Source organism: Elephas maximus, chromosome 22, assembly GCF_024166365.1.
Source record: "Elephas maximus indicus isolate mEleMax1 chromosome 22, mEleMax1 primary haplotype, whole genome shotgun sequence".
In the NCBI taxonomy this organism is placed as follows: Eukaryota; Metazoa; Chordata; class Mammalia; order Proboscidea; family Elephantidae; genus Elephas; species Elephas maximus.
The window spans coordinates 10,661,245-11,218,031 of record NC_064840.1 but is presented as its reverse complement, the minus strand read 5'-3'; the positions used below and the strand labels follow the sequence as shown (position 1 = coordinate 11,218,031).

Genomic DNA, 556,787 nt, shown 5'->3' with positions numbered 1-556,787 from the left:
TCATTTATTGAATCTGTTATGTGCCGGGAACTTACATGTTGTCGTTACTAGTTGCTGTCAAGTTGGCTCCAACTCATGGCGACCCCATGTATAACAGAACAAAACATTGCCCAGTCTTGCACCATCTTCACGATTCTTGGTATGCTCAAGTCCATTGTTGCAGCCACTGTGTGTTTTGCATGCCTTCTAATCTAGGGGCTCATCTTCTGGCACTATATTGGACAATATTGTGTTGTGATCCATAGGATTTTCATTGGCTGATATTTGGAAGTAGATTGCCAGACCTTTCTTCCTACTCTGTCTTAGTCTGGAAATTCAGCTGAAACCTGTCCATCATGGGTGACCTTGCTGGTATTTGAAATACTGGTGACATAGCTTCTAGCATCATAGCAACATGCAAGCTACCATAGTACGAAGTTATGAGAGATTAAGTGGTGTTATGGATTGAATTGTGTCCCCCCCAAAAATATGTGTTATAAATCCTAACCCCTATGCCTCTGGTTATAATTCTGTTTGTGAATGGATTGTCTTTGTTATGTTAATGAGGCAGAATTATTGTAGCGTGTATCTTGAATCAATCTCTTTTGAGATATAAAAGACATTAAACAAGCAGAGTAGAGATGGGGTGAGATAGATGCCAAGACATGTGGAGATCTCCAAGGAACTTGGAAGCAGAAGCTGAAGAGACAGGGACCTTCCTCAAGTGCCAACAGAGAAAGCCTTCCCCTAGAGGTGGTGCTCTGAATTTGGACTTCTAATCTCCTAAGCTGTGAAAAATAAATGTCTGTTTGACAAAGCCACCCACTTGTGGTATTTTTGTTATAGCAGCACTAGATAACTAAGACAGGTGGTTTGCCCAAGTTCCCACAGGAAGTAAGTGGGATTTGAACCCCAGACCCTATTGCATCTTGTGTGGCACCATGCTGTCTCTGTGTTTGTTGAATGACTAACAGATGACATTCAGCTTAGGATCTGGTGCAATGTGGCCCTTACTGGCCCCCATCAACTGGGCCAGTCAGCCAAGTGGGCTGTAGAACATCTTAGAGTACAAAGCCCTGTTCTGGGCAGCCTGGGAGAAAGGAATTCCAAGGAGGGGAAAGATCTAGTTGGCCTTTAAGGAGCCATAGTCCACTGGGGAGATGGTACAGACATTAATGGAAAAGCCAAGAGAACAAAAGCAATCAATCATAAACTCATTTTTTCGTTCTCCCATTCATCATCCTCCATCCATTCATCTATACATTCATCCTTGCAAGCACTCCTCTTTCTTTCCTCCCTCCCTCCCTCCCTCCCTTCCTTTTTTCTTACCCATCTAACTATCCATCCATCCGTCCAAAAAGTACTGGAGCTCTCCTATGTGCCAGGCACGGGGCTATGTGCTGAGATTCAGAGATAACCAAAGCAGTAGGTTCCTGCCCTTTCGGATCTCCGAATCCAGTTGAAGAGTCAGACATGAATCAGAGAATCAGAGTGTGATTACAGACTTTTTCAAGAGCCTTGAAGAAAAACTTCAGGAAAATAAGGGGCCCTATTAGACTATAAGACCAAAGAAGAATGGATGCCTTTGAATGCTGGTGTTGGCAAAAAATACTGAATATACCATGGACTGCCAGAAGAACGAATGCATCTGTCTTGGAAGAAGTACAACCAGAATGTTCCTTAGAAGCAATGAAGGTAAGACTTCGTCTCATGTACTTTGGACATGTTATCAGGAGGGGTCAGTCCCTGGAGGACATCATGCTTGGTAAAGTAGAGGGTCATCAAAAAAGAGAAAGACCCTCAACGAGATGGATTAACACTGGCAGCAACAATGGGCTCAAACGTATTAACAATTGTGAGGATGGTGCAGAACCAGGCAGGGATGTGCAAAGGCCCTGAGGCAGGAAAAAGCTTGGTGTATTAGGAGAATAAAGAGGAGGGTGGAGTGGTCACTGAGAATTGAGCAGCGGTGAGTGTGGGGCAAGATGAGATGGGCGGAGACCACCATGGAGGGCTTTGTGAATCTGGGTATGGGTTTGGGATTTTATCCTAAGAGCCACGGGGAGTTCCTGAAGGGGATTTGATGTGTTTGAAAGAATGTGAAAGTATCTAATCTTTATTGAGCATCTACTGTGTGCCTGTTCCTGGGTGTTAAAAACTGTTAATGATCTTAGCAGTTAACAGGAAGGTTGGAGGTTCAAATCTACCTAAAGGCACCTTGGTAGAAAGGCCTGGAGATCTGCTTCCAAAAAATCAGCCACTGAAAACCCTATGGAGTGCAGTTCTACTCTGACACATACGGGGTCACCGTAAATCGCAATCAACTCAATGGCAGCTGGTGTTTGTTTGTTTGTTTTTCTTTGTGCCTAGCCCTGACCAGGTACAGTAGGGTCTAGAAGGGGAAGAGAGCCCTGGCGGTGCAATTGGATAAGTGTTTGGCTGCTAACCAAAAGGTTGGCAGTTTGAATCCACCAGCCGCTCCTTGGAAACTCTCTGGGGCAGTTCTACTCTGTCATATAGGGTCACTATGAGTCGGAATCAGCTCAACTGCAATGGGTTTGGCTTTTGGGGGGGAGGTTGGAGAGGAAGAGGAGATGTGAGAACTGTTCTGTGGGGACACAGAACAAGACGAGTGGACTTGAAGAATATACCAGGGGTCTTGTACAATTGGGGTACACACCCTGGGAGAGATGCCACCCCAGCCCCCAATCCAGAACAGAAAATTGAGTTATGGCCTTTCTGAGCTTCTTCTCGCCAGCCCCCCACATTCTGGTGCTCGGCCCAGCTGTGACCTTCCCTTCAGCAGCAGAGAAAAAGCGTTTAAGTGGAAAACAGGAAACAGCCCGAGAGAGAAGGGCTCTTTGGGTGTCTTGGGGGACTGAAATGGGGCCCCCGGAACTCAGAACTTTCTGCTGAAAATGGAGGACCTTCTCCAGGCTGCAGGATGGGGGGCGGGGAGTGGTAAAAAGTCTTTGGCTGGCAACTGAGAAAAGTAACAGCCCACAGCTGGTCCTGGTCGGCCAGCAGACTTTGCAGGCACAGCAGCAGCCAGGCAGGGCCCAGCGCTGGTGGCCTCTGTCTGGTCCTGGTTCCTGGGAGCGGCATTCCTCCACTACCAGACCAGGGCTGAGCCAGGCTGCTCTGGCATCTTGTTGACCACAGACAGATTCCTGGGACCCATCCCTGAAATGGAGATGTAGTAGGACGTGAGTGGGGTCTAGACATCTATGCGCAGATGCCCCTGGCTGCAGGTGAGAATCCCCAGGGAGTCTTTAGGGAACACACATGCCCAAGCCCCACCCACAGGCATCAATAGTGTTTGGCCAATAGGCTCCTTCTCTGGATTTGGGGGATGGAGACGCAGAGAGGGTTGAATCAGTCCATTTCCAGGTAGCTGAAAATCCATGGAAAAACCCATTGCCACTGAGTGGATTTGGACTCATAGTAACCCTATAGGACAGAGTACAACTGCCCCATAGAGTTTCCAAGGAGAGGCCAGTGGATTCAAACCGCCGAACTTTTGGTTAGCAGCCGAGCTCTTAACCACTATGAGCCGATAAATAAACAACATTGGGTCTCTCAGTTTCGTGGTTTGGGCCATTCTCTTATTCATTCAATCAGAAAATGTTCATTGAGCACCTACTATGTGCCAGATACTGTTCTTGGCACTGGGAATACAGCAACGAACAAAACGAAAATCTTTGCTCTCCTGGTGCTGACATGCTAGTGGGGTAGGAAACAAGTAAAATACGTAGCGTAACATAAAGTACAAGTGCTGTGGAGAAAAATAAAGGCCTATTAGACATGGCCGGTGGGGATGTGAATCGGTGCAGCCGTGTTGGAAAAGAGTTTAGCTTTACCTCCTCAAGTTGAGCACATACGTACCTATGACCCAACAACTCTACTCCAAAGTACATCAGAGTACACACGCTGGAGAAATTCTCGTCCATCTAAAACACGTACTCACAGATGGATGTTCACAGTGGCCCAAACTGGGGAACAGCCCAAATGCCAGGGCAGCAGAAGAATAAACTCTGGTTTAGTCCCACAACGGAATGTTATGCAGCAGGCAAAATGGAGAAACTATAGCCACACACGGGAGCCTTGGTGGCACAGTGGTTAAGAGCTCAGCTGCTGACCAAAAGGTCAGCAGTTCGAATCTACCAGCTGCCCCCTGGAAACCCTATGGGGCAGTTCTGCTCTGTCCTATAGGGTCACTGTGATTCAGAATTGATTGAACGAAATTTTTTTTTTAATAGCCACACACAGCAATATGGATGAATCTCTGAAAAAAGTCAATGAAAAATGTGCCATTACAAAAACATGATACCCTTTTTATAAAGTCAACCAAAATCTCATATCTAAGTATCCATCTTTCTATCTCCTCATCTATCTCCATGTCTACCTATGTACGTATCTATGTATTCACAGGTCCTAGGTGGTGCAAAAAGTTGACTTGCTCAGCTGCTAACTGAAAGATTGGTGGTTCGAGTCCACCCAGGGGATCCTGTGGAAAAAGTCCTGGCAATCTACTTCTGAAAAACCAGCCATTGAAAACCCTGTGAAGCACAATTCTATTTTGACACACATGGGGTCGCCATGAGTCAGAATCCATTTTTTTTAATTCATCTGGACAAGCACACATAATAGACACATATACATATGTAGTAATAAACCAGATAAAAAGGACGTGGAGCAGGTGAGTCCTTGTCACCTCTCCCTCCTACCCCAGACCTTGAACAATCTTGGAGGCTAGCAGGCAGCTAGGTGAAGGGCGGGTGCCTGATCTAGGATCCAGCACCTCCAGCACAAAGGGAAGGGACCCAGAGAAAGAACAGGGCTTAGAGTTCGCATGACGTGAGATGTGGCCAGAGTGCTGTGCAACCCGGGGAGGAGAAGGGGGCTTATGAAGAACTGATCCATCAGGGGAAGGGCGGGGGTGGAGAGAGGGGCCCTAACTCTCTCCCAGACCCTGGTGCTGTTTTTTCTCCTTAGGAGCCGCCGGCTTCAGTCTGGTAGGGATTGTAGAAATGAAATGGCAGTGAGTCCATAGCGCCTCCTGGTGGTCTCTATTTTAGGTCACTGTGCTAATACTGCTGTAGGGATACCCAAAGAACAAACCCAGTGCCGTTGAGTCGATTCCGACTCATAGCAACCCTATAGGACAGAGTAGAACTGCCCCATAGAGCTTCCAGGATTAGCCAAGTAATTTATTCAATCCCCCAAAAATGAAATGACAGAGTGAGTATTGCTTCAATAAGACATCACCACCCTGACTCCTCTGACTGTCTGTGATGCTTCTCAGGAGGAGGGAGGGAAACTTTTGAGTATGAGAGGGGCTGTGATTATCTGCAGGATCCCCGGTAGTGCAGTGGTTAAGCACACAGCTGCTAACTGAAAGGTCTGTGGTTTGAACCTACCAGTTGCTCTGCAGGAGAAAGATGAGGCAGTCAGCTTCTGTAAAGATTACAGCCTTGGAAACCCTATGGGGCAGTTCTACTCTGTCCTATAGGATCGTTATGAGTTGGAATCCACTCCATAGCAACAGGGTTTAATATACTGTCAAGGAGCCCTCGTGGCTTAATGGTTAAGCAGCTCTGCTGCTAACTGAGAAGTCGGTGGTCCGCAGAAGAAAGACCTGGCAATTTGCTGTCTTAAAGATTGTTGCTGTTGTTAGATGCCGTCGAGTCGGTTCCAACTCATAGCGACCCTGTGTACAAAAGAACAAAACGCTGCCCCGTCCTGCGCCATCCTCACAATCATTGTTATACTTGAGCCCATTGTTGCAGCCACTGTGTCAATCCATCTCATTGAGGGTCTTCCTCTTTTTCGCTGACCCTCTACTTTACCAAGCATGATGTCCTTCTCCAGGGACTGATTCCTCTCGATAACATGTCCAAAGTATGTGAGATATAGTCTTGCCATCCTTGCTTTTAAGGAGCATTCTGGTTGTACTTCTCCCAAGACCTATTTGTTCGCTCTTTTGGAAGTCCATGGTGTATTCAGTATTCTTCACCAATACCACAATTCAAAGGCATCAATTCATCTTCTGTCTTCCTTATTCATCCTGAAGATTACAGCCTAGAAAACCCTATGGGGCAGTTCTACTCTGTCACATGGGGTTGCTATGAGTCAGTCAATTCCACGGCAATGGGTTTTTATGACCGCCCAAGATACTCCAGCCCTGGTCCCCAAGGAAGACTCAGGCATTTGCATCAGACAAACCAAGTTTGAACACTGGCTTTGCCCTTTTTTGTTTTGTTTAACTTTTTATTTTAAATTAGTTTTAAGCTTATAAAGAAATTGCTAAGAGTACAATGAATTTTTGACTGCCATTTACGCAGATTCCTAAAATGTTAATATTTTGTCAGGTTTGTGTGCTCTCTTTATATATGTGTGCTTTATTTTCCTGAAACATCTTAGAGTAAGTTGCAGACAGGATGCCCCTTTACCCCTAAGTACTTCAGTGTGTATTTCCCAATAACGACGACAAAATATTTTACCTAACAACAGTACAAAATCAAAATCAGGAAACTGATACAATACTATTATTTAATCTGCAGACCTGACTTAGATTTCTCCAATTGTCCCAATAATGTCCTCTATAGATAGCAAAAGAAAATCCAGAACTGTAGGTACGTAGAGCATTCATCCCAGCCAGCCCACCAACTAAGGCAGACACGTGAGTGATCCTGGTCAAGGTCAGTTAAATTGCTCAGCTGACTCAGATTTATAAGAAATAATAAATGGTCATTGCCTTAAGTCACCTGGGTTGGAGTTTTGTTTTTTCAGGTAGAAATAGAACTGATACAGGAGGTGCATCAATCATGATGCTTTGGGCTGCAAGTAACAGAAAACCCAACTTAGAGTTGCTTAGGCCACTTAATCTTTAACAAGAAGTCCTGAGGTCAGCAGCCACAAGCAGGCCTAGTGGACCATCAAAGCCTTCAAGATTCTTCTATCCTTCTACTTTCCCATCCATGACATGTTGATACGCCAGCCATAGTGTTACCTCAGGGTCACAAGATGGCTGCCAAAGCTCTAGAAATCACTACCTCAGACAACAGTGCCCAAAACATGAGGGGAGAAAGAAGACAAAGAGGTTTTTTTCTTACTCACCTCTACCTTAATAGGAAGACAAGTCTTCCCAGATCCCTTAGCAGGCTTCTCCTTATTATTTGATTGGCCAGAGCTGTGTCACATGTCCACCTCTAGACCAATCACTGGTAAGGGGGAACAGGATGACAGAATTGGCTTAGACCAATCAAGACTCATCTCCGGGGACTGGATGGATTTGGGGAGTAAGAAGAAGGGAGAAATGAATTCTGGGTAGGTATTTTTTAATCAACAATGTTGGGATGTAATTGGTTCAGGTTAAGTATTTGAGAGTGAACAAATGGGTGACTGAAACTTGGTAGAGTCCTCTAAAGGAAGGCAAGTGTGTAGAGGGCTGACTGGATCTCCTTAGGTTTAGCTTCATGGCAGGCTTGTCCATGCCCGTGATGGTGAACAGGCTAGCTAAGTGACTTCACCTGGCCATGGCACTTACCTTGCTTACCAGATCACCTGTAGTGAACAATTTCACAATTTTTCACCACATCAGAGATTCCTCTTCTAGGTATGGATGGCGTCTGTCTCTCTCCCAACCCCACGGCACCTTCCTACAGAATCAAATCCTCTTTTCACATTTACAATCCCTGACAGGGATGAATTACCCAGCAAGTAAGGTAAGCACGGGCTTACTTGTGCTTACTTACTAAAGTGTAGTGCGCAATTTCACCTGTTTCCCCCCACCATACGCATCAAAGATGTGGTGAAACCCATGTGAAATTGTGCGCTACAGATTAGTAAGTGAACACGAATAAGCCTGTGTTTATGTTTTTTACTGGGTAATCTGACCCTGCCTTCCAGTTTGACAATCTCGGCTCCAGATTAGCCACTGATGCCTGGCCAGCCATCTGCTGTCCACCTAGGAGCTGAGTCTGCAAGGGGAGGCCTGGGGGGACATACCAGGAGAGTCCCTCCAGGTACAGGAGAGGGGTGGAGGGAGAGAGGAAGGGAGAGAGGCCCTTGGCTCCAAAGCTGACACCCAGAGAAAGGTCAAGGATACCCTGAAATGGACTAAAAAGCTCAATTCTCATTCATAGGACCCTTTTAAAGCTTCTTTATGTTTATTATATTAAGTCCTCTATAGAAGGTTGCCCAGTTCATAATGACCTCTGTGAGGTTAGTTAGTTCTTCGTCTGATCGTATTGAAAGCCTAACATTCTATCTTAAAGAATCCTGATTTGCTGGACCTATTGAGGCTGGAAGAGTGCCCAAGACTATGGCCCTCAGTTGCTCTTCAAACCTTGAATTGAAACTGTCCCCTGAAGTCAACTTTAAACTAAGTAAGAATTTAGCCTGAAGAGTAAAGATTGCTACCCTCGAGTATTATGTTTATTAAAAAAAAAAAATCTGTGTAAGACCAAAGGGTCAACAGCTATTTTAAAGTATAGAAGAGAAGGCTGGGAGTCAGGGAGGCTAAGGAAACGGAAGTGAAACCCTTAAAACACTCAATGTGAAGAATGTAACCAATGATCGTTATGTCTAGAAACTGTGGGATGGCAACAGGTTTTGTGAGGCCCACAAGGCAGGAGGCTAACCTGGCCCAGGTGGGGAGGCTGCAGTCCAGGTTGGAGGCCTGGTTGGGAATGTTCTAGAGGTTTCTTACTGCTCCAGGGAGAAAATGGAACCTTTTCTCTGTGCAAGCTGACGTCCACAATGGCTAACTAGCCCAAGCTAGGTGGAGGTTTACCAAAAGCCAGATCTTCGGGAGTCCGTGTCATTAAGGGGTTAAAAGCTTGGCTTTTGGAGGCAGAGAGGCCCAGGGTAGAGGTGTGACCAGGCCACTTACTCACCGAGGGCCCTTGGGTAAGGGAATTGACTTTGCTGGGCCTCAGTTTCCTTATTTGTAAAATGGAAATGATGGTATCTGTTTTAGATTATATTGTGTCCACCTAAAACATATGCTGAAATCCTAACTCCTGTACCTGTGAATATGACTGTGTTTGGAAATAAAGGGTTTTCTTATGTTATATTAATGAGGTCATCCTGGAGAAGGATAGGTCCTAAACCTAATCCTGTCTGAGTGATGTCTTCTAAAAAGAGAAAACAGACACAGAGATACACACACATGGGGGAACAGACCATTGAAGAACCATCTATAAGCCAAGGAATACCAAGGAACACCCATGGCTATCAATAAGGAAAGCCCTTCAACTAGAGCTGATTTAGACTTCTGGTCTCCAGAACTGTGAGACAATACATTTCTGTTCTTTAAAGCCACACACTTGTGGTATTTTTGTAACAGCAGCTCTAGGTGACTAAGACAGTATCTAACCTGGAGGGCGGTATTGAGGATTTATTTATTTTTAAATTTTTAAGTAATATTTTATTGTGTTTTCGGTTAAGGTTTGCATAGCGGTTTAGGTTCCCATTCAACAATTTCTACACAAATTGTTCAGTGACCTTGGTTACATTCTTCACATTGCGTGAACATTCTCATTGTTTCCATTCTGGTTGTTTCATTTCCATTAATCTCACTTCCTTATCTTTGTTTTTAAAGTAATTGTTGACCATTTGGTCTCACATAGATGACTTTTTAAAGAAGCACCGTACTCATGGGTGATATTCTTTATTTTGTGAGCCAATCCGTTATTTAGCTAAAAATGGACTTCAGGAGCGAGTTCTGGTTCAAGGTTTAAAGATTATCTCAGGGCTATAGTCTCAGGGAGTCCTCCAGCCTCAACCAGTCCAGTAAGTCTGAATTTTTTAAAGAAAGTTTTGAGGATTTGCTGGGCACAAGTGGAGGGAGTGCTCAGAAAGATGCCTGCTCTTACCGTGTCCTTCCGCCTGGGCAGACTGGAGCCTTCTTTCCCTTGTGCGTCCCTCCTTGCTTGGCATTTGTCCTGCAGCAATGGTGGATTCTGGAGGGAAGCACGGCCAGTCTTCTAAATCAAGCAGAGCACTGAGGCATGAACTGCCGATTAGCAGGGACGTTTTGACTCAGAGCAGCTCTGGAGTGGCGGGGCCAGGCAGTGCTCCTGGAATGAACTTTGCTAACGAAGTTTCTGTTTGGGCCTGAGTCTGGGGTATTCACTGAAGGAGATTTGGGCGATGAAGTGTGGGGAGGAGGGAGAAGAAAGTCTTTGGGCCTCAGCTGCTTGGAAGAACCCTGTAAAGGCAAGGTCACTGGCATCCAGCTGGGGGTGGCCTCAGGGTCTCCTACTGTGGGGACCTGGGGGGTGAGCGTGGGAATGCTTCCTGGCCAAGACCTGAGCAGTAACCTTGGGCCAGGGAGCCTCTCTGAGCCTCAGTTTCCCCGTCTGTAAGATGGAGACAAAAATACTTAATCTTGTAAGTAAAAATCAAGCCATGGTCTTTTCAATCATCTCATATGCAAGCGAAAATGGGATAATAAAAAAAGAAGACAGAAGAAGAATTGATGCACTTGAATTGCGATGTTAACAAAGAATATTGGATATACCAAAGACCACCAGAAGAACGAACAAGTCAATCTTAGAAGAAATACAACCACAATGCTCCTTAGAAATGAGGATGGTGAGACTTCAGCTCACTTACTTTAGTCACATCATCAGCAAAGACCAATTGCTAGCAAAGGACGTCATGTTTGGTAAAGCAGAGGGTTAGTGAAAATGAGGGAAGCCCCCAATGAGATGGATTGAAACAATAGCTGGAAGAATGGACTCAAACATACCAATAATCATGAAGACAGCTCAAGACCAGGCAAGTTTCATTCTGTTGTGTGTAAGGTAGCCATGAGTTGGAGCTGACGCAATGGCAACTATCATGGATTGAATTATGTCCCTCCAAAAATTTGTGTATCAACTTGGTTAGGCTATGATTCCCAGTATTGCGTGGTTGTCCTCCATTTTATGATTGTAATTTTATGTTGAGAAGATGAGGGTGGGAGTGTAATACCACCCTCACTCAGGTCACCTCCCTGATCCAAGGTAAAGAGAGTTTCCCTGGGATGTGGCCTGCACCACCGTTTATCTATCAAGAGATAAAAGGAAAGGGAAGTGAGCGGAGAGCTGGGGACCACATACCACCAAGAAAGTGGCACCAGGAGCAGAGTGCGTCCTTTGGACACCGGGTCCCTGCACCTGAGAAGCTCCTCAACCAGGGGAAGATTGAGGACAAGGACCTTCCTCCAGAGCTGACAGAGAGAGAAAGGCTTCCCCTGGAGCCGACACCCTGAATTTGGACTTGTAACCTACTAGACTGTGAGAAAATAAATTTCTATTTGTTAAAGCCATTCACCTGTGGTATTTCTGTTGTGGCAGCACTAGATAACTAAGACAGCAACTAACAACAAAACAACAAATAAGAATTAAATGAGACGATGGATGAGAAGTTCCGTGCCAGGCCCACAGAACTCAGTAATGGTCAGCTGATCTGTCCTGTCCTTCTTGGGCAGGGTGCATGGGGCTAAGCCTAGCCTGGCCTTGGTTAGATGCAGAATGGGATAGGGATGTGGTACCGTGTATCTAGTCCAGCAGGATTCCTCAAGAGCCCTTGAGAAGTGTCATGAGGGCATGTTGAGTCTGCCCCAAGCCTGGTAAGTTTGGTTGAGTGGGAGCTAAGGCTGGGAAGAGGTGCAGAGTGTGTGCTCTGGGGGATAATGGTGGTGGGAGGGTGGTAGGAGGTGGTGGCTGTAGCACTGTGAGGAGACAGGCCTTAATTCCTGGAGGAGGCCCCTGGGGAGGACGTTGTAGAGGTGAGGAGGGATGTTGGTGCTCAGCTCAGTTACAGGGACATTTTCTCAATCAGCAAGAAATCTGGAGGGACTGACTTTAATCATACCTAACCATTTTTCTGGAGTCCCTGGGTGGTGCAAATGGTTAAATGCTTGACTACTAACTGAAAGTTTGGCGGTTCGAACCCAGCCAGAGATGCCTTGAAAGAAAAGGCTGGTGATGAGCTACCAAAAGGTTACAGCCTTGAAAACCCTATGGAGTTTCTATTGGGTTGCCAGGACTTGAAATTGACTCCATGGCAACGGTTTTGGTTTGGTTTAACCATTGTCTCAGACTTTCCTGCTTCTGGCTCAGGCTAATTTACTTCTCTTTAATTCCACAAGATGGCAGCAAGAATAAGGCTGCAGAGAGGAAAAAGGGGTAGAAGAAAAGGTCAGGCACAAAGAAAGAAAAAGGGGGAGATGGGAGAGGGGAGGAGAAGGGATGAGAAGAAAGATGGAGGGTGTGAGTGAGACACAGCTCTGTGTGGATGGTAGCTCACTGGGTGGCTCTGGGGCACTGACGAAGGTGCTAAACTATCCAATGCAGGTGGGTGGACATGCTCAAAGTTATATGCCAAATTGTTTAGAAATCAGTATTTTTCCTTTAAGAGCCGGAATGGAGGAAGCAAGGGGAAATTGAGGATAGCAAAGAACTCCCTCTCTCTCTGTCTATACATACCCACCTGTCAGTTTTTCATACGGTGCATTTGGCATGTTGCTATGATGCTGGAAGCTATGCCACCGGTATTTCAAATACTACCGGGGACACCCTTGGTAGACAGGTTTCAACAGAGCTTCCAGACTAGGACAGACTAGGAGGAAAGTCCTGGCAATCTACTTCCAAAAATTAGCCAATGAAAACCTTATAGCTCACAACAGAACATTGTCTGACTCGCTTGCTTTGGGCAAGTCATCAGGGGGATCAATCTCTAGAGGAGGAAACTGTGTTTGGTGAAGTAGAGGGGGAACGAGGGCAAGGGAGACCCTCGGTGAGATGGATTGGTATGATAGCTGCAACGATGGACTTGACACGCTGGCAATAGTGAGGATGACACAGGACCAGGCAATGTTTCATTCCGTTGTATATAAGGTCGCCATGAGTCGGAGATGACTCGACAGCAGCTGACAATACAAACATGGATACATACATACGTGTGTGTGTATGTGTGTGTATCCATGAAAAAGTATTTTACATGATAGCATTCTCAACAATTGTGGTGTTCTGTCAAAGACCCAAAAAGAATGAAAATAAACCTGAAACCACTTGCTGTAGAATTGATTCTGACTCATGGTGACCCCACGTGTGTCAGGGTAGAACTGTGCTCTGTAGGGTTTTCAATGGGTGACCTTTCAGAAGTAGATCAGCACCTCTGTGTGGACTCAAACCTCCAACCTTTCAGCTAGCAGCCGAGCATGTTAACTGTTTGTACCACTGGTTGCTTAGTAAGGTGGAGGTAAAATGAAAGTCATCAAGCTCCTATTTTACAAATATTAGCGTCTGCTTGTAGACATACAGGAAATGTCGTTACAGATGGCCCTTCCCACTTTCTTAGAGCATTTAGGAACTGCCGATCACATCAGGTCCCTCTCCTCTCATTTCCTTGGCTCCTCCACGGCTGGATAGTGCTCAAAATTCATGGAGCTGCATTTCTTTTCAGATATTTATTCTATAGTTGCAAACGAATTGCTGTAGGCATTTCTCATTTTTCTTTTTCACCCATATTAGCACCAAGTCTTTCATTGATTCTCAAGGAGGGTTAGTGATTTGCACAAAGGATTTAAGCCTCCCAAAGTTGGAGCCCTTCAGCTCCAGGGTTCCTCCCCCTTGCTGAGCCCGGCCGTGCTGGTAGAGGGAGGCACCGGTTACCTCCTTCCTGTAATCCGAGAGCGCTCCTTTCCATCTCGCCTGTCCTCAGCGTGTCCTGCTCAGCCTGTCGTCCACCAAGCCCCAGCGTGGTTGGGTCACTCAGCACTGAGTCAACAATGTTGCGACATCTGGCCTTGTTTGGTATTTAATTCGGTTATTTCAACAAAAAAATCATGCCCATTCTCCTACTGAGTCATTACTGTGTGACAAAACCAAACCTGTTGCTATTGAGTCCATTCTGACTCATAGTGACCCTATAGGACAGGGTAGAACTGCCCCTACATAGGGTTTCCAAGGAACAGCTGTTGGATTCGAACCACTAACCTTTTGGTTGGCAGCCTGATGGTTTTAAAATATTTTCAGGGATTACTTTACAATTCTCTTCTTGTGCACTTAACATTTTAATGCTGGAAGGGATCTTACCCCTGCGGTCTAGTTGATTTTGGCTCATAGCAACCCCATAGGACAGAGGAAAAAGCCGTGGCAGTCTGCTTCCGTAAAGATTTACAGCCTTGGAAACCCTATGGGGCAGTTCTACCCTGTCCTACGGGGTCACTAGGAGTTGGAATTGACCTGATGGCAATGAGTTTGGTTTTGGCTTTCTCCTTCAGAGCTGCTGGATAGGTTCAAATCACCAACCTTCCAATTAGCATCCAAGCACTTAACCACTGTACCATCAGGGCTCCTTGGAGGGACCTTAGTTATCCTTTAATGTAACACCCTCACTTTACAGATGAGAAAACTGAGGCCAAGATTCACACCCCTCATCATGGCAGAGAGAGGACAGAACTCCTCTCTGCACCTGACCATTTCTTGGTTCTTCAGGCCCATCCAGTGGAAAGTTCTGGAACTCCAACTGCCATATTGGCTGTTCTCCTGGTTTGTGTTACTCTGGAGCTTGGTTTCTGCCTCAGGATGAGAGGACCTGTAGCATTTGAGGGCAGGTTTTTTTATCTCTCAGGAATGGCCTTATCTGTGGCTGGATGTAGACAGGTCTCAGCAGACGCCCTTGTCCACTAAGGGGTATCTCTGTATATGCATGAGTGGCCCAAACAATGTGTTTAGGTTAACTGAGGATACAGAGTTTTGGGGGGGGGGTTGGTTTTTTTTTTTATTAATTGTACTTTAGATAAGGTTTACAGAACAGACCAGTTTCTCATTAAACAGTTAGTACACATATTGTTTATGACATTGGTTAGCCACCCCATGACATGTCAACACTCTCCCTTCTCAACCTTAGGTTCCCTATTACCAGCTTTCCTGCCCCCTCCTGCCTTGTAGTCCTTGCCGCAGGGCTAGTGTGCCCCTTTAAAAAAAAATTTAGTCTCGTTTTATTTTATGGGCCTTTTCAAGCTTTGGCTGAGAGGGAACCTCAGGAGTGACTTCATTACTGAGCTGAAAGGGTGTCCGGGTGCCATACTCTTAGGGTTTCTCCAGCCTCGGTGAGGCCAGCAAGTCTGGACTCTCTTTTTGAGTTGGAATTTTGTTCTGCATTTTTTTCCAGCTCTGTCTGGGACCCTCTATTGTGATTGGTGTCAGAGCAGTCAGTGGTGGTAGCCGGGCACCATTGAGGATACAGAGTCTTTTGGGGCTCCTCGCCGGAAATCAACCTCAGTGTTGGCAGTGGGATGGGTTAAGCTGTACACTTGAGCGTTAACGGGGAAGCAGAGCTTGATAGAATTAAACATGACTGTATCTAACTTGGCCGGCCAAGATAAGCCAGCCAGAGGTTTTGGCACTCTCAGGAGTCAGTAGGATGTTGGTTTCATCTTTGAATAATGCCAAGGAATTGGGTCTTTAAGCCAGTGAACATTTTCTTTCTTGTCTTTTGTATTAAGGAAAAGATTTCCATGAGAGGAACTTTAGTTCCCCTCCCCCCCGTCCTAAAATAACACCTAAAATTTAAGTGTCAAAGATGCTTTGCTTTGAACAGTTGAAGTTGGAAGGTAGCAGTGTTTGTATTCTTTACACCGTGGATTGGCTACTGGCTCCAAAGACAGGGATTGTGGGTCTCCTATTAAAGATGGCGGGAGCCCTGGAGGCACAGTAGTTAAGCATTTGGCTGCTAACCAAAAGGTTAGCAGTTCAGATTCACCTGCCACTCCTTGGAAACCCTATGGGGCAGTTCTACTCTGCCCTCTAGGGTCGCTATGGGTTGAAATCGACATGACAGCAATGGGTATTAAAGATGAGGAGTCCCTGGGTACAAACGGTTAACATGCTAGGCTGCTAACCAAAAGGTTGGAGGTTCAAGTTCACCAAGAGGTGCTTCAGAAGAAAGGCCTGGTATTCTGCTTCTGAAAAATCAACCATTCGAAACGCTATGGAGCACAGTTCTACTCTGACACATGTGTGGTTGCCATGAGTTGGAGCTGACTCAGTGGCAACTGGTTTTCATTAAAGATACGGAAGGAGGAAGGCAGCTGAGTAGAGCAGTTGTGGTTTTGGAGTCAGACAGAATGGAGTTGGAGACGTGGCTTTCCTTTCTGGCCGTGTGGCTTTGGGAGAGTCACTTCACCCCTGAGTTCAGCTTGCTTGTCTTTAATACTAGTGTTACTGAACACTTCCTAGGAGGTAGGCACCATGCCACATGCTTTGTATACTGTTGAGTTGTGTCCCCCCACCCAAAAGATATGTTGAAATCTTAAGCCCTGGTACCTGTGAATGTGACCCTACTTGGAAATAGAGTCATTGCGATGTAATCTAGCTAAAATGAAGTCATATTGGATTAGGGTCAGTCCTAATCCAATGACTGGCACTCTTAGAAGAAGAGGGAAATTCAGACGCACAGATACACGAGGGAAGATGACCATGTGATGACGAAGGCAGAGATTGGAGCGATGCGGCCGCAAGTCAAGGGATGCCAGCAGCCTCTAGAAGCTGAGAGACAAGGAAATGGATTCTCCCCGAGAGCCTCCAGAAGAAGCTAGCTCTACGGACACCTTGATTTTAGCCCAGTGAGACTCATTTTGAACTTTGGACCCCCCAAAATGTAATAGAATAAATTTTTGTTGTTTTAAGCCACCAAGTTTGTGGTAATTTGTTTTAGTAGCAATGAGGAACTAATACACCCGATATAAAATTTCCGGCCCTTACAAGCCCTGCAACCACGGATCAGGTCTGTAACAGCAGAGTCTGTTTTCGCCTGTGTAAAATGTGAATCTATTAGGAATATGTCAGGGGCATCAAATGTCAGTGCTTAGTACATTGGCATTTAGTCAGTAGGTGTTGAGTAACATAGCTCTGCCTCTTTTTTTAATGAAGTATGTCTTCTCTTTGTAGGAGAAAAGCGCTCAGTGTGGGAAGAGGCAGAACGTGGAGAACAAGAATGGGATGGACTTACTCTCAGGCATTGCCTAGAGAATTCCTAGAGATGTTGGCAAGTCCTCAATTCCTAATCCACAATCTAACTGCCCGTCAACAGATGACTGGATAAACCAAATGCAGTATATTCATACAGTGGAATATTACTCAGCCATAAAGAGAAATGACGTCCTGATACACACTATGACGACATGGGTGAACATTGAAAACCTCATGGTGAGTGAAGTAAGTCAGCCACAAAAAAACAAATATTGTATGATCCCACTGACATGAGATATTTTGAACAGGTAAGTGTACAGAGACCAAAGTAGATTAGTGGTTGCCAGGGGTGGGCAAGAGGGAGGGAGAAAGCACTCCATGCCTAGGGGATGCTGAGCTGGTAAGGGTGACGGGAAAATTCAGGAACAGATGAGGGTGATGGACGAACAACATGACGAACATAATGCCATTGAACTGTACACGTGAAGATGGTTGAAATGGTAAATATCTGTTATATGTATTTACAACAGCAACAGAAAAGCGTCCTGAATCTGTGCACGTATCACCTACTCTATTGTTACCACCATGGAAAACCCGGTCGCGTGGTGGTTAAGAGCTACAGCTGCTAACCAGAGGATTGGCAGTTCAAATCCACCAAGTGCTCCTTGGAAACTCTATAGGCAGTTCTACTCTGTCCTGCAGGGTTGCTATGAGTCAGAATCAGTTTAGTTTTTGTTCTTACCACCTGGACGAGAAACCTGACCTGCTACCCCTCTTGTCTCGGTGATTAGAGTAGCTTCCTAACCACTGTCCCTTTTGTCATTCTTGCACCCCCAAACTTCCCTTCAGCACGGCAGCACAGTCGTCCTGTTAAGGCACAAGTCAGACCACGACAGTCCTCCCCCCAGGTCCCTCCAGCTGGGTTCTCTCTCAGAATCACAGCCGAAGTCCATCCCGTGGCCTGTGGGGCCCTGGTACATGACCTGCACCCTGGATCACCTCTTCACCTCCTGCCTCCCTCCACTTCCCAGCTCTAGTGACTGGCCTCTTGGTATTCCTTGACATGCCAGGTCTTCCCTCAGCTTAGGGCCATCGCGTTTGCTATTCCCTCTGCCTAGAGCTCCCCACCACCCTGTCTTAGTCATCTAGTGCTGCTATAACAGAAATACCACAAGTGGATGGCTTTAACAAAGAGGAATTTGTTTCCTCACAGTCAGTGTAGACTAAAAGTCCAAATTTAGGGTGTCAGCTCCAGGGGAAGTCTTTCTCTATCTGTCGGCCTTCTCATCAATCTTCCCTGGACTAGGAGCTTCTCTTCACAGGGACCCTGGATCCAAAGGACGTGCTCTGCTCCCTGCACTGCTTTCTTGGTGTTATGAGGTCCCCAACTCTCTGCTTGCTTCCCTTTCCTTTTATCCCTTATAAGACAGAAGGTGACGCAGGCCACACCCCCGGGGAAACGCCCTTTACATTGGATCAGGGATGTGACCTTAGTAAGGGTGTTGCAATCTCACCCTAACCCTCTTTAACATAAAATTACAATCACAAGATGGAGGACAACCACAAAATACTGGGAATCATGGCCCAACCAAATTGATACACACATTTTTGAGGGGACGTAATTTAATCCATGACACGCCCCAACATCTTTATGGCTTGATCCCTCATCTCCTTCAGGCATTTGCTCAAATACATCCCCTTCATAGTAAGACTTTTCCTGACCACCTCTAAACTGGCCACCACCACCCCACCCCACCCACCACTCCTAACCTTTTCCCTGATCCATGTCACAACATAGAGGAATCTTGAAAACATTTACGGTGAGTGAAATAAGTCAGTCACAGAAGGACAAGTATTGTATGATCCCATTTATATGCACTATTTAGAACAGGCAAGTGTAGAGAGATCAAAGTAGATTAGTAGTTACCAGGGATGGGCAACAGGGAGGCAGAAAGGACTGTATGCTTAGGGGACACTGAGCTTCTGTTAAGGGCACTTTGTCTTTGTAGTTCTGAATACTCTGAGATATGTAAGAAATGTGTGCTCAGTTGAGTAGAGTTACTAGGATCTTTACATTGAGCTCACATGCCCTGCTCCCATGCCAGGTTCTTCCCTCTTGGTTTACACTCCACTCCCTGTGGACCCAGGCCAACTTACACAATGGCACCAGGAGAAAGAGCCTCCATCTTTTCCTGTTGGGGGTTTATCCAAAGCCAATGTACAGAACCAACACGTGATGACGTCTTCCCTGCTCAGTTTAACCAAACTCAGCTGGAGAAGCAGCAGGTGAGAGGGGTTGGTAACGGAATTGCAGACTGAGTAGATGTGTACCTAGGGTGGTCATTCTTTCATGTTTCAACCTCAAGACGTATCTATTTCTTTTGCTCTCATCCTGGGCAAGAGTATTGGTATTTGCAATTTGGCAGTAATAAATCGTTAAAAAAATTAAAAAAAAATTTTTTTAACGTTAAGTGGGATTATATGAGGTTATGACTTGCTGGGTGGTTCAAATAGTGAGCGCACTGGGCTGCTAACTGAAAGGGTGGAGGTTGGAGTCCACTCAGAGGTGCCATGAAAAAAAAGCCTGGGGACCTACTTCTGAAAAATCAGTCATTGAAAACCCTACGGGGCACAGTTCTACTCTGACACACATGGGGTCACCATGAGTCAGAGTCGATTCAATGATAACTGGTTATTGATATGAGGTTAAAATATTAGACCTGTAAGTATTTTTGAAACTAAAACCAGAGAAAAAAGCCTTTAGATTTGGCAAGAAGATACTCACAGGTGGGGGGACAAAGCAAGGCTCAGAAGGAAAAGGTAACAGTTGTAATTCAGGCCTTTGGAGAGTTTGAGGGTCTAAGGAAGGGGTTGGCTGGCTAGGGACTTAGAAGGAGACCTACACACCTCCAAGGGCAGAAAGGATTGTGCTTATGGAGTGAAAGACACTGAGCTGGACAAGGTGAGGATTCTAAGAACAAGACCATGGAGTCACAGGACCCAAGGTGCAAGTAAAGGACTTCACTTTGGAGGTACAGAGAGATTCCTCTTCTTAGATTTGACGGGAAAGGGAGGAGCTTAGCAGAAAAACACAGAACAGTTGACAGAAATACGAAGCAAATAAAGCAGGAGAAGAGCAAATATTTTTAATGAAGTAGATCAATGCAGAGTGAAGGTGCAGTGAGGGTAAGACTTGATGAAGGACTTCAGAGTCTTGATTTCAAGAGGAGTCAAAGAAGTGATGGAAGGAGTATAGGTACCAGAAAGGGAAAATGAATCAGGGTTACTCTTTTACACAGCAAACAGGTTCTTCACAAGCAATTGCCAGATGGCTTCTAGAAGTTTCTTCTAGCATTGTTATTCCAGGCTTCTACGACTTCTGGATGAGAACATCTCATTGACAATAGGATGTATCCTAGCTCAACATCTTTCCAGTGTCTGCGCTGTCTAGGAAGAAAGAGATATATGTGAGAAAACACCATTTTGTAAGCAGTTAAAACAATTGGTTAAAAGAATGAGAAAGGAAAGAGGGAACTATGTCTGGGAGGGTACCTATTGCCAGAGACAATTTTTTGGTACTTATAGATAAATTTTTTTTTATAGATAATGCAGGAAACCCTGGTGGCGTAGTGGTTAAACGCTCGGCTGCTAACTGAGAGATCAGTGGTTCGAACCCACCACCTACTACACATGAGAAAGAGCTGGCAATCTGCTTCCATAAAGATTACAGCCTTGGAAACCCTATGGGGCAGGTCTACTCTGTCCTGTAGGGTCACTATGAGTTGGAATTGACTCAACGGCAACGAGTCAACGGGTTATAGGTAATGTAGATCTCAACAAGTCACGATAACTCTAGAGGAAGGTGGTGATTCCTTTGAAGCAGTGGTCCTCAATGGGGGAATTATGTGGCCCATCCCTCCCCCACCTCCGCTAACATGTAGCAATGTCTGAAGACATTTTTAATTATCACAACTGGGTGGCATCTATGGGTACAGACCAGGCATGGTGCCGAGGATTCTATAATGTGCAAAACAGCCCCCCTACAGCAAAGAGTTACGGGGCCCAAAATGTCAGTAGGGCTGAAGCTAAGAAACCCTGCTTTAAATATTGGGCAGGGAGAACCAAATATACCTGAATGGCAGGTCTCTAGGAAGGAGGGGGAGCTCTGGCCAGGTGTGGCAGGCACTGTTGGCTGGCTGACCCAACTCGGATCTACCATCGTCTTCATCCCCCTCTTCTTTGTAGCTTCCTTTAAGCTAGGGCTAGCCCCATGACAGTTCTGGGCAATGAAGTGCAGGGGCTTTTGCTGGATGAGGCTTTCAATAAAAACCTTGTGCTCTGGACTGTTGGGCATCTTCCCCCTTTTTGTTCTTCTTGCCTAGATTGTGAACCCATGATCGGCAGGTCCCGCAGCCCATTTGTGGTCCCATAAGGACAAAGTCAACAACTAAAGAGGGTAGAGCCAACAGCCGGAAAGAGCTGGCACAATTGTGCCCTCAGGGGACATTTGTCAATGTCTTGAGACACAATTTTCGTTGTCACAGTTGGGGGGAATGCTACTGGCATCTAGTGAGTGGAGATCAGGAATGCTGCTTAACATCCTACAATGCACAGGGTAGTCCCCCGTGATAAAGAACTACCCCACCCCAAACATCAATAGTGCTATGGTGGAGAAACTCTTTATAGAGAAAACAATGTTGAGCTGTTGTATGGGTCCTGGACTGCCTGTCCCAGCATTTTTTATAATGTGAGAAAAAAAAAAAAACAATTGCTTAAGCTCCTGTGAGTTGGGTTTTCTGTTACTTGCAACAGAAATAATTCCAAGTTGCTATATTTGGAGCCCTGGTGGTGCAGTGGTTAGGAGCTATAGTTGCTAACCAAAAGGTTGGCAGTTCAAATCCACCAGCTGCTCCTTGGAAACCCCATGGGACAGTTCTATTCTACCCTATAGGTAGACGGCAATGGGTTTGTTTTGTTTTGGTATAGTGGGAGAAGGGAAACCTATTACAGGGCTGTCTCTAGATTACACTTCCTTTATTCTTACTGGAACATTCCATGATTTAACTGGATTTCCAACTCCATCTTTGAAGCAGAGAGATGACAACAACCACGCCTTAGCTTCTTGGGCTAGGAGATGCCAACACCAGCGATCTCCTCCACCCACGTCGCCTGTAGGTTCAGCTGGGTCCAAGATCACAGGCCTAAGTGTTAGATGAGAAGAAGGCATTAGAGGAATGCTGTAGAGACCCAGTGGCTTCAGAATTTGGGGCCCATTCTGCTTTCAACAATACAACAATACGCATTCTAAACTAAGGTGATGTACAAATGTAATCAAATAGAACGTAGCCAAGTTGGTCACAACCTGCGGTAGGTAACCTATGGAATCTTGTTCTCGCTCACTTTTCCTCCTTTCTTTCTCGGTGTTCCTTTCTTTGCTCTCTTCCTCTTTGCTTCCATTGCTTTTGTCTCCTGCTGGTGGAGCCGAAGGTCCCTGAGTGGTACAAACCATTAAGTGCTGGGCTAGCTGGGCTAACAAAGAGGTTGATGGTTTGAACACACCCAGAGCTGCCTTGGAAGAAAAGCCTGGCTGTCTCCTTCTGAAAGGTCACAGCCATGAAAACCCAATGGAGACGTTCTACTCTAAGACACACGGAGTTGGAACTGACCGTATGGCAACTGTTTTTTTTTTTTTTTTTTTTTTGTAGCATTGAACAGACACCCTGAGATGCCTTACTATTCTTGAAAGTAGAGGTTTTGTGGTACTAAGATCTGAAAAACACAAGGGTAGGTAAAATCTGATCTAATAAAAATTTTGCAGGACAAATTGGCCCTGGAATGATAATTTGGCTTCTCCAAGACACATTACAAATTTCCACATCTCTCAGGCCTTTTAACGAATCTACACTTTTCTTTCCAACCTAGAAAGATGAAAGCATCTCAGGGCTCTTGAGCCTTCTTCCATCTTTCTCTGGATAACGTTTTGTCCTGCCTCCACCAGGATTTGCTCCCTGGAGTCTGTGGAGGGTTCTGTTGGTTAGCATCCTCCCGCCCCACCTTAGTCTCACGGGAGGCATAGTGACCCAAGGGAGGAGGGCCCGGGCACTGAAATTGTGTTGAAGGCAGGCAAGTCAAGAAAAGAAGGGGGTTGGGGCTTGGGGCACCTGGTTTTCTGGATCTGGGCCAGTAGGAACTTTCCCACAATCACGTCCTCAAAGTTGTAGTTGACTTTCCAGAAAATGCAGAGCTGCTGATACTTTGTGACCAGCTCCAGGACTGTCCGGAACCCTTCAGCGGTAGAAAAATCCAGCGCCCTGCTCCCCTGCTCCCAGGCATAAACGGTCAGCAGCTCCAAGGCGTACTTTGGGGGCAGAGACCCCTTCGTCTTCAGTTTCCTTTCACACTGCAGGGAGGGTGGGGACATCAGACAACTGCATGTTAAGGATGGCCAGGGACACATCAGGGAAACTGAGTCACAAGATGGAGAGCTGGTGTTCCCAGATGCAGTGTAGATTTGCAGGTGTTCATTTAGGAGCTGGTAGGCAGTGCATGGAGTCCCTGGTGGCACAATGGTTAAGCGCTTGGCTGCTAACCGAAAGGTTGGTGGTTTGAGCCCACCAGTGGCTCCGCAGGAGAAAAGACCTGGCAATCCACTCCCATAAAGATTACAGCCTAGGAAACCCTATGGAGGAGTTCTACTCTGTCCTGTAGGGTGGTTATAAGTCAGAATTGAATCGAAAGTACGCAACAACAGGCAGCAAAAGGAGTCCCTGGGTGGTGCAAATAGTTAATGTGCTGGGCTTCTAATCCAAAGGCTGGAGTTTCAAATCTACCCAGAGGCACCTTGGAAGAAAGGCCTGGTGACCCACTTATGAAAACCCTGTGGAGCATGGTTCTACTCTGACACACATGGAGTCACCATGAGTTGTAATCAACTTGACAGCAACTGTAAAAAAGAAAAAAGAAAAAAGGCAGCACATACAGGTTTCTTTGTTGTGCTTTTGGTCATAGATGTCTTCCTAGGGAAATAATATCCTTCAATTTACTAGAAACCCACTGTGTAAGGGCAAAATGCAGAACAGATTGAAATTCTCGTGGAATCCAGACTTTCTGGATCCATGGAGGCTGGATAAACCCCTGAAACTATTGCCCTGAGATAATTTTTAAACAAGCCAAACATATCCCCTGAAGTCTTCTTAAAACCAAACAATAGTTTCACTTAACTAGTAAAGAATGTCTGCCTTGAATACTGAACTCTCTGAAGATCTATCTACATGGAATCAAATTGACAACAGCAACTCGAAAGATTCGATAAGAACCTCAGGGAACAGTGCATTTGTGTCAATGGGGGAGGAACAACTTGGAAAAGGAGGGTAAGAATGGCCGCAAGACTCGGAGGATGTAATTGATGTCACAGAATTGTAGATGGGGAAAGTGTTGAATTTGTATGTTCTGCTGTGTATATTCTCAATGGCAACAACAAAAGTAAAATAAATTATATTTAAAAAAGAACAGCCCACCGTGTGCGAATTAAGGCGCCTTTAACCACCATCACCCCTAATGCAACCTTGCAGAGCAGACATTGGGCTCTCCATTCCAGCTGAAGGGAAGAGGCTCAAGGAAGTGATATGGGTGGCACAAGGGCACACGGTGGCCCTGAGCCCTCTGAGCTGTCACACCCTGCCTCTTCCAGCTTTTCAAGGAGAGAAACCACAGAGCTCAGTCTCCATCTCAGGCCTCCCGGAGCTGGAGGCAGACAGGAGAGAGCTCAGCAAAGAGCTGATATTGTGCTTGATGTCTGCTCCCGTGAAAATACTCCGAACCCCTCTGTATGCAGGCCAGCTGGTGCAGGTGAAGGAGGTTAACCAACACCGAAGAAAGCGGCCCCGTTTCCAGCCGGTAGCTCAACCTGCCTTCCCAGAGATGGCATCCGTGTCTATTACCTATGGGCACTGAGTCACGGTAAACCACACCAATGACCTGCAGGCTTGTGAACCTCAACTTCCCTTCCATACACACAGGTCAGACACTTGAATTCCTGCACAATTGTTTGGTACATGCAGGGGCGAAAGAAACCACTGTAGGAGCCTTTATATGAGGCAGTGGTGGGTCAAGGGTAGAATCCTCAGCTTTCATGCAGGAGACCCCGAGTTTGATTCCCGGCCAGTGCACCTGTGTGCGGACACCGCCTGTCTGTCAGTGGAGGCTTGTGCGTTGCTATGATGCTGAACAGGTTTCAGCAGAGCTTCCAGACTAAGATGGACTGGGAAGAAAGGCCTGGCAATCTACTCCCAAAAATCAGCCAATGAAAACCCTATGGATCCCAATAGTACATTGTCCGGTCTGCAATCAATCATGGGGATGGCACAGCATCAGGCGGCATTCTGTTCTGCTGTGTATGGAGTTACGATGAGTCGGGGCCAAGTCGACGACAGCTAACAACAACAGCAGCAGCAGCGACAGCCCTGATGGCAAAAGGTGCTCTATGCCTGGCTCAGTTTAATAGGGTTAGTAATAAAAAGGGGAAAGGTTGAAGTTGTCAAGGTTTCGTTTTACTTGAATCCATAATCAACAGCCATGGAAGCAGCAGTCAAGAAATCAAAAGGCGCATGGGGCAAATCTGCTGCAAAAGACCTCTTTAAAGTGTTGAAATACAAAGATGTCACCTTGAAGACTAAGGCGTACCTGACCTAAGCCTTGGCGTTTTCAATCACCTCTTATGCATGTGAAAGATGGACGATGAATAAAGAAGACCGAAGAAGAACTGACGCCTTTGAATTGTGGTGTTGGAGAAGAATATTGAATACACCACGGACCGCCAAAAGAACGAACAAATCTGTCTTGGAAGAAGTACAACCAAAATGCTCCTCGGAAGCAAGGATGGCGAGACTATGGGTCGCATACTTTGGACATGTTGTCAGGAGGAATCAACCCCTGGAGAAGGACATCGTGCCCGGTAAAGTAATGGGTCAGCGAAAAAGAGGAAGACCCTCAGTGAGATGGATTGACACAGCGGGTGCAACAATGGGCTTAAGCATAACAATAATTGTGAGGATGGCGCAGGACCAGGCAGTGTTTCATTCTGTTGTACATAGGGTCGCTATGGGCTGGAAGTGGCTTGATGGCACCCAGCAACAACAACAGTGATGGGAATGCCATAAAGATCCCTGTGTTTAAGGAGTGGGCAGATCCCCTAAAGCAACTGGTCCCCAGCATGGGAGAGTGTGGGCTCACAGGGCACTGGTAGGTGTTGGTTCAGTGGTCACAGCACACTGATCAATGTATATAAGAACCAGCATCTAGAACAAGGACTAGCGTACCTGTTTGTACCAGTACTTCACCAGGCGAATTAAGCTCTTCAGCTTGGTGGGACGGGAGATGATGAAATCCCGCTGCAGCTCCGTGAAACAGGAGGAAAACTCTCCCTCAATGTAGTCCCCAGACTCGTACTGTTGAATGAGCTCAGCATAGATGCTGGGGCTGGGGGGAGAGACAGAGCCCCATTGACCTAGCATGGAGGAGGAGAGGTTTACACGATGCCTTCATTTGCATACTAATGAGCACATTGGAAAACATTTTTGACAAATTTAATTCTAGGACATGATTTTGAAGTGTATTAGCATGTTTGAATTTCTGGGTGGTGCAAATGATTAAGGCACTTGTTGCTAACCAAAAGGTTGTTGGTTCAAGTCCACTGAGAGGTGCCTCAGAAGACAGGCCTGGTGATCTACTTCCAAAAAAATCAGTCATTGAAAACCCTGTGGAGCACAGTTCTACTCTGACACACACGGGGTTGCCAGGAGTTGGAATCGACTTGATGGCAACTGGTTTTTAAGATATAGGGAGCGTCTATGTTCTGCTATGTGTATTCTCAACAACAGTAAAATAAATTTAATTAAAAAAAAAGATACAGGCAGCATCTCTAGAATAATGAGGTGTTCAAACAAACACACACATAGGGCATTTCCATCATTGCAGAAAGGCCTCTTGGACAGTGCTGAGGTGGAGTTTACAAACTATGGCCTCTGGGTCAACCTGGCCCACTGCTTGTTTTTGTAAATAAAGTTTTATTGGAACATGGTCATACCCATTTGTTTATGTGTGGTCTACAGCTGTTTTCATGCTACAACAGCAAAGTCCAGTAGTTGTAACAGAGACCAGTATGAACCTCACAGCCAAAAATTGTTGCTGTCTGACCCTTTACTGGAAAAGTTTGCAGACCCCTGATTTATACTGTTGTTACAGAGAGACATTAAGAACCATTCGGAGGGAAGATACCAGGGTCTTCATAATTTCGAATTTTATACGATTTGGAAAATGCCTGAAATAGCATCTAATACACCATTTTTAGTATATCATTATGTATCTGTCACCCCTACACTGAATTTCTAAAGGGGATTTTGCTCAAGAGTGAAGGAAAATGCCTGGATTTCTTGTGTCTTTGCATCAGATCAGAAATCCTCCAAGAGGTTTAGGGTCATGGTTTCATGGGACATTCCAGGTAATTAGCCTAATACTGTTTTTAGTGCTTCTGTTCTGCTTCCTAGTTCATTGTGTAATGGATAGGGTCCTAAAAGCTTATAAGCAGCCATCCCAGGTAAAACAATTGGTCTGTAATTGCCTAGAGCAACAGAAGAATAAGGAGATTCAGGAATAGGAGGAGGAAATGGAATGCCTGCCTCACTGTCTTCTTGAACAAATGCCTTCTTTGCCACAAGACCAGAAGAAGTGGATGGTGCCCGGCTACCATGACTGAAATTTTGATCAAAGATTCTATAGAAGAATCCGGATCAAAAGGGGGTGGTGGCAGTGAATACAGAACAGAATTCCAAATTCTCATGGAATTCAGACTTTCTAGAACCACTGAGGCTAGATAAACCCTCTGAACCTGTTGCCCTGAGGTCATCTTTAAACCGTAAACCAAAAATATCTCCTGCAGTTTTTTTTTTTAACCGAACAATACATTAGCTTATGTAGTAAAAAATGTTTGCCTAAAAAAAAAGAAAAAAAAAATTCTTCCACAGTCTGTTCTTTAATTACCTCTCTAACACTTGAGGCATTTTATCAACAAATGTGTGTGGAACTCTAAGTGTACTCCATTCTTTGATAGATATTGTGGATGATACTTGAGTACAAGATGTAGGCCTTGATGGTCCTTGGGCTAACTAAATGAGAAATGGGTATGAAATCTTACACAGATTTAAGTTATTGCTATCATCATTCATGCTACCGATGGGAGTCCTGGACCCACAACTAGTGTTTTTTTTTGTGTGTGTGAAAATATACACAGCAAAACCCACTCCCATTCCACCATTTCTAGACTTAATGATCAGTGACATGGGTTAAATTCTTCACATTGTGTCAACATTTTCATTATTTCCATTCTGGTTGTTTCACGTCCATTTACTTAATCTCCCTGCCCCCAACCCCCAACTTCTCATATGCTTTAAAATAGCTGTTGACTCTTTGGTCTTACTTATATAACTTTTCTTTTTTTAGTAGCGTGATACTCAAGGGTGACAATCTTTACTCTTTGGGCTAAACTGTTACTTAGTTTAAAGGTGACTTCGGGGATAGTTTCAATTCAAAATTTGAAGGGCAACTCAGGATCATAGTCCCAGGGACTCCCCCAGCCTCAGTAGGTCCAGCAGGTCTGGATTCTTTAACAAATTTGTAGTTCTGTTCCACATTTTTCTCCCTGTTTATCAGGGTTTCTCTATTACATTGCTAATCAGAATGTTCAGTAGTGGTGGCCGGGCACCATCTAGTTCTTCTCATCTTCTAACGTATGTTTTTTGTAGCCAATTACTAAGTGGCTTTCTCTCCACCCCTTTCCACTGCCTTGTCCAGAGTCTGTCTCCCTGTTCCAGAAGCTAAGGTCTGGGGACTCTTACCTAGTACATTGAAGGCGGGTAGCACATCAAACTCGACACTTTCCTCCAGCTCTGCATTGAACTCTTTGGATTTCAGAGAGAAGCTGAGCGCCCTGGGAGACTTCCATTTGGCAATCTCAACCTTCACTTTAAACTTCTCCTCCTGCTGACAGGCTTCCAGCTGCTTATGGATTTCCTTGATGATTTCACTTCGGTTGTGTTTTTGGGAGGGAAAGCTTTTAAGCAAGTTAGGGAAAAGGATGAGGTCGGCGTCAGAGCCACTCTTCAGTGCTGTGCCTTTGGCGGTTGACCCCCCCTAGTGAAGAAAGGAAAACTGAGCTAGAGCAGCTCCTACACTGTGAGTCCCTCATCTCCACGGGCTGGGCCTAGGTCGGGTGACCAGTGAGGCTGCTGAGGTTCTATTTTAGGACCAAGTCCAAAGCAGAGTATTTTGTGTCACAAACTAACAGAATACTATGGTTACAGGAAGTAGTTATTCTCATGCCCCTTGATGTACTTATTCACACAAACAACTGTTAGGCTCATTATAAGCTACTCGCTTCCCTGGGTCACACAAACAGTTAAGTGCTCGGCTGCTAACTGAAAGGCTAGAGGTTTGAGGCCATCCAGAGACACTTTGGAAGAAAGTCCTGGCCATCTACTTCCAAAAAATCAGCCATCGTAAACCTTATGGAGCACAGATCTACTTGGATACATGTGGGGCTGCCATGAGCCAGAATATACTTGATGGCAATAGGTTTGGGTTTTGTTTGAATTTTTTCTTCTAAGGAACACTGAAAGAGCCCTGGTTGCACAGTGGTTAAAGCGCTCAGCTGCTAACCAAAAGGTCAGCGGTTCCAACCCACCAGCTGCTCCACCGGAGAAAGATGTGACAGTCCGCTTCTGTAACGATCACAGCCTTGGAAACTCTATGGAGCAGCTCTACTCTGCCCTATAGACTTGCTACGAATCGTAATCAGCTTGACGGGATTGGGTTTGGTTTGGTTGGTTAAGGAATGCTTAGCCTTCTTTGAATTACTGTGACCTAAGAGAAATTCAACCAAATGTAATCATGACGTTGAGAAAGTTTTATCTGTTCCCTGATCTGTCAGTTTTTCTCCTGCAGTCTAGGGGTCAGCAAATTTTTTCTGTAAAGGGCAGATAGTAAATATTTTAGACTTTGCAGGCCACATATGTCTTTGTTGCAGGTTTTTCTTCCTCACCTTCCCTCCCCTTCTCCTCCTTCCCCTTTACCTCTTCCTCTCCTTCTCCATTTTCTTCCCCTCTCCCTTCTCCTCCTCCTCTTCCTCCCCTCTTCTTATCCTCCCTTTCTCCAGTTGGTACCTTCCTCCCCACCTCAGCGGAAAGCCACTTCAAGAGATGGAAAGCAATTTCTTATCTGCCGATGGCTTCTCTTCCTTGATGTACCATTATAGCTTTCTTTACTTATTTACTCTCACATTTAATGGGGCCTCAGGAAGCAGAGGAGAACACGGGCACATCAACAATTCTAACACAGGTCACTATCTCAGCCTTGCTTTCACCCCAGTGAACCTGTGGGGTAGGGATAGTTACTCTTCTCCTATTGGGTATTGCTGGGCTTTCCAGATTCCTTCCAGTGTAGTGTGCTCACAGCTGTTTTGCCATCACTGCAGATGTTTTTCCACAGATATCAATATATCCCCCCTCCTTCTTGTGACCATGGGCACAGGTTTGTCAAGTCTGTGACTAGCAGACAGAGCAAAGTGTGCCGGCCAATGGCCTTGAGCCATGGACAAGGATGGCCCAAAGCTCTGAATCTTTAGTTCAGTAGATAGGGTTAATCAGGCTCCGGTCATTAAAACAAGAGGTCCCTTTCTGGTTTAATACACACTGAGCTTGGAATCTATAGTGGGTTGAATGGCAGCCTCCTGTCTTCATTACCTAGTGCTGCTGTAATGGCAATACCACAACTGGATGGATTGAACAAACGGAAATTTATTTTCTCACAGTTTAGGATGCTGAAAGTCCCAATTCAGGGTGCTAGCTCTAGGGGAAGGCCTTTTCTGTGTCCACCCTGGGGGAAGGTCCTTGTCTCTTTTCTTGGGTTTTTGGAGATCACATGTGGTGTGGCATCTGTCTTCCCCCATCTCTGCTTGTTTGCTACTCACTTAATCTGCTTTTTATATCTCAAAAAAGATGGATTTAAGACACTCTAGGCTAATACTGGATCATTAACATAACAAAGAAAACCCATTCCCAAATGGGATTATAATCAGGGGTTATAACAGGGGTTAGGATTTATCACACATATTTTTCAGGGATGCTATTCAATCTATAACACCTTCCAAAAGATGCGTCTACTGGGAACCTGTAAGTGTGATCTTATATGGAAAAAGGGTCTTTGTAGATGTCATTAAATTAAGAATCTCAAGATGAGACCATCCTGGATTAGGGTGGGCCCTGAATTCAATGACAAGTGTCCGTACAGGAGAAGAGAGGAAGAGGAGGCACGTGGAGGAGAAGGCACATGGAGGAGAAGGCACATGAAGGAGAAGGGCAGGTGAAGACAGAAGCAGAGATGGCAGGGATGTGTCTACAAGCCAAGAAATGCCAGGATCCAAAGTATGTTGTTGGTGACATAGACGGTCTATCAATACCCCTGCTGAGGATCAGTGTCCCAGTTGCCTGAGCTCCTCAGCTTCCATTCCTTATCCATTTGCCCTCAAGTTTCTGCTGGTACACAGCACTGTAGAGCTGCAGTAACTGCTCCACTCCCTTCTAGCGATAGCCCTTAAGAGAAAAGCCAGTGCTCACCCTGACAATCTTCTGAATCTTGATCTTCTGGTCTTCTGAATGTTGAAAGCACTTTTCTCTAAGGAATCTACAGATAATGTCAACAGCTTTGTTGGTCTGATCAAGGAAATTTTTGCTGGGCTGGAGAAAGTCGTGGATGAACTTATCTAGAAGATGGCCTGGAGTTGCATAGAGTGGTGCTGGCTGGAGGAAGACATAAGAACTGGGCTGTGATCATCTTCCTTCAAGCAGACCCTGCCTCCTACTTCTCCTACCCAACCCTCTTGCTGAACATATCCCAAAAACATATCTGAGAGTTTATGGTGGTACCCAAGAGCCTTCAGAAACAAAAATTCCCCTAGTTGCCTCTCCTTAACTCCTAGGAGAGATTTGGTCCCTTCTCTCAACAACTTAGCAATGGTGTTACCTAAATGAGTCAAAGGCAGTCTTTGTGTATAGACCTCGACTTGTTTACTTTTTCATAGCAAGCTGAGGCTTGACAGCCTCCAAGAAGTCTGCTGGTGCCAGACTCAAATTTGTACACATAGAAATTTGTACTTTGAACCTGCCTGCTTTATATACCCAGTGAAGCTGTGTCCAACGTCTGCTGGCTCTAGACAGACCCTAGGATGCTGCTGTCCTTTGGAGCTCTCTGACCCGGAGGCACCCCACCTTGCTGCAGGAGGACATCATCTAGGGACACGTAAGACCTCCCTTACTTTTCCTCTTTCCTGGGGTTTTCATGCCCGCTTCCCCTTCTGGTGGCCACCCCCTGTGCTGCTTGCCTCTTGAAGACCTCTGGCTATGGGGCAAATTCATTGCCAGTACTTCCCCTCCCACAGGGCATCATATTGTGATGGTGGGTATGTGTGTGTGCAGGTGCATGTACGTGCATGTATGTGTGCATGGGTGTATTGGGTATGTATGTGTGTATCCCTGGGTGTATGCATGTGTGGGTGTGCACTCGCTTGTGCATAATGTGTCTGTGTGTGCATGTACGTGTGCACATGTGTATTGCATGTGTGTGGGCATGTGTGTGAGTGTGTGTCCCCGTGCACCCTCCAGTGCTTGGACCTCCTTATGCAGGGGTTCCTGGGCCAGGATGGTGTCTAATAGCTGTAGCCGAGAGGGGTGGTTTCATATTTCCGGAAATAAAGGCTGATGGGTAGCAAACCAAAAAAAGCCAAAAGCAGGTATCAAAAAATGGTTTAGAATTGGCATGAGAGCAAAGCACAATCTGTGGTCTTAGATTGGTAAAAAACGCTATAAAGGGCACTCTTGTGATAGTTGGCAAAATCTGTAATGGACTGTACTTAGGCAACGTTGTTGCTACATACCGTGGAGTCGGTTTGAACTCACAGCAACCCTATAGGACACAGTAGAACTGCCCCGTGGGGTTTCTAAGGAGCTGCTGGAGGATTCGAACTGCCAACATTTTGGTTAGCAGCTGAGCTCTTAACCACTGCACCACCAGGGCTTCATACAGGCAGTAGTATTGTATGAATCTAATTGACTGAACTGGATTATGGCAAAATAATTATCTAAGAGGATGCCCTTGTTCTTAGGAGATACCTAGGAAAACATTTAGGGATAACGAGAAGTGATGCCTGGCAGCCTACTTTCCAAATGATTCCGCGTAAATAATAAAACAACAACAATAAGGTGTGTGTGTATCTATACAAGCACATACGCACCCTTATACATAGCACACACACAGACTGAGAGAACATGACATAGCAAACACGGCAAAATGTTAAGCATTTGTGCATCTTGGTGAAGGGAACAGAGGATTTACTGAGCCATTTTTGCAACTTTCCTATAGATTTCAAAGTTAAATGTAAGACTATTGGGGTGGGGTGGGACCAATTTTTTTAAAAGCTAGAGCAAAAACCAGGAGTCCAGTGCAGGCTAGGGGGCGCTACAGGGGCAGCTGCTCAGTGCATCAGGCTCCTTCTTGATGCATTGCGGAAATTTGCCCTGTTCACAGGCTTCTTTGCCTCCAGGGACTCATGAATTTGGTAAGCTTATTTACATCTTCATTTACAGCCCAGATTTTTGCTCAGTCGGCCCTCAAATTTCTGTGCAAATGGAATGTAGGTGCCCACCTTCCACAATCTGGAAATAAATCAGTACGGCGTCTGTGATTTGGTGTGCCTATCTGGCCTCAAATGGTACATTTGACTGCCCTGTGGTCCTCACCAGGTGTCCCTGGGTGGTACAAATGGTTAAACACTCCACTATCAACCAAAAGGTTGGAGTCCACTCAGAGGTGCCTTGGAAGAAAGGCCTGGTGATCTGTTTCTGAAAAAACAGCCTCCGAAAGCCCTATGGAGCACAGTTCTACTCAGACACACATGGGGTTGCCAGGAGTTGGAGTTGGCTGTATGGCAATTGGTTGGTTCTGGTGATCCCCAGGAAAGCGGAGTGGACTGAGTGGTGCAACCTGAGAAGGCACTCATTGGTTTGTCCCGAGGAGCCCTGGTGGCACAACAGTAAAGCACTCAGCTCTGAACTGAAAGGTGGGAAGTTCGAACCCACCAGCGGCTCTAGAGAAGAAAGACCTGGCGATCTGCTCCTATGAAGATTGCAGCCTGGAAAACCCTATGAGGCAGCTCTGTTCTGCCAAAGGGGGTCGCTATGAGTCTGAACCGACTCTATGGCATCTAACAACAACCACAGGCTCAGAAGGTACAAGGGAATTCCGTGTGACAGATTTGCTTTTTTCTCCATTGGGGATGGCGGAGGGGAACACCAGTGTGTCTGTTGCAGGCCCCTTTCATTAGTCTTGTTCCACCCCCACGCCTCGCTCTCACCCTTCACGCCCGCTTGAAGGGCACCCAGAGCCTATGCAGGTGTCCGCGGGGTGACCGCCACCACTTCCCTTGGGCTGTGCTCCATTTTATCTATCACCACCTTCTCTCCTGCTTTCTCTCTTGGAGAAATTAATTTAAGTCTGTCCTTTGCGGGTGCTCCACTTTCTCGTGTTCCCTTTTGCACTTCACCAATCGTTTCAACGGAGGGTGGGGAGACTCTTGGAAGAGACTGGAGTCTGGATGTCAGAAGGGCCCTCCCTGTAGCATGACACAAGCCCTCTCACCAGAATATTCCAGGATGGTCCAGGTGAGCTGTCATTCAGGCTGAGAGAAGACAACCATTCTCGAGCTTTTAGGTTTAGCAGTTCCCAGCACTCATTTTTATCTCGGCTCACATTATTCATTGGGTCAGTTGGATCCAAGATGACTGGCCTATGAATTCCATTAGATTAAAAAAAAAAATTAGTTGAGCTACTGCAGGAGAGGAAATCCATTTTGGGGAAATAGCCCTAGTTGGGAATCTAGTAACCTGGATTTTAACTCCTGAAGTTCCTCTGAATTGGTGAGTGGCTTTGCCTAAGACATCCAGCCTCTCTGACTCGGGGGTCTCTCCTTTATAGAGATGTTCCATTAATGAAGAATAAAATGGTCTCCCCTTCCTGCCAACTCCTTTCTCTTAGCTCTTTCCTTCTATAAGGGGAAGCACCTCTCCAGGATTTTTTTTTTTTTTGCAGAGTAGAACTGTACTCCATAGTTTTTTCATCGCTGTGACCTTTTAGAAACTGATTGCCAAGCCTTTCTTCTGGGGCACCTCTGGGTGGGTTAGAACCACCAACCTCTAGGTTAGTAGCCCAGTGCTTAATGATTTGTGCCTCCCAGGGACTCCTAGGGTCTAATTTTGATATAAAATGTGACTTAAGTTGGGAATTGTAAAAAGTGTTGGTCAGGCGTCCCTGCTTTCAGACAGACCTCTCTTTGCCTCCCCACCCAGTGCTGCTGACATTATTTGACACACCATTGCCAGGTCAGGACAGGGCTGAGACCTCATTCTAAAGTGGCACAGCCCAGTCCACAGATAAACGTATAGAGGGAGAGGGCTATGGGGAGCTTGGTACCTCGACGCCCGGAGCTGGGACTGCAGGATGTTCCTGATGGTCTCGTCCTCAAAGTTGTAGTAGGCTGTCCAGTAGACACACAAATGCTTATACTGCTTGATCAGCCCCAGAACAGTTCTGATGCCTTCAGCTATATCAAAGTTGTGTTGTCCACACCCCTGTTCCCAGGCATAAACCGTAAGCAGCTCCAGAGCATATACAGGCAGCTGGGTTGACTTCTCCAGCTCTTTTCGGCACTGTGGGAGAAGAAGAGGGCAGCAAATTTGGGGACCCAGGACTCCCATGTCAAGTGTCTGAAGTCAAGAAACCAGAAGTCTATAAGAAGCCACTATCGCCTACCAGAATGCCTAAAGTTAAATGGACTGACAATACCAAGTGTTGACAAGGAAATAGAGCAACCGGAACACTCATACATTGCTGATGGGATGTGATTTTGTGCAAGTATTTTGGAAAACTGGCAGTATTTACTAAAGCTAAATATAGATATATATATTCCCTATACATACATACACCATATGCATATATACACATACATATTCATACACATGTATACACACATATACAGGTATATTATAACCCAGCAATTCCACTCCTACATATTTACCCAAGAGAAATAACTGCTTAAACTCACCAAGAGACATGTAGGAGAATATAATAACCTAATTCATAACAGCCCCACCTTGGAAACAACCCAAATGTCCATCAATAGTCTAATGGATAAATGTGTGGTATATTAATGCAAAGAAATACTACGAAACAATGGAAAACTACCGATACTCGCAACAACGTGGACAAATCTCTCAGACATAATGTTGAGCAGAAGAAGGCTGACATAAAGTACACATAGTATAATTCCATTTATATCAAGTTTAAAAACAAGTTTAATCTATGGTGACAAATGTTAGAATAATGGTTTGCTTTTGGGAAGCATTGACTGGACTCAAGGAAGCCTTCTGAAGGTAAAAAATGCATTGAGCTGTACACTTAAGATTGTTGTACTTTATTAACTGTAAATTATCTCAACGAAAAGGAAATGAATGCTAACAATAGGCAACATTTGAAAATTACCTGTTGATACCAGTACTTTACCAAGAGGATCAAATCCTTCAGTTTTCTGGGACGGTCGTTAAAAAACTTCTGCTGGAGCTTCATGAAGCAGGTTGAGAACTCACCGGGAGAAGCTGCTGTCGCATCTGAGACTCTTTTGAGTTCTCGATAGATCTCGGGGCTGGGCTTCTTACTAAAGCCTGGTGGGAAAGAGAAACATGGGCGTTTTGGTAATTATGTGGCCTCAGAGCAGGACTGCTCAACAGAGAAGGTCAGTCATATTTCCATAAAAAAAAAAAAAATTCTGATAGCACAGGTCAATTGCTTAATCTCTTAAAAAATTAATCTCTTAAGAGGATTCATATTTACGTAAAGGATAATGGCGAGGAGTGGTTTGCCCTACTCAATAATAAAATGCATTCTAAAATGACTATAATAAAAACAGCATGGTATTGGTCTTAAGGCAATCAGCAGAACCAAAGAGAGGGACAAGACACACAATTATAAGTGAAAAAGCGGGTATTCAGTAAGGAAAGGATTCTTTCTTTAAAAAATGATGTTGGTCAAGTTGGCTTTTCATCTGGAAGAAAATAATGTTTATATATCATGTACCTGAAAAACCCATTGCCATCGAGTTGACTTCGACTCATAGTGATCCTACAGGACAGAGTAGTAGGATATCCAAGGAGCAGCTGGTACATTTGAACTGCCAGCCTTTTAATTAGCAGCCACAGCTCTTAGCCACTGTGCCACCCACCCAAACCCAGAGCTGTGATATATTCGCTATGAGTCGGAGTTGACTCAACGGTAGTGGGTTTGGTTTGGTTTATTGAGTCCATCCAGTGACTGTTTTATTTCAGGAAGTCTGGGATACAGGGAAGGAGCCCTGGTGGTACAACGATTAAAGAGCTCCGCTGCTGACCAAAAAGCTTCACAATTTGAACTTAGCAGCTGCTCTGCGGGAGAAAGATGTGGCAGTCTGCTTCCGTAAAGATTTACGGTCTTGGAAGCCCTATGAGGTAGTTCTAGTCTGTCCTATAGGGTCACTATGAGTAGGAATTGACTTGACAGCAGTGGGTTTGGTTTGGTTTTTGGTAGGGTACAGGTTCTTGGAGGAGGCAGGAAAAGGAAGCCAGGGCCTTAGAAGTCTGGGAACCGAGGCCAATGGGACAGCTGAGTTGTCTCAGGGCTAAACCCTGTGAGGTAGGGTGGTGCATGACAGTGGTTCTCAAACTGGGGTGCACGTTGGAACCCCCTGCGGAGCTCATCTGGAACACAGATGCCCAGGATCTTCCCACGACCATAATTCTGGGCCTGTATGCTTCAGATTCGTACACGGTGGGGTGAGGGTGGGGGGTTCTGATACACAGTTGGGAGACAGCCTGGCTTCTGTATTTTTTTTTTTTTAACTAAGTTCCCCGGGTGATTCTGAAAACCATTGAAGTTTGAGAACCACTGGTGTGGGGTCAAGAAACAAACAAATGCAGTGAGGGAGATGTCAATATCCCAGGCTTGAAGCAAACATGAAACTGACCCCCTACTCTGTGCCAGGCATGGTTCTGCACACTTGGCATGCAGGGAGGTTGAGGGAAAGAGCCTTCTGTCTTCAATAATGATAAAAAAAAAAATAATAAAGCTAACATTTATTGAGCGCTTACTGTTAGGCCAGGCACAGTTTCAGCCCTTTATGTACTATGAACTCTACAAGGGTTTCATAAAACTCTTAAGTGGTCAGTGTGATTGTCATAGGAGGAAACTGAAACACAAGGAAGTAAGTAAGTGTTCTACTTTGGGTCAAAGGCCCTGGGGCAAAAGTGGGGGTTGGGGATTGGGTGGGAGGTTGATGCGAGAGATATGGAAAGATGGGGGGCATGGAGCTATGGAAAGAGGCATAGAATTGAAGGAAGCCTGACTGGACCTAGTGCAAAAATTAAAAAAAAAAAAAAATTATGTGAGGTTAAAAAACCAGTTGTGTGGAGTTGATTCCAATTCATGGCGACTCCATGACTCCATGTTTGTCAGTGTAGAACTGTGCTCCATAGAGTTTTCAATGGCTGGTTTTTCAGAAGTAGATAGCCAGGCCTTTGTTGTGAGGCACCTCTGGGTGGGCTCGAACCTCCAACCTTTACGTTAGCAGCTGAGTGTGTTAACAGTTTCCACTACCCAGGGATTCCAGGTCAGATTTGTTAGCTAATATTTGGTAAAGAAAGCAATTTATAAATGTCCCTGTAGGTCACTTTTCTCCAAAAGCAATCATTATTTTTTCCTTCTAGAACAGGGAATGTACTGCTTTATCACTACCTGGTGGTGGCTTCTGGAATACTACCTGGAAAAAAAAAAAAAAAAAACATTGCCTTCGAGTCTATTCAGACTCATAGTGACCCTATAGGACAGAGTAGAACTGCCCCATAGAGTTTCCAAGGAGCGCCTGGTGGATTTGAACTGCTGACCTTTTGGTTAGTAGCCACAGCTCTTAACCACTACACCACCAAGGTTTCCACTACCTGGAAAGAAGAGCTTATTTCTGGCTCTCACGCTGTCCTTGCACGATGAGGTGAAAGCAGACGGCGCTCTGGCCTGGGTCCATCCACAGCTCTGAACCTGACCTCCATGACCCTGCCTTCACCTTGTCTGCCTCCTCAAAGTCCCGGTACCCTAGACTCTGAAATAAAACATTCACTGGATGGAGTCAAGGGCAGAAATATATTGTATGTGATAATAAATGTGATTTTCTTCCAGATGAGAGCGAATTGACCAACATCCTTGTTTAAAGAAAGCATCCTTCCCTTATTAATTTGGAATACCCCTTTTTTCATTATTTGAGACAGGTATTTGCTGACAACCTTAGCGTCTCAACAGCCTTGCAAGTTAGGTGTTTCTAGCCTGATCTTGCAGTTGGCAAAAGTGAGTAAATAGTAGGCCAGGATAAGAACACAGCACTGCCTCCTCCCAAATGGACGCACTTGGCTCTGCACCAGGCTTCTTTTTTGTGAACGTGAGTCATCAGGGGGTTGGGTGTGGTTGTCTCCACTTTATCAGTTGATCATTGGATTAATTGTTCTTCAAGATTTTGTGTAACCTGGAAACACCATGAAATTATGGAGGATGGAAGGCACCCTGGCTTGGAGCATAGAAAGCCTGGGCTTTTATCCTAGTTCTGTCGGTAACCAGCTGTGTGGCCTGGCACTTTTCTTTCCTTTGGTTTCACCATTTGTCTAATGAGGGACTGGATCCCAGCTCTGGCATTCTTTAAGTCTGTGATTATATGTGTACCTGTGATTGAGACTAAGCTATAACTATACTGAATCTTATCCATCTATCCCTCCAATCAATCATCTGTCTAGCCACCTAAACACCCATCCAAATATCCATCCATCCATCCCTCCATCCAATCATCTATTCACTCATCCATCCATTCATCCATTCACTATTATTCAGCATGAACATTGTACCACAGACAGGAAAATAACAAGACCATCATGGTACCTGTTCTTTCAGAGCTTATAGTCTAGCAGAGGGGAAAACTAAACAAATCATTTCAATATTGGTGATAAATTCCATGATAGAGAAAGCATAAGTTGCTTTGGAGCACATAGAAGGTGGATCTAACCCAGACTTGGGGATCCAGGGAAGTTAAATTTGGAGCGATCAGAAAATAAAGGGCCAGGGGAAAAATGTTCTTGGCAAAGAACAGCATGGACCAAATCTCAAGTTGAGTGAGCATGGGGGCTTGAGGAACTTAATGAAGTTCAGAGTGGCTGGGGCAGAGAGTGAGCTGGTGGTAGTTAGTAGGGCTGAAGAGGTAAGTAAGCGGGACCACTAGATCATTAAAGTTTTGTCAGTCCTGCTGAGGAGCTTGGCCCTGATCCTAAGTGCAAAGAAAAGCCAGAAGAGGGTTTAATGTAGAAAGGGTGACACCTGGCTGCTGTAGGGAGTGAGACAGAAGGCAGGGAAGTGATTAGGAGGCCATTGCCATATCCAGGCTAGCCCAGATGGTGGCCTCGACTAGGGAAGTAGCAGTGGATATAGGGACTAGTTAGGCAGAACTGGCAAGGCTTAGTGGTGGGCTGTGGGTGAGGAGTGAGGGAGTCAGAGATGTAAACTGGGCTTGGGCAACAGGCAGAACTGTGGGGACATTTGCTGACATGGGACACAGGAAGTAGACAAGTCTTGGGGAGATATGGCTTATGTTTGAGGTGCCCCTCAAGCCCTGGTAGACAATTGTCCATGGAAGGTCGTTGCCTTGATGTTGACCTTGTAGGAAGGCAGATTCCAAATGCCTATCCCAGCTGGACTTTTCCAGGTGCTTGCCCCATCCTCCTCCTCTAATTAACACTGACTGTAGTCTAAAAAAAAAAAAAAAAAAAAATTTTTTTTTTTGTAGTCTAAACCCTCAAAGTGTGGTCTGCAGACCAGTAGCCTCAGCATCATCCCAGTTGTTGTTGTTAGGTGCTGTCAAGTTGGCTCTGACTCATAGCGATTCTGTGTACAACAGAATGAAACACTGCCCAGTCCTGCACCATCCTCACAACCGTTGCTGTATTTGAGCCCATTGTTACAGCCACTGTGTCAATCCATCTCTTTGAGGGTCTTCAGCTCTTTTGTTGGCCCTTTACTTTACCAAGCATGATGTCCTTCTCTAGGGACTGGCCCCTCCTGATAACACATCCGAAGCATATGAGACAAAGCCTAGCCCTCCCTGATTCCAGGAAGCATTCTGGCTGTACCGCTACCAAGACAGGTTTGTTTGCTCCTCTGGCAGTCCATGGTATATTCAATATTCTTTGCCAAAACCATAATTCATCCCAGATATGATTAGAAATACAGAATCCTGGGGCCTCGCCTCAAATCTCCTGAATCAGAATCTGCATTTCAGCAAGGTTCACAGGTGATTTATGCACACGTTACAGTTTGAGAACCCCTGCTCTAGACAATAAAGTCTAGAACATTTGCTCCAAAATCAACTAGGAGATGGGGGAAGAAGTTCCAGAGAAGAGAGGAGGCCCAGAGTATAGCCTGCCATTTTGGAAAGCATTAGTGATGCTAGCTGGCCTAGACATCCCATCCTTAGCCTAGAGGACCCACGTTGCTGTCTGACACCCCATTTTTTGGCTTTGATCCTCCAACATGCCCCCGCAGACCCGCCCTGCACACTGACCCAGGAATACTCACCCAGGGCGTTGAAGGCAGGCAGTACCTCAAAGATGATGCTTTGCCCCTTTGTGGACAGCCAGAGTATGAGCTGGCCTTGGGACTGCTGGACCTCCAACTTGGCTGCCATTTCCTTTAAGTGCTGTGAGGCTTCTAGGCGCTTCCAGATTTCTTTGAGGATTATTTCACGTTCGCTTGTCTTCTGATCCAAAAATTGTTTGAATTCACTGAGGTAGATGACGAGAGTACCATCGGATGTGCCTCTGAGGACAGTTTCCCGGCCATAGGAGCCACCCTGCCGGCGACAGGGAAGCGGATGTGAAGTTCTAGACCCACTGGGCATCCAGCAGACAGTGGTATTTCTCAACAGCGAGCAAAAGCCAAAAAAGTCACCATGGTCTTAAAGCTGTGAAGCAGACATTTGTTTGTTCACCATGAGGCCTGAGTCAGGCTGTTCACAGCAGCATTTTTCATACTGGCCAAAAACTGGGGTCAACTCAAATTCCATTAACAATAGAATGGTCAGATGTGGTAGATTCACAAAGCAGAATACTATACAACAATGACAGTGATAAACAACAACTGCACACAGCAACATGAACCTCAGAACCCCTGTGGGTCAAGGAAACCACATACCAAGTGCACAAAGTGCCCGATGCCATTTACGTAGGGTGGCCAGTCAGTCCTGGTTTGCCAGAAACATTCCCAGTTTGTCTTAGTTATCTAGTGCTGCTATAACAGAAATACCAAAAGGGGAGGGAGGGGCTTAGCCCTCTCTCACAGTCTAGGAGGCTAGAAGTCTGAATTCAGGGAACCAGATCTAGGGGAAGGATTTTTCTGTCAGCTCTGGGGGAAAGTCTTTGTCATCAATCTTCCCCTGAGTCTAGGAGCTTCTCAGCACAGGAGCCCAGGGTGCAAAGGACACGCTCCACTCCCGGCTCTCTTTTCTTGGTGGTAGGAAGTTCCTATCTCTCTCCTTGCTTCTCTTTCCTTTTATCTCTTGTAAGGTAAAAGGTGATGCAGGCCACAACCCAGGGTAACTCCCCTTACACAGGAGCAGGGCTGTGAATTCCACCCTAAGCCTCTTTAACATAACCCAATCTTGCCTCATTAACCACAGGCAGGGATTAAGATTTACAACATGTAGGAAAATCACATCAGATCACAGAATGGCGGACAACCACATAATACTGGGAATCATGGCCTAGCCAAGTTGACACATTTTGGGGGTAAACTATTCAATCCATGACACAGTTTTAGCAATGGGCAAACCACCCTACATTTACACCAAGTTCAAAAAACAGGCAAACCCGGCTGTTCTGTTAGAAGTCCTAGGAGTAGGTTGCCCTGGAGTAGAGGTAGAGACTGGCTAGAGGGTGTCCGAAGATCCTGGGGGGCTGGGTGTTTTGTTTCTCAATCTGGATGTGGGTTACACAGGTATGCTGTTTGTGAAAGCCTGTTAAGCTATGCACTTAGATCTCTGCCCTTTTCTTTTTGCATATTTTACTTTTTTTTAAATGTTAATTTTGAGAGGCAGGATAGCAGAGTGGCTCAGCATGGAGGCTCTCAGCAGATTGCCTGGATTTAAACCCCAGCTCTGACCCCAGCTGTTACGTAACTGCACTCACTTAACTTCTCTGTGTCTCTGTTTCCTCACCTGGGCTAGGTAGCACCAGGTGACACCAGGTGTCCAGGTTTCTTTTCTGTTGAGCTTAGTGGGTGTGTAAAGGTGGATCAACAATCAACATCCATGGAAGCACCAATCAAAAAAATCAAACAACGTATTGCATTGGGCAAATCTGCTGCAAAAGAACTCTTTAAAATTTTTAAAAGTGAAGATGTCACTTTGATGACTACGATGCACGTGACCCAAGCCGTGGTCTCTTCAATTGTCTCATATGTGTGTGAATGTTGGATAGTGAAAAAGAAAGACTGGACAAGAATTGATGCGTTTGAACTGTGGTGTTGGTGAAGAATATCGACTATATTGTGGACTGCCAGAAGAATGAGCAGATCAGCCTTAGACAAAATACAATCAGAACGTTCCCTAGAGGATGGCGAGACTTTGGTTTGCTTACTTTGGGCATGTCGTCAGGAAAGACCAATTGCTGGAAAAGGGCATCGTGTTTGGTAAAGTAGAGGGCCAATGGAAATGAAGGAAATGCTCAATGAGATGGATGGACACAAGGGCTGAAACAATGAACTGAAACATAGCAATGATTATGAAGATGGCGCAGGACCAGGCAATGTTTTGTTCTATTATACATAAGGCTGTCGTGAGTTGCCAACTCGACAGCAACCATCACCAACAACAACAGAGGGAGGAGCCGAGAAGCGCATAACAGCAGAGAAGTGGCAGGCCAGGGCTAAAGAGAATGGTGATGGAGGGGACCCTCAGAGCCCTCCTCCTGCCCTAGTGACCTGGCACCTTCCCATCGCCCCTGCCTCCCACAACATCGAACATTTCCAGCTGAAGGGAGCCTCCCTCTACCCACTCCCCCACTGTTGTGAAACCACAGAGCAACCTCGTGTGATTTTACCGAGGTCCTCGAGCCTCAGTCTATCCCTCTATAATAAGGGTAAAAATAATAATAGAAAATAGAAATAATAATAGCGAGTAATCCCAGCTTATTTGTTGAGTGCTAATTTTTTTTAACTATGTGCTACGCTACCACGTGGGTTTTTTTGGTAACTATGTGCTGGGCTCTGTGCCAAGAACTTTATATTCCTAAGCCTCACAACACTCTGAGGTGGGTATTATTCCTCTCCCCGTTTTATAGATTTGAAAACTGAGGCACAGAGAGGTGAAGGTGAACCCTATAAGAGATACCTGCCCAGGGTCACACACCTGGTAAGGGGCAGAGCTGGCTCCTAACCACTACAGCATACTCCTCCGTCTCACCCCGGTGTGGGGAAGACAAAACGACGTCTAGCCCAGAACCTGGGGCAGAGTAGGTACTTAGCATGTGACCCTGGGACCGTGGACTCTCCTGGCTCCCCGAAACCCTGACCCTAGCCCTGGACTCACTTTGGCCACATCCTTTACCAGGGGGAAGTCTTTGGCATCCTGCAAGACTGCGCAGATGGTGTTCACGGCATGGTCGATCAGCTTCTGACAGTCTCCCTGGGGCTGTAGAAAGAGCTGGATATACATTTCCAGGTTCTCAGCAGGAATGGAGTTCTGTTGTGACCACCAGCTTCCCATAGCTCCCTGCCGGCTGCTGGGGCTCCCTGCTGGCTGCTGGGGCTCCCTGCTGGCTGCTGGGGCTCCCTGCTGGCTACTACTGGTGCCGGTGCGGTGCCGGAGTGAAGAGCAGTGCAGGAGGCAGAGAAGGAGTAAGCTCCCGAGCCCTGGAGCCAGGAAACTGAAACTCAGAGAGCTTTTCCGGTGGTGGCGGTGGGGCTGCCCCTGCCCAGAGGCTCTGCTCCGCCCCCCTGCCCCCTGGCTGTTCAGCACATAGTCTCCAGAGCCCAATTGTGAGTGCCTGCTACTTGCTAGACTTGTGCCCTTAAACAAATCACCTGCCGTCTTTGTGCCTCGATTGCAGTTGAATAGGGATGACAGTGGTACCTCTTGTAGGGTTAATATGAGGATTAAATAATACCTAGAGAGTGTTTAGCAGGAGCTGGCACATGATAAATGCCATACAAGTGTTTGTAAGTAAATAAAATTTTACATACTGCCACAGCCTCCACCAGACTGAGCCCAGCACAACTAGATGGTGCTTGGCTACTGCCACCAACTGCCCTGACAGAGGTGTTTCTTTGAAGCTCTTTCTCTTCCTCCCTGATTCCAGTGGCCTGGGAACTCAGACTCAGTGAGAGCAGAGAGGAGAAAGAGATCCAGAGTGGCGCCTGAATTGCCCAGGGACACACAGTAAGTAGGCACCAGGCCAGACTCAGGGCTCAGGCCGGCCACTTGGCAAACACAGGTCCTAGAGTGGGTCAGGGGGCTGGAGCACCTGTGTGCCCAGTCCTTCTTGCACGCATGTGTGTATATGTACATAATGTATACACATGTATACACATGCACACACAGACAGAGCCTCACCTGTACTTGCCCCACCCAGCAATAGGGGAAAACAGAAGTTTCCAAGGGAAACAGAAACCAATTTGGCCGCCAGAAACGAAACTCACAGAGGGCTCCTAGGGGCTGCCTCTGTCCAGCATAAAAAGTTAACACCAAACCAAACCAAACCCACCGCCATTCAGTGGATTTCAGCTCATAGCGACGCTACAGGACAGGGTAGACCTGCCCCATAGGGTTTCCTGGTCTGTAAATCTTTTTTTTTTTTTACTTAGAAATTACAATTTTTATTGCTTTCCCATCATTTTTTCTTTCTTTCTTGTTATTGTATTGTAGATGAAAGTTCACAAACTAGCTTCTCATTAAACAATTAGTACACATATTACTTTGTAACACTGGTTACCAACCCCACGACATGTCCTTCCTTGAACTTGGGTTCCCTATTACCTGTTTTCCTGTCCCCTGCTGCCTTCTACTCCTTGCTCCTGGGCTGGTGTGCTCCTTTTGTCCCGTTTTATGGGCCTGTCTAATCTTTGAATGAAGGGTGATCCTCAGGAGTGACTTCATTACTGAGCTAAAAGGGTGTCTGGGGGCCATACTCTTGGGGTTTCTCCAGTCTCTGTCAGGCCAGTTAAGTCTGGTCTTTTTTTTTTTATGAGTTAGAGTTTTATTCTACATTTTTCTCCAGCTCTATCTGGGACCCTCTATTGTGATCCCTGTCAGAGCAGTCACTGGTGGTAGTCAGGCCCCATCTAGTCATGCTGGACTCAGTCTGGTGGAGGCTATGATTTATAAAAAAAAGATTTACAGCCCAGGAAACCCTATGGGGCAGGTCTACCCTGTCCTGTAGCATCGCTATGAGCTGAAATCCACTGAATGGCCGTGGGTTTGGTTTGGTTTGGTGTTAACTTTTTATGCTGGACAGAGGCAGCCCCTAGGGGCCCTCTGTGAGTTTCGTTTCTGGCGGCCAAAGTGGTTTCTGTTTCCCTTGGAAACTTCTGTTTTTCCCTATTGCTGGGTGGGGCAAGTACAGATGAGGCTCTGTCTGTGTGTGCATGTATATACATGTGTATACATTATGTACATATACACACACGCGTGCAAGAAGGACTGGGCACACAGGTGCTCCGGCCCCCTTCTTCATTTTCCCTTGCTCCAGACGAGCTGGGACCAGTGGAGTATCTTAGATGGCTGCTCACAAGCTTTTAAGACCCCAGATCTTGTGGATCTTTCCAACACTACTCATAGCAGAATGGTTTAAAGAGTTTGGCCCTCAACAGTTTAAAAGGGTGAGATATACCATGGTTCATGGTTCAGCCGGGTTCATCAGGTATAACATGAGGCAGCAATAGGAATCATTATGATGGTTTTGTGTCTTGCTTCTTTCACATACTGTTATGCTTGAGAGATTCATATACATTTTTGCATGAGGCTGTAGTTCATTGCTTTTCACTGCAGTATAGTATTCCACCTTATGAATTTGCCAGAATGGATTTACCTGTTCCACTATAGATGGATACTTAAAAAAAAACAAAAAAACCCAAGCCTGTTACTGTTGATTCCAACTCATAGAGGCCCTATAGGATAGAGTAGAACTGCCACATAGGGTTTCCAAGCCCATTACTGTTGAGTCGGTTCCAACTCACAGAGGCCCCATAGGCTAGAGTAGAACTGCCACATAGGGTTTCCAAGCTGTAATCGTTATGAAAGCAGACTGCCACATCTTTCTTCTGTGGTAGCAGCTGGTGGATTCGAACTGCTGACCTTTCGGTTAGCAGCCAGGCACTTTAGCCACTGCCACCAGAGCTTCTTGATGGGTATTTTGATTACTTCAATTTTTGGTTTATTAGTAGCAGTGTTGCCATGTACAATCTTATACATATCCTGGTGAATACGAGCACCACTGGCCCTTGAAAAGGGATAACCTCTTAACCTAGGAGTTCAAAACCCATTTGGGATCATAAGAATGGTTGCACAATTTGAAGAATGTCATCAATGTCACTGAATTGTACATGCAGGAATTGTTCAAAAAATAAAACCTTTCTGGAGTCATGGATGTCTTGGGTAATCTGATGAACGTTGGGTCCAATCCTTGAAACGTACACACACACACACACACACACACACACACACACACACACAGAAAGGAGGCAAACAGCATTGAGACGGAGACAGAGTTGTGGTCCATTAGTCCTTCAGACTAATCTTTCTCTTGTGCCTTTGGTTTTCTTCATTCTCCCTTGCTCGACAGGGTGAGATTAGTGGAGTATCTTAGATGGCCACTCACAAGCTTTTAAGGCCCCAGACACTACTCACCGAAGTAGAATGTAGAACATTTTCTTTATAAATTGTATTATGCCAACTGAGCTAGATGTTCCCTGAGACCATGGTCCCCACATAGGCTGTAAATCTTTGTAGAAGCAGACTGCCACATCTTTCTCCTGCAGAATGGCTGGTGGGTTCGAACTGCTGACCTTTTGGTTAACTGCAGAGTGCTTAACCACTATGCCACCAGGGCTCCTCTATAGTATGTAATTAGTATGTAATATAAAAAAAACCTTTGCCATTAATTCTGATTCATAGCAACCCTATAGGACAGAGTAGAACTGCCCCATAGAGTTTCCGAGGAGCACTGGTGGATTCTAACTGCCGACCTTTTGGTTAGCAGCTGCAGCTCTTAAACACTACACCACCAGGGTTCCCAGTGGCAGGTAAAAATCCCTGAGTGTGGTAGGCAAAGGGCCCTGCCCTGCTCATTAGCTTACCTTTTACTGCAATATTGACAGGTAGACTGGGCTGGGGGCAGAAGGCCACTTTCCGGAGGAAAATATGGAGGCTCTGGGACATTGAGAGATTTGCCTGTCACACAGGTAGCAAGCTGCTAACAAGCTAGGTTCTCCCTTCATGATGCCTGATTCCAAAACCCATCCTTCATTATTATTTTTTAAACATTTTATTTTGAAAGAACTTGAAATGTTGAGAAAAAGTGCAAATAAACTCCCTAATATCCTTCACCCGGAACACTTGACCACATTGGCCATATCTTTCTCTCCATAGATTGTATGGGTGTTATTATTGAACCTTGTGAATATACTAAAAACCACTGGATTATGCCCTTGGAAATGGTGAATTTTATGGTATGTGAATTATATCTCAAGAAAAAAGTCGTATCAGTAAAAAAAAATTTTTTTTAATTAAAAGTTTTCTTTAAAATCCTAGACTTGGTCTTCACTTTTGTCTCCTGGCTGCAGATGAGGGCTTCTTCATATGTTACCAAGGAGGCCTGCTGGTTTTGAGACAAGTATGGAGTCCTGAGGTAAAATTAACCCTCTTGTCAACCAAAATCCACTGCCGTCGAGTTGGTTCTGACTCATAGTGACCCTATAGGACAGAGAAGGACTGCCCGATAGAGTTTCCAAGGAGCGTCTGGCGGATTCGAACTGCCGACCTCTTGGTTAGCAGCCACAGCACTTAACCACTATGCCACCAGGGTTTCCGCTGCTCTTGTCAACAGAGGCTGTAAAAAAATATTCCAAAGCAAACAAGATACGGCTAGGCCTGACTCGAGGAAACCAGTATCTCAACCTGAGGCTAAATTCTAAATGATAAGTAACCAGATTTCCCCTAACACTTCCTTTTAGGATTACTTTTCAGGCAAACCAACTAAAACCAGAATCCTGAGCAGGCAAAGAAATGATTCGGTTGATGGCTGGATGTCCCCGTTCCATAGTGAGTCCTGCCTAGGAACCAAAAGACTCACGCCAAGGAACTAAAATCACCAGATTTCCATCATCTGTAGTATTCAGACCCATTTCAGAAGCGAGAGGTCCATCAGCCACTTCTTGCCAAAAGACTGTCCCAACCCCTTTTTTGAAAATGCGTTATTTCCTAGAAATCCAATGAATATGTATAACTTCCCTTTTACTGTGTTTGGTAACAGTTATCACACTTAGCTTTCAATTGCTGATTGATTACACTTTTTGTTACTTTCTTCCAGAGTGTTAGTAATAGTTGTCCAATTCCACTGGCCTGTTTATGTTCCGGTACCATGCTGTTTAAATCATAGAGGCTTTATAGTATGTTTTAATATCTGGTAGAGCTAGTCTCCCCTGAGAGCTCTTCTTTTTTCATTTTCTTAGGTATTCTTGCATGTGTATTCTTCTATAAGAATGTTAGTACTGCCTTGTCTGGCTCCAGAGAAATACTCATGTGTGTATTGTCTTAGTTATCTAGTGCTGCTGTAACAGAAATACCACAAGGGGATCGCTTTAACAAACAGAAGTTTATTATCTCACAATTTAGGAGGCTAGAAGTCCAGATTCAGGGCACCAGCTCTAGGGGAAGGCTTTCTCTGTTGGTTCCGGCAGAAGGTTCTTGTCATCAATCTTTCCTTGGTCTAAGAGCTTCTCAGCTCAGGACCCTAGGTCAGTGTTCCTGGCTCTTCTTGCTTGGTAGTAATGAGGTCCCCTGTCTCTCTGCTTGCTTCTCTCTTTCATATCTCAAAGAGATTGACTCAAAATACAACCTCATCTTGTAGACTGAGTCCTGTCTCATTAACATCATAGAGGTAGAATTTACAACACATAGGAAAATCACGTCAGATGACAAAATGGCAGACAATCACACAATACTGGGAATCATGGCCTAGTCAAGTTGACACACATTTTCTGGAGACACAATTCAATCCATAACAGAGTCCACGTAATGGAGTTGGAAGGCAGAGAGCTGGAACCAGACACCTTGTCCACCCAGGAGGAGAACCAAGGCTCATGATGCACAAGCCAGGCCCCTCTCTGCTGGGTGACTTGGCAGGTCAGGTCTCTGCTGTCCCAAGTTCTTGGAAACGTGTGTGTCAACAGCCAGCACCAACCTTAGAGGTGTAATTTGGGTGTCCTGAGAGCTTCTGGCCAAACAGTTAGCAAAATGAGTTTAAGAAGACTTCATCACACCCACAGTGCCCTCAGCATTGGTTCAGCACCAAGAGCAGAGGGCACAGGCATGGGAGCTGTAAACACAGCCCTGGTTCTAAGAGGGTCCTGCATGCCGACCCCTCAGCCCAGTCTCATAGGCTAGAGCCAAAGAGGGGTGAGAACAGGCTCCAGGTGTAGGCAGAAGAACGGCTCTTTGTTGCTCTTCTCCCTCCAAGAGTGCTGGTTGTGAGGGGAAGGCTCTTCCCACCCTCCTGCATCCCTAGCGGGCGTGGAGGTTGGCCTGAGGATACATGGTGTTGGGTCATGGGGGCAGTGGAGAAGCTGAAAACTCAGGCTGGTACTCAACCATGTAGTCTGGACTCCAGTGTTCAGGCCGTGGGAGGCAAGGGTGTGTGTAAGCTGGGGACTGCCCACTGGCTACTTGGTGGTATTTAATGAAGGTCAATCCAGCTACATGAAAGGGGAGAGCTGGAAGGCAGGGAGGTCAGCTGGAGGGCTGGACTGGGGAGGAGAGAGGATTTGCTGAAACACACACCCACCCACACATGCACAACCCCACTTATGCACACGCATGTGCCCACACACACACCCACATGCACACCCGTGCCTACACCCACCCATGCACACTTATGCATGCACACGCATACACATATGCACATATACCTCCACACGCATGCACGCGTATGCGCGCGCACACACACACACACACAGAGGCTCATCTGGCAGGCAATCCTCAGTCTCCCCACATGGAGGGCTGGTGTCCATCCGTCCATCCAGTACGACCACTGGTTTCCTGGGCTTCACACAGCAGCCTGGTGGGGGGAGTACAGATGTCGGTTACCCCTAACCTTCCTGGAGAAGCTGGGACCACATGGATAGACAGGAAGTGGAGGCACAGGGCACAGTGGAGCCATGATTGGCCCCGTCCCTTTGTGTGGAGCCAGACTCTCCCCTGCCCACACTGCCCCCTCCCTCCCACAAAAGGTATGTTCTTCCTTTTTGCAGGCGGCTCACCTCCACTGGCCAGGGCTGGACGGGGGTGCCGTCCTTGCCCATGCAGCACAGGGCAGACACACAAGTTGCAGCTTCCTTGGCCAACAGGTCCCAGCGGGCATTGTGGCCCAGGTTGCCCGTTGGGTCAGCTGGATCCAGGATGATGGGCCTGTAATTTCCATCCAAGGTCAGTCTTATTCCCTGCAACATCTGGTATCCACCTGTGGGATTGGTTGGACCATGCTCCTCCCTCACCTAACACTCTGCAGGGGCCAGGGGCAGGGCTCAGAGCCTCCTCCACGCTCCAGGCACACACCTGAGGGCAAGTATACAAAAGAAACTACACACGGGTCACTTCTTTCTGTATCCAGGGCAGACATCACTAATCAATCACAGGGCTCATGCCGCCACTTACTGCATGTAAAGCAGGCATTATTAATCAATCAGAGCACTGTCTCCACCACTTTCCCTTCCTGCATCTATGGCAAATGTCACTACCTGACTAGGTTACTCTTCCCAGCTGAGCCAAATCACAATCTCAGAGTCCTTCTCACCACATTAGTTACTACTACCCCCCAACTAGAGAGGCACTGTGAGCTTGCGAAGGCCTCTGTGCTGGGTCTGTACCCATTTGAGAGGTAGGCGAAATCCCAAAGAGTAAGACATGCTTATGTTACCTGTTAGGTTCACAGGTAGGGTTTGCAGATTTAACAACTACAAATACAGGATGCCCAGTTGAATTTTAGTTTCGAATAGACAATGAATAAATTTTTTTTAGCATAAGTATATCCCAGGTATTGCATGGGCCATACTTATACTAAAAATGATTCATTGCTTATCTGAAATTCAAATTTCACTTGGCGTCTTGTATTTTATCTGGCAGTCCTATTCACAGGTTTTTTCTTTAGGTAGCTGGCCACCTGTCCTCAGGTGCTAAGGATATCATGTCTAGAAAGGAACTGAATTCTAGACACAAGACGCTCCTGCCTGTGCTGGGAAGACAGGGAGTGACCCCGGGCCTGGGACTCTGGGACACTGGGGTGAGTCTGAACCTGGGCTTCTGCAGCTGCCGTTTCAGGAAGTCTCCAATGGTCTTGTCCTCAGCATCGTAGTTGACAGTCCAGTAGATGCAGAGCTGGCGGTACTGGCTGACCAGCTCCAGGACGGTGCGGAAGCCCTCAGCCATGTTGAACTGAGGCTCCTGACTGCCCTGCTCCCAGGCGTACACTGTCAGGAGTTCCAGCCCGTGCTGGGGGGGCAGGGAGCCTCTGCCCTTAGGCATCTTGTTACACTTGGGGAAGAGGAGAAAGAAGAGGTGTCAGTCCATCTTGGCAAAGATGAGATGCAGGACAGACCCTTCTGGAGCTGGAAAACCCATCCTCAAATGTGCCAGATGGCTTGCCACGCATTATCCCATCAAATCCTGGCACATAGTTACATCACCCCGACTGCCCTGAGAAAACCAAGGTCCCATAGCTAGGAAATGGATAACCCTCCTATTGTTCCACCAACCCAGGGCCCTGGCCACCAAAGGTAGTGACGAACCTGCCGGTACCAGTGCTTCACCAGTCGGATTAGACTCTTCAGCTTGGTGGGGCGGGAGATGATGAAGTCCCGCTGCAGCTCCGTGAAGCAGGTGGAGTACTCGCCTGCATTGTTGTAGCTGTGGATGAGGTCCACGTAGACTTGAGGGCTGGGCCGGCCGCCAGAGCCCAGCTGGCCTGGAGATGGAAAGAAAGTTGCCATTATTTCATTTCCCAGAGTCCCAGTGGGGGTGACTTAGAAAGGACTTCTGCATTCTCCTTCCTGAGCATTTCCCTAAGGGTGGTCTAGACCCACGGGGAGGCTTCGGGGTGTTTAAAGGTGGAACACAGATGTGGCATGACCCAACATTAAATCCCTGTTGAGAATCTTACTCCTTTCTCCATCCCCTCTCAACCCACCTCATTACCCATCATGAAGAAAGTCTCAGTTTGGAGCTAGCATGTCTTTAACACCTCTAGCTCTTGCTCTAACAAAGGGAGAGCAGGCTTCAGGCTTAAAGCCTCCTGCAGGTAGCAGAACTGTATGCGGGGAGAAGCTGACATTGCTTTTCTGGTTTCATTACATTTAAAGGCATTCCTTAAAATCCAAACTCTCAGAAATGGAAAAGACTCTGATAAATGTTTGGATGAATTCCTCTCTTGCTACTTGCTCTCCAAAACTCAGGAATCAAACAGATTCAGATGCAGAGAGTTTCCTCACTCTCCTATGCAAACCCAGGCCTGAATACACATACAAATTGTATTTGCATCTGTTTGGTTCAGGCCTTTATCCTTGGTGCCTAGAAGAGTATCAGACACATAGTAGGTGCATTTATTGAATGAAATGATGGGCTACACCTAGGGCAGGGCGGAGGTGTACAAATACCCAAAGCTGGGGATGTGCTGAGATACTTCAATTTCCACATTGTCAGATGAAGACACTGGGGCTCAGAGTGGGGGAAGCCAGTTGTTCAAGGTCACCCAGCATGGTAATGGAATTGCTGGGATTGGAACCCAGCTCAGGGCCACCGGTTGTCCATATAATGTCTTTGTGTGAAGAAGAAAAAGGTGCTCTTTTCTCGAGACACTTTGCTGCCATCTGCAGGAAAGTTGTGATAAACATACACGTCTACACTGCCTGTGTAAACAGATGCAGCCTTGTTGTGCAGTCTACAACCTCTACAACTGTCGGTGGCCACCCTGTCTCTGCTCTTTCCCTTCCTGGTGCCTGGACACCTCACCTAGGGCATCAAAGGCTGGCAGCACGTCAAAGTCCACGCTCTGGTCCAGTGTCGTGAGGGACGTCAGGGAGAAGCTCAGCACACGGGGGTTCTCCCATTTGGAGATTTCGAACTTCACCTTAAACTGCTGTTCCCGCTGGCACGCCTCCAGCTGGGCTCGGATCTCTGAGATGATCTCGGCCCGGTTGTTCCCCTGGTCAGTGAACTGTGTGAAGCAGCTGAGAAAGACCACCAGGTCGGCGTCCGAGCGGCCTCGCAGACCTGTGCCTTTGGCTGAAGAGCCACCCTGGGGAGACATGGCGGGTGGCTTAACCCTCGATGTACGCTTGATGTCCTCTTGCCATAGGCTGTGGGCTTTGCACTGTGGGTTATGGGCCTGCTGTGTGACCTTGGGCAAGTAACCTAAACTCTCTGGCTTACATCTTTTAATATGGGGGCAATACCACCTGCTTGGCCCTGGCCCCGGAAAGATCACCAGCCTGCAGGACCCTCTGCCCACAGCTCTCTGCAGAACCCCTGTCCTAGCTGTCTAGTGCGAAATACCACAAGTGGGGGGCTTTAATAAACAGAATTTATTTTCTCACAGTTTAGGATGCTAGAAGTCTAAATTCAGGGCACAGGCTCTAGGGAAAGGTTTTCTTTCTCTTTTGGTTTTGGGGGAAGGTCCTGGTCTCTTTTCAGCTTCTATTTCTTGGCTGTCTGGTGATCTTCATGTGGCCTGGCATCTAATCTTCCCCCATCTCTGCTTGCTTGCCTGGATGCTTGCTCGATTTACTCTATTACATCTTAAAAGAGACTGACTTAAGACACACCCTACACTAATACTGTCTCGCTGACATAACAAAGGAAACCCATTCCCAAATAGGACTACAACCACTATACCAAAACCCAAAACCAAACCCGTTGCCATTGAGTCAATTCTGACTCACAGTGATCCTATAGGACACAGGAACTGCCCCAGATGATTTCCAAGGAGGATTCGAACTGCTGACCTTTTGGTTAGCACCTGAGCTTTTAAGCACTGCACCACCAGGGCTCCAATAACCACTATAAAAAACTCCAAACCCACTGTTGTCGAGTTGATTCTGAGTCACAGAGGCCCCATAGGGTTTCCAGGGCTACGAAACTCTACAGAAGCAGATTGCCACATCTTCCCCCCCAGAGCCGCTGGTGGTTTAGGACCACTGACCTTTCGGTTAGCCGTTGATGGCTTTAACCACTGCGCCATCAGCGCGCCTAACCACTATAGACGTTAGGATTTACAACCCATATTTTTGGGGGACACAATTGAATTCGTAACACTCACCTTGACCACCTTGAGCACTTTGATGGGAGAATTCCGGAAACAGTTCTCCCTCAGGAAGGAGCAGATGGTATCGACCGCCTTGTTCACCTGCTCCAGGAACTGCCGGGTGGGCTGGAGGAACTCACTGATGAACTTGTCTAGGTCCCTGGCTGGGGTCTGGTCAAGGAGGGCGGGCTGCAAAGAGAATCCTGGGGCTCGAGACTGGACTCCCCAAGATCACCCCTGGCCTGCCCCCGATGTCCTACGGAGACAAGCCTCTGCTCCCTCCCACCTCCTCTCTTCCCTCTCAGTGGGTTGGCAGGTCCTTAAGGCAGCATCAGAGGGACCTGAATTCAAGTTCTGGTTCCACCACCAACATATAGCCTCAGTTTCCCCGTCTTTAAATGGGGGCAACAATGAGCCCAGGTCTCAATGGACTCGTCTGAGTAGTAGGATTCCTCTGCAAAGCAGCAGGTGCAGTGAAGGCAGATCCCTTCTGGAGCTGCAAGTGGCTCAGGTCTTCAGTCAGATTCCTTAGAAGCAGAGCCTGAGATGAGGATTCTTGGGCACGTGATTATTTGGGGGTGTGCTCTCAAGAGCAGGGGAGTGTGGGAAGCAGAAGAGGGCAGGGAAGGAGCTAAGCAAAGACAGGTCTCAGCTGGAGATGGGCTTTGGTCTGACCCCACGGGAGCTCAGGGGCATTAACTGCATCCCAGAGTTCCAACACATCAGCAGCTCCATGGAGAAAAGACCTGGTGATCTGCTTCCCTAAAGATTACAGCCTAGGAAACAGTAAGGGGTAGTTCTACTTTGTCCTATAGGATCTCTATGAGTCAGAATTGACTTGACAGCAATGGGTTCGGTCACTCAGGCACCAACCGGGGTGTAACAATCTGTGGAGGGTGTCTCCAGAGAAAAGACAGCTGTGAGCCATGAGCAGTTAACACCCCCAGCAGTGGGGATGGGGCATAGGCAGGTAAAAGGGATGGGGGCACCAATAGCATCCACTGCCCGAGCTCTGCCTCTTACCATCACGTCCCAGGGCAGCACAGACGTCCCGTCTCCATTCACAAAACCGGCTTGTTTCTCCAGGGCTGCCGCTTCCTGGGCCAACAGCTCCCAGCTGCCCTGGCCCACATTCCAGGTGGGGTCAGCGGGGTCTAGCACCAGGGGTCTGGGAGCAAAATGGGTAGGCAGGTGGGTGCGAAAAGTGGGAATCAGTGAAGGAGCAGGGGGGTGCGAGGGTCTGGGAAGGAGCATGGGGGCTGGGAAGAGGGAAAAGAGCGTCAGAACCTCAGGGTCAGTCCATCGTCCACAAGCGGGGCCCTCAGTCATGAAGCTATCAGGGTGTGTGTGGTAGGTGGGTGTGTGTGTGTCACATCCTTTTTGGGGGGGTTGCTGGCTGCAGAACCTGCTGGAAGGTGAGGAGATGGGTCATCCATTCAGGCTAAACTACGGCCCTAAGGCTTGTGCACACACCAGCTTCCAGAGCGTTTACTAAACCAGGCCCATTCTTTGTGTCCTTATGAATGACATCATTTAATCCTCTCATCAGCCCTCTGAGGTCAGGACGACTACCACTATTCCAGATCTACAGGCTCAGAGAGGGAAAGTCCCCTGCCTGAGGTCGCAGAGCAAGAAAGTGGCAGAGCTAGGATTTAAACTCAGGCTGTTGGGCTCCAGAGTCTGGGCCTTCAGCCCCTACATTCTACCCCCACGAGACAAGTGTGTGGACTCCTATGGAGGCCTATATAAGGTTTTTAAAAATTTTTCCATAAAAAAAGTCTCACCTCTGAGTGGGCCTCCACCAGAGAGAATGAGCCCCCTGCTCTGGGATGGTGGGCCGAGCTCTGTTTTGAATAACAGTGGGGTGGGATTGGGGATGGAAGATCGTTCCCCTAAAAAAGCCCAACACGCGAGAGCCATGTAGTGTACTGGCTTGGAGCATGGGCTCTGGGGCTAACTGCCTGCGTAAATCTCAACTCTGTCCGCTAGGCAAGTTACAGTCTCCTGGTCTCACTCTCCTCATCTGTAAAATGGGCATAATAATAAAACAGGGTTGTTATGAAGATGAAGAAAGAAGACTCGGTCACACAGTGGTTAAACACTTGGCTGCTAACTGAAAGATTGGTGGTTCGAACCTATCAGCTGCTCTGTGGGAGAAAGATGTGGCATTCTGCTTCTGTAAAGATGACAGCCTTGGAAACCCTATGGGACAGTTCTGCTCTGTCCTATAGGGTCGCTGTGAGTCAGAATCGACTTGACAAGAGTAGGTTTTTTTTTTTTTTTCTCAAAAAGATTAAGTAAATTAATACATACAAAAAACTTAGGACAATATCTGGCACAGGGCAATACTCAATATGGGTTACCTACATTGTTCCTGTTACTGACAGTAGGGGAGGTGACCTGGGGGATTCCTCACACTGATTCCTTGCCAGCCACACCTGCCCTGTAGGGAAGAAAACTAGGATGCGTATGGGCAGTGTTCCTTTGTGTTTTAAGTGCTTGATTTGAAAAGTGATAGATAAAGTCACACTAATGGATGTGTTGGTGGAATGATTCTGTGGTTGGCTTGCAGCTATCTGCAACAGACACTCTGCTTTGAGGCTTCTTAAGCTCGAGAATGAATGGTATTATAACGGGGAAGACTCAAGAGAGGGCTTGTGGGACCCAGGGGCGGATTTACCAGTAAGGACAGTACACACCAGCTTTGATGTGGTGAAAACCAGGCGAAACTGCACTACGGATTAGTAAATAAGCACAGTTAAGCCCCTGTGTACCTTGCTTATTGGTAATCTGTCCCTGGGGGATCCCTTGGCCCCACTGCTATCTGCAATTAGCTCATTATTAAGAGACAGAGTTAGTAATCTAATATTTATTTGCCAGAGGCTGGGACATTCAATGGGCTACGATACCAGCAGGCCTTATAGGCACATTCAGCAGCTGTCTGGAGGGCTTGCTTCCAATTTTTGCCCTGGAGAGGGCCTGGTCCTAGAATGTAAGGCCTAGCATCACTCTGTCCTGTTTCTGTTTGGTCAGGCAGGCTGACTGGACAGGTGGGCTTGGAATCTGTTCCACAGTCTCTGCAATTCCAGGGTCAAGCGAGTAGGTTTCTAGGCCTAAACCTCATGCCCCAGGTTTTCAGAGCTGCTCTGCTTTGGAGACCATCAGTGCCCTCCTTCAGTTCCAATCCCCCGCCCCATAATTTAAGAAATGGTCTTTTATCATATTAATAAAACTGGCCCTCATTTCCTTTGGGGCTTAGCAAGGAATCCAGAAGGAAACACAAGCGAGGGGACCCCTCCCAGATGCAATGACTTCCAGGGTGAGGGTTGGGGATGAGAAGGACGCAGGATGGGCAGTGGGTCCGCACCTGGGTTTCTGGAGCTGGCCAAGCAGGTGTGTTCTGAGAGCTGGGTCTTCAAGGTCGTAGTTGACAGTCCAGTAGACACAGAGGTGCTGATGCTGCTGGACGAGCCCCAGGACAGTTCGGAGGCCTTGGGCCATGCTGAAACTGTCCTTCCTGCAGCCCTGCTCCCAGGCAAAGATGGTCAGGAGCTCCATTGCATAGGCTGAAGGCAGAGAAGCACAGGCTGGCCGTCCACCTCTGTCCTGGGCTGCAACCTGTATCACCCAAGGTCAACCAAAGAATAGTGGGTGTGAGCACCTGCTGAGTGCTGAGCATGGCCCTAGACACTTGGGGAAAGGTGGGAGATATTAAAGGTAAAGCTACAGAAAGAATAGAACCTTGGTGATGGCCAGGCTCACCCTTCTCATTTTATAGGTGGGTAAACTGAGGTCGAAAGAGGGGTGTGACTTATCCAAGGTCACACACTGAGACTAAAGAGCTCAGACTAGAACTTGAGTCTAGTCTGCCTGGAGTCTCCCTGGAAGGTGTGTCTGAGGTGGTTGCACAGACTTGAGCAAGGCTGTGATATATTAATCTTGGTATCCCAGCATCCCTTACAAGAGTTAGCAATAGAGGGAGCTCAGGAGATGTGTGTTGAACAAATGAGTTCATGGATGTGAATGGGCACTCAGAAAAGTGATTAAGAAAGGAGCTCTGAAGGATTTAGCATAACTTGCAAAGAAGATGGTGATTGGGTGAACAGCATAAGCAAAGGCTTGCAGGTGGCAAAGAACAGGGAAAGGACCCTGGTAGTATGAAAAGAGAGGGGAAACATAGGCTAGAGAGAGATAGTGAACCCCAACTACAAGAAATGTGAGCTTTGGACTTGATGGAGAAAACATTTTCTCCCAGTTAGTGGCTCCAAGGTCTGGGCAGGAAATGGAAGAGGGAGGAGGTGGTCCTTTCACTTGGGATGGCCAATAAGAAGTGAAGGAGGAGATGTATCTGTGTAAGGGAGGAAATGATTGGCTGAGGCAGCTGCCATAACAGTAGCTACTTCCTGGGAGGTGCTCGGGTGTACCTGACGACTCACCTGGTGGTACCAGTGCTTCACCAGTAGGATCAAGTTCTTCAGCTTGGCTGGGCGAGTGTTCACAAAGTTCCTGCGTAGCTCTGTAAAGCAGGGTGCGTGCTCGCCCTCCTGGCAGCTGCTGTTGAGGAGGGTGGAGTAGACCTGGGGCTTGGGTTTGGTGCCAGAGCTGTGCTGCCCTGTGGAAGTTTGAAACACTCTGAGTGTACAACTCTACTTGAAGATTAGTACAGTCCTATTAATACCAGATAAAAGGCTTTAAGACACATAGAGCTTTCAGGAATAAAAAGGATTATTACTTAATGATAAAAGGAGCAACCTAACAAATATATGTTATGTACTTATATGTTCCTAATAACAATGCTTAAAAATATTAAGAGAAAACTTGCCAAAATTATAGAGACATCGACAAATCTACATTCAGAACAGCAGATTTTAAGATATTCCACTCAGAAATTGACTGATCAAACAAGCAAAAATTAGCAAGTAATACAGAACAGAGCAAATTAAATAATAAGCTAGATCCAAAGGACCTACTATGTGAAAGCCTGCATTTAACAATGCGTTTTTTTTCAATCAAAGGCAACCTAGGAAGTCTCAACAAATTCCACATAAGCTACATTCTCTGACACATTTTGAAAAAATACCAAATGCCTAAAGCAAACGGAGGAATAAAACCTCAGCACATTCATTTGGAAACTCACTTCCAAATACTCATGAGTCAAAGAACAAATCATAATATCAAATTAAAAGTACGAAATAGACCTGAGAGATAATAAAAATTAAACATAATGAACCTTGTGCCATGCAGCTAAAGTAGTACTTTGAGGGAAATGTATAGCCTTAATTGCATTTATTAAGATTGACAATTACTAAACTAAGATTCACCCCCCAGAGTTAGAAAAAGAACTACAAAGTAAACCCCTACAAATAAGGGAGGAATTATAACATGTTATTTCTTAAAAAGCCCAAGTAGGTTTTTGTTAAAATATGTTTTAAATTTCAATTAGGGTACATGGATATGTAATGTCTGTAGTCTTCTATTTACTTGAAACATATCATAATTAAAACCTTTATAAAATTAAAAGCACTAAATAGTTATATAATACGATGATTAGGTATCTCAAAGTAGTTTGCAATGCTTGGTGATATAGAAGAAATTACAACCATAAGGAGGGTGGTAGGCCCCTCTGTTAGACGTACTCTGGCCCTCTGGTTCCCATCAGTCTCCACAGCACAGGCTGGGCTCTCACCTACGGCATCGAAGGCAGGTAGCAGGCTAACGTCTATCCAGCTTTCCAAGGCCGTGGAAATCAGTCTGAACTGTAGAGTCCCACGTGCCTTCTGTTCAGGAAACTTGAGGCTCAAGTTGGGGACTGGGTCCTGGGACCAGGATTCCAGCAGCGCCCACATGTCATCAAGGATTTCTGCCTGGTAGGCCCTCTGGTCCTGGTAGTTCTTGAAGCAGTTGAGGAAGATGACAAGTTGTACATCACAGCCACCCCTTAGGGCTGTACCCCGGCCAAAAGAGCCCCCCTGTGGAGGGAAGAACAGCACAGAGAAGTGACCCTCTCCAAGCCCAGGAGTCAGACTATAACCCCACCAGCTGCACCCTATCTGCACCCCTGAAACTGCTCTTTGGCTGCTGCTGGGTCTGGGGGCATCAGGACAGAGGCAGACTACACGAGCCCTCTGACCTACATCCCTTAGAAGCCTGGCAGAGAGCCAGGCTACGTCTGCCTATACTTGCCTTCTGACCCACGAAACCTGGGCAATGTCACACCAACACACGGCAACAGGTAACTGGGGTGGGTGGAGTGGGGCAATGACGAACATCCTAGTCCAACATCTCCAGCACTTACTAACTGCACATCTGGCTTTTCTGATCAATTCATTCATTCATTCAATAAATATCCACTGAGCACACATGTACCAGGATATGTGAGTGGGAGCCCTGGTGGTGCAGTGGTCGAGCGCTCGGCTGCCAACCAAAAGGTGGGCAGTTCCAACCCACCAGCTGCTCTATGGGAGAAGGATGTGGCATTCTGCTTCTGTAAAGATTACAGCCTTGGAAACCCTATACAACCTGGAAACTAACAACAGTAGATAGTTCTTCAGAAGAGCACCATGTTCAAGGAAAGCATTCTTTACTAAAAAAAAAAAAAAAAAAATTTTTTTTTTTCCCCACTGTTTGGTTTAAAGAAGGCTACCGGGGCTATTTCTGGTTCAAGGTTTGAAGACTATCTTGGGGCAATAGTTTTGGGGGTTCATCCAGCCTCAATAGCTCCAAATATTCTGGATTCCATGAATTGGCAAATGTTTTGTTATATATACTTTTACCACAAATAAAAAACAAACAAAAACTGTTATCTTTTTTGTTTTCAAAAGCTGGCACTAAAATACAGACCTCCATCCAGCAAACCAGCCCTCCGTGGCGGTCTGGTCCCCCTGCCCAACCTCAGCTCTGTTGCTGGGACTCCTTCTGCTCCCCACTCTGGTTTCTCAGTGTCCCCACCTGCCCCACTCACCTTGCTGACTCTCGAGGCCTTGTGGACACAGTTCTCACGGAGGCAGCGCAAGATGCTGTCGATGGCCCTGTTCACCTGCTCCTGGAATTGAGGGCTCGGCTTCAGGTGGTCCTGGATGAAGCGGTCCAGCTCCTTGGTGGGGATCTGAGACAGATCCAAGACTGTCCCTGGTATAGAGGGGGTGCTGCTGCTCGTCCCCAAGGGGCTGGGAGCTGGGTACGAGTGTTTCTTGCTTCCTGCTCTGGGGCACACGGCACTGTTGCTCCTGCTGTCCTCGGGGATGCTCTGGTCAGGGTCTCTCTGGATGGGGTGGCCCAAATCTGAGCACCCAGCACGTGGAAGGCCCTGGAAGTTGTGGAAGGAGCTGCTTTACCCAGGGCCAGAGGTTTCTGCTTCCAACCAACCCGTTCTCTCACCAGCCCATTGTACAGCCAGAGTGACTGAGACTCAGAGAGGGGAAGTGGGAGGTCACTGCTAGCCCTTGTGGCACTTTGTGCATAGAAAATGGTTCCCCTCCTGGGGGAATAAGTTACAAAAGATGCTCCCTTTGGGTGGACACAGCTTGTTCAGCAGACAGTAACTATGCAAAATAAAGGCCTTCCTCCAAGCTGACTGTCAATTAGATCGTTTTACATGTGGCTGCCTCTCCTTTTTCAATTCTGTATTCTCCATCCACACAGCCTGTGACACACAGCAGATGCTTAGGAAACACTGGTTAGAAAATCATGCCTGAAATCTAAGGATCCTGGGGACCCCTCACTCACCAGCCCTTCCCAGGGCTGCACAGGCCTCCCAGGTGCCTGAAGAAAGCACGGGTGGTCATAGCAGGACCCTGCCTTTTGGGCCAGCACGTCCCAGCGCCAGGCTGCCCCATTCCCTACGTCCCACGTTGGGTCTGCCGGGTCAAGGATCACGGGTCTGCAATAAGAAGGTTCTGGTTAGCAAGATGGTCAAGATCAGGGGCTCTGGAGTCAAACGGACCTGGTTCCAATCCCAACTCTGCTCCTTTCCAGCTGTGTGACCTGGACCAGATGACTCAACCTCTCTGAGCCTCAGTTTCCTCATCTGCAAAATGGGTATAACGACAGTGCCTGCTTTGATGCGGTGTTGCAGGGATTAAATTGGAGCAATGACCCTCAATGCTGGCTGCACATTAAAATCACAAGACACCACAGTTGCCCTGGGGATTCTGATTTATATCTTATGAGCCGGCAATTTCACTCCCAGATATATACCCTACAGATAAGCACAGGCACTGAAAACAGGATCAAGAATGTTTATAACAACCTTATTTGTAATAAATCAAACCAAATCCATTGCCGTCGAGTTGATTCCAACTCATAGGTAAGACAGGGAGCAAAGGCCCTGAGATCGGAGGGTGCCTGTTTGAGAAACAGTGAAGAGACTGGTGTGGTTAGAGGAGAAGCAAGTAAAAGAGAAATAGACTATACTATATCAGGGAGGTAATAGGGGGTTGAGTGTGGAACCTAGAGACTTAGTAAGACAGGGAACAGAGGGACCCTCAAATCTGCAAACAAAGTAACAAGAAATAGGCCAGGGCGCAGAAACAAAGCCACTCCCCAGAACAATGGGACAGGCTATCTGAAAATAGACGCAAACTTCTTTAAAGTTGCCTTTCAGAAGCAGCTGGAGAAAACCAGGCCCAGGGACATGCGCAGAACATCCATCTGTGACCACTGTGTGACCTTCCACCAGGGGCAGTGAGGGGCTACAGTCCTAGCCGGGGAATCGAACCCAGGGAATGAGTGACTGAGCAGGCGCGACACCCCATAATAAGTCCTGCTACGAATCCCAGAGGCCTCTGGGACAGGAGCCATCTTGGAAAGGTGCTGTGCGCACACCTTAGTTAACATATCCCTGCCTGTGCCTATGAGTAAACATGAATCTTTTCCCACCCAAGAACTTTTAAAAACTCTGGCCTGTCTTTTATTCTGTGAGATGAGGGTAAGTGTTGCTCTAGGCCCTCCTCGTCTCCACTTGCAAGCCTCTTCAATAAAGCTTTGTTCCCGTGGAAAACTACGTGCCTTACCAGCTCATTCTCGACCAGTGAGAGGCAAAAGCCTTATTCCGGTAACAAGATGAAGGTAAGTGCTGCTCTAGGCCCTCCTCTCTGTTTGCAAGCCTCTTCAATAAAGCTTTGCTCATGTGGAAAACTATGTGCCTTACCTGCTCAGTCTTGACCAGTGAGAGGCAAGAACCTTATTCTGGTAACATAGGGACCGTACAGGACAGAGTAGAACTGCCCCATAGGGTTTCCAAGGAGCAGGTGCTGAATTCAAACTGCCGACCTTTTGGTTAGCAGCCGTAGCTCGCCATAGCTCTTAACCACTGTGCCACCGAGGCTGTTATAACTCAAAACTCAAAGAAATTGAAACATAAGGGTAATTCTTAGCAATTATCCTGTATGCATATAGGGAAACCATTCTGATTTCAAGGCAAAAAAGGCAAATGGCTCAAAGTGGGCTAGTTACCATGAAGCTTGTAAAGACAAGAGGAGAACAGACAATCGGCCATTCGCTAAGCTTAACTGATTGAACCGTGCCCTCCCCCTTTTACTGAGATCCACTGACATCAGCTCACGAGGTGGTCTCTGGCCCTCCACCCACCTGCAGCTATGATACCTTTAGAAATTCAAATTAAGTAAACCCGGCTTCCATCAGGAAAAAAATGATTCACAATTTTGGGTAAAAAACAAACCAACCAACCCAAAACACTGCTGGCCGGATTAATTTGGGGTCAGGAATTTTTTTTACGGTTAACATTTTGTTTTGTGGGTAAGAAAAACCTTCAAAAAGTAAGATGTCTGTATTAATTTTTCTCTTTGACAAGCCCCAAACTGGAAACAACCCAAATGTTCATCATCAATAGAATGGAAACTACATTATAATAAATGCACACAGTGGAATGCTATACAGCAATGAAAAAGAACGGACCGCAGCTCCACACAACAATATGGATGAATCTTGAAGGCTTAGAGTTGAGAAAGCAAAGCCACACACGAAAAAGTGTGGTATGATTCTATTTAAATAAAGTTTAAAAACAGGCAAAAGCATTATGAAAGAAGTCAGAATGGGGTTAATTTTGGGGGTTCTGGGAAGTGCACAAGGGAAGCTTCTGAGGTGCTGGGAAATATCCCACCTTGATCTGGGTGCTGGTTTCACAGGTATGTGTTCAACTTCAGAGAAAATCATCAAAATATGCATTTAAGATGTGTATGTTACACCGCAGTAATGAGGCACTGGTATATTTCTTAAAACTCCCACTAGTACCAGCTACTGCTGAGCTGATTCCATCTCATGGCGACCCCATGTACATCTGAGCAGAACTTTCTGAAGCAGATTGCCAGGCCTTTCTTCTGAGGTGCCTCTGGGTGAACCCTTCAGTTGGTGTGAACTGTTTGTACCACGCTCAAAACTCCCTGAGTGATTCAAATATGCACCCGAGGCTGGAACCACTGATTTAGAAAATGCAAGTATAGCGTTTCACCTTGATCCCAACCAAGCCCTTGGTCAATATGACCTGTTTCACGGTGGTTAATTATCTCCCATGCTCAGCCGCAGGGGAGCCGATGACGAGGAGGAGTGAGGTCATACCTGGGTCTTTTCAGCTGGCCCCGTAAGAACTGCCCAACTGCAGGGTCCTCAAAGCCATAGTTGACGGTCCAGAAAATACACAGGTGCTGGTACTGGTGGATCAGGCCCAGGACGGTTCGGAGGCCTTGGGACAGGCTGAAGGCGTCCTTCTGGCAGCCCTGCTCCCAGGCGAAGATGGTCAGCAGCTCCAGGGCGTAAACTGGGGGCAGCATCCCCCTCCCCGCCTCTTGTGGGCACACCTGTAATGGGCGAGAGGAGGGGCTCAGAGGACAAAGGGGAAGGAAGACAGCAAGCTCTCGCAGAACTTCCCTGAGTATCGCAGTCTCCAGGTGGGGACCTACAGTTCCAGCCTGGGACAAGCAGCTGTGCTCCAAGCCTGTTCTGGGAGCAGCCTGGATGGTCTCTCCTGTTCTCACTGTCGGGGCTTCACCCATGTGGCTGCCTCACAAGCGCTCCATCTCTCCATGTCTTTCCCATGCTCTGGTCTATCTCAGTCCAGCTGTCAGCCTCGCACCTGGACAACCGCCCCAGCCTCCTCGTGGTCCTCAGTCTGCCTCTCACCAATCCATTGTCCGCTGACTGAAGCAGGCACATATTTAACCACATCACTCCCCCTTCCCCTGCAGATAAAGCACCATCCACAGCTCTTATTGCCCTTGGAGTGATTCTCAATTTGCCTGCAAAGTGCTGCTTGGTCTGACCTCTGTCCACCTCGCCAGCTTCCTCTCCTCCTCCACACCCCGCCGCCTGTCATGTCTGTTCCTATCATATCGCTCACTGGTCCCCAAGTTCTCTCCTACCTCCAGGTCTTTGCACATGCTGTTCCCTCGGCCTAGAACACTTTTCATCTCCCCTTAACTTGGCCGACCCCTCCTCATTCCTCGAGGCCCAGCTTGACTCTGACATGACCCTCCCACCCACCCTAGATATCTGATTTCACAGTACCTTCTCTTAGGGTAATTCTTGTCACCTTTTGTCAGCAGTTATGGACTGAATTGAGTCCCCCCAAAATGTGTGTCAACTTGGCTAGGCCATGATTCCCAGTATTGTGTTGTGGGATTTATCCACCATTTTGTGATCTGATGTGATTTTTCTATGTGTTGTAAATCCTACCTCTATGATGTTAATGAGGCAGGATTAGAGGCAGTTATGTTACTGAGGCAGGGCCCAATCTACAAAATGAGGTTGTGTCTTAAATCAGTTTCTTTTGAGACGTAAAAGAGACAAGTGAGCAGACAGATATGGGGGCCTCAGACCACCAAGAAACAAGAGCCAGGAGAATCGCATGTCCTTTGGACCTGGGGTCCCTGTGCTCAGAAGCTCCTCGACTGGGGAGGATTGATGACAAGGATCCTTCCCCTGAGTCAAGAGATAGACAAAGCCCTCCCCTGATGCTGGCGCCCCGAATTCGGACTTCTAGCCTACTAAACCGTGAGAGAATAAATTTCTCTTTGTTAAAGCCATCCGCTTGTGTCATTTCTGTTATTGCAGCACTAGATAACTAAGACAGCCCTCAGGTGTCTTATTTTGGGGGGCCTCTTTGCCACACCCCCAACGCCTAGTACATTACCTGAGCGGTATCACTAAAAAAAAAAAAAAAAAAAAAGCTGGCACTTAAATATATACCTCCAGCTAGCAAACCACCCCTTTACAGGTGAGGAAACTGAGGCACCGGGGTGATGTAACTTGACTAAGGTCACACAGAAGATTAAGTAGCAGATCCAGGACTCGTCCCCCTGGCAGACTGGATCCAGAGTCTGACCTTTTAATAGGTACCAGGCTATTAGCCAGCATTTCTTGCCCCTGGAGAGGCTTATTTAGCTGGGAAAGACTTAGAAACCCATATTCTCCTCTATACCCAGTGGTGGAAACAGGCCCAGAGAAGGGTAGGAATTTGCCTGGGGTCACACAGCATGTGATGGCTGAGTCAGAATTGGAATCCAAGATTTCTTCCTACTCAGACCTGCTTTATGACAAATGAGTCCAACAGAAGGACCAGGCTATGTGTCCCAAGATTTTAGGAGGCCTGTTTCCCCATCCCTAGGCACTAGCTGGGCACCCCTCTCCCAGTGCACAAGTCTGTCAACAAGCATGGACGCACGCTGGGGCAAGGGGTGTGCAAACTTCAAATTACCTCAAACCATGTACAGAATACTCCAGTTAGGGCAAAGTCCTAAACATGAAAAAGCAAAACTTAAAACTTTTTGGAGAAAAACATAGGAGAATAATTTTAGAAAGACAGGATAGGGAAAGATTTCTTAAACAAGACACGCAAAGCACAAACCATACACGAAAAAGATTAATACATCTGATTACATTAAAATTCAAGTATCTTCTATGACAAAAGACCCACAAAGTGAAAGTACAAGCTCCAGACTGGGAGAAGATATTTGCATTATATTAACTCAGAACGAGTGCCCAGAATATATAAAGAAAAAAAGTATATATAAAGAGCACCAAGAAATCAATAGCAAGAAGACAGCTAGCCCAAAAGAAAATAATGGACAAAGGATTAAAAAAAAAAAAAAAAAAAAAACCCAAACCCAGTGCTGTCGAGTCGATTCCGACTCATAGCGACCCTATAGGACAGAGTAGAACTGCCCCATAGAGTTTCCAAGGAGCGCCTGGCAGATTCGAACTGCTGATGCTTTGGTTAGCAGCTGTAGCACTTAACCATTACGCCGCCAGGGTTTCCGGACAAAGGGAATGAACAGACAATTCCTAGAAAGACAAACATGAAAGCCTCTACAGCAAAAGATTCTTGAAGGCACAGATTCAAACAGTCATATGCCTGGAGGAAGGGGTCTCACACATGTCCTTACCTGGCGGTACCAGTGCTTCACCAGCAGGATCAGGTTCTTCAGTTTGGCTGGGCGAATGTTCACGAAGTCCCTCTGCAGCTCTGCAAAGCAGGCGGCATGCTCGCCCCCCTGGCAGCCACTGTTGAGGAGGGCAGAATAGACCTGGGGCTTGGGTTTCATACCAGGGCTCAGCTGACCTGTGGATATAGAGGGCAGTGTTGGCACTGAGCCCAGCTTGGCGCACTGGAAGAGACTGGGGGGAATTTGGAAAGGAGAATCCAACAATGTAGTGGAGTCGGGGCTTGGTGGACTGTGCCTCAGTTTCCCCCGAGCAGCTCAGGAGACAAGGAGGAAGAGTTGTGCTCCAGACTAGAAAGGAGTCTCCCCTCCCAAATAGCTAAGCAGCCGCTAGTGGGCGGGGCCTGAGGAAGACCAGTCGTGTGGTTAAACAGGGAGGATGCCTTCAGCTGAGTCACAAGTACAATTCACTCCTCCCTGAAACTCCCTCCAGTAACCCGTTGTCAAGTCAGCTCTGACTCCTAGCAACCCCATGTGTGTCAGAGTAGAACTGTGCTCCACGGGGTTTTCGGTGGCTGATTTTTTGGAAGTAGATCACCAGGCCTTTTTTCCGTGGTGCTTCTGGGTAGACTTGAACCTCCAACCTTTCGATTACTCCCTCAGGCAATACTAAAACACCACTATCACCAAACCAAACTCATCACTGCTGAGTCGATTGTAACTCATAGCAACCCTACAGGACAGAGTAGAACTGCCCCATAGGGTTTCCAAGGCTGTAAATCTTTATGGAAGGAGACTGCCACATCTTTCTCCTGTGGAGCAGCCGGAGGGTTCGAAGCTCCGGCCTTTTGGTTAGCAGCTGGGTGCTTTAACCACTGCACCACCAGGGCTCCTAAACATCACTGTACACACCTTTAATTAATTGGCCACACACTCCCTGGTGCCATCGGCGGTGGAAACAGCAGAAATAGTGAAAGAGAAAATGAGGCAAGGGGTCCTGATTCCTTAGCAGCGATTGCTGGTATTTCTTGAGCATTTCCTGTGTGCTGGCGCTGTGCTGAAAGCTTTACATGAATCCCCCTCATTGCATCCCCATCACAATCATGTAAGAAAGTAAAACTCTTCATTCACCCCATTCTATAGTGAGCCACAGAGAAATTCAGTGCTTTGCCCGAGATTACATAACTGGCAAACAACAGAAGCAGGATTCGAACTCAGGGCCATCTGACCTTACAGCATGTGTGCCTTTTCCTCCACTTCTCATGGGCATGGCTTGGGGAAAGTAAACAGTCTCCATAATTCCCTACATCTCTGCCCCCACTTTCTTTTTTTTATTTTCTTTTTATTGTGCTTTAAGTGGAAGTTTACAAATCAAGTCAGTCTCTCATACAAAAACTTATATAAAAAAACTTATATATACCTTGCTATATACTCCTAATTGCTCTCCCCCTAATGAGACAGCACATTCCTTCCCTCCACTCTCTCTTTTCGTGTCCACTTGGCCAGCTGCTGACCCCCTCTGCCCTCTCATCTCCCCTCCAGACAGGAGATGCCAACATAGTCTCATGTGTCTACTTGATCCAAGAAGCTCCTTCTTCACCAGTATCATCTTCTATCCCATTGTCCAGCCAAATCCCTGTCTGAAGAGTTGGCTTTAGGAATGGTTCCTGTCTTGGGCTAACAGAATGTCTGGGGATTATGACTTCTGGGGTCCTTCTAGTCTCAGTCAGACCATTAAGTCCGGTCTTTTCACGAGAATTTGGGGTCTGCATCCCACTGCTCTCCTGCTCCCTCGGGTACTCTGTTGTGTTCCCTGTCAGGGCAGTCATCGGTTGTAGGGAGCACCATCTAGTTCTTCAGGTCTCAGGCTGATGTAGTCTCTGGTTTATGTGGCCCCTTCTGTCTCTTGGGCTCATAATTACCTTGTGTCTTTGGTTTCTTCATTCTTCTTTGCTCTAGGGGCGTTGAGCCCAATTGATGCATCTTAGATGGCTGCTTGCTAGCGTTTAAGACCCCAGATGCCACTGTCCAAAGTGGGATGCAGAATCTTTTCTTAATAGATTTTATTATGCCAATTGACTTAGATGTCCCCTGAAACCATGGTCCCCAAACCCCTGCCCCTGCTATGCTGGCCTTCAAAGCATTCAGTTTATTCAGGAAACTTCTTTGCTTTTGGTTTAATCCAGTTGTGCTGACCTCTCCTGTATTGTGTGTTGTCTTTTCCTTCACCCAAAATAGTTCTTACGTACTATCTAATTAGTGAATGCCCCTCTCCCTCCCTCCCTCCCTCCCTCCCCTTTCTCGTAACCATCAAAGAACAGTTTCTTCCCTGTTTAAACTATTTCTTGAGTTCTTTTAATAGTGGTCTTATATAATATTTGCCCTTTTGCAACTGACTAATTTCACTCGGCATAATGCCTTCCAGATTCTTCCATGTTATGAAATGTTTCACAGATTCATCACTGTTCTTTATCGATGTATAGTATTCCATTGCGTATAAGTGTTCCAGTCTCTCACAACCTCTCCAACATTTATTATTTCGTGTTTTTTGGATTAATGCCAGCCTTGTTGGCATGAGATGGAATCTCACTGCAGTTTTGATTTCCATTTCTCTAATGGCTAATGATCGTGAGCATTTCCTCATGCATCTGTTAGCTACCTGAACGTCTTCTTTAGTGAAGTGCCTGTTCATATCTTTTGCCCATTTTTTCACTGGATTGTCTTTTCGTAGTTGAGTTTTTGCAGCATCATGTAGATTTTAGAGATCAGGCGCTGATCGGAAATGCCATAGCTAAAAACCTTCCCCCACTTTCTTACGGTGTGACTTTGGGTGACTTACTGTACATCCCGGTGCCTCAGTTTCCCCACTGGTAAAATGGAAGATAAAACAATACAGACCTCACGGGCTTATTTTGAGAGTAAAGAGATGATGATCCACATCAAGCGCTTGAAATAGTTAAGGATTTAATAAGTCGTAGTTATTAATGGAGTCCCTGGGTGGTGCAGCTGGTTCACGTGCTCAGTTGCTAACCCTAAGATTAGAGGTTCGAGTCCTTTGAAGAAAGGCCTGGCAACCTACTTTGGAAAAATCAGCCATTGAAAACCCCGCGGAGCACAGTTCTACTCTGACACATATGGGGTCACTATGACCCACGTGGAGTTGACTCCATGGCAGCTGGTTTTTTACGACTAATATATGTGCACACAGAGAGTGGGCATACTAGGTGTAGAGGAATGTGGGCTGTGTGCCAGCACGTCATAACCCAGGATAAACTCGAGATAGCTCTCCCCTGGAATACCAGAGTAAATTATAATAATAGAGACAATAGGAATAATAACAGAAATAATAATAGCAAATACTTACATACATAGTCCTTATTACATGCTGAGCCCTGTTCTCAGTTCATTCCGTATATTAACACATTTAATCCTTCCCACAACTGTATAAGGCAGACTATTATTATTCCCATTTTACAGATGAGGGCACTGAGGTACATTTTTATTTTAAATCAAGCATGGGTTTATCATGGAGGGGAATGCAAAAATCAAATTAATGTTTTCAAGATGAAATACAAGATTCTGCAGAATTTTGGCCTCGTCCCCAGACCCCTGCTGCTGGGCACTTGTCCCTTTGCCTCTGCCTCTGGGGTATCTGTGGAAGGTTTGGGCAGACTACTCTAGGCAGTGGCTGAAGGAAATTTTCCCGAGATACTTGGTAGAGGGCCAAGCATCCAAACACCAGGACCACAGATCCAGAAGGAACTACGTTTTCTAGGCCTCTGTCTGGTCCACGCCCAATATGTTTAGTTAAAAAACAGAAGCCCAGAGAGGGGTAGAGGCTTGCCCAGGTCACACAGCTAGTCGGTGGCAGGGCCAGAAATGGAAGCCCTGTTTCACTCCCAAGAATCCCAGGGTGACACTGCCCCTTCCCTCCCCACAACATAGGTGTGGCACCTCTCACCCAGGGCATCAAAAGCGGGCACCAGGCGGACGTCCATCCAGTTTTCAAGGTCCTCAAACACCAGTCGGAACTGCAGCAACCCAGACGTGTCCTGCTCAGGAAACTCCAGGCTCAGGCCAGGGATAGGGTCCATCCGCCAGGATTCCAGCTGTGCCCTCATCTCACTGAGGATTTCTGCACGGCGGGGGGCCTGGTCCTCATAAGTCTTGAAGCAGTTCAGGAAGACGACAAGTTCAGAATCACAGCCGCCCCTCAGAGCCGTGCCCCGGCCAGAGGAGCCTCCCTGTGAAGAGAAAAATCACTCAGGATTCTGCGCTCTCCAGTTCTTGTGCTCGTGCAGCCTGGCAGGCAACTTGGGTGAGGCAAGCGGGCTGGGCGGGGACCGTGGCAGCACAGCTCCAGGCCACTGAAGCTACGCGGGAATGCCGGCCACATCTGAGGTTTAAAAGAAGCAACTTCTCTGTGTGAATCCATGATTTTTAAATGTCATCCGCTAACTTCAACAAAATTAATACTAGGTGAAATAAATTCTGGTTTGCAGAACGCATGTTTGTGACCTTTGCCTGGAATCGGTACAAAACCACGATATGATTCGCTGAATTTCTGAGGCCTTTCTGAGCAGTGTATCTTGCTGCAAAGCTTCCAGCCTGACGATCTGAGAAGGAGGCCCATTTGTCAGAGCCTCACCTTACGCATGTCTGACAGGTGAAATCTCACTTCCAAACACACAAAAACCCTGACATGGTTACAGATATGAGGAGCGAGGCTCAGAGTGGTAAAGTGAACTACCCAGCCAGTAAATGGCAAGGGCCAGGACTCAGGCCTTCAGGAAAACCCTCCCCTCAAACTGGGACTCCTCATTACTCAATGGCTTGCTAGCTCCTTTACCGCTAGGGGTTCGCATTCAAAAAACAAACAAAAAACAAACCCATTGCTATCAAGTCGATTTCCACTCATAGTGACCCTATTTAAGACAGAGTAGAACTGCCCCATAGGGTTTCCAGGGAGCGCCTGGAGGATTTGAACTGCCGACCTTTTGGTCAGCAGCTGAATGCTTAACCACTTCGCCACCAAGGGACTCACATTGGGGCTGCTGAAAAAGGGAGTACAGGGCAGAACACAGAGAAATATTACTAACTGAGCATCTCTTGGGGCCCTGGTGGTATACTGGTTAAGGAAGCATTTGGCTGCTAACCAAAAGGCCAGCAGTTTGAATCCACCAGTCGCTCCTTGGAAGCCTTACGGGGCATTTCTACTCTGTCCTATGGGTTGCTGCGAGTCAGAATCGACTCAACGGCAATGGGTTAATTTTTTGAAATGCGTTTGGGTTTTGAGCATCTCTCATGCGTTAGGGATTTTATAAGGAAACCTGGTGGCGCAATGGTTAAGTGCTCAGCCGCTAACTGAAAGGTTGGTGGTTTGAACCCACGCAGTGACTCCCTTGGAGAAAGACCTGGCAATTTGCTCCCATAAAGATGACACCCTAGAAAACCCTGTGGGGAAGTTCTACTCTGTGTACAGGGTCACTCTTACGTCGGAATGGACTCCATGGCACCCAGCACCAACAACAGGCATTTTACACACAACAAGCTCATTTAAACTTCCAAACAAAGGTAGGAGGAAGGTACTATTACAGCACTCACTTTAGAAAAGAACAGGGAGCTTGTCACTTGCTTAAGACCCCTCACCCAGTAGAAGCAGGGCCAGGATTTGAATCCAGGCAGCCAGGCTCTCAAACCCACATTCTCTTCTGTTCTCTAGATTAATTTACTTAAAGGTGGTTTTTATTGTGAAAGTTTTCAAACGTACACAAATGAAGAGAGTATTTTACAAAAGCCCTTTGCCACATTTGCTCCATAATAAATCCCTGGCTCAACTTCTCTCTTACCAGCTTGGACAACTCACTTCTTCTCTGTGCCTCAGTTTCCCCGTCTGTCAAGTGGGGGTTACTTCGCAGGGCTGTTGTGCACATTAAATGATTAAATGCGAGCATTATATTTTCAGGGCATTTAGAACACTAACACATAGTCAGTGGGTTTTATAAGTGTTTGTTAAAGAAATGAATGAAAAAAGGATAAAGCTGATCAAACCAAACCCCGCAGCCCGTCCATCTTCAGTCTCAGTGTCTTCCGAGGATTGCACCCACTTACAAATGACGACTCTGAGGTCTGCCCCCACCCTACCCTGACCCCAGCAGCCCGGGCGCCTCACCTTGATAATTTTCAGCACCCGCGGCTCCAGGCCGGTGGCTCCGGGGCGCCCCCCGCGCTCTCGTAGGGTGGCGCCCAGGGCGCCCAGGGCGCGCCGCGCCGCCCCCACGAACTCCGCTGGTGGCTGTAGGCTGCGAGCCACCAACCTGTCCAGCGCGGCGGCCGGGGTGCTGTACACGTCCATGGTCGCCCGCAGTATGAGCAGAGGCGGCCCCGCACTGCCGGCTCAGCAGCGCAGGGCTTCCGTAGGCTCAGGCGTGTCCAGTTTCGTTTCCTTGCAGGAGTACTCGCGGTCCTTCTTTCCCGCGCTTTCAGTTTCGTTTCTTTCCAGCGGGTGTAGGCGCTGGCATTCACTTTCTGGTCCCTGTCCCAGTCGCCTCTTCTTGATCTTCCCGCGCTTAGCTCCAATAAACAAGACAAGACCAGACAGAACGCCTTCTAGGGCAGCAGGTCCGCCAAACACGGAGACTGGCACCAAGTCTGGCTGGTGCAAGCGGTTAACGAGCTCCGCTGCTGACCAAAAGTTTGGTGGTTCTACTCCACTCAGAGGCGCCTCAAAAGAAAAGCCTGGAGATCTACTTTCAAAAAATCAACCACTGAAAACCCTAAGGAACACAGGTCTACTCTGACACACATGGGGTCACCATGTGTTGGAGCCCACTCCGCCGCAGCTGGTTTGGTTTTGGGTTTGGTAGTGGTTAAGAGCAAGATCTTTAGAGCGGGAAGGATTGGGAGCGAAGTCCAGACTCTACGGTGGGTGAGTCTGAGCAAGTGCCCAAACCTTTCAAAACCTCAAGTTCCTTAGTTTATTTGTTTTTTTTAATTAATTTTTATTGTGCTTTAATGAAAGTTTACAAATCAAGTCAGTCTCTCGTACAAAAATATATATACACCTTGCTATACACTCCTAAATGCTCTCCCTGTAATGAGACAGCACACTCCTTCCCTCCATTTTCTCACCTCATGTCCACTGGGCAGCTTCTGGCCCCCTCCGCCCTCTCATCTCCTCTCCAGACAGGAGATGCCAACATAGTCTCATGTGTCTCCTTGATCCAAGAAGCTCGTTCTTCACCAGTATCATTTTCCCTTGGTTTATTTTTATGAGAATAATCAAACCCACTTCTGGAGATGCTGGATGGTTAAAGAGAGGATTACATGGCCACTCAGGTGACCATCTGAAAGGAACATGCATGACTCCTTTGTGAGTGCCTATGGAAGTTTGTATATTTTGGAGTCTTATGAAACGCTCTCTCTTGGAACTGAGGACAATGTGGCAATGTGAGTTGGTATACCAAAAAACCAAACCTGCTGCCATGGAGTCAATTCCAACTCATGGCGACCCCACGAACCACTCCATGAGGTCTTCTTGGCTGTAATCCTTATGTACAGGTCTTCTTCTGAGGTGCCACTGGGTGGGTTCGAACCACCAACCTTTAGATTAGTAGCCAAGCACAAACCATTTGTGCCACTGGAAGCCCTACGGGCCAGTTCTACTCTGCCCTACAGGGTTGCTTTGAGTTGGAATTGACTTGATGGCAATGGGTTTGGTTTTGGTTAGGGACCTTGTAAACTGGTAGAGCCCTGGTGATGAAGTGATTAAAGCGGTTGGCTGCTAACTAAAAGGTTGGTGGTTTGAACCCACTGGTGCTCCGAGGGAAAAAGATGTGGCAGTCAGCTTCCATAAAAATTACAGCCTTGGAAGCCCTATGGGGCAGTTTTACTTTGCTCTATAGGGTCGCTATGAGTCGGAATCTATTCAGGGACAAAGAGTGATGCGTACCCTTTAATCCAGTGATACACATTCTAGAGTAGAACTGTCTAATAGAAATATAATGCAAGCTACATATGTAATTTAACATTTTCTCATAAAACCCACTGCCACATTAAAAAAGTACAAAGAAACAGGTGAAATTAATTTTGATTTAACTCAACAGAATGCAAAAAATTGTCATTTCAACATGCAGTCAATATAAAACATTATGTTATCAAGAATTTGACATTCTCTCTTGTACCCGATCTTTGAAACCCAGCATGTGCTTAACCCTTATGACACGTCTCAATTTGGATTAGTCACATTTCAAGTGCTCAGTAGTCACATGTGGCTAGTGGCTCCTGTATTAGTCAGGGCAGGTCTGGTCTAGATTTTTCCCTAGAGAAATAACCAGTGTTGTGGACAGTGATTTATGAACTAGGGGCATTTGTCTCAGGCTTATTTGCAATAGCAAAATGGAAGGATTCTAAACTGTCCACCATGAAAATATTCCTCTTAAATGCCAGCTCTTTGAAGACAGGGATTTTTTTTTTTCTTTGTATTTTGGATGAAGGTTTACAGAACAAACTAGCTTCTCATTAAACAGTTAGTACACACATTGTTTTGTGACATTCATTACCAACCCCGTGACATGTCAACACTCTCCCTTCTTGACCTTGGGCTCCCTATTACCAGCTTTCCTGTCCCCTCCTGCCTTCTCGTCCTTGCCTCTGTGCTGGTGTGCCCCTTTAGTCTCGCTCTGTTTTATGGCTCTGTCTAATCTTTGGCTGAACGGTGTACCTCAGGAATGACTTCATTACTGAGCTAAAATGATGTCTGGGGGCCATACTTTTGGGGTTTCTCCAGTCTCTGTCAGGCCAGTAAGTCTGGTCTTTTTTTTTTTAATTAATTTTTATTGTGCTTTAAAAGTTTACAAATCAACTCAGTCTCTCATACAAAAATTTACATATACCTTGCTGTATACTCCTAATTGCTCTCCCCCTAATGAGATGAGATAGGACAGTCCTTCCCTCCACTCTCTCTCCTCGTGTCCATTTGGCCAGCTTCTGGCCCCTCTGCCCTCTCATCTCCCCTCCAGACAGGAGATGCCAACATAGTCTCATGTGTCTACTTGATCCAAGAGGCTCGTTCTTCACCAGTGTCATTTTCCATCCCATAGACCAGTCCAATCCCTGTCTGAAGAGTTGGCTTTGGGAATGGTTCCTGTCTTGGGCTAACAGAAGATCTGGGGACCATGGCCTCCGCGGTCTTTCTAGTCCCAGTCTGACCATTAAGTCTGGTCTTTTCACGAGAATTTGGGGTCTGCATCCCACTGCTCTCCTGCTCCCTCAGGGGTTCTCTGTTGTGTTCCCTGTCAGGGCAGTCATCGGTTGTGGCCAGGCACCATCTAGTTCTTCTGGTCTCAGGCTGATGTAGTCTCTGGTTTATGCAGCCCTTTCTGTCTCTTGGGCTCATGATTACCTTATGTCTTTGGTGTTTTTCATGCTTCCTTGCTCCAGGTGGGTTGAGACCAATTGATGCATCTTAGATGGCCACCTGCTAGCGTTTAAGACCCCAGACGCCACTGTCCAAAGTGGGATGCAGAATCTTTTCTTAATAGGTTTCACTATGGCAATTGACTTAGATGTCCCCTGAAACCATGGTCCCCAAACCCCTGCCCCTGGTACACTGGCCTTCGAAGCATTCAGTTTATTCAGGAAACTTCTTTGCTTTTGGTTTAGTCCAGTTGTGTTGACCTCTCCTGTATTGTGTGTTGTCTTTCCCTTCACCTGAAATAAAGCTTATCTACTATCTAGTTAGTGAAAACCCCTCTTCCACCCTACCTCCCTCCCTCCCCCTTCTGGTAATCGTCAAAGAATATTTTCTTCTCTGTTTAAACTATTTCTCGAGTTCTTACAATAGTGGTCTCATACAATATTTGTCCTTTTGCAACTGAATAATTTCACTCAGCATAATGTCTTCCAGATTTCTCGGTGTTATGAAATGTTTCGTGGATTCATCATCGTTCTTTATTGATGCATAGTATTCCATTGTGTGAATATACCGTTATTTATTTATCCATTCATCTGTTGATGGGCACCTTGGTTGCTTCCAACTTTTTGCTATTGTACACAGTGCTGCAGTGAACATGGGTGTGCATATATCTGTTCGTGTAAAGGCTCTTATTTCTCTAGGATATATTCCAAGGAGTGGGATTGCTGGATCGTATGGTAGTTCTATGTCTAGCTTTTTTTTTTTTTCTAGCTTTTTAAGAAGCACCAAATCGATTTCCAAAGTGGTTGTACCATCTGACATTCTCACCAGCAGTATAGAAGTGTTAAAATCTCTCTACAGCCTCTCCAACATTTATCATTTTGTGTTTTTTGGATTAATGCCAGCCTTGTTGGAGTGAGATGAAATCTCATTGTAGTTTTGATCTGCATTTCTCTAATGGCTAATGATCGTGAACATTTCCTTATATATCTGTTAGCTACCTGAATGTCTTCTTTAGTGAAGTGTCTAGTCATATCTTTTGCCCATTTTTTAATAGGGTTATTTGTCTTTTTGCAGTTGAGTTTTTGCAGTATCATGTAGATTTTAGAGATCAGGCACTAATCAGAAATGAGATAGCTAAAAACTTTTTCCCTGTCTGTAGGTAATCTTTTTACTCTTTTGGTGAAGTCTTTGGATGAGCATAGGTATTTGATTTTTAGGAGCTCCCAGTTATCTAGTTTTTCTTCTGCATTGTTAGTAATGTTTTGTATAGTGTTATGCCATGTTTTCAGGCTCCTATTTTTTCTTCCATGATGGTTATCATTTTAGATTTTATGTTTAGGTCTTTGAACCATTTTGAGTTCGTTTTTGTGCATGGCATGAGGTACGGGTCTTGTTTTCTTTTTTTGCAGATGGATATCCAGTTATGCCAGCACCATTTGTTAAAAAGACTGTCTTTTCCCCAATTAACTGACTTTGGGCCTTTGTCAAATATCAGCTGCTCATATGTGGATGGATTTATGTCTGGATTGTCAATTCTGTTCCATTGGTCCATGTATCTGTTGTTGTACCAGTACCAGGCTGTTTTGACTACTGTGGCGGTACAATAGGTTATAAAATCAGCTAGAGTGAGGCCTCCCACTTTGTTGTTCTTTTTCAGTAATGCGTCTCTTGCCCTTCCATATGAATTTGGTGATGTTTCTCCATCTCATTAAAAATGTCCTTGGAATTTGGATCGGAATTGCGTTGTATCTATAGATCACTTTTGGTAGAATAGACATTTTTACAATGTTAAGTCTTCCTATCCATGAGCAAGGTATGTTTTTCCACTTACGTAGGTCTCTTTTGGTTTCTTGCAATAGTGTCTTGTAGTTTCCTTTGTATAGGTCTTTTACATCTCTGGTAAGATTTATTCCTAAGTATTTTATCTTCTTGGGGGCTACTGTAAACGGTATTGATCTGGTGATTCCCTCTTTGATGTTCTTTTTGTTGGTGTAGAAGAATCCAACTGATTTTTGTGTGTTTATTTTGTATCCTGATACTCTGCTGAACTCTTCTATTAGTTTCAATGTTTTTTTGTGGATTCTTTAGGGTTTTCTGTGTATAAGATCATGTCGTCTGCAAATAGAGATACTTTTACTTCTTCTTTACCAATCTGGATGCCTTTATTTCTTTATCTAGCCTAATTGCTCTGGCTAGGAAGTCTGGTCTTTTTTGTGAGTTAGAATTTTATTCTACATTTTTCTCCAGCTCTGTCTGGGACCCTCTATTGTGATCCCTGTCAGAGCAGTCAGTGGTGGTAGCCGGGCACCACCTAGTTGTACTGGACTCAGCCTGGTAGAGGCTGTGGTAGTTGTGGTCCATTAGTCCTTTGGACTAATCTTTGCATTGTGTCTTTAGTTTTCTTCATTCTCCCTTGCTCCCTAGGGATGAGACCAGTGGAGTATCTTAGATGGCCCCTCACAGAGTTTTAAGACCCCAGACGCTACTCACCAAAGTAGAATGTAGAACATTTTCTTTGTAAACTGTATTATGCCAATTGAGCTAGATGTTCCCCGAGACCATGGTCCCCACGGCCCTCAGCCTAGCAATTCAGTCCCTCAGGGAGTCTGGATGTGTCTATGGAGCTTCCATGACTTTGCCTTGGACAAGTTGTGCTGGCTTCCCCAGTATTGTCCACTGTCTTACCCTTCACCAAAGTTAACTGCTTGTCTATTGTCCGTTTAGTGTTTTTCCATCCCCACTTGTGCCCTCCCTTGTAACCATCAAAGATTGTTTCTTTTTGTGTGTAAACCTTTTCATGAGTTTTTATAGTAGTGGTCTCATACAATATTTGCCCTTCGTGATTGACTTATTTCACTCAGCATAATGCCCCCCAGATTCATCCAGGTTGTGAGATGCTTCACAGATTCATCAATGTTCTTTATCTTTGCATAATACTCCATTGTATGTATGTACTATAGTTTATTTATCCATTCATGTATTGATGGACATCTAGGTTGTTTCCATCTTTTTGCTGTTGTGAACCATGCTGCAGTGAACACGGTGTGGATATATCTATTCATGTGACGGCTCTTATTTCTCTAGGACATATTCCTAGGAGTGGAATTGCTTGATCTTATGGTATTTCTATTTCTAGCTTTCTAAGGAAGTGCCATATTGTTTTCCAAAATGGTTGTACCATTTTACATTCCCACCAGCAGTGCATAAGGGTTCCAATCTCCCCACAGCCTCTCCAACATTGGTTATTTTCTGTGTTTTTGATTCGTGCCTGTACAGGCAGGCAGAGGTTTTTGTCTGCATTGTTCCATTGCTGTGTCCCCAGTACTTAGAACAACAGAAAGATTTATTGAATACACAGTAGCTGCTCCGTAAATATTTCTAATTGAATCAATGAACACACACACGTGCACAAGCACACTTCTTGGCTAGATGACTTGCAGTTGATAAACATTCAATAAATGGTATTTGCTATTATTTTTATTGTTATGATAATAAATTGGACCATAACCCTCCCACCAGGAACACAGAAGGAAGTCAAGGAGGCTGGGACCCTGATGTCTTGTCTAAATCTCTTCTGAGAGATTTCGATTGTTAGTGAGAGGCTGGAAGTATGATCTATGATGGAAGAGAAAACACAGAATAGTGGGAGGGTGGGGTGAGGGGACCTGGATCCTGGTTCTGGATCTGACACCAATTCACTGAGGACCGAGGGGCCCATCTGGGAATGAGGGGTTGGCCCTGGATGGGGACGACTCTGGAGCCCAGTTTCCTGAGGCTACACTGCCTACACAGGATGGTGCACGTCCATTCCTCTTCTGCCTGTGGACACTGTCTCGTGCGTGATGTGTCCACGGCTCTGCACATAACTCCGGAAGGCCCCACCCATGTAGTCTTTTTCAGGCTGGAAGAGTAAAACACATGATCGCATCAGGGGGTGGCACTGGGTCTCAGTGGCCCTTTTTGGTGAACATTGTGATGTGCCACCTGGATCCCCTTTTCAAGGAAGACTTGTTCCTAGCTGCTGGGAAGGCGGCTGGCAGATGGCCTTGAGATGTCAGCCCCTTTCGAGGGTGCCTGAGCTGCAGAGAAGGAGTCCTTGGGTGGTGCAAAAGGTTCAGGATAACTGAAAGGTTGGAAGTTTGAGTCCACCCAGAGGTGCCTCTGAAGAAAGGTCTGGCGATCTGTTTCCAAAAAATCAGCTATTGAAAAGGAGCACAGTTCTACTCTGACACACATGGGGTCGCAGTAAGTCAGAGTTGGCAACTGGTAACTGGTCAGCTTCAGAGAGTGGTTCTTGGGACACAGCAATGAACAAAACAAAACTCCCTTCACGTGCCTTTGTGTGTGTGTGTGTTGGCAGGGGAAGGGGAAGACAGACAATAAACAAAGAAACTAGCTCAGCTTTGATGAATGCTGCTCGAGGCCGCGCCCCTTCCTGAGTTGCTCACATGATCCCTGTTGGGGGTAAAGGCCCGACCACCTGGGTCCACTGTGGGACCGCTCTGAAGTGTCATTTGAGCTCCTAGGCTCTCCGTGGGGTCGCCGTGTCACTGGGGCTGCATCACGGCTCCACTTCTCCCTCTGACCAGTCCTGTTTCCCTTCCCAAAGGCACTGGTTCCAAGTTCACTCCCCTATAAACATTCTGCATGCTACACTCCATCCCAGGGGCTGCTTCGGGGGGAACCAGCCTGCAACATCGTCAATCCCCGACCTCAGAGTGGTCTCACAGAAAGACCCCTCCTCTGGGAGTGGAAAGACCCAAGATCATGTCCTTCTGCACCTGTTTAGCTGTGTGACATGGCTCAGGTCACTGAGGTGCTCTGAGTTTCCCGTTTGTTAGATCATAGGTGGGGATGCTGTAAGGCAGACCGTTTAGCACAGTGCAGTGAGCACTGGTTTTGGAGTCCACTGAGTTTGAATCCCAGTGCCACCACTTCCTAGCTGAGTGTCCTTGAGCCAGTGATTTCCCCTCTCTGGGTCTCAGTTTCCTCATCTGTCAGATGGGGATGATAGAAAACATAGCTCATAGGGTGGCTATGAGGATTCGATGAGATAATGTCTATTAGAAGGTTTAGGATGGAGCCCGAGCCCACAGCAGGTGCTCACTCCGTGGTGATTGTCATGATTTATTCTTCTTCTTTGTGGGATGAGCTGATTGAAGCTGTCAGAAAAGTTACCTCAGGCCAAGGAGACATTAATTAAGGAATGTGCTCTGGACAAGGAACCTGAGAATTCCAGGAACCCTCTGCTTGGGGCCAAAATGACTATAAAATATGGAGCAGAGCCTGTGACTATAGGAATAGGAGATAATTTCTTAGGGAAGAATGGTCTCCAGCTTCAGGCCCCAAGCTGTGTGCAGGGGGCTGGGGGGAGTGGAGGGCAGGGAAGAGGTACGAGGTCTTACCGGCACATTCCAGGGGCCCACGAGAGACTCATCCTGATTCTGAAAGCAGGGGTAGCTCAGCCAGACTGAAGCCTCCCCGGCCAGCCTCCGCCAACTGTCTGGGTGTCCGTCACCCAAATTTCCTGTAGGGTCCGCCGGGTCTAGAATCACAGGCCTGGAGACAAGGGTCAGAGAGGGACAAGTGAGGGGTTGGGGCTGGATCTGGAAAGACTAGGTGGCCCTGGAAGAGCAAAGCACCAGGCTGGGACAGGCTAGAACTTGGGCACCAGGAAGGGCCCAGCAGGGCACTGTTCTTCGGGGCTTGTGGAGTGGCCTGCCTGACGATGGGCAGTGAACATGAGGAGAGACACCTGGAATTTGGGAGCTGATAAGCCTGGGTTTGACTTGCATGTCACCCTTTATTAGTGGTGTGCCATTGGGCGGGTCATTTGACCTCTCTAAGCAGCTGTCAAGAAAGACCTGGCAATCTGCTCCTGTAAAGGTTACAGCCTAGGGAACCCTATGGGGTAGTTCTACTCTGTCCCATGGGATTGCCAAGTTGACTGTATGGCACCCAACAATGACAACAAGCCACGTGGGGGATAGGGTACCTGGGTTTCTGCAGCTGATTGATCAGATATTGTTCAATAACGGGGTTTTCAAAGTCGTAATACTTTGTCCAGTAGATGCAAAGCAGTCTGTAGTCCCGGACTAATTCCAAGACGGTCCGGAACCCCTGTGCTGTGTTGAAGTCTGTTTGGTTGCTCCCACGCTCCCAAGCGTAGACAGTCAAGAGCTCGAGGGCGTATTGTGCTGGCAGTGGCTTCCCCAGGTTCTCCTTACACTGAGAAGATGAAAAAGGATCAGAAAAATGTGTTTGTCCCACATTTGTGTGAAGCACAGGGCTTGATACATGGTATGGTGCCACGGTGAAGAGCGGGGGTCAGCAAGTCCAGCCTACCACTTTTTTTGTTAATTGTGCTTTAGATGAAGGTTTACAGAGCAAATTAGTTTCTCATTAAACAATTAATACACATATTATTGTTTTGTGACATTGGTTGCCAACCCTGCGGCATGTCAACATTTCCCCCTTCTCGACCTTGGGTTCCCCATTTCCATTCATCCAGCTTCCCTGTGTCCTCCTGCCTTCTCGTCCTTGCCCCTGGGCTGGTGTGCCCATTACATGGTTGAGCTATGTGTGTTATTGTTTGTTTTATGGGCCTGTCTAATCTTTGGCTAAAGGGTGAACCCCAGGAGTGACTGCAGTACTGAGTTAAAACGGTGTCCAGGGGCCATTCTCTTGGCGTTTCTCCAGTCTCCATCAGACCAATAAGTCCAGTCTTTTTTGTGGGAGTTAAAATTTTGCTGTATGTTTTTCATTAGCTCCATCCAGGACCCTCTATTGTGATCCCTGTCAGAGCCCAAGACATGGTTTTGAAAAGGAAGTTTTGTTGGAACAAAGCCATGCCCATTCATCTATGTACAGTCTATGGCAGCTTTCACACTACAGAGACTAGCTGTGACAGTGACCACGTGGATCACAAAGCCTAAAATATTTACTATCTAGCCCTTTACAGGAGCCCTGGTGGTGCAGTGGTTAAGAGCTCTGGCTGCTAACCAAAAGGTCCGCAATTTGAATCCGTCAGCTGCTGCTTGGAAACCCTATGGGGCAGATCTACCCTGTCCTGTAGAGTCTCCGTGAGTCAGAATCGAGTCAACCAGAGCCCTTTACAGAAAAATGTTGCCAATCCCTGGTTAAGACCGTGAGCTTTGGATTCTGACCTATGTGGGTTGGCATCCCAGTCCCACTACTGTCTGATCCTGGGCAGGGCAGCTTACACTCTTGGGGTCCCAGTTTTCTCGTCTTCCAAGTGAGTGGTAATAATGGCAGCCACCTCCTAAGGCGAAGGTGGAAATGCACTGAGATGAAGGACTGGTAGTGGCCCTAAGAGACTCAAGGAAGCAAAGAAAATCCTCTCTGGTGGGAGATACGTCGTTCAGAACCTCAGATTATTTCGTAACTCTTTTTCAAATACAACTACCACGCTACTCCTTTTGCAGATGAGACAGAAGCACAGAGAGGTTAAGTTGCTTGTTCAAGGTCAGACAGCCTAGAAGCGGGTGGAAGGGAAACCTGAAGGCATACTTGTTCGAAGCCTTTGCCTGATCTACCCTCTGAAGAGTGTGGAGGAGTCTGTGAGTGTGTGTGTGTAGTTCTAACATTCATTCACTCAACAGTTATTTATTGAGCACCTATTAAGTGTCAGGCACTGTTCAGGAGTGTGTCAGGCACTGTTCAGGAGTCTTGGGATAGAGCAGTGAACAAAATCCCCTTACTTCATGTTCCTTTATTTGCTGGGAGACAGTAAATAACCAACCATAAACTAGCTCAGTTTTGATGAATGCTGTGAGGAAAAATAAAGTTGCATAAAGGGAGTGGAGGGTGGGTGGGTGGGCTATTTTAGCCCTGATAGGACAGTGGTTAAGTGCTTGGCTGCCAACTGAAAAGCCGGCGGTTGGAACCCACCAGCGGCCACGCAGGAGAAAGATGGGGCAGCCTGTTTCTGTAAAGAATGCAGCCTGAGAAACCCTATGGGGCAGTTCTGCTTTGTCCTGCAGGGTTGCTATGAGTTGGAATCCACTCGACAGCAGTGGCAGTCAGGGAAGATTTCTCAGAGGTGGTGACATTTGAGCTAAGATTTAAAAGAAACGAGAGAGAGGAGCCAGGTGGCCAAGTGGGGGGTGAGCTTTCCAGGAAGGGTAACGGCAAATGCAAAGGCCCTGAGGCTGGAGCAGATCTGCCCTACTGGAGGGACGACGAGGAGGACAGCGAGGAGGACAGCGTGGCTGGTGTGGAGGGAGGAAGGGGGAGGGAGCGGGGGGCTCAGAGAGGCAGAGGGCGGCCCGAGAGCCTCCCGTGATGACTTAGACCAGGAGACGTGTGAGAGACGTGGCGGCAACTGATGAACTATGCATATATGAATACAGGACTGAAATAATTTGCTAGACGGGGCTGAGGTATGAAAAAGAGGGGTGTCGAGAAAGGTCCAAGGACTTTGGCAGGAGTCTGGAATGACTGGGTTGCCATTTGCAGAGATGGGGAAGTCTCCTGAAAGGAATGAGGTCCCCTGGGACCCACCCCAGTCCCCACCCTCCCTCCCTTCTTCTTCTTCCTCCCCTTTCCCTTCTTCCTGTCCTCTCCCCTCCTCCTTTTTCCCTCTTCCTTACTCTTTTTCCTCTTCCCTTCACCCCCTCTCCTTTTTCCTCTCTTCTTCTCCCCTCAGCTCTCTCCTTCTCTTTCCCTTCTTCTTTCCCCTCCTACTCTCTTTTCTCTCTCTCCTCCCCTCCTTCTCCTCTCCTCTCCTCTCTTCTCTCCCTCCCTTCACTCCTCCCTTGCTCCCTGCCTGCATAGGGCCCACAGGGGCCTGGCGGGAGGGCTGTACCTCTTGGTACCAGTACTTGACCAGGCGGATGAGGCTCTTCAGCTTGGTGGGACGCTGCTTCAGGAAGGCTCGCTGAAGCTCTGTGAAGCAGGTGGAGAACTCGCCCCCCCGGGAGCACTCACGGATGAGCTGGACGTAGATTTGGGGGTCAGGTTTGTAGTCTTTAGTCACCTGACCTGTTAGGGATGAATCCATCACTTTAGGATGTCAGCTCTTCTCTGAGGTTCCTTCTGTCTCTCTGGGGAGACAAACTCGCTGGCTATGGGGTACAGTGAAAGGGGCAGCAGGCCCACAGCTGAAACGTCTGAGGTCCAGTCCCCAAACCCCCTTCTCCCATTTCCAGTGCCACTGCCCTGCCCAAGCCACCATCGCCTCCTCACTGGTTCCCACAGCCCGTGCTCCACCTAGCACCAAGGGGTCTTCTAAAATCTGATGACTCCACTTTTTGCTTCCCATCAGAGCTAGAATAAAATCCTAAGTCACCACAGTGGCCTACAACACTTGGTATGATCTGGCCCCTGCTACTGACTTTAAGCCAGTTCTATGCTGCCCCCATTTTTAGAAAGAAAATGTACACACCTTGCCACACGCAGAACTGGTAAGCCTTGCGGATGTTCTATAAGAAACGTCTTTGTCCACAAACAGACAAACAACAAAAACCCCAACCAGTTGCCGTGAGTCAATTCCCACTCCTGGGGACCCCACGTGTGCCGAGTACAACTGTTGCTCCACAGGGTTTTCAATGGCTTTGGACTTTTGGAAGTAGATCGCCAGGCCTTTCTTCCAAGGGTCCTTTGGGTAGATTCGAACTGCCAATCTTTTAGTTAGCAGCCAAGCACTTAATCAAATTGTGTTAATTTGCTGCTTAATGTGTCTCCCATGACTGATTATGATCTTTTTCGTTCTTGCCCCCCAAAACAGAAACCAAACCTGTTGCTGTTGAGGCAATTCCGACTCATAGTGACCCTATAAGACGGAGTAGAACTACCCCGTAGGGTTTCCAAGGAACGCCTGGTGGATTCAAACTCCCGACCTTTTGGTCAGCAGCCATAGCTCTTAACCACTACGCCACCAGCATTTCCATTCTTGCCCCTGGAGAGGCTATAACATCGCCTTCCACTTTGAAGGGATGTCCTGGTTTGATAAAGCTTTCATATTGTGTGAGACATCTGCTCAGGAACAGAGAAAAAAAAGGAGGCCGTGTCAGAGGTCAAGGGCTGAGACCCCTTGTGGCTGGGAGCACTCACCCAGGGCGTCAAAGGCAGGCAGCACATCAAAGTTCACACACTTGTTTTGGTAGTGGGAACTTAGCATGAAGCTAAGCACGCGGGGTTTTTTCCGTTTACGCTGGACCTCAAATTTCACGTCAAACTTTTCCTCCTTTTGACAGGCTTCCAACTGTTTTCTGATTTCCTCAATGAATATTCCCCGGTGCTTTAGCTGCTCCTGAAAACTTGTGAGATTGCTGAGGAAGACCACGAGGTCAGCGTCAGATCGGCCTCTGAGAGCGGTGCCTTTGCCGGAGGAGCCACCCTAAATAAGATGATGAGAATAATGACCGACACTAATTGAGAAGAGCCTCCCTAAATACAATGACCAGGACAATCACTAACATTGCTTAGTGCTTTACTGTTCTCAGGCCATTGCAAGTCTTAACTCCTGTAAACCTCATAATGACTCTATGATTTAGGTATTATTATTCATTCCGATTTTACAGATGGGGAAACAGATGCTCGGAGAGATCATATAACCACTCCAATCACACAGCTAGTTGGTGCCAGAGGTGGGACCGACTTGGCTTCCTTTTTCCAGAGTCCATGTTCTTCTTCCCGGACCTTTACTATCTTATAACATATACCCCAGACTGGCCCAGGCTGAGTGTTTACACACATTATCTTACGTAATCCACATAGCCTTGGGAGGGGTCAGGAATTATAATTCCCACTTTATGAAGAAGGAAATTGCAGCACAGAAAGGCTAAGTGACTTGCCAAGATCCTCCAGCCAGTGGGTGCTATCTACCTTCAAAACTTAGACTCAGCCGGCTCATGACACTGCAGAAATGTGAGTCGCAGGCTGGCCACTAGTTGCCGCTGTTCTTGTTAGTTGCCATCCGGTCTATCCTGACTCGTGGCGACCCCATGTGTGCAGAGTAGAACTGCTCCATAGGGTTTTCAAGGCTGTGAGCTTTTGGAAGCAGATAGCCAGGCCTATCTTCTGAGGAGCCTCTGGGTGGGTTCCAACCACCAACCTCTTGGCTAGGAGTCTAGCCCTTAACTGTTCGCACCACTCAAGGACTCCATAGCCACTAATTCGCAAGTTGTTTGCCGGAGCTGGGCCTCAGTTTCCCTATCTCTAAAATGGGACAGTGGTTCATCACTTTCATCTGGGGCACTTGTTTAAAATTCAGGTGGAGGACCTCACCCCAGAATCTCTTTGAAACAGCTATGGTTATAACTTTGGTGTAGATAAATGAGAAACCACCAGCCCCGAAGACCTCACCCCTTCCTTCTAACTTTCATACCCCCCGTTCTACATTTTTGTTTTCTCTCCACAGGCACTCTTGTCCATTCAGCCACCCCTTCCCCAGGCAGGCGGGCAGGCCTGGGCTTACCTTCACAACCTTGGACACCCGCACAGATCCGATGAAGCACCTTTCCTTCAGGAAGCTACAGATGGTGTCAACGGCTTCTCTGACCTGCGTGCGGAACACTGTGTCTGGCAGGAGATGGTCTTCGATGAACTTGTCCAGATTCCTGGCCGGGGTATTTCTGAGTTCCCCCATGATGCTCGGGGGTGGGCAGGAGAGCCAGTGATGGTGGAGCTGGCGCCTGGGACCTGTTAGTCTTTTTGCTCTGCAGGCTGAGTGTGGACTCTGTTACTTTCGTTTCCCAGGAAAGGAAGAACCTCTGGTCCTGGGACCTCCCCTTAGCAAATTAAAGCCTCCAAAGGATCCTCCTCTGCCCTCTGATTGGACTCTTACCAGCCCTCCCTGCTCGCTCCTCCACCCTCTGAAACTTCCTCTCCTACCATCAGCTTACAGCAAGGCCTCAGCTGTGAAAAATCATCCCTAAAAACAGATTTTTGTTTTCTTTCTTTGTCTTTTTTGTTGCTGACAAAATTGCTTCATAGTTTCTTATGGTTTTTACAGCAATGCATGCATAGGACGATCACCCATAATCGAAAACTAGGTCTACTGTTACAGACATCTTGACACAGATCCTTTCAGGTTTTTCTATGCACACACACACACACACACACACACGCACACACACGCACGCACGCACAGGGTTCTCTTTTTATTTTTAAATGGCATCATACTATACTTTTTACGTCAAAATATATTTCCATGAATATAGTTTCAAAGCCATTTTTAAAAAAAAAGAGGGAATAGATCAACACAAATACATGTCAACTATCTTACCTGACTTCCTCCTAACCAGCTGGTCAGTTAATTGGCACTCTTCCCTCCCTCCCTAAAACACGGTGACTTGTGCCCAAGGCAAGATGTCACTGAGAAGGGGGCGAACCTCTGTCTATACAATACTGGCATCTTCTCTCACCTGTTAGATTGTGTGTTTACCAAACTTCCCAAGCCTCTTTATGGCAATCGTGCTTGTTACTGAAACACATTCTTTTGATGACATTTTTATTTTAAAATATGAGTGCAAAAGAGACCCGCGCTTAGAAAACTGACATTGAATTCTTTGGAAATATGCAAGAAAAGCAAGCTGCTTGAAACAATGGTTAGAATTAGATAAGTGCGAGACAATGGGGAATTATTGAGGAAATCACTGTAAACATCTAGAATTATGACCACAGGCCTTTGTAGGCGGTGAAACAGAAACAGGAAATTATAGATGACGCAATCCTGTCTGTTTCATGCAAGAAAGATGACACGAGGTGTGTCCAGTCAGGTGGCTGGCCCTCAGCAGAAAGGCCTTGGTTTTTACTGAAGGACTGGGAAATGAAGGCACGTTTACATACCTCTGGGGCGGACCAGGAGTCCCCGGATGGTGCAAACGGTGTGTGAAAGACTGGAGGTTTGAGTGGGAGCCCTGGTGGTGCAGTGGTCGAGCGCTCGGCTGCCAACCAAAAGGTGGCCAGTTCCAACCCACCAGCTGCTCTATGGGAGAAGGATGTGGCATTCTGCTTCTGTAAAGATTACAGCCTTGGAAACCCTATACAACCTGGAAACTAACAACAAGAGATAGCTCTTCAGAAGAGCACCATGTTCAAGGAAAGCATTCTTTACCAAAAAAAAAAAAAAAAAAATTTTTTTTCTTTCCCCACTGTTTGGTTTAAAGAAGGCTACCGGGGCTATTTCTGGTTCAAGGTTTGAAGACTATCTTGGGGCAATAGTTTTGGGGGTTCATCCAGCCTCAATAGCTCCAAATATTCTGGATTCCATGAATTGGCAAATGTTTTGTTATATATACTTTTACCACAAATAAAAAACAAACAAAAACTGTTATCTTTTTTGTTTTCAAAAGCTGGCACTAAAATACAGACCTCCATCCAGCAAACCAGCCCTCCGTGGCGGTCTGGTCCCCCTGCCCAACCTCAGCTCTGTTGCTGGGACTCCTTCTGCTCCCCACTCTGGTTTCTCAGTGTCCCCACCTGCCCCACTCACCTTGCTGACTCTCGAGGCCTTGTGGACACAGTTCTCACGGAGGCAGCGCAAGATGCTGTCGATGGCCCTGTTCACCTGCTCCTGGAATTGAGGGCTCGGCTTCAGGTGGTCCTGGATGAAGCGGTCCAGCTCCTTGGTGGGGATCTGAGACAGATCCAAGACTGTCCCTGGTATAGAGGGGGTGCTGCTGCTCGTCCCCAAGGGGCTGGGAGCTGGGTACGAGTGTTTCTTGCTTCCTGCTCTGGGGCACACGGCACTGTTGCTCCTGCTGTCCTCGGGGATGCTCTGGTCAGGGTCTCTCTGGATGGGGTGGCCCAAATCTGAGCACCCAGCACGTGGAAGGCCCTGGAAGTTGTGGAAGGAGCTGCTTTACCCAGGGCCAGAGGTTTCTGCTTCCAACCAACCCGTTCTCTCACCAGCCCATTGTACAGCCAGAGTGACTGAGACTCAGAGAGGGGAAGTGGGAGGTCACTGCTAGCCCTTGTGGCACTTTGTGCATAGAAAATGGTTCCCCTCCTGGGGGAATAAGTTACAAAAGATGCTCCCTTTGGGTGGACACAGCTTGTTCAGCAGACAGTAACTATGCAAAATAAAGGCCTTCCTCCAAGCTGACTGTCAATTAGATCGTTTTACATGTGGCTGCCTCTCCTTTTTCAATTCTGTATTCTCCATCCACACAGCCTGTGACACACAGCAGATGCTTAGGAAACACTGGTTAGAAAATCATGCCTGAAATCTAAGGATCCTGGGGACCCCTCACTCACCAGCCCTTCCCAGGGCTGCACAGGCCTCCCAGGTGCCTGAAGAAAGCACGGGTGGTCATAGCAGGACCCTGCCTTTTGGGCCAGCACGTCCCAGCGCCAGGCTGCCCCATTCCCTACGTCCCACGTTGGGTCTGCCGGGTCAAGGATCACGGGTCTGCAATAAGAAGGTTCTGGTTAGCAAGATGGTCAAGATCAGGGGCTCTGGAGTCAAACGGACCTGGTTCCAATCCCAACTCTGCTCCTTTCCAGCTGTGTGACCTGGACCAGATGACTCAACCTCTCTGAGCCTCAGTTTCCTCATCTGCAAAATGGGTATAACGACAGTGCCTGCTTTGATGCGGTGTTGCAGGGATTAAATTGGAGCAATGACCCTCAATGCTGGCTGCACATTAAAATCACAAGACACCACAGTTGCCCTGGGGATTCTGATTTATATCTTATGAGCCGGCAATTTCACTCCCAGATATATACCCTACAGATAAGCACAGGCACTGAAAACAGGATCAAGAATGTTTATAACAACCTTATTTGTAATAAATCAAACCAAATCCATTGCCGTCGAGTTGATTCCAACTCATAGGTAAGACAGGGAGCAAAGGCCCTGAGATCGGAGGGTGCCTGTTTGAGAAACAGTGAAGAGACTGGTGTGGTTAGAGGAGAAGCAAGTAAAAGAGAAATAGACTATACTATATCAGGGAGGTAATAGGGGGTTGAGTGTGGAACCTAGAGACTTAGTAAGACAGGGAACAGAGGGACCCTCAAATCTGCAAACAAAGTAACAAGAAATAGGCCAGGGCGCAGAAACAAAGCCACTCCCCAGAACAATGGGACAGGCTATCTGAAAATAGACGCAAACTTCTTTAAAGTTGCCTTTCAGAAGCAGCTGGAGAAAACCAGGCCCAGGGACATGCGCAGAACATCCATCTGTGACCACTGTGTGACCTTCCACCAGGGGCAGTGAGGGGCTACAGTCCTAGCCGGGGAATCGAACCCAGGGAATGAGTGACTGAGCAGGCGCGACACCCCATAATAAGTCCTGCTACGAATCCCAGAGGCCTCTGGGACAGGAGCCATCTTGGAAAGGTGCTGTGCGCACACCTTAGTTAACATATCCCTGCCTGTGCCTATGAGTAAACATGAATCTTTTCCCACCCAAGAACTTTTAAAAACTCTGGCCTGTCTTTTATTCTGTGAGATGAGGGTAAGTGTTGCTCTAGGCCCTCCTCGTCTCCACTTGCAAGCCTCTTCAATAAAGCTTTGTTCCCGTGGAAAACTACGTGCCTTACCAGCTCATTCTCGACCAGTGAGAGGCAAAAGCCTTATTCCGGTAACAAGATGAAGGTAAGTGCTGCTCTAGGCCCTCCTCTCTGTTTGCAAGCCTCTTCAATAAAGCTTTGCTCATGTGGAAAACTATGTGCCTTACCTGCTCAGTCTTGACCAGTGAGAGGCAAGAACCTTATTCTGGTAACATAGGGACCGTACAGGACAGAGTAGAACTGCCCCATAGGGTTTCCAAGGAGCAGGTGCTGAATTCAAACTGCCGACCTTTTGGTTAGCAGCCGTAGCTCGCCATAGCTCTTAACCACTGTGCCACCGAGGCTGTTATAACTCAAAACTCAAAGAAATTGAAACATAAGGGTAATTCTTAGCAATTATCCTGTATGCATATAGGGAAACCATTCTGATTTCAAGGCAAAAAAGGCAAATGGCTCAAAGTGGGCTAGTTACCATGAAGCTTGTAAAGACAAGAGGAGAACAGACAATCGGCCATTCGCTAAGCTTAACTGATTGAACCGTGCCCTCCCCCTTTTACTGAGATCCACTGACATCAGCTCACGAGGTGGTCTCTGGCCCTCCACCCACCTGCAGCCATGATACCTTTAGAAATTCAAATTAAGTAAACCCGGCTTCCATCAGGAAAAAAATGATTCACAATTTTGGGTAAAAAACAAACCAACCAACCCAAAACACTGCTGGCCGGATTAATTTGGGGTCAGGAATTTTTTTTACGGTTAACATTTTGTTTTGTGGGTAAGAAAAACCTTCAAAAAGTAAGATGTCTGTATTAATTTTTCTCTTTGACAAGCCCCAAACTGGAAACAACCCAAATGTTCATCATCAATAGAATGGAAACTACATTATAATAAATGCACACAGTGGAATGCTATACAGCAATGAAAAAGAACGGACCGCAGCTCCACACAACAATATGGATGAATCTTGAAGGCTTAGAGTTGAGAAAGCAAAGCCACACACGAAAAAGTGTGGTATGATTCTATTTAAATAAAGTTTAAAAACAGGCAAAAGCATAATGAAAGAAGTCAGAATGGGGTTAATTTTGGGGGTTCTGGGAAGTGCACAAGGGAAGCTTCTGAGGTGCTGGGAAATATCCCACCTTGATCTGGGTGCTGGTTTCACAGGTATGTGTTCAACTTCAGAGAAAATCATCAAAATATGCATTTAAGATGTGTATGTTACACCGCAGTAATGAGGCACTGGTATATTTCTTAAAACTCCCACTAGTACCAGCTACTGCTGAGCTGATTCCATCTCATGGCGACCCCATGTACATCTGAGCAGAACTTTCTGAAGCAGATTGCCAGGCCTTTCTTCTGAGGTGCCTCTGGGTGAACCCTTCAGTTGGTGTGAACTGTTTGTACCACGCTCAAAACTCCCTGAGTGATTCAAATATGCACCCGAGGCTGGAACCACTGATTTAGAAAATGCAAGTATAGCGTTTCACCTTGATCCCAACCAAGCCCTTGGTCAATATGACCTGTTTCACGGTGGTTAATTATCTCCCATGCTCAGCCGCAGGGGAGCCGATGACGAGGAGGAGTGAGGTCATACCTGGGTCTTTTCAGCTGGCCCCGTAAGAACTGCCCAACTGCAGGGTCCTCAAAGCCATAGTTGACGGTCCAGAAAATACACAGGTGCTGGTACTGGTGGATCAGGCCCAGGACGGTTCGGAGGCCTTGGGACAGGCTGAAGGCGTCCTTCTGGCAGCCCTGCTCCCAGGCGAAGATGGTCAGCAGCTCCAGGGCGTAAACTGGGGGCAGCATCCCCCTCCCCGCCTCTTGTGGGCACACCTGTAATGGGCGAGAGGAGGGGCTCAGAGGACAAAGGGGAAGGAAGACAGCAAGCTCTCGCAGAACTTCCCTGAGTATCGCAGTCTCCAGGTGGGGACCTACAGTTCCAGCCTGGGACAAGCAGCTGTGCTCCAAGCCTGTTCTGGGAGCAGCCTGGATGGTCTCTCCTGTTCTCACTGTCGGGGCTTCACCCATGTGGCTGCCTCACAAGCGCTCCATCTCTCCATGTCTTTCCCATGCTCTGGTCTATCTCAGTCCAGCTGTCAGCCTCTCACCTGGACAACCGCCCCAGCCTCCTCGTGGTCCTCAGTCTGCCTCTCACCAATCCATTGTCCGCTGACTGAAGCAGGCACATATTTAACCACATCACTCCCCCTTCCCCTGCAGATAAAGCACCATCCACAGCTCTTATTGCCCTTGGAGTGATTCTCAATTTGCCTGCAAAGTGCTGCTTGGTCTGACCTCTGTCCACCTCGCCAGCTTCCTCTCCTCCTCCACACCCCGCCGCCTGTCATGTCTGTTCCTATCATATCGCTCACTGGTCCCCAAGTTCTCTCCTACCTCCAGGTCTTTGCACATGCTGTTCCCTCGGCCTAGAACACTTTTCATCTCCCCTTAACTTGGCCGACCCCTCCTCATTCCTCGAGGCCCAGCTTGACTCTGACATGACCCTCCCACCCACCCTAGATATCTGATTTCACAGTACCTTCTCTTAGGGTAATTCTTGTCACCTTTTGTCAGCAGTTATGGACTGAATTGAGTCCCCCCAAAATGTGTGTCAACTTGGCTAGGCCATGATTCCCAGTATTGTGTTGTGGGATTTATCCACCATTTTGTGATCTGATGTGATTTTTCTATGTGTTGTAAATCCTACCTCTATGATGTTAATGAGGCAGGATTAGAGGCAGTTATGTTACTGAGGCAGGGCCCAATCTACAAAATGAGGTTGTGTCTTAAATCAGTTTCTTTTGAGACGTAAAAGAGACAAGTGAGCAGACAGATATGGGGGCCTCAGACCACCAAGAAACAAGAGCCAGGAGAATCGCATGTCCTTTGGACCTGGGGTCCCTGTGCTCAGAAGCTCCTCGACTGGGGAGGATTGATGACAAGGATCCTTCCCCTGAGTCAAGAGATAGACAAAGCCCTCCCCTGATGCTGGCGCCCCGAATTCGGACTTCTAGCCTACTAAACCGTGAGAGAATAAATTTCTCTTTGTTAAAGCCATCCGCTTGTGTCATTTCTGTTATTGCAGCACTAGATAACTAAGACAGCCCTCAGGTGTCTTATTTTGGGGGGCCTCTTTGCCACACCCCCAACGCCTAGTACATTACCTGAGCGGTATCACTAAAAAAAAAAAAAAAAAAAAAAGCTGGCACTTAAATATATACCTCCAGCTAGCAAACCACCCCTTTACAGGTGAGGAAACTGAGGCACCGGGGTGATGTAACTTGACTAAGGTCACACAGAAGATTAAGTAGCAGATCCAGGACTCGTCCCCCTGGCAGACTGGATCCAGAGTCTGACCTTTTAATAGGTACCAGGCTATTAGCCAGCATTTCTTGCCCCTGGAGAGGCTTATTTAGCTGGGAAAGACTTAGAAACCCATATTCTCCTCTATACCCAGTGGTGGAAACAGGCCCAGAGAAGGGTAGGAATTTGCCTGGGGTCACACAGCATGTGATGGCTGAGTCAGAATTGGAATCCAAGATTTCTTCCTACTCAGACCTGCTTTATGACAAATGAGTCCAACAGAAGGACCAGGCTATGTGTCCCAAGATTTTAGGAGGCCTGTTTCCCCATCCCTAGGCACTAGCTGGGCACCCCTCTCCCAGTGCACAAGTCTGTCAACAAGCATGGACGCACGCTGGGGCAAGGGGTATGCAAACTTCAAATTACCTCAAACCATGTACAGAATACTCCAGTTAGGGCAAAGTCCTAAACATGAAAAAGCAAAACTTAAAACTTTTTGGAGAAAAACATAGGAGAATAATTTTAGAAAGACAGGATAGGGAAAGATTTCTTAAACAAGACACGCAAAGCACAAACCATACACGAAAAAGATTAATACATCTGATTACATTAAAATTCAAGTATCTTCTATGACAAAAGACCCACAAAGTGAAAGTACAAGCTCCAGACTGGGAGAAGATATTTGCATTATATTAACTCAGAACGAGTGCCCAGAATATATAAAGAAAAAAAGTATATATAAAGAGCACCAAGAAATCAATAGCAAGAAGACAGCTAGCCCAAAAGAAAATAATGGACAAAGGATTAAAAAAAAAAAAAAAAAAAAAACCCAAACCCAGTGCTGTCGAGTCGATTCCGACTCATAGCGACCCTATAGGACAGAGTAGAACTGCCCCATAGAGTTTCCAAGGAGCGCCTGGCAGATTCGAACTGCTGATGCTTTGGTTAGCAGCTGTAGCACTTAACCATTACGCCGCCAGGGTTTCCGGACAAAGGGAATGAACAGACAATTCCTAGAAAGACAAACATGAAAGCCTCTACAGCAAAAGATTCTTGAAGGCACAGATTCAAACAGTCATATGCCTGGAGGAAGGGGTCTCACACATGTCCTTACCTGGCGGTACCAGTGCTTCACCAGCAGAATCAGGTTCTTCAGTTTGGCTGGGCGAATGTTCACGAAGTCCCTCTGCAGCTCTGCAAAGCAGGCGGCATGCTCGCCCCCCTGGCAGCCACTGTTGAGGAGGGCAGAATAGACCTGGGGCTTGGGTTTCATACCAGGGCTCAGCTGACCTGTGGATATAGAGGGCAGTGTTGGCACTGAGCCCAGCTTGGCGCACTGGAAGAGACTGGGGGGAATTTGGAAAGGAGAATCCAACAATGTAGTGGAGTCGGGGCTTGGTGGACTGTGCCTCAGTTTCCCCCGAGCAGCTCAGGAGACAAGGAGGAAGAGTTGTGCTCCAGACTAGAAAGGAGTCTCCCCTCCCAAATAGCTAAGCAGCCGCTAGTGGGCGGGGCCTGAGGAAGACCAGTCGTGTGGTTAAACAGGGAGGATGCCTTCAGCTGAGTCACAAGTACAATTCACTCCTCCCTGAAACTCCCTCCAGTAACCCGTTGTCAAGTCAGCTCTGACTCCTAGCAACCCCATGTGTGTCAGAGTAGAACTGTGCTCCACGGGGTTTTCGGTGGCTGATTTTTTGGAAGTAGATCACCAGGCCTTTTTTCCGTGGTGCTTCTGGGTAGACTTGAACCTCCAACCTTTCGATTACTCCCTCAGGCAATACTAAAACACCACTATCACCAAACCAAACTCATCACTGCTGAGTCGATTGTAACTCATAGCAGCCCTACAGGACAGAGTAGAACTGCCCCATAGGGTTTCCAAGGCTGTAAATCTTTATGGAAGGAGACTGCCACATCTTTCTCCTGTGGAGCAGCCGGAGGGTTCGAAGCTCCGGCCTTTTGGTTAGCAGCTGGGTGCTTTAACCACTGCACCACCAGGGCTCCTAAACATCACTGTACACACCTTTAATTAATTGGCCACACACTCCCTGGTGCCATCGGCGGTGGAAACAGCAGAAATAGTGAAAGAGAAAATGAGGCAAGGGGTCCTGATTCCTTAGCAGCGATTGCTGGTATTTCTTGAGCATTTCCTGTGTGCTGGCGCTGTGCTGAAAGCTTTACATGAATCCCCCTCATTGCATCCCCATCACAATCATGTAAGAAAGTAAAACTCTTCATTCACCCCATTCTATAGTGAGCCACAGAGAAATTCAGTGCTTTGCCCGAGATTACATAACTGGCAAACAACAGAAGCAGGATTCGAACTCAGGGCCATCTGACCTTACAGCATGTGTGCCTTTTCCTCCACTTCTCATGGGCATGGCTTGGGGAAAGTAAACAGTCTCCATAATTCCCTACATCTCTGCCCCCACTTTCTTTTTTTTATTTTCTTTTTATTGTGCTTTAAGTGGAAGTTTACAAATCAAGTCAGTCTCTCATACAAAAACTTATATAAAAAAACTTATATATACCTTGCTATATACTCCTAATTGCTCTCCCCCTAATGAGACAGCACATTCCTTCCCTCCACTCTCTCTTTTCGTGTCCACTTGGCCAGCTGCTGACCCCCTCTGCCCTCTCATCTCCCCTCCAGACAGGAGATGCCAACATAGTCTCATGTGTCTACTTGATCCAAGAAGCTCCTTCTTCACCAGTATCATCTTCTATCCCATTGTCCAGCCAAATCCCAGTCTGAAGAGTTGGCTTTAGGAATGGTTCCTGTCTTGGGCTAACAGAATGTCTGGGGATTATGACTTCTGGGGTCCTTCTAGTCTCAGTCAGACCATTAAGTCCGGTCTTTTCACGAGAATTTGGGGTCTGCATCCCACTGCTCTCCTGCTCCCTCGGGTACTCTGTTGTGTTCCCTGTCAGGGCAGTCATCGGTTGTAGGGAGCACCATCTAGTTCTTCAGGTCTCAGGCTGATGTAGTCTCTGGTTTATGTGGCCCCTTCTGTCTCTTGGGCTCATAATTACCTTGTGTCTTTGGTTTCTTCATTCTTCTTTGCTCTAGGGGCGTTGAGCCCAATTGATGCATCTTAGATGGCTGCTTGCTAGCGTTTAAGACCCCAGATGCCACTGTCCAAAGTGGGATGCAGAATCTTTTCTTAATAGATTTTATTATGCCAATTGACTTAGATGTCCCCTGAAACCATGGTCCCCAAACCCCTGCCCCTGCTATGCTGGCCTTCAAAGCATTCAGTTTATTCAGGAAACTTCTTTGCTTTTGGTTTAATCCAGTTGTGCTGACCTCTCCTGTATTGTGTGTTGTCTTTTCCTTCACCCAAAATAGTTCTTACGTACTATCTAATTAGTGAATGCCCCTCTCCCTCCCTCCCTCCCTCCCTCCCCTTTCTCGTAACCATCAAAGAACAGTTTCTTCCCTGTTTAAACTATTTCTTGAGTTCTTTTAATAGTGGTCTTATATAATATTTGCCCTTTTGCAACTGACTAATTTCACTCGGCATAATGCCTTCCAGATTCTTCCATGTTATGAAATGTTTCACAGATTCATCACTGTTCTTTATCGATGTATAGTATTCCATTGCGTATAAGTGTTCCAGTCTCTCACAACCTCTCCAACATTTATTATTTCGTGTTTTTTGGATTAATGCCAGCCTTGTTGGCATGAGATGGAATCTCACTGCAGTTTTGATTTCCATTTCTCTAATGGCTAATGATCGTGAGCATTTCCTCATGCATCTGTTAGCTACCTGAACGTCTTCTTTAGTGAAGTGCCTGTTCATATCTTTTGCCCATTTTTTCACTGGATTGTCTTTTTGTAGTTGAGTTTTTGCAGTATCATGTAGATTTTAGAGATCAGGCGCTGATCGGAAATGCCATAGCTAAAAACCTTCCCCCACTTTCTTACGGTGTGACTTTGGGTGACTTACTGTACATCCCGGTGCCTCAGTTTCCCCACTGGTAAAATGGAAGATAAAACAATACAGACCTCACGGGCTTATTTTGAGAGTAAAGAGATGATGATCCACATCAAGCGCTTGAAATAGTTAAGGATTTAATAAGTCGTAGTTATTAATGGAGTCCCTGGGTGGTGCAGCTGGTTCACGTGCTCAGTTGCTAACCCTAAGATTAGAGGTTCGAGTCCTTTGAAGAAAGGCCTGGCAACCTACTTTGGAAAAATCAGCCATTGAAAACCCCGCGGAGCACAGTTCTACTCTGACACATATGGGGTCACTATGACCCACGTGGAGTTGACTCCATGGCAGCTGGTTTTTTACGACTAATATATGTGCACACAGAGAGTGGGCATACTAGGTGTAGAGGAATGTGGGCTGTGTGCCAGCACGTCATAACCCAGGATAAACTCGAGATAGCTCTCCCCTGGAATACCAGAGTAAATTATAATAATAGAGACAATAGGAATAATAACAGAAATAATAATAGCAAATACTTACATACATAGTCCTTATTACATGCTGAGCCCTGTTCTCAGTTCATTCCGTATATTAACACATTTAATCCTTCCCACAACTGTATAAGGCAGACTATTATTATTCCCATTTTACAGATGAGGGCACTGAGGTACATTTTTATTTTAAATCAAGCATGGGTTTATCATGGAGGGGAATGCAAAAATCAAATTAATGTTTTCAAGATGAAATACAAGATTCTGCAGAATTTTGGCCTCGTCCCCAGACCCCTGCTGCTGGGCACTTGTCCCTTTGCCTCTGCCTCTGGGGTATCTGTGGAAGGTTTGGGCAGACTACTCTAGGCAGTGGCTGAAGGAAATTTTCCCGAGATACTTGGTAGAGGGCCAAGCATCCAAACACCAGGACCACAGATCCAGAAGGAACTACGTTTTCTAGGCCTCTGTCTGGTCCACGCCCAATATGTTTAGTTAAAAAACAGAAGCCCAGAGAGGGGTAGAGGCTTGCCCAGGTCACACAGCTAGTCGGTGGCAGGGCCAGAAATGGAAGCCCTGTTTCACTCCCAAGAATCCCAGGGTGACACTGCCCCTTCCCTCCCCACAACATAGGTGTGGCACCTCTCACCCAGGGCATCAAAAGCGGGCACCAGGCGGACGTCCATCCAGTTTTCAAGGTCCTCAAACACCAGTCGGAACTGCAGCAACCCAGACGTGTCCTGCTCAGGAAACTCCAGGCTCAGGCCAGGGATAGGGTCCATCCGCCAGGATTCCAGCTGTGCCCTCATCTCACTGAGGATTTCTGCACGGCGGGGGGCCTGGTCCTCATAAGTCTTGAAGCAGTTCAGGAAGACGACAAGTTCAGAATCACAGCCGCCCCTCAGAGCCGTGCCCCGGCCAGAGGAGCCTCCCTGTGAAGAGAAAAATCACTCAGGATTCTGCGCTCTCCAGTTCTTGTGCTCGTGCAGCCTGGCAGGCAACTTGGGTGAGGCAAGCGGGCTGGGCGGTGACCGTGGCAGCACAGCTCCAGGCCACTGAAGCTACGCGGGAATGCCGGCCACATCTGAGGTTTAAAAGAAGCAACTTCTCTGTGTGAATCCATGATTTTTAAATGTCATCCGCTAACTTCAACAAAATTAATACTAGGTGAAATAAATTCTGGTTTGCAGAACGCATGTTTGTGACCTTTGCCTGGAATCGGTACAAAACCACGATATGATTCGCTGAATTTCTGAGGCCTTTCTGAGCAGTGTATCTTGCTGCAAAGCTTCCAGCCTGACGATCTGAGAAGGAGGCCCATTTGTCAGAGCCTCACCTTACGCATGTCTGACAGGTGAAATCTCACTTCCAAACACACAAAAACCCTGACATGGTTACAGATATGAGGAGCGAGGCTCAGAGTGGTAAAGTGAACTACCCAGCCAGTAAATGGCAAGGGCCAGGACTCAGGCCTTCAGGAAAACCCTCCCCTCAAACTGGGACTCCTCATTACTCAATGGCTTGCTAGCTCCTTTACCGCTAGGGGTTCGCATTCAAAAAACAAACAAAAAACAAACCCATTGCTATCAAGTCGATTTCCACTCATAGTGACCCTATTTAAGACAGAGTAGAACTGCCCCATAGGGTTTCCAGGGAGCGCCTGGAGGATTTGAACTGCCGACCTTTTGGTCAGCAGCTGAATGCTTAACCACTTCGCCACCAAGGGACTCACATTGGGGCTGCTGAAAAAGGGAGTACAGGGCAGAACACAGAGAAATATTACTAACTGAGCATCTCTTGGGGCCCTGGTGGTATACTGGTTAAGGAAGCATTTGGCTGCTAACCAAAAGGCCAGCAGTTTGAATCCACCAGTCGCTCCTTGGAAGCCTTACGGGGCATTTCTACTCTGTCCTATGGGTTGCTGCGAGTCAGAATCGACTCAACGGCAATGGGTTAATTTTTTGAAATGCGTTTGGGTTTTGAGCATCTCTCATGCGTTAGGGATTTTATAAGGAAACCTGGTGGCGCAATGGTTAAGTGCTCAGCCGCTAACTGAAAGGTTGGTGGTTTGAACCCACGCAGTGACTCCCTTGGAGAAAGACCTGGCAATTTGCTCCCATAAAGATGACACCCTAGAAAACCCTGCGGGGAAGTTCTACTCTGTGTACAGGGTCACTCTTACGTCGGAATGGACTCCATGGCACCCAGCACCAACAACAGGCATTTTACACACAACAAGCTCATTTAAACTTCCAAACAAAGGTAGGAGGAAGGTACTATTACAGCACTCACTTTAGAAAAGAACAGGGAGCTTGTCACTTGCTTAAGACCCCTCACCCAGTAGAAGCAGGGCCAGGATTTGAATCCAGGCAGCCAGGCTCTCAAACCCACATTCTCTTCTGTTCTCTAGATTAATTTACTTAAAGGTGGTTTTTATTGTGAAAGTTTTCAAACGTACACAAATGAAGAGAGTATTTTACAAAAGCCCTTTGCCACATTTGCTCCATAATAAATCCCTGGCTCAACTTCTCTCTTACCAGCTTGGACAACTCACTTCTTCTCTGTGCCTCAGTTTCCCCGTCTGTCAAGTGGGGGTTACTTCGCAGGGCTGTTGTGCACATTAAATGATTAAATGCGAGCATTATATTTTCAGGGCATTTAGAACACTAACACATAGTCAGTGGGTTTTATAAGTGTTTGTTAAAGAAATGAATGAAAAAAGGATAAAGCTGATCAAACCAAACCCCGCAGCCCGTCCATCTTCAGTCTCAGTGTCTTCCGAGGATTGCACCCACTTACAAATGACGACTCTGAGGTCTGCCCCCACCCTACCCTGACCCCAGCAGCCCGGGCGCCTCACCTTGATAATTTTCAGCACCCGCGGCTCCAGGCCGGTGGCTCCGGGGCGCCCCCCGCGCTCTCGTAGGGTGGCGCCCAGGGCGCCCAGGGCGCGCCGCGCCGCCCCCACGAACTCCGCTGGTGGCTGTAGGCTGCGAGCCACCAACCTGTCCAGCGCGGCGGCCGGGGTGCTGTACACGTCCATGGTCGCCCGCAGTATGAGCAGAGGCGGCCCCGCACTGCCGGCTCAGCAGCGCAGGGCTTCCGTAGGCTCAGGCGTGTCCAGTTTCGTTTCCTTGCAGGAGTACTCGCGGTCCTTCTTTCCCGCGCTTTCAGTTTCGTTTCTTTCCAGCGGGTGTAGGCGCTGGCATTCACTTTCTGGTCCCTGTCCCAGTCGCCTCTTCTTGATCTTCCCGCGCTTAGCTCCAATAAACAAGACAAGACCAGACAGAACGCCTTCTAGGGCAGCAGGTCCGCCAAACACGGAGACTGGCACCAAGTCTGGCTGGTGCAAGCGGTTAACGAGCTCCGCTGCTGACCAAAAGTTTGGTGGTTCTACTCCACTCAGAGGCGCCTCAAAAGAAAAGCCTGGAGATCTACTTTCAAAAAATCAACCACTGAAAACCCTAAGGAACACAGGTCTACTCTGACACACATGGGGTCACCATGTGTTGGAGCCCACTCCGCCGCAGCTGGTTTGGTTTTGGGTTTGGTAGTGGTTAAGAGCAAGATCTTTAGAGCGGGAAGGATTGGGAGCCAAGTCCAGACTCTACGGTGGGTGAGTCTGAGCAAGTGCCCAAACCTTTCAAAACCTCAAGTTCCTTAGTTTATTTGTTTTTTTTAATTAATTTTTATTGTGCTTTAATGAAAGTTTACAAATCAAGTCAGTCTCTCGTACAAAAATATATATACACCTTGCTATACACTCCTAAATGCTCTCCCTGTAATGAGACAGCACACTCCTTCCCTCCATTTTCTCACCTCATGTCCACTGGGCAGCTTCTGGCCCCCTCCGCCCTCTCATCTCCTCTCCAGACAGGAGATGCCAACATAGTCTCATGTGTCTCCTTGATCCAAGAAGCTCGTTCTTCACCAGTATCATTTTCCCTTGGTTTATTTTTATGAGAATAATCAAACCCACTTCTGGAGATGCTGGATGGTTAAAGAGAGGATTACATGGCCACTCAGGTGACCATCTGAAAGGAACATGCATGACTCCTTTGTGAGTGCCTATGGAAGTTTGTATATTTTGGAGTCTTATGAAACGCTCTCTCTTGGAACTGAGGACAATGTGGCAATGTGAGTTGGTATACCAAAAAACCAAACCTGCTGCCATGGAGTCAATTCCAACTCATGGCGACCCCACGAACCACTCCATGAGGTCTTCTTGGCTGTAATCCTTATGTACAGGTCTTCTTCTGAGGTGCCACTGGGTGGGTTCGAACCACCAACCTTTAGATTAGTAGCCAAGCACAAACCATTTGTGTCACTGGAAGCCCTACGGGCCAGTTCTACTCTGCCCTACAGGGTTGCTTTGAGTTGGAATTGACTTGATGGCAATGGGTTTGGTTTTGGTTAGGGACCTTGTAAACTGGTAGAGCCCTGGTGATGAAGTGATTAAAGCGGTTGGCTGCTAACTAAAAGGTTGGTGGTTTGAACCCACTGGTGCTCCGAGGGAAAAAGATGTGGCAGTCAGCTTCCATAAAAATTACAGCCTTGGAAGCCCTATGGGGCAGTTTTACTTTGCTCTATAGGGTCGCTATGAGTCGGAATCTATTCAGGGACAAAGAGTGATGCGTACCCTTTAATCCAGTGATACACATTCTAGAGTAGAACTGTCTAATAGAAATATAATGCAAGCTACATATGTAATTTAACATTTTCTCATAAAACCCACTGCCACATTAAAAAAGTACAAAGAAACAGGTGAAATTAATTTTGATTTAACTCAACAGAATGCAAAAAATTGTCATTTCAACATGCAGTCAATATAAAACATTATGTTATCAAGAATTTGACATTCTCTCTTGTACCCGATCTTTGAAACCCAGCATGTGCTTAACCCTTATGACACGTCTCAATTTGGATTAGTCACATTTCAAGTGCTCAGTAGTCACATGTGGCTAGTGGCTCCTGTATTAGTCAGGGCAGGTCTGGTCTAGATTTTTCCCTAGAGAAATAACCAGTGTTGTGGACAGTGATTTATGAACTAGGGGCATTTGTCTCAGGCTTATTTGCAATAGCAAAATGGAAGGATTCTAAACTGTCCACCATGAAAATATTCCTCTTAAATGCCAGCTCTTTGAAGACAGGGATTTTTTTTTTTCTTTGTATTTTGGATGAAGGTTTACAGAACAAACTAGCTTCTCATTAAACAGTTAGTACACACATTGTTTTGTGACATTCATTACCAACCCCGTGACATGTCAACACTCTCCCTTCTTGACCTTGGGCTCCCTATTACCAGCTTTCCTGTCCCCTCCTGCCTTCTCGTCCTTGCCTCTGTGCTGGTGTGCCCCTTTAGTCTCGCTCTGTTTTATGGCTCTGTCTAATCTTTGGCTGAACGGTGTACCTCAGGAATGACTTCATTACTGAGCTAAAATGATGTCTGGGGGCCATACTTTTGGGGTTTCTCCAGTCTCTGTCAGGCCAGTAAGTCTGGTCTTTTTTTTTTTAATTAATTTTTATTGTGCTTTAAAAGTTTACAAATCAACTCAGTCTCTCATACAAAAATTTACATATACCTTGCTGTATACTCCTAATTGCTCTCCCCCTAATGAGATGAGATAGGACAGTCCTTCCCTCCACTCTCTCTCCTCGTGTCCATTTGGCCAGCTTCTGGCCCCTCTGCCCTCTCATCTCCCCTCCAGACAGGAGATGCCAACATAGTCTCATGTGTCTACTTGATCCAAGAGGCTCGTTCTTCACCAGTGTCATTTTCCATCCCATAGACCAGTCCAATCCCTGTCTGAAGAGTTGGCTTTGGGAATGGTTCCTGTCTTGGGCTAACAGAAGATCTGGGGACCATGGCCTCCGCGGTCTTTCTAGTCCCAGTCTGACCATTAAGTCTGGTCTTTTCACGAGAATTTGGGGTCTGCATCCCACTGCTCTCCTGCTCCCTCAGGGGTTCTCTGTTGTGTTCCCTGTCAGGGCAGTCATCGGTTGTGGCCAGGCACCATCTAGTTCTTCTGGTCTCAGGCTGATGTAGTCTCTGGTTTATGCAGCCCTTTCTGTCTCTTGGGCTCATGATTACCTTATGTCTTTGGTGTTTTTCATGCTTCCTTGCTCCAGGTGGGTTGAGACCAATTGATGCATCTTAGATGGCCACCTGCTAGCGTTTAAGACCCCAGACGCCACTGTCCAAAGTGGGATGCAGAATCTTTTCTTAATAGGTTTCACTATGGCAATTGACTTAGATGTCCCCTGAAACCATGGTCCCCAAACCCCTGCCCCTGGTACACTGGCCTTCGAAGCATTCAGTTTATTCAGGAAACTTCTTTGCTTTTGGTTTAGTCCAGTTGTGTTGACCTCTCCTGTATTGTGTGTTGTCTTTCCCTTCACCTGAAATAAAGCTTATCTACTATCTAGTTAGTGAAAACCCCTCTTCCACCCTACCTCCCTCCCTCCCCCTTCTGGTAATCGTCAAAGAATATTTTCTTCTCTGTTTAAACTATTTCTCGAGTTCTTACAATAGTGGTCTCATACAATATTTGTCCTTTTGCAACTGAATAATTTCACTCAGCATAATGTCTTCCAGATTTCTCGGTGTTATGAAATGTTTCGTGGATTCATCATCGTTCTTTATTGATGCATAGTATTCCATTGTGTGAATATACCGTTATTTATTTATCCATTCATCTGTTGATGGGCACCTTGGTTGCTTCCAACTTTTTGCTATTGTACACAGTGCTGCAGTGAACATGGGTGTGCATATATCTGTTCGTGTAAAGGCTCTTATTTCTCTAGGATATATTCCAAGGAGTGGGATTGCTGGATCGTATGGTAGTTCTATGTCTAGCTTTTTTTTTTTTTCTAGCTTTTTAAGAAGCACCAAATCGATTTCCAAAGTGGTTGTACCATCTGACATTCTCACCAGCAGTATAGAAGTGTTAAAATCTCTCTACAGCCTCTCCAACATTTATCATTTTGTGTTTTTTGGATTAATGCCAGCCTTGTTGGAGTGAGATGAAATCTCATTGTAGTTTTGATCTGCATTTCTCTAATGGCTAATGATCGTGAACATTTCCTTATATATCTGTTAGCTACCTGAATGTCTTCTTTAGTGAAGTGTCTAGTCATATCTTTTGCCCATTTTTTAATAGGGTTATTTGTCTTTTTGCAGTTGAGTTTTTGCAGTATCATGTAGATTTTAGAGATCAGGCACTAATCAGAAATGAGATAGCTAAAAACTTTTTCCCTGTCTGTAGGTAATCTTTTTACTCTTTTGGTGAAGTCTTTGGATGAGCATAGGTATTTGATTTTTAGGAGCTCCCAGTTATCTAGTTTTTCTTCTGCATTGTTAGTAATGTTTTGTATAGTGTTATGCCATGTTTTCAGGCTCCTATTTTTTCTTCCATGATGGTTATCATTTTAGATTTTATGTTTAGGTCTTTGAACCATTTTGAGTTCGTTTTTGTGCATGGCATGAGGTACGGGTCTTGTTTTCTTTTTTTGCAGATGGATATCCAGTTATGCCAGCACCATTTGTTAAAAAGACTGTCTTTTCCCCAATTAACTGACTTTGGGCCTTTGTCAAATATCAGCTGCTCATATGTGGATGGATTTATGTCTGGATTGTCAATTCTGTTCCATTGGTCCATGTATCTGTTGTTGTACCAGTACCAGGCTGTTTTGACTACTGTGGCGGTACAATAGGTTATAAAATCAGCTAGAGTGAGGCCTCCCACTTTGTTGTTCTTTTTCAGTAATGCGTCTCTTGCCCTTCCATATGAATTTGGTGATGTTTCTCCATCTCATTAAAAATGTCCTTGGAATTTGGATCGGAATTGCGTTGTATCTATAGATCACTTTTGGTAGAATAGACATTTTTACAATGTTAAGTCTTCCTATCCATGAGCAAGGTATGTTTTTCCACTTACGTAGGTCTCTTTTGGTTTCTTGCAATAGTGTCTTGTAGTTTCCTTTGTATAGGTCTTTTACATCTCTGGTAAGATTTATTCCTAAGTATTTTATCTTCTTGGGGGCTACTGTAAACGGTATTGATCTGGTGATTCCCTCTTTGATGTTCTTTTTGTTGGTGTAGAAGAATCCAACTGATTTTTGTGTGTTTATTTTGTATCCTGATACTCTGCTGAACTCTTCTATTAGTTTCAATGTTTTTTTGTGGATTCTTTAGGGTTTTCTGTGTATAAGATCATGTCGTCTGCAAATAGAGATACTTTTACTTCTTCTTTACCAATCTGGATGCCTTTATTTCTTTATCTAGCCTAATTGCTCTGGCTAGGAAGTCTGGTCTTTTTTGTGAGTTAGAATTTTATTCTACATTTTTCTCCAGCTCTGTCTGGGACCCTCTATTGTGATCCCTGTCAGAGCAGTCAGTGGTGGTAGCCGGGCACCACCTAGTTGTACTGGACTCAGCCTGGTAGAGGCTGTGGTAGTTGTGGTCCATTAGTCCTTTGGACTAATCTTTGCATTGTGTCTTTAGTTTTCTTCATTCTCCCTTGCTCCCTAGGGATGAGACCAGTGGAGTATCTTAGATGGCCCCTCACAGAGTTTTAAGACCCCAGACGCTACTCACCAAAGTAGAATGTAGAACATTTTCTTTGTAAACTGTATTATGCCAATTGAGCTAGATGTTCCCCGAGACCATGGTCCCCACGGCCCTCAGCCTAGCAATTCAGTCCCTCAGGGAGTCTGGATGTGTCTATGGAGCTTCCATGACTTTGCCTTGGACAAGTTGTGCTGGCTTCCCCAGTATTGTCCACTGTCTTACCCTTCACCAAAGTTAACTGCTTGTCTATTGTCCGTTTAGTGTTTTTCCATCCCCACTTGTGCCCTCCCTTGTAACCATCAAAGATTGTTTCTTTTTGTGTGTAAACCTTTTCATGAGTTTTTATAGTAGTGGTCTCATACAATATTTGCCCTTCGTGATTGACTTATTTCACTCAGCATAATGCCCCCCAGATTCATCCAGGTTGTGAGATGCTTCACAGATTCATCAATGTTCTTTATCTTTGCATAATACTCCATTGTATGTATGTACTATAGTTTATTTATCCATTCATGTATTGATGGACATCTAGGTTGTTTCCATCTTTTTGCTGTTGTGAACCATGCTGCAGTGAACACGGTGTGGATATATCTATTCATGTGACGGCTCTTATTTCTCTAGGACATATTCCTAGGAGTGGAATTGCTTGATCTTATGGTATTTCTATTTCTAGCTTTCTAAGGAAGTGCCATATTGTTTTCCAAAATGGTTGTACCATTTTACATTCCCACCAGCAGTGCATAAGGGTTCCAATCTCCCCACAGCCTCTCCAACATTGGTTATTTTCTGTGTTTTTGATTCGTGCCTGTACAGGCAGGCAGAGGTTTTTGTCTGCATTGTTCCATTGCTGTGTCCCCAGTACTTAGAACAACAGAAAGATTTATTGAATACACAGTAGCTGCTCCGTAAATATTTCTAATTGAATCAATGAACACACACACGTGCACAAGCACACTTCTTGGCTAGATGACTTGCAGTTGATAAACATTCAATAAATGGTATTTGCTATTATTTTTATTGTTATGATAATAAATTGGACCATAACCCTCCCACCAGGAACACAGAAGGAAGTCAAGGAGGCTGGGACCCTGATGTCTTGTCTAAATCTCTTCTGAGAGATTTCGATTGTTAGTGAGAGGCTGGAAGTATGATCTATGATGGAAGAGAAAACACAGAATAGTGGGAGGGTGGGGTGAGGGGACCTGGATCCTGGTTCTGGATCTGACACCAATTCACTGAGGACCGAGGGGCCCATCTGGGAATGAGGGGTTGGCCCTGGATGGGGACGACTCTGGAGCCCAGTTTCCTGAGGCTACACTGCCTACACAGGATGGTGCACGTCCATTCCTCTTCTGCCTGTGGACACTGTCTCGTGCGTGATGTGTCCACGGCTCTGCACATAACTCCGGAAGGCCCCACCCATGTAGTCTTTTTCAGGCTGGAAGAGTAAAACACATGATCGCATCAGGGGGTGGCACTGGGTCTCAGTGGCCCTTTTTGGTGAACATTGTGATGTGCCACCTGGATCCCCTTTTCAAGGAAGACTTGTTCCTAGCTGCTGGGAAGGCGGCTGGCAGATGGCCTTGAGATGTCAGCCCCTTTCGAGGGTGCCTGAGCTGCAGAGAAGGAGTCCTTGGGTGGTGCAAAAGGTTCAGGATAACTGAAAGGTTGGAAGTTTGAGTCCACCCAGAGGTGCCTCTGAAGAAAGGTCTGGCGATCTGTTTCCAAAAAATCAGCTATTGAAAAGGAGCACAGTTCTACTCTGACACACATGGGGTCGCAGTAAGTCAGAGTTGGCAACTGGTAACTGGTCAGCTTCAGAGAGTGGTTCTTGGGACACAGCAATGAACAAAACAAAACTCCCTTCACGTGCCTTTGTGTGTGTGTGTGTTGGCAGGGGAAGGGGAAGACAGACAATAAACAAAGAAACTAGCTCAGCTTTGATGAATGCTGCTCGAGGCCGCGCCCCTTCCTGAGTTGCTCACATGATCCCTGTTGGGGGTAAAGGCCCGACCACCTGGGTCCACTGTGGGACCGCTCTGAAGTGTCATTTGAGCTCCTAGGCTCTCCGTGGGGTCGCCGTGTCACTGGGGCTGCATCACGGCTCCACTTCTCCCTCTGACCAGTCCTGTTTCCCTTCCCAAAGGCACTGGTTCCAAGTTCACTCCCCTATAAACATTCTGCATGCTACACTCCATCCCAGGGGCTGCTTCGGGGGGAACCAGCCTGCAACATCGTCAATCCCCGACCTCAGAGTGGTCTCACAGAAAGACCCCTCCTCTGGGAGTGGAAAGACCCAAGATCATGTCCTTCTGCACCTGTTTAGCTGTGTGACATGGCTCAGGTCACTGAGGTGCTCTGAGTTTCCCGTTTGTTAGATCATAGGTGGGGATGCTGTAAGGCAGACCGTTTAGCACAGTGCAGTGAGCACTGGTTTTGGAGTCCACTGAGTTTGAATCCCAGTGCCACCACTTCCTAGCTGAGTGTCCTTGAGCCAGTGATTTCCCCTCTCTGGGTCTCAGTTTCCTCATCTGTCAGATGGGGATGATAGAAAACATAGCTCATAGGGTGGCTATGAGGATTCGATGAGATAATGTCTATTAGAAGGTTTAGGATGGAGCCCGAGCCCACAGCAGGTGCTCACTCCGTGGTGATTGTCATGATTTATTCTTCTTCTTTGTGGGATGAGCTGATTGAAGCTGTCAGAAAAGTTACCTCAGGCCAAGGAGACATTAATTAAGGAATGTGCTCTGGACAAGGAACCTGAGAATTCCAGGAACCCTCTGCTTGGGGCCAAAATGACTAAAAAATATGGAGCAGAGCCTGTGACTATAGGAATAGGAGATAATTTCTTAGGGAAGAATGGTCTCCAGCTTCAGGCCCCAAGCTGTGTGCAGGGGGCTGGGGGGAGTGGAGGGCAGGGAAGAGGTACGAGGTCTTACCGGCACATTCCAGGGGCCCACGAGAGACTCATCCTGATTCTGAAAGCAGGGGTAGCTCAGCCAGACTGAAGCCTCCCCGGCCAGCCTCCGCCAACTGTCTGGGTGTCCGTCACCCAAATTTCCTGTAGGGTCCGCCGGGTCTAGAATCACAGGCCTGGAGACAAGGGTCAGAGAGGGACAAGTGAGGGGTTGGGGCTGGATCTGGAAAGACTAGGTGGCCCTGGAAGAGCAAAGCACCAGGCTGGGACAGGCTAGAACTTGGGCACCAGGAAGGGCCCAGCAGGGCACTGTTCTTCGGGGCTTGTGGAGTGGCCTGCCTGACGATGGGCAGTGAACATGAGGAGAGACACCTGGAATTTGGGAGCTGATAAGCCTGGGTTTGACTTGCATGTCACCCTTTATTAGTGGTGTGCCATTGGGCGGGTCATTTGACCTCTCTAAGCAGCTGTCAAGAAAGACCTGGCAATCTGCTCCTGTAAAGGTTACAGCCTAGGGAACCCTATGGGGTAGTTCTACTCTGTCCCATGGGATTGCCAAGTTGACTGTATGGCACCCAACAATGACAACAAGCCACGTGGGGGATAGGGTACCTGGGTTTCTGCAGCTGATTGATCAGATATTGTTCAATAACGGGGTTTTCAAAGTCGTAATACTTTGTCCAGTAGATGCAAAGCAGTCTGTAGTCCCGGACTAATTCCAAGACGGTCCGGAACCCCTGTGCTGTGTTGAAGTCTGTTTGGTTGCTCCCACGCTCCCAAGCGTAGACAGTCAAGAGCTCGAGGGCGTATTGTGCTGGCAGTGGCTTCCCCAGGTTCTCCTTACACTGAGAAGATGAAAAAGGATCAGAAAAATGTGTTTGTCCCACATTTGTGTGAAGCACAGGGCTTGATACATGGTATGGTGCCACGGTGAAGAGCGGGGGTCAGCAAGTCCAGCCTACCACTTTTTTTGTTAATTGTGCTTTAGATGAAGGTTTACAGAGCAAATTAGTTTCTCATTAAACAATTAATACACATATTATTGTTTTGTGACATTGGTTGCCAACCCTGCGGCATGTCAACATTTCCCCCTTCTCGACCTTGGGTTCCCCATTTCCATTCATCCAGCTTCCCTGTGTCCTCCTGCCTTCTCGTCCTTGCCCCTGGGCTGGTGTGCCCATTACATGGTTGAGCTATGTGTGTTATTGTTTGTTTTATGGGCCTGTCTAATCTTTGGCTAAAGGGTGAACCCCAGGAGTGACTGCAGTACTGAGTTAAAACGGTGTCCAGGGGCCATTCTCTTGGCGTTTCTCCAGTCTCCATCAGACCAATAAGTCCAGTCTTTTTTGTGGGAGTTAAAATTTTGCTGTATGTTTTTCATTAGCTCCATCCAGGACCCTCTATTGTGATCCCTGTCAGAGCCCAAGACATGGTTTTGAAAAGGAAGTTTTGTTGGAACAAAGCCATGCCCATTCATCTATGTACAGTCTATGGCAGCTTTCACACTACAGAGACTAGCTGTGACAGTGACCACGTGGATCACAAAGCCTAAAATATTTACTATCTAGCCCTTTACAGGAGCCCTGGTGGTGCAGTGGTTAAGAGCTCTGGCTGCTAACCAAAAGGTCCGCAATTTGAATCCGTCAGCTGCTGCTTGGAAACCCTATGGGGCAGATCTACCCTGTCCTGTAGAGTCTCCGTGAGTCAGAATCGAGTCAACCAGAGCCCTTTACAGAAAAATGTTGCCAATCCCTGGTTAAGACCGTGAGCTTTGGATTCTGACCTATGTGGGTTGGCATCCCAGTCCCACTACTGTCTGATCCTGGGCAGGGCAGCTTACACTCTTGGGGTCCCAGTTTTCTCGTCTTCCAAGTGAGTGGTAATAATGGCAGCCACCTCCTAAGGCGAAGGTGGAAATGCACTGAGATGAAGGACTGGTAGTGGCCCTAAGAGACTCAAGGAAGCAAAGAAAATCCTCTCTGGTGGGAGATACGTCGTTCAGAACCTCAGATTATTTCGTAACTCTTTTTCAAATACAACTACCACGCTACTCCTTTTGCAGATGAGACAGAAGCACAGAGAGGTTAAGTTGCTTGTTCAAGGTCAGACAGCCTAGAAGCGGGTGGAAGGGAAACCTGAAGGCATACTTGTTCGAAGCCTTTGCCTGATCTACCCTCTGAAGAGTGTGGAGGAGTCTGTGAGTGTGTGTGTGTAGTTCTAACATTCATTCACTCAACAGTTATTTATTGAGCACCTATTAAGTGTCAGGCACTGTTCAGGAGTGTGTCAGGCACTGTTCAGGAGTCTTGGGATAGAGCAGTGAACAAAATCCCCTTACTTCATGTTCCTTTATTTGCTGGGAGACAGTAAATAACCAACCATAAACTAGCTCAGTTTTGATGAATGCTGTGAGGAAAAATAAAGTTGCATAAAGGGAGTGGAGGGTGGGTGGGTGGGCTATTTTAGCCCTGATAGGACAGTGGTTAAGTGCTTGGCTGCCAACTGAAAAGCCGGCGGTTGGAACCCACCAGCGGCCACGCAGGAGAAAGATGGGGCAGCCTGTTTCTGTAAAGAATGCAGCCTGAGAAACCCTATGGGGCAGTTCTGCTTTGTCCTGCAGGGTTGCTATGAGTTGGAATCCACTCGACAGCAGTGGCAGTCAGGGAAGATTTCTCAGAGGTGGTGACATTTGAGCTAAGATTTAAAAGAAACGAGAGAGAGGAGCCAGGTGGCCAAGTGGGGGGTGAGCTTTCCAGGAAGGGTAACGGCAAATGCAAAGGCCCTGAGGCTGGAGCAGATCTGCCCTACTGGAGGGACGACGAGGAGGACAGCGAGGAGGACAGCGTGGCTGGTGTGGAGGGAGGAAGGGGGAGGGAGCGGGGGGCTCAGAGAGGCAGAGGGCGGCCCGAGAGCCTCCCGTGATGACTTAGACCAGGAGACGTGTGAGAGACGTGGCGGCAACTGATGAACTATGCATATATGAATACAGGACTGAAATAATTTGCTAGACGGGGCTGAGGTATGAAAAAGAGGGGTGTCGAGAAAGGTCCAAGGACTTTGGCAGGAGTCTGGAATGACTGGGTTGCCATTTGCAGAGATGGGGAAGTCTCCTGAAAGGAATGAGGTCCCCTGGGACCCACCCCAGTCCCCACCCTCCCTCCCTTCTTCTTCTTCCTCCCCTTTCCCTTCTTCCTGTCCTCTCCCCTCCTCCTTTTTCCCTCTTCCTTACTCTTTTTCCTCTTCCCTTCACCCCCTCTCCTTTTTCCTCTCTTCTTCTCCCCTCAGCTCTCTCCTTCTCTTTCCCTTCTTCTTTCCCCTCCTACTCTCTTTTCTCTCTCTCCTCCCCTCCTTCTCCTCTCCTCTCCTCTCTTCTCTCCCTCCCTTCACTCCTCCCTTGCTCCCTGCCTGCATAGGGCCCACAGGGGCCTGGCGGGAGGGCTGTACCTCTTGGTACCAGTACTTGACCAGGCGGATGAGGCTCTTCAGCTTGGTGGGACGCTGCTTCAGGAAGGCTCGCTGAAGCTCTGTGAAGCAGGTGGAGAACTCGCCCCCCCGGGAGCACTCACGGATGAGCTGGACGTAGATTTGGGGGTCAGGTTTGTAGTCTTTAGTCACCTGACCTGTTAGGGATGAATCCATCACTTTAGGATGTCAGCTCTTCTCTGAGGTTCCTTCTGTCTCTCTGGGGAGACAAACTCGCTGGCTATGGGGTACAGTGAAAGGGGCAGCAGGCCCACAGCTGAAACGTCTGAGGTCCAGTCCCCAAACCCCCTTCTCCCATTTCCAGTGCCACTGCCCTGCCCAAGCCACCATCGCCTCCTCACTGGTTCCCACAGCCCGTGCTCCACCTAGCACCAAGGGGTCTTCTAAAATCTGATGACTCCACTTTTTGCTTCCCATCAGAGCTAGAATAAAATCCTAAGTCACCACAGTGGCCTACAACACTTGGTATGATCTGGCCCCTGCTACTGACTTTAAGCCAGTTCTATGCTGCCCCCATTTTTAGAAAGAAAATGTACACACCTTGCCACACGCAGAACTGGTAAGCCTTGCGGATGTTCTATAAGAAACGTCTTTGTCCACAAACAGACAAACAACAAAAACCCCAACCAGTTGCCGTGAGTCAATTCCCACTCCTGGGGACCCCACGTGTGCCGAGTACAACTGTTGCTCCACAGGGTTTTCAATGGCTTTGGACTTTTGGAAGTAGATCGCCAGGCCTTTCTTCCAAGGGTCCTTTGGGTAGATTCGAACTGCCAATCTTTTAGTTAGCAGCCAAGCACTTAATCAAATTGTGTTAATTTGCTGCTTAATGTGTCTCCCATGACTGATTATGATCTTTTTCGTTCTTGCCCCCCAAAACAGAAACCAAACCTGTTGCTGTTGAGGCAATTCCGACTCATAGTGACCCTATAAGACGGAGTAGAACTACCCCGTAGGGTTTCCAAGGAACGCCTGGTGGATTCAAACTCCCGACCTTTTGGTCAGCAGCCATAGCTCTTAACCACTACGCCACCAGCATTTCCATTCTTGCCCCTGGAGAGGCTATAACATCGCCTTCCACTTTGAAGGGATGTCCTGGTTTGATAAAGCTTTCATATTGTGTGAGACATCTGCTCAGGAACAGAGAAAAAAAAGGAGGCCGTGTCAGAGGTCAAGGGCTGAGACCCCTTGTGGCTGGGAGCACTCACCCAGGGCGTCAAAGGCAGGCAGCACATCAAAGTTCACACACTTGTTTTGGTAGTGGGAACTTAGCATGAAGCTAAGCACGCGGGGTTTTTTCCGTTTACGCTGGACCTCAAATTTCACGTCAAACTTTTCCTCCTTTTGACAGGCTTCCAACTGTTTTCTGATTTCCTCAATGAATATTCCCCGGTGCTTTAGCTGCTCCTGAAAACTTGTGAGATTGCTGAGGAAGACCACGAGGTCAGCGTCAGATCGGCCTCTGAGAGCGGTGCCTTTGCCGGAGGAGCCACCCTAAATAAGATGATGAGAATAATGACCGACACTAATTGAGAAGAGCCTCCCTAAATACAATGACCAGGACAATCACTAACATTGCTTAGTGCTTTACTGTTCTCAGGCCATTGCAAGTCTTAACTCCTGTAAACCTCATAATGACTCTATGATTTAGGTATTATTATTCATTCCGATTTTACAGATGGGGAAACAGATGCTCGGAGAGATCATATAACCACTCCAATCACACAGCTAGTTGGTGCCAGAGGTGGGACCGACTTGGCTTCCTTTTTCCAGAGTCCATGTTCTTCTTCCCGGACCTTTACTATCTTATAACATATACCCCAGACTGGCCCAGGCTGAGTGTTTACACACATTATCTTACGTAATCCACATAGCCTTGGGAGGGGTCAGGAATTATAATTCCCACTTTATGAAGAAGGAAATTGCAGCACAGAAAGGCTAAGTGACTTGCCAAGATCCTCCAGCCAGTGGGTGCTATCTACCTTCAAAACTTAGACTCAGCCGGCTCATGACACTGCAGAAATGTGAGTCGCAGGCTGGCCACTAGTTGCCGCTGTTCTTGTTAGTTGCCATCCGGTCTATCCTGACTCGTGGCGACCCCATGTGTGCAGAGTAGAACTGCTCCATAGGGTTTTCAAGGCTGTGAGCTTTTGGAAGCAGATAGCCAGGCCTATCTTCTGAGGAGCCTCTGGGTGGGTTCCAACCACCAACCTCTTGGCTAGGAGTCTAGCCCTTAACTGTTCGCACCACTCAAGGACTCCATAGCCACTAATTCGCAAGTTGTTTGCCGGAGCTGGGCCTCAGTTTCCCTATCTCTAAAATGGGACAGTGGTTCATCACTTTCATCTGGGGCACTTGTTTAAAATTCAGGTGGAGGACCTCACCCCAGAATCTCTTTGAAACAGCTATGGTTATAACTTTGGTGTAGATAAATGAGAAACCACCAGCCCCGAAGACCTCACCCCTTCCTTCTAACTTTCATACCCCCCGTTCTACATTTTTGTTTTCTCTCCACAGGCACTCTTGTCCATTCAGCCACCCCTTCCCCAGGCAGGCGGGCAGGCCTGGGCTTACCTTCACAACCTTGGACACCCGCACAGATCCGATGAAGCACCTTTCCTTCAGGAAGCTACAGATGGTGTCAACGGCTTCTCTGACCTGCGTGCGGAACACTGTGTCTGGCAGGAGATGGTCTTCGATGAACTTGTCCAGATTCCTGGCCGGGGTATTTCTGAGTTCCCCCATGATGCTCGGGGGTGGGCAGGAGAGCCAGTGATGGTGGAGCTGGCGCCTGGGACCTGTTAGTCTTTTTGCTCTGCAGGCTGAGTGTGGACTCTGTTACTTTCGTTTCCCAGGAAAGGAAGAACCTCTGGTCCTGGGACCTCCCCTTAGCAAATTAAAGCCTCCAAAGGATCCTCCTCTGCCCTCTGATTGGACTCTTACCAGCCCTCCCTGCTCGCTCCTCCACCCTCTGAAACTTCCTCTCCTACCATCAGCTTACAGCAAGGCCTCAGCTGTGAAAAATCATCCCTAAAAACAGATTTTTGTTTTCTTTCTTTGTCTTTTTTGTTGCTGACAAAATTGCTTCATAGTTTCTTATGGTTTTTACAGCAATGCATGCATAGGACGATCACCCATAATCGAAAACTAGGTCTACTGTTACAGACATCTTGACACAGATCCTTTCAGGTTTTTCTATGCACACACACACACACACACACACACGCACACACACGCACGCACGCACAGGGTTCTCTTTTTATTTTTAAATGGCATCATACTATACTTTTTACGTCAAAATATATTTCCATGAATATAGTTTCAAAGCCATTTTTAAAAAAAAAGAGGGAATAGATCAACACAAATACATGTCAACTATCTTACCTGACTTCCTCCTAACCAGCTGGTCAGTTAATTGGCACTCTTCCCTCCCTCCCTAAAACACGGTGACTTGTGCCCAAGGCAAGATGTCACTGAGAAGGGGGCGAACCTCTGTCTATACAATACTGGCATCTTCTCTCACCTGTTAGATTGTGTGTTTACCAAACTTCCCAAGCCTCTTTATGGCAATCGTGCTTGTTACTGAAACACATTCTTTTGATGACATTTTTATTTTAAAATATGAGTGCAAAAGAGACCCGCGCTTAGAAAACTGACATTGAATTCTTTGGAAATATGCAAGAAAAGCAAGCTGCTTGAAACAATGGTTAGAATTAGATAAGTGCGAGACAATGGGGAATTATTGAGGAAATCACTGTAAACATCTAGAATTATGACCACAGGCCTTTGTAGGCGGTGAAACAGAAACAGGAAATTATAGATGACGCAATCCTGTCTGTTTCATGCAAGAAAGATGACACGAGGTGTGTCCAGTCAGGTGGCTGGCCCTCAGCAGAAAGGCCTTGGTTTTTACTGAAGGACTGGGAAATGAAGGCACGTTTACATACCTCTGGGGCGGACCAGGAGTCCCCGGATGGTGCAAACGGTGTGTGAAAGACTGGAGGTTTGAGTGGGAGCCCTGGTGGTGCAGTGGTCGAGCGCTCGGCTGCCAACCAAAAGGTGGCCAGTTCCAACCCACCAGCTGCTCTATGGGAGAAGGATGTGGCATTCTGCTTCTGTAAAGATTACAGCCTTGGAAACCCTATACAACCTGGAAACTAACAACAAGAGATAGCTCTTCAGAAGAGCACCATGTTCAAGGAAAGCATTCTTTACCAAAAAAAAAAAAAAAAAAATTTTTTTTCTTTCCCCACTGTTTGGTTTAAAGAAGGCTACCGGGGCTATTTCTGGTTCAAGGTTTGAAGACTATCTTGGGGCAATAGTTTTGGGGGTTCATCCAGCCTCAATAGCTCCAAATATTCTGGATTCCATGAATTGGCAAATGTTTTGTTATATATACTTTTACCACAAATAAAAAACAAACAAAAACTGTTATCTTTTTTGTTTTCAAAAGCTGGCACTAAAATACAGACCTCCATCCAGCAAACCAGCCCTCCGTGGCGGTCTGGTCCCCCTGCCCAACCTCAGCTCTGTTGCTGGGACTCCTTCTGCTCCCCACTCTGGTTTCTCAGTGTCCCCACCTGCCCCACTCACCTTGCTGACTCTCGAGGCCTTGTGGACACAGTTCTCACGGAGGCAGCGCAAGATGCTGTCGATGGCCCTGTTCACCTGCTCCTGGAATTGAGGGCTCGGCTTCAGGTGGTCCTGGATGAAGCGGTCCAGCTCCTTGGTGGGGATCTGAGACAGATCCAAGACTGTCCCTGGTATAGAGGGGGTGCTGCTGCTCGTCCCCAAGGGGCTGGGAGCTGGGTACGAGTGTTTCTTGCTTCCTGCTCTGGGGCACACGGCACTGTTGCTCCTGCTGTCCTCGGGGATGCTCTGGTCAGGGTCTCTCTGGATGGGGTGGCCCAAATCTGAGCACCCAGCACGTGGAAGGCCCTGGAAGTTGTGGAAGGAGCTGCTTTACCCAGGGCCAGAGGTTTCTGCTTCCAACCAACCCGTTCTCTCACCAGCCCATTGTACAGCCAGAGTGACTGAGACTCAGAGAGGGGAAGTGGGAGGTCACTGCTAGCCCTTGTGGCACTTTGTGCATAGAAAATGGTTCCCCTCCTGGGGGAATAAGTTACAAAAGATGCTCCCTTTGGGTGGACACAGCTTGTTCAGCAGACAGTAACTATGCAAAATAAAGGCCTTCCTCCAAGCTGACTGTCAATTAGATCGTTTTACATGTGGCTGCCTCTCCTTTTTCAATTCTGTATTCTCCATCCACACAGCCTGTGACACACAGCAGATGCTTAGGAAACACTGGTTAGAAAATCATGCCTGAAATCTAAGGATCCTGGGGACCCCTCACTCACCAGCCCTTCCCAGGGCTGCACAGGCCTCCCAGGTGCCTGAAGAAAGCACGGGTGGTCATAGCAGGACCCTGCCTTTTGGGCCAGCACGTCCCAGCGCCAGGCTGCCCCATTCCCTACGTCCCACGTTGGGTCTGCCGGGTCAAGGATCACGGGTCTGCAATAAGAAGGTTCTGGTTAGCAAGATGGTCAAGATCAGGGGCTCTGGAGTCAAACGGACCTGGTTCCAATCCCAACTCTGCTCCTTTCCAGCTGTGTGACCTGGACCAGATGACTCAACCTCTCTGAGCCTCAGTTTCCTCATCTGCAAAATGGGTATAACGACAGTGCCTGCTTTGATGCGGTGTTGCAGGGATTAAATTGGAGCAATGACCCTCAATGCTGGCTGCACATTAAAATCACAAGACACCACAGTTGCCCTGGGGATTCTGATTTATATCTTATGAGCCGGCAATTTCACTCCCAGATATATACCCTACAGATAAGCACAGGCACTGAAAACAGGATCAAGAATGTTTATAACAACCTTATTTGTAATAAATCAAACCAAATCCATTGCCGTCGAGTTGATTCCAACTCATAGGTAAGACAGGGAGCAAAGGCCCTGAGATCGGAGGGTGCCTGTTTGAGAAACAGTGAAGAGACTGGTGTGGTTAGAGGAGAAGCAAGTAAAAGAGAAATAGACTATACTATATCAGGGAGGTAATAGGGGGTTGAGTGTGGAACCTAGAGACTTAGTAAGACAGGGAACAGAGGGACCCTCAAATCTGCAAACAAAGTAACAAGAAATAGGCCAGGGCGCAGAAACAAAGCCACTCCCCAGAACAATGGGACAGGCTATCTGAAAATAGACGCAAACTTCTTTAAAGTTGCCTTTCAGAAGCAGCTGGAGAAAACCAGGCCCAGGGACATGCGCAGAACATCCATCTGTGACCACTGTGTGACCTTCCACCAGGGGCAGTGAGGGGCTACAGTCCTAGCCGGGGAATCGAACCCAGGGAATGAGTGACTGAGCAGGCGCGACACCCCATAATAAGTCCTGCTACGAATCCCAGAGGCCTCTGGGACAGGAGCCATCTTGGAAAGGTGCTGTGCGCACACCTTAGTTAACATATCCCTGCCTGTGCCTATGAGTAAACATGAATCTTTTCCCACCCAAGAACTTTTAAAAACTCTGGCCTGTCTTTTATTCTGTGAGATGAGGGTAAGTGTTGCTCTAGGCCCTCCTCGTCTCCACTTGCAAGCCTCTTCAATAAAGCTTTGTTCCCGTGGAAAACTACGTGCCTTACCAGCTCATTCTCGACCAGTGAGAGGCAAAAGCCTTATTCCGGTAACAAGATGAAGGTAAGTGCTGCTCTAGGCCCTCCTCTCTGTTTGCAAGCCTCTTCAATAAAGCTTTGCTCATGTGGAAAACTATGTGCCTTACCTGCTCAGTCTTGACCAGTGAGAGGCAAGAACCTTATTCTGGTAACATAGGGACCGTACAGGACAGAGTAGAACTGCCCCATAGGGTTTCCAAGGAGCAGGTGCTGAATTCAAACTGCCGACCTTTTGGTTAGCAGCCGTAGCTCGCCATAGCTCTTAACCACTGTGCCACCGAGGCTGTTATAACTCAAAACTCAAAGAAATTGAAACATAAGGGTAATTCTTAGCAATTATCCTGTATGCATATAGGGAAACCATTCTGATTTCAAGGCAAAAAAGGCAAATGGCTCAAAGTGGGCTAGTTACCATGAAGCTTGTAAAGACAAGAGGAGAACAGACAATCGGCCATTCGCTAAGCTTAACTGATTGAACCGTGCCCTCCCCCTTTTACTGAGATCCACTGACATCAGGTCACGAGGTGGTCTCTGGCCCTCCACCCACCTGCAGCTATGATACCTTTAGAAATTCAAATTAAGTAAACCCGGCTTCCATCAGGAAAAAAATGATTCACAATTTTGGGTAAAAAACAAACCAACCAACCCAAAACACTGCTGGCCGGATTAATTTGGGGTCAGGAATTTTTTTTACGGTTAACATTTTGTTTTGTGGGTAAGAAAAACCTTCAAAAAGTAAGATGTCTGTATTAATTTTTCTCTTTGACAAGCCCCAAACTGGAAACAACCCAAATGTTCATCATCAATAGAATGGAAACTACATTATAATAAATGCACACAGTGGAATGCTATACAGCAATGAAAAAGAACGGACCGCAGCTCCACACAACAATATGGATGAATCTTGAAGGCTTAGAGTTGAGAAAGCAAAGCCACACACGAAAAAGTGTGGTATGATTCTATTTAAATAAAGTTTAAAAACAGGCAAAAGCATAATGAAAGAAGTCAGAATGGGGTTAATTTTGGGGGTTCTGGGAAGTGCACAAGGGAAGCTTCTGAGGTGCTGGGAAATATCCCACCTTGATCTGGGTGCTGGTTTCACAGGTATGTGTTCAACTTCAGAGAAAATCATCAAAATATGCATTTAAGATGTGTATGTTACACCGCAGTAATGAGGCACTGGTATATTTCTTAAAACTCCCACTAGTACCAGCTACTGCTGAGCTGATTCCATCTCATGGCGACCCCATGTACATCTGAGCAGAACTTTCTGAAGCAGATTGCCAGGCCTTTCTTCTGAGGTGCCTCTGGGTGAACCCTTCAGTTGGTGTGAACTGTTTGTACCACGCTCAAAACTCCCTGAGTGATTCAAATATGCACCCGAGGCTGGAACCACTGATTTAGAAAATGCAAGTATAGCGTTTCACCTTGATCCCAACCAAGCCCTTGGTCAATATGACCTGTTTCACGGTGGTTAATTATCTCCCATGCTCAGCCGCAGGGGAGCCGATGACGAGGAGGAGTGAGGTCATACCTGGGTCTTTTCAGCTGGCCCCGTAAGAACTGCCCAACTGCAGGGTCCTCAAAGCCATAGTTGACGGTCCAGAAAATACACAGGTGCTGGTACTGGTGGATCAGGCCCAGGACGGTTCGGAGGCCTTGGGACAGGCTGAAGGCGTCCTTCTGGCAGCCCTGCTCCCAGGCGAAGATGGTCAGCAGCTCCAGGGCGTAAACTGGGGGCAGCATCCCCCTCCCCGCCTCTTGTGGGCACACCTGTAATGGGCGAGAGGAGGGGCTCAGAGGACAAAGGGGAAGGAAGACAGCAAGCTCTCGCAGAACTTCCCTGAGTATCGCAGTCTCCAGGTGGGGACCTACAGTTCCAGCCTGGGACAAGCAGCTGTGCTCCAAGCCTGTTCTGGGAGCAGCCTGGATGGTCTCTCCTGTTCTCACTGTCGGGGCTTCACCCATGTGGCTGCCTCACAAGCGCTCCATCTCTCCATGTCTTTCCCATGCTCTGGTCTATCTCAGTCCAGCTGTCAGCCTCTCACCTGGACAACCGCCCCAGCCTCCTCGTGGTCCTCAGTCTGCCTCTCACCAATCCATTGTCCGCTGACTGAAGCAGGCACATATTTAACCACATCACTCCCCCTTCCCCTGCAGATAAAGCACCATCCACAGCTCTTATTGCCCTTGGAGTGATTCTCAATTTGCCTGCAAAGTGCTGCTTGGTCTGACCTCTGTCCACCTCGCCAGCTTCCTCTCCTCCTCCACACCCCGCCGCCTGTCATGTCTGTTCCTATCATATCGCTCACTGGTCCCCAAGTTCTCTCCTACCTCCAGGTCTTTGCACATGCTGTTCCCTCGGCCTAGAACACTTTTCATCTCCCCTTAACTTGGCCGACCCCTCCTCATTCCTCGAGGCCCAGCTTGACTCTGACATGACCCTCCCACCCACCCTAGATATCTGATTTCACAGTACCTTCTCTTAGGGTAATTCTTGTCACCTTTTGTCAGCAGTTATGGACTGAATTGAGTCCCCCCAAAATGTGTGTCAACTTGGCTAGGCCATGATTCCCAGTATTGTGTTGTGGGATTTATCCACCATTTTGTGATCTGATGTGATTTTTCTATGTGTTGTAAATCCTACCTCTATGATGTTAATGAGGCAGGATTAGAGGCAGTTATGTTACTGAGGCAGGGCCCAATCTACAAAATGAGGTTGTGTCTTAAATCAGTTTCTTTTGAGACGTAAAAGAGACAAGTGAGCAGACAGATATGGGGGCCTCAGACCACCAAGAAACAAGAGCCAGGAGAATCGCATGTCCTTTGGACCTGGGGTCCCTGTGCTCAGAAGCTCCTCGACTGGGGAGGATTGATGACAAGGATCCTTCCCCTGAGTCAAGAGATAGACAAAGCCCTCCCCTGATGCTGGCGCCCCGAATTCGGACTTCTAGCCTACTAAACCGTGAGAGAATAAATTTCTCTTTGTTAAAGCCATCCGCTTGTGTCATTTCTGTTATTGCAGCACTAGATAACTAAGACAGCCCTCAGGTGTCTTATTTTGGGGGGCCTCTTTGCCACACCCCCAACGCCTAGTACATTACCTGAGCGGTATCACTAAAAAAAAAAAAAAAAAAAAAGCTGGCACTTAAATATATACCTCCAGCTAGCAAACCACCCCTTTACAGGTGAGGAAACTGAGGCACCGGGGTGATGTAACTTGACTAAGGTCACACAGCCGGTTAAGTAGCAGATCCAGGACTCGTCCCCCTGGCAGACTGGATCCAGAGTCTGACCTTTTAATAGGTACCAGGCTATTAGCCAGCATTTCTTGCCCCTGGAGAGGCTTATTTAGCTGGGAAAGACTTAGAAACCCATATTCTCCTCTATACCCAGTGGTGGAAACAGGCCCAGAGAAGGGTAGGAATTTGCCTGGGGTCACACAGCATGTGATGGCTGAGTCAGAATTGGAATCCAAGATTTCTTCCTACTCAGACCTGCTTTATGACAAATGAGTCCAACAGAAGGACCAGGCTATGTGTCCCAAGATTTTAGGAGGCCTGTTTCCCCATCCCTAGGCACTAGCTGGGCACCCCTCTCCCAGTGCACAAGTCTGTCAACAAGCATGGACGCACGCTGGGGCAAGGGGTGTGCAAACTTCAAATCACCTCAAACCATGTACAGAATACTCCAGTTAGGGCAAAGTCCTAAACATGAAAAAGCAAAACTTAAAACTTTTTGGAGAAAAACATAGGAGAATAATTTTAGAAAGACAGGATAGGGAAAGATTTCTTAAACAAGACACGCAAAGCACAAACCATACACGAAAAAGATTAATACATCTGATTACATTAAAATTCAAGTATCTTCTATGACAAAAGACCCACAAAGTGAAAGTACAAGCTCCAGACTGGGAGAAGATATTTGCATTATATTAACTCAGAACGAGTGCCCAGAATATATAAAGAAAAAAAGTATATATAAAGAGCACCAAGAAATCAATAGCAAGAAGACAGCTAGCCCAAAAGAAAATAATGGACAAAGGATTAAAAAAAAAAAAAAAAAAAAAACCCAAACCCAGTGCTGTCGAGTCGATTCCGACTCATAGCGACCCTATAGGACAGAGTAGAACTGCCCCATAGAGTTTCCAAGGAGCGCCTGGCAGATTCGAACTGCTGATGCTTTGGTTAGCAGCTGTAGCACTTAACCATTACGCCGCCAGGGTTTCCGGACAAAGGGAATGAACAGACAATTCCTAGAAAGACAAACATGAAAGCCTCTACAGCAAAAGATTCTTGAAGGCACAGATTCAAACAGTCATATGCCTGGAGGAAGGGGTCTCACACATGTCCTTACCTGGCGGTACCAGTGCTTCACCAGCAGAATCAGGTTCTTCAGTTTGGCTGGGCGAATGTTCACGAAGTCCCTCTGCAGCTCTGCAAAGCAGGCGGCATGCTCGCCCCCCTGGCAGCCACTGTTGAGGAGGGCAGAATAGACCTGGGGCTTGGGTTTCATACCAGGGCTCAGCTGACCTGTGGATATAGAGGGCAGTGTTGGCACTGAGCCCAGCTTGGCGCACTGGAAGAGACTGGGGGGAATTTGGAAAGGAGAATCCAACAATGTAGTGGAGTCGGGGCTTGGTGGACTGTGCCTCAGTTTCCCCCGAGCAGCTCAGGAGACAAGGAGGAAGAGTTGTGCTCCAGACTAGAAAGGAGTCTCCCCTCCCAAATAGCTAAGCAGCCGCTAGTGGGCGGGGCCTGAGGAAGACCAGTCGTGTGGTTAAACAGGGAGGATGCCTTCAGCTGAGTCACAAGTACAATTCACTCCTCCCTGAAACTCCCTCCAGTAACCCGTTGTCAAGTCAGCTCTGACTCCTAGCAACCCCATGTGTGTCAGAGTAGAACTGTGCTCCACGGGGTTTTCGGTGGCTGATTTTTTGGAAGTAGATCACCAGGCCTTTTTTCCGTGGTGCTTCTGGGTAGACTTGAACCTCCAACCTTTCGATTACTCCCTCAGGCAATACTAAAACACCACTATCACCAAACCAAACTCATCACTGCTGAGTCGATTGTAACTCATAGCAGCCCTACAGGACAGAGTAGAACTGCCCCATAGGGTTTCCAAGGCTGTAAATCTTTATGGAAGGAGACTGCCACATCTTTCTCCTGTGGAGCAGCCGGAGGGTTCGAAGCTCCGGCCTTTTGGTTAGCAGCTGGGTGCTTTAACCACTGCACCACCAGGGCTCCTAAACATCACTGTACACACCTTTAATTAATTGGCCACACACTCCCTGGTGCCATCGGCGGTGGAAACAGCAGAAATAGTGAAAGAGAAAATGAGGCAAGGGGTCCTGATTCCTTAGCAGCGATTGCTGGTATTTCTTGAGCATTTCCTGTGTGCTGGCGCTGTGCTGAAAGCTTTACATGAATCCCCCTCATTGCATCCCCATCACAATCATGTAAGAAAGTAAAACTCTTCATTCACCCCATTCTATAGTGAGCCACAGAGAAATTCAGTGCTTTGCCCGAGATTACATAACTGGCAAACAACAGAAGCAGGATTCGAACTCAGGGCCATCTGACCTTACAGCATGTGTGCCTTTTCCTCCACTTCTCATGGGCATGGCTTGGGGAAAGTAAACAGTCTCCATAATTCCCTACATCTCTGCCCCCACTTTCTTTTTTTTATTTTCTTTTTATTGTGCTTTAAGTGGAAGTTTACAAATCAAGTCAGTCTCTCATACAAAAACTTATATAAAAAAACTTATATATACCTTGCTATATACTCCTAATTGCTCTCCCCCTAATGAGACAGCACATTCCTTCCCTCCACTCTCTCTTTTCGTGTCCACTTGGCCAGCTGCTGACCCCCTCTGCCCTCTCATCTCCCCTCCAGACAGGAGATGCCAACATAGTCTCATGTGTCTACTTGATCCAAGAAGCTCCTTCTTCACCAGTATCATCTTCTATCCCATTGTCCAGCCAAATCCCTGTCTGAAGAGTTGGCTTTAGGAATGGTTCCTGTCTTGGGCTAACAGAATGTCTGGGGATTATGACTTCTGGGGTCCTTCTAGTCTCAGTCAGACCATTAAGTCCGGTCTTTTCACGAGAATTTGGGGTCTGCATCCCACTGCTCTCCTGCTCCCTCGGGTACTCTGTTGTGTTCCCTGTCAGGGCAGTCATCGGTTGTAGGGAGCACCATCTAGTTCTTCAGGTCTCAGGCTGATGTAGTCTCTGGTTTATGTGGCCCCTTCTGTCTCTTGGGCTCATAATTACCTTGTGTCTTTGGTTTCTTCATTCTTCTTTGCTCTAGGGGCGTTGAGCCCAATTGATGCATCTTAGATGGCTGCTTGCTAGCGTTTAAGACCCCAGATGCCACTGTCCAAAGTGGGATGCAGAATCTTTTCTTAATAGATTTTATTATGCCAATTGACTTAGATGTCCCCTGAAACCATGGTCCCCAAACCCCTGCCCCTGCTATGCTGGCCTTCAAAGCATTCAGTTTATTCAGGAAACTTCTTTGCTTTTGGTTTAATCCAGTTGTGCTGACCTCTCCTGTATTGTGTGTTGTCTTTTCCTTCACCCAAAATAGTTCTTACGTACTATCTAATTAGTGAATGCCCCTCTCCCTCCCTCCCTCCCTCCCCTTTCTCGTAACCATCAAAGAACAGTTTCTTCCCTGTTTAAACTATTTCTTGAGTTCTTTTAATAGTGGTCTTATATAATATTTGCCCTTTTGCAACTGACTAATTTCACTCGGCATAATGCCTTCCAGATTCTTCCATGTTATGAAATGTTTCACAGATTCATCACTGTTCTTTATCGATGTATAGTATTCCATTGCGTATAAGTGTTCCAGTCTCTCACAACCTCTCCAACATTTATTATTTCGTGTTTTTTGGATTAATGCCAGCCTTGTTGGCATGAGATGGAATCTCATTGCAGTTTTGATTTCCATTTCTCTAATGGCTAATGATCGTGAGCATTTCCTCATGCATCTGTTAGCTACCTGAATGTCTTCTTTAGTGAAGTGCCTGTTCATATCTTTTGCCCATTTTTTCACTGGATTGTCTTTTTGTAGTTGAGTTTTTGCAGTATCATGTAGATTTTAGAGATCAGGCGCTGATCGGAAATGCCATAGCTAAAAACCTTCCCCCACTTTCTTACGGTGTGACTTTGGGTGACTTACTGTACATCCCGGTGCCTCAGTTTCCCCACTGGTAAAATGGAAGATAAAACAATACAGACCTCACGGGCTTATTTTAAGAGTAAAGAGATGATGATCCACATCAAGTGCTTGAAATAGTTAAGGATTTAAAAAGTCGTAGTTATTAATGGAGTCCCTGGGTGGTGCAGCTGGTTCACATGCTCAGCTGCTAACCCTAAGATTAGAGGTTCGAGTCCACCCAGAGGTCCTTTGAAGAAAGGCCTGGCAATCTAATTTGGAAAAATCAGCCATTGAAAACCCCGCGGAGCACAGTTCCACTCTGACACATATGGGGTCACTATGACCCACGTGGAGTTGACTCCATGGCAGCTGGTTTTTTACGACTAACATATGTGCACACAGAGAGTGGGCATACTAGGTGCAGAGGGATGTGGGCTGTGTGCCAGCACGTCATAACCCAGGATAAACTCGAGATAGCTCTCCCCTGGAATACCAGAGTAAATTATAATAATAGAGACAATAGGAATAATAACAGAAATAATAATAGCAAATACTTACATACATAGTCCTTATTACATGCTGAGCCCTGTTCTCAGTTCATTCCGTATATTAACACATTTAATCCTTCCCACAACTGTATAAGGCAGACTATTATTATTCCCATTTTACAGATGAGGGCACTGAGGTACATTTTTATTTTAAATCAAGCATGGGTTTATCATGGAGGGGAATGCAAAAATCAAATTAATGTTTTCAAGATGAAATACAAGATTCTGCAGAATTTTGGCCTCGTCCCCAGACCCCTGCTGCTGGGCACGTGTCCCTTTGCCTCTGCCTCTGGGGTATCTGTGGAAGGTCTGGGCAGACTACTCTAGGCAGTGGCTGAAGGAAATTTTCCCGAGATACTTGGTAGAGGACCAAGCATCCAAACACCAGGACCACAGATCCAGAAGGAACTACGTTTTCTAGGCCTCTGTCTGGTCCACGCCCAATACGTTTAGTTAAGAAATAGAAGCCCAGAGAGGGGTAGAGGCTTGCCCAGGTCACATAGCTAGTCGGTGGCAGGGCCAGAAATGGAAGGACTGTTTCACTCCCAAGAATCCCAGGGTGATACTGCCCCTTCCCTCCCCACAACATAGGTGTGGCACCTCTCACCCAGGGCATCAAAAGCGGGCACCAGGCGGACGTCCATCCAGTTTTCAAGGTCCTCAAACACCAGTCGGAACTGCAGCAACCCAGACGTGTCCTGCTCAGGAAACTCCAGGCTCAGGCCAGGGATAGGGTCCATCTGCCAGGATTCCAGCTGTGCCCTCATCTCACTGAGGATTTCTGCACGGCGGGGGGCCTGGTCCTCATAAGTCTTGAAGCAGTTCAGGAAGACGACAAGTTCAGAATCACAGCCGCCCCTCAGAGCCGTGCCCCGGCCAGAGGAGCCTCCCTGTGAAGAGAAAAATCACTCAGGATTCTGCGCTCTCCAGTTCTTGTGCTCGTGCAGCCTGGCAGGCAACTTGGGTGAGGCAAGCGGGCTGGGCGGTGACCGTGGCAGCACAGCTCCCGGCCACTGAAGCTACGCGGGAATGCCGGCCACATCTGAGGTTTAAAAGAAGCAACTTCTCTGTGTGAATCCATGATTTTTAAATGTCATCCGCTAACTTCAACAAAATTAATACTAGGTGAAATAAATTCTGGTTTGCAGAACGCATGTTTGTGACCTTTGCCTGGAATCGGTACAAAACCACGATATGATTCGCTGAATTTCTGAGGCCTTTCTGAGCAGTGTATCTTGCTGCAAAGCTTCCAGCCTGACGATCTGAGAAGGAGGCCCATTTGTCAGAGCCTCACCTTACGCATGTCTGACAGGTGAAATCTCACTTCCAAACACACAAAAACCCTGACATGGTTACAGATATGAGGAGCGAGGCTCAGAGTGGTAAAGTGAACTACCCAGCCAGTAAATGGCAAGGGCCAGGACTCAGGCCTTCAGGAAAACCCTCCCCTCAAACTGGGACTCCTCATTACTCAATGGCTTGCTAGCTCCTTTACCGCTAGGGGTTCGCATTCAAAAAACAAACAAAAAACAAACCCATTGCTATCAAGTCGATTTCCACTCATAGTGACCCTATTTAAGACAGAGTAGAACTGCCCCATAGGGTTTCCAGGGAGCGCCTGGAGGATTTGAACTGCCGACCTTTTGGTCAGCAGCTGAATGCTTAACCACTTCGCCACCAAGGGACTCACGTTGGGGCTGCTGCAAAAGGGAGTACAGGGCAGAACACAGAGAAATATTACTAACTGAGCATCTCTTGGGGCCCTGGTGGTATACTGCTTAAGGAAGCATTCGGGGGCTAACCAAAAGGCCAGCAGTTTGAATCCACCAGTCGCTCCCTGGAAGCCTTACGGGGCATTTCTACTCTGTCCTATGGGTTGCTGCGAGTCAGAATCGACTCAACGGCAATGGGTTTATTTTTTGAAATGCGTTTGGGTTTTGAGCATCTCTCATGCGTTAGGGATTTTATAAGGAAACCTGGTGGCGCAATGGTTAAGTGCTCAGCCGCTAACTGAAAGGTTGGTGGTTTGAACCCACGCAGTGACTCCCTTGGAGAAAGACCTGGCAATTTGCTCCCATAAAGATGACACCCTAGAAAACCCTGTGGGGAAGTTCTACTCTGTGTACAGGGTCACTCTTACGTCGGAATGGACTCCATGGCACCCAGCACCAACAACAGGCATTTTACACACAACAAGCTCATTTAAACTTCCAAACAAAGGTAGGAGGAAGGTACTATTACGGCACTCACTTTAGAAAAGAACAGGGAGCTTGTCACTTGCTGAAGACCCCTCAGCCAGTAGAAGCAGGGCCAGGATTTGAATCCAGGCAGCCAGGCTCTCAAACCTACATTCTCTTCTGTCCTCTAGATTAATTTACTTAAAGGTGGTTTTTATTGTGAAAGTTTTCAAACGTACACAAATGAAGAGAGTATTTTACAAAAGCCCTTTGCCACATTTGCTCCATAATAAATCCCTGGCTCAACTTCTCTCTTACCAGCTTGGACAACTCACTTCTTCTCTGTGCCTCAGTTTCCCCGTCCGTCAAGTGGGGGTTACTTCGCAGGGCTGTTGTGCACATTAAATGATTAAATGTGAGCATTATATTTTCAGGGCATTTAGAACACTAACACATAGTCAGTGGGTTTTATAAGTGTTTGTTAAAGAAATGAATGAAAAAAGGATAAAGCTGATCAAACCAAACCCCGCAGCCCGTCCATCTTCAGTCTCAGTGTCTTCCGAGGATTGCACCCACTTACAAATGACGACTCTGAGGTCTGCCCCCACCCTACCCTGACCCCAGCAGCTCGGGCGCCTCACCTTGATAATTTTCAGCACCCGCGGCTCCAGGCCGGTGGCTCCGGGGCGCCCCCCGCGCTCTCGTAGGGTGGCGCCCAGGGCGCCCAGGGCGCGCCGCGCCGCCCCCACGAACTCCGCTGGTGGCTGTAGGCTGCGAGCCACCAACCTGTCCAGCGCGGCGGCCGGGGTGCTGTACACGTCCATGGTCGCCCGCAGTATGAGCAGAGGCGGCCCCGCACTGCCGGCTCAGCAGCGCAGGGCTTCCGTAGGCTCAGGCGTGTCCAGTTTCGTTTCCTTGCAGGAGTACCCGCGGTCCTTCTTTCCCGCTTTCAGTTTCGTTTCTTTCCAGCGGGTGTAGGCGCTGGCATTCACTTTCTGGTCCCTGTCCCAGTCGCCTCTTCTTGATCTTCCCGCGCCTAGCTCCAATAAACAAAACAAGACCAGACAGAACGCCTTCTAGGGCAGCAGGTCCGCCAAACACGGAGACTGGCACCAAGTCTGGCTGGTGCAAGCGGTTAACGAGCTCCGCTGCTGACCAAAAGTTTGGTGGTTCTACTCCACTCAGAGGCGCCTCAAAAGAAAAGCCTGGAGATCTACTTTCAAAAAATCAACCACTGAAAACCCTAAGGAACACAGGTCTACTCTGACACACATGGGGTCACCATGTGTTGGAGCCCACTCCGCCGCAGCTGGTTTGGTTTTGGGTTTGGTAGTGGTTAAGAGCAAGATCTTTAGAGCGGGAAGGATTAGGAGCCAAGTCCAGACTCTACGGTGGGTGAGTCTGAGCAAGTGCCCAAACCTTTCAAAACCTCAAGTTCCTTAGTTTATTTGTTTTTTTAAATTAATTTTTATTGTGCTTTAATGAAAGTTTACAAATCAAGTCAGTCTCTCGTACAAAAATTTATATACATCTTGCTATACACTCCTAAATGCTCTCCCCGTAATGAGACAGCACGCTCCTTCCCTCCATTTTCTCACCTCATGTCCACTGGGCAGCTTCTGGCCCCCTCCGCCCTCTCATCTCCCCTCCAGACAGGAGATGCCAACATAGTCTCATGTGTCTCCTTGATCCAAGAAGCTCGTTCTTCACCAGTATCATTTTCCCTTGGTTTATTTTTATGAGAATAATCAAACCCACTTCTGGAGATGCTGGATGGTTAAAGAGAGGATTACATGGCCACTCAGGTGACCATCTGAAAGGAACATGCATGACTCCTTTGTGAGTGCCTATGGAAGTTTGTATATTTTGGAGTCTTATGAAATGCTCTCTCTTGGAACTGAGGACAATGTGGCAATGTGAGTTGGTATACCAAAAAACCAAACCTGCTGCCATGGAGTCAATTCCAACTCATGGCGACCCTACGAACCACTCCATGAGGTCTTCTTGGCTGTAATCCTTATGTACAGGTCTTCTTCTGAGGTGCCACTGGGTGGGTTCGAACCACCAACCTTTAGATTAGTAGCCAAGCACAAACCATTTGTGCCACTGGAAGCCCTACGGGCCAGTTCTACTCTGCCCTACAGGGTTGCTTTGAGTTGGAATTGACTTGATGGCAATGGGTTTGGTTTTGGTTAGGGACCTTGTAAACTGGTAGAGCCCTGGTGATGAAGTGATTAAAGCGGTTGGCTGCTAACTAAAAGGTTGGTGGTTTGAACCCACTGGTGCTCCGAGGGAAAAAGATGTGGCAGTCAGCTTCCATAAAAATTACAGCCTTGGAAGCCCTATGGGGCAGTTTTACTTTGCTCTATAGGGTCGCTATGAGTCGGAATCTATTCAGGGACAAAGAGTGATGCGTACCCTTTAATCCAGTGATACACATTCTAGAGTAGAACTGTCTAATAGAAATATAATGCAAGCTACATATGTAATTTAACATTTTCTCATAAAACCCACTGCCACATTAAAAAAGTACAAAGAAACAGGTGAAATTAATTTTGATTTAACTCAACAGAATGCAAAAAATTGTCATTTCAACATGCAGTCAATATAAAACATTATGTTATCAAGAATTTGACATTCTCTCTTGTACCCGATCTTTGAAACCCAGCATGTGCTTAACCCTTATGACACGTCTCAATTTGGATTAGTCACATTTCAAGTGCTCAGTAGTCACATGTGGCTAGTGGCTCCTGTATTAGTCAGGGCAGGTCTGGTCTAGATTTTTCCCTAGAGAAATAACCAGTGTTGTGGACAGTGATTTATGAACTAGGGGCATTTGTCTCAGGCTTATTTGCAATAGCAAAATGGAAGGATTCTAAACTGTCCACCATGAAAATATTCCTCTTAAATGCCAGCTCTTTGAAGACAGGGATTTTTTTTTCTTTGTATTTTGGATGAAGGTTTACAGAACAAACTAGCTTCTCATTAAACAGTTAGTACACACATTGTTTTGTGACATTCATTACCAACCCCATGACATGTCAACACTCTCCCTTCTTGACCTTGGGCTCCCTATTACCAGCTTTCCTGTCCCCTCCTGCCTTCTCGTCCTTGCCTCTGTGCTGGTGTGCCCCTTTAGTCTCACTCTGTTTTATGGCTCTGTCTAATCTTTGGCTGAAGGGTGTACCTCAGGAATGACCTCATGACTGAGCTAAAATGATGTCTGGGGGCCATACTTTTGGGGTTTCTCCAGTCTCTGTCAGGCCAGTAAGTCTGGTCTTTTTTTTAAATTAATTTTTATTGTGCTTTAAAAGTTTACAAATCAACTCAGTCTCTCATACAAAAATTTACATATACCTTGCTGTACATTCCTAATTGCTCTCCCCCTAATGAGATAGGACAGTCCTTCCCTCCACGTGTCTATTTGGCCAGCTTCTGGCCCCTCTGCCCTCTCATCTCCCCTCCAGACAGGAGATGCCAACATAGTCTCATGTGTCTACTTGATCCAAGAGGCTCGTTCTTCACCAGTGTCATTTTCCATCCCATAGACCAGTCCAATCCCTGTCTGAAGAGTTGGCTTTGGGAATGGTTCCTGTCTTGGGCTAACAGAAGATCTGGGGACCATGGCCTCCGCGGTCTTTCTAGTCCCAGTCTGACCATTAAGTCTGGTCTTTTCACGAGAATTTGGGGTCTGCATCCCACTGCTCTCCTGCTCCCTCAGGGGTTCTCTGTTGTGTTCCCTGTCAGGGCAGTCATCGGTTGTGGCCAGGCACCATCTAGTTCTTCTGGTCTCAGGCTGATGTAGTCTCTGGTTTATGCAGCCCTTTCTGTCTCTTGGGCTCATGATTACCTTACGTCTTTGGTGTTTTTCATGCTTCCTTGCTCCAGGTGGGTTGAGACCAATTGATGCATCTTAGATGGCCACTTGCTAGCGTTTAAGACCCCAGACGCCACTGTCCAAAGCGGGATGCAGAATCTTAATAGATTTCACTATGGCAATTGACTTAGATGTCCCCTGAAACCATGGTCCCCAAACCCCTGCCCCGGTACGCTGGCCTTCGAAGCATTCAGTTTATTCAGGAAACTTCTTTCCTTTTGGTTTAGTCCAGTTGTGTTGACCTCTCCTGTATTGTGTGTTGTCTTTCCCTTCACCTGAAATAAAGCTTATCTACTATCTAGTTAGTGAAAACCCCTCTCCCACCCTACCTCCCTCCCTCCCCCTTCTGGTAATCGTCAAAGAATATTTTCTTCTCTGTTTAAACTATTTCTCGAGTTCTTATAATAGTGGTCTCATACGATATTTGTCCTTTTGCAACTGAATAATTTCACTCAGCATAATGTCTTCCAGATTTCTCGGTGTTATGAAATGTTTCATGGATTCATCATCGTTCTTTATTGATGCATAGTATTCCATTGTGTGAATATACCGTTATTTATTTATCCATTCATCTGTTGATGGGCACCTTGGTTGCTTCCAACTTTTTGCTATTGTACACAGTGCTGCAGTGAACATGGGTGTGCATATATCTGTTCGTGTAAAGGCTCTTATTTCTCTAGGATATATTCCAAGGAGTGGGATTGCTGGATCATATGGTAGTTCTATTTCTAGCTTTTTTTTTTTTCTAGCTTTTTAAGGAAGCACTAAATCGATTTCCAAAGTGGTTGTACCATCTGACATTCCCACCAGCAGTGTAGAAGTGTGAAAATCTCTCCACAGCCTCTCCAACATTTATCATTTTGTGTTTTTTGGATTAATGCCAGCCTTGTTGGAGTGAGATGAAATCTCATTGTAGTTTTGATCTGCATTTCTCTAATGGCTAATGATCGTGAACATTTCCTCATATATCTGTTAGCTACCTGAATGTCTTCTTCAGTGAAGTGTCTATTCATATCTTTTGCCCATTTTTTAATAGGGTCATTTGTCTTTTTGCAGTTGAGTTTTTGCAGTATCATGTAGATTTTAGAGATCAGGCACTGATCAGAAATGAGATAGCTAAAAACTTTTTCCCTGTCTGTAGGTAATCTTTTTACTCTTTTGGCGAAGTCTTTGGATGAGCATAGGTATTTGATTTTTAGGAGCTCCCAGTTATCTAGTTTTTCTCCTGCATTGTTAGTAACGTTTTGTATGCTGTTATGCCATGTTTTCGGGCTCCTATTTTTTCTTCCATGATGGTTATCATTTTAGATTTTATGTTTAGGTCTTTGAACCATTTTGAGTTCGTTTTTGTGCATGGCATGAGGTACGGGTCTTGTTTTCTTTTTTTGCAGATGGATATCCAGTTATGCCAGCACCATTTGTTAAAAAGACTGTCTTTTCCCCAATTAACTGACTTTGGGCCTTTGTCAAATATCAGCTGCTCATATGTGGATGGATTTATGTCTGGATTCTCAATTCTGTTCCATTGGTCCATGTATCTGTTGTTGTACCAGTACCAGGCTGTTTTGACTACTGTGGCGGTACAATAAGTTATAAAATCAGCTAGAGTGAGGCCTCCCACTTTGTTGTTCTTTTCAGTAATGCGTCTCTTGCCCTTCCATATGAATTTGGTGATGTTTCTCCATCTCATTAAAAATGTCCTTGGAATTTGGATCGGAATTGCATTGTATCTATAGATCACTTTTGGTAGAATAGACATTTCTACAATGTTAAGTCTTCCTATCCATGAGCAAGGTATGTTTTTCCACTTACGTAGGTCTCTTTTGGTTTCTTGCAATAGTGTCTTGTAGTTTCCTTTGTATAGGTCTTTTACATCTCTGGTGAGATTTATTCCTAAGTATTTTATCTTCTTGGGGGCTACTGTAAACGGTATTGATCTGGTGATTCCCTCTTTGATGTTTTTTGTTGGTGTAGAAGAATCCAACTGATTTTTGTGTGTTTATTTTGTATCCTGATACTCTGCTGAACTCTTCTATTAGTTTCAATGTTTTTTTGTGGATTCTTTAGGGTTTTCTGTGTATAAGATCATGTCGTCTGCAAATAGAGATACTTTTACTTCTTCTTTACCAATCTGGATGCCTTTATTTCTTTATCTAGCCTAATTGCTCTGGCTAGGAAGTCTGGTCTTTTTTGTGAGTTAGAATTTTATTCTACATTTTTCTCCAGCTCTGTCTGGGACCCTCTATTGTGATCCCTGTCAGAGCAGTCAGTGGTGGTAGCTGAGCACCACCTAGTTGTACTGGACTCAGCCTGGTAGAGGCTGTGGTAGTTGTGGTCCATTAGTCCTTTGGACTAATCTTTGCATTGTGTCTTTAGTTTTCTTCATTCTCCCTTGCTCCCTAGGGATGAGACCAGTGGAGTATCTTAGATGGCCCCTCACAGAGTTTTAAGACCCCAGACGCTACTCACCAAAGTAGAATGTAGAACATTTTCTTTGTAAACTGTATTATGCCAATTGAGCTAGATGTTCCCCGAGACCATGGTCCCCACGGCCCTCAGCCTAGCAATTCAGTCCCTCAGGGAGTCTGGATGTGTCTATGGAGCTTCCATGACTTTGCCTTGGACAAGTTGTGCTGGCTTCCCCAGTATTGTGCACTGTCTTACCCTTCACCAAAGTTAACTGCTTGTCTATTGTCCGTTTAGTGTTTTTCCATCCCCACTTGTCCCCTCCCTTGTAACCATCAAAGATTGTTTCTTTTTGTGTGTAAACCTTTTCATGAGTTTTTATAGTAGTGGTCTCATACAATATTTGCCCTTCGTGATTGACTTATTTCACTCAGCATAATGCCCTCCAGATTCATCCAGGTTGTGAGATGCTTCACAGATTCATCAATGTTCTTTATCTTTGCATAATACTCCATTGTATGTATGTACTATAGTTTATTTATCCATTCATGTATTGATGGACATCTAGGTTGTTTCCATCTTTTTGCTGTTGTGAACCATGCTGCAGTGAACACGGTGTGGATATATCTATTCATGTGACGGCTCTTATTTCTCTAGGACATATTCCTAGGAGTGGAATTGCTTGATCTTATGGTATTTCTATTTCTAGCTTTCTAAGGAAGTGCCATATTGTTTTCCAAAATGGTTGTACCATTTTACATTCCCACCAGCAGTGCATAAGGGTTCCAATCTCCCCACAGCCTCTCCAACATTGGTTATTTTCTGTGTTTTTGATTCGTGCCTGTACAGGCAGGCAGAGGTTTTTGTCTGCATTGTTCCATTGCTGTGTCCCCAATACTTAGAACAACAGAAAGATTTATTGAATACACAGTAGCTGCTCCGTAAATATTTCTAATTGAATCAATGAACACACACACGTGCACAAGCACACTTCTTGGCTAGGTGACTTGCAGTTGATAAACATTCAATAAATGGTATTTGCTATTATTTTTATTGTTATGATAATAAATTGGACCATAACCCTCTCACCAGGAACACAGAAGGAAGTCAAGGAGGCTGGGACCCTGATGTCTTGTCTAAATCTCTTCTGAGAGATTTCGATTGTTAGTGAGAGGCTGGAAGTATGATCTATGATGGAAGAGAAAACACAGAATAGTGGGAGGGTGGGGTGAGGGGACCTGGATCCTGGTTCTGGATCTGACACCAATTCACTGAGGACCGAGGGGCCCATCTGGGAATGAGGGGTTGGCCCTGGATGGGGATGACTCTGGAGCCCAGTTTCCTGAGGCTACACTGCCTTCACAGGATGGTGCACGTCCATTCCTCTTCTGCCTGTGGAGTGGACACTGTCTCGTGCGTGATGTGTCTACGGCTCTGCACGTAACTCCGGAAGGCCCCACCCATGTAGTCTTTTTCAGGCTGGAAGAGTAAAACACATGATCGCATCAGGGGGTGGCACTGGGTCTCAGTGGCCCTTTTTGGTGAACATTGTGATGTGCCACCTGGATCCCCTTTTCAAAGAAGACTTGTTCCTAGCTGCTGGGAAGGCGGCTGGCAGATGGCCTTGAGATGTCAGCCCCTTTCGAGGGTGCCTGAGCTGCAGAGAAGGAGTCCTTGGGTGGTGCAAAAGGTTCAGGATAACTGAAAGGTTGGAAGTTTGAGTCCACCCAGAGGTGCCTCTGAAGAAAGGTCTGGCGATCTGTTTCCAAAAAATCAGCTATTGAAAAGGAGCACAGTTCTACTCTGACACACATGGGGTCGCAGTAAGTCAGAGTTGGCAACTGGTAACTGGTCAGCTTCAGAGAGTGGTTCTTGGGACACAGCAATGAACAAAACAAAACTCCCGTCACGTGCCTTTGTGTGTGTGTGTGTGTTGGCAGGGGAAGACAGACAATAAACAATCAAAGAAACTAGCTCAGCTTTGATGAATGCTGCTTGAGGCCACGCCACTTCCTGAGTTGCTCACATGATCCCTGTTGGGGGTAAAGGCCTGACCACCTGGGTCTACTGTGGGACCGCTCTGAAGTGTCATTTGAGCTCCTAGGCTCTCCGTGGGGTCGCCGTGTCACTGGGGCTGCATCACGGCTCCACGTCTCCCTCTGACCAGTCCTGTTTCCCTTCCCAAATGCACTGGTTCCAAGTTCACTCCCCCCATAAACATTCTGCATGCTACACTCCATCCCAGGGGCTGCTTCAGGGGGAACCAGCCTGCAACATCGTCAATCCCCGACCTCAGAGTGGTCTCACAGAAAGACCCCTCCTCTGGGAGTGGAAAGACCCAAGATCATATCCTTCTGCACCTGTTTAGCTGTGTGACATGGCTCAGGTCACTGAGGTGCTCTGAGTTTCCCGTTTGTTAGATCATAGGTGGGGATGCTGTAAGGCAGACCGTTTAGCACAGTGCAGTGAGCACTGGTTTTGGAGTCCCCAGAGTTTGAATCCCAGTGCCACCACTTCCTAGCTGAGTGTCCTTAAGCCAGTGATTTCCCCTCTCTGGGTCTCAGTTTCCTCATCTGTCAGATGGGGATGATAGAAAACATAGCTCATAGGGTGGCTATGAGGATTCGATGAGATAATATCTATTAGAAGGTTTAGGATGGAGCCCGAGCCCACAGCAGGTGCTCACTCTGTGGTGATTGTCATGATTTATTCTTCTTTCTGTGAGCTGATTGAAGCTGTCAGAAAAGTTACCTCAGGCCAAGGAGGCATTAATTAAAGAATGTGCTCTGGACAAGGAACCTGAGAATTCCAGGAACCCTCTGCTTGGGGCCAAAATGACTGTAAAATATGGAGCAGAGCCTGTGACTATAGGAATAGGAGATAATTTCTTAGGGAAGAATGGTCTCCAGCTTCAGGCCCCAAGCTGTGTGCAGGGGGCTGGGGGGAGTGGAGGGCAGGGAAGAGGTACGAGGTCTTACCGGCACATTCCAGGAGCCCACGAGAGACCCATCCCAATTCTGAAAGCAGGGGTAGCTCAGCCAGACTAAAGCCTCCCCGGCCAGCCTCCGCCAACTGTCTGGGTGTCCGTCACCCAAATTTCCTGTAGGGTCCGCCGGGTCTAGAATCACAGGCCTGGAGACAAGGGTCAGAGAGGGACAAGTGAGGGGTTGGGGCTGGATCTGGAAAGACTAGGTGGCCCTGGAAGAGCAAAGCACCAGGCTGGGACAGGCTACAACTTGGGCACCAGGAAGGGCCCAGCAGGGCACTGCTCTTCGGGGCTTGTGGAGTGGCCTGCCTGACGATGGGCAGTGAACATGAGGAGAGACACCTGGAATTTGGGAGCTGATAAGCCTGGGTTTGACTTGCATGTCACCCTTTATTAATGGTGTGCCATTGGGCAAGTCATTTGACCTCTCTAAGCAGCTGTCAAGAAAGACCTGGCAATCTGCTCCTGTAAAGGTTACAGCCTAGGGAACCCTATGGGGTAGTTCTACTCTGTCCCATGGGATTGCCGAGTTGACTCTATGGCACCCAGCAATGACAACAAGCCACGTGGGGGATAGGGTACCTGGGTTTCTGCAGCTGATTGATCAGATATTGTTCAATAACGGGGTTTTCAAAGTCGTAATACTTTGTCCAGTAGATGCAAAGCAGTCTGTAGTCCAGGACTAATTCCAAGACAGTCCGGAACCCCTGTGCTGTGTTGAAGTCTGTTTTGTTGCTCCCACGCTCCCAAGCGTAGACAGTCAGGAGCTCAAGGGCGTATTGTGCTGGCAGTGGCTTCCCCAGGTTCTTCTTACACTGAGAAGATGAAAAAGGATCAGAAAAATGTGTTTGTCCCACATTTGTGTGAAGCACAGGGCTTGATACATGGTATGGTGCCACGGTGAAGAGCGGGGGTCAGCAGGTCCAGCCTACCACTTTTTTTTTTAATTGTGCTTTAGATGAAGGTTTACAGAGCAAATTAGTTTCTCATTAAACAATTAATACACATATTATTGTTTTGTGACATTAGTTGCCAACCCCGCGACATGTCAACATTTTCCCCTTCTCGACCTTGGGTTCCCCATTTCCATTCATCCAGCTTCCCTGTGTCCTCCTGCCTTCTCGTCCTTGCCCCTGGGCTGGTGTGCCTATTTAGTCTCGTATACATGGTTGAGCTATGTGTATTATTGTTTGTTTTATGTGCCTGTCTAATCTTTGGCTAAAGGGTGAACCTCAGGAGTGACTGCAGTACTGAGTTAAAACGGTGTCCAGGGGCCATTCTCTCGGGGTTTCTCCAGTCTCCATCAGACCAATAAGTCCAGTCTTTTTTGTGGGAGTTAGAATTTTGCTGTATGTTTTTCGTTAGCTCCATCCAGGACCCTCTATTGTGATCCCTCTCAGAGCCCAAGACATGGTTTTGAAAAGGAAGTTTTGTTGGAACAAAGCCATGCCCATTCATCTATGTACAGTCTATGGCAGCTTTCACACTACAGAGACTAGCTGTGACAGTGACCACGTGGATCACAAAGCCTAAAATATTTACTATCTAGCCCTTTACAGGAGCCCTGGTGGTGCAGTGGTTAAGAGCTCTGGCTGCTAACCAAAAGGTCCGCAATTTGAATCCGTCAGCTGCTGCTTGGAAACCCTATGGGGCAGATCTACTCTGTCCTGTAGAGTCTCCGTGAGTCAGAATCGAGTCAACCAGAGCCCTTTACAGAAAAATGTTGCCAATCCCTGGTTAAGACCGTGAGCTTTGGATTCTGACCTATGTGGGTTGGCATCCCAGTCCCACTACTGTCTGATCCTGGGCAGGGCAGCTTACACTCTTGGGGTCCCAGTTTTCTCGTCTTCCAAGTGAGTGGTAATAATGGCAGCCGCCTCCTAAGGCGGAGGTGGAAATGCACTGAGATGAAGGACTGGTAGTGGCCCTAAGAGACTCAAGGAAGCAAAGAAAATCCTCTCTGGTGGGAGATACGTCGTTCAGAACCTCAGATTATTTCGTAACTCTTTTTCAAATACAACTACCACGCTACTCCTTTTGCAGATGAGACAGAAGCACAGAGAGGTTAAGTTGCTTGTTCAAGGTCAGACAGCCTAGAAGCGGGTGGAAGGGAAACCTGAAGGCATACTTGTTCGAAGCCTTTGCCTGATCTACCCTCTGAAGAGTGTGGAGGAGTCTGTGAGTGTGTGTGTGTAGTTCTAACATTCATTCACTCAACAGTTATTTATTGAGCACCTATTAAGTGTCAGGCACTGTTCAGGAGTCTTGGGATAGAGCAGTGAACAAAATCCCCTTACTTCATGTTCCTTTATTTGCTGGGAGACAGTAAATAACCAACCATAAACTAGCTCAGTTTTGATGAATGCTGTGAGGAAAAATAAAGTTGCATAAAGGGAGTGGTGGGTGGGTGGGTGGGCTATTTTAGCCCTGATAGGACAGTGGTTAAGTGCTTGGCTGCCAACTGAAAAGCCGGCGGTTGGAACCCACCAGCGGCCACGCAGGAGAAAGATGGGGCAGCCTGTTTCTGTAAAGAATGCAGCCTGAGAAACCCTATGGGGCAGTTCTGCTTTGTCCTGCAGGGTTGCTATGAGTTGGAATCCACTCGACAGCAGTGGCAGTCAGGGAAGATTTCTCAGAGGTGGTGACATTTGAGCTAAGATTTAAAAGAAACGAGAGAGAGGAGCCAGGTGGCCAAGGTGGGGGGTGAGCTTTCCAGGAAGGGTAATGGCAAATGCAAAGGCCCTGAGGCTGGAGCAGATCTGCCCTACTGGAGGGACGACGAGGAGGACAGCGAGGAGGACAGCGTGGCTGGTGTGGAGGGAGGAAGGGGGAGGGAGCGGGGGGCTCAGAGAGGCAGAGGGCGGCCCGAGAGCCTCCCGTGATGACTTAGACCAGGAGACGTGTGAGAGACGTGGCGGCAACTGATGAACTATGCATATATGAATACAGGACTGAAATAATTTGCTAGACGGGGCTGAGGTATGAAAAAGAGGGGTGTCGAGAAAGGTCCAAGGACTTTGGCAGGAGTCTGGAATGACTGGGTTGCCATTTGCAGAGATGGGGAAGTCTCCTGAAAGGAATGAGGTCCCCTGGGACCCACCCCAGTCCCCACCCTCCCTCCCTTCTTCTTCTTCCTCCCCTTTCCCTTCTTCCTGTCCTCTCCCCTCCTCCTTTTTCCCTCTTCCTTACTCTTTTTCCTCTTCCCTTCACCCCCTCTCCTTTTTCCTCTCTTCTTCTCCCCTCAGCTCTCTCCTTCTCTTTCCCTTCTTCTTTCCCCTCCTACTCTCTTTTCTCTCTCTCCTCCCCTCCTTCTCCTCTCCTCTCCTCTCTTCTCTCCCTCCCTTCACTCCTCCCTTGCTCCCTGCCTGCATAGGGCCCACAGGGGCCTGGCGGGAGGGCTGTACCTCTTGGTACCAGTACTTGACCAGGCGGATGAGGCTCTTCAGCTTGGTGGGACGCTGCTTCAGGAAGGCTCGCTGAAGCTCTGTGAAGCAGGTGGAGAACTCGCCCCCCCGGGAGCACTCACGGATGAGCTGGACGTAGATTTGGGGGTCAGGTTTGTAGTCTTTAGTCACCTGACCTGTTAGGGATGAATCCATCACTTTAGGATGTCAGCTCTTCTCTGAGGTTCCTTCTGTCTCTCTGGGGAGACAAACTCGCTGGCTATGGGGTACAGTGAAAGGGGCAGCAGGCCCACAGCTGAAACGTCTGAGGTCCAGTCCCCAAACCCCCTTCTCCCATTTCCAGTGCCACTGCCCTGCCCAAGCCACCATCGCCTCCTCACTGGTTCCCACAGCCCGTGCTCCACCTAGCACCAAGGGGTCTTCTAAAATCTGATGACTCCACTTTTTGCTTCCCATCAGAGCTAGAATAAAATCCTAAGTCACCACAGTGGCCTACAACACCTGGTATGATCTGGCCCCTGCTACTGACTTTAAGCCAGTTCTATGCTGCCCCCATTTTTAGAAAGAAAATGTACACACCTTGCCACACGCAGAACTGGTAAGCCTTGCGGATGTTCTGTAAGAAACGTCTTTGTCCACAAACAGACAAACAAACAAACAACAAAAACCCAAACCAGTTGCCGTGAGTCAATTCCCACTCCTGGGGACCCCACGTGTGCCGAGTACAACTGTTGCTCCACAGGGTTTTCAATGGCTTTGGACTTTTGGAAGTAGATCGCCAGGCCTTTCTTCCAAGGGTCCTTTGGGTAGATTCAAACTGCCAATCTTTTAGTTAGCAGCCAAGCACTTAATCAAATTGTGTTAATTTGCTGCTTAATGTGTGTCCCATGACTGATTATGATCTTTTTCATTCTTGCCCCCCAAAACAGAAACCAAACCTGTTGCTGTTGAGTCGATTCCGACTCATAGTGACCCTATAAGACGGAGTAGAACTACCCCGTAGGGTTTCCAAGGAACGCCTGGTGGATTCAAACTCCCGACCTTTTTGTCAGCACCCATAGCTCTTAACCACTACGCCACCAGCATTTCCATTCTTGCCCCTGGAGAGGCTATAACATCACCTTCCACTTTGAAGGGATGTCCTGGTTTGATAAAGCTTTCATATTGTGTGAGACATCTGCTCAGGAACAGAGAAAAAAAAGGAGGCCGTGTCAGAGGTCAAGGGCTGAGACCTCTTGTGGCTGGGAGCACTCACCCAGGGCGTCAAAGGCAGGCAGCACATCAAAGTTCACACACTTGTTTTGGTAGTGGGAACTTAGCATGAAGCTAAGCACGCGGGGGTTTTCCCATTTACTCTGGACCTCAAATTCCACGTCAAACTCTTCTTCCCTTTGGCAGGCTTCCAACTGTTTTCTGATTTCCTCAATGAATATTCCCCGGCGCTTTAGCTGCTGCTGAAAACTTGTGAGATTGCTGAGGAAGACCACGAGGTCAGCGTCAGATCGGCCTCTGAGAGCGGTGCCTTTGCCGGAGGAGCCACCCTAAATAAGATCATGAGAATAATGACCGACACTAATTGAGAAGAGCCTCCCTAAATACAATGACCAGGACAATCACTAACATTGCTTAGTGCTTTTTTTTTTTTTTTACTGTTCTCAGGCCATTGCAAGTCTTAACTCCTGTAAACCTCATAATGACTCTATGATTTAGGTATTATTATTCATTCCGATTTTACAGATGGGGAAACAGATGCTCGGAGAGATCATATAACCACTCCAATCACACAGCTAGTTGGTGCCAGAGGTGGGACCGACTTGGCTTCCTTTTTCCAGAGTCCATGTTCTTCTTCCCGGACCTTTACTATCTTATAACATATACCCCAGACTGGCCCAGGCTGAGTGTTTACACACATTATCTTACGTAATCCACATAGCCTTATGAGGGGTCAGGAATTATAATCCCCACTTTATGAAGAAGGAAATTGCAGCACAGAAAGGCTAAGTGACTTGCCAAGATCCTCCAGCCAGTGGGTGCTATCTACCTTCAAAACTTAGACTCAGCCGGCTCATGACACTGCAGAAATGTGAGTCGCAGGCTGGCCACTAGTTGCTGCTGTTCTTGTTAGTTGCCATCCGGTCTATCCTGACTCGTGGCGACCCCATGTGTGCAGAGTAGAACTGCTCCATAGGGTTTTCAAGGCTGTGAGCTTTTGGAAGCAGATAGCCAGGCCTATCTTCTGAGGAGCCTCTGGGTGGGTTCCAACCACCAACCTCTTGGCTAGGAGTCTAGCCCTTAACTGTTTGCACCACTCAAGGACTCCATAGCCACTAATTCGCAAGTTGTTTACCGGAGCTGGGCCTCAGTTTCCCTATCTCTAAAATGGCCGTGGCCTAGGACAGTGGTTCATCACTTTCATCTGGGGCACTTGTTTAAAATTCAGGTGGAGGACCTCACCCCAGAATCTCTTTGAAACAGCTATGGTTATAACTTTGGTGTAGATAAATGAGAAACCACCAGCCCCAAAGACCTCACCCCTTCCTTCTAACTTTCATACCCCCCGTTCTACATTTTTGTTTTCTCTCCACGGGCACTCTTGTCCATTCAGCCACCCCTTCCCCAGGCAGGCGGGCAGGCCTGGGCTTACCTTCACAACCTTGGACACCCGCACAGATCCGATGAAGCACCTTTCCTTCAGGAAGCTACAGATGGTGTCAACGGCTTCTCTGACCTGCATGCGGAACAGTGTGTCTGGCAGGAGATGGTCTTCGATGAACTTGTCCAGATTCCTGGCCGGGGTGTATCTGAGTTCCCCCATGACGCTCGGGGGTGGGCAGGAGAGCCAGTGATGGTGGAGCTGGCGCCTGGGACCTGTTAGTCTTTTTGCTCTGCAGGCTGAGTGTGGACTCCGTTACTTTCGTTTCCCGGGAAAGGAAGAACCTCTGGTCCTGGCACCTCCCCTTAGCAAATTAAAGCCTCCAAAGGATCCTCCTCTGCCCTCTGATTGGACTCTTACCAGCCCTCCCTGCTCGCTCCTCCACCCTCTGAAACTTCCTCTCCTACCATCAGCTTACAGCAAGGCCTCAGCTGTGAAAAATCATCCCTAAAAACAGATTTTTGTTTTCTTTCTTTGTCTTTTTTGTTGCTGACAAAATTGCTTCATAGTTTCTTATGGTTTTTACAGCAATGCATGCATAGGACGATCACCCATAATCGAAAACTAGGTCTACTGTTACAGACATCTTGACACAGATCCTTTCAGGTTTTTCTATGCACACACACACACGCACGCACGCACGCACGCACGCACGCACAGGGTTCTCTTTTTATTTTTAAATGGCATCATAGTATACTTTTTACGTCAAAATATATTTCCATGAATATAGTTTCAAAGCCATTTAAAAAAAAAAAGAGGGAATAGATCAACACAAATACATGTCAACTATCTTACCTGACTTCCTCCTAACCAGCTGGTCAGTTAATTGGCACTCTTCCCTCCCTCCCTAAAACATGGTGACTTGTGCCCAAGGCAAGATGTCACTGAGAAGGGGGCGAACCTCTGTCTATACAATACTGGCATCTTCTCTCACCTGTTAGATTGTGTGTTTACCGAACTTCCCAAGCCTCTTTATCGCAATCGTGCTTGTTACTGAAACACATTCTTTTGATGACATTTTTATTTTTAAAATATGAGTGCAAAAGAGACCCGCGCTTAGAAAACTGACATTGAATTCTTTGGAAATATGCAAGAAAAGCAAGCTGCTTGAAACGATGGTTAGAATTAGATAAGTGGGAGACAATGGGGAATTATTGAGGAAATCACTGTAAACATCTAGGATTATGACCACAGGCCTTTGTAGGCGGTGAAACAGAAACAGGAAATTATAGATGACGCAATCCTGTCTGTTTCATGCAAGAAAGATGACACGAGGTGTGTCCAGTCAGGTGGCTGGCCCTCAGCAGAAAGGCCTTGGTTTTTACTGAAGGACTGGGAAATGAAGGCACGTTTACATACCTCTGGGGCGGACCAGGAGTCCCCGGATGGTGCAAACGGTGTGTGAAAGACTGGAGGTTTGAGTCTACCCACAGGTGCCTAGGAAGAAAGGCCTGGCAATCTGCTTTTGAAAAATCAGCCATTGACAACCCTACGGAGCACAGTTCTACTCTGACACCCATGGCATTGCCCTGAGTTGCAGTTGACTTGAGGGCCGAGTTTTGGTGTGGTGGGCCGAGGTTTCTCTTGGCAATCGAGGTAAAGAATCGTGACACTTTGATGTGCTAGTGGAAGATCTCTATTTTAGCAAAGGTGTATCTAAGGCCCTGAGACAGAAAGTGACTTGCTCAAATCAAGGTCACACAGCAAATTTGGGCCAAAGCCAAGCAAAATATGGGTCTTACACCACGGAAATGGTTCTTTGTATTTTTCATGGTATGCCGATGTATTGTTTAATCTTATCAAGCCAACGCCTACCTCAGGAACCAGAAACCTTTCAGTGCAGTCCGTGAGACCGTGCTATCTAATTTTCATTGGAATTTCTACACTAACAGCTATGTTTTTGAGAAAAACATGTTTTTGCTCTGTGTTCAAAACCAGAACGTGAAACCACATGCCCCGAGGGGTCTTCCCCGAGTGACCATCTGCACCCCTCCAAACACACGGACTCAGGAAGAGTGCTGTCTGGGTGCTGCTGCCAACAAGATATTTTTGCAAGATAGACAAAGAAAATACATGTAAGCTTCCTGTGACCATGATGTGAGCATCCTGTAAAACTGTCTGTAATCACTGTAGCTATTAATAATCCGTAAACAATCAGGGTGTGATTATTACAAGTTCATTGATTTTCCAGTAATTGCCTATGGTTTGGTTCTTTTTTTTGTTGTGGTTGTTGGGTGCCATCAAGTCAGTTCTGCTCATAGTGACCCTATGTACAAGAGAATGAAGCACTGCCAGGGCTTGTACCATCTTCACAATTGTTGCTGTGCTTGAGCCCATTGTTTCAGCCAGTGTGTCAATCCATCTCATCAACGGTCTTGCTCTTTTTCGCTGACCCTCCACTTTACCAAGCTTGATGTCCTTCTCCAGGAACTGGTCCCTCCTGATAACAAGTCCAAAGTACGTGAGATGAAGTCTCACCATCTTTGCTTCTAAGGAGCATCCTGGCTGTACTTCTTCCAAGAGAGATTTGTTCATTCTTCTGGGAGTCCATGGTATAGTCAATATTCTCTTTTTACCCCGTAAGAATACTTGTATGATGAACCTGCCCTACACTACCTGGTTCCCTTTTCAATGGGCTATGTAGCTCCCCAAAGGTAATTGTTTTAAACCCTTAATAAACTTCTGTTTTACCTTGAAACAGTGTTCAAATTCTTCTCTATAACACACTCCTGGCAAATTTGATTGGGCTGAGGAGGGGCTGATGCAGGTGGGCTTCAGAGGACTGTTTATTCCTGTTGCCCTTGTGTCCAACCACAACTGGGCCTGTTTTGTTTTCTCCAGGAACGACCAGCGCCTGGTCTCCCCTTTTCCCTGGCCTCTTCTTTGTCATTCCTGCTGGAAGACCAAACCTCTGTGACTTGGTCTCATCAGAATAAACATCTTGAACTGTTGGTTGAGTTTCTGCGGGCACCAGCTGGGGACTCTGCTTGAAATCTGTGCCGAGGCCTCAGAGATCTGTTTTCTGCCCCATTTGAGCCTCTCCTGCTTTCAGCTTTGATGCCCTGTGTTTATCATCAACACTAGCTCAAAGGATCTTTCCCTGACGTGGCCTGTGGAGGAAGCCCAACTTAGGGGTCAGCAAGTTGAAGTGACATTTACTGAGCCCCTAGTAGGTATTAGAGGAGTCGCAGGGTAACACAAACAGCTACTAATTTAAAAAGTGGTACTTTGAATCCACCCATACGCCCCTTGGAAGAAAGTCCTGGGGATCTGCTTCTGAAAAATCAGCCATTGAAAACCCTGTGGAGCACAGCTCTACTCTGGCACACATGGGGTTGCCATGAGTCGGAATCAATTCAAGGCCAACTGCTTTTTTTTTTTTAACTATCAGGAACTCTCCATTTATTATGTCATTGAAATCTCTCAGTAACTCTATGAAGCAGTTACTATTGTCCCCGTTTTTTCAGACAAGGAAGCAGACACTCAGAGAGGTAAAATGACTTGTCTAAGTCTCCCCAGCTGGAGCGGGACGGAGTCAAGATCTGAATGCTGGGCTGAATTGGTTAAAAAGCTACTGCACTCTTCCGGGTAGGTGCTTTCTTCCACACCATGTTGCTTCTTAAAAAGTGTTTTATCTCAATGGGGGAAACAAAAGCATAATACGCCAGGTCAGATACGCCAATATTTACCTCAGCTTTCGCCACGTGTATGAATATCAGCCTGATAGGCTTGTCTCCTGTGCCTGGTATCATGGATTGAATTGTGTCCCCCCAAAATATGTGTCAACTTGGCTAGGCCATGATTCCCAGGATTGTGTGGTTGTCCTCCATTTTGTGATCTGCTGTGATTTTCCTACGTGTTGTAAATCCTAATCTCTGCCTGTAGTTAACGAGGCGAGATTAAAGGAAAAAAAAAAAGCCCCGCTGCCATGGAGTTGATTCCAATTCATAGAGACCCTATAAGACAGAGGCAAGATTAGGCCATGTTAAAGAGGATTAGGGTGGGATGTAAACCATTATTCAAGTCACATCCCTGATCCAATGTAAGAGGAGTTTCCCTGGGGTGTGGCCTGCATCACCTTTTTATCTTACAAGAGATAAAAGGAGAGAGAATCGAGCAGAGAGACAGGAGACCTCATGCCACCAAGAAAGAAGTTCTGGGAGCAGAGCACGTCCTTCGGACCCGAGGTCCCTGTGCTGAGAAACTTCTAGGTTATGGGAAGATTGATGACAAGGACCTTCCCCCCAGAACCGACAGAGAGGGAGCCTTTTCTGGGAGCCGGCACCCTGAATTCGGACTTCTAGCCTCCTAGACTGTGAGAGAATAAATTTCCGTTTGTTAAAGCCATCTACTTGTGGTACTTCTGTTGTAGCAGCAGGAGATAACTAAGACAGCCGGAGAAGGAGGTCAGTCATTGTAGGGATGGAAACAGGTGTCTTTTCGATGCCACTCATGAGTGACTGGTGGTGGCTGCTCGGGACGCTGCACTGAGGATTCAGAAGTCACTTCTAGGCTCTGTCAGAAAGATGCTGTATTGACTACTGATGTCTGTCACGAGCACAGGAAGAGAGTGACGACACGTATCTCCTCCCGTTTCCATGAGGCCTGTGTGGCCCTAATTGGTACCTCTGTCCACCTGGTGGTAGCTGGCTGAATTGTAGGAAAAACTGATCCATTTTTGTTGTTAGTTGTTGTATAGTCAGCTGCAACTCATAGTGACCTTAAGTCAGTAGTGTCACTAAGGGTGGTGTCACCCAGTGCGGTAACTCATGGTGTCATCCCCGCCCAAGAACCGCCTCCTGTACCAGACCATACAGAATTCTTAGTCATGTTTTTTGTATTAATGTGACCCTTAAATGGTTAATTCCCATATATCACCCCTTCTTTTCCATTAATTACTACTTCATCCTTGAAAAGTTACTGATGCAGGTTCACAAATCCTAATTACCACAATATTGTAGGTAACACATCAGAAATTTTGACAAAATCGGCAACTATAAAAACACCGGCAGCAATGAAAACAAAACCCGTGCTTGTAGCTTCTGCGGCTGAAACCGTGTGATTCGACGCGTCACTGTAATTGGGTAATAATGACAGCTCTGACTGGAGGGCATTAGAAGGCTCAAAACGTAAATTAGCATAGAGTTGTAGCCTTATGGGCATATTGATACACGTGAGCTGAGCTCACAAAAAATGTTTTTCATAACTATAGGGATATTTTTATAAAAAATAATAAATTTCCACTGAAACGCCGTACAAAAATTTTATAGACACTCATTTTGGTGTCACCCCTGACAGTATCGCCCAGTGTGGTCTCCGCCCCCCATCCCCTTAGTGATGCCACTGCTTAAGGATAACAGAATGAAACGTTGCCCGGACCTGCACCGTCTTCATGATCGTTGCCATGTTCGAGTCCATTGTTACAGCTATTGCATCCATCTATCTTACTGAGGGTTCCCCTCATTTCTACTTTATCAACCACGATGTCCTTTTCTAGCCATTGGTCTTTCCTGATGGTGTGTCCAAAGCAAACAAGACAAAGTCTCACCGATCTCGATTCTAAGCAGCACCCTGGTTGTATTTCTTCTAAGACTGACTCGTTCGTTCTTCTGACAGTCCACCATGTATTCAATATTCTTCACCAACACAGTAATTGGAATGCATCAATTATTCTTCTGTCTTCCTTTTTCATTGTCCAGCTTGCCCACGCATATGAGACAATTAAAACAGCCTGGGGGCCAGCTTAGTCATCAATATGACATCAACATTATGGCAGTGTTTTTCCAATCATGAAGAGGGGTGGAGAGCACAAGGCATCAACTAGGAAGTACTTTCAAATATTTAAAAATGCACACCCTGTCCCCAGGGCATAGCTGAATTTGGGTAGTTTGAAAAAAATCTCCCCAAGTGATTCTAATGTGCTGACTTTGGCTTCCTGCCCTTTTCAGGACGAGAAATGGACACTGTCTCCAACTTGACCTGGAAGAGAATTTTCTGTGGGATCTAATTTGCATTCCTTCTGGGAAGTAACCAACATTTCTGATAAACTGCTTAAGCACTTTCGGGCCAGATGCTCATTAAACTCTGAATATCTGAGTAGGCATGTGCCCTGGCAGGGAGGAAGACCTTCTAGAAACCAGAAAGGACAAACACAGACCACCAGTCGTCCTGGGTATTCCTACTTTATTTGTGGCTACATCATCACAAAGAAAGGCGGTGGCCGGCTCTGCATGCACCGGCGGGTTTGTGTATTCTAGGCAGGGATGCGGTTACATTTGTCGGGAGAACGTGCCCCGCTAGGGCGCTGAGAGCTTGCTGCACGCTCATTCCAGCGCCAACGCCGCACGTCAGACTTGGGCGACACAGCCAGCATGCTTTTCTCTTAGGGTGAAACTGCGAGAGGGAGGGGGGCTGAGAGTGAGGGTCAGAGAGGGACTCATGGGGAGAGAAAGGGATCAAGAGGAAAGATAATGGCCAGAGGTGTGGGCCACCTTGGGGATGGCGAAGAGCTTGATGTGTAGAAAAATGCTTATTCAAGGCAAGAAATGAGTGTCTTTCAGTGAATTATGCAGGCAGCCGGAGTGGAGGGCGCTGAAGGGCACGCTGAACTGCACGAGGTTGGCAGAAGCGAGAGTTTTACTATCTGTCTGGTGACTTACAGAGAATGGTGGTGGCTTGGATATAGTGGAAGAGTTTTCAGGGTGGAAGACTTGATGGAACTTGGGAAACCCCAGCGTTTCTCACTGTCCTCAAATTTATAACACTGGTCCTCATCACCTTTTCCTTCTTTATTTGAGGAAGAAAGATTGATTATGATGGAAAAGCCTTGGTGTCAAGATCTGCCACTCTCTAAAGTTTTATATCCATGATGGTATTTGATTCTTGGTAAAGAGAGTGTAAAAGGCAGAAAGAGACTGAGACAGAGAGCGAGACTAAGAGAGACACAGGGTGCTTCCAAGTAAGACACAAAGTACGAGAAAGTCAAAGAGAGTAGCGGGGGTGAACGTTGGTTCAGTTAAATAAAGGCGAGGAAGGAGGCAGGATGGGGCTTTGGAGGAGCCCCCCTTGGGCCCATAGCTCTGGAGTCTTCTAAATGCCTCCTGTGCCCACTTGGGGAGGTCTATGGGGGCATCTACACCGCTCAGGGGAGGCTGCCATGTGGCTGGGCAGTGCCAGAGGCTGGCCCAGGCCCGGAGGGTACCAGGCTCTGCCCCCAGGAGAAGTGGGTGGTTTTGAAGAAGCACATGGCTAGGAGGCTTTGGGCCTTTGCCAGTTTCTCTGAGTTTGTGGTCAGGCTGGTGAGAGGTGGTGAGGGGGTGAGGCTGTGTTAAGATACACTTTTTTTTTTTTGCTAGTATCCTCCCTTAAAAAAAAAAAAAAAGGAGGGGGGAGAGAGGTGGGGAAAAAAGAGAGAAGAGGCGAGAGGCTGAGGAAGGGAGAATCGAATGTGGGAGGGAAAGCGAGGAGAGGAGGAAAAGAGAGAAGATGAAAGGTGATAGACAGGAAGTGTTTTTTTTTTTTTTGCTAGGAAGTAAACAAGTGGCCTCTTAAGAGGCAGGGAGAGGGTACAAAGTCCTTTTGCATATTCTGTGTCCCTTACTTGATGTGTTAGGAACAAGGAACATGGGTTCCTAGTCACCAGGTAGTTTAAACACTGGGGTCTCTTTTCCTGGCAATTGGGGTGCCTGTTTTGGAGGGCGGAGTCCCTGGGTGGTGCAAAACGTTAAGGTGTTGGGCTGCTAACTGGAGGCTGAAGGTTCCAGTCACCCAGAGGTGCCTCAGAAGGAAGGCCTGGCAATCTAGTGCCAAAAAAATCACCCACTGAAAACCCTAGGGAGTGCAGCTCTACTCTGACATATACTGGGTTGCCATGAGTCACAGTCGACTCGGCAGCAACTTGTTTGTTTGTTCCAGAGGAGCGGTGGGAGCCAGGGTGCTCTATGTCTGCCCTGGGCTCACCCTCAAAGCCTTGTCCGTGTGTGCTCATAACTGAGGGCGGACAGACATGACCTGGGAAACTGAAAGGTTGTTCCAGGCCAGGAGGGTCTCAAAACAGCCCCAAAGAACCTTGGTAATTTAGCCTGACGGAGAGGTTATTAAAGGAACACCTTCTGTGTAAAGACCTCCTTCCCACCCTCGCTGCTCTATCCTGCAGGGACCGGTGGGGGTGGGGAGCTGCTCTCAGAGCCTGAAGCCCGGATCAGGGCGAGGAGACGGTCTTTGGCAGCCATGCCAAGGTTGAGGGGAGACCTTCAAGGCAGGCTCAGGGAGGGTGGAGGAAGCATGGGGGAGGTGGGCATAAAGAGAGAGACCAGAGTGCAGAGGGCAGCAGGGGCAGGCGGAGGGGGGCCTGGGCATGGGGGGCATGGAGTCGGGGACCTGGGCATCACCCTAATCGCTTGACACGTGGTTCTCGTTCTGGAGCTGGTGCCAGCGCTCAATTTTCTTGTCCTTGTTTTTCAGACACTCGTACCAGTGTTTTAAGCGCTCGCCCTTGGCTGAGATGCCCAGGTGGCAGCCTCCTGGAGGACAAGAGAGGGAGGGAGACAGCAGGGTCACAGTCGTGGGACGCATGAGACTCTCATTCTGGACCCATATTTCTTACTGGGGAAAACTGCCACCAAGCAGTGACCCCCTCAGCGACATGGCAGTATAAATGACTCTCTATAGAGGATTAGTTACGATGTCTGTCATTATTATTGTTATCGTTGTGACTGTTGGCCCTCTCTGCCCAGAAGCGACCTACTCAAGACCGTGTAATGCCTCCAACTGTAGCATCAAGTCATAACCTCACTGTCTGTTTTTAAGACCTTCTACCAATGGAAAAGGAGCCCTGGTGGTATAACAGTAATCGCTCGGCTGCTAACTGAAAGGTTGGAAGTTTGAACTCATCCAGCAGCTCTGTGGGAGAAAGACCTTATGATCTGCTCCTGTAAAGGTTACAGTCTCTTATGGGGCAGTTCTACTCTGTTCCAAGGGGTTGCTATGAATCGAAATTGACTCAATGGCATCCAACAACAGCCAACCAAAACCCTCAGTGAGATGGATTGACCCAATAGCCACAAGAGTGGCTCAAATATACCCATGATCATGAAGGTGGGACAGGACCAGGTTATGTCTCGCTGACTTGAGAGCAACAAACAACCACCACCACTAACCATCACCCCACTGGCTGAATGGATCTCCCACTACTTCTGGACACTCACTGGCTGTTTGCAGAGTCAGCGTCACTGGCCTGCCCAGTCCTGCCACCACACCTTTGCACAGGCTGTGTTCCTGCCTGGAGCTCCCTCTCTGCTCCAGCTGTCTTTGTTTTCCTTCCTCATCATTTGGAGGAGGACTGGGAAAATGAAAACCTCCACCCTGGACTTGCAAGTCAATGAAGGAGACCTCCTTTGCCCCCTCTTCTTTGCAGAGAACACAGCCCCCCCTCACCTGTGATTTAATATTCAACCGGATGTGAATTTTTTAGCAAGTTACTGACACGACTCTGCCTCCCTATCTTTGTAAGCACTTTCCTGTGAAGGCATTCCCAAATTGAACCAAGAACATGACCTTGGGCCTGACTTGGCGTTTGGACAATGCAGTTGCCCTCTGCAGCCTGGGTCAGGCTCCTCCCTCCCGGGCGGGACACAGCGTGGTTTTCTCTGGAGGGCACTCACCTATGTAATCGTTGGATTTGCCAATGTCATAGTCCCAGACAGAGATGTCCAGTGACTTCTTCGCCAGGTCACTGTGTTTGATGTCATAGAAAAACTCCTGTAAGCAACAGAGGGAGACACATGCATGAGAGGGGCCCTGAGCTAAGAGGCTGAGCTCATTAGCCAAAGGGAGCCCCCTGAGCCCTGCAGTCTGGATGCAGCGGGGGCTTCCACTCTGAGCCTCTACCCCAGGCCCGGCAGTCCCCTTTCAACAAACACTCCGTACAACAGAGTGCCTCAAGCCTTGTAATCTTCTTTTCAGTGGACTCTCTGTTAGAAATTGGGGAAGGCCAGTGGAGGTTTGTGTGATAGAGCTGGTTCTGCTCAAGCTCCTTTCAAGGCAGATGACCAAGAACTCACTCCTTCCGTCCTGGTAGCTTCTGAAGTGGGTTTCTCCCTCTCTCCCCTGTTTAGGGAATAAGGAGAGAGGAGAGGATGGAGTCTGCCAAGCGGGGTGGCTTTGCCAGAATGAAACTGTGACCAGGATCAGTGCCTACGTCCCCAGGCAATCTGATTTTTAAAAAATAACATTTCTTTCTGATTACATGTTCTTTGTTAGAACAAACAAGGAAGTTTGCAGTTCACCCACCCAAGAATAACCACCGTCGACATGCCCACGTGTGTGCATATGCTGTTGTTGTTAGCTGCCGTGGGGTCGATTCCAACTCACGGCGACGCCAAAGGTGCAGGACTGCGTTCCATAACGTTTTCAAGGCTGTGGCCTTTCAGAAGCCAATCACCCAGGCCCATAGAAATGTATGTGTTTTTAAATGAAATAGCACTGAACATACTGTGGTGTAGCTTCCTTTTTCCATGTCACAACATATGGTAAAAGCCAACTCATTGTGGTAACAAATATTTTTCCGCACCACTGTTGTAATGGCTGGATTTAATGGCTGTGTGACGGTACCTAACCCGGTTTCCGACTGTTGGGTGTTTAGGCCGCTTCCAGTTTCTGTCATGAGTGGTATTGTAAATGGAAACCTTGCAGCTGAGTCATTGTGCACATCTACGATAACTTATTTAGATAAATCCTGAGAAGCGAGTCACTGAGTTTGTAAAATCTTCAGATGGAGGACAGAGGGGGATGCTGTACACCATCTGTGCACCTAAAGAAAACCGATCGTGCAGATGTTTGTTTTAACCAGTTGCCATGGCATCTGTTCCAACTCGCTGTGCCCCCACATGGGTCAGAGTAGGACCGTGCTCCACACCATTCTCAGGGGCTGATTTTTCAGGAGGCGACAGATCACCAGGGCTTTCTTCCGAGGTGCCTCTGGGTGGACTCGAACTTGCAAGCTTTGAGTTAGCAGCCAAGAGCGTTAACCGTTTGCACCACCTAGGGACTCCATATTTGCTCGGTATATGCATAAGTCCCAGGAACGGATAATATTTTTGCTTTAGAAGAAAAAGAAGAAGGTGGCTGGGAGCTGGGGTGGTGAAGCAGGTGATTTGGAACTGGATACCCGTTTGTTCTTTTTTGAATTTGGAAATATGTGACTACCTCTTCCAAAAATAAATAAAATTTAAATTAAAAAATTATAAAGGTTTTGGAGTATTTTGACAAACGTTCTTTCACTGCACTTGCACTTTCTCATCAGTAGTGTGTGCATTTCCCCACATGCTCACCAACACTGGGGACCAACATTTTTTATTATTTTATTGTACTTTAGATGAAGGTTTACAGAGCAAACTAGTGTCTCGTTAACAATTAATACACTTATTGTTTTATGATATTGGTTGCCAACCCCACGATACGTCGACACTCTTCCTTCCTGACCTTGGGTTCCCTGTTAGCAGTTTTCTTGTCCCCTCCTACCTTCTTGTCCTTGTCCCTGAGTAGTGTGCACCTTTAGTCATGTTTTGTGGTATGGGCCTGTCTAATCTTTGGCTGAAGGATGAACCTCAGGAGAGACTGCAGTACTGAGTTAAAAGGGTATCTGGGGGCTATACTCTCACAGGTTTCTCCAGTCTGTCAGACCGGTAAGTCTGCTCTTTTTTTGTGTGTGTGAGTTAGAATTTTGTTGTACATTTTTCTCCATCTCTGTCCGGGGCCCTCTATTGTAATCCCTGCCCGAGCTGTCGGTGGTGGTAGCTGGGCACCATCTAGTTGTACTGGACTCAGTCTGGTGGAGGCCATGGTAGATGTGGACCATTAGTCCTTTGGACTAATCTTGCCCTTGTGTCTTTGGTTTTCTTCATTCTCCCTTGCTCCAGATGGAGTGAGACCAGTAGGGTATCTTAGATGGCTGCTCATGAGCTTTTAAGACCCCAGACACTACTCAAAATACAACGCAGAACATTTTCTTTATAAACTATGTTATGCCAATTGAGCTAGATGTTCCCTGAGACCACGGTGGGGGCCAACATTAAAAAGAGTTTTGCACCAGTTTGTTATACGCCATGGGGTTTGGTCTTGATTTATGTTTTCTTTATTGCTGATGTGTTATCATTGTTATACGTATAGGCCATTTGAGGTTTTTTTCATCTTCTGACTTGTTCAGACTCCAGGAAAGGGCAGGGCAGGACAGCAGGAATTGGCCCATTACTTCAAGTTCATGAGTCTAAGGTCAGGGGACCAGCCCAAAGACAGCTGGGGAACATGAAGGGGTCAATTAACTGGTGGAGTGATTTCTCTGGGCTCTGCCTATTTACATACTACATTCCCTGTGTGTGTGTGAATACTACCATCGTTGTTGTTGTTAGTTGCCATTGAGTCAGCTCCAACTCATGGTGACCTTGCGTACAACAGAATGAAATGCTGTCTGGTTCTGTGCCATCTTCAAGATTGTAGCACTGTATCAGACAATGTTCTGGTGTGATCTATAAGGTTTTCATTGGCTCATTTTTACAAGTGGATCACCAGGCCTTTCTTCCCAGTTGGTCTTAGTCTGGAAGCTCCACTGAAACCTGTTCACCACAGGTGACCCAGCTGGTATTTGAAATACCGATGGCATAGCTTCCAACATCATAGCAACACATAAGCCACCACAGTGTGACAAACTGACAGATGGGTGGTGGTGGTTTAGATTACACCTTATACTTGTTTCCACTCTTTGCTCCCTTTAATCCTCTGTTAAGTCAAAAGATGTTTACAGGCCCCCGTTATCTGACAGGCTTGCCAACAGATGACTGAAGTCCAGAGGGACAGCACAAGGTGGAAAGATGCACAATGAATGGATGAGGGGTATCTGTAGGAAGTACCACTTAAGCTGGGTCTTAAGGGATGACTAGGAGTTTGCCAGAGAGAAAAAGGAGGGACGTTCAGGACAAGAGACCAGCAGGTACAAAGGCTGAGAGGTGTATCAGAGACCTGCATGGAGTTTAGAATGACTTGAGGATGGGGTGTCTGAGACAGGGGAAGGGTGGGAGGTGAGTTAGACCCACTGTTGGGTTATTTAGCAAAGGGAGTGACAAACTCAGATTTGTGTTTTAGAAAGCTCACACTTACATGTAGGATGTACTAAACACAGGGAAGCAAGTCAGGCGTCTGTTGCAATGGTCCAAGTGTAGGATGCCAGGGACTGGACCAAGGCAGTGACAGTGAGAACACAGAGGGAGGAGCATGGTCAACAGGTATATAGACAGTAGCTTCAGTAGGACTCGAAGCACTGGATGGATGTGGGGAATAAGGGAGAGGGAGAGGGCAATGCCAGCTGGGTGGATAGTCAAGGCCACTGCTGCCCCTATTTATTAGAATTGATAAAGACTAGGAGACTAGAATTGGTAAAGACCTTGGGGATGAAAGAATTCAATATCTCTCCAAACTCAGCTTTCTCCCTATGGCATTCCTAATCTGTGGGCATTTGGTTTAGGCTTGGTTGTCTCCAGTGACAAGGAACTCATTACTTCTCCTTTAAATAAATTGGGTTGATTTATGAGAGAGTTTTTGTTTTTCCTAATGTGATTTAAAACATTTTAGTAGGGAGTCTGTGTCTCCCTCACACCTGGGCACTATCCTAGGACATGACAAGAAATGGGCAGCCTTACCTCATTAAATTCTGGGTTCAAGGTTTTCTTCTTAATTTGAGTCTTGTGTTTGGCCTTCTTTCCCATATCCGGTTTCAGCCAGCTGAGAGGAGACAGAAAAGGCTGTTTGGATGAAGTTTAATGAATAAGGAAAGCCCTGTGAAGACCCCAGAGGCCCCTCCCAGTGTTCTGATGGACAAACCAGAAAGTGAGTCAACACTGATAATGCCCAATATGAACTGTAGGTGTATTGAACCCTCACACAAAGCCTAGGTTTTAGAACTATGATCATCCCATTTTACATATAAGGAAACTGAGGGTCCAGAGACATTGAGACATGTGCTCCAGGTCACACAGCTGAGAAATGATGAATTTGGAATCTGAACCCAGCTCTGCTTCTTCTAGAATCTGTGTTCTCAGTCACCACTTCCTCCCAATGGGTCAAATTGAGAGCCATGGCTGGTGGCTCCTGGTCACCCACCATCTAGTACCCCTTAGGCTGCCACTGAGTCCTGGAAAGATGCTGGATGAGAAAGAGGGTAATGGGGAGAATGATTCAAGCAAACCAGTTTGCATGTGGCTGGGATTTAATTGCATGTAGGATGGCATCCATAAGCTAATTTTCTTTCTCGGGCCATCTGAGGACAAAACCAAATTAATCTTGGAAATCAAATTCAGCCCTGACATGTGTGTCTTTTGTTAACTAAATCCTCATTCGAAGAAAGTCTGGAGGAACGTCCACGCTCTCCTGCCTTTCAGCCAAGGGCTTGGGGGAAGTATTGCTTTCTGCTGTCAGAGGCTCTGGTGGGAGTGGGGTGTCTCCCAGGCTGGAGAGAACATTAATAAGTACTCTTTGCCATGAGTAATATTAGTGATGGCCATTACCGATGATCACAATGGCAAGCATTTATTGAGCACTTACTATATACCAGGCACCATGAAAAGAGGAGAAACTGACTGAGCTGCTGGATTCCGAATTTACCCCCATGCTCTGGCCAAGGCCATGCTTCCCATGGGCTGCTCCTGGCCAGCAACTTAGCCAGCAGGGGTGCTGAGGCAGGCCCATTCCTGGGAGATGTAAAGTTCCTCTAATGGGTGACTTTGCACTCCAGGATTCCACATGGCCCTGGTTGAAACTTCCTTAAAACTGCACTGACATCCAAGACTCTTCTTCCTCATTCTTTCTTCCTTCCCCCTCTCCTTACAGGGTGTCAGTCTGTGGGCTCTACCAGCCTCCTCTGGCGTCCTCCCAGTTCCCCCTCACAGGCATTTTCCCAATAAATCTCTTGCATGTCTAATCCTTTCTTGGTGTCTGCTTTTTGGAGGACCTGAACTAATGTAAAATATCACTCTCCCCATTTTACAGAGGAGGACACTGAGGCCCAGAGAGGTTAAGCCAAGAGCCCAGAGTAATACCAAAACCAAACCCAAACCCTCTGCCATCGAGTCGATTCTGACTCATAGCAACCCTATAGGACAGAGCAGAACTGCCCCCATAGAGTTTCCAAGGAGCGCCTGGGGGATTTGAACTGCCAACCTTTTGGCTAGCAGCTGTCGCTCTTATCCACTATGCCACCAGGGTTTCCCAAGTAATACAGCTAGAGAATATTAGAGACTATCCTTGGGAGGTGCAAGTGGTTGACACACGTGGCTGTTAAGTGAAAGGCTGGAAATCTGAGTCCACCTAGAGGTGCTTCAGAAGAAGTCCTGGTGATCTACTTCCAACAATCAGCCATGAAAACCCTGTGGAGCACAAGTCTAATACACGTGGGGTCGCCATGAGTTGGAACCAACCTGATGGCAATGGGTATCAGAGCTGGGATCCAAGCCCAAGAGGTCTTGATCCAGAGTCCATGCTCTCAAGCCTATCTGGGGAAACACACATTCTGCTATCCAAAGGCAAGGAAGAATTCTATGGCGAGGAGATCGATTTCTATCCCAGGCACAACTATAACTGCTCTATATATGATATCTCACGTGAACCATATGTCCCCTCTTGGGGATAAGCAGAACTATTGTTTCCATTTCATCAGTGACGAAACTGAGGCTCAGAGAGGCCACATAACTTTCTTGTTGTCATACGGCTCGCAACTAGCAGAGAGGGAAGTTGAATCCCAGGCTGATACAACGGTGACCATGAGAGAACGCACCTTGAGACCTCCAAGTTCAGGGCTCAGTGTTCTGACATCCATGCCATGTTTGGGCCAAGGCCATGCTACCGGCCAATGACTGAACACAGCAGAGGTACCCAGGCAGGCCTGCTCCTAGGGACCTGGGGCCGACCGGACAGCCAATTTCATCTTGAGGACTCCCTGCCGACCTTGTATCAAGGATGCTTCCATCCAGCTTCCCTCCTCTTCCCTTCTCTCAGGGTCAGAATTGCACTGCTATCCAACAGCTCTCCTAGTCCCCCTACACCCTTTCCTACTTTCCCTCGCGAAGGCATTCCCTCTAAATAAAACTCTTGGATATGTAATCCCCCAGCACCTTCTTCTCAGAGCAGCTGGACTAATACAGATAACCAAGTCTGTTTGATTCCCTGTGACAGAGACTACTGGAATAGCCCCAAAGCCTAAGGTCTTTTTATTTTTTTGAGCCTTTTCAGACTGAATCTGGAAGAAGCCAGATTGCTTCTTTGGCGGTGGGGCTCTGAGCTGCTGGACGGGTGTGAAGCTGACTCTTGGGTGGCACAGCTGGGGTATCACAACCATGCCGATCACCCCTCCTCCACAGGAGGCGACAGAGCCACAAAGCTTCTCCTACAGACAAGTGACACGCCAATCTGACTGCTGGAGACTCCAGCCTCACTCCAGCCAGTTCTGGGCCTCTGTCTCCCTGTGTGACCTTGGGCAGATTTCTTCCGCTCTCTGGGCCTCAGTGGACAATGATCTTGGGGAGGTCTCTGGTTCTCCCTTTCCAAGTATCTGGGTTCCCCATTAGGGGCCACTCAAGGCCCCAAGGCATTGACTCACAGCTTGACGAACGGGTCTGAGTAGCCATTGGCATCCATGGCAGCCAGGTGGACACAGCGAATGATGCCCACAATAAGGCCTCCCTGCTGAGTGCTGTACATGAGGGACACCAGGATCTTGCCACGTTCCTCGATGTCACCAATACGTTCCACTTGCTGCGGGGGGTGGGGAAGAGGACGTGTTAGCCTGGAAGGGGAGGGGACTTTGGGCAGCAGGCATTAGGGAAGAGGCTGGTGTGGGCGGGAGGAGCCTGGCTGGCTAAAGTGGGGTCAGCATCATGGACAGCAGCTGCAGCCCTGTCTCCAGGGAGAGACAAATGGTTAGGGCACTTGCGAGGCAGTCGGATGGGAAAGCCAAGGGGGCCAGTGTGAGGCGGGTAGAGGCAGTTGGCTTTACTTCAACTTGGACACAGATTGAGACTGACATTGATCACAGGTTGATCTGATCCTGGACAATGAATGACTGTAGCTCTGACCCAGGACTGAGCCTTGACCCCGGTCCCTGGCTGATCACTGACTGCTCTCAGGCTTCCCTGAGCCAACTAGTTTCATCATGAGCACAGTCCCTGGGGTCACAAGAAGGGCCTGGCAGAGGGCCTGGATGTTTGGTTCAACCCCATCCCCTGCCAGTCACAGCTTTGAGAGGCCGCCTTACACCCCCACACTCCCAGGTGGGGGCACACCACCACTCCAGTGACATGGAATTGTCAGCGGAGAGTCTGCCAGCAAGGCTGAGGAACTCAGGGTGCATCTCAGGTGTGAGAGCAGGGGGCTCCCCCACCTCAGTGGCTTCATTCAGGGTGAAGAGGGTCCATACTGGTCTCATGTTCTAGAGCCTTGAAGCAAAGGGCAGCTCTCATGGTGAACCAATGGGCAGGTGAGTATGGGAGAGAGTGGAGGAAGGGGCAGGGAGGGGGAGAAGGGAGCTTCCAGGCCAGGCAAGAGGCAGTGTCCACCCCTCCTGTGGCCTTCAGTACCCTCAGAGCTCACCTCCTCCTCATACAGGGCCATGCCTCGGGCTGACCCGGTGGTCCCAGCACGCTTTATCTTCGAGGAAGGAAACAGAAAAGAAAGGTAACATTGTCTACAGGGTCACCTCCCTGAATGAGAAGGACCAGAAGTCCTTCACTCCCCATTAGCACCCAGCACCCTGATGATGGTTTCTCCAAGCTCCTGTGGACCCCTTGCTTCCCCCTTTCAGCTAGACTCTATAACACAAGCCATGTGGCAGACCACGGTAACTAATAACCACCTATGATGTAGATTCTATTACTACCCCCTTTTACAGACAAGGACACTGAGGCTCAGAGTGGTTAAGCCACTTGCTCAAGGTCCCACAGCCAGTAAGGGGCAGAGCACCCCCATACATAAAACAGATAGCATTCCATCTGCTCTGGTTGAAGCGCCACAGGGGTTGGGATCTGACCCACAAGGTGCCTTCTTGCCCCAAGGCTCTTGAGGTTCTTTTGCTGGATTCTAAGGGTCTGGGGGACTCGGTTTGAAAACCACTGGTTAAACTCAATCTACCCACTTTACAGAAGAGGAAAACTGAGGTCCAGGGAGTAGGGGACAGTGCTTACGAGGTCCCAGTCTTTAGTGGGGCACAGTGGGGGCAGTTGGTGGTGGGAGGGTGGAGAGCAAAGAGCAGAAGAAGATCAGCAAGTCCTGTGGCTGCTGAAGCCTCTCCTGCCCTGTGTCCCCCGTTGCTCCAATGCAGCCTCTCCTGCCCTGCACCCCTGTGGCTCTCCCGCAGCCTGTCCTGCCCTGTGCCCCCCCCACAAGGCTCTCCTGTGGTCTGTCCTGTCCTGCACCCCTCATGGCTCTGCTGCGGCCTTTGCTGCCCTGAACCCCTGTGGCTCCGATGCAGCCCCTCCTGCCCTGTGCCCCCTGTGGCTCTCCCACAGCCCCTCCTGCCCTGCGCCCCCTGTGGCTCTCCCACAGCCCCTCCTGCCCTGAACTCCTGTGGCTCTGATGCACCCCTCCTATCCTGCTTCCCCCATGGATCTGAGGCAGCCTCTCCTGCCCTGTGCCCCTGTGGCTCAGTGACTGCCAGCGTCCACCACAGCAAGATGGGTAGACCCAGGAACTGAGGACCTGGGCAGGGTCCTGCCCCTGTCCTGAGCAACTTGGCGTATTGAAGGAGGAAAGGAACAGAAGCCCAAAGAGCCAGCCGTTACCAGGCAAAGCCCCAAATGAAGTGCTTCATGTCCCAGGTTTTCCCTGATGATCTGTTTGGGGCCTGGCATTTGGTGTAAATGCTTCCTTGCAATTTTCCTTGTTGTGTCTGGTTCCCTGGCCTGCACTATAAAAACATGGCATTGCACACGGATATTCCATCCTTGAGTCAGCCATCTGATGGGAGGACGTGGCAGGACTCCCCCTCCTGCCCCCAAGGCTTCCCTGAGGGGAGGTAGCCCTCCCGCCCAGGATGCAGATTGTGGGAGCGGAGGAGGGCTGGTCTCTCACACAGCCCCTGCCTTGTGTGTGACCTTGGGCAGCTTTTCCCCATTCAGGGGCTAATTTGTCCCATTTGTAAAGCAAGCTCTTGCTGGCTGATCTCAAAAATACCTATTTTGGGGTTTCACTTTACCCCGTAAGTCCGAATCTCCAAGAGAGATGCCCACAAATCTTAGTTTGCAAAGCTCTGCTTTCAGAACCCACAGGTGATTCTGAACCCCGATCTGGTCCTTGCTCTTTCTCAAATGATGAGGACAACGGCAAGAATGGTTCTAGTGCTTTATACCTACTATCACACTTAATCCTTATAAGCCCCTGTGCACTTGGTACTATATTATCCCCATTTTATAGCAAGAAAACTGAGGCCCAGAGAGGTTAAGTAATGTGCCTCAGATTATACAGTAAATGGCAGAGTCGGGATTCAAACCCAGGCAGTCTGGCTCCACAGCCCATGCTCCTCAGCATGATGCTAAACTGCCTTCTGCTTATCTGTTTGATGCTTTACAACTTCATGACGGACAGGCGGGCAAGACAGAGTTATTCCTGTAATAACAACACTTATCAATTCATGCCTGGTTATTACTCTCTAGGCTCCGTTCTGATTTCATATTTTATTTCACACAACCCTCCTATGAGGCAGGTACTACAACAATGCCCATTTACAGACAAGAAAGCTGAGGCTCAGAGACATTCATGCCCTTGGCCAACGCCACGAGCCGGGCTTTGAACCCAGACTGGCCACACCGCCCTTCCCAGTTTCACCAAGGAGGAAACTGACATTTGGAGAGATGATGGTAGCACAGGGCTGGTAAAAGGCAGAGCCAGGAGGCAACCTCAGACGTTCTGGCTTGAAGCTGTCACTACATGTTTGTTGCTGAGGAGCCTGTGCTACTCGCCTCTCTGCCGACGCAGAGGAAGGCAGCATCCCCAGCTCCCCTGCCCGCACGAGTCCTGGGGCAAAGGCACTCACCGGGATGACCCGCTCCAGACAGATATTGAAATTCTTCCTCTGGTTGGGCTTCAGCTTCTTGAGCGAGAATCTGGTCTCACCGATAAACTCATTGTGGCCAAATTTGTCCTCATCGCAGACGGAGATCCTGTGGAGAACAGAAAGGGTACCACTGTGGTTGGTGCTGGTAAGAAGAGTGTAATGTGCACAGGAATAATATGATTTCCTATTTACTGAGCACTGGGCCAGGTACAGGAAGGAGCCCTGGTGGCACAGTGGTTAAGTGCTCGGCGGCTAACTGAAAGGTCAGTGGTTTGAACCCACCAGCTGCACCGTGGGAGAAAGATGTGGCCATCTGCTTCTGTAAAGATTACAGCCTTGGAAACCCTATGGGACAGTTCTGTGGGGCAGTGACCTATAGGGTCACTGTGAGTCAGGATCAACGCAACACCAACAAGTTTGGTTTGGTTTTTTTGAGACAGGTACTTTTTTTTTTTAATTGCAGTATTACATGTGGTAAAGTGCACACATTTTAAGTATATAGCTCTATGAATTTTTTACATATGTTTACACCCACGGGACCACCACTCAGATCAAGATATAGAACATTCCAGCCTCCTGAAAACCGTCATTTATCCCTCTAGTCCGACAGATTCATTCGCCTTGTTTTTGTCCTTCATATTAATGGAAGCACACAGTACCCACTGTTTTATGTCTGGCGACTTTCGTTCAATGTTATGTCTGTGAGATTCACCAGATATGCAGCCATGTGTCCTTTTTATTGCCGCATAGACTTCTGTTGTGTAAACAGATACATACCACTTACGATATGTGCACTTTTCCAAATAGATGTTACACTGCCAACAAAAATTTTTACTTAATGTTATAGCTGGTGGGGATATCTTTGGAATAGTCAATTTGGAAAGCAGTTTGCACGTCTTGTAGAGATTGAAAAAAAAACAACCAAACCCACATACCCGATGATCCAGCACTATTCCCCCCTGATTTCTATCCTAAGGAAATACTCATATAACACAAGGAGGCAGGAGGATGCTTGCTGCAACCTTGCCTGCAATAGAGGAAAGCTAAAAATAATCTAAATCTCTATCCACAGGGAACTGGCTAAGTAAACGGGTAAACGTTTACATGAAATTTAAAAAGATGCAAAACAATATCATATATTTTTTATTGATGCATAATTATGCAGCTGAAATATAAAACATGCTTGGGAATGATAACCATAGAATTCAGGATAGCGTTTAGCCTTGGAAAGAGAAGGAAGAAGACAGGATCGGAGTGCTGCAACTTGCATCTCAAGGGCTCGATTTATTTAAAAAAAGACCTGAAGCAAACACAGCAAACTACTAAGATTTTTTAAGGCTGAGTATTTGGCTCATGGATGTTTGTTATATTCTGTACTTTTCTGTTTATTCCTGATATTTAATAATAAAATGATAAAGCCATTCTGTGGAATACTCTGAAGCAGTTAAAACTTAAAAAAAAATAGATCTAAATATCTTCTTACGGCTATAACTCCAAGATATATTGTTATGAAAAAAAGCAAGTTTCAGATACATACAGTATAATACTCTCTCTGTTTTAAATAGTATACCTGTAAATATATACACATATCATAGAAACATATGTATATATGCGTGTGTATATATATGTGTACAGAGCCCTGGTGGCACAATGGTTAAGATCTCAGCGGCAAACAAAAAGGTCGGCAGTTCTAATGCACCTGCCACTCTTTGGAAACCCTATGGAGTAGTTCTACTGGTCCTATAGGTTTGCTATGAGTCTGAATCAACTCGATGGCAATGAGTTTGGGTTTTATATATATGCGTGTGTATATATTATGTGTGTGTATGTGTACGTGTGTGTATATATGTGTGTATGTACGTGTGTGTGTATATATGTGTTATATGTACGTGTGTATATATATACGTGTGTGTATATATGTGTGTGTATGTATGTGTGCATGTGTATGTGTGTGTGTGTGTATACACACATATACATATCCTGTTGGGATGTGCACATACAGTCATCCTTCGGTATCCATGGGGGATTGGTTCCAGGACACCCACAGATACCAAAATCCACAGATGCTGAAGGCCCTCATATAAAATAGAAGCCCTTGTATAAAATGGCTTAGTATTTGCATGTAACCTATATATATCAGCTCTAGGTTACTTATAATACCTAGTACAATGTAAATGCTATGTAAATGGTTGTTATACTGCATTGTGTAGGGAATAACGACAAGAAAAAAAGTCTTTCGTTTTTCTGAATATTTTCGATCTGTGGTTGGTTGAATCTGCAGATTCGGGACCCATGGATATGGAGGGCCAACTGTAAATATATGTATACACTCATGGAAGGAGAAAGGAAACCCAGGCTGGGGAAAGGGGACGCACATTTAAAAGGAGGTTAGCCTTTTTTCATAAATTTTTACAATAAGAATGTATTCATTAATTATATATATAATTTAAAGTGCAATTTAATACAACATTATAAATGACTATAAGATGCAAGTAATATATTGTCAGGTGAGAAAGGTTACTTAAAAGGATACTCCATTTTTATAAACACTCAAGTTAAGAAATTACATACACACACACATACATACACACACATACGTGTGCACATACACACACTCCCATACACAAACTAGATGTCCAGGCATCAAGATGTTAACAGTTAACAGTTTCTCTTATCTGAATTTTCAGAAATTCCTACCAGAAACATACATTGTTCTTGTAGAAGGAAAAAGAAAAAAGACAACGAAGCAGAGGCCTTTTTAAAGCCCGGGCCCCTGGGGCTGCGCCCTGTCTCAGTCCTTCTAGCTCAGTCCCTGCCCAGCGGTACCTGAGGGTCTTCCTCTGCATGTCCTCGTCTGTGATGCCATGATAGACGAGGGTCTCATTCCAGACGGGGTTCCGCGTGTTCCGCAGGGTTTTTGTACGAAGCTTGTTGGACTACAGCCCAGAGAGAAGGACAGAGAGACACCTGCCTCAGCAGGGAGCGAGCACTGAAGCCCATCTTTTGGGCTGATTGGGGTGAGTGGACTGCTTTCCCCTTGGAGTGTCCAGGGGGTCAGTCGCTCCAAATGCATGTTCTCAGGGAGGGGGTGACCTCTAGGGCAAAGGCTACAAAGGTATTAATGTTTGGCCCTGCCCACCCCCTCTCTGGTCCCCCTCCTTGAACTCACAATTAAGATAAGAAATCAAAAATAGCTTCTTTTGAGAAAAAATATTTACAGACCACGAAAGTCACCCACTCCTAGGCAGTGAAGGTATAATTTCTGGGGCATTAGGGGATATTGTTCCCCCAAGTATCACCCTCCTAAACCTGAAATTCCTTAAAGGAGGCAAAGTTTTTCATTTTCTTCTAAAAGAGAAGGCTGGAAATGCAGCTATACCCAGAATTGGCAGTCTGGTGAGAAAATTAATGTACACTAACAAGTAAATAACTCACATCTGACTTTTTGGCATAGCGGGCTTGGATTTAGGAGCGGGCAAAGGGGAGCAGCAAGGGGAAGCAAATGTCACTGGGGAGTTAGAAGGAGTGGTGACCAAACAGTTCACAATTTGGCCGGGTGATGGTCTTTCTTTGACCCAAACAAATAGTGAGGCTGTGTGTGTGTGTGTGTGTGTGTACACATTCTCATTCTCTTATGGAGCATTTGATGTTTGCAGAGATTTTCAGCAGGCTTTCCCCGAGACCATGTGGTCCGTCACCCTTGCTTTTAGGACATCTATGTCAAATTCAAGAAGGAGCCCTGGCAGCACTTAACTGTTGAGTTAAGCGCTTGGCTGCTAACTGAAAGGTCGGTGGTTCAAACCCACCAGCAGCTCCACAGGAGAAAGATGTGGCAGTCTGCTCCCATAAGGATTACAGCCCTGGAAACCCTATGGGGCAGTTCTACTCTGTCACGTAGGGTCACTATGAGTCACAATAGACTAGACAGAAATGAGGTTATGTCAAATTAACACAGCAAAGCAAGCAAACAGATGAAAAAAGAAACTCAAGAAGGCATGCTTCCACTCCCAGCCATGTGCTCTGCGTGGGTCAATCCAAAGAGAGGGAAACATGCCCATGTTCCTTCCCCCAAGCAGAAGAAAGCTCGGAGCGGGTGGAGGGGCAGGGGAACATTTTCTCTCAGTAATGGATCATCCCCTAAAGTGCTCCAACCTAAAATCCGGAGAGAGTTGTGCATTTTGGTGGATAGAAGAGGAGGGTTTGGCTGGGGCATGCAGTGGGTGGGGAAGGTAGACCATGGGCAGCACTGGGGAGCCACTGCAGGTATTTGAGCAGGTGAGGGGCATATCGGGGTACCTGCTTCTCTCGTGGGTCCCAGGTAACTGGCTTGGAGAAATGAGCAGAGCCCCAGCCCCTCAAGGAAGAGTGACTCCTGGCCCAACTCTCCCCCTCACAAGGACTCTGCCACACATGGGGAGGCTTTGGGGGCATGTGAGGCTATTTTAGGCTGTGAGCTGAAAGCCTTAGGTGCCTGCCAGGACCTGTGTGCCTAGTTTGCAGAAGGCTTGGGCCATATGGTACCTTGCTGGCTCCCGGCAGGAGGTGCAGCTTAACGTAGGGATCGGCCAAGCCATTGGAATCCATGGGCTTCAGTCCCTGCAAGAGAAGGAGGCAATGGCGAGGGGGCTTCAGCTGCCACAGGCAATGGGCACAGCCCCTGGCACCTGTCCGGCCCATCCGTTCCCTGTGGGCTTCCTCTTCCAAGGAGAGAGAAGGAACAGCAGCATCATGGAAGGAGGCCTGGAATCAGGCAGGCAGGGTTCAAAGCCTGGCCGTGCCACTTCTGGGCTGTGTGACCTTGGGTAAGTTTCTTAACCTCTCTGAGCCTCGGTTTTCTCACCTGTCAAATGAGGGTGAGAACATTACCTACTTCATGGGGTGGTGAGATTTAGATGTGATACCCCCAGTACGGTGCTTGGCATAGTGCCCGGCACGTAGTAAGCACTCCATAAATGTGCAATTGTTATTGCTAGGATAGTAAGGGTGGGGGAGAAGGCGAGGCTAGACACACCAAGGCACACAGGGGTGAAATAACTTCACCCATATCACATAGCTGGGAAGTGGCAGAGCAGGTCTTTGAACCCAGGAGGTCTGGTGCCTGAGTCCTTGCTTGTTCTTCCATGTGGACCAGACTTGGGGCAGTGGGATCCTGGTCATTACTGCCTTCACCCAGCTTTCTCAGGGTCTGGGGATGATTGGCTCACTGAAGCCTGGATGAGCAGAGGCATTGGCACCCTTGTTTGCCTTCCCCGAACCCCAAGAAACCCACGGTGGTCTTCTCGGTGTCTGCATCAACAGGCCCCCAGCTTGGCTGCCGCTCCAGTTTGATGGCTGTACCAGCAGAAGGAACCAGACAAGCACCTGGGATGTGCGCGTGTGCATGTGTGTGTGTGGGCACGATGTGTACATGTGCGTGCATGTGTGTGTGTGGGGGGCACGTGTGTGCACGTACATGTGCATTGCGTGCATGTGTGTGTGTGGGCATATATGTGTGCAAGTGTGTGGGCATGTATGTATACATGCATGTGTGAGTTTGTGCACAGGATGGGGCCGTTTGCAGCCAGGTCTGCCATCAAGTCGAGCTGTCATAACCCCCCGGCAGTGCCTCGCGGACCCTCCAGAGATGACATGGATGGGCCTGGGCAGATCCTGACTCGTCCTAGGAGCCTGGCTGCTGCAGCTCCCAAGAGGCGGCTGCAGTTCAGCGAGACCCTCTTGGACGGTCCCTGGAGGAAGGCCTCCCCCAAAGGAAGATGACATGGCCAATTCTTGCACTCTTCTCCTCACCGTCGCCATCACAGATGGACTCATCAACAGCATGAGACAGGCCAGGCAACCCCCCCCTCTTCGAGTCCCCTAGAATGATGAGACAGTCTGAGTGGCCCCAGTGTGGCCCCTCACCTACCTTGGCCTTTATAATGGTGCACTGCAGAGAGCTGTTATCCTGGTTGTAGTGAAGGCTGAATTCCAGGGTACCCAGGGTGGCTGAAGCGAGCAGAGACAAGAACCCAGAGAATGTACATTCAGTCAGTCAACAAACATTTCCAGAGCTCTTACTATGTGCCCAGTCTGGGCTAGGCATTGATCTTAGAGAGGACAGGAAGACTCGGGATACCCCATCCTCGTAGACACCCCTCTTCTTTGAAGCCATCTGTACATCAGTGATCATTTAATCAGTTGTGCAATTGCCTAGTTAAGGACTTCCTGTCCTGCCAGGTTGAGAGCACCACAGGGCTGTGGCTGTCATGTGCACTGTTGTGTCCCCACTGTGAGCAGCACAGGGCATGTAAATTCCTCCCCTACCCTGCCAAAAAAAAAAAACAAACATTGCTGTTGAGTTGATTCCGACTTTTAGTGACCCCACAGGACAGAGCAGAACTGCCCCATAGGGTTTCCAAGGAATGGCTGGTGGATTTGAACTGCTGACCTTTCGGTTAGCAGCCAAGTTCTTAACCCCTGTGCCAACAGGACACATAGTGGTTGTTCATTTATTTGCTGAAGGGATAAATGAGTCTTAGCATCTGTGGCTCCCTCTGCCTGGAATGCTCTCCCTCTAGATTCCCACGGGGCTGCCACTTTCTCATTCTCCATGTCTCAGCTTAAATATTACCACCTCAATAATACCCCTCTCTGGTGCATCTAAAACAGACACCCTTATAGTCACTTTTCCTATTTTATTTCCTTCATGGTGCTCTACCTGGTATTTGAAATTAACTCACTGGTATGTTGCCTGTCTCACTCCATTAGGTCAGCCGTCCTGTTTACCTTTGTTTGCTGTGGCACTCCTAGCACTTAGAACGGTGAGTCATCTACCAGTGTGCCCTGTGAAGTACCAACTGCTGTCAAGTCAGTTCCAACTCAGGGCGACCCCATGTGTGTCAGAGTAGAACTGTGTTCCATAGGGTTTTCATGGCTGATTTTTCAGAAGTAGATATCCAGGCCTTTCTTCTGAGGTACTGCTGCGTGGACTTGAACCTCCAACCTTTCAGTTAGCAGCTGAGTACGTTAACTATTTGCACCAGGGACTTGAGACACCCAGTGGGTGCTCAATAAACACTTTTCAAATATATAGATGAGTGAGTGAGGAGTTTAGATCTGAGTATAAAGACTGACTTATGATAAACCGCTGGGGTAAGCTAATAACAAGGACAAGTACGAAGCTGGGAGGGCATCGTCTATGCTTGGTGGGTCGGTAAATGGGGCATTTAAGACAGATGCAAGGAGCAGTGGCCGGTGGTCCAGGGGGAGGACAAGCATGAGGAAAGGCAGGGAGATGGGCCAGACACAGGGCATTTCCACAGCAGAAAGGCCCATAGTTGACAAGGCTGGGGTGGATCCCATGCTTTTCCCTTGGGACGACGGACACATGACCCGTGGGAGAGCACGGGGAGAGAGAGGCAGCTGGATATTTTCCCCAGATCTGCCTCTGATCAGCTCCAGCAGAGTGACTGGCGGTCAGCCCCTCCACTCCCTCGTGTAGGAGCTTGGACAAGTCCCTAAACCTCTCGGAGCCTTGGCCTCCCTGTCTGTAAAGCAGGAACAGTAAAAGCGGCTATTCATAGGGTTGTCGAGGAGACTAAATGATCGAATGCACATAACACACCTAGAATACTGCTGAGCACACAGTAAGTGCTCAATAGGTCTTGGCTCATATCACCTCTGATGTCCATATCACATAACAGAAATTTCTCATGTGTGCTTGGCACTACGTAATAAGTTCCAGTTTACAAAGTACTTTCTCAAAAGGGATCTCAGTTAGCTCTCCCCTCAATCCTGCATGGGATGCCATGCTCTGCTTCCCACTTTACAATGAGGAGAGGTGGCACAATGGGTCAAGGCCATGCCATTGGCCATGGCCTTTGGTCCATTTCTTCTGTGCAGGTCCAGTCTCCCCACTTGACCGGGAGCTCTTAGAGACCCCAGCACAACCCTTGTAACACATACCGGATCCACTTGCCCATCCCTGCCTCCCTCCAGCTCACAAAGGCCACCCCAGCTCTCCTCTGAGGCTCTCAGACATACCAGGAGAGGTGCCACTAGGCTGTGTGTGTATTATGTTTGTGTGTGCACACATGCATGTATGTGTTTATGTGTGTGCTTGTGTGCACGCATGTGAGTGTGCACATGCATGCACACGTGCATAGGCATGTGTGCATGTATATGTGTGTGCATGCACGTACAAGTGTGTGCAAATGAATGCATGTGTGTTTATGTGTGTGCTTGTATGTGTTTGCATGCCTACATGCATGTGCACAGGCATGTCAGTGTGTACAAGTGCGTGTTTACATGCATGCATATGCATAGGTATGCGTGCAAGTGTGCATTTGAGTGTATGCGTGTGCAAGTACACGTGTGCTTGCGTAAGCTGTGTGTGTGTGCATGTGTGTGTGTGCGTATGCTTGTGTACGTTGTCTGTATACACATATGTGTGGCAGACTGGCAGCTGCTTCCCTGGATCATGAGACTCAGGGTGGAAGAGGCACAGAGTGGCACTTACTGAGTCACTGAAAGGAGGGGTGCAAGAGGAAACGTCCAGCAATTTAAAAATCAGGATTACAAATTATTTTTGAAGACATAATTGGAAGAGTTTTGGGAAAACTATTAAAATACAGATACCTAGAAGCGGAATTGCCTGGTCATTTGGTAACTCTGTGTTTCATGTGAAGAAGCGAGAGACTGAGCATCATGGATGTACTCGATGCCACTGAATTGTACGCTTTAACATGGTTAAAATGGTCAATTTTATGTTAGGCGTATTTAACCCCAATAAAAACCAGCATCTGTTCTTTAGAAAGCTGACATCATCTTGTGAGTTTAGTGGTGTAAATGTGTATTTTTGTAATGTAGGCAATACATTCATTAAAACTCGTTGCCGTTGATTCCGACTCATTGCGGCCCTGTGGGAGAGGGCAGAACTGGCCCGAAGAGTTGCCAACGCTACAATCTTTACCAGAGCAATCTGCCACATCTTTCTCCTGTGGAGTGGCTGGTGGGTTTGAACTGCCGACTTTTCGGTCAGCAGCTGAGCACTTAACCATCGTACCACCAGGGTTCTGTCAATACATTTATTGGGATAGTGCACTGGGGGTCTGGGGTGTATGGGGATGTGCCTGGAGCCATTCCTGCTTGGCTGGGGTGGCCCCTGGAGCTCCTTTTCCTGACACTGCGCAGCTATGTGCCTCCTACTTGCTTCATCCGAATCGTAGCTGTTGGCTTCTTCCTCCTCTTCCTCCGGGGGTGCAGGCTGGCGGGCAGGCACTGCAGCAGGCAGAGGGACAGCAGCAGCGGCTTGGGAATAGGAGCCGGGGGGGTGGCCCACTCGGTCCTCCCTGGTGGCGACTGCTGGGTACCCCCCAGCCGCCCCTGCTCTCTCCTCCCGAGGATAGCCAGGGTCACTCGGCGTCACCTCTGCGGGGTACGGGGAGAGGACAGGAGAACAGCAGGTGAAGAGCTGCCGCCAAACAACAGTGGTGGCAACTGCCCTAGCTTCACCACGAGCTACGAGCACCTGCCGTGTGCCAGGCTCTGCAGACAGGACACCGGGATCGCCCCCAGCCCTGCAGGGACGGTCACCACCTCCACTTGCCAGGAAGGTGCGTCCTGTCCTTCACTGGTTCTCAGAACACTGCCCTGGTCAACGGCACCTAGGGAAGCTTGTAAAAATGCAGGTTCCTGGGCCCCACCTGGCCCTACTGGGGCAGGGCAGTAGGGCCTTAGAATCTGTGTTTTACAACAAGCCGAGGATCTGGCTGAGATGTAGGCAAGACAGGCCTCACTGGGTGTGGGCTCTGGAGCCAAACCGTGTGGGTTTGAATCTTGGCTGTGTGACCTGGGGCAAGTTACTTAATGTCTCTGAGCCTCAGTTTTCCTACCTGCAAAATGGGAATTATAATACCTGAAGGTGCACAAAACCAAACCCATTGCTGTTGAGTCCATTCTGAGTCACAGTGATACTACAAGACAGAATAGAATCACCCCATAGTGTTTCCAAGGAGCAGCTGGTGCATTCGAACCACCAGCCTTTTGGTTAGCAGCCGGAGCTCTTAAACACTGCACACCAGGACTCCATGCGCAAGTAACAGTAGCTATTAAAAAAAAGATCTAACATATGTACAGCACTTAGAAAAGTGCCTGGTGCATTACAAAGCACTGAATAAATTACAGATATGAGTAGTGATGATGAACGTGATAACCATGCATGTGTATCATATGTATTAATCACTGTCACTTAGCGTGAACTTAACAGTCCGGGTAGTATGCCAAAGTTTAATATGTATTTCTTAGATTAATCCTCCCAACAATCGTGTCAGGTAGGTCCTAGTGTTACTCCCATCTTACAGATGAGGAAAGTGAGGCTCAGAGAAGTAATATGACTTGCCCAGGGTCACATAGCTAGAAAATGAAGGTGCTAGAACTTGAACCCAGGCAGTTTGGCTCTAGCACCTGTGCTCTTAGCCACTATGTGAGTGGGCATTTTCTATCAAATCCATAGGCCATCTGGAGTTTTGGAATGACGGGGGCCCTTAGAGCTCACGAGGTCAGCTCAGGGTGCAGACCAGGCTGAGTTCTGGCTGCCCCCTGTTCTCTCTAGAAGAGGGAGAGAAGTGGTCGCCTATGCTGGGGTGGGAAGAAGTGAACACTTGCCTGGTCTCTGATCTGGAAAGCGTCCTGCTGGCCCAGGGCCGGGTTTGCTGCCTCCTGGAGGTCCTGAGTGGAAAAAGATGGAAAGATGGCTGGAGGAGAGGAAGTGACATCAGTGGGTGTTCACCACTCTCTCCCCTCATTTCCTGGGTGTGGGCACAGGCCCGCAGCAACAGGAGATGTGCAGAGGTAGCTGGGCCTGTGAGGACAGCCTATTTGACAATTCTGGGGTCAAAAAGGTCTAGGTGCAGGCCCCCGCACTGTGGGATCTTCCTGAGCCTCAGCCTCCTCATCTGTGAAATGCGGATGGCAACGCCTGCTCTTCATGTCTCACTGGGAGCTATGAGGTTGATGAACAAATGGAGTAGGAATTGACTGCCTATGAAATGATGGGCAAGTTTATGCTTTGGGTTCACCACGGCTGCAGGGTCATCACTGGTCCAGCTGGATTCTTTACAGCTACACTTCCCAAAGCATGGGACGTGGGGGAGCCACAGGGATGGGCATTAAATAACATTTAATTACGCAGTGAGAAAGTCGTTTGGGTTTCCGTTGCCTTTCAAGACTGACTCTTCACGGAGAAAGTCTCATTTGGATGCTACCTTGTCTTTGACGCCTCTCTCACCTTTGCAAATTTCCCTTTTCGAACAAAGAGAGAGCAGGTCTCAGGCCTGGAACCTAGAACCTAGCAGCCCAGAGTACCTAGCATTCCTTTATATTGTCTTGTTTTTGTTACATTTATTTTTATAATTACCCCCTCTTTATGCCAAGGAATACTGGTTTCCTATTTATGCCACCATTACAGGTTTCTTTTAAAATAAGTTAATGCAGTTATAACTGTACAGATTTGGCATTGTTTTTATTGTTTTACACAATCCACACTTGCTTAGATTCTCCTTGTGTTGTTACCAATTTCTTTGCTCACCACTTCTTGAATCTCACACTACCCTTCTGGAAACATTTGTCTTTTTACTCAAGTCCAATGTCCTTAAAATTTTCTTGAGAGAGAGCTTATGATAGCAACTTCTCTCAGTTGCATTTGTTAAAGTGAGTCAACCTGAAGAGCAATGATAAGAAGTAAGAGGGTTTGTGCATATGGCTACAGATTGTGGATGTGGAATGACAATGGCTAAAGGTGGGAACACTGACCAATGAAGAACTGTCACTGCTTGCATTTTGGTAGCTAAGACACACATCTAAGCTTCCAAGCCCGAGAACTGGTCATCTGGAGGGCCCTGTCAGAGCTTAGGATTTAGTGATGGCTACAGCTTTACAGAAAGCCCCCAGGGCTCTGCAACAGGGATGGAGGTATTGAGGTCACAGCTGAGTGACGACCTGGATGGGTTTAAACCCACCCAGCAGGTCCATGGGAGAAAAGACCTGGTGATCTGCTCCTGTAAAGACTACAGCTTTGGAGACCCTATGGGGCAGTTCTACTCTGTCCTGTAGGGTCGCTATGAGTCAGGATCGCCTTGACGGCACACAACAACATGCCTCATTTATTAAATGAGGATGATTGTGATAGTGCTTATATCTAAAGACTTGTTGTGAGGGCTCCATGAGATAATACATGCAAAGGGTTGAATCCCAGGTACCTGGCTGCCCAGGCTGAGGAGGCGCTGGGCTCTGCACTGAGGCAGGGGCAGGTCTGGAGGCCTGGGCTGAGTTGGCCCGTCTCAAACCTGTAGGGGGAAAGAAAGGAAACAGCTCGTCATGTTTCAGGCAGAGAGAAGCAGAAACGAGCCTAGGACCCATCAGCTGGGATGAGGACGGGAGGCGGCAGCCACTGTATCTTCTCAGCTCTTTCGGACACTCTTCTCCTCCCCTCTGTGAATTCTCTCTTTTCAGTACTCAGACATCCTGGGCAAATCACAGCAGTGGCTTGCGTGCTAAAAACTCAGCTTCTGTGATCCTGCCTCCACCACATGCAGGCAAATAGTCGGGGCTTTATCTCCAGCAGTTAATGTGAGACTTGGCAATGTAGTAGGTGTTTAGTAAGTACTTGTTCAGTGAGCAATGTGTAAGTGACAGCTGGAGCCCATCAGCAATAGGATGGGCTGTTTGGTGAGGCAGTGAGTGCCCCGTTTCAGAGAGTGTGTGAGCAGAGGGTCAGCAAGCTCCTCTCAGAGAAGGTCTGTAGGGGTTTCTGCATTGTGTGTGATTCCAGGATTAGGCCCTAAGACAAAGGGCTCTTACTGGGAATTTGTTACACTGAGCTGCTCTCAGCCCTCCAAGTGGGAGTTACAGCAGACCAGCTGGGAGCACCGACTTTGTTCACGGACTACCTGGGTTCAAATACCAGCCCTGCTATAACCTCCATCTGACCTTGAGCAAGTTTTTTTAAACCTATCTATGCCTCATCTAAGGAGTCCTATTGGCGCAATTGCTAAGTGCTCAGCTGCTGAGAGGTTGGCAGTTTGAACCTACCAAGCGGCTCCGTGGCAGAAAGACCTGGCTGTCTGCTCCTGTAAAGATTACAGCCTAGAAGCCCTATGGGGCAGTTCTACTCCGTCCTATAGGGTTACTATAAACCAGAAATTGATTCAACAGCAGTGGGTTATGCCTCATCTGGAGCCCTGGTGCTGCAGTGGTTAAGTACTCAGCTGCTAACTAAAAGGCTTGTGATTCAAAGCCACCCAGCAGCTCTTAGGAGAAAAGACCTGGTGATCTGCTCCCACACAGATTACAGTCTAGGAAACTCTATGGAGTGGTTCTACCCTATCATATAGGGTCACTTTGAGTCAGAATCACCTTGACGGCACATAACATGCAGCTATTAAATGAGGATGATTATGATAGTAATTACCCCCTGATGGCGTATGGTTAAGTGCTACGGCTGCTAACCAAAAGGTCAGCAGTTTGAATCCGCCAGGCACTCCTTGGAAACTCTGTGGGGCAGTTCTGCTCTGTCCTGTAGGGTCACTATGAATCAGAATTGCCTCGATGGCAGTGGGTTTGGTTTTTTTGGTTTTTACCCCCAAAGAGCTGTCATGAGGGTTACACGAGGTAACATATGCTAAGGGTTTAACCACAGTGCCTGGAGCAAAGCAAGTGCTCAATAAACTTGAGCTACTATCATTGTTATTAACCATTAATTGAAATCTGTAAACTTATAAGAGACTACAATCAACTGGGAACCTTATTACAGGCTGGGAAATGAGCAGAAAGAGCTAAAATTATGTCTAAGGCACTCAGTAAATATTTGGAGACATGATGGATTAACAGAGTGAGCCATGTCCCTGATATTAGACCAGGAAGAGAGATTCAGGCTGCCCTTTGTGTTAGACGTGATAAGTGCTGCATTAGGGCTGTGTGTCAGTACTCCGAAACTCAGAGAAGCAGTTAACTCAGCCCTGGATGGAAAAGGTGGATGCTAGAAGCTTCGTGGATGAGGGAAACATTACATTGAGCCTAGATGGGCAAGAGATCCAAATCTCATTCATGGATGTTGTGTGACTGTCCTTTTCCTCAGGAAGTAAAATAATATAGAGGCTAAGAGTATAGGCATTGGAGTTGGACAGACATGGGTTTTACTTCCATTTTGACCAATTATTGGCTGTGTGACCTAGAGCGAGTGGTTTCACTTTTCAAGCCTCAGTTTCTTCATCTGTAAAATGTGGAGAATAAAGTCTAATACGTGGATTTAAGGGTTGTGACAAGGATTAAATGAGACAATGTACATGAAGAGTTTGGGACACCACCTGGCATACAGTACACACACAATACACATTCTTTGATGTTGCAGGTCAACAAGATCCATCTTTCTCTGTCCATCAGAGCCCTAGGTGAATTAGGGGGTCTAAACAGCAAGTTAAGCACAAGGAACGTGCCCAGGCCTTCTCACCAGGAAGAAAAGGAACTGAGGTGCTAAGATATATAAACCTACAAATCAGGAAGAGAAGGCAAGAGGTCAACGTGGGACCTAAATATTCAGCCTATCTGACTTGAATCCATCCCCTCTATAAAAGAAGACATGAAGCTGCTTTGAGGTCTCACACAAGGGGCTATGGGTATAAAGCTCCTATCTGGTAGACATTTCTTTCAAAGTTCAGAAATCAAGAACTCCCACCAGTGGGCACTCTTGTCAAATAAATCCACTGGGAGTGAAGCCGGAAGAGATGGGCACCTGATGAGTACCTGTGACTGACGTCCTGGCCACACCGACCCACCAGATCTCAGGACACCAGAGGCCACTTGCCAAGGGAAGAAAGAGCTTAGTCAGATCTGAGAGGGACACATTCCTGCTTTGCTCACAGCCAAAGGGCATTTCCCCCAGGTGGTTTCTTGGGAGGAGGGCAAGAATTCCAGGTATTTTTCTTGCATACCGCACTACAGCAAGAACAGGGCATAACCAAAACTATGGACGTCTGGAGTCAGAATTGTTTCTGAACCCTGTCTTTCTTCTACCATAGACTAGAACCAGCATCTAGAACAGAATATGCCACACAGACAGCTCTCAATAAATACTGAATGAATAAATGACAAAAACCCCACCCTTCTCCTTCTGGTTTTCCTCTTCCTGGAGGACTGTCTAGATTTGCCCACCTCTCTTACCTGCTGGGCTCCGGCTGGAGTCACCGGCAGCCCCACCATGCCCATGGTCCCAGCTCTCTGAATCCCGGCCAGCTGAGCTCATTCGTGCCTCGGAGGCCCTGCGTACAGGAGGCCCATAGCTTCCCCGCCCAGGAGCAGAGGCCAGGTCAGGGCCTGGAAGGAGAAGCACGAATTGAATGAAGACAAGGGAAGGAAGGAATGGGGTCAAAGGACTCCTGTCCCAAAGTTGAAGACACAGTCAGCAGAACCCACCTGTCTTCTGACCTGGGCCTCTCCTGTCTTCAGTGTCACCTGGAGAGAGAGAAAAATGATGAGGAATACTGGTTTTCTGGTGTCTGGAAGCCATTACTCAAGGAACGCACAAAGGGGCCCATCCACTACTCCCAGTACCATTTTTTTTTAATTAAAATTTTCCCCTCCCAACAGTCCCTCTGCTGTAGCATCCATTTACAATTTCATACTATTTACCTTGCATACACAAACACCAAAACCAAAACCAAACCCACTGCCGTCAGGTCCATTCCGACCCATGGTGACCACATATGAACATATATAGACTCAAAAAAGAACAAGATGGGATCAACTGGCTACGTATTGTGCTAGCATGAGCTTTGTTCACTCAATTGGATTTTTCCCAGGGCTCAACAAACATGCTCAACCTCAGGCCCTTTGCGCATGATATTCCCAAATATTCAGCTGGTCCTCTCTACCAAGGAGTGCTGGTGATGCAGGGGCTAAAACGCTCGGGTGTTAACCAAAAGGTCAGCAGTTCAAACCCACTAATACAGCAGTCTAATTCCGTAAAGATTTACAGCCTATGGGGGCAGTTCTACTGTGTCCTACAGGGTTGCCATGAGTTGGAATCAACTTGACCGCAATGGGATTGGTTTTGGTTTCTCCCCTCTCACTTTAGTCAGGTATTTCTTCAAATATCACCTCCTCAGACAAGCCTTCTCTGGCCATTCTATCCAAAATGGAGCTTCCTATTGCGATCTATCCCTTTTTCCCTGCTTCGTTTTTCTTCCCAGCATGTAGTAATACCTGACTTTATATTTATATTTGTTGTTTACTGAGGATTTGTTTCCCCCACTAGAATTTTAGCTGCATGTGGACAGGGATTTTGACTGTTTTACTCATCACTGTATCCCTAGGGCATAGAATAGGGCCTGGAACTCACTATGTGGCTGAGTAAATGTCTGTTAAAAGAATATTGAAGGATCATATCATGAACCTCATTGCAAATCAGTAACATACCTTTACATCATTTCCATTTTAAAAGGTGCTGAATACATCATGGTGTGGATATATCACATTCCATTCAATGGTTTCTCTGTTAACGGACGTTTAGGTTATTCCGGCGCTTTTGCTATTATAAATGCTGCCATAAGTGTGCTTATATGTATCTTTTTACACTGGTACTTTTATTGATGTCAGATATGTTCCCCGAGAGGAACTGCTGGATCAAATGGTATATACACTTCAAATTTTAATAAATTCTGCCTTGTTAATTTCCAAAAAGGCTGAGATGATTTACTGTCCTACTGAAAATTACAGAATAACCCTTTCCTCACACACTTGCCAGCACTGAATGTTATTACCAATGATTTTTTTTTGGTGTCACTACACAGTGCTGATACTGTTGCTTCTTGCTAGTGAGAGGGATAGGTACTAGATAAACCATATTTGCATAGCTATTTGCTTTGTCGAGTTTCTCTGCTAAGCTAATTCATACCATTTCTGTTTGTATGTTTGTGTATAAGCGGGTAACATTATATAATATTAGTCCACATTTATAAGGGCTGCACTCTACAATGCATTTTACATGCAGTATCTCATTCATTCTCAAAATAACCAAATGAGTTGTTAAACTCATACTATTAATGACTAAACAGTGTCTCAGAGAAGTGAGGCCACTTTTTCAAGCTCACGTAGCCAGTAAGTGGCAGAACTGGCATTCAAACTCAGGTCCTCATGTGTCAGATAGCCAGGATCCTGATAGTTATGTTAAACCGTCTTCTCGGCCTAGAAGCAATAATGCTTAACCAGGAATAAGGATGCTCTAGGGGTGGAAGGCGGGGACTCCTTAGGGATGTGGTGGATGTTGACAATTGGCTATTCTTGGCAAGGTAGAAATTGCTTATGCCTTGTCAAGAATAAAGCATTTGTTGAATGCCTCTTGAGTGCCAAGCACTGTGTTGCATACCGTGAGTAGTAATCTTACGGGAGACACAGTTGGGCACTTCAATTTTTGAGACCTTCAATTATAATCTTCCTTTCTGAAGCACTGCCTGCACTCAACTTCAGAATTATAATCCAGGCCAGATTTTATTTCTTAGTGTTAACTGAAATTATTGAAAGGGCCTTATCTGGTCAGTCCTAGTGATCTAGTGCAATTACAATGTGTTTTTACTGTATGGTTTTACTTATTATTACCATTACTGTTTGCCTCTCCCTTTTAATCATAATTTTAATAATTAATAATAATGCTTGAATGAGTATAATAATATAATAGTAGTGGTAATGTTCTTAAACTAATTTCCTTTTTATTTATCTTTCAACATTTAATTAGTTCAATTTCAAGTTTGCTGATGGATAATAGAAGAAACATTAGGGGCCAGGAAGGCCTTCTTGGCAGGACCCAAATACCCCCAGGCTCAGCTCCAGTGTGTATATGAGTGGTGGTGGAGTCTCTCTCAGTCTTAATTCCCCTCTCTGTTGTACCTCTAGGGATAAAAACAAATCCTCTTGGCAGCGTGGCGAGTCCCCGTGCTACTCTTCTGGTAAGGGTTCATTGTGAGCTGTAAAGGAGGACATAGGAGTCCTAGACCAAACTAAGAGGTTGACTGCCCATCAACTGGGTGGAACACAGACAAGATGTCAGAACATTCTTCAGGTAGACCTGTTAGCTAAGAACTGTCCTTGGTTCTGAAATGAGAAGTTGTGCTGTCTTACCTCGAGCCAGAGCCCGGGCAGTGTGCTTGGGCTCAGGGGTGGGCTGCTCAAGAGCTGCAGGCTCGCTGACAGGTTGCTGGGGTTTGGTCTTCTTTATAGGCATGGGCTGTGGGAGGACCTGTTTGGGGAAGCCCTTGAAGAACCATGCTCCAGAACGCTTCCACACCTGGGGGAGAAGTAGGGAGATGAGGACGTGGCAGTCAAGCACTATTGCTCCTGCCTTCATGAGTGCCAATTTTTAACTTTGCTCCCTGTCCTCAGCATAGTGATACAATGGTTATCACAAAGCCTTTCACGATTCAGACTTAATTTTTGCACAACAGCCCTGAAAACTCAATAGAAAAAATTTAGAAACGTATAATGGTAATGGTTGCATAGATCGATGAACACAGTTAATGTTGCTGAATTGTACCTGTGAAGAATGTTGAAATGGCAACTATTTTGTCACATATATATTTACTTCAACACAAATAAATACATAAAAAAAAAACCTCAATAGAGATACCTAAATAGGTTCATTTTCTTGATGGAGAAAGTTGAATGTCAGAAAGGTTAAGGACTGGCCCAAGGTTACACAGCCAGTGAGTAGAAGAACAAGAACTAGGCACTAAGACTTCCATCTCTCCAATCTGGTGTGCTCTGTACTGCACTAGCTTCTCTAAAGTAGATAATCTACCCACCACACCCTCAAGACATCTGGCTTTCATCCCTGCCTTGTGGGTTAGTGTTCCACCTAGGATAGTGTGCTAGACATCTTCTATTGCCCCTTAAAATCACTTTTCCACCTTTCTCCACCCTGCTCTGGGACCCAAGGGGCTGACCAGTGTGGACTGTAGTCACTGGATTTCGCTGACCTCTATTTCCCAGGTGGATGTGGTCAAGGAAAGTACCAGCAGGAGATTGGAAGACAGGAGGAAAGCGAGGTCAGGGTACTTATTCCCCTGGTTCCCCTCTTGCCAGGTGGCAGTGATGGCATTCCTCTACCAAACACAGTACCTGTTAGGCTACACCTGTCTTCCAGTCTTCCCTCCTCTACTCCTGGGTATGTCAGCATTCCTTGCTGATTTCCCTTAGCCCTTTGTGAACTACAAGTTTATTGGTCTCTTCTTGACTGTCCTATTGAAGCATGTCATCTGTTTCCTGATAGGACCCTGACTGATACTGGCTGTGTCATTGGGATGGTCTTGAAGGTAGGAAGTTACTACACAGGTGACTGGTGAGGAAACTGGGGGAAGAAGAAAGGATTTAAACAAACTCATTGCTGTAGAGTTGATTTCGACTCATAGCTACCCTACAGGACAGAGTAGAACTGCCCCATAGAGTTTCCAAGGCTGGAATCTTTACAGAGGTAGATTGTCTTATCTTTCTCCTGTGGAGCGGCTGGTGGTTCAAACTGCTGACCTCCCAGTTACCAACTGAGCACTTTAACCACCATGCCACCAGGGATGCTTAGAAAGGACTTAACTTGGATAAAATGAATAGTAAAAATCAATTGCAGGGCTGGGGAACAGAAGGATTCCATGGGACAAAGAAACAGAGACAAAGTAAAGAGAAAGACAGTGCAGAGAAAGAAGTGTGACAAGTAAAATACAGGTAGAGAATGAGAAATAGGAGGAGATAAGGATGAGAGGGAGAAATGAACTTCAATGAGAGAGAGTGTGAGGAAAGCAAAAACAAACAAAAAAAGGAGACCAGAAGTGGAATAGAGGGAAAGATAAAGAAAAGATGGTGGAAGAGGAAGATTCAGAAGTAGAGAAATGGGGAAGAACAGAGTCCAGAAGAAGGGAGGAAAGAAGGAAGGGAAAGTCATCAGAAGAGGGGGAAAGAAATTCATCCAAACATTTCGGGGCCATTCCACCAGTGTCCACAGTGACCTGGTTCCCTTCATACCAACCCTTTAAGACAGAAGACCCGACCAGGTCTCCCAGCCCCTAACTGCCACCCTGCTTTCTTGATTCTGGGGAGGGGTGGGAGTGGGGAGCCGGGCAAAGACGGGAGGGTGCCCCAGAATCAGGTGGGACCAGGCTACTCACCTCTCTCTGCTCGATGCAGATTCTGCAGAGCCACACAGGATGCAGGCGGTTGTTGGAGGTCTCCACCCCGCACTTGGTGCAAACGTTCTGTGGACAAAACACAGCCCAGCGTACACTCTGAGCTGCCAGGGGTTGGGCACAGAGGTTGGGTACAGTGACAGTGGAGCCCCATTCCCTCTTGGAGTATGGAAAGGGCTAGAACTCTCACCCTTTCCTCACACTTCGTTCTATGAGCACGGCCAGTTAGAATAAAGTTTAAGTTTGACTCCCTCCCCTCCTGACACTCAATGACCCAACCAAATCACCAAATAATAAAGTTCCCTTTTGAGTCTTGATTTCCAAAAACAAGAACTTGAATCATCCCCAAGCGCTGGGTGAAGGAATTCTTCAAGAGTCCTCGTGGGGTCAGTCTGAGCTTTCAGCATCCACACACAAGAAGCACTGACATGATCTTTTAAAAGGATTTTGTTTATTAATTTATCCCTTCTTTCTCTCCAAAATGGATCTGAGGCAACACAGACTATAACTAGAAGTTCAAAACCCCAAGGAGAAGGAAGTTATCTGAGTAAATGCCATGACTGTGTGCTGGAACATGATATTTTTGGCTGAGTTTCCTGGCAGTCAAGACAAATAGGGAAATCTAATAGGTTACAAAATTCTAACTATTTGGTTGACTACAAGGGATATGCTTTTCAGAACAGATAAACTTTTCCTGATATTCAATTCTAAAGGCTAAGTGGGACGCCCAACAGGAAATGCCAAGTGACATTATGGATGTCTCCAAATGGGTTGCTCCTCTGAACTCCTTTCTGGGGAATTCAGCAGACCCAAGGACAGTTGTATTCCTTTCCTGGAATTGTCAAGAGAAGACTGCTGAAGGGAAGGGAGGAGGGGGAGAGGGTGAGAGAGCACAAGGAGAATCCTTCTCCAGAACACAAGTTCTTGAAGCTCAATCATTTCAACTAGGCTAGAGAAGGGCTTTCTCAGTCTCCTGTACCGTAACCCAAGGCAAGGGAATGCTGGGGAAGCCTGCCACCTACCCAAGTGTGCAAACATGCCCAACTTGCTAAGCCACAACCAGGATACTTGCAGACTTAAGTATGGCTCATGTCCTATCTCACATTCCCAAGTTCATCCTGGATAGAGCTCAGCTCCAGAGGAACAGAGGTGCAGAGTGACTTCCAGGGGAGGAGCCAGCATCCGGGTTACCTTTGAGGACAGCTGGGCATGGGGACATTCTAGAAGGAATCATATTCTGGCAATTATTCTGGTCCCAGCTCCATCTCCAGGACCTAGGACCCCTCAAGGCTCAAGCTCAGACTCTGGCCCCCCTGCAGGTATGGAGTAGGAGGGTGGGAGGGAAGGGCAATGGTACCTTCTTACAGTCCTCACACACGACACAGGCAGAGCCCAGCATCCCCAGCTGTTCTCCACACAGTATGCAGCGGTTCACCCCATCCCCAGCCACATTCTTCCTCATGTTCTCCAGGCGGTCCACCAGGCGCCTGGAAACAGAGATGGGGTAATAAGGACCTCATAGAACGGGGGCCACCAGCATTTCCTATAGTATCAGAGGGTCTTAATCGTCTTTGAGTCATAGACTCTTGAGTATCTGATGATGGTTGGGGACCCTTCCCCACATGACATTCTGATACATTTTCCAGAGCATCACAGACTCCCTCTCACACCACTCAAAGCTCATCTATTATTTTTCTCTCACCATTTTTTTCTTTAAATTTATTTATTTTTTATTGTCCTTTAAGTGAAAGTTTACAGTTCAAGTTAGTTTCTCATACAAAAATTTATACACACATTGTTATGTGACCCTAGTTGCTCTCCCCATAATGTGACAGCACATTCCTCCTTTCCACCCTGTATTTCCCATGACCATTCAACCAGCTCCTGTCCCTTTCTGCCTTCTCATCTGCCCTCCAGTCATGTGCTGCCCATTTAGTGTCATGTATCTACTTGAGCTAAGAAGCATGATCTTCATAAGTATCACTTTATATCTTAGTCGAGTCTAATCTTTGTCTGAAGAGTTCGCTTTGGGAACGGTTTTAGTTTTGGGCTAACTGAAAGCCCAGGGGCCATGTTTTCTGGGGTCCCTCCAGTCTCGGTCAGACCATTAAGTCTGGTCTTTTTACTAGAATTTGAGTTCTGCACCCCACTTTTCTCCTGCTCCATCAGAGACTCTCTGTTGTGTTCTGTCAGGGTGGCCATTGGTGATAGCCGGGCACCATCTAGTTCTTCTGGTCTCATGCTGATGGAGTCTCTGGTTTATGTGGACCTTTCTGTCTCTTGGGCTCATATTTGTCTTGTGTCTTTGGTGTTCTTCATTCTCCTTTGCTCTAGGTGGGTTGGGACCAATTGATGCATCTTAGATGGCTGCTTGCTAGCTTTTAAGACCCTAGACGCCACTCACCAAAGTAAAAGCCCATCTATTCTATTGAGTTAAGATTAAGAACCTTATCTAGTCCTTTCTATCTCTTCTCACCTCCTCCAAGGAAGCTGCCTGATCTGTTATCTAATTGTTTACATGGTGTCTTCACTTGGGTGTCTTTATAGGCATTTCAGACTTAGGTTCTCAAACTAAACTCTTCATCTTGACTTCTCTCTATCCCTACCCCCACAAACCTGATCCCCATTCTCAGTAAATGCCACTACCATCCACTAACTTGCCCAAGCCAGAAAGCCAACATCTTCCTTGACTCCCTCTTCTCCTGACACTCAGTGATCAAACCAAATCATCAAATTCTATTGAGTCTACCTCCCTGGCATTTCTGGAATCCATCCATTTCTCTTCATCTCCAACTCAACCAAGCCACAATCATCTCTCTCTTGGTTGACTGTAATAATCTCCTAATAGGTCTCCCTGCTTCATTCATGTCCTTCTACAATCTGTTCTTCGCTCCACAGCTGTGGTGATTTCTAAAACCTAGATCTGATCATATAACCCCCTTCCCATTAAAACCTTTAGTTGGTTCCCATTACACGGGGCCTCAGTGTCTCTATGTGGTCTGGTCTCAGCTGAAACCTCAAATCTCTTCTCCCTCTTGGTCTTGCTTTCAGTGCTCTTGTTCAGTGGTTCTCCAGAGAGCAGCATCAGCATCACCTGGGAACTTGTTAGAAATACAAATTCTAGGGCCCCGCTGCAGACCAGCTGAATTATAAGCTCTGGGGAGTGGGGCCCAGAAATTTGTGTTTTAACAAACCCTCCAGGTGATTCTGATGAGAACCACTGTTCTAGTTACACTGGTCTTCTTTCAGTCCCAGTTCTCCTAGCTGCCTCAGTACTTTTACACATTCTGTTCTTTGTGCCTGGAGTACACTTTCCCCCATTCTCATACCCCACATATTTGTGACCTCCTTCTCTCTCTCACACACACTCACTCACTCACACACATCCATTTTATAATTTTCCTGGCTAAATTCCCCTCATCCTTCAAATCCCAGTTGAAATATCACTTCCTCTTGGAAGCCTTCCTTGACCATCCATTCTATTTACTGTAATAGCTTCGGAGAACTTGCCACATTTGTAAGTCATTGTGAGATTACCTTAATCACGTAATTAGCTGTGTGAGACCACCTCTGGTTCCCCCTCTATACCACCAGCGCCATGGGGTCTTGGTTAATGCGCACACAAATCACATGGGGATCTTGTGAAAATGCAAATTCTGAAGCAGCCACTCTGGGGTGGGGCCTGAGCTGCTGCCCTCTAAGAAGCTCCCAGGTGATACCATGAGATGCTGCTCTTCCAGGGCCACACTCTGAGTAGCAAGTGTATGCAATAATTTTGCCTGTGTGGCAGCCTATTTAGATCTCAGGTGTTCTGCTTTGTTTTGTTTTAGACACTCTCTGCCAGTTTGAAATCCTCTCCTTGCCCTTCCCTCCAAGGAGACCTGTCATTCCCATTCCAGGCCAGCCAGTAGACCCAGATGGAACAGAATCTGTCCCCACCTCCAGGGTCTCCGGCCCAGCTATAGGTATCAGGGTAGGAGACTTGATGCGATGAGGCTTGGGCTTACCCTCTCCCCTGGGTCCCTGACAGCCTTGACTGTCAGCCACCTGAGGCTAGCTCTCCCCACAAGTCCTCCTGCTCCCACCATTCCGTCAAAGGCACTCTGACTTGCAGTGTTATAAATAGCAGCTTCTCCTCTTGTGTGCCATTCAGGAGAGGAATTGCTTTGGCAAAGGAAGCGCTGAAAGCAGCCTGTGGGATCCAGAGCCTCCGCTGTGACCCAGATTGGACAGAACTGCTTAGGGAGGCCGGATGTGCAGAGCTAAAGGCAGCCTGCCTGCCTCTTCCCCTCCGCAGCCTCCCCCTCCTCCCCTTGTCTTCCCTAGAAATTGTGCCTGTAGGGTGATGGGAGGAGGTAGACACCAGGAGACAGCCCCCAGTCCATGCTCTCAGCAACCTAGAATCAGTTATTGTTATTTGCCATCCCAATTCCAACTTATAGTGACCCAATGTGACAGAGTAGAACTGCCCCATAGGGCTTCCTAGGCTGTAATCTTTACAGGAGCAGATGGCCAGGACTTTTTTCCCACAGAGCTGCTGGTGGGTTCTAACTGCCGACCTTTCAGTTAGCTGCTGAGCGCTTAGCCATTGTGCCACCTGGGCTCCTAGAATCATAGTAGCTGATGTTATTGAGTACTTACTATGTGCCAGGTACAGAGGCAAGCACTCCACATGGACTTTCTTAATGCATCCTTCCAGCAGCACTATAAGCTAAGGATGACTCTTGTCCCAATTTCCCAGATGAGGAAACTGAGGCACAGGGAGTTAAGTGGTTTACCTGAGCCACATAGCTAGGAAGTGGTTAAAGCCAGGATTCAGGTCCTGTTAGCTGGCTCCCAAGTCCTAACTGCTACACCACACAGCCACCCACTTAGCTATGCGTCAGGCAGACCCGTGGGGTCTTCTTGATCAGTCTGATCTCTACCCTGGTTGATCCCCCGACCTTTCCCACACCAAAGGACCCCCATTTATTGGCAAATATCAAAGTGCGCACACACTCACAGTCACTCCTGTTTGTTCTCTCTCACCTGCTCTCCCTTCCCTGAGGTTGGGACAAGACAACCGGCAGCAGCCCCACCACCTTGCTTCCCCAAAGAATCTTTAATATGGGGTTAGGAAATCTGGATTTTAGCCCTGGCTTCTCCCTCTCTGAGCTTCAGTTTCTTCATGTGTAAGATAGGAGATGTTAAGCTAGACCAGTGGTTGTCAAAATGTGCTTCGTGGAACCCCAGTGGTTCCATAGAGTCCGTTCAGGGGCCGCCCAATTTAGTGGCATGGGGGTATTGATTCTGAGGGGCCTCTGTACCCCATTTCATCCAGAGTATGTCTGCATTTATGTCTTTCATGGGCACTAGTGTTCCTTTGGAAAGTTGGTTTCATGGTTCAAAAACGCAGTTGGAAATCGACGGGAGCAGATAAACTTTGGGGTGCCTTCCAACACCATGAAGCCCTGCCGGCGCAGCAGCTAAGAGCTCGGCTGCTAACCAAATGGTTGGTAGCTGGAATCCACCAGCCGCTCCTAGGAAACCTTATGTGGCAGTTCTACTTTGTCCTATAGGGTCGCTATGAATCAGAATCGACTTGATGGCAATGGTTTGGTTTTTGGTGTCAATGCTACGGAATAAAAACAAGAGACAATGAGGTGAGCTAAAGGAGGCAGTGGCTGGTGACTCCATGGTGGCATTTTTTCTGTTCACACCCTTGCTTTTGCCTATTTTCTCCTTTATTCACTGCCTTTGCCAGAAATGGTCAGATTTTGTTCTTCTCATTCTGCCACTGGGGTCCTGAGGCACAGAGAGACTGAGAGGCTTGCCTGGGGTCACTCAGCCAAGGCTAGAATCTAGTCCTCGGCTTCAGTAAATCATCTTTACTTTCCGTGAAGTCCCTAGGACCTCCCGACTTGTGTCAGTAAATCATCTTTACTTTCCGTGAAGTCCCTAGGGCCTCCCGCCTCAAGTCCTGCTTTGCAACTCGGCTCAGGACGACAACGTGGGGTAGATGATCCAAATGCAAACTGCAGTTTTGTTAAGGAAACTTAGAAGCTTTTCCTGCCTCCTCTTGAAAAATAAGAGCTGTAGATTTGCCCACCATCTGCAAACACACACAGCAGCCTCCTCACCGGGATGCCAACTCCTTCTACCATTCAGTCCTAAATGCCAAAAGACCCCATTAACACACATTGTACTCAGAGCGCTCATTAGCTTCTATCAGTGGCAGCAAATGGCATGGAAATACAACAGATTTAAGACGATTAGTCAGATGTCTCAGCTCAGGCCCCCTAGTTATTCACAAATCCAGTCCCGACTGATCTAGAGAGATGGGTGGGGGTGGGCCTGGGCAGATACTCCTTCTCTGCTCAGAGATGGGGAAAGGGCAGGGGCCCCTGTAAGCTGCCCATTTGGCACCCTCTCTGTAGCTCCAAATCTTGTCGCCACAACATGGAAGGGCCTGAATGGTCAAAGATTTTAAGCTTGGAAATAAAATTCTGCAAGAAGAAAAGCCAAACTGTGTCACGCAAGACCATGAGCTACATGTGAGTCTTCCTTCTGGTGACAAAACACATTTCACCTTCTTCATTAAGTGCCCGGAAGAAATGTTTGTTTCTATGGGTTGTGGAGGACAGCTCGATGTGCATTATGGGAGCTGTTCTCAACCCTCATTGCCTGACACAATCACCCAGAGAACATCGAAAAAAAGACCAACGTCTGGAACCTCAACTCTAAAACTTTTCTGCGGCTGGTTCTCGTGGATCTGAATGTCAGTAATTAAACACGCAGCCCTGCTTGGAACCAGTGCATGCGGGGATATTCCCAGCATTTGTGGTGTACCTCAGTCACCTGGGGAAGGTGTTCAAAATTCAGAGAATGACCCTGCGGGGCTGGGGAGGGGCCTGGGAACCTGCATTTTAAAGCGGCTTCCCTCTTCATTCTGATGCTGCTGACCCCTGGCCACACTTTAAGAAGCACTGCAGTCAGGAAGAATGGGGTGAGGCAGAAAACTGTCATTCGGGGTAAGAATGCAACACACAATATTACTGAAAACACATTCATGGAAATTCTTGTGTCGCTTGGTAAAATGATCTCCTTATGATGTTAAACCCGTTGCTGTTGAGTTGATTCCGACCCATAGCGACCCTACAGGACAGAGGAGAACTGCCCCATACAGTTTCCAAGGCTGTAAACTTTACGGAAGCAGCCTGCCACGTCTTTCTTCCGCGGAGCAGCTGGTGGGTTTGAACCGTGGACCTTCGGTTAGTAGCCAAGTGCTTTAACCACTGTGTCACCAAGTCTCCTTTTATTAAGTGGGGGTGGGGGGACCCTAGGATGCAGATCATCGTCAGGGTGTGAGTTCAGGTTTGGAACACGCTCCTCTGAATAGCTTCTTTGGGTGTGATGGACAAAAACATCGGGAAGGAGACACTGGAATGTTCACAGCAATTGTCGCCAGGTGGTGGGATTGCGGGTCACTTTAATTTCCTTCTTCTAATGTCTCCAGCCTCTCCACATGAAGCACCCAATTAGTTGGATTCCTCAATATGTGTTTTAACTTACTACAGTTAACATATATTACCTTTATACTACATAGCCCTGGTGGCATAGTGGTTAAAGAGCTTGGCTCCTAACCAAAAGGTTGGTGGTTGGGACCCACCAGCTGATCTGAGGGAGAAAATACCAGGCGATCTGCTTCTGTAAAGATTACAGCCTAAGAGACCCTATGGGGCAGTTTTACTCTGTCCTACAGGGTCACTATGAGTCGGAATTAACTCAACGGCACACAACATCAACAACCTGTACATTAGAGAAGAAGGTACATTTTTGAAGACAGAGAACATATTAGGCCTAGAGGGAAAAGACTTGGGTTTGAATTCTACCTCTTACCAGGTCTACGACTTTTGAGAAGCCATTGCTTCCTGGATGTCCCTTCCCCAGACTATAATATGAGGGGCAGGGTTCCTCCTGAGGGCAACATGTAGGGATTTTCTGTTCCTGAGGCTGAAACACTAAGATTTCCCCCTTGTACTTGGGCCCAATGGGACCTTCACTGAAAAGAAGACACTTGTGCATTGGCGGGCCTGGTGTTGTCTGCCTGTCTAACGTCTCTGGTCCCCCAACATTAAGTGCCCAATTAGCCAGACACTCTAAGTGGCTGTCACTCTCTAGTTATGTGTTTCCATGCCTGATTAACTTTACGACTGCTGCTCATGCTTGGCATTCAGGGAACACACCCGTCACCAGGCTGGGGAGCCGCTGGTTACTAAGTCTGGTGGACACCTCCCATTTTCCGGAACGCTCCCAGAGGCCCCAGAAGGGGTATCTCCCCTCCTCTGGGCACCAAGGAATGACCTCTGGAGGTAATGGGAAGTAGATTCCCGACTTGGTCTGACCGAATGGATGCAGATGGACTGTTCATGCACGTGACAAATATTTGTGGAGCACTAACTATGTGCCAAGTAGACATTAAGAATCCAATGGTGAATAAAACAGACGAGGTCCTGATATTCCAATGAGGGATTCAGACATCATTTAAATAATCATCCAGGTAACATAATTACACTTGTAATGAGTGCTCTGAAGAACCAGTATGGGCAGGCATGAGAAGTCACAACAGAGGGACATGACTAGTTAAGAAGGGCTCTCAGAGGAAGTGACCATGGAGCTGAGACCTGAGGATCAGGAGAAGTTGGCCCAGGAAAGAAGGAAGGAAGAGCACTGCACAGAGAGGGAACAGCATGTGTGAAGGACGTGAGGCACAGTCAGCGTGGCTGGTGGGCTGAGCGGAGGCAGATGAGGTTGGAGAGGTGTGCAGGGGCCACACCATGCAGGTCTTTAGTCTAAGAGTGATGGGGCAGCATTCAAGGGGTTTAAGTAGAGGAGACTCCACTCTTCCCCCCATTTTGGAGCTGACACATAGACATGTGAATGGAGCCCGGGGAGGCTCAGAGCAGTGGGAGTTTCAGATGCTGCAGCAACTCCAGGTAGAAGGAGACGAGCCGGTCTCCAGACTTCGTCTACACAAGAGGAAGCGCCAGGTCCTTTGAACCTACAAGGCTGGCCTGAATGGGTCTAACTCAATGATGATAAAGTGCAGTGGAAAGAAGGGCTTGAAATGCCATCACGGGCAGGGCCAAAGTGTCTTGAGCGTATGAGCTTACCATCACTGCTCTAACAAATTATCACAGACTTAGTTGCTCCAAGTATCACAGATGTATTAGCTTATAATTCTAGAGGGTAGAAATATGACACAGGTTTCATTAGGCTAAAATTAGGGTGTTGGCAGGGCTCTGTTCCTTCTAAGGTCTCCAGGGGAGAATGCATTCCCTTGCCTCTTCCAGCTTTTAGAAGCTGCCTGCATTCCTTGGCTCAGGGATCCTTCCCCATCTTCAAAGCCTGAAGCATAATATCTTCCAAATTCTCTTCAGTTTGACCCTCCTGCCTCCCTCTTACAAAGATCCTATGATTACACTGGGCCCATCTGAATAACCCAGAACAATCTCTTCCTGTCAAAAGCTTTAATTTAATTATACCTGCGAAGTCCCTGTTGCTAGGTAAGGATACATATTCCCAGATTTTGGGGATTAGGATGTGGCCATCTTTGGGGGGCATTATTCTGCCCATCTGCCACCCAGGCTCTATTTCCACTGGCTTCAGTCTGAGTCGGGTTTTAGCCTTCCTCTCCAGAGCAAGGTTTGGGCCACTCCTACCTGCCTGGCTACAGATGCCAGACAAACCAAGCTTTGGACTCTGTGAGGTTCTAATCACCTTTTCCAGGTGAGCATGCTCAAGCCCAGGGACATGTAGACTCCTAACCCACATGCACGCCTGCAGACACACGCATACTCTTTCTGAATTTAGACATAGAGGCAGTTATACCCAGGGATGTGTGGGCTCCTAACCCACATGCATGCCTGTACACATACACAAAACACATAAACACACACACACACACACATTTTGAGAATTTAGACACAGAGGCAGTTATGCCCAGGGATGTGTGGGCTCCTAACCCACATGCACAGCCTGCACACACACACACACACACACACACACACACACACACAATTTCAGAATTTAGACATAGGAGGCTGTTACGATGCAGGGACTGGGTGCCAATTCTTGAGTGAGGTTGCCTGGGTCCAAACCTGGGCTTGGCCACCTCTTAACTCTGTGATCCCAAGAAAGTTACATAACCTTTCTGTGCCCATTTTTTAATCTATAAATTAGGGAAAACAAAGTCCTTACCTCCTAGAATTGTTGTGAACATAAAATGAGTGTTTACAAAATGCCCAGAACATGGCAACTGCTCAGTACAGTGGCGGTTAATTATTTCTCCTGGAAATATGTAACTTTGTAACTCTCTGTACTCACATTGTTTCTTTGTAACCAGGATGTTATAATCTGCCCATGAAATCCATTTTCTCAAAGGGCTTTCAAAAGGGCTACAGTGACTAGAAATTGATAGGACTCATGTGTCCATCTTAAACACACACCTGGGAGGACACGTGCTCACATAAGGAAGTGCACACCGGGAGAGGTGCAGGTCCATATGCACACGGGAGCACACACGTGCACGATTAAGATCTACAGGCAGGAAAACACCTTCATATACGTGGCTGTCCACACCCAGCCCCAATCGGCTGTTTTCCACAGACAAAGATATTAGCCAAGTGAGGGGCTACCTGTCAATGTTTGTTAAGCTCAGGCTCCCTTCGGAAGTCCAAACTGGCCTCAGAAATGTTCAGGCAACTGCTTTCGAGCTTTCATACATACCAGTACAGTTGCAGGGTCTAGTGGAGGAGAAGGCTAAGGGACGGAGCACTGCTCCAGGAAGTAGGCTTCCTGCGGCATGCCACGGAGCCCGAGGACGACACTGCCCGCCAAGGTGTGATGAGTTTATGTGCCGAGTCCTGATCAGTGGGGAAAATGGGTTCCACCAAACGAAAAGATGGCGCCGGAGCAGCTGTCTTTAGAAGTAATGGTTGACTGTGGTTATGCAATGATTCATAAAAATGCAGCAAAGTGGAAGAGCGGATGCCATGTGGTCTCTCTGTCTCTCTTGTGCACACATGTGTGCACACACACGCACACACAATCACCCATTCCAGGCTCATGCTGTTCTTCGGGTCACCCTAATTGCCTAGTGGGGGAGACTACCGTGAGTTTATTAAACTTGGTGCTTTCTAAAGGAAATGACTGCTGTGATGGGGGCCGGGCCTGAGGGTTTAGCGCTGGGGTCTCTCAGGAACTTGCCCTTAAATGACTGAACCGCTGTCAGGAAGCCATGTGCTAGCATTTCAGACTCATTAATTCTCACAGTCATTTGTGACTGTCACCCCCTGGGGACTCGTAGATCCCAATCTCTCTCCTTGATGGATTGGTGAGTAGGATTCCTGCTTGGGCTTCAGCACTTTGGTGGGGGGAGCATCCTGGCTCACAGTTGGGGAGCATAGGGAGAAAGAGATAGCTAGCAGGTTCAGCTGGCCCAGTACAACACCAGGCAAGAAGCTGGGCCATTACTGACTCAGTAATATCCGTTGCTGTCGAGTTGACCCAACTCATAGTAACCCTATGGGACAGAGTAAAACTGCCCCATAGGGTTTCCAAAGAGCAACTTGTGGATTTGAACTGCTGACTTTTTGATTAGCTCTTAACCACAGTGCCACCAAAAAATAATTAAAAAAACCAGGGCTCCAATAATAGTAATAGTTATTGTTTATGATCGCTACCTATACCAGGTGCTGTGCTAAGCACTTTGCAGGTACTGTTTCCCTTAATTCACCCACAACCCATGAGATCAGCTCTATTATTCACTCCCATTTTTCAGATGGGGAAACCGAGGCACCCAGAGTGGGAGTCACTTGCTTAAGGGCACACAGCCATGAATGGCAGAGGTGGGACAGGAAGCTAGGTCCAGCTGCCCAGAGGCTGTTACCCCCTTGAAAAGAGTGAAATCTTAGCTTCATTTCAGTGCCTATGGTTGGGGGCTCTAGCATCTCTGCCCACCCTTTCTTGTCTTCGAAAAACAGAGTTAAATGAATGTCATGCTGAGGCCCGCAGGGAACAAGGGTCACCATGGTGGGGAGGAATGAACCATCCCATTGATAGAAAAATCGTGGGAGACTGAACCAGTTAGCCAAGCTGGACATCTGACATACCCTGTAAATTACTGGATTCCCTAAATCCCTGAAATCACTTGTCATTTTCCTTCCCCACCTACACTCCCAAAAGCCAGTGGGGTAAAGTGGAAAGACAGATTCATGTTCAGAACGTGCTTTGGCTATATAAAGGCTGGGTATTAACTTCTCTGAACTTCAGTTCTCCTGGCTGTAAGCAGAAATAAGTCTCTCTTGGTGAGGACATAATGAGGATTAAATGAAATATAACGTATTTGAAAGTTCTCAGCACAGTGTGAAGCAGCCCTGGCGGCGCAATAGTTAAGTGCTTGGCTGGTAACCAAAAGGTCTGCTATTAGAAACCGGCAGCCACTCTGCAGGAGAAGACACAGCGATCTGCTCCTGTAAAGATTACAGGCTAGGAAACCCTATGGGGCAGTTCTACTCTGTCATACCGGGTTGCTATGAGTGGGATCAACTCAACAGCACACAAAAACTACACAATAACAGCACAGTGCATGGTGATAAATGTTTCTTTCTATACAGAAGAACAGAGAAGTGCTTTAACCCTGCAGCCAGCCAGACCAGGTTCACAGTCCCAGTTTCATTACTTATTCACTGTGTGACCCTGGGCAAGTTGCTTAAGCTCCCTGTGCTTCAGCTTCCCCATCTGTAAGATAGGGGTGATATTAAGACAGACTTTTTTTTTTTTTTTACTGCATAGGCTGTGGTGAGGATTACACAAATGAACCTATCTGAAGCTGTGAGCACAGTACTGGTATGTGGTGCTTTTCAAGAGTGGGCTATTGTTGCCATTTTCCCAGAAGTTGCAAGAAAATTCTGTTTGATTCTTTTCCCCCTTGGGAATCGCCCAGCAGAAGGGCTAGAACAGTGATTCTCCAAAGAGATCATTTGGCAACGTCTGGAGACATTTTTTCTTGCCATAACTGGGGGTAAAAATGCTACCGATATTTAGTGAGCAGAGGCCAGAAATACTGCTAAACATCCTACAATGCTCAGGACAATCCCCCACAACAAAGAATCATCTGTCCCAAAATGTCAGTAACTCCAAGGTTGAGAAACCCTGGGCTAAACAGACTTGGAGACCATCTGGTCCAAGTCCCCATTTTACAGATGAGAAGAGGGAGGTCCATGAGGTTAAAGTGATTCAATGAGAGGCTTAGTCAGCTTGATTACTGGTTCATTAATTCAACGTGTAGTTATTAGTTCTCTCTTTTATGGCAGGCACTGGGCTGATTGAGAAAGCTTCCATTTTCATCTTATATAAACCTTGCATGAAGTAGTAAGGCTGGATGGACACTAGAAAACACTGGCCCAACCCCTAGGAAAACTGAAGTATGACTTAGTAGTTCTTAACATTGTAGAGGGGTTCACAGTACCCCCCAAATCAGACAAAAGCTAAAAATAGTATTTCTCAAAAAATGCACATAAATGCATGCATAAATGTGCTTATAATATGAAGATGCCTCCAAACCCCCAAATCTCATCCACAGAACACCCCGGACTCCAGGTTAAAAAAGAAAAGCCCTCTTTTAGAAAGAGAAGAGTATTAAAGACCTGGCTTGGTGTCAATCTGTCACCCCACAGGAATGATGCCTACCAAATTAGATGTCACAGGTCCCAAGTGTTATTGCTCACTTCTCTCTCTGTCCACATTTCAGGAAAATTCTGTGCTAAAAGAGATGGGGATGAAGGAAGCCGGATGGGGGCTGGGGTGGTGACAGGAATACAACAGATTCTGTCAAATACAGGCCTCCCTGTGTCTCTCTGACTTCCTCCTCCATCACAGTGTCTGGACACCAAGGTTAATGACACATTCTAATTACTTTTTGGGGCCCATCTGTCTAGGGGAGCTGACCTCGAATGGAAGCCACACAGCTGCCTGTCCCTTTGCAGGCAGGATATGTAAGCAAATGCCTTTGAGAAGGTCTTGTGATGCTGAGGGTCTGGACAGAAGCACAATGAGGATGTAGGGGACCTATCCACGGGAAAGAAAAAAACCAACTGAAATACAAACTTTCCTAGGCAAATTGTTGAATTCCAGACTTAGTATGTCCTACAAGTGCTGATGACACTCTGTCCTCAAAGACCCCTTTCACACTCAGCAACAGTCAGTTGCCATGTTTGTACAGCCTGGTACCTCTGGCCAGACTGGATTGGCCAAGGGGCCAGCATCCAGCAAGAGCTGGGCCAATAGGAGCCCCTTCCCTGAGAATTTGGAATTAGGACTAAGAGGAGCTGTAAAAACTGGGGAGTCATAGTATGACTATCTTTTCTGATACAAGGGATGAAAAGCAGCTCTGTCTTGCAGCTAAGCTATGTTCCTGCTCTCAGATCCCTTGAGACATCTTTGAATCCATATTAAATTCTCCTTCTTGCATAATGTGGTAAAGTCTCCAGAGATGGCCATCATCAATGCCTTCCTTCCCTGTACACACACGCCACCGTTCACATTGGGAGATGGGATCTATTTCCCTCCCCCAACAGAATGTGGTAGAGGTGATGCCCTCCCAGTTCCAGACTTGGCTTTTAAGAGGCCTGGCAGCTTCTACCTTTCCTGTCCTGGGATCCAGCTACCCTGCAAAGGATCTCAGGCTGGACTACTGAGTAAGGAAAGATCACAAGGAGAGAGAGAGGCCACATGGACAACACCAAGGTACCAGACATGACAGTGAAGTTGTCTTGGATCATCCAGCCCAGCCTGACCACCAGCTGAATGCAGCTGAGTGAGCGACCTCAGCTACCACCACTTGAAGCAGAAAAACCACCCAGCTGAGCCCTGAATTCTTAACGCACAGAATCAAGAAAAAATAATGAATTGTTGTTGCTTGAAGTCACCAAGTTTAGGTGGCTTGTTATACAGCAATAGGTAACTGAAACAACCTAGCTGGAATTCATTTTCTTTCTTGCAAGCAAAGTATCCTAACTAAGAAAACCTGCCACAGTCAGAATCAGCAGTGTTTTCTGTTATAACAAGGTCGCCATCAGTTGGCAACTAACGACAACAGCCATAGTCAAGGCATTCAAAATAAACTGTGAGATCCCACTTGGCGAAGCGCTTGAATAAGGAATGAGGGGGCAAAATGAGACCACTTTCCCTTTAGGCTTTTGTCTCTGGGGATGCTGAGGAGAGCAGAGCTGGGGGCTGAGGAGTGATGGAAGGTTTAGACACCCCTTGAGCAGAAGGAAAGGGACTCCAGGGAGGGAATCAGCCCTGGTTTGCTGTGTGACCTGGGGTTCCCCAGGGGCTTTCCGGGGCAGCTAACTCTAGCAGAAGTAACCTAGGGAGGCAGTGCCTCCTGGTAGTCTGAGGGCCGTTGTCCTCTAGAAGACTCTCAGAGCCAGGGCAGCATGGAGATCAGCTCTGGCAGCTTTGGAGGTGCAGACAAGTCACTAAGAGCTGGAAAGAATCACTGAGCCAGCACTGAAGGGGGTCCAGCTTCCAAAACCTCCCCCTAAACCTGAGCTATTAAAATTCCCGGGTTCTCATTCCCACAGCCAACTCTTCAGACAGGGATTGGACTGGACTATGGGATAGAAAATGATACTAGTGAAGAAGGAGCTTCTTGGATCAAGTAGACACATGAGACTATGTGGGCAGCTCCTGTCTGGAGAGGAGATGAGAGGGCAGAAGGGGGTCAGAAGCTGGCCGAATGGACAATAAAATAGAGAGTGGAGGGAAGGAGTGTGCTGTCTCATTAGAGGGAGAGCAACTGGGAGTATATAGCAAGGTGTATATAAGTTTTTGTATGAGAGGCTGACTTGGTTTGTAAACTTTTACTTAAAGCACAATTAAAAAAAAAAAAATTCCCGGGCTCTGCAGAGACTAGGAATTCAGGGATGGGCCTTCAGGAACAACATATCTAACAGTTAAGAGCACCGTCCAGAGAGTCGGCCAGCCAGAGTTGAGCATCTTGGCTCTATGTGACCGTGAGCAAGTGACCTAGTGTCCATAAGCCTTAGTTTCCTCACTGGCAAAATGGGGATAATAATAGCACATGCTTCATAGGGCGGAGAGGAGCAGTTAATGAGCTCATCCATAAAAAGTTTTTAGGTACAGTGTTTGGCATATAGTAAGTGCTCATTAATGGCACCAGCTATGATGTTTATTTATCATGTGTATTACAACAATTTCACACCTCTCCCAGATGGCCTCCACTCAGGTCACAGAAAAGGAAATTCAGCCTCACAGAGTTGGCATGAGGATGGCACTGGACCGGGCAATGTTTTGTCCTGTTATACAGGGGGTCGCTATGCGTCAGAACTAACCTGATGGCACCTAACAACAATAGCAACAACGACATCTGCTCTGAGAGAGCAGCCACCGGAGCACTGTGTGAGGTCCCCCACCAGACACCAAATACTATAGAGCTGGGCAGGGATGAGTCTGAGAGTCAGACTGATCTGTTTCATTTGACAGGTGGGGAAACTGAGGCCCCAAATGTTCATTAACTGACAGCCTCAGGTTCTGAAGGGGGAGACCTAAATGGCATCCTGTTCTTGTCTTGCCCCATGTCTGGTGTTTGGCTTCCCTTTCATCTGGCTCCACTCTGATCACCTCCCTGGAAGCATGGGTAGAGCAGGAATTAGGGCAGTTTGGGGCTAATAAGACACAAACAGCATGGAGTTTGCCTCTGGCGATGCTACCAGCGAGGGCTGGCTGCTGGAGGGTACCACGAAACAGCCACTGTCAGAATCTTCCCAGGCACTCTCCCCTCTCTGGGAAATCAGGCAGAAAACACACCAGCCAGCACAGGTACATTTAGTCACCAAAGGCTTGGCCAAGCTTCCCTGGAAGCCTCTCAACTCTCCAGGGGAAGCCAGAGGCTGCTGGAATTCCAGGACTTGCCAAACAGGAATCATGGGACATAATTCTAGAACAGAGGCCTTGGCCAATGTCAACAATAGAGCTTCCTCAGCAAACTCATCGTTAAGTAATTGCTTCCTTTCATTGGGCATTTGCTCTGTGCCAGCTACCATGATAATCATTTGCAAGCTAATTAAACACCAAGAAGTATGTACTAATGTTATCTTCAGTTTGCAGATGTGGAAATGGAGGCACAGAGAGGTTAAAATGGCGTACCTGAGGTTATACAGGCAGTAAGTGGCAGAGCTGGAATTTAAAGCCAGGTCTTTCTGACTTTGGGACCCCAGCTCTCATCCACCATGCTATCCAACTATGTCACCAAGTTAATCCAGGGAATTTGGCAGGACATAGAGGATGAGTCAGGGACCCTATCTACCCTGGTCCAGAATATTCAAGCTGAGATCTTCCCAGCCCACAGAGACCACCTTAACTCTGTACAAACTTAGAGGCAGCCGTATTTATACAACATGGCCTGATATAGCTACAGGTGATTGAATGAGGGGGGCACCTGACATAAGCCAGCCAGTCAGTCTCTTCCCTGGGAATCTGGACTCTGAATTACAAGATTCTAAACTCTCCAGTCTCTTGGCAACAGGAGATGTGGAAAGGAAGTGATGGTGGTGGGGGGTAGCCATTGTCTGCCATGTTGTTTACTCATTCATTTAACGAATATTTTACTACCCGATATTGAGGACACAGCAGTGAACTAAACAGGCAAAACCCTTTGCCCTCGGGAATCTTATAATCTAGTGGGGGGAGACATATGATAATCAAAAAAATATGTAAAACACAAAAGATGTTAACTGGTGGTAAGTGCTATGTAGGGGAAAAAAAGATGGGGGGGGGGTTTGCTTCCAAAATCAGGCTTTTACCCTGAAAATCCATACTCCTCCCTCCTGCAAGGCTTGAGGCCCATTGTCGTGTGACGTGAACACACAGGCACTCACACACACACACAGTCACACATCCAACCCTGGAAAATTCTCCACTCCTGATATATCTTTAAGACAGCAAGACAAAAACCCAACCCTACAAGCAAGCCCCTCAAGACACCTCTCCTCAGCAAATGCCCAGGGAAGCTGAGAGAGGGTTGAGCATGAAGCTGACACAACCTCTGGAAGGTATTTATTTGTCAATAGCACCTCTGAGTGAAATTATCTGCAGGGGCTCAAATCAAAGGTACCCACTTGCTGTGTATTCCTAGCATTACTTTTACCTCGTTCAAGTGTGTGGGGAGGGTGTAAGCAGGTGGCAAAGGCTGCTCCTGGCAGGAGGGCCTTCAGGAGGGACCTGGGGATGGAGGTGGAGGTCCCAGCACCCTCTCTCATTTCCAGGTTGAGGCTGCAATCTTGGAGGGCCACCCTGTTGGCCTCCTGTCTCCCAGCATGTGGAGCTGCTGGCTAGGGAATCGCCCGTTTCCACCTGTGCCAAGAGCTCCCTTGGACACACACACTCACTCTCCTTTCTTCCCAGTAACTCCCCCTCACTTTCTTCACTCTGACCATCACCCACACTTTCCCCCACTCCTCCTTCTCAAGCCCATCCACATCCCTTTCCCTCTATCACTGTCTCTGCTCGATTGTGTCACTCTCTTACACATCCATGACACAGCCTTCTAACAGCCCTTTTTTCATTTTCTCTGCCTACCTTCTTCCTCCTTCCTACTATTCGGAAACACTTAATATTGTCCGTACATTCATCACCTCGGTAAATCCTTACAACAACCTTGTGGGATGATTACTGTCATCGTCCTCTTTCTGCCAGGGAGCAAACTGAGGCTCCGAGAGGTGAAGCAAAGTGCCCAAGAGCCACAGCAGGCAAGCGGGGAACTAGATGGAACCTCAGTCTCTTCGAGTGCAGACCCACCGGGTTAACCTCTGCTGCCTCACCGGCAGATCAGCTTCTCCAATACTCTTACAGAATTCATTTCAAAGGTGCTATCTTCTGCTCTCTCTTTTAAACCAACTCTATTTCCTCCTCACCCCACCCTCAGCTGTGCATCTGGCATCTACAGGGCCAGTGTTTCTAGAACAAACCTATAGGAAGCTGTAAGCAACTGTGACACCCTCTGCTCACACTCCCTTCCCCAGCCTCTGGTGACAAGCTCCCATTTCCCTTTCAGAAGACCGTACCCCTTCCCCATCTTTAAGCCATCCCCGCAGAGAACCTTCTGCCCAGCCAACCCCCAGCCTGCTCTCTCCTCTATTCCCTGTTCTCTTCCAGCTCTCCTACCTCCTTGGACAAGGATTCCAGTTCTGCCTGGGTAGGTGGCCTGGCAAGTCACAGATGACAAGCCCCAAATGCAGGGCTGCGCCACCCAGCACACTGACAGCACAGGTCCTGACAAGGGGCCCCAGGGCCTGGTCCTCGTGCCCCAGTGACTCTCAGAATGAATGGGAAGTGTCAGGCCTCACCCGATTCGCTCCTGCTCCATCTCTTCCATCTTCTCAGCTCGAGCAATTACCCTATTGATGATTTCCTTCTCCTCATCTGTCAGCTCTTCCTGCTTCCTCTGTCTGTCAGGCTGGCCACTGGGGTGGACGGACCAGCCTGCCTGGAGCCTGAAAAGTAATTTGGTAAGGTGTGAGCATGGACAGATAACCCAGTAAACAGTGTAGTCATTAGGCAGTTCAAAGCCCTGCTGGGAAACTCATTGGATGGGAGATTATGAGCAAGAGAGTCATGTCTCTCAGAGCCTCAGTCTGCTTATCTGTATAATGGGACATGTATACCTTGCTCATAGGGTTCTGATGAGTTTATTCCTATTAAGTGCTTAGCACTCGACAGACAATCTGTAAGAGGCATTTGCAGAATCATTGTGCAAATCTGGAGGGTAATGGTGTTCTCAAGAAAAGAGTCCAGAATGGTAGGCTTCTCTAACTGGAGTGGAAACAATTCTGGGTAGGTGATTTGAAGCTCTGGGTCTCGGGTGGCCCCAGGCCTTCCCGGGCACAAAGACATTTTGTTTGAACCATACAATGTGTTTCAGAAATTTAAACTAATTGCCAAGTAGGTTTATAAAAATCACTTGATTTTACATGGGCATCTAGCAAAGGCTTCTGTAGTATTTGGAGTTCCGGCCCCTAATCCTCTTAGCTTTTTTACTTTAAAGCAAACCCTGACATAGTGCCTACTGTGTGCTGGCATTACCTCATTCAGTCCTCACACCATTCTACCATGTGCCAGCCTTACCTCACTCAGTCCTCACACTGTCTCTACTGTGTGCACACCTTACCTCATTCAGTCCTCACACCATCTCTACCATGTACCTGCCTTACCTCACTCAGTGCTCACACTGTCTCTACTGTGTGCCCACTTTACCTCATTCAGTCCTCACACCACCCTACCATGTACCCGCCTTACCTCATTCAGTCCTCACACCATCCTACCATGTGCCCACTTTACCTTATTCAGTCCTCACACTGTCTCTACTGTGTGCCTGTCTTACCTCATTCAGTCCTCACAGCATCCTACCGTGTGCCCATGTTACCTCAGTCATTCCTCACACTGCCCCTACCGTGTGCCCACACAGAGAAATTAGGCCACTTGCCCAAGGTCACGTGGCTGGGAAGTGGCCAAAGTGGGATTCAGACCCAGGTGGCCAGCACACTTATCCTCCACAATACGTAGAGAACTGAATGCCAGCCTTGAGTGGCGCCGGTGGCAGACCAGAGGATCAGAGGATGCCGGATGCAGAGTTAACGCTGTGGTCTACAGTAAACTGTTGTCATCTCCACTAATCACGTGGTCCGTGCCACAGGGCACTGAGGTGCACCAGCTACGAGTGGAATACAGGTTAAACACCACCAGAAATTCTTGTCTCTGATAGGAGAAAAAGCAGTAGCTGCGAGTCCTCAGGAGCCAGTACCCCGTTAGCTGCCAGCCTCTATGACTTCCACCACTCTAAGCTTGTCAGCAGGCATGAAACTGCCTTTTGATACTCGAAGTTGGAAATTAAAAGCCCCATCTTACTCCCACCTCCCTGCTCCTCTGCCATCCTCCCACCTTAGCTGGTTTGTTCAGAACAGCAGAAAAGAAAGAGCTTGTAAGGAAGGGAGCTGGGGTCTTGAGGCAAGTCTCGTGAGAAAAGGAAGGAAGGAGGGTTTGGCCTAAGGAAAGGAAACGTGCCTTGGGTGGGGGATAGCTGTAGAACAGGGGCCTGTGGGGTGAGCAATTGCTTTGAACGCCCTCAGAGCCCCCTGCTCAGAACCTCCAGTGGCTTCTCACTGGCTTAAAATAAAACCCAGAACTACACAGAGGTGACGGCTATGAAACATTGGGAGTATACAAAATGCCATGGAAATGTACTCTTTAAAATGGCAAATTTTATGTTACATGAATTTGACTTGAATAGAAAATAAACAAAAATGGTTTTCTTGCCCATTCTGCAAATTCCTACACGATCTGGTCCTTGCTTGCCTCTCTGTCCTCATCATCCCCTTCTCCCCCTGGTCACTGTGCTCAAACTCCCCTGGCCTGTCCACTTTCGCTTGAACAACCAAACCTTGGTTTTTGCCTCAGGGCCTTTGCACTTGCTGTTCTCTCAGCCAAGAACATTTATCCCCACAGATCTCCAAGGCTGTGCCTCCTCTTCACTCAGGTCTCAGCTCAGATGGCAGCTGCTTCCTGGCCTCTCATCACCCAGGTCCACTTTCTTCACTGCACCCACCACTAACTGAAATGATCCTTTTTATTTTCTTGTTTACCTGCTTACTGCCTCTCTCCACCCTCCAGAATGTAGATTCCAGGAGGGCAGGGACGTTATTCCATCTGGTTCACTGGTGTGCCCATGGCCTTTAGAACAGTGTCCAGCACAGAGTAAACACATAAAAAACATTTTTGAATAAGACACAGTCTCTTGTGGTGAAAAAAGAACGTTACACGTCTAATCGTGTGATGCACGGGGAGACTAAAGCAATGAACATTACTAAGTCTGTGGTCAGGGAGTGCTCCCTGAAGAAGTGACATCAACGCTGAGGCTCAGAAGAGAAGTCGTGCTGTGGAGCTTAAACTTCAGGCTCTTCCCCCACCCACCCCTTGCACAGGGACCTTTCAAGGCCCTAGGAAGGTCCTAGTAATCCTTATGTTATTTGTTATTATGTTGTTTGTAAACTTTGAAAATACAAGATATTTTTATGTTTTTCTTCTTGAAGAGGGCTCCTAAAGCCAGGGCTGGTCCCTGTGTTGAGACTTGAAAGATAAGCTGGAGTTGGCAGGGGAAGGGAGAGGAAGAGATTGTATCTGGCAGAGAGTCTTTGCAAAGGCCTGGAGTAGAGAGAGTGAGAGACAAGACTGGGGAGGTGAAAGAACACCAGTATTAACAGCCTCGAAAATGGCCTCCTGATACAACAGTGTGTCATCCCCTCCCCAGTACTGAATCTGGGGTGATCCTACGTGGCCAAGAAAACGCAGCAGAAGCAGCAGTGTGACTTCCAACCCTAGGTCAAAAAAGATATTGTAGCTTCCACCTTGGTCTCTTAGATCCCTTGCTCTAGAGCAAGCCAGATGCCACACTGTGCAGATACTCAACATCTCTGTGGAGAGGCCCATACAGAAAGGAACTGAGGCCCCCCAGCCTATAGCCAGCACAAACTCACCAGCCACATAAACAGATTCCATCAATCAAAGCTTCAGATGGATGACTGTAGCCTCAGATGACATTTGACTACAACTGCATGAGTAACCCTGTGCCAGAACTGCCCAGCCAGGCCACTCTCAAATTCCTACTAACAAAAACTGTGAAAGATAATAAATGATTTTGTTGTCTTAAGCCACGAAGTTTGGGGGATTGTTATACAGCAGTAGGTAACTGGAAATTCCAGTCCAGCTGGAGGATAGAGGGAGTGCCACAAAGCCCAATCTACAGCATCTGTACTCATTCCCTGTTGTTGCACAACAAATTACCCCAAATTTAGCAGCTTAAAACAACACACATTTATTATCTCAGTTTCCATGGGTGAGAGGCACGGCTTAGCTGGGTCCTCTGCTCAGGGTCTCCAAGGCCACAGTCAAGTTGTTGGCCAGGCTGCATTCTCATCTGGAGGCTCGCCTAGGGAAGAATCTGCTTCCAAGCAAACTCAAGTAGTTGGCAGAGTTCACTTCTTTGCAGCTGTATGACTGAGGGTCCTGGTTTTTGGCTAGCTGTAGGTGGTGTCATTCCCAGGTCCTAGAGGTTGCCTGTAGTTACTAACTGTGTGGACTTCTGCAGCTTCATGTGGGCTGCTTATCTGATCAAGCCCACAAGGAGAGTATCTAGCTCCTGTCTGCTAAGAAAGAGTGAGTCCTATATAACATAATCACAGGAGTGATACCCTATCACCTTTGCCATATTCTACAGGTTACAAGCAAGTCACAGGTCCCATCCACACTCAAGGGGATCATGTGGGTGGGGGTGCACCTGAGAGGCTAGCAGGTTTCCTTCCAGCCCTGCTCGAATACTCCTTGTGATGGAAGCCTCACTCTCTCATAAGGAGTCGCTTTCATCACTAAATTGTTCTGTTGGAAAGGTCCTCCTTACGGTGTGCTAATATCCCTTAGCCTGATGTTCCTTCCCATCATTTTTAAAGGATACAGTGGACTCCTGCATAACGATGACCACTGATCATTCCAGGAGGGCAGACAGTCATGGAAGGTAGAGACCTCAGTCATAACACAATTCAACTACCTCCCCAGGTCCCTTTGGTTTTCTGGGAACCGAGGTCGCAATTGTTTTCTTTCTTCCTTCTTTCTTTCCTAATCCCTTGATTGTTCTGATCTCCCTCGATCAATTTCCTCCATTTATACAGCAGCTCAATGATGAAAATTGGACATGGGTGAGATGCTGGGCCAAGTATCCAGTGGAGAGCCCTCCAAGGACACACTCCTGCAGCTCACAGTCTGGTCATGGACATGGTCAGCCATGAGCCAGACCTCAAGTTGATGCCTCTCAACTGGCTGGGGTCAGTGTGCATAGGCTCCTGGACAGGCATGGCTCCAGAGACACAGGCAGGATGTTTCCAAGGGGATGGGGTCCCTGAGAAGGCCTGCTAGGAGAACTGCCTCCATCTGCAGACAAGCAGAAGGCCTGCTGGAGGCTGCCAGCACTGCTCCAAATCCTTCCCCCATTCTCTGCTCCAAACCACGCTGTTGACAAACAGCTCATCCAGTGTTTGAAAATGTCACCGATTGGTCTCAGTGGGGACTTGCCAGCCTCCTGTGGATTTTCATGTTTTAATTCCAAGAGCAAACATAGGGAAGCTAGATCGCTTTCTCAAACCAAAGCCTCTGCTCTCAGAGATGGGCCTGTCTAGGCCTCCCATGGTATGGGGAGCACGTGATCATGGGGAACCTGAGAATGGCTCCTTGTCACAGGACAGTGGCTCCTTTGCCAAGGGCCTCTGGACTCTGAATTCCAGCCCCATGTCCTTAAAACCAGGGTCCAGCATTTGGATCTTGTTAGAGACCAAAGTATTGCTTTCCTTGGACAAGTTATTCCGAGCACTGTGTCCAATCCAGAAACTAACCAGAGAGGCCATTATGTGTGAGCTTGAGCCCTCTTTGGCTTGGTTGAGTTCATGATTGGAATCCTGGGTCTACCATTTCGTAGCAGCATGTACTGGAGCCCTGCACCTCTCTGAACCTCAGTCTCTTCATTTTTTAAGTAGGAATATTAACAGGATATAGCTTGTAGGGCCATTGGAAGGTTTAAATGTGAAAATGCATGCGAAGTGCCTAGCACATGGCAAAGACCCAATAAACGGCAGGTAGCTCTTACTATTGTGACCATCCTCTTAATCTAAGAAATGCCCTAATCTTTTAGAGAGGATGAAGGAATCTAATCGATGAGCTGAAGACCTATTATATAACAGGAGCTTTGGGAGGACATTAAGATGTCAGACCAGCCTGCAGAATTCCTTGGGGCTGCCTCTCCAGGTGAGTGTTGGAGTTTTCCAGACTGACTCCTACTAACTAGCTGCTGGCAAGGTAGACCGTCAACCTAAGCAGACACATCAGCCGGCTACTATTATACCATTGAAAACCCATTACCTTGGCTCCTGTGAAGATGCAAATAACCGAAGAGAGCGGCCAGGAGTAGGCTTTGGAGTCACACAGCCTCGACTCCTTTCCTGGCTCTGCCCTGGCTGGATGTGTGGCCTTAGGAAAGTTACTTGGTGTCTCTGAGACTTAATTTGCTCATCTGTCAAAGGGGTTAATAGTGGTCTCAGAGAGCTCATGTGGATAAACATGCATATAGGTTCTTAGCCTGGAGTCTGGAACTTGGTAAGTACTCAGAACAGGTTAGCTTGTATATTGCTGTTATTATTAAACACTTTGGAGTGAAAGTGTGTCTCAGACCCTTGCCATTGTGAAAATTCAGTGGAAGATTATCTAACAGAGGGGCACATATAGTGGGCACTCAATCAATGTTCTTTGAATGAATGAATGAGATGCTTTGATGGGAGGAATAGTGAGCCACTGACTCTGGGGAGGAAGGAGGACCAAATGGAATCAAACAAAATGTGCAGCCTGGACCATCAACTGGTACTTGATAATTTAAAATCAGAAATTTCTTTGAACACTTACAGATGCCTCCAATGCCACGGTGGTGGGACTGTCCGATTTCAATCTCCTGCCCATTTGCACACAGATGAATCTAGCTGACTTAGCTATCCAGTAGAGAGTCAGAGAGAATGAGTATGAAATGGAAATTTCCCAGGCAACCTAATACGACTTGAAGTGGAAGCAATGTTGAAAAAGAGCTTTCAGAAATACCCTTCCTGGGCCAGTTCTTTTTCTTCCTGCAGCCCCCAAATTTGCTATCTCGGCCTGGAACATTGAACTCACACCCAGAACTGACAGGACATTAGAATGCAATGGAAAACAGAATTAGCATTGATTTCAGACAGGCCTCGGTTCAACTCCTGGGAATGTGTGACTTTGAGAAAAGCACTTCATCTCTCTGAACTCCCATTTTTCATCTGTCAAGTGAAGTTAAGTTTTATCTCATAGGGTTTACACACACTGTCTCATTGAATTCTAACTATATTCTATGAGGTGGGTGTTATTCTCCTTTCTAGAATACCAAGGCTCAGAGAGGTTAATTACTTGCCCAAGGTCACACAGCTTAAAGTAGCAAAGCCAACCCTGGGGAAAAAGCCTGTGCTCAGAACTGCCATGCTCTCCTGCCTCTCTGAAAGGCAGCCAGCTGGTTCAATCTCACATTCTTTCCCCTGAGCCTTCATCTGTGAGCTGTCCCAGGCCCATCCCCACCTTCACCTTGATAGCTGTATGTGGCTCCTGAACTTAGAAGATGCTGATTATCTATGCAAATCTCAGGAGCTTCTGACTGTTGCTTCCAAACATCTTTTTTTTTTCTTCTTCTAACTGGGCTTCATCTTCAGCACCACAGTGGACACCAAGAGTCCTTAAGAAGCTTAGGGGACAGTGAGTTTACATCAATGGGGGAAGAACGTACTCAATGTCCCTGAATTGTACGTGTAGAAACTGTTGGATTGGTGTATGTTTTTCTGTGTATATTTTCAACAACAGTTTAAAAAATGCCAATTGTGGATGGGAATGGAAACTAGCATATTTCCGCAGACGATGAAGAGATTGGGGTTCTGTAGGGCCTGGCTACACCTGGCATACCTGCAGAGAGCTATTTGCCATGCCCTGTGCACAGGATGGAGCTCTGGTGACACGGCGGTTAACCAAAGGTCAGCAGTTCAAATCTACTAGGTGCTCTTAGAAACCCTATGGGGCAGTTCTACTCTGTCCTATAGGGTCACTATGAGTCAGAATTGACTCGATGGCAATGGGTTTGTTTTTTTGGTTTGCTGCACAGGATGAAATGTTAAGAGGCAGCTTTGAGGTAGAGGGAGGGAGTGAAACTGTAGGGGAGAGGGGAGTTGGTTGTAGGCCCCTTACATGAAACATCTGTTACCATTTTTGAGGGCATTTTAGTTCCCACCCTAGAACCAAAACTCCTTTACTAAATCTTTACTAGGGAAGGATAATGCTAACCAAATCTGGGCACTGGTCCTCAATCTGTAAATGACTCCAGGCAGTGCGGTGACCCAAACTTCAGTGTGCCTAAGAATCACTTGGAGAGCTTGTTGAAACACAGATTTCTGGACTCTACCTGCAGAAACTGGATTCAATATTTGACATTTCAATAAAGGGATGAAATAGCAGTGATGGCTCCGATACTTCACCCTTCTCTTATCCATACCCTTTGACACGTGCCTTTGACATTCCTCTCACCAAAAAGTCAGCATCTATTTCCCTACCCTTTGAATCTAATCTGAACTTGTGACTTGCGTTAGCCAATAATGCAGGGAAGTGACGTTGTGCCAGTGTCTCTGCTTACTCCCTTACACCTCTGCTATCACTCCAAGAACATGCCCAGGACAGCCTGTTGGAGGACGAGAGACATGTGGAGCAGAACTGAGTCACTCCAGCCAGGGCCATCCTAGCTCAGCCAATCCTCTGAGGCAGGAGCATGCCCAGCCAAGATCAGCAGAGCCACCAGCCAAGCCCAGATCCCTGAGAATAAATAACTTGTTCCAAGCCACTGAGTTTTAATATGGTTTATCACACTGCAAAAGCCACCCAGTACAGTACCCATTATGGCAAAAAACAAATCAAATCAAAACAAAACAAAAAACTGAAGCTTGCTGAGTCTGTACACTCATTTTACAGCTTGGTGTTATTTTAAACCACAGCGTCATAAAGTTCACCATGAGATTTTTAATGCTTTCATCTACTAACAATCTTTACCCAGCTCCACTCTTGCCTTATATATTTAGCTTCTGAGTACAATTTTATGCAAAAATTTGCTGCTAACAAAAGAAGTCTAAAGATCACTGTAGTTGACTTGCTCATTTTCCAGATGTCTGAGGCTCAGAAGAAGGAAAGGAATTGCCGAGAAACGTGTGGAGAGGGTACGGTCAGGGACTCAGGAAATCAACCTTCGAGACATGCTTCATCTGCTACCTGAATGTACCTGATTAGGTACATCTTGGGAGGGTCAGAAGGCACCCTCCCACCAAAGCCAGCATCACAGTGGCCCCCACGACAAAAGGAAATGAGTCCTGGCTCCAGGTGGAAACCCCTCACAGATGTTTCTCCCTAAAAAACTACAAAGGGCAGACTGCCACCTCCTTCCTGCCTCCCACCTTGATTCTTCATTTCATGTGCACAATAGTCACATAATAAATACCCCACCAGATGTCTCTATTAATAAATTATAATTCCCAAAAGGAGTGGGATGATGGAAGTGCTGTAGGGGCACGGAGGCTCTGAAGCATTAAACAGCAGCAGAGTGCAGAAAATTAATCCTTTTTCTTGCTTTTCTTCTTCTCCACCCTCCCCTCTTCCCCCAGGATGCCAACACAGGCAGGTGTCAGCAGGAAGTCTCTTTACAGCCCAGTGAATGAGGTTTTAATGAATCCTGGAGGAAAGGCGAGGAAGGGAGGGGCAGCCACACCACCAAATATTTCACACGTGCCCAGCTGGTGCCAAGGCCTTTTTCAGTAACATTTATCCCAACCAGGATACAGGAGTACATAATGGATGCTGGGGTTCCCACACACACCCCCAGAATGCCAAGAGGACCTCGGGCTTCTGCTAACCTTTTCAGCCACACTGAGTTCCATTCAGCTCTTCTAAAATCCCATGCTCTCTCTCACACTTGGACTTTGCACACGCCGTTCCCCCTACTGGAACTCCTTGGTCTCTTCCCCACCTCACTCCTCCTTCACCTGGTCTCAGATGACATGTCACTTCTTCCAGTAAGCCCTCCCGTCGTGACCCCCAAGTCTGGGCTAGATGCCTGTCTTTGTGCTCCCATAGTCCACTGTAGTTCTACTGTTACAGCTCCTAACACACTGGACTGTTTGTTGGTGACTGGCTGTTTATTTGTTTATAGACCCCACTCAACACACCCTCTCCTGGTTTTCCTCCCCCTCGTACTTCGGCTATCGCTGTATCCCTGGTACTTGACACAGTGCTTAGTACCTAGTAGGCACTCGCCGAGTATTTGTTAGTAAAAGAAGGAAAGAAAGAAAGAAGGGGAGGAGGGAGAGAGGGAGCGAAGGAAGATTGACATGCAGCATACTCTTCAACCTTCAGCATTTAGGAAGCCTCTAAGAGCCTCCTGGACTCACAAACTGCTCTCTTGTGATGTTCATATCTCTAATCTGACAACATCTCAGCATCTCTCTCTCTCTGGTGTATCTGAATAATATATTCACGGTATTCAACAAAAGCAGATCTTGCCTGGCCAGGGTCTTATCAGTCAACAACAGACATTGTAGAGCATTCAAATGATTTTTAGCAGTCAGCTTGTTCAGGGTTCCCATTTGATAGTTGGAGAAACTGAGGCACAGAGCAGGGAGAATTTCCCCAGGTCATCTAGTTATGTGTTTGTCAGTGTTAAGTAAACCTCCAGAAGATTCTGGGCCTGAAGATGTAGTTATTTGGGTCCCAAAAAAGCTGAACAAATTATGAAAGGGCTACATATGTAAATACCAGGGTAAGACCTGGTTGCCATTTACACCTGCACCTGACTTTGCTTGGCACTTTAGAGTTTACAAAGCTTTCCTGTGAATCTCACTTGATCCCATCACCACCCTGTGAGTGGGGAAGGGCAGGGGTTATCATACCCATTTCACAAATGAGAGACCCAGGGCTCAAAGAAATGAAGGCAGTGCCCAAAGCCACGTTGATAGTGGGTACGAAAGCAGGACTCAGACCTGAGTCTCCTGACCCCAGTGCAGCACCTGTGGCTCTGTGACAGCCTTCCAGTCACGGGGAGGGTGGCAATAGCTTTCCATAGTGTTGAAAGTGTGCATGCAACGGGAAGACCGATCTACTTTGCCATTTAGCTGCTCATTTACTGGGCGCAGCATCCAATCTGTCATGCATATGTAGAGAATGAATCCAATTAAAAGCACCAAAGCTGTGAGCAAAGATGGGGCCTCCGAGTCGAGGGCGTTTTACTGGGACGTCAGGTTGACCTCCGATGAGGTGACAGAGATTGTGTGTACAGCTCAGAGCAACCCAGAAGTTCTGTTCTGTTCATCACCGACTTTTATTAATGATAGCATTTATTCGAGGTAACATTTTCTTTGTCTAAGGACAGTGTTTCCCAGCAAGATGCTGCAGAAACAAAGTCACAGAGTGGTCAATACACTTGCTGCAGTCCCACAAGTTCCCAACCAGAATTGAATTTGGGATTTCCTAAGGAACAGTTTTAATCCTTTTATCAAGTTCTTTGTTTGTTTTAATTTCATAATTTTTTTCTCAAGATGGGCATTTTTTTTTAATAATTTGGAATTTTTTTAGATATGTATATTTGGTAATTCCTTTTTTAACCAACTCTCTTTAGGGACAAGCCACCTAGGTCAGAAAAAAAAAAAAAAAGAGGTAAAATCGAGTATGTAGGAAAATAAAAGTGGCATAGAATACTCACTGTTCTTTATCACTGAAGGAAGGCGAAGAAAGCAGAGAAGGAAAAAATGAATAAAGTTAGGAAAGAAATAGTACGACAATACCAATGTTGTTTGGATGCAACAACCACAAAGTTTGAACTATGATGACCTACTACTTCCTTTTTTTTCATTATTATCTCATTTCAGTATATCTAAAATGAGGCTATTTAATGTGGGATTGTCAAATTCACAGCTTTGATTAAATTGACAAATTAGTTCAACATATTAATTAACTGAGTTGATCATTTATGTATATGAATAATGGTTTTTTGGTCACTAGCTAGAAATCACTTAATGACAATATTAATCACCACCATTCTTGGTTTCCAGTGGTTCAAACACTGGGAATAGGACCACATGGAGGCAGAGCAATAAGCCTTGAACTGTGACTGGATTAGCCAAAAATAGAACTGTTACTTCCCCAAATCGGGGCACTAAGTCCTTCCATTCTAGGAAGAAGACCAGCATTTCCATTTACAAGGTATGCGACCATGGGCAGCCTAGCTCCTCCTGGTGCCTCAGTTTCTGCCTCCCATCTCTGGCACTCTCAGGCTCATGGACTTAAAAGCTATCTAGAAATATCAGCTGTCCGAAACCAGCATTTCCCCCGATGGATTCCCAACACAGAGAGGTAAGCCACTGCCCTAACTAGTAAACAAGAAGCAGGTGGATTCACTTCTTTAATATCCCTTTGCTGGTTCCAAACACGATTATTAGATTCAAGGAGGTTGAGGGAGGAAGACATTTGAAAATCACAAAAGCAGTAAATGCATCTGGCTAGCTAGCAGTTAATTAAGAGCAAATTTCTTAATTTACTGGAGAAAGACATTAGAGGTGTCTGCATTAACACATCGCCACTGCCACAGACTAGACAGCATGTGCGATGACTATAATTCGTCCATTAGCATTTATTGGGAAATCATTTTAATATCTGAAGAAAATGCAGTAACAATCAAGACAATCCCGACACATTCAGAATGCAAAGATGTTTCATGGGCGCCCAGGAGCACTTTAATGAAAGAGTGTCCAGACTGTCTGGATAATTCTAAGGCAAATTGTTCGGCTTTCCATTGACTAAAGTAAACTCTGATGGATGGAATTTTAATTAACTGACACTTCTTAAATAAAATAAATATTTCCCCCCATCCACTCTTCAGGCAACTGTTTATCTTACAGAGACACACTTTTCAGCTAATGAAATATTCTCTGCAAAGTAAGTTTGGCTCCAGGAGGACATTATGGGAAGGGCTTCAGAAACAGGAGTTTGCTTTTGAAAAGGAAACCCACAAAGTGTCTTCGAAATCGTAAAACTCAGGAGGTGATGGGGAGTTTGAAATATATATGTATGTATTTAATATTATTTAACTAATAAAGAGATGGAAAGAGAGTGAAGCCTTCTGATTTTAGAATATAAGAGGAAAAAAACCTAAAAGGGATAAACTGGTGGAAATTTTAGAAGTAGTAAACAGAAAAGGGACTTTTGCTTCGGAGAATACGTGTAGACACCATATTCAGAAAGGCTCTTCACCAGTATATAATTAGGTTCTAGATAAGTTAAAACAAACATTTTTAAAGGAAGTCTGAAATTGCTAGAAAGTAAGGGAACTTTCCAAGATTCCTCTCTCCCTTGCAAAACAAATAAACGAAAAGTCAGTATAATGGACTTCATCAAAAAAAAAAAACAAAAAACTTCTCTTCAAAAGACCCATGAAAAAAGAAAAGGCGAGACACAGATGGGAAGAAAATATTTGCAAAATGTATGCTCAACAAGGGCTTGTATCTGTAGTAAAAATTTGTACACGAATAAGAACATAAATTATTTAATTTAAAATGGGCAAAAGATTTGAACAGACACTTCACCAAAGAGGTTATATGAATGGCAAAAAGCACATGAGAAGATTATCAACATCATTAGACATTAGGGAAATACAAATTTAAACCACAATGAAATGCTATTACACATACACCAAAACGAAACAAAACCAAACCCACTGCTGTCCAGTCGATTCTGACTCATAGCAACTCCAGGTGGTTTTCAAGGCTGTAAATCTCTACGGAAGCAGACTGCCACATCTTTCTCCCATGGAGTCGCTTGTGGTTTCAAACCGCTGACCTTTTGGTTAGCAGTTGATCGCTTCAACCACTGTACCACCAAGGCACCTAAGAAAGGACTGAATACCAAGTGTATTCAGTATACCAACTGCATACCAACTTCTGGTTGAAATGTAAAATGGTGCAATCAGCTTGGAAATCAGTTGGGCAGTCCCTTAAAAGGTTAAATATATACCAATCACATGGCTAAGACATTCCACTCCTAGGTGTTTACTCAAGAGAAATAAAAGCATATGACTACAATGCAATTAAGTCAGAAATCAATAACAACAACAACAACAAAAATTTAAGACTCCCCACACATTCAGAAATTTAAAAACACAGCTTTAAACAACTCTTAGGATAAAGAACAATTCATAAGGAAAATTTAAAAATACACAGAACTCAGAGATAATGAAAATGCTACATATACATTGAAGCTCGTGAGATGTTTTGAATGTGATATTTTGTGGGGAATTCATATGTCTCATTGGTGATATTAGAAAAGAAAGGAGGCTTATATTAATGAGGTAAAAATATAACCCAAGAAGTTAGAGAGTAACAGAACGAACTCCAGAAATGAGGAAAGAACAATCCAATTTGTTGTTGTTAGGTGCTGTCAAGTCCGTTCCAACTCAAAGCAACCCTATGTACAACAATCTAATAAAGAGCAGAAAATAGGAAACAACCGGGCATTAAAGAATATTGAATAACAGACAAAGAAAGATACTCTCTCTTCAATCTTTTTTCCAACCTTCTGATTATCTCAAAGTCTCAGTTTGGTGCCAATCGGTCTTTAACACCTATCACTTGCTGAGCTGCGTTTATAACAAGTGGAGAGCAGGTCTCAGGCTCAGCCTTGGGGAGCTGCAGTATACAGCTGCAACTCAATAATGTTTTCTTTTAATTACGTTTATTTTTTACAGTTATCTTTGTTTATGGAAAGCATGAACTGGTTTTCCACTTACACTGTCATCTAAAATTTCCCTGTTAAATAAATGTTTTTTTTTTTTTTAGGTCTATTTAAGGAAAAGAATATTACTGATGTTTCATTAGAAAAAACCCAAACCAAACCCATTGGTGTTGAGTCAATTCTGACTCATAGAGACCCTATAGGACAGGGTAGAACTGCCTCATCGGGTTTCCAAGGCTGTCATCTTTACAAAAGCAGACTGCCACAGCTTTTGCCCGTGGAACAGCTGGTAGGTTCAAACCACTGACCTTATGGTTAGCAGATGAGCACTTTAACCACTGTGCCACCAGCACTGTGAAGGAGGTGCTCAAATGACAAAGGTTAGGGAAACACTGGTTCCAATAAGGAAGGAATCTTTGTTAAAAAAAAAAAAAAAAAAAGCCTTTTCCACATTCCTTGAGTAAGCCACAGTCATTGGCAAATAGCCATACTCAGGCATGAATTCCTTTCACAAAAATGACTATATCCTCAATTGTTTCACCAAGAATTTAAACTCTGAAACTGGCCCCCAAATATTACCCTATACTAAAATCACGTAAGGTCATAATTAAAGAACACTGGATGTCATTTAATCCAGGGATGTCAACAGGGATAGGTTGGTAACATAAATGAGAAAAATAGATGAGATCATTGGAGAGATGATAGGGAGTGGTGGGGACTGTGGAAAATTAAAAAGCTCTTGCCCAGTGTAAAGATACCAGCTGCTACTCAGCTCCTACTGAATTGTTGGTACAGTAAAATTCTGGCTCAGATTTGATTTTTCAAAAAGAGCCAGGAATCTGGGCTTTTATGGAAAATCTCTCAATGTTTAAATGATCAGGGCAAAAATATAAATAAAAAACCCACTTCTGCAAGTCACAGTCAGCCTGTGGCCTGCCAGTCTGCAACCTCTGAGCTAGTCCAACTCTCTCATTTGACTAACAAGGAAACTGAGGCCCAGGGAGAAGAAAAGATTTACCTATGGTCACGTAGTGAATTAGTTCAAACCAAAACTAGAACACTGGTCTGTTGACCACGAGGCCAATGCTCTTTTCATTCCACCAGGGCACCTCTAACGTGGAACATGGAACTTAGTATTTAACCACGTTATACTACCTTTCAAGGTAGCACAATCAGTATAGAAGTTCCCATGACAAAACTCCCACTAGGTTTCTTTTCTCCCACTCCAGGAAAGAAAATTCCTTTCCTCTTTTAAGTATAGAATGGTCAGGTTATCACTGACCCAAAACAAGTCACTCCCAGGAAGACCTAGAGACTTACTTTGATTGAAGGGGTCGGTCACTGGGACACATCCAACGGTTGGAGCTGTTGCTGAGCACAGTGTCAGTCATGGTGGAAGTCCAGTGCTCCTGAAAGACATCAACCCAGAAAAGATCACCCAGTCATTTGGCCACTCTTTATTTCTTGAGCCCCTACTATGCGCCAAGCACTCTGGGGGATATAGAGAACAGAAGAAAGGGAACTTTATCTAGCTTTTCTGTCTTCCAGATGTGGAAACTCGGGACCCAAGAGGGAAAGTGTCCTGTTGGAAGTCACAGCTACCTAGTGGTAGAACTAGTCCAGGCAAGACAGCGTCTTCCCTCAAACTCAGATTCTTCCCATTTCACTGTTGACCCAAGGGCACATAGCCAGCAGGGGCTAGGTCAGAGTTCTCAACTCAAAGCCAGCCAGGACTCTTTCTGCTAGAGCATGTCATCTGCCTCATTTACCAAACACCTTGGCCCTGGTCAAGCCTACAGAACCTCAGAGTTGTTAAGTTCACAAACTGCAGAGTCGTCCCTGGCTCCTTTTCTTTTTCTAATTCTCTACACGTAAGCCATCAAAAAATCCCATTGTCTTGATCTTCAAAATAGATTTGGAATCTGCCCACTTCTTCCTGCCTGCACTGCTACTATCCTGGTCCAAATCACAACTATCTCTGCCCAGCTTACTGCAGTAGCATCATCCTCACTGGTTTCCCTGCATCTACCCTTGACCTGCTTCAGTCGAGGATCTTTACAAATCTAAATCACAGTACGTAAAGATGGTACCACCACAGTTAAACCTAGAGTCACCAGCAATTTCACTCCTAGGTGTATATCCAAGAGAAATGAAAACATACGTCGCACAAAAATTTGGACACAGATGTTTACAGCATTACCCATAATAGCCCCAAATGTCCATCAACTGATGAACAGATAAATAAGATGCAGTCTATCCATACAATGGAATATTACTCAACAATAAAAGTAAGTGAAGTGCTGATTCATGCTACAACATGGATGGACCGTGAAAACATGCTCAGTGAATGAAGCCAGACACAAAAGACTACATATTGTATAATTCCATTTATATGAAATACCAAGAATGGACAAGCCCTTAGAGACAGAAAGTAGACTAGTGGTTGCCTAGGACTGGGGATATGGGGAGGATTGGAGATGACAACTAAGGGGTTGTTGTTATTGCTGCTGCTGCTGCTGCTGCTGCGTGCCTGGGTGCCATCGAGTCGATTATGACTCATAGCGACCCCTCATATTCTGACTCAGTAAAACCGTCCCATAGGGTTTCCTAGGCTGTAATCTTTATGGAAGCATTTTGCCAGGCCTTTCTCCCAGGGAGCCACTGAGTGGGTATGAACTGCCAGCCTTTCAGTTAGCAGCCAAGAGCTTAACTATTGCACCACTAGGGCTCCTTAACTAAGGAGTACAAGGGTTTTTGGGGGGGTAATGGAAATGTTCTAAAATTGATTATGATGATGAACACGCAACTCTGTGAATACGCTTTCCACTTTTAGTTAGTGAACTGTATGGTATGTGAATTACGTCTCAATGAGATTGCTTTAAAAATTGGTACTACCACTTTGGAAAACTGTTTGGTAGTGTCTACTAAACCTAAACACTCACCTACCCTATGACCCAGGGATTCTACTCTTAGGTATACACCCAAAAGAAAAGTGCTTATGTTCTAAGACACGTACAAAAATGCTCATGGCAGCTTGACTCACAATAGTCAAAACCCAGAAACAACCCAAATGTTCTTCAAAGGGAGAGTGTATAAATATACTGTGGCATATTCGTATAATGAAATACTAATCGAAAATAAAAGGCAAACTGCTGGTAAGCATACCAACATGGATGGGTCTCACAGAAATTACATTTAGTGATAGAACCCAGATACAAAAAAATATACACCGAGTGATGGCAGGTACATGAAGCTGAGGAACAGCTAAAGCTATTCCATGTGAAAGAAATCAGACCAAATCAATTGTTATCTTTGGGGAGGGCAGTGATTGGGGAGCGACGTGAGAGGGCCTCTGCAAGGTGAGAGTGTGGTGGTTACTCAGGTGTATACATGTGTAAAGGTCCATAAAGCTAAACGCTTAAGATACGTGCACTTTACAGTGTTTATTACCTCAATAATAATAATAAAACCAGTTTCCTCCAACCCAAGAGAAGTCAACTCATGACACTTTTGCTCAAGAGTCTTCAATTGCTCCCATTGCTTCCAGGATAAAACAGAAACTCTTTAGCACCACCTTGGCCTCCCGCTTCTCTTTGCCTACCTTTTGCCACTCACACACTCCTCTCCAGCCCCACAGGTCTTCTGGCTGCTCCTTGACCATACCAGTCACATTCTCGCTTGCCCTTTCCTCTTTCCTCTGCCTGGAACTCTTCCTGAAGCTGCTGCTCAGCTCACTCTCTCCCTTTACTCAGGGCTATTATCCAATGTCACCTCCTCAAAGAGGATGCCCTGACCACTTGTTATAAAATGGCTCCTTTTCCACTCTGGTTCCCTGTACTCTGACTAGTTTTTCTTCATAGCTTTTATCACTACCCATATTTATAATATTTCTTATATTTGTTTATTTGCTTAGAGTTTGAATCCCCCTGCTAAAACGGACGCTCCTTGTGGAACTTGTTTCTGTTTTGTTCCCTGCTTAATCTCCAGCACCTATCACAGTGCCTGGCACATAAAAAAAAAAAAAAAAAAAAAAATTTTTTTTTTTTTTTAATCAACAGTTTTGGAACAAGTAAATAAGTTCCCATCAACGCTACATAAAACCAAAACCCAAACCTGTTGCCATCGAGTCGATTCCGACTCATAGAGTTTTTAAGGAGCGGCTAGTGGATTTGAACTGCCAACCTTTTGGTTGGCAGCCAAGCTGTTAACCACTGCACCACCAGGGCTCCCAGCACTACAAAAGCTCAGCTGAAATTATCCATGTCTTCTTATCTTATATCCTCTCTGAACCACCCCCTACACACACGCACACACACACACACACACGCAGGCTAGCCAAAGAGTAAGGGGAAAGAGACCACGGAGGTTACATTTAATTATTTGAAAAACAAATATAAAGTAGATCATTGTGTCCAGCAGGCCCTTATCACCTTGAAGGCTTTGTTACAACACTGTCTCCTTTCCTGTGGAGTAGATGGGAAGTCGGGAGGTGATGGAATGAACTCCCTTCCTATCCTGTAGCCGTTGGGGTAATTAATCTTCACATGGGAGGAGTCGGAGGGGGGCTGCTGGTTGGCCGCATAGAGAGAAGGCCCCTTACAGAAAAGCTATCTCATCTGCTCCTGTGCGGTTAAAATAACCTTCCGAGATTAAAATGACCATTCCATTGTTCTCACTTCAGACACAGAAAGAAAGGAGGGCTGGGTCCTGTCGCATTGGAAATCTACTGAAAAGGACCTTAATGTTTCCTTACTGCCTCTGCCAAGAGCCAAAGCGAGGCTTCCCTGGGACCCCCCGGGAGGCTTAATGCTCTGCTGTCATCTTGAAATTCATAATAATTTTTTAACAAGAGGCCCCGCATTTTCATTTTGCAGCTAGTCCTCAGTATGGTATACCGTAGGTGCTCAATAAATCTTCATGTAAGTCATCGAGCTCAGTGTGTGCACCAAGCAGTCAATAAATCTGCATGTAAGTGGCAGATCCAGGCTGTGCCCCAGGTCTGCCTCTTCCGCAACCTGGCGCTAACCCTTTTGCTACCCCTCATCTTAGAATACTAAGAAGACCCTGTCCGAGCCCCAGAAAAGCCAGATTCCAGAACCTTCCTCTCTCTCTCCTTTGCATTTTGTTTTGCCTGTTTCTCCCCTGGCTCCCCTTAGCATTGTTTGCTAAGGAACAGTGGCTCATCCCCCAGAATTTCTGAGGCCTTCTGCTGGTTACAGTTGAACTGAAAAAAAACTCTTAAAGCCCATTTAGTTTCCAGGGCTGTGGCAGGTATCTAAATGTGGCATGGTGGGGTTGGGCTGGCAAGGGCTTTACTGGCACTCAGGGACTGCGGGGAACCGGTGTGAGCTGCGGCTGTCTGCTTGGAGTTGAATGCCATGGTCAGCCTCCCAGCCCACAGAGTTGGAATTAAACCAGACGCTTTGCAGCAGAGCCTGCAGCTACCAACTTGAATGGTGCCCCCTCAGTTCTATCTTGTTTGGTCTTTTCGTACCCCTCCTCTCTCCCCCTGAGTCCAATCCATCACCACTCAATTAGGGGTCTGGAAAAACTTACTCAGACTATCTGGTGGGGTGGGAAATACCATTTACACAAAGGGCCTCAAGTGAGGGGTCCAGGAGCAGAAACAAGCCTGAAAATATGCTTTGTTTGGCCCATGCAGTGTTTAAAAAAATAAAATCAAGCCAATATTTTAAAGTCAGGGAATTTCATTTAAAATTCAGATGGCCGGCTTCTCTCGAGAAATTGGAAGAATCAAAAAAATATTTATAGAATATCTACCATGCCAGACACTGTTAAGCACTGGGGGTACGGCATTTAAACAACCACCACAAAAGATGAAAATTCTTGTCTTCACGGAGCTTACCTTCTAGCAGGGTAGGACAGACAATAAACAAACAAGTCAAATATAAAATGTACCAGCTGGTGACAAGTGCTTTAGAGAAAAATAAAGCAGGGAAGTGGGATTGGGAGCTGGAGAGAAAGTTTGGTTTTAAATAGGTGACCTGAGAGAGCCTGGCTTGAGAGACGGTATCTGAGCAAAGACCTGAAGTGGGTAATGGACTGAGCCATGTGGCTATCTGGGGCATGGTATTCCAGGCAGGGGGAAAATAAGTGCAAAGGCCCTGGGGTTGGCATGTGTTTGGCCAGTTGCTGCAAAGAGGGCAGAGAGGCTGGAGTAGAGTCAGCAAGGTGGGGGCAGGGGGATGATGGGAGCTGAGATCAGAGTGGTAGTGGAGGGGTGTCAGATCACAAAGACCATGCAGGCTTCCACTATGAGTGAGATGGGGTAGTGAGCTGAAAAATTTCCCCCCCAAATTTATGTCCACCTGGGACCTCAGAATGTGACTGTGTTTGGAAATAAGGTCTTTGCAGATGGAACTAAGGTAAGGATTGAGATGAGATCATACTGGATTAGGATGCACCCTAAATCCAATGATAGGGTCCTTGTAAGAAACACTAAAGGACACAGAAATGCAGAGAAGAAGGTCATGTGAAAACAGAGGCAGAGATCAGAATGAAAAGTCCACAAGCCAAGAAACGCCAAGGATTGCTGGCAACCACCAGAAGCTAGGAGAGAGGCATGGAACAGATTCTCCCTCAGAGCCCTTAGAAGGAGCCAACACTGTCAACACTTTGATTTCAGATTTCTGGTCTCCAGAACTGTGAGCGAATAAAATTCTGTTGTTCTAAGCCACCCAGTTTGTGGTATTTGTTATGCTGGCCCTAGGGAACTCATAGACGGGGAGTCATAAAAATGGTCTTTGAAAATGACATAGGCTGAATGTGTTATGATCTGTCTCAAACGTACATCTAGCTTTGACTCTTTGCTAGGGATTTCGCTGGGCATTTAGGGTCCCTACACACTTTTGCCAAGGCATTGTGGACACTGGGGCCACCAATGAGAAAGAAGGCAGATTCCTGTCTTGCCTCCTACACTTGGCAGAGCTGATGCTCCCACTTACCTGTGGCCTTGCCCTTCCAGCCTCCTCTCTCAGAGTCCTGCCGTTCCTTAAACCTCCAGCCATGTCCACAGGGCACAGGCTACAGTTGGATTCTCCTTTTTCCTAGGGCCAGCTAGGACATGCCCAGCTTTCCCTGAACCTGGCCAAGCCTGGAATGACAAAGGCTTGGGTCCTCCCATGGTGAGCTGGTGCCAGAAACAAAGACAGAGACAGGCCTTCAAGGCACTAGAGGAGAAGATGACTCAGAAACCGTTTGTGCTCCTAGCCTTGAAACAAAGCAAACTCACCATGTCCTCCATACGGTCCTCCCATTGCTGTATACCCAGAAGAGATGGTTTCTGCCATGAGCCCTCAAATAATCCCACAGGGAAGTCACCATTTTTAAGTCAGGCACGGAGTCCATCCCCCACTGCTCTGAAATTTATGAACTGTACGGACTTGGGCAGGTATTTAACATCTGTGGGCTTGTTTCCTCATTAAGAAAATTATAGTGGTAATCATGGGGCTACCTACTTCATAATAATGGTAACTTAAAATGTGCCCAGCACTGGACTAAGTGCTATCTGTAAAGGAGCCCTGGTGGCGCCATGGTTAATGTTATTTGAGGATGGGGCCAGGGAGGAAAACAAAGGTTAAAGCTCAGATGCTCCTTTAGGCCTGAGTGAGACACTGCAGTGGGTATCGGGGTAGATATCTCTTGCATTTGCCTGTCCAGCATTTATCTCCTTCTTTGTGTAACAGCAACCCAATTTTCCTTTTTAAAACCTCCTTTCTCTTCGTCTCAATCTGTGTCCTTCAGGTGGGGCACACAAAACATGGTCTCTAGAGGACCAATGACCTATGTCTGGCCAATCAGTGTACGACACTCCTTGGGCTACAGTGATTGGTTCAGGGATAGGCACATGACCCGATATGGTCCAATGAAGGCCTGCTCTAAGACTTTTGCTGGAACTATGTGGAAAAAAGCATTCTCTTTCCATTAGAGTTGCTAAGCTGCTAGAACAGAAGCTTTAAGCTGCTATTGGTCACTTTGCCACATAGGGGGAAATCCTGCCAAAGAATGAGAGATGGAGAGAGACTGATTCCTGACTGATAACCCTGTTGGAGTGCTCAATTCAGCCATGCCTGAATCTATCATGGCCTTTTTGGCTACCATGAGCCAGTATATTCTATTTATTTCTGCTTAAGTCAATTTGAATTGGATTTCTGCTGTTATAACCTTCCTGAGCGCTCCCTTTGTGTCTCCAGGGTGAGATCCACCTCCTTGAAGCAAACAGAGATCCCAAGGCAACCAGAATTTGCTGAGGCCTGGAGAGCAATATTCCAGCTTTCTGCCACCCCTGGCACCGCCCCACCTCACAGGCATTGCCACCCAAGCTCAGACAGTGCATGAAGACAGGAAATGTCTGCAATGCATTCTTACGTCTACAATGCATTCTTGCCAAGGTCTGCAGAGCCAGTGCACCGACAATTAAAATTCAGTGACAATAAACACTAATTAAAAGCAAAACTAAGTACTTAGTAAGACAAATGAGGTGGTGGTATTAACAGTTGGGATGAGAGAGCCAGCATTAATTAAAAAAACAAAGACTAATTTCTTCCCTCCTCTAAAATGGCTTTGTATGTGTGTGTATGTGTGAACGTATGGGTGTGTGCTTTTCTGGAAAAAGTTTAGGCGTTGTTAATGTATAAAATGCTATACAATTTCTGGAGCAGAGGAATTGTGGGGTTGGTTCTGCCTAGAGGTAGGAGCTAGAGGAGGGAGTCTTCACAGAGGAGAGAACGTCTGAGCTGGGCCTTGAAGGATGAGTTGGAGTGTGCAAGACATGGAGTGCGCAAGGAAAGAATGAAGGAACACAGTGAGCAAGGGCTCAGGGGCTTCAAAAAATATGGGTATTTAGGGGTGGGAGAACTTCATGGGGATGGAGTGACTTAGAAAATAATATTAGAATTATTATTCCCTGTCCTTGAGCAAAGACAACGTGACCCAGTCGAAACTGAACCCATAAGGACTCACAAGGACACATCAACTGGGCCCTGAGATAAAGATGACAGATGGGACAATCTTAGAAATTATCTTCTAGGGAAGAAAAATACTTTTTAGCGAACTTTTCACATAAAGCCAATCAAACAGAACACAAAAGACTCTCCACTCCTATCTTTTTCTATTAACATTTAGTGAATAGAAACTTGTTGGATCCTAACTATTACTAAAACCTATACCAATGATTGTTAAAAAAAGAAATTCAAAATGTTAAGACCACGGTGTCTAGCCAATCCGTGAAAAGGTGAAGCTTTCAATGATTCTACCCATTTCTGTGATGTTAATATACCCCGATGATTCTGTAGCCTTCCTCGGATTCAGGCAGACATTAGCTCTGGCAGCACGCTTGTCTGCTTCCCACTTTTGTCTTTTTGAATATATGCCAAATAAAACTTTCTTTTTGCTTTACTAAACTTTGTGATTTTTTACCCAACAACAGAAGTCTGGGGAAGTTGGAGGGCAAGCAGGAAGAGATGGGAGCCTGGCTTTGCCACTAGGATATGTCTCAGGCTTCTTGATGCTAGAGTGACTACATGGAGGATGATGATTACGATAATAACAATAATAAATAATAACAACAAACTAAAGCCAGGGTCATTTATTGAGCTCTGTGGTTGCTGTTAGTGCTGACAACTAATGTGTCTGGCTCTCCACCTTCCAGGTACATGGTAAGACTGCCCTTTTCCTCTCCCTGAGGAAGCCGGGAGTCATCACACGACCTGTTTTGGCCAATGAGAATTTCCAGGTGGAAACTTTAAAGGCAGGGCATACCTCACCACATCCTGCTCTTCCTACCTTGACAATCATGGCTTCATGAAGATCCCGCCTCCCTCAGTCTGTGTCTCAGAGTAAGAACAATGGAGAGTAGAGACCCCCTGCTAACCCACCACATCGGGTGGCATGGATGAGACACAAATCTTTGTTGTTTCCAGCCACTAAGGCTGGAGGTTATCTGTCATCACAACATGGCCTTGCCCATCCTGTCTGGGCTGGGATCTGCACTGTCTCCCATGCAACATCTCGTTTGACCTTCATGACAATCCTAGAGAACAGGTTCTTTTATTACTCAGTTTTACAGATAGGGAACTGAAGCCCAGAGAGGTGAAGTCATTTACCCAAGGTCACACAGCCAGTAAGTCACAACAGGGGGTGCATTCAAAATGAGTCCACAAAGGGAACACATGACTCACGCTGATGGCAGCACAGAGCACCCCAAACTGATCTTCCAAGGAGAATGTCTCCTGCTGGGCGGGAGACCCCAAACTGTTCTTTGGGGCTCCCTTGGGCTACGGAATCCCTCTGAGTCTAAAACCCCAAACACTGGAGACACCCTTAACACAACACTCTTCAGGGTTCTGTGCATGGTACAGCTAATGATGCCGTTCCCTGATAAAGCGGAAATGTGCTTTTATCGTGTCATTAACTAACCTTATCTCTGCCCCAGCCACACTGGAGAGCGAGGAAAAACTCAGGACTCATTTCTGTACTTGCACATGTACACACAGACACACACGGCTCCGAACAGGAAAATGTGATTAGACAGGTCTGCGTATCAAAACAAGTCATTTAGCTTAATGGCCCCTGGCTGCCACTCAGGCCTGGGCTGCGATGAAACTCATTCTGATTACTACTCAGCCTGAGCTGATTTACCTGTAAGCCTAAATCTCATCAGGCGACAGAGCCCACGAGTGTCATCCTGGACCCTCTGGTGACAGGAGAAGGTCAATGAGCCACGATGTTCTTCCTCTTCGCCTGCCCCATGAAAACAGCCAACAGAACAGCAAGTGTCGTTGATGGGGGGCTCTGCAATTTACAAAGCCCTTGGTCTTCACAACCACCCTGGCAGGCAATTACTACGACCCTCACCCTCAGAGGCAGGGAGCTATGAGCCTTGCCCTCGGAGGCAGGGAATGAACAGGTTAAGAGGTGCTAGGGTTCGAATTCCAACTCTGTCTCTTTCTAGTTGTATGATGTCAGGGCAGTTACTCTCTCTATGCCTCAGTTTCTTCACGTGAAAAACAAGACTGATAATAGCGATGTTGAAGGATTAAACGAGTTAATACTTGTTATATAAAAAAAAAAAAAGCAAAGATGTCACTTAAGGACTAAGGTGTACCTGACCCAAGCCATGATGTTTTCAAATCGCCTCATATGCATGTGAAAGCTGGACAATGAACAAGAACGACCAAAGAAGAATTGACACCTTTGAATTACAGTGTTCACAAAGAATATCGAATATACCACAGGCTGCCACAAGAAAGAACAAATCTGTCTTGGAAGGAGTACAGCCAGAATGCTCCTTAGAAGCGAAGACAGTGAGACTTTGTCTCACGCACTTTGAACACGTGATCAGGAGGGATCAATCCCTGGTGAAGGACATCATGCTTGGTAAAGTAGAGGGTCAGTGAAAAAGAGGAAGACCTTCACCAAGTGGTTTCAACAATGGGCTCTAGCATAACAACAACTGTGAGAATGGTGCAGGAGCCAGGAGTCGGAACTGGCTGGAGGGCACCTAACAACGACAATACTTGTAAGCATCATAGCAACACGCAAGCCTCCACAGACAGACGGGTGGTAGCCGCACATGAGGTGCAACAGCCGGGAACTGAAACCAGGTCTCCTGCACGGAAGGCGAGAATTCTACCACTGAGCCACCACCGCCCCTTAATGTACTTCATTTTCCCTCTCCCTAATTTTAATAGCACATGAAGGGGTGTGTGTGTTTGTTCAGAGATAAATACCCCTAAAAGTTGGAAAACCATCTACGACTTGACTAAGACTTTTCTACCTGGGTGAGGTTTACATAGCAGAAGGCACCAGGATGGTATGGAATGCCATGTGAAGCCCTTCCTCACACCCTGAAATGTTCTCTCCCCACTATTTTACCTCTGGAATCCAAGCTCAACTCTCACCTGTTCCATAATGCCTTCTCTAGCCACCTGAGCCTTTTCTTATCTGAATTTTTAATGCACTTGGAATTCAGAATCTCAGAGCTTAGCTTCCCAAGAGTCACAGAAATCATCCTCCCCAAGACTGAAAGTCCTTGGGGAAATGGGAGAGTACATATTTCATTCTCCTTCTCCTGGTACCAATACTCCCATCTTCTTTTGGAGGCCCAAAATCCCTGATAGGATTGGTCTCCACTCCCAGTGCCCAGTGTGGTTACGTGACCCTGGCCTGGCCAATCAGCATAGCCCCTCCTCTGGCTACATGTAACTGATTCAAAGTTGAATAAGCTACCTGATGTAGGCCAATTAAACTGAATTCTGGGACTTTGATGGAATCTTAGGAAGGGGGTTCTCCTTTTTTTTCTGCTGAAGCTTGGGTGAGGTGAACTTGGACTTCGTAGGATTCTACCAGGTGGAGAAAGCCTGGCTGAGAATGAGACCAACCCAGAAGAAAGTGGAACTAAGAAATGATGAGAACTCTGTCTTAGTGATATCGTTGAGCCACTGGGTCCAGCCACGACTGAGCCAAATGCTATGGACTCTGGTTACATAGGCCGATAAATGTCCCTTTATGGCATAACAAAGTGTATTAAGAAAACATACTGTACCCCACTGGGCGTCTGGGGTCTTAAAAGCTAGGAAGCGGCCATCTAAGATGCATCAATTGGTTTCAACTCACCTGGAGCAAAGGAGACTGAAGAACAAAAAAGACACAGAAAAACAGGAGCCCAAGAGACAGAAAGGGCCACATAAACCAGAGATTCTATCGGCCTGAGACTGGCAGAACTAGATGGTGCCCAGCTACCACCAACGGCCGCCCTGACAGGGAACACAACAGAGAATCCCTAATGGAGCAGGAGAAAAGTGGGAAGCAGACCTCAAATTCTAGCATAAAGACCAGACTTAACGGTCTGAGACTGGAGGGACCCCAGAGGTCATGGCCCCCAGACTCTCTGTTAGCCCAAAACTAAAACTATTCCTGAAGCCAACTCTTCAGACAAAGATTAGACTGGACTATTAGACAAAATAATACTGGTGAGGAGTGTACTTCTTAGCTCAAGTAGACACATGAGACTATGTGGTCAGTTCATGGTCTGGAGCCGAGATGAAAAGGCAGAGGGGGACAGGAGCTGGTTGAATGGACATGGAAATACATGGTAGAGAGAAGAAGTAGGCTGTCACATTGTAGGAAGAGCAACTAGGGTCACATAACAATGTGTGTATAAGTTTCTGCATGAGAAACTGACTTGAATTGTAAACTTTCCCTTAAAGCACAAAAAAATAAATAAATGCCTGTTTACAATCAATGTAGCGCTGATACATATATACATGCTTTCAGTGCAGCTTGGGCTTCTTCCTTCAGTACCACTGGTTCTTGACCATCAAGCTACCTCCTGAAATGGTTAAACATCAACCAGTTCTTTTTGTTACTGTGACTCTGTGCATTCCTTCTGTCTTGGAAGAAGTACAGTCAGAATGCTCCTTAGAAGCGAGATGGCTCCGTCTCGCTTTCTTTGGACATGTGATCAGGAGGGCCAATCCCTGGAGAAGGACATCATGCTTGGTAAAGTAGAGGGTCAGCAAAAAAGAGGAAGACTTTTAATGAAATGGACTGATACAGTGGCTGTAACAATGGGGTCAAACATACCTACTATTGTGAGGATGGCATAGGACCAGGCAGCATTTTGTTCTGTTATACACAGAGTCACTAGAGATGGAACCAACTGGAGGCACTGAATAGCAACAGCACACACACACACACATATATACATGTATGTATATATGTAAAATAGATAACATTATATATTATATAATATATATTATGATATATTAAATACATATACACACACATATACTAGAACAACCAGCAAGTGCCCCAATTTTTCCAGCCCCCCTCTTAGAATTAGGAATACTAAGTAGGACAGATGTTCAGTAGTTTGGTCTGTTTTCTATTTTATTTTTTCAGAGCATGGTAGAGGCATGGGGCAGATAATGAGATAATTGATGCAAAGAGTCCATTTAGGAGGAAAAGTGCCAGAGACAGGCCAAGTGCCATCATTAGGGCTTGTTCCCTGGCCAACTTCTCCCACAAGAAACGAAAGGTACATTTCTACCCCCTCCCTCCACATCACCTTTCTGGGGGCAGAACGAGGTGAAGCGGAAAAAGGGAAACCTGCCAAGGGCGAGCATATTGGCTTGAGATTCACCAGGGACAGGAAACTGACAGGAATCATCTCGTGCCCTGCCTTTCTGGAGCCTGACCAGATAAGGAACCAGGGCTGGGGAGCAAATGGGTTTAGAAGCGTATTTTGAATCTCTGGCTTCTGCAGAACATGCTCAGAGGCTAAAGGTTTGCAGTGAGCTAGGGATGAGCCATCGTGGTTGCAGACAATAAAACGGGCAACTGATAGGGGCTGCCATTTGAGGGTTTAGGAAGGTTCCCCACCTTTCAAAGCCAAGGCCAAGTGAGGATTGAGTTCCCTCCCTCAGCCCTGATTTCCAGTGCTTTCTTGAAGAAAGAAAGGAAAGCTTGAAGGTCGTTTTTCTCTAAAAGAGGAGTTGAAGCTTTGCAGAACTGTTTTGGTTTTGCCTGGCCAAGCTGCCATATGAAAATCAAGAAAGGGAACCAAAGGGTTCCCAGCAAGCTCTCTTACCTCCTTAGTTCTTGCTAGTGGTGGGGCCTGGGGATGCAGAAGTCTTGAAGGGAAAACCAAGCTCTTGTGAAACTGGGCTGAAGGCAGCAGCAGAAGGCTCTTGTGTTAGGGTCTGAATCTGGAAGCGAGAGGAGGGAGATGTCACTCAGCTCCTGGAGTCATTTCGCTTGGTGCTTCTGGAAACATCTCCAGCATCTCCTGTCAATAATGACCCCTCCCAGGAAGCCAACCTGTGCTCATCTTAGGGACCTGTTTGACATGAAATGGCTGAATCCAGACCCTTCACTGGGACAAGCCTGGCTCTGTCACTTGCTAGCTGGTTACTTGCACAAGTTACTTATCCCCTCTGCGCCTCGCTTTCCTTTTCAGGAAAACGACGATCATAAGCTTACCTTCCTTCCAGAGCTGATGGGGGAATTGGATGAAATGAGGCAGGTAGAGCACCTAGCATAGCGCTGGCCCATATTAAAAGGTCAGTAACTGTTAGTTCTGGTTATAGAATAAGGAAAACCCTAGTATGAAGTCCTTGTTGCCAAGCACAGCCTGTAAGGTTTGAACTGATGTCCAGCTCCTCTTGTTTTTTTTCAGTCACCTACACCTTCATGTCAACCTTTCCTCTCCCAAGTGTGGTATCTCCAGACTGGAGAGCCTCGAGTGCCCTTCTAAAAATTCTTGGGGGTGAGTGGAATTGAGGCCCTAGTTCCCCAGGATGAGGAGAGGGGGCAGATGGGGTAACCAGAAGGAAATGGTCAAGAACTGCCAAAAGATACTAACACACTCCGGGACACTGCCATCAGCTCCCCATCTGCACAGTACTTTGGCATCCCACCAAGATTTCACAATAGCACCTCCCTTAAAAGCTTCACAGGGCCTTGCTGGTCCCCTGAGATGGGAAGTTTAGGGCCCACTTTAAAACCAGTTGCTGTCAACTTGATTCTGACTCATGGTAACCCAATGTTTGTCAGAGCAGAACTGTACTCCATAGGGTTTTCAGCGGCTGATTTTTCAGAAATAAATCACCAGGCCTTTCTTCTGAGGCCCCTCTAATAGGTAGACTTGAACCTCTAACTTTGCAGTTAGCAGCCAAGTGTGTTAATTGTTTGCACCACCCCAGAAGCCACTCTACAGATGCCAAAATTGAGGACACATGAGACAAGATGAGTCACCAAAGTTGTGCTGGTGGTAAATAGAGGGCTTGCCTCAGAAGAAAGGGCCACTTCCCTGGCTGCCCCTGGAATCATGGAGGGTGGTGGTTAAGATGTGCCAGTGTCAGGACCCTTGCCCCAAACCAACTAAAGAAGAAACTCTGGAGTGGACCTCAGCATCGGTACTTTTCAAAAGACCCTCTGTGACTGTAATGTGCAGCCAGGACGGAGAGCCACTGGTTCAGAAACACCTGCCTCCAATCCCCGCCCACACTGGGCTTCCCTCCTTCATGCAGGCAATTCTCAAACTTGAACACGTATCAGAATCACCTGGACCCAAAAACCAAACCAGTTGCTGTTGAATCAGTTCTGACTCAGTGACCCTGTGTGTGTCAGAGTAGAAATGTGCTCCACAGGATTTTCAGTGGTTGGTTTTTTGGAAGAAGATCACCAGGCCTTTCTTCCAAGGCACCTCTGGGTGAACTTGAACCATGAACCTTTTGGTTAGTAGCCAAGCTTCTAGCCATTTGTGCCATTCAGGGACCCCTGAATCACCTGGAGAACTCATTAAAGCACAGACCGAGGCCCACCGCCCAGCCCCTAGGAGGCAGGGCCCAAGAATTGGCATTTCTAATAAGTTCCAGGTGATGCTCATACAGCTGATCTGCGAACCACACCCTGACAACCTCTGCTTTTTGCAATGCTAAAAAAACGGAACCCAGGAGACCAAGTTCCCTGGGCCACAGCTTCCCTTCTATGAACAAATAACCCTGGGTGTGCAATTCCATGGCCACCGGAAACGAGGCTGAGGGCTTTTTGGCTTTTCCATCTCTTGTTTTTCTCCTTTTAAAAATAATCCACCACTTAAGAGACTGTCCCTGAGCATTTGCTGACTCTTCTTCCACCAACGGCCCCAACCCTCGGCCTGCAATGCAGGTCTTGTTAAATATTGAATAAGTCTGCTGTTCCGCCAGCTGCCTGGCCAGAGCTGCAGTAATGTTGCTGTTGACAAAGGCTCAACGCCATCCTTCAGGTTAAAAACATCATGCTGCTGAGCTGGGTTTAGAAAAGACCTTCACTTTCTTCCCCATCACCAAAATTTCTGGTGCATCAACACTTCCCTGCCCGTTCCCCTACTCACCCGCACCTTCCCCACTCCCCCCCACCCTCCCCACTCCCCCCCACCCTCCCCACTCCCCCCCACCCTCCCCACTCCCCCCCACCCTCCCCACTCCCCCCCACCCTCCCCACTCCCCCCACCCTCCTCACCCCCCCCACCCCTTCTAATACTTGGAGATTTTTTTCCTTTTGCTGCTGCTGCTGTTTAATGAACCACTGGGTTAGTTAGAGCAGCGTGGGTGAGGTTTCAGACAAGAACAAGGAGCATGAGGTTGACACTGTTAGTGTTTGTGTATCCAGCAAATATCGATTCAGTGCCTACTGTGTGCCAGGCACTGTGCTGGGCACTGGGGACACAGGTAAGAATAAAAACAGTTAAACATCCGTGCTCTGGTAGAGCTGACATTCTAGTGGGGGAGGCAGACAATGAAAAAAGGAAATAAGTAAACAGATAGTGTGTCAGATGGAGCTAAGTGTTAGGGAGAGGGATGATGGGGGGTAGTTTGCCAGGCCTTTCTTCCAAGGCACTTCTGGGTAGAGGGATGGGTGGTGCAATTTTAAATAAGGTGATTAGAAAAGGCTTCAGGGAGAATGTGACATTTGAGTAAAGGCCAAAAGGAGGTGAGGTAGTGGATAGAAGGGTGGAGAGGATTAATAGGATCCCTTCTAGAATGTTGAGCTCTGAGATTGTACCATCATCACCACCAAAACAATAATAACTAATGTATATTGAGCACCTATTATGTGCCAAGCCCTGCCCCAAGCAAAGATTATGTATTGACTCGTTAAGTTCCCAAGACAACCCAATGAGGTAGATGTTACTGTCACTCCCATTTTTTAAGATGAAGAAACTGAGGTGCAGAGAGATTTAAAAACTTGTCAAGGTCGTTCAGAAGCTGAGCTTGGACTTAAACCCAGTAGCCTGGCAACTATCCCTACTTCCTTCCTCCACTCTCACATCGCATACGTCCAGGGAGGGGCCCCAGGCTCTTGGACAACCGTAGGACAAAATCTCTCCCTGTGGCAGTCCCATTGCCCTCCTGTGCAGGGAGGTAGGATGTGGGGGCTCGGCCAAGACACGCAGCCCATGCTGGGCTGGTTTGAGAGATCTGTCAAGTCTCCCCAGGTTCCTCACCTGCATGTGAGTCCTGCACTGTAGCCAGGGTGGCTCTCACAACCCAGATCCATCAGGTCACCCTTCTGCCTGTGAGACCTGCAGGGACTCCCTATTGCTCTGGGAACAAAGACAAATCACGGCCCTAAAGGCACCACCAGCCTCATCTCACACTGTCGTAGAGATTTTTTTTTTTCCCTTCAGTTTGGCTCCAGAAGCAAACTGATCAGGAACAACAGGAGTCAGGCTTAACGCGGCGTCAGAAAGAACAACCTGTCTACCTGGACCAGCCCGACGATGCACAGAACGCTCTGGCAGGTGCTGAGTCCGTGTCACTGGAGGCATCAAGCCCACTGCCCAGGGAGTTAAAATAAGGGTTCACCCACCAGAAGGAGCAGCATTCCTCCAACCAGGACGCACAGGCCAGCTGCAACAGGCTCACTCAGATTCCTGCACATCACCCCAAACCTTCTCTATCAAAATTTCTAGCAGGGCTTCAAACCCGTTCGAATCGATTCAGTCGTGGTTGGCGATGCAAAACTGCAACAGGCCCAAATTTTAAAATCTGAGATCTGAGCCCATCTTTGAGCGAGGCGTTGCTGTTTCTGATTCTGCAGGAAATCTGATGGGGAAGAGGTTTGGTAGCTGTGCCCTTGTTTTCTAAGAGGGAGATTAAGTTTCTAGCAGGGCTTCTACCAGTAATTTTTCCCTTCCCAGTTAGGCTTCCGCGTCACCCAAATTTTTAAAAAGTTGGGTCTGTTCCAGTGTCGCTCCCTTGGCCATGATTGAACTGGGAAGAACGTGTTCAAAGCCCTGATTTCTGGAGATGGATCTTGAGAATCTGCATTTTAAAAAAAAAACAGTAATACCCCAGGAGGTTCTTGCAATAGAATTTGATAATCCCTGAAGTTAATGATTGGAAAAAATTAGCTCCCAGACATTTGGATTTCTAAAACGAGTAAAATTCTTTCCCTAATTTAAGAGGGCCTCCCTGGGCTTGAGAAGCCCTGGTGGTACAGTGGTTAAGCACTCAGCTGCTAACTGAAAGGTCAGTGGTTCAAACCCATTAGCAGCTCTGTAAGACCAAGATTTGGAAGTCTGTTTCTGTAAAAAATTACAGCTTTGAAAGCTCTGTGGGGCAGGCAATTCCACTCTGTCCTAGAGGGTGCTATGAGTTTGAACCAACTCAACAGCAGCAGGCCCTAGGATTGTCAACTTCATTGTAGTGGTAGTGGTTGTTTTATTTGCCAAGGAAGGGAACTAAAATTTGTTTAAAGAAACTACCACCAACTATTGCAAATGTTTCATTTTTTAAAAGTATATTTTAACATTAAACAAGCAGAGAGAGCATAATGTCAGGCTGAGCAAAATTCTTTCTAGGAAATTTTAGTTGGCAACATTTCATCCCTGTATTTTTTTTTTCTTTTCACCACGGTCAGTGGAAAATTCATCATGACCACATCTGGGTCTGGAAACCATTAGTGTAAGTAGATGACCTCCAAGAGCCTTCTGGAATTAGGAAGATCCAGAGGTCTGAGAATGAGTTTGCCCTGCCTGCTGAGAAATAACAACAATGACGATGATGACAATGAAGATGATGGTGGTGTCCTGGGAGCTCTGCCTGCATGAACCCATTTGATCTTCATGAGGACCCTACAGAATATGTACGATTAGTAATAGCGTCCCTAGTGACCTTTAGTAACTGGAAGTCTGCACAGCTAAGAGGAAGTGAATCTGAGATGGGAGTCCAGGGAGTCTGGCTCCTGATGCCTAGTTTCTAACTGCTGTGCTATACCACCGGTGAACTGGGTACTCGTCCATCCTGGGCTGGAGCCAACCAATTGATGGGGCTAAAGAGCAGAGGGCAAGGGTTTGCTCATGGCACATGCAGGGGGTCAGAGTGAGAACAGAGGCTAGAAGCTGGGAGAGTCTCGAAGTAGCCATGTTGTTGTCAGGTGACGTTGAATTGATTTTGACTCATAGCAACCGCTTGTAACACAGTAGAACTGCCCCATAGGGCTTTCTAGGCTGTAATCTTTACAGATGAGCTCTGGTGGCACAGTGGTTAAGTGCTGCATTTCTAACCAAAAGGTCGGAGGTTTGAACCCACCAGCTGCTCCGCGGGGGAATGATGCAGCACTCTGCTTCCATAAAGATTTATAGCCTTGGAAACCCTATGGAGCGGTTCTGCTCTGTCTAATTAGGTTTCTATGAATTAGAATTGACTCCACGGCCGTGTGTTCGGTTTGGTTTAGTCTTTATGGGAGCAGATTACCAGGTCTTTCTCCCATGGAGCCACTGGGCAGGTTTGAACCACCAACCCTTCAGTTAGCAGCTGACCACTTAACCACTGGATCACTAAGGCGCCTTAGAAATAGCCTGTGGGACCCTATTTACTCTGGAGCTCCCAGCTACCCAGAAGGGCATCAGCTATTGGCCGGTTGCCCACCCCCAGGAGAGAAAATGCTGCTGCGTGGCCAGATGTCCCACAACTTGGAGCAGGTGTGATCTCCACTTACACCCACCTGGGGTGCTCACAGCTGCACCTGTTGGGGCTCACCAGGAACCATCCTGAGGCCACCAAATTAACCACCTGCTTTATTTTCCAGCCTGTCTCATTGGGAGGTGATCCCGGGTATATTTGTGACTGTCACTGGCCTGGGGACGTGTGATGTTTCAGAGCTTTGCACTTGGCCACTGTCATCCCTGGAGAGTGAACTTGGTTCTAGCCTCTAACTCACCTTATGACCTTGGGAAATAGGTTCACCTCTATGGGGCTTAGTTCCTTCATCTGTAAAACAAAGGTAAGAATTCCAATTCCCCCTCTTCTAAAGGCTATTATGAAGCTTCATTGACTCTAGAAGTATTTTTTTTTTTTAATGTTTAAGTTCTATACAATAATAAACAGCTAACATTTACGTAGTTTACAATATGCTAGGCACTATACCAAATGCTTCATATATGTTAACACATGCAATCCTCACAACTCTATGATGGAAGTGCTGTTATTATTTCCATCTTCAAGGTGAGTAAACTGAGGCCAGAGAAGTCACGTAGCCTGCCCAAGGTCACAGGCTGGCAAGTCACACAGCCAGGATTCCAACCCAGGTGGTCTGATGCCAGTGGCTATGCTTCTACCCACCGTGCATACTGCCTCCTATCGGCCAGGGTGGCGCAATCCTTTATCAGAATGACGTTGGTGCTTTGGATCCAAGCCAGGAGAAGTAGAGAATCCATTTCTGCAGAGCTTTGTATTTTTTAAAACACTTCTAAGTCGCTTGACCATAACAACTCTCAACGGTAAGCACAGTAATGATTGATTATTATCCCATTTTATACAGTTAGAAGAATGAGGCCCTGGAAGGTTCATGTCGTTGCTATGAAAATTCAGTATTTGATTTTGACGCCAAAAAGATCTGAGTTTGAGTCCCTGAATCTACCTTTAGTGACAGTGTGAATTTGGGCGAAACGAGGCCTTGTTGTACCTGTAGCCTCAGTGTCTTCATCTACAAAATGGGCGTGATAATAAATGTCTCCTGCCCACGGCTTTGCAAGGATTAAAGGAGGTCACTCACGCAAATGTAAAGCACAGGGCCTGGCACCCAGTGCTTTGTGGTCTAAAGAACAAGCCTGGCCCCCAATATATTTGCTTCCTGTACTGAAACTACAGCTCAAGGGTATAGCTATGTGGTACAGCTGAGACTTTAACCCTAGTGGACTGGCTCTTATCTCTGTGCTCTGTGCTCTTAGCAAGAGGAAGGAGGAGGGGTGCCCCTCAGGCCACCCTGTGGTGGAGACCTGAGACTACTCACATATATGGTCTGTTTTAACCAGAAACAACAGCCCCTGGTTTCCTATTGAGACAAAGGGCTCCCATCCCAGACCTGCTACCATGACAACTAGAGGGGGAAGTTTTCCAGATCTTGAGTCTGCTCAATCTCAGGGCCTCTGGTGCCTCTGGGGGCCTCTCTGGCCACTACAGGACTCCAACTACCAGCCTCCATAGCATTTTACCCTCTGAGCATGTTCAGGGTCAAGATGAACTTTCTGCTGCCACCAGCCCATCCCAGAGGCAACACCAGTGTTAGAGGAGGCAGCCCAGCCCTGAGAGTGCACAGAGGCAGCTCTTGTGGCTAAGTCCAGATGGGGCAGGGTCTCTTCACGTAAACGGGGAGATGGCCACCCCACAGCAGTGTAGCCAGGAAACCACTACACACGCATACCCCACACACCACACTCACACACCCACACACTCATGCCATACACACTCACATACACACTGCACTTACACACACACCTCTCTCACACATGCTCACATGCATTCACACACCCACACACACTCACATACCACATATACACTACACATACCACACATATTCAGACACATGTTACCCTGTAATGGATTGGATTGTGCTCCCCGAAAATAATGCGTTGTAAATCCTCTAGCCTCTATCCCTGTGGTTATAATCCCATTTGGGAACGGGCAGTCTTTGTTATGTTAATAAGACAGGATAAGTGTGGGATGTATCTTGAATCAACCTCTTTTGCAATATAAAAGAGATTAAACAAGCAAGTTAGCAAGCAGAGATGGGAGAAGAGAGAACACGTGAAGATCACCCAGGAGCAGAAGCTCAAAGAGACAAAGACCTTCCTCCAGAATGGACAGAGAGAGAAAGCCTTCCCCTAGAGCCACTACCCTGATTTGGGACTTCTAGCCTCCTAAACTGTGAGAAAATAAATTTCTGTTTGTTAAAGCCACCCATTTGTGGTATTTCTGTTATAGCAGCATTAGATAACCAAAACACTGCCCCCCACACACGCCACACATACCCTACACACCACACACATGTACTTACACACACTATACAACCACACATTCAGACACACATGCCCCACACACGCTCACACACCACAGTCACACAGACACCACACACATGCCCCTCACACACTCAAACACACACATACACAACCTCTCTCACATATACTCACACACACTCACACACCCACACTCACACACTCCCACACATATGCCACACATACCCCCCCACATACGTGCCACAAGTATACTCATACACACCCCCACACACTCTCACAGATACCCCCTACACACATTCACACACTCACACATACTTTCTCACACACACACAGAGGGTAGATCCAGCAAGACATGGAGGGAATATAAATATCTATTTGTCCATCCCCTGGGAGTTCCACTTTTTAAACAAGCCTTATTACACAAAGCATGTCAGGTATCATCTCATTTCGTGCCCAAGCGACCTTACAAAATGAATACTGTCATTATTCCCATTTTACAGAAGAAGAAACTGAGGTTCAGGGAGGCTAACTCACTTCACTGAAGGTCACACAGCCAATGAGCATCTGAGTCAGGATTAACACCCAGACGCACTGGCTCCAGACCTCGCCTACTCGACCGCTGCACTTTCTGCCTCCTGCTACCTGCAAGGTGCCTGACCTCAGGGTGGCACTCAGTGTTTGTTGAGCGAATTATCAAAAGTGAAACCTTGAGGTATCTGCTTCCATTTCCAATGACTATAAAATCTTGGTTAAAATGAGTTCCATAACCTGAAAGAATCCCAGTTGGCCAGCACAGGGAAAAATCCCAGAAATAACCTGGGTAGTTGGAGGGAAACTAACGTAATTGAAGAAAATGGGTACAATATGAGGGATGTACAAGTTGGAATACAGCAATATTAGAAGTAAAGGATTAGATGCACACGTAACAACATAGATGGTTCTTCGAACATAGTGCTGAACGAAGAAGCGAGAAATAATGAGATCTAGCACAAGATAACATAGAACATGGTTAAATCTGCTGCAAAAAAAAAAAAAAAAAACCCAGTGTGGACCTCTTTAAAGTGTTGAAGAGCAAAGATGTCACCTTGAAGACTAAGGTGCGCCTGACCCAAGTCATGGTATTTTCAATCACGTCATCTGCATGTGAAAGTTGGACAGTGAATAAGGAAGACCGAAGAAGAATTGATGCCTTTGAATTGCGGTGTTGGCGAAGAATATTGAATATATCATGGACTGCCAAAAGAACGAACAAATCCGTCTTAGAAGAAGTACAACCAGAATGCTCCTTAGAAGCAAGGATGGCGAGACTGCGTCTTACATACTTTGGATGTGTTGTCAGGAGGGTTCAGTCCCTGGAGAAGGACATCATGCTTGGCAGAGTACAGGGTCAGCGGAAAAGAGGAAGACCCCAACGAGGTGGACTGACACAGTGGCTGCAACAATGAGCTCGAGCATAACAACGATTGTGAGGATGGCTCAGGACCGGGCAGTGTTTTGTTCTGTTGTGCATAGGGTCGCTATGAGTCAGAACCGACTCGGTGGCACCTAACAACAACAACAACAGCACAAGACAGTTACATAAAAACACATGTCTTGAAGGTGCATCTACAAAGAAGATGCTTATTAAACAGAATAGTAGGATTACTGAAGGGGGGGGGGATGGCGTATGGAGATAAAAGAGAATAAATAACTCCGGGATGAAAAGGGGCCAGTGAGAATCGAGGATGCCCATGCACTAGGAAATGAGAGAGAAGAACTCGACTCTCTGTACTTGGAGCCAAAATGAAAAATCTGTGTTGATCTGCAAAGCAGAGTGCCCCGTGGGTAACTGAGAGGTGGGTGTCCTTATTGCTTGGCCAGCTCCCCTCGCATTGTAATCAGAAGTCAAATCCCCCTCCTGGCCACCAGCATGTGCGCACCATTTAATTTTCCCTTGGGATTTTCTCTCTAGGTGTTTGCCTGTTATTCAGAAGGGAACACCCACCCAGACCCCTCTGCAGATATGATGCCAAGGCAGGCTACAGAACATGCCCCTGTAAGATAAATCCTTCCAAAGAAAAAGGAGAAAATCCAAAAAAAAATCAAATCTAAAGAAACAACAGCAGGTCCCATTCTGAAAGGCAGAGGTGGTGCCCTAGCAGTCCACACGCAGACTCCTGTTGCCCTTCGGGGACAGGGACCTGCTTGGGAATGAGAGTCCTGACTCATTTTTGTTCCCTGGGGCATCACCATGGCTGGTGATTCCCTTCTGGGAGGGTTTTGCTGGCTCTGGGGCAACAAGGAGCCCTGGTGGCACAGTGGTTAGGTGCTTGGCGGCTAACTGAAAGCCAGTGGTTTGAATCCACCACCTGCTTCATGGGAGAAAGACGTGGCAATCTGCTTCTGTAAAAATTACAGCCCAGGAAACCCTATGGGGCAGTGCTACTCTGTCCTACAAGGTCACTATGAGTCGGAACTAACTCAACAGCAATGGGTTTTTTCAACAGGGAAACAACAAGTAGGTCTCTGGTGATCAGATAGGAAGATGCGGATGCCAGAAGCACCATTTTGCATCATGTTCACAGCCTTCCCACAAGCCCCTGAGCCCTAAACCTTTGGTAGAAAGACTTGGCCATAAGCCCCAGCTGGACATGGCAGCAGCAGCCACTAATGGTGCTCCAGGACCGTCACCAAATTATAAGACCCTGCTTACGCTGATGGATTAATCTTGCCACTATTCATGGGAGGAAAAAATCCCTGAGTGGCTGCCTTTCCTTCCTGGCAGAGGGGGACCACGCAGTTCGGCCAGCGTGGAACGGCATTTGCGGAGTGCCCTGCCTCCTCCCTGCCCTCACGCCCTTAGCTGATCCATCAGTAAGGCCTGTCAGCGCTATTCCAAAATACTCCCCAACCCCACCCACCTTCTCCACGGCCCCCAACCCCACCCATGCCCACCCACGCCCCTCCTCTAGAAACTCAGCTCTCAGTTCAAACATTACCATCCCTGAAACCCCTTCCTGACCATTTTATAACCAAAAATTAGCTCCCTTCCCCCTCCCACCACTTGCCATTCTCCAGCATGTCATGTTATTATCCCCTTCCTTCACAGCACTTACCATGATCCAAAATTACCTTGTTCATGGGTTTAATTAAGGAGTCATGGGGACACAGTGGTTAAGCACCTGGCTGGTGAAGGAAAGGTTTGTGGTTAGAACCCACCGCAGGAGAAAGATGTGGCAGTCTGCTTCTGTAAAGATTTACAACCTTGGAAACCCTATGTGGCAGTTCTACCCTGTCCTACCCTGTCAGAATTGACTCGATGGCAATGGGCTCGGTTTTTGGTTTATGTGTTCACTTGTTTATTATTTACAAGACTGTAAGCTCTAGGAGGGCAGGGGATTCTGTCTCATTCACTGCTGAGTCCCCAGTGCCTAGAACAGTGCCTGGCACATATCAAACCAAAACTAAACCTGCTGCCATCATTTGGCTGGTGGATTCGAACTGCTGACCTTTTGGCCTGGCACATAGTGGTATACGATACATATTTGGGAATGAATGAATGGAGGAATGAGCAGAGAGAGAGGAGTGGTTCTCAAACCGTGTGGTCCCTGGACCCACAGCATTAGCATCACCTGTGAGCTTGTTAGAAATGCAAATTCTTAGGACCACCCCAGTCCTACCAAATCAGACTCTGTGTTTGAACAATCCCTCCAGGGGATTCTCATGGAGGCCCAAATTTGAGAACCTCTTGCATAGAACCACATGCAGTCTCTCACTTGTTCCCCTCCTGTGAGCAATGAACTGGCTAAGTGGTCAGTGCTGTCAGCAGGTAGAGGGAGTCAGCTCCCCTGCCTTTGACCAGCCACAGGGCTCCACGGACAGGCCTCTGCTTACCTTAGAGTCTTCACGCCAGAGAGCCACACAGAGAACGCCAAGGCCAGGGTGGGCTTCAGAGCCCGCTGTGTCCGTTCCCATGGGCAAGAAGGTGGCAACTCACTCAAAAAGCTATCTCTGGCCTTTTGCAAGCTCTACAAAATTCCAAGCATTTGACTTGGAGGTAAGGCGACCACCTCATCCTGGTTTGGGACTGAAAAGTCCTGGAGACCCCTCGACCCAGGCAAACCAAGACAGTGGAGGCCTCACCTGGGGCCTTGGGGACTCACCCTTCACATATCACTTCTGTACGTAAGCACCAGATGAGACTCAGATGGGAATGGGAGGGGCAGAAGGAGTTGTGAGAGGAAAGACAGGAGAAGAGTGTGAGGAAAGGAAAGGGGGCAGGGAGACAGGTGAGGAGGTGAGGGACAGAAAGGAAGGGGAGAGAAGAAGACGGGAGATTTTTAGAGGGTGGGAAAGTTGGGAAACAGGACAAGACCAAAAACCAAACCCGTTGCCATCAAGTCAGTTTCAACTTATGGCAATGCCATGTGTACAAAGTAGAAGTGCTCCATAGGGTTTTCAAGGCTGTGATTCTTCAGAAGCAGATCACCAGGCCTGTCTTCTGCGATGCCTCTGAGTGGGTTCATACTGCCAACCTTTTGGTTAGTAGACACGCGCTTAACCATCTGCGCCACCCTGGACTCCAGGAAAAGGGACAGGGGCAGAGAAAATGGGAGAGAACCAGTGAGAGACAAAAACAGAGACTAAGAGACAGAGGCAGAGGGGCTGGCGGGCAGGAGGAAGGCTGTGGGACGGAATGGACCACACGGATGCTTTCTGGCAGCATCCTGCATACAGAGCTTCCTGACAAACTTCGAGAAATTACCTCTCTTCTCAGCAGCCCCAGAACACCACCCGCCATCAACGGCTGGCACCAAAACCTGCTTATGTAATATGCTCCCTACCAAGAGCTGCTTCCATTCACAAGTCTCTGCTTGTCATTGTGTAGGTGCATTAAGGGGCGGGGGGAGGGAGAAAGAAAAGAAAAAGAGAACAGCAGCTGAATGAACTTAGATTATATTGAGAGATGAGGAGAGATTTTTTTTTCCTCCACTCTCCAAATAAATCCTTCAGAAACCAAACCTCGTTAGGATGCTGTCAGATGAGTTTCCTCTGGCTGATGAATTGTGGGGGGTGGGCACTAACCCCAGCTTCCTGAGGCAAGAGATCTTGCTCACTCGCTGGATTGCCAAACCAAAGCCTGACACGGCTCCATTACAATGAGATTTAAGCGTGTATTATATCATTAAACCTAATGACAGTAAGACAATTACTTCGAGGAAGCCACGGTGACATTGCATAAGGCTGCCTGGTGCCTTCTGGTGACTCCCACATTTCCCTGGCCCAGATGGGGAGCAGAGCTGGGCTAGAAAGAATCAGCTTTGTTCCCTCAGGCTGCAAACCAGACGGCTGGAGGTCTGATCATGGCTCCCCTGCCTCTGAGTTGTCCAATCATCAAAGTCTGGGGTGCTGCCTGAGAAAGATGAGCCCCTCTGGAGTTTTCTGAGGTTAGCAGGGAATGGGGCTAACACTGTAGGCCTAACTCATGCTCCTGGGGGAGGTGGAGGCCAGGGATTTGGTAGCAGGAAGTAAACGGTGTGGGAAGCCAGTGGGCCTAGTTCTTGTCCTGCTCAGCCCCTTGGGGGTTGGGGAATGTTGGCAAAAAGTCTCATGCTCACAATATCAGAACTCACAACATCACAACATATAGAACTGCTACACCAACATCTATAAGTGTGTTTTGCATTTCCTAAGACCCTTTTATCTATTAGCAGCAGAGGGCTTCTGAAAACAGATGCCTGAGCCCCTCACTCAAAGTTTCTGACGCAGCAGGTTTTGAGAGAATCCAAGATTCTGCCTTTGTAACAAGTTTCTAGAAGGAACCACGGTGGCACAATGGTTAAGCACTCAGCTTCTAATCGAAAGGTTGATGGTTTGAGAGGAAGAAGGAGAGTCAGGAATAGGAGGAGGAAATGGCATGTGTGGCTAATTGCCTCCATGAAAAACTGCCTCCTATTCTATGAGACCAGAAGAACTGGATGGTGCCCAGCTACCATTACTGAACATTTTGATCAAAGATTCTACAGAAGAATCCTCATTAAAAGGGAGAAAATGTAGAACAGAATTTCAAATTCTCATGAACTCTAGACTTTCTGGAGCCATGGAGGCTGGATGAACCCCTAAAACTACTGTCCTGAGATAATCTTTACATTTTAAACCAAAAATATCCCCTGAACTTTTCCTAAAATCGAATAATCTAGCTTAAGTAGTAAAAAATGTCTGTCTTAAGCACTGTGCTCTTTTAAGAACTATCTATATGGGATCAAAGTGACAAGAGCAACTCGTAAGATTAGACAGGAACCTTACAGCATAGTGAGTTTATGTTAAGGGAGGAGGAACAACTCAGAAACGGGGTGAGAACGGTTGCGCAACTTGAAGAATGTAGTCAATGTCACTGAATTGTATGTGTAGAATGGTTGAATTAGTATATGTTTTGCTGTGTATATTCTCAACAACAACAACAACAACAACAAAAGTCGGCGGTTCAAACCCATCAACAGCTTCACAGGAGAAACGACCTGGCGATCTGCTCGCATAAAAACCACAGCCAGGGAACCCCATGGGGTTCTACTCTGTCACATTGGGTCCGATGAGTCGGAATGGACTTGACAGTACACAACGAGAAGAAGTTTTCAGCTGATGGATGGTGAAGTGGGGAGGACCACACTTCGAGAACCGCTGAAGGAAAGGAACCACCTGGTTCAGGCTAATCAGGTTCCCTTGAGCACCTACAGCTTTCTATTTCCCAGCAGAATGTGAACCCAGTGAGGTTGGCCTTTCTCTGCCCTGTGTCCCCTCTGTCACCTGCAACCAGTCGCCATAGAGCTGTTCCCAACTCCTGGTAACCCCATGTGTGTCAGAGTAGAACTCTGCGCCATAGCCGTTCCAATGGCTGCTTTTTCAGAAGCAGGTCTCCAGGCCTGTCTTCTCAGGCACCTCTGGGTGGACTCAAACTCCTAACCTTTTGATTAGCAGTTAAGCACGTTAACCATTTGTACCACCCAGGGACTCTGCCTGCAACCCTAGTATGTGCAAACTCCACTCCTCCCACATACACACACGGACACACAGACACACACAAAACCCACCTCATTTTTAGGAAAGGATCTTAAAACTCATTCTCACTAAGGTGTAACTGACTAACAAGGCCACATTAGCCCATGTAAAAGCATCTGCCCTTTAACCAAGGGCAAATCCTTAAAACAAATAATAAAACTTCAACGACAGAATTTCAGCTATCAGTAAGCTGGTAGAACGGAATGTTTCAGGATGACTAAGGGTACCCCCCCCCACAAAAAACACATTTTGTAAGTGGCCACTTACTGTATCTAAGCCCCAAAAGCTATTGTGTTTTTTTACCATATTTTTCCCACTGCCCACCATGGAGCCCTGGTGGCACAGTGGTTTGGAGCTCTGCAGCTAACCAAAAAGTCAACAGTTTGAATTCACCAGCTGCTCCTTGGAAACCCTATGGGGCAGTTTTATCCTATTTATTCTATCTGTCCTACAGGGTCACTATAAGTCAGAATCAACTCAATGGCAACAGGTACAGGCCTCCACGGTGCCATACATACTATAGGTGCTCAAAAAACATCTGAAGCATGAATGAGTGGCAAAAGGCACTCTGGCAGGAGAGGCCTGTCCTTTGCCTGTGGCAGATCTGAGAGGAAACCAAGTCCTTCCCAACCCTTCACCAATGACTCATCATAATAAACAAACACTGACTAAGCTCCTACCCATGGGGCAGAGGCACCTCCCCAAATTCGCTCATCTAGTAATCAGTCAGTTGAAGTCCCATTCATTCATTCAGGAAGCCACTGCTGAGCACCAGCAGTGTGCTGACCCTGCCTCCAAAGATGACGACAGCACAGCCTTGGTCCTTAAGGGCCCCCCTGTAGTACCACAGGACCCCTGCACAGGAGCCCTGTGACAGGAAAAGCACTTCCCAGGGAAGGGAGGGAAAGCTTTAGAGTTTCCCAGAGAAAATCCATGGGCTTGTGGGTCAGGATGATTCCGCAAAAGCCTCCCAGGGATTTGGAGGAACAAGAGACTATGAATAGTCAGGAGGGCTTCTCTTTCTGGACCCCTTCCTCTGAGGGCTTCCCTCCACACTCACAACTCCCCTGTTAGCTGCTCTGAGCCTTATAAGCCTTAGGGAAAGGGGGTCATTATGCCCATATCACCCATGATGAAGAAACCAAAGTCCCGAGATCTCCAGCAACTCCAAATGGACCCCAGTAGGAATAAGTGGGACTGGAAGTTTGTCTCCAAGCCTCATCTTCTCTCTCCTGGGTCCCACAGCTGCCCCAAAGGATCTGCCTTTCTCCACCCCACCCCGATCCTGTTTTGGTCAGGGGTGATTTTACTGTTCCCATCGCCAACTTCTTCCGCATGGCTGACATTTATTGGACAGGTACTCCTTTGTGAGCATCAACTCTTAAAATTCTGACAATAACGCCACTATTCTCCCCACTTTACAAAAATGGAAAATTGAGGCACAGAGGAGTTCAAGTCACAACCAGGAAGTGCTAGGGCCAGGGTCCAAATGAAAATCTATTTCCAGAGCCTGTGCTCTTAACTACTAACTACACTGTACTACCTTAATACACTAATTGAGAAAACTGAAGCTCAGAGAGGTTAAGGGACTGGCCTGGAGTCACACAGCAAGGGAGTAGCAGAGTCAGAACGTGAACTCAGCTCTGGCTGTTCCCACCTTACAGCCCCCAGAGGCTGAACCAGGGTAGGAAGAGGAAGGAGAGGGGCTATGTCTGCCTTCTTCAATCTCTCAGCACGTCAAACTACTCTCCATTCTGGGTGGCAGCTGAATAATTTAAACTCGTCAGCTCCAGCCCACCACCACTGGGTCCCAGCTTTATTTTTATCCCAGGTTACAGGCAGAGCTCTCAACAGAAGTAAACCACGCTCTTTGCTTCTCGTCACCTTGGAGCCAACTCTTGACTTGTCTGTGTTTATGACCAGCTCCCCACTAGACGGGGATAAAGAGCAGAAGACAAGGCCACTTGTTGTGGTGGTTTTTATTAGAAAGACGCAAACCTCCCCACTGCCCACATGAAAAGACAGAGAGTGTTAAATAAAGAGTAAATAGCACATTCTACAAGCAAACCCCAGAGCACCCACCGTGGCCAGATGCCCTTCCTCAGACCAGGCAGCCGGGATGTGCTCTGGGCAGAAGCAAAGAGAAAAGGCAGAGCCAGCCACAGGGACTGGCTTTCTAGGCCACCCTTTTGGAATTCCAGAATCTCTGGCAACCTTAAGCATGACTGCAGAGGGTGTGCTGGCTGGCTTCCCTTGGAACCAGGCTGAGGGGGAGGAGTGGGGACTTCTGGGACCAGGAGTGAGGAGACAAAGCCGCGGTCTTCTCTCCTTAGCTGGGGCGGAGGCCCACACACTGGACTGGAGATCATGATGGTGGGTTCTTACGTTGCTGTGCCCTGACTTACTGTGTAGTCTTGGGCAAGTTGCTTCCCCTCTCTGGGCCCCCTGAAGGAGTTAGACTAGGCCAGGGGTTCTGAACCTGGCTGCTCAGATGGGCTTTAGAGAGGGTCCATAAACCCCCTGATGTTGTGTATTTACGTCTATATACATATTTTCGGAGAGGAGGCTCTCACCTCCCCTGAGGAAAGTCTCTACGGGGCCTTGAAATACTGCAAAATCTGTTTGTGTATGCATCAAAGCCACAAGCAAAGCAGGTCCCTTTCCAGCCAAGCACAGAGTTATAGAAACATGGAAGAGTTCTCACAAGAGACCCCTATCCTAATTCACCCCAACAGGGCCTCCCCAACAAACGTAAGTTCCCAAACACAGCACTAACCCTTCCTAGAAGTATTTACATGTACGTGCACACACACACACACACCCCTATCATACAGTCACAGAACCTCAGAGCTGGAAGGGGCCTTGGGGTCACCTAGACCAACCACCTCATTGCATAGGTGAGAAAACTGAGGTGCAAAAAGGGAGGCAGAGCTGGGGCTGGAGCCCAGGTCTCCTGATCCAAGTGTAAAGCTCCTTCCAGAGGATTCTGTTTCCTTCTTCCTGGTGCACCACAATGCACCACTTCAAATGTGATGGGGGAGGAGAGAGGGCAGCCTCTTGGATCTTAGCCACCCCCAAGGAAGTAAGGCTGGGAGGCAGCAAGGAGATGTTTGAGAAGCATCCACATCTGGACAACCTCAGCTGACAGGCACTGCATGGCCGAACAGGTTGTTAAGATAGTAAAATACTCCTGCACCCGATGGTCATGCTGTCCTGAGGCCCCTGTGGATTTCCTGGTCCCTCCCCTCCAGCTGCCCCAAAACGTTCCTATAATCCAGAAACCAAAGGATTAACAGCACAAGACGGGAGATCCCCCATCCCAGACCTCCCAGATTGGAGCCATAGTCTATTCTGATCAGTTAGTGCCAAGGTTCAAGATTTTAAATACCACCCCTGGCCAGATCTGTAGCTCTTCACTTGAGCCCTTGAGCCTTCACAGGGAGGAAACCAAGGCAAACTTTCTCCTCAAGGTCATCCAGCAGGGAAAACCCGGAAGAGAAAGCAGGGATTTATAAGACCAAATCCTTGGCACTAACCACCAAGAAACCCTCCCCTCTGCCACAAGTTCTGCTTGAGCAGACACACGCCCCAGGATCTCAGCTTACTCGTTTGGCCCTGGGGCTGGAGAGAATGACTGAGTGCACCCTGCTTATGTTCAGCCTTGCCAGTCTCTGGGGCTGATGTTTCATTCCTCCCACCTCCAAGAATAAGAATCTAAAGTGGAAATGCTTGGGGGAGCAGAAGGCTGAAGTGGCCCCAGAGATAATAGGGAAGATGCTAAAAATAAGAACATTCATTTCCAAAAAGGTGGATGCAATCAATGAGGAAAGCAAAGAGAAATCCCCTTTTGATAGGTCTCAGATTAGCGGCAAAGACATTTTAAAATTAAATGTGAGCTTTTGGATTCAGTTACAAGGGACCTCCACTTTCCACTCACTAACAGGTTGGTGCAGGCTTACCCCACCAGGATCTCAGTCAGAAAAAGAAACTGGGGAATGTCTGCCTTCAGACAGATCTGAAGCCGGAGCCTGGAACCCTTTCCCAGAATCTGAGCTAGTCCTGTCCCCCTCCTTTCCTACCCTGAGACAGGCTGGTGCCAGGACGCACCCCCCCATACACACACTTGCAGGTTACACCACCTGTGAGAATAAAGCATCATCCACCCAGCAGGCATCTGGCTGCTCCCCTCTGACCTGCCTGACTACTCCCTTCAGGCAAAATATGGTCCTTTCATGGTCCCCTGGTCCCCCATCTCAGGAAAGCTAGAACAGCCAAGCTTGCAAAAACCAGCAAAATTAAATTACTCAGCTGTCCCTGGAAGATGGTACAATCTGAGCTCTGACTTGTACCGGCTTTACCTTGTGTGCCCACGCAAGGGTTAACCTTCCAGCCTCAAGTGACCCTCTCCTGCCTAGGGCCAAGGGGCTCACCCACAAGATCAGAACACCCAGAGACCCTCTGTGCCAGCCTGGCCAACCCCAGAAAGGGTTAATTCACTCAGAGAACTGCTGGCTACTTTCAATGGCTTCTGGCAGGGGAGAGGGCAAACTGGGCAGAAGTCACAATTTTGATCACATTGCCTAAAACATGAGCACATTTACCCCCTCCCTGGGCATGGAGCCAGAATTTTATGTGGGTTTGGGGTACCGCTTAGGGCAGAAATGACTGCAGAATGTGGGCAAATAAAGGTGGTCATTCATCAACATCTCTCCCTTCCCAACCACCCTCTACCCCACCAGCTCATGCACACACCTCACTGCAATTGGGATTCCAATACCCAGAGCCCATTTGCACAACCAAGAAGAATATCACTTACCACAACACCAGAGGACTGAAGGGGGAATGGATGATCCAAATTCTTGCCAACTCCTCTCTTCCGTGCCGGGTGGGAAGAGGCAAAGTCCTGATGACTTTGTTTGAAAGCTCAGCGGAGGTGCCTGAAAGAAAATTGTTCATTTGACTCTCCTACTCCTCCCAAAATAAAATCAAGGCTCCGGCATGCACACACACACACACACACACACACACACACACACACACAAAACTACCCCTAAATCATGCAGGACCAAGACAAATAGAAATACCACAGCTAGAAGAGGAGAAAACTCAGAGCCATCAGTGGACAAGGCAGACAGTGTTCCCACAGACTGCCCTCCACATGGATGAAGGTTTTCGCTCTGTTAGCTTCTCTCTCTCTCTCTCTCTCTCCCGTCCGCATAGGCAACTCCAGGCTGCTAGCAGTAGACGAATCAATTGCTTCCCGAGTGCCCTAATTGGCGGTGGCGGCTGCTGCCACCACTGCTGCAAAACCCTGTGTGAGCAAGGATGGGAGGCAGCAGCTTCCCGGCGCAGGGGAATCAAGCCTGCCTCCCACCCGTGATTTATGTGTGAGGTTCCTGGAGAAAGCGAGGTGGGAGGCCAGGAGGGGAGGCTGGGCACACCAGAGATCCCAGCCGGTCGAAACGGCTTGCTGCCAAGGGATTGGTGGTCAGCACCGTGGACAGCGCTACGATACCGGCGGAGGAGGGGATGGGCAGGAAGCGAACCCCAGGCGGAGAAGTTAAGTTATTGGATCGTTAGAGCAGAGAAGGGGGAGTTCAGAGAGGTGGGGGACGGGACTTCTCGACTTCACACAGTGAAGTCAGGGACAGCCTACCCACCATACACTTGTTCTAATCTTGTCGCTCACTCCCAGGGCAAAGAAGCTATAACTTCCACAGCCCCTCTCCCACACACACCCCCAGACCTGCACTGCCTTCTCTGCCAAGAGTTCGGCCCCTCCCCTCAAAGCTTAGCCCGACTGATTTGCCCTCACCCACACTGCTGCAGATTTCTGACTGTGCCTCTGGTTCCTGGGAACTCAGAGCAGGAAAGATGGGGCTCACAAAACTGAAACTTGTAAGGGGAAGGATAGCTTAGCTGAAGAAGCACTTGACAAGCTGCTGGGATCCAGGTATAGTCCCCCATACAACTTTGGAAAAGTTATTGAACGTCTCCAAGTTCCATCAGTAAAATGAGGATAAGACTATCTTATTTTCCTAAAAACAGGATGCAAGGGTTTAGAAAGCAAATTTAAGAATACCCGAGTTGTGGGCTGCTATGATTTCATGAGCTATAACCTGTTCTACAATTCTAATGCTTTGACAGAGGACCAAGGGAATTGATAGCCAACCCAGGATGGCATGGACCAATCTTACTCTTCAGCATGTGTCTTGAGTGGGATGAAGCTGGGAAATTTTTTAGGTGGTTTAAATCAGACAAGGGAGCCTTGGCCAAAGACTCATCCTGAAAAATCCAGACAAGCCTTCTGACACAAAATCTTGGACATAGAAAAAAAAATCATTAAAAGCAGACATGTACAAAGAGGAAGTGTTTCCATAGCTCCCAGTGTTCCAGATCTCAGGGTCCTATTCCTGTTCACTGTGGAAAAGGGCTCGTGTTGGAGAAAGGGCAGTAAATATCAGACAGACCAAGAGCTTTCATAACTTCTCTGCAAAGTGAAGGAGAACACTCTCTATTGCAAATTCTCATATCAAGTGTCCCCACCCGGATGGCTCAAGGTGAGCTGCCACATTTGGCAGTTAATTCCTCCCTTGAAAGCTATGACTTAAAATGTCAGGATCTTAGAGATCATTTAGGCCTTCACTTTATACATGATGATGATGATGATGATGATGATGGTGGTGACAGCGATAGTCTTGATGGTGATGGTGATAATGGTGGTGATAATGATTCTGGTGATGGTGTTGATAATGATTCTGGTGACAATGAAGGTGGTGATGATTGTGACGGTGTTGGTGGTAATGATGATGGCAGTGGTGATGATACTGATGGTGTTGATGGTAACGACAATGATGGCAGTTATCATTTATTGAGACTTAATCATGTGCCACTCATTCTGCTAAGACCTTTGTATACATCATCTCCTTGAATCCTCACTATGATCCTCTGAGGATACTATTGTCATCCCCACTGCAGATGAAGAAATTGATACTCAAGAAATTAAGTTCCTTACTCAAGGTTACACAGTAAGTAGCAGAGACGATTCAAACCCAAGGCTGTATGATTCCAAAGCCTATGCTTCAGAATGTCTATCAGAGTAAAGTTAAGACACACTGGAATTTGGGTGGGGTCAAGAAATCATTGATGTTTTTCTGGGAAGACCTTATGATACAAGTTGAGTCCCCTCGCTTTACAGATGGGTAAACTGAGGACCAGAGAGGGGCAGTGACTTGCCCATAGTCAAAGGCCTAGAAAGTTGCAGAGTTGAGTCTGGAACTCAGGACTTTCAGAGGCCATTCCTATGTTCTAGTGCCTAGAACAGTGCCAGCCATATAATAGGCACTCAATGAACATGTGGGAAATGATCAGAAGCCCAGAGAGGAACTAAAGTCACATGGAATGCTGCTGATAGAATAAGAACCAACATAGCTGTCAAGCCTCTTGGCTCCCATTCCCAAGGAATTTCCACCACACCTAAAAGCTTCCCTGGCCATTAAGTACGTGTTCTAGGAGGGACGGTATGATTCAGAGTTCTCTACTGGGAAATGAAAATGGCTACTACCCACTAAATGCCTAGACACCTACCATGTGTCAAGCTCTATAATAAGTACTTTACAGTTATTATCTCCAGTCTCCACAACTACGTGAGGTAGGTGCTCTTATTGTCCATTTTCAGATGAGAAGACAGGTTCAACCAGGTGACGTGAAATCCCTAAGCTCACATAGGGAGAGGCAGGGGCAGGGATGCAAACCCTGGTGTGTCTGACCCCAGAGCCTGTGTTTTCACCACCCTGTCAGTTTTTCTCAAACTGTGCACCCCAAAGGCCCCTGTGGGAGTGAAGGGGAGGCCCGAGTTGACCCCACCTTGGTTTCAAGTAGAGCAATTGTAATTTTAACTGTTTTATATACTGGGCATGTGCTCAAGCCTTCATTGAAGAAAGGGCTTTGCAGCAAAATTTAAAAATAATAAGAGCTGAAACCAGAGCTCTGTACTCTTCCTGGTGACCAGCCATCTAGGGACCAGTTTCACCTTCTCAGGGAACCTTGCCCCAACCTCTCCACCTCCCTGGTCACCCTCCCTCTGTCCTGAGAGCTCCTGGAAAGGATGCTGCTCACAGAACCAGCTGTTGTCATAAGCTCAGGCAGCCTCGTGGCACTGCAGCAGGGAGATACCTCCGAACCAGGCTCCCAAGGCTGAGCCTGGCCAGGCCCTGATTCTCCCAGAGGCTTTGTTAGAAGATGGAGCACTGCAAAGAGATGCCTCAGGGCCCCGGCCTCAGCAAGCTGCCATGTCCTGCCCTTGTTCTGTTGAGGCCATAGGTAGCCCATTACAACGCTCCATCACCCCCAGGAAGAGCAGGATGATGATGATGCTGATAACTACAACAATAAAAGCTGCCCACTATGTCCTGGGAGATTCGTGTGCATCATGTTATTATTTTATCCTCACAAGCATCCAGTATGTTAGGATGGTTATAGTTTTATTTCCAGTGGTCAAATGAGAAAACTGAGGCTCAGATGCCTAAAGCCACTAGCCCAAAGCTACTTCAAAAGTGGTGCGATTGAGATTTGAACCAATACCCTCTGAGCCTGTAACCATTGCGCTAGATGCCATATTTCTAATTATAATAGTCACTCCCATTTTAGTGCCTATTATTCAACGGAAACCCTGGTGGTGTAGTGGTTAAGAGCTACCAAAGGGTCAGCAATTACAATCCACCAGGCGCCCCTTGGAAACTCTATGGGGCAGTTCTACTCTGTATAGGGTCACTATGAGTTGGAATCAAATTGATGGCAACAGGTTATTATTCACCAGGAAAGGAGCCCTGGTTGCAAAGAGGTTAAGCTCTCAGCTGCTAACTGAAAGGTCAATGGTTTGAACCTACCAGCCTCTCCATGGAGAAAGATGTGGTGATCTGCTTCCAAAAAATTATAGCCTTGGAAACCCTATGGGTCAGTTCTACTTTGTCCTACAGGGTCGCTATGAATCATAACTGACTGGATGGCAACAGGTTTGGTGTTTCGGGTTTATTATTCACCAGGTGCTATATTTTATCACCCCAGTGTCCCTAATGACTTAGAACAGTACTATAAAGTTGTTACATTATTTACCCACTTTACCAAAAAAAAAAAAAAAAAAAAACCAAACCTGTTGCCATCAAGTTAATTCCGACTCATAGCAACCCCACAGGACAGAGTAGAACTGCCCCATAGGGTTTCCAAGTAGCAGCTGGTGGATTTGAACTGCCAACCTTTTGGTTAGCAGCCATAGTTCTTAATAATTCCACCACCGGGGCACCTTACCTGTCTTAGAGGTGGGTAAGTTAGACGTGGAGAGGACTAGTGACTTATCCAAGGTTAACACAGTGAGGAAGGGGGGTGTAGGATGTGAATCTCAATAGTTAGTCTCAGGGCTCCCTGTGCACTACTGTCTCCCAGGGAGATGGGTGCTGAGACAGCCCAGAAGGAAAGAATGTTCCCATTTCACTCAGCAAGTGTGGCAAACAGAATAATGACCCTCAAACATGTCCATGTCCTAATCCCCAGAACCTATGAATATGTATGTTACCTTAGACAGTGTAGTAAGGAGCTTTGCAGATGTGACTAAGTCAAGGACCTTAGGATCAGAAGATTATCCTGGATTACCTGTGTGGGCCCAATGTAACATAAAGGTCCTTCGAAGGGAAAGACGGAGGTAGAATGGTCAGAGTGTGAGAAGGAGATGCAACAATGGAAGCACAGATGAAAGAAAATAGAAACAGAGCGATTTGAAGATGCCACACCACTGGCCTTGAAGACAGAGAAAGAGGCCACAAGCCAAAGAATGCAGACGACCTCTGTTGTCGTATGCCCTTGAATTGATTCTGACCCCTAGAGCCCACATGACAGAGTAGAACTGCTCCCATAGGGTTTCTGAGGCCGTAATCTTTATGGAAGCAGATTGCCAGGTCTCCTCTCCTGCAAAGCAAAGCAGCTGGTGGGTTCAAACTGCTGAACTTTTTTTTTATTTTTGGGGATGAACACTTTTTTTAATTGTACTTTAGATGAAGGTTTACAGAACAAACTAGTTTCTCATCAGACAGTTAGTACACATATCGTTTTATGACACTGGTTAACAACCCCACGATATGTCAACACTCTCCCTTTTCAACCTTGGGTTCCCTTTTACCAGCCTTCCTGTTCCTTCCTGTCTTCTAGTCCTTACCCCTGGGCTGGAGTGCCCTTTTAGTCTTGTTTTGTTTTATGGACATGTCTAATCTTTGGCTGAAGGTTGAACCTTGGGAGTGGCTTCATTACTGAGCTAAAAGAGTATCTGGGGGCCATGCTCTCGGGGTTTCTCCAGTCTCTGTCAGATAAGTAAGTCTGGTCTTTTTTTTGTGAGTTAGAATTTTGTTCTACACTTTCCCCAGCTCTGTCTGGGACCCTCTATTGTGATCCCTGTCAGAGCACTCAGTGGTGTAGCTGAGCACCACCTAGTTATACTGGACCCAGCCTGGTGGAGGCCATGGTAGATGTGGTACATTAATCCTTTGGACTAATCTTACCCCTGTATCTCTAGTTTTCTTCATTCTCCCTTGCTCTCTATGGGATGAGACCAGTGTTGTATCTTAGATGGCCACTCACAGGCTTTTAAGACCCCAGATGCTATTCACCAAAGTAGAATGTACAACGTTTTCTTTATAAACTATGTTATGCCAATTGAGCTAGATGTTCCCCAAGACCACGGTCCCCATAGCCCTTAGCTCAGCAATTCGGCCCCTCAGGGAGTTTGGATATGTCTATGGAGCTCCCATGACTTTGCCTTGAACAAGTTGTGCTGGTTCCCCAGCACTGTGTACTATCCTACCCTTCACCAAAGTCACCACTTATCTATTGTCTATCTAGTGTTTTTCCATCCTCACTCCTTCCCTCCCTCACAACCATCAAAGACTGTTTCTTTTTGCGTATAAACCTTTTCATGAGTTTTTATAGTATTGGTCTCATAAAATATTTGTCCTTTTGTGATTGACTTATTTCACTCAGCATAATGCCCTCCAGATTCATTCATGTTGTGAGATGTTTCTCAGATTCATCATTGTTCTTTATCATTGCATAGTATTCCATTGTGTGTACGTACCATAGTTTGTTTATCCATTCATCCGTTGATGGGCATCTAGGTTGTTTCTATCTTTTTGTTATTGTGAACAATGCTGCAGTGAACATGGGTGTGCATATGTCTATTTATGTGATGGCTCTTATTTTTCTAGGATATATTCCTAAGAGTGGGATTGCTGGATGATATGGTATTTCTATTTCTAGCTTTGTAAGGAAGCACCACATCGTTTTCCAAAATGGTTGTATCATTTTGCATTCCCACCAGCAGTGCATGAGAGTTCCGATCTCCTTGCAGCCTCTCCAACATTTGTTACTTCCTGTTTTTTTTTTTTTTTTTTTTACCAGTAATGCAGGGGTGAGATGGTATCTCACTGATGTTTTAATTTGCATTTCTCTAATGGCTAGTGGTCAAGAGCAACTCCTCATGTGTCTGTTGGCTGCTTGAATATCTTCTTTGATGAAGTGTCTGTACATTTCTTTTAGCCATTTTTTAATTGGGTTATTTGTCTGTTTCTTGTAGATTTTAGAGATCAGGCCTTTGTCTGATTTGTAGTAGCCAAAAATTTTTTCCCAGTCTGTAGGTTCTCTTTTTACTTTTTTGGTGAAGTCTTTTGATGAGCATTAAGCATTTAATTTTTAGAAGATCCCAGTTATCTAGCTTATCTTCTGGAGTTTATGTGTTGTTGGTTATGGTTCGTATCCTGTTAATGCCATGTATTAGGGCCTCTAGCGTTGACCCTATTTTTTCTTCTATGAACTTTATAGTTTTTGGCTTTATATTTAGGTCTTTGGTCCATTTTGAATTAGTTTTTGTATATGGCGTGAGATATGGGTACTGTTTCATTTTTTTGCAGATAGGCACCCAGTTTTGCCAGCACCATTTGTTAAAAAGACTGTCTTTTCCCCATTTGATGGACTTTGGGCCCTTGTCGAAGACCAGGTGACCGCAGATGGATAGATTTACATCTGCGTTCTTAATTCTGTTCCATTGGTCAATGTGTCTGTCATTGTACCAGCACCAGGCTGGCAAACTGCCGAACTTTTGGTTAGCAGCTGAGCACTTAACCACTGAGCCACCTCTAGAAGCTATAAAAGCAGTAGTAAACTGATTCTCCCCCAGAACCACCAGAATAAGCACTACCCTGTTGCCACCTTGGTTTTAGGGGTTCTGACCTCTGAAACGGTAAGATAATAAATTTGTGCTATTTTAAGCCACTAAGTTTACACCAATTTGTTACAGCAGCAGTAGGAAACTCATACAGCAAGTCTGCCAGAGGACCCTACGGTGAAAATCCTAGAGTAGCTCAACCTTAGGAATCATGACTGAGCTCTCTCTTGGCCAAAGGGCCCAATACTTCAATCATATTACAGCATGTTCTGAATAATGCGGCGTGTGTGTGTGCGTGCACACATGTGCACACACCTGCACACAAGTTCCTGCGGAGGGAGCCCTGCGAGGCAAAGGGCTCAGGCTCAAAGCTTTAGCCTGACCACCAGGCTCTGCTGCTGGATGGCACTGCCAGCGATCTCCTGGCCTTATTCGCTCCCTCCTCCTCCTTTTTTTGAAAGCCTCCAGGGAAACACTATCATCAGGAACACAAAAGCAAAGAAATGTCACAGGGCAGCTTTCCAGGAGCACAACTCATCACAGGGGATCAGTCAAAGAAAAAAAACAAGTAAATGGAGCAGAGAGACAGGAGAGCAAGAGAGAAAGAATTGCTGAGTCCCTGAGATTGGCCTGCGCACTCTGACAGATGCCTCCCCACTGGAAAAGGGGCAAGTCTTGGGAAAGCCTATTAGCCCCTTTAGGAGAAAATACGGTAATTACAGAGAAGATGCAGCAGCACTTGGTGAGACAAGCTTTTAAGTCAAGTCAACAAATATTATTTATTAATCAGTCAATTCGGCGTTATATCAGGCAAGGTACTGCAAGGGGAAAGAAAACTTGGACTTGCTGTCTGGTGGTCTTGATTCTTGGCTCCACCACTCACCAGCTCTGTGACCTTGGGCATGTCACTTGCATGCTCTGAGGTTCAGTTTCCACAACTGTAAAATGGGGCTACGATACCTGACTCCCACCTACCCAGGATGTTTCATTGAGCTAATGGATGTGAAGAAATGCTATATACTCTAAATAACTAATAACAGTTACAATTTATTAAGCACCTACTCTGTGCTGGGTCCTTAACTAGACTCCTTTTTCACCCTCAAGGAATCTAGTTAAGCACCCAGCCCAAAACTACTTTAGGTGCTAGAGACTGAGACAGTATAATGAAAAGGTTAGCGGCTAGATTTTAGAGCAAGGCTGCCAGGGTTTAAATTTGGCTCTATCACATACAAACTGTGTGACCTTGGCAAAGCTACTAAGCCTCTCTGTATCCCAGTTTCCCCACCTGTAAAGTGGGGATAATAATAGCACCTCCTCATACGGCTGTCATTACGATCATACAAGCTAATATCTGCCAAAACACTTAGGACAGTAAACACGTGGCAAGGAGAGTATAGGGTGAGGAACAACAGCTTGAGAAAAACGCTCAAATGTCCTCACGCCCACCGAGGCATTGAGGATGGAGGGGGCTGACATTTGCTGGAGGAACCTACATTTTCAAAAAAAAGCAGTTAAACTCTGATGGAAAAGGAATGACTCCCTGATGAGACATTCCAGGAACTGTGGCTGGAGGTGGGGAGTCATGAGCAGGAAAGCTGTTTCAGGTTAGATCTTTCAAGGCACTCCTTCAAGAACCTCTCAAAGCCCCTGTCTGGCTTTTCCCTGGACATGAGTGAACCAGATCCCTTGTCGCTGCTGAACAGATACCTGTCAAAGTCTCCCAGTACTTAGCTTGTATAGGGGAGGGAGCAGAGGGGAAGCCGGCTACTCAGTTAGTGGCTTAGATGTTCACCAAACACCTAGGAGAATGACTGACAGAAACCTGGCTTCAAGTCCAGCCTCTTCCATTCATTGGCTATGTGACCTTGGGCAAGTCACTTCACCTCGCTGAGCCTCAGTATCCTCACCTATAAAATGAAGGTAACAGTAATACCTACTTCTTTAGTTTATTGAGATAATTCAATGTGATAAAATACCTAAAGCACTTGGAATATGTTATGAATTGAATTGTGCCCATCCCCAAAAGATATGTTGAAGTCCTTAATCCTGGTATCTATGAATGTGACCTTGTCTGGAAATAGGTCTTTCTGCAATGGTTAAGCACTTGACTGCTAACCATAAAGTAGGCAGTTTCAACCACCCAGTGGCTCAGCTGGAGAAAGACCTGGCAATCTGTTCCCGTAAAGACTACAGCCTAGAAAACCATATGGGACAGTTCTACTCTGTCACATGGGGTCGCTACCAGTTGGAAATTGACTCAACAGCACCTAACAATAACGTCAGTTAAGGTAACATGAGGTCATACCAGAGTAGGGTGAGTATAACCGAGCCTGAGTGACGTCCTCATAAAAGAGTAGAAGGGACGCAGAGAGGTAGAGGAAGAATGGCCATGTGAAGATGCATCTCAAGCCAAGGAACATCTGGGGCTACCAAAGCCTGGGAGAGACTAGAAAGGCTCTTCCCCTAGGGACTTTGGAGGGAGTACGGCCTGGCTGACGTCTTGATCTGGAATTCTACTCTTCCGAACTGTGAGACAATAGATTTATGCCCTTTTAATCCACCTAGTGTGTGGTATTAGTATTAAACCTACTGCCGTTGAGTCCATTTCGACCCATAGCGACCCTATAGGACAGAGTAGAACTGCCCCATAGGGTTTCCAAGGAGCGCCTGGTGGATTTGAACTGCCGACCTTTTGGTTAGCAGCCAAGCTCTTAACCACTATGCCACCAGTGCTCCAATATTAGTATTAAAAAAAAAAAAATTAGTTAATACAATATAGTATGTAAAGTATTTGGCACTTAGTAAGTGCTCAACACATCAGCTATTATTATTATTATCCCCGTTTTACTACCGTTGTTATCATTACCCTCTGCCAGATACTGGGGGTACTGAAATAACTAAGACTCCATCCCTCCACCCTACAGGCCAACAGGAAAGACAGAGAAGAGCCCCAAATTATAAAATAGTGTAATTAGTGCTATTCGAGAGCTGAGGGAGGCACACTATAGCACCCACTTATTTCTGTTGTGTTGCGGGGGTGAGGCTGCACAAGGCTGCACCCCACAGGAGACCAGGGAGTTGGGGGTGGGGCAGTGGGGGCCATGCCTCTCCATGCCCTGAGCACTTCTCCCTCCCTACTCTGGGACGTGCCCAACATCTGGGGGACGTCTTTCCTCCAAGGAGATTTTCAACATCACACTTATGTAATCCTAACATGACATGACAGATACCCAGCAGGCCTGAAAATGGGAGAGACTTGTGCTCCCCATGAGTCCCACTTGCCCAAGCAGGGAGACAGAGCAAAGGCTGCAGAACCCAGGACAGACTATCTCCCAGGCAGCACACGAGCAGTCAGACTAGCTGCTGGCTAGTGCCCAGGACGGGCACTCGTGTGGGGACAAAGACCTTTTCACACATGGTAGGTGGTCATGTAAACTGGCACGGCCTTTCTGCAGGGCGATCTAGCACTATGTGTCCCCAAAACCTTAAAAATTATATGTACCTACCCTTGGACCCATGAGACTCCCTGTAGGAATTTAACCTAAGAAAATAATTAGATGTATGTACAAAGACTATCATTGCTATTGAAAACAACCTAAATGTCCAATGGTAGGGAGGGCATCACTTAAATAAATTGTGGGGAAAATGAAACAGCCCCACGCCATGATAGTGTTGGTGTGACTCTGAAACGGTGTACTTTCCATATTAAAAAAAGAAAAGAAAAAGGTTACAAAAGGTATTATGGTTTGACCCCATTCATATATATATATATGTATATATATTTAAAATATATATATATATAAAAATATATATATACAGTCCCTAAAAAAAAAAAAAAAAAACCTGTTGTCATCGAGTTGATTCAGACTCATAGTGACCCTATAAGACAGAACAGAACTGCCCCCATAGGGTTTCAAAAGCTGTAAATCTTTACTGAAGCAGATTGCCACATCTTTCTCCCATGGAGCAGCTGGAGGGATCAAATTGCCAATCTTTTTGGTTAACGGTCCAACATTTAACCACTGTGCCACCAGGGCTCCTTATATTGTCCCTAGGAAGAGAGAAATGCCTAAAAGGCCTTCCAAATGAACATCCTATTCCTCCTTCAAGATCCCGACCAGTCATTCATTTATTAACTCAACAAACATACTGAGGGCTGACTTATATGTCAGGTGCTAGGGATACAGAAGGAAGCAAGACAAATATCCTTCTTGCTCTTGCCAAGTTTAGGGGTTCAAAGGTCACTTCCCCCAGGGAGACCTCCCTGATTACACTCGTCCAGATTGGAGTCCTCTTTACTGATCCCTGGTAGTACCTCCAGAATTTATGAAGGATGACAGCAATTTCCCAAGATCTTGGCTAAGCTCTTTACATATGGGATCTTGTTTAATATTTACAACAACCCTATAGATACTAAGGGTGATTCCCATTTCTCAGATGAGAAGTCAGGGGCTCAGAGAGGGTAAGACATTTGTACAAACTCACAAATTAGTAAGTAACCAAACAGGGGCTCAGCCCACATCTGCTTGATGTCAGAGCCCATGCTCTTAAGTACTGCGTTCATGTTGAACAAACACTGAAAGTTCTGCAGGGCCAGGAACAGGGTACCTGTCAGCTGTCCCCAAGAGCCTTTCCCAACTCTTCCCAACATGGTTGGACTCTCCTCTTTTCTACCCCAAATGTACAGAATGTAGGCTCCACAACAGCCTGTCTCTTTCCGTTTTGATCCCCGGTGTACATGTATGTGGGGGCAGAGCATCTGACTACCCTAAATCACATGTTTGCTTATCATAAATGGAATATGTTAGTAGTTCATGAAATTCTGCAAGGGGCACCACATCTTTTGGATGCTGCTCTCTGAATGGATTTAGGAGAACCTGGGCTACATTATCATCCCAAGTAAACGCCAGAAACTCTGGGTATATCAAGACATCAGCTCCTTAAGAACAAGAGACAAAGTCTGTCTTGTGTACCTAAGACAATGTCTGGCACTGAGCAAATACCAAATAGTTTATGAATGAATAATTAAATGAATGAATAGATAGATGAATGATTAGATGGATGGATGATTAAATGAACAAATGGATGGATGGATCAATGGATGGCTGGCTGGATGGAAAGGTAGTTGAGTGGGCGAGCGGATGGATGGACGGATGAGGGGATGGGTGGATGGGTGGGTGGATGGGTGTATGGGTGGATGGGTGGATGGATGGATGGCTAGGTAGGTAGGCAGGCAGACAGGTAGGCAGGTAGATAGAGATGGATGGATGGATGGACAGACAGATGGAGAGATGGATGGATGGATGGGTAGGGAGGTAGACAGAGGGATGGAGGGATGGAGGGATGGAGGGAGGGAGGGAGGGAGGGAGGGAGGGAGGGAGGGAGGGAGGGAGGGAGGGATGGGTAGGGAGGTAGACAGAGGGATGGATGGATGGATGGACGGGCGGACAGACGGATGGATGGTTAGAGAGACAGAGTCTACATCCCTTGGTATAAGTTCCATGAGATCAGAGACCTAATGGTCTGTCCACAGCTATATCCCCAGAGCCTAGAACAGTGTCTAATATGTAACAGATGCTCAATAAATATTTGTTGGATGAATAGATGAATCCAAGGGGTATGAAATTTAGCCAGACCTCCTATAATTTGGAAGAAAGTCAGAAACCAAGGTTGCTCCCTGTCTCTGTGCAGCCACAGAATATTTATTTGCTTTGCTTCTCTGTCTCTCTTTTTAAACCTGGAATGATTTCAGATTTATAGAAAAGCTGCAAAGATAGTACAAGTTTCCATATACTCTTCACTCTGCTTGCCCTAATGTTAACATCTTATATTACCATGGTACATTTGTCAAAACTAAGAAATGAGCATGGATATGATACTCTCAACTAAACGTCTGACTTCCTTTGGATTTCACCGGTTTTTCCACTGATGTAGTTCTGTTCTAGGATCTCATCCAGGACACCACATCACATTTAATTGTCCTCTGTCCTTAGTCTCCTCCAAATCTGGGGCTGTTCCTCATCTCAGTCTTTCCTTGTTTTTCACGACCTGACACTTTTGGATGTGTCATGGATTGAATTGTGTCCCCGCAAAATACGCGTATCATTTTGGTTGGCCATGACTTCCAGTGTTGTGTGATAGTCCACCATTTTGTCATCTGATGTGATTTTCCTATGTGTTGTAAACCTTACCTCTTTGACGTTAGTGAGGCAGGAGAGGCAGCAGTTATGTTAATGAGGCAGGGCTCGATCTACAAGATTGGATTGCGTCTTGAGCCGATTTCTTTTGAGATACAAAAAAGAGAAGCGAGTAGACAGACAGGTGGACCTCATACCACCAAGAAAGTAGCGCCGGGCACAAAGCGTATCCTTTAGGCCCGGTGTTCCTATGCAGAGAAGCTCCTAGATCAGGGGAAGATTGAGAGAATAAACTTCTGTTCGTTAAAGCCATCCACTTGTGGTATTTCTCTTGCAGCAGCACTAGATGACTAAGACAATATGGGTCAGATATTTTGTAGAATGTCCCCCAATTTGGGTGTGCCTGGTGATTCTCATGATCAGATTGGAGTTACAGCTTTTTAGGAAGAAGTGAAGAGGTGAAGTGCCCTTCTCATCACATCACGTCGGAGGGTACATGACATTCAACATGACTATGTCTCTTTTCTCAGCCACTTTCCTCAGACTTGCACATGGCCCAAATCTTCTTGGCCCAACAATTCCATTGCCTCCATTATGTGACTGTGTACTCTGTGGCTCAGCCCAGGCTTTGGGTTTATCCAACTAGCCAGGTCCATAGGACAGAGTGAGGGGTCAGCAGCACAGACAGAGAGAACTGGAGGAGGGCAAATTCGCTTAGGAGGGGCATGGTGGGCAGGGAGGCAACGCTCAAGATACAAGTCCGAGCTTTCCACTGACTAATGAAGCAGCCTTGGACAAATCAAAACCTCTCCTGCCTCACCTTTCCCATCTGTAAAATGGGAGGGGATGATGACAATATTACTTGTATCACAGGGAATGCACTAATCTAAGAGCTATGAAAGGACCTTCAAAACCGTGAGCCACTTTATAATCATGAGCTATTATCTGTGGCAGCCACAAGAAGGTGCCTGCAGAATTTCGGATACAGGGAGAATAACTGATTGAGGGTCCCAGCTTCTGCGCTCTTAGAGCCATCAGTATAAATGAGGCCATGCTTCCCATTGGCTGCTCCCAGCCAATAACTGCGTGCAGCAGGGATGCGAAACCGGGCCTGTTCCTGGAAGATGCAGGACTCCTCTGACAGCCAGCTTCGGCTGGAGGACTCCTTAATGCCTTGCTGAACCTTCTTTGGTCTGCACAGGAGTCTAGAATGCTCCTGCCCAACCTTTGCTCCTAGCCTTCCTCAGCTCCCTCCCTATTTGCTCCCACAGGTAGTTCCCCTAACTAAGCCCTTACATGGTTAGTCTAATCCTGGCATCTGCTTCCTAGAGAACCCAAGCTGGCACATTATCCCATAGGACATCTATTACCTTTGACTGGTCAGCACCCATTTTCCTGCTCCCTATTGTCCTCCGGGTAAATCCTCCTTTCCCCTACAGCTGGTCAATGAGATTTGGGTGGCGCTGGGACCTCCCTCTACTCCAGAGAATGGCACATGCCCAGGCTTGGCCACTCATCTATTTCATCCTCCTGGTCACAGCGATCAGTACAGAGAAGGGCATGTGGCATGATGCGAGGCAGTCTGGAACTTTCATTGGTGCTCTTAGGAAGGAAGCATACACCTTTTCACTGGGGTTGCTAAGCTGGTAGACTACAAGCCTGGAGTTGCCTGTTGCCCTCCAGCCTGAAATGTCTGCAGAAGAGAGATACTGAAGTCTATGCAGAAGAGAAAAAGATGTGAAAAACTGATTCCTGTTGACATTATTTGAGTACCTGGATCGAGCCATGCCTGAAGCTCATGCACTTTTCCATAATGTCAGTCAATATATTCTTCCTTCTTTTTTTTGCTTGAGCTTATTTGAGTTGAATGTTCCAAGTAAAAAAGATTAATTCACAATTTTCCTGACATTGTTTCTGAAAATAAGGGCAAGAGGTAGTGGCTTCTGGAGAGGAGCTATAGAGCCAACAGTAAACGTCAAGGATGGGCAAAATGGATTCTTTTAAATCTACGTGTGAACTACTTTTAGGGTGTCAGAAAGATTAAAGAGAAGAAGAAACCAAAGAAGCAGCAGTGGGAGCCAGTTTGGCTTTAGGCTGCTTTTTAAAGAAAGCAAGCATCTCCACAATTAGGATTCCAAATATAATCCCTCTCTCATTCCACAGAACGCAGTACCTAGACAGCTACTCCTAAAAATAAGAGAAACTAAAATCTGTCTGTTTTATGATGAATCACAAACACATTTCATCTCTGGCTCTTCTTCTGTTTGAGAAGGGAACTCAAAAGGTGTCTCCCTTCTTTTAAAAAATTAAGATTCAACGGAGATTTCTATCAATAAATTCATTCTGATCTCCCTAAATGTGGATTCTTTTTACAGGTGCTGCTACTTCCCATTTGAAAGAGAAGCTAATGTCAGGCCCATAATAGCAATCACTGCTGAGGTTTATCCTACATGGTAAAAAGCATCTTGATGATTCTTTGCTTGGCAGTAAGCAGGAGCCTCAACAAAGCCAAGACTCACTGATGCCTTTTCTCCTAACTCAACATTAAGGGCACCCATCCTCCTGAGGCATTGTAAGCAGGGCTCCAGAATATAGCAAAATTGCAACCTGTTTGGCATTTCTGACTCAAGGCTCAATCTCTCGCTTTTGGAAATAAAAATAAATAGCAAACTATTAACACCAGGCTGCCAGTATCATCAATGAACATGAGGAGACTAAACTTCACTAGGCAATTAATTCCCCTTTCCTGGGTAAATGCAGATGGCAAATGGAGGCTCTGGCTCATGCCAGGACCCTTCTGCCCCCATTTCAGATGTGTCTCCATCGCTGGCAAGGCTTTGATGGCGGAAGGCAAAGGCACCTACATGTTCTTTAAATAGATCTCCACTCTGGCTGCCTTGACAGCTAATGGCCAAAGGATGCTAACACACAGTGGCATCTGTGTTCACAAAATCAAGGAAGTTTTCCATCAACTGACTTGCTCCTTTATTAAGAGGCAAAGCAATCAGGCATGCAGGAGCAGAGCTCACTAGGGGATCTGAACTGCCAAACTGCACTGAGCAGATGCCCAGGGATAAGGAGGACTCAAATCAGCAATGATAGTAATAACATTAGTGATTACAACAGCAGCAGCAATGGCTAATATTTACAGAGTGCCTCCTGCAAGCCACGCTCAAAATCACTGCTCTATATGCATGATCTCACTGAATTCTCACAATAATTCTCAGAGGTAGGTGCTAATATTAGCTCTGCATGGCTAGATGAGTGTGGTAGATTGGTTGCAAAAATGGCCCTAATTCTCCCTTTCTCTGTACCCTAATTCTCCCTTTCTCTGTACCCATGCCCCTTGCAATGTGACTATGTATTGCAATGTGATTTTGCAGCTCTGTCCATCAAGAGATGGAGTCTATTTCTCCACTACTTAAACCAGGGGTGGACTTGTGACTAGCTTTGGCCAAGAGAATGCTATGAACCTGGACTTCACACTTCTGCTTTCTCTCTTGAGCTCCTGTCTCTATCATAATAATAGGCCCAAGCTAGCCTGCTGGAAGAAGAGAAGCCACATGAGACAGAACTGGAACATCCTAGGCCAGCCAGCTCCCAGAGACCTGCAACTCATGAGCAAACCCAGCCCAGATCAGCCAAGCCCTGCCCAGATCAGCCAAGCCCTGCCCAGATCAGCACTGCTCTCAGCCGACCCACAGACTAGTGAGTGTTAATAAGTGTTTACTGTTACACGCCACTGAAGTTTTGTGGTTGTTTCTTACACAGCATTATTGTAGCAATAGGTAACAGATAAAATGAGGAAACTAAGTCATAAATAGATTAAAGTGAGTTACTAGCAAATTGCTTAGCACATAGTAGGAATTCAATAAATACTAAACGAATGAATGAATGAGTAGGAAACCAAGTCCAGTCTGTTGGACCCCACAGTCTGAACCTTTGACCAACAAGATATACTAGGATGCTCAGTTCTACCCTAATGCGTGTTTTCTTCCGTTTGAAACCACCCAGCACTGTGCCTGCCTCAATAAATGCTCTTTCCTTTCCTTTCTCACCCATCCTTGATTTCACCCCAGCAGATTTAACTCAATCCCTGCTTTATTGCAAAGTCCCTAAAGAAAAGGAGAAGTATAAGTAGTGGTAAAAGATGTGTTTGATATAATTATTATCCATTCCTGGGAAAAGCTTATGTTTAAGTTCAAACTTTTTCTGTTCTTCTGTGTTAGATATAGCTGGATTCTACCCTCTCCCCCAGTCTTTCATCTCTATATTTTAACTGGCAAATTTAAGTCATTTACATTTATTATGATTACTGATACATGTAAATTTCATTTGACCATCTTATTTTATGCGTTCTGTTTACCCTGGTTTCTCAGTAGTCCTCCTCACTGCTTTTCCTATTTGCTATGCACTGTCCCCCACCACTGCTACTTTGGAAGTTACATTCTCCATTTTTTCAATGTTACCCACAACTTTTTACCATGCTTATGTGATTTAATCTAAAATTAATCAATTTCTATATCCTTCTCCAAAACAATATAAAGACGTTAAAGAGTTTAATTCTGATCCTTCTCTACTGTCTTAAACATCTAGTATTGTTTTATTCTCTCCCCTAAAATAGTCACCCTTGTGTCCCCAGGGCCTAGTATAGTGCCTGTCACACTGTTGTTGTTGTGTGCCGTTGAGTCAATTCCAGCTCATAGCGACCCTATAGGACAGAGCAGAACTGCCCCATAGGGTTTCTAAGGAGCAGCTGGTGAATTCAAACTGCCAACCTTTAGGTTAACAGCTGAGCTCCTAACCACTGTGCCACCAGAGCTCCACTGTCATACTGCATCTGCACAGTATACACTTGAATTGTTGTTCTTGGGTGCTGCCAATTTTTGACACATAGAGATCGTGTGTAACAGAGGAGAACTTTCCCATAGGGTTTTCTAGGCTGTAATCTTTACAGAAACAGATAGCCAGGTCTGTCCTCCTCGGAGCCACTGGGTGGGTTTGAACTGCCAACCTTTCAGTTAGCAGCTGAGAACTTAACTGTGGTACCACCAGGGCTCCTACTTGTTGAATAAATGGATACTCATCATTTGCTTATTAACACACTTTAAACATATGACATGTTCTTCCATACAATTTTATATTCTTCAAAGGATGTTCACATCCACCAACCCAAAGCTTTCAAGGAAGCAGTGGCTATACTATGAGGACATGAGGCTGAGAAGCTCAGGGTCTTTGAAGGGCCACAAACCAGAGAGTGGGCAACGCTGGGGGCGAACCCAATTGCCCAGACTCTCAACCCAGTGCTCTCAACAGTCTACAGGACATCGGCAGCTGGATGAGGTTTAGAGCTTCCTCTTATAAATATTTCATTAAAATTTAATTGTCGTAACAAATTGGGTGTCTTTGAGTCTGAGAACTTGTCTCTAATGAGTTCTTCTCTGTTACTCCAAACTCTTTGCCCTTATTAAAAATTTTAATGCAGAGTATATCTGTGCGTGTGTCTCTGTCTCTTTCACACACACACACACACACACACACAATGTGGCTAGTCCCTTTGTCAGGGCATGCTTTGTACATATTCCTGGTATCGTTCCTATCCTTGGTTCCTTTCTTTACAAAGTAAATTTGTTAGTTAATTTTTCCTTTCTAGCATCCTTAGCCATGTCCCTCCACCTCTTCTTTCACTGTGGCCTGGTAGTGATGTGGGAAAGGAAATGATTCTATTTGCTGACACCAGGAAATGAAGGGAGGCTCTGTGGAATGCTGAATATCAATATTAACCTACAAAAAAAAGAACACCCCCTACCTTATATAAAGAGCTTTAATCTCTCTCTTCAGGGGATTAAAACATTTCAAAGTGGCAAATGAAAACTCATTTAATCTCTCCATTCAAATATCTGCCATCAGCCTATAGGTTATTAAAAAAAAAAAAAAAAAAAGATGACAGTGCTGAAAGTGAGAAAAAAATAAATTAGTACTAGCAATCAAAATTTCAAAAGCTGGGGTCAGGCCTCATAATGGAAAAGAAGAAGGAGATCTTTTCCACACCAGGGAACCAATTCCACTGTCTTTAAATTCTACTTCTTTTTTCTTCTACAAAGCCCCTTCCCTCAACAAAAGGTCTTATTCATTTTCTCCTCGTATCAAAATTTCTGTACAGCCTAGCTAGGAGAACGATGTCCCAAATGACAATACTAATACCAACAGCTTACTGTGCACCAGTCACTAGTCTAAGCACTTGACATGTTATATAACACATCCAATGCTCACACAACTCTATGCGCTGGTCATTATAATTACTCCTATTTTACAGATAAGGGAACTGAAGCACAGAGAGGTAAAGTTACCTGGAGAGTAGAAGAGCCAGGATTTAAGTACAGGAACGCTGGCTCTGGCACCTATGTTCTTAACCAGTCTACTCCACAACCCCTCAAGGTCACACCAGTATTTTCCCCTGAGATTGTGTTAAAGCAGATATGCTTTAAGGGGCAGGAGGATGCATAAAAGACCTTAAATAGTGGGTGCCTCTGGCAATGATGACTAGAAGAGTTGAAAAGAAGATTTCAAAGGACAGCTTGAGAAGACAGGGTAAAGTATTATCATGAAATGTGCAAAGACCTGGAGTTAGAAAACCAAAAGGGAAGAACATGCTCAGCGTTTCTCAAGCTGAAAGAACTAAAGAAAAAAATTCAAGCCCTGCGTTGCAATACTGAAGAATTTTATGGGCAAGAGACTGAACAACGTACAAAGCATCAAGGGAAGATGAAAGGAATACACAGAATCACTGTACCACAAAGAACTGGTCAACATTCAATTATTTCAGGAGGTAGCATACGGTCAAGAATGGATGGTCCTGAAGGCATTGGTGAAAAACAAGGCTCCAGGAATTGACAGAGCCTTTTTCAACAAATGTTCAGATGTTTCAACAAATGGATGCAATGCTACAGGTGCTCAAGGATCTACGCCAAGAAATCTGGAAGACAGTTACCTGGCTAACCGACTGGAAGAGACCCATATTTATGCCTATTCCCAAAAAAGGTGACCCAACCAAATGCAGAAGTTATCAAACAATATCATTAATATTACGTGTAAGTAAAATTTTGCTGAAGATCATTCAAAAGTAGTTGCAGAAGTACATCGACAGGGAACTGCCAGAAATTCAAGCTGGATTCAGAAGAGAACGTGGAATGATGGTGTCCCAGTTGAAAAGTGTGAGCATTTGGCTCTCGGGAGAGGGGTAAGCATGCCTCTTGGGGACAGGAAAGCTCTGTGCCTCCTTGTCCCAGAGTGGAGATGTCAGCTCAGGGGATAAGAGATTGGGAATTCAAGAAATAAAGAAGGGACCTCCTACCACCAAGAATGAAGAACCAGGAGGGAAGCATATCCTTTGGACACGGGGTCCCTGAGCTAAGAAACTCCTAGACCAGGGCAAGACTGATGACAAGGACCTTCCCCCAGAGCCAACAGAAAGTCTTCCCCTGGAGCTGGCACCTTGAATTTGGACTTCTAGCCTCCTAAACTGTGAGAAAATAAATTTCTCTTTGCTAAAGCCATCTATTTGTGGTATTTCTGTTATAGCAGCACTAGATAGCTAAGACAGAGGAATATCATTGCTGATGTCAGGTGGATTGGGTAAAAGCAGTGAATACCAGACAGGTGTTTGCTGTGTTTTAGTGACTATGCCAAGGCATTTGACTGTGTGAATCATAACAAATCATGGATAACATTGCAAAGAATGGGAGTTCCAGAACACTTACTTGTGCTCTTGAGGAACCTGTACATAGACCAAGAGGCAGTTATTTGAACAGAACAAGGGGATACTGCACTGTTTAAAATCAGGAAAGGTGTACATCAGAGTTGTATCCTTTCATCATACTTATTTGACCTGTATGCTGAGCAAATAATCTGAGAAGCTGGACTACATGAAGAAGAATGGGGCATCAGGATTGGAGGAAGACTCATTAACAACCTGCGATATGCAGATGATACAACCTTGCTTGCTGAAAGCAAAGAGGACTTGAAGCACTTACTGATGAAGATCAAAGACTATAACCTTCAGTATGGACTACACCTCAACATAAAGAAAACAAAAATCCTCACAACTGGACCAATAAGCAACATCATGATAAACGGAGAAAATACTGACATTGTCAAGGATTTTATTTTATTTGGATCCACAGTCAACGCCCATGGAAGCAGCAGTCCAGAAATCAAATGTGTATTGCATTGGGAAAATCTGCTGCAAAACACCTGTTTAAAGTGTTAAAAAGATATCACTTTGAGGACTAAGGTGTGCCTGACCCAAGCCATGATATTTTTCAATTGCCTCATATGCATGGGAAAGCTCGACAAAGAATAAGGAAGACTGAAGAAGAATTGATGCCTTTGAAGTATGGTGTTGGTGAAAAACACTGAATATACTATGGACTCCCAGAAGAATGAACAAATATGTCTTGGAAGAAGTTCAGGCAGAATGCTCCTCAGAAGTGAGGATGGTGAGACTTTGCCTCGTGTACTTTGGACATGTTATCAAGAAGGACCAGTCCCTGCAGAAGGACATCAGGTTTGGTAAAGTAGAGGGTCAGTGAAAAAGAAAAATACCTTCAATGAGATGGACTGACACAATGGCAACAATTGTGAGGATGATGCAGGACTGGGCAGTGTTTCGTTTTGTTGTACATAGGGTCACTACGAGTCAGAATCAACACAATGGCACCTAACAGCAAGAGAATTAAGACCTAAGGGCAAGAGAATTATGGAACAGATGTGAGAGGGAGGCTTTAGCCTTATATCCTTTTGTACTCTTTTAATTTTTAACCACGTGTATCTTTTATCTATGCATATATGCATGTAATTAAAAAAAAGAAACAAAACTGGTTTGACCATCTCAAAAAGGAGAAATACCTGAAATAAAAATAATACCTGAGGGGAAGCCAAGATGGCAGACTAGGCAGACGCTACCTCGGATCCCTCTTACAACAAAGACACGGAAAAACAAGTGAATTGATCACATACATAACAATCTACGAACCCTGAACAACAAACACAGATTTAGAGACGGAGAATGAACTAATACGGGGAAGCAGCGATTGTTTCCAGAGCCTGGAGCCAGCGTACCAGTCAGGTACGGCACAAGCACAGAGAGCGGCTCCACCCCCCTGAACTTACCCCAGGAGGGGGACCAGCCAGTTCCACGGGCGGCGTGGGACGCAGCCGGTAGGAGAAGTCCCCGGGAGGCAGTGACTGGTCTTGGAGCAGAAAGAGCAGCGTTCGAGCCGGGGAACCGTCCCGCAGGGATTTGGACTGGACGCAGGTACGGCATAAACACGGAGAGTTGTTCCACCCCCCTGAACTAACCCTGGGAAGGGGACCAGCCGGGTCGCGTGGGCGGCGTGGGACGCAGCCGGTAGGAGAAGTCCCTGGGAGGCAGCGACTGGTATTGGAGCGGGGAGAACAGCGTCCCAGCCGGAACACTCGGTCACGGCACAAGCACGGGGACCTGCTCCACCCATCTGAACTAACCCTGGGAGGGGGCCCAACTGGTTCTCGGGGGCGGCACGACCACGTGGCTGGAGGGACGAGAAGTCCCCGGGAGGCAGCGACTGATTTTGGAGTCGAGAGTGCACCGTCCCAGTAGGGGAGCCTTGACGCTGGGCGTGGGGCTGGAAGCGGAGGATCTGACCGTGACTCCAGCGGGCCAGACCCCCCCCCCCCGGGCAATCTCCACACAGCCAGCACACATAGGCGACACGCCCCGTGGGAGTCTCAGATATAATAGTCATTCCAAGCAAGACAAGCAACTCTGGCTATATTCTGAGGTGCTACTCTCCTATCTCTCTGTTCCCTCCCCCACCCTCCCCAGGTGGCTTCATTAACATCTGAATAGCCTGAGCCAGAGGGAGAACTCTGATAGGGATCTGACTGCATTTTTTTTTTAGCGGATTTTCTGGAAAAACTAGTTTCCCAGTGATGGCTCGGAGACAACAATCCATATCAAACCACTTAAAGAAGCAGACCATGACAGCTTCTCCAACCCCCCAAACAAAAGAATCAAAATCTTTCCCAAATGAAGATACAATCTTGGAATTCAGATACAGAATATAAAAAACTAATTTACAGAATGCTTAAAGATATCACAAATGAAATTAGGATAACTGCAGAAAAAGCCAAGGAACACACTGATAAAACTGTTGAAGAACTCAAAAAGATTATTCAAGAACATACTGGAAAAATTAATAAGTTGCAAGAATCCATAGAGAGACAACATGTAGAAATCCAAAAGATTAACAATAAAATAACAGAATTAGACAACACACTAGGAACTCAGAGGAGCAGACTTGAGCAATTAGAATGCAGACTGGGACATCTGGAGGACCAGGGAATCCACACCAACATAGCTGAAAAAAAATCAGATAAAAGAATTAAAAAAAATGAAGAAACCCTAAGAATTATGTGGGACTCTATCAAGAAGGATAACCTGCGGGTGATTGGAGTCCCAGAACAGGGAGTGGGGACAGAAAACACAGAGAAAATAGTTGAAGAACTCCTGACACAAAACTTCCCTGACATTATGAAAGACGAAAGGATATCTATCCAAGATGCTCATCGAACCCCATTTAAGATTGATCCAAAAAGAAAAACACCAAGACATATTATCATCAAACTCACCAAAACCAAAGATAAACAGAAAATTTTAAAAGCAGCCAGGGAGAAAAGAAAGGTTTCCTTCAAGGGAGAATCAGTAAGAATATGTTCTGACTACTCAGCAGAAACCATGCAGGCAAGAAGGGAATGGGACCACATATACAGAACACTGAAGGAGAAAAACTGCCAGCCAAGGATCATATATCCAGCAAAACTCTCTCTGAAATATGAAGGCGAAATTAAGATATTTACAGACAAACACAAGTTTAGAGAATTTGCAAAAACCAAACCAAAGCTACAAAAAATACTAAAGGATATTGTTTGGTCAGAGAACCAATAATATCAGATATCAGCACAACACAAGGTCACAAAACAGAACGTCCTGATATCAACTCAAATAGGGAAATCACAAAAACAAATTAAGATTAATTAAAAAAAAAATACACATAATAGGGAATCATGGAAGTCAATAGGTAAAAGATCACGATAATCAAAAAGAGGGACTAAATACTGGAGGCATTGAACTGCCATATGGAGAGTGATACAAGGCGATATAGAACAATACAAGTTAGGTTTTTACTTAGAAAAATAGGGGTAAATAATAAGGTAACCACAAAAAGGTATAACAACTCTATAACTCAAGATAAAAACCAAGAAAAACGTAACGACTCAACTAACATAAAGTCAAGCACTATGAAAATGAGGATCTCACAATTTACTAAGAAAAATGCCTCAGCACAAAAAAGTATGTGGAAAAATGAAATTGTCAACAACACACATAAAAAGGCATCAAAATGACAGCGCTAAAAATTTATTTATCTATAATTACCCTGAATGTAAATGGACTAAATGCACCAATAAAGAGACAGAGAGTCACAGACTGGATAAAGAAACACGATCCATCTATGTGCTGCCTACAAGAGACACACCTTAGACTTAGAGACACAAACAAACTAAAACTCAAAGGATGGAAAAAAATATATCAAGCAAACAATAAGCAAAAAAGAAGAGGAGTAGCAATATCAATTTCTGACAAAATAGACTTTAGACTTAAATCCACCACAAAGGATAAAGAAGGACACTATATAATGATAAAAGGGACAATTGATCAGGAAGACATAACCATATTAAATATTTATGCACCCAATGACAGGGCTGCAAGATACATAAATCAAATTTTAACAGAATTGAAAAGCGAGATAGATACCTCCACAATTATAGTAGGAGACTTCAACACACCACTTTCGGAGAAGGACAGGACATCCAGTAAGAAGCTCAACAGAGACACGGAAGATCTAATTACAACAATCAACCAACTTGACCTCATTGACTTATACAGAACTCTCCACCCAACTGCTGCAAAGTATACTTTTTTTTCTAGCGCACATGGAACATTCTCTAGAATAGACCACATATTAGGTCATAAAACAAACCTTTGCAGAGTCCAAAACATCGAAATATTACAAAGCATCTTCTCAGATCACAAGGCAATAAAACTAGAGATCAATAACAGAAAAACTAGGGAAAAGAAATCAAATACTTGGAAAATGAACAACACCCTTCTGAAAAAAGACTGGGTTATAGAAGACATTAAGGAGGGAATAAGGAAATTCATAGAAAGCAACGAGAATGAAAATACTTCCTATCAAAACCTCTGGGACACAGCAAAAGCAGTGCTCAGAGGTCAATTTATATCAATAAATGCACACATACAAAAAGAAGAGCGAGCCAAAATCAGAGAACTGTCCCTACAACTTGAACAAATAGAAACTGAGCAACAAAAGAATCCATCAGGCACCAGAAGAAAACAAATAATAAAAATTAGAGCTGAACTAAATGAATTAGGGAACAGAAAAACAATTGAAAGAATTAACAAAGCCAAAAGCTGGTTCTTTGAAAAAAATAACAAAATTGATAAACCATTGGCTAGACTGACTAAAGAAATACAGGAAAGGAAACAAATAACCCAAATAAGAAATGAGAAGGACCACATCACAACAGAACCAAATGAAATTAAAAGAATCATTTCAGATTATTATGAAAAATTGTACTCTAACAAATTTGAAAACCTAGAAGAAATGGATGAATTCCTGGAAAAACACTACCTACCTAAACTAACACATTCAGAAGTAGAACAACTAAATAGACCCATAACAAAAAAAGAGATTGAAACGGTAATCAAAAAACTCCCAACAAAAAAAAGCCCTGGCCCGGACGGCTTCACTGTAGAGTTCTACCAAACTTTCAGAGAAGAGTTAACACCACTACTACTAAAGCTATTTCAAAGCATAGAAAATGACGGAATACTACCCAACTCATTCTATGAAGCCACCATCTCCCTGATACCAAAACCAGGTAAAGACATTACAAAAAAAGAAAATTATAGACCTATATCCCTCATGAACATTGATGCAAAAATCCTCAACAAAATTCTAGCCAATAGAATCCAACAACACATCAAAAAAATAATTCACCCTGATCAAGTGGGATTTATACCAGGTATGCAAGGCTGGTTTAATATCAGAAAAACCATTAATGTAATCCATCACATAAATAAAACAAAAGACAAAAACCACATGATCTTATCAATTGATGCAGAAAAGGCATTTGACAAAGTCCAACACCCATTTATGATAAAAACTCTTACCAAAATAGGAATTGAAGGAAAATTCCTCAACATAATAAAGGGCATCTAAGCCAACAGCCAATATCACTCTAAATGGAGAGAACCTGAAAGCATTTCCCTTGAGAACGGGAACCAGACAAGGATGCCCTTTATCACCGCTCTTATTCAACATCGTGTTGGAAGTCTTAGCCAGGGCAATTAGGCTAGACAAAGAAATAAAAGGTATCCGGATTGGCAAGGAAGAAGTAAAGTTATCACTATTTGCAGATGACATGATTATATACACAGAAAACCCTAAGGAATCCTCCAGAAAACTACTGAAACTAATAGAAGAGTTTGGCAGAGTCTCAGGTTATAAAATAAACATACAAAAATCACTTGGATTCCTCTACATCAACAAAAAGAACACCGAAGAGGAAATAACCAAATTAATACCATTCACAGTAGCCCCCAAGAAGATAAGATACTTAGGAATAAATCTTACCAAGGATGTAAAAGACCTATACAAAGAAAACTACAAAGCTCTACTACAAGAAATTCAAAAGGCCATACGTAAGTGGAAAAACATACCCTGCTCATGGATAGGAAGACTTAACATAGTAAAAATGTCTATTCTACCAAAAGCCATCTATACACTTAACGCACTTCCGATCCAAATTCCAATGTCATATTTTAAGGGGATACACAAACAAATCACCAATTTCATATGGAAGGGAAAGAACCCCCGGATAAGCAAAGCACTACTGAAAAATAAGAAGAAAGTGGGAGGCCTCACCTTACCTGACTTCAGAACCTATTATACAGCCACAGTAGTCAAAACAGCCTGGTATTGGTACAACAACAGACACATAGACCAATGGAACAGAATTGAGAACCCAGACATAGATCCATCCACGTATGAGCAGCTGATATTTGACAAAGGACCAGTGTCAATTAACTGGGGAAAAGATAGCCTTTTTAACAAATGGTGCTGGCATAACTGGATATCCCTTTGCAAAAAAATGAAACAGGACCCATACCTCACACCATGCACAAAAACTAACTCCAAGTGGATCAAAGACCTAAACATAAAGACTAAAACGATAAAGATCATGGAAGAAAAAATTGGGACAACCCTAGGAGCCCTAATACAAGGTATAAACAGAATACAAAACATTACCAAAAATGATGAAGAGAAACCCGATAACTGGGAGCTCCTAAAAATCAAACACCTACGCTCATCTAAAGACTTCTCCAAAAGAGTAAAAAGACCACCTACAGACTGGGAAAGAATTTTCAGCTATGACATCTCCGACCAGCGCCTGATCTCTAAAATCTACATGATTCTGTCAAAACTCAACCACAAAAAGACAAACAACCCAATCAAGAAGTGGGCAAAGGATATGAACACACATTTCACTAAAGAAGATATTCAGGCAGCCAACAGATACATGAGAAAATGCTCTCGATCATTAGCCATTAGAGAAATGCAAATTAAAACTACGATGAGATTCCATCTCACACCAGCAAGGCTGGCATTAATCCAAAAAACACAAAATAATAAATGTTGGAGAGGCTGCGGAGAGATTGGAACTCTCATACACTGCTGGTGGGAATGTAAAATGGTACAACCACTTTGGAAATCTATCTGGCGTTATCTTAAACAGTTAGAAATAGAACTACCATACAACCCAGAAATCCCACTCCTAGGAATATACCCTAGAGATACAAGAGCCTTCATACAAACAGATACATGCACACCCATGTTTATTGCAGCTCTGTTTACAATAGCAAAAAGTTGGAAGCAACCAAGGTGTCCATCAACGGATGAATGGGTAAATAAATTGTGGTATATTCACACAATGGAATACTACGCATCGATAAAGAACAGTGACGAATCTCTGAAACATTTCATAACATGGAGGAACCTGGAAGGCATTATGCTGAGCGAAATGAGTCAGAGGCAAAAGGACAGATATTGTATAAGACCACTATTATAAGATCTTGAGAAATAGTAAACCTGAGAAGAACACATACTTTTGTGGTTACGAGGGGGGGAGGGAGGGAGGGTGGGAGAGGGTTTTTTATTGATTAATCAGTAGATAAGAACTGCTTTAGGTGAAGGGAAAGACAACACTCAATACATGGAAGGTCAGCTCAATTGGACTGGACCAAAAGCAAGGAAGTTTCCGGGATAAAATGAATGCTTCAAAGGTCAGCGGAGCAAGGGTGGGGGTCTGGGGAACATGGTTTGCGGGGACTTCTAAGTCAATTGGCAAAATAATTCTATTATGAAATCATTCTGCATCCCACTTTGAAATGTGGCGTCTGGGGTCTTAAATGCTAACAAGCGGCCATCTAAGATGCAGCAATTGGTCTCAACCCACCTGGAGCAAAGGAAAATGAAGAACACCAAGGTCACACGACAACTAAGAGCCCAAGAGACAGAAAGGGCCACATGAACCAGAGACCTACATCATCCTGAGACCAGAAGAACTAGTTGGTGCCCGGCCACAATCGATGATTGCCCTGACAGGGAGCACAGCAGAGGACCCCTGAGGGAGCAGGAGATCAGTGGGATGCAGACCCCAAATTCTCATAAAAAGACCAAACTTAATGGTCTGACTGAGACTGGAGGAACCCCGGCGGCCATGCTCCCCAGACCTTCAGTTGACACAGGACAGGAACCATCCCCGAAGACAACTCATCAGAAATGAAAGGGACTGGTCAGCGGGTGGGAGAGAGACGCTGATGAAGAGTGAGCTAATTATATCAGGTGGACACTTGAGATTGTGTTGGCAACTCTTGTCTGGAGGGGGGATGTGAGGATAGAGAGAGAGGGAAGCCGGCAAAAGTGTCAAGAAAGGAGAGACTGAAAGGGCTGACTCAAGAGGGGGAGAGCAAGTGGGAGTAGGGAGTGAGATGTATGTAAACTTATATGTGACAGACTGATTGGATTTGTAAACGTTCACTTGAAGCTTAATAAAAGTTATTAAAAAAAAAAATACCTGAAAACAAACTAATTCAGTAAAAAGAATGTACTCCTCACTTTGATACTTCCCCTACTTCCCATTACCACACTATCTTTGGAGGTTTCTCAAGCAAACGAGTAAAAAAATGGAATCGTGTTCAGTTACATTTTCCGTCAAACTGTGGTTCTTTGAATTGACACAGAACAAAGACTGGACCACGTGGAATCCCAATTATATCCACGTTACACTGAGAAGGAGCTAAAATTTAACTTGTTCGGTTCCCTCACTTGAAAAATGACAGAATTATGATCCAGCCGCTTGGTTTCTCAGTGTCTACCAGAGAGAGGAGGCCCAAACAAGAATGTCAATTACAGCATGGTTTGTAGTAGAGAAGAAATGAAATAGTCTAAACATTCATCAATAAGAAAATCGCTAAATAAGTAATGCTGCATCCATGTAATGGAATACTATGAAGCTACTTAAAAGTATGAGACAAATATATACATTATGACATGGAAAGAACTGCAACACACGCTGGGTGGAAAAAACAAGTTACAGCACAATATTATAGTATTATGTATAACACTCACTCATAAAACAATACTACGTATTTATAAACAAATGCATAGAAAACAACCTGGAAATACAAACACCTAACAAATAAGAGGATACTTTGGGGCATGGGGAAGTCATGGTTAAAGAGGTTTTAGCCTTATTTGTAAATTCTAATCTTTTATAACAATGTATTTACTTGTGGGATTTAAAATTATTTCAAAAGGTACCCCCAAATGAGGAAGCTGAGACTCAGAGAGAAAAGCCCGGTCCCAGGTCATATGGTCGGGCACGTTCAGAGCTAGTTCTAGAACCCAAGTATCCTGACTCCCAGTCCAAGAGTTCTTTCCACTACCACTTAGTTCTCCATCTTAATTTTGAAGCCAATGAAAATTACATTATCCTATTCAAGAGGGAATAAACCAGGACGTTCAATCCCAGCAGATACCAATGAGGAGATAACGTTTTTATGCGCTAAACGTAACATGCTTAGATCTCAACAAGGTTAGCTAAGACAATTAATTTCAAAGCCTTCCCACTGACAGCTATACCCAAATTAGCTTCCGCATCAGCTTTAGAAAACTAATTTCATTATAGTGAAGAATTCAGTAAGGGGTTCTGGTGTCTTTTAAAGAAAAAGAGAGTTCACTTCAAAGTGAGACAAAACTATTTTCTAGAGCAACTTCATAATTATACCACAAGGATGATGTTTACCTCTAAAACCAACACCCAGTGGGGATGAGCTGGGAGGAAGAAAGAAGTCTCAAAGAAGTGTCAGGTTGAAATCCACAGGGACATCAGTGAGAAGAAAATACAAAGACTAAAAATCTCATAATGTTTATTACCAATAATAGTAAGAGCTAGCATTTATTTATTTAGTCAAAAAATGTTGTTTGAGTGTTGACTGTGCCAGACACTATTCTATGCACTGGGGATACAGCAGTGAACAAGACACACATAAACCCTGCCCTTGTGGAGCTGACATGCTGACAATAAACGTAAGTGTTATGGAGAACAATAATCTGGGAAGATGAATACGGAGTCCCAAGGTAGGAAGTTTCTATTTTAAATACAGTGAGTGGTCAGGGAAGGCTTCACTGAGAAGGTGACATTTGAGGAAAGACATGAAGGAGGCAAAAGAGCAAGCCCAGCAGATATTCAAGGGACATTTGTTTCAGGTGGAAGGAACAGCAAGTACAAAGGTCCTGAGGTAGAGACATGTCCAGCTTATGTTTGAGGAGCAGCAAAGGCCAATGTGGCTGGACCAGAGAGAGCAGGGTTGCGGGGAATCCCAGATGATAGGATGAGAGAGGAAGCAGAAGCCAGATGACGCAGGACCCTGCAGGCCACTGTAATGACTCGGGCTTATGGAGAAACAGGAGCCATGAGAGAGTTTAGAGAGCAAGAGTGACATAAAGTCATGTACCTTTGAATACTCTGATTGGGGAGCAAGGGGAGAGGTGGGGAGACCAGTTAGGAGGTCACTACAATTATCTAGGGGAAAGATGGTTTATCAAATACCTACTGTGAACTATTGACTTTATATGCCATATCTTTTTATTTTTACTTTTTAAATTAGGATACAATTCATATAAAGTTGTTTATGCAACAATTAAAAACTATCTAATTCAGGAATAATTTTATCAGCCCCAAAAGATGCCCTACACCCATTGGTAGTCACTCCCCACTTCCCCCACTCCATCCCCAGCACTAGGCAACCACTCATCTACTTTCTGTCTCTGTGGATTTCCCTCTCCTGCACATTTCATATAATGAAATCATATAGTATGTTGCCTTTTGTGTCTGACTTCTTTCACTTAGCATAATGTTTTCAAGGTTCATCCATATTATATGATATATCAGTACTTCATTCCTTTTTATGCCTGAATAATATAAATTCCTACAAGAATCCTATGGTAACATACTACTATTATCACGCCCAGTTTTCGAATGAGGAAACTACAGCACAGACAGGTCAAGTAACTTGCCCAAGGACAAGCTAGAAGGTGGAAAAGCTGGGTGTCATGGATTGAACTGTGTTCCCCAAAAACGTGTATCCACTTGGCTAGGCCATGATTCCCAGTATTGTGTGACTGTCCACCATTTTATCATCTGATGCAATTTTCCTATGTGTTGTAAATCCTGCTTCATGTGAATGAGGCAGGATTAGAGGCAGTTACGTTAATGAGGCAGGACTCAATCCACAAGATTAGGTTGTGTCTTAACCTCTTTTGAGATATAAAAGAGAGAAGCTAGCAAACAGATAGGGGGACCTCATACAACCAAGAAAGTAGTGCCAGGAGCAGAGTGCGTCCTTTGGACTCAGGGTCTCTGCACTGAGTAGGGGAAGATTGATGACAAGCACCTTTCTCCAGAGCTGACAGAGGAAGAAAGCCTTCCCCTGGACCTGGCGCCCTGAATTTAGACTTCTAGCCTACTAGACTGTGAGAGAATACATTTCTGTTTGTTAAAGCCATCCACCGGTGGTATAGCAGCACTAGATAACCAAGACACTGGGATTTGAATTCGGAAGTTTGACTCCAATGCTTGCCCACTTGGCCACTTTGTTAACTGCCTCACTGAATGCTGGAGTCAATAAGGTCCTTAGCCAGTCCCCTCACTGGACTGCATAAACAGAGGCCCTGATTTCATACACAGCCTGGGCAGGGCTATAACGGAAACTCAAATGTTATGACATCCTGCCCAGTGTGGGTATCACTCTAGCATCTTGCATCTCCTGGATGCACTGGCATACCGGGCCCCTCTCATCCTCTGGGCGGTGTCAGATTGGATGGGGGAGAGTGGACCTGCTGGGGGGTGAGAGCAAGCACGGCACAGGACAGGGAGGGGAATGCCAACGGTGTTGGCTTCACCCACAGCAGAACTCAACAAACATCAGTTCCACTCGACAAACATTTATGAAGCACCTAGTCTGTGCTAGCTACTGTGCTGAGTTCTAGGAACAGAAGGCTCAATAAGATGTGATCCTTACCCTTAAAAAGTTCCCAGGGCAGTTGGGGAAACCGCTCTCCCAATGTTATCTAAAAGAGGCTGTGGCGTTCCTGTCTTTGCCATCTTTGCATCACCTAGGATCCTGGCATGGTGCTGGGTGCACAGTATTCTTCCAACAGACATTTGCTGAGGAGCAGCTCTGTACTTGAGATGTCATTCATTCCCCTCCCCAGCCTCTCAGCCCTTTCTTCATGCTCTTTCACTTCAAGCCTTTCTTCAAATGGGCCATTTTACATGCTATCCAATCTTCCAGCCACACCCGTTTGGGAAAGGGGCGGAGGTGCTACCTCACCCATGCAGTGTCATCAGATTTCTGCAGCTGGGGATTTGAATTTCGGATACAAAGACCTGGCTATATTCTACGAGAGGAGTGGCAAATGCTGGGAGTGCTTGATCCAGATCCCCTTGGATACTCTGCCATTTTCCTTCATGTCTGCTGGCTGCCTCTTGGGGCGAGACACAGAGCCTGATACTTCCCCTGGGAATTCCCCTAACCAATGACTGACAGGTGGGGGGGCGGTATGAACAGCCCAGCTCCCTCTCCCCGCCCCCAATAGGGATAACTCTCAGGTGTGACTACCATGTCTCCAGGGCTCCCTCTACAGGATGAAGCCAGGATTACCTTCCTTGCCTAGTACTGTGCTGAACACTGTCATTTCATCTTCCATCAGTTGTTGACCACTTACCACATGCCAGGCGCCGTGATAATGGGCTTTACATATATCACCATATTTATTTCTCCCCTAAACCCTACAAGTGAGCCCTGGTGGCGTGGTGGTTAAGAGCTATGGCTGCTAACCAAAAGGTTGGCGATGTGAATCCACTAGCCGCTCCTTGGAAATCCTATGGGGCAGGTCTACTCCATCCTATGGGGCCACTGTGAGTCAGAACAAACCCTACAAAGTAGCTACTAACCCCATTTTACAAAGGAGGACACTGAGGCCCAAAGAACTTATTCAACTTGCCCAAGGTCACATGCACAACTAGTAAGCAGTGGAGCTGGGATTTAAATCCAGGTCTCTGTGACTGCAATTTGGCTAACTGACACCATTATAAGAAAGACTAGTGGCCAGAGCGGGGTGGGGGGCAATGAAAACAGCCACATTTAAAATTTGAACCTGAGGTGGGGCTCAAGGTATCGTGTGTCATCTCATTCAACATGGCACTGCAGCTCAGAGCCTCTTGAGGGCTTAGTCAAAGTCTGAGCAAGGCTGCAGTAGCCGCTATGCCCAACAACTCACATCCGTCCGCCAGGCTCGGCCGGCTGGTCCAGCCTGATGTGACTCAGCACCTGGAAACGTGTGCTTCTTTAAATAGACGCTGCTCTCCACTGGTTCTCAGGGTTGATGGATGACTTACCTGTCATCACAGGCATCCACCGAAGGGAGCCAAGGGGGGCTTCCTGGGGCTTGTAGAGCTGCTGTGGAGCAGGGGACACAGGGGCAGTGGGGAGGGCTGGTGGCGGATGTGTTAAGAGTTAAGAGCTTGGTGGGGCGATACACCACCCCAGCAACCATCCGGGGGTGAGCAACTCACTTCTAGCCCCTGACTCTGAGAGGCCAAGGCTCCCCATTTGTCCACAGCCATCATCCCAAACTGGCCCCTCCCCACCAGCCCCTGCAGCTGTACTGAGTAACCGTGAAGAACTGTAGGGTGGGCTGGGATCAGGAGGCCTATGTTCACATCCCAGCTTTGCCACCAAAGAGCTGTGCGACCTTGGGCAAGTCCTCGGCTTTCCTAACCTCTCATCCGTCAAGCAATTCTCTCTAATTACAAATGCCTGACAGGAGGCAGAAGATGACCTGACTGCTCCCAGTGGAGGATCAGGCATTCATACTACGGGATGGATGCTACTCAGATGAGAGAGGCAGTTGACATGCACTAAAATGGAATCATGTCCCAGTGAGGTGTGGGACAACGTGCTGTCATCTGTGTGTGTTAAACGATGTCCTGTGTATACCTGTATGCCAGAACACTCAGAGAAAAGCTCTGAAAGGGCACACACACACCCCTGGCAGTAGTGGTGCCTCTGGGGAATGGAGGATTAGAAACATTTTTTACTCTATACTGTTTTGCTTGAATTTTCACTAATGCATGTGTCCAAGAACAATACTCACACTAATGCGGAAGTAAGAGCAGAGCTGTGGTTGTTGTTGTTGTTAAGGAACTGTTATTCCTAGTCCCTCAGTCCTGTGAAACAGAAAAGTGAATATATAAAGGGTCAGCTGGATAAATTTAGGTAACTACGTCTGTCAAGGAACCTTGGTGGTGCAGCGGTTAAGAGTTTGGCTGCTCACCAAAAGGTCAGCAGTTCGAATCTACTAGCTGCTCCTTGGAAACCCTATGGGGCAGTTCTACTCTGTCTCACAGGGTCGTACGAGTCAGAATCAACTCGACAAGCAAGGTAAACTTCTGTTAAACACTATAGCCTTTCATGTGACTTTTGAATCACATGACTTCGTAGTCAAGAGTACCAGTTTGGAGTTGAGCAGAAAGGCGTTGAAACCCAGCTCAATCATTTACTACCTTGGATGAGCTACTTAAATACCCAAAGCCTCAGTTCCTTTACCAGCAAAATAGCAGTGGTGATATTCAATAGGGATATTTTAAGAATTAAATGATATAAACAATTCAGCATAGAGTTACCACCCAGTAAGTGCTCAATAAATAGTGTGATTTTTCTCTTAAACCTTTCTGACAGCTATACCACAAGCCATTTAAGATCTAGGTGCCACATAATACAATTTTTTTTCTCTGAAGCTTTTTTTTTTATGTGTGATATATATACATATATAAATTCGCCATTGTCACATTTTGTACATGTATAGTTCAGTGACTTTAATTACATTCACCATGTTGTATAACAATCACCACTATCTGTTTCCAGATTTTTCCATCACCTTAATAAAAGCTCAGAGCTCCCTAAGCAATACCTCCCCCATCTCCCCCCTCCCACCCATCCCTGTTAACCATGAATAAACTCTGGCTTCTGTAGAACAGGCAAATGTATAGAGACATGTACAATCTAGAGAAGCCCCTGCTTCTAGATGTAACTGAGTTTACTTTCTGTCTTTGCCTGGGTTCCCTAGAAAACAGAGTCTGGGGCAAAGCATATATGCTAACACCATGTTAGGGAGTGCAATCCCAGGGCAAAGGAGGGTGACCCTGGAAAGGAGGGAGACAAATGAAAGGAAGTGCATTGATAGTGGCGATCATTGTACAACATCATGAATGTAATTACTGTCACTGCATTGTACATGTACGGAATGCTGAAATGGCAAATGTTTTGTATGTATATTTTCACTACAACAAAAAAGATATACTATAATAAAAAAAGGAAGTGCGTCAAGGAGCTGGCCACAGCTTGGAACAGGATGGTTTTTCAGTATCACAGCCATCTTCAGAGAGGCTTCATCTGGGACAAGTGTGAAACATGGAGAATATCCACCAGCTGCCATCTCCCACTGGTCAAAAGTCCCCACCAGTGGGGTGTCACCTCTCCTGCACTTCTTAGTTTCATATGGGCAGGTACCAACTAGACTCCACAATGCCCCATGCCTCTGGCAACAGGGAAACCCCAGGGCAGGAGGGAGAGGTGCACAGCACAGGCATGTGGAGAGCTGCTTCCAGGTCACTTGCACTAGTGACATAAGGGACCAGGGCAGCTGCAGCAGCGGGGGTGACAACAGAGAGAGTGGTGGCCATCGTCTCTAAAACCATGAGACCAGCCTGAGCTGATGCTAGGGCCACTTTGGCTAGAAAGTAAGGTAGGTGCCTGGTTCATGAAAGGGATGTCAGCTGGATCTGATACACCTTCCATCCAGGGGAAGGCCCAGATTTGCCTCCTTCATTTTCACCGTAGGATGTCAACCTACCACCTTCTTATCTGATGTCTAAAGTACATAGATCCACTCCTGACCACCTGTCATGGATTGAATTGTGTCCCCCCAAAATATCTGTCAACTTGGCTAGGTCATGATTTCCACTATTGTATGGTTGTCTACCATTTTGTCACCTGACGTGATTTCCCTATGTGTTGTAAATCCTATCGCTATGATGTAATGAGATAGATCAGTGGTAGTTATACTGATGAGATCTACAAGATTAGATAGTGTCTTAAGCCAATCTCTTTTGAGATATAAAAGAGAGAAGGCAGCAGAGAGACATAGGGACCTCACACCACCAAGAAAGCAGTGCTGGGAGCAGAGCACATCCTTTGGATCGGGGGGTTCCTGCACGGAGAAGCTCCTAGTCCAGGGGTAGATTGATGACAAGGACCTTCCTCAAAAGCCGACAGAGGGAGAAAGCCTTCCCCTGGATCTGATGCCCTGAATTTGGACTTCTAGCCTAGCAGACTGTGAGAAAATAAATTTCTCTTTGTTAAAGCCATCCACTTGTGGTATTTCTGTTATAGCAGCACTAGATAACAGAGACGCCACCCAACTTGGGAAACCAGCCTTCTGGAATCTGGGAGAAGGTTCAATCCCACGTTGCTTCACTTGTATCAGGCTGAGAACTGCCACTCCTCTTGATATTCTTAGCTCTGCTTGAGAAGGCTGCTTATTTGGGCTTTGGTACCTCAGCCTCTTTGCAAGCTGTCCATCAGGAGTGGCATTTCAATGTGAGATCCTGGGCTTTTTATCAAAGAGCACAATGAAAAACCACAGCCATGCCAAACATATTCTTGCTTCTGCCAGGTTTTATCAGGGACATTGAAGCATGGTATTCAGTTCTCCCTATTTAAATTCATTTGATTTCATTCATTCATTTATTCAGTAAATATGTATTGATGGAATCGATAAGAGGAAGACAGTCTAATAGGAAAATGGCTAAGGGGTAATGAATAGGCAGTTCACAGAAAAGAAAACACGAATGGCTTGTAAGCATTTAAAAAGATGCTCAATCTCACTCAAATAAGGGAAACACAAATTAAAACTACAGTGAGATACCGTCTTCCACATTAGATTGGCAAAAATCCGAGAGGTTAATAACACACTTTGTCGACAAGAATGTGGGGAGTCAGGTACTCTCAAACACTGCTGGTAGGAGTGTCCCTATGGAGGGTCATTTGACAATATCTGTCAAAGTTATGAATGCACATATTCTTTGGTGCAGCAATCCCCCTTTTGGAAATTTATCCTACAGAGATAAGAAAACAGAGATAGTTGGTACAAAATGATATATGTACAAGGTTATTCATTACAGAATTGTAAAAGCAGAAGATTGGGAACAACCTAGATACCTTTGAATAGGAAACTAGTTAAAGAATGAGGGCATAGCTAACCAATGACATTCTATACAGATAAAAACAAAAATAGAATGTGATATGTCTATATTCACTGATATAGAAAGAGCTCCATGATATGTTGGCAAAAAAGGCACAGAGGAACATAGATATCCCATTCCCACAATAATGCTGCCTTAAAAACCACCCCAACACTTAAAAAAAATCATTGTTCATTCTCATAGTCATGCATCTGAGAGTTGGTTGTGGGTCCACTGATCTCAGCTGGACTCAGCAAGGCGGCTTGGCTTTGGGATCCAAGCTACAGGTTCTCTTTGAGTTAGTCTCATATTGCTAATTCTAGGGCCCAGGATGAAGGGGCAATAGTTAACAAGGGCATGTTCTTCTCACGGTAGATTGTGGAGCAAAAGAGGGCAAGGCCAGTTACACAAGAATATGTCAAGTCTCTCACATCTTATCCACTAACATCTCCTTGGCCAAAACAAGTCACATGGCCAAGCTCAAATCAAGAGATGAAGAACACTCCACCCACCATGAGGCCATAGCAGGAGTGTGGATGTGTAGTATCACCACATGGGAGTAAGAATTGGGATAAATTACTCAATCTAATATTACATAAACACATATACATATATTATGCATGTATACACATTCACACAAATATATATGTTATATATACATATGTTGGAAACCCTGGTGGTGTAGTGGTTAAGTGCTACGGCCACTAACCAAAAGATCAGCAGTTCGAATCCACCAGGTGCTCCTTGGAAACTTTATGGGGCAGTTCTACTCTGTCCTGTAGGGTCGCTATGAGTCCAAATCAACTTGACGGCAATGGGTTTGGTTAGTTTTATATATGTATGTTATTGTTGTTAGTTGCCATCAAGTTGATTCCAACTCATGATGACCCCATGCGTATCAGAGTAGAACTGATCCATAGGGTTTTCTTGGTTGTAATCTTAATGGAAGCAGATGGCCAGGACTCTTATTCCATGGTACCGTTGGGTGGATTCGAACTACCAAACTTTAGGTTAGCCATTGAGTGCAAACCATTTCCTCCACCTAGGGACCTTATGGGGCCTTGGTGGTGCAGTGGTTAAGCATTTGGCTGCTAAATAAAAGGTCAGCAGTATATATATATATATGTGTGTGTGTGTGTGTATATGATATGTATATGATATATATATTTGATTTTATACATTCATATTTATATTCACATATACATACATATATTCAATTTTACTTATCTTTGCATAAAGATATTCTGGAAGAAATTGTAACAATGGGGAGCTAAGGGGAGGAGAGAATTGGGTGAACAGAGGAGAGGTAAGGAGGCAGGCATTTTACTGCATACCTTTGGTATTTTTTGATCAGATGGATGGTTTATCTGTGCAAAAAATAAATTAAAAGTATGCATTGAGTTCCTCCCAAGTGCCAGGCACTGGGTTAGGTGTAGGGACAAATCTATAAATAAGACAGACCTGATTCCTGCCTCCAGGGAGCTAACAGTACAGTCAGTGGTTCTCAATCTTGGCTGTCACCAGAACCACCTGGGTAACTGTTAAAAAATATTGATGTCCAGTTCTACTCCCAGAAACTCTAATGTCATTAGTTTGGGGTCGGACCAGGAATAGGTGTCTTTAGAAGCTCCCAGGTGATTTTACTATGTGAAGGCAGGATTGAGAATAACTAGCCTAGTAAGCAGAGACAGATTTAAACAGGTAATCACACAATTAATTGATGGTACGTGTGCTAAGTGCTCCAAAGCAAAAATATAGGGAAAGACTTTTTATAGTACTAAGAAAAATTGTGCTTTCCTTAAGTAAATAGATTCTTCCTTCTCTTTGTTATTACAAAGTATAAAACTTGCCACGCATATCTCCCTTTTCACTGTGGCAGCCAGGAAGCACAACGCCAGATTTGAAGCCCAATCAAAGTAACTCCTTGGAACCATGTCGCCTACACATATGTGGTCTTTTTCTGATTTTTGCCTTTACTTATTTTTTCTTTGATCCCAAATCTCTATTTCTACTTTGTCATTGGTTAATAGTTTGTGTTCTTACCAAGGCACCTCAAATCTTTTATAATATTGAGAAATTAAATTAAGATTTTCCCCCTTTCCCGTTGGAGCTGGCAGGGCTATTTGTAAGGTCGGGCACCGAAGGATCATTTCCCACCACCTCCTGCTGCCTGCCAGGTGGGACCTGAAAAAGTGGCCAATTTGAGTTTTCTGCATTAGTCATTTGTCTCCTTGTCTGCTGCCTCTTCCACGAGAACGGCAGCCCCACGAAGGCAGGGGCCGTGTCTGTCATGTTTACCACAGTGAGCCATATTTCAAAATATCCTGCACAGAGCTGGAATTCTATGGATAAATGCCAATCTCAAAGCCACCTCTAGTCAAGGGGATAGGATTTCACCTGGGAACAAAATTTTAAAGATGAGAAAGGAAGCTGAGAGTTCTGTGCCCTGAATTTCTCACACGAGGGTTTCACGTGAAGGCTGAGGTCCCTGGTCAGGGCCATAATGGGGGAGATATGAGCAAGATGGTGCTTGTCTCACTCGTTCCCTCCTGAGAACAGAGATTGCATCTCTTGAACATTGTATGTGAAATATTCTGAATCGATCGGGCTTACACATCAATAACAATCCACCTATGAAAAATTCCCCCACAAGGACACAAAGATAGATGTACAAGGAAATTCACTACAGGGTCTGTAACAGCCCAAAAAATTGGACCCAATCCAAACGGCTATCGGTAGGGGGGGATTGGGAAAACAAATGATCATATAGTCACATGATAGAAATCTACGCAGCTCCTTAAAAAAGTGCTACGGATGGAGAAAGATGTCCAAAACACATGGCTAAGAGAAAAAAGCAAGTTGCAGGAAAGTTTATAAAGTATGAGCCTATGTTTAAAGAAAATATATGTCAGAATCCACCCAACTGCCCATTTAAAAATTTGCACATTTTACTGTATGTAAAGCGTACCTCAATAAAGAAATAAAAACAATACATGTATATATACTGGTTCTTTGATTTAGGAAACAAATTTTTTCATATTATTTTTAAAATTCAGACTTGTCTTTTCATATAGTGCAGGGTTTTATGTGTGGCCATTGTTTTGATAAGACAAAAATGTGGCTTAGCATAGGAGAAGTACAGGAGATATATATTAGCATACACACAGAAAATAAACACAGGAGATATGTATATGCATAGAAAATGTCTAAAAATAGACATACTCTGAGTTTAGGAGGGAAACAAAGGGGTGAGGGTGGAAAGTACAGAAACAAAGTAATACATTTCCATAATTGAATTTGTTACTAGGAACACAGATTACTTCAGGAATGAGAAACAAAGGTTCAGGAAAAAATCTTTCTGTGAGCCATACCTTTTGTGAGAAATAATGAAAACCCACCTTTTCCCACCATTTGGGAAAATGAGGAATGTCAGAGGGGCATTTGACAGTTTACAAGGTTGAACTTCATCTGTGTTTTACAAACAGCTTTGTATTTGCTGTTTTCCAATTATAAAAGTAATGTGTACTCATTATAAAATTAAACACCTCAACAACATGGAAAGCAGACACTGAATATCACCCATAGTCCCAAACTCTGTCCCCAAGAAGAGGAAATCTTAATGCTGGGGTACCTACACTTACTTATAAAAACAACAGCAGTCCTTATAAACTCTTCTAAAACCTGATTTTGTCCCATTTAATATATGAGTGTGAATCAACTTGATGAAAACGCGTTTGGCTTTGGTTTTTTTAATATACAAAGAACATCTTTGTATGTCAATAATGTTACAATGTATATCATCATTTTAATGACTACAATATATTATATCATATAGCTATACATAACTGGTATAGCAGAGACCCTACTGGTGAACATTTATATTCTTTCCATTTTCTTTGCCAACTTAAACAATAGTACAAAGAAATTCTCGTACATACATGTTTAGGTACTTGTCTGATTATTTACCGAGGATAAGTTCCTAGAAGTCCAATTGGCTAGGTCAAGGAGCTTGCATTTTCTTAAGGGTTTTGATCCATATGACCAAATTTTCTCTCTACTAATCACTAGTGTTTATTGAGCACGGAATTGGGCCAGGTCTTGAGCTTCTTTACCTTCTGAAAAATCCAATGAGGCTGGTTTTACTATTACTTTTCATTTTATCGGCAGGTAAACTGAGGCTCAGTATATAAGCTCTCAGTGTCACATAGCCAAAACCAAACAGGGCCAAGAATAAAGCCCAGGTCCATCGGCCCCCAAAGGGCAAGTTCATAACCATAACAGCCTTCTATTAATATGCCTTGGGCCTTACCATTGTAGTGCACACTACAGCCTACTCCACCCTTGCTCCTAGCAGGGAGAAGTACCAGGGAATTAACATCCCCAGGGAGCAGCACCAAACAATGATGATCCAATAAGTGTATAAGTAGCCCAGGTCTCTCACCCTGTAGCTGGGATGACTGGGATGCACACTCTACAGTGGCTTCCAGAGTTCCTCAGTCAGATGAACCTCCAGTTGCCCGGTAACTGGCTTGGTGACTTACCCTTATTTGGTTCTCTTCTCTTCCCCTCTCACTTCCCCACTCTGCTTCCAGTGTTTCCTGGGACCACCTCCCAAATGACCCAATTGCACTTGAATCCCTGACTCAGGGTCTACTTCTGGGAAACCTAAACTAAGACAGTGATGCAACTATGAAGTCCGCTACCTTATTCTTTTTGGGCCTTGTCTAGTTTAGGCACATTCTAAAAATATCAAATTGCAGTATGGTGAGGCTAATGATAGACATTCATGCAGGAACTCTCCACGGTGATGAAAGAACAATGTCTACCTCCAAGCTATCTCCTTCACCTTCAGTGTGAAGGAGGAAAGATGTCCCCTTCCTTCAGAAACCACTTTGCATGCACAACCACCTCGACAGTGACCAGACAAGAATGCATTATTAAGCACCCCATAGCGAGACTGTGCTGGAGGTGTGGACATCTGGACTTCTTGGCGAGGCACCTTTAGGAAAAACAGACAGAACTCTAAAGACCGACTCAGGCCACGGTGAATCAGGATATTCAATATATCTCTTTCTGAGAATCTTTGCTATAAACAAACTATTAGTCTGGTTGAGAGATAAAAAGAAACCTTTCCTCAAAAGATGGCCCGCATTAATTTTTAAGTCTGCTCCTAAAAGATGTAATCGTCCTTTTTTGTGCCTGCTAATGGAATTTCTATGACAATAATTTATTTACTAACTTAATTAATTGCCATATAGCTTTGCATGGCTGGATGCAGCACTGGCAAATGGCTGATTTCTATCAGGAAAAGATGTGCGAGCAGCTTCATTTCAGGGACAAGCCATACACTAAGCAGATTCCTACCTCGGAAATGGCCCTTTTCAAAGAGAGAAACTTCTGGACTTTTTAGAATAGGGCCTGATTTCCCAAGTCTGAGGGTAGGGAGGGAACTGGAAGATCACTGAGTTCAACAGCCTCCTTTTACAGATAACAGAGCTAAAGCTGAGGAATGAGAAATGCTCTGAGATTATTAAATTCGTGCAAGCCAAGGAAAGGGCCCGGGCATCCTGACTCCCAGCTCAGTGCTCATCCCACTATACCCTCTGCCAACACCCCAGAGCACTGATGAAGTAGCTCAAATATATTTCTGTTCTCAGTAGGCTGGGGCAGGGCTTCTGGATCAAATGAATTAAAGGCAGAGGCAGGGAAAATGCCCAGCTAAGGATGCCCTTGGGAACATATCACTTTATCTCTCCAAGCAAACTCTGGGAAAAACCGAAATTCTGGAGATAGCCAGCAGGTTACTTAGACCAAAAGAATCAAATCTAAATGCCTTTATGAGTCAGGTAGGCAACAAATGGTGACTGGGTGGGAGGTGTGCATAAGGGAAAAGTAGAGACTGGGACAAACATGAGAGCATTTGCCCATCTCAAGCAGCCCAGTGTTCCCAGATCATCTAAACTTTTGTAAGAGAGACTAAAAGCCCAAACTGTTATGTGAAGAAAAAACCATGTCATGTCACATCTTCCAGCTTTTAATTCTTAGCGATTGATACAATTAAAAAAAAAAATCTTAAGTGTCCATGCAAGCCAAACAAAACATGTTATCTTCTCCCGAGACATCAGCTTGAAACCTCTGGCATTGGGTAACAACACTTGATGCTAGATCTATTCACTCAAATGTTCATTCATTTTTTTTAGGTTCTATGGCAATGGTCCCTACATTTTCATATACATTAGAATTACCTAGGAAGCTTAAAAATCCCAGTGCCCAGGCCACACCTCATACCAATTACATCAGACTATCTGGAGGTGGGAACCAGGCATCAGGGTGTTTTAAAGACCCCCAGATGATTCCAATGAGAAGCCCACTTTGGGAACTACTGGTTTATAATGAATCAGGCTGTGTGTTGGGTGCTAGGGACACAAAGGTGATCAGGACAAACACACTCTCTGTCCTCAAAGAGCTTACAGCCCAGTGGGGGATTCGAACAGGCAACCAGATGTGGCCGAGGCTGTCAGCTATAGGGACCCAAACCTGCTCTCTCCATCTTCCAGGGCACACAGCGGCTGGACTACATTTCCCAGCCTCCCTTGCAGTTAGATGCAGTCCTGTGTCTGAATTCTGGCTAATAGAATGTCAGCAGAAGTCATGTGGTCACTTCCAGGGGAGGCCATGAAACCCTTCCTGTTGGCACCTCTATCTTATTTAACCCCTCCTGCTGACTGAAACGGAGATAAGAAGAGGAACCTGGAAGTCAGGTGTTGAGGATGGCTGAGCTGCTCTCAGCTGGGGTCCACAAATAACACTGAGGACCACCGATTGACCTGGAACACTCCCTCTGGACTGTTACATATAAGATAAATTAACTTCCGTAATCCTCATGCCTCTGAATTATCACTGAGGTCTGCCCAACACATGGGACAATTATAGCAAAGGATGATGAGGACAATGACAGAAGTAGTGCCAGATGCTGTAGGGACACAAGATGAGCCTGCAGGGAAGGAATCAGGGAGAGCCTCCTATTTATTCACTTACACATTCATTCAACCAACATTTCCTGAGCACAGCTTATGCACCAGGCACCGTTCTAGATGCAACTGATTAAAGCAGTGAATCAGTTAGTGTCATACAAATCCCATTAAAAGGCCCGTGGAGCCCTCTTCAAAGTGATAAAAAGCAAAGATGTCATGTTGAGGACTAAGGTGCGCCTGACCCAAGCCATGGTATTTTCAATCATTTCGTATGCATGTGCCAGTTTGACAATGAATAAGAAAAACTGAAGAAAAATTGATGCCTTTGAATTACGGTGTAGGTGAAGAATATTGAATATACCACGGACTGCCAGAAAAATGAACAAGTCTGTCTTAGAGAAGTACAGACAGAATGCTACTTTAGAAGCAAGGATGGCAAGACTTCGCCTCACATACTTTGGACAAGTTATCACAAGGGACCAGTCCCTAGAGATGGACATCATGCTTGGCAAAGCAGAGCGTCAGCAAAAAAGAGGAAGACCCTCGAGAGATGGATTGACACAGTGGCTACAAGGATGGGCTCAAGCATAACAACGATTGTGAGGGTGGTACAGAACCAGGCAGTGTTTCACTCTGTTGTACACAGGGTTGCTATGACTTGATGGCACCTAACAACAACAACAGGAGCCCTAGATAGGAGCCCTGGCAGTGCAATGGTTTGGCACTCAGCTGCTAACTGAAAGGTCTGCAGTTTGAGCCCACCCAGCAGTTCTGTGGGAAAAAAGACCTGATGATCTGCTCCTATAAAGATTTCCATGAAGATTACAGCCTAGGAAACCCTATGGGGCAGTTCTACTGTGTTACATGGGGTCACTGCTGGTCAAAAATCAACTCAATGGCACACAACAAAAACACGGAATCACCATGAAGAAGAGATTAAAAAATCTTTAATGTAGTTTATGGTATTTAAAATATAAAGTGACATTGAAGCTTATCTCCTGAAGGATGAATAAAGAAGGCAGAAATTTGAGGAGGGGGCCACAGATATCATTGCTCCAGGGAAGAGGAACAGCATGTGCAAAGACTGTGAGATGGGGGATGGGGCGCTTTGGGAAGCTTCAAGTAACTGAGTCTGGCTGGAGCACAGAGTAGGAGGCTGGGGGCAATGAGAGATAAAACAGAGATACAGAGAGATGGAGCAAGAGATACAGAGATAAAAGGCAAAACTGGTAGCGCAACGGTTAAGTGCTCAGCAGCTAACCAAAAGGTTAGTGCTTCAAACCCACCCAGTGGCTCTGGGAGGGAAAAAGACCTGGCTATCTGCTCCCGTAAAGATTACAGCCTAGAAAACCCTATGGGGTAGTGCTATTCTGTCACATGGAGTCACTATGAGTTGAAACTGACTAGAAGTCACCTAACAACAACACAGAGAAGTAAAAAGACCACTGATTGCCAGGGGCTTGGGGCAGAGGATGGGATATCTAGGCGGAGCACAGGGCATTTTTACGGCAGTGAAACTATTCTGCATGATACTGTCATGGTGGACACATGACATTACGCATTTGTCAAAACCCATACAACTGTGCAACACAGAGTGAACTTCAATGAATACGATGGATTTTAGTTAACAGTAATGTATCAGTATTGGTTCATCAGCTGTAACAAATGTATCACACTAATGCAAGATGTTAATAGTAGGAGAGCAGCGTGCAGGGGGAGAGAGGGCACATGGGAGTTCTCTGTACTTTCTGCACATTATTTCTGTAAACCTAAAGCTGCTCTAAAAAAAGAAAGTCTATTTTTTAAAAAGAGAGAGACAGAGACAGATAGAGAAAGAGACTGAAAGACAGGAACCGGCAGCAACAGAGAGAAAGACAGAGAAAAGGTCAGAGACAGAAGCAGAGAGTCAAAGACAGAAACAGGGAAAGAGAGAGCAGAGAGATCTGACAAAGACTAGGAGACAGACCCTGCAGGGTGGCTGAGGGGAAGACTCCCCCTCCCTAGTCTGCTCTGGCATGGACTTTACACAGACCTTAAAAAAAAAAAAATTTTTTTTTAATTTTATACTGGAGTCAGGTATCATTTTACTTAACTTGACTCTTTGGTTTGTTGAGAAGGTAAATATTGGCTTTTCCTGAAACTCCCAGCATCTCTCCTACATAAGAAGGGCATCCTTAATTGGTCAGAGAGCAGCCCCATGCTTGGCTGGGCCCAGCCCAGCGTGAGGCTCCTTAATTCAACATCTGGGGCTTCCAGGTGAGTGACTGCGCGGGCAGTGAGCACTGCAAGACCCGGATTCTTGGTCCGCACCACCTCTGAGGGGTCTGTACCTCAGTTTCTTCAATTATATAATGAGTGTGTACTTTCCAAGTCTGAAATTCTGTCACAGGGCTTTCCAAAGTTTGAATCATATATTATTCATGAAATTGTCTATCTCCCACAGGAGACCTCAAGGGCAGGTTGTATCTGTCTCATTCACTGATGGACATATAGTATGTGTTCAAGAGTATTAGTTTGTTAAAGGAAGGGAAAAAGGGAAGAAGAGAGGGAGAGAAGGAAGGAAGGGAAGAAAGAAAGAAGGAGAGGAGGGGTGAGGGAGGGAGGAAAGGAGGAAGGAAGGAAAGAAAAGAGGGAGGGAAGGAAAGAAGGGAAGGAGGGAGGAAAGGAAGAAGGAAGAGAGGGAGGGAAGGAAGGAAGGAGGAAGGAGGAAAGGAAGGGAGAGAGGAAAGGAAGAAGGAAGCAAAGAAGGAAGGAAGGAAGGAAGAGAGGGAGAGAAGGAGGGAGAAAAGGAGGAAGGAAGGTAAGGAGGAAGGAAGGAGGGAGGGACGTGATGAAGATTAACTTCATCAGGAATGGGCGCTAAAGGAAGGAGGGGACAGCAATGGGACGAAGGGGCAGCATGTGCCTCCTCCTGTGATGCCGAGAAGAATGCAGCACCACTTCTGTGTTATTCCTGCCAAAAATGCACAACCTGAATCTAATCATGAGAAACTGTCAGGAAAACCCAAATCGAGGGACATTCTGCACATAACAGGCCTGAACGCTTCAAAGATGTCAAAGTCAAGAAAGCGAAGAAAGGTTGAGATGCTGTCGAGACTAAAGAGACAGAATAACTCAATGCAATGTGGAATCCTGAATTGGATTCTGGACAGAGAATAAAAAAGATATTACTGGGACAACTGGCAAAATCTGAAAGTGGACAGTGGATTAGATAAAAATGTTACAGAGATGTTAAGTTTCCTGATTTTGGAAACTGGACTGTGGTTATGTAAGAGAATGTTCTTTTTCATGGAATATGCACACAGAGGTATTTAGGGGAAAAAATACTGGCAGAAGAGTTTAAACATCAAAATAAAGGGTAACAGTTGGTCCAGAGTTGAGGGAACTATGTTCAATCTCAGCTCAGCTATTCTCTGGCTGTATTACCTTGAGCGAGCTATCTAATTCTCTGAGCCTCGGTTTCCTTATTTGTAGAATGGGGCTGCTCGTGGTGCATTTCCACATGGAATTACTGCAAAGATTTGATGAGATAACCCACTACAAAGCCTAAGAACAGCTTCTGTCACATATGGAGTCTCGGAGTTGGGTGAGTTCCTGAAGTCTTCCAACCCAACCTTCCTTCCAAATAGGGGTCTTTCTGGGAAACATTCTCCAAGAAAAGAAGCAGGATTTTAAATACCACTGAGAGGGTGTTTCCAGGGCCTTTAGTCTAACACTTTTGTTTTACAAATGGGGAAACTGAAGCCTTAGAGTGGTCAAGTGGCTTGCCAAGTTCAGTCTGACTCATCAAAGATTTAATTAACACCTACTATGCACAAGACCACAGCACTGTGGGGGTTACAAAGATAATCAGCCTAGAAGACTCGGTGTGAGAGAGTGTGCGTGCAGTTATTATAAAGTGGTGATGAATGCAAACCAGATGGACATCTTTCCTACATCTCCCCGTGAAACCTCACCAGTCTCCAAATCTGCTCTTTTAAAATTCCCATTTCCATGTCTTTGCTCAAAGCCTTGTTGTCTTTCTGGAATGGCATGCGCTCCCTCGTTTCTCTCTATAAATCTTGTCATGCTCTTAACACCTTCCATGGCTCCCTACTGCCCTTGGGATAAATTCCAAACTCTTTTTCAAGACGTACTTCAGCCTAACTACTCAGAACAGCCCTGTGAACAGACTGACAAGCCGCAAAAATTTATTGGGCACCTATTATGTGTGAGCCCCTGCAAGGGTGCTGGAAGGATCCAAAGAAGAGCTTGTTGCCTTTAGTGCTGACAGTTTATAATTTAGCCAACAACTGTGTCCCAATCATTCCAGGAGCTAGAATAAAAATATAGATTCCCAGACACTGGCCTGGACTTTGTAACTCTGAATCTTAGGGGTAGAGTGCCTGGGAATTTTCATTTTAAACAATTCTGATGCCCGTTAATGTTAGAGGACTCCTCGTGTAGAATCTGCTGCAATGGGAGAGTCAGATAGGACTGGATTTAAGTCCCAGCTGTGTGGCCTTAGGTGGGTAACTTAACATTGCTGAAATGAGGTTCTTTGTTAGGTAAATACTGTTCCTGACATCACAACTGTTGTGAGGATCAAGGGAGTAGTGCTGTGGCATGATGAGTGTGTATTAGTTTCCTGTTACTGCTATAACAAACTACCACAAACTTGGTGACTTAACACAATGCAAATACATTATCTTACAGTCATAGAAGTAAGAAATCTGAAATGGTTCTTAATGGGCTAAAATCAAGGTTTTGACAGGCTGCATTCCATTTGGAAGCTGTAGGAAAGAATCTGTTTCCTTGCCTTTTCCAGCTCCTAGTTGCTGTTGTTGTTAGCTGCCACTGAGTTGGCCCTCAACTCACGGCAACCCCACGTACAACCAGATCAGACGGTTGCGATTCACACGGTTGTCATTGGTTGATTTTTCAGAAGTAGATCGCCAAGCCCCAAAAAGAAAAGCAATTGATGAGAAAGTCTCAGTAGTAGGACTGGCTAAGGTAATTTGCAGTGTTGAATATTCAACTTTACATTGTTTTCTCTTCTGCCTTGAGCCATGGTCCAGCTCAGCCATCCCCAGACTTTAATAAAATCTGCTACACCCAACTCACCGATATTGCTGACACTTTGAGGAATAGGAGAGAGGTGCTGTGTTCAAAACAAGGCAAAGAGAGCAGTTTCAGGGAGTAAAACAACACATGAGGTCATTTAGAACGCCAAACAAGAAGTGGATAGGAGTGTAAAAGCCCTCTGAGAATTCTCATATATATTCAAAAAGACACTGGACTTCCCATAATAAATGGAATGGGAGCTAGGACCATTTTTATTTTGATTTTAAAGTGACACATGGCCCTGGAAGTATGGAAGAATGTGAAACATCCAAATGGCATTTGTAGGTGGCACTTTCAAACTTTGAACCTTAGCACTAATGGTCAAAGCCTTACAATCATAACACGAAACAGAGGTATGTCTGAATGTCTTCTGAAATTGGGTCTAATTACATAGTGTAAGACCGTCAGCAGAAAGGCTAAAATTAGCCAACAATCTGATATGTTGACATTTGGCATCAGTAACTGAAGCTTCTACGAAAGACAGCTTTATAAGATGAGCTTATATTTCGTGATGACACACAAGCTTTCAGAAGCCCCAACAAATCCTGAAAGTTCAACATTTTCTCTGCATCTACCGGGCTATGCATTAAAAAAAAAAAAATTTTTTTTTTTTTTTTTTAGGATTGAGAAAAGATGCTGGCTCCTCTGCTCCTTGAGGTAGAAAGGGGAAGGAAGAGAGAGAGGCAGAAGCTGTTAGGCTGAGCCCCCAATCTTAGTCCCTGGAATGTGTTTTTCTGGTGATGCTCATTAATATGCATACCCAGAAAAGTAAAGCACAAAAAGGCTCTGTGGCTAACTACAGAATTAATTATGCTGCTTAAATTGTTGTGGGAAACTCATGCCTAGGATCTCCAAGCTGGGAAAACCATTTTTATTACATGCTGGAAACTGAACCAAAGGTTTTACTAAAATGATCTCATTTAATCCTCACAAATACCTTGGGTGGTAGGTAGTACTATTATTATCCACATTTTACAGATGAGGAAATCAAAGAGCAGAGAAATGAAGTCATTTAGGTAGTATCTCGGTCAGGGTTAATGAAGAAATGAGAAACCATTCCAAGTATTTACAACAGAGAGAATTTAATGCAGGAGATTAGTTATATAGGTGATAAGGTTGCTAAAAGGTCAATAACACAACCCAGTGCCATCGACAGAGGATGGTAAAACCACCTGGAGAGTAGGAACGGCAGAAAGCTATTATTATCCTTAGGTTGAAAGGATGGAGGGAGAAATGGTGTTCCTGCAGCCCAGTTGCCAGGCTCATCTGGTAAAAACTGGAACCATGAAACAGTCAATGAAGCTGTCCAAAGCAGAGAGGGGGAGAAATACCCTCATCCCGCCTTCCAGTCTAACACCAGTATCTCCCACTGGTCAAACCCAACAGGAAGCCAGTCAACGAGGTGACCTAGGAAATACAGCTGGTGGAGGAGAGCCCCCCCCCCTCCAACCCCATGTTAAGGACAGAACAGAGGACAGGCAAATAGGCCCAGGACCAGGACAGTCAGTAAGCGGCTTACTGAATTTGAACCCAGGTCTGAATCTAAAGCCCAGTAAAACACAGCTCCTTTCATGGAAGAGCACAGTAACCAACTCTAAATCTCTTCAGGGTGGAGCCTGTAGCCCCATGTAGAAACAGGGGAGGCTGAGAGAATTCAAGCGACCTTCCCAGGTTCTGGGGAGTGCTCCCTGTTAAGGGCAGACAAAAGGGAGTCACTTGCAGGCCTGAGTTCCAACCCTGGCTTACTTCACGGCTCATTGGTGTGACTTTAAACAAACTACTTCACCTCTCTGAGCCTCAGTTTTCTCATCTGGAAAAAAGATGACTGAAATACACATCTTGCAAAGTTTATTTAAAATCTAGGAAGCATTTGGCTCACAGTAGGTGCTCAAAAAATGAACCTAATTATTACCACCTCCATCAATAACATTATGTAACTCCGAGATTTCTCATTTTACTCCCAGAATCATCATTTTGCTTCCATGCTGGGTACCCTCATGAGGAAACAGGTTTGGCAGAGAAGAAATAGGGATTTCTCAGTCATGTCTACAAAGCTGTCCTGGGCATTCACTCTGAGACCCCTATGCTGTCAAGTGAACCTGTTCGAGTTCACTAACAGTTATGAGCTGCTTCTGGAAAGAATACCCAGGGATGCTGTGGATTCTGTTTATTCTGACTTCTCCTTAATGCGTGCATTTACCTCATGCTGGGTCCCTACTTTGCTTTCCTTAGAGAACTGTTCATTAGGGAAAAAAAAAAAGAGAGAGAGAGAGAGAAAACCAACCACCTAAGCAAACAAACTCAACTCACAGAGCTTGTAGATCTGTTATGAAGCTTCGGTTTGGAAGGCATCAAGGAAATGCAAGCCATCGTTAGGATTATTAAACATATGGATACAGGCACACATTCAGCACGAAACGGGCTGAGCTGCTCTGCTTTGGTGGGATGGGTTTAATTTGCTCAGCGTGCAACTATCCAGGTGAATCACTGGTTCCTTTTGATTGGGCTGGAGGTAGTATGACTCCTCAGCCAACTCCACCACTCACTTCCACGAGGAACTCTTTTCTCCCCCTCTACGCGCGTGCAGTGTAAATAGTGAATGCACTCCACTGTTAACAAAATGTTGGTGGTTTGAGTCCATCCAAAGGTGCCTCAAAAGAAAGCCTTGGCAATCTACTTCCAAAAGCTCAGCCACTGAAAACCCTATGGAGCATAGTTCTGATACACATGGGGTCACCATGAGTCAGAACTGACCGGACAGCAACTGGTTTGGAGGGCATTGGTGGTCGGTAGTAGAATTCTTGCCTTCCACGTGGGAGACTTGGGCTCAATTCCTGGTCGGTGCATGTCATGCGCAACCACCCCATCTGTCAGTGGAGGCTTGCGTGAACAGGTTTCAGTGGAGCTTCCAGACTCTGACGGACTGGAAAGAAAGGCCTGGTGATCTACCTCTGAAAAATCAGCCAGTGAAAACCCTATGGATGATAATGGTTCACACAGAATCTGGAAGCATTTTGTTCCATTGGACATGGAGTTGCCATAAGGAGGGGGCCAACTCGACGGCAGCTAACAACAACGACAACAGGCATGCAGTTGAGGAGGCAGAAAGTGGATTCATCCAAGGAGTGCTACATAAAGTGTGGTCTAGAAAATGCTTACTCTCAATTTCTGTACTTGTCTCATCACAAACAGTTGGTGGACCAGCACTGGTCCACGGACCACACTTTGAGAAGCACTGATCTAAGGCATTATGGATGGGGATCTGTGCTCTGTCTCTCTCCATCTGTTGCATTCCCCAAGGGCGGCTTGTCATGTTGGCTTCTCTGGGACCTGGCACTAATATTTTGGAGAGGTTTTCAGTATCAGTGACCCAGGTACAATGAGGGTGGGGGGTGTAGATTAGTAGCAAATTCAACTCTGAGGGCCATGGAAACTAAACTGAGCTATTCTTCATATCAGTGACCCCATGGTCTACCGCCCCCTGCAGAACTTCATACCTAATGGAGATCCCAAGGGTCATTGAGGCAGAGGTTTCATATTCTGGGTACACAGCAATCTATTTCTACACGGGGGACGATTCTAAAGCTCAGTGAACGGCATGATTGACTAGTCATGTCTCCCTGGGATTGAAATGAGATGTGGACAGTGAGCAGTGAGCAGGTTAGAATGGAGAGATAACCTTATATGAAGGACTGAGGGAAGGCAGGCAAGACCAGGCAGCAAGGCCATGAAGCCACCCTGGTTCCTCGTGCTATCTCAGCCCCAGCTTCTAGTTAAGCCTAAATCCTGGCACCTAATCTGGCATTGTACCAAAAAGAACTGGTGGACGTTCAGTCATTTCAGGAGGCTCCAGGAATTGACGGAATACCAACTGAGATGTTTCCACAAATGGATGCAATGCTGGAAATGCTCACTTGTCTATGCCAAGAAATTTGGAAGTTCCCTGAGCTACCTGGCCTACCAACTGGAAATGACCCATACTTGTACACATTCCAAAGAAAGGTGATCCAACATAATGCAGAAATTATCAAACAATATCATTAATACTACACATAACTAAAATTTTGCTAAAGATCCTTCAAAACCAGTTTCAGCACTACAATGACAGGGAACTACCAGAAATTCAAGCCGATCCAGAAGAGGACACAGAACGAGGGCTATCATTTCTGATGTCAGATGAATCTTGGCTGAAAGCAGAGAATATCTGAAAGATGTTTACCTGTGTTTCGTTGACTATGCAACGGCATTCGACTGTGTGGATCGTAACAAATTATGGATAACTTTGCAAAGAACGGGAATTCCAGAACACTTCATTGTGCTCATGAGAAACATGTACATAGACCAAGAGGCAGTCAGTTAAACAGAACAAGTGAATATTGCATGGTTTAAAATCAGGAAAGGCGTGTGTCAGGGCTGTATTCTTTCACCATACTTATTCAATACGTATGTTAATCAAATAATCCTAGAAGCTGGAGTACATGAAAATAAAACATGGCATCAGGATTGGAGGAAGACTCATTAACAACCTGTGATATACAGATGACACAATCTTCCTTGCTGAAAGTGAAGAGGACTTGAAGCACTTACCGGTGAAGATCAAAGACTACAGCCTTCAGTATGGATTATACCTTAACATAAAAAAAATCCTCACAACTGGATCAATAAGCAGCATCATGATGTTGTTGTAGTTAGGCGCTGTCAAGTCGGTTCCGACTCATTGCAACCCCATGTACAGCACAACAAAACATTGCCCAGTCCTGTGCCAGTCTCACAATCATTGCTATGTTTGAGCCCACTGTTGCAGCCACTGTGCTGATCCATCTCACTGAGGGTCTTCCTTTTTTTTGATGACCCTCTACCGTACCAAGCATGATGTCCTTTCCCAGTGATCAGTCCCTCCTGATACATGGCCAAAGCACGTGAAATGAAGTCTTGCCATCCTCACTTCTAAGGAACATTCTGGCTGTACTTCTTCCAAGACAGATTTGTTCATTCTTATTTTCTCTTAAATGGAGAAAATATTGAAGTTGTCAAGGATTTTACTTTACTTGGGTCTATAATCAATGTCCATGGAAGCTGCAGTTAAGAAATCAAATGACATATTGCATCAGGCAAATCTGCTGCAAAAGACCTCTTTAAAGTGTTAAAAACCAAAGATGTCACTTTGAGAACTAAGGTGCATCTGACCCAAGCCATGGTATTTTCAATCACCTCATACGCATGCAAAAGCTGGGCAATGAATAAGGAAGACCAAAGAAGAATTGATGCATTTGAAATATGGTGTTGGCAAAGAATATTGAATACCACAGACTGCCAGAAGAATGAGCAAATCTGTCTTGGAAGAAGTACAGCCGGAATACTTCTTAGAGGGGAAGATGGTGAGACATCGTCTCATGTACTTTGAACATATTATCAGAAGGTACCAATCCTGAAGAAGGAAACCAAGCTTGGCAAGGGAGAGGGTCAGCGTAAAAGAGGAAGACCCTCAACAAGATGGACTGACACAGTGGCTGCAACAATGGGCTCAAACATAGCAACAATATTGAGGATGGTGCAGGACCAGGCAGTGTTTCGTTCTGCTGTACGCAGGGTCACTACAAGTCAGAACTGACCTGACAGCACCTAACAGTCTCTGGCAGGACCAATTGTTAATGGTCGTTCTCATTCAAGACTCTGCCAGACAGATTCAAAAAGCAATTAGCGAGGTGGAGCCAAGATGCCGGAATAGACAGACGCCTCCATTGAGCCCTCTTTACAACAAAGACCCGAAAAAACAAGTGAAACGAGTATATTTGTGACAAGCTGGGAGCCCTGAGCATCAAAGGCAAGCTTAGACAACGAACTGAGGGGCAGGGGAAGGAAGAGACCATTCAGAAGCGGAGAGGAGTTGCCGGGCCTGAATCGCTGGGAGCCCTCAGGCACCATTCCCGAGCTGGGGCAGTGGCAGCGGTGGCAGCAGGCTGGTCCTAGCGTTCAGCCGCAGTTTCCTCAGGGAGAAGCAGCCAGCCACACAGCCCACTCACACCTCAGGAACCTGAGGAGAATGGCGCTCTCGGCAAAAGCTAAGTACTTATGTATATTTTACCACGCACCCCCCGCCAAGCCGGCTTCAGTGGCTGAACCCCTGGGCCTGAGATAAATGCTGGTGAGCACCTAGAGCCATCCTCCCAACCGTGGGGAAGGAAAAAATTTGCAATTGGTGGGAAAAGATAATTTGCTAGCTCCATCAACCGGGGGAGCTCAGGACAGAAGTGGCTCCTGTCCAGGCATAAACCGTCCATGGACCCTGAGCACCTTTCCCTTCTGCATGGACCTGTGTGGGCCTATTTCGGGAGAATACGCCCTTGTAGGCAAACTCCAACCATTTCAGCTGTGCGGTGGAGAGGTGGGTATTTGACGTTTGACATTGCTTTGCCTATTAAACAAGGTCCTCACCTACCCACATCAGGGACCTAAGGACTGGTAGCTCCAGTCAGGTCACCCAGCCACCCGCCACAGGGTCCAAACATAACTGGTACCTCCCAGTCCTTACAACCAAAAACTTTGGGTGCCCATGGTCCCTCTGCAGAACCCACCCACCAGCATGCTCTAAGGAACAGAGACGTGTTTTCCTCAGAGACACTTGGGCGTTGGTTCTCAACCCCCTGCCTTGTTCAGAGCGTGACCTCCTGCTGCAATCAGATACCGGTATATACGCCAATCACCCCTGCCCCTCTAAGACTGTAGGACAGAGCCTGTACCACACACTTGATATCAGCTACCTGGAAACCTGAGCTGAATTCATACAAGAAAACTGAATGGACTCCTAGACTGATATGCATGATAACAGCTCTAGCCAGCTGGGGACAGGACACCAGAGCTCCAAAGGCGAGAATAATCAAGCTAGCTCATTCAAGCAACCCATACAGGTATACCAAAACAAAACAAATCAAGTAGCTATGACACAGTAAGCAAGCATAAACTGATACAATAACTTATAGACGGCTCGGAGACAACAGTCAATATCAAGTCACATAAAGAAACAGACCATGATCACCTCAACAGGCTCTCAAAACAAAGAATCCAGGGATCTTCTAGATGAAAGTGCATTCCTAGAATTACCAGATGCAGAATACAAAAGTTTAATATACAGAGCCCTACAAGACATCAAGAAGGAAATGAGGCAATACGCAGAACAAGCCAAGGTACGCACAGATAAAGCAACTGAAGAAATTAGAAAGATTATTCAGGAACATAATGAAAAGTTTAATAAGCTGGAAAAATCCATAGACAGACAGCAATCAGAAATTCAGAAGATTAACAATAAAATTACAGAATTAGATAACTTAATAGAAAGAGGAGCAGAATTGAGTAAGTAGAAGCCAGAATTTCTGAACTCGAAGATAAATCACTTGGCGCTAATATATTTGAAGAAAAATCAGATAAAAGAATTTTAAAAAAGTGAAGAAACCTTAAGAATCATGTGGGACTCTATCAAGAGAAATAACCCACGAGTGATTGCAGTACCAGAACAGGGAGGGATAAGAGAAAATTGTTGAAGAATTGTTGGCAGAAAACTTCCCTGATATTGTGAAAGATGAGGAGATATCTATTCAAGATGCTCATCGAACTCCACATAAGGTAGATCTTAAAAGAAAGTCACCAAGACATATTATAATCAAGCTTGCCAAAACCAAAGATAAAGAGACAATTATAAGAGCAGCGAAAGAGAAAAGAAAAGTCACCTACAAAGGAGAACCAATAAGAATAAGCTCGGACTACTCGGCAGAAACCATGTAGGCAAGAAGGCAATGGGATGACATATTTTAAAAAATTGAAAGAAAAAAAAATTGCCTGCCAAGAGTCATATATCCATCAAAACTGTCTCTTAAATATGAAGGTGAAATTAAGACATTTCCAGATAAACACAAGTTGAGGAAATTCGTAAAAACCAAACCAAAACTACAAGAAATACTAAAGGGAGTTCTTTGGTTAGAAAATCAATAATATCAGGTATCGACCCAAGACTAGAACACTGGGCAGAGCAACCAGAAGTCAACCCAGACAGGGAAATCAAAAAAACAAAGCGAGATTAAAAAAAAAAAAAAAAAAGCTTAACACAGTGTAACGGCGATGTTATTATATAAAAGAAGACAACATTAAAATAATAAAGAGGGACTAAGAAATGTAATCATACACCTTCCATATGGAGAGGACGACACGGTGATACAAAGAAATAAAAGTTAGTTTTAAATTTAGAAAAATAGGGGTACATAATAAGGTAACCACAAAGGAGACAAACTATCCTACTCATCAAAATAAAATACAAGGGAAAAACACAGACTCAGGAGAAACAAAATCAACAACAACAAATATGAGGAAAGGACAATATATAAAGAAAATCTACTCAGCACATAAAATCAAGTAGGAAAAAGAAACTGTCAACACACAAAAAAAAGACATCAAAATGACAGCACTAAGTTCATACCTAGCCATAATTACCTTGAATGTAAATGGACTAAATGCACCAATAAACAGAGAGTGGCAGAATGGATTAAAAAACAAGATCCATCTATATGCTGCCTACAAGAGACACACCTTCGACTTAGAGACACAAACTAAAACTCAAAGGATGGAAAAAAATGTATCAAGCAAACAACAATCAAAAAAGAGCAGGGGTGGCAATATTAATTTCTGACAAAATAGACTTTAAAGTTAAATCCATCAGAAAGGATAAGGAAGGACACTATATAATGATTAAACGGACAATACAGCAAGAAGATATAACCATATTAAATATTTATGCACCAAATGACAGGGCTGCAAGATACATAAAACAAACTCTATCAGCATTGAGAAGTGAGATAGACAGCTCCACAACAATAGTAGGAGACTTCAACACACCACTTTCAGTGAAGGACAGGACATCCAGAAAGAAGCTCAATAAAGACATGGAAGATCTAAATGCCACAATCAACCAACTTGACCTCGTAAACATATACAGAACACTCCACCCAACAGCAGCCAACTATACTTTCTTTTCTAGTGCACATGGAACATTCTCTAGAATAGACCACATATTAGGTCATAAAGCAAGCCTTAGCAGAATCCAAAACACTGAAATATTACAAAGCATCTTCTCTGACCATAAGGCCATAAAAGTGGAAATCAATAACAGGAAAAGCAGGGAAAAGAAATCAAACACTTGGAAACTGAACAATACCCTGCTCAAAAAAGACTGGATTATAGAAGATATTAAGGATGGAATAAAGAAATTCATAGAATCCAATGAGAATGAAAACACTTCCTATCAGAACCTTTGGAACACAGCAAAAGTGGTGCTCAGAGGCCAATTTAAATCGATAAATGCACACATCCAAAAAGAAGAAAGGGCCAAAATCAAAGAATTATCCCTACAACTTGAACAAATAGAAAGCGAGCAACAAAAGAAACCCATAGGCACCAGAAGAAAACAAATAATAAAAATTAGAGCTGAACTAAATGAAATAGAAAACAGAAAAACAATTGAAAGAATTAACAAGACCAAAAGCTGTTTTTCTGAAAAACTCAACAAAATTGATAAACCACTGGCCAAACTGACAAAAGAAAAACAGGAGAGGAAGCAAATAACCCGAATAAGAAATGAGATGGGTGATATTACAACAGACCCAACTGAAATTAAAAGAATCGTATCAGATTACTATGAAAAACTATACTCAAACAAATTTGAAAACCTAGAAGAAATGGATGAATTCCTAGAAACACACTACCTATCTAAACTAACACAAACAGAGGTAGAACAACTAAATAGACCCAGAACAAAAGAAGAGATTGAATAGGTAATCGAAAAACTCCCAACAAAAAAAAAACCCTGGGCCGGACGGCTTCACTGCAGAGTTCTACCAAACTTTCAGAGATGAGTTAACACCACTACTACTAAAGGTATTTTAGAGCATAGAAAAGGACGGAACACTACCAGACTCATTCTATGAAGCCACCATATCCCTGATACAAAAACCAGGTAAAGACACCACAAGAAAAGAAAATTATAGACCTATATCCGTCATGAACGTAGATGCAAAAATCCTCAACAAAATTCTAGCCAATAGAATTCAAGAACATATCAAAAAAATAATTCACCACGACCAAGTGGGATTCATACCAGCTATGCAGGGATGGTTCAACATTAGAAAAACAATTAATGTAATCCACCACATAAATAAAACAAAACACAAGAATCACGTGATTTTATCAATTGATGCAGAAAAGGCATTTGACAAAGTTCAACACTCATTCATGATAAAAACTCTCACCAAAATAGGAATAGAAGGAAAATTTCTCAACATAACAAAGGGCATTTATACAAAGCCAACAGCCAACATCACCCTAAATGGAGAAAGCCTGAAAACATTCCCATTGAGATCGGAAACCAGACAAGGATGCCCTTTATCACCACTCTTATTCAACATTGTGCTGGAAGTCCTAGCCAAAGCAATTAGGCTAGATAAAGAAATAAAGGGCATCCAGATTGGCAAGGAAGAAGTAAAAGTATCTCTATTTGCAGATGACATGATCTTATACACAGAAAACCCTAAGGAATCCTCCAGAAAACTACTGAAACTAGTAGAAGAGTTCAGCAGAGTATTGGGATACAAGATAAACATACAAAAATCAGTTGGATTCCTCTACACCAACAAAAAGAACATCGAATAGCAAATCACCAAATCAATGCCGTTTACAGTAGCCCCCAAGAAGATAAAATACTTAGGAATAAATCTTACCAGAGATGTAAAAGACTTATACAAAGAAAACTACAGTACACTTCTGCAAGAAACCAAAAGAGACTAACGTAAGTGGAAGAACATACCTTGCTCGTGGATCGGAAGACTTAACATTATAAAAATGTCTTTCCTACCAAAAGCGATGTATACATTTAATGCAATTCTGATCCAAATCCCAAGGACATTCTTTAATGAGATGGAGAAACAAATCACCAACTTCATATGGAAGGGAAAGAGGGCCCGGATAAAGAAGGCATTACTGAAAAAGAAGAACAAAGTGGGAGGCCTTCCTTTACCTGATTTTAGAACCGCTTATACCACCACAGCAGTCAAAACAGCCTGGTACTGGTACAACAACAGATACATAGACCAATGGAAAAGAATTGAGAATCCAGACATAAATCCATCCACATATGAGCAGCTGATATTTGACAAAGGCCCCAAAATAGCTAAATGGGGAAAAGACAGTCTTTTTAACAAATGGTGCTGGCATAACTGGACATCCATCTGCAAAAAAATGAAACAAGACCCATACCTCATTCCATGCACAAAAACTAACTCAAAATGGATCAAAGACCTAAATATAAAATCTAAAACGATAAAGATCATGGAAGAAAAACTAGGGACAACGTTAGGAGCCCTAATACATGGCATAAACAGTATACAAAACATTACTAACAATACAGAAGAAAAACCAGATAACTGGGAGCTTCTAAAAATCAAACACCTATGCTCATCCAAAGACTTCACCAAAAGAGTAAAAAGACTACCTAAAGACTGGGAAAAAGTTTTTAGGTATGACATTTCTGATCAGCGCCTGATCTCTAAAATCTATATGATACTGCAAAAACTCAACTGCAAAAAGACAAATAACCCAATTAAAAAATGGGCAAAAGATATGAATAGACACTTCACTAAAGAAGACATTCAGGTAGCTAACAGATGTATGAGGAAATGTTCACAATCATTAGCCATTAGAGAAATGCAGATCAAAACTACAATGAGATTTCATCTCACTCCAACAAGGCTGGCATTAATCCAAAAAACACAAAAGAAGAAATCTTGGAGACGCTGTGGAGAGACTGGAACACTGGGAATGTCAAATGGTACAACCACTTTGGAAGTCGATTTGGCACTTCCTCCAAAAGCTAGAAATAGAACTACCATACGATCCAGCAATCCCACTCCTTGGAATATATCCTAGAGAAATAAGAGCCTTTACACGAACAGATATATGCACACCCATGTTCATTGCAGCACTGTTTACAATAGCAAAAAGATGGAAGCAACCAAGGTGCCCATCAATGGATGAATGGATAAATAAATTATGGTATATTCACACAATGGAATACTACACATCGATAAAGAACACTGAGGAATCTGTGAAACATTTCATAACATGTAGGAACCTGGAAGGCATTATGCTGAGTGAAATTAGTCAGTTGCAAAAGGACAAATATTGTATAAGACCACTATTATAAGAACCTGAGAAATAGTTTAAACTGAGAAGAAAACATTCTTTTGTGGTTACGAGAGGGGAGAAGGAGGGAGGGTGGAAGAGGGGCATTCACTAATTAGATAGCAGATAAGAACTTTAGATGAAGGGAAAGACAGCACACAATACGGGGGAGGTCAGCACAATTGGACTAAACCAAAAGCAAAGAAGTTTGCTGAATAAACTGAATGCTTCGAAGGCCAGCGTAGCAGAGGCAGGGGTCTGGGGATCATGGTTTCAGGGGACAGCTAAGTCAACTGGCATAATAAAATCTATTAAGAAAACACTCTGCATCCTACTTTGAAGAGTGGCGTCTGGGGTCTTAAATGCTAGCAAGCAGCCACCTAAGATGCATCAATTGGTCTCAACACACCTGGATCAAAGGAGAATGAAGAACACCAAGGCCACAAGGTAATTACGAGCCCAAGAAACAGAAAGGGCCACATGAACTAGTGACTACATCATCCTGAGACAAGAAGAACTAGATGGTGCCTGGCTACAACCGATGACTGCCCTGACAGGGAACACAACAGAGGACCCCTGAGGGAGCAGGAGAGCAGTGGGTTGCAGACCTCAATTTCTCATAAAAACACCAGACTTAATGGTCTGACTGAGGCTAGAAGGATCCCGGTGGTCATGGCCCCCACACCTTCTGTTGGCCCAGGAGAGGATCCATTCCCGAAGCCAACTCTTCAGACATGGATTGGACTGGACAATGGGTTGGAGAGGGATGCTGGTGAGAAGTGAGCTTCTTGGATCAGGTGGACACTTGAGACTATGTTGGCATCTCCTGCCTGGAGGGGAGATGAGAGGGTAGAGGGGGTTAGAAGCTGGTGAAATGGACACGAAAAGAGAGAGTGGAGGGAGAGAGTGGGCTGTCTCATTAGGGGGAGAGTAATTGGGAATGTGTATCAAGGTGTATATGGGTTTTTGTGTGCCAAACTTTCACTTAAAGCACGATAAAAATTATTTTAAAAAAAAGCACTTAGCATCCGCTGACACGGCCATGACAAAGGCGTGCCCTCTCTGTGAAATCATAGCTCCACCAGGAAAGCACAGTTTCCCAAACCCCAGCCCCAAAGACATTTCTACGCATTTTTATCTGGAAAAGAATTTTTCACCTCTCAGTTTAACTCAGGAGGTAAGAAAACCCAGTGCCGTCGAGTCAACTCTGACTTAGAGCGACCCTATAGGACAGGGTAGAACTGCCCCATAGAGTTTCCAAGGAGCGCCTGGTGGATTTGAACTGCCGGCACTTTGGTTAACAGCCGTAGCCCTTAATCACTACTCCACTAGGGTTTCTCAGGAGGTAAGAAGACAGTCTAATTTGAGTTCTCCTCAGAGGCTCTCAGGAACACAAGAAGTTTGTAAGGTTCTGTCCCCAACACCTCTCCATTCCTTTTTCCCTTTGTTTCTATGGACTTTGTCTGCAAAGTGGTTTAGGGTCTCATTGGAACACTGGTCAGCCTGACAGCCTCCCCTAGGCCATGGAGGGCCTTCATCTCTCAGCCAATCAGGCTGTTCGCCATTTTGCCATATGTCCAGATAATCGATACTGTGCTCTCAAATCTTGTTTTCTCCTTGGGCAATTTTCCTCAGGGCCTTTATTTATTGCCAGGGCTGCAATTGGGTGATCAGGGTAGGGCTTCCAGATAGAGAGCTCTGACTCATATTTGCTGTGAGACTCAGGCAAGGGACCTTTCCCATTTGGGCCTCATTTTCATCATCTGTATAATGGGAATAATGAGGTACTTAATTCAAAGAGTTGTGTAAGGATACACAGAGATCACGCGTGTAGTAAACTACTTAGTACAGCGGTTGACATGTAACTAGTAGTAGATTAATAATAGCCACTTTTAGGACTAAGGTGTGCCTGACCCAAGCCATGGTAGTTTCAATTGCCTCGTATACATCTGAAAGCTGGACAGTGAATAAGGAAAACTGAAGAAGAATTAATGCATTTGAGTTACAGTGATGGTGAAGAATGAACAAATCTGTCTTGGAAGAAGTTTAGCAAGAATGCTCCTTAGAAGTGAGGATGGCGAGACTTTATCTCACTTACTTTAGACATGTCAGTAGGGACTAATCCCTGGAAAAGGACATCCTGCTTGGTAAGGTAGAGGGTCAGCAGAAAAGAGGAAGACCCTCAAAGAGATGGACTGACACAATGGCTGCAACAACGGGCTCATTCATAGCAACGATTGTGAGGATGGCATAAGAATAGGCGATGTTTCGTCCCATTGTACACAGGGTCGCCATGAGTCAGAACCGACTCAACGGCACCTAATAACAACAATTTAATAGAACGATGTTATTATTGTTACCAGAGCAACCTAATGTGACGTGACCTTTCACACTCTCCTATTCCTTGCTGAAATTCTGAATCCACAACAGAAAAAGAGGGAAGAGGACGAAAAGTTGTCCACATCCTTCTAACGTGTCTGCTGTCTGCCATGCTTACTATGTGCTGGGTCCCTGCTTGTAGAGACACTCTGCTTTAATCTTCATGTGGCAGCTGTGAAGTTGCACTGCTCTGCTCGTTCTTCAAGAATGTACTTCCTGTTTATCTGTGAGGAGCACCTTCTGGATCTACCAGGGCACTGGAGCCAGGGGACCAGGGTTTAGCCATTTCTGCCCAACATGGGATTCCTAATGCGTGATCTTTACTTGGGAGCCCCCCCATTGTGCTGGCCAAGACTTTCCAAGATCTGAATCATGGTCTGAAGGCTTCCCCTGCCCAATCCTGCTTTCTACCCTTTTATCTTTCACAGGCATCAACCTCTATAAGCCTCCTGTACCCCTAACTCTACCTTGGAAAAGAACCCAACTGACACACCCCACAAAACCTTTGATGCTACATGTGTGTGTGCATCTGTGTGTTTGAGCGTGATGGAATATTCTCATCTGCTCATCATAAGAGGTAAAGTCTGTGAGAATTTCAGCAGAGATAAGGTCCTCATCTAAAATGTGAGATACCTGAGATCAAGAGAGGTATCTCCAGTCCTGGCACAGTGCCTGGCACAATGCAGGAGCTACTCAATATATATTTGTTGAACAAATGACTAAACCAATAGATGCAATGCAGTGTTCAGCTAGGGTAGCGCTCTGCATCTTACAGAAGAGATACCATTCAGAAATCTCCTTTTAACCCAGACCTAGTAATAACAACAGCAGCCACATCTACTGGGAGTTGGGGTGGCTGTGGGAATGCACCATCCAGATCCCCTTTTAAGGACGAACGTGCTAACCCAGCTGCTATGGTGCTGAAGGCAGACAAACATCAGCTGCAGCCTCTCGTGACAGCCTGGACTGCAGAACTGCCTCACCCAAGGTTACCATGACTGAACGCTGGAGTATATAAAGGCCCAGCCATCTTGGTCAGATCTTAGGACACCTCTGAAGAGTTATTCTGGCTCCAGAGCTCCTTGTGGGGTCAGCTGAAGTGACCATTAAGCCCACATTGCAGCTCCACCTCTCTCTCTTCCCACTCCTCTCCTTTCCCCTCCCTCCACTGGTGCTGAATCCAAGGACACTCCATAATAAACCTCCTGCATGCTCATCTCTGTCTCAGGGTCTGCTTCCCAAGGAAGCCAGCCTATTCCAAGGGTTAATTCTAAGAGCATTTACATGCATTAACCCATTTCATTCTCACCACAACTAGGTGGGGGAGAAATCATTAAGTCCACATTAGAGATGGCAAATCTGAGTTTCAAAGAGGTCACACTTCTAGCAAATGGAGATCTGGGATTCAACCCCAGTGAGTCAGACTTCAAAGCCTCAGATTTTAAATCTTTGGAAGTGTACGTTTCTACCCTCCAACTGCAAACCGATTATCAAAATCAAGCCCAAGTTCCACAACAAGTGAAAGAAAGAATGACCATATGATCCAGCAATTCCACTCCTGGGTGTATACCCAAAAGACTTGAAAGCAGGGACTCAAACAGATACTTGTACACCAGTGTTCGCTGCAGCACTGTTCACAAAGAACCAAAAGGTACAAACAACCAAGTATCCATCAATGGATGAATGGATGAACAAAATATGGTACATACACACACTAGAATATTACTCAACCATAAAGAGAAATCAAGTTTGGATACATGCTATGACATGTGTGAACCTTGAAAACATTTTGCTGAGTGAAATTAGCCAAACACAAAAGGACAAGGATTACATGATGCCAGGTATACAAAATATCTACAATAGGCTAATGCACAGAGACAGAGGTTGATTAGTGGTTACCGGGGGCTGGGGGCAATGGGGAGTTATAGCTTAAGGGGCACTGACTTTCTATTTGGGGTGATGTAAAACTTTCGGAAATAGACAGTGGTGATGGCCGCACAACATGGGGAATGTGATTAATATGACTGAATTGCACAATTAAAAATGGCTGAAATGGCAACATTTTTGTTATATATATTTTGGCACACAAAAAAATGTTCTTTAAAAGAAAAAAAAAAAAAGTTGAGACCAGCTCTAAGTAGCCCAGGCAATAACCAAAGCTGTATAACTCCCCAAAAGCCAGAACCCAGCTTTCCTCTTGCAATGTCATACTGAGGGGCCTCCGAGGGACCCACCATGAGCCAAGAACAGCAATCAGATAACACTAAAGGTCGTGTTGCTAAAATCACTTATTTGAGATGGGGAGATCAGCAAAAAGGTCATCTTGAAAGGAGTCTTTGCTGAGCTGATAATGAGTTTAAAAGGATGTTTAATCAATCACATTTATCTGATAGAAGCCCGAACTTTAGAAATGAGTTTGAGATGTTTCATGGCCCGCTGGAAGCCTGTCAAAATAATCCAGTAAACCCACATAATAGACAGCTTCTCTACGGATTTTTTGGACTTTGTTTTTTTACTATCTCACTGGGCAAGAAAAAGGGAGAGAGGAAAAGAATACAAGGATGCTGCCCATTTGATTGAAATATCTGCTGTCTTTGGGACCAAAAGAAAACCTCTCCCCATAATTAAATGTCGTTTTTCTAGAAGACTTAATTAGAAAAACTTCAAGGGAGGAATCCCCCAAACGGGTATGCTAAACTAGAAGGGAGGGAGGGGAGGTGGTACATACCACACAGACCAGGAGAAACCCAAGAGACTGTCGACAGAAGAGAGATTGGGAAAAGGGAATATAAAAAACTATTCTAGATTCACCATTTGTTATGAAGTCTTCAAAGGACAACCACAGGTGATTAAGCTTCTAGAAGACAGCCATTTCCTCCAAATTTAATAGGAATAGAAAGCTGGACATTTATTGAAGCTCAAATTTTTGTTGCTGTCACGTGCTGTTGAGTAGGTTCCAACTCATAGCGACCCCGTGTACAACAGAACAAAACACTGCCCGGTCCTGCGCCATCTTCACAATCATTGCTATGTTTGCTCCCATTGTTGCAGCCACTGTGTCAGTCCATCTCGAATGGGTCTTCCTCTTTTTCACTGACCGTCTACCTTACCAAGCATGATGTCCTCCTCCAGGGACTGGTCCCTCCTGATAACATTACCCTCCCTTCTAAGGAGCATTCTGGATGTACTTCTTCCAAGACAGATTTGTTCATTCTTCTGGTGGTCCATGGTATATTCAATATTCTTCGCCAACATCATAATTCAAATGCACCAATTCTTCTTTGATCTTCCTTATTCACTGTCCAGCTTTTGCATGCAGATGAGGTGATTGAAAATAACATGGCTTGCGTCAGGCACATCTTAGTCCTCAAAATGACATCTTTGCTTTTCAACACTTTAAAGAGGTCTTTTGCAGCAGATTTTCCCAATGCAATATGTCATTTGATTTCTTGACTGCTGCTACCATGGGTATTGATTGTGGGTCCAAGTAAATGAATCCTTGACAACTTCAATATTTTCTCAAACGGTACATATATTTTGTACTTGATTGGCATTTTTTAGGATGCATTGGGAGATGGAGAAAATAACTGTCACTATCTAACTGCCTAAGAGGCAGTGAATTTTTAGAAAGACAGTGATGAAAACTCACACATGCATTCACTGGCATCTCTCTCTCTCTCTGTCGCACACACACACACATATTCTCTCTATATATATATAAAATGAAATGAACCATAGAACATAGAACTTTTCTCCCTGCAAAGTGAAAACCACTTCATCATTTCCCGACCCTCAATATTTAGCATCTCAAAACACAACCCGGAGCTGCTCTTACAGAGGATTAACGACAGGCCAGGATCCACTGTGGAACACTGCTTAACTGTTTTCTTGTAGGAAACCGCAAAGACTTTTCATAGCACTGCAGTGCAAGCCTTCCTGTTCAGCATATCACCAGGGGGTTGTAGCAGCTACAGACCCAGCAGATTGGAGTGCTTCAGCACCCCAGTGTGTCCAGTAAAACTGTCCCTACAACTGACTGGCCTCATTTCCCAGTGTGCTTTTCTCTCGGTGCCGGAAACCCTTTTCTCGGCTCTCCTTTCCTTCTTCAGTGGCATGGGAGTGAGAATGGCCAGGGGATAGTCAGATTCTGCTTCCACCGGGATTGGCTTCCGGCAGACTGTCATGTATGAAAGGCTGTGCCAGGTACACTCATACGTTGCCCATGCATTATGCTCAGGCTGATATTACCCCTGCCATAAGAGATACAATGGCACAATATCTAGGTTTGCTTGAAAACACTTCAGCAAAAATAAACCAAGAAATAAGGGAAAGGTGAAGCAACTGTGGTCACACGTTGATAATTGTTAAAACTGGACGATGGGTGTGTGGGCTTGTATATATGTACTATCTCTCTGCTTTTTGGTTGGTTTACAATTGTCAGTGGATCCCGGTAGCTCGCATCTGACCACATGTCCATCCCTGAGCCAGTCGTTGAGGCCAGAGCATATATAAGCCTCCAGCTGGCCACACCTGAGCCAAGGAGGCAGCCAATGTCACCGGAAGCATCACCAGGAGAAAAATCAAAGTGCTGCTGCTGGAGGAAAGGTGAAGGGATGCTGGGAGCAAAAACACCAGGAGTCTAGCACTTCTCACACTGCCTCAGCCAAGCATGGCAGTGGCTTTGAGGAACCTGACGGGGCCTCTTTATTACTCAGCATCACAAAACATCTTTCCTTTCTCCCTTCTTCTCCCTTCATCATCTGTCTAGGAAGTCAAAAAAGTGGTATGATGAGGCCATGGAAAGAGTGCCCCTTGAAAGCAGAAGATGCATTTATGTATCAAAAAAGATATTTATTGCTCACCTTTTTTTTATTATATGCCAGGCACTGTGCTGGGGACACACTGGGGACATGGCAGTGAACAACTATAACAACAACAAAAACAGAAAAATTCTCTTACTTACAGGTTGGTGACTTTGAACAAGCACTTAAAATCTCTGAGCCCCAGCTTTCTCATCTGTAAATGGGAATAAAAAAAAAAAAACCACATATATATATATCAGGGTTGTCAGAGAAAATAAGAGAAGTAAGATAACATGAAAGAATTCAACAAATTGTAAAGTTATTATTATTTCTCCTTCTCTACCTCTCCCTCCTCCATCTTGAGTCTCACAATCTTCCTCTTGGTGTCTAGTAAGTGCTCCTCAGCATTTGCATCAGTGAGGTTAGCTTTAGCTGCATATTAACAGACGACCAAAATAATTAGGGCTCAAACAAGACAGTCAGGTTATATATCTCTTGTGTAAAATAAATCCAGAGGTAGAGAGTCCAGGACTATTGTGGTAGTCCTATAAAATCAACAACAACACAAGCTCCTTCTATCTTTCTTCTCTGGCTACCCTTAGCATGTGACTTTCATCCTCAGGATTGCTTCATGGTCACAAAATGGCTGCTGGAGCTCCATCCATAATATCCACATCCCAGGCAGGAAGGACTGAAGAAAAGGAAATGTCCAGAGGGCTCCTGTCTCCCATTTGGCTCATGCTCCTTTAAAGACTTTTCCCAGAAGCACCACCCATCACTTTCACTTACATTTCACTGGCCATTCCTATCCACAAGGGAAGTTGAGAAGTATAATTTTTTAACTGAGTGTATTGCTGCCCAAACAATACAGAAGTCTCTTTCTGATTAAGAAGTGAAGAATGGATATGGATATTAGACAATGAGCAGAGTATTCCACAGAAGGTACAAATGCCAGAACTTGTATTTTCAACTTTATTAAACCACTTACTTATATAGTCTTTTTATAGTCTGAATTCTTCATCCCTGAGCTAGAATTTCTTTTTGGTCCATGCATATTTGGTCCCACTTGAGGACCAGGAGCACCATCTCTGGAGAGCTATGCATCCCCTTCTAGAGGAGATGGTTCCTGTAACCAATTGTCATGTCTTCTCCAAGTGAGAGACAATAGGAGGTAGGAGAGCTTGCCATAAAGAAATCCAAGCATAGTCTGGGGTCTTAAACGCTAGCAAACAGCCATCTAAGATGCATCAATTGGTCTCAACCCACCTGGATCAAAGGAGAATGAAAAACACCAAGGACACAAGGTAATTATGAGCCCAAGAGACAGAAAGGGCCACACGAACCAACGACTACATCATCCTGAGACCAGAAGAACTAGATGGTGCCTGGCTACAACCGATGACTGCCCTGACAGGGAACACAACAGAGAACCCCTGAGGGAGCAGGAGAGCAGTGGGATGCAGACCCCAAATTCTCATAAAAAGACCAGACTTAATGGTCTGACTGAGACTAGAGGGATCCTGGTGGTCATGGCCCCCAGACTCTCTGTTGCCCCAGGACAGGAACCATTCCCGAAGCCAACTCTTCAGACATGGATTGGACTGGACAACGGGTTGGAGAGGGATGCTGGTGAGGAGTGAGCTTCTTGGATCAGGTGGACACTTGAGACTATGTTGGCATCTCCTGCCTGGAGGGGAGATGAGAGGGTGGAGGGGGTTAGAAGCTGGTGAAATGGACAGGAAAAGAGAGGGTAGAGGGAGACAGTGGGCTGTCTCATTAAGTGGAGAGTAATTGGGAGTATGTAGCAAGGTGTATATAAGTTTTTATGTGAGAGACTGACTTGATTTGTAAACTTTCACTTAAAGCACAATAAAAATCATAAAAAAGAAAGAAATCCAAGCATAATGAGCAAAAATTCTCTAAATCAGCCTCAAATTCATTTCTAGGGCAAGGATTCTTCTGGTCTATAAACAAGGGAAAGGGGGACAGGAAGAGCTCTCTGGGTCTTCCATCCCTGACATACTACAGCTACTTTGTCAAGTCTATTTGTGAGATCATCACACATGCAGATAGATTTTTATTTCGAAAGAGTTTGGAAAAAGGGAGACTCACCACTGTTTTTAAAAATCCATTTCAATTCCACTTAATAAGAGCTTTTTTTTTTTCTTCTTTTCTTTTGTTAATGGAACTTGGAAATGCGTGAGAATTGGAGACATAAACTCCTGGATGAAAAGTATTAAAAGCTCTACTTCCCAGCTGCCGTATCATCTCCATTTCATTGGGTCATATGTAATTTGGGATTACAACATCTAATATGGCCATATCTCGAATGCAATTACTGTTCCTGTGGCTGGGTTCCATGAGTATGCATTACTGAGATTAGCAGCTCTTGCCAACGAGCTGAAATATCTAAATAAGGTAGACCACCGCTAGAAAAAAAAATTCATTATCTAATTTTATTATTCATTTATACTGCAAAAGCTATTTTAGCATGGCAGGCTACTTCAATTTTTTATAAAAGGATATCATTTTGCTTACAATTGTTAGCCCAACAAATTTAAAATATTTAACTATAACAAATACATTAATGTTTTCTAATATATTCCTTGGAGTCTAGTACAGTCTCAATCTGCTCTCCCATCTGTTTCTCTCTCTGAAATATTGCTATCCTGAGCGACTGCTATTGTTTATTTTCCTGCTGATCAATTTGAAGTTTAACACTCTCTCTATTCCAAGGGTCACATCCTTTAAGATCATCCACTGTGACCCAAGTGGGCACATCAGGAGACTCAGAGACTCCTTCCTTCAGGGCACTGAAGTTCCAGTAACAGCAATGAGGCAGTAATTTTCCTGGTGCTTAATGGCAAGACTAGATGCCTAGTCCATATCCATACCCTGCAGAGTTTATTCCACTATTCAGAGCTTTTGTTTTCAGCTACGATTTCTTAAGCCCTTGCTACATGCCAGAAACTATGCCAAGTGGCTTGTATGTATCATTTCATTTCATCTTCACAACAACCCCAAGGTGTGGGTATCGTTCTTACACTCATTTGACAGATGGAGGAGAAACCAAAGCTCAGAGGGGCTAAGCCATTTGCTCAAGTCATAATTAGAAAATGGTAGAGCAGGGGTTCAAATCCAGGTCTATGTAACTCCATAACCCAATCTCCACACATGGTGTTAGATTAAACTATTGCCCACAGCTCTTCACCCTATCCTGCTGCTGAAAGGATGCCCTTTGCCATGTAACTTTACAGTTACTCTCATAAAAGATGGAGTGTACTTCTCTGGCCCCTGACTTTTGGCACGGCCATGTGAATAGCTTTGGCAATGGGATGTGTACAGATATGACACAAGCATGGGCTTAAAAACGTGCTTGAGGAGTTGGGCTTGCCCTCATGAAATTCTGCCACTGCCAAGGAAAGAACACGCCTCTGATGGCCTGCCAGTCCCAGGAGAAAGATGAGAGACATGGAACAGAGCTACCCCAGCCAACCGGCAAACCTGTGAGTAAGAACTAAATGTTTGTTGTATGCTACTGAGATTTTGAGGTTGTTTGTTATACAGCTATAGCTAACCGATACAAACACAAAATTTTACTGTCTCTTGAGTATCAGAGATCTTCATTGCAACTGGGAGGGAAATCCTGTTCTTTTAATTCAGCATTAACCACTATGAAGCTATACAGCCACCAACATGTAGGGGACATCACCTGCCTGCCACAGTCTGATGTCCTAATACTTGTTGGCCTCGTGTCATTCATCATTATGTTCAGATGCTTGGCTTGATTAGTTCACATGAAACCTTTGAGTCTGACATTGAACTCTGCAGAATTTAATCACTTCATCCAGAAATCCCCAAAGACACACACACACACCCTGCACCTACACATACAGCTCTCCCTCCTTCAATCAAGCGGGTAGTTGGCAATCTTCAACTTCAACCTGTTTCTCTGCCACTGAAAAAATATTCAGGAAACAAGCTGAGGGAGGAATGAGCCTGAAATATGTTATGGGGACAGTAATTCTGACATTTCCTTTATTCAGAGAGTCTTTTGGTGCAATGAGGAAAAAGCTCCAGACTCAAGGGGAAGTTGCTTCAGGGCAGAAAGCAGATGATGCATAAGGGAAAAACCAACGAAGAAAGAAAGATAAACAAGGTAGTGATCAGATTCCGCAACTAGGATGCTAAAAGATTCTCAGTGTCCTTGGTGCCAGGGAAGTGCTCAATTCAAGTTATACAGGAATCGAAGCTGCTGTTTTACACAAGTTCTGGAGCAATTTCTACCATAGCTTCTATCAGCCGGACAAGATGGGCAATCCCTTCTCAAACATATTGGTCAGCTGCTTCCATTTTCCCTGTTATAACATCCTACCCAACAGTCATAATGTATCCATCAAGGGACCCTAATTTATTGCATGACATTCTTGCATGCAGACCATTTGATCCCAAAGAGTACTTCATTCATTCTACAAACCTTTATTGAGTGTCTGCCACACGCTGGAGCTACAATGGTAAACCAGACAGATATGAACAAGACAGACATGATCTCTGCCCTCAGAGAGTTTCCTGTCTAGTACAGGAGACAATTAGACAAGCTATTGGTGTAGAATGTGATGCATGCTATTATCAGAGAGTTAATGATGCTCTAGAAGCAAGAAGGAAGTGTCAGGCTGGGTTCCTCCAGAGCAGACCATGAGATATTTATTTAGGAGGTGATCCCAGGAAACAGTAGTAGAAAAATGGGGAAATGAGACAGAAAAGGGAAGGCAGCCAACAAAGGGCCCATTAGCAAACTACCCACCAGAAATTAATTCTGCCAGAGAACTCGAGCAGTCAGTGTAGAACTCACCTCAGAGCTTTTCTGTCTAAGGGCTGAGGGAGCTGGGGTATTTATACACGAACCCCCACATTCATTTGTTGAGGATTCCTCCCAGAGGGCTTTAATTCTCCAGCACTAGTCTGCTGCAGGTTTGGAAAGGTGAGTTCTGGTAGCCAAAAAGAGGCCTGAGGCAAAGAAATGAAGGACTTGGTGGTTGGAAGTTGGGCTAGTGTGTGCTGAGGTAGAAATGACGAGGCATTACGGGGGAGGCACCAGCAGCGTATGCTACAGGAGGAAACAGGCCAGGCTTGGGGGTTCAGAGGAGGTGATGTCTAAGTGAAGCTTAAATAATGAGCAAGAGTTAGCCAAAGACAAGAAGAAATATGAAGGAAAGAATGTTCCAGAAAGAACAAACAATTGTACACAAAGGCCTAAGGGTGCAAAAGAGCATGGAGGCCTTAAGGGCTGAAGGAGATCAGTATGGTTGGGGTGGAGGCAATAAGGGGGATAATGATGAGATAAGGCTAGATATGAAAACAGAAACCAGGTTATATAGAGCCAAGTAAGGTATACCCAATGATGTCAAGTCGATTCCGACTCATAGCAACCCTATAGGACAGAGTAGAACTACCCCATAGAGTTTCCAAGGAGCACGTGGAGGATTCAAACTGCTGACCCTTTGGTTAGCAGCTGTAGCACTTAACGACTTTGCCACCAGGGTTTCCAAGTAAGGTATATTAATAGTATAATTTATATTATAAGTAAGGTATATTAATAATACAATATAAATTATGAGTCACTGCTTACTCTGTTCTGGGCACTGCCTAGGTACCATGTATGTACTATTTAATTTAATCCCACAACAACTACTGTACCTATGAGACAGGTACAATTAATATCGCCATTGTATATCCGAAGGAACTGAAGCACAGAGAAGTTACTTATCCAAAGTCACATAGTAAGAGAGTGGCAGATCTGGAACTCTAACCCAGCCACACAAAGGTTTTAAAAGTAGTGGGGGAGGTGACAATGTGCTCATATGTCTATCATGTGGAGAATGGACCAGAAAGTGGCAAAAGTGGAGGCAGGTTTGAGAAAATCGGGGTAGGCATATGGGCTGTGGAGGAAATGGTGTTGAGAAAACCACTCCTCGTCCAACCAAAGATTTGAGCCTGAGGATTACTCAACCACAGTGGCTTTTCTGAGAGGACTCAGTGTTAATGCATCTAGGGTCTTATTCTTACCCATCTTCCTATTCTATGCCCACAAAGAAGAAAAAGTTCACAATCCTCAGGAACCCCGATGGCAGCATATCCTCTTCGTTGGTCTGACCACTCTGTTCTTAGAAAAGTCCTTTGTGCCTACACAGTCATCCCTTAGTTATTTCACAATGTTACCCAAAACTAGATAGATTTAATCCGCCCAAAAGATCAGGTTACTTCATTGTAATCCAAAGACTCCAACCAGCCTATCCCAGTTATCTAAGCAGGAAATGCCCTACACTGGTCACAGGGAGGACTGCATATGAGAGAGGGGACAGAGCAGGGCTTGTTAACTTCTATTGACATTTAGGGATGATAGTTCTTTATTGTGGGGAGCTGTCCTGTGCCTTGTAGGATATTTATCAGCATCCCTGTACCCAAGAGATGCCAGTAGCACCACCACTCCCAGTTGTGACAACCAAAAATGACATTACCGAACGACCCTTAGGGGGCAAAACTGCCTCCAGTTGAGAACCGCTGGGATAGAACATTACAAATTTGTCTCCAACTGTGGAAAACAATCTCCAAGATGAAACCTTACCAACATCAAGGCAGAACCAAAAAATTCTATGTACAGAATGAAACCAAAAATCTTTGGCAGATTCTTACTTCAAGGAGAGCAAATATATGGTACAGACAGATCTGCAAATCACTGGGTTATGCCCATGGTAGACATTGCCAATCAAATGATGCCCGTCATGGATTGAATTGTGTCCCCCCAAAATACGTGTCAACTTGATTAGGCCATGATGCCCAGTATTGTATGGTTGTCCTACATTTTGAGATTGTGATTTTATGTTAAAGGGGATTAAGGTGGGATTGTAACACCCTTACTAAGGTCACATCCCTGATCCAATGTAAAGGGAATTTCCCTGGAGTGTGGCCTGCACCACCTTTTATCTTACAAGAGATAAAAGGAAAGGGAAGCAAGCAGAGAATTGGGGACCTCATATCACCAAGAAAGCAGTGCCGGGAGCAGAGTGCATCCTTTGGACCCAGGGTTCCTGCGCCGGGAAGCAACCAGGCCAACGGAAGACTAATAACAAGGACATTCCTCCAGAGCCAACAGCGAAAGCCCTTCCCTGAAGCCGACGCCCTGAATTTGGATTTGTAGCCTATTTAGACTGTGAGAGAATAAACTTCTGCTTGTTGAAGCCACCCACTTGTGGTATTTCTGTTACAGCAGCACTAGATGACTAAGACACTGCCGTCTTTCCTTCTAAGCCTCAGTAAGACCTCTATCTTTCTCTGTGTGGCACTGCAGGCAGCCATTACCAATCAACTGAAGTTGGCACATGAGAATCACATGTTCTATTCTATTGCTCTTTGCCATCCCTGCACTGAAGAACATTGTTAGAGAAAGGTCTCCAACTTCTTTCTGCCCCAACACAGCTAAAAGATGCAACCTATACCCCTCAGCACTGCACAATGGCAGCAGCTCTTTACTTCTCAACTGAGGTAGGGGGCACACACCCTCCTACGAAAAGGCATCAGTATTTCAGGGATGGTGGGTATGCGTGCATGTGTAATGGAACCTCTTCCTCACCTAATTTTTTTTTTTTAATTGAACTTTAGATGAAGGTTTACGGAACAAACTTGTTTCTCATCAAACAGTTAGTACATACATTGTTCTATGACATTGGTTAACAACCCCACAACATGTCAACACTCTCCCTTCTCTACCCTGGGTTCCCTATTACCAGCTTTCCTGTTCCCTCCTGCCTTCCTGTCCCTGACCCAAGGCTGGTGTGCCCCTTTAGTCTTGTTTTGTTCCATGGGCCTGTTCAATCTTTGACTGAAGAGTGAACCTCAGGAGTGACCGCACTACTGGGTAGAAGGGGTGTCTGGGGGCCATACTCTCAGGGTTTCTCCAGTCTCTGTCAGGCCAGCAAGTCTGGTCTTTCTTTTTGAGTTAGAATTTTGTTCTACATTTTTCTCCAGCTCTGTTCGGGACCCTCTATTATGATCCCTGTCAGAGCAGTTAGTGGTGGTAGCCAGGCACCACCTAGTTGTACTGGACTCAGTCTAGTGGAGGCTGTGGTAGATGCGGTCCATTAGTTCTTCCTCAACTAATTCTGATAGCCGTGATCCTTTCCCCTTTCCCACTGGGAATCACTGTTTTATATATATATAAATTATAGACATAGTTTCTTAAGAAGAAAAATGTCTTTCCTTCTTTACATTTGTCTTTTAAGAAAACATGAGAATGTTGCTTATTCACGGAGGCCTTAGTACACTCAATTTTCTTTAATAATCTAAATATAGATTTCAGTAGTTTTTAAGATAATGCAACCGGAATCCTGGCTGTTCAGTTTGAATAGGTCAGCATATACTACTATGGGCTAATTGAAGGCAGATCTTTCTCCAGCTCTGGGCTAGAATAAAGTTCTTTCTCACAGCATTCCTCCCTCTGAAAAGCTAAGAGTTACATTAGCCAGGCACAGATGGGAGGAAAAAAAAAAAATCCCCTTTCCTGTTACTTGAATGGGTAGCTGAGACGAAGTGCTCAATTTTATGGTGAGAATCTACGCTGGTGCACAATTCTGTAAAATGAATTGTGCTTGAAGGAGAAAGGTCATGCTTAAAAGCAGGCCCAAAATGCCTTCCAAAATGATAATACTGCACATCTATTAGAATGACTAAAAACAAAACAAAAAAACATGACTGTCAAGGGCTAGCGTGGATATGGAGCAACTGGAACTCTCATACATTACTAGAAGAAATGCAAAATGGTACAGATACCCTGGAAAACAGTTTGACAATTACTTATAAAGTAAAATCTACATTTACCATTCAACACAGCAATCCCACTCCTAGGTATTTACCCAAACGAAATGAAAACCTATGTTCACAAAAAAACCTGTACGTGAATTTTTTTTTTTGCAGCTTTATCCATAATTGCCCAAAACTGGAAACAACCAAACTGTCCCTCAACCGAAGAATGGTTAAACAAACTGTGGTACATCCATACAGTAGAATACCAGTGAACAATAAACAGGAATGAACTGCATAACTAAACCTCTCATGGGATTGGTTTTCTGAGTTTGAAGGATTAAGACCATAGTCTCGTGGGCTGTCTCAGTCAATTGACATAATATAGTCCATAAAGTTATGTTCTACATCCTAGTTTGGTAAGCAGTGCTTGAGGTCTTAAAAGCTTGTGAGAGGCCATCTAAGATACAACAATTGGTCTCTACTTATCCAGAGCAAAAGAGAAAGAAGGAAACCAAAGACTCAAAAAGATACTAATACACAGGACAAATAGTCTACAAACAGTCTTCTCGTCTATACTGACACGAGAAGAACTAGATGGTGCCCAGCTACCACTACCAACCAATCTGATCAGGGCCACAATAGATGGATTCTGATAGAAAGGGAGAAAAATGGGGAACAGAACCTCAAATTCCTAAAAAAAAAAAGACCTACTGGACTGGTTCAGACTGTAGGACTCCCTGAGACTACTGCCCTGAGATACTCTTCAAACCTTGAACTGAAACTAACCCCCCGAGGTCACCTTGTAACTAAATAACAAAGTGGCTTAAAAAAAAATAATGAATATCACCCATAAGTATTGTGTCCCTTTAGAAAAAAAAATCACCTATATGAGACCAAAGAGTCAACAAATCAGTTTAAAATAAAAATAAGAATATAAGCGGGCAGGGAAACTGGGTTAATGGAAACAGAACAACCAGAACTGAAACAATAAGAATGGTCCTGCATTGTCAAGAATAAAACCAATGTCACAGAACAGCTTGTATAGAACCTGCTGAATGGGAACCTAAACTGCTGTATAAACCTTCACTGAAAACACAATAAAATGTTATTTAAAAAAAAAAAAAGGAATGAACTACCGATAGGAGCAACAACTAGTATGAATGGTGAACGTATTATCCTAAATGAAAGAAGCTAAAACCAGCAGCAGTAAGTGCCTTGATGAAAATAAAACAATGTGATGTGACAGACAAAGAGGGACTTGGGGACTAATCTATATAAAAAAAAAAAAAAAAATCTATATAGAGTGGTCAAAAAAGGCTCCCAGAGAAGGTAACATTTAAAGGAGACCTGAATGATGAGAAGGAGCGAGTCATGTGAAGATGTGAGAAAGCATTTCTAGATAGAAGGATCAGCCAGTGCAAAGGCCCTAAGGCAGGAGCAAACCTGACAAGCTTTAAATTGAGAGCTAAGGCCACTGTGGTAAAAGAGGGAGGGAGAGAGAGTAATTCATGAAACATTCATTAAATAGTACAAACACTAAGAATTATGAGTGAAACCAGTGAGGATTAGATTCATCAGAGAAGACTTCCTGGAGGAGGTGAGATTTAAGCTAGATAGAGCAGGAGGAGGATTTGAATCAGTAAGAAGTAATTTTAGAAATGGAGAAAGAAAAGTGAGCAAAGTATGGAAGCAAAAATGGACCTGCTATATTTTAAATGGATATGTGGTTGGCAGATAAATGGCATACATTCCATTACTTTCCACTTCCTTACCCATGGCAGACATTGCTAATCAAGCACAGCACATTTCCTATAGAGTTGAGTGTGGCTTCAAATCCTCACCCATCCATCACTTCCAACCAAGTGGCATATAAGGCAAAACCTTTGAGTCATCCCTGAGTTACTTTAAAGATGCCCTTATTGTCCAAGAAAAGATAGAAGGAGAAAGTCTCACACTTTAAAATAACATAATTGGACTTTTATATTTTCTCACAAGGAATTCAATCAAGAGCCTCTTATTCAGCAACATGCAGATGCCCATCTCCCTGAAGCCCTGCACAACACAGGGACGTACACCCAACACTAAAACAAGACTTTGCCCTTTCTGTTCTCCTGTTGGCCTGCAATGGTGAGGCTTATGCAAGCTGAATTCGTCTGATCAGAGCCAGCTTCGGCTCCTACTCACCAAGTCCTTCTTCATAACACTAGTGGGTTCTCACATCTCCCTGTGTGTAACAGCTCTCGCCTCACAGAAGATGATCTAAATTATTTTCTTCGACATTTAAGGCCCTGTCTCAAGATGCACTGCCGTGCCTGAGAGACCGAATTTCCAGGCACAAGCACACTCCTAGGTTACAGCTGCCCCCAGGGGTCCAAAGTGCTGGGGCTGCTCGGGCCCTGTCTAGCCATTTGGGCCCCTTGAGAGGGGGCACAGTTGGACAGGACCTTAATGTTAGTGATATTGGCTAAGCACTTACTAGGTGGCAGAGCCTGTGCCAAGTGCTCAACATGCCAACCTTTCTCAATCTTTGTATTAAACCCATGAGGAAGTCACTCTTATAATCCCCATTTTACAAATGAGAAAACTGAGGCACACAGGAAGGTTAGGCAACTTGCCTACAGTCACTTGAAAAATGCCAGGGATTGAAAGCAGGTCTCAGCAACTAAAGCCAGCTGTCCTGCCTCACTAACTGGACTCTTATTTCTCATCTACATCCCCTACATCATTCTATTAAAAAGAAAAAAGAAAGTTGCCATCTTCGACTCATGGTGACCCCGTGGGGGTCAGAATAGAATTGTGTTCCATAGTGGTTTCAACAGCTGATTTTTCAGAAGTAGACAGTTAGGCCTTTCTTCCAAGTTGCCTCTGGGTGGACCTCCAACCTTCTGATTAGCAGTCAAGTACGTTAACCATTTTCACTACCCAGGGGCTCCATCCCATAACAGCTTAATTCAAAACAAAGGACAAAACTGATTTTAACTCTGGTCACTTGAGTTCTTTCAAATTGGGTGCCTGTCTCCTTTAATTTATTCATGCAACAAATATTTATTGAACATCTACCATATGCCAGGCACTGCCAGTTGGCGGGATTTTTTTCTGACTTTTTACCAGGAAATTCTCTTCCTGCAAAAATATGACTCCCAAACTGGTGACGTGGCTCCATTGTTTTTGTTAGCCTGCATTTTTTTTCTGCAAAACTTCTGGATTCTTTTTCAGTACAAATATTTTTTCCAAAAATATGGACTGAAACAAGCCTGCGTTGATAACGGGGCAGAGATTGTAAAAAAAGGAAAGAAAGAAATGTGCTTCCTTTCCATGCACTGTTCATTTTACTGCAAATCCTTTCAGCTTCTTGATTTTTGAAAATAACATGAAACTAGAGCTACACTGCTCAACGTGAATGAATCTCAACCATGACGCTGGTGAGAAAAGCTGGTTGCAGAAGGATGGGTGTACTCTGATGCCATTTAAATAATGTGCAAAAGAATATATTTTTGTCTGGGGATAAATACATCAGAAAAATATAAACACATGGCTGTGAGTTATAAGCACTGACTCGAGGGGGTAAGTTAACCCCTGGTGGGGGGATGAAAGGCATGCGATTGGGGAGGGAACTCCAACTGTCTTAGAAGTGCAGTATTTCGTAAGCTTGATGGTGAGTGTGCGGAGGTCCATTATATTATTCTTTACACCTTTTTTTGTACCCTTGAATATTCTACACATTTATAACAATTTAAGAATATACACCCGGATAAACTAGGTGGTTTCTATTAGGCTGGACCATAAGAAATTGCTGCCATTTAACCATTTTTGACCTAAATGGGAGCAATTTCATATGTTCATTTGCAGAATACAAAGCTACAATTTGTCCAAACCAAGTCACCCAAATTCAGCCTTTCTAATAAACCTCAGTTATGCATAATTAAGAGTTGACAACGGTGCTCTGGGTCGATCGTGTACGTATGTATACGTGTGTTTCCGGAACTCTAACCACAGGTTGCAGGGGACATAACTAAAACTAGTCCAGGAGCTAAGACGGGCAGAGTATGGGGAAAGAGAAATTGCAGTAAAAGTGGACAAAGAGCATTTGCCCAGCCACCATGTGGATTCTCACTCATCTGGCCTGCACTGGGCAACAGAGCCCACACAGCGAGGTGCCTAGACTAAACGTCCATTCTCATTTCCCAACAACCTGAAGTCCAGTGAGACAAATACATGGCCATGAAAACCACAAGAGGGTCTTTATTGGAAGTATAAAACAGACCACTCATTTTTAAGGTACTTGAATAGATTTCCATTATCTTATACCAAAAAAAACAAAGTCTATTTATGTCAGGTAATGGAACTCACTCCAAGAACAGAGGAAGAATGAGAAAACTATATCGCATTGCTATTATTTCACTCTCTTTTCAATTCTTTTCAACTGAGAGTTGTCCGCAAAGAGATGTGCTCCTTTTTTTCCCTTCTCAAGACTTCTAGAGAAGAAACAAACAAAAAAACTTTTAGCAGAGATGAGGAGAGAGGCCTGAGATTGCAGCACAAACCATCAAAGCAAACTATTTGTATATATGGCAATTTGGGTTTTCAAACTTGAGCAAGCATAAGAAACATACCCAGAGCTTATTAGAAATGCAAATTCCTGTCCCCGCCCAGGTTCTGACTCAGTAGCTCCAGCCGTGAGGCCCAGAACTGTGTGTTTGTAACAAGCATCCCGGGTGAGTGAGGTGAGGGCGTCCGCAGACCTCTCCAGGGGAGAATCATTGCGGTAGGAGGGCTTGGGCACCAAAAAACGGATCTGAATTCCCCCAAACACCGCTGCTCAGACAAAGAGTGGTGCTGCTGCCTGTCTAGAGTTCATTCTGAGCTTAAGAAAGCATTTGAATATATATTGCATTTGCCAGCCTACAGAATTGTTTTCATTCACTTATTCCCTGGACAAATATTTATTGAACACCAACTATGTGCCAGGCGCTGTGTTAGTTACAAGAGATTCACGTTCAAGGTGGAAGAGGAGGAAGGGAGGGTGAAAAGGAAAAGAAGGGGAGGGAGGAAAGGGGAAGGGATGGAGAGGAAGACGGGAGGGAAGGGAAGAAGAAGGATGTTTAGTAAAGAAGGAAGGAGGGAGGAAAGGTTAAAAAAAAAAACAGATAAGCAGAGAGAAAAGAGGCAAGGGAAACAAAAGGGTTTTAAAAATCACTAGGCAGCCCACTGTGGAGGTATAGTATGCAATTTATAATGACTACTTTACATATCTTTCTGTGAATATACCTGGATCCTTTTTATTTTTTCTTGAAGATGGAAGGTCCAGGTATGTGTTACCTGTAACTGGAGAATATGCACACTACAGACGATAGCCAGGCCTTTCTTCCTAATCTGTCTTAGTCTGGAAGCTCTAATGAAACATATTGCGCATCACAGCAACTATGCAAGCCTCCACTATCAGACAAGTGGTAGTTGTGCTTGAGGTGTATTGGCCAGGAATCGAACCCAGGTCTCCCGCATGGAAGGTGAGAATTCTACCACTGAACTACCACTGCCCTCTCTGGTTCCCTTAAAAAAAAAAAAAAAATACTTCTATTTCCATGTCAGGGTCTTGTCCCTTGGACTGCTTGATATTTCCTGAAAGTTGTGAAGATTAGATACTCAGAAGTTCATCTATCAATAGAGTCTTTTAGGTATAAACAGAACTACCCCCAAGCACAGATGTGCCAACCTGTTCTCCACTACAGAAGGCACTGGCTATCACCTGGAGAGTGTTCCTTTGGGCTCATAAGCAAATGGACCCACAACTCCACTCCTTCACTGCCCTCCACCCCTACTGGGCCTGACACAGTACTGGCTCTCCATGAACACTTGCTCATTGGATAGATCTAGTCACACCCCTTTGATTAATGACCAGCAGCCCGCCATCTTTGAGGCTAATTCCAGTGCTGGCCCCATTTCTCCTCTCAGCAGCCCTGGAGATACTGCCATCCGCCTGGGCAGCCCAATGAGGTTATGTGCCCCTGGAAGACTATACTATTATACATCTTGACTATACCTGGGAAAGAAGAATAAATAAAGTTAGGACTGTCTGCACTTCTTCTTGAATATATAAAATCTCCTTCTGCTATGTAAGTGTCCCCAAAGACCTGGTTACATTCTGGGCTTTCAAATGCCCAATAATGTAACCAAGGTGAATATCACAATTGCTACAATTTATTAAGTGCCAATTACATGCCAGGCACAGAGCTAAGCAATATACATAGATTCTCATTTATCCTGACAAGCACTCTCTTAGTGGTTAAAACCACAGGCTTTGAAGTCAGACAGATCTGAGTTTAAATCCTAGATCTGCAGCCTCCTGGGTAACCTTGAACAAGTGACTTAAATCTTCCTAGGCCTATTTCCTCACCTGTAAAGTAAAAGGATTGCTGTGAGGAGTCAACGGCAGAATGGATCTAAATCAATTGTTACCGTCACCCTTTAGGTAACTGTATTAATGATGATATTTGAGGAGTGGGGGAGAAAGTTCAGTTCAGAGAGGCTGACTAACTTGCCTAAAGTCACACAGCTAATCAGTGAAGGTGGAGGATTCAAAGCCAGGTTGAGCTCATTTTCAAATGCTTTTTGGCACAAAAAGACTCTCTTCAAACATCTCATGACTCTGAGCATTCACCTCCCACCTTCTGTACAGCCCCACTCAGAGGAAGCTCAAAGGAACCCACAGGGTGCCAGAGAATACCGTTTGAGAATTCCTCCACACTCCACTGTCTCCTGGGGATGCAAAGCCCTCACAGAGTATCAGCGACATAGGACGTGGCCTGTTGGCTTCCTCCAGCTTCTCAGGAGGAGCCAGCTGCCGCAGCTTCTCTAAGTCAGGAAGCACGTCTGCTTCAAGCTGGTCAGCCATAAATTTTGTGCTCCCTGAAGGCCTCTAAACTTGTGCACGAGAAAGCTTAGGTCTGGCTCTGCTCAGATCTCAGGAGGAGAGGGCATCTTCCAGCCTACAATCCCTGATTTCTCCTTCCATGAAACTGAACGCCTCAAAGTTATTTTTGAAGATTTTCTTTCACTAAAAAGTAAACCAAGAAGCTGGCAAGGTCCCATGGCCCCAGCCTTCCCCTCCAACTTCATCTCAGTGCTCTGCTCCAGGACAGTCTTTTCTCCACAGGAGCCAGACTCCTTCCCACCTGGGGCCTGCCCAGCTGCTCTCCAGATAAAAGTTGTCTCTGTGTGCCATGGAGTCAATTCCGACTCACAGCAACTCTATAGGACAGAGTGGAGCTGCCCCATAGGGTTTCCTAGGCTCTAATCTTTACAGGAGCAGATCGCCAGGTCTTTTCTCCCTTGGAGCAGTTGATGAGTTTGAACCACCAACCTTTCAGTTAGCAGCCAAGCACTGAACCATTGTGTCACCAGGACTCCCTCCAGATGGAAAGGGTGGGTATTATTATTTGCGGCTATTCAGCTCTCCTCCACCTGGCTTAAGCTATTCTGATTTATCTTCTGCTGCTTGCAAACGAGAATCCTGAGTGAGACACTCTGGAACAGACACCCACTGTCTTCACCTAGCTAAACTTCTACTAGTCATTCAAGGGTCAGTGTAAATGCCACCTCCCAAAGGGGCTCCCCGTGCACAGCCACCACCCAGGGACGGATTTAAACAGGTGAAATTGTGCACTGCAGATGTTAAGTAAGCACAAGTAAGCCCGTGTATACTTTGCTTACTGGTTAATCCACCCGTCACCACCCGTCTGAGCTGTTGATGGAAGCTTGTGTGTTGCTATGATGCTGAACAGGTTTCAGCAGGACCTTCAGAGTAAGATGGACTAGGAAGAAAGACCTGGCCATCTACTTCTGAAAATCAGCCAATGAAAATCCTATGGATCACAACAGTCTGATCCACAACTGATCATGGGGATGGCATAGGACAGGGTAGCATTTCCTTCTACTGTGCACAGGGTCACCACAAGTCGGGGGTTGACTCAACGGTAGCTAACAACAAAAAAAGCCCTTCTCACTGGACTAGGATAAGTCCCTGACTTGGGAAGGTTTTTCCCAGAAGTAGACCCGAAGATTAGGATACGAGCACCTGTAGTTTATATGGGAGGTGATCCCAGCAAGCATCAGCAAGGAAGTGGGGAGGTGGGGAGGGAAGGGAAGAAAGCCAGCAAATGAGGCGTTCACAACAAGGTTCCCTCTGTGGGCACCTGGTGCTGTGAGAGTCTTCATGTGGCTTCTGTCAAGAAAGTGGAAAGGAATACAAGCACAGCATAATGCTGAAACCGAGCCAGCTCATCCGCATCCAACAGCAATTTCTGTCCTCTAAACTCTTCCAGACGTGCAGGCAGCTTCGTTGGTATTCACATGGCAGCCGTGCTTGCTAAAGCGTCCAGCATCTGTCCCGGGTGGAGTCCCCTAACTCCTTCTCCTTTGCTCTTAATCCCAGCAATGGGAGAGGGGGAGCTCATTTCTGATACTTTCCCTGCAGTTCATGTATGCATAGCCCAAATTAGTTGAAATCATAATTGCAGGAATTCAGACCCTGATGCACGTTTCTGGGTGGACACCGTCAAAATAGGAAATGTGAAGACAGGCCCCTGCTTCTGGTAGCTGCCGACAATCCTTGGCATTCCTGGGCTTGTAGACACATCACTCCACTCTCTGCCTCTGTCTTCACATGGCCTTCCCCTCTCTGTCCCTGTGCCTCAAATATCCCCCCTGCTTTCTCTTATAAGGACACCAGTCATTGGATTGAAGGCCCCATAGTGTTTCCAAGCTGTAATCTTTATGGAAGCAGACTGCCACATCTTTCTCCTGCAAAGCAGCTGGTGGGCTCAAACTGCCAACGTTTAGGTTAGCAGCCAAGTGCTTAACCACAGCTCCACCAGGGCTCTTTTGTCTATGGATTAGGATTATCCAATTTAGCAAATACAAAAACAGGACATACAACAACAATTGTGAGCCCTAATGTAAACTATGAATTTTACTTGATAACGTATCAACATTGGCTCATTGACGGTAACAAACGTACCACAGGGGTGGCCAGATGTTAACAACAGGAGAAACTGTGTGCAAGAGAAGGGGGGTTATCAGGGTTATGGGGACTCTATGTACTTCCTGCACAATTGTTCTATAAACCTAAAACTGCTCCAAAAAAATAAAGTCATAAAAGAAAGGAACACACACAGAACACCCAGTTGCATTTGAATTTCTGATGAACAATGAATACATTTTTATGTAAGTATGTCCCATGCAATATTTGGGACATACTTATACTAAAAAACTATTCATTGTGTATCTGAAATTCAAATGTAACTAGGAGTCTTGTATTTTATCTGACAACTCTACTGTCGATTTCATTTCCAGGCTGCATAGAAAATTTCTAACAAACTGCTAAAAGGTGTGAGAACTCGGATCGAAGGAAGAAACAGATGGAGTAACTTCTGATGGTGCTAGGCATTTTCCATACTGTCCCTCATTCAACCTTCATACAAACTTTTTCTTAAGCCCTATGGGTTGGCATTATCTCCCATTTTACAGGTAAAGAAATTGAGGCTGGGAAAGATCAAGTAGTTTGTCTTAAACCTAAATTGTCTATGAAAGCTTCATGGAAAGAAAGACCATTTCAAGCAAAAAGAATGAGTAAAAGAAGAGAATCCAGGAGTATGAATGGCTTGCCCTGGGGATACTGAGTGTAGGAAAGAGGCCACATCCCCAACCCCACCCAGAGAGGCCTGGCCTGATCTGAGGACTCGCCAGACCCCAGGATGTTGCCTGGGCCTTTTACCAGTGGACTGGTTCACTGTTCTCAGATCACTCGCTCTTGTGGTGTAGTGCTCTCTCACTCTCGATCCTTTTGGGTTGGTGGACTCAGGGGCTTGCCTGTTAGGGAAGGCCAGCCATCTTACATGCTCTCTCTCTCTCTGTCTGCCCCTCTGTCTCTCTCTCTTCCCCTCTCCCTCTCTCCCACCTCTCCCTTTCCCATGCTGCAGCACAATCATCTTGGCTTGGTGGTTGGTGGTAAGACTAGCATTTGGAGCAAAGAACAGGTCCTGCTTGGACCTTGAGATTAAGTCACTTGCCTCAGAGAAATATGCATGGAGGTATGGAGCACTGGCCAGTAAATAACCAAATGGAACTTTGATTTCCCACTTGCCACCACCCCTTGTATGCATAAAACCTCAGCCAGGAGACAGAGTGGCTGGGCCAGTCAGGATTCAGGCACTCTCTGGGTCCTCCCACCAAATTCTACCAAACAAGAGAAATAATGCCCAGCAATACTGCACAGTCAGTCAGAGATAAGGGTTACTTTGGTGAATGAGCGGGAGTGTTGGCGAGGATGATGGCAGAGAGCCACGGAATAACAGTGCAGGCAGAGAAGAGCCACTTAAGTGTCTGAACAAGGCAGCGGCAGGGCTGAGAGGGGCCAAGATGCTAACAAAAGCGTGTTGCCCAGCTGATGAAACATTTTCAGCTTCAGGAGGAATTTTCCTGTAAGAGTGTGCAGGGTGGATGGCATACCAGCTAGCAGGCCACTGCAGGAGTCTGGACCTGCAATCAACAAATATTTACTGGGCATCTTCTAATTGCTGAGGAGTGGTGCCAAGCACTATTCCAATGCTGAGGGATGCAGCGAAGACCAAGGCAGACATACTCCCTATCCTCCCGGGGCTCACATTCCAGTGGGGAGACAATTAGCAATAAACAAGTAAATCAGTAAGACCATGTCAGCTGGCAGTCTGTGCTCTGATGTCGGGGGGCATCATTAGAGAAGATGGTCAGGGGCGGTGTCTCGGGCTTGGGTTGAGAGCTGAGAGATCAGAAGGAATCAGCCATCCAAAGACCTGGGAGGAGAGCATTCGAAACAAAGGAAACAGCAAATGAAAGGGAGAAAAGACAGGCTACGTGGCTGCAGCAGGGCAAGTGATGGGGAGAGGGGAAAGGCTGACTCACGTACGGTCTTGTAAGTCACGGTAAGAAACATGAATTTTATCCCAAATGCAAGGGCACGTCATTGGATAAAGTAATGAGTGATGGCAGCAGGGAGGAAAGGTCATAGAGGTCCTTCAAAAGTGGAGAAGTTGGGGCTTTATACCACATGGGAGGTGAAGGACATAAGAGAAGTTTAAGTCAAAGTGACCCCATGTCTTCCAGTCAGACTGATGGCTGTGTCATCTCGTACTCTCTGCCTCTGATGTTAAAACCAATATAAAGTCAAGGTTAATACCATGAAACCGGTCACAGAACCACTGTAAGTACAAACCTGAAGTTCCTTAATAAAATGTGGACAGCAGATTCAAAAGTTAATCCCCGTACAAATATTGTATGATCCCACTTCCATGAAACAGGCAAATGTATCGAGACCAAAGCTTATTAGCGGTTACCATGGATGGGAGAGAGGGGGAAAGGGGCATTATTGCTTAGGGGGCACTGAGTTTCTGTTAAGGGTGGTAGAATAATCTGGAAAAGGATAGTAGTGATGGTTGCACAACGTAATGAATATAATCAATGTCACTGAATTGTACATGTAAAAGTTGTTGAACTGGCAAACGTTTTGTTATATATACATATGTATTTTTTTTTTACTACAATAAAAAATTTCTTAAAAGTTGATCCCTGTGCAGATGGAGTTTAGCACTTATTTTCAAACTCTGAGCAGAGTCAAAAACCACATTGCTTTATCTTTTCTGAACAGGCAAAGGAATATCCTGCATTAGACACATGAACGGAAGCCAAACATAATGGTGTCCAAAGTTCTCCTGGTCTTGTTATTACCAAACTCTGGTTGAAAGATGAGAGATCAGAAGGAACCAGCCATGCAAAGACCTGGGGGCAGAGCATTATTTATGTTTTGCAATATATTCTGGGCTTCTCACCAAAGTGAACTCTCCTGTCCGACTGCCCAGTATCGTTGGGCATTGTTTCTCATGTTTGGTAGAACTCAAATGACTCCACCTCAGCCTCAGGGGCAGGGAGGGGACACAACAATACCTGAATGGGTGGACACACTCAGCACATCAACCTGTCCTCATGCTCTACAAAACCAACTAGTGACCAAAGGTTGTGGTTAACGGAGAACATGGTAGCCCAGACTGAAGAAACAGTAGGATAGAAACAAACTGCAGCAAAGAGGTTGCAGATGGAAAAGCAGGTTAAAGTGTGACCAGGGAACACCACTGACCTCCCTATTATTTCCTTCCAACTCAGATTCAATTGGCAATTCTATCCACCTGGTGAAAGTGTGCAATAGAAAGTGAGATAATGTGGCATGGCTTTGAAAGGAAGCATCAACCCAAAGCCAAACCCATTGCTGTCAAGTCAATTTCGACTCACAGCGACTCTATAGGACAAGGTAGAACTGCCCCATAGGGTTTCCAAGGCTGTAAATCTTTACGGAAGCAGACTGCCCGATCTTTCTCCCACAGAGCGCCTGGTGGTTCGAGCCATCGATCTTTTGGTTAGAAACCGAGCACTTAACCACTGTGCCACCACGGCTCCTCAAAGGAGGCGCAGAGGCATTTGAAATCAGACAACTTGGTGTTCAAACCCAGGCTTTGTCACTTGCTGCATGACCTTAACCAAGCCTCTTTTGTCTTGCACTGGTGGCGCAATGGTTAAGCGTTCGGCTGCTAACCAAAAGGTCGTTGTTCAAATCCTCCAGCTGCTCCTTGGAAACCCTATGGAGCAGTTCTACTCCATCCTACAGGGTCACTATGAGTCAGAATTGACGGCAGTGGGATAGGCACATGTGGCTATTGAGCCCTTAAAATATGGTTGATCTGTCAAAGACGTGCAGTAAGGGCAAAATATATACCGGCTTTTGAAGACTTTGTATGAAAAATGGAATGTAAACTAGCTAGTAATAATTTCATATTGATTACATGTTTAAATGATAATATTTTTGATATATCATGTTAAAAATTATTTTTAAAATTTCATCTGTTTCTTTTTACATTTTTTAATGGGGCTACTTGACAATTCAAAATTACGTATGCCTTAACCTTGCTGAACCTCCTTCTCACCTCTAAAATGAAAAGATGGCGCCCACCAATTGAAAGTGTTTTGAGAATTAAATGAGATAGTGTATTTAAAGCAGAATACCTGGAGCTCAGTAAGCAGGCAGAAATGGAATCTACTCTATTACTCTTTTTAGCTATCAGGCAAAAATCCTTAAATTTAATCTTTAAAACAGCCCTTTAAGGCAGGTAAAATTAGTCCTATTTTATGGGTAAAGACACTAAGGATAAAAAAATAAATAAGGAAACATAATTTGTCCAAAGTTACATAGTATTTGACTAAGTCAGGATTCACAAGAAAACAATTACAGATGTTAAAAATAATAGGGTTAAAAAACATTATGAGGTATACAAGGTATAGGACTTTTTTTTTTAACATTATGTCATGCTTTTAGTGAAAGTTTACACAGCAAATTAGTTTCCCATTCAATAATTCAAACATATATTGTTCCAGTTAACATTGGTTGCGGTACCCATAATGTGTCAGCACTTTCCCCATTTTCACGCCGGGTTCCCCTTTTCCATTTGTCTGGTTTCCCTGCCCCTCCTTGACTTTTCATCTTTGCATTTGGGCCAATGTTGTCCTTTTGGTTTCATATAGTTAATTGTTCTAAGGAGCACAGTCTTCACATGCTATTGTTTGTTTTACAGGACGGTCTATCATTTAGCTGAAAGGCAACCTCCGGGAGTGATTTCAGTTCCAAGTTAGAAGGGTGTCTTAGGGCAATAGCCTCAGGGGATCCTCCAGTCTCTATCAGACAAGTAACTCTGGTCTTTTTTTTTACGAATTTGAATTTTGGTCTACATTTTTATCCCATTCTAACCAGGACCTTCTATTATGATCCTGGTCAGAGCAGTCAGTAGTGGTAGATGGGTACCATCTAGTTTTTCTGGTCTCAGGCTAGAGAAGGCTGTGGTTTGCATGGGCCATTAGTCCTGTGGGCTGATTGCTTCCTTGAATCTTTGGTTTTCTTCACCCTCCTTTGCTCCAGATGGGAAGAGACCAATAGTTGTATCTTAGATGGCCACTCACAAACTTTTAAGATCCCAGATGCTACTCAAACTAGGATGTAAGACATTATCTTTATGAGCTATGTTATGCCAATTGGCCTAGATGTCCCCTCAACACTGTGGTCCTTAGCCCTCAAGTCCAGTAACTCAGCGCCTGAGGAGTTTGGTTATGTCTAAGAAGTTTCCGTAACTATGCCCCCATATGCCCTATTATGCGTATGAAAATACATGCAGCACTTACAAATATGTATACCTATATATGGAGCCCTGGTGGCGCAGCTGTTAAGAGCTACGGCTGCTAACCAAAAGGTCAGCAGTTGGAATCCATCAGCTGTTTGGAAACCCTATGGGGCAGTTCTACTCTATCCTATAGGCTCACTCTAAGTCAGAATCTACCCAACAGCAATGGGTTTGGTTTTGGGTTCTGGATACCTCCATGTACACTCAAGTGAACTCCCGTACGACCTCTCACACCTATTTAGCATATCTACCTATGTATCCACTCACAAATTATTATTTGTTATTACTGTTGTTGCAGGATTGTATATGTTATACTATTTGCCACAGTCGTCCTTTATCCTTGCGTACCTCTAAGTGTCTTCTTTTGCCTTGGTCACATTGTGCTGACTTCCCCCATGTTGTGTACTTCCTTTCCCTTCACCAGAAGTAATACATGTTTACAATCTACTTAGTGATTCTGCCTCCCTCCCTCACCCTTCCCTGGTAACTATCAAAGCATGATTCTTTCTGTGTGTAAACCTACTCTTGACTTTTTATAATCGTGGTCTCCTACAATATTTGTCCTTTTGTGATTGACTTACTTCACTCAGCATAATGTCCTCCAGATTCATCCATATTGTGAGATGTTTTGCAGATTCATCATCATTATTCTTTATCATCATATAGCATTCCATTGTATGTACATACCAGTTTGTTTACCCATTCTTCTGTAATGGACACTTAGGTGGTTTCCATCTTTTTGCTGTTGTGAATAATGCTGCAATGAACATGGGTATGCATGTCTATTCATGTCACAGCTCTTATTTCTCTAGGATATACACCTAGAAGTGGGATCGCTGGATGATATGTTGTTTCTATTTCTAGCTTTTTAAGGATGTGCCATATCGTTTTCCCCAGTGGTTGTACAGGGTATAGCACATTTTGACACGGAAAGATGTTCATAATGGTTTTAATTAAAAGAAAAGCAAGTTCTAATGTGCTCAGTAGGATCACATTCTATAGGTATACACATGCATTGTGATAAATGACTTCACCCCTCTCCTATTTCCCCCTCCTCAATCATCCCCAAGGGATTCATGGACTTCTTGACAATGAAAGATGTTCATGATATTTTAGCCCTGTGCTCCAGCCCAGCTTACCAAAGAGAGCAGCACTGGGGTTTCAGCACAAGTCCAGCTCATGACTAAATGGTACCTTCTTCCCATCTGCGTACACCTATGTCCCCTTGGGACCTTGGAAGAAAAGGGGTGGCTGAACCAAGGCTGGATTTAGATGCTCCTGGGTCCCCTAACCAGATACCATCTAAAGCATCCTGAGCTCACAATGGCCCCTAACATGCATAGAAGAAATCTAGAAAGATATATTTCAAACTACTAAAAAAAAAAAAAAAAAAAGATACATCTTGGGAGTAAGATTATGAACGGTTTGTACTATCTTTTTATGCTTAACCATATCTGCCAACTTTTCTACAAATATAATATTTGTGACTTGAACAGCAAAAATAAATAAAATAGCAAGGATGCTACTTTTGTCCTATTCAGTAGGACCATCCCCTTGTGTTCTAAGTGCTTCTCATATTCTTGGAAGAAAACTGAAATATTCTAAAAGAAAACAGTCCCTCCTCACTTTCCAGAAAGGCACAGGTCTCATCTTTTACAAAAAGCATGACATCTGTGATTTAAAATCTGGGCTTCTCCATACTCTAAGTGTTCACAGAACAGAACATAACCTTCTCCCCAAAAACCCTGACCTTTCAGCTCCATGTTTTATGACTTTATTTGCTTTTACAGCTCTGTTGTAAAGATGTTTATTTTCAGCAACAAGAGTGATCAATTCTCCGCCCTTCTCCCCCTGCCTGCCTTCTCCCAGTCCCAAAGTGCCTTTGAAAGGCCCAGGGTGGAAACCAGCCTGGTCTAAAGGTGGACGTGCTGCCCGAGTTTAAAAGACCATTTTATTTTCTTAGCTTTGTCCTGCCTGATTTTCAAATTGGAGTAAAAAATGAAGCTAATGGTTGTCTGGCCCAAAGTAGTGCAGGTTTCCATCTTGCAACTGAAAATCATGAAATGTCCCTATGAAAAGCCAAAACTCCCAATCAGAGCTTACAAACCAGCAGACCACATGGCTGAATTTGGCACCCACGAGTGTTTTATTTAGCTTCTAGTGTATATAGCCTGCATAGTGCTTTAAATTGGAATCAGTTGCCAAGATTTACAAATCCAGGGATTTTACTCTAAAATCCAGGTTGCCAGCTTCTCTTGAAAAATATGGCAGCTCTGGGTCCATACAGCCACTTGGCAGCCTCAGCTTGGAGCAAAGTAACAGGGCATGGGCTCTGTCTTAGGCTGGGTTCTCTAGAGAAGCAAAACCAGTAAAGTGTATAAATATATAGACAGAGAGATTTATATCAAGGAAACAGCTCATGTGATTGTAAAGGCTGGAACATCCCAAGTCTGTGGATCAGGATAGAGGCGTCTCTCAATTTACCTAGCCACAGGGGCTGGCGAACCCAACACCAGCAGGTTGGAGAGCAGGGCTCCTGCTCACAGGCTGTGAGATCCACGAATCTCAAGATTGGCAGGCAAGACCGCAAAGCTTATTCTGATTCACGTAGCTGCGGGGCCTGGAGAACCCAAGATCGGCAGGTCGAAGGGCAGGGCTTCTGCTCACAGGTTGTGAAGATCAACAAATCCTGAGATCCGCAGATAAGCTGATAGCTCAAGTCCCAAGAACTGGAGGTTAGATAAAGAGGAGGTAGCCACAAGATCCAGAGCGAGCAAAAAGCCAGAACATCTGCTTATATTCGGGTGTAGGCCATGCTTCCAAGGAAACTCCCCTTCAACTGATTGGCTACTCACAGCAGATTCCATCATGGGAGTGACCATATATAAACACTGAGAATCATGGCCCAGCCAAGTGGACACGCAATCTTAACCATCACAGACTCCACTGTTAGCCACAATCCCTACCACTCCCTACTGTCTCCCAAGACCAAGTTTCCACTGACATTTATCTTCTTATACCTGAATCACTTTACTCATTTAGGTGGCCTGCCAGGCTTCTGTAGACATCTGAGTTTACAACTTCTCATCTGTCTGAGCCAAATAGAACACATTCAGAAACACAGTTTTATTTGCTCTTACAAAATTGCATTTATGCTTCTAGATGTGTGAAGAAAGGAAAGTTGTGTGGAGTGAATGGTAAAGAATCAGACAGGGTGTACAAAGGCTTAAAATTTTAGTCCTTATTCAACCATTTGCTAGCTGGGGGCCCTTGAATAAAATATATCCTCTCTCTGGGGCTCAGCTTCTCCACTTGTAAATTTTAAATTAATGAACATTTACAAGCATTCCTACATTCAAGGCATTAAGCTAGGAAGGCAGCCTCAGTGCGTCTGACTCAATGGCAATTGGTTTGGAGGATTGCCTGGATGGCACTAATGACTAAGCACTCGGCTACTACCGTATATTTACGCAAATAACGCACACCTTCTATGTTTGTTTGCCAACCATACTCTCCCCCTGCAAGGTATTTTCATAAGCACTGCTATGCCAATTTCTTTTTTTAACATGTTGCAGTAACAGAAAGATTGGTGGTTCGAATCCACCAAGAGGTACCTCGGAAGAAAGGCCTGATGAAATACTTCTGAAAGAGCACAACCACTGAAAACCAATGGAGTAATTTTACTCTGAAACAAATGGGGTCTCCATGAGTCACAACTGACTGGAAGGCAACTGGGTTTTTTTTGTTTGTTTGTTTAATGCTAGGAAGGAATGGAAAGATGGATTACATGTTGGAGCTGTGCTGACTTCAAAGCATGGCTATAAATGCTTTGACAGTTTTCCAACAAAAGAAGGGGTTTATGTCTCCTCCCCTTGAATCTGTGAGGGCTTGTGAATGTTTTGACCAATGGCAGAAAGAATCTATTTAATTCTAAGGCTAGGTCATAAAAGCCATGAGGCTTTCACGTTGTTCATTGGAACACTCATTCTTGGAGCTCAGAACCATCACATAAGAGTCTGTGATGGTTGAGATTGTGTGTCAACTTGGCTGGGCCATGATTCTCAGTGTTTTGGCAGTTGTATGTTGTGATCACTTCCCTGTCGAAATTTGATATATGATCACCCCCATGATGGAATCTGCTGAGTGGTACCGGCAGGGTTGGGGCCTGTGGTGGCTCACCACCCCCTTAGCCTTCATCTCTCTGCCTTTGGCCACCTACATCCTTCCTGCTCACCTTGCAAACGCTGCTGGCTTGTTCTGGATCCAGCAGCTGTCTTTTGTCTGACCTCTGGCTCTTGGGACTTGAGCTAGTAGCTTATCTATTCATCTTGGGATTTGCCGGTTTTCACAGCCTACAAGCAAGAGTCCTGCTCCCCGACCTGGTTTGCCAGCCCCTGAAGCTACATGACTCAGGAGGAACCTTGCGGTTTTGCCTGCCAACCTTAGGGATTCCTCGACCTGTCACAGCCTGTGAGTGGGAGCCCTGCTCTCTGACCTGCTCATCTTGAGTTCCCCAGCTTCTGCAGCCCCATGAATTGGGAAAGGACTCTATCCTGATCCAAGGACTTGGGGCGTTCCAACCCTACAACTGCATGAGCTGTTTCCTTGATATAAATCTCTACATATATATGTATATGCTTTACCAGCTCTGCTTCTTTAGAGAACCCGGCCTAAGACAGAATCCAATCCCCTGAGACCTCCATGCTGTGAAAAAGCCTAGCTACACGGTGTGGCCACTTGTAGGTGCCCTGATCAACAGCTGAGCCCAGCATGTGAGTCATTCCAGCCCAGGCACCAGACACGTGAAGGAACAAATCTCCAGGTAACTCCAGCCCTCAGCCATTCAAGTCACCCACCAGCTGAGCCCTCAAACATCATGAAGTAGAGCCAAGCAACCTCTGCTGTGCTCTGTTTGAATTCCTGACTCACAAAAACTGTGAGCATAATAAAAACAGTTGTCATTTTATGCCACTTAAGCTCTGGGGCAATTTATTACAGAGCAATAGATAACCCAAACAGGAACTTAAAATTTTGTGGCGCATAATTATCATAGCTAATATTTACTGGGCACTAAGTGCCAGACACTTTGATAAGCTCCTTTAAAGCATCTATTACCCCACGTAATTTTCACAACAATCCTAGCACATAGCTTCTATTACGTGCCTCATTTTCCAACAATTACATTGAAGCAAAAAAGGCTAAGTAACTGACCTGAGGTCACGAAACCTGTAAGTGGCAAAACCAGATATGGTATCCAAGCACTTCAATTCTAGTGCCCCCCCCACCCTTGTACCATCTTCCTCTGAGATGCCACAAACAGTAAAGTGTGTGCCTTGGGTCACTAGGGATTTGGTGGCATGAACTAAAGTGGCCAACCATAAGCATAAAGTTTTTTTTGAAGTTGCATATTTTATTTAAAAAAGACTTAAGAACTTCACATGTTGTGCCCCACAAAACAATTGCTTGCCATCAGATAAAACCGAGGTTCTGGGAAAATGCTCCATGCTTAATCTTTGGTTCTGGTTAGCCCCGGCCCAATACCATGCTCCCCTGTGAGTCTGCGAACCCCAATTTGAAAGCATGGGCCCAAACTGTAGAGCTCACTGAAATATCAGGACGGATGAAGTAGGTGATGGAAATGCAGCCAATGAGCCTGTGAGCAAAGAGAAAGGGCAATTAATTCTAACCGGGAAAGGTCATAAAGGAGGTGGGCATTTCAGCCATGCCTTGGAGGGTGAAGTGGCATTTCAGCAGGTGGAGAACGCTTGTTGGAAAAAGCATAACAAATGCCCAGGGGCATGGGCATCCATGGTATGTCTGTGACTACGAAAGGATCTGCAGTGGCCTGGAATATGAGGGGTGGGAGGATGGAACCAAAGGTCAGATAGAAAAAGTAGCCTTGCCTTATAGCCTATAAAGTAGCAGTGTTTTCCAGTGGCTAAGGCCATGGGTTTCAGATTTGAACAACCTAAAATCTAATCCCAGCTCTGCCACTAATTTTCTGTGTGACCCTGGACAAGTGACTAAACACCTCTGAGCTTCCAGTTCCTCATCTGTAGGATTGGATAGAGATGCTGTATCTAAACAGTGTACATATACTTAGTAGCTGCTAATTATTAAATGGTCACCACCATTATTACAGTTTGCACTCGAATGCTAACCTAAAGGTTGGTGGTTTGAACCCACCCAGTGGTACTGTGGAAAAAAAGGCCTGGTGATCTGCTTGTGTTAAGATTACAGCCAAGAAAACTCTATGGAGCAGTTCTACTCTGTAACACATGGGATCAGCATGAGTCTGAATCAACTCAACAGCAATGAGGGAGGACTATTGACATTATGAAACTGATGCTACATGGGAGCAGGCTTTGGGAAATCTAAAGTCCTTTGCCCATTCGAAGCATTTTTTATTAATAATGTCAAAGGAACAGAAAGGTGATGTATTAAGGCACTGAAACTTACAGGCTTCTTTGTTACAGCACCTGATATAGTTCTGACTAACGCAAACAGCATTTGTGGAACAAGAGAACAAAAAGGATGAGGGAGAAAGTGTGACTAGATGAGCAGGGTCTAGTGCTCACAAAATCTTCCAAGCCAGGCTGAGAATGGCAGTATTGATCCTGAACAGGGAGCCACTCTTTAAAGTTTTAGTTAGGAGAGAAGCGTAATCAGATGTGTATTTTTAAAGGCCAGTTTTTTTCTGATTACCGAATGTTAGCCTTTGTTGTCTCCCAGCGGTGGGATGCTAGGTTATTTTCTTTTACCGTCCTCTTTGAACCTTTTTGTACCGCTTCAATATCTTGTGATTAATACATATCATCTTGCAAAAAAAAAAAGGCATTATTCAATAAAAGTCAAAGTACAAAGGAATCACTCTCTGCAATGTAAGGAGCCCTGGTGGTGCAGTGGTTAAGCGCTCAGCTGCTAACCGAAAAGTTGGAGGTTCAAGCCTACCAGCTGCTCCACAGGAAGATGTGGTGGTGATCTGCTTCTGTAAGATTACAGCCTTGGAAACCCTATGGGGCAGTTCTACTCTGTCCTATAGGGTTGCTATGAGTCGGCATCGACTCGGCAGCAACAAGTATCGCAATGGGGACAATGGGCTAGAGAGGGCAGTTAGGAGGGTAGGAAGCATTCAGGGAGAGATGGTGGTGGCTTAGAGTCGGGCTATGGCAGAAGTGTGGAAAGAGGTCGGCATAAAAGGTCATTGAAGCCACTGGAGGGTTTAGGCATGGGAGTGATACATTCTGATTTTTGATTTTAAGCTTTCCGGCTGTAATGGGCTGTGGGTGGAGAATGGATTGCAGGGGCAAGACTGAAGCAGAGAAACCTGTAACAATACCACTAAAGTCAGCCCGACCTGGAGGCTGGGGAGCTCTCTAGAAAGCAGAGTGGGCGCGGCTTGGAGATTGATTGGAAGTGAGAAGGGGTGAGGGAGAAAGAGGTGACAGGGATGACATTGGGTTTCTGGCCTGGCCAGAAACAAGAGACGGAGGTGTTGACTAAGATTCAGGGCCCCAGAGGAGGAAGAGGTTTGCAGGGGAGGGTAGTGGTTCAGTTAGGGACCCAGCCCCAGAGCTGGCGGGAGCAGACTGAAAGGAACTTGGAAGAATCTCTTCTTCGCCCTTGGGGCGGGGGTGGGGGGGCAGGAGGGGAGTAGGCATTTCTTGTCACACCAAATACCATGCACTTGGGAGCAAGGCTAGAAGCCTGCCTTGACTTAAGAAAAAGGATAAGGAGAAAGAAAAGTGGAGGAGGAGTGGGAGGATGGGGAGGAAGGGAAAAAGGTGAAGCTGAAGAAGGAGGAAGAAGAGGAATAAGAAGCAAAACCAAATGGGCTACCAGCCTAAAAAATCCAACATGAAGCACATTCCACCTTCATTTCATTTGCAGGTGATGGTGCAGGAAATTGACTGAGCTGGGGTGGGAAGTGACCATTGAGGGTGAAACTCGAAAGCCAGTGGAGAACAAAAGGGGAGCTATCAACACCCCAGTACTGTGTTTTGGTCTTAACAAGAAACAATTTAAATGAAGTCCTGTGGGAAAGGGGAGGTGGTGGGAAGAGGTGAGGACTCATTATCAAGGGAGGATTGAGAAAGGCAGTGGAGTGGGAATGGTAAGAACAGAGATGGTGGAGCCAGACTGGGTTCAAATCCCAGTTCTGCTGCTTGCAAGCTGTGTAACCTGGGGCAGGTGGCTTGAACTCTCTGGACCTTGGCGTTCTAATCTGTAAAGCGGGGGTGATAATATTGTACCTATCTCTTCGGGTGGCTGGGAGGATGCCATGAGGCAGTGTGTGCAAAGCCCTTAGCACAGCACTTGGCACATGGTAAGTGCACAAAAATTCATGGCTAAATGAATAAGCAGTGCCTGCCACTGCTGTTAATAGCTGGGGGCACTTTTTTCCAACCACCTAAACCCTGCAGGGGGAAATTTTCCACCCTGCAGCCACAACCAAAGCCAAGTATATTAGTTTCCTAAACCAAACCAAAACCAAACCCAGTGCCGTCAAGTCGATTCCAACTCATAGCGACCCTATAGGACAGAGTAGAACTGCCCCATGGAGTTTCCAAGGAGCGCCTGGTGGATTCAAACTGCCGACCCTTTGGTTAGCAGCTATAGTACTTAACCACTACGTCACCAGGGTTTCCTAGTTTCCTAGGACTGTCATAATAAAGTACCACAAAGTAGGTGGCTTTAAGCAACAGAAATGTACTGTCTCACAGTTCTGGAGCTTGGAAGTCTGAGATCAGGGTATCGGCTGTGTTTATTCCTTCTGAGGTTTTGAGGGAGAACCTGTCCTGAGTCTCTCTCCCAGCTTCTCATAGCTCCAGGCATTTCTTAGCTTACAGTGGCTGCTTTACTTGGTGCCCTTCCTCTGTCTCTCTGTCTGTGTCTCCTCTCTTTCATAAGGACACCACTCAGAAGCAATTAGAACCCATCCTACTCTGGTATGACCTCATGTTAACTGACAGCATCTTCAAAGACCCTTTTTCCAAACAAGTCATGTTCACGGGTGGGGCAGGGGAGTGTGTGTTAGGACTTCAACATATATTTGGGTAGGCAGGGGACACAATTTAACCCATAACATTGACCATGTTACTCAACCAAAACCCTCTAATAAAAATTAAATTCAAAGTACAACTGTTGGTCTCTACTTGTCCGGAGCAAAAAAGAAAGAAGGCAACTAAAGTCTCAAGGAAGAAGCAAGTCTACAGGACAAATAGTCTACATGAACCACAGCCTCATCTACCCTGAGACCAGAAGAACTAGACGGTGCTTGACTACCATTATCCACCGTTCTAATCTGGGCCACAATAGATGGACCCTGACAGAATGGGAGAATATGTTGAACAGAACCACAAACTCCTTAAAAAAAAAAAAAAGACTTCCTGGACTGATTGAGACTGGAGAACTCCCCGAGACTACTACCCTGAGATACTCTTCAAACTCTGAACCAAAACTAACCCCTGAGGTAACCTTATAGCTAAACAACAAATTGGCTCAAAAAATAATGTGAGTATTGTGGTCCTTTAAAAAATCACCTACACGAGACCAAAAGGTCAACAATTACTTTAAAACAAAGGTGAGACTGTAAGGGGGCAGGGAAACTAGATTAACAAAAATGGAACAACCAGAACAGAAATAATGAGAATGTTCACGCACTGTGAACAGTGTAACCAATGTCACTTAACAATTTGGATTGAAATCGTTGAATGGAAGCCGAAACTACTGTGTAAACCTTCACCGAAAACATGGTATTATTTTTTTTTAATTAAATCCAAACTTCTAACAACAGGCTTGGAAGCCCTGCATGATTGGGCCCTTGCCCCACCCCCACCCCGCCTCACCTGATCCCCCCCTTCCCCGTTCACTTCCCTGCACCCCCACAGCATCCTGCGCCACCATCTCCCAACTTAGCTCTTTGCCCAGGCTGTGCCCTTCACCTGGGACACCCTCCCCTGCTCTTCACTTGCCTGCTGTCCCATTGTCCTACCCATGTCGGCTGAAATGTCCCAGGCTTCCCACTGTCAGTCTCTATCAAACACTCTTTTGGTTTCCTCCAGGACACAGCACATTCCTTGTTGCCTATTTGTTTAAGTGGTTTCTGTCCAACTCTTCACTCCCACTAACTGTGAGCTTCGGGAGGCGGGACCATGTCTGTTTCACCCTCGCCCTTGTATTCCAAGTCCCTGGTGTTTAACAAGTGGATGAATGCCAGCCTCGCTAAGGGACCTTCTCACCATAATTTGGCTTCCCGTGAAGCTCTGTCTTCCCAGATAGAAGGGGGCCTGTCACAGCAGGGCGAGCGCGTTCCAGCCTGCAGGAGAGAAGCCAGGCTTCACCATGGAAATTAAGTTAGCATCCTGATGTTTGCAAAACAAGAAAAAAAAAAATGGAAGTGGAGCAGCTTGCTGCCCAGGGAAGGAAAAGAAAAGAACAAAAAGAAATAGTAGAAGAATATTGTTATTGTTTTTGTTGTTGGGTGCCATCAAGTCAGTACTGACTCTTAGCAACACCAAGTGACCCCCAAGTAGAACTGCCCCATTGGGTTTTCTTGGCTGTAATCTTTATGAAAGCAGATCACTAGGCCTTTCTTCCAAGGTACTGCTGTGTGGGTTCAAATTGCCAACCTTTTGGTTAGCAGCCAAGTGCTTTACCTTTGTGCCACCAGGGGTCCTTTGAAGAAGATCACAGGACCAGACTGCAGACTCCTTACCATGGGCTTCAGGCTCTAGCTAAGCTGCCACACAGAACTGGGGTCTGCCTTCTTCCTTGAGTAGATGTGAGCTCTGAAGGGGAGGCATGACGACGCTGTGTTCTCTGCATCCCTAAGCACTGTGCTCTAAGCACAGTGCCTGACACAGTGTCGACACCCGAGTATTACTTGTAGAAAGGCTATTCAACCTTATATCTTTCTTCCCTACTTCCCAGCCTGTTCTGCAGAACAATTGGCTGTCTCCAGATCCATACAGATTTTAACAGGAGATGATGCCAGACCTAGAGGAATGAAGGTGTTTGTCCTCTTAGCCCTTTGTGGGCATTGATTTTTTGTGCTGATGATGGTGACAACATTTATTTTGTTATCTCAGGATTGCGGGCAAGCAGAATGGACAAAGGCTGTAGACATCCAAGGCAGGTAAGTTTCCAAGATCCTGTCCTATTGCTCTTATAAGTGCACTTGTATTTTCAATTTCTAGTTCTGGGTCCTGAACTTAGAAAAAACTCAAGTACAGACTTTATCACCTGTAGAGAAAACCTGGTGCTTGGGTTTGTTTAATTAGTAACAGTAACAATGGCTGCCACGTATAGCTACTTGACTGTGTGCCAGGCCTCGTGCTAAGTATCTTGCATACATCATATCTTAGCCAGGACTCTGAGAAGTGGTTATTATTTTTATTCCCATTTTACAGAAGAAGAAACTGAGGCTCAGGGGGATTAAGCAGCCTGTGCAAAGTCGGAGAAAATGGCAGATCCTGAGCCTATGTAAGACCGAAGGCAGTACTCTCACGTGAGGCCCGACTGTGCTTGCTTAGGTTTGGTTTGGTTTTCATCGTTATCCTTGGGAAGAGGTGGGCTGTGACCCCCACCCCCCAACACACATTCATAAGCCAGGCCTGCTTCACAGGAGGGCTGTGATAGGTCAGTGTCCAGAAATCGTGGGGTTACTTTGCTAGGAGTCATTCTGCTTTTTCCAACTGCTTGACTTCCTGGGCGCTTCAGCAGAGTGGGACTGCCCTTTTATGAACAAGGTCCTATCAAAGAAAATCAGATCTCACTGTGGCCAGCAATAATAACTGAGCTAGAGGCCTCCACGCAGGAGAGGAAGAAAGGCCCAGGCCAGCAGGGAGCATCTACCTCAGCAGGGCAGAGGAGCTACTGCCACCTTCTCCCCACCTTCATCCTTTTCTCTCCTCCCTAATATCCTCATGTTCTTTCCAGCTGCCCCTGTTTCTGTCCAAGCTCGCCACTGACACCAGGATGTCTCCTCTGGTATATCCACGGAGCAGTTCTTTTCCCCCAGCCATCATCAACACCACCGATGGTGTTCTCTCCCAAAAAGACAGGCCTGGCGTTCCCCAAGCCATTAGAGCACCTGAATAATTGACCACCCCCAGAAAAAGGGCCTTCCCCCTGCACCACTTCCTCCCACACCTCCAGATTTACTCCAAAGAGCTCCTGTCAGCAGACAGGAGGGAATAAAGTGGCATTTGAAAGGAAGGTCCAGCCGCATCCTTATTGGCATCCAAAGTGATTACTTGGAGCCTGAATCAAATCTTGAAGTCAAATAAAGTCCACCAAAATGCTGGTTTCACCTGAGAGTTTAGCCCTGCTGGGGAGAGAAGCAGGGAAGAGACTTTGTGAGAAAGGCAGAGGCAGGCTTGGAGAGTCGACAACTCAGCCAAGAATCCTTGCGCTAAAAGCATTGATGGCTATGAAGGAAAAACCAGGAAAAAACACACAGCCTTGGTGAAGCTGTAGTAAGGCAAGTCAGTAGGATAAGGAATTTGATTTGTAAAATTAACAGGCCCTCTGAGTTGGCCTTGAAGCCGTTTTTCAGCACCATGCTCTGTGTCACAGAGGGCCCCACCTACTCTATACTTTCCTGATTCCTTGCTAACTGACTTAAGGATTGGTCCAGCCAATGGGAGGCATTAGTAGAGGTCAGAGGGCAGGAGGAAGGGAGAAGTCAGGGAATTTCTCCCTCCTTTTTTGTTCCCCAGGCACTCCTTGGAAACCCTGTGGGGCGGTTCTACTCTGTCCTGTAGGATCGCTGTGAGTCAGAATTGACTGGACGGCAATGGGTTCGGTTGGTTTTGTCTGCCTCAGTCAGGCAGCTTCTCTGGAAGGAGTTAATCTCCTCTACAGCTTTAACAACTGCTTGGCGCATTTGCCCTTGTCCCAGGTCCTACCAAGAGATCTCAGCTTCCGACTCTGTTAACACCCCCTCCCTTCTCTGTCCCCCGAGCCTAGGGTGGTGGTGGCTTCCTGTAGTTGCTAACGTTTAGGTTTCCTCACCATCCCCTGTGTAACCAAATTCTGGTTTAATTCTGTTTTTCTAGTTGAACCCTGACTGATACAACCCCAATACTGACTGATACCACCATGAAGATGTAAGATTTTCAGGAATGCAATTTTTCACAGAAAGTAATGTAAGCCTGCACCAACAGTTCAACCTTTCAGATGTATGCAAAGCCTCCTAGTGTCCAGGATTCAAAAAAAAAAAAAAGCTTTCCAGCCAAACTTTTTCCCTGTTCAGGGTGATAATGTGAAAATAAAAAGAATGGGTTTTGGAATCAAGTTGATCTGTATTTGAGCCCCAGCTTGGCCTTTTATCAGCTGAAGGACCCTGAACAGGTCACTTAACCCCCTTGAGCCTCAGTTTTCTTACCTGCAAGGACAGAACACTATCTGTATTTTACATGATTGCCCTGTAAATGCAGAGAGCAAGTTCCTTGCACCGAGTTGACTATTCCATAAATGCTGCTTTTCTTCGTTTTAATCAAGGATCCAAAGGGGAAAATAAAGCATAGAATTTCAAATTTTCATGAAATTCAGGCTTTCTGGAGCCATTGAGGCTAGATAAACCCCCAAAACTACTGCCTTGAGATAATCTTTAAACCTTAAACCAAAAACATCCCAGAAGTCCTATTTAAACCAAACAATAGTTTAACTAGCAAAGAATGTCTGCTTTGAGCATGGCACTCTTTTAGGATCTCTTTACATGGGATCAAATTGACAACAGCAACTCGAAAGATCAGACAGGAAACTTAGGGAGCTGTAAGTTTATGTTAAGGAACCCTGGTGGCACAGTGGTTAAGTGCTCAGCTGCTAACTGAAAGGTTGGCAGTACAAACCCACCAGCCGCTCTGCAGAAGAAAAATGTGGTACTCTGCTTCCATAAAGATTACAGCCTTGGAAACCCTATGGGGTAGTTCTACTCTATCATACGAGTCGCGTGAGTCAGAATTGACTCGACAGCAACAGGTTTTAAGTTTATGTGAATGGGGGAGGAACAACTCCAAAAAGGAAGATGAGAATAGTTACACAACTTGAAGAATGTAATCAATGTCACCGAAATGTACATGTAGAAATTGTTGAACTGGTAAAGGTTCTGCTGTATATATTCTTGGGTTTATATATTCTCAACAACAACAAATAAAATAAGATGTTTTTTAAAATGTTGGTTCCCTTGACCTGCATCAAGTTTGCAGTTGCCAGAAGCACATTCTGTGGGTGTGTAGTCAGCCTCGAACACTTGCTTTCACATTTTTGGTCTCTCGTGAACTTTCAAGAAACACAAAAGAATGCCCTCAGCCCCTCCGAAAAACCATGGTATGTCTCGTTAAAATTTAGAGATGTGTCATCAGAAAAAGAAAAAAATTATCTCCGGTTGAGGGAAGTAGCAAGTTCCGGGCCGAATGAACTTTTGACACATGAAACCTGCCCAGTGTGGTTTTAGCTCTGACAGAGACGAAAGAGGGATTTGGTTAAGACACTTCTGCAAATGCCATCCCTTTGGAGCCAGGGAGAGATTCCTACTGTTTCACAGGTTTGGAAGCTGCCCCGTGGGACGTTACTGTTCAGGATTCTTTAGTCTGTGATTGCTGCAACAAAACTGAAAAGCCAGCTCTGACTTTCTCTCGTGATGTTTAAAATAGACCAAGGAAGTAAAGCCTCAAGCGAGAATGTAGATGGGTTCTTTCTTTTTTTTTCCAAACAAACCCCTGCTTATAGCTTCTATTGCCCATCAGATAAGGGATTATCCAGCTGCTTTTTGTACCTCGTTTGCAGCAGCTTCTTAAGGAAAAAAACTCAGATATCTGATCCTCAGAAGTGTGGGATGAAAACTCTTATCCCGATATCTTGATGGATTCCTGGGAAAGGTCAGAGATAACAAATCTATACAGTCTCTACCTCCTGGGAGGCTTGGGGTAACTCAGGATACTTGAATCAATCCTTCACTCAGCTATGTCAGGGGCCCCTTTAGACAGAAATTAATCCAGAGGGTGGCAGAACCCAAACCCCCACCACTTAGAGCTGTTGCAAATCCAACAAAAGAGATTTCCTGGATTATCAGACACCTACATGTACCACGCAATGCACCAAAACTCATTAAATGTGCAAGAGGCAAGTAGTGACATGAAGGGGTGATGACACATGGAGCTAGAAGGCCTTGGCTCAGATCTCAGCGACTCCTCTTTTTCACTAAGCAGTTGTTTGCAAGTCTCTTGCCTCTGGGTCTCTGAGCTGAGTTTTCTCAGGTGCTATATAGAAACAGTAATACTCCTAACAACAATAATAATTGCTGGTCTATCTCCTTCACAGCATTACTGTAAATACCAAAGGAGAGAATGGAGAGAAAGTGTTCGGTAATAACAATTGTTGAAATGTATTGTCTGAGATTGAGTTTTTCCAGAAGGAAAGCCTGAGACAAGGATGGGAAGGCAGGTGTTTTCTTTGGGAGGTAACCCCAGGAAGCACCTGTAAGGGATAGGAGGTAAGACACGGAAGGGAAAGAAGCCAGGAAAAGACACGTAATGAGCTGTGGGCAAGTCGAGCTAACTCCTGCTGGGGAACTCTGGAAGATGGTGTAGAACATACCTCAAAGAAACCCCAACCAAGGAGCGCGTGAGCTGGATATTTACTAACTACCCGTCTGTCATTGCTGAGGGCGGACTATGGAAGTACTGACTCTCTTGTACTTCTAGCTGGCCTGATGTTTGGGCAACTGGGGCTTAATCCTAACCCTACTGAGGAATCGTGGGAGCCAGTGTGGAATATGCATCTTAGCTGGGATGCCTGGGACTGGGGATTTTCTTGGGATGGAGGAGTCTCATTGTTAAAACTGGGACAGTCCTGGGCACACGGGGAGAGCTGGTCACCCTTGAGCTAATTCCTGTGGGCTGCTTCCAGGGACATTAACTCTATGGCACTTCCAGCTTGCCTTGAGGACAGAAAGACATACCCGCAAAGTCAGACAAAAGCCAACAGGCAGAGAGTCACAGGTGTTTGCAGTAAATAGCCTTCACAGTGTAAGGTGAGTGCTGAGAGGATGCTGGGAGGACAGTGACAGTACCTGTTGCATGCTGTGAGCCAAGCACTGTTCTGAGCACTGTACACGTATTTCATTTAATCTCACCATAATTCTGTGAGGGTAGGATTATTCTCCTCACTTTACATATGAGGCAACTGAGGCACAGAAAATAACCCAATGAGGCAGCAGCAGAATTGGTTTCAAAGCCCCAGTCTGTAGGCCTCCAAAGACTGTGTCTTATACTCTGTACTACCTGGTAATTTGTAAAGTGCCTCTCACTCCCATGCTACAGGTCTGAGTTGTGAAAATTCTTCATAAAGCTCTAATCTGCCTAGGGAAAATGCAAAAGGGAACACAGACATTGTTCCTCAATATCCATTCTCCCCTTCTTCCTTTGGCGACAGATTCCTTGAATTTTAACTGGGTATATGGTCAACCAAACTAAATATTACCTTTCTCTTGCAGCTAGCTGTAGCCATGAGGATAAATTCTGAACAATGAGATGTGAGTAAAAGTGGGGGATTTTTTAGTGTTTCTTTTAAAGGGAAGAGACATACCTCCACTTCCCCTTCTTTCCTACTGGAATGCAGATGTAATGGCAGGAACTGTAGTAGGCATTTTAGACCATGAAATGATAACCACGAGTTGAGCATGACAAAACAACAAAATACAAGATAACTGGGACCCTACTGACTGAAGAAAAACTACATCAGCCCTGGATTACCTTCCCAGACTTTTACTGAGAAATAAACAAACTTTAATCTTATTACGGCAGCCAAATGTACATCCAAACTAATACAGTCAGAGTAGAATTTCCCCCTGCCAATTGTTTCCACGTCCATTTCTCAAAGTCGGACACAACCACCCACTACCTTTTTAATCTTCTAATCATTAAAGTAAATGACTCATGGCCTGGTGGCTCAGAAATTAGAACAGCGTCTTAATACCAAGATTTTTTTTAATGAGCTAGACTTGAGCATCTCCCCCCTGAGGTTGATAAATTGCACTCATGGCCCCAGTTAATGTCCTTCCTGTATCCATATCCTCTGCAATGTGACTTTGAAGCGCCTCGCATCAAGAGGTGGGGCCTATTTATCCACCCCTTAAATCCCTTAAACCTTGGCTGGCCTGTGACTTGCTTGGCCAACAGAATGTGGTGAAAGTGACGGTGAGCCAGTTCCAAGCCTATACCGCAAGGGGCACTGTGTGCTTCTACACTCTCTCTCTCTCTCTTTCAGGACCTATTACCATGAGAACAAGGTTGGAATGGAGAATTAAAAACTAGTTGAAACAGAGCTGATTCATCCCAGCCAAGGTCATCCTAAATCATCTAGCCCCCAGCTGACTACCGGGTGACCACAGACAGATGAGGGAACCCAGCCAAAATCAGATGAACCCAGCCCAGGCCAGGAAAAAACCACTCGGCTGAGCCCAGCTTAAATTGCCAACCTGCAGATTCATGAGCTAAATAAATGGTATTTGTTTTAAGCCACTGAATTCTTGGGTGGTTTCTTACACAGTAATCACTAACCCTCTTCCTCTATGCGCTGTTCAAGAGTTCAGAAGCAAAGAGCTAAAAGCTCTGGGTTCCCTGTTGATGGATAAATAAGTATAACCTCTTGAAAAGCATTCCTGGAAATATCTATCAACACCCTTTAATTCAGCAATTGCATTTTGAGCATCAATCCTACAGAATATTTGTGCATGTACTAAAAGATATATAATCAAAGATGAACATGACAACATTGTTTATAATGACAAAACACTGGAAACAACCAAAATATTCATCAGTTGGAGACTGGTTAAATAAATGAAACTATATCCATGCCAGGCAATACTATGCGTCCATGAAAAAGAATGAAGAAGACCCTTATGGACTGACATAGAAAAGTGTTCAGGATATATTAGTGAAGCAAACAAGCTGCAGAACAATATGCATAGTAGGATCCCATTTACATAAATGATGGATGTTGAACCCATGTGTAGACATTCTAGAAAAATATGTTTATAGGAACATGTTTAAAAAATGGAAGTAGACCAAGCAAACTCTCAGTACTGGTGACTGGCTTTGTGAAGTTTGATATGAGGCTCTTTCACTTTTTACTCTATTTCTTTGTGACTTGAGTTTATTTTTAAAAATGGGTATTACCTTTGTAATTGGAAAAAAAAAAAGATCAGAGGGAAAACTTTTAAGCATCAATGGCCCAAATGGGCTGGTGTCAATGCACTTAGCAGGCTTTTTGGCCAATATTCCTTTGACTACAAGCCAGCTTTGTTCTTAAGTGTTATTTTCAGGGCCAGTGTGAGCTCATATAGGTTTTTGTGCAAATTAAGAAAAGAACTCCCTTCCTCCAGCTCCACCCCAGGTGGTAAGCAGGCTGTAGACTGGACTTCAAAACCCCACTTACCCCTCATTCTTAAGCAATGCCCACCCACTGCCATCCAGTCAATTCTGACTCACAGCGACCCCGCGGGGTTTCCAAGGCTGTAAATCTCTGTGGAAGCAGACTGCCACATCTTCTCCCACAGAGCAGCTGATGGTTTCATACCACTGACCTTTTGGTTAGGAATTGATTGCTTTAACCACTGCGCCACCAGGGCTCCTTTAAGCAGTGCACAACTGCATAACCATAGCCAGAAACTCTGATTATCATTGATGTACTGCTGACTTTGTTGAATTTAGATGGAGTTGGGATTTGAGATCCAGAGAAGAAGGATAAAGAGTCTTATTTACTTTTCATTGCTCAGAAAGCTACTGGGAAGAAAAATATCTGCATATAAAATCATGTTGGTATTCTGCTTTGGGCCCAAGAGAATAAAAGCCATAAGGATTTCTGAGAGTGTGAAATCAGGGCAGCGGTAAGGATGTTGCACTTCTAATTCATTCTCTGCCCAAGCCTACCTGCTTTAAAAAATGAACCAGTAGGAAACCCAGTTGACAGAGCAGTCAAATTAGGGGGTAGCTGAAGCATCGCTGGTCACTTTAAGGGCTCTCAGTAGATCATTATCTACCTGTTAGAGAGGCAGTCTTAAAGATAAGTCTATTATTCATTCCACAAACATTTTTCGTGGATCACCTGTGTGCCAAGTATTATGCTGGGTGCATGGAATGAATAAGACAATTGGGCTGCTGCCATTATACATCTTATGGTCTGGGCCAAGAAGAGAGATACTTATTAAGTAATCACACAAATGTATAATTACAGTATGTGATGAGTGAATGAAGCCATGGAAGTGTGTAATGGGGCGATGATCTGGTTTGGGGGAATCAGGGAAGGCTTCCTGGAGGAAGGGACATTTAAGCTGAGGTCTGAAGAATGTATAGGGCTTAACTAGGCAAAGGGAGGAAGGGAAGGCTTACCATCCATTCATTCCACAACACGTTTTAAGTTCTTACTCAGGCCAAGCACTGTTCCAACAGGCAGCCCCAGAATAAGATAAGAGGAAGGCAGGAGAGTGAGGACAGAGTCTTTATCTCCAGTTCCTTCCTTGCAAAGTTGCCTCAGGCTGGCTGTGTCCCCGATCTCAGTGATCCTCCAAGGTGGCCTGCTCTGCACAATTCTTTCCTTCCAGGTTTCAGGTTTCTTCCTTCACTCATATCAAGGACAATAACAGCACTTCTGCTTCTAGCCCAGGTCCCTGCATTATCCCTCAGGCTTCCCTTCGTCCCATCACCCCTTTTCCATGGGTCTCTTTATAAGTAACCCTTATTAAATTTTCCTGATTTGAGTGTGCTTTGCTTCGTGGTGAGACCCTGACAGATACAGAGAGAAATCACAAATGACTCCTGGATTTCCTGCCTGAGGAACCAGGTGAAGAGTGATACAATTTGCAGAGACAAGGACTTGAAAAAGATGATCCAGGGTGGGAGGGGAAATCAAAAGCTATTTTGTTGACATGTTATTTGAGCTTCCTAATAGACATCCAAGTGAAGATGTTGCGGTAACATCTAAGTACATGTAAAATTCTGCATTGCAGGGCAGAGGTTGGGGCTGGATACACAAATCTGGGAATTGCCCATATGTCAGTGGTATTTAGAACCTTAAGAGTGGAAGAGATCACCTAGGAAGGGAGGCAGGTAAGGCAGAGAAGGAACAGCATGTGCAAAGGCCCTGTGACAGAAGGGAGACAGGCTCTCTGCTTTCAAGGAACTTAGGAAAAAACCTATGTGGCTGGAGCAGAGAGTCATGGAGTAGCTTGGGATGAGGCTGCAGAGGCCCGTGGTGAGGATTCAGGTCCTCATCTTAAGAGCCTTGGGAGGGATCGAAACGTTTTAGGTAGAGGAATGACATGATCAGGTCAGCATTTATAGAAGATGATGCCAGCTGATGTCTGGAGAATGGGCTGAGGTTAAGTCCCTGCTGACTAGAAATGAATCATAAATGAAGATAAAGCACATCTGAACGTAATATGACAATGATACTAATATTTGAGTTCCAGGAAGGTAGTTTACAGTTTTCCTTTGTTTCTGGGCAAAAAAGATGTGGTAGAGGGCAGTAGTGGAAGACATTTAGGGGCAGAGCCCTCCCCTCTCCCGTTTAAAAAGCCTACCATGTGGTGCTGGCATCTCTCCTTCCCTCCTCCTCAGCCCCGCAAGCTCCCTGACTCAAGCGTCTCTTCACAACCCTATAGCCACCGCTTCCCCACTCAGTCCCCTTTGATGAAAAAGAAGCTTGCGTTTGAAAAAGGTCCTCCTGCCTCTTACCCTCCAAGTTCCAAGTATGAAGAGGGAAGCTAGAGCATCCCAGTTTTCAGACCCCTCACTGCCTGTGTGGACCGCAGCAGTGAAGCAGGAGCAGTTTCAGGGCGGGCCCACATCAACTCGACGTGTCAGAGCCTGGAGGCACAGGCTGGTTCCAAAGGCAGGGAGACACGGTGGTGATGAGGGCTGAAGACTAGCCAGGGGAGAAAATCTAGAATGTGGTTACTAATCTAGTGGATAAAACACGAGCCTAAAAGGCAAGGCTTTCAGACATATTCCCCACTGCCCTGAACCATTAACAGCAAAGAAAAAAAAACACATAGCTATCAAGTTCCGTTTCTGCTTAAACAACGGCAAGATAATCCCCCATCCGTGACCTACATTGTGATTGCAGCCATGGCTGAATCTGCAGAACCTGACTCCCAGCTCAGGTAAATGCAAGACATTAGAGTCGCCAGATGTATCCACGCTGGTTCCAAGTCAGTATCGAGGTGCCTGGTGTCCTGGTCTTGAACCTGATGCTTTTGACTCTAATTTCATTTAGTTTCACCTTACCAGGAAGTCGCTTTGTGCTTTTACAGTTACTGCACCCCCAACTGAGAGGAGCCCTGGTGGCACAGTGGTTAAGCGCTAGGCTGCTAACGGAAAGGTCGGCCGTTTGAACCCACCAGCTGTTCTGCAGGAGAAAGATGTGGCAGTCGGCTTCCATAAAGATTATAGCCTAGGAAGCCCTATGGGGTCATTCTATTCTGTCCTATAGGGTTGCAGTGAGTTGGAATCAACCTGATGGCAATGGGTTTGGCACCCCCTATGAAGGCCACATGTGGCTCAAGAAGGTCTTGATCGCCTCACTTTCAGTAAATCTAATGTATTTAAAGTATTATCCTCATTCTATAGGTGAGAATACTGAGGCACAGGGAAGTTAAGTGATTTGTCCGGTTCTAGTTTTTTTTTTTTTTTTTAGTAAATAGAAGAGCTAGGAATCAAACCTGAGCAGTCTGAATCCTATGGATCAGTTGGAAAATATGGCCTTTTTGACACATGAGGTCCAAGAATTCGGGTAGTTTAGAAAGTTTCTAAGACCCCTTTCATTGCTGACATTCCCGGTGTATAGTAGTCATAAGGAGCCATTTACCTTTCTCACGTGGGCAGAGGCATTATTTACTCCTGGATTCTAAGTTTGAGGCCATCAGAGCCTGAGAGGTGGACTTGGGTGAAGACAGTTCATTTGGGAGGTGATTCTGCAAATCAGGATTGAGAGAGTGGGGAAAATGAGACAGGGAAGGAGGAAATGCCAGCAAAGTTGTGTTAGTAAGCTATGGCAACTGGAGCTCAGTCTTGCTGGGGAACCTCAAGGAATCATGTAGAATACATGTCACATTGTGTCCCTTTGCAAGAGTTTCTGGAGTACTTACTACCAACTCTTGTCCCTCACTGATTGAGGATTACTCCTGGGGGTGTTAACTCCCAGCCCTTCTGACCTGTGCATGGACTGAATGGCCTGCAGTAAGGAAGAGAGCTCTGAGGCAAACAAGCAGATAAGCACTGGAGCTGGGATGTTTACAGGGGTGTGGAGCTGTCCATCACAGTGGTGCTGAGATCAGGTGCACAGAGCAGATGTACACCAGAGCACAAAAAAGTATCTGCTACAGAGACCAACAGGCAATCTGTCTTGCTACCATCAATCCAAAACTGAAAGATGTCCTCCCCTGATGCTGGTTTATGCATCTCTGTCTTGTCCTTGTAATGACGACAAGAATAATTCACTTAAACCCAAACTCTCACAGCACCAGTAGAGCAGCAACAACTGCCCGGTTAAATCCTCTGGGCCTCTATTAAATTATATGAAGGAGTTTTTTCAGCTACCACACCCCGAAGACATATTCCCCACATTTCATATCTACTTCTATCTACTTGGGTAACTATGAAGATCCCTTACTGGTCTCCCTGCCTCCAGTCTTTCTCGTTCATCATTCTACAGCCAAATGCTGCTTTCTGGAGAGAATCTGACCAGCCATCTCCTGCTTAAATCGTCCCAAATACCCCTAATATGTCCACACTGTCTTCATCACAATCCAAACTCCATGTCATGGCATACAAAGCCCTACTTTCTTCCTTCATGTCTGGCCTCTACCGTTTCCTACCTGCAACCCCATTTATTCCCAACCTCTCCACTATGCTCCATGCTTAAACCTCTTGAACTTCCAGCATTTCCCTTATACCTCCCTGCCTTTGCACATTCTGTTCCCTCTGCCTGGAATATTTCTACCTCCCCATAGATCTCCTTATGTCCTTCAAGGTTTAGCTCAAGAATTATTTCCTTTGGGAACTACTGGTTTTGACTTCTCAGAATATGCCCCCTGCCCACACACACTTCTTTCTCCATCCACACCCAACCAAGGAGTGGGTCTTTGACCCAAGCCTAGCCAATCACTCATTGAGAGTCTGCCAGCTTCTGAACAAAATGGGTTGTTAAGTACAGACATGTGACCCAAGCTTGGCCAATCACAGGCCTTGGTTGGGATTTTCTGTTAAAACTAGTGAGGAAGACAACCTCTTGTCCCTGGGCTCATGATGCTGGAAAGATAGGACTCTGGGCTGTTGGAAGCTGTATTTCCAGTCATGTGGAAGAAGAAATGAGTCTGTAATAGGCAACAATGAAGCCAAAACACTGAGGGGTGTATTGGTCTGGATTCTTCACTGCAAGTGGCAGAAGCGCAACTTTTAAATTTTAAAGCCTTACTCAGTAAATAAATAAATTTTTTTTTTTTTTTTTGCTCACATTACTAGGAAATCTAGGAGTATGTGCTCAACTCAGCTCAGGGACTGCTGGATCCAGAAGCTTAACCAATTCTCATTCTCTCTCTCTTCCCGCCCCCCACCCTACCCCATGCCTGCCTTCATCCCGCATGATGGCCGGCCGTACCATTCTTCTAGCTTAACAACCTTGGTGGAAAGCATATTTCTCTCTTTTGTCATCAAATTGATCAGTCTCATGGAAGTCTCTGATTGGGCTAGCCGGGGTCATGTGCCCATCCCTGTAGCTAGGGCTTCAGGAAGAATGAAGTATCATGGTTGGAAACCATCAGAACACAGAGAAGGAGCTGGCAAACTGTGGGCCACAAGTCAAATCTTGTCTGCCATCTGTTTTTGTAAATAAAGTTTTATTGGAACACAATCATGTCAGTCCATTTATGTATTGTCTACAGGTGCTTTTGTGCTACAATGGCAGAGTGCAGTAGTTATGACAGAAACCATGTGACCTGTAAAACCTAAAATAGTCACCATCTGGCCCTTTACAGAAAATGTTTGCTGACCCCTGCCATAGAAAATGGAAGAGAAGTAAATTTTCCCTTTGCTTTGAGCAAAAACCAGCACTGCTTCTTCTTGACTGTGTAACCTTAGGCATGTCACAACCTCCTTCATCCTCAGATTCCTCATCTATGAGATGGAAGTAACAATACAGGGTGCGTGGGTGGGTGGGTGGATGGGTGGATGGGTGGCTATACAGTCAGATCTCATGCTAAAACTTCTTTGTCCAGCATCGTATTCCTTTGGAGTGAGATTCAATTGGAGAAATGATTAATCTGGAATACACCAAATGGGACACATGTCAGAGAGATGCTCCACTACAATAAATAAAAGACTTAATACAGAGGCAAGCACACAGCAAGCACTAATACAGGGTAGACAAAAAAAAAAAATTAATGGAAACTCAAAGAAAGCAAGGATGCCCCACTGAATGAGGGCAGAGTAAATAATTTTGTGAAGATACAGAAGGACTTTCAGACGTCTTGTCCTCCCTCTTCCCTACTGAGATCCCGGTGCAATTATGTCTCAGTCAGAAGAAAGCAATTTTGTCCCCATTCTGTAGAGAGGACAGGATGGTTCTTGCTTTGGTGTCCAAACACTTCACGACATTCAGGTACAGCTGCAGGTGGCCAGCTACCCAGAATGCCCAGGTTGCCTGTTTGTGGAGAGGTTGGGGAGGAGTTTGTTCAGAGCTGCTGTGGGAACAAAATGTTTTCATTTTAATCAGCTGAGTGCTTCCAAAATCACTCTCCCTTAATTGCTCACAGCACACCCACTTTTAACAGAACATTCTGAAGGCTGGACAGAGAGACAAAACTCTGAACACCACACCTGCTTCCTGGCAAAAGCCTCTTACTCTTTCTGGGACTCAGCTGCCTCATCTGTAAAATGGGAAGACAACTCTTCACTTCTATGAAGATCTCTTTCATGGGTATAAACCAACAACTTTCCCCTTTTGAATTAAACACACTATTTCCTGAAACTTAAACAGTAATCCCAGAAGCCAGTTTACAACCACTTACACATGGGGTCACCATGAGCCAGAATTGACTCAATAGCAACTAACCATGAGCCGGGTTCTCTGCCAGGTACTCTACATGCATTTCTCCCATGGACTGCACATACCCACCTGAGAAATCAGGTGCTGCAATTATCTCCTTTTTCAGATGGAGAAACTGAGGCTCATCAAGTTGCTGAGCCTTGCCCAAGGTCAGTAAATCTGTGACAGATCTATGATTTGAACTGGGATCTGTCTGACTTTACATCCCACATTCCTAACCATTTTATACTTGAGGAAACTGAGGCAGGTGCCTGAGGTCTTAGCCTGCTCCCAGCCACCAGTCTATATTCCACAACAGTGGGTACAGCATGAGCCTGAGGTTCAGGGAAAATGGAACTCATAAAAAAGAACCAAAAGGAGATGATAGAACAGAAAAATATAATAACCGAAACAAAAAGCTTACCGGTTGGACTCAAGAGTAGAATGGAGATGAGAGGACAGAATCAGTGTACTCGAGGATAGTTCAATAGAATTTACTCAGTCCAATTAATCGGTATAATACACTAAAAAAAGTGAACTACACTAAGAGAAGTTTCGTTTCTTTGCTGAGCTTTTTTCAAGATGAAGCATACTTCACAGTATCTGGGGTCTTAAAAGCTTGTGAGTCACCATCTAAGACACAACTATGGGTCTCTACTCACCAAGAGCAAAACAGTAAGAAGGTAACCAAAAGCTCAGAGAAGAAACAAGTCTTCTGGAGCCACAACCTCATCCACACTGAGACCAGAAGAACAAGATGGTACCTGACTACCACCACTGACCGTTCTGACTGAGGTCACAATAGTTGGCCCCACATAGAATGGGAGAAATACGTGGAGCAGAACTCAAATTCTTATTTAAAAAAAAAGCAGACAAGCTGGAACAGTAGAGGACAGAGACAGACTATCACTCTGAGACACTCTTTAAACCTAGAACCAAGCCTACGCCCTGAAATCACCTTTCAGCAAAATAGCAGAGTGGCACACAAAATAAAGGCTATTACCCAGAAAATTGGTATTTTACTTAAAAACCAACAGTATCAGACCAAAAAGGTCGACAGTTACTCAAAAGCAAATACGAGATGATAAGGGGCAGGGAAACCAGAGTACCGGAAAGGGAGCAAACAAAACACAATTAAAGAGCATGCTGACACATGTCACTGAACAATGCGTGTGGGACCTGCCAAATGGGAACCTAACTTGTTGTATAAAATATTATTAAAAATAAATAAAAGATGACACACTCTACATAGCACCATATCGCCTTTTAATTTTAGAGAAAAAGTATGGCTGATGAGATCAACAGTGAGTTACAGTTACCCAAACCCATGTCCCTTGAAACGTGGTGTTTGAGAACTGACTGGAAAATCCTAGGCGAATCTACTAGCCACACGGCATCCACCAGGACACAAGGCAAGTAATGTCCCATCCTGACACAGAGAGATGCTGTCACAAAGCTCCCAAATGATAGCAAGTTCTAAGCTACTCCTTCCAAGATACTTCAAAATGGGTCCCAGGCCAAACTTCTCAGACCCTAGAGAACAGATTCTTTACACCAGTTTGGGGAGACTCATTCTTGACTTTCCCTACAATGTGACTGCTTACAGAAGGCAGTAACTTGATCCCAGATGGGGACAAGATGTTTTTCATTCAATTGGTAGGGAAGGGGAAGAACAGAGGGAAGACCTTATATGGAAATACGATATACATAGATGGAGAAATATACACAGATGTAAGCAGGTGCATATGTATGCACATATATATTTCCTACATCTGTTCATTTAGAGGGCCTGGGAACATCAACATCCCAATAGCAATGAGCACACTTAGTGCCCAGATATTGTTTTCTACAAACCATTCTCTACTAAAAAGAGCCTGGGGCTTCTTGGAGAAATGGCTGATTCTAGGGCTGGGGCAGGAAAAGCACAAGATGAACCTGAAATATCTTGTACCAGAAAGCAAAGATGTGCTCAAAGGGTTATAGAAATATGTCAAAAGGACGTAGGAGCCAGTTTCCTACTGGCCAAACTGGGGACAATGATAGTAACAGATTATATGCTTAAATCTGTATTTCTTTCTCTATCTGTATATATCATATATCCACATAAGGGCTTCCCTTTGTTCTTCTCCTTCCCTACCAATTGAGTGAAAAAATCTGTCCCCATCTGGGATCAAGTTACTATCTTCTGTAATTTTATATCACTGCCAGGTATAAAATAGGCAGTGATGAGTCCACACAGATAAAAATATATATATAAATATGAATATGTGGATATGCTGTTGTTGTTAGGTGCCGTTGAGTCAGTTCTAACTCATAGCAACCGTATGCATGACAGAACAAAACGCTGCCCGGTCCTGGGCCATCCTTATAATCCTTGTTATGGTTGGGCTCATTTTGCAGCCACTGTGTCAATCCACCTCATTGAGGGTCTTCCTCTTTTCCGCCAACCCTGTGCTTTGCCAAGCATGATGTTCTTCTCCAGGGACTGATCCCTCCTGACAACATGTCCAAAGTATGTAAGACGCAGTTTGTCGTACTCTGCTGGAAGCTATGCCACCGGTATTCAGATACCACCAGGGTCATCCACGGAGGATAGTTTTCAACTGAGCTTCCAGGCTAAGACAGACTAGGGGAAGGACCCAGCAGTCTATTTCTGAAAAGCATTAGCCAGTGAAAACCTTATGAATAGTGGATATGTAGATATGCAAATTTAAAAAACAGAAAGTTAGGTAAAAAATGGGATATTTACATAGTCTCAAAGTACCACCCCAAAATATACATATTCATTACAAAAGGGGAAGGAGTAACTTTACTTGGACAAACCCGGCAGGCACTACCTTAATCAAGTAGTCAAAGTGAACATCATCACCTCCACCAGACTGAGTCCAGCACAATTAGATGGTGCCAGCTACCACAACAGACTACTCTGACAGAGATCATAATAGAGAGTCCCGGACAGAGCTGGAGAAAAACGTAAAACAAATTTCTAACTCACAAACAAAAAAAAGACCAGACTTACTGGTCTGACAGAAACTAGAGAAACACCGAGAGTATGGCCCCGGGACACCCTTTTAACTCAGTACTGAAGTCACTCCTGAGGCTCACCCTTCAGCCAAAGAATAGACAGGCCCATAAAACAAACAGTAATACACGTAGCTCAACCACATACACGAGACTAAATGGACACACCAGCCTGGGGACAAGGATGAGAAGCCAGGAGGAGACAGGAAAGCTGGATGGATGGAATGGGGAACCCAAGGTCGAGAAAAGTAAAGTGTTGACACGTCACAGGGTGGGCAACCAATGTCACCAAACAATATGTGTATTAATTGTTTAATGAGAAACTAATTTGTTCTGTAAACTTTTACCTAAATCACAATTTTATTTAAAAAAAAAAAAAAGTGAACATCATCAGTAAAAAAAAAAGTGAACATCATCAGTGATCAGACAACTCAAAATTGTGTCCCCACCCAACAGGATACAAGAACACAGCATCACTTCTGAGACACTCCTACTAAAGAAGCAAAACCTGACTTTAATTATCAGAAAATGTCAGAAAAACCCAAACTGAGGGACACTCTACAGAAAACTAGCCTGTAATTTTCAAAAGTGTCAGGGATATGAAAGTCAAGGGAAGGCTGAGAAGCTGTCCCAGATGAAGGAGACCGAAGAGGCATGATAAGTCTACGTGATGTCTAACTCGGAACTGGATCCTGGATCCTTTTGCTTTCTTGATTTTGTGGTTAGGTAGGAGGACACCCTTGTTTGTAGAAAACGCACACTAAAGTATTCCTGGGTGATTGATAGGGCAGCAAGCGTCAACTTATACTGGAATGATTCAGGGGGGGAAATGTTTTTGGTATTGTACTCCCAGCTTTTCTGTAAACTTGTGATTGTTTCAAAATTCTTCCTAAAATATTCTAAAAAAGTATCCATCTAGTAGATGTGAAAATATGGGTAAAGTGCTAAGAACAGTGCCTGACATAAAGGAAGTTCTCAGTCGACGTTAGCTGTTATCATTATCAGCATCTTCCTCTCTCTCCTCCAAACCCAAGGAGATGGACCAGGAAGTGCAAGCAGGTGGAGGTCAGTTAATCTGACAATCTGGGCGCCAGCCCAGCAGCAACCATTATCTACCAACGAATTGATCTCGCCCCACGAAATCAAACACTTAGCAGCCATTCCTACGGATGCAGCAAAACATTTGTTTTCTTTAGAACATTTTAGTAACTACGAGCCATGTAATCTATCTGCAAATCCCATTGGCTCTAGCCTCCAAAATAGACCCAGAATCCAAACGCTTCTCATTACCCCCACGGTGAACACCTGGGCACGAACCCTCGTCCTCTCTCACCTGCATCATTGTAACTGCCTCCTAGTTGTTCTCCCTGCTTTTGCCTTTGTCCCCTGCAGACTACTCTCAACACAGTGGCCAGAGTGATCCTGCTTTTTAAAAAATGAAAGTCAGATCCTGTCACTGCTCTGGTCAAAATGTTCCTACTTGGCTCAGAATGGAAGCCAATGACCTCATGGTGGCCTATGAAGCCCTACACGGTCTGCCCCCCATAATCTTGTCTCCTCCCAGGCCCCCTCACTCACTCTGCCCCAGCCACAGTGTTTCCTGAGCACACAAGGAAGGCTCCTATCTTAAGGCTTCTGCACAGCAAACGATGAGTATCAAAAGCAGAAAGAATTTGAGGGATGAGAAAATGGAGGCTCAGGGAAGGAATGCTGCTTTTTCAAAGTCACACAGCTAATAGGCAGCTGGCTCCTTTGACTCTTCAACTACCCGAGGGATGTTGTTTCTTCCACCAGAACAAGGATAATGCAAACTGTCAAACCTCACAGTGCACTTGACGATTTTAAGGTAGAGAAGAAGGAAGTCTCCTGGCCTGTTTGGATGGTGTGGTGGTCATGGAAGGGCACAGCTAAGAGCTCCCTGCTGCAAGGAGTGTGACTGGCTGACAGCTTCCAGCTGCTGTACCTCCAAGATCTCCTGGCATTCACGCCTAAACCACACCCTCCACTAGCTGCCCCCAGCCAAGGGCTGAACATGGCATGGGTGGGAGAGCTGGGCTCCTCCTGCGCAATGTTGGAACACGTAATCCTTGCTCTGGACTCCTCATTGGCCAGGCTGAAATTTTCTCAAGCTCCTCCTGCCCAAGCCACCTTCCTTCCTCCTCCCTTGTCACAGGCACTGGGCCTGTTGTTCCCTCTCTCTTTTATCCTTCACAAGTACTCACCTCCATAACTCTCTACTAATATCTACTTCCTGGAGGATCTGAGCTGGCACAGATGGATTCTCCAATGGAAACGTGATCCATCCAACAGGCTTGTAAAGGATTCTGGGTAATTATGGTCAGTTGAATAATGTCTCCCAAAGATGTCCAAATCCTACTCTCTGAAACCTGTGACTATGCTACCTTACCTGGCAAGTTGGGCTTTGCAGATGTGATTAAGTTAAGGATCTTGATACGGGGAGATTATCTGGGATTATCTGGGTGGGACTCATGGAATCACTATACTGGCTTGATGATGCAGCAAAGAAGTTAACTGTTTTTTGTTTGTTTTTAAGAAAAATCCTGCAGATTGGAAGCTTCACAAGGGCAAGAATCACATCTATTTTAGGGTCCTTGTAAGAGGGAGGGGAACCCTGGTGACACACTTCTTAAGATCTACAGCTGCTCACCAAAGGTCGGCAGTTCAAATTCACCAGCCACTCTTTGGAAACCATACAGGACAGTTGTACTCTGTCCTATAGTGTTAGATTGACTTGATAGCAACAGGTTTGGTTTGTTTTTGGTTATGAGAGGGAGGAAGGAGCCCTGGTGGTACAATGGCTAAGCAGTCGCCTGCCAAGTGCAAGTTACACTCCCATAAAGATTACAGCCTAGGAAGCCCTATGGGGTAGTTCTACACTGTCCCATAGGGTCGCTATGAGTCGGAATTGACTCAACAGCACAGAACAACAACGTAAAACGGATGCAGAAGGGTCAGAGAAGGAAATATGATGATGGAAGCAGAGGTCAGAGAGAGAGACAGAAAGACTGATTTGAAGATGCTACACTACTGGATTTAAAGACAGAGAAAGGGGTCACAAGCCAAGGAGTGTAGGCAGCCTCTGTTGTTGATGTGGTATGCCGTCAAGTCAATTCCTCTTTACGGAGCAGACTGGAAGGTGTTTTCTCCCATGGAGCTGCTGGGTGGGTTTGAACCGCCAACCTTTCAGTTAGTAGCCATGCACTTAACCATGGCATCACCAGGGCTCCTCAGCCAGCCTCTAGAAGCTGAAAAATGCAAGGAACAGATTTCCTCCCCAGAAGCCTCCAGAAGGAACCAATCCTGCTGACACCTTGATTTTAGCCCTGTATGACTCATTTTGAACTTCTGACTTCCAGGAATGTAAGAGGATAAATGTGGATTGTTTAAAACCACTAACTTTGTGGTGATTTCTTACAGCAACAGAAGGAAATCAATACTGAAGTATAAGTGGAATTGCCGGACTGTCACATGACCTTAAACCAAGGCCCCCAATCCTATGATGCCCTATCCTTAAGGCATCCTTAAATAGGCCATATTTCAGTGATGCTGCTGTTCAAAACATATCATATTGTGATTAAAGTGTTTGTTTTAGCCCTCTCAGACAGATGAATAAGTGCCTCTGGCAGGGTGGATGAAAGTGCTCATGATTTGTTTGGGTTATTTGTGGCCATCGGGCCCCCAGAGAGTGATGTATCCGCTTACACTTCCAGAGTGAAGGCCAGGGTGCAGTCCTGGCTTCACATCCTGACTCTGCCATGATTTATTAGCTGGGAGACCTTAAACAAGTCATCTGTCACTCCTGAGCCTCCATTTCTTTCCCAGAATAATGGGGGGCTGATCACACCTGACTCAACAGTTCCTGCAAGTGTAAGCAAGGTTGTAGAGGGGCTAAAAGAGTGACCAGCACCTAACAAAGGCCAAGAAAAGTCTCAATGGGAGAAGCAGTCTCTAGAATACTCATTAGTTTGGTTCACTCATTCCACAAATAGATATCTAGATTCTGCCACGTGCCAGGCCACCCTCCAGCACGGGACAGTGTGGTTATTTTTCTATAAGGGCCAGATGGTAAATGTTTTAGGCTTTGTTAAAGATGAGCAAAGGCAGGGTCAGAGAGCTGACATGACCCTACAGGCACACAGCTGGTAAACTGCCCAATGAGATTTCAGCCCACATCCGCCCAGCTATAAAATTGGGGACCCTCGATCACTCGGTTCAGAAGCCCCACATGTTTTACTCATGAGTTCTCTGATTTTCCAGGGAAATAGCCAGTAATTGTTTTTTGGATCTTTCCACCTCTAGAATATCAAATAAAAATGAAATTTAATTCTGAATCCCTGCTGAGATCCCTGGCTGTGCTGGCTCCCTGCATGTGCTTTTAAAGCACTGTGGGCTCATCTTGTGAGTCTGGAGAAAAAAACCTATGCCTTGCTCATGCTCCGCTCTTAGTTCCCCCAAGACATTCTGTGCTGGCACAAAGCACAGGAAGTGCAGACCCTGAGGTTTCAGGGAGTCCTTCCCATTCGCCACCTCCACTCCCAGCCCACCACGCAGACTAGTGTAGACTCTTTAGTCTTCACACACAGACTTCTAAAAGAGCTATCTACCTGATCACCTAGCCTCCCATCTCTCCTGGTCCTGCATTCATTCATCATTTTGGCAAATATTTGCTGAGCACCAACTACATGCCCAGCCTGGTGCTGGGCTTCAGGGAGGGAGTGGTGGCCAAGAAGGAGAGTATCCTCTGCCTTTACAGAGTGTTCTGTCCAGAATGCTTTTGTTGCCGTTAGATGTCACTAAGTTGATTTTGACTCATGGTGACCCCACGTTACAGAGCTGAACTGCCCCATAGGGTTTCCTAGGCTGTAATCTTTATGGTAGCAGATCACCAGGTCTTTCTCCTGTGGACACTGCGTGGGTTTCAATCTCCAAACTTTTGGTTAGCTGCCGAGTGCTTAACCCTTGCACCACTAGGGCTCCCTATCCAGAAGGCAGACCAATATTGAATGGGAAAATTACAAGTGTGAAGAGTCTCAACGAGAAATTATGAGCAACTGTGAGAGCGGGGGAGCCCTGGTGGCACGGTGGTTAAGAGCTCAGTTGCTAACCAAAAGGTTGGCAGTTCAAATTCACAAGCCACTCCTTAGAAACCCTATGGGGCAGTTCTACTCTGTCCTATAGGGTCATTACGAGTCAGAATCGACTTGACAGCAATGGTTTTCTTTGGGGTGAAAGTGGGAAAGAGCCCTGGTGGCACAGTGGTTAAGTGCCGGACTGCTAACCAAAAGGTCAGCAGTTTGAACCCACCAGCCACTCCACAGGAGAGAGATGTGGCAGTCTTAGAGATTTAGAGCCTTGGAAACCCTATGGGGAAGTTCTGCTGTGTCCAGTAGGGTCACTATCAGTTGGAATAGCCTCAGCAGCAGTTGGTTTGGTTGGGTTCGGTGAGAGTGGGAGGGGGAAGGGCGAACTAATCTAGTGAATTAAAAAAACACGATTTCTTCTTGTCTGTCCTTTGCCACCCTTTCTCCTTTCCAATGTCTGCATCCCTTGACAGCAAATTATACTACATTTGCCTACTCTCATCGAGGAACTGTTGTGGTTGTTGGGTGCCGTAGAGCAGATTTTGACTCATAGTGGCCCCATGTGACAGACTAGACCGGCCCCACAGGGTTTTCCTCACTGTAATCTTTATGGAAGCAGGTCGCCGGGTCTTTTTTCCCATGGAGCCACTGGGTGGGTTCAAACGGTCAACCTTTCGGTTATTAGCCGAGTGCTTAACCATTGCACCACCGTCGGAGAATTAAATGTCCCAAATAAGTGAATCTGCCAGGTACTCGAGCTGCACTCCTCCAAGGGAAAGGAATCTGGCGTTTCCTGTGCACGTACTATGTATCCTTGTTCTGGAAACATTCACATTCACTCCTGGAGTCACTGTGACTTGAGATAATAAATTTTCCTTACTGTTCGGGCAGTGATATCAGCATTTTCTGTCACAACAGAGGCATCCTATCGGAGACAGCTATCATTTCTTGAGCACTTACTATGTGCTACTAGGCTAAGTGTTGTATGTTCATTATCACATGTGACCCGCACAGCATCCCATGAGGCACGCACAGTGTTTAACCTCTTTTTATAGATGAGGAAACTAAAGCTCAGAGGCAATACGAAAACTGCTCAGGGTCCCACAGCCAGTGGCAAGGCTGGGATTTGAACCTGGGGTAGAAGCCCATGTGTTTAACCACTTCTATAGAACTGCCTCCCGTGACTGTCCTCAGGCTATCTGTGCCCTTCCCCCTCCACTCAAAGCCCCATTCATCTCTACAAACTGATTCTGAGAGCAACTGTCACACCCAGGAACTTAGGAACCAGACTCACTGGATGCAATTGCAATCTTTAAACAATTCTGTGAAGATACGTAACAGCCGTCCTGTGAAATCCAGACCAGATGTGGTTTACGCCCCCCACCCCCCGAGCATGCCAATTCAAGTCGCAGCTGGAGCGGAGAGAGGAAATTTGCAGAGGAAAGCTCTCTCTACTTTGAAACACCCTACACCTGACTTCCTAAAAGCGAGATTCCGATTTTGTCCAAGCACTGCTTGCAGAATTTTTCCCAGTGGTGAAAACAGTCTTAAAGCACAGTTCAAGTGCTTTGCTTGAGTGTTTAAAGCACATCTTTCAGAGAACAACAAGGTCTCCCGGAGATAAACTAAGCAGTTCCGTGAAGTGCCTGCATGATCTATACTCAGAAAAAAAAAAAAAAAAAACTAGAAAAAGCCACAGACATCAGGGCGTTGTTGCACAAAACCAGAGAAACAAGCAGATGTTTAATGAGACCAAGCGGAATACTTCCAAAGAGAGGTAGAAAATCATACACGCTGATGTTGGAAAATAGGACCCTTCCTTGTGGGGTCTGAAGAATCAGAGGTGGTAAAATACACCATGTGATATTCAGATAAATGACACCTTGTGGTTTGATGTAGCAATGATCATTTCAAGCTCTGGATCTTTCAGAAACTTCATTTCTGTAACTCCACGCTTGACTTATTAAACACGGTAAATACTCAGCTTAAAAGCCAAAAGGTTGGCAGTTCAAACCCACCCAGTGGCTCTGCAGGAGAAAGGCCTGGCAATCTGCTTCCATAAAGGTAACATCCAAGTAAATCCTATGGGGCAGTTATGCTCTGTCACACAGGGTCATGATGAACCAGAAACTACTCAATGTCACCCAAGAACAACAACAGGCTATTTGTATTCATGTTTGTCTTAGGCTGGGTTTTCTCAGAAGCAAACCCTTAGATGAGGATTTGGGGGCAAGTGGTTTATTTGGGAAGCGATCTCAGGAAACACAGGTTGGGGAGGTGGGAAGTGAGACAGGGAAGGGAAAGAAGCAACAAAGGGTGCATTACTGAGCCTGTTACCACTGTGGGCAATTGGAGTTCAGTCCTGCTAGGGAACTCTGGGAGACGGCATAGAACACAAGCCTGAGTCAGCCCATCTGAAGGACAAGGAAGCTGGGGTATTTATCCCCCAATACCCACCTCTGGTTGACTGAGGGCTACTTCTGAAGACATCTTCTCCCTGGCACTTCCAACCTGCTCTGCACATGGGTGAAGAGAAAGCCCTCAGGTCGAGGGTCACAGGTGTATGCCATCCAATGAGTACCTAGGGAATATGAATGGGGCAGCAACAGTCTCTGCTCCCGTAGCCAACACTTGCTGAGCATCTACTCTATGCTAAGTACTTTTGCATGTTAGGTCACTCTTCTCCTCTCTTGAACACCACAAAATATCCTCAAATCACCATTTCCAACAGCTTTTTCCCAGCCCTCACTCATCCTCATTTTTGAGTGCCACGTAGGTGAGGCTGATAGCAACAAAAAACTTGAAGAAGTGGAAGAGAAACTCTAATTCTACTAGGGTAGACACCTAAAACTATGATGTTACCCTGAATAGCTGGGGCTACTTTTAAGATGGGTTTCATTACACTCAGTAGGGACCAGGGATGCTGTCCAACATCCTAAAATGCACTAGATAGCCTCCACACTAAAGGAATATCTGACCCAAAATGTTAATACTGCCAAGGTTGAAAAACCTCGTACTAGAGGATCTCGAGGCACAGACAGGTTGGGTAACATGGCAAAACTCACACAGCTTGTTAGTGTGATTGAACTGCGTCTCCCAAAAATGTCTGTCAACTTGGCTAGGCCATGATTTCCAGTATTGTGTGACTGTCCACCATTTTGTTGTCTGATAAGATTTTCCTATGTATTGTAAATTCTCTCTTTATGATGTTAATGAGAAGGGATAGGTGCCAGTTATGTTAATGAGACAGGACTCAATCTAAAGGATCGGGTTGTATCTTGAGCCAATCTCTTCTGAGATATAACAGACAGAAACAAGCAGAGAGACACGGGGACCTCATATCACCAAGAAAGCAGTGCCAGGAGAATAGCGCATCCTTTGGACCTGGGGTCCCTGCATTGAGAAGTTCCTAGACCAGGGGAAGATTAATGACGAGGACCTTCCTCCAGAGCCAACGGAGAGAGAAAGCCATCCCCTGGAGCTATTGCTCTGAATTCAGACTTTTAGCCTACTAGACTGAGAAAATAAATGTTTCTTTGTTAAACCCATCGCTTGTGGTATTTCTGTTATGGCAGCCCTAGATAACTAAGACAGTGGTCCAGGTGAGATCTGAACCTAGGCAGCCCGACTCTGTGATCTGTACACCTAACCACCATGTTGTACCCAATATGCAGGTGAGGATGGAGAGGATCAGGAAGGTTAGATCACCCACCCAAAGTTCTACAATAAATTGGTAGCAAGGATGGAAGCACAACCCATGTATCTTGGTTCCTAATTCATTAACTCTCCCCCACCATGACTGCCATAATTTCCTAGCCAGTAACCCTTCATGCCAGCCCTGGTGGCTCAGTGATTAAGCGTACGGCTGCTAACCAAAAGGGTTGGCAGTTTGAATCCACCAGGTGCTCTTTGGAAATTCTACGGGGCAGTTCTACCGTATCCTATTGGGTCACTATGAGTCGGAATTGACTCGATGGCAATGGGTTTGGTTTTTTGGTTTTACTGCCAATACAGAAATTTAACTCATATTAGGTTAAACTGAAATTAAGCATTTGCATGTTTGTGTTATATTCCAAATAGAGTTTAAAGTGTTTTGTTCATCCATTCATTCAGCCAGCATTTACCACCAACTTTCTATGTGCCTGCCTCTTCCTGTGCAGTGGAGGTACAGAGACAAAACATAATTTCTGCCACGTGGGGCTTAAAATCCAGCTAAACACTCATTTCAGCTTAAAATTCTATTATTCTAGGCTATTTGTGGATTCCTGGTGGCGCAACGGTTAAGTGCTTGGCTGCTAACGAAATGGTCAGTGGTTCAAACCCACCGGTGGCTCTGCAGCAGAAAGGGCTAGTGTTTTGCTTCTGTAAAGATTACAGTCCAGAAAACCTTACGGAGCAGTTCTACTCTGTCCTATGGATTCACTGGGATTCGGAATTGACTCAACAGCACACAACAACAACAATGTAGTCACAAATCTCCACACTTTCTAACACCTCTCTGAGGTCAAGAATCCAAAGTCCACATTCAACCGCAGCACCATCTAACACGTCTCTCTGATCCAGGTAGCATAAAGCCCCCCATTCAAAGCCTTAACTAGAAAGGTGAGTTAGTTATGCTCACGAGAGTAAAGCAAGCAAACACCCAGAGATTCTTCCTGCCTAGCTTTGAATTCAATAAAGCCAAGACGCAAATTGGTTGCAAGAGGCAGAAATTAAATGCTGACCTTTTCAAAATTTGCTTTCTCCAATGCAAATGTTAGCTTACGGCTGCAACCAGACATTTATCATGCCTGATTAGTAGATTTATGGTCAAACCATTCCAAAAGCACAAAAATGGAAACACGACCTAATTCAACTGTGCGCAGCCTTCTTTCTTAACCAAGCTCCTTCGTGTTTGGCGGTTCGATGTGACCCAGCCACTTTCCATGCCCCAGCACACAAATGTCCCGTTAAGAATGACTGCATTTACACTGCAGTTATTTTTGTCACCATCTCTGCTGTGGAGAGGGTGCTAAAGAGGGGGAAAGAGCTGGCGAAGAAAAGGAGAGGACAAAATCTAGAGCGTTGAAGAGAGAACACAGACAACAGGATTTCCACTTGTGTTCGTCATTTTTCATGCCCCTCCACTCCATCTACCTGAGAGGATTTCGGAAAGTTACTGAGTTTTGCAAAGGGTATTAAATTCCATAGGCACAATCCCCCGCATCCGCACAACTTGCCCGCACTCAGGTTTCTTTGACAGTTGGTTCAATCAAAATTTAGTGAACTAAGCATCTATTGCTCTGAACTGAAATATTACTTAATTCAAAACTAGTTATTGGGTACTGAGTGTCCCAGAGTAACTGTTCTCTTCCGCCCTTCTAAAGACAAGGGAAGAAAATGAAAGGGAAGGAGACAAACAAGGGGAGAGGGAGAAGAGAGAGAATGGAGAGGAGAGGTGCAATTAATGAGCACCTAGTCATCAGAGGCTATGTGGTGCAGTGCTTAAGGGCTACTCACGAGAGGCTGTGTCATGCAGTGGTTAAGGTCTTTGACTCCAATGTCAGCCAAAGCTGCATTTTGACCCTGGCCCCACTATTCCTCAGCTGTGTGAACCCTGATGCGTTCCCTAACCTCACTGAGCTTCCATTTCCTCATTCAGCAAATGGAGATAATTAATGACACCTGCTTGATTTGTTGTGCTGCTTCCATCGTCTACCTGGCATATTAGTCTGTACCCAACAACTGGTAGATGCAACCACTATTACTAGGCACCATGCTGAGAGCTTCTACAAGTCATTCTCACCTCAGCCCGCAACATGGGTTTTAGTCCAACGTGTACAGATCAGAATATGGGGCTGGAGTGGATGCTCAGGCTTTAGCCCTTCAGAGTCCTCTGGCCATCTCCTGCCTCCAACATCTGCATCTTTGTGGGGCTCTTCACAGAACCACAGAGGTCCTCTCTGACCATGCAAGCAAAAGCTGGCAATTCCACACCATTAACCCGCCCACCCCCACCCAGGAGGTAGCCCTCATCCAACCACTCCCTTGCCCCCTCTGGGGGCAGCTAAGGATGCACCTGTGTTGCCCATTTTCCTGTCCCTTTCCTGTATCGCCCCTCACTCTGCACGTGAATCCTTGTCTCACTCTGTTTCTCACAGAACCTAAAGGGAAACTTAAGCTCAGAGAGGTTGAGGCAACTGCCCCAGGCCACACAGCTATTAAATAGAGGAGGGGGAGATGACCTAGATCTGGTTCATTCCCTAAAGATAATGTTCACTTACCATATGGTCTCCCTAGAGCTAATGATAGCTAAGTACTTAGCGGAGGGAGAGAGTTACCAATCAGGGCCATTTTTCCTGGGCCTCACATTAAATGGAAGAGGACAACAACCCTGGCCATATTCTCCTTCTCCTTATTACACCAATGAAAGGTTACACTTTCTCTAACATCTCTGATTTCCTCATCTCAACACAGGGCAACGTGGCAACATTCAACATCATCTTCTACCTCAAAACACTTCAGTAAATGCTTAATGAAGTCTTTCCAGAGGACCAGCCCTGAAAACACTGATCCCATGAGATGTGGTGTAAAAAAAATAGTTCTGGGGTGAAATAAATTAGGGCAATTCTGGATTTGCTAGCCCCGTCTTGGAGCCTGGCAACATCATTAGCGTATTAAAGGCTCTGAGAAGTTCTGCAGTAAGCTACCCTATTTAACCCAATGTTTTCCAGACGTTTTTTGACCCTGAAACCCTTTTGCATTATCAATTATCAAGATCCATTTAGAAATTAGTGTTGCACGAAATAGTTTGGCAACCACTAGATTAGGGATTGATTATAGATGGGAGCCTTCATCTTATTTATCGTGTAGGATTTCATTAACTTTGATGGCCATCTAATTAGGATTAGTGGATAAGATATGCATGGGTTTAAGCACTACATTTTGTGCCAAGAAGCTACCACCAGCTAGATCCACCCAAGAAATGTTATGGTACCAATCGGCAGGTACTACCTATATTTCAAGATGCTACTGGCAGCTGTCTTACCACCACAGGGACAGCCTACCTGTGAATGGGGTCCACACAAAGTAAGCAGAATCTAAAAATGGAAAAAGTGGATGCTGCTGACTTCAGTTCACACCTGGATCAAGCCACACCTGAAGCCTCATACACTCTTTTAGTTTTGTGAGTTTTTTGGCTTATGCCAGTTTGGGTTGGATTTTTTTTTTTTTTAGTAACTTATATAAAATAATTCTGACTAATTCAGCAAGAACATGAATAAAAAATATTACGATGTATTCATCCTATAAAATATTATGCCACTGAAAAGAATTAGGTATATTTGTACCTCTTGACCTGGAAATATGTCCATGATAGCTATCAAGTAAAAAAAAAAAAGCAAATTGTATTTCACATTCACTAGAGATTGCTATAATCGAAAAGACAGACAATAACAAGTGTTGGCAACAATATGGAGAAATGAGAAGCTCCATTTATTGCTGGTGGGAATGTAAAATGGCACAGCCACTTTGGGAAACAATTTGGGAGTTCCTCAAATGCTAAACACAGAATTACCATATGACCTAGCAATTCTACTCCTAAGTATATATCCAAGAGAGTTAAAAATATGTGTTCACATAAAAACTTGGCAGCATTATTCGTAATAGCCAAAAAGTGGAAACAATCCAAATGTATGATGACTGTATGACCAAAATGTGATATATCCGTACAGTGAAATATTATCCATTCATAAAAAGATGTTATGATACATGCTGCAACACAGACGGGCCTTGAAAAAATTATGCTAAGTGAAAGAAGCCAGACACAAAACGTCACATGCTGTATGACTCCACCTATATGGAATATCCAGAATAAGCATATTTTAGTCTGGGCATGAGTTTCTTTTAAGGGAATGAAAACATTCTAAAATTAGACTGTAGTGACAGCTGCACAACCTTGTGAATATACTAAAAAGCATTAAATCATATAGTTTAACTGGGTGAATTGTATAATGTGTTAATTATGAGTCTGTATGTTTTTATGTTATAAGATGGAGAATATTCACTTCCCCAGAATTCCTCTTGAGATGAACAATGTATTTGCAAAGAAGAACATTTTGATGAATGTCATGAAGGGGGTGGGACACCAAAGCACAACCAAACAACTAGCCATGGTCCCTAAACTGCCTTCCAAGGGGTGGGTCCTGTTAACTGAGGATCCTGTGTTAGGTGTAGCCCTGTGATGAGCTGGGTATACAAAGGTGGAGGGGAGCCTGGGCACAGAGGAATTGCTCTGCATAACAGGAGGAGGGGGACTTAGAAACTGTAGGGGAGATTTCGGAGAAGAGGAGGAGCAGACAAGGCAGGAGAGAAGAGACTGACAGGGAGAAGACCCAGCAGTGGCAGGGCCAAGGGAGGGGCTTGAAGCACCCAGCTGCTAACTGAAAGGTTGGAGGTTGAAATCTACCCAGAGGTACCTTGGAAGAAAGGCCTGGAGATGGACTTCTGAAAAATCACCCATTGAAAACTCTATGGAGCACAGTTCTACTCTGACATACATGAGGTCACCATGAGTCAGAGTCAACTTGACGGAAGCTGGTTTTAAACTCCATATTGTTCACTAGGACTTTTGTGCAAGAAGAGGATTCTTTCGAGAGAACTCAAAGACTTACTAGATTCTGCCTCTGGGTTGGTGAGGGGAAAACCACAAAATCATGCCAATACTTGGAAGCTGACACCTGGACATGTACATACATACATATGCAAATACAGAAAAACCTCCGAAAGGATAAATGCCACATCATTAACAGCAGCTACCTCTAGAGGTGGGCTTGAGAGCGAGGAGCAAGGAGACTTTCATTTGTTTGTTTTGCATACTTCTGCATTGTTTGGATTTATCACCATGAGCATGAATGATTTTGTCATTTTTAAGAGGTGAAAAAGACAGCTCAAGTGTCGCCTCCTCCAGGAAGCCTTTCAGGCAGAGGTAAAGGCTCTTTATCAACGTTCCAATTAAATCTTGTTCATTGGCCTAGTTCAGCACTTGCCACACGACAGAATTAGCTGTTCTAGGAGCCCTGGAGGGGAGAGGCTGTTTATTTTGTCTGATATTTAATGTATAAAAGGAACGCAGTACATATCTGAGGAATGAATGAGTGAATGAAGTTTAGCAATGCCCACTGGCAACAATGAATCCCACCAGCCTTTGCCCAAGCTCATCCTATTGAGACTGGCTGAATGACACAGGGGCCATTTGGGGATGCTGGGCCACCTGCAGGTGCCCAAGATTAACTACACCCCTGCCAACACCTCAGCAGTGTGGATCTGCAAGTCTTAATTACATGCAGGGGATCAGCAGGACTGCTCCTTTGCTCACTCTGGCCCCAGAGCCTCGAGTGCTTTCTTTGCCCCTTTTCTCTTCTATTCCTGATGCCTCCAGCTCCCTAAGGAAAAAGGGACAAAGACGGAGAAGCGCTTCAGACCGGGAGGGAGAAACGGCTTGGCTGCAGGGTGCTCTTCTACCTCCACCTTCAGACCTCAGGGCTCGTGAGGGAAGAAAATGCCTCCTTCATTTTTAGGAAATGGCTTGGCCAGGGGTGGTGGTGGGTCGCTGGGTCCTCGCCCAGAGTGGAGATCTGCATTACTACTGCCTCTCAAATCCACCCCAGGACCACGGGATGTTTCTGATAAGGTCTGTTCTCCCAGCTGAGCTGAGAGGAACTAGAGCCATGTTTGTCTCCTGCCAAGAGGCTGCAGCCTCCCCAGTTCCAACTCTTGGACAACCCATCATTTGACTACTGGTTTTAGGGCATGTGGCAGAGATTAACTCACCTCTACGCAACACTCCAGAAACCCTGGTGGTGTAGTGGTTAAGTGCTACAGCTGCTAACCAAAAGGTCGGCAGTTCAAATCCACCAGGCGCTCCCTGGAAACTCTATGGGGCAGTTCTGCTCTGTCCTATAGGCTCACTATGAGTTGGAATTGATTCAGTGGCAATGGGTATGCAACACTCTGAAGGAAACCTGGTGGCACAAATGGTTAAGCGCTTGGCTGTTCATCAAAAGTTTGATGGTTCAAATCCACCCAGCAGCTCCACAGGAGAAAGACCACATGAAAAACCGTATGGGAAAAAAGAAAGAAAACCATATGGGGCAGTTCTCTGTCACATGAGGTCACTATGAGTCAAAATCAATTCCATGGCACCCAACACCACCACCGATATGCATCACTCTGGGTGAATAATTAAGAAACCAAGGGAGAAAAGGAAGGAGCATGTTTCGTGAGCTCAATTGAAGTGCAGGCCTGGGTTCAAATCCCAGGTTTGCCACTTACCAGCTATGTGACTCTGAACAAATTGCTTAACTTCTCTGGACTTCAGAGATAGCATCTATTAAAAAAATAACTCCTCCACCACTTTTTGACCAGGCCTAGTGCCTGGAAATTTTCCCCTCCGTTCCAATGTCTTGAATTAAGGCATTATCATCTCTGGGAAGCCTCTGGTAAAATGCAAAACCCTCTTGAAAAGCCTCCAACAGCCATGAACATCTGAGGATGGAGCTGTTTATATCAGAGATAAACACACCCATTGCTTAGCATGGTCCTAGGGTTGCTATGAGTCGGAATCGACTCGATGGCAGCAGGTTTGGTTGGATGACGGAGACAATGGACGGGTAAGTTTTTTTTTTTTTATTTAACCAAATAAAATTTATTGAAGGAATGAATCATAGGAGAGCATGCGTTCAGCTTGGCTCTAACGGTATGCTCTGCATTACAGGCAAAACAGATATTTAACAAGTAGAGTGAGTACAGATAACAATTTCACATTTAAGCCATGACAGGAAAGGAGGTGAGATTTACAAGGATGGCAATTAACTGTGAAGCTTTCTTTACATTAGTTTCTAGACTAACACAAATCTCTCATACTTGATACAGTTTACCTAAAGCAATATTTCTAAAATAAAAAGTATAAACAATTTTGACATGGAAGTTTAGTGATATATTTGCATCTAGGCCAACTTAATTGGAATCTTTGGATCAGAACTATTAAAACAAGAAGAACCAAAGCCATTGCCATAGAGTCGATTCCAACTCATAGTGACCCTATAGGTTAGGAAAGTGTAAATAAACTCTGCTTACTTAGCTGAGAGAAAAGAGGTAATGCCTGGGAGCTTGCTGGAGAACTTCTTAAGGTAGTTAGACAGCGTGTTTATCTACAGGTTCTAATAATTTAACAACTCAGTGCAGTGTTTTCTCAGGCCAGTTGTGGGAACACTCTTAACAAGCACAACTGAGCTTTATTTTTCAAACGGCAAACTTTAACAGAAGCCTAATGGTTATCAGCAGTGTAGAAGTAAAACCCTCAGTTTAATTTCTAAATGGAGTGCTTAATTTTAGTTCTGAAATCTCCTCAGACCTACTGGTACCTCAAAAAAAATTTTTTTTAATTACTCTCTCCCTAATGACACAGCCCACACTCTCCCTCCCCTCTTTCTTTTCATGTCCATTTCGCTAGCTTCTAACCTCTTCCACCCTCTCATCTCCCCTCCAGGCAGGAGATGCTAACATAGTCTCAAGTGTCCACCTGATCCAAGAAGCTCACTCCTCACCAGCATCCCTCTCCAACCCGTTGTCCAGTCCAATCCATGTCTGAAGAATTGGCTTTGGGAATGGTTCCTGTCCTGGGCCAACAGAAGGTGTGGGGGCCATGACCACTGGGGTCCTTCTAGTCTCTGTCAGACCATTAAGTCTGGTCTTATGAGAATTTGGGATCTGCATCCCACTGCTCTCCTGCTCCCTCAGGGGTTCTCTGTCGTGTTCCCTGTCAGGGCAGTCATCGGTTGTAGCCGGGCACCATCTAGTTCTTCTGGTCTTAGGATGATGTAGTTGCTGGTTCATGTGGCCCTTTCTCTTTGGCTCATAATCGCCTTGTGTCCCTGGCGTTCTTCATTCTCTGGACAGGTAAGTTTTGATTGGAGAAAAGGAAAAGGAAGAAGTTTCCAGAAGTTGATGCCAAAGGAAGGGAGAAGAGGGTTGATGTCATAGAGGGTCCCGGGGACAGAATCCAAGCCTCAGTTCCCCTGCCTCTAAAACAACAGGGACTATACAGTAAACCTCAGTGAGCACTTACCAGCTGTGAGGCATCATGCTAAGAGCTTCACAGATTCTTCCTTCATGTTTATAAAAATTCTATTTTACAGATGATGAAACCAAGGCCCAGGGAAGGTAAGAAACTTACTCGAGGTCACACTGCCTATAAGTGGGGGAGCCAGGATTAAAATTCCAGGGCTTTTAGTTGACAACAATAAATATCTTTTGGCTCTTTGGGGGAGGAGGGATCCTTGAATGTGGTTGGGGAGTGGAGGGCATGGCAAAAGGAGGGAGCAAGGTACAAAAAGAAGTCACCGAGGGCCAAGATGGCTGACTAGGTAGACGCTACCTTGGATCCCTCTTGCAACAAAGACTCAGAAAACCAAGTGAATCGATCACATACATGACAATCTACGAACCCTGAACAACAAACACAGACTTAAAGAGTTGACCTGAGTGACAGAGACGGAGAACGAACAACTACGGGGAAGCAGCGACTGTTTTTGGAGCCTGGAGCCAGCGTCCCAGTCAGGTTACCTTGGCATCGGGCTTAGGACTTGGCGCAGGGGAGCTGAACACAAAATCTTGTGATGGCGCAAACACGGGGCGCAGCCCTACCCCACTGAACTGACCCCGGGAGGGGGCCCAGCCGGTCCGCGTGGGTGGTGTGGCGACACGGCTGGTGGGAGGAGAAGTCCCCGGGAGGCAGTGACTGGTTTTGGAGCCAGGAGTGCAGCATCCCAGCCGGGGAACCTTGGCACCGGGCTTTGGACTGGGCACAGGGGAGCTGAACATGGCATCCGGTCATGGCGCAAACACGGGGCGCAGCCCTGCTCCCCTGAACTAACCCCGGGAGGGGGCCCGGCTGGTCCACGGGGGCAGCGCGGCGACGCGGCTGGCGGGACAAGAAGTCCCCGGGAGGCAGCGACTGATTTTGGAGCCGGGAGTAAAGCGTCCCAGCAGGGGAACCTTGATGCTGGGCTTTGGACTGGCAGCGGAGGATCTGACCACGGCTTCAGCAGACCAGACCCTCAGGGGCAATCTCCACACAGCCACCACACATAGGCGACACGCCCCTCAGGAATCTCAGATAAAATAGTCATCCCAAGCAAGATAAGCAACTTTGGCTATATTCTGGGATGCTACTCTCTCCTGTTTTTCTGAACCCTCCCCTCCCCTTCCCAGGCAGCTTCATTAACATTGGAATTTCCTGAGCCAGAGGGAGAACAGCTCTGGCTCCGCAGCTTTGCTTTTCCCTTTTTTTTTTGGGTCTTTTCCTAACCCATTCTTCCGGCCTGAGAGAAGCAACCACAAAAAACCCAGGGACCAAAAATCCTTCCCTAGATGGACTAAAAACACAGAACCAGCTCCAGCCAAGCATATATGATCCAAATCTCGGGCTTTCATCCTTACAGGGAACAAGGTGGCTGTTATAATGCAAAGGCAGTTCTGATAGGGATTTGACTGCATTTTTTTTTTTTTTAGCGGATTTACTGGAAAAACAAGTTTCCCAGGTCTGATATCTCTGCTTATTCAACAGAGCCCTAACTGACCCACAACAGGGAGCTGAGGGCTGAAGCTCCCCCCAGACCACCTAGCCTCTTGCCTTAGGGGTCTAAGGAGGGTGACACCTACCAATCAGTAGAGGTACTTGCATTGGGGACCTAAGGTACAGCTGCAGAGCCCTCCCACCAAGGTGCTTTAGGAATAGAGGCACACCTACCTCACTGACACTTGGGGGAAGCCTGTCAGCATCTTGCCCCCCCTGGAGTGTGAACCCCACCTGCTAATAGAATCTGGTGCACACAACTATCACCACTACTTCTCAAGGTGGATAGGTGTTAGGGTGCAGCACACACTTGATGACCCAAAATCAGATTCTACTGAAGAATAGTGAATAGACTTAGGCATATATATCTGGCTACAGCCCAAACCAGCTGATAATAGGTCATAAGTAAGTCAAGGGCTACAACAATCAAGACAGCACAATCTAGTAGCCCATCCACGTATACTGAAAGAAAACAAAACAAAATAAGACTCAGTGAGCAAATATAGAATAAACCACTACAATATCTTAGTGATGGCTCAGAGACAGCAGTAGATATCAAACCACATAAAGAAGCAGACCATGACAGCTTCTACAACCCCCCAAACAAAAGAATCAAAATCTTTCCCAAATGAATTATCAGATACAGAATATAAAAAACTAATTTACAGAATGCTTCAAAACATCAGGGATGACCTCAGAAATGAAATAAGGCAAACTGCAGAAAAAGCCAAGGAACACACTGATAAAACAGTTGAAGAACTCAAAAAGATTATTCAAGAACATAGTGGAAAAATTAATAAGTTGCAAGAATCCATAGAGAGACAGCATGCAGAAATCCAAAAGATTAACAATAAAATTACAGAATTAGACAACGCAATAGGAAGTCAGAGGGGCAGACTCGAGCAATTAGAATGCAGAGTGGGAAATCTGGAGGACCAGGGAATTAACACCAACATAGCTGAAAAAAAATCAGATAAAAGAATTAAAAAAAATGAAGAAACCCTAAGAATCATGTGGGACTCTATCAAGAAGAATAACTTGCGTGTGATTGGAGTCCCAGAACAGGGAGGGAGGACAGAAAACACAGAGAAAATAGTTGAAGATCTGCTGACAGAAAACTTCCCTGACATCATGAAAGACGAAAGGATAACTATCCAAGATGCTCATCGAACCCCGTTTAAGATTGATCCAAAAAGAAAAACACCAAGACATATTATCATCAAACTTGCCAAAACCAAAGATAAAGAGAAAATTTTAAAAGCAGCCAGGGAGAAAAGAAAGGTCTCCTTCAAGGGAGAATCAATAAGAATAAGTTCAGACTACTCAGTAGAAACCATGCAGGCAAGAAGGCAATGGGATGACATGTACAGAGCACTGAAGGAGAAAAACTGCCAGCCGAGGATCATATATCCAGCAAAACTCTCTCTGAAATATGAAGGCGAAATTAAGATATTTACAGATAAACGCAAGCTTAGAGAATTTGCAAAAACCAAACCAAAGCTACAAGAAATACTAAAGGAAATTGTTTGGTCAGAAAACCAATAATACCAGATACCAGCACAACACAAGGTCACAGAACAGAACATCCTGATATCAACTCAAATAGGGAAATCACAAAAACAAATTAAGATTAATTAAAAAAAAAAATGCTCAAAACAGGGAATCATTGACGTCAATATGTAAAAGATCACAATAATCAAAAAGAGGGACTAAATACAGGTGGCATAGAACTGCCACATGGAGAGGGATACAAGGCAATATAAGACAAAACAAGTTAGGTTTTTACTTAGAAAAACAGGGGTAAATATTAAGGTAACCACAAAGAGGTATAACAACTCCATAACTCAAAATAAAAGCCAAGAAAAACGTAATGACTCAACAAACATAAAGTCAAATACTATGAAAATGAGGATCTCACAATTTACAAAGAAAAACGTCTCAGCACAAAAAAGTAAGTGGAAAAATGAAATTGTCAACAACACACATAAAAAGGCATCAAAATGACAACAGTAAACACTTATCTATAATTACGCTGAATGTAAATGGACTAAATGCACCAATAAAGAGACAGAGAGTCTCAGACTGGATAAAGAAACACGATCCATCTATATGCTGCCTACAAGAGACACACCTTAGACTTAGAGACGCAAATAAGCTAAAACTCAAAGGATGGAAAAAAATATATCATGCAAACAATAAGCAAAAAAGAAGAGGAGTAGCAGTGTTAATTTCTGACAAAATAGACTTTAAACTTAAATCCACCACAAAGGATAAAGGACACTACATAATGATAAAAGGGACAATTGATCAGGAAGATATAACCATATTAAATATTTATGCACCCAATGACAGGGCTGCAAAATACATAAATCAAATTTTAACAGAACTGAAAAGTGAGATAGACACCTCCACAATTATAGTAGGAGACTTCAACACACCACTTTCGGAGAAGGACAGGACATCCAGTAAAAAGCTCAATAGAGACACGGAAGACCTAATTACAACAATCAACCAACTTGACCTCATTGACTTATACAGAACTCTCCACCCAACTGCTGCAAATATACTTTTTTTTCTAGCGCACATGGAACATTCTCTAGAATAGACCACATATTAGGTCATAAAACAAACCTTTGCAGAGTCCAAAACATCGAAATATTACAAAGCATCTTCTCAGACCACAAGGCAATAAAACTAGAGATCAATAACAGAAAAACTAGGGAAAAGAAATCAAATACTTGGAAACTGAACAATACCCTGCTGAAAAAAGACTGGGTTATAGAAGACATCAAGGAGGGAATAAGGAAAATCATAGAATGCAACGAGAATGAAAATACTTCCTATCAAAACCTCTGGGACACAGCAAAAGCAGTGCTCAGAGGCCAATTTATATCGATAAATGCACACATACAAAAAGAAGAAAGAGCCAAAATCAGAGAACTGTCCCTACAACTTGAACAAATAGAAACTGAGCAACAAAACAATCCATCAGGCAGCAGAAGAAAACAAATAATAAAAATTAGAGCTGAACTAAATGAATTAGAGAACAGAAAAACAATTGAAAGAATTAACAAAGCCAAAAGCTGGTTCTTTGAAAAAATTAACGAAATTGATAAACCAGTGGCTAGACTGACTAAAGAAATACAGGAAAGGAAACAAATAACCCGAATAAGAAACGAGAAGGGCCACATCACAACAGACCCAACTGAAATTAAAATCGTATCAGATTATTACGAAAAATTGTACTCTAACAAATTTGAAAACCTAGAAGAAATGGATGAATTCCTGGAAAAACACTACATACCTAAACTAACACATTCAGAAGTAGAAAAACTAAATAGACCCATAACAAAAAAAGAGATTGAAACGGGAATCAAAAAACTCCCAACAAAAAAAAGCCCTGGGCCGGACGGTTTCACTGCAGAGTTCTACCAAACTTTCGGAGAAGAGTTAACACCACTACTACTAAAGGTATTTCAAAGCATAGAAAATGACGGAATACTATCCAACTCATTCTATGAAGCCACCATCTCCCTGATACCAAAACCAGGTAAAGACATTACAAAAAAAGAAAATTACAGACCTATATCCCTCATGAATATAGATGCAAAAATCCTCAACAAAATTCTAGCCAATAGAATTCAACAACATATCAAAAAAATAATTCACCACGATCAAGTCGGATTTATACCAGGTATGCAAGGCTGGTTTAATATTAGAAAAACCATTAATGTAATCCACCACATAAATAAAACAAAAGACAAAAACCACATGATCTTATCAATTGATGCAGAAAAGGCATCTGACAAAGTCCAACACCCATTTATGATAAAAACTCTCAGCAAAATAGGAATTGAAGGAAAATTCCTCAACATAATAAAGGGCACCTATGCAAAGCCAACAGCCAACATCACTCTAAATGGAGAGAGCCTGAAAGCATTTCCCTTGAGAACGGGAACCAGACAAGGATGCCCTTTATCACCACTCTTATTCAACATTGTGCTAGAAGTCCTAGTCAGAGCAATTAGGCTAGACAAACAAATAAAGGGCATCCGGATTGGCAAAGAGGAAGTAAAATTATCTCTATTTGCGGATGACATGATCTTATACACAGAAAACCCTAAGGAATCCTCCAGAAAACTACTGAAACTAATAGAAGAGTTTGGCAGAGTCTCAGGTTATAAGATAAACATACAAAAATCACTGGGATTCCTCTACATCAACAAAAAGAACATCGAAGAGGAAATCACCAAATCAATACCATTCACAGTAGCCCCCAAGAAGATAAAATACTTAGGAATAAATCTTACCAAGGATGTAAAAGACCTATACAAAGAAAACTACAAGGCTCTACTACAAGAAATTCAAAAGGACATACTTAAGTGGAAAAACATACCTTGCTCATGGATAGGAAGACTTAACATAGTAAAAATGTCTATTCTACCAAAAGCCATCTATACATACAATGCACTTCCGATCCAAATTCCAATGTCACTTTTTAAGGTGATAGAGAAACAAATCACCAACTTCATACGGAAGGGAAAGAAGCCTCGGATAAGCAAAGCATTACTGAAAAAGAAGAAGAAAGTGGGAGGCCTCACTCTACCTGATTTCAGAACCTATTATACAGCCACAGTAGTCAAAACAGCCTGGTACTGGTACAACAACAGGCACATAGACCAATGGAACAGAATTGAGAACCAAGATATAAATCCATCCACATATGAGCAGCTGATATTTGACAAAGGCCCAGTGTCAGTTAATTGGGGAAAAGATAGTCTTTTTAACAAATGGTGCTGGCATAACTGGATATCCATCTGCAAAAAAATGAAACAGGACCCATACCACACACCAAGCACAAAAACTAACTCCAAGTGGATCAAAAACCTAAACATAAAGACTAAAACGATAAAGATCATGGAAGAAAAAACAGGGACAACCTTAGGAGCCCTAACACAAGGCATAAACAGAATACAAAATATTACTAAAAATGACGAAGAGAAACCAGATAACTGGGAGCTCCTAAAAATCAAACACCTATGCTCATCTAAAGACTTCACCAAAAGGGTAAAAAGACCACCTACGGACTGCGAAAGAATTTTCAGCTATGACATCTCCGACCAGCGCCTGATCTTTAAAATCTATATGATTCTGTCAAAACTCAACCACAAAAAGACAAACAACCCAATCAAGAAGTGGGCAAAGGATATGAACACACACTTCACTAAAGAAGATATTCAGGCAGCTAACAGATACATGAGAAAATGCTCTCGATCATTAGCCATTAGAGAAATGCAAATTAAAACTACGATGAGATTCCATCTCACTCCAACAAGGCTGGCATTAATCCAAAAAACACAAAATAATAAATGTTGGAGAGGCTGCGGAGAGATTGGAACTCTTATACACTGCTGGTGGGAATGTAAAATGGTACAACCACTTTGGAAATCGATCTGGCGTTATCTTAAACAGTTAGAAATAGAACTACCATACAACCCAGAAATCCCACTCCTAGGAATATACCCTAGAGAAATAAGAGCCTTCACACAAACAGATATATGCACACCCATGTTTATTGCAGCTCTGTTTACAACAGCAAAAAGCTGGAAGCAACCAAGGTGTCCATCAACGCATGAATGGGTAAATAAATTGTGGTATATCCATACAATGGAATACTACGCATCGTTAAAGAACAGTGACGAATCTGTGAAACATTTCATAACATGGAGGAACCTGGAAGGCATTATGCTGAGCAAAATTAGAGGCAAAAGGACAAATATTGTATAAGACCACTATTATAAGATCCTGAGAAATAGTATAAACTGAGAAGAACACATACTTTTGTGGTTACGAGGGGGAGAGGGAGGGAGGGTGGGAGAGGGTTTTTTACTGATTAATTAGTAGATAAGAACTGCTTTAGGTGAAGGGAAGGATTGTACTCTACATGGAAGGTCAGCTCAACTGGACTGGACCAAAAGCAAAGAAGTTTCCGGGATAAACTGAATGCTTCAAAGGTCAGTGGAGCAAGGGCGGGGGTTTGGGGACTATGGCTTAAGGGGACTTCTAAGTCAATTGGCAAAATAATTCTATTATGAAAACATTCTGCATCCCACTTTGAAATGTGGCGTCTGGGGTCTTAAATGCTAACAAGCGGCCATCTAAGATGCATCAATTGGTCTCAACCCACCTGAATCAAAGGAGAATGAAGAACACCAAGGTCACATGATAACTAAGAGCCCAAGAGACAGAAAGGGCCACATGAACCAGAGACCTACATCATCCTGAGACCGGAAGAACTAGTTGGTGCCCGGCCACAATCTATGACTGCCCTGACAGGGAGCACAACAGAGAACCCCTGAGGGAGCAGGAGATCAGTGGGATGCAGACCCCAAATTCTCACAAAAAGACCATACTTAATGGTGACTGAGACTAGAGGAATCCCAGTGGTCATGGTCCCCAAACCCTCTGTTGGCCCAGGACAGGAACCATTCCCGAAGACAACTCATCAGACATGAAAGGGACTGGACAGTGGGTGGGAGAGAGATGCTGATGAAGAGTGAGCTAATTATATCAGGTGAACACTTGAGACTGTGTTGGCATCTCCTGTCTGGGGGGGGATGGGAGGATGGAGAGAGTTGGAAGCTGGCAAAATTGTCAGGAAAGGAGAGACTGGAAGGGCTGACTCATTAGGGGGAGAGTAAGTGGGAGTATGGAGTAAGGTGTATATAAACTCATATGTGACAGTCTGACTTGATTTGTAAAGGTTCACTTGAAGCTCAATAAAAGTTAATAAAAAAAAAAAAGAAGTCACCGATTAACAGGTCCCAGCTACTCCCCAATTTCTCCCGCACCTGCCACGACCTGCAGCCTAAGATGTCTCTCGGAGTCACAGGAATTAGCATCCTGGTTTGAGTGGGTCCCCAACAAGAGCTGGCTGGCAGGGACATGCTTCCCTCCTTCGCTCCCACAGGTTCCAATTGGCCCAATGTTCCCCCAAAAAAACTGTTGCCATGGAGACCACTTCTCTGAGTGGCCAGAGCCAGGGAGCTGGGGCTGAGTGGCAGGATGCTGGGGGAAAGGGTTGGCAGTGGGTCTGGCGAGTGAGCACTCGAGGCCCTGGGGAGGTGGTACCAGGGTCTACCAGATGGCTGGGGGCAAGAGGCTTGTCCATCTCTATAGGGCAGGTCCTTCGTTAGTTGTGCTGGAGTCTGTAAAACCCTCCTCAAAGCTACTGAGCTTCTACCAAAAAAACCCAAAGCATACATGGAAGCATAACATTTCTGTCTTTAATCAGTCTTTAGATATTTGTGCAGTACTGTCATGGACTGAACTGTGTCCCCCCAAAAATATGTGTCAATTTAGCTAGGCCATGATCCCCAGTATTGTGTGATTGGCCACCATTTTGTCATCTGAGGTAATTTTCCTATGTGTTATAAATCCTACCTCTATGATGTTAAAGAGGCAGGATCAGAGGCAGTTATGTTAATGGGGCAGGACTCAATCTACAGGATTAGAATGCATCTTGAGTCAATCTCTTTTGAGATATAAAAGAGAGAAGCGAGCAGAGAGGAGAGGGACTTTATATCACCAAGGATGAAGAGCCGGGAAAGGAGCACATATTTGGGACCTGGCGTCCCTGTGCTGAGAAACTTCTAGGCCCAGGGGAAGATTGATGACAAGGACTTTCCCTCTCAGAGCCAACACAGAGGGAAAGCATTCCCCTGGAGCTGGCACTCTGAATTTGAGCTTCTAGCCTTCTAAATCAAAATCCAAAACCAAACCCAGTGCCGTTGAGTTGATTTGGACTCATAGCGACCCTATAGGACGGAGTAGAACTGCCCCATAGAGTTTCCAAGGAGCGCCCGGTGGATTCGAACTGCTGACCCTTTAGTTAGCAGCCGTAGCACTTAACCACTACACCACCAGGGTTTCCTCTAGCCTTCTAGCCTCCTGGTGTTTCTATTATAGCAGCACTAGATAACTAAGAGAAGCACCTACTATGCTACTATGTGCCAGATACTATGCAGGGATTGGGATCTAATTATAAGGATGCACAGACACCCTGAAACTCATCCTCGAGTCCCCTATTTTGGGTACCTGGACCCCAGCTGGAGAACCCCCAATATGGAGGATATGGATTAGCTCAACAAGAAGTTGTTCCTGGGTTGTTTTTAATTTTAGGGTTCTTTAATTGCCATACTTACTTTCATATTAGAATTAATAACAATAAAAGCCAACATCTGAGCAGCATATACTATGTGCCAAGTACAATCTTATATATATCCACTCCTTTCGCCCTCACCATCAGGCTATGATGTGGACATGGTTCTTATTATCTCCATTTCACAGATGAGGAAACTGAGGCTCAGAGAGGTTCACTCACTAGCCCAAGGACAAACAGTTGGTGTATTAGTTGCCTATTGCTGCTGTGAAAAACACAGTGGCTTCAAACAACACAAGTTTATTATCTTACAGTTCTGCAAGTCAGAAGTCCAAAATGGGTCTCACTGAGCTAAAATCAAGGTGTTGGCAGGGCTGCATTCCTCCCAGAGGCTCTGGGGGAGAATCTGTTTTCTTGCCTTTTCCAGCTTTTAGAGACTTGCCTGCATTCCCTGGCTCAGAGCCCTTTCTCCACCTTCAAAGCCAGCAGCGTAGCATCTTCCAATCTCTCTGACTCTGACCCTGCTGCCTCCCTCTTATAAGGTCCCTGTGGTCATACTGGGCCCATCCAGATAATCCAGGGTAATCTCTCTATCTCAGGATCCTTGATCACATCTGCAAAGTCCCTCTTCCCATATAAGGTAACGTATTCACAGGTTCCAGGGACCAGGACGTGGACATGGAGGGGCGGGGGCATTATTCAGCTGAACTCAGCTGATAAGTGGTAGAGCCAGGATCCAAACCCCCAGGTTCATCTGCCTTCAGAGTCCGTTCTCTGATACATGAAGGCAGAAAGATAGATCATTTCTGACACCTTAGTCCCAGAGAAAGGGTGACCTGGGCTCTGTGGTCAGTACATTGGAGGAATTCCATAAAGCCAGGCTCCAACTGAAGTCAGCAAGGTGGCCAGCTTCCAGGATTAGTACCCTCAATCCAGCGTAACAAGGCTTCAATCTCCACAATGATTCCTACCAGTCCTATGACCTTGGGCATACACTTTGTCCTCTCTGAGTCTCAGTTTCCCCATCTGTAAAGTGGGCATAATTAGATCCACCTAATAGGGCTGTTGCATAGGTTAAATAAGGTTATACAGAGAAAGGGTTTAACACAGTACCTGGCACAGGGTTAGAATTCAACAGATAGGAGTTGCTGTTGATTGAAAAGTAGAACTTGATCACCTGCCAGCTCTTCTTGATTAATCTCCTTTATACTCTGGATGCTCTCCTTAGATCTCACCTTAAAGATCCTGGAGTTTAAAAACTAAACTCTTTCCTAGGACACAAACATGGAGTCCTGGCAGTACAACAGTTAGGCACTTGTCTGCTAACCAAAAGGTTGGCGGTTTGAACCTACCCAGCAGCTCTACAACAGAAAGAGCTGGTGACCTGCTTCCATAAAGGTTACAGCCCAGAAAACCCTACGGGGCAGTTCTACTCGGACACATGGGGTCGCTATGAGTCAGAACTGACTTGATGGTAATATAATATAGCAACTTCCAGATAGGGAAAAATTATAAGATTCCCAGGGAATTGTTAGGCTGGTGTACATTCTCAGAACCAGGGTAGCAGTACACTTAACCTCAATCACGCTGGGAGAACCTCTCAAAAGCTAGGTACGTAATGTAGAAAATAAAAAGCACACAGGCTCGGTTCGGTGCTGGAAGTGTACTAAAGTCTGTAATTAAAAGCCCCCTGGAGTATTTCCAAAAGAATAGCCCGTCCTCCAAAAAAATATTTTGACAGGCTGGGCTAAATTATTAAATAGACGTGGCTCCTTATTTAAGCAGAGCGTGGGTTGGCAAGAGGCTGTTTTGTTCCCACTTTATTTCTTCGCTGAAGTCTTTATAGTTAGGAATTCATCACAGTTCCAGGAATGCCACACTGCAGAGCAGGGGAAAATGCTGAAGCGACAGCCACGGTACTGGCAGGTGCACCCATATTTGACAAATGCTTCCACCACTAGCCACAGGCACATCCATTTAACTTAAGGAGTAGAAGGGACAGTTACCCAACTGCACGCTGCTAATTTCATTGAGGGAACTCTCATTATTTTTCCTTTTTACCCCTTCCTGGACAGAATAATGCCAATTACAGAAGAATACTTCTATTTGCTAGAACTAAATATTCAAGTAAATAACAATAACGATAATCCCAATTGATTAGGATAGGAAGTGTAAGGGTCCAGACAGGGTAAACACATTTACAGACAAGTCGCTAGAACGATTCCCAGAAAGCAGAACTCTTACACCTTTCCTGGGGTGGTAAAAAGAGTGCTCAGCTGTTCTGTATCCAGATTGTGGTGGTGGTAACAGGACCACATGCATCTGGCTAAACTCACAGAACTGTGGGACCATGGGACCAGATCTATCATGTAGAAATGAAAAGGTGTAACTGCAGGTGATCAACAACAAACTAAAAAAGTAAGAAAGAATGAATGCTCCCGTTCAGGCTAGAACTGGTCCAGGGAAGTGTTTTGCTTCCTAAAAGGCTTAATTCGCTCCTTCACTGAAGGAGAATTTAGTGAGCACCTACTATGTTCAAGGCACTGTTCTAGGCGCTGGGAAACGGCAGTGAATGAGAGGGCAGAATCCCTGTCCTCGAGGAATTTACGTTCAAGTGGGGAGAGACAAGCTGCAAGCAAGACAGTAAATACACAAAATTATTTCAGACAAGTCCAAGGGCTATGAAGAAGATCAAATGGGATGATGGAATGCAGTGGGGCTGGGCAAGAGGCTACTTTAGATAGATCCAGGAGGGCTTCTCGGAGGAGTCCTTTGAACTAGAGGGAAGAGAGGGGGGCCAGCCAGAAAGACTAACAAATGCAAAGGTCTTGAGGTAGGAACAGAAATAAGAACAGTGTGGCTGGGGCCAAGGGAGCCACGGGGTAGACAAGGGCAGGTGGGAGGCACAAGGTAGGAGAGGTGGGCAGGGTCAGATCACTCAGGACTTTGCAGGCTGTAGAGAGACCCTGTCTGGAGGCGAGATGAGAAGGCAGAGGGGCACAGGAGCTGGTTGAACGGACACAGGAAACCAGGTGGAGGGAAGGAGTGTGCTGTCACATTGTGGGCAGAGCAACTAGGGTCACGTAACAATATGTGTTTAGGTTTTTGTATGAGAAACTGACCTGAAATGAAAACTTTCATTTAAAGCACAATTAAAAAAAAGAATTGCATTTTTAATTTTATGTTTTAATTTTAATGTTAAAACCAAGACACAATTCAGCTACTGGAAAACATTTACGTTATGTTTAATTTTCAATTTTATGAACTCGAAATACGGATCAAATATTTCTGATGGAAATTTAGCATCCAAATTGAAATGTCTGCACTGTAAAACACATGCCAGATTTTAAAGACTTAGTTTTAAAAAAGAATTGTGTTTCTGTTTTCACCGCTTTTCAAAGCTTACTGTGTATTTAAAATAGAGATTGAAGCCCCTGAAATTGTCAGCTACTTGCCTTTTACAAAATATTTGGATTCCCCAAGTCTTAAGTCCTGGAGTCTTAGAAGCCAGTTCCCCCAAATACGCTAATAAGTTAACATCTCAAATGAAAGCAGAAGTCCCTAATAACTAAACAAATAATTAACCTTGAGGACAAAAGCACAATACATGACTTGGCTAATTTAATGCAATATCTACTAAGAACCTACCACGGCAGCACGCTACTTAACAGTGTGCACTCACTGTTGCTGTGTAACAAACTGGCCCAAGTCTCAGTCGTTCCAACCAATTAATCATTTATTTCTCAAGTACATGCAGACAGCTAATCAAGATTAGGGGGCAGCTCTGCTGCACATGGCTCTTATTCTCTTTGGCTCAGTGGTACCATCACTTCCTCTTCACTTTTTGTGCCAAAGCAAGACATAAGGCCGAACCCAAAGTAAAGGGACAAGGAAATACGGAGTGCCCCAAAAGCTTTAGTGCAGGTTGAAGCTTTGATACCTTCAGAAGTTTGTTGTTGCTATTGTTAGGTGCCATCGAGTCAGTTCCAACTCATAGTGAGGCCATGTAACAGAAAAGAACTAACCCGTAAAATATTCTAGATTGCCAGGTCTTTCTCCCATGGAGCTGCTGGGTGGGTTCTTACTACCAACCTTTCTATAAACTCACAAACGAGTCATTTCAAAGTCACATGGCCAAGGGCATGGATACAAGAAAGAACAAAGAATTAATAAGGTCGGTGATGCAATTTATCATACGAGGATACAGACACAAACATTCAAGGGTTTACAGCCTTGTTGGAGAGTTGGGGTGTGGAAGGACGGATTATGGCATGTGCCATAAAGAAACACAAATAACAAGTGCATGAACACATTATTATGGCCTCCATCTCTGAGAATAGCATGAACCATACAGTATGTTGTTTTATGCCCATCATTTCATTTACACTACCCAACAACACAATAATGTAGACATCATTATGCCCATTTTACGAATGTTAAAAATGAAGCTCAGAGAGGGAAAATGGCTTTGCCAAGATCACACAGCAAGTGATGGATTCAATCCCAAGTATGTCTGATTACAAAGCCCGTGCTCTTTACCTCCTGACTATATACTGAGTTCTTGATGTTAAATTTAACAGTGATTCAGGGGAGAGACAGGGAATTGAAAGTCTCCCTGGAAGAGAAACCTTTTGTCTATGGATCCTGGAAGTTTGGGATTGATGCTGGTAGGAAGAAAAGAGAAGGGGGGTTGGGAAAGGCATAGAAGATCAAGGGAACAGAATGAATGAACATACAGAGGCAAATTTTAAAATCCCAGGGCATGCGCGGGGAACAGCAAGTCATCCACTTTGGCTCTCCATGAAAGGTAAGGCCAGGTACTGGGCTAAGGAATCTGTATTCAGTGTCATAGTTAATAGGGAGCCACTGAAGGTTTTAGGGCAAGAAAGTGATAACAAAGCAAACTGATTTTCCAGTTAGCCAAAAAACACACTATGTGCCAAGCAAAGATCGGTGCATTTAAAGGACAAGAGACCTGGCCAAAATCACAGCTAGGCATTTAGGGGGAGGAGAAACTGGAGACAGAAGCCAGGAAAAATCTGGTTCACTTATGTTTGGGAATTCACCAAGAGCTACACTCAGGGAACACTTTATTCATCAACAGTGTAGTGAGGACAGTAAAAGGATTCCCTCAGGAGGCTATAGAGTTGCTGCCAACTCTGCAGACACTCAAATTCAGGTAGGTGATTAAAAAGCACTTTTCACAATTGAGTGCTTCTCTTTCTTTTTAGCTGTGCTATTTAGTATGTCTTCAGATTAACAAAACTGTATTAGCCGGTTCCTTGAGCCAACTGGAGGGGAAAGAAATCACTGCTCGTTTTTTCATTTTTTTCATATGCCCTCTTAGATTGAAAAAAGAGAGGTAATTATGTATATATTGCACAATCTCTGCATTTAAAAAACATTCTGAACGATTCTTCTGGCTTCTCTTAATTCTGTGCAACTATTATCTAAAATTATTACAGCTAAGAAAGGCAAGCGGGATGTAACGAAAAGATTTTAAAACGTAGTACGAATATGCTGTATAGGCAAGCTGAGGGTGGTGAACCGTTAGAGCTGGAGGGATCCTCAGAAATGATGTGCTCGTTTTACATATGAAAGTAGCCTGGAGAGGCCAAGCAATGCGCCCAAGATGTACAGCAAGCTGGAGCTTGGTATATTTGGAAACGGAATCTATGAAGGCAGGTGTAAACAGATGTAAGGTACCTCTGAGTGTTAAGTGTTATGTATTATCTTATTTGATCTTCACCACAGCTCTGTGAAATAGATATTGTTTTTATTCCTGTTTTACAGGTGAGGTAACTGAGTCTCAAAGAAGTGACGTCATTTTCCCAAGGCTCCACAGCTAGCGAGAATTTGATCCTGAGTCTAGCACAAGCCCATGCTCTTTTCACTAGATTATATACAAAGTAAGGAGCCCTGGTGGCGCAGTGGTTAAGCGTTCAGCTGCTAACCAAAAGGTCGGCGGTTCAAACTCACCAGCCACTACGAGGGAGAAAGATGTGGCAGTCTGCTTCCGTAAAGATTTACAGCCTTGGAAACACTATGGGGCAGTTCTACTCTGTTCTATAGGGTTACTGTGAGTTGGAATTGATTCGATGGCAGTGGGTTTGTGTTCTTCTTTTTATAGAAGCTATTAAGAGTTATACAAAGGATAAATTAAATGTACTATTATTATTACAATTATTATTGTTTCATCCAAAAGTCATTCAACAGCCTCAATGATGTGGGCAGTCCCCAAGTATCATGAAGAGCCCTCTGACATGTTACAAAATCCATCTGTTCAAGGAAAACCCTCAGCTATTCATTCAGAGCCAAGTGACTCTTGGTTTATGCACAATTCACACTGCGGGTTACCAGGTTTCCCAATTCCAGAGAAGATTCGAATTCCCATTTAGAAGAGCAGAGACAGAAAGAGAAAAATAAAGCCTGAAAGTAAGATGAAGGCAGATGCCTGGCCCATGCCGGTTGATGAATATGTGTCAGTTTCCATTCTCATCTTCTCAAGCACACCTGAGAGCATCACTTCAAAATGGGAAGATAACTGACTTTCATCAGGGTGACTCTTGAGTCATTGAGAACAATAGGCTCTTTAAAAAAGCAAAGCGATTTTTAAAAGATAATTCTAGGAGTGACTGCCATCCAAATCAGCCTCAGTGAAACAGTCAAGTTTGCTCAGCATCCTAACATGGTAGTTAAGGACACAATCTTGACTTAGACACCTAGATTCCAGGTATTAGGTCTCTGCCACTTTATCAACTGTGCACCCTTGGGAAAAATCACTTAACCTCTTTGAACCTCAAGTTCTGTGCATAAATATAGATGGCCTCAAGGTTGTATGTTTCAGTCACCTGGGGAATTTACTAATTTAGAACTCTTCCTACCTTGGGGTTCTAGATAAAAAGGTCAGCTATTGAGGAAAGACCAGAGGTAGTTGCCTTGCACATGGGTCCCCTCCTTTCTTCCACAACCAACACACACACACGCACAAACTAGGCAGGATGCTTGGGGTGGGGGGATTATATCAAACCCCCTTTTCCCTTCAAGAGTGCTTTTGCTACTTGTTTTAATAAAGCTTCATTTTTATAAAGATGTTGGGATGGGGGCAGGGAAGCCCCAAAACATATCATGATTTAGGATTGGCCCCATGTCTGTAATGACGAGAGCACCCTTCCCTCTCCCCACTAGAAAGAGTCACCAGGCACAGGGGAGTGTTTGGAGGCAGGCAGGTTGAAGCCAGGGAGGGGAGATGGAATTAAGATGCAGGTGAACAAAGCAAAGGCTCCTGTAACATGCAAATTGCAACCTGGCAGCCTGGAAGCCCCATTCTGAGCCAGATGAACCGGAACAGGAGCCTTGTTAGTGAGGAGCTATGAAGACCTGGAGGGGGTGAAGAGGAAGTATGGATTCGGGAGGGTTCAAGAAGCTGGTTTGGGGAAGAGAGACTTAGGCAAGACAACAGGAGCCCCCCCTCAAAGCCCTTTCCCCATGACTGGGATGCAATTTTTTTGTTGTTATTACCTACTTCAGACATGACCCTTGGTGGCACAGTGGTTAAATGCTCAGCGCTAACTGAAAGGTTGGTGGTTCGAACCCACCAGCCACACCACAGGAGAAATATGTGGCAGTCTGCTTCCGTAAAGATTATAGCCTTGGATACCCTATGGGACAGTTCTACTCTTTCCTACAGGGTTGCTATGAGTCGAAATTGACTCCATGGCAATGGGTCTGGTTTTTGGTTACTTGAGGCCTGTCTTAAAAGGTATATGTACTGTGCTCCTTTAAAAAATAACCTGTATGAGACCAAATGGTCAACATTTACTCTAAAGCAAAGATAAGAAGGCAAGGGGGCAGGGAAACTAGGTAACTGGAAATGGAACCAGAACGAAAACAAGGAGAATGCTGATCAATGTGAAAAATGTAATCAATGTCACTGAACAATCTGTGCAGAAAGTTGATAAATGGGAACCTAATTTGCTAATTTTGAACTGTGGTGTTGAACAAACAGATCTGTCTTAGAAGAAGTACAGCCAGAATGCTCCTTAGAAGCAAGGATGGCAGACTACCTCCCACATACTTTGGACATGTTATCAGGAGGGATCAGACCCTGGAGAAGAACATCACCCTTGGTAGAGTACAGGGTCAGCAGAAAAGAGGCAGACCCTCAACAAGATGGATTAACACAGTGGCTGCAACAATGGGCTCAAGCATAACAACGATTGTGAGCATGGCGCAGCGCCAGGCAGTGTTTTGTTCTGTGGTACAAAGGGTCGCTACTAGTCGGAATCGACTCAACAGCACCTAACAACAACAACAATTTGCTGTGTAAACCTTCACCAAAAACACAATAAAAATTTTTTTTTAAAAAAAGGCATCCCAACCCAAAAAAAGGCATAAAGAAAAATAAATGTCCCCACCGGCAGATAAGGAAATAAACATGTCCATATCCATACACCTGAAGGCTCTGTGCGCTCCTCGTCAATCACACCTCCCTCTGCCTCTACAGAGGGAACTTCTACCCTGAATTGTTGTTCAGTCTCATGCGTGACTTTGTACTTTTACTACATATATATGTAACATATATAGGAGCCCTGGTGGCACAGTGGTTAAAAACTACAGTGAGCTAGAGCTTCTAACCAAAATGTCAGCAGTTCGAATCCGCCAGCCGCTCCTTGGAAACCCTGTGGAGCAGTTCTACTCTGTCCTATAGGGTCTCTATGAGTTGGAATCAACTCGATGGCTATGGTTCTGATTTTTTGGTTTATATCCCTAATTTTATACAAGGAATCCTTGGATGATGCGAACAGTTAAGCACTAAACCACTAGCCAGAAGGTAGATGGTTTGAACCCACCCAAAGGTGCCTCGGAAGACAGGCCTGACAATCTGCTTCCAAAAGGTCGCAGCCTTGAAAACCCTATGGAGCAGTCCTACTCTGTACTCATGAGGTCCCCAAGAGTTGGGATCAACTCCAAGGCAACTAATGACTTAATATAAATGCTTTGCATAATTTTTAACTTTATGTAAATATTCTCCACGTACAGCAGCAGCTTGCCTGTATTTCTCTGGACGTTGTGTTTTTTGGAGGATGTAGCCATGTTGGGTTACAAAGCCTGAGCTCATTCATTTCCACTGGCATGAGCAAAACGTATGTATCCACTTTCCTGTTGATAAGGGGCAAGTTTACATCCCCAATCCCAGATACGTTGTGGAAAAGATTATAAAGGAAAAGGGAATTAAATATTGAAGACTCCTGATTTTTTGAGGTCTTCCCATTTGAAATGGGCCAAACATTTTTAATACCTACCTCAAAGGACTGCTATAAAGAGAAAAGAATAGGATAATGATAATAAAAGTTAACACGTATCAAGTGCTTAAGGCCCGCCTACCTGCAGGCTAAGAGCTTTGCATTAACTATGCCATTTAATCCTTAGCACAACCTGTTGAAGGAGCAGCAAATATTGTCCCCACTTTGCAGATGAGGAAACTGAGGCTTAGACAGTGGGGAAATAAAATGTACCTGAAAAGGAGCCCTGGCGGTGCAGTGGTTAAGTGCTGGGCTGCTAACCAAAAGGCTGGCAGCTCGAATCCACCTGCCACTCTGCAGGAGAAAGCTGTGGCTGTCTGCTTCTGTAAAGATTACAGCCTTGGAAGCCCTACGGGGCAGTTCTACTCTGTCTTACAGGGTTGCTATGAGTCAAAATCAACTAGCTGGCTATGGGTAACTTGCCTGAGGACACAGTGCTCGTAAGTGGTGCAAGTGGGACGTGAACTCAGATTCCCTGTCTCCCGACACTACCTGTTTAACTTTAGACCCTGTGTTAGGAAAGGACAACGGGCAAGGTCTGGCCCGCAGTGAGCACTGAGTAAGTGGCAGATATGTATCGGTAATAATGAGCCATTTTAAGCCAGGCCGGATTATCAAACCAGTTGCAGTTGAGTTGATTTCAACTCCTGGCAACCCCATGTGTGTCAGAGTAGAACTGTGGCCCTGAGTTTTCAATGACTGGTTTTTCAGAAGTGGATTGCCAAGCCTTTCTTCCAAGGTGCCTCTGGGTAGACTCAAACCTCCAACCTTTGGGTTACCATTTGTACCACCCAGGGGTTCCTGGATTATCAAAGCTGGCATTAATTATTCAACTCAATGGGGGAGAGTGGCTGGAGGTATACCTGTATTTATATTAAGTGAAAAAAAGGCAGAGAAGGAGGAAGAGAACAGATGACTAAGCAGCTCAACCTTTTCCAAAATCTGATCCTAATTATACCCCTGAGAGTTCCCTAAATCCTCAAACACTGGGAAACTGGACCACCATGATTCAGAAAGATGCATTATGCAACCCCTTCTTGTTCGGATCAGAATGCAGCCCTTATTGAGCACGTAACGTTGTGCCTGGACGCAGCTGAATGTTCTACGGGTATCAACTCACTCAGCCCTCATGGCAGCCCTCGAGGCAGGAACTGTCATCCTCCCTTGGTACACACGAGAAGGCTGAGGTGCAAGAGGGTGAAGCCACTTACCTAAAGCCACTGGACAGCTACTGGCAGACACAGAGTGCCTGGCTGTTACCCACTACGCAGGGGGAAGGAGCAGGACAGGTCTGAGCCCAATCTCTCCAATCCCTAGGAAAGTTTAGGAAACACTGTATTCAAATAAATTTCTTTAAAAAACAGGGAGAGGAGAAGGGTGATGGGACGCTAGTCATATCTCACTTCAAACATGACTGTATTTATTATGCTATTCCAACAAACAAATTTATTTTTGCAATTAAAACTTTTAAGTTCTATGAGTAATAAGCTCCTATTTTTAAAAAATCATCTACATGAGACCGAATAATCAAAAATTACTCTAAAGCAAAGATGAGAAGGTAAAGAGGCAGGGAAACTAGATTACTGGAAATGCTATAACCAGACGGAATGAACGAGAAGGATAACACATTGTGAAAAACGTCACCAGTATCACTGAATAACTTGCGTAGAAATTGTTAAATGGGAACATACCTTGCTGTGTAAACTTTCACCTTACATACAATATTATTTTAAAACAAAAACAATTTTTAAGTTCTAAAAAAAATCAAAAAGAGAAAAAAAAAATCAGGTCAACAATTTGAAAAGGTCCGTGATATTCCAAGCTACAACCAACCCATTTATTCGGAGTTCTCCTACAAATCAAGTTCTGATCGGCAGCCTGTGCCAAGGGCACGGCCACTTTTAACCTTTGGGTAGCCTCAGCTTGGAGGTCCTCACCTCAAGTACTGTGAAATATAAGGTATATAGCTATGAGTTGAGTTGTGTTACCATTAACTAGTGGTACGAAATGATGCACATATTAATGTCAATGTTACAGTTTTCTCTTCGTATGTCCTGGGTGGTACAAATGGTTAAGCCCTTGGCTACTAACTGAGAGGTTGGCAGTTGAAATCCATGAAGCACAGTTCTACTCTGAAAAACACATGGGGTCACCACGAGTCAGAATCACCTCCATGGCAACCGTTTTTTTCTTTTTTTTAATATATAGTTCAGGGGCCACACCTTTTTTTCAGGATGCAAATGTTCCCATGTTGTTGTTGTCGTGGAGTCAATTCCAACTCATAGCGACCCCACAGGACAGCGTAAAAATGCCCCATAGGGTTTCCAAGGAGTAGCTGGTGGATTTGAACTGCCAACCCTTTGAGAGCAGCCATAGCTCTTAACTACTGCGCCACTAGGGCTCCAATGTTGTTGTAAGCTGCCATCAAATCTGTCCCCAACTCAAGGCAACACCATGCACAATGAATGGGACGAAACGCTTCTTGGTCCTGCTCTATCCCCTGAGATCAGTTGCAGATCAGATCCTTGTGCTCAATGTGGTTTTCACTGGCTGATTTTCCGAAGCAGATCACCAGGCCTCTCTTCCTAGTCCATCTTAGTCTGGAAGCTCCACTGAAACCTGTTTGGCACCTCAATAACATGCAAACCTCCGCTGACAGACAGATGATAGATGCACATGAGGTACACTGGCTGGGAATGGAACCTGGGTCTCCTGGGTAGAAGGTGAGAATTCTACCACTCATCCAACCAAAACATCCGCACAGGCCCTGTAGAGCTCAAGAGCACTCAGCTCTGGGCTCCATGGTGCCCAATGGGTAAACCAGCTTTGTCATCTCAGCCACCTGAACAGAAAGTCAACTTCGTCTTGATACACGAACACTCCAACTCAGCCTCATATTCATCCACTTTGGTCCTGATAACGTGTCCCAGCCAACACAGCAGGCGGTGCGAAAAGGATGCTGACAGCGGAACACCAAGAAGACAAATGATTCATGGCTGCTTCCGTAACACAGAGGTTAATTACTGGCATCTAAAATATCTGAGGGAAAGATGTTGCACACCTATATTACCAATTAACCTCACATCCAAAATATCATAAGCCCTGCAATTAATAGAAAACGACTGTCATCCTAATTACAAGGTCTATACAAGAACCTAGCGTTAGGCAAGGAAACTTCTTTTTTAACCTCTTCCTGGTTAAATTAGATTTCTGATTTCTTTGACATCCTTTCAGTAAACTGTATTCAGATTCCACTTCCTTCTTAAGGCCGTGCCCAGAAATAGTGCCTGGGGCTGTTGTGGTAGTAGCAGTTGTTACAGATAACTTTTATTGAGCACGTACTACATGCTAGGCACAGTGCCAAGCACTTTGGGTATATTATCCCCTTCTCCTGCCCACTTCACTTATTCCTGGTCCCCACCTGGTGCAATTTTTAGCTTTCAGTCTCTAAACCTGGTCTTAGTCTGAGAAGCTGAGTTTTGCCAAATACTCCTCAAAAGGGGAAGTCTCTCTAGACTCACACCAGCCAAACTTACAAGAGAGCAATGTATAAATTGGAGTGCCAATTTATTGAGCTCTGTTGACAATGAGAAGCACTTAGGGGACAAAAACTTATCTTCTCCACTCAGCACATTTTCTTCCTGTTACAGTTCTACACAGGAAGCCATAGCTCACAGGACTGGTGCCCCCATCAGAATTCCTCACACACTGACTTGACAGTTTCTGTAAATACCGGTGATTCTTTACCAGGACTTCCTCGGGCTGCCAAAGTGTGCTCAGCCATTATGTGGGACAACACAGAAGACTGGAGGGAGCTGCAAGATAAATACGCCCTCATCTCTTAAGTGAGACAATTTGGAGAGTGTTCTACCCATTGCCCCAGAGGTCCTCTGCAGGACTGAACCCCACACGCCCTCAGCAAAAGCCTGCTCATTACTGCCCCTTATGCTGGCTGATTTCTCCTCCTTGTCTCACTCCTCTACTCTCTACTAGTATTTCTTAGAATCATCTAATAAATAAGTTCCTTGCACTCAAATCATTGTCTCAGGGTTTGCTTCCAGGGAACCTAGCCTAAGACTGAAGTTACTGGTGATCCCAGAATCGCAGAGTCAGCTGGGCAATCATGGCTGAGGTTGTAGTCCCTCCATTCGGGGAATATGCCTGATGCATGGGCCAAGTACTGTTGTCTGTAGGTCTAGGAGCTCTCTTTTCAGGGCAGTTCTAGACTCACCCACTGACCACCCTGGCCTCCTTGGACTCCCTTCTATCTATTCTCAGTTAACACAGCCTCTTTCCAGAGGACAATCCAATTGATCAGATTTTCATGCTTTTAATTACAATCCTATTCCAAGCAACTTCCTGAAGCAGGGGGGAGTTTCTGTGCATCCCAAACTCATCAATCACGCACATACTCACAGCGCATACCCTTTTTTAAACAGACTTTTAATTACACAGGTAATACATTAAAACATTCTCCTTTGTATAAGAATTAAAACACAACAGAGAAGGCTAAGGTCCCTCTTGGGTACCACCTCTCCCCATGAATCCTACTCCCTTCTCCTCATCCCCAAAAGTAACCACTGTGGTCGGTTTGGTGTGTATAGTTCCAGGCTATTCCCTACTAATCTACACAAATACGTTAATCACGGAAAAAGTATAAGGGAGAGGTTAACATAAGTGGTATAGGCTACACTATCAACAAACAATAGAAAAAGTCAATTTAAAATGTACCAGAAAGTGACGTCAAATTAGATCCTGAGAAGGAAGAAGAGGGTAATTTGTTAAAGAAATAATTATGAAATACTAATGTCAAAAGGAGTTCTTTGGTGGTGCAAACAGTTAAGCACTTAACTACTAACTGAAATGTCAGTGGTGCAAACCCATCCCTAGGTGCCTCGGGAGAAAGGCCTGGAGATCTGCTTCTGAAAGCTCACAACCTTGAAAACAGTATGGAGCGTAGCTCTACTATTCAGCATTTGAGGTTGCCGTGAGTTGGAATCGATTCAGTGGCAACTGGTTTTTGTTTTTTGTTTTTGTTTTTTTTTTTGAGGCAAAAGGAACTCATTTAATCCAGCACCCTCCTTCTACAAATGGGAACACCGGGATTCCGAGGTAAAATTACTTGTCCAAGGTCACATAGCTGATTAGCGGTGAGACTAAGTTAAGAAGCCAGGTTTTCTGACTCCTTTTTATTCGTTCAACAAATGCACGCTGAACACCTACTATGTGTCAGGCACTATACTAGGTGCTGGAGGTACAGCACTGAGCAACACGAACGCAAGACCTACCCTCCGAGACTTAAAGTCTAATGGAAAGTGATAGGTGTTATGGCGGAAAGTACCAGAAGTTAGGAGAACATATAACAGTGAGCACTAACCTAGTCTGGTGATCAAAGAAGGCTTCCCTGAGAAGGTAGCATTAAAGTTTAAGACCTAAAGACAACTGAAAAGATGATAGGAGGGAATCTGGCAGAACCATGTATTAAGTAACTCCATGACCCTGTAATGGATTGAATTGTGTTCCCCCAAAATGTGTCAGCTTGCTTAGGCTGTGTGTGGTTGTCCTCCATTTTGTGATTTTCCTATGTGTTATAAATCATAATCTCTGCCTCTGTTAAAAGGATTAGGGTAGAATGCAATACTCTTGCTCTGGTCACCTCCCTGATCCAAAGTACAGGGAGTTTCCCTGGGGTGTGGCCTGCACTACCTTTTATCTTACACGAGATAAAAGGAAAGGGAAGCAAGCAAAGAGCTAGGGACCCCACGCCACCAAGAAGGCAGCACCAGGAGCAGAGTGTGTCCTTTGGACATGGGGTCCCTGCGCCTGAGAAGCTCCTCGGCCAGGGGAAGATTGAGGACAAGGACCTTCCTCCAGAGCCAAAAGGGAGAGAAAGCCTTCCCCAGGAGGCAACGCCCTGAATTTGGACTTGTAACCTGCTAGGCTGTGAGAAAATAAATTTCTCTGTGTTAAAGCCATCCACTTGTGGTATTTCTGTTATGGCAGCACTAGATGACTAAGACAAACCCTTAGGAAATTTTTATTTCTTAATCTCCCTGGACCTCATTTTCCTCACAATGATTGACACAATAGACGGCAGTCAAAAAATGTTAGTTTCCCTTTCTTCCCCTAGAAGGACTCCTTCCAATCTAACATGCCATCTCATGAGGAAAAAGGAGTTGGGTATATGTATAGACTGGAAACACAAACAATTTTTGTCCGTTTATTTGTCCTATAATTTATGGAGCACTGGCTATTTGTCAAAAGCTATTCTAGACGTGGAAGTGTAGTCCCTACTCATCTATTCTAATAGAGAATGTATTAGTCAGGTTAGGTTAGATTATGCTGCAGTAACAAACACACCAAAATCTTAGTGGCTTAACAGAACCAAAGTTTACTCCTCCCTCACACAGTCTGCCTTGGGTTCAGCTAACTTGAAAATCCAGGCCAAAATGATACTCTGATTGCACATTTTCAACATGAGGCCTTCACAACCCACACAGCAGAAAAAAGCACACAGAGAATTTGCACCACTTTGCTATGATTAGTCCTGGAAGTGACATATACATACATATACATGTGTGTGTATTTATATATCCCTTCTGCTCACAGCCCATTGGCTGGAGCTAGTCACATGACCCACAAAACTGCAAGGGGTCTGGGAACATCAAGGAGCACAAGGGCTATTTGATGAGTATTACTGTCTGTGCCACAAGGGAGACACACACATGCACAATATACACACACAAAAAAATAAGGATATAATTACAATTGTGATATGTGCCAGGAAGAGTCTAACTCTGGGTAACCCGGTGGAGACTCCTGAATTAAGACTTCAGAACGCAGCAGGCACACACATAAAACAACAGATAAAAAGAAATAAGTGACAGTGCATCACAGGCCTGAGTTCTCAACACCAGGTGAGGAGTGTTGCCGAGTTATCTGTCCCTGAGGACTGGCAGCATCCAAGCGATGATTTCATTTCTAAGTACAAATCAGCAAAAACAACATGGAGCACTGAAATCCAGCTACACAATTCCCACACCACCTATAAAAACAGACCGATGTGACACACAACCCAGAATTTATTTAATGGGTCCTGTTCTGAGTGCAAAAAGTTCAGCACCTCACAGTCTGTTCCTAACTGGCACCAAGTTTCAGTGCAAATAAAATAAAATTCGCCAGGGGTCTCAAACTCAAAGGCCTATGGGGACCACTAACTAAGTGGTCCTGTGGGACCAGGGCAAACAAAGGGGCACGTGCCCATTTAAAGGGGCAGTTGCACCTTTCAAAAAAAAGTCAAATCCATTGCCGTCGAGTTGATTCCGACTCATGGCAGACCCTACAGGACAGAGTAGATCTGCCCCATAGAGTTTCCAAGGAGCAACTGGTGGATTTGAACCGCTGACCTTTTGATTGGCATCCACAGCACTTAACCACTACGCCACTAGTTGCACCTTAAAAAAATTAGCAACCCCCTAATTATTGCTACCTGGGGATTATTTTTAAATTTCTACAAGAAGTTGAAAATTGAAACTTTACATGAAATACCTTCATTTTTAAAGGTGGGAATTAAATTATTAAAAACACTCTTTGAGTTGAACAAAACATATCTGCTGTCCAAATTCATCCATTAGCCCTGCCAATTGTAATCACTACTCTAATGTAATGCCAATGTTTTACGCCTGGGGAAACTGAGGTATAATCCCCCTTCTCACCAGAGGGGTGTAGAATCTTTGAGCAGCTGGACAAAGTAACCAATGTCCACGGGGACAATAAACAGAAACCCGAAGGGCTGAAGCAGCAGGGACCCTCTTCCCAAGCCAGGACACCTCCCTGTAGAGAATGACAAAGGCAGACCCAAAGATGTTCACTGCAATGGTATTTATCACAGGTAGAAACCAGGAGGTCTTTGACGTTCAACAACAGGGGAATGATTAAATAAATTAGAGAGGGAGCACAGTGGTTGAAAGGGCAGCCTGGAGACTCCAGGGTCTAGAGTGAGACTGTTTGAATTTAAATCACCACTTGCAAATTGTGTGATCTTGAGTAAGTTACTTAACCCCTCTGAGCCTTAACTTTTCCATCTGTAAAAAAGGACTAAGAAGCATCAAATGTGAAAATTATCCAAGATGATAGATGTAAGGCTTGACTACAAAGCAGACATTTTGCCTAGGCTGTGTAAACTCTGTGAGAGAAGGGACTACATCAGTCTGTAGTTAGTTAATTGTATTGCATCAATGTTAATTTCCTGGTTTCAATAATTGTACTGTGTTTGTGCAAGATGTTAAAATATGGTAGGGAATGCAGGAGAAATGGCCTTTCCAGGTTGGCCTGGTCAAATTACTTAAAAAAAAAAAAAGGTTGCTGTCAACTCCAGCTCATGGTGACCCCATGTGTGCTCCATAGGGTTTTCAATGGCTGATTTTTGGAAGCAGGTCACCAGGCCTTTCTTCCGAGGTACCTCTGGGCTTGAACCTCCAACCTTCTGGTTAGCAGCTAAGCCCCTTAACTGTTTGCACCACTCAGGGACTCCAGCTGAATGTTCCTGCAGCCCCTGTACCACTCCCCAAATGACGTATCACACTCTGGTATCATTGCCAATTACCTGTCTGTCTACCCAGACCCCACAATTTCTTGGTGATGCTGGGGGGAAGGGGTCTGAATTCACCTCTACAGATGCAGACCTCACACAACAGAAAGGATCTCAACTGAGCCTCTGAAAAGTCAAAGCGCAGCTTCTGAGAGTGGTGGGGAGACAGAAAGAGCGAGGCAGGAGGACCCTACAGGGTCTAAATGGTGCATTCAAGCACCGAGCTTCTCTCAGAATCCAACTTTACCAACGCTCACAGTCTGCCCCATTTAATGGTGTGTGTAAAAGGACCGTTTTCATTTGTTTGGCAAATATTTATTGAGCAACTTCTTTGTGCCTAGCAATAAAAGGGCATGGCAGAAGTCACAGAGGCCCAGAATCTCACTTCTATAAAGCTCAGTTCTCTCAAAGAACCCTGTCTCAACCTCCTCAATGCACCCAGCACTGAGCTGGGGGAGGCAGGGACTACAGAACCCTGAAAGACACCATCCCTGACCTCAAGAAGATTATAATCTAGAATCAGGAAGAGAATACCTTGTAATAAGGGCTCAAGACTAAAACAATGGTTTGAAGAAGATGTGAAGGAAGAACAAACCTTCAACATTCATTGAGGGCTTACTGTGAGAGAGGCTTTCTGCTGAGGCCCTTACGCTGGCCCTCTTAGCCTTTGGCTCAGCCACACCATGCACCACACATTCGTTCAACATGTATGCATTAAATACTACTGGGTACCAGATACTGCTCGAGATCCCAGCAATTCAGCAGTGACAAAAGCAGACAAACTCTGCCATCATGCAGATGACCTTCTATTGAAGGAAACAAACAGTCAAAATATAAGTACACGATATAAAGTCAGGAAGTAATAAACGATATAAAGAAAAATAAAGTGTAAGGGAATGGGGGTCTCTGCAATGCAGCATTTGTACAAAAACCTGAATGAAATAAGAAAGCCAACCGTGCAAGTATCTGGGAGACAAACACTCCAGGCAGAGGGAGAGCAAGTATAAAATCCTGTGCGGTAGGTGCTATTGTTGCCATTTTACAGGAGACGGAACTAAGACTCAGAGATGTTAAGTCATTTATCAATGGTCATACAACTCAGAAGCGACCGAACTGAGATTTGAACCCAAGTCTGACTCCAAAGTTCATGATCTTTGTCACTCCCAGAAGTATCAAAAGTATTGACTATGAATATGTCTTTGCATGATGCACTAGCTATATCTTAAAAATACAGATAAATAATACTGTTATGATCACTATTTCTAAATATTTTTGTAATTTCAGGTTGAATTCTTCTTTGATCCAAGAGTGGGATAAATGAGGCTTTAAATGTCCAGAAGTCATAAGGTTTTGTTGTTGTTGTAGTTTCCTCAAGTGAAATAGAGATTAAGTCAAATTGAGGGGAGATGAAATAACAATTCATAACATTTATGTTGCATTTACAGTTGACAAAGCAATTTTATTCTTTGGTTTTCAGAATGCTATGAGATGAGCTAGGCAAGGAAGACAGCCTTCCCATTCTACAAAGCTCAGAAATGTGAAGTCTTAACCCAGAAAGACATAGCTAACAAGTGGCTGGAACAGCTTTTCACTACACCCTGTTGCCACTCCATGAAGGATCTGCCGGGAGGAATTTGATGCTAGGCTCTTGAAATATCTGAGAGGTAGTATCATGTGGTAGTAAGCAGCAGGATTCTGAAATCATCCACTCTGGGTTCAAATCCTCACTCTCCCACTTACAAGTGGTAAATGCCTTCGACTTCCCTAACTGTAAAATAAGGATTTTCCTCATAGGATTACTGTGAGGATTAAATGAAAGGATGGCTGCCATTATACTTAAAATAAAATTCAAATACCTTATCATATACAAGGCCTCATAAGAGGTCATGGGCAAGGCCCTACATGACCTGGTCTCTACCTATGTCTCTGACCACCCTCTCCCAGATCACTAGCCTCATCATCTACTTGATCTTGGAATACATAAAGCTCATACCATTCTCATAGCCTTTGACCTTACCAATCCCTCTACCTAGAACACTGTCCACGCAAATCTTCCCAGGGCTAACTCCCTCAGTGCATTCAGACCTTTGCCCAAATGCCTTTTCAGAGAGGCTTTCCTTGTCCTTTTTTCTTTTTTAAAAAAACATTTGCCATGTCAACATTCTTCACATGTACAATTCAGTGACATTGTGTTCGTCATGTTATGCAACCATCACCATTATCCATCTCCAAATTTTTCCATCACCTTTAACAGAAGCTCAGTAACCCCTAAGCAATGAACCCCCTTCTGCCTGTCCCTTGTAACCACTGATAAACTTTGGTCTCTACACACTTGCCTATTCTCAATATTTCATCTAAGTGGAATCATATAATATTTGTCCTTTTGTGACTGACTTAGTTTGCTCAGCATGATGTTTTCAAGGTTCATCCACATCCGAGTTTGCTTTATAACTGAATAATATTCCATTTTATGTATGTACTGCATTTTGTTTATCCATTCATCCGTTGTTGCTGAACATTTAGATTGTTTTAGGAACACATTTGCCCTCTGGCTTCTCTGTGCACTTCCCCCTGGTTATATTTGCCTTCAAAACACCACAACCTGCAATTATCTCATTTATTTATTGGTTTACTTACTTATTGTCTGCCTCCTCTGCAGGAATAAAAACTCCATAAGGGCTGGAATTTGGTTTACCTTACTCATTACTTTGTTGCCAGTACCTCAAGCTGCTAATCAATAAATCGCCACTATTATCACAAGGGTGGAGGGGAACAAAGGCTGAACAAGCAGGGCGCTGAGCCCCTCACCCCCTCACTTCAACTAAGGCAGCTTAACCTTTATATGACACGTACCCACCAACTGCTCTGAGGGAGAAAGATGTGGCATTCTGCTTCATAAAGATACAGCCTTGGAAACCGTGTAGGGCAGTTCTACTGTCCCTATAGAACCTCTATGAGTCAGAATCAACTGGACAGCAACGGGCTTGGTTTTTTGAAGATTAAACTGGGGAACAGATTCACAGTATTATTTTATTTTTTTTTTTTTTGGAAAGCAACAAAATGGATCAGACTACCAACATCACGCCTAGCTTGGTGCACTTACTAAAAAAGCAGGTTCCCTGGCCCCTCCTCGGATTAATTGAATCTTAAAAAAATTAAAAAAATTTTTATTTTTTTATTTTTTTAAGGAGAACTAGGAATCTGCATCTCAGTAACCACTCTAGGCAATTCACAAACAATTTGAAGTTTGAGTTATACTTATTTAGAGGACGCTTGGGCCTTACCGAATCCTGAAATCAGGACTCGAGGTGTGCCAACTCTCTTTTGCCTCGCAAGTGAATCCCCCACCATTTTACCCACATTTGGGATAGTGAGTGCTTCATGAGTTTCAACATGGAGAGATGAGGCCATTCAGGTTTTCACGTGCGAATTATTCCTTAAAAAATATCACTCTGTGGGAAATTATCAAATAAAACTTGGCTGAAACGCATTATTATCACCATCCCTACACACACACCTCAAAGTCTTGCACAATAATTGACCCCTCTGAGCATCTTCAGTTGTGTTTATTCCTTCTGGGAAGAGCCACTTCACACAAAATGAGAAATAGCGAACTTAAAGTTCTATCGTCTGTTAACAACTGCCTGGGTTCTTACCCGCACTATGTGGGAACCAAGGGCGTACCACCAGAGGAAAGAATTCTGTCCTTGGATTTCTGAACAACCAATCTGTGATTCACACCTTTGGGGTGTCCAGCACGTCTGCGTGGACCCTGGGGCGCCATCTTTGAACCTCGCCACCAGCACTCACCGTTCATTGGATCAGAGGTGGACATGTGATCCTGCCTGGGCCAATCAGATTCTTTCTCCTAGGTAGTGGATGTTAGTTCAGGCACAAGGACGTGAAAACCCGTGGTCTCCTTGGACTAGTTAAACAGCTAACCCGTTTGGCTGCTTACCGGTAGGCCGGAGGCTCAAGTTCACCCAGAGACGCCTCAGAAGAAAAGCCTGACAGTCTACTTGAGGAAGAATTGAAAACCCTGTGGAACACATTTCTACTGTGACATACAGGGGTCACCATGAGTCGGAGTCCACTGATGGCAACTGGTACTGGTCCTTTGACTGGGAAACGGAGGTACTCCCTTGGGTTCCCGAGGCGTCCAGTACTTTCACACTCAGTTCTCCTTTTGTACCCAAGCTTTAATCCATTTCCAATGAGACCCCAAAATGCGAAGGCTCGGATATTTTCATGTGACAAGACCCAGCAGGTACCTGCTTAGCCTTGGTTTTCCCCATTTTCACCAGCTATGATCTCTCCCTGAATCCACTCCTACCAACCCCGGGTTGATAGAGTCTGAGAGGCCCCTTAAGATGCGGTGCGTTAGCCCGTTAATTTTGTAGATGATAAACTGAAGCACAGAGATGAGACGAGACTGGCTCAAGGCCACACCGTTGTTGAATAGCCAGGCTAGAACTTGAACCTGAGTCCCCTACCTCTTAATGCAGAGCTTTCTCTAGACATTAGAGAGACACAAAGGATTATTCCTCCTCCCTTCTTTCCCCTTCTTGATCTCCTTCCTTCTTTCCCTCCTCCTTTTTTTAGTTGCTGGGAGAGTCGCTTGGGGAATGGTTTAAAAGTGGCTAAAAGGTTAAACTGGGATAAGAAAAAACTGAGTGCAAATCCTATTTCCCAGGTAATCTTGAGAAATGAACTTAACCTCTCTCTGCCACAGCTTCCTCTTCTGCAAAATGTGGGAAATAATAGCACAGACCTCAGAGGGGCTATTGTGAGAATGAAATGAGATCATGCACAGTGCCTGGCAGATAGAGTGCATTTAACAGTAACTGCTATTATTGTTGTTGTCATTGTTATTAGCTAGGCAGACAAAAGAAGGGAATGAAAATTAGGTCATGCCTAACGTGAGGCTGCCGGTAAGTGCGGGTTATAATAAATGGTGAAAGGCAGTCACTTCCCAGCTACTCACAGCTCTCTGACACACACACATCCATCCATTGCAGCTGAGTTGATTCTGACTCTTAGGGACCCTATAGGACACAGTAGAACTGCCCCATAAGGTTTCCAACGCGGTAATCTTGATGCAAGCAGACTGCTACATCTTTCTCCTCTAGAGCAGCTGGTGGGTTTGGAGTGCTGACCTTTCAGTTAGCAGTAACCGAGTGCTTAACCACTATACCACCAGAGCTCCTCCTCTGACACACAGTCAACTCAGTTATGCAGAGTAAAGTAAGTTTTACTTCCGGGTAGAATTCTCAAAGCCACTCAGGTGGTTTCTGGACGATTTTTCTATGTTTTCCCAAGGAATACAAATAGAGCCATTGGAGAGTCATAAACACAAGGAAAATCAAAACGTGGAGAAGGATTCATGAACAAAGATGTGTATCACAGCCATAAAAGAGAACAACTGGCATCAACCAAAATGCCCACTAAACAGGTAAGAAATGGTTACCTAAATCAAGATATGGCTGCCAGAGAAATATTACATACGCATCCTTTAGAAATGTTGTTCATAAAGACCTGCAGGGCATAGAGAAATGCTTAGAAAAAATTAGTAAACCAAAATTAAAAAAAAAAAAGTGGAGAGAAATACAAAACTTATGTACAATATAAGCAACCAAGATTTTTTTTTAACTATATATCAAAAAAGAAAAGACTGAAAGGAAATGTACCAAAAGGTTCACAGTGGCTCTTTGGGTGATAGGACTATGGATAATTTTCATCTGTTCTTTTTTTCCAGATTCTTTAGTGAGTTTGTCCTCATCGTTACAGGAGAAAATGCATATTAAAAAATTAAGCATTTGTTGGTGTGTGTCAAAGAATTTTAGACCTGCAAAAAAAACTTCAGAGGTCATCTTTTTTTTTTTTTAGTCCAACCCTGTCACTCAACAGATGAAGAAAAGGAAGACCAGAGAGGTTGAATAACTTGTCCAAGGTCACACAGCTGGTAAGCAGCAAAACTAGTATTGAACCCCAGTATCTTGAATGTCAAGGAGACCTGGTGGCGCAGTGGTTTAAAGTGCTCGGCTGCTAACCAGAAGGTCAGCAGTTCATACGTACCAGCTGCTCTGTGGGAGAAAGATGTGGCAGTCTGCTGTCAAAATTATAGCCTTGGAAGCCGTATGGGGCAGTTCTATTCTCTCCTCTAGGGTCACTATGAGTTGGAATCGACTTAACAGCAATGGGTTTATTTTGAATGTCAGTTCACGTTTGGCTCAACCACTGCGGGCAAATGACCCAGGCATGATATAGAGGGGAAGGAAAACTAAACAAAAAGAAAAAGGGAGAAAGGAAAACCTTGACACTCTTACTAAGCTACCTATGATTTTTTTCCCCCAGACATTTTGAATTATCTGTAGACCTGCTCATTTCCATAAAGGCTGATAATCTTAATTTTGTCAAGACTCTACAAAACGTTTCCTCTCACTAATACTCCCCAAGGTAAGCAAAATTGCAGGAAGTAACCAAAGAACAATTTTGCCTCCTAATTTAATTACTGCTGTAATTTTTTTTTGTTCTCGTCTATTAAAGCGCTCACCAAAAACTTGGATTTAAATGTTCACCCCCAAAGCCAGTGCATAACGCAGCAAACGTAGTATCAAGAAAAGTTAATTTTGAATGTCAGTGTAATTCCTACGGGGGAACGCGCTTCTATAATTTACCTTCCCGATCCATTAGTGCTTTGACAGTGTAGTAACTTAGTATTTTAGTCACATCTCACGTCTTGTAAACCAATCTGCACAAATTTGCTAATAAAAAGGCTATCTTGACTAAACTACATCAAAGTGCAAACCAGCTACCACCCCTCATCTATCCTTAAATATGAAATTATGTTAGCTAACCTTTTTTTTTTTTTTAACCCATTGATAACCCATTGTCTTTCAGTCAGTTTTTACTCTTGGAGACCCTATGTGTTACAGAGTATAACTCCTCCATAGGGTTTTCTTGGCTGTAATCTTCACAGAGGCAGGTTGCCAGGCCTTTCTTGCATGGTGCTAGGTGAACTTGAACTGCCAAACTTTAGGTTAACAACTGAGAGCAAGTAGATGTTAGCTAAGTCCTTGGTTAAAAGCAACCTCATCTGAAGGGGACTATGTCATAGTCGTCAAATGTAAAAGAAGGGCTTGGAAGATGGGAAAGATGGGGACTGCAGAAGACAGGAAGAAACAGAGAGATAAAGAGAAAGAAAGAATTTAATGTTAGGTCCAGAGAGAAATGGAGAAATGGAGAGGAACCAGAGACAAAAAAGACAGAGATAGACAAAGAGACATATAGAGGCAAAGAGAGATAAAAACAGGTTAAAAGGCAGACAGAAAGATAGAGACAGACAGAGAAAGAGGTTGTACTTCCTTCAACTCTAATGCCTATGTCGTAACAAACCAAACCATAAATGGCCTGTCACCTAGATTCAGGGTGTTCACCAACTGGAAACTAAAGCAAGGTCAAAATAAAGTGGGTTGAGGATCCTGAGCAAGATAGAAAGAGAATGAGCAACACCTCTCTGGTGGAAATCTAGAATCTCAGGATTCTGTGCCTTGGACATGGAGGCAGAGCCTTCTGGTACATTCTAAGCAGGCTAGTCCTGAATAAAGCATCCATTTTCTACCTTGTGCCCAGACTGTCCTAATAGAGAGTGAGATTGAAATTTCACACAGCTCTGAAGCACTTTAGGTTCTCAAGGCTAATGGCTGCAGATCCAGGAAATGCCAAGTTCAGGGTAACTTTTAAAGCCCATACTTTCTCCACGATCATCTGAAGACATCAGAAGTGGTCATCAGTGCAAATCAAAGCTTTGTTTGCCTTCCTGACTATGCTGGCCTTCACAACCTCAGGATTTGGCCTAGGTTTGCTTTCTGTCAGCTCATATTTAAAAAAAAAAAAAAAGATAGCGATAATATCGACAAGTGTTTTTTGAGCACTTAATGTTTGCCAGGCCCTGGGCAGAAACTTTACAAGAATTAGGTTGTTTCATGCTCTCTGTGGCAACTTTTAGATGAGAAAATTGAGACTCAGAGAGATTAGTGTCTTGTCCAAGATAACACTGCTAACAGGTCAAGGAGGCAGAATTTGAACCCACAGCCCAGCTCTTAAGGACAATACCTCTCTTCAAGTCCCTACCATGAAGGTTCGTTTAGTGAGATTGTAGTTCCAAGCAGTCAGGGAAATAGTATCTGAAATTCACCATGCTCCTTCCCTCCACAGGGCTTTGCATATGCTGTTCCTTCTGCCAAGAATGCTCTTCCCTTCCTCCTTCCACCCATCTACTCTATCCTATCCCCCACTTTAGCCTTTTAAGTCCTGCTCATTTTTTAGACCTCAGATCATCACTTCTCAGGGACACCTGCCCTGATTTCCTTAACCAGGTCAAATCCTCTCATTATAGTCTCTCCTTCTTGGGTTCATTTATCACAATTGCAGTTTAAACATATTTTTGTGTGATTCTTTGATTAATGTCTGGCTCCCCTTCCTAGTCAGGAATTCTAGGAAGGAGGAACTGCTTCTGTGTTTTGCTCACCTGTGTATCCACACTATCTGGGAGAGCCATATGTGTTTCATTTATTCATTCATTCATTAGTGAGAGAATAAATGAAATAACTAGAAATAAATGTCGAAATCAAGATTAAAAATATGGAGATGGGTAAATTCCATAAGAAACAGCTAGGGGAGTTGAAAGTAGTTGCCTCTGTGGAATGGAATTGAAGGTGAGGAAGCTAATACTTTGTTATAAATATGTTATAAATTCAATTTTAAACTATGTACTTGTATTACTTGTATACAAGAAACCTAATTTTTTTAAAGATTATAAAAATTAAAAGTAACTACCAGATTTTTTTTTAAAAAAAGTAAAAATAGAAAAGGAAAGAAGAAGGGAGGGAGAGAAGTTGTTTTCAAAATGGAGAGAGAATCAGGAAAAAAATGTCAGTGAGGAGGCATTCTGGAAAGTTCAAAGGATCCTTTATGCTCACAGTTTACTTCTGAGAAAACAAACCCCTGAGATACTTTGTTAAAAATCACAGTGATTTCCAGAGACTACATCAGCCTGAGACCAGAAGAACTAGACGGTACCCAGCTACAACTGATGACTGCCCTGACAGCGAACACAACAGAGACCCCCTGAGGGAGCAGGAGAGCAGTGGGATGCAGACCCCAAGTTCTCATAAAAAGACCAGACTTAATGGTCTGAGACTAGAAGGACCCTGGTGATCATGGCCCCCAGACCTTTTGTTAGCTCAAGACAGGAACCATTCCCAAAGCCAACTCTTCAGACAGAGATTGAACTGGACAACGGAATAGAAAAAAGATGCTGGTGAAGAATGAGCTTCTTGGATCAAGTACGCACTTGAGACTATGTTGGCATCTCCTGTCTGGAGGGGAGATGAGAGGGCAGAGGGGGTCAGAAGGTGGTGGAATGGACACGAAAAGAGAGAATGGAGGGAAGAAGCAGGCTGTCTCATTAGGGGGAGAGCAATTAGGAATATATAGCAAGGTATATATAAATTTTTGTATGAGAGACTGACTTGATTTGTAAACTTTCACGTAAAGCACAATAAAAATTAAAAAATCATAGTGGTTTGAGTCTGTGTGTTGGGTAAAGCCTGCCCTGCTGCCCTGGGTGCAGCTGATTGTACCCAGAACTAGTGCAGAACTAAAGGTAACCAATCACAACAGAAAGCGAGAGCGTGAATGAAACCCTGCCCAATAGTAGTGCTGCATGTTGGATGTGGCAAATCCAGCGAATCACAGACTCTCGGGAAATTTAAATACCAGGGCAGGGGTCAGTTCAGACCTTGAGACACACAATGGAACTGGAGCCATCCTCTCTGAACTTTTTGAAATTGTATACAAAATAATGTGCAACAAGTTCTACAGCCTCCACTGGGCTGAATCCAGCACAACTAGATGGTGCCCGGCTACCACCACAGGCTGCCCTGACAGGGATCACAATAGACGGTCCCCAACAGAGCTGGAGAAAAATGTAGAACAAAATTCTTATCCACAAAAAAAAAAAACCCAGACTTACTGGAGAGAGACGAGAAACCCTGAGAGCATTGCCTCTGGATTTTAACTTTTGACCCAGTAATGAAGTCGCTCCTGAGGTTCACCCTTCAGCCAAAGATTAGCAGACCCGCAAAACAGAACGGGACTAAAGGGGCACACAGGGCAAAGACAAGAAGGTAGGAGGGAACAGGAAAGCTGGTAATAGGGAACCCAAGGTCGAGAAGGGGAGACTGTTGACGTGTCTTGGGGTTGGTAACTAATGTTGCGAAACAGTATGTGTACTAATTGTTTAATGAGAAGCTAGTTCTATAAACTTTCATCTAAAGTACAATAATAATGTACGAATTTCCCTGGCTGTATATCTTTCACGGAGCCCTGGTGGCTCAGTGGTTAAGAGCTCAGGTGCTAATGAAAGGTCAGTAGTTTGAATCCACCAGCAACTCCTTAGAAACCCTATATGGGCAGTTCTGCTCTGTCCCATGGGGTCACTGTGAGTCAGAATCAGCTTCATGGCAATGGGTTTGATTTTTCATAGCTTTCATTAGATTGGCAACCTGTAATGAAGAAAAGTTAAGAGCTAGTAGATGAACAAGGTGAAATTTTTGATAATTTTTTTTTAATTGGAAGATTTCATATAAAGATCTAGATTTCCAACTTCTATCCCACCCCCGCCACCCTGAAATCCTGGTGGCGTAGTAGTTAAGTGCTACTGCTGCTAACCAAAGGGTGGGCAGTTCGAATCCACCAGGCGCTCCTTGGAAACTCTATAGGGGCAGTTCTACTCTGTCCTATAGGGTTGCTATGAGTCGGATTCGACTCGACGGCAGTGGGTTTTTATGGGATCCCACCCCCCTACACCAAATGTAGTAGCACAGAGCCTGTAATTTCTTGTGCTAATTGCCTAGAGCTAAATTGCAGTTACTCCCTGTAGATGGACTATGTACTCTCCAATTCATCGTATCCCCACTATGCCTGTACTTCTTGGCCTAGCCTGCTTTACTTGTTTACAAGTAAGAAGTTGAGTAAGAAGCTGAGTTTGCAACTCCCAGCTGTTGGAAAGTGGCTAGTTCAGACTAAAATGTGAGTGGATGATATATTTGCATTTTTAAATAGGAGTTTATTGAACCCATCAATCTCTAATGATGAGATCCATAGGAGAAATGTTTCAGAGGCCCTCTCAGATCTTGCCTACACTCCCCCCTCTCTTCCGCATTTAGGTTGGACCAAAAATCCATTGCCAACTCATAGCCACCCTATAGGACGGAGTAGAACTGCCCCATAGGGTTTACAAGGCTGAAATCTTTATGGAAGCAAACTGCCACATCTTTCTCCCATGAAGTGGCTGGTAGGTTCAAACCGCCAACCTTTCGGTTAGCAGCCAAGCACTTAACCACTGTGCCACGAAGGCTTCTCAGGTTGAACCAAGAACAGAAATCCAGTTCCATGTATTCTACCTCTGAAAGACCTCTAACCCTCTGTAGTCCTTCCCAGATTTCTGTGCATTGAGGTTTTTGGGTTTTGTTTATTTTCCTTTTTTAAGAATCCTGATTAGCTACTGGAAATCCTGGTGGTGTAGTGGTTAAGAGCTACGGCAGCTCATCTAGGATACTCCATAAGTCTCACCCCTTCAGGAGCAAGGAAGAATGAAGAAAACTAAAGATACAAATTAGTCCAAAGGACAAATGGACCACATCTACCACAGCCTCCACCAGACTGAGTCCAGTAAAACTAGATGGTGCCTAGCTACCACCACTGACTGCTCTGACAGGGATCACAATAGAGGGTCCTGAACAGAGCTGGAAAAAAATGTAGAACAAAATTCTAACTCATAAAGAAAGACCAGACTTGTTGGCCTGACAGTGACTGGAGAAACCCTGAGAGTATGGCCCCCAGACACCCTTTCAGGTCAGTAATGAGGTCACTCCTGAGGTTCACCCTTCAGCCAAAGATTGAACAGGCCCATGGAACAAAACAAAACTAAAGGGGCGCACCAGCCCTGGGGCAGGGACTGGAAGGCAGGAGGGAACAGGAAAGCTGGTAATAGGGAACCCAGGGTTGAAAAGGGAGAGTGTTGACATGTTGTGGGGTTGTTAACCAATGTCATAGAAAAATGTGTGTACAAACTGATGAGAAACTTGTTTGTTCTGTAAACCTTCATCCAGAGTACAATTAAAAAAAAAAAAAAAAGAGCAACAGCTGCTAACCAAAAGGTCAGCAGTTGGAATCCACCAGGTGCTCCTTGGAAACCATATGGGGCTGTTCTACTCTGTCCTGTAGGGTCACTATGAGTTGGAATTGACTCAACTGCAACGGGTTTGGGTTTTTTTTTTTTTTTTTTGATTAGCTACTGATTTTTTTTTTTGCCTTTGAAAAGAGTCTTGGCCCCAAACAAAATGGAAATCAGCAGCTCCCTTTAACGGACTCCTACTTTTGAAAGCTTCTGTTTTCCTCCCCAGCTTAGAGGTAACAATCACAGACAGCCACTATTGCTGGGGTCATGCTGAGAAAAACCCTGATACTTTGCATAATAAAATCCTGCACTGTTTGAAGTTGTCTCCTGCTGGGTCCATTTTCCTAGCTGCTCAGCACCTGCAAAGGGACAAAATGACTTTGAATTGAGGGGTGGCAGTGAGGAAAACAAAGGCATCCAACAGCAGAGTCTGTGATGTTCTTTATGCTACAAGCGTGAGAACAGTGACTTCCACTATAACTCAGAGACGGAGAGAGATTTCTTGCCTGAGGCCAGTGTCTAGAAGACTGAATCTCTCCTTTACTCAATTCCATGTGAGTCAGTACTTCTGGGGCATCACTGTGTGAAACGCAGTATTTCCTGTGTGTGGGGATGCAAAGATGGGAAGATAGAGACGCTACGTGCAAGGAACTTGAAGTCTAATAGGAGAGGATCAGACAAAAACACAAAGAATGATAACAAATAGAGCTATTCGACTCTTGTAAGGGACTTCTGATACTTCCAGCCAAGCATTTATTCCTACTTTTTTTTTCTGTAAATACCACCATCCTCCCACTCTCAGTCTGTGTTTAGTCCAGGTAAAGTGACCTCCACTGCCCCGCCTGCCTCCCAAGAGGTAGACCAAGTTCCAGTAACATTGTTTGAGTCCCTGGATCTAGCCATGCCTGAAGCCCTCCCCCTTAGTCTTTCCCAATTTTTGAAGCTATAAGCCTGTTGCCGTGGAGTTGATTCCAACTCTTAGCAACCCTATAGGACAGATTAGATCTGCCCCATAGCGTTTCCTTTTAGACTGAAATCTTTACAGAAGCAGACTGCCACATCTTTCTCCCACAAAGCTGCTGATGGGTTTGAACAATTGACCTTTTGCTTAGCAACAAAGCACCAAGGTTTCAGGGCTCATTTGAATCTAAAGACGCCCTTTTTTGCCTTAACTGGTTTAAGTTATCTCTTTTAACTGAAGAGTCCTAACTAGTATATATACCTCATTTCATCTTCAAAAGAATCCTGTAAGATCTACAAGAGGGAACAGCTCAGGGCCCTGAAGAGGTAAAGCCAGTATGGACACTATTGGTTTTATTGTGTAGTCAAGCCTTCCTAAAGAAAACCCTTTCCTCCACCAAATTACCTGGGGCCAGATCGGAACTTGACGAGTGTTAACATACGACTCAATAGATGAATGCCTGCAGGCAGGAAGACCTACCAGGAATGAGGCTGATGAAACTCGTCCAGGCAAAGAGGGCTAGAGTAGCATCACTCAAACTTTAACATGCCAATGGGTCAGCTGAGGCCCTGGTGGCACAGCGGTTAAGCATCTGGCTGCTAACCAAAAGGCCAGCAGTTCAGATCCACCAGCTGCTCCTTGAAAACCCTATGGGCAGTTCTAATTGATTTGATGGCAACAGTTTTGGTTTTATGGATCAGCTGGGAAGCTTGTTAAGCTGCAGAGGCTAATTCAGTCTGCCCTATAGGGCGTCTATGAGTTGGAATCTTTTGCGGGGGCGGGGGGGGCCTAAGAATCAGCATATCTCACCTGCTCCCAAGATCCCTGGTGGCTCAGTGCTTCAGTGCTCAACAACTAACCAAAAGTCAGAGGTTTGAACCCATCAGCCGCTCCAAAGGAGAACGATGTGGCAGTCTGCTCCTGTAAAGACTGCAGCCTTGGAAACCTTATGGGTAGCTCTGCCACGTCCTGTAGGGTCGCTGTGAGTCCACAGCAGTGGGGTTGTAGATGCTGCTGGACCAGGCCCACACTTTGAGGAGCCAGGGCTTAGGCTAGGGCCGCGAACAGCCAGAGGTGTCTAGGACAGAGGTGGCAACTGAACACATTTTATTTGGCTCATGTAGTGTTTTAAAAAATTTAAAAACTGTATCATAATTAGTTTCTCTGTTTTAGTGTATGTTTAAAACTTTTTGTTATAAAAACTTTAATTGCCAAAATCTAAAGATGATTTCACTTAATGTTCTGTTTTCTGACTTCTAAAGAAATCGGACATCTGGCCACCCTGAGCCCACAATCCTGCCTGTCAGCCCAGGGTTGAAGTTAAGCAGGGTCTGGCCCCTGATGGCTCTCTGCTGAGCCCCACGGTCCATCCACTCGGCAGGCACCCTGGAGCCACCCTGCCTGGGTCCCCATCCTGTGATGTTGGGTAAGTAACTTTACCCTTCTGTGCCTCAATTTTTCTTATCTGTAAAATGAGAATACATGTATCCCCTGCTTTTCAAAAGTTCACTTTGCACTACTTCTCCTTTATGAAAGACCGACATTAGTACCTGTTTTAGCTAATGAGAGAAATCTGAAGATACTCGCTTTTACGAAAAAGATGAAAAGTGAAAATAGCGGTGTTTGTTTTGCAGCTGATGGTTAAAGAGGCAGCACGCACCCCAACAGCAGAGAGTGGCAGCGTCTCCCCTCATCTCGGGGCCTTCAGGGCTTTCTGCAGCTCCCTGAGGGTGGGAAAGGGCAGCACCATGGGTCTCCAGCCAGCCTCCCTGCTTCATGATCCCCTCCTTTCCTCCAGCACACTCCTTCCCCACTGTGCCTCTTTTGTCTACCCTTCTCTCCAGCTGCCCTGCAGGGCATAATCTAGTGTCCAGCCTCCCAGAGAGCCTGGGCAGGCGGCCAGGGACTGTCTCTGCCCCCTCCCTCTAGAAGCCTCCCTAGGTGCCTGTGGCCCAGGCGCCGCAGAGCCAAGACCAGTCACCCCTCTCCTCCAGTGGATGCCATCTGCCTCCTGTCATCTGCTCTCTTTGGGCCTCCATCCCAGGTGCCCGTGAGGGTAGGGTTCAGCCCCTCCTTCCTGGCTTTTTCCCAGGCTCCTCTCCACCTAGCCCAGCCATCCCTGGGCTGCAGGGGGCAGCTCCCAGTCCCTCCTGGAAGGCTGAGATGCTGGACACTCTCATGAGCTGGGAAGGGAGGTAACAGGGAGGGGGGAGGGTGGCACCCTTAACCCGGGAAGGGGATGGCACTCAGGGCCTGTGTCCCAGTTAGGGACTGTCTGTCGTGGCCAAGCTGCTTCTCCAGGAACTACACCACATCTCAGCATCAAGCCATCATAGCTTTGAACTGCGAGTACCTGGGCTTTATCCCCATTTATTTGTCTTATTCCTGCTTTCACTATATGTTAGTGTTATTTTAGGTTTTATGGTATGATTTAATAGGCTATTTTTTGAGTCTGAGAACACTCAAAATTTTTTCCCATATAAATTAATGGTAATTGCTTCTTCATTTTCCGCCATTTCGGCTTACAAAAGGTTTCACAGGAATGCTTTACTTTCAGATAGTGGAGGAAACCTGTAGTAACAAGGAACAAACTCAGGGAGTGGTGGTAAGGATAAAATAATATGTATAAGGCTCTTTAGACAGTGTCAGGCATATAGGTGGGACCAGGTGAGGGCTGGGAATCATTTTTTGTCTGTCTGGTCTTTGGAAGCATCTGAGTTTGCAACCCCTGGTTTAGGACGTGAAATAAAACAGATACTCAGGGTCACTGGGCCCTGAGCACTCCAGTCCTAGATATGTACCCAAAAGAATTGAAGGCAGGGAGTCAGTCAGACACTCGTACACCAGCGTTCAGTGCAGCATTATTCACAACAGCCAAAAGGTGGAAACAACCCAGCTGTCGACCAGCAGAAGACTGGAGAAACAAAATACGGCCAGTCCGTACAATGGAATATTATTCAACCACGAAAAGAAATAAGATTCTGACACATGTTACAACATGGGTGAACCTCAGAAACATTACACTGAGTAAAATAAATCAGACACAAAAGGACAAATATTGCATGATTTATATGAAATATCTGGAATATGCAAATGCTCAGAGACAGAAAGTCAATTAGAACCTGAAACCATTGCCATCAAGTCGGTTCTGACTCATAGTGACCCTATAGGGCAAGTAGACCTGCCCCGCAGGGTTTCCAAGGAGCGGCTGTTGCGTTCGAACTTCTGACCTTTTGGTTAGCAACCATAGCACTTAACCACTATGTCACCAGGGCCCCTTATGAAATATCTAGAATAGACAAATGCATGGAGACAGAAAGTCAATTAGAAGTCGGGAGGATGGGGTAAATGCAGAGTTGCTGTTTGCTATGATCCAAAAGTTTTAGAAAGAGATGGTGGTGGCGGCTGCACAACATTGTAAATGTAAGTAATGCCACTGAACTACACACTTAAAAACCATTAAAATAGCAAATGTTAATGTTAATATTTTACTACGATTTTTTTAAATGTAAAAAAGCTATTGTGAGGCCACTTGAAGAAGCTCTCCTACCAGCTGTGGAAACCTTAATCCCTGAAAGATTACATGCCCCGTTAGGAGGGGGTGGGAGGTAAAGTCTGGCCCACACCGACAGGCGCCCACCCTCTCTCAAGTGTCCAGGTGTAGGAACTGCTGAGTATCTCCCACTCTTATTACCAGCTTAAAAAAGGTGCAGCCTGACCAGGCCTGATGAGCGGCCCCTGGTGCCCCTACACATCCCGGGGAGCCCCTGGGGAAGGCGCACATCCAGCACCCTTAGCTACCCCAGGGGAGTGTTAGCCCGGAAGAGGGAGGCGGCTGCAGGCACACGGCCGCCGTGCCCGGAGGGACAGCCCTCACCCCGCGACCACCTGTTTTCTGCTCGCCGGACTCGCACACCCCTGTACTGACCCGCCCCCCACCCCACGTCGATCCCGCGGGTCCCGTGCGTTCTCCCCGCCGCCCAATTCCCTCGTCGCCCCACCCCCAGTTCCAGCTCATCCTCTCGCACCAGCAGCCCCATTTCTGGGGACAGTGTTCTGCGTCCCCCTCCGCGCCCAGACACACCCCCCGACACCCGGCAGGCGCAGGCTGCAGCCCCGGAAGGCAGGACCTGCGGTGCCCGCCCCCTTCCCTGCAGCCGCTGCCTGCGCACCTTACCTGCCCGCAGCCTCGGTGAGTAGGCGGCCCCTCCTCGGCCTCCAGCGGTGTCGCCTCTGCGGCCACTGCCACCGCCGCGGGCAAGGCCACCCGCGCGTGATCCGCGATCACCGGCTTCCCCCCGCGCGCGCGCGCGCGCGCTCGCGCACACACACACACACGCACTGCCCTTAGATGTGGGAGCAGCGAATGATCCTCACTCACACCCCCAACAGGGAGAAACTCTTAAAGAGTTAATGAGCCCAGTGCAAGGGTTAGGACCGCCACCTCACCCCCTTTCCTTCCTCCACCACCACCACCAAAAGAGAAAGTTGTCTGCAGTTGGGTTTTTCCTGCTGGCAGAACCCATTCACACACCCCTACCTCCCTGTTCATTCATTGGTTTTGCTGTTTCTCAGATATACCATGGTCTTTGCACCCCCAGAGTTTTTGCACTTGCTGGCTGTTACCTATGCCAGGAACACTCATGCCCTCTTCTAAGGGTCCCCAGAGGACAATCAAAGGGACTGGGTTGGGCCAGGGGAGTCAGCCTGAACCGTTGCTTCAAAAGAACTGGGTTTTAGCCACCCAAGATACAATAATTGGGCTCTGCTGGCCTGGAACAGAAGAGAAGGAAATGGACTGCAGGTTTAATAGCCTCCAGGAACTACTGCCTCCTTATCACAAGACCAGAAGAGAGGGATGGTGCCCAGCTACCATTACTGAACATTTTGATCAATGTTCATTTTGATCAGCCCATAGATGGATCCTGATCAAAAGGCAAAGTGTGGAACAGAACTTCAAATTCGTATGGAAACCAGACCTACTAGACCTCTTGAGATCAGGAGAACCCCCAGATCTACTGCCCAGAAATAGGCTTTAAATCTTGAGCCAAAACAATTCCATGAAGCTACTATTAAATTAAACAACAGTTTAGCGCAGTTAATAAAGATTGTTTGCCCTGAGCATTGAGCTGTTATAAGGAATTATCTAGATGAGTTCAAAGTGACAACAGTTAATCTAAAGCACAGATGAGAACTTCAAGGGGCCAAGGATCTAAATGGTGATAAAACCATATGAATAGAGGTAGTAAGAACAGTGACACAATGTGAAGTACGTGACCAACGTCATTGAACTGTACATGTAGCAATTGTGAATGGATGTATGTTTAGTTGTGTATACTGCCACCAAATTTTTTTTTTTTAATCTGATCCTTTTACTGCAAAAAAAAAAAAACGGTTTTCATCAGTGGCTCGGATGGTGCCAAAATGACTTTCATTTTACCTTTATGTGACCCAAGTAAAATGGGGTTGTTGTGGGAAGTATTACATGAATTAGTTTATGTAAAGCGCTTAGAACAATGTCTGGCCCATAGTAGGCACTTAATAATGGTAGCTGTTATCATTGCCGACTAGCATTCAGCACGACACGTGTTATGGATTGAATTGTGTCCCCCAAAAACATGTGTTGTAAATGCTAAATTTTATGCCTGTGGTTATAATCCCATTTGGGAATGGGCTGTCTTTGTTATGGTAATGAGACAGGATTAGTGTAGGGTATATCTTGAGTCAACCTCTTTTGAGATATAAAAGAGATTGCTGCAAACAAGCAAGCAAGCAGAGACGGGAGTAAAGAGATACCAAGCCACATAAGATCGCCCAGGAGCAGAAGCTCAAAGAGATAAGGACCTTCCCTCAGAGCCCACAGAGAGAGAAAGCCTTCCCCTTGAGCCGGCACCCTGAATTCAGACTTCTTAAAGCCTCCTAAACTGTGAGAAAATAAATTTCTGTTTGTGAAAGCCACCCACTTGTGGTATTTCTATTATAGCAGCACTAGATAACTAAGATAACACCCAACCAGCCCCAAAGCTGAAATGGAACAGAGCACCTTTGTACTGTCAAAATTATCTCATCCTCAAAAAAAAAATTTTTTTTTTTTTAAGATAAAATCCTCTCATTCTCTTTGTCTTTAAGGCAAGTGATATAAACCAGTGGATTGTGGCCACATGTGGCCTATTTGGTTTGGTTTGTTTTGATCAGTGATTTTAGAAAAATGTGAATTAATTGTCAACACTTAAAAACTGAGAAAGCACCTAAATATGGGGATTTCCAATTACTCTTTGAGAAAATCAAAAGTTTGAGTTACACTGAGCCCAGTGTAATGGAGCTAGAGCTATAGAGCAGTGGGGCTCTTTAAAGACATGATTCCTCTCCATTGATCACAGATTCAACTCATTTACAGTGTCTTCCTGGTCCTTGTAGGCCTTACTGAGTTTGTTCTAAGGCCTAATGATGAGTTATTTCCAGTTTCGCCGAGAAGTAGCTATCATCATCCCCGTTTTACAGGTAAGGAAACCGAGGATCAGAGAGGTCTAGTAAATTGTCCAAGGTCACACAGCTAAAAAACCAGAACCGAGATTCAAACCCAGTCTTTGTACCCAAATGCCTTAACATGGTAAGGGGAAGTATAACGGGAAAAAATAGTTCATACCAAACCATCCTTTTCAAAGAAGAATTATTAATAGCACACTTTGAAAGCCAATTTATTGGGATTGCTTAACAAGAGCTTACATTTTTAACTTCATCTAAATTGGAAGTGCCCTCTCCCACACTCATTCCACCTCCTTATTTTTCTCATTTAAGCACTTTGAAAAATTCTAAAGTTTTGATTAAAAAAGCAAATGTTTCTTATTTTGTCCATCCCTAGTTACTGGCAACTGTACTAAGTGTTCTTTCCTTTTCTTCTTTTTAGCTTATTTATATTGTACTCTTTGTAGTTTGTAAATTCCCTCTTACCAGCTGCTTACAAAATCAAAATGTCCTTACGGTTCCGTTTTGAATTAGGGTTCTGCAGTCTTTTGACTTGATAAACACACATATAAGAAGATATGGGTGAGTGTACGTGTCTCTCCAGGTCTCATTGGTGTATTGTTGTCTCTCCAGGTCTCGTCTCAAAATGTATTCATAGATCTTAAACTCAAATACCAGAGCCACTGACAGTTTTTTAATAAGCATGAGTATAGCTTGCACCTAAAGGTTTTAGAAGAGTTCGATGACAACAGTTAGCCGTACGGATGATTCTAAACCAACCAGTTGCCGTTGGGTCAGCTCCAGCTCGTGTCGACCCCGTGTGTGTCAGAGTAGAACTGGGCTCCGCAGGGTTTTCAATGGCTGATTTTTTGGAAGAAGATTGACAGGCCTTTCTTCTGAGGTGCCTTTGTGTGGACTCAAACTTCCAACGTTTTGGTTAGCAGCCAAGTGCGTTAACCATGCACACCACCCAGGGGCTCCATTAATACGGAAAGATCTCCACAATATCTTAATAGATCTAGACATAGACATTGGTGATGGTTGTACAACATTGTAAATGTACTTTACGTGACTGAATGGTACATTTAAAAATGGTTAAAATGGTCAATTTTATGATATGTGTATCTTACCACAATAATAATTTTTTTTAATTTTAAAGGGAAAAATTATCCTATATTATTGTCATTATTGCTGGTTATATTTTTTAAAGAATCCTTGTCTTTTAAAGATATGAAATATTTACAGATGAAATTACATGATGTCTGGAATTTTGACAATAATGTGGCTGGACTTTAATGCCCACTCCTGAACCAGTTAGTGAGGCTAGTGGAATGGGAAGCACTGATTGGCTTAGACCTGGGACACATGAAGAAGAAGGGGGGAATTGATGCTATGCAAAGTGACAACAAATGTCTCTGACATGTGTCTGTTTCTCTGCTGAAGACACTTGGGTTGGTAGCAAGAGAAAACTAATACAGCCCATATCTGACTTCAGGGGACCACAGAGAGAAATTCAGCACCAGTCCAGCCTCTTCCAGAGAAAGCCAATGAAGGGGAGAATTAGTTCAAAAACTCTCCAGTGGCATAATTGTTTGAACATAAGGGTTCTTTGGAAAGTCCCACTACAAGGTTAACTGTGGGTATCTGAAATATTATAGGATAAATTTGATAGTGTATGTGAGTGATAATTCATTGGTGGTTAAGATCAAAGTCTGGAATCAGACAAACCTGGGTTCAAATCCTGGCTCTAGCACTTGACCCTGAGCAAGTGGCCTCTTCTCTTGGAGCCTTACTTTTCCTATGTATGAAATGGGGTTAATAATAACACCCACCTCCTAGAGTTGTGAGGTTTCAGTAAAATAACATATGTGAAGTACCTGGTGCATAATAATCCCTCAATAAATGGCATGTATGGTTGCTGTCATTATTACTAATAATACCATCATTATTACTATTATTACGGCAATAATGATCATAAACATGAAAAACTAAAATGACTCTGATTTTGAATGCAGCAACAACAGCAACAAACATAGGCTTAGGGCTAACCTGTTGACATTTTCGGTGGGGCCATTTTCATCCAGCAAAATCTGATGATGGAAAGAAACAAGCACCTGTATGTACCAGGCAGGGGCTGATTAACAAGTAAGCAAGGTATGCACAGGTTTGCTTGTGCATATTTACTAATCTCAGGTAAGTAAGCACAAGTAAGCCCAAGAGTACCTGCTTATTGGGTAATCCATCCCTGCAGGCACCAAGCTCAGCAATGAAAAGGAAGGGACTACTGATACATGCAGCAACGTAGATAATCTCAAAAACTCTATGCTGAGCAAAAGAAGCCAGACACAAAAGAGTCCATACTGTATGATCCCATTTATATGAAATTCTATGAATCTATTTTTTTTTTATAGTGATAGAAGGCAATGGTTCAGTGGTAGAATTCTCTTCTTCCGTGCCGAAGACTGGGTTCAGTTCGTGGCCAGTGCACCTTCAGTGGACACTTGCGGGTTGCTAGGATGCTGAACAGGTTTCAGCGGAGCTTCCAGACTAAGACAGGCTAATAAGTAAGGCCTGGCAATCTACTTCCAAAAAATCAGCCAACAGAAGCCCTGTGGATCACAATGGTCCCATCTCTTTGAGCATGGGGTTGCTATGAGTCAGAAGCCAGCTCAACAGCAGCTATCAACAAAACAATAACAACATAGTGACAGAAAGCAGATCAGTGGTTATTTGGGGCTGGGAGTTGCTGATTAATGACAAAGGAGAATGAGGAACTTTCTGCGGTGGTAGAAATATTCCATGTCTTTACCGGGGTGGTGGTTATACAGGTGTATACATGTGCCAAAACCCATCCGACTGTCCACTTAAAATGGGTGGGCTGTTGCACGTAAATCACATTCCATAAAGCTGATGGTTTGTAAATACCTGCCCTGGTCCAGCTGTGCCGTGGAGAAGATCGCCAAGACAGGAAGGGACAGAGGCCTCCCCGGGCATTCAGTCAGTCTTGTCAGCGCTGAGCCTGTGTTCCCACTGCAGCTTGGAGGCAGTTCAGCAGTGCAGACGTTTTTCCCACATCAGATAACTTCAAATGGCCGGTAATTGGGAAGCGAGCATCCCGGCTCAATGCAATTACCAAGCACTCCTCACTCTGCCCCTTGAACCAGCCGAACAAACACTGAGATGGAGATTATGTAAGGAGCGGGCAGGAGTGCCCTCAGGCCATCTGGGGATTCTTAGCAGCCAAGTGTGCACTCCCCTGCTCCAGCCTCCAATACAGTTTCCCTAATTGGACTCAGAGTCATCAGGGCCATGTTCAGTGTTCCTGAGCCTTTAGAAAGGGAAGAAAACCACAGGTTCAAAAAAGCCAAAAAGCCAAACCCATTGTACTGCTCTATAGGGTTCCCAAGGAGCAGCTGGTGGATTTGAATTGCCTACCTTTGGTTAGCAGCTGAGCTCTTAACTACTGTGCCACCAGGCCTCCAGTGACATATAGGCCCTGACATTTTAGCAAGTCAGGTGGATTTCTCAGCGCCTCACTGCACGACTCTAGGGGGCGCCATGCATGTAGAATGCTGTGCAGCAGGCAGCCAGGCAGGCAGCCTGGAACTGTGCACAGCTGCAAGTCTCTGGCTTTAACTAGAAGCATCCCTTGAGGACTCATTTTTCGGTTTACCGGCACCTTTTTCTTTTACTGAGGTAAAATTCACATAACGTAAAAGTGACCATTTTAAAGTGCACGATAGAGTGGCATGCAGTAATTCAAACTGGTGTTCAGCCATCACCTCTGTCTAGCTCCAAAATGTCCTCACCATCCCAAAAGGAAACCTCATACCTGTTAAGCAGTCACTCCCCATTTCCCCACTCCCCAGCCCCTGGCCAACACTAACCTGCTTTCTCTATGGATTTGCCTATTCTGGGCATTTTACGTAAGTGGAGTCATACAGCATGTGACCCTTTGTGTCTGGCTTCTTTCACTTAGCATCATGTTTGCAAGGTTGGACTAGGATGGTGGGAGTAGGAGTAGAGAGAAGTGGGAGGTTTGAGAAACATTTAGAAGTATGATCCACAGGACTTCATGATGAATCGATGTGGGGACGAAGGAGAGGAGGCTGTCAAAGATAGCTCCTTAATTTCTGGCTTTAGTGACTAGATGGATGAAGATGGAGGGAAAGATGGGAGAAGAAGACGCTAGTGTTATTGTGGAACTCAATTAAATTAAATGACCTATTCTCTGAGACCACGCTTAGCCCAGGGCCTGCCCTGTGCTAGGCACTCAACATGGTCCTCTGTTTTCCTTTCCCTTCCCACGTTCTTGGAAGACAAGACCAAGGCCTGCCAGGGCCCCGTGACAGATAAGTTTTAAGCATTTAATGCCTAGGAAATAACACACAATAGAAGGAAGCCTCACAGCCCATCTTGGCACGTTTCTGGCAACTGCACATGGCATTCCAGCCCAATTCTGGAATCAAATTCCAGAAATTACCTTCGACCCTGCTGTATGAAGGGTGAACCTTTTTCCTGGCTTGCAGTGATTGTGGCATAAGCAGAGCACTACAGCAATGGGGTCATTGTCAGCTAGCGGTGTGCTTTTAATTCGGTGTTTTAAAACCGCTCAGATTTGTCCTCTGGAAGCAAGGCCCAAAAACAAAAATGAGAAAGCAAACATTCGGGATTTGTTACAGAAAAATTGATCCAGTCACTCATGTATTCACCAGATATTAGCATCCAATGTTATCAAGGCAACTGGTGGAAAGAGAGGAGCTTTCTCAAGGAGCTAAATCATATGGGCAGAGATTAAATAGCTCACAAACAAGAGAAAAACTGCACTCAGGGGTGATGATGTCCAGAAGCGCCTTTACAGGAATGGACGGCCTTGGAAGGATGTGGCAGACTTAGAGACAGAGAAAGGGACATTCGGAATGACCTGGACAGGGAGTGTAATTGGTACAGTCTGGAAAACTGTTGGGCAGTATCTACTACAAGTAAGAGACAAGCCCTGGTGGTGCAGTGGTTAAGCGTTCAACTGCTAACTGAAAGGTCAGTGGTTTCAAACCACCAGCTGCTCTGCCGGAGGAGGAGGCAGCAATCTGCTTCTGTAAAGATTACAGCCCTGGAAACCCTATGGGGCAGTACTACTCTGTTCTATAGGGTCGCTATGAATCAGAATCAACCCGATGGCAACGAGTTACTACAAGCGAACATATTTATACACTATAATCTAATTTCATTCCTGTGCATCTTCCAAGTTGAAATGCATGCATTTGTTCACTAAAAGACATGATCAAAGAATGATCAAAGCAGTACGGTTCATAACAGCAAAAAACAAAACAAAAAAAATTGGAAGCAACCCAAATGCCCACCAGCAGTAGAATGGGTAAATAAATTGTAGTATATCTACACAATGGAATACCATATAGCAGTGAGAATGAATGATTAGCGACAATGTGGATAATTCCACAAATGTAGTGTTGAGTGAAAGAAGAGTACACATGGTATGATTTCATTTACAGAAAGTACAGACATAGGCTAAACTAATATATGTCATTAGAAGTCAGGATAGTAGTTTGCTTGTTGAGGGGTAGTGATTGGAAGAGGACATGGGTATGTTACACAGGTGTGTTCAGTTTATGATAATTAACCACTTATATGCACAAACAATAAGGAGTATATAATTAACAAGGTTGCGCTTTTTTGTTGGAAACCCTGATGGCGTAGTGGTTAAGTGCTATAGCTGCTAACCAAAAGATCGGCAGTTTGAATCTTCCAGGTGCTCCTTGGAAACTCTGTGGGGCAGTTCTACTCTGTCCTGTAGGGTCGCTATGAGTCAGGATCAACCCAATGGCACTGGGTTTGGTTTTTGGTACCCTTTTTGGAAATGAAACTGAAATATGAATGAAGGTTTTACTTCAATAAAGTTAAAATTGGGGGAGGGGGAATTACCTGAGCACCTACTGTGTGCAAAGCCCTACATCCACCTTGTTTTACCCGTTTACTCCCCTGTTGTCGTTGTTAGGTGCCGTCGAGTCGGTTCCGACTCATAGCGACCCTGTGCACAACAGAACGAAACACTGCCCGGTCCTGAGCCATCCTTACAATCGTTATGCTTGAGCTCATTGTTGCAGCCACTGTGTCAATCCACCTCGTTGGCGGTCTTCCTTTTTCCCGCTGCCCCTGTACTCTGCCAAGTATGATGTCCTTCTCCAGGGACTGATCCCACCTGACAACATGTCCAAAGTATGTAAGATGCAGCCTTGCCATCCTTGCCTCCAAGGAGCATCCTGGCTGTACTTCTAAGACATTTGTTCGTTCTTTTGGCAGTCCATGGTATATTCAATATTCTTTGCCAACACCAAAATTCAAAGGCATCAATTCTTCTTCAGTCTTCCTTATTCATTGTCCAGCTTTCACGTGCATATGATGCGACTGAAAACACCATGGCTTGGGTCAGGTGCATGTTAGTCTTCAGAGTGACAGCTTTGCTCTTCAACACTTTAAAGAGGTCCTTTGCAGCAGATTTACCCAGTGCAACGCATCTTTTGATTTCTTGACTGCTGCTTCCATGGCTGTTGATTGTGGATCCAAGTAAAATGAAATCCTTGACAATTTCAATCTTGTCTCCATTTATCATGATGTTGCTCATTGGTCCAGTTCTGAGGATTTTTGTTTTCCTTATGTTGAGGTGCAATCCATACTGAAGGCTGTGGTCTTTTATCTTCATCAGTAAGTGCCCCAAGTCTTCTTCACTTTCAGCAAGCAAGGTTGTGTCATCTGCATAATGCAGGTTGTTAATGAGTCTTCCTCCAATCCTGATGCCGCGTTCTTCTGCATATAGTCCAGCTTCTCGTATTATCTGCTCAGCATACAGATTGAATAGGTATGGTGAAAGAATACAACCCTGACGCACACCTTTCCTGACTTTAAACCAATCGGTATCCCCTTGTTCTATCTGAACAACTGCCTCTAGATCTATGTAAAGGTTCCTCATGAGCACAATTAAGTGTTCTGGAATTCCTGTTCTTCGCAATGTTATCCATGATTTGTTATGATCCACACAGTCGAATGCCTTTGCACAGACAATAAAATACAGGTAAACATCCTTCTGGTATTCTCTGTTTTCAGCCAGGATCCATCTGACATCAGCAATGATATCCCTGGTTCCACGTCCTCTTCTGAAACCGGCCTGAATTTCTGGCAGTTCCCTGTCGATATACTGCTGCAGCCATTTTCGAATGATCTTCAGCAAAACTTTGCTTGTGTGTGATATTAATGATATTGTTCTATAGTTTCCACATTTGTTTAGATCACCTTTCTTGGGAATAGGCATAAATATGGATATATTCCACTCAGTTGGCCAGGAAGCTACCTTCCATATTTCTTGGCATAGACGAGTGAGCACCTGCAGCACTGCATCTGTTTGTTGAAACATCTCAATTGATATTCCATCAATTCCTGGAGCCTTGTTTTTCGCCACTGCCTTCAGAGCAGCTTGGCCTTCTTCCTTCAGTACCATCGGTTCCTGATCATATGCTATCTCTTGAAATGGTTGAACATTGACTAATTCTTTTTGGTATAATGACTCTGTGTATTCCTTCCCATCTTCTTTTGATGCTCCCTGCGTCGTTTTAATATTTTCCCCCCAGAATCCTTTACTATTGCAACTCAAGGCTTGAATTTTTTCTTCCGTTCTTTCAGCTTGAGAAACGCTAAGCGTGCTCTTCCCTTTTGGTTTTCCATCTCCAGCTCTTTGCACATGTCATTATAATACTTTACTTTGTCTTCTCGCGGTGCCCTTTGAAATCTTCTGTTCAGTTCTTTTACTTCATCAATTCTTCCTTTTCCTTTAGCTGCTCAACGTTCTAGAGCAAGTTTCAGAGTCTCCCCTGACATCCATCTTTCCTGTCTTTTCAGTGACTTCTTGCTTTCTTCACGGATGATGTCTTTGATGTCATTCCACAACTCATCTGGTCTTTGGTCACTAGTTTTCAATGCATCAAATCTATTCTTCAGATGGTCTCTAAATTCAGGTGGGATGTACTCAAGGTCATATTTTGGCTCTCGTGGACTTGCTCTGATTTTCTTCAGTTCCAGCTTGAACTTGCATATGAGCAACTGATGGTCTGTTCCACAGTTGGCCCCTGGCCTTGTTCTGACTGATGATATTGAGCTTTTCCACCATCTCTTTCCACAGATGTAGTCAATTTGATTTCTGTGTGTTCCATCTGGCAAGATCCATGTGTATAGTCGCCGTTTATGTTGGTAAAAGAAGGTATTTGCAATGAAGAAGTCGTTGGTCTTGCAAAATTCTATCATTCGATCTCCAGCATTGTTTCTGTCACCAAGCCCATGTTTTCCAACTCCCAATCCTTCTTCTTTGCTTCCAACTTTCGCGTTCCAATCACCAGTAATTATCACTGCATCTTGATTGCATGTTCGATCAATTTCAGACTGCAGTAGCTGATAAAAATCTTCTATTTCTTCATCTTTGGCCCTAGTGGTTGGTGTGTAAATTTAAATAATAGTCATATTAACTGGTCTTCCTTGTAGGCATATGGATGTTATCCTGTCACTGACAGCATTGTGCTTCAGGATAGATCTTGACACATTCTTTTTGACAATGAATGCAACACCATTCCTCTTCAAGTTGTCATTCCCAGCATAGTAGACAATATGATTGTCCAATTCAAAATGGCCAACACCAGTCCATTTCAGTTCACTAATGCCTAGGATATCGATGTTTATGCATTCCATCCATTTCATTTTTGACAATTTCCAATTTTCCTAGATTCATACTTCGTACATTCTGGGTTCCGATTATTAATGGATGTTTGCAGCTGTTTCTTCTCATTTTGAGTTGTGCCACATCAGCAAATGAAGGTCCCAAAAGCTTTACTCCATTCACGTCATTAAGGTTGACTCTACTTTGGGGAGGCAGCTCTTCCCCAGTCATCTTTTGAGTGCCTTCCAACCTGGGGGGCTCATCTTCCAGTACTATATCAGACAATGTTCCGCTGCTATTCATAAGGTTTTCACTGGCTAATGCTTTTCAGAAGTAGACTGTCGGGTCCTTCTTCTAGTCTGTCTTAGTCTGGAAGTTCAGCTGAAACCTGTCCTTCATGGGTGATCCTGCTGGTATCTGAATACCAGTGGCATAGCTTCTAGCATCACAGCAACACACAAGCCCCCACAGTACGACAAACTGACAGACACGTGGGGGGTTTACTCCCCTAGTGTGGACAAATAGATTGCTTTAACTCCTGCCACCCTCAGCAACAATCATTCTTGTATGTACCTCCTAGAAACCTGCGTGATGTGATATACTCAGTGCAATGGCCTGAACCATAATTAAGTCCTCAAGAAATGTCAACTATTATTGTTGTTATTATAATTACTATGGAGCCCTGGTGGCGCAGTGGTTAAAGTGTTTGGCTGCTCATCAAAAGGTTGGCAGTTCAAACCCATCAGCCACTCTGTGGGAGAAAGATGTGGCAGTTTGCTTCTGTAAAGATTACAGCCTTAGAAACCCTATGGAGCCGTCCTCTGTCCTGTGGGATCGCTATGAGTGGAAATTGACTTGATTGCAATGAGAAGTGTAATTATTAATTAGTAACATGCTTCAGTCAGTTGACGGACCTGCCTATGACACATATCAGTGACTCTTGACGTACAAAGTCATAGTTCTAATAATAATACCTTATATCTGGACATGCTACTAATTCCTTCATCCAGGAAATATTTATTGAATAGTTGCCATGTGCCAGGCAGTAAATACGACTGATTAAAATCCTTGCCCTCGTGGAGTTTACAGTCTCATGGGAGACACAGCAAACGAGTCATGCACCCAACAATCTCTGATCCTGTTTTAGTTTGAGTTTGGGTTTTTTAATGGAATTCAATTACTTACAGATCAAAATTAAACTAAATGAATATTATGCTTTAAACTTGGAGTTGATGGACCCCTTGAGGGGAAGGGTGGCCTTTGAACGGGCATCAGGGGAGCCATGAATCTCTAGAATTATATGCAAAATATTGTGTGTCAGGGGATTTTTTTCTAGAGAGAAGACCCATGGCATTCTCAGATTCTTAAAAAGGCCGTTGACCCAAAAAGAGTTCAGAATCACCAGGTTCTCTCTTATCTTGCTTAAGGTGCCTGCAGACATTTTCAGAGGACAGGGCTGTGATCGTTGAAACAAACTATATTTTGCTTGATTGACTTAACAGTATTTCTCTGACCTAGTAAGCTTCTGTCCATGTCCTGCTTGTCATTTGTAAATGCCACAGCAGATTGCACTGGTGCTCACTCTAATCACTACACAAAGCCTCACCCCACCCCGGATATCAGACACACGGTGTTTCTTCCCATTTCCAACAAGGCTGCTAGGAGCACCTTGGTACAGATTGTTTTTGCCTCCTAAAGGGTTATTTTATTGGAGTGTTTTCGAGAAGTGCAAGAAGTGGGTCAAATGGTACCAGCGGTTTAATACTCTTGAATTGCAACTGATCACATTTTCAATGCAGCAAGAGTGCTATTAAAAATCACCTACAGGATGTGACAAAAGGATTGTTTTGGCTTTAATTCATCATTGATCCTCCTCCTTCCCCCCTGTAATAACAGTCATCTATTCTTGATAAAATAGGAGAGTGAACCATACTTATTACAATAATGAAAAAATATCTATTTTCTAGAAAGATATTTCATGCTTCTATGCCCTTGGAAGTTCCTCTCAAATTTTTTCCTATCATTCACTATAACCAGTGTGTCAGTTCAGGGTAAACAGGCAAGATAGGGATGGGGGGCCGGGGTTAGGGGGTAAAGGGTGGAATGTTGCCATGGTAACAAAGGATTTCAGTGATGAGTATCCATGGTGATTGTTGCTAAATTCTGAGAGGTTTTAAATGCTTTATTTAAAATACATAACAACTGTGCAGCTGCTGAGGATGTTATGAAGGGAAGAGAGGAATGGGCCGTTTGCTCTTTTATGCATTTGTGCTTGGCGTGGTTGGGAAGGAACCAGATAAGGCAGTTTAAGGACAGACATGCGCCCTGTATGATGCTATTTAGTAGTTCTCAAAGACTGCGATCCTTCTAACACAGAATGCTCTCACACCTGTGGGTGGCAAAAAAAAAAAAAAACCTGAGATAAACTCAGGCAGAAACCAGCCCCTACCCTGCCCCTTCCCTGGGCACCCTGCCCCCACCCTCAGCTGCTTCAGAATAGAAAAATGCATGGGACTCTGAACAGAACTGGGAGTTTCCAAGAGGCCAGCCTCACTGGAAGCTGAAAATAGGTAGTGAGGATTGCAAAGCATGGGCTATTTCTGTTTCTTGTTTCATCCCCAAACTCACATGGGATGTAAGTTGAAGACATGGGACTAGGACCCTTCTGATTCCTAACCCAGAGTTCACTTGTTCTCCTTTTATATTAGAATGAAGTTTGGCTATGAACAGCAAAGACCAAACCTAACAGGGACTTCAACAAGATGGAAGTTTACCCCCTCCCCCCCAAAAAATAAATAAACCCGGAGACTCATGGAGCTAGACTCCCTGTATCTTGCTGCTCCACCTTATGTAGACTCCATTCTCATGGTCACCTCTTGATCCATAAGGGCTGCCTGATTCCACCCATCACATCCAAATTCCAGCCAACAGGAAAGAAAAAGAGTTGCAGAAATAAAAGCAAAAGGCCCAAACAGCTATTTTTTACAGAAGACTCCAGAAAGCAGCTATCTGACACTTCCCCTTACATATCATCTGCTACAGGACCTCACCTAGCTGCAAAGGAGGCTAGGGAAAATATTCTTTTTTCCGGGTGGCCAATTGCCTGCTAAAAAAGTACAGGTTTTATTATTATTATTGTTATTATTATTATTATTATGGGCTAAGGGAAAAACCAATATTGGGAGACAACCAGCAGTCCCAGCCACTCCCTCTTGAGTGAAAAATAGAACCAACTTACCCACCTTTGCTTTTTCCTCTTCCCCTTCCTTCCACCTCTTGCTCTTGCCTCCTCCACAAACCTCAACCCCTTGGTGAGCCTTTGAGAGTATATAAAACAGCAAATGCTTAGCTTAGTGATGGAGATTAATCTGTATTCAGAGCGTTGCAAATAAATAAAGATCGTTAAGCCAGTGGAGATCCATCTCCCAAATATGCAAAATTAGACAATTATTTTTAAAACAATGCATCTCTTAATTTGCAAATGAGCAGAATGGAATGCTAAGTAGGGTCTTATTTTGGATGCTAACTACAGTACCTTTTTCCAATTGAAGATTTTCATACTGTGCCTTCACACTTCTCCCCAACTGTTTATTAATAACTCTGCCTTTTCCTTGGTTTTAAATTATCCCTAAGTATTAAACCTGGTGTGCGGAGCAGATGCTAACTTTTGTTTTACATGAGTTGCTGAATTATCATAACCCAAAACAAAGATCCATTTCCCATTTTCTCAAGGAATGTTAGGAGATAGTACAACTCGGAGCTTGGGACCTCCAGCCAGATGGTGACACAGTCCCACTGAGCCTCAGACATGTCAACACCTGAGTGTCCAGACACATCAAGAAATACACATTATTTATACACAGAAAAACAAAAAAACAATCTTTGATGGTTATGAGGAAGGGAAGGAGAGGGATGGGGAGGAGAAATCACTAACTAGATGGTATACAAGTATTAACTTCAGTGAAGGGAAAGACAACACACATATTGGGGAAGTCAGCACAACTTGACCAAGGCAAAGTCATAGAAGCTTCCTAGACACATCCAGACACCTTGAGGGACTGAGTTACAGGGCCAAGGGCTGGGGACTATAGTCTTGGGGGACATCTAGATCAATTTGCATAACATAGTTCTTAAAGAAAATGTTCTACATCCTACTTTAGTGAGTGGTGTCTGGAGTCTTAAAAGCTCGTCAGTGACCATCCAAGGTACATCTATTGGTCCCAACCTGTTCAAAGCAAAGGAGAATGAAAAATGCAAAAGACACAAGGAAAATTCTAGTCCAGAGGACTAGTGGACCACGTGAACCACAGCCTCTGCCAGCCTGAGCTGAGAAGAACTAGATGGTGCCTGGCTAGCACCACCAGCTGCGCTGATGGGGATCTCAATAGAGGGTCCTGGGCAGAGCGGGAGAAAAATGTAGAGCAAAAACCAAATTTACAAGAAAAGGACCAGACTTACTGGTCTGATGGTGAGTGGAGGAACCCCGGGACTATGGCCCCCAGACACCCTGCTAACTCAGAACTGAAGCCACTCCCAAAGTCCACCTTTCAGCCAAAGATTAGACAGGCATGTAAAACAATGAATAACACACGTTAGGAATGTGCTTCTTAGTTCAAGTATATGAGACCAACTGGCAACACCTGGCCAAAACCAAAGACCAGAAGGCAGGAAGGAACAGGCAAGCTGGATGAATGGACACAGGGAACCCGGGGTAGAAAGGGAAAGGGGGAGAGTGCTGACACATTGCCAGGATTGCAACCAGTGTCACAGAACAACTTGTATGTAAATTTTTGAATGAGAAACTAATTCGCACTGTAAACTTTCACCTACAGCACAATACAAAAAAAAAAAAAAAAAAACCCACCGTTAGATACCATTTTATACCCACCGTATTGGAGAAAACTGAAATGTATGACTATGGCAAGTGTTGGCAAGGAGGTGGAATTTTTATAAACACGAAGCCAGGCCAGGAAGCAGTATGTGCAGTGGACTGAATGAACGCTTGGAGTCATTCCTTCAACAAATATTACTGAACACCTACTTTGTGCCAGGCACTGTTCCAGGCACAGAAAGCAAGACACAGAAAAGCCCTGTCTTCATTAAGGAAACATTCTAATGGGGAAGCACAAACAAAATAAGTAATAGAGCATATTAGATAGTTATGAGTGCTAGGGAGAAAAGGAAAGGGGGAGGAAGCGGGTATGGGGAAAGAATTGCAATTTTAAAAAAGTGGCCAGGGAAGGGTGACTTTTGAGTAAAGGCTTGGAAGGAGACAGTCTATGTGGTTGCCTGAGGAAGAGCATCCTAGGCAGAAGAAACAGCCAGTGCAAAGGCCCTGAGGCAGAAGTGTGCCTGATAATGCAGGAAGAGCAAGGAGGCCCATGTGACACGGAAAGTGAGCAAGATGAATGGCAGGAAATTGGAACAGAGAGGGAACATGTGGGGGTTTGTAAGCTAGGGTAAGGATTTTGGCTTTGGCTTTTACTGTGGGTAAAATGGGAGCCATGGAAGAGTTTTGAGCACAGGAGGCACTTGGCATCCCCGGGGCTGCTGGGGTGAAAATAGACTGCAGGGGTGGCAAGGACATAAGCAGGGAGATCAGGAAAAGTCTACTGCAATAGTCCAGGTGCTGGTGGCTGGACCAGGTGGTAGCAGAAGGGGTGGGGAAAGGTAGGCAAGCTCCGGATAGATTTTGAAAGTAGAACCAACAGAACATGCTGAATCCAAACAGAGTTCACATCCCACCTCAGCCACTTTTTTGGGCACATCACTTAATCTCTGAGCCTCAGTTTTATCATCTTTAAAATGGGGATGGCCATTCCCATTAGAGCTGGGGTGAGGGGTCAGTGAGCTGGTGCACAGGAGATCACAGCTATTATTATCATCTGCTCCAACCCATGTCCATCCTCTCCTGGGTCTGCTGACCAGCCCGTACAGCCTGAGGAGGCCACTGGGGATCGAGGAGCAACGTTCAGGTGTGGAAAAGGGAATTGGATTAGATTAGAATTGTGTCTGAAGGTGCTGATGTCACCAGCAACACAGAATATGGCTGGTCACAGGCATGGGAGGGGACTGACCTACAGGTGACCTGTCCTCGGCAGAGGCCAGGAGCCCTCACTGTCCCAGGCCTGCCTTCCCTCTCTCCAGCCTCAGCCTCTCCCTCTGCCTCTGCCTGTCTCCCCTCCTCCCTCCATTAACTGCAGCCTCTCATCCTTGATGGAGGAGGTTCGTGCTGCCTCGGATGACCTTTCTGCGCACTGATGATGTGGAGAAGACAAAATAATGATGCCCTTCCTGTCCTGGCATCTTTCAGCTGGGGACCCAAAGAACTTTTCCAACATTAATGAGGCCGCTGACTCTCCCAGCAGCCAAGCATTAGGGAGAAGATCACAGACAGAGCCTGAGACAGGGCTGTCAGAGTCTTTGCTGCTGCCCTGAGAGCCCTCTGGGAGGAAGATGAGCTAATACAGAGCAATGTCCACCCCGTTCTGCAAGGACAGAAGAATCTGCCCTTTGGGCCACTTCTTTAAAAGATGGTAAAAATCCAGCGCAGAGCAAGGAACCCAGAAACCCTTAGAATGTTTGTAGAAGGCATCTGATATGATTCACACTGATTACCAATGATCAGCTGATCCATTTCTGCCATCATCGGCAGGAAATCAGCATAACATCATTCAGTCAATCAAACATTTGCTGTCATTTCATGTGTCACTCAGCCATGCTTTTTTCTGACTTCTATATTTAAAATAGCATCTGATTGCTCCCACCACAACCTCCTCCATCATTCTTTGTTTTCTCGCCCTACTTTATTTGTCTTGCATGTGTTACTATATGGGGCAGTTCTACTCTGGCCTGTAGGGTCGCTACGAGTTGGAATCGACTCGACAGCATTGAGTTTTTTGGGTATTACTATATGAAATTATGATTATAGAGCTATTATTTATTATTTCTTCCCTCATCTGAAAATAAAAAGCCCTCTGGTTTTCAGCTGAGCATGGCCAATGGGAGTTGCCAAGAGGAGATGGAGGGGCAGGAAGAGTGTGCTGTTGGGTTATTTATTTTGCTGGCTCCCTCCCTGTGGGGTCACTGAGGGCTGACTGTAACTCTCCACTAAGGGCCATAAACTCCTGGACGGTTGGCCCTCTCCACACCACTCTCTTCTTCTAGATTCTAGAACTCCTCCCTCCTCTAGTCCTTCTGGGCTTAGGAGCAGCAACAGCTCTGCTATTCCTCGCGCTGGGGTGCTGTACTAGCCCTTGTGGGTTCCTATAGCCTACCTTTACTAAACCCTCCTCAGTCATCCTAAGGTGGGTGAGCACCTGTCTCCTGATGGGAGCTGACAGATCTCTCAGGGGTGACGGTGTGAAAGGTAAACCATGAAGGCATATCATTTTTTCTGTAACCATTGCTGTCACTGACATCACCTGCCTGGCCCCTGAAGATTCTGGTTTGAGACCCCAAATATAGTATCTCTCTTGGGCCCTTGAACTGGGAAAGGACATAAAATGTTTCTGTTGTTAGGTGCATGGGAAATCCAAGAGAGAGAAGAAAGCGGAAGTGCAGAGAGGAGCAGGGAAGAGACTAGGTGCCCCAGAAAGAGACAGAGAGAAGAGAGACGGAAGAAGAAAGAAGAGCGAGGCTGCCTGGGTCTTCAGCAGCTTCCAAGTTCCTGGTTTCTTCCTGTCCCTGGAGAGGACTGGCCATACTTCCACCCTCAGGGCCTGTGAGCCACCCTACGGCTCCCCACCACCACTGCCACCACAGAGCCCCACCCCCCCATGCTTGAACTAGTGCGGGAGTAGGTTTCTCTTGCTACGAAATGATCCCTAACTGCAGAAGAGCCTGGATAAGACCCCAGGTCAGGTGGGCCTTTGTCATCTTCTCACTACCCAGCATCCGTTTCCTTTTTGATTTGGGGAATTACCTGACTCCTTTTACATCAGTGGAGGGGCTATCCATTTAGGTGCTCATACCACCCTGGCCTGGGGACTGTTCTTGAAAAGACCCTGCTCCTCTGGCCATGCCTCTTCCCATGGGTGAGGAGTTTATGGGGCCAAAGGGATGTGCCCATCTGGAGTCCATGCCCCACCTTCTAGACCTCATTCTAGGTACCCAGGACTCCTGCTTCCAGGGTCTGCTTGGGCCTTTTCTCTGGGTTGTCCCTTAAGGGTGAACCATGCCACCACTGTGGGCCCCTCTAGGCCCAAGGGGTGGCCAAGGGGTAGTTGTTTGTTGGAGGCTGTCGAATCAAGCTTGGACACATGAGCTGGAGGTCTACCCGAGGGCTCTTGTGGAAAGAAGCAGGACTAAGGGCTGGAAGATAAGGAGGGGTGGGCCATGGGCCAAGAGTCAGCTCTTCCCCAGTCACCACATTCTCACATTCTGTCTATATCTCTGAGGGGTTTGAGATTTTCTAAACTCAAACTTGGCCTTCCAGGTCCTTATTCAGGTACATGTACCAAGGTAAGAGGATAGATCATATCTTATTTAACAGCTTATTAGCTTGATTTATAACTTGTAAGTATTTAGACAAATGATATATGGGCCTCCCTTGGAAACCCTGGTGGCACAGTGGTTAAGAGCTACGACTGCTAACCAAAATGTCGGCAGTTGGAATCCACCAGGCGTTCCTTGAAAACCCTCTTGGGCAGTTCTACTCTGTCCTATAGGGTCGCTGTGAGTCAGAATCCACTTGACAGCAGTGAGTTTGGTTTTTTGGTTTTTATATTCTTGCCCTGGGTCCTGCAAATGTTAGGGATGGGCCTGCAAGGTGACCTCACTAAACCCCAGGGCAAGGAGCAGGCATGTAACCCAAGCCGGACCAGCTGGATGTCACATTCCTATAGTCTGTATCCTGAGCCTCCTGATTAAAGCCTTTGACTTAACTGACCCAGAGTTGGTTTCTGTTCCTTGCAACCAAAGAACCCTGACAGATACACCAGGTCTGGCCAACCCTAAGTTCATCGTTCTTTCCATTAGAAAGGAGACAAATACACACCAGGTCTGTAACAAGGAAGATACAGAGAGGGTGGGAGAGGAATGGAGGAGGTTATTCTCAGGCACATCTCAGAAGGAAGGATCCAGGAACTGAATTGGGTCCACTGCTTCCTGGCACTCTCCTCCCTAACCGGAGACCTAAGTCTTAGCCTCCCATCTTGCCCTCCGCATCTGCACCACTGCCCTGGGGCAAATTGTGCATCAAGATCCACTAAGCTGTGTGAAAAGTGTATATGCACTCAGTTTCAGCCTCCATCCTTAAATGTACTGAACAAATTTTTTTTTTAACTTTTAGCTAGAAATCATCAAAGCCTCCACACTTGATTCTCTGTCTTTTGTAAATATATCCCATGCCCTACAAGTGATCTCACCGAATGGATGAATAATAATCTAGAGAGAGGACTGAGGACATTTACATCATTTAAATGAGAGCCTCTTTTATGCAAAATTATTATTCAAATTCTGCAAACACTGTCCTCTTCGCCCCAGTGAACTTGCTCCAGCTGGGGGCAGCCCACTCACTGGGGGCAGGGGCAAGAGGGAGGAAGTGAGATTACCAGGACAGTAGTAAGAAGACTGGGAGAGAGTACAGAGAGCTGGGAATGGTCCACGGGAGAAATCAAGCCTTTTAAGCCAAGTTCAAGTGTGCATGGCTCTCTCATTCAAAATATGCAAAAATCTGAGTCATCCCACTGGCAGATCACACGGAAATGAGCCCTCAGTGAGTGTTGTGGCTCTAAATCAAGAAGACTTGTGACAGCAGCTCCAGATATTCCGAGAGATCTGGAAGGATAGAATTCCCACCCAGCAGGGTATCTTGTACATACAACCTGGAAAAAATGTTCGTTTTCAGGGAAAATGGGAAAAGGATGGAATGTTTTGCAAAACAGAGACTGGTATCCGTTATTACTGTGGGTGTTGACAACACTAATGATAAACCCATTCATTTGCCAGTTTGTTTTTTTTTTAAGGAAATTGGATTGTGACACCCTTCTGCTTAAAGCCTTTTTGCAGCTTCCCATTCTACTAGAAACATATCCAAAGCCCTCACGTGGAGGCCTCCCTCGCCCTGCCTGAGCTGGCTCCTTCCTACTCTTGCAGCATCTTCTCAGGCTTCTTGCCTCCTCACTCGCCTTCTGTAGCCACCAGAACGCGTTGCCATTTGAGTCGATTCTGACTGATGGCAACCCTACGTGTGTCAGAGTAGAACTGTGCGCCTTTGCCATCTTCGTTGCCTACTGGCTTCTGGTCTCTTGTGCTCTATTAAACACCGGAAGATTCTCAACTCCTGTGGTGTCCTGCCTGAAACCTCTATCCCACCCGCAGGGCCTCTGTCTGGACTGTCACCTCCACAAGAGCAGGCACTTTTGCCTAAAACAGTGCCTAGCACATAGTTGGGGCTCCATAAATATCTGCAGAATTAAGGACTGCTGTTCCCTGTCCTGGAAGACTAGAACCAAATCTTTGGCTGGCTGGCTGGTTCTACTTCACGTTTCAGGTCCATGTCACCTCCTCAGAGAGGCCTTCCCTGACCACCCTACCCAACACTCCCTACTCCAGTCATTCTCTAGCCCAGGGGTCAGCAAATCATGACCCACACTCCAAGTCTGGCCCACTGCCTGTTTTTGTAAATGAAGTTTTATTGGAACACAGATATGCCTGTCCATTGACGCACTGTCTGTGGCTGCTTTCATGCTACGAAGGCAGAGTTGAATAGCTGCAACAGAAACTTTTACAATTTTACAGGGAAAGTGTGCTGACCCCCACACTAGCCCATTATCCTGCCTTGTTTCTTCCTTCAAGGCATTTCCCACTATTTGAAATTGTCTTATCATTTGTTAACTTCCCAATTTGGCCATCAGGTCTCAGCCCAATGCAAACTTCATAAGGGCAGAGATTTTAGCATGTCTTGTTCACTTGCTGTGTCTCTAGTGCCTAAAGCAGTGCCTGGCACATGGTAGGTGTTCTGGTTACACTTGGTCCCAGCTATCTGCCTGCTCTCCCCCTCATCTTCTGCCCTACTCTAGGCCCTGGGTTGGGGGCTGACCCACTGCCTTCTGCCGTCTGGCTTTGAGGCAGGTCCAACCAGTAGTGATGGAGACAGGAAGGTAGGAGGAGGAAGAGGTCAAGATCCTTCCTCCTGCTCCCTCTCTCCAAGACGCTGTTCTCTGGCAATGGCTGTGCACCTCCATGATGACAGCTCCTGTCAGGTGGCCCCTCCTCCAAGGTGCCACCAGTGGCTGGGTTCCCCAAACTCATTCCCTCCCTTTGCCCACTGTGCCTCAATATACCCTTTAGTACCCATGGCTCCACTCATAAAGTTTTTTTTTTAATTGAATCTTTTTTTTTTTTAATATTTTATTGTGTTTAAGGTGAATGTTTACACAGCAAATTAGGTTCCCGTCTAACAATTTCTACACAAATGATTCATTGATATTGGTTACGTTTTCACAGTGTATCATCATTCTCATTCATTCCGTTCTGGTTGTACCATTTCCAGTACTTTAGTCTCCCTGCCCCCTTACTTTCTCATCTTTGCGTAGAGTAATTTTTGACCATTTAGTCTCCTACAGTTGATTTTTTTTTTTTAAGAAGCTCATTACTCACGGGTGATATTATTTTATGAGCTAATCTGTTATTTAGCTAACAGGTGTCCTCAAGAGATAATTTCAGTTTTATGTTTGAAATGTTTCTCAGGGCAATCCTCTGGTCTCAACCAGTCCAGTAAGTCTGGACTTTTTAAGAATTTGAGTTCTGTTGCACAATAAATAGTCCTTTTATTGAACTCTCCAAATTACCCAGTTGTGTACCTTTCTTTGCTCCTGAAACCCTGATACAGTAGCTGTTCAATAAGTACGTGTGAAAAAATAAATGAATGAATAAGTCGAAGAATGGGTGGAGAAAGAGGAGAAACAGGATTATGGTAAGCATTAGGGTCAAGGTTAAGGTCAGGGTAAGGATGTTAGGTTAGAGTAAGAATTGTGGTTAAGGTAAAGGTTAAGATTGGGGTGAGGGTAAAGATTAGGGTTAGGGGAAGAGTTAGGGTCAGGGTTAGAGTAAGGGCTAAGATTAGAGTATGTATGAGGATGGTGTTAGGGTAAGGGTTTGTTTGCAAAGCAGAGAGATAGGATGACAGAGAAGGCTAGGCAAGCTGCGCACAGCTATCGGATATCGTGTTGGAAGACTCTTCTACCCTGTCTGCACTGCCCAAGGGAACTCGAGGTGACCCGACTATGCAAAAGCCTGTTCATTCCAGTGGCCGAAGGTCAGCTGGCACACCCTCACTCCAGTCCACAGACAGTCCATTATACCACCAGATGTAAAAACGATGGCCCTTCACAAGTGGCCAGGCGTTGTGACTAAAGGACACTAGAGCCGAGCCTTGAGGAAGGTCAAATCAGAGGAGTCCGGGATGCCTGGAGACCTTCAGGGAATCATAGCCCAGACTCCAAGGCTGTGAAAGGAAGACATTTTTCACTCGAGACAGGCAGCGTCTGAAGCTTGTAAGTGCTGCTGCTTAGAATATTTGCAGGAGCTCCCATCTGGTTCTTCTTGCCTCCAATGCAGGCATTTGGTAACTTAGAGAATTCTCCATTCTTAGTGTGTCCAGTGTTGCCCAAGTTTCAGTTTTTCAAAACCAGTCACTATGTTGCCATATCCCCATTCTACCTGCTTTATTATTTATTTAGCATTTTCTTTAGACTCTCATCCAGCACATTTCCTCCCTCCTTTTTTTTTTTCTTTAAATAAATTTTTAAAGGAAACATTATGTCACCCACCAGCATAGTAGAATGGTTAAGAACACAGGCTCTAGAGCCAGGCTTCTTGGGTTCAAATCCTGGCTCTGGTACCTGCAGGCTGTGTGACCATGGGCAAGAGCTTTAACCTCTCTGTGATTTGGTTTTCTCATCTATAAAGTGGAATAATAATAGTATCATATCTTTTAAGGTCTTAAAAGGTATTACAGACTGAATTATGTTCCCCCAAAATATGTGTTGTAAATCCTAACCTTTATGCCTGTGGTTATAATCCCGTTTGGGAAGGGTTGTCTTTGTTATGTTATTGAGGCAGGATTAGTATACAGTATGTCTTGAATCAATCTCTGAAGATATAAAAGAAATTAAACAAGCAAGCTAGGAAGCAGAGATGGGGAAAGAGATGCCAAGCCACATGAAGACTGCCCAGGAACAAAAGCTCAGAAGAGACAAGGACCTTCCTCCAGAGCTGACAGAGAGAGAGCCTTCCTCTAGAGTTGGCACCCTGAATTTGGTCTTCTAGCCTCCTGAACTCTGTTTCACAAAACTACATTTCTGTTTGTTAAAGCCACCCACTTGTGGTATTTCTGTTATAGCGGCACTAGATAACTAAGGTAAGAGGATTACAAAAAAAAAAAACCTGTTGCCATAGAGTCAATTCCAACACAGAGACCCTATAGGACAGAATAAAACTGCCCCGTAGGGATCCTAAGGCCATAATCTTCACAAGGAGCCTGGGTGGCGCGGTGGTTAAGAGCTATGGCTGCTAACCAAACAGTCAGCACTTTGAATCCCCCAGCTGTTCCTTGGAGATCCTATGGGGCAGTTCTACTTTCCTATGGGGTTGCTGTAAGTTGGAATCAACTCGATGACAATAGGCTTGGTCTTGTAATCTTTTCAGAAGCAGACCACCACATCTTTCTCCTTGGAGTGGTTAGCAACCCAAGTGCTTGACCACTGTCCCATCAGGGCTCCTTTAAATAAAAGGATGAGAATTAAACGACATTAAAAAAAAAAAAAAGTGAATCCTACTGTAAACAGTGGACTTCAGTTAATAATAACGTATTGGTATTGGCTCATCAGTTGTAAAAATGTACCACAGGAATGCAACATGTTAGCAACTGTATATGGGCATTCTCTGTACTTTCCGTGCAATTTTTCTGTAAACCTAACACGTCTCTGAAAAGTAAAGTGTATTAAAAAAAATTTTTTTAAACAGGAGAGGATTAAAAAAAAAAAACAGTAAGCACTATATAATTGTGGTGGTGGTTGATGTTATAAATGGAAAACCAGGGGAAGAAATAAATACGAAATAAAAAACAATGTTATTACATTTTCTTTGTAAGAGAGATTAGCAGATACCAGGTGTTAAAGCTATATTTCACTACCCTTCTGTTCTCTGCGGTGCCTTACGTGTTGCTGTGATGCTGGAAGCTGTGCCAAGGATACTTCAAATACCAGTAGGGTCACCGTGGGGGACAGGTTTCCGCAGATTTACCAGACTAGGACAGACTAGGAGGAAGTGATCTGGTCAAAAATTAGCCAGTGAAACCTATGGATCACAACAGAATGCTGTCCAACTCCCTTGGTTTGGATACATCATCAAGAGGGATCAATTGCTGGAGGAAGACATGGTGTTTGGTGAAGCAGAGGGCCGGCGAGGGCAAGGGGGACCCTCGGTGCAACGAATGGGCACAATAGCCGCAACAATGTGCTCAAACATGCCAGCCATCCTGACGATGATGCAGGAGGGGGAAACGTTTCGTTCTGCTGTTCATAAGGTTGCTAGAGTGGGAGTCGACTGGACAGCAGCTAACAACAACAAAGCTGTTAGCACAAAGCTGAATTTTTCTTCATAAGGTAATCAGAAAGACTAAGGGAATTGAAAAAGAACCTTTTAACCACATGATTCTGTGGTATCTAGAACTTCTCCTTGTATTGTCTAAAGTCATCCTTCCTACCATACCCTGTATCACACTCGGGTTTCCCCCTCCAATCACAGTGAGAGACAGGGGTCCAGAAGACAGATGACACCTGCTTGTGGACACAGAGCAAATTAATACAGACATCCCCCTCAGCCCACCTGGAGGTTCTCTTGGCATAAAGACTCTTATCCCAGAAATGAATAACTGAGAGCCTCAGCCTAGCACTCTGTTAAACGGGTTTATATCTCAGGCATCCAAGAAGAGGTGCCCTGAAATGTAAAGAAAAGCTTTTATAAAATTATATAAAAACTTGAGAAGCAGTAGTGGTCATTACACAAGATGATTTGCGGAAGCCTTGAATATTTTCATCTTCTCCAAGCTACCTTTATGGAAAAGACCCACGGTAAACGTGAGGGTTTTAGCTGTTCTCCCTGGGGTCGCAAACAGTGGTGTATTGAATCAGTGTAGTAGTTAGCCTCAGGAAACTTTTTTTTTGTGCCACTAAAAACGCCTGCAATATTCTCCTTTAGTGTTTGAGATTAATTCCAATGTGCATTCCTAAAGACAGAGAAAAAATAAAAAAAATATGTAAAAATTAAAATGCCAAGCTGGAGGGAGTAAGATTAGATGATAGGATTTGCCACTGTGGGAGGGTGGGCCGATTACTTCCCCTCTCTCAGGGTCTGAGTTCCTCTCGTGGTAAAACGGGTAAGGGAAACAAATGGTCTTTTAGCACCTACCACTTCGGTGCAGGCACACACACACTCACAGAGACACAACTACCCGCTCCTTCTTCTAACCCTGCTGCCTCAGATACCTAGGGCTGCAAAAAATATCACAAGTGAACAGGGGGAGGAAGAATTCAGAAAAGCAGGGTAAAACTGCCTGTACAACCTGAAGAATGTAATCAATGTCACTGAATTGTACACGTAGAAATTGTTGACTTGTTTGTTCTGCTGTGTATATTCTCAACAACAAAAATAAATGATCTAAAAAATATGGTGCCTAGCTACCATACCACTATCGACTGTTCTAACCAGGGCTACAATAATAAATGGACCCTGAGAGAATGCGAGAAAAATATGGAACAGAACCTCAAACTCAAAAACAAAACAAAATGAAAAACCAGACCTGCTGGACTGGTTGAGACTGGAGGACTCCCCGAGACTACTGCCCTGAGATACTCTTCAAACGAACTGAAACTAACCCCTGAGATCACCTTGTAGCTAAATGATAGAATGTCTCACAAAGTAATGATTATCACCCATGAGAACTGTGCTTCTTTAAAAAATCACCTATGTGAGACCAAAGGGTCAGCAGTTAACTTTAAAACAAAGATGAGAAGGTTAAGGGGGCAGGGAAACTGGATTAATTGGAACAGAACAAGCAGAATGGAAACAATGAGAATGTTCACACATTGTGAAGAATGTAACCAGTGTCACTGAACAACTTGTGTAGAAGTTGTTGAATGGGAACCTAAACTGCTGTGCAAACCTTCACAGAAAACACAATATTATTTTTTAAATTATCTTAAAAAATATATATATATATATATATAATGAGTGGCTTTAAAGAACAGAAACTTATTTTCTCACAGTTCTGCAGACTAAACATCCAATCAGGGTCTCAACCAAGTGGATTCCTTCTGTGGGCCTCTCTCCTAGTTTCCGGTGTCTTCTGGCAATCCTTGCCGTTCCTTTGCTTGCAGACAGGTCCTTGTGTGGCATCTGTCTTACCCCATGTCTTTTCTGTTCTTTTTATAAGCTACCTCTCAGAAGTGATTAGGTTTAGGACTCACACTACCCTGGCATGACCAGGTGACCAAAGAAAACCTGTATTTCCAAACAGGATCATATTTACAGGTACAGGGGTTAGGACTTCCGCATTTCTTTTGGAAGAAAACAATTCAATCTGTAACACCTGCTCTTCCCCACGTAATTCCTTAGTAGAATGCAGCCCATCCTGCCAGTCACCCAGACTTGAGACCTTTGAGCTCCATCTCTCCTTCATCACACACAACCAAGTCATCACACCAAATCTTGCTGATTCTATCATTTTTTTGCTTTTATTTATATAATGCTTATTATCTTTTTAAAAAATGGGCTAGGAATGCTTTAAGCATTATCTCCTTAACTCTTTACAACAATTAGAATGGAATCTTTTATTTTGCTGCCCAGCACCCACTCCCCCTCTTTCTGGTAACAGCACCCCTGTTTTCCTCAGGGGTACCACCCCTTCCCCAATCTCTGTCCATGTAGCTTAGGTAAGGCCAACCTATACCCTCTTTCAAACGGTAGTCAGCGACCCAGGCCTGACCAGTGAGTGTATGTATTCCATTCCCCTGGCCATAGGAATTGGCTCAGGAATGGGCACGGGACCTGTGGTGATCCAATCCCATATTTTTTATAAGAACTATTAGGAAAGAGGTGCGCTCTTTCATAGGAGTTACTGAGAAAGGGGAAGGTAAGCTCAGAGATACTGGCAGCCGTCTTGCCACCATGAAGAGGGAGATGGCCAAAATAAAGCCAACAATGAGCAAGAGATAAATTACTACTAACATTATCAGAGCCCCTGGATCCAGCCATTCCTGAAATTGAACCAATCTCTAATGAGCGTGGAACACACACAGCTATCTTAGTGACAGAACAAGAAGAGAGTGTCTCAGGCTAGACAGTGAAGCACATGGAAAGGCCCTGAAACAAGCATTTTGGTGAAACAGAAAGAAAGCCATCGTGGCTGGGGCTCAGAGAGCACTGATAAGCGAGAGTGGAAGAAAATGAGTTCTCAGAGAAAGGCGGGTGCCAGACCATGCAGGGTAAACCACAGTAAGGATCCAGACCTTTATTCTAAGGGGAATGGGAAGGGTTTCAGGAAGGGAGGATTAATCATCTGATGTGAATTCTGCAAATCTCACTGGGGCTGCTTTGAAGAGCTAGGGTAAGGAGGCAAGCAGGAGGGATGTTGGGTAGATCATTGGGGGACTATTGTAATGAGCGGGCGAGAGGAACAACAGCCTGAGACAGAGTGCCACACATGCAAACTGCTGCCCTTGGAAAGACCGTACGAAGCGAGGGAAGCTGGCCACATCTGCCTTTGTAGCGACACAGTGTGAGAACCAATGCGACTGCCGAGGCAAGCTTTGCCGCATGCCAGCAGGCCGCCCCAGCCAGCGAATCATGGACAGTGAACACAGTCAATAAATCTGCAGTCACTGAGCGGGAGCGCTGCTTTGCATACAGATGGCCACTAAGCAAGGAGCCCTGAGCTATTTCACTGGTTGAATTCACAGTCACCCTTAAGCTTAGAAGAACCTGGAAGCTGGGCAAACTCTGTCTACCAGACAGGGCCCTTTGTACCTGTTCGTTTGTATCTTCCTGTTATACATGTTTCAGTAATTTATTCTGAATATTTTCCTTGAGTTAAAAAAATGGCAGATGTTAATTATGAAGGGAAAAGTTTCCTTTACAGAGGAGAAACTGGGCATCACCTTCACCAAATGATCAAGGCTAACGTCATCAGTAATGAGACAAATGACATCACAGGCCTCCTGATGGAGAAGGACATAACGTCACCCGGGCAGTTGTTGTTAGGTGCCGGCGAGTCAGTTCCGACTCATAGTGACTGACCCTGTATACAACAGAACAAAACACTGCCTGGCCCTGCGCCATCCTCATGATCGTTGCTATGCTTGAGCCCATTGTTGCAGCCAAGTAGAGGGTCCCTACTGGTCCTTCCTGATAACATGTCCTAAGTGTATGAGACAAACTCTCGCCATCCTTGCTTCCAAGGAGTATCCTGGCTGTATTTCTTCCAGTACGGACTTGTTCTTTCTTCTGGCAGTCCGTGGTAGATTCATTCAATATTCTCCGCCAACACCATAATTTAAAGGGATCAATTCTTCTTTGGTCTCTCTTATTCATTGTCCAGCTTTCACAAGCATATGAGGCAATTGAAAATACCATGGCTTGCGTCAGGCGCACCTTATTCCTCAAAGTGACATCTTTGGTTTTTAATACTTTAAAGAGGTCTTTTGCAGTAGATTTGCCCAATGCAATGCATCTTTTGATTTCTTGACTGCTGCTTCCATGGCTGTTGATTGTGGATCCAAGTAAAATGAAATCCTTGACAACTTCAGTCTTTTCTCTGTTTATCATGATGTTGCTTATTGGTCCAGTTGTGAGGATTTTTGTTTTCTTAATGTTGAGGTGTAATCCATACTGAAAGCTGTGGTCTTTTATCTTCATCAGGAAGTGCCCCAAGTCCTCTTCACTTTCAGCAAGCAAGGTTGTGTCATCTGCATAATGCAGGTTGTTAATAAGTCTTCTACCAATCCTGATGCCGCGTTCTTCTTCATGTAGTCCAGCTTCTCAGATTATTTGCTCAGCATATACAGATTGAGTAAGTATGGTGAAACAATACAACCCTGACACACACCTGTCCTGATTTTAAACCACACAGTATCCCCTTGTTCTTTTTGAAAGACTGCCTCTTGATCTATGTAAAGGTTCCTCATGAGCACAATTAAGTGTTCTGGAATTCCCATTCTTTGCAATGTTATCTATAATTTGTTATGATCACACAGTCAAATGCCTTTGCATAGTCAATAAAACACAGGTAAACATCCTTGTGGTATTCTCTGCTTTCAGCCAAGATCCATATGAAATCAGCAATGATATCCCCCATTCTACATCCTCTTCTGAATCTGGCTTGATTTTTTGGCAGTTCCCTGCTGACGCACTGCTGCAACCTTTTTTTATTTACCTTAAGCAAAATTTTACTCGGCAGTAGTTTTGCCAAAAGTATTTAACTTGAATCCAATCGCAAGGAAACAATCAAACCAATCCAAATTGAGAGACATGGTACAAAACTGGTCTGTGCTCTTCAGTTACTGAAGCCAGGGAAGACCAAAACAGGCAGGGGAACTGTTCCAGACCACAGGAAACCAAAGAAAAATGACTACTAAATGCAGTGCATGATCCTTGATTGGGTCCTGATTTAAAACAAAAAACAGCTATAAAGGACCTTATTGGGACAATGCGGGAAGTTAAATATTGACTGTACGTCAGAGAATAGTATCGTATCAGTGTTAAATTTCCAGAGTGTGAAAATGATATTGTTTGTGAAGGGCGTCCATGTTTTTAAGAGATGCACACTGCAGTACTGAAGGTGAAGTGTCGTGCTCTCTGCACCTAGTCCTCAGAAAAAATAATAATATAGATGGATGGATGGAGAGATGATAGACAGACAGACACATAGATAGATCTCTTGAGCACAAATACAAAACACGTCAACAATGGCTGCATCTGGGTGAAGGATGTGTGGGCGTTCACTGCACTAGCCTACTATTCCTGCAACTCTTCTGCAGCCTTGAAACGTTCCAAATTAAAAAATTGTGAAAAAATCAGGAACTGGTTCAACACTCACAAGTGAATGTGTGCACTCACGCACGTGCACACACACATCTACACACACAGACCAGTGTCCTGCCACCATAAGAATCGTCTCCCTAGTGGAGACGATCAGGAGGACCATGCTCGTGTTGTTGGGTGCTGTGTTGAGCTGATTCTGACTCACGGGGACCCCACATGACAGAGAAGAACTGCCCCATAGGGTTTCCTAGGCTGTAACCTTTATGGAAGCAGATCACCAGGTCTTTCTCTCGCATAGCCGCTGGAGGCATTCAAACCGCCAACCTTTTGGTTCGCAGCTGAGCGCTTAACCATTGCACCACCAGAGCTCCTGGTTTTCCTGGGAGAGCCTCAATTTACAGCTGTAATCCCAACACCATTATTAATAATGCCCCCTAAAAAAATGCTCACTCTATTTAGATGCAGGGTGGTTGCCTAAAGGGGAGAGAAAATGTCCCCTTCATCTGACTTGTAAGACATCAGCTTATATTCACTCATTCACGCAACGAATGTGCACCAGGCATGCGCCAGAAGCTGGGTTTGCAATGATGAACAAAGCCAGCAAGATCCCTGCCCTCACCGAGCTGACAGTCTGCAGCAGGGTGGGCAAACAGTGGGCCAGCTGCCTGTTCTTGTATGGCCCTCGGGCTGAGGATGATTTTATATTTTTAAATGACTGGAAAAAATCAGAAGTAAAATGCTATTTCATTGAAGGGGAAAGTTCCATGAGATTCAAATTTTTGTGTCATGTTCCCCAAAAAAGTGTTACAGCCACTGCCACGCAGCCACACTCACTCATGTGTATTATCTATGGCTGCTTCTGTGCTACAATGGCAGAATTCCACAGTCACGACAGAAATTTTGTGGCCCACACAGCATAAAATATTGACGGCCGGGCCCTTTGTAGAAAAAGTCTGCCGACCTCTGGTCTAAAGTTGTTTCTCAGTTTAGTGAAAGATAAAATAAGAGCGTATTTATAGCAATGTAGTGTCTAGCACTTAATAAGCGTGCTTAATCCATGTGTGTTGGCTGGCTGCCTCAATTTACTCATTTGAGAAATGAAGATAATAGCACCTACCCTGTGGGTTTAATAAGAGAAGCATGTCCTCAGTAAACAGTAACTACTGGCAGTTATCTGGAGATCTCCTTCTGCAAACCAGACAAAGAAAACCCTATGGATCACAACAGTCCAGGCAGCTTTTCGTTCTGTTTTGCGTAAGGACGCGTAACACACTCAAGTCAAACCGGAGTAGGGTGGGTCCTAGTCCGAATCCCTTCTGAGCGGCGTCTGATAAAAGGGGAGAACAGATACGGAAACAGTCATACACAGGAAAGACAGATGCCCTGTGAGGACAGAGGCAGATGCAACTATATGCAGCAAAGCGATGCCAAGGACTGCCGGCAGCCACCAGAGAGGAGGCGAGGCCTGGCACAGTTCCTCTCTCCAAGCCCTCCGGAGGAACTGACACAGTTGACACCCCGATTTGGACTTCCAGCCTCCAGAACTGTGTTAACGCTGCCCACTTAGGAATATTTTATGGCAGCCTTAGGAGATTAAGACAGAAAAGGTCTGGGTAAACTCTGATACAATCCATGATCCTTCCTGCTGTGTGCTATTAGCTGGTAAATTGAAACGACACAGGAACAGTCTATGTCAATGGCCTGCAAGACATTCCCAATCTCTATAGGAAGGACACATCTTTATTGAGCACCTACTATGTGCCAGGTCATCCATTACCATTAAACTTCTCAACAACCCTTCACAAGAAGGTAGGTACCGTTATCTTCATCTTCCAAAGGACACGGAGGATGGAAGGCCTTAACTGACTAGTTCATGGTCACATAGCTAGTAAGTAGCAAAATCAGGACCCAAACCCAAGCCCATGGGGTTCCAAAGCCCTGATTTTCCCACTAACAGGACCACAAAATCGACAAGCTGAGAATGGAATGCTTTGTCATCCCCGGTAGCTAAACTAAAACTCAAATATATTTAGTATCTTAAACCAAAACACGTATTTTAACTCACCCTGATGGTTTATTCTTAAATCTAAAGATAGGAATCATATGGTCCCAAACAAGGATTTTAGTCCATTTTCAAATGTGGAAAAGGTATTAAACACAATAATCGATTCGTAGAAGGACACACCGCTAGGTGGTAATCTGTATGGCTGGAGCTCAGGGCTTTTCTCTGTCCATAACCCAAGCCTTTTGTTAAACATTTTCTTAAGTCTTCATACAAAGCAGCACTTGGCAGAATCAACCCTTTAGAAAGAAGGAAATTGATTTTAGTAGGAGTGAAAAAAAAAATATAATGGTAATATGGAAAGGAAGTCAAACATGTATGAATGAAGACAAAAAAAAAAAAAACTACTTTTTACAAGTCTAGGAATCTGTCAAGATTCAGACATCTGTCACTTCCCAAGCAGACTTTAAGTTTAGAGTTTGCTTCCTTTAATTTTTTTTTTTTCCTTCTTTTCCCATAGTTAGTTGGATTTAACATATGCTTGGGATTTCACAAACTTTGGTAGGTGTGATACCTAAGAATATCTGAAATTGTTTTCAACATTTTATGATAGTGCTTGTCTTGTTGAGATTCTGTCTTAGGGTCTTTTTTTTTTTTTTAACTCTATAAGCTAGACATCATGGCTACACTAGTGATGTTAAATGACTCTAAAACCTGTGTCTTCTGACCCAATACAGATATATTCTCCAGTGACTTTTATATCCCCATGGGAATTCCTCAATATGCACTGCTTCTCAAACTACAAACATGCTTACAAACCCTCCAGTGGTCTTGTAAAAAACTTCAGATTCAGGTTCAGTGGGGCATAGTGGAGCCTGAGAGTCTGAATTTCCAATAAGTCCCAGGTGAGGCTGATGCTGTTGGTCTACAGACCACACCTTGATTGGCGAAGCTCCAGGGGGCTTGTTAGTCTCCATTCACCCCTTCAGATCCCTTCCCTGTCCAGCTGTGGGCCCAGGAGTCTGAGCCCTGTGGACCGCACTACCCAGGCAACTTGGCCTTCTAGCTTACAGATGGGCTGGACTAATGGGAGGCAGCGACAGGAAATAGGAGGGTGGGAGGAGAGACTGCTCAAGGTATTTCTTCCTCTGCTCCCTCCCTGCTGAGCTCCTCCATGCCTGCTGCTCCTGGCTCCTGCCAAGGAGTCTTCCCCCAAGGCTGCAGATGGCACTAGGTTCCAGGATCACTGCTCCTCTACCGCGTGTTCTTCAGACCTAAGAGTGCTGTGGTCAGCAGAATAAAGGGGCCCCAAAGATGTTCACATCCTAATCCCTGCAGCCTGTGACTGTTACCTTACATAGCAAAAGGGAGTTACAGATGTGATTAAGTTAACCATCTTCTCAACCCTGCTCAAGTGTGATGTCCTCACTCAGGTCCTCTCTTTCTCCCTTGATTCCTCAGAGGAGCAGTTTGGTGAAAGGGAGAGGGCATGGAATTTGGAGTCAGACAGACCTACCTGGGCACAAATCCTAGCTCCCCATTTATGAGGTGAGTGGGACATTAGATAAGTTAATGAGTGTCCGTGAACCTCAGTTCATGCATCTACGGGATGGAGATCGGCCATTCATCCCACAGCCACTGAGCACCTGCTGTGTCAGGCGCCGCGCGAGGCAGTGGGCACGTGGTGGTGAGCAAAACAGACAGTGGAGGTCGCCTCCCTCGCCGATGTACAAATAATCTGCAGCAGGCCTCTGCTAGTGTGTAGCACATAACTGGCGTTTAGTAAATGCGGGGTGTTAGCATTTCCTCCCACCCCCTTGGTCTTTTTTTTTTTTTTTTTAAGATTTTTAAAAATCAACTTTATTGAGGCATAATTTACATAGAGCAAAATGTATATTAAGTGAAGAGCTTGATGATTTTTGAAAAACGTATACCTGTCCACCCATGTCACCACTACCACAAGCAAGGTGTGGAACAGTTCAGTTCCACAACTGCTAAGTTCCCTTGAGCTTCTTCGCAGCCCAGTAGCCCCACTTTAGCCAACCAGTGATTCGATTTCTGTCTCTATAGGATAGTCTTTTCTAGAATTTCACATAAATGGAAACATACCATATATATGCTTTTGAGTTCTGGCTTTTTTTTTTTACTCAGCATAAGGTTTCTGAGATTTATTCATGTTGTAGTTCATTCCATTTTATTTGCTGAGTAGTATTCAAATGGATATGGCATAAATTGTTTACCCATTCGCTTATTGATGGACATTCGGGTTCTTTCCAGCTTTGGACTATTATCAATAAAGCTTCTATGAACATTTGTGTACAAATCTTTTGTGTGACGTATGTCTTCATTTCTCTTGGGTGGATACCTAAGAGTGAAATTTCTGGGTTGTATGCCAAGTGTATGTTGAACATTTTGAGAAAGTTCCAAACTGTTAAACAAAGACTATTTTACCTTCCAAACAGCAATGTATGAGAGTTCCAGTTTCTCTCCATCCTTGCCAATACTTCATAGCATCAGTCTTTTTTTTTTTTTATTGTGCTTTAGATGAAGGTTTACAGAGCAAATTAATTTCTCATTAAACAATTAATACACATATTTTATGACATTGGTTGCCAACCCCACGACATGTCAACGCTCTCCCCTTCTCAACCTTGTGTTCCTATTACCAGCTTTCCTGTCCCCTCCTGCCTTCTCGTCCTTGCCCCCGGGCTGATGTGCCCCTTTAGTCTTGTTTTATAGGCCTTTTTTTTTTTTTTAATTGAGCTTTAAGTGAAAGTTTACAGTTCAAGTCAGTTGCTCATACAAAAATTTATATGCATGCTGTTATATGACCCTAGCTGCTCTCCCTACAGACAGCACACTCCTTCTCTCCACCCTGTTATTCCCATGTCTATTCAACCGACTTCTGTCCCCTTCTGCCTTCTCATCTCACCTCTGGACGGGAGCTGCCCACATAGTCTCGTGTGTCTACTTGAGCTAAAAAGCACACTCCTCACCAGTATCACTTTCTGTCTCATAACCCAGTCTAATCTTTAAGTCCTATCTAATCTTTGGCTGAAGGGTGAACCTCAGGAGAGACTCAGTACTAAGTTAAAAGGGTGTCCAGGGGCCATACTCTCAGGGTTTCTTCAGTCTCTGTCAGACAGTAAGTTTGGTCTTTTTTGTGTGTTAGAATTTTGTTCTACATTTTTCTCCAGCTCTGTCCAGGACCCTCTGTTGTGATCCCTGTCAGAGCAGTGGGTGGTGGTAGCCAGGCACCACCTAGCTGTGCTGGACTCAGTATGGGTGGAGGCTGTGGTAGTTGTGGTCCATTTGTCCTTTCCCTTGCGTCGTTGGTTTTCTTCAATCTCCCTTGCTTCAGATGGGGTGGGACCTGTGCAGTATCCTAGATGGCCACTCACAAGCTTTTAAGACCCCAGACGCTACCCATCAAAGTAGGATGTAGAATATCTTCTTTACAAACTTTGTTATGCCAGTTGAGCCAGATGTCCACCAAGACCATGGTCCCCAGCCCTCAGCACAGTAATTTCATCCCTCAGGGAGTTTGGATGTGTCTAGGCAGTGTCAGTCTTTTTAATTCTAGCCATTCTAATGGGTGTGTAGTGGTAGCTCTCTGTGGTTTTAATTTGTGTTTCCCTAATGACTAATAAAAGGAGCCCTGGTGGTGCAGGGGTCAAGTGCTCAGCTGCTAACCAAAAAGGTCAGCAGTTTGAACCCATCAGAGCGGCTCCGTGGGAGAAAAGTGCAGCCGTCTGCCTCCGCAGATTGTCGTTGTTAGGTGCCGTAGAGTCGGTTCTGACTCTAGTGACCCTGTGTACAACAGAACCAAACACTGCCTGGTCCTGCGCCACCCTCACAGTCATTGCTATGCTTGAGCCCATTGTTGCAGCCACTTTGTCAGTCCATCTCATTAAGGATCTTCCCTTTTCCACTGACCCTGGCAACCCTACAGGGCAGTTTTACCCTGTCCTATAGGGTCACTATGAGTTGGAATCTACTCGATGGCAATGGGTTTTACAGGGTCACTATGAGTTGCAATCTACTCGATGGCAATGGGTTTGGTTTTTGGTTATTTAACAGCTAATGATGTTGACCGTCTTTTCATGCGTTTATTGATAATATATCTTCTGAAGTGTCCATCCATATCTTTTGCTCATTTTTTAGTTAGGTGGTTTGTCTGCTTATTGAGTTGTAAAATCTCTTCATATATTCTGGATACAAGTTCAGATACGTTTATTGCACATATTTTCTCTCCATCTGTGGCTTGCCTTTTCATTTCCTTAACAGTCTCTTTAAAACAACAGAAGTTTCGAAGTTTGATCAAGCCCAGCTCATCATTTTTTAATGGTTTGTGCTTTTTGGGTCTCACCTGAGAGAGATCTTTGTCTATCCCAAAGTCACAAAGATTTTTTTTGTTTCATTTTTATCGTGCATTCGGTGAAAGTTTACAGAGCAAATTAGTTTCCCATTCAATAGTTTGTACATAAAGTGTTCCATGACATTAGTGCCATTCCCCACAATGTGTCAGCACTTGCCCCATTTCCATCCTAGTTTCCCCATTTCCTTTTGTCCTGATTTTCTACCCCTCCCTGCCTTCCCATCTTTGGTTTTGGGCAAATGCTGCCCTTTTGATCTCCTATAATTGATTGCTCTAAGGAGCATGTTCCTCTCGGGTATTGTTTATTTTATGGGCCTGTCTATGGCTTGGCTGAAAGGTGGTCTCCAGGAATGACTGTAGTTCCAGTTCAGAAAGATGTCTTAGGGACATAGTTTGGGCGGGGGGGGGGGGGGGTTCCTCCAGTGTCTGTTTGGCTAGTAAGTCTGGTCTTTTTTGTGACTTTGATTTTTTGTTCTACGATTTTTCTCCCACTCTGTCTAGACCCTCTGTTGTGAACCCAGTCAGAGTGGTCAGTAGTGGTAGCTGAGCACCATCTAGTTCTTCTGGTCTCAGTATCCTGTAGGCTGTGGTTCGTGTGGTCCGTTAGTCCTTTGGACTAATTGCTCCCTTGAGTCTTTGGTTTTCTTCACTCTCCTTTGCTCCAGACAGGAAGAAACCAATAGTTGTATCTTAAATGGCTGATTAAAAGCTTTTAAGACCCCTGATGCTACTCACCAAAGTAGGACTTTGTCTTTATGAACTATGTTGTGCCAGTTGACATAGATGTCCCCCAAGTCTATGTCCTTCACCTCTGAGCCTAGGAACTTCGTCCCACGAGGTGCTGGGTTATGTCGAAGAAGTTGCCCTGACTGTGGCTTTTCTGTGCTCTTGTCTCTGTTAATGTATAAGCAGCACCCTACCCCCTTAGTCTTGATCCAGACCTCATGTATAGCAGTTACTTTCCATCTTGTATTCACCCTGTGTGTGTTTTCTTTCCCTAAATGGGCCATGAAGCCCTTTAAGACAGGAATTAAAACAGATGTTTATTTTGTATTCCCCACAGCAGCTAGTCCAATGGTGGGCTCACTATGCACATTAAAAAGGGGTTGAATGAATGCATGTGTGCATCGTGTTTGGTGCTTTCGACTCTGAAAGAAAAGCTGTAATCATTCTCAACTCACTAGCCAGGATAATTAAGACTGGTCTCACGTGGTGACTGGCAGAGCTTCGGCATCCTAGGAGTGCTGAGGCTGTATTTCCCAGGCTGTTCTCCTCGTCCCCACTGAGAATTCCAATCACAGCAAGGCCAAAGCTACAACACACACACAGGAGTATCTCCTGTGTTTCTAAATAAGAGGATTTTATAGAAATTGATCCTGGTGACTTAACATTTCCAGTCATGTCAGGTAGAATTAATTGTCTTTATTCCTAAACTCAAAACAAGAAAGACAGGTATATACCCAAAAGACTGAATGCTGGGACTGAAACAGATACTTGTACACCAATGTTTTTGCAGTATTACTGACAACAGCCAAAAGGTGGAAACAACCCAAGTGTCCACCAACAGATGAGCGGATAAACAAAATGTGGCCTATCCATGCGATGAAATTGTTATTCAATCATAGAGAGAAATAAAGCTCTGATCCATGCTACAACATGAACGAAGCTCGGAAACATTGTCCTAAGTGAAATAAGGCCGACACAAAAGGACAAAGATTGGGTGATCCCGCTTATATGAAATCTCTGGGAGAGGCAAATGCATAGAAACAGAAAGTGGATCAGAGGCTACGGGAGGCTGGAGGGAGGGGAAATGGAGAGCTAGTACTGACAGGGTACAGAGTTCCTGTTTGGGGTGATGACAGTCTAGAAATAGCAGTGATGGGTGCAAGAAAAATTTTTTTTTCTCTTTTAGTTGTGAAACTAAAATTTATTCAATTAAAGAAAAAAAAAAAGACCCAGAACTCAATAGAAAAGTCAAACAACATAAAGAGCTCACAGAAAAACATATTGAAAGCATATGAAAAATGCTCAGCCTCACTTTTAACAAAATGCAAATTTAATTGCACTGAACTATGATGTTTCACCTATCAGACTGACAGGGATACAAAAGTTTGGCAGCGTGCTAAGGCGGTAAAGGCGGCGCCAAACAGGCCTGTTTGTACATTGCTGGCAGGGATATAGCTCAGTTCAGCCTCACTGGGGGACAGTGTGGCATTATCTATCCAGATGACAAGTGCAAATACCCTCGGAACCAGCACTTTTATGATGGAACGTTATGTCCAAAGTTACTCGTGGTACTTAGGGATGATGGGAAATATTGCAGGTGAGAGACAAAGGCCAGAGGAGACTTGCCGCTGTATGCTCTCTTGTAGTTTTTACGTTTTGTTCTAAGTGAATGTACTGCCTACTTGGGAAATATGCAAAATTTTAAAAATCAGAAAAATTTTAAGTCTAAGGTGATGAAAAACTTTAAAAACAAACACAAATGACTGAACCAGGAGGCCACATTCAAGCATTATCACTTGCTGACGTGGCTAAAACTTGGGGGACTAGATCCCCTGAATTTTTTAGGATAATCCTGATTAGATATAATCTTATCTTTTTAAAATAAAGGTAATATTTTAAATGCAAAACTAAATTGCAATTTAACTTTTATGCCGTTGTGTATTTATATGAATGCATGATCGGGGAGGGGATCCTTCATCTAAATACATGAGCCTGATTTTTCCTTAAAAAATGTGATCTCAATAATGATTATATTCTGAATGAAATGGCTCATTCCCAGTATTATAATTTAGTATAATCTTTTTTATACTAAATTATACTAGGGAATCCTGGAAAAACTGGCCTGGATTACCCAAGATAGTGAATTTGTTCAATAAATTTCATCAAGAGGTTAATGCAATGAATAGATGCACGTATCAAGAATGGAAACACTCAAATACGTACCACATTATTGCAAAATGTGTCCAAAATAGTGTTGGAAAGGCCACTGGTATAGGTCATAGAAAGAAGAATCATTGATAAGTGGGGAAGAGTTGAACAGAGAAACCACTGTTTCCTTGCAAGTTCATTTCTAGAACAAGATCCAGAAAGAAACTGACCCTGACCAAACTCACAACACATTAAAAGGAACTATACTCCAGCCTGCATCTCTCTCTCAATCTCTCTTTTTCTTTCACTGTCTCTGCACACATGTTCACATGCACACATCCCCCACCGGTCAAGGATAAGCTCGAGCGATCCCTCCTCTGAAATCTAACTCTGCTGTAATTCGCTCCTCTAAGCAACCATCAGTTTAGGTTGATGCCCTCATTACTGCCTACTTCTAACTGAACATGTGAATATACATCTGTCGCCCTGACTATACTGAGTTCCTGGGAGGCAGGCATTGTTTCATTCATCTCTTCTTCAGGGTCTGGCCCCTTCTTGTTGTTGGGTGCCATGCAGCTCATAGTGACCCTATAGGACAGAGTAGATCTGCCCCATAGGGTTTCCTAGCCTGTAATCTTTACGGGAGCAGATCATCAGGTCTTTTCTCCTACAGAGTGCCTGGTGGGTTCAAACAGCTGACCCTTCTGTTAGCAGTTGTGCACTTAACCACTGCACCACCAAAGCTCCATGTCTGGTCCTTAGTAGGGACTTAATAAATCTTTGCTGAATGGAAGAGAATCTAAACTCAAAACAAATTTTTTCCAGTTCAGTATAACTATGGGAGGACCAGGTAGAAATGACTTCAAATCTGAGCATCACTTAAAATTCCTTTGTGTGTAAACGACCCACAGGTCTTGCAGTAGGGTACTGCTGTCTTATAGCCCTTATTGTAGTGACTAGATTTTGCATCATGATGATACTTGGGGAATTTTAAGTTGTTCAGCCTCAAATCACATAATAGCAGTTCGTTGGTAACTTGTTCCCCTGTTGGTAAAATAGTAAATCTCTATTTCTGGCTCATTTTCATTTTGCAAATTCCGTGTCTGGAAACTTAGCTAGTTCTGGGACAGTAGGTTGCGGGCGGGGGAGAAGGAAGGAGGAACAGCACCTGCAATAAAACCATTCAGCTGAGGTCACGGTCCCCTTTTTACCACCTTATGGAATCCAAGAGAATGGGTGGGTGCAGTCTACATGTCATGTGATCCAATAATAAGTAGGTGCTTTCATTTAGTTTTTTTTTTTTTTCATTTACAAGATGACTAAGCAGAATAAACCCTTCATTCTCTGTCAATAAAATTGATTTGTTTGTTATGAGGATTTGAAGGAGCCCTCGTGGCACAGTGGTTAAGCACTCAACTGCTAACCGAAAGGTGGGTGATTTGAACCCACCAGCCACTCCATGGGACAAAGATATATCAATCTGCTTTCATAAAGATTACAGCCTTGGAAACCCTATAGGGCAGTTCTACTGTGTCCTACAGGGTCCCTGTGAGTTGGAATTGACTCAACAGCAACAGGTTATGAGGATTCCTGCTCTGCTTTTAACCTACACACTTTCTAGGGATTTCTCTTGTGAATAGGATCTATAGAATTAGATGGGCCTTTCGTGACAGGTCAAAGGACAAGATATTGCCACTGCCCTCAGCTGTGCAATCCAGGATCGCAGGAAGGATTATGGGGAACAAGCCCTCTCCAGACAAACACTGTATGCAGTACCCCTTCTAAAATCCCAGAGGCTAAAGCCACGACCGGAAAACTTGGCCGAGATCCTCCATGTATGGAAGGTTATACCTCCCTGGGGCCCTCACCCTTAGCTCCTCTCTATAACAAGCATCACATTTAGAATTAGTTGTCTAGTTTACTGTCTTCCTTGCTTTGTCTTAGCACCTTGCATCTTCTGTAGTGCCTATCACAAGTATAATGAACGGCCCTCTTACCTGTGTAAGCCTGTCTTCCCTGTTAGAATGGCAGCTCTTGAGGATAGCCACCACATCTGTTGTGTTCACTGCGGTTTCCCCAGTGCCTCACACAGGGATGGTGCCTGGCATTTCTTAGGGGCTGCAGCATTTTTGCCTGGATAGATGACTGTGCTAACCGGCCAGACCAGCGCCCTTGATTATGCGCATTACACAACTAAGAAAGCATTGAGCCTGAGTGCGAGCAATAAATAGCATTTTACATGGTAAAATAAGTAACCCAAATCACTCCTTATATTACAGTAGAGAACAAATAACTATCTGTATTGATATTTATAAAATAATATCCCTTCTTTCTGCCAATGTTAATCCACATTGCTGTCAGAAGAAGCAAAGTGGCCTTGCTTGTATAAGGCCTAAACCAACTCTAAGGCAGAGCTGAAGTTCTATAGCACGTAATTCGCCTCTCCTACAAGCCTCCTTATTGTACCCTTACTTCCTAGCCCCCAAACCACTTGCATTCTGTTCTGCGTTCTCTAACCAATTCCTGTATATTTTACACAGCATATTTTTTATTCTTACTCATAAGTGCTTCCAAATAATTCCTTTTCTGTCTCCCAAAGCTATTCATATAGTAGAAACTCAGTGCTTTAGGAACCAATTCATTTATCCTACATCCCAGTCTACCTTCTGGGTAAGAGGTGCTGAACATCACCATTCTGCCAGCTAAGAGGTTCAGTGACCTATAATCCCGTTTTTACCTGGACATTTCTAATAAAGTAAATGACAGATACCATAATATAAGAAAATGGTTTTATTCCTAATTTTTAGTTCCCATACAGTTTACAAATACACTTTTACTCTGATAATACAGCTTTGCAACTAGCAAAGCAGTTGAGCTAACACCCATAAATACAGGCGGGGAGACAATTAACATCCGCTAATGTTTCTCTACATAAACTATTAATGTCATTTTTTTAAACAGTTGCAAATAGGCTACATAATATAGGTGGGCAAAAAGGCAAATCAGTGAATCTCTAGAAACACTAAATGTATAATAAACAGTGCATATTATCAACATTTACATGATTCACATCAAAATGATGACATCCTAAAACGTATTCCTTTTAAAGGATAGATTTATCAATAAAATATTACATACCTTTTAATACTCTGGTACAATACTTCTTCATATACTGCAGGAAAATCAAATGTAGGTCTAGTCATCAGCTTAATAAAGGATCCTTTTTCATTAGCTTTTATTAATAAAAGTATCACAATTAGGTCATAAATAACAGGCAAAATTATTAATTACATGTTTTGAGGTTTAGGATGAAAACTTGTAAAAATTAGTTTTGATATACAGCAAGTTATACAACACACGAAAACCAACTGTTTAATATTTTTGCCTTGTGTGAACTGCCCATAGTGAGAAACGAACAAACTTTTTAGTGATGGAAGATATGACAAACTTATTATTTTGGAACTTATTTTTCAAGAGGAAGAGGGAAAAGGATTTCAACAAAACTAAGGGCTAACACAGATCCTAATAAAGATTTTTTCTGGAAATCAGGGAGGCCATGTGCCTGCTAGATAAAACTTCATTCTCCTGACAACATACAGAAAACAAAAATGGCAGCGGGCTTGGACTTAGGTCTACAGTCTAACATTTGCCTTAGGGACTCATAATCAACAAAACACTTCACAATCGCATCCCTTTCCACGTTCCCCTGAACCAGAAATACCCCCAGGATGTTAAATAAGTTCTAAAATCCCCAGTAAAAGACCCCTAAAGATAACCGTGACCATTTTCTTGGCTCTACCAAAGCAATGAGACTGCAGAGAATACCGAGACGCAGGATATTCACACATCCGTTTTCTCACTCCCAATTAGCCACATCTGACAAGTTCCTGGCTTGAATGGGAGAGATGACCGTGACTTTCAAGAGGGCCATGCACTGATTATGAGGTGTCTTTTTTTTTTTTTTTTTTTAAAAACACTATTAAGACACTGAAATTTGGCTTATTTCTTTATTCATTTTACCTCAATACCCTGCATCAGATCATAATCTTCACTGAATACTCAGCCAGCTGTGGGCTACTACACACACTTAAAGTCCACCAACAACCCAGAGTGACTCCCTGGCTGCCAATTCCAGATACGTATCTGTCACAACTCTTCTCCAGGTAGCCTGATTCACCCATCACTGACTGCTCTGGCCCTGGGCCCTTCCACATCCTCATCAACCACCTCCTTGGAACATTCATTGCCACTATCTTTATCTTTAAACCATTACCTTGAGCTCCTCCCATCTTCACAGCTGCTCCGCCTGATCCCATCCATGTAATCTCCTCAGAAAACCTGCAAGTCACCTTTTCCCAAACCCACTAGGCACACCTGAGCACACTAGGGACCATCAGAAATCTTGTCTTGGCAGAAGTTTATATAACAACATGATTGTTTGCTTACTTAACCCATTAAAACCCACTGGTCGAGTAGTAGTGACTCTACAGGACAGGACAGAATTGCCCCATAGGGTTTCCAAGGAGTGGCTGGTGGATTCAAACTGCCAACCTTTTGGTTAGTAGCTTGAGCTCTTAACCACTATGCCACCAGGGCTCCTTGCTTACTTTGTGGAGGGGAATCTAAATTAAATCAATGTCCTGTAACAAATACAGCTGGCCCAGATCAGGCATTTCAGTTCCAAGTGCAAAAACAACTGACCTTAAGCTACAGTCACAGATGTTAATGCAATAGATGTATTTGAAGCAAAACCTTGTATGCTGGTGAAAGACTCTGCCCCCGAAGTCCAGAGCCAAAGCACTACCACAACACTGAGGCAAAAGTGGGGAGCTATTCGATGTGACGATGCAGTAAAACAAGGCTTTCGTCAGATGCTCGTGACAAATACTGAACTGGGATCTCTTTCTTTACAGGCTTGACAAGAAGACAGCAGTCATTTACATTCCCCTAATTACCTTCTCTGAAGCAATTCTAAGTTCACTGGAGAGTGGTGGGGGAGGGCCAGAGAGGAAGGAGGAGATCAGTGTGCATTTTGTCAGTGAAAAAGGCAGCCATGGCTCTCCCCAAGGAAGCTAAAGACCTCAGAGAAGAACTACCAGGGCTGGGCCTAGTCCTCCTTTCAGGAACCAAAGCGAGACAGATCTGAGTAGGAGACCAGAATAACTGAATAGCAAAGTTGCTGTAGCAATTTATTATCTTTACAAAGACAACCAATGATACCTTAATTGAAATACACTCACTGAATCATGATTCAACACACAGGTCAAAAAGGGATGTCTTTGGAAAAGGCACTTAAGGTCAAACATTAGGAAATACTACTGCTTGGTTAAAACAAAAATGAGCTACTGCTGATTAAATTGGGTTAGAGGCCAGCCTGACTGGACACCAGGGGCACTAGAGAGTGACACATTCACGCCACTCTGCGGGGACCGTGGTGATGGGTGGTTCTGCTTTCGTATGCTCTGTCCCCCTAAACACATCTATCCTTATAAGACCAGTTTTCCCAGGTGATAGTTCAAAAAATAGGGTCAGAGCTAGCACAACTGTTTCAGGAAGCCTCTTCAAGGCCCTCTATTCCTCAGACTGACTTGCAGCTTACACATTATCGTAAGCAGCTTTAGCTTCCCGGTGTCACTAGCAGCTTCTACTTTTGCTACCTCTAGTTTTCCATGGCACTGATAATAGCAGTCTGTTATACTGGGGCACCCAGTAGACCACATGTCCCTTGTGGAGTGCCCTCCTCTTGAACCTGGTCTGGGCCTGACCATAGAAGTGATACAGTGGCAGTTCCAGGCCTATGTCTTAAGAAGGCCTGGCCACTTCTGCTTCTGCACTCTTGGGAGCTCTGAGCTGCCATGTAAGAGGCCCAATTGCTGGAGAGGCCACGTGGAGGAGAAACCCTGAGAACTACACACAGAGAGTGAAAGAAGCCTTCCTGTCCCAGCGTCTCAGCCAACCTGCCAGCCACATGAGTGCCTACCAGCCAGACTAGCAGAAGAACAGCTCAGCTGAGCCCAGCCCAGATTGAAGAATAATAAGCAAAAAAAAAAAAAAAGTAGTTGTTTGAAGCCACAAGTTTTGGAGTGGTCTGTCAGCAACAACTGATAACCAAAACACTGGTCATTCAAAGATGCCATTTTTCTAAACATAAGACAGTTACTCAATGCAAAGGAAATGTGGCCAATGTTTTCCTACCACAACCTTCACAGTTAACAGGCTGAATGGTAGTTGGTCATCTGCTAAGAAGAAAAACACCTCTTACCCTAATGTATACGTTTCCATGATTTTTTAATAGCAATGCAGAAGTAGACAGTCAACTTCTGACAGTCTGGGGCACTGGCTTAAATATCATTTAGCCTAAAGAAAGAGGCCATCAAAATGAATTATCCTCCACAGGATAACTGATGGTAAATGAAACTGTTCCCACTTCTCTAGGATATTGTTACTCAATTCTCCCACACCATTTCTCCTCTTACAAGTGCCCTATCATCCCCAATAAAGGAAAAAAAAAAAAATCGTTAAGGTTATAAAAAGAAAAAATGCTGATAACTAGAATTTGAATCATCATCATCTGCAAAATATAGAGAACGATTCAACTGCTTCCTCAATTTAAAACAAAATTCTATAAAATAGAACACTGTCTACATTGTAGAGATGATTTCTTCTTATTTGAGAAAACGAGTAATTGGAAATCTGGTACTGTTGAGTTAGAGTACAGTGGTCTTTAAATGGTTTCAAATTTTGCTTATCAAAAGGTAGTCAACCACGTAATAATGCAAACCTTCCAAATTCAAATTCACTCTTCACATAAGCTTTCTTGCATCTTTTCTTGATCTTTTTTGAGAGAGGGTGAAAGTCCGTCTCTGGGGAAGAAATAAGTGACAATTTTTAAGGAATGTAAATCTAAACACTCAGCCAAGTATTAAGCTACTTTAAAGTAGATGTAAAGCTTTTAAGTGTACTACCCATTGAAATGGGAATTTCAACATGAGATACTGATTATCGTTACAACATCCATCGCACCCCTGGGACACTAATAAAGGGGATTGACAGGGAGGAAGAGTACCAGGGAGATGAACTCCCAACAACGGAGCTGGAGGATGTACAGCTGATGCAGTTGGAGGCCAGGGAGTCCAGCACCCCGAGTCACACAGTAGGTCGGAGGCCAACTGGGCCAAGAATGTGGGCGTCCTGCCTCCTAACCATCAGGGCCATGTCTCGATGCTTCCCAGAGCCAGAGCCCTGCAGATTATCTCTCAGCCCAGCTCAGTTCACCCACTCTGATAAAAATTGCTGGATGGATGACACCTGCCCTTCATCACCAACATCAACCATTTCTCAGTGGTAAGTGTTCATCTTGCCCCTTGCAGAATTAATTCCGCGTGTGATCTAACGCTTAATGAATTCTAAAGTAAATCCAGCCTGGAAAAAGAAGTGCAGGGACAGGAAATAAGCTGGTTTGTAAAACTTAATTATGGTACACTTTGCTGAAACAATTTATTTGCCTTGCTTAAAAAAAAAGCCACAGTTCATAGAAACAATTAAGCAACAGAGCATTTAGCACTTAAATACCTATTCCTGTGCTGAAGTTTTAGCAGGTCTTCTCATCTGAAACTTTTCTGCTGCTGCATCAGACCCACGTTTTCATAGACTCTGGCATTATCTTCTCTCATTCTGAAAAGAAAAGAAGGCATATTTACAGAAATGCAGACCATGCTGTTTAAACTCACATATTTATAAAGCACATCCTATAAATTCTTTGGGGACCAGACATGGTTCAGACATAGTTCCTGCCCCAAGAAGCTGACATTCTAAAAGGGAGATAAGGCATAAGTTTACAGCATAATAAAATTATGAACTTAAAAGTGTAATCAGTCTTGAGTCACTCAGCTCTCTGGGATTTGGAGAAAAGCAAGCTCTTTTCCAAGTGGGCCAAGCAAGGGAAGCCTATAGAATGATGCATTTGAGATAGACATTAAAGGATGTAGGATGTGTATAAATAGAAAGAACTAGTATTAATGTCAAGTCCATTGTCAATGAGTTGAATCCCAACTCACAGCAACCCTATAGGACAGAGCAGAACTGCCCCAAAGGGTTTCCAAGGTTGTAAACCTTTAGGGAAGCAGATGGCCACATCTTTCTCCTGCAGAATGGCTGGTGGGTTTGGACCAATGACCTTTCAGTTAGCAGCTGAGCCCTTAACCACTGAGCCACCAGGGCTCCTTAATATCAAGTCAGGGGATCTGAATAGGCAGAAGCTGCAAAAAGCCAAGCACAGGGGCAGTCAGCAGTGACTATAGATGCCTTTAGCTTCAGCTCAGGCAACAGGAAGGAGAATGGGGAACATGAAGCTGTGGTTTGGGATCTTAGGATGGAGGGCCAGTGCATTAAATGAGCCCAGATTCTTTTTGGCTGAGCAGGACGAGGATATCAACAGCTGTGGGGGACTGTCAGGAGGCACCCAGGTTATTCTGGGCCTGTACCCTCCAAAGGGGACAGCAGGAATGATGAGGCAGAAAGCCTGCTGGTCACAGGCATGCCATTGGTAGGAAGGGAGTCCTCAGGGCTGACCCTATTGCGCTAACATGTGGGGAAAGCTCTCTGGCAAGGAGTCAGAGCCATGAGTTTCTGGTTCCTTGGCAAATGCCTACAGCTGGCAATTTAAAATACCAACTCTCCCAGTCAGCCCACTGGGAAAGAACAAAGCAGGCAGAGGAAGGGGCACACTGGTGGAGAGAATACTTCGGGTTTATAATTTCATTTCAATGTTAAATAGGAAGTGAGTGTAAATACAAGCCTCATATATGCGATCTAAACTGTTTATACAGAATATTAAAGTCAGCGGAGGTTTAAAAATCCACATCAGAAGCAAATAGATGTAAGACTCTTAGGGGAAAATAAAAAGTAAATGTTATGCTAGAGAGTGACTTTACAATATATAGAAAAGTTGTGCCTTACAATTGCTATTCCCATAATCGATTTAACAAACGTTTTCCTAGCATGTTTTAGTTTAAACAAGGAGTCTGCAAAGTTCTTCTGCGAAGACCAGATAATAAACATTCTCAGCTCTTCAGGGCACATGTGGTATCTGTCATATATTCTTCTTTGTTGCTGTTTTTTTTTTTTTTTTTACAACCTTTGAAAAATCATTCTTAGTTCATGGGCCAAACAAAAACAGGCCCCGGCTCAGATTTGGCCTGCAGACTGTAGTTCGCTGACCCCTGGTTTAAATGCCCAAAGTAGACTTCTGCTGACTACTAGAAAATTAGCAGATCAGGGTTATGTTGACCCGTTAATGGTCAATTTACTTATATTTCACAAATAGTCTTAACACATCACAGGGGGTATTATCTCTGCAACAACTCTCTTAATTTTCCATGAAAAGAAAAATTAAATTCTTCTTGGAGACCCACTGATTGTTGGTTGTTGTTGTTGTTAGGTGCCACTGGGTCGTTTTTGACTCACAGCACCCCATGTGACACAGCAGAGCTGCCCCATAGGGTTCTCTTGGCTGTAACCTTCACTGAAGCAGATCTCCAGGTCTTTCTCCCGGATAATCCTAGGTAGTGTGGCAATGAGCCTTCAGTTTAGGTAAATTAAAATTTAGCTTAGATAGCAGCATCAGCACAATCCAGAGAAACTGCTAGTCTTGACACACTAATCGGATGACAACAATGAGCACCCATGAAATGCACACGCTACGAGCACTGGTTTTGTGTTTAGGCCTGTCTGTGGAACCATGTTCAGGTAAAAAAGCATCGCTTTCACTACTACTTACTCTGTACAGGATGGTGTTGGGGTACAAGGTGGAAGGGGACTCTGATCTCCACTGGTCTGGTCCGCTAGGGAATACTTAATATTTGTATATTCATGCCCTTTCCTCTTGCTTTTCTGAAAGTTGAAGATCACATATAAGGACATGTGAGGTTTTTTTTACAAGAATAAAGAAGCAAAAAAAAAAAGGAGAGACAGATAGATAGATAGATGGGTATTGACATGATGTGCAATGGTGGGAAAATTCACCTTCTCAGTGTAAATACACCGTTTGGGTGAGAAGTACTTTTGAACCATCTAACGCCAAAGGTCAGAGCCACGCGTTAACGGTTTACTATTCCCGAGCTAACAGAGCATTCACGTTGTCTTTGCCACGTTAGCATTACCATCTCATCATTTCTGCAACACATCAGCGGTTTTCAGGTAAACAGGTGGGAAAGGAGATCCAGAGATAAATTCACTTCAAGTAGAAATGGCACACAGGTCTATAGGATGCTGGTGCTCTTATCAGGATTTTTCAAACTTTATTTTTGGCTCTAATGGTACTCTGAAAATTTTTTGCAAAAAAAAACCCCACGGGAATGTAAACTCATCTCAGATACAGAGTGAACTGCATTTGGTAGGGCTCCCAGTTAGCTGATTTTTACCACCCTTCTCTGCTCCTAAATTTACCTAGAAACAACCAGTTCTGAAAATCTAATCCATCAAGTTATCGTTATATAATGTTCTTCATTATGGGATTGCTCAGAAAATGGCAAATACTGCGAAGAATATCCTCAGCGGTGGAGAACTTGCGCTCCTGCAGGTGCAAGGGCAATGGCACCATCACTTTGGTGAGCAATTACTACTACTAGTTAGTGCCTAGTAAAAATGAAAAGACACATGTCCTGCAACCCTGAACGCATCTACTTCCTGAGAAACTCTTGCACATAAACCTCAAAGGCCTGTAAGAGGGTGTCCAGTGGAAAACGAATGAATGTGATATGTTAACATCATGAAAAGATACACAACAGAGAAGAGGTACAACAAAAAAATGCACATATATCTCAAAACAGATTTCACAGACAATGTCGACTGGAAAAAAGGCAAATTGCAGAATAATGAAACAGTATGATACTATTTGGATAAACATAAAATAATGTTATGTATCAGTTACAGATATCTGTATTGGACTTTGAAATACAAAAAGAGACCGGAAGGCTAGTTATTATCTTGGGGCGAAGGGGGTGGAGATGTGGGATGGAGCAGGCGATGGGCATCAAAGGGAACCTCAGCTGGATGTTACACTTTATTTCTTTTATAAAAGAAAAGAGTGGAAGGAAATGCGGCAAAACAAAATGGTCAATATTGGGTTGTTGTTGCTAAAACGAGCCCTGGTGGCGCAGTGATTAAGCAGTCAGCTGCTAACCAAAAGGTCAGCGGTTTGAGCCCACCAGCCACTCCACGGGAGAAAGATGTGGAAGTCTGCTCCCATAAAGATTTACAGCCTCGGAAACCCTATCAGGAGTTCCTCCCTGTCCTGTAAGGTTCTATGACTTGCAACTGACTCGACGGCAACAGGTGTTTGGTTGGTGTTGCTAGGTGCTGTCCAGTCAGATTTTCAACTCATAGCAACCCCGTGTGACAAGAGTAGATCTGCCCTGTAAGGTTTCCTATGCCGTGATTTTTACAGGAGCAAATCACCTGGTCTTTCTCCTGTGGAGCCACTAGGTGGATTTGAGCCACCAACCTTTTGGTTAGCAGCCAAGCACTTAACCGTTGCACCACCAGGTCTCCTTAATTATGGGTTGTGGTACTGTATTTTTTTTTTTTTTTTGTAAGTTTTCCAAAAGAAGTTCTAAAACATAAAATAAATTTAGGAATAGATAAGAGTGATGGTCAAACAGCATGATGAATGTAATCAACGTCACTCAACTGTACATGTGAAAACTGCTGGAATGGCATTTGTTACACACATATTTAACACAGTTTTTAAAAACCTGTATCAAACCATGTGATAACTCAGTATTAAAGCTATCTGTATTAAGCTCCCCAAAGAAACAAAAACATAAAAGAAATTTAAATCCATCAGTAAGGTGTCTTCTTCTTCCCCTCACTCAAAACCCACCAAAAACAACAGCTAATCAACAGTGGAAAATCTCATTACCCATAAAACAAGGGGACACTCCACTCCAGTTTACAAACTGTAAAGCATCTCTGCCATAATACTGGAGAGATGGGTGGGACAGAGGGAGGAAGCTGAGAACTGACGCGTGACCACTCAGATTTCAAACAGGAAACAGAACCTGGAAAGTAAAAGGCTATTGGCCCCTGTTAAAGTGATGACACCTAGGGGTGTGGGTGGGCAACTGTACCATCTCGCAACCATCCGTGATAAAGAATCATATGGGTCTCCCAGCAGAAAAAGCAAGTCACATATAGGGGTTATAATCAAACTAACTTTAGACTTTAACACAACCACCTCATTCTAAAAAAAATCCCACGGGACAGAAAAATGGCCCGAGAATCTTACACCCTGCTAAATTATTCTTTAGATATAAAACCAATGATCAGATATTTCCAAGCATGCAAAAACAATAAAATCCAACTAATAGAGGTAAATCAACATCAAAATAAAGAATTCAGAGAAATAGAAATCATGATAAAAGTAGTAGTAGTAAGCATTGATTTAAATATAATGCTAACACTACAATCAAAATAGAAATAACAAGAATGCTGATATACTGTGAAAAATGTAATCGAGGTCACGGAACAGTATGTGCAGAAATTGTTAAATGAGAACCTAGTTTCCTGGGTAAACTTTCACCAAAAAAAAAACAATAAAATGTTAAAAAATAATAATAATAAATATAATGCTAACACTGAACTGTGGGGATGATAGCTAAAAATTTCATAAATCATATGAAAAATCAGATGTTAAAAGACAAATGTGTGAATTCTCTTTCACAGAATTAAATGGATATCAGTTTTAATGATATTTTCTGAGTACTTACTTTGTGCCAGGCACTGTTTTGAATATATTATCTCATTTTAATCCTCATAACCACCTTTTGAAATAGATCCTGTATTAATCCTATTTTATGGAGGAAGTATACAATTTCTGGGTCATGCCCTTAAAAAAGGGGTTGGCCAACTAATGGCCTATGGGACAAATGGAGCCCGAAGCCTGTTTTGCATAGCCTGTGAAAGAGGAAGACAAGCAACAGAGAATGACGTGGCCTGCAAAGCCTAAAATAGTATCTAGACCTTCACAGATGATGCCTTGTTGACCCCAGCATTAATGAGACAGCTGCTTGCCCTCCACTACCTTGTGCTGTCTGCAGCCAAAACATCCTGAAGGACAGTAGCGCTACAAGACACAATGTACCTGCGTCCCTGGACGTCCCTGTGGAGGAAGGGCCATAAAACTCCCTCACCCTCAAATCATCTGCCAGTTCAGACTTTCACATGGGAGAGAAATAAACTTCTATCTTGTTTAAGCCACTATTCTTTAGCCTCTGTTAAAAAGCAGCCAAACCAGTTAACGAATAAAGCAGTGAACTTACAGTCTAGCGAAGGAGTTGCAAAAAAGACATCCAAAGAGAAAATGTTTTGTTTAGTCCACAGAGTATTTTACTTTTTTAAAACAACTGTTTTTAAAAAATTTGGAGATTTCAGTAATAAATTGGCTCAAAAAATAATGAATATCACTTGTAAGTACTGTGCTCCTTTAAAAAAAAATCCCAATATGAGGCCAAACAGTCAACAAAGACTTCAAAACAAAGATGAGAAGGTAAAGGGGCAGGGAAACTAGGTTAATGGAAACGGAAGAGTCAGAAAGGAAATAATGAGAATGTTCACGTAGTGTGAAGAATGCAGCCAGCCTCACTGAACAACTTGTGTAGACATTGTTGGATGGGAACCTAAATTGTTCAACTTTTTTTTTTTTAAATCTGGAGAACTCATATTCAAGATAAAAATTAGTTTTTAAAGTAACTTGCTTATATGTGAGGATATGAATTTTCGAGGAAAACCCTTGGGAATATCCACTTCTGAATGGTGCCCATACATTTTTAGCACTGAAATCTTGGCTTCTATATAAGAAGCATTCTTTAAAAAAAAGGATAATTATATATTAATATTAAATAGGAGAATTGGCAGAGAACATTACTTATTTTAAAGTTTATTCTAAAGTTTAAAACTTTTAACTCATTATTTGACATAAAAATAAAAATACATAGTGACTAAAAATTGCAAAGTAAACCTGCTCTTTTACTCTATACTTCCTTGAAAATCAAAATCAGTATTTCTCTCTGAAGTGATTTAAAAAGGGGAATTTTCTAATGAGGAATAACTGAGACCAAAGAGACAGGTATTATTTCAAGGAACCAAAGTAGTCCAAAGAAAAGCGTAAAACTGCTGGAGAAGCTTTTTAGCTGACTTAAGACAAACAAGAAATAAAATTGACTCACAAACCAGACAAGCTTGTCTTACAGTCCTGTGGCAGCCCAGGCTGTCCTACAGAGTTTTTTTTATAGGTTGTTTTGTTTTGCGTTGGGTGGTTGGCGGGCAATGTGTTTCTGAGACCTAGAAAATAATCTGAAATTGATTTACCCACCACCTGCGTTCAGTGACATAGCATTGCTACCAAGCCTTTAGCAATGTTTGTAATAAATCTTAGGGCCTTGCCAATTGATGCACAGCCCGGTCGAGAGGAGGGACCACCATGATGAGACTCTAAAATCCTCTGGTATTAAATATCTTTCCATGTGAAAATAACTGATCGCATCCTTAAAGCTGAAGTTACAAAAAGCCCACCGCAGGAAGACGGAGTAAAAGAGAAAGCTCTTGCCTAGGTTACGGAGCAAGGAGACTGCTGAGACTACTTGTCCAGTGTGCTGTGGGATCAAATGACAGCATCAGATAGTATGACTCCTTCCACACCTGATCACAAACCTGTCTGACTCTACTTCTCTCCACCTCTGTGCCCTCCACCCACTCTGCCCAAGCCATAGTCTGTTCTCACCCACACCACGGTGACTGCCTCCTCTCTGTCCCCTGCAGCTGCTCAACCAGGTGCCAACCCATTCTCCCCTCTCAAGCCAGGGCCATGTTTGTAAATGGGGACCATTTATGTCACTCCCCTACTTAATACTCTACTAAACGAAAGTACTTACTTTACCATGCGGTCAGGTGGCAGGTTCCTATGTGGGATCCAACAGTGCAATGAAGAAAACTATGTATTACAGAATCTCACTTTTTAAAAGAAATCATCTCTGTTAGCCTACACATTTTTAAAGAATCAGAAGGCCCATATAGCAGACAGTTAATGGTGCTTAGGATGGTGCTGGTACATACTGGCACCAAAAATATACTGGCTGAATGAATGAATGCAAGTGCTCTTAGGACTGGGATTACAGGGGCGTTCACTTACTGTATTCTATGTTCTGTGACACGTAAATTAGGAACATGTTTTGCTTTTGCCAAAAAAAAAAAAGGAGAGGACAGCAATAAAGACTTTTTCTTTTTAAAGTAGTTTCTAAATCAGAGTTAGGGTCAGAGAGACCATATATGGCCATGAGAAGGTCTAAGGTGCTATTAAGGGTTGGGAGGAGAAGACCCTAAATTGTCCAAAACAAGAATCAAAACCAAAGCTGGAAAGTGAAATGAAGATGGCTTTCTCTCCAGCTTTTCAAAGCCAGACTACATGGCATGCTTCAGCTTGGACATTTCTCAGCCTGCAGCAACTGGGCTGCATTCTCCCTTCATGTATTAGGAGTCCTTCTCTTTAGGCAGCTTCATGCTTAGACTACTCCTGGTCCCAATTAAGTACAGCTGAAAGACAAACGTTAAATAACCTACAGTAAGAAACTAAATGTTTCCTAGCCCTCTCATAACACTGACAATCATAAATACGCAGATCTAGAGCACTGAAGTTCAAATCCGGTAGCTTGTTAATTATGTAACCTTACACCTCTATATATACACGGCTTCTGCAGATGTTTTTGTATAATGAAACCATGTAATTATTTTTGTGTGGACTGAGGACCTACTGAACCAATTAACAGGTACCTTACTTTGGCTCACCAAGCCTTGATAATGTGGCTGCCATTCTGCTAGGATGAGAATCTTTCAGTTAGGTGGCAGGTCCCATTTTGAGAAGCTGAGTTATTTGGAAGGCAATAAACAGGATAAAGCAGGCAAACGTCACTGATGTTTATACACTACCCCATCTGCAGCATAGCAAAATGTGGCGGGAGGACGGGGGTAAGCAGAGCTCCCCAAAAGAGCAGCTCTCCTCATTTCCCTTGTCTCAGCGTATTCCTAATTAACTCAGCTTTGTGTCTGGTATGAATAGCTTCGAATGGAAGGGCTCCAATTCTACATTCTTCATCACGCATGGCTTATTAAAATTGAAATTTCACTGTTTCCAACTAGACCACATTGGCGGTTCAAACTGCTATTAGAGTGAGGCATTCATTTTAAGAGATGGAATCAGGATAAATGTGGCCTGGATCAAAGCTGGAACAGGCTGGGAACTTGGAGGCTTTGCGTTCTAAGCCGGCCATGCAAGCCTGGGAAAATCATACCCTTTCTGCATGGCAGTTCTCCAACCTGCCCATCAAGGATGATAACATGGAGCCCCTCCCTGAGTTCTTGCGGCCTGAAACTCAGAACTGTGAAGTAGTAGATAATTACAGTTTCTAGAGAGGGCCCTCCTGGCTGGGACCTTGTTTCCCATTCCCAAGTAAAGATAGCCGTCTACCAGACCATGCCCTCCTGCTCAAAACGAGGGCAGTGAAGGGTGACCTGGGCTACATGTGCTCTCTTACGGCACAGACGTGCAGCCCCCCAGGCTTGCACCTGTTCTTCTTCGATCCTGCGCTGTAGTGTTTCAATATAGTGCTGGACAGCCATATAGATGAACCGGTATTGTGCTTCTGTCTGGACCATCCCTGACCTCTGAGACCGCACCATCTGGATGGTTTTGGGAACATCGATGTCGCAGTCGACGCCTACAACGCAAACCACAGGAAGCATCAGGGGAAACTGCAGAGCCAGGATGAGGCTGTTTAAAGCACAACTTTTAGCAGACTCAGAAATAAGGTGGATTTAGTCTTTAACGTTCTAACAGAACATGTTCCAAGAGCTACAGCACTGGGCTTCAGACCAGCGATCCCAGAAGGTGCCAGGAGAAAGGTCAGAGGTCAGGATTCCTGCACTCTCTAACTGCCCTCCTCCACTTCCAGCAAGGATTAGGAAGCTGAGTAGAGACCACCACTGCACGTTCAACAAAAGGCCAGAGCTCCCAGGCTTCGTTCATCTGATGCCAAGAGTTCAAACAACATCACGTCTGTTCTCTGCCAAACATACTGAAAGTTGAAGTCTTCAGCCCAGATTTGGGTGAAAATTTCTTAACATTGAAATTCTCTTCCCCAGGCTATTTTTGCCAGCACTTTCCTTCCATAATCTAAAAACAGGAGCTGTAGCTTCTTGCCCTCCAAAGGACCTACCTTTCTCTCTGATGATGTCAATGAGGATATCAATCACAATGAATGTCCCTGTTCGGCCAATTCCAGCACTGTGGGCACAAGGACAAAAAGCAGTGATGACAGACCTATTTACAGAGGTTTTACACTCAAAACCAAGCTATGAGTATTAACAGAAACAATGTTTGAAAATTTATATTTTATAAATATATTTGAAAATACACCAGCAAAGAATTTAGGACTTTGGGATCAGCCAAACCTGCAACTAGAGCTAAGCTTCTCTGGCACAAGTTCCTTAACCTCTCTGACTCTCAGTTTCCTTATCTGTAAAATGGGGATGACAGTACACACCTGACAGGACTGTTGTGAGGAACAAATATGAACAATGAATGAAAAACACTGAGCTCAGAGACTGGCACACAGTAAGTGCTCGACAGCCCCCGTTGCCGTCAAGTTGATTCTGACTCATAGAGACCCTACAGGACAGAGCAAAACCGCCCATAGGGTTTCCAAGGCTGTAACCTTTATGGAGGCAGACTGCCACATCTTTCTCCTGCAGAACCACTGATGGGTTTGAGTTGCCGACCTTTTGGTTAGCAGCCAAGCACCTACCCACTGTGCCACCAGGGCTCTTCAAGTGCTCAATAGAGAAAGTCTAAAAAAACTGTTGCCGTGGAGTTGACTCTGGCTCATGGTGACCCCACGTGTGGCAGAGGAGAACTGTGCTCCACAGGGTTTTCAATGGCTGGTTTTGGGGGAAGTAGATCAGCAGGCCTTTCTTGTGCGGCACCTCTGGGTGGACTCCAATCTCCAACCTCTCAATTAGCAGAGGTCAAAACAAATTTCCTGGAACCCTCTGTATCACCAAGGGACTCCTCAATAGATAACTTAAAAAAAACAACTGAACCAATCAAGATTCACACACATCTCCTTGCCCAACATACGAATGAGATTTAAGAAACCAAACTCTCGCCAGTATAGCCAGGATGCTCAAATGGGCACCAGCAGGCCAATAACCCTGATGCGAGCCACGATCGCAGTGTCCATTGAAGTCCTGGGTGAGAAGCAGTCCAAGCAAACAAGTGTAGTGACAGGGGGAAAATGTAAGTGATTTCCATGGTAGAAGAGGATAGACTCACAATCAAAGGGATAAATCCTAAATTACTATATTAAAAAAGAAAACCAAGCAAAAAATGCTCGATTAGGGATGCTTGAGGACTGTATCTTGAGACTATAGACTGTCTCTCCCCCTGGCCTGGGAGCCCTGTAGGATCTATGAGAAATATACTTTGGGGTCACGATGTCCCTTAATGCAGTTTATCCTCAAATACAATGAATTTTCTCCTACAGTTGAAGAGCTGAGGATAGGGGTGATAAAAACAAGCCCCAGGTGGTAGGGGACGGGGTTGGCTACAGCCCAGAGAGGCATAGGGGCTGGTTACCTGCAGTGAACCACCACAGGCCCCGCATCCATGATGCTCTCCTGCTTGTGGTGCACCTCCTCCAAGAAGTCCAGCACACCCCCAGGGTCACTGGGCACGCCATGGTCCGGCCAGGTCCGAAAGTGGTATTGCCAGACGGTCCTCTCCGTATTGCCCTGGAGTAGAACCAAGAAAGGCCAGAAACGAATTAAATAAACCAAGGGTTGAGGAATCGCCCAGTTATGATCTTTCCTGGAGCCTACATGAACCCACGGAGCTAGCAGGCACAGAATCTCCTCAGGCTCCTGTGAAAAGCCCTCCTCAGGAGCTTCTCAGAGCTCTCCCTGGTGGCTCTGGCTGAGCTCTGCTGGGGGCACCTCTCTGCCTCTGTCAGAAAACCCAAGACGCTTCTTAATGGCAACTTGTTCTTCAGGAAACTCATCTATCTGAGTCATCCCTAGTGGGTAATGCCCCCATTCCTCCTCATCTAGGTGCCTACAGCCCAATCTGGGAGGCGCCCACCAGACGAGAACACAGGTATTCTCTCAAAACACTTGATCCTCTTTGTCTTTTTACACCCAACGTGCTCCCCACCCCATACACACTTATCATATTATCCTTATACTTTAAACTTCTGTTTAGTATAAAGTAGGTAAGAAGACTCTGTAATTAGATGGTTAGATTTTGGCTCAAATCCCAGCACTCACACTCACTATGGACCTTGGGCATCTCTAAGCCTCAACTTCTTCATCTGCAAAATGGGAATAATACTACTGCTCTCACGGCACCACTGTGAGGATTAAATGAGGTCACTCAAGAGCACAGCCAGTGCTCAGTAAACAGCAAGCCACTCAGCACACTGTAGCTATTGTGAGGACAGTGATAATAAAGGTCACAATGGCACCAAGACTGCAAAAATCAAAGAGTATTATGTTCCTGGGTCTGCCCAGATAGGTAATTGTGGCAGCACCATTCACTGCTACATCTTCTTCCTCTGTAGCTGGAGACAATGCATGCTAAGTAACATCATTTGAAAAAGGAGTTTTAAAAAAAAAAAGGTCACTATACCAGCATCCACACCAGTGACCTTTAGGTTACAAGGTGCACCTCCAAGGAACCTGAACCACAATTAAGATCTTTCCCTGAATTGTGTGGATTTAGATTCGCTGGTGTCACAAAACAAATTTCCTGGATGTTATCGAGTAACCTAAAGACCAGGCAGCTACACGGGTAACAGAAAGGACAGTCGGGAAGGAGAAATCTGGCCCTGTCTCACTGTGCCTCTCTGTTCCTCGGCCTTGGTACGTGGTCACTGAGGTCTCTGCCTAACTCCTTCCCAGGAGGCCATGAGGAATGAGATCACGGGACGCACTCCAGAACAAACGTAGAACAGTATGCAAAAAGCGGGTAATATGCCATCAGCAGTTCTGGAGAAACTGTCGTTCCCATGTTAACACCCTCATCCAGGGTGCAAATCACAAACTCAATACCCACGTCTCCCCAACATGAGACTTAGAAATCTGAGTGAGAACATGGGTAGTTTATCACTACAGTGAAGAAAAATCTACCTGCTGCTCAAACATCTGATAATGACAGGATGGGCAGTTCATCACTAAAACTGAAGAAAAATCTATCTGGACCCTTTGTCCAATGGCCTCTAAATTCTGCACTCATTTCTGCTTAGCAGCTGCATTTTTCCAGTTCTTCTCAGTCTCTCAGACAGACTAAGCCTCTGCCCCCTCCCCGTCATCACTAGAGCCGCACCCTTCTGAAAGCGGAAATCCAAACATTCCACTCTGGACAGCAACCGCACAGACTCCCAGCTCACTGTCATCCCCCTGCCCCTTGGGGCTCACCACGGCTGCCCACTCCTCCCTCCACTTCCCGCCAGCACCCTCTCACCCTCACTTCCCTCCTCAGCCAGCTCAGAGCCCATGCACTGTCGTGACACTCACTCTCCATAGCTACCTCTACTCCCTCGGCCCCCTCTCCATCCACGGCACCCACCTGCCAAAGCCCGAACCCTGGACGAACCCAGCCACCACTCTCTCTGTTCTGTACCAAGGAACAGAGTGTCCTTGGAGGGAAATCACACAGCCAGGTAGACTGATGTCACTCAACAGTCACGTTCACCACCATGACTGGGCACCCAGCACAGCCTGGAAACCTCCTGGATTTCTTGTCCGCTTCTGCACAATTACTCTCTCATACTTCTCCCAGTTTCCTCAAATATTTCATCTCTTCTTCCCATCAAACGTCAACTAATGGCCTTGCCCCACACCTCACAGAAAACCCTCTGCCCACCACATATCCGCTCACCTACTGCACCTGTGGCCACCGTCTCCTCCTTCCTTCCTGTTACCCCAGAGGAAATGCCCCTCAACCCATCCATCCACAATGCTCTGGATCCCGACTCTCCTCCTTGTCCAACCTCCATGCCTGCCTCCCTGACACCTTCACTTCAGTGTCTCAAAAGCATCTCATGTGTCCCAAAGAGTATCTTATGTGTCCCAAAGAGGATTCTGTTCCTCTCCTTCCTCAAATCCACAGCCATTCCCTCCGCTTCTTAAGCTAGACAACCGGCAGTCATCCTTAACGCCGCCCTCCTCCTCACCAGTCACTCTGCTTCTCAAGCTATACAACCAGCAGTCATCCTTAACACTTCCTCCTCCTCACCCCTAGTACACCTCATCATCAAATCCTTTAAAGCCGACTGGCCCAGTCATCTCAGTTGGTCCACTTCTTTCCACTGTCCCTGCCACCATGCTAGTTCAGCAAGCCCCACTGTCTTCTACCTGCTGGACAACTGCAGTAGCCTCCCTCCTAATCAGCATCCCTGAATCCACCAACTCCAACAGTCTCCACATTTCAGAAGCTCAACTCCAACTGTGGCCGCCCAGCACATGTAGGATAAAAGCCCCCAACCTGACTCAGGTCCTGCAAGCGCACTGTTCACTACGCCCTGAGGACCTTCGCTCCTGCTCTAAATCAGGCCCTCCTGAGCCCTGCGTTTTTTCCTTTCGAGGCCTCATTACAGTCTGTAATGACATATTGACGTATATCATCAATGAGCTAATGTACTTCTTGCCAGCAGAGTGCAAACTCCAAGAGGGTGGGGACTAGATCTGTTTGGTCAGGACAAACACTATTTCATTTATCTCTGTGTCCCCCAGAGATCTTGAATAGTAAGCACAAATAGTAAACACAAAATTAAAGTGAATCCAAATCTAACCCTGCTTTGCAAAGTTAGTCACCCCAGGACCAATCGTGAGCTACGTGCCGCGATGAATCTGATGAAATGGAATTCGATCATTAAATAAGCCACGGGGCCTTCGCGCTTGCTGCTCCCACTGTTTGGACCAATCCTCTCCTGACTGTTTGGATGCCTGGCTGCTCCACCTTTAGGACTCAGCCCAAGTTTCACCTCCTCAGAGAGGCTCTCCCTACAACCTCAAGTACCCCTCTCTCTCTAACACATCACCCTGTGGCCTGCACATCACTGAGCACAATTAAAAAGCTTACTTGGTTATTAACTTCTTAAATCTTCTACCTCCCTAGGACCTTTAAGGCAGCAACTGTGCGTTGTCCTGTCCACAATGTACCTAGTGCCTGGGACTGTACCTGACACACAGAAGACAGAAGGCACCCCAATAAATGGTGATGCAATAAATGAGTGAATGAATGCAAGAATGCATGAGAATATGACTACTGCATGACTCTGGATGACTGCTAACCACAAACGGTTACCAAGCTCTCTAAAATAAGACAATATACTTACTTGCCCAACCTTCGAAAGTTTAAGTTCTCTTAAGGTATAGTCATGAGCGGCACTTTCTTTGACGTTCCTAACACGCATGACCCCATATTCTTTGAGGGCATACTCATCAGGCCAGTATTTGACACATTTACTCTGGAAGGGATCAGAGAAAAGACAGTTACTCTCTGTGAGCTGTGAAATAAAAGCCTAACCCATGGAATATTATTCACCCATAAAAAGGAATGAAATACTGATACATACTATAATGTGGATGGACCTTAAAAACATGCTCAGTGAAAGAAACCAGACACAAAAGGCCACATGTCATATAATTCCCTTTATACGAAATTTCTAGAATAGACAAATCCCTAGAGAGAGAAAGCAGACTGGTGGTTGCCAGGGCCTGGGGGAGGGGAGAGACTGCTTAATGGGCACGGGGTTTCCTTGTGGGGTGATGGAAATGTTTTGAAACTAGACAGAGGTGGTGGCTGTACAACACTGTGAAGGTACTAAATGCCACTGAATTGTTCACTTTAAAAGGATTCATTATGTGAATTTCATCTTAATAAATGAGAAAAAAAAAAAAAAAAAGCAGCAGCAGCAGCAGCCTACACCAGCAGAAAGCAAATGTTCCAGTCTTGCTGCGTGAATACCAAAAACCCCTCGCCATCGGCTGATTCCGACCCATAGTAATGACTGCTAGCGTGGAGAACAGTCGGTCTAGCATCTCACTGTTGAATTTCCAAAGACAAAGAGAGAAGAGTTCAAATAAGAAAAGATGATGCTCGGAGACTCTGGGATAAGTAGGAAGAGAAAGGCAGCTCTTGCAGAGTGGTCCGACCCAAGCCACGGCTCAAAGGAGACTCAGTGCTGCTTTATTTCCATCTAAAGCACCCAAGGTTCATAGAGAGCGGTACCAACCAGTGAGGGTGCTGTCTGGCAACCACCGAGTTCTGAATTCTAGAGATCTGCCCGTCACTCTGTAGAGAAGGCAAGCGAGGACTCTGGAGGTGGACGAGGCGCCCAGCGAGCCAGACTGTCTGGTTCCTTTCCGCGCCAGTGTAGGAGGACGCTGTGCCTTATCTGCCCAAGTGTGAACGACTCTCACAGCGAGGCAGCCTTTGGGGTTCTGAACCAGCTGCTTTTTCTATATCCAGATCCATCTGATACCTACTGCACACGTCACCTTCCCTTAACTGGGTGCCTGGGAACGCCAAGCCTGCAATAATAGCTGCTGGCTTCGAGACCAGGGGATGGAAAAATACGGCACCAGGAAAATCATTCTTGCTGCAACAAGGATGGGATTTTGCTAAATGAGAGATGAGCTTGCATACATTTTGCGATGTGACCTGGGCAGACAATGCTTTCCCTCTTCCCGCCCCTGGGAGCAGTCACCTATAACACTCCCTTTCCACAACCACCAAGATAGAAAGAGCACCAAGAGAAGCTTACCTTATATGTTAGGAAGACAGAGAAATTGACAGTTATGAAATGAGACATGAGAGAGCAGCCACAGATGCCGTCACCGTTTAATAATTAATTGAAGGAAAAAAAGCAGGGCAGAAGGCAGCTCAGAGGACGGGTTAATGGGTAGTGCCACTTTTTTACTTGGAATTATTTATGTGGTCTTTTATTTATTATAATTCGGAATTAAGCTTTTTCTCTAATGCTTTTAGATCCAAATACTTTTTTTTTAATAATTTTTATTGTGCTTTAAGTGAAAATTTACAAATCAAGTCAGTCTGTCACATACAAGCTTATATACACCTTACTCCATACTCCCACTTACTCTCCCCCTAATGAGTCAGCCCGCTCCCTGCTTCCAGTCTCTCCTTTTGTGACGATTTTGCCAGTTTCTAACCCTCTCTACCCTCCTATCTCCCCTCCAGACAGGAGATGCCAACACAGTTTCAAGTGTCCACCTGATACAAGTAGCTCACTCTTCATCAGCATCTCTCTCCCACCCACTGTCCAGTCCCTTCCATGTCTGATGAGTTGTCTTTGGGAATGGTTCCTGTCCTGGGCCAACAGAAGGTTGGGGACCATGACTCCCGGGATTCTTCTAGTCTCAGTCACACCAATAAGTCTGGTCTTTTTATGAGAATTTGGGGTCTGCATCCCACTATTCTCCTGCTCGCTCAGGGGTTCTCTGTTGTGCTCCCTGTCAGGGCAGTCATCGGTGGTGGCCGGGCACCATCTAGTTCTTCTGGTCTCAGGATGATGTAAGTCTCTGGTTCATGTGGCCTTTTCTGTCTCTTGGGCTCATAGTTATCGTGTGACCTTGGTGTTCTTCATTCTCCTTTGATCCAGGTGGGTTGAGACCAATTGATGCATCTTAGATGGCTGCTTGTTAGCATTTAAGACCCCAGACGCCACATTTCAAAGTGGGATGCAGAATGTTTTCATAATAGAATTATTTTGCCAATTGACTTAGGAGTCCCCTTAAGCCATAGTCCCCAAACCCCCACCCTTGCTCCGCTGACCTTTGAAGCATTGTTTGAGATCCAAATACTTTTTTGACAGATTTGACAGAATTGTTATGTTCCCCAAATGAACACTTCTAATAGTCATTGAATTCAATGCTGTTACTGGCCAATCAATTCTAAGCACTGCTCCCAGTCACTCCAGAAAACTTAAAAGAGGACAAAAAGTTAAATCATGACTTCGAAAAGAATGTTCGAGCTGGCTTCAAACATGTGCAAGTTGCTGGAGCCCTCCTCCCAGCTTTCCAAGCAAATCCTAATATGTGCACACTGATACTGAAGCTTTCACATGACAGCCCAGGGAGCAAAGGGAGCCTATGGGCTGGATTTTCTTCTGTGCACTGGGGATACCAAGAGTAAATTTTCAGAAAAGCCTGTAGAGGGAATAAAAGCCCATCGTATCATCCTCCCCGAAGAGTGAAGAAGAATGGGAAAGCGGGCAGACATGAGTGGCGAGGGGTATGGCGGGTGGTCTGGCCCAATGTCTGTCTGTTCTAAGCGCTTCCCACAGCTCCTCTGAAAGGGACCGATATTGATTTCTCTGAGATGACATGAGAACTCTTTCTTCACCATTTCAGAGGCGAAATGACATAAGAACCCTTTCTTCACAGCCATCAAGTTCTCTGAGAACTGGCAGCCGCCTGCAAATTGTCAGGCACTGACCAGGACAGAGGGCTCCAGTTTTCTTTCCCATGCTTAGAGAAGGGAACACCCACCTGAAGCACAAACTATGAGAACATTTTAACTTGCCCAGTAATTCAAGAACACTCAATGCTACTGCAGACAGCTGCTGGGTGAAGGCTTTGTTTCACAACAACTAGGTCTGGCCTCAAAAGTATTCCAAGAAAATCTGGAGACACACAGTGGTGATGGTTGCATAACGTGCTGAATATAATTAATGTCACTGGTTTGTACACATAACAAAGATTGAAATGGCAAGTGTTTTGTTATGTTCTACCACAAAAAAAGAAAAAAAAATTTTTTTTCAAAGAATACTAACTGGGAGCACAACAAAAAAAATCTTACAAAAATCACACTGTCCTTCACAAATCCAAAAGCTGACCCGTCTTAGGTTTAATTTACAGGGGTGACTGCTACATTCCATGTGATTCTTACATACACCGATTAAAGCATATCTTAAAATGAACTTGAACTAGAACACGAACAAAAACATGTAATGCTTCCATATTAAAAAAAAATCCACCTGGATGGGCTGGTTTTGGGAAAACAGATTTTGGGATAACTGTACACTCCATGAGACTTGTTTACTTTTCTCTAGGTGTGGTGTGTTTCAATTTTTAAAAAACTGCAATGTTGTAAAGAGGGAGGAGAGATGGGTACTACTGGAGGGCAGTCTGTCAGACTTATTAACATGTAAGGCATGTGTCCCCCCACAGTCCAGCAATGCTTATTCTTGACATCTAACCTAGAGAAACACTCATCACCAGGACACAAGGGCAAGACCAAGATCAGACTGCTCATTTCAGCACTGTTTGTAAGAATAAAAACTGGGAACATAAACATTCATCCAGGGCAGAAACGGTTCCGGAAATGATGGTACATCCACCCCGTGGAACGCTACCCAGTTGCTGAGAAGAGTGAGATAGGCCGGTATGTGCTAACAGAGGAAGTCAGAACATATATTGCTGCATGGGGGAAGGGACAAGATGCAGGATAAAATCCAAACAGAAAACAGTACTATATATTTCTATAGTACATATTGTGTACGTGCAATTTATACATGGATATACAGTACATTGCTGATTGCAACCCCATATGACAGTAGAACAGACCGTAGACAGGGTTTTCTAGGCTGCAATTTTTACAGGAAGGAGCCCTGGTGGTACAGTGGTTAAGCACTAGGCTGTTAACCAACAGGCCAGGAGTTTGAACCCACCAGTCACTCCGTGGGAGAAAGATGTGGCAATCTGCTTCTGTAAAGATTACAGCTTTGGAAACCGTATGGGGCAGCTCTACTCTGTCCTGTAGCGTCGCTATGAGTCAGAATCAACTCGGCAGCAATGGTTTTGAGTTTTTGGTTTTTAATCTTTATGGAAGCAGATTGCCAGGTCTCCTCTCCTGCAAAATAGCTGGTGGGTTTTAACCACCAACCTTTCAGTTAGCAGCCAAGTACTTAGCCGCTGTGCCACCAGGGCCCTTATCCAGATAAACACGTATGTAAATGCTGAGAAAACAGTGTAGAAGAACACACATCAAGCTGGTAACAGAGCTTTCACTTTGGAGGAGGAGACTAAAATGGGAGGCCAGGGATGTCATTACAGGCAACTTTTACCTCAACTGTAATGTGCTTGAATATTTACGTGAATGTAATCATTTGGATATTTCAAATTAATTGTTTCAAATGCTTAAAAGTCATGATATAATTATAATTTGCATGACCAGTGAGATCAATGCTTTTTAAACAGTACTCTCATCACCTGAAGGAACTAGGTAGGCCTTCGTATACTCCCTTTCCGACTTTTGCTTCTGGGCACAATGGAGTCAACAGGGGCCAGATTTACCCTCCCACCTTAGACAACTGGAAAATACACAGGACAATGGTTTTCAGACAGTGGACAACATGCAGCTCAGGACAGTGATCCCTCAGAGAAGGGAAGCAAATGAGGTGAGCCCTATGACAGCCTGACTTGTTGTCTAAAGAAAAGTCCCCAGGCTGTAACACAGAGAGGGGGAACCAAAACAGCCCAGTGATCTCCAAGTTGAGGAGACAAGAGTTGAGAATTCAGTGAAGTCAAGGCAGTTAGAATTCACAGAGCAGAACCCCAGAGAGAGGAGAGCTGAACAGAGAGTGCTCTGAAGATCTGTAGACGGTTCCCACAAGTCTTCAGCCGAGTACTGATCAAATGCGTACATGTAAGGAAACTACCTGAAACTAGGGAAAAAACAGGCAAAAGGAACAGGAGGAAGAGTTCTCAAAAATAGTTCATGTTCCCCACAGACAGAGTCAAGAAAGCTTGTAATACACAGGCACCGGGTTAAGTACCCAAAAGTGGGCCCAATTAGCCCTAGACTGAAGGCCGTGACAATCCCACCTAACAAAGCTTAAATTCAAGCCTTGAAAGGATCAAACTACTTCCAAATAACTACATCCCAGAACAATGTCAAAATCATTTAAGAGAAAAATAAAAAGCAAAACATTTAACACCTAACAGAAAATTTTCAAAGTATGGTATCAAATAAAAAATTATCCAGCATGCAAACAAGCAGGAAAATGTGACCCATAATGAAGGCCCAGAAACGACATATATAACAGAATTAGTAGACAAGCACATTCATTAAAAGTTATTATAAATGTACTTCATATGTTCAAAAGGGAGCCCTGGTGGCGCAGTTGTTAACAGCTCAGCTGCTAGCCAAAAGGTGGGCAGTTCTACTCTACAGGGTCTCTATGAGTCAGAATCGACTTAATGGCAACAGGTTTGGTTTGGTTTTTTTGGTTTTTTTTCCTATGTTCAAGAGGGATAGGAAACCATGCACATGTTAAGGAGAGACATATTAAGATATAAAAAAGACCCAAATAAAACTTGTAGGGATGAAAAATATCTACAACAAAAAATATACTGGATAGGATTAACAACAGATTACACATTGCAGAAGAAAGATTCATTGAAAGACAAAGCAAAAGAAACTATCCAAAATAAAGCATAGGAGAAAATAAGAATGAAAAAAAATGAATGAAGCCTCCATGAGCTGGAGTCCCAGGATGGAGTGGGAGAGAGACAGAGACAGAGAGTGAGTGTGAGAGAGTGTGTGTGTGTGTGAGAGAGAGTGTGTGTGTAAGACAGAGCGAGAGAGAACATATTTGAAGAAATATCAGCTGAAAAATATCCAAATTTGAAGAAATCTATAAATCCACAGATCCAAGAAGCTCAACAAACCCCAAGTTGAAGAAACAAAGTATACCAAGATATATCACAATCAGGTTTCTCTTACTCCCTTTTCACCAGAGAGTAAGTTCGAATAAGCTCTTTGTTCATTCAATTCCTAACACAGCCAACCTGACACATCCAATGTTTTAAGATATTCTGTCAGAAGAGAAGAGCATTAAGTACCGTACCTTTCCTCTCTCCACTTCTTTCGTTGTCATGACAATCACTCGGGAGTTCTCCCGGAACACCATCCGCCAGAAGTCGTTCACCGTGTTTTGCAGGCAGCCTTGGGTGGCAATGTAACTCTTCTTGGGTTTTGAATTGTTGCACTTGGTTTCAAATTCAGGCTAGAAATATAGGAAGAAAAATTCCTTCAAACATTTCAAAGTTGCTTTTGGGACACAAGGAAGGGCGGCTTACGATACAAAAATAGGCGAGCATTGTACAGTCGGAAAAGATTGTGAAAAACAGAGTTTACCATTATAATATTTGCATTGATATAATCTGAAACAGGCTCGTTGGGATCGCCATCGTGTAGGACAACCCTGGTGTGATCAACTGGAAGAGAGAGAGACTACAGTCATAGAAGTACACCACTTCAGGGAAAATCAGTTCAAACCAGTTAATCCTCAGCCTCTCCCAAATTCTGTTTACTGCACGCTAAAATCACATAAAAAATTAAAATCCAAATGACCAAACAAGAAGCTGAACATGATGCCTCCATGATACTTTAAGAAGAATAAAGCACTGAATAAGTCAGTTAACAGCACTGCACCAACGTCAACTTCCTGACTTTGATAATGTTTTGATTACGTAAGATATTATGATTGGGGGAAGCTGGGTGAAGGGTACACAGAAATTCTCTGTACTATTTTTGTAACTTCTTGTGAGTCGAAAATCATTTCTAAATAAATTGTTAAAAAGAAGAACAAAATTTCTAAACAAATTGTTAAAAAGAAGAACAAAACACAAATAAAATGACATAATGTCTGAAATTCGCTTTAAAATAATCTGGGGAAAGGGGGGAAGTAGATCAGAGTATAGATGAGTCAATAATTGTTGAAACTTGAGTAACGGGGGCGTACCCACCAAGACCCACTGCCACCGAGTCAATTCCGACTCATAGCAACCCCATAGAACAGAGTAGAGCTGCCCGATAGAGTTTCCAAGGAGTGCCTGGCAGATATTGAACGGCTGACGACCTCTTGGTTAGCAGCCGTAGCACTTAACCACTACACCACCAGGGTTCTTAATACTATTCTATACACTTTTACCTATCTTTAAAAATTTCTATAATAAAAAGTCTTAAAAGTTTTAAGCAGAATGAAATACAGTATCTGTAGTGGTTTTAAAGATATGTCTGCAAATTTTTTGCTATTTTTTCCCTCAAAAGTTAAGAGTTTAATTCTCCTCTCGAGGGTGGGCTGGATTCAGTGACTCCCTGCTAACAAATAGAACGCGGTTAAAGGATATCATTCATGCTTGGTAGAGTAGAGGGACAGCGAAAAAGAGGAAGACCCTCAACCAGGTTGACTGACACAGTGGCTGCAACAATGGGCTCAAGTTAACAATGACTGTGAGGATAGTTCAGAACCAGACAGTGTATCACTCTGTTGTACGTAGGGTCACCACGAGTCGGAAATGACTCGACGGCACCTAACAAGAACAACAGAAGTCACTTCCAAAATCAAGTGACAAAAAGACTGCAGCTTCTGTCTTGGGTGTGCACACCCACTCGCTCTCTTTCTCTCGGAGCAAGTGCTCTGAGGGAGCTAGTGAGGCAACCCATTTGCGAAGAAACAGAGCCCTGCCAACAACCGAGTGAGCCGGGTTCCAACCCTTCCCCAGTCGAACCTCCAAAGAACCACAGTTCCAGCTGACATGCTGACTGCAGCCTCGTAAGAGACCCTGAGCCAGAACCACTCACCTAAGCGCCGCCTGAATTCCAGACCCACAGAAATTGTGATAATAAATATTTGTTGTTTTAAGCTGCTACATTTTCAGGTAATTTGTTGCACAGCAATAGATGGCTAATATGGTATCTAACTAAGAGACAAGCAACCTAGAAGACAAAAATTCTGATAGTATTGACTGACCAAATTCTATACACAAGTGCATTATTGGTGTAAGAATCTAAGTGCTCAACCTAGGCAACATATTTCACAATGGGACTTAGCAATATAGTTGTCTATCTTAACAGAATACTGCTCCTTTGCCTCAGATGCCCCACCTTTAAAGACATGAGATGTTAATTAGGGGAAACATCTGCTTGGAATCTTTAAGGGGGTAGGAGAAGCAATATCCTATAACACACTGCACACTATTGTTTCTTTCATCTTTTCCTACATCCCTACATCTTATGAATGAGTACCATTAGACCCCCTGAGTGGAAGTGAAAACCTACATATAAAAAGGAAGAGGCTTCTCCCAGGTTGTTGGGACCACACTGTGGCTCCAACTGCTTCTCTACAAATTCGTTGTTGCCGCCCCCCCCTTAGCATTATGTCTCTCCCTCCTCCCATTCTCACCTAATGAGTTACAAATACACATACAGAAGTGATATGTGTAGACCATCATGTATATATACATATGTGTGTGGCAAAAGAAGAGCCTTGGTGATGCAGTAGCTAAGCGCTTGGGGGCTAACCGAAAGTTTGGCAGTTCGAACTCAGCAGCTGCTCTGCAAGAGAGAGATGTGGGAGCCTGCTTCCGTAAAGATTTACAGCCTTGGAAACTCTATGGGGCAGTTCTACTCAGATCTATAGGGTCACTATGAGTCAGAATCAACTCGATGGCAATGGGTTTGGTTTATTTTTTTTTGCAGACATTCACACGGCATGGGTTTACACGAACTGATGGAATGGATGGCTCTGATCTTATAAGACATTAGAGCATAATGCTCTTCAAATCTGATCATACACGCCAACAACAAAAAGCTTTTGCACGCTGAAATATATACACGTTATGTACGCATTGCCCATTCACTGTCATGGGTCTGCGGAGAAGGGCACATGGCCCCCAGAAAAAGTTATGGGGGTACTGGGATCAAAAATCACTGAGCAGGATACTGATACTTACAAGGCAGGATGTTTTTATATCTATTTTTGTTTTTATTTTCTTGCCTTTGGCCCTCTTTGCGGCTGTAGAGAAGTTTGCACTCCTGTTGTTGCAGTGTCTAGGAGAAACAAAAGTAAATACGATCCTGTGTCAAAAGCTTAAAAAAGAGAAAGGAAAAAGCCCTGGCTCAGCATTTGCCACAAGGAATTCATCCTAGTAGATGTTCAGAGCTGTATGCAGTAGTTACAAGGATGTTCACCTTAACAGTGTTGACAGTGCCAGTACGTTAGAGACAACGTAAATGTCCAACGGGGAAGGACTGCCTAAATCAAACTATCACTCATTCATACAAAGGAATGCTCTACAGCCATGTAAAAAGATGTCCTAGGAGAATATTTAATGCCTTGGAAAGATGCTCACAACTAAGTGTTGAGTGGAAAAAAAAAAGGTCAAACTTTCAGAACTCTATGCTGTAAACCATGTTTGCAATCATCTATGTATGTAAGAAACGGCAGAAGGGTATACACCAAAGAAGTGACGGTGATTTTTTTTTTTTCAGAGCAGTGGGATTATGAAGGATTTTTCTTCCTTCTCTTTATTACCTGTTTTTTTTTTTTTTTTTTTCCTAAATTTCCTACAAGGAATAAATAGAATATTTATTTAAAAAAAAATTTTTAAGTAACCGTTATTTTACAAATGAAAGTCAACAAATATCGGTATAGAATATACAAATAAGAGATGTGACCCGTGTTTTTGAGGAGTTTACAGTCTGCTTGCTTTTACTGTTGACTTATTCAGAGCAAACAACAGTTTCCCAGTTTGGACACTGGAGGACAGTGGGAGGTGTTTTTGGTGCCACTGGATCGTGGGATCCAGGCAAGGCTTTCGAGTCCTCCTAGACCAAAAACCCATGTCAGTGCCACAGACAGAGACCCATGTCTGAGTCGACACGCACACACACACACACACTATGCCCTCCCCTGGCAAAACCTGACCAGAAGTCAATGTGTGGAAGAGCACGCCTGGGCTCCTGAAGCAAGCAGCCAGAAAGGCATCTTGGTAGGGAAAGGAGGTAAGGAGCAAGATCCAGGAAAGAAGAGATTCTTGACCAGACAGCTACAGACAGGACTGCCCCCAAAGGAAGAAGGGGTTTGGGCAAGTCGAGAGAAGGGCCAGCTGCAGAGTCAGACAGGAAGGTGGACAACGAGCCAGGCTGAAGTATATTCACAGGGAGGTTTCATTTTGAAAATTACAAAAGTACCTCTTCAAGGGATCACTAGTCTCAAGCGAGCCTGATTTTTAAGCTGAATCAATAATGGGAAATCAAAATAGGCAAATCAAGAAAGTGAAAGGTAGCCTAAAAAAAACATATATATATACACACACACACACACACACATAAAATGCCAAAATGGCTACCCCTTAAAGATTTCTACAAGGAGAGACAGAGTCAATATTTCACACAACATGGCAGCCCTGTTACGTTTCCTTTTCATTTATCTGAATTTCACAGACAGACAAAAACGTCAGGATTTTAAATTGGTTTAACTATCAGTTTCAAAACACAATGTTCAGCCTTGACACAGAGTTTGTAACAAAAGTGTTTAGCTAGCAGAAACCTGGAACAATAGCAAAATACAACTTATGTAGAGCTCTGACAGTGAAGTTAAAAAATGATCAAATTAAAAACTGATCTCTGATTAAGTCATTAAAGCCGTGTGCCTTCTCAGAGCTGGTGTTTCCTCTGCACTGTGAGCCAGTCTTACCCAACCAATCTGCTGTGTTAAGAGGAAGGTTCAGTCTTGGATCTGAGACAGGTCATTATGGTGAGGTTCAAAATGAAGTTCAAACGCTACGAACTGAATCATTCACTTAAAAATCAACCAAGTGAATAGAAACAACAACAATAAAGAGTTCTATGGGTTTTTTTTGGTTTGTTTTGTTGGCTAGGAAATAATTCGCTTCTTGATTTAAAACAAACTTGGCAGCAAAGCCTTCAGGCCTTCACTGATGAACCAAACTTTCCCTGATGCTTCACTTGTGGTGGGCACGTGGCCAGCACTATCTATACCAAAGGCAAGTCAAATCCTGTCAGATTTGCCAATTTAATTATCCTTCAATGGCTTCCTCTGCCTTCAAGATCAAGTCCAAGCATTTCAGTACCACACAGGAGCTAATGGGTCCTGCCTTCGAGGCCTGGCTCTGACCTCAGCCCTCTGCTTCCCTGCAGGCCACGGAACAGAGTAATAGCTGAAGTCAGGCGGCCCTGAGCCGGAATCCGACCCTGCTCTTTGTTATTAGCTTATAGCCTTGGCCAAGTTACTTAACCTGCCTGTGGCTCAGTTTCCTCAAATGTAAAAGAGGGATAATCCTAATACCTACCTCACAGGGTTGGTGCCAGGATTAAAGGAGATACAGGTAAAGTATGTCACAATGCGTGGAATATGGCTTTGTGTGTAGGAGAGGCTGGCATTTGCTATAAAATTTTAATTGTTACATGAGCTCTATGCTCTGACTACTCCAAGTGTGGTCTGCAGAGCAGCAGCGTCACCTGGGAGCTGATTAGAAACTCAGAGGCTCAGGTCCCACCCCAGACCTACTGGATCAGAATCTGCATACTAGCAACATCCCCAAGACACCCCAACTCACACTGAAGCTCAAGAAGCACTCTCTCTACTCCAGCCATACTAAAATATGCTCAAAGGTCTTGAATTCACCATATTTCTTCATGCCTACATACTATTCCCTCTGCCTAGAGTTCCTTTTACTGGCCTTGCTCACCTAGTGACTAAAAAAACTAAATCCATTGCCGTCAAGTTGATTCTGACTTATAGCGACCCTACAGGACAGAGTAGAACTGCCCCATAGGGTTTCCAAGGAGTGGCTGGTAGACTCAAACTGCTGACCTTTTGGTTAGCAGCCAGGCTCTTAAGCACTGCGCCACCAGGGCTCCAGTGACTAGTAAGTTTTATATATTCTTTAGACCCATCTCAAATACTTCCTTCCTCTGAGAAGCATTTCCTGACCCACTCAGTGTGAAGCAGTACTGAGCCCACTGTCCCTAGTACCTTCCTCTATGGGTACACTGGTCACAATGAACCCCAGAGTTCTGGCCCAGGGAAATCCTCCATAACCATGGCATTTGGCTGGGCCATTCACTCAGGTCTGCCAGAAGCTTCCTTTATCCTGCTTGAAATTCCTAATGGCCTCTTCCTTGTGGATATGAGGCTTGAACAGTTCACAGTCTCTGAGCCCAGGAGCTTCCACAAAGGAGTGGCCCAGAGCTTTCCAGAGCTGTGCCCCAGGCTCAGTCGGGCGCTGGCTGGCAGCTGTCATGGATTAATAATGACTAACAGTGCATCTCTCCTCCCAGTTCCTTCCTTAGTGCCCATTAGCCTAATCTGCGCCTGGAGCCCAAGTTGTCTCAACACATTTCATTTCACACAGAGGAAGGCTGACATCCATCTAGAGTCAGAATGAAAATAAAAAGAACCGAGAAGTGGTGACTCTCCGTGCTCTGCCCATAGAAACTCCCCAACTACCCCCTGCCCCTGGGATCATCAACTATCATCTGCTAAGGGATGCTTCCCACCTGGCACCAGGCTGATGGTTCAAAGAGCCAGAAGAATAGCCCACAGCCCCTGGCCTGGAGGAGGTTACCATCTTGTCGTGGTGATCTTCTGAACCTCCCTCTCGCCAGCAGACCCTGGGGTACAAAAAGCTGCTAATGCCCCATCAGGATGAATGTCACTGTGTCTCCATCCCATTCTCCATGGGCCTTGACAGCAAAAGGATGATGCAGAGCTGGGCAGACGATGCAAGATGCCTAATTTTCTCGAGTAATACAACCTAATCTATGAGCCCTCAAAAAGGACCAGGGCTTAAATGCTAACAAGCGGCCATCTAAGATGCATCAATTGGTCTCAACCCACCTGGATCAAAGGAGAATGAAGAACACCAAGGTCACACGACAACTATGAGCCCAAGAGACAGAAAGGGCCACATGAACCAGAGACTTACATCATCCTGAGACCAGAAGAACTAGATGGTGTCCGGCCACAACTGATGACTGCCCTGACAGGGAGCACAACAGAGAACCCCTGAGGGAGCAGGAGATCAGTGGGATGCAGACCCCAAATTCTCATAAAAAGACCACACTTAATGGTCTGACTGAGACTAGAGGAATCCCGGCGGTCATGGTCCCCAAACCTTCTGTTGGCCCAGGTCAGGAACCATTCCCAAAGACAACTCATCAGACATGGAAGGGACTGGACAATGGGTTGGAGACAGATGTCGATGAAGAGTGAGCTACTTGTATCAGGTGGACACTTGAGACTGTGTTGGCATCTCCTGTCTGGAGGGGAGATGGGAGGGTAGAGAGGGTTAGAAACTGGCAAAATTGTTACGAAAGGAGAGACCGGAAGGGCTGACTCATTAGGGGGAGAGTAAGTGGGAGTATGGAGTAAGGTGTATATTAAGCTTATACGTGACAGACTGACTTGATTTGTAAACGTTCACTTAAAGCTCAATAAAAATTATTAAAAAAAAAAAAAAAGGACCAGGGGCACCCAGGAATATGGAGGGACTGCTGGAAATGCTGGTCACCAGAAGGTCCCAACTGATCACCAAGCACTTATAAAGCACCACGAGGGACTAAACCAACACAAGCAATGGTCCCCTTCCAGGTGCTTATTGTAAACTGAATGCATGAGTCAAATCGGACCTAGAGCCAAAGGGATTGTATCAAACTATAACCCTTAAAGGGCACCAACAGAAAGTTAACCCTCCGATCTATGTTACACATTTAGGAGTGACTGCACTGCTAACACTGTGGAGGGGATAATCTTTCACTGTGCGGAACCATCCCTACATTTATGGCCATTCAACATCCCTGCTCCCCATCCCCCGGCCCCCTGCTGGTCTAAATGCTAAGTCACTGTGACCCAATAACAGAAAAGACCACCGCAAGATTCTAAGGTCCTCTGAGTGAAGATCGCCGGGCCTGGCTCTCGACTATAATCTCGTGAATGAAAGTTAAGGCACAGGGTCAAGGACAGAGGCAGGCAGTGTAGGAATCGGGAGGGCCAGGATCCCCAGGCACCATGACCATGACCATGACCTAGTGGCCATTTCTCTGCACTGCTCTGAGGAGCAGGGCCACATCACTGCAGGAGAAAAAAAAAAAAATAATGCCACTGACCATGAAGGCCAGACCAAGATGTACGATTACAGGCAGTCCCGGGGTTACAGACATCTGATCCTACTTGCCCTTTAATGTTACGTAAATTTGCCTTCACTGAAAGGACTGAACCAACCCCTACTGCCAACAAATTCTTCATTGCAGTCACCTTCGCTGAAGAATGTGCAGCTTTTAAATCCCTTGCACTAAAGTGAGGCTAAGCGAGAACCGTATGAGCCTTAGGAAGGGATCTCATTTGGAGCCCAGGGACTGCCTGTACTTTACTTTTAGAAACAAACCTCCAAGGATGGATGTATTGGGTGGGATGGCAGAGGGGATGGAGATGGAGCAAATAAGATTTGCAATAAGTGTTCAAGCTAGTTGTTAAAGGGAGTTCATCATACTATTCTCTCTACTTTGGGGGATGTTTGAAAATTCCAATAAAATAGTTTTAAAAAAAGAAATTAATAAAAATGTAAAAGTTCCTCCTAACAGTATCACGCCCCACTCATGGCTTTCGCCTCCTGAAGGAGAGAAAGGAGGCTGAGAAAGGCTGTCAGGCAGATGGTTGCGCTGGTTTCGATGCCATGAATAATTATTAAGACAGCGGTAACCGCCTGGGCAGGCTCCCAAACCAGGCCTCTAGCTGGTCTGAATGGACTTCTGTTTTCCTTTGGCATCTGTCCTCTCTGCGGAGGAACACTGCAATTTTTAACTCAGTTCTCTTCTCTGCGAACTCTGCAGCATTACCCGGCACCACAGACGAGTGACAGCACCCACTTCCTGACACCACGCAGCACGGCCTGTCACCACGTCTCTGCAGTAGACTGGGGCAGTGCTTCCTGAACGAGTCCATCCAGGAAATGAAGGGGCAGCTGGAAACTCTGATCACCATTTGCTTTTGTGAGCTGCCATCGAGTTGGCCCCCAACTCATAGCAACCCCATGTACAACAGGATCAGACCGTTACGCTCCACAGGGTTTTCATTGGCTGATTTTTGAAAAGAGATCACCAGGGCTTTCTTTTTAGTCCGTCTTAGTCTAGAAGCTCCACTGAAACCTGTTTAGCATCATAGCAACAGGCAAGCCTCCAGTGACAGACAGGCGTGTTGCCCAGGAACTGAACCAAGATCTCTCACACAAAAGTGAAGAATTCTACCACTGAACAAGCAGTCCCCGGGTTACAAAAAAGATCCATTCCTGAGGTGCACATGGTTCTCACTTAGCCTTACTTTAGTGCAAGAAAAGGCTGGAATAGTGCCCCGCCTACACACCAAAGAAGGTCCCAATTGACCGATAAGCACCTACAAAGCACCATGACAGATTAAAGCAACATAAGATATGGTTTCCTTCCAGGTGCTTGTTGTGAGCCAACTCACATCCTTTCCTCCAACAAGGTGAAATATAAGCAGGAAAGCAAATTAAAAAGACATGGCCCCTGGAGAGCAAGTTCTGAGATACGAAACAGCAGCAAACGGTATCTATAATTAAGTGTGTAATTAATGATGTGGTATGGAATTTGGGAGTGAGATCCATGAAAAGTAAGTGAAGGAGGTTTCTGGGAGGAGTTGAGACTTGATGCAGGCAAAGGATTTAGATGGATACTAGTAAGAAAGGAAGGCACCCCAGTAACTGAAGAGGCCAGCAAGTTTGTGGGAGGCTGAAGGAGTCCAGAAGCTATGAGCTAGGAAGTGGTGGGAAATGGATTAGAAGGAGAGAGAAAGAAATGGCGCAGGGCCTTGAAAGTTGGGCAGAAGACTCTCAATGGTTAAGTGAAAGGAAGCGTGCTGTGGTAAAGACTTAGAGTCAGAAGTCCTGCAAGTTCCAACCTTGGCCAACCGTCTTCCAGTCACACACCTGGGGTTTCCATTTCTTTGTCTTCAAAATGGAGGTCTGAACAGGTGTCCTGTACTGCTGAAAATCCTGTGCCTCTTAAAGGGAACAGGGAGCCACTGAAGGTTTTTGAGCAGAAAAGTGAACTGAGAAATACTGAGAACAGATGAAGGTGAATGGAGAGGCAAGAGGCAGAAAGGCCAGAGCAAAAGAGCGGCTCATGTCTTCTGAGGTGATGAGGGCCTGAACCCAGGCATCAGGCTAGATACCAGTCTCTGCCGCTAGCCACCTGAGTGGTCCTGGACAACGACCTTCATCTCTCAGAGCATCTATTTCCTTGTCTCTAGAAACGGGGATAACTCCTTCTACCTTGTAAGATCTGGGGATGCAATGAGATGACTTTATGAAAGTCCCTAGTCCAACATGCAGCACAAAACAGACAATCGATGCTAGTTTCCATCTCTGATGGTTAATTTTATGTGCCAACTTGGCTAGGCTATGGTGCCCAGTTGTTTGGTCAAATACTAGGCTAGCTGCTGGTATGAAGTAGGTACACATGATGAAATCAGTTGGCCTTAAGTAAAGCAGATTATGCTGCATGATGTGGGTGGGCCTCATCCAATCAGATGAAGGCCCTCAGAGCAAGAGGGGAGTTTTCCCTAGATTGTATTCTGCCTCCAGACTATAAATAGACATCTTGCCATTGGTGTCCTCTGAAAGTATCGTTTCACTATATTGGAAGTCATACTACAAGGTTAAAGAAGGAGGGAACTGAGAAGAAACGAAGGCCACAGCACAGGTCCATTCAGTGACGAGGATACAAGGACAATGGCAGGTACAGAAAGTAGCAAAGTCAACTAAAGGCAAAGGGGAAAGGCTCGGCAGAGATGTTAAAGAACATAAAAACACCTCAGTTCTTAACATTTTCTATACAAACGTCAAGCAGCTTCTGCAAATAAAAACGACCCTAAGGAGAAAATGTTACCACTGTAGGGAAAAGAACAAAAGAAAGAGATGGCCGCTGTAAAAGAAATATTCCCGAGGAAACCAGGGAATGTCTCAGAGTGGAACATTCAGCTTGTGGATAAAACCCCTAATGGCTAAAACACTCTGCCCACAGGAAGGCAGCGGCTTTTTGGTTAAGCAACTCCGAGCACAGGCCTAGGATGGAAAGTCCTGGTTCCAGCTCAAGCTTACATTGCTGGGGCATTTTTAAGTATTAGGTTGGAGGTTTGTGGGGGCCGTTGTTCACTGTGGTGTTGCTTAGTCACAGGGGAAGATTTCCGCTAGAGATCACCAACAAGACTTATTATTCTAGACACAGCTTTGGGGTGCCGTGAAAGGCTTGTTTCCATAGAACTTAACCATCTCAAGAGAGAATTTATAGCTCCCCTAAGGAGGACGTAATCACTTTAAAGAAATCAAAATGGGCTGTGGGTCTGAAGATAGGTACTAGCTTCTCCTAGAGACATGGAGGTTAGCAGAGCTGCTGGTCGATCTAGGACGTCTGTCATGCTGTCGGTGGCATGACTGCAATGCCTGTGCAAACTGGAAACAGCTTCAGACCATTACAGAGAAGAGAGGCTTGTGTAACAGAAGGAGGCTGGGCTTTTTCTTTAAAAAAAAAAAAAAAATCAAATTACCCAGGAAAACAAGTTCTAAAGGACTAGGAAAAAACTCCAGTTTAATAGTTTTTGTTGCTGTTTTTCTTAATCAGAAACAGAAGGTTCAAAAACCAAAACCTTTTCTGAAATTCAGCACTGCAAACCTGAATTAGATCCTCTCAGGCATGTGGGTACAGGATCTCAAAGACTAAAATGCATACCCACCAAGCTTCAACTAGGGCTCCAAATGAAAATAAACTGTATGATAGCGTCATAGATTGAATTGTGACCCCCCAAAATATCTGTCAGCTTGGCTAGGTCATCATTTCCTTGTATGACTGTCTGATTGTCTACCATTTTATCTTCTGATGTGATTTCCCTATGTGTTGTAAATCCTATCATATGATGTAATAAGATGGATTACTGGCAGTTATACTGATGAGATCTAAAAGATTAGATGGTGTCTAAAACCAATCTCTTTTGAGATTAAAAAAAAAAGAGAGAAGCCAGCAGAGAGACACAGGAACCTCATCCCACCAAGAAAGCAGTGCTGGGAGCAGTATGTATCCTTTGGACCTGAGGTCCCTGCACTAAGATGCTCCCAGACCAAGGGAAGACTGATGACAAAGACCTTCCTCCAGAGCTGACAAAGAGAGACTCCCCTGGAGCCGGCACCCTGAATGCAGACTTCTAGCCTACTAGACTGTGAGAGCATAAACTTCTGTGTTAAAACCACCCACTTGTAATATTTCTGTTATAGCAGCACTAGATGACTAAGACAGATAGTAAAGCAGAATATTACAAAGCAAGGCCTGGAACATTCCTCTACACTTTTTTACCATCAGAAAGCTGTTCTTCATTGAGTGTAGAGCACTCCCATTTTATGTTACCCACAGCCTTGGCAATCCTACAGGACAGTTCTACTCCATCCTATAGGGTTGCTATGAGTCAGAATCGACTCGACTGCAGTGGGTTTGGTTTTTTTTGGTTACTTTATTTTTCTCCTCAACACTCACACCATCTCACATATTGAGTATTTATTTACCTGCTCCTTGGTTTACTATCTATCTCCCCAATTGACTATAAGCCCCATAAAGACAAAGACTTTGACTCGCTCACTGCTGCATCCCCAGAGCCAAAAACAGAACCTGGCATACAGTCTGTGTTCAATAAATATCTGCTGGGTGAATGACAGAACAAGTCATTGGCACCATCGGCATCTATTGATTGTGACAGATATTATTGGGATGTCTGCCCAACTCCTTCCTCCTCACCTCTGAGAACTATTCTTCCCCCAGACAAGGTGATCTCTGGAGACAGATTTGTTGTATGTGATCTCTGGACCCAGGATGGATGGCATCCAAGCCAATGAGAATTTCTCTGAAACTTTGGTACAAAGACTGAAAGCTGCTGGTTTAAATACCTGAAAGGGGCTAGAAGTAAGGTTTGTGAGTTAAGGAGCAGAGCAATCAGTCTGAAAAAAAAGCAGAATGAAGCAGGTTGAGTGGAGGACAGACAGACTGGATACAGACAGGATGGTGAGATGAGAGAGGAGGGTAAAGGGAAGGGGTGAGGGCCAGCAGACTGCCAACAGCAAGATCTCCACCCCCAACTTGGGTCCCGCAGCACCCTGAGGTCAGATGCAGCGGCCAGACTCACCCCACAGCCCCCTGGCAGCTCGGGTGTACAGGAATCCAAAGTGGGGAACAGGCACAGAGAGGGTAAACATCCTTTACACACAGCCACACAATATGTACCTGCCATGAACCACAAGGGTTGATTCAGGTTTCAGGTAACAAGCATTTCATAGACACAAAACTCTAAAATCGTAGCCTGCCTTTTCATTTATTCAGTGTCAGTCTCATCTGAGTAGATCTTTACTTCCTCCAAACAAATCTGGAAATATGATCTGCCTCTCTACATTCATGAGCAGAGATACGCAGGAAGGGCAGATGTTTATATACAGGCAATCGCTAGGAGACACCAAAGACTTGGATTTGCAACCTCCTGGCCATAGAACATATCCTAGAAAAATAGCATCAGCCTGCATGTATCTCAGCAGCAAAGGAGAAAATGAACCATACCGTCACAAGAGACTTCATAGTTTAAGATGTGTTGAAAGCCAAAGTAATTTATGAATTTCTTATAAATTTTTTATTTACAAGTGTCTTCTTATAAAATGACACATGGAGTTTTATAGAAAACCAGGAAGTCAAGCAGAGACGAACAATGGCTGTCAAAGCTGACTTGCCAATGGCACTGCAATTTAGAACTCTGGCCCATCTTAAAGACCATTGGAACACACTGGAAACTAATCCCAAATTTATCATCTTCTGAGAAACTAAGGTGCAATTACTAAACTACAACTGCCTTACTGTTGTGGCTCAAACTTATTTTCTGAGGATTTAGATTATAATGAGCACCTGCCTCCAAGTAGCTCATTTTTTCCATAAATGGTTTATTCTGTTCTCAGCCTTATTCCCCTGACCCCAACCAGTTTGGAAACTGACTGAATTCGAGACAGAGGTCCATAAGAGATCTAGGAGGCAGACAATCAGCTATTTAGATATCCCTTTGGTTTACATGATTTAGTGCATTTTACCATCTCAGCTTGGCCTCTAAGAAGAACTTGTAGAGTACAAATGTGATCTCGGTTTTTTCCATTTCCCCCTAAAGTCAACTCCAATTTTTCCCCTTTTGGTTAATAGTGTGTAAGAGACGACTTGAACATGAGCTGCTACAGAGTGAAACCATCACGTCAGCATTTAGCATTAACCCTCTCCCCATGGCCAGAAAAGTCAGGCTAGGAGTTCTTTCAAAGTTTACATCTTGACCCCACGAATGGGATCATGAAAAACACCCCAACTGCCACAAACTCTTTGGGAAGGTTTGACTTTGTCCTCTAAGCACTGTCCCAAGTGAACCTCATGGTAGACAATCCACTGCTGTACCAGATCCCCACCTCACGGATGTATTTTTAAAGTCTATAAAGTCACTTTAAAAGAAAAGTCATTTATGCAAATGAGCACCTCAGCTACCATTTTAAAAGGAAGTATAAAATTAAAATGGGTCTAGATTGCAAAATAGCTCACTATTTCTTATATTTGACCAAAGAGGTTCGGCATCTTCCCATTTTAATTAAAAAGAGTATTTTGCAGATTTTATATATGCTAACCAAAATCATGTATGATATAAATGTTAAAGATGAACAAAAATGTTTAAAAAAAACATTTTTTTAAATATGGACCCTAAAAATGTTATTAACAATAGTTAATCAGCAAGATTACAAAAAGATGTATACACAAGGCTACTCACTGCAATTCTCTTTGTAACTACCCAAATGCCCATCAATAGACTGACTAAACTATGGTATATTCACACAATGGAGTACTATGCAGAAAAAGGAATGAACCAAATAAGTAACCACATGAATGGCTTTGAGAAGTGGGATTTTTTTGTCAGAGAAGAAAGGAGATAAAAAAGTAATATCAATGAAGTTAATAAAAACCCTGAAGTCCTGAATTTGAAATGGAATTTTCAGTTTGACTCATAATGTATTTTATTTCAAGGGAGAAAAAAAATGTTTCCAGTTCTATCCGTCCATTTCTAGCTTTCATACCTGAGAAGGCCTAGAAGCAACAACCAAACTACTAGAATTGAGCACCTCTGGTGTCCAGACTACAGTTTCTAAATACCACCACTCACTAAAGGAACTAAGAGAAGGGAGGGAGGAAAGAATAAGAGAAGCTAACTCCTTGGAGAAATGGCTGATTCCAGTTTTGACATGGAAACATATACCCCTGTAAAAATTCACCACACGAGAAAGTGAGAAAACTAATTATACATTAAAAAAAAAAAAACTGGAGAATCCTATTTTGAAAACCACTTAGTAAAAAGAAATCCATCATTTATCTTGCCTTGGCGATAGACAGTTTCTCTTATAGAAATATCCCTCTAATAAATGAAGGAGTGATAAAATGAGAATATCTCTATCTTACAACTTCTTATGAAGGAATGGATCTAGGGAATAATTTTCATTGTCTGCTAACAAAACAAAAAGAGAAACAACAGGATATATGTACTTCCTGATACCACCACATACGCAGTCTTGCCAAAAAAAAAAAAAAATCTATATCTGATAAAGCCTCTAGATGTATCAACTTACAAGAAATACAAATACAAGGGATGAAGAACAGGTTAAACTCTACCACAGAGATGTAATCAGCAAAATCAGACCATTAGTAGGTCTCACATGACAAAGGACCTGTTTTTTTCAACAACAAAAGCAAAAGAAAGCCAGAGAGAGAGAGAAGCGGTAACCAAAAGATCAAAGAGGTTTAAGATTTTTAAAAAACAGAGATGCCTAGGAAATGCATCAATCAACCACAATGTGTGGAGCTTATTTAAATCATGATTCAACAAATTTTTTCAAACTTAAAGACAACTAGTATAATCTGAACAATGAATGGGTGCTTGAATAAATTTTATCTTTTCTAGATGCAGTAGTAGTATTTTGGTTAATTTTTAAGAATTTTTTATCTTTTGGAAATATTTATGAATAAAAGATACGGTGTTTGGGATAAATTATAAAATTGGTAATAGAACATTGAGGTTCTTTACGTGCATTTATATTTTAAAATTTTCCATAACAAAGTGAAAAAAAAGTAGCCCTTTCCAATTCAAACAAATTATAAATTCATAACCATATTTTTACACAAATAAAAATATATGATTTTTTTTGCCAACCATGCAACCCCCACCCCTGCACTATTTTCAAAAGAGCGCTACGCTGGTTGTTATATGTGTGGGCGCGTTATTTACAGGGGTGCATTATTTTTGAAAATATGGTACATATGTGTGTGTATGTGAGTGTGAGAAAAATGTGAAACAGTCACTATGTGTAATATTAAAGAATTATTGTTAATATTTTTAGGTATGAAAATGGTATTTCAGTTGTTTGTTTCTTTGTTTGTTTTAAAGAGCCCTTATCTTTTAGAGATAATGAAATGTTTTCAAATAAAATGACATCTGGGATTTGGCTCAAGGTAAGCAGGCCTCGGGGAGCGAGTAGGGTAAAGCTAAAAAAGATTGGCCATTAGCAAAAATTGTTGATTTTCAGTGACAGGTAAATTGTTGTAACTAAACTATTCTTTGTTTTTGTATACACACGAAATTTTCCATAATAAATGTTTTAAATAATTACTTTTTTATGCAAATTTTGATGTACGGTTTCTAAAACCTCTGTACCTACCCACCTTACCTCACCAGGCTTTCTGAAGACTGCATGAAACCAGTGCGATGGAGGGAATGACTACTGAAACGCTGCCCTGCATTATCTAGGCAGCGAGGAGAGTGAAGAGAACAGTGAAATACCATTGCTTTTCCAGTGATGCTTTTCATCAGTTTATTCCCTCTCTCAACTAAAAGCTCCTTGAAGGCAGACACCCTGTCCATCTTGTTCTCCACGCCTAGTATGCAGCTTAAGAAATAATGTTTGAGTGAAAGAGTAAGCCCGAGTTCAAGTTCCTGTTGAGCAAAGCTGACTGTGAACGTTCTATTTGTACTCATCTCTAGAGCCGAAATTCAGTCAGTTTGTTGCATGGAGGCTGGACAGTTTACTTAACCTTGCTGAGCCTCACACTCCTCATCTGCAAAATGGAGATAATGTCTATCTCACCAATTTGGTTTGATATAATGTGACTGAAAGGACTTCATTTGCCCATTCATTCATGCAGCAAATACTTGTAAATTTTCAAGTCCTATGAAAAATATGGAATAATCATTCCCATAAATGGGGCAGTAATAATAAAATAATGCAGTTTAATGTTAGTCAAATGTAAATATTCATTCAACAGACATTTATGGAGTTCCTATTATGTCCTAGGCACTGTGCGATGTACAAGGATTAACCGTGAAGGTAAAACACCATAATCCTTGTTTCTGAGGAAGTCTTCTATCAATGAAAGAGAGTGGGAGATAAAGATGACAATATCAACTGGTAAGTGACATACCAGAGTGCAACCGAAAGAGGATATTCCCATGTGACATTCTCCTACCCAAGTTGGTTTCAGGAACGAAACCCATTCACTTAACTTCCCAAAGCTATAAATCTGAACTTCCAAATCAAAGCCACCATGAGGTACTTCTCTTTTACTTACTGCAGTGAGGTTATACATTCTTTTAAAGATCACAGCAAATGCTAGATACCTTCCAAAAGGGTTACAGATTCTTTTGTTTCTCTGGGCTTTTGGCTAGCAGTCCAAACCAAAAGAGTCAAACAGAACTACCAGCTGATCTATTAATATTAACGGCCAACTCCCTTCTCCTGGAACACAGGGCCCTTCTATTTAAAAGAAGCCCCTCCAGCAACTTCCTTCATGCCAATCAATGGCCAAACTAAGAAAGGATGGCAGATTCAAGTGATTCAACCCAATTCCAACTTCTCTTCCATTAGAAACAGGATCTAATAACTCTTCTAAAAAAATTTTTTTAATAGCTTACCTCAAATTCTTCCCAAAAGCCTTGTTTGACTTTATCTGTGGTCTCAGCTAATTTGCTTAGTTCTCGAACACGGCTTTCTATCTCAGCAGCATTGATACGAGTTGTATTGAGGGGCTAATCAAGTTCAGCGATTGGTGTGAAACAAACAAAATATTAAAGAAAAAGGTATTAATGCAAAAAAAAAAAAGACTTCTATCTTGGTAATCATAAAAGCAAAGACAGGGGATTTACAGGACACAGTCATTCACATTGAACATTTTCAAACACAGTTTCACTTTCTTTTCTGTTTGGTCAGGAAATATATCTTTCTTCAATTTCCACACATACTTTACTCTGTCGATATAAATTCAAACCTATTTTCCTTTACAAATATAACACAAAATTATTTCAAGAGATGGCATCATTTACCACTAAGTCATAAGGGTGAATTTTGAAATAACAATTCCAAAACGAGTGTGGTCACCTCAAAGTAACGAAAGGTGGATGTTCAATGAGAACTTGGTGAAAACTTGCTTTAAGAATTCTATAATGTCAAACAGATACCTACAGAGTTGATATACCATCTGGAGGTGGGCAGTGGGTGGATGTATAAATGAAACAAAATTTGATGAGTTGGCCATGTTTGAAGCTGGGTGGTGGGGACATGGGATTCAGGATGCTATTCTACTTCTGCAGGTTTGGATTTAAAACACTCTATAAAGAGATGGAGTTTTAGCTTCCCAAATGCTCACCTGCTTGAGTTGTAGAACGGTGCCCAATGTTTCTACCATAGGGTTCTTCTTGTAATGCTCCACGAGATCTGTCAAAGAATCAAACCGCTCTCCTCCACCAACATCATATTTCAGTTCCTTCCAAGACAAAACAATGATGTTTTGTTATCTTTATGTCAAGCTATTGTTCTTCCCAACTCAAGTACAGAAGCTGACTCTTCCCCCAGGAATGTGAAGATCAAACAGCTGTACTGGTATAAAGGAATGGAAGCCAACAAGGATGATGAAAATGGAGAGTCTGATTCAATGTGAAAGAACGTATCACTGTGGGGTGCGTGAGAAGCGCTAAATGGGAATCCCATGTTTCCTAGTCCACAAAAAAGTTTCTCCCTCATGAGTTAACCAAATAGTTAGAGAAAGGAAAAGGAGTTATTCTTTACTATACTCAGGCTAAATGCCTATACATAAGGCTGCTGAATAGAAGGAAAATAACTATTTCTCTCTGAACACAATGGACTCTAAGGCTGGTGAGACAGCACTGAAGGCTAGTATACACATCTTTAATTTCATCCTCTAATGGCAATTTAAAAGGGAAATTATTAACAGAGACCAGGAAATTATTTCTGACAGAGATCAGAGTAGGCTACTTAAGGAGAACAACAGAAAAATAAGCTCAGAAAACACAAAGTCCTAGGAAGATATATAGGTACCAACCTTTATTTAAAGTCAAACTATAAAGGGGAAGCACTTGCAGAATGACAAAGTAAGGACCTCTGAAAATCCAGTCCTCCATAAAAGCAAGAACACTGGAAAAAATTGTCAAAATCAACTTTTTCAGAATTCTGGAAATTAACTAAGAACTTACAACAGTAATGAAGTACTGACACATGCTACATGGATTAACCTTGAAAACATACTAAGTGAAAGAAACTAGACACTAAAATCCACATACTGTATGACTTCGTATATAGAAAATGTCCCGAATAGGCAAATCCATAGAGTCAGAAAGTGGATTTGTGGTTGCCAGGGGCTGACGAGAGAGGGGAAATGAGGAGTGACTACTAATATGAATATAACTTTTTGGGATGATGAAACGTTCCGGAATTAGATCATGTTAACAGTTGCACAACTTTGTGAATATACTAAAAACCACTGAATTGTACACTTAAAGTAAATCCATTGTATGGTGTGTGAATTATATCTTGAAAAAACTATTGTTAAAAAACGTTTAAGTAAAAAAACTGAAGCATTAAGTGGATAGGCAGTATCTGTTTAGGAAACTCTGTTAAACAAACAAACATAGGAGACTATGACCTCCTTGGTCTAGCCACCACGTTAAAAACAAGAAATACCGCATTCAACTCTCTCAGCCTCAATGCAGTAATCCTGCAATACGAAGGCAATGCAGTCACAGGCTAGACTGTGGCAATCTTAAGAAGGAACTGAGGCCATCACTTTAGAAACAGACTTTGAGGCCAACTTCAGCTGCAAACAAACAGGCTATAGACTTGATTCTGCAGGGCACAAGGTGATGCCCTGAGACATGACTTAACCTGCCAGAGACAGACCAGAAATAAATAATTCCGTGCAGTTTGGAAATGATGAAGCAATCATAATAAACAATGAGCTAAAAGTGCAGAAGCCCTTGACTAAAGGCGCAAAGGAAAATCTGACTTTGGACACGATAGTGTGCATCTTCTCCCAGCGGGGAAATCACCGGAAGACGACACTGTGCCACGCCCGGAGCACAGCTGGGCCTTTACCTGACAGCGAATCATGACGTGGGTCACTTTAGACTTGCCATCATTGCTCTCCCCTTTGTCATCTCCAGTGCGGACAGAGAGAACAAAATCTCCAGGGTGGCTCTGGCTCTCACGCACAAGAAAGCTGCCGTGTTTTCCTTTCTCTGTCAGTAATTTCTCGGCTTCTTTCCCAGACAGGTGTCCATGAAACCACCTAAATTTTTAAAAATAAAAATGAACTGTTGTCCCACCAAGAGTTCCCAACGTTCATTCACGAGACTACCATTTAGAGTCAGCACTCCTAAACACAATTAAAACAGACACATCCCTCCTTCAAGGGACTGAGTGCTTCCTCCTGAGGCAAAATTTACATTCCAAACAGGCAGGAAAAGTGGCAGATATCTGAAGAACGACAATAAAAACTTCTTAAAGGAGCCCACCATCATTTGGAGACATGTTCTCATCATTTTCATTTTCTTTTAAATCTCTCGTCTTTTAAAAAAATACAATTTATCATTTTTCAGATTGCCCAAGCCAAAAAAAGACCAACTATTCAATCACACCCATTTAAAGAAATTCTAATAGAAAGTTAAGGTAGAGATGGACAATCATTTTGAATGTTTGCCCTTGCTTTAAGGAGCCCTGGTAATGCAGTAGTTAAAATGCTCAACTGCTAACCAAAAGGTCAGCAGCTCAAAAATACCAGTGGCTCCACGGTAGAAAGACCTTGGCAACCCTATGGGGTCGCTGTGCGTCAGAACTGACTCGACGGCAACAGGTTTGGTTTTTTTTTTTTTTATTTGGCCCTTGCTTTGGCCTGTGAACACTACATAAAGAAAGATGTTCATCATAAATTAATTCGAACATCCTAAATTTTCCCTATTTCCAACCTATACTTCAGCAGCCTCCAAATTTGCTATCAACACCTTTGGATTGTATACTGGGTTATCATCTCAAACTTTAATGCATGTAAGACTTAGAGTAGGTGTGAGGGATTTTGCTAAAGATGTGGGTTCTGAGGCCCCAAAACGAGAGGTACTGATACACTAAGTCAGGATAGGGCCCTGAAATCTGCATTTTTAACCAGCACACCAGATCAACCTGATGTAGGGCCATCCAAGGACTGAGTCTGAGTCAACTATGGAACTACGGAAAACACCCTAACATAGCCCTGTTAATGATGTGGCTTCCTTCTCTCAGGATTTTCGTAAGAAAGCAAGGTGCTGTCATGGCACATAATGCTAAGGGCTCATCACCAAAGGAATATACTTTGAGTTATTTTCATCCACGCTGAACTGAACAGAGGAAAATTTAGAAATAAGCTATGCAGAACTGGCTGACAGCCTTCCGCTTGAAGCTACAAGGGTAGCTAGAAAAATAAATTATCAGCACATGACAGGTTTGAAATAAATGTGTATGAAGAAACATACCTGAAAATACAAAACATACTGACTTAATTAAGAGACCCTGAACGTGTATCGAATCAGAGAGAGACTGCAAATAAGAAAATCCGTTAAATCAACACAAACACATCAAGTCCCAGCTTTTGTCAGCTTAGTTCCAACACGGGGGCAGAGGACAGATCCCTGAAAAAAATACTATTCCATCCCTGCAAGGTCATTTTCACATATTTGTGGACATAGCACCAAAGAACCGATGAAAGTTCTCGGAGTTCTCTGCTTTTCCACTCCTGAGCTTAAGCTGACATCTGTTGGTGGAGCTGCTGAATAACTGCTGAAGAGCTACCATAGAGAACAGCTGTTACCCTGGAGTCTCCATTACCATGTTCTCCTCTAATGCGCAAAGATTATTAACTGAAGTTCAATAAATCTCAAAATTACTTCAGGACCAAGTATATTCAGGAACAGTCCAAGCATGCTGTAAAAGGAGTGTAAGTAACACTAATAGAAACTTTTCCAAGAAAAGAATCCTCTGAGAATAAGCTGATCCTGTCATTTTTACTTTAGTGAAGCTTTAAAGATTACAGCTTGAGAAACAGATACAAACCAAACCCCTGTAATGCGTGTGTGTCACAGACATGGCCCAGGGAAAACGCACAGATGCCTGAGACTTTATGGTTACTAAGTGTCACTGACCTTTCAGAGGTAGGGTCTGCACAGTTCAGAGGATATTTGAGCTCAATAACGTCTCCATTCTTCTCTTTCAATTGCCCGTGATGTTCCATGTAATACTGGACCAGCTCAGCCAAAGTGGCAAACTTCTCCCCTCCGTACAGGTCATAGTAATCACCAGTGTTCTGAATCTTGATGTGGGTGACAGCTCCATTTCTTCTAAAATAGTCCATTGGAAGGGGGAAAAGAAAATAAAGAGCTATGCTAATAAAGACGGCGCTAATGTTCAGTATTAGATTTCACCTGAATGTTGAAACAAACTCAAGGGAAGAGTTTATACCTTCCCTGTACAAATGCAATGGGTGAAAATGACGCACATTCAGCCATTTCAACATAAGGGCCCTATTTATTAGTCCCTTTCTCCTATGCATCTCCCATTTTGAAAGAATGTGGCTGCCAAATTGCATATATGAAGTGATAATAACTTTTCCCGTTGTTAATTAATCAAAGAACCATGTAATTAAAGTTAAACATACACCTAACTTAGGATCCAGTAAAGCTACTCGTAAGTATTTTGCCCAAAAGAAATGTACGGCCACCAAAAGAATTGTACATGAATGTTCATTGGGGCTTTACTCACAACAGCAAAAAAATTGAAAACACAAATGTCCATCAACCAGAACTGATAAACAAATAGTAGCAAATTCATGCAATAAAATACTGCTCAGCATTTAAAAAAAGAAACACTGAGATATATAGAGAGAGAGAGAAAGAAATGTTGTTTTTATGTATATATGACAACATGGATAAAGCTCAAAAACAATAGGCTAAGAGAAAGAATAGGCACAAAAGAGTATATATTGTATGGCTTCATTTATATGAAATGCAAGAATAAGAAAAACTGATTTATAGGGTGAGAAATGAAAAGAATGGGTGCTTCCGGGGGCAGAGGGATTGGAAAGATACACAAGGAAACTTTTTAGGATGATGGAAATGTTCTGTATTTTGATTAACGTGTTGGTTACATAAATAAATGTTTGTCAAAACTCATTTCATTGTATATTTAAGGTACTGTCCACAATTATATCTTTAAAAATCATTTTAAAGACACATATAATTAACAGTCTCTAGCATAAGAGGGCTAATGTGTTATCCCACTGAGTTCACATAATATTAACCAAAAATTTGCAAACTGGCCATTTTAGTTTTCCTGAGAAGTGTTATTATGATTTCCATTTGGTTTTCTGACCTACTGAATACATCTCAAGGACACCCACAACCACCCTTGTGAACCCCAAGGTGTCTAGCAACCCCAAAACAGTAACCACTGACCTCTATTTATTTTTAGTTTGACCCTGTCACATTATTAATGAAGCTTTTGGAAAATATAAATACATTTATACCAAAGAATAGGGGAAACAGGAACTAAGGACAAAAAAAAAAAAACTGTCCCTAATGTTACTGACAATATTTACTTCTAATTCTTGATAAAAGGAGCAGTGGTTAAGCGGTTGGCTGCTAACCAGAAGATCAGTGGTTCAAACCCACCAGTCGCTCCACAGGACAAAGATGTGGCCGTCTGCTTCCACAAAGATTACAGCCTTGGAAACCCTATGGGGCAGTTCTACTCTTTCCTCTAGGGTCACCATGGGTCGGAATAGAATCAATGAAAATGGGCTAGTTCTTGGTGACAATCTTTCCCATTGGTTCAAAAAGACTCAGGTCACATTCTGCTATATCTATTTTAACACCTGGGCTTTCTAGTCTTTACTTAATGGCATAATACAAAAAAACAGATCTTTCAGGTATTGTCTAGATCAATAAATAACAACACACATGGATCTCAAAAACATGATACTACATGAAAGAAGCACAGTGCAGAATGATATGCTTAATATGAACCTTTTTTGTACATTTAAACACACCCAAATAATACTATATATTATTCATGATCAATGGGCTCAAACACAGCAACAATTGTGGGGGCGGCACAGGACCAGGCAGTATTTCATTCTGTTACACCCAGGGACACGATGAGTCAGAATCAATGCAACGGCACCTAATAACAACAACATTCGTGATACATACATGTTAATTTAATGAACTAGCGACCGATACACCATAACTCATGACAATAGCTGCCTCTGGGCAAAGGGGAGACCAGAACCGAGGGTGGTGTTTGAAGGAAAATTCTGTTTTATTTTTATATTTCATTTTGAAGGGAAAAAAAACAATAATTATGACATGGGTGAGTGCTACTTTTTTTTTTTTTTCTATACTTTATTCCTCCTCAAAATAAAAAAGGCTCTTCATAAGGCAACATAATCATCAATTTTTCATCCTGTGAATAGAAGAAAAAAGTGAGGTCACCCACAAAGAGCCAGACCAGTGAACTTATCATACAGGCATATACACACACATATAACGGTGTCTATAACATACATGAGAATGGGTAACAAGTGAAACATAGAGGCAGCGTTGCATAGCTGTTAAAACCATTGGTTCTAAGACAATTCACGAACAAAAGATATCTAAATTGGCCTTTAAACTTAGGAAAAGATGTTCAGCTCTAATCACAAGAGAAACGCAAATTAAAATTCACTGAGATACCATTTCTCACCTATCCGATTGGCGAAAATGAAAAGCTTGGCAACGCCCTCAAATGGAGAGGCTGTGGAAAAACTGGCACTCTCGTTCATCGCTGGTAGAAGTACAAAAGTTCTTGTATATAATAATGACGTTATGGTTATAGACAGAAATGTCCTTATTCAAAGGAGACATGTTAAGTATTTAGAGGTAAAAATGAATGCAGTGCCTGCAACTTACTTTCAAAAGGTTCACCAAAAAAAGTATATACATACAAACAAACACACTTTTAAAGAGAAAAAGCAAATATGGCAAAATGTTAATAATTGGTAGGGGAAGGGAATATGGGTGTTCACTTATTCATCTTTCATTTTTCTATAGGTCTGAAAATTTTTCACATTAAAAAGTTGGGGAAAAGAAGAAAACAAACAAACAAACAAAAAAAAAAACCAAAACACACAGTTTCTGGAGTCCTAGCTCTGCAACTTAATAGCTATGAGAACTTGGACAGGTAACTTCACCTCCATGCCTCAGGTTCCTCACCTATGAAATGAAGACAATAATGGTACTTACTCATAAGTCTGTGGGAATAAAATAATATGTGCAGATACAACTATTGGTCTCTACTTATTCAGAGCAAAAGAGAAAGAAGGAAACCAAAGACTCAAAGAGGAAACTAGGCTATAGGACAAGTAGTCTACATCTAACATGTACAGCCTCATTTACCCTGAGACCAGAAGAACTAGATGGTGCCCGGCTACCACTACTAACCATTCTGATCAGGGCCACAAAAGATGAATCTGTATAGAACTGGAGAAAAATGTAGAACAGAGCCTCAAATTCCTTATGAAAAAAAAAAAAACAAAACAGACCCACCGGACTGGTTGAGACTGGCAGACTCCCCAAGACTACTGCCCTGAGATATTCTTCGAACTCAGAACCAGAACTAACTGCCAAGGTCACCTTGTAACTAAATAACAAATGCCTCAAAAATAATGACATCATCCATAAGTACTTCTTTAAAAAAAAAACACCTACATGAGACCAAATAGTCAACAATGACCTTGAAACAAAGATGAGAATGTAAGGGGGCGGAGAAACTAGATTACGGAAATGGAACAGCCAGAACAAAAATGAGAATGTTCACGCAACGTCACTGAACAACTTGTGTAGAAATTGTTGAATGAGAACCTAAAACTGCTGCGTAAACCTGTACCAAAAACACAATAAAATATTAATTAAAAAAATAATATGTTTAAAGTACTTAGCACAGTAGCTTAGTATATGGCAAGACTTGGTATATCATCACTGTCGCATTATTATATAATCTCCATCCAAATCCTTACAGCTCAAATGTTACACAACAGTAGGTTAGAAGTCTGTGCTGTGATAAGCCTGAGAGACTTACAAAGACTCCACCCGTTCCTTGCAGCAAAAGGGAAGTAAAAACCAACGACAGACTCCTCAAAAAACTGATCCACCCCAAAAAGGGAATTCCCAAGTTTCAGAGAGATTCTAAATATATCATCAAGAACATGTTTAACTTACCTCTCTGTTTAAAAAAACAATAATAAAAGTACATTCAGAAAGTAGTTCAGTTCTAGCTCCTGGAGTGAGTTAGCTTAAAGAACAGGATAAGAGAGTAGTCAAATTCTAGAAAGACTCTGCCACACAGGCTCATAGAGACAGGTAACTGCCATAAACCAAACAAAAAAGAAAAACAAAACCCAATGCCATTGAGTGGATTTCAACTCATAGTGACCCTATAGGACAGAGTAGAATTGCCCCACAGGGTTTCCAAGGCTGTAATCTTTATGGAAGCAGACTGTCACATCTCTCTCCCGTGGAGCAGCTGGTGGGTTTGAACCACAAACCTTTTAGTTAGCAGCCGAGCACTTAACCACTGCACCACCAGGGCTCCTCTTTACTGCCATACTATTCTGAAAAATTTAAAAAGTGAAAAACAGCCTAATGTCCATCAATAGGAGATTGAGTAAACTTTGTATGTTCACACTATTGTTACACTACATAGCCACTGCAATTGATAATATACCCGTTGCCACCAACTCAATTCCAACTCCTAGCAACCCTACAGGACACAGCAGAACTGCCCCATAGGGTTTCAAACTATTGACTTTTTGGTTAGCAGCCGAACTCTTAACTGCTGTACCACCCGGGCTCCAATTAATAATATAGAACTCAAAAACTGAAAAAAGCAATTTCCAGAATGATACTGACATGATGATACCGTTTATAAAGGTGAGAATTTTTAAAACACACAAAATGACTATACAGTGTTAGGCCATACAGATGTAGTACAAGCAGAAAAGCATGTTCGGGAAGGATGTATGCCAACCTCCCAGTGGTGGTTTCCTCTGGGGACAGAGGGAGGGGACTGGGACTGGGCACGGGAACAAAGGGGACCACAGCTTCCTCTGTAATGCTTTGTTTCTTGAAAAAGAAAAGTGACATGAAGAAAGACTCTTAAAATATATTTTTCCCATTAAGAAATCAACTGAAGGTGTAATTTGGGAATGAGGAAGGATGGTGGTTGAACGACGTGAGGAACATAATTAATATCACTGAACTGAGCACGTGGCGATTGTCTAAATGTCAGATACTTTCTTACATATATATTAACCTCAATAAAAGTAAACAGGCAGAAGGGACAAGAAAAATGAGGGAACCAGGTTCAAGAGGAGTGGAATCAGGATCTAGTACTAGCAGGCTTAAGAACGCATAGGGAACGGCCACAATAGATGGACCCTGATAGAACGGGAGAAAAATGTGGACCGGAATCTCAAATGCCTTTAATAAAAAAAAAAAAAAAAAACTTACAGGACTGGTTGAGACTGGAGGACTCCCCGAGTCTACTGGCCTGAGATACTGTTCAAACCTTGAATCAAAACTAACCAGAGGTCACCTCGTAGCTAAACAAAAAATTGGCTCAAAAAATAATGAGTATCACCTGTAAGTACTGTGCTCCTATATGAGACCAAACAATCAACAGTTACTTGAAAACAAAGATGAGAATGTAAGGAAGCAGGGAAACTGGATGAATGGAAACAACAACCAGAACAGACATAACGAGAATGTTTACGCATTGTGAAGAATGTAACCAATGTCACCAAACAACCTGTGTAGAAATTGTTGAACAGAAACCTAAACTGCTGTATAAACCTTCACCAAAAACACAATAAAATATTATTGAAAATGCATACGGACCACTCCAACTCATCCTCCATGGTCTCTTGGGGGAGATGATGCCCCACCATCCACCATCATGCCCCTTTCTAAGTTCCCTCCCAGGCCTCTCCCTCTCAGGAGGCCGCTCCACGAACCCTGACAGCAGGCTGACTCACGTCTGACCTGTGGCCAGTGCTTGGGAAGGGCCTCACAGCAGGGCAGCAGACAGGCCTTCAAACTTGACATGAGGGCCGCCAGTTGTACATGTCTGATTTCACCATTTCCTACCTGGCAAACACGCTCAAGGTTCTCTCTTCTACTTCCAACTTACCTAACGGAAAGTGTGAAGTCTCCAGGGTTACTTTTACTGGGTCTTGCCAAAAAACTGCCATCAACTCCTCTTGTCAACAATAGGTTTTCTGCCTCCACGCCAGTGATATTTGGGTGAAACCATCTGAAAAGACAGAGAAAGAAGAATGAAAACCACAGGACTTTGTCAGCACTACCTTTGAGACCATCATAGCTAAAATGCCGTATGTTAAGTAGCTGATAAAATACAAATCAAGACATTCCTGCTCTTCTCCTTGGTGGACATCTCCTCTCACCTTCTCCTTAGTAGAGACCTGGGATTCTGCCAGCACAGCAGGAGGGGCTGGGGACATGGCTGGTGGCAGCTAGTGCTGGGGGTATTAAGCCAGTGCACTCGGTGGGGCCAGACCCAAAAAGGCAGTCCACATGGTCAGGAGACTGAGGACATGGAACAGGATTGAGCAAATAGGTAAATAATTCTCTAATTTATAAATAAACAAACATACTGAGGATAATGGGAGCCAGGTTCCTCACTGCTGGAGAGGGAGATACAAATATGGAAAGGAAGAATGCCAGAATAAACCTTGTGATATTGGGCTGAATTGGAGGTAACAGCGTGAACTCTAAATATACATGTGTAGACAGACATAAAAAATATATGTATGTGTATGTGTGTACATATACATATGTGTATACACACACACAAATATATTTCTTAGCTCTCTCTTCTGAAAGGAACTGGAAGGAATGACACCCCAGTAGCAATCAGCACACCTAGCACCCTTACTTTGGTTTCTAAATACCATTCTCCACTAGATGGAATCCGGGCTCCTTGGAGAAATGGTTGATTCCTGGGCTGGGAGAGTCAAAGAAGATGGGCTTGGAATACCTTATTGTACCAGAGCAAGAAAGAGTTTCAACAACAATGAGGATGTGTCAAAAGGATACAGGAGCCAGGTTTAAGGGTTTCCACTGGCCAAACTGGGGGCAATTTGAACCTCAGAATAAATGATTAACAGATTATAATCCATTGAATAAAACAGAAAACTAAGAGTCCATACACATATTAATTTTTTTAACTACTTAAAAAATACATAGGGAAAAGGAAAACACTCCTTGCAGTAGAATCACAAATAATGAAATGTAGAAGGAATACTAAAATGAGAAAATCACCATTTGGCAACCATCATAGTAACAGGCAAGTACCATCAATGGGCTCTAAAGCTAGTGGGTGAAAGTTTAAGGAGGGACAGGATATTTACAGAGACTCAAAGCACCTCCCCACAAAACTGAACCAAACCCACTGCTGTCAAGTTGAGTTTGACTCATAGTGACCCTACAGGACAGAGCAGAACTGCCTCATAGGGTTTTCAAGGCTGTAATCTTCATGGAAGCAGGCTGCCACATCTTTCTTCCGTGGAGTGACCTGGTGGGTTCAAACCACCGACCTTTTGTTTGGCACCAAAGTGCTGTAATCACTGCGCCACAAGGGCTCCTTTCTTCCCACTAAATGCTTATTATTTGTTAAGAGGGAAAAAAATACTAATGAACTTTACATCTAAGAAAGTTGACAGATACCATCTTAACCAACTAAGGAAAGTTAAAATCACCATCTCGTGCTCCTTATGTGATGCACTGAGAAGTGTGTCACTTGTGTGAGTCATGCCAAAAATGCATTACTTAACCCTACTGATGAGGAACATCAAACTCACACTGAGTGGCATTCTACAACGTAACTGGCCTGTACTCTCAAAATTCAAAGCCATGAAACAGGGAGGAGAAGACAGGGAGCTGAAGAGCTGTCTGGTTTAAAGGCCAGTAAGAATATACCATGTTTTGCTGCGTATAGTCTCAATAACAAAAAAAATAAATTGTAATAAATACATCATAACATGGTTTCAAAGGTAACCTGAAAGAAAAAAAAAGGTTGGAAGCTGCACTGTATTCCGGCCAGGAGTTGCTGATCAGACACACCTGGCGCACATCTGGGCTCTACCACTCCCTAGCTGTGAGCTGGGAGACTTGGTTCTTCTCTCTCAGCCTCACAGTCCTTAGCTGCAAGATGGAGCCGATAGTTCTTACCTCACAGGTTCATTTTCAGAATAAACTGAGATAGTAAAAGAAAAGGGCTTACTAGTGACTCTAAAGCACAGATGAGAACTTTGAGGGGCAGAGAGTATAAATAAAGGGCAGTGAAAGCAGAGGGGCAGAGCTGGTGAGAACAACCACACGATGTGGAGACCGTACCCACTGTTGATGAACTGTGCGTGTAAAAATTGCTCAACAAGTATATGTTTCGTTGTATATATTTTCACCAAAAATAATACAAAAAACGAAAAGGGCTTACTAAATTCATTCATTCAACAAATATTTATTGAGCACCTTGCATAGACAAGGCATCAAGGTACTGGGGACATGGCAATTAGTAAAACAAAGTCCCTCCCTTGTGAGGCTCTCTTTATAATGGAAGCAGACAGAAAATAAAGACATAACAAGTGAATAAAGAGATCAACTGTCAGATGGTGATAAATGCTACAAGTGGTCTGAAGTAGGGTCAGGGGACTAGAAAGTTGGTAGGGAGTGAGGTGGACACCATTTCTACAGGGTGACTGAGGAGGGCTTCAGTGAGAAGAGAACATTTGATCAGAGACCTGGAAGAGGTGAGGCAGCAACAAGCTGATACAGGAGAACAACAGGATCAAGGGCACAGGGCTGGCACCACATTTAGCATGCTCAAGCATGTAGGAGGCCCGTGTGGCTGCAGCCGAGTGGGCAAGGGAAGAGAGGGACAGGAGATAAGGCCAGAGAGGTAGTGAAAGGCCAGGTCGTGTGGGGCCTCAGAGGATACCGTAAGAACTTTAACCTTTTTTTTTTTTATGAAACAGGAAAGGACTGGAGGGTTTTAAGCAGGGGAGCAGCACGATCTGACGTATATTTTTAAGTGATCCTTCAGGCTACTGCATGAGAGCAAGGATAGAAGTACAGAGATCAGTGAAAATGCTACTGTGATAATCTAAGGCAAGAGACCATGGTGCCACGGGCCAAGGGGGTAGCAGCAGAAGTAGTGACAAGTAGTCTTCCTAGGAATAGTTTAAAGTTGCTGTTGTGTGCTCTTGAGTCAATTCCAACTCATAGTAACCCCATGTGACACAGAGGAACTGCCCCATAAGGTTTCCTAGGCTGTAATCTTTATGGAAGCAGATTGCCAGGTCTTTTCTCCCATGGAGCCACTGGTAGGTTTGAACCATCGATATTTCAGTTAGCAGCTGAGCACTTTAACCACTGCGCCACCAGGGCTCCAATCTTAAAGACAGCCAACAGGATTTGCTAATGGATTATATATGGGATGGGGGAGAGAGATAAGAGAAACAATGACTCCAAGATTTTGGGCCTGAGCAACTAGAAGGCTGGAGGTACCATGTACAGAGATGCAGAAAGAATAGGAGAGGGGAAAAATCAAACAGTAGATTTGGTACATGTGAAATGTGAAATGCCTACTTGTCACCCCAGTGTTTGGTACACATAAGCACACATGTTAGATATTATAGACAATCTAACAATAAATGTAAGATTGCTGTGACCGAAAGTAATCAGAAAAGGCAAGAATCCAGATGTAGCATGATTATCAACCAAACCAAAAAACCAAACCCATTGCCATCGAGTCAATTCTGACTCATAGCAACCCTATCGGACAGAGTAGAACCGCCTCATGAGGTTTCCAAGGAGCGCCTGGCGGATTCGAACTGCCAACCTTTTGGTTAGCAGCAGTAGCACTTAACCACTACGCCACCAGGGTTCCTGATTATCAATACTCCTTTATATTAACTAAAATTTATTTTTATTTTTTCCTATAGCATCTTATTAGCTTTTATGGTGATCCTAAACATCACTCTGATTAATTGCCCGAGAGAAAAGTCACATGGCTCTGATCAAAAGGATAAAACACTGGTTTGCCCTCTACTCCCACTAGGAGCTTTTCAGAAGATCAAGATGGACTTCTGCCCAGGGAAACCTCAACCTCCATTTATTTGATACCTATCATTCCAGCAACCAATACTTTTGCATTCAGTATGGGTACTTAAACTAGCCAATTAAAAAAATAAACAAACAAACCTTGTCTGCAGCTTCTTTGATCTGAGGTTCCCATCTGCATCCCAAGAGTGCTAGGGAATCAGAAAGTAGTAACAGAGGGCTTCTAGCTATTTATAACTTTTCAAAAAGTATAATGGAAATCTCACATTAACCCTCAGTTTGTCTACCTACAGAAGCTAATTAAAATGTCCAATCTCTTTTGCTTTTGGCTGCAAAGAAATTATGTCAACTTGGCGTGGTAACATGATTAGCTCACGGTAGTCTGAAGTACTGAGTGGGATCTATGCCCTTAGCCAAAAAAATAAAGCGAGAGAGAGAGAAAACCAATTATAATATAACAAATGTAAGCTTGGAGACCAAATCTTTAAGAATATTGGGTTTGTGGCTTTAAAAAAAAAAAGCCGAGGGGTGAAATGGCTGGGGATCACTGGCCTGTGGTAGCAAAGCCTTGTGGATTGGGGCATGGACCCTAGAACCAGTTCGCCCTGTTTCAATCCCAGCTGTGTGACCCTGGCTAGTTATTTAACCTCCGTTAACTCGTTTCTAAAATGGGGACAATAATAGTACCTATCTCGTAAGATTGTTGAGAGGGAAAAGTCAGTCAATATTTACAAAGTGTCTAGAATAGTACCTGCAGATAGCCAAGGTCAGTGGTGCCTGCCTAACTCCACAGCTCCCTACATATCTTCCAAAAACAATACAGAATAAGAAGAACAAGTAAAACTACACAAACACCACACCCTCAACATAACTAGAAGACAGACAATGCCCAGACTTACAAATTACCTACAAGCAAAAAAAAAAAAAAAGACAACACGCCAAATCCCGATGAGAGATCTCTCCCTCTCCTGCTGTGAGCCTTTATGCCAACAAAGGCATTCGGAGAAAAACTTCACAGATGAGAGAAGAGAGGAGCTAGTGGCAGACCTAAAATTGCTCTAAATCCACCTCCAGAAAGTCTACCCTAAGCGTGAAAATACTGACGAAGTGTCATGGCAGATCAGAGCCCTGTTTACAAGGAAGGGGTTTAAAGTGTGCATGATTCAAGGTGGCCATGTGGACAAGCAGATCTCTCCCACTGCATCCCCAGCCCTGAGGGAGGGGCTCACACACAGCAGTTCCTTGATAAGTATTTGTGGACAGAAGGGAAGGAAGGAAGAGCCTTGGGGTGAGCCCCATCCCACATCCACACAGTTATCAATGGGAGGCTGTCAAAGATGGTCCCAACTTCCTTTTGGGCACATGGACAGGAAGGGGCACAGACACCAGCTGGCAAAGGCTCTCTTCAAATTGGCCCCACCAGCTCTTATTGTTTCTAAAAGCTGGTCAATTCTTACCCGTGATGTGAGGTGTTGAGGAGATTATCCTCTATCTGAATGCTATGATAGTAATTTTAGTAAGAATTTGGAAATTGAGTGTCAAGGGCACTGTACATAAGCCAAAGCCTCCCAGTGCATGTGCAAACACCAAATTTTGGTATTTACCTAAGTTCATGTCAGAGGGGAGAAGAAGTTTGCGCCTACTTCTTTTCAACACTGGTACCCTTTCAGCACTTCACCCAGTTGTGTTCTGTGGCCCATACCTGTATACTTGCAGATGCTGGTAACTATAGTGTAACAAACACAGATGAAAAGCAGCTGCTCGGGGCTGGGCTACCCAAACAGTCGCTTCTACAGGAAAACCAGGTGGAGTAGACCACACTGTTGTAGCCCATTTAACAGCCTCATTTAAAGCAATAAAACTTTATATTTATCCTCATATAACTAAAGTTACTATTACTGGTAAAAATTATATTTAAATAAAACTTTACAGATTACAAAATAAAAAGGATGGTTTTCTATGTTTATATTACTGCAAACACTTTTTTCAGCAATTATGAACTACCTCTAATAGGAAGAAAAAAATAATAGATTGGCTTATGAGACTTTATGGCTGGTTAAAATCACAGCTACACAAGTAGGCCCACGGGACTATGTGGGCCGCTCCTGTCCAGAGGCGAGATGAGAAGGTAGAGGGAGACAAGAGCTGGTGGAATACACACAGGAAACACCGGGTGGAGAGAAGGAGTATGCTGTCACATTATAGGGACAGCAAGAAGGGTCACCCAACAACGTGTGTACAAGATTTTGTATGAGAAACTGACTTAACTGTAAACTTTCACTTAAAGCACAATAAAAAATAAATTGTAGCTACTTTTGCTGAGTGTTTGCCATGTGCCAGTATGCAAAGTAAACTTAAGAATTCAAGCTTGTTTTTAACCATTTCATTCTGCCATTTATTTCTTTAAAAAATGTCTAAAGTGAGACTCTGATTCCCAATGGTTTCCTACTGTAACCATAGTCCTCATCTTGGCATCTGTTAAAGAAGTAACACTTAACAGTGTCCTGCTGACTCTGGCAGCAGGGAAGCCATTATACAAGTGGCTTCCACTGCTGCAGGTGAGTCTGGGTAAATACCACCTACACCATCAGGTAGATGAGCAACAAGAGATAAGTAAGGCAGGTGGTCCTCCTTACCTTTTTTATTAACTACATTGTAAGACTGCATTTATGACTTGTAATTATACCTGTCGTATTGCTGAGAGTGAACAGATGAGAGTGATGTTTACAGGGGAAACCTAGTAACCCGCATGTAGCACAGAGCTCGGACAGAGTAAGGGCTTAATAAACATCACTTATCACTGTTCTTATCATCATCATTATTATTGTCATAAAAGATATGCACGACAGATGCTGCTCCTGCATAATTACGTTAGTTTCTTGTATGCCGTTTTGACACACATAATCTACGTGACATTGCCTTTTCAGAAACTTCTACATGGCTCGGGGCTGACTGTCTATTATTTCAAATGATAATTAGAAAGTGCCACGTCTATTCCACAACCCATCTGTTTGAACTTTAATATTGTCTAAACTCTCCATTAGCTATTTTACCAAAAGCATTTGTAACTATGTACCAAAACAATTTTTCCCCAGTTATATTTTTTTAACATTTGTTTTCAATCACTGGTGACTTGGTGATCTGCAGCGTATTTACTAATAAGCAGCTGGCAGAGTTGATTCAGCTCCTGAGATCATAGTGGGGGGGGGGGTAAAGGAGAACGGTGGGATGCATGGGAATCTGTATTTATAGGGTTGGCCTCAAGGATTATAAGCACTTGTAATACTGGGTACTGAGGTAAAAAAAAAAAAGAAGAAGAAAGCACAAATCTCTAGCCCCTCACCTGCCAACTAGCATGAATTCAATACAGTAGGGGTTAGTTCAAGTAATAAAAAAAAAAAAAACCTGTAATGTCACATCTTTATTACCTGAAAGTAGTGGCAAAGGCTAATTAGTATAGCTGCATTTGAGTTTATCAGGAAGGTAATTAATACAGGATGAGAAGTATACAGTAGGCACTTGATAAACGGGTGTTGACTGAATGCACTGGGGGGACCATTGTGTCAATTCCAACTCATAGCCACCCTATAGGACAGAAGAGAACTGCCCCATAGGGTTTCCAAGGTGCGGCTGGCGGATTTGAACTGCCGACTTTTGGTTAGCAGCCAAGGTCTTAACCACTGTGCCACGACGGCTCCACATTTGAGGAAAGTGAAGAAAAACCAGGTGGGATAAAATATCCTGGGGGTGGTACTCACATGGGGCGGAGGGAAAGGCAGGTATGAGCACCTCCTCTAGCTCATTCTAAAACCTGCTAGAGCTGCCAGCCCCTGACTATCCCCTCTAACCTATCATCTGCTGGCATTATCTATTATTTATTAACGGCTCAAGTAATAAAAGGACCCCAATTGGTACCAGCCGTCTTACAGAACGAGTCAAATGAACACAAATAACACACACTCACACACAATCTTTGTTGTGCTGGAATCCATTCTGACCCATAGCAGTCCTAAAGGACAGAGTAGAACTGCCCCATAGGGCTTCCAGGGCTGTAACCTTTATGGAAGCAGACCGCCACATCTTTCTCGGAATGGCTGCTATGTTCGAACCGCCGACCTTTCGGTTAGCAGCCGAGTGCTTAACCACTGCGCCACCAGGCTCCTTCACACATAATACCAGACTCAAATCAATGCCTCCTGAACAGGCTTCAGTCTCTACTACATGTGAGCCCTGTGCTGAGTGGGCTTGAGGAGATGGAAGACATGATCCCTGCCTGTAGGGAGTTTACAAACCCCGACTAGAAATCTAAATCCCTCATTGGTGACTGCACACTCTGCAAAGGCTTAGCTCTCCGAGGCTAGGAACTTATTTATGTCAAGTGAGTTTCAAAAAAAAAAAAAAAATGCTGATGAACCAAAAAGAAAATACAATGATGCTGAACATTTTGCTGTATCTCTCCATCCCCTTCCCCCAATGATGTGGGGAAACTGCCAAGCAGGCGGGCAATTTCAGGAACTTATTCTCAAGGCTGCTACTCTAAAAAGAAAGTTTAACTAGGAATCCAAAGCCTAATTTCAGTTTCTTGCCTAAACAAAGTGAAACTGGGTATATCTTTCTTAACCACTCCTTCAGAAAAATCATTATCTTTGTCCTTGGGGAGAAAGTTTACAGTTCGGTACTTTCTGCAGCCTACAAGAATATCCCTCTGGATGCTGGTGAGGAGTGAGCTTCTCGGATCAGTTGGACACTTGAGATTATGTTGGCATCTCCTGCCTGGAGGGGAGATGAGAGGGTGGAGGGGGTTAGAAGCTGGTGAAATTGACACAAAAAGAGAGAGTGGAGGGAGGGACCAGGCTGTCTCATTAGGGGGAGAGTAATTGGGAGTATGTAGTAAGGTTTTTGTGTGAGAGACTGACTTGATTTGTAAACTTGCACTTAAAGCACAATAAAAATTAAAAAAAAAAAATCCCTCTCTTCTAATTACATTTTAATATTCTGTAGGAAAAGTATGAGAACAGGCCGCCAATAGGGACAAGCCTTCTAAATAACAGAAGGCTAGGAAAAAAAGTTGTCCCAGCAGCTTTTTAATGGCAGTGGATGGCTCTGTCCATAAATCACTATCCTGTCATGGAGTCTCACCGGTCAGCATCTCTGCTCTGATGACAAGGCAATCCAAGGAAACTGCTTCCAAAAAAATCCTTCCACAAATTGCTTCTACCCGAGTTCAGAGTCCCACTCATCGCTTGCTGCCTTCCCTGAGTCCACTCTTGCCTCCTTCCTTCACACAGTAGCCAGAGGTTTATTTTTAAATAGATCAGCTCATGCCGCTCCCTGAGCACATCCTTCTATGGGTTTGCTTTGCTCTGAAAATACAATCCAGGGTCCACACAACACTGAAGATCTTTAAAATCCCTGTGTGGTCTAGTCCCTACCCATTTCCCTGGTGCTTTTTTTTTTTTTAATTGTGCTTTAGGTGAAAGTTGACAGAGCAAATTAGTTTCTCATTCAACAACTTACACACGAATTGTTTTGTGACATTGGTTGCAATCCCTGAGATGTGTTAACAATCTCCCCTTCTCTACCCCAGGTTCCCTGTGTCCATTCATCCTGTTTTCCTGTCCCTTCCTGCCTTCTCCTCCTTGCTTTTGGGCAGATGTTCCCCATTTGGTCTTATTCACATGACAACTAAGAAGCACGTTCCTCGAGTGTGTTACTGTTTGTTTTATAGACCTGTGTAATCTTTGGCTGTGGACCCCTGGTGGCACAGTGGTTAAGAGCTTGGCTGGTAACCAAAAGATTGGCAGTTTGAATACACCAGCCGCTTCTTGGAAACCCTATGGAACAGTTCTACTCTGCCCTATGTGGTCACTATGAGTTGGAATCGACTCAATGCCAACAGGTTAACCTTTGGCTGAAGGGTGAACTTTGGGAGTGACTTCAGTTCTGAGTTACAAGGGTGTCCGGGGGCCATAACCTCAGGGTTCCTCCAGTCTCTGTCAGACAAGTTAAGTCTGATCTTTTTTTTTTTTTTGTGAACTTGAATTTCATTCTACATTTTTCTCCCACTCTGTCCAGGACCCTCTATCGTGATCCCTGTCAGAGCAGTCGGTGGTGGTAGCTGAGCACTATCTACTTGTCCTGGGCTCAGGCTGGTGGACACGATGGCACTTGTGGTCCATTAGTCCTTTGGACTAACATTTCCCTCGTGTCTTTGGTTTTCTTCATTCTTTGCTCCGGACGGGATAGGATCAATAGACGTATCTTAGATGGCCACCTACAAGCTTATAAGAACCAAGACACTACACACCAAAGTCGGATGCAGAACATTTTCTTTATGAACTATGTTATGACAATTGACCTAGATGTCCCCCGACACTATGGTCCCTAGCCCTCAGCCCAGCAACTCAGTCCCTCAGGGTGTCTAGATGTGTCTATGAAGTTTCTATGACTGTCTTGGTCACAATGTGTTGACTTCCCCTATAATGTGTACTATATTTCCCTTCACCAAAGTTACCACTTATCTCCTATCTAGTTAGCGATTTCCCCTCCCCACCCTTCCCCTCCCTCATAACCATCAAAGATTATTTCTTTCTGTATGTAAAACCTTTTCTTGAGTTTTTATAATAGTGGTCTCATATAGTACTTGTCATTTTGTGATTGACTTATTTCACTCAGCATAATGCCCTCCAGATTCATCCATCCTGTGAGATGTTTCATGGATTCATCATTGTTCTTTATCATTGTATAGTATTCCATTATGTGTTCGTACCATAATTTGTTCATCCACTCATCTGTTGATGGGCGCTCAGGTTGTTTCCATATTTTTGCTGTTGTGAACAATGCTGCAACGAACATGGGTGTGCAGATGTCTATTCACGTGACAGCTCTTATTTCTCTAGGATATATTCCTAGGAGTGAGACTGCTGTATCATATATTTCTATTTCTAGCTTTTTAGCGCCAAATCTTTTTCCACAGTGGTTGTACCATTTTACATTCCCTAAGAGTTTCAATCTCCCCGCAACCTCTCGAACATTTGTTGATTAGTGCCAGTATTGTCACCATGACATGGTATCACATTGTAGTTCTGATTTGCATTTGCACTGCTAATAGGGAAACCCTGCTGGCATAGTGGTTAAGAGCTATGGCTGCTAAACCAAAAAGTTGGCAGTTCAAATCCACCAGGCACTCCTTGGAAACTCCATGGGGCAGTTCTACTCTGTCCTATAGGGTCGCTATGAGTCGGAATTGACCCAATGGCAATGGGTTTGGTTTGGTTTTCAACGGCTAATGGGAGCCCTGGTGGCGCAGTGATTAAGCATTCAGCTGCTAACTATAAAATGCTGGCAGTCTGAATCCACCGCCACTCCCTGGAAACCCTATGGGGCAGTTCTGCTCTGCCCTATAGGGTTACCATGAGTCGGAGCTGACTTGATGGCAGTGGGTATATATGTGTGTGTGTGTGTACATAGAGAGAGTGAATCTACGAACAACAGTGAGCAATGGTGGTTCAGTGGTAGAATTCTCATATTCCATGCAGAAGACCCTGGTTCAATTCCCATCCAAAGAATCCCAAGCGTAGCCACCACTTACCTATCGATGGAGGCTTAAGTGTTGCTGTGATAGTGAACAGGTTTCACTGGAGTGTCCAGACGAAGAAAGACTAGGAAGAGAAGCCTGGTGATTTACTTCTGAAAAGCAGCTCTAGTGAGGCAGTGGTTAAGCACTCTGCTGCTAATCAAACGGTCAGCAGTTGAAGCCTACCAGCCGCTCCGTGGGAGGAAGATAGGACAGTCTGCTTCCATAAATATTACAGCCTTGAAAACCCTATGGGGCAGTTCTACAAGACTGTCCTACAAGATGGCTATGAGTCAGTGTTGTCTCAGCAGCAGTAGGTTTGGTTTGGGTTGGTTCCTTCTGAAAAATCAGCCCATGAAAACCCTAGGATCACAACAGCCCTATACTATTGTGCATGAGGTCACCATAAGTTGGGAGCCAACTCAATGGCAGCTAACAACTATATACACACCCACAAAGACAGAGATAAAGAGAGCGTGCAAGAAAAGATTTCTACGTAGATAAATTTCAATTCAGTACTGCCTCTATCAAATCCATTCGATGCTGGCATACAAGTCTATCTCCTCTAAACTGAATGCTCTTTGCAAACATGGATAGTGTCTTTCATATCTCAGTGTTGCCAAGGACCCTAGCATATAAAAAGAATACATTTGCTAAATCCACACAACCCTCCAAAATGCATAGTAATGAACTGGGCTGTATTTTAAGGAGTTTGAATCCATTTCAGGTATCTCAAACTCACGGTTGCTGTCCACAACTCCCACAGAGTCAACCAAGCATCAGTATTTGCTTCTCCTTTCCTTAAAAACATCAGTAACGGATGGCAACTGCTGTCTGTGTTTCCAAAGGGAAGGCAGAAATCAGCACAGTGTCCCCTATTGTTCTGTAGCTGCCTCACAAAGTACAGCCGGGCCTGAGAGTAACAATTACAAACACGTCCAGCTCTGCTTTTGCAGGCTCTTGTGCGACTCTGTAGCAGTCTCCACGTGAACCGTGTGCAAAAAGGGTAAGTAATCTTAGCAGTGGCCCCTGCACTGGAGCAGCTCTGGCCAAAAACCTGACCTTAAATCCAGACATAACATTAATAAAGACATCTCAGTTTCAAATGGAAAGTCACGGAACTGTGTTTTTGTTTTTTGTTTTTTTTTCAGTAAGGCAAGTTTATTTACTCCCACAGGAGATAAACAAACATGGCCACCTGGGAGAGCCTGGGACAAAATGTACTTGACCTGCAAGAGATAAACCGAAAGCTGAGAGTCTGAGAATAAGCTGAACGTTTGGCTCCTCTCAGCTCAATGCACGGTACATACCTGTCAGAGGGACAAACGCCAACGTGAAGGATGCACCGCATGCAGAAGGAAGGCTTGGAGAATGGGAGCAGTTTTGTTGGCTGAACAGGCAGAGTGGGGCAGATGAGCATTCTCGGGGTCTAAATTCAGCACTGTACTATACCAAAACAAAGCCCCTGAAATTGCCTGGGGGAAAGTCACTTAAATGTTCAGTGCCTCAGTTTCCCTACCTACAATGTGACAGGAATCAGTACACTGAATATACTGACATTTTATTTAATGAATGCATACGAAATCTAAAACCTAAGGAGCCCTGGTGGCACAATGGTTAAGCGCTCCACTGCTAACCAAAAGGCTAGCAGTGCGAACCCACCAGCTGCTCCATGGAGAAAAAATCTGGCAATCTGTTCCCACAAAGATTTACAGCCTAGAAAACCCTATGGGGCCATTCTACTCTGTCCTATAGGGTCACAATGAGTTGGAATCAACAGGAGGCACAAAACAACAAGGGATACTCACACCGTCACCTATTGCCACATAACGAAACCAAACCTGTTGCGCTTGAGTCAATTCCAACTCATAGCAACCCTAAAGGACAGAGCAGAACAGCCCCATAGGGTTTCCAAGGAGCACCTGGTAGATTTGAACTGCTTGACCTTTTGCCACTGGGGTTTTCCCTGTCGCCACATGGTCACATAAAAAAAAATAAAATCTAAACCCTAAATACGCTAGTCAAAAAGAATTATTGTGATAATTAAGCAAAACAAAATTCAGAATACTGAATTCCAGTCTCTGTTCATATTATCGCCTCCTCAGAGAGACCTTTCCTAAATGCCCTATCAAAAGTAACAACATTCTCCCTGTCAGTCACATTCTCCTGTTTTATGGTCCTCCCAGGCCTTATTACCACTTACCACCTGGAGTTATTTTGTTCATCCATGTGTGTGTCTACTCTCTCAGCCAGGAGAAGAGCTTCTGCCTATCTTACAGTTTTTGGTTAACAGCCGAGATCTTAACCACCACTTAAAGAAGACATACAGATGCCAAATAAGCACATGAAAAAATGATGTTCGACATTATTAGTCATTAGGGAAACACAAAGTAAACCACAGTGAGATCTCTACTAAACCCAATGCTGTCGACTAGACTGACTAAAAAAAAAAAAGACTGACCATACCAAGTGCGGAAACCCTGGTGGCATGTGGTTAAGTGCTACAGCTGCTAACCAGAAAGGTCAGCGGTTCGAATGCACCAGCCGTTCCTCGGAAACTCTATGGGGCCGTTCTACTCTGTCCTATGGGGTCGCTATGAGTCAGAATCAACTCGACGGCAACGGATAACAGGTAATACTACGTGTTGGTAAGGATGTGGATGAAACAGAAACTTTCATATACTGCTGGTAAGAACGTAAATGGTATAATCGCTCTGGAAAACAGATTGGTAATTTCTGAAAAAATTAAATATGCACCCACTATCTGATCCAGCCATTCCATTCCTACTTCCCCAAGAGAAACGAAAGCATATGTCCCTACAAAGACTTGTATACCAATGTCCAGAGGTTGTCTGTGATAGCCATAAGCTGGCAACAACCCAATGCCCATCAACAGATGAATGGATAAACAAACTGTGGTACATCCATACAATGGAATATTGCTGAACGATAAAAAGGAATGACCTACTGACACACACTACAGCATGGATGAATCTCAAGATAATTATGCCGAGCGTAAGAAACCAGACCAAAAAGAAAAAGAATATTAAATCTACTTACATAAAATTCAAAAAAAACTGAAACTTACATACAGTGACACAAAGCAAAACAGTGGCTGCCTGAAGAACAAGGGAGGGATTATTTAGGGCCACCAGGAAATATCAGGAGGGGTGATGGATATTTTCCATTATATTGATTATGGTGCTGGTTTCACAAGTGTATACATGTCAAAACTTACCAAACTGTATATTTTAAATATGTGCAATTTCCTGCATGTCAAGTATACTTGAATAAAACTGCTCAAATAAGAGACTTACAATCCAGAAAACAGTAATAAATGATTCCCAGTTATGTGTATTGTGTTCATAAACGAATTTTTAGGTGGCTCACATTTCCTTTCTATATCCACCTAAAAACCAAAAACCAAGCCCACTGCCGTCAAGTCGATTCTGACTCATAGCGACCCTATAGGACAGAGTAGAACTGCCCGATAGAGTTTCCAAGGAGCACCTGGCGGATTTGAACTGCCGACCTCTTGGTTAGCAGCTATAGCACTTAACCACTATGCCACCAGGGTTTCCTCTGTATCCACAGTAGGTGGATAATAAATATCAGGACTGGAGGGGAGAAGAAATTACTCTATTTCAAAGTGTCATCTTTACCTCTTGCTGATTTAGCTATGCCCATACTTCTATGCTTCTAAACTAACAAGTTGGACAATGTAGGGTCTATTACTACCCGGCCCCTTTCTCCATCTAGGGATAGATAGAGAAAGACCCCCAGTCTTTTTGTCTTCTAAAGAAGCAGATCCTTCCTTGTCTGGAAGAGCAGACACAAAGAACAAAAGACTCAATGACTATTTGACAGATTAAAAGAATAGACTACTGTTTTATTTAAAAGATCCCTAAAGAATTAGACCATTTGAGGCTATACACTGTTCTGATGAAATAGTTATATATGACCCAGATCTGTAAACTCTTGCCCACAGACCTGCCCACTTCCTAGGAGAGTTCCATCTTCTCTTTTCTCCAACTTTCTTTCCAGGTCCATGAATGTGTGACGTTCAGGTGTGTTTCAAATAGCTATCTCTAATATTTTGAGAAGTCTCTCATTCAAATAACCCCAGCAACTTGAAACTGTTTTTCAAACATCTAAGACAGTGACCATAACTAGACAACCAAGGAGAAGAATAAACAATGGATTTTATGTGTCAGTGGTATATAGAGTGCCAGTACAAACTACCAGGACTGCTACCTGAAGACAATAGGTCACACTACTGTTTAACAACAGAATTAAGGCTGAATAATGATTTTTTTTTTTTTTTTAATGATTAGCGATAGCTATAATAATAGCAGCCCCGTGATTAACAGTAGGGATTATGGCTCCACCAAATTATTAGTTGTGTGACCTTAGCCAAGTTGCCTAACATCTGAAACTCAGGATAACAGTACCTACCTCACAGGGTTGTTGTGAGGATTAAACGTATTAGGCTTAGAGCAAGAGCTAAATAAATGTTAGCTAGTAATAGTGTTATCACCCTCAACTTTCAATGGATCTCACTAATCCTTCTGGCCCTGGATTGTGACAGGCTTAGGTTCAAATCCTGCCACTTACCTATGAGCCTCGGTCTCCACCTCCGTAAAATGGGGATGATTAAAGTTACCTGACTTTTCAGGTTATGATAAAGGATTAAATAACTTGATATAGCTCCCTTCCCTTGCAATCTCCCAAAGAGAAGATCGCAGAGGAAGGAAATACTTCTAATAGCTGCAGATACAGTCAGTTTTTCCATTTCTGGCACGTGAGAAGTGGGGGAAATGGTGATGCAAAGGGATACGTAGGGATAGGGGTTCTGGGTGAAGTCCCAAGAAGAGCGCGAGAGGCAGGTTGACCCAGAGCGGCTCGACCCTCAGGGGCCCGATCCTGCGCAACTCCCTTCATTCCCCTCCCGCGTCCCGGGCCGAGGAGCCTCCCCAAGTGAGCGGGGTTATTTCGGAATCACCATGAGGCAATTCTCATGAGGCAATGGGTCAGGAATGCGGCGCCGAGCCGGGCCGCTGGCGTCCGCGACTCCCCCGGCGGTTCTACCTGCCCTCGTCCAGACCGACATCCCCGGGCTGCGCGAGCCGGAACTCCGGGAGGCAGGAAATGAATGGGGACCCGAGGGGTGGGGGCGCGGAAGGACCAGGCCCCCGGTCCCGGGAGATCGAGGGGGTTAAGAGGTAACCTGCCCGCCCACCCGGGGGGGGGCCCGACGGCGGCGCCCCCTCCCGGGTGGGGCAGGGCGACCGAGGCGGGGGCCCGGCGGAGGCCAGAGCCGGGGCCCCCGGGGCTCCTCACCTCCGCGATGTCATGTTCCTCCCGCCCTCCGGCTCCGCGACGGACCCGCTCCTTGCTCAGGCTCCGCTGGGCCGGGTCACATCAGGCTGGCCCGAGGGAGGCCCCGCTCGGGACCGGACGGGGGGCAGAGCCAGCCGGCCTCGCGCAGACCCCCCTCCAGGCCTGGGGATCCCGGAGACTGTGCAGCCACCCCCCCTTCCAGCCCGGCTCGCTCCTCCTCCTCCCCCGCCCTTCCCTGCCGGCGCCACCGTGACGTCACCCCGCGCGACGCCCGCCGCCACTTCCTGCTTCCAGTCTGTGGGGGAATGAGAGGTGATCGTTAATGGCCGCTTGCTTGCTTCTGGTATACGCTGCTGCGTAGTTCCCAAAGCGCCCTCGCTCTCTCCTTTAAATCTGTGCTTGAGCTGCGCGTTTGCTGTTGTACACACTCCCTCGGACCTATCACATCCTCTCCTACTGTGTCAATTTCCATCCCTGCGCTCACTGCGAAATCGAAATTCATTCATTTTATTCCACAAATCGCTACTCCACTTACTGGCTTTGTAATCTAGAGAAAGTTTCTTAATTTTTCTGTCCTTCAGTTTCCTCATTGTAAAATACATTTTCTTCTTAGGGTTACTGTGAAGATTAAATATATAACGTGCTTAGACTGGGCCTGTCCTATAAAAAAAAAAAAATTTTTTTTTTTTTTTTTTTTTTTATATAGTCCAAAAAACTCGTTGCCGTCGAGTCCACTCCGACTCAGGGACCCTGTAGGAGAGAGTGGAACTGCCCCATAGGTTTCCAAGGAGTGGCTGTGGATTGGAACAGCCAACCTTCTGATTAGCAGCCAGGCTCTTAACAACTGCGCTACCAGGACTCCAGCCTACCTAATAAGTGCTTTACAATTATTACAGGAGCCCTGGTGGCACGGTGGTTAAAGCGTTCGGCTGCTAACCAGAAGGTTGGTAGATCGAACCAGTCAGCTGCTCCACGGGAGGAAAAGGTGGCAGTCTGTTTCTGTCAGATTTACAGCCTTGGAAACCCTACGGGGTAGTTCTACTCTGTCCTGTAGGGTGGCTATGAGTCGAGATAGGCTTGACGGCAGTGAATTTAGTTTTTTTAATTGCTGTGGTTATAATTGTTACCTGTTATTATCATTATGATTAAACATATATTGACTTAAGGCAATACAGCTAGTAAGTAGCAGAGCTAGGATTTCAGCCAACATCCACATAGCTCCAAAATCCTCATTTTTGTCCCATTGCTTCCCTTCTCACTCCTATGCAAAGAACTCTCATAGAAGGTGATAACTGCTTTGACATTGTTCTGCTCCTTGCAAAAATTGTCTTCAATATATGTTGATTTCATTTAGGTAGTAGCTGTTCAACAAGCAGTTGCCCAGCCCTGTTTCTCTCCATCATCCTAAATTCTGGCCACCTAAATTACATCTCACCTAGATCACTCGAACAGCATCCTAACTGATCTTAGACCTATAGGTTTACCCAGTTCCAATCCATTCTCCACGTAACAGTCAGAGTGATCTAAAATGCAAAACTACTCATTCCCTGCCTTGAATGCTTCAGTGGTTTCTCATTGCTTTTAGGATGAAATCCAAAAACATTTAACATGGTGTACAAGACTCCA

The 556,787-nt window shown here is 45.0% G+C and overlaps 5 protein-coding genes across 10 annotated transcripts; all 5 read right to left on the bottom strand.

The window, feature by feature from the left end:
* Positions 1-18,805: 18,805 nt before the first annotated feature.
* On the bottom strand, positions 18,806-45,079 carry OAS2 (2'-5'-oligoadenylate synthetase 2). The gene is made up of 11 exons (XM_049866880.1): positions 44,752-45,079; positions 41,745-42,018; positions 36,594-36,772; positions 35,526-35,761; positions 34,695-34,842; positions 31,619-31,801; positions 28,844-29,138; positions 26,270-26,457; positions 23,114-23,352; positions 21,997-22,153; positions 18,806-20,399 (listed from the first exon to the last, which is right to left on the bottom strand). Exons 1-11 carry the CDS (start codon positions 44,926-44,928, stop codon positions 20,373-20,375), a joined length of 2,103 nt encoding a protein of 700 aa, XP_049722837.1. The 5' UTR covers positions 44,929-45,079; the 3' UTR covers positions 18,806-20,372.
* Positions 45,080-50,013: 4,934 nt separating this feature from the next.
* OAS3 (2'-5'-oligoadenylate synthetase 3) lies at positions 50,014-104,856 on the bottom strand. The gene is made up of 30 exons (XM_049866895.1): positions 104,607-104,856; positions 102,396-102,678; positions 98,438-98,613; positions 95,615-95,853; positions 92,765-92,918; positions 92,001-92,345; positions 91,355-91,493; positions 89,982-90,229; positions 88,616-88,901; positions 87,369-87,544; positions 84,537-84,769; positions 83,947-84,100; positions 82,328-82,442; positions 75,574-75,804; positions 75,296-75,519; positions 73,085-73,367; positions 69,127-69,302; positions 66,305-66,543; positions 63,455-63,608; positions 62,691-63,035; positions 61,416-61,698; positions 60,166-60,341; positions 59,097-59,347; positions 56,753-56,897; positions 55,745-55,918; positions 54,439-54,724; positions 53,220-53,395; positions 52,727-52,965; positions 51,696-51,843; positions 50,014-51,493 (listed from the first exon to the last, which is right to left on the bottom strand). Exons 1-30 carry the CDS (start codon positions 104,787-104,789, stop codon positions 51,482-51,484), a joined length of 6,273 nt encoding a protein of 2,090 aa, XP_049722852.1. The 5' UTR covers positions 104,790-104,856; the 3' UTR covers positions 50,014-51,481.
* Positions 104,857-111,311: 6,455 nt separating this feature from the next.
* Positions 111,312-148,878, bottom strand: LOC126066043 (2'-5'-oligoadenylate synthase 1-like). Of its 3 annotated transcripts, XM_049866871.1 has the most exons (13): positions 133,925-134,178; positions 131,714-131,996; positions 127,748-127,923; positions 124,926-125,164; positions 122,076-122,229; positions 121,312-121,656; positions 120,666-120,804; positions 119,293-119,540; positions 117,927-118,212; positions 116,680-116,855; positions 113,848-114,080; positions 113,258-113,411; positions 111,312-111,753 (listed from the first exon to the last, which is right to left on the bottom strand). In XM_049866871.1, exons 1-13 carry the CDS (start codon positions 134,105-134,107, stop codon positions 111,637-111,639), a joined length of 2,733 nt encoding a protein of 910 aa, XP_049722828.1. In that variant the 5' UTR covers positions 134,108-134,178; the 3' UTR covers positions 111,312-111,636. The 3 variants fall into 3 exon arrangements, with proteins under 3 accessions (XP_049722828.1, XP_049722831.1, XP_049722829.1); XM_049866874.1 differs by lacking the exons at positions 113,258-113,411; positions 113,848-114,080; positions 116,680-116,855; ... (7 more) ...; positions 131,714-131,996; positions 133,925-134,178 and adding exons at positions 142,545-142,698; positions 143,135-143,367; positions 145,957-146,132; positions 147,212-147,497; positions 148,601-148,878; XM_049866872.1 differs by lacking the exons at positions 111,312-111,753; positions 113,258-113,411; positions 113,848-114,080; ... (8 more) ...; positions 131,714-131,996; positions 133,925-134,178 and adding exons at positions 140,599-141,045; positions 142,545-142,698; positions 143,135-143,367; ... (1 more) ...; positions 147,212-147,497; positions 148,601-148,878.
* Positions 148,879-155,980: 7,102 nt separating this feature from the next.
* On the bottom strand, positions 155,981-440,465 carry RPH3A (rabphilin 3A). Of its 3 annotated transcripts, XM_049866506.1 has the most exons (23): positions 440,398-440,465; positions 327,243-327,295; positions 257,026-257,146; positions 236,982-237,099; positions 223,691-223,779; positions 208,309-208,455; positions 190,254-190,383; positions 188,879-188,965; positions 186,846-187,011; positions 184,146-184,184; positions 183,894-184,046; positions 180,935-181,021; positions 179,343-179,405; positions 177,885-178,106; positions 174,604-174,683; positions 173,220-173,294; positions 171,525-171,634; positions 168,678-168,804; positions 166,241-166,297; positions 165,252-165,406; positions 162,301-162,382; positions 158,272-158,368; positions 155,981-157,131 (listed from the first exon to the last, which is right to left on the bottom strand). In XM_049866506.1, exons 5-23 carry the CDS (start codon positions 223,759-223,761, stop codon positions 157,001-157,003), a joined length of 2,079 nt encoding a protein of 692 aa, XP_049722463.1. In that variant the 5' UTR covers positions 223,762-223,779; positions 236,982-237,099; positions 257,026-257,146; positions 327,243-327,295; positions 440,398-440,465; the 3' UTR covers positions 155,981-157,000. The 3 variants fall into 3 exon arrangements, with proteins under 3 accessions (XP_049722463.1, XP_049722461.1, XP_049722462.1); XM_049866504.1 differs by lacking the exons at positions 327,243-327,295; positions 440,398-440,465 and adding an exon at positions 257,294-257,414; XM_049866505.1 differs by lacking the exons at positions 236,982-237,099; positions 327,243-327,295; positions 440,398-440,465 and adding an exon at positions 257,294-257,414.
* A 45,396-nt stretch (positions 440,466-485,861) lies between these two features.
* Positions 485,862-555,379, bottom strand: PTPN11 (protein tyrosine phosphatase non-receptor type 11). Of its 2 annotated transcripts, none has more exons than XM_049865590.1 (16): positions 555,162-555,379; positions 538,296-538,418; positions 532,217-532,411; positions 530,142-530,334; positions 528,400-528,516; positions 527,669-527,782; positions 512,574-512,670; positions 509,974-510,053; positions 509,684-509,842; positions 503,144-503,275; positions 499,387-499,553; positions 497,969-498,036; positions 497,319-497,470; positions 490,480-490,592; positions 488,274-488,375; positions 485,862-487,564 (listed from the first exon to the last, which is right to left on the bottom strand). In XM_049865590.1, exons 1-15 carry the CDS (start codon positions 555,173-555,175, stop codon positions 488,306-488,308), a joined length of 1,794 nt encoding a protein of 597 aa, XP_049721547.1. In that variant the 5' UTR covers positions 555,176-555,379; the 3' UTR covers positions 485,862-487,564; positions 488,274-488,305. The 2 variants fall into 2 exon arrangements, with proteins under 2 accessions (XP_049721547.1, XP_049721549.1); XM_049865592.1 differs by having other exon boundaries at positions 499,387-499,541.
* Between the last annotated feature and the right edge of the window lie 1,408 nt (positions 555,380-556,787).

Excerpts from the sequence above, each read along its gene's own strand:
- OAS2 (XM_049866880.1), bottom strand. The coding sequence starts at position 44,928 with ATGGGAAGCTGGTGGTCACAACAGAACTCCATTCCTGCTGAGAACCTG. Across the intron at positions 29,139-31,618 it reads AGATTCAGAAGATTGTCAGG|GGGGGGTCAACCGCCAAAGG; the intron begins GTGAGCACTGGC and ends TTTCTTCACTAG. Across the intron at positions 22,154-23,113 it reads GCCCAGATCCAGAAAACCAG|GCCTGTGATCTTGGACCCAG; the intron begins GTGCCCCAAGCC and ends TCTAACACTTAG.
- OAS3 (XM_049866895.1), bottom strand. The coding sequence starts at position 104,789 with ATGGACGTGTACAGCACCCCGGCCGCCGCGCTGGACAGGTTGGTGGCT. Across the intron at positions 90,230-91,354 it reads ACTCCTGGTCCGCCCCAGAG|CCTGCAGAGCAAAAAGACTA; the intron begins GTATGTAAACGT and ends GTCCACACTCAG. Across the intron at positions 51,844-52,726 it reads CGGCAGCTGCAGAAGCCCAG|GCCCATCATCCTGGATCCAG; the intron begins GTTCAGACTCAC and ends TGGAAATTACAG.
- LOC126066043 (XM_049866871.1), bottom strand. The coding sequence starts at position 134,107 with ATGGACGTGTACAGCACCCCGGCCGCCGCGCTGGACAGGTTGGTGGCT. Across the intron at positions 125,165-127,747 it reads TGAAGCACTGGTACCGCCAG|GTGTGCCCACAAGAGGCGGG; the intron begins GTAAGGACATGT and ends CGCCCATTACAG. Across the intron at positions 121,657-122,075 it reads TGCAGCCCTGGGAAGGGCTG|GGCCTTCCACGTGCTGGGTG; the intron begins GTGAGTGAGGGG and ends CACAACTTCCAG.
- RPH3A (XM_049866506.1), bottom strand. The coding sequence starts at position 223,761 with ATGACTGACACTGTGCTCAGCAACAGCTCCAACCGTTGGATGTGTCCC. Across the intron at positions 187,012-188,878 it reads TCTGCATCGAGCAGAGAGAG|GTGTGGAAGCGTTCTGGAGC; the intron begins GTGAGTAGCCTG and ends CTTCTCCCCCAG. Across the intron at positions 158,369-162,300 it reads TGAACCCAGAATTTAATGAG|GAGTTTTTCTATGACATCAA; the intron begins GTAAGGCTGCCC and ends TGTTGCTTACAG.
- PTPN11 (XM_049865590.1), bottom strand. Across the intron at positions 532,412-538,295 it reads GACTTCACACTTTCCGTTAG|AAGAAATGGAGCTGTCACCC; the intron begins GTAAGTTGGAAG and ends GGACTATTTTAG. Across the intron at positions 490,593-497,318 it reads GCAGGATCGAAGAAGAACAG|AAAAGCAAGAGGAAAGGGCA; the intron begins GTGCAAGCCTGG and ends TTCAACTTTCAG.